At 46.5% G+C, this 486,658-nt stretch overlaps 4 protein-coding genes, 1 long non-coding RNA gene and 1 other non-coding gene across 23 annotated transcripts; 3 read left to right on the top strand and 3 right to left on the bottom strand.

The window, feature by feature from the left end:
• Nucleotides 1–15,379: 15,379 nt before the first annotated feature.
• On the top strand, nt 15,380–69,393 carry ARFGAP1 (ADP ribosylation factor GTPase activating protein 1). 13 transcript variants are annotated; one of them, XM_053246122.1, is made up of 14 exons: nt 15,380–15,647; nt 33,157–33,220; nt 37,599–37,708; nt 38,138–38,309; nt 40,150–40,250; nt 42,890–42,976; nt 45,035–45,131; nt 46,047–46,103; nt 50,836–50,868; nt 52,803–52,832; nt 59,136–59,192; nt 61,656–61,715; nt 64,139–64,215; nt 65,173–69,393. In XM_053246122.1, the coding sequence occupies exons 2-14, from the start codon at nt 33,161–33,163 to the stop codon at nt 65,531–65,533; spliced, it is 1,302 nt and encodes a 433-aa protein (XP_053102097.1). In that variant the 5' UTR covers nt 15,380–15,647; nt 33,157–33,160; the 3' UTR covers nt 65,534–69,393. The 13 variants fall into 13 exon arrangements, with proteins under 13 accessions (XP_053102097.1, XP_053102101.1, XP_053102099.1 ...); XM_053246121.1 differs by having other exon boundaries at nt 15,382–15,647; nt 42,887–42,976; XM_053246126.1 differs by lacking the exon at nt 61,656–61,715 and having other exon boundaries at nt 64,145–64,215.
• A 9,761-nt stretch (nt 69,394–79,154) lies between these two features.
• Nucleotides 79,155–127,445, top strand: LOC128324420 (DEP domain-containing mTOR-interacting protein-like). The gene is made up of 9 exons (XM_053248960.1): nt 79,155–79,362; nt 95,906–96,084; nt 108,937–109,060; nt 116,947–117,125; nt 118,764–118,949; nt 122,526–122,666; nt 123,304–123,374; nt 124,481–124,585; nt 127,208–127,445. Exons 1-9 carry the CDS (start codon nt 79,277–79,279, stop codon nt 127,331–127,333), a joined length of 1,197 nt encoding a protein of 398 aa, XP_053104935.1. The 5' UTR covers nt 79,155–79,276; the 3' UTR covers nt 127,334–127,445.
• Nucleotides 127,446–151,188: 23,743 nt separating this feature from the next.
• COL20A1 (collagen type XX alpha 1 chain) lies at nt 151,189–323,545 on the top strand. 3 transcript variants are annotated; one of them, XM_053313548.1, is made up of 40 exons: nt 151,189–151,261; nt 156,881–156,962; nt 163,914–164,024; nt 172,062–172,205; nt 174,799–174,957; nt 176,417–176,608; nt 179,355–179,510; nt 181,703–181,822; nt 185,669–185,833; nt 188,798–188,962; nt 192,033–192,205; nt 195,403–195,532; nt 197,544–197,689; nt 207,829–207,952; nt 209,247–209,386; nt 210,592–210,721; nt 212,632–212,774; nt 213,757–213,889; nt 236,224–236,366; nt 239,088–239,217; nt 242,422–242,478; nt 246,491–246,529; nt 250,385–250,523; nt 256,183–256,325; nt 257,182–257,291; nt 262,814–262,972; nt 271,135–271,212; nt 273,206–273,292; nt 278,970–279,023; nt 285,048–285,143; nt 288,360–288,413; nt 290,952–291,005; nt 293,609–293,662; nt 295,833–295,904; nt 301,333–301,368; nt 305,333–305,399; nt 306,960–307,148; nt 317,380–317,457; nt 318,746–318,901; nt 320,438–323,545. In XM_053313548.1, exons 2-40 carry the CDS (start codon nt 156,887–156,889, stop codon nt 320,449–320,451), a joined length of 4,416 nt encoding a protein of 1,471 aa, XP_053169523.1. In that variant the 5' UTR covers nt 151,189–151,261; nt 156,881–156,886; the 3' UTR covers nt 320,452–323,545. The 3 variants fall into 3 exon arrangements, 2 of the variants coding, with proteins under 2 accessions (XP_053169523.1, XP_053169524.1); XM_053313549.1 differs by lacking the exons at nt 305,333–305,399; nt 317,380–317,457; nt 318,746–318,901; nt 320,438–323,545 and having other exon boundaries at nt 306,960–307,064; XR_008320737.1 differs by lacking the exons at nt 301,333–301,368; nt 305,333–305,399; nt 306,960–307,148; ... (1 more) ...; nt 318,746–318,901; nt 320,438–323,545 and having other exon boundaries at nt 293,571–293,662; nt 295,833–295,872.
• Nucleotides 304,279–307,526, bottom strand: LOC128352959 (uncharacterized). The gene is made up of 3 exons (XR_008320738.1): nt 307,298–307,526; nt 305,692–305,781; nt 304,279–304,429 (listed from the first exon to the last, which is right to left on the bottom strand). It is a non-coding gene; the product is annotated as an uncharacterized LOC128352959 (long non-coding RNA).
• A 22,072-nt stretch (nt 323,546–345,617) lies between the features above and the next one.
• CHRNA4 (cholinergic receptor nicotinic alpha 4 subunit) lies at nt 345,618–439,586 on the bottom strand. 4 transcript variants are annotated; one of them, XM_053250496.1, is made up of 6 exons: nt 438,891–439,586; nt 432,275–432,426; nt 406,991–407,035; nt 405,126–405,235; nt 370,106–371,489; nt 345,618–347,671 (listed from the first exon to the last, which is right to left on the bottom strand). In XM_053250496.1, exons 1-6 carry the CDS (start codon nt 438,949–438,951, stop codon nt 347,546–347,548), a joined length of 1,878 nt encoding a protein of 625 aa, XP_053106471.1. In that variant the 5' UTR covers nt 438,952–439,586; the 3' UTR covers nt 345,618–347,545. The 4 variants fall into 4 exon arrangements, with proteins under 4 accessions (XP_053106471.1, XP_053106474.1, XP_053106472.1 ...); XM_053250499.1 differs by lacking the exon at nt 438,891–439,586 and adding an exon at nt 434,775–434,911; XM_053250497.1 differs by lacking the exons at nt 432,275–432,426; nt 438,891–439,586 and adding exons at nt 420,994–421,135; nt 421,461–421,547.
• On the bottom strand, nt 424,472–424,543 carry TRNAA-GGC (transfer RNA alanine (anticodon GGC)). Its single transcript has one exon. It is a non-coding gene; the product is annotated as a tRNA-Ala (tRNA).
• Nucleotides 439,587–486,658: the final 47,072 nt, after the last annotated feature.

The following is a 486,658-nucleotide window of genomic DNA, read 5'->3' as shown; positions in this document are numbered from 1 at the left end:
GAATATTACATGAAACCAAGAAAACAAGGATTGTAAATAGAACAATATCGGACCTCTGAAAAGTATAAGCATGCATATGTATTCAGTACTTGGTTTGGGCCCCTTTTGCAGCAATTACTGCCTCAATGCGGCGTGGCATGGATGCTATCAGCCTGTGGCACTGCTGAGGTGTTATGGAAGACCAGGATGCTTCAATAGCGGCCTTCAGCTCTTCTGCATTGTTTGGTCTCATGTCTCTCATCCTTCTCTTGGCAATGCCCCATAGATTCTCTATGGGGTTCAGGTCAGGCGAGTTTGCTGGCCAATCAAGCACAGTAATCCCATGGTCATTGAACCAGGTTTTGGTACTTTTGGCAGTGTGGGCAGGTGCCAAGTCCTGCTGGAAAATGAAGTCAGCATCCCCAGACAGCTCGTCTGCGGAAGGAAGCATGAAGTGCTCCAAAATCTCCTGATAGACGGCTGCGTTGACCCTGGACTTAATGAAGCACAGTGGACCAACACCAGCAGATGACATGGCTCCCCAAATCAACACAGACGGTGGAAACTTCACACTGGACTTCAAGCATCTTGCATTGTGTGCCTCTCCATTCTTCCTCCAGACTCTGGGTCCTTGGTTTCCAAATGAGATGCAAAAGTTGCTCTCATCAGAAAAGAGGACTTTGGACCACTGAGCAACAGACCAGTTCTTTTTTTCTTGAGCCCAGGTAAGACGCTTCTGACGTTGTTTGTTGTTCAGGAGCGGCTTGACAAGAGGAATACGACATTTGAAGCCCATGTCCAGGATCCGTCTGTGTGTGGTGGCTCTTGATGCACTAACTCCAGCCTCAGTCCACTCCTTGTGAAAGCCCCCAACACTTTTGAATGGCCTTTTCCTGACGATCCTCTCCAGGCTGCGGTCATCCCTGCTGCTTGTGCACCTTTTTCTTCCACACTTTTCCCTTCCACATAACGTTCTATTAATGTGCTTTGATACAGCACTTTGGGAACATCCAACTTCTTTTGCAATTACCTTTTGAGGCTTTCCCTCCTTATGGAGGGTGTCAATGATGGTTTTCTGCACAACTGTCAAGTCAGCAGTCTTTCCCATGATTGTGATTCCTAATGAACTAGACTGAGAGACCATTTAAAGGCTCAGGAACCCTTTGCAGGTGTTATGGATTGATTAGCTGATTGGAGTGGGACACCTGGAGCCTAGACTGTTGAACCTTTTCACAATATTCTAATTTTCTGGGATTGTGGATTTGGGGTTCTCATGAGCTGTATGCCATGATCATCACAATTATAACAAATTAGGGCTTGACTTATCTCGCTTTGCATGTATTGCGTCTATCTCATATATCAGTTTCACCTTTTAATTTGCATTACTGAAATTAATGGACTTTTGCACGATATTCCAATTTTTCGAGTTTCACCTGTATGTGAGACAGAACCAAGATTCAACCCAGTCTGGACAGGCTCAAAAACTGGGCCAAAACCAACATGATGTTCAACAGAGACACATGTAGTGCATTTGAGTAAGTCCTGCATTTGAGTAAGAAAATTCAAATACACAAGTATAGGATGGAGGAGACCTGGTTTCAGGGGAGGATCCTGTTGGAAGTGAAGGATTTTGTGCTGTCTCTTGTCTCAATGACAGTGGAGGACAGACTAGTGAGTCAGAGGGCTAGAGGGTCAAGACATTGGTCATCCCTTCTCTACTGCTCCGACACTATCCCTTTGGAATGTAGATTGCTACTCTTAGGGACTAACTTCCTTCCTTCCTGCTTTGTACTTCCTCTTCCCTTTCTCTTCCCTTCCTTCTCCCTTGCAACATGCAAGCTCCTCTCCCCTGCACCATGTGTGCAGAGATGCAGAATCCATCTGCATCCACCTGGCTAGATAGATTAGAGATCCTAACTCCTCACTTTCCTATCTAGAATGGAGTTCTCTAATAAATACCATTTACATTGATTTGAAACTATGAACTGGCTCCAGGTTACTTTACTCTCAGCATACACGCATGCCTACTAAATTCCGCTGTGTTGTGCCTCTGTGCACTCTGCTATAATGAAAAAGGGTTTATCCTACCAGAGAGAATTCCCAACAGATCCACCATGGTGTGAATGGATTCAAAGAACCCACCCGCACCCCTCACACCCCAGCTGCACCCTCTGCGTCACACATCAGAGGCAGGGGGCCACGTTTTGCTCGCAAACAGGGCCACGATCCCCATTTCCGAGCAAATTCTCAGCCAGCACCGTGTCTGCAGTGCGGTCAGGAGCAGCGTTCCCGGCTTTGAAAGGCAGGGAGAGCTGGGAAGCCCAGCTGGGAAGCCAGCACTGGGCTAAGCTGCTCAAAAATTGAGCTGCATGGAGCAAAACTCCACCTGCTGCATCTAACATCAGACGCAGGGGGGCGTGGCGGGGGTGGGGGCGCCACTGGCAGGTGGAACAGAGGCTGCCTCTGGCCTCCCTACATGCCTGCCTGGCTTGAAAGCAGTGCATGTGAAAGGGAACTGGGTGTCTTAGTGAGAAACAAGCTGAATATAAGTCTGCACTACATATGTGTACACACACAGAGAGAGTTGTAGGCTCCATGGCAGCTCCAGGCGCCTGAGGCGGTGAGAGAAATTCTGCCTTCTTGTATGCACCCTTCTCCTCTTCTCTCTACTTTTTTTTTTAAATGCAGGGGCGGGGGGAGAGGGGGGAAGGGCATCTTGCCACCTCACTGCTGATCCCATAATCTGCTGCCAGAGACGACCACCTCACTTCATCAAATGGAAGGGCCATCTTTGCTTGGGAGGCATTAACAGAAGCAAAGTGCCGAGATCAGGAGAAATATCCACTCCATCCTGTTCTGTGCTGGTCAGTCCTCACTTGGAATGTTATGTCCAATTCTAGGCCACACATTTTAAGTACATCAGCCCTCTTCAGACATCAGGAACATAGGAAAATAGGAAGCTGCCTTCTACCAAGTCAGACCCTTGGTCCATCTAGCTCAGTATTGTCTACACCAGGGATTCTCAACATTGGGTCCCCAGATGTTCTTGGACTTCAACTCCCATAATCCCCAACCAAAGGCCACTGGGGCTGGGGATTATGGGAGCTGAAGTCCAATAACATCTGGGGACCCAACATTGAGAACCCCTGCTCTACACAGTATTGTAGACAATATTGTCTACAGTTCTCCTCTCCAGTACTGTGGAGAGGAGAGCTGGTCTTGTGGTAGCAAGTATGGCTTGTCTCCTTAGCTAAGGAGGGTCTGCCCTGGCTGCATATAAAAGGGAGACGATGCGTGAGCACTAGAAGATATTCCCCTCAGGATGGAGCTGCTCTGGGAAGAGCAGAAGGCTCCAAGGTCCCTCCCTGGGAGCATCTCCAAGATAGGGCTGAGAGAGATTCCTGCCTGCAACCTTGGAGAAGCCACTGCCAGTCTGTGAAGACAATACTGGGCTAGATAGACCAATGGTTTGATTCAGTATATGGCAGCTCCCTATGTTCCTATGTACACAGACTGGCAGCAGCTTCTCCCAGGTTGCTGTCAGGAGTCTCTCTCAGTCCTATCTTGGAGATGCCAGCAAGGGAACTTGGAAACTTCTGCATGCAAGCATGCAGATGCCCTTCCCAGAGTGGCCCCATCCCCTCAAGGGAATCTCTTCCAGTGTTTTGTTCACACACGTAGTCTCCCATTCAAATGCAAACCAGGGTGGACCCTGTTTAGCAAAGGGGACAATTCTTGCTTGCTACCACAAGACCAGCTCTCCTCCCCTAGACCAGCTCTCCTCTCCCTTGTTAGAAGAGACACTGTACTCCTGTGCAGCATCTCAAAGGGGATCCAGAAGTCCTACCCGCCAATCAATCCTGGAAGTGCACTATGCACGATCAGTATTTCTCTGCAGAGGGGCATGCTGTGACCATAATGGTTGCCATTTCTGTGATTGACAGCCTCAGGCTCTGCAGACAAACGCCACTGTAATTGTGCGTGGCATGCTGCTAGGAAAGGTTTACAGACAGCCGGGAGACCCAGACTTGCTTTGAGATGCTGAATATGAGTTCAGCATCTCTTTGAATAACATATGAAGAGGGCTGTTGGTAAACTGGTTCAGAGGAGGCCAGTAAAGATGGTGAGGGGTCTGGAAACCATGTCCTTTGAGGAATGGCTGAAGAAACTGGGCCCAATCTTTCCTTTCTCCTTTAAGAGCTGTTTGACAGTGGAACTGTCTGCCTCATGCAGTGGTGGGCTCTCCTTATCTGGAGGTTTTCAAGCCGGGGCTGGAGGGCCATGTGTCCGGGTTGCTGTAGCATTTTCCTTCCCTGTGTAGGGGGTTCGAGACCTCCAAGGTGCCATCTACGGCTGACGTTCTATGATTCTACCTCCCTCTGGTCACCTGTAGCAGTGGTACTGGAAAGCTGCAGGGAGCAGGTCAGCAGCTCCCTCTTCTGACAGCACCATTGTGTGCTAACTGAGCAAAGAGGCACCGTTCTGAGGGGTGATTCTCTTCCATTTAGCAGGGGGAGAGCGACTGGCCCTAGCCGGCCCCAGCACAGCATCCCTCTAGTGGCGGTTGCTGCTGTCTAGCTTATCTTTCTTTTTTGACTGGGAGCCCTTTGGGGACAGGGGACCATCTTATTTATGTGTGTAAACCACTTTGTAAACTCTGGTTGAAAAGAAGTATATAAATATTACTACTACTAGTAGTAGTAGAAGTACACTCCCGCTGAGACCCCTGGCCTCAAGATACAACAGCTTTTAGCAGCCAGAGCTTTTCGCCCCTCCTGCAGTTGACTCCCTAGAAGGGTCTTGGAGTTCTCTGTTTGCAGCCTGCCTTGGGTGGTACAACAGCTCTTTCACTGAGCTCCTGCCAGGTAGAGACACTTCTGTGCCTGGAGAGCAATCACATAGGAGCATTGGAAGCTGCCTTCTACTGAGTCAGACCATTGGTCCATCTAGCTCAGTATTGCCTACACAGACTGGCAGCGGCTTCTCAAAAGTTACAGGCAGGAGTCTCTCTCAGCCCTATCTTGGAGATGCTGCCAGGGAAGGAACTTGAAACCTTCTGCTCTTCCTAGAGTGCCCCCAACCCCTAAAGGGAATATCTTACAGTGCTCGCACATATAGTCTCCCATTCAAATGCAAACCAGGGTGTGCCCTGCTTAGCAAAGGGGACAAGTCATGCTTGCTCCCACAAGACCAGCTCTCCTAGTCCATGAGGAGAGGAGAGGTGGTCTTGTGGTAGCAAGCATGACTTGTCCCCTTAGCTAAGCAGAGTCTGCCCTGGTTGCATCTGAATGGGAGACTTGATGTGTGAGCATTGCAAGATATTCCCTTTAGGGGTTGGGCGCACTCTAGGAAGAGCAGAAGGTTTCAAGTTCCCTCTCTGGCTTCTCCAAGATAGGGCTGAGAGAGATTCCTGCCTGCAACCTTGGAGAAGCTGCTGCCAGTCTGTGAAGACAATACTGAGCTAGATAGACCAATGGTCTGACTCAGTATATGGCAGTTTCCTATGAGGGCAGGCAGTGAGGCCATGGCCATTAGCCACACACTCCATGCCAACATACCCAGTGGCCATGGTTCCAGATATCCCCACATTCAATATTTGTCTAAGGCAGGGCTGCTCAACTTAGGCCCTCCTGCAGATGTTGGCCTACAACTCCCATAATCCCTGGCTATTGGCCACTGTGGCTGGGGATTATGGGGGTTGTAGTCCAAAAACAGCTGGGGGGCCTAAGTTGAGCAGGCCTGGTCTAAGGTGGGCAGCACTCACTGAATGTGAGGAAGTTTCCTTCCCATGTTGGAGAACCAGGATTGCGCCCCTCTCCAAGAGGTTAGGACCTCCACACACCTTATGAGCCCACTTATCACCTAAGCTAAGCAAAACTGAGTTTGTTGAGAATTTCTTCCACCAGGCATTTGAGAACCTCGCCCACAGAGGTCCTTCTTCTGGCCAGCTGCATGCTTTGCATAGTGCCTGAGCGCAGTAATTAACTGGTTGTGTTACTGGCTCCCTCTTCTGGCAATCTGCTAGTCGGTACAAAGAATAAGAGGCGATTCTTATTCTTTGTCTGATTGCCTGGTTTAAAAACCCCAGTGGCCTTGCATTGCCTGATCCCATGAAATGCTATGCTTGGGTTCCATGGCAGCCGCTCACAGGACTGCACTGTAAAATTTAGTTATGGTCATGATTGATGAAATAGTCTTCCCTTTTATAAAATTCATGGCATTGCAGAGAATCTGAGTTCAGAATCTCGGCTGCAAATCCTTTTGCATTTCCTGAATAAATATCTCTTTTTCTGCGATAAGCAATAAAAAATGAGAAGCGAGGTGATACCTTTTTCTTTTCTTTTTTACTATTAAAACATCAAACTAAGATGAGCACATTTGCTGGAATTGTACACCTGGTGGGCCATGAAAGATGAAGCTACAGGAAAGAGACAGATACAGTGTGAAAGGATGACCATCTATCAAATGAGAAGAATCTAGAAGAGAGTAAGAAAGCAGCAAAAATCAGATGCCTTTGCCCACTGGAATAACAAAAAATCTCTCTTGATCAAGAACAAAACCAAAAGGATATGTGTGGAAGAGAAATGAAGCATGCAAAAGGACAACGATTCCATCCTCTACCGTGGTGTTTATTGTGTGACATATTTCTCCCTACCTGTGGCCCTCAATATCGGCGCGGAGTGGAGAAACTTGAGCTGGTTCATGCCTGCATATGTGTCAGATGCTTGCTGCAACTTCAAGTGGTGTTTTGCATGTGTGAATAGTTAAACTCGGCAGACAAAAAACCAGAACTATTGTTTGCTCTGCTACTGCTATATATGTGTATATATCGTATTTCAGCAAGACTTCTCCAAGCAGAAAAACGAATAAATAAGCTAGCAACCCCTGTCCCCAAAGCGCTCATAGTCTAAAAAGAAACATAATGTAGATACCAGCAACAGCCACTGGAGGGATGCTGGGCTGGGGCTGAATAGGGACACTTGCTTCCCCGCTTCTAAATACAGAGAATCACCACTTTAAAGGGTGCCTCTTTGCTATGGAACCACCTTAAGTGGTACAGTGGGGAAATGCTTGACTAACAAGCAGAAGGTTGCCAGTTCAAATCCCCACTGGTGCTATATCGGGCAGCAGTGATATAGGAAGATGCTAAAAGGCATCATCTCATACTGTGCGGGAGGAGGCAATGGCAAACCCCTCCTTTGGTATTCTACCAAAGAACACCACAGGGCTCTGTGAGCTCCAGGAGTTGAAATTGACTTGACGGCACACTTTACTTTACTTACTTTGCTGTGGGAAAATGACTTGCCTAGCAAGCCAGAGGTTGCCAGTTCAAATCCTGGCTGGTATGTTTCCCAGACTATGGGAAACACCTATATTGGGCAGCAGCGATTTCGGAAGATGCTGAAAGGCATCGTCTCATACTGCATGGGAGGAGACAATGGTAAACCCCTCCTGTATTCTACCAAAGGCAACCACAGGGCTCTGTGTTTGCCAGGAGTTAACACCGACTCGACAACACACTTTATCTTTGCTCAGCTGGGGTACTTGCATTCACTATTTTATGGGTCCAATCAGCCATTTCCTTTCATACTTGGTGCTTTGTGTCTTTACTTTCTTCCTCTATTTTCCCAGTTCTATTCCTATTCTTCTAGAATCAGGCATTTCTTCTGTCACCCTTACAACAACCCTGCAATGTAGGCAATGCCTCCCCTCCTCAAAAAATGAGTGCTGGTTCAGCCTCACTGAAACAGAGAGAGAACAGCTTGCTTAAATGCTGTCAGAGAGCCAAGGGCCAGAGGCAGGAAACTCCAGCTCCGAACCCGAGGTTCATGTGACCTCCTTCCGCTTCAGGGAGCGTGCCCTCCCCTTTCCATCCCTGCGTGCCTGCCTACTTCCTCTGTGAGTTAGGACATGCTGAGATTTCTCGTGACATCTGAACCCACTCAGCTTGGTACATCCTAACCTGCTCGCTCCAGGGAACCCAAGATCTGAAACTAACTTCAACCCTCAGGTCCAGTTCTCAGGTTCCCTGGAGCAAATAGGTTAGAATGATGCTGAGGTTAGTGGATTTGGACATTGCAGCCAATCTTGGCATCTCTAACCTGCAAAGGAAGGAGGCACACATTGGGGACAGGAATTATTATTATTATTATTATTATTATTATTATTATTACATTTATATCCCGCTCTTCCTCCAAGGAGCCCAAGTACTACATACTTGAGTTTCTCTTTCACAACAACCCTGTGAAGTAGGTTAGGCTGAGAGAGAAGTGACTGGCCCAGAGTCACCCAGCTAGTTTCATGGCTGAATGGGGATTTGAACTCGGGTCTCCCTGGTCCTAGTCCAGCACTCTAACCACTACACCACGCTGGCTCTTGGAATGGGGAGAGCATGCCCCTGGGACAGAGGAGGGTCGCATGAACCTCTGGTTCTTCCTTAAGCGAGCTTTAGAAGCATCTCCTGCAGAGGCATTGCTATAATAGAGTTGATGGGCTCAAAGAACCTGGGTCCCCCAGCTCCTGAAGGCCCCCAGCTCCACCCCTCCCTCTTTTCTTCATTATCTCCCTCACTCCAAGGGCCCATTGGGGAGGAGGGTGAACATGGGTCCTCACTCCCCCTAGCTGCACCCCTGATCTCCTGTTCATCCCACCCACCATGGCAATAGTGTATGTTCTATGGTCTTGTGTTATGTTATTGGGGTTTTAAACATGTTTTGGGGAAGCATTTTAGACTCACAAGTCATCTCCCCCCCTACCCCACTACCCTAGGCAAGTGAAGGGTTAAAAAGCAGGCAAGAAAACCTAGCTATCTTGACCAAGCATCTGAAAACATCAGTTCATGTAGGAGGGGAAAGCCAACAGCATTAGCAGAACCACATTTCTAGCTACAAACGCGCTGCAGAGTGTGACCAACTGGTAATTCAACACAGATGACCAGTTTCATCAAGTACTAATGCAAAATTACTCTCCAATAGCTCAGTGGAACTGTGGCGCTTTCTCAAAACATTTTATAGCATCTCCAGCTAGAAGTGTTGGAGGGCAGAGTGGGAAATCACTTTTTAAAAAAACAAGTTATCAATTCCAGAAGATGGGGTTATGGCCAGTTGCTAATAAAATAGCACTTGTTCTGTCTCATATCATTCTGACATTGTGCCAATCAAGACCAAGGAGTGAAACACACACAAGGTATGAAATGTGTGACTTTGTGAGCCAGGGCAGCTGAAGAAAGCTAATAAAAAGGTACTGTTTTCTGATGTTCCCTGTAATGAAATTCTCAGACTTTTCCAACTGAATACTCTCAAAAGGTGAAGCCATCAGGCATGACAGGCCTGGTATGTCAAGGGAAATAAAGAAGACTCTAGTGGTGCACTGAAGAGCAATGTGCTTTTCCCCTCCCTTAAATACTTACTTCTGAATGCTTTTATTGCTTATGAAACATGTCACCATTGATAAGCACCAGGAATTCAGCTTGAAAGTATTTTAAAGTCATCTCGTAGACTGGTGGTCATCACCACATCCCGTGGCAGAGAATTCCATAGATTAATTATGTGCTGTGTGAAAAAGTGCTCCTTTTTCTCGTTCCTAAACTGCCTGGCTATCAGTTTCATGGGATGATCCCTGGTTCTAGTGTTGTGAGAGAGGGAGGAAAAAAATGCTCTCTCTCCACATGGAGCTGCTGACCAAATGTGGAGCTACAAGCCAAATAAACCTAATTTACCCTACTGAAGAAGTCTATATTCCTTTAAACTTGTGACTCAGTCCTATATAGGTAAAGGTAAAGTATGCCATCGAGTCAGTGTCGACTCCTGGCACCTACAGAGCCCTGTGGTTGTGTTTTGGTAGAATACAGGAGGGGTTTACCATTGCCTCCTCCCTCACAGTATGAGATGATGCCTTTCAGCATCTTCCTATATCGCTGCTGCCCGATATAGGAGTTTCCCATAGTTTGGGAAACATACCAGCGGGGATACAAACCGGCAACCTCTGTGTTGGAAGTTGAGCCATTTCCCTGCTGCATCATTAGATGGCTCAGTCCTATATAATCCTTGCCTATTTTTCATCCAGGCATATTTTACTGTAGGGAAACTTAGAAAATGAAACACCTGCCCATCAAATCTGTCTGCATCTTTGGAATCCCACTGCCTTGACCTCATCTGCTCTGATCTGGAGTTAACAGTCCCAGTATGCTGTAGGCACCATGTTCCTGAACACAGTTCCTTCATTTATTCCTGTGTCACTAAAGAATTTTGGTTGTGTGTGCAACATATACCAACCAAGCACTAGCTACGTCTTGGGCATATGTTTGCATGTCCCGTCACCTCCCCCCCCCCCGACAGTTTGTAAATCATAACTCCTGAGCATAAGCAGCGCAGATGCTTGCCAATTGGCTGAAGGCAATTTTGAGCATGTCTGCAGATTTAGTTGTCCAGGCTGTGCGTGAATATTCATGGCTGATGAATTAAGTGATACGGGGAGAGAGAAAGAGAAGCAATGCTCTCAGGAAAAGTCTGTGGAAAGGGGGTGGGGCAGAAAGGCTGTCCAACAGTGCTCTCTTGAGGCTGTGAGCGCCAGCTGTTTAATCCGAGAGACAGCCATGGCCGGCATGATCAGCAACATCGCTAACTGAGGCCTGCAAAGATACACAAGAGCCAGCTCGGCATATTGCAGTGGCAACTGAAAGTCTGGGTGTCTTTTTCTTGTATACAAAGCAATCTAGGGGGAACCCTGATTTGTATTATGATTGCCGCAGGGGAGGAGGAGGAGTCCAACCCTGCTCCTCCATGCTGCTGCCTCCCTGATCCAAATCACCACCTACCAAATTGCCCACCCAAAATCTTGCCCTGTTGTCTACATCAGGGGTTCTGCAAGTTGGGTCTCCAGATGTTGTTGGACTCTGACTCCCACCATCCCCAGCCACAAGGGGGTATTGTGGCTGGGAATGAGGGAGATTGTAGTCAACAATATTCTGGAGACCTAAGTTTGAGAACTCCTGAAATAAATGATATATTTGTTGGTGGCCATCAACCGCTTGGCCTTGCCTCCTTTCAGTTCTGATTGCTGGGGCCAGGTAATTCTGTTGCACATCTGCATCAGGTGGAACACAGGAAGCTGCCTTATACCAAGTCAGGCTATCAGGTCATCTAACTCAGTATTGTCTGCACTGACTGGCAGCAGTTTTCCAGGGTTGCATGCCAGGGATTGAACCTAGCACCTTCTGTATGCTATGCAGATGCTCTGCCACTGAGCTATGGCCCATCCCCTCAGGAGAGTATCTTACAGCAGGGTTTCTTAACCTTGGGCCCACAGATGTTGTTGGACTACAATTCCCAGAATCCCCAGACATAACCTTTGTGGCTGGGGATTCTGGGAGTTGTAGTCTAACAACATCGGTGGGGCCCAAGGTTAACAAACCCTATCTTACAACACTCATATGTAGCCACCCATCACATGCAAACCAAGGCAGACTTTGCTTAGCAAAGGGACAATCTATCTTTGCTACCACAAGACCAGCTCTGCTCCGCAGGTGCGATGTGATGATGCAATTAAGGGAGATGTAGCAAAATACATCAGAGGAGGCTCTGATGGAGAGGAGAGCTGGTCTTGTGGTAGCAAGCTTGAAAGGTCCCCTTAGCTAAGCAGGGTCCACCCTGGTTGCATGCGAAATTGAGACTAGAAATGTGAGCACTGGAAGATATTCCCCCACTTAGGGGATGGAGCCGCTCTGGGTAGAGCAGAAGGTTCCAAGTCCCCTTCCTGGCAGCATCTCCAAGATAGGGCTGAGAGAGATTCCTGCCTGCAACCTTGGAGAAGCTGCTGCCAGTCTGCGAAGACAATACTGAGCTAAGTAGACCAATGGTCTGACTCAGTATTCGGCAGCTTCCTATGTTCCTATGAGGCTACATGTCCTATCGAGACACAAGTCACCTCTAAACAGTCAGAAGGCCTTCTCCTGAGTCAGATGATGATCACCCGTCTACCTAGCTTAATATTGCCTATGTGGCTCTCCAGGTTTTTAGCTGGGGTCTTTCCTAGCCTTACCTGGAGATGCCAGGGGTTGAACCTGGGACTTTTGGCATGCAAAGCAGGATGCCTCTGAGTACTAGTTGCAGGGGAGTAACAGCAGGAGAGGGGGCATGCCCTCATCTCCTGCCTGTGGCTTCCAGCGGCATCTGGTGGGCCACTGTGCGAAACAAGATGCTGGACTAGATGGGCCTTCTTGGGCCTGATCCAGCAGGGTTGTTCTTATGTTCATTGAGCTATGACCACTCTCGGACATATGGGATGGGTGCCTCGGATGGCAGGCCAATGTTACTTTTATACACATAGGAAGGAACATCAGAAGCTGCCTTATACAGCCATCCCTCGCCAACTGAGGTTTTCCCAATTGCGTTTTTGAGTATCCGCAACTGGGAAATCGTGACTGGTCTCACCCACCATGATCCACAGTTTGGTGAGATTTTTTCATTGGGGGGGTGGTTTCTGCAATTTTGGGGGGGGGTTCAGAATTTCAATCTGCTCATTCCTCTTGCTGACCCTGCCAACTCCTCACAATTTAAAGTGACTTTGAGCTGTTTTTTGGTGTTCAAAAGTGCCTTCGAGCAATTTCGGGGGGTTTTTTTCAAAATTTCCCAGAGGTTCAGTTTGCTCACTCCTCTTGCTTATTCTTGGTGATTCTAAGGGATTCTGGGTGATTTTTGGCATTTTTTTGTTTTTTGTTTTCCTTTGATTTTTCAGTCTTTTCACAGCTGAAGTTCCCCTAACCTCGTTTCCCATTGATTTCAATTGCTTGCCAACCGTGAATTTGCCAGTGGCGAGGTTTTGCTGGAATGGAACCCCTGTGGTTGGCAAGTGATGAGTTTACTGAGTCAGACCATTGGTCCATTTAGCTTTGTATTGTCCACACAAACTAGTAGCGGCATCTTCAAAGTTGCAGGCAGGAGTTTCTCTCAGCCCTATCTTGAAGATGTTGCCAGGAAGGGAACTTGGAGCCTTCTGCATGCAAGTATGCAGGTGCTCTTCCTGGAGTGGCCCCATCCCCTAAGGGGAATATCTTACAGTACTCACACATGTAATCTCCCATTCATATGCAAACCATATGCTTAGCAAAGGGGACCATTCATGCTTGCTACCACAAAACCAGCTCCTGGTCCATGAGGGCAGGCAGTGAAGCCCCATCGCCTAAGGGGAATATCTTACAGTGCTCACATATAGAAGGTGTTTACACAACCAAAAACTGGGTAGGACAAGTGTCCTACCCAGGTTTGGGAGCTGTGCACGCTCCTAATTTTCAGTTGTGTGGGAACAAACAACTAGGTAGGAGGAGGGAGAAGTGATTGTGTGGGAGACAGGAGCTGGGTAGGACAGCTTTTCCTTCCACATTGGTTAAATACAGGGTATGAAAGCTGGGTAGGACGACGCTGTCCTACCCATCTCCTGCCTCCCACACAATCACTTCTCCTTCCTCCTACCTAAGTTGTTTGCTCCCACACAACCAAAAACTGGGGGCACACACAGCTCCCAAACCTGGGTAAGACACTTGTACTACCCAGTTTTCGATAGTGTGAACCACTTTATGGTCTCCCATTCAAAATGCAAACCAGGGCAGATCTTGCTTAGCAAAAGGGACAATTCATGCTTGCTACCACAAGACCAGCCACCTAATGGTGAAGCAGGGAAATGACTTGACTAGCCAGCCAGAGGTTACCAGTTCAAATCACCGCTAGTATGTTTCCCAGACTATGGGAAACACCTACCTCAGGCAGCAGCGATATAGGAAGATGCTGAAAGGCATCATCTCATACTGCGTGGGAGATGTCACTGGTAAACCCCTCCTGTATTCTACCAAAGACAACCACAGGGCTCAACACTGACTTGATGGCACACTTTACCTTTACAAGACCAGCTCTCCATTAGGCAGAAACGTTCTCAGCTTTAAAAGAAACACATGATTCCAATTTTAATTCAGAAAAAAAAGCATGTGTTTCATCTGTTGGTAGAAACACAGCTCTAATTAAACTATGTAACACAAAGTAAGACTCATTGTACATTTCTTTGTGCTGAGCAGGGAATAGATACGAAGAGGCCACTTTCTCTTACCCCAATGCGGGGTGGGAATCATGTGTGTCTTTCACTGCTTATTCCAACGGACACATATTTAGGGGTCTGTTATTTTCTCATTGATGGAAGGAGGCAGGCAGATACACATGGAAGTACTGTTAGAATTAATGCAATTCTAAAATCTCCTGTGTGCCACAAGAATAACAGGCCATGGCATTCTTGATATAGCAGGAGAGGAGGTGGAGATGCACTGAAAATGAATTGGCAATTATTGTATCTGTGGGTTACTGATGGGAATTTTCTGACAGAACGTCTGTAGATTGCAAAATTGCTGATTAAAAAGAAGTTAGTAGCAAGAATGCAAATGTGCTCATGGCATTTGGCTTCCTGAGCAGCTGCAGGGGCCCCATCTGGACTGAGACCAAAGTGGGGGCAAAGGGTCTTTGCCATGTTCCTGACTATGGGGCCCTTATGCATACTATTTGCAATCAGGTCAGGGTCAGAGGCACGCTTACCCCTGGACTTCAGGGCCAAAGTCCAGGGCTTCCACACCCCCTGGGGGCCTCCAAATCCTCTCTAGTCTGTCGTGGGTGGTGTGGTTTGTTGTGCCCTCAATAACCTAGGTCTTAAAAAATGATGCTTAATTTGCAGCCGGGGGTGGGGGCTCCAAAGGCCTTTAGGTCCAGGCTTCAAAATTACCTAGGTGCATCTCTGATCAGGGCAGCACACAAGGTGGATTCAGTCTCATAACCCACTACAAGAAGCCCATACTGTGTCACTGGAGGAGGAGAGCAGGTCCTCTGGAAGCAAGCATGAATTGTTCCCTTTGCTAAGCAGGGCCTGCCCTGGTTTCCATTTGGGTGGGAGACATGCGTGAACACTGTAAGATATTCTCCTGAGGCGATGGGGCCGTCCTGCGAAGAGCACCTGCATGCTTGCCCGCCACAAAAGGTATGCACCCCGGGGCCCTCCAGCAGCTATTGCACTACTACTCCCATCAGCCCTTGCTATTGGCCATTGTAATCCGGGTTTATGGGAGTTGTCGTCTGGCAGCAGCTGCTACAGAGCAAAGTTTGCTCAGCAAACGGTCATCCTGAGGCTCTATTGCTGTAATTGGATTGCATCCCCAGCCACAATAAATTGCAATCAGTCGCCGCGGAGGGGCTGATGGGGGTTGTAGTCCAAGAGCAGCTGCGGATCCTCAGACGGGCCCTCCACTCACTGCCTGTTAGGCTGTCTTATGGAACGCCCTTCTCCGCCCCTCCCTTTGCTTCCCGGCTCCTATACGTGTATGGTGGGACGAGACACGAGAGAGCGGCCGCGCGCAGGCGCAAACTCTCCGCTCCCTCTCCCTCCTTTCCCCCGCATGCGCCGTACGGACCTGAAGGACCCAGCCTTCTTCCGCTGCGCTCCCTGCCCCAATACCCAGAATCCTTTGCAAAGTGTCAACGTAGCCGGCGCCGGCGCTGTGAAAGCCGAGGAGGGAAGGAAAAAAGAAAGGGGGGAAAAAAGCCGCTACCGAAGCCGGCTGAGAGGCTCTGACTGACTGACTGACTGTGACTCTGCTGCGGCCGCCGCCGCCGGTTCTGGAGCAGCCGCTGCGCTACCAGGTAGGCCCCGAGAGAGGGAGCGACGTGGAAGGGTCGGGCAGAAAGAAAGGGGACGCTGGGAAGGGAGGGGGGGGGTCCCTCCGCCTATCCCCCTGGGGGAGTGGGGGAGGGGAACAAGGGAGCGGGGTCTATCTGACCCCCCCCCCACCCAGGAGGAGGGATTGTTGGGCGTGGGATTTTTTTCTCTTGCTCCGGGGTGGGAGTAGGGGGTTGAGGTTGTGCGTGGGGGGGGGGGTGTTGAGTCCGCCCACCCGCCCCCTCCCCAATTTTGAAATGCGAGCTATGGGTGATGATATGGGAAAGCTGGTCCTGGGGCAGCAAGTGTGAATTGGCTAAGCAGGGTCCTCTCTGGTTTGCATTTGGAGGGGAGATGACATGTGTGAGCACTGTGTAGCATTGCCCCAGAGGGGATGAGGCTACAGCTCCGTCGAAGAGCACCTGCCTGCTTGCATGCAGAAGGCTCCAGGTTCTCCCGCTGACAACTTCTCCAGGACAGGGCTGATGAGAGAGACTCCTGCCTCGACAGCCTTGGAGAAGCTGCTGCCAGCCTGTGAAGACGATGCTGAGCTAGAAGGACCAGTGTGGTCTGGCTCAGTATATGGCAGCTGCCTCTGTTCCTATGACCGGCAGCCGCTCTCCAGGGTCTAGATAGAGAGGTCTTTGCTGCTACTGGAGATCCTTTCAACTGGACGTGGGGGATTCAACCTGGCACCTTCTGCCTGCAAACAATCTGCTCTCACCACTGCCCCAAGCAGGGTCTGACTCGGTAGAAGGCAGCTTCTTGTTTTCCTTTGAGGCTGCAGTTTTGGACCCCCGTCCCCTGCTTTGGAGTCAGCCCCTTTGAGTTCAGTGGCAGTTGTTACTGTTGATGAGGGTTGCTGCCTCTTTGCAATAAGCACTCTGGGTTGTGCAAGGCTAAATGTGTGCAGAGCAATGGTGGCTCTGGTGTGTGGGGGCGGGGTGGCATGGGTGGCGAAGGGGGTGGGGGGAGAAGTGGCACAGTGCATTTATGGGTGGGTGAGCTGTGTCCCAGATATTTAAGATTTTTTTGCAGGGGAGAGGCTTGCTTGGCTTGCCTCCCCCCCCAATAAAAAAAATAAAAAATAAAATCTTAAATATTTCGGACACAGCTCGCCCACCCGTAAATGCACTTTGCCACTTCTCCCCTCCCCCCTGATGTCGCCACTGGCTTAAGGTTGGGTTGCTTGCCTGTGAATACCATTTTTATGGAGGATGAGGCCAGCGCTCAGGGGTAGAGCATTTGCTTTGCATGCAGCTGCCCCCAGGTTCAGTTCCTTGCCTTCTGAAAGACCCAGGTAGGGCTGGGAAAGACCCCTTTCCTGTCTGAAACTTTGAGAGCGGCTGTGAGTAAGTTGTATGGACAGGCAGTCTGCCTTGGTGGAAGACAGCTTCCTAAAGTCAGTCCTCCCTGGGCATGAATGTTCCCCTGGCCAGGGTGAATGATGTTTGCGTGCGCACATGTGCATCTGTGTGCAAACTTCTTAAATCCCCATTCAGCCATGAAACTCACTGGTTGACTCTGGGCCAGTCACGTCTCTTTCAGCCTAACCTCCCTCACAGGGTTGTTGGGAGGAGAAACATGTGCACCACTCTGGGCTCCTTGGAGGAAGAGCGGGATATAAATGTAATAAATAAATACATACATACATACAGCTAGATGGATGAAGTTTCTGACTCAGTAGGAAATTATCCATTGTGCTTTTGCTTCATACTTTTGGCTACCCCTCTTCTTTGGAACCCCCTTCCCCCTCCCCTGATTCGTTCGGCCCCCTCCCTGACTGCTTTTAAGGCCCTTCTTAAGATCAACCTGTTTTGCCAGGCATTTGCCCTTTTAAAATTATTATTATTATTATTATTATTATTAATTAATTGTTATTGGTATCGTTGCTATTCACCACCTAAAGTCTTTGGAGGAGGCAGTATAGCTCAGTGATAAAGCACTTTCTTTGCATACAGTAGATCCCTGGTTCATCCTTGGCATCTGCAGCTAGGGCTGGAGAAGACCCATGTTTGAAACCCTGGAGAGCTTGCTGTCAGTCAGAGACAGTTCAGAGCTAGATGGGCCAATCTGTACGAGGCAGCTACATGTGCTGTGTTCTATTTAATTTACTTGTTGGTGCAGATGATAACATGGACTCTGGTCCACAGAAACCTGTGCTATCTTAGATTTGTTAGCCTTTAAGGTACTTCAAGACTCTCCTTAATATATTAATGGCATGCACTTATTATTAGATCGCTTTCTCTCTCTCTCTCTCTCTCTCTCTCTTTAAAATTAGGACAACATATGTTGGGTTTCCCATACAAACTCTTTTGATCAAGTCAGTAACCTGTTTGGGGGATTTAATTGCAGACTATTCAATAGATTCTTTTTCTTTATCACATTTCTATATAATGTGTGTTTGGTAAATCTTTCCAATAAAAAGGCTATAAAAGACCCAAATGTGAATTGTAGGGAAACTCTCTTCTCTTCTTTTACAGTGGTAAGGATTTACACAAAGGATATTTTAGATTCCTTGATTTGCAACTGCCCCGCCCCCATATATATTCAATTCCAAGAAATGCATAGAATCGGAAATAATTACATTCTGCCTACTGACATCAAAATTGTGGAAATCCAAGTGACAGGCATCAAGGATTCTAGAAGTTCTGCTTTCATTTATTTAACTATCTATTTCCTCCCTCTGAGCAGTACACATGCTCTTTAAAGTGTGTGTGTCAGTTTTTAAATAATTTCACAGACTTTCTAGTCCACAAACACATTTGTAAGTCCACACTTTTGTTACTTATTTGTGTTACACTTGACAATCTGAAAGAAGAATAAAAACAACACTTCCAGTTTACAAACCCTCTTTCTCTGGTTGTCTGGAGGTGAACCTTTGTACTTTGTCTTTTCAATGGCTTTCAGACATTTACGAGAGAGCTTTTTCCCATGTTCGCTTTCTCATAATGTGAGAATCTCACCAAGGGCCATTTTGGGCACTCAAAAGAAGCACAAGTGATGCTTCTGGGTCATCAGAAGAAGTGGGATGCACATTTCCTATACAGGGAACTACTCCAGTGTTTCGCACTATATTGTTTAGCTGCTGCTACTCTTACAGCATCTTATTACACCTTTCTGGGTGAGAGCTGGATGCTTGGAAAGAGGAAATGGGAATCGCTCACACTCTCTCACCACTCCTCTTGAATGTCTGAAGTGAGGAACCTGCAAACTGGCTTTTCATATTTGATGGGATAAGAACATAAGAACAGCCCTGCTGGATCAGGCCCAAGGCCCATCTAATCCAGCATCCTGTTTCGCACAGCGGCCCACTAGTCATAATCCCAGTGGATTGCAGTCATAAGTCAACCTAGCCATGGGTGGTTATTCTCCATCAATCTACCATTGCTTTTCTGCATAAGACTTCTTTTTTGTGTGGGAGAGGGATGGATGGGTAAGATCCCCCAGGATAATATCTCTGCAAGCAGAGGTACTGTGTAAACTATCCCTGTGACTAAAGTCATTGGCTCAATGCAGACAACTCTGTGAAAATTGAAAAATCTCCACAACTATGATTTTCCACAGAGTTTCACAACTATGCCCCTCCTGCAGATGGTGCACTATAGCTCCTATCACGCCTGGCCACTGGCTAGTGATGATGGGAGACATAGTCCAAAAAAACTATAAGTGCTTTCAATTCTAGCAAATTTATTGCATAGTGTCTTATTTCTTTTCTTTAGCTGGGGTTGTTTGTAGAAAACACTACTGTGTATTGACTTTAAATGTTTAAAAGTATTTCAATAAACATTTCCATGTAAATATTTGAATTGGTTTCAGTGGAAACAAGCACATTAAATGCGCTTTATTGATTCAGTCATGATCTGATTATATTTTAGTTCCCATGTGAAACCTGCACTAAACTGCACAGTCCCATCACTGAGCCCTCACTGGGTAAACGGGATGGCAAAGTGCCAGGAGACAATGTGTTATAAAGCAAACAAGTTAAATGTTAAATGGACTGCCCCATATTTGCAAGGAGAAGGCCTCAGTTATTCTGAGAGCAGATATAGGTGCACCACCTAGAGATGTTTGTATTGGGTGGTATAGATAGGAAGAAGAGATACATAACATCTCCTATCTTTCTAAATGTAAGAATCAAGTGTGTCTGCCATTTTAATCAGCAACTGTGCCCCTGGTATCAAAAGTTTGTGTAACACTGATAGAATATTGCTCATGAGAATACTTTCAACACTGTATTCTTTTCCTGGTTGCTAATTGAACCATCTTATCTTGTAGATGCTTATTCGGAAAAGGCATTGTTTGCTTTATAACACAATTGTTCTCCAGCATCTTTGCTCTTTGTAGATTCTCACTCTGCTTCCCTGCCAAGAGTTAGGGTTTTTTTGGGTGTTTTTTTAGGATTCTCCTTTTAACTCCACCACCAAACTCTGGCATTCTGTTCTTCTTATCCTTTTGTATTTCACTGTCCTTGACACCCACTGAGAGCAACCTAGCAACCCACCCACAAAGCTCTTTGAGAACCATCGTATGGAAATGGCCACACAAATAAGATAAAATAAGCTATCCACACTCTAATTGTAACCCACTATATGCAGATATATTTTTATAACTATGCTGTCAATCACCAACATGATAGAACATAAAGGTGTATCTAAAATATAATAATGATGATCTCTTCAAACAGTTTGTAACAAGTCTTCTATGTGTGCTGCATCTTTGGAATACTGAAGCTGTAAATATCCTTTTTTCATAAATTCAACTAACAACTTGAACAATTTATTAGGACATTTCTGCTGATGTTAGACTACAAGAAGATGCATTTAAGTGCCAGCTAAGGAAGGTCGTAAACCTAATCAAATTTGGGCATGATAAAATTATATTGTATCAGTTGTGTGAGCATGAATTATTTCCTTATTTTTATAATTGATTGCTCATGAGGGAAATATTTGGAGAACGTATTGCATATGGAAGCAGCTGACAGGACTACTTAGCAGAAAACCAAACACTTAATAATCATTAAAATTAGATTCAAATACAACTATTCTGTTTAGCACAACAAATGGATGGGCTTATTCAGTTGTAACTCTTCTTGAGCTAGAAGATCTTTAGAAAGGAACATTGTTGTCTGTAAGGTATTAACAAGTCCTGGATCAACCTCATCACCTAGCTGCCCCTTGTGTATAGTCCCTGTCTTGAGCGTACTGATCTATCTCAGTGCATTGCATGGTTAAAGTTCAGTCCCTAGCATCTCCAGTTAGGAACATGGGAAGCTGCCGTATACACAATCATACCAGTGTTCCATCTTGCTCAGCATTGTCTACACAGACTGGCAGCAGCTTTTCCAAGGTTGCAGGCTGGATTCTCTCTCAGCCTTATCTTGGAGATATCAGGAAAGGAACTTGGAACATTCTGCATGCAAGCATGCAGGTACTATTCCCAGGGTGGACCCACCCCCTGAGGGGATATCTCTCAGTGCTCACATGCAGTCTCCCATGCAAAGGGTTTTACTTAGCAAAGGGGACAGTTCATTCTTGCTACCCCAGGACCAGATCTCCTCCTAATTAAAAGAGGTTAAAAGGATCTTGGTTAGTTGATGCTTGGAAGGACCTATACCTGAGGCCCTGGGAAGCCTGTCAATTGGGATGCATATATTTATATGAATATACCTTCATGTTTCTTTTCAGATGCTTTGCTTGCATTTTTTGAGGTATTTGTTACTGTGGAAGGAAGGTGTCACTTGAATTTCGGCACCTCCTGACTTCATTCTGGATAAGAAGATGTAGGAGAGAGATTCATTTACTTGCTTTCCTTTCTGTAGGCTTCATTCCTGTTCTCACTGAAAATGATGGCAGCCTTGGTTTCCAGGCAATTTGCTATAATTTATAATCATTTTGTCTAATTGATTTCTAGTGCTGTGCTGTGCAACAGTACAATTATAATTTATAAACTTGGTGGTCTGAAGTTCAGAGATGTGAAGTCACTCTTAATTACTATTATGCCTTTTATTTTGAGAATTATTGTTTTGACATAAGCTTTCATATATCACCTTGTGGTAGGAAAAGTAAATTATCAAATATTCTTTCTTCACCCATGGTGGAGTGTCTAATTTCTGGATGTTGTTGTTTTAATTTTAATTCTCCTCATAAGCAAAATTAACAACTCCTATCCATAAGGTTTCTGCAAACCTGTCTGCTCTATAGCAGCACCCCAACTCTATCCAGTCTTTGGCCTGCAGTAGCAAAAATCAAATTTTAAAAGCAGTGGAGTTTTTTCACTCCGCTTGCTGGAGTTTTCAGCACTTCATCTCCTGTCTTCTGCTTGGAGCAGAGATCAAGTAGAAGAAGCAGAACTGCTGCTGGCATTGTTGTCGTCATCTTACTCCTTGAAGACGTGGAAAGTGGAGGTGTCGCTTTCCGATGATTACTCTGTAGCTGTGGTGGTGGGTGTAGCTACCTTTTCAAAGTAGCTGGTGATGGTCCTTTGTTTCCCCTTGCTTTTCAGAGCCTGGTAGGTATCCTTATAGGGTTGCAAAGCAGCCTGCAGCTGCCTTTTGAACTTGATGCTGTACTCCATCAGGGGATCAGCTTGGAATACTTGTTCAGCCAAGGCAATCCTCAGCTGCAGAATCTCAGACAGCCCCTTTGTGGTGAAGGGCTTGGGGAGCATCTCTTCCTTTCTCCTCTTCTTCCTCACTCTCAGGAGCTGCCTGGATGATATTTTCCAATTCTTCCTCTGTCAACTCCTCTTGATGGAATTGGAAAAATTCCTCAACCTCATGTGGCTCAAAATCTTGCAGGCCTTCTCCACCAATGGTATGTGTAAGGTCCTACTCCACTCTACTTCATCAGCTGCTGAGGGAATGGTTGCATCAGATGAAGAGGTCACTGCCCCAGGCTACAACTACTTCCACACTGCGTTCCATGTGTGAGATTTGATCTCTGCAAGGGATGCTGTAATCCGCAGTGCAATCCGCAATGCTGTAGCTCCTCCAGCAGTTGCTGACTGTCAAAGGGATCAGCTTCCCTGAGATCCAGCATCCTTCTGAAGGCATAGTGGATGTAGTACAACTTGAAAGCCGCAATCAGACCTCTGTCCAAACAATTTCCAGGTTCAGGTGTGCAAACTGCAGGGTCTCAGGATGGCCAGGGGCATTGTCGAGCACCAGGAGGACTGAAGGCCAGGTTCTTGAAGGTCGGATATCTCTGCACCTCATGCAGAAAGCAGTTGTTCATCCAGTCAGAGAGAAGCACTGGGGTCACCCATGTTCTCGTGCTGGCTCTCCAGAAGACGGGAAGCTGGTTTGTTTTTCTCTCTTCCCTTTCTGGGCACAAGGGTTCTCTGCTCAGTACAGGAGCATGGGCTTGATCATGTAGTCCCCTGCGGCATTGCTGCATACCAGCAGAGTGAGGCTGTCCTTGGCTGCCTTGAAACCCAGAGCAGTTATCGCTTCTTTGCTGATAATGGAGTGGGATGGCATCTGCTTCTAGAACAGGCCTGTCTCATCAGCATTGAAGACCTGCTTGGGCCTGTATCCTCTGGACTCAGTTAGCTGTTGGATGTCTGCTGGAAATCTTTGTTCTGTCTCATGGTCCACTGATGCGACTTCCCTGCCAGCTTGACATTGCAGAGGCTATAGTGGCGCTTGCATCTTTCAAACCAGTCCATGAGGGAGGGAGGATTTTGAAAATACTCATCTCCTCTTGGATGATACTTCCAAGTGGCTAAAACAGTTCATTGAGAGGGAATTTTGCACTCTCCTACCCTCTATTTCCCCAGCACCCCTCCCACCCCCTCTCAGGAAGAAAATCACCCTAACAGACCCAGGGCCCCTTCCAAACATTTTATCTCCTCTTCCCCTGACTCCAGCCCAGTGCATAGGGCAATTCCCTTGGTGGAGCGGGGCAGATTTGTACCCAGACCTGTTCATGTGTGTAAAAGGCATCTAGAACCCCCCCTCCTCTTCCGAAGAGTGCCTGCCAAAGAGACCTATGTTACGAAGCAAACCTTCTCTTCCCCTCCATCCCTTCCCAGCCTGCCCCTTCCCAACATTCCAATCCTGCCCTCACACTGTTCAGCCTAACGTGCTGGTTAGCTCAGAATCAGAATCTGAAGAGGGATCTCTGACAAAGATACCTCCCCACTGGCTACACAATCCAACCGCCTCTTTCATTTGGTGGACTTTGAAATCCTCATGGCTAAGGCCAGGAGAACAGTTAAGGCTGTTCCTAATATAGACACTCCAGCTACCAACCAGGAGTTGGATGAAAAGGTTTTTCCCTCTACTTCATCTTCTTCTCCTTCTGAACCCTTCCCATCTCTCTTTCACTCTACCATGTTGTCCCAATGGGCAGTTCTGTTTGACACAAGCCCGTTATCCCTTTCCCAGGCAATTTGTACTCATCACCACAAGAGGTCTCAGCGATCTTAGCCTCCCCTGCAGTAGATGCCCCTGTCTCCCAACTGGTGTCAGGGGCAATCATGCAGAAAGAGGGAGAAGAACAACCAGGGTGGATTTGATTTAAATCAAACTGATTTAAATCACGATTTAAATCAAACTGATTTAAATCACTATCAGGGTGGATAAAAATCAAAAAAATCCGATTTAAATTAAAAAAAATGGATTTTTTTGATTTAAATTGGATTTTTTAATTTTTTATCCACCCTGCTAGTGATTTAAATCAGTTTGATTTAAATCAAATCCACCCTGAGAACAACTAAACATTTCTGAAGACAAAAAATGTGAGTTCCACACACACACACAAAAAGTCTCATGATGCCTCAGCCACGGTTATCAAGGCCTTAGCTGCTAATTCAATTTTTGCCAGAGCATCGGTTTTTGGGCCAAGGAGCTATCACAATACATTCCTCTAGAGAACACAAAACTCTGCCAAGAGATCAACAAAATGGCTAAGATGGCAGTCTTCATAGTTGATTCTAGTCTGGATTGCATCCTAGCTTCCAGACACCCCTCAACCACGAGGATATACTGGGCCACATGGATGGCTTTCTCCTATTGGGCAAAAAGAAATGTTCTGTTCCAACCTCAGCAGGAGTACTGGCATTTCTTCAATCTGGCCTGGACCTAGGCCTCCACCCGAACACACTTCAGAAACAGACTTTGGCCTTGTCTTCCATCTTACACATTTATATACCTGGCTCTTCTTCCCTCCTCCATCCCCACATCACACACTTCCTCAAGGAACTGTGTGATGTGGAGGAGCTAAGTTGTGTGTAACAACCTAGCTCCTCCTCCTGTACATATATTTTGATATATTTAAAGAAGTTTTTGTTACTCCCCTTGACACTTCTAGCTAGAGGTTCATGAAACTATCTTCTTGCCTTCCTTATTGTCTTCTTGCATTTATTTTGCTAGAGTTTATTCCTTTCTGTTCTCTTCATTTGGACAGTACTGTTTTCTGAAGGAAGTCGTCTTCCCTTCATAAGAACAGCCCTTCTGGATCATGCCCAAGGACTACCTAGTTCAGCAGCCTGTTTCACACAATGATCCACCAGATGAATAATATACTACTTTTCAACAAAAGTTTCCAAATCAGATTACACACAGAGATAGAGAGATATAAAATGGCTCCCTGTCCCCAAAGGGGTCACAATTTTAAAAAGGAACAGAAGATAGACACAACAGCCACTGGAGTGATGCTGTGCTGGGGATAGATAGGGCCAGTTGTTCTCCCTCTGCTAAATAAAAATGTCTCTGGGAAGCCCACAGGCAATAGGTAAGGGCATGCCCTTTCTCCTGCTATTGCCCCCTTGCAACTGGTATTTAGAGGCATCTTGCCTCTGAGGCTGGAGGTGGCCTGTAGCCCTCAGACTAGTAGCCATTGATAGAGCTGTCTGCCTTGAACCTATCTAAGCTCTTCTTAAAGCTATCCAAGCTGTTGGCTGTCACCATGTCTTGTGGCAGAGAATTGCATAGGTTAATTATGTGTTATGTAAAAATGTAATTTGTCTTGTTGGCCCTTAATTTCCTGGCCTTCAGTTTCATGGGATGGCCCCTGGTTCTAGTGGTATGAGAGAAGGAGAAAAACTTCTGTCAGCTTTCTCCACACTAATGCATGATTTTATAGACTTCTATCATGTCACCCCTCAGTCTTTTTTCTAAACTAAAAAGCCCCAGGTGTTGTATCCTTGTGTAGCGGATTTAAGTCAGACCTTAAGTGGCTCAGAAGGGAAATGATTGACTAACAAGCAGAAGGTTGCCGGTTCTAATGCCCACTGCTACTATATCGGGAAGCAGTGATATTGGAAGATGCTAAAAGGCATCATCTCATACTGTGTGGGAGGAGGCAATGGTAAGCCCCTCCTGTATTCTACCAAAGACAACCACAGGGCTCTGTGGGTGCCAGGAGTCGAAATCAACTTGACGGCACACTTTACACTTTATGTCTCAGAGAAGCCCACATGGGGGGAAGAAAAATGCTGAATCATTCCCTCCATGTTTGCTCAACAAAGGCTGTTCCTTGGTAGTTAAATTGCTGCCACCACACCCACTTTTAAACAGAGTTTAATCCTTCGCTAGTGTGGGCGACATTCAAGGGAAAACTCTCCTTCTCTTTGCCAATGGAAAAATACAAATACCCTCCACGTGCAGCCTACTCGTGAAGAGAACACTTGGTAATGATTTGCTGAGCAATTAACATTGAGGCATGTTTTCACCAGAGTAAAATCTCCTTTCCTGCGTTAAAAATCCATTCAGAGAAAGGTAAAACGCAAAGAAGAAGAAAATGAGAAAAACTTTATTCAAAATATTACAGACTACTTCAGTCTGAGGCTCTCTCAGCTTTAAGCTACAGGTAAAAGGAGCACTCAGTAACTACAAGAATACTTCAAAAAGCACTCTCAGATGATATTGGGGTGGCACACTTTAAAAATTGTGGTTACCCAATTGCATAGAACATAAATGCAAGAAAATACAAAAAGCCCCCTTGAGAGTTTACAGAGACCTTTACAGTGCTGTAGCTGGAAAAGGGCATTGGCTCAGTTTGCCTTGATTTGTTGTTAAAAATAAAAACACAATATACCAGTTGTAGGGATTTGCATAACATGAAAAGAAAGAAATCTAACATGAGTTAGCTAACAAAATGTCCCCTCACTAAACATTTCCCCAAAGCCAAAGCCCTGGCTTCTTTCCTGAACTCACCAAATCCATGGTAGAGACTTCATGCCCCTGCATTCATTCTAGCTGCTGCCATTGCCTGGCCAGCCAACCTGTTGTTCGCCCTGTCTGACTCCAACTGAGAACAAATACCCCCTTCACTTCCTGCCGTCAGGCCCTCCAGGACCTGGTGCATGATGTCAATGTCATTGACCCTTTAGGGAACAGTGACCATAGTGCGATCAAATTCAGCATGCATGTGGGGAGAGAATCACCAAGGAAGTCTAACACAGAAACTTTGAATTTCAGAAGAGGAAACTTCTCCAAAATGAGGAGTATGGTGAAAAGAAAGCTTAAAGGGAAATTCAGGAGAGTCACTTCACTCCAGAATGCATGGAGTTTACTCAAAACCACAATACTAGAAGCCCAGTTAGATTGTATACCCAAAAGGAGGAAAGATACCACTAAGTCTAGGAGGATGCCAGCATGGCTAACAGGTAACGTCAAGAAAGCCATAAAAGGGAAAAAGACTTCCTTCCAAAATTGGAAGGCCTGTCCAAATGAAGAGAACAGAAAGGAACACAAACTCTGGCAAACGAAATGCAAGGTGACAATAAGGGAGATGAAAAAAGAGTTTGAGGAAGATTTAGCTAAAAGCATCAAAGGGAATAACAAGAACTTCTTTAAATACATCAGAAGCAGGAAACCTGCCAGGGAGGCAGTTAGACCATTAGACAATGAGGGAGTGAAAGGGATTATTGAGGATATGGAGGTTGCAGAGAAGCTAAATGAGTTCTTTGCATCCGTATTCACTGCAGAGGATACTGAGCATATACCTGTTCCTGAACCAGGATTTTCATGGATGGAGGCTAAAGAACGGAGTCAGATAGAAGGGACAAGAGGAGAAGATCTGAACTGTCTGGAAAAACTGAACACAAATAATTAGGGCCGGATGGCATCCATCCAAGAGTCCTCAAAGAACTCAAATGTGAAATTGCCAACCTCCTAGTGAAAATATAAAACTTATCCCTGCACTCCTACTCTGTACGGGAGGACTGCAAAGTAGCCAATGTAACACCAATTTTCAAGAAGGGATCCAGGGGCGATCAGAGAAATTACAGGCCGGTTAGCTTAATGTCCATTCCAGGCAAATTGATGGAAAGCATCCTCAAGAATAAAATTGTAAAGCACATAGAAGAGCAGGACCTGCTGGGAGAGAACCAGCATGGCTTCTGCAAAGGTAAATCTTGCCTCTCAAACCTTTTGGACTTCTTTGAGAGTGTCAACGAGTGTGTGGATCAAGGTGATCCAGTTGACATAGTCTACCTGGACTTCCAAAAAGCTTTCGACAGATTTCCTAATCAAAGACTCCTGAGGAAACTTAGCGGTCATGGGATAAGGGGACAAGTACATGTGTGGATTGCTAACTGGTTGAAGGACAGGAAACAGAGGGTTAGTTTAATTGGAGAGTTTTCACAATGGAGGGAAGTAAGAAGTGGTGTCCACCAGGAATCTGTACTCAGACCGTTGCTTTTAAATTTATTCATAAATGATCTAGAAGTAGGGGTAAGCCAAGGTGACCAAATTTGCAGATGATACCAAGCTCTTTTGGGTAGTGAGAATCAAAACGGATTGTGAGAAGCTCCAAAAGGATCTCTCCAAACTGGCTGAGTGGGTGACAAAATGGCAAATGTGGTCCAGTGTTGGCAAGTGTAAAGTGATGCACGTTGGGATGAAAAACCCCAACTTCAAGTATATGCTGATGGGATCTGAGTTGTTGGTGACTGACCAGAAGAGGGATCTTGGGGTTGTGGTGGACAGCTTATTCAAAGTGTTGACTCAGTGTGCGTCAGCTGTGAAAAAGGCCAATTCCATGCTAGGAATTATTAGGAAGGGGATTGAAAATAAAACTGCTAATATTATAATGCCCTTCTACAAAATGATGGTGAGGCCACACCTGGAGTACTGTGTACAATTCTGGTCACCACATCTAAAAAAGGACATTGTGGAACTGGAAAAATTGCAGAAGAGGGCAACCACGATGATCAGGGGCTAGAGCATCTTTCTTATGAGGCAAGGCTACAACACTTGAGGCTGTTTAGTTTAAAAAAAAGATGACTGCAGGGAGACATGATAGAGGTCTATAAAATCATGCATGGAGTGGAGAAAGTGGATAGAGAGAAATTCTTCTCCCTCTCACATCAAACTAGTACCAGGGGTCATCCCATGAAATTGATTGCCAGGAAAATTAGGACCAACAAGTGGAAGTATTTTTTCATACAACGCATAATCAACTTGTGGAATTCTCTTCCACAAGATGTGGTGACAGCCAATAGTGTGGATGGCTTTAAGAGGGGTTTGGATAACTTCATGGAGGAGAGGTCTGTCAACGGCTACTAGTCGGAGGGCTATAGGCCAGCCTCAAAGGCAGGATGCCTCTGAGTACCAGTTGCAAGGGAGTAACAGCAGGAGAGAGGGCATGCCCTCAACTGCTGCCTGTAGGCTCCCAGCAGCATCTGGTGGGCCACTGTGTGAAACAGGATGCTGGACTAGATGGGCCTTGGGCCTGATCCAGCAGGGCTGTTCTTATGAGTCACCCACTGTGTGCTGAGTGGCTGATCCCTAGAGGTCACTGCCTGTCAGTGAGGACAAGGTTCACTTCCGCCAATGTCGATACCTTTCCTCTTAAGGAAAGTGCTCTAAGCCCTCATCATTTTCGTTGCGCTTTTCTGCACTGTCTCAATTTCTATAATGTCCTTTTTGAGGTATGGTGACCAGAATGCATGTATGCAGTACTCCTAATGTTGCCTCACCATAGATTTGTATAAGGGCATCATCATATCAGCAGATTATTTATAATCCCCTTCCTAATGATTCCAAACATGGAATTACCCTTTTCCCATAGCTGCCGCACATTGACTCAACACTTTCTACAAGCTGCCAACCATGATTCCAAGATCCCTCTCCTGGTCAGTCACCAACAGCTCAGATCCCATCAGCGTATATGTGAACTTGGGTTTGTTTGGTTTTTTTGCCCCAATATGCATCACATTACACTTGCCAACACTGAACCGCATTTGCCATTTTGTTGCCCACTCAGCCAATTTGGAGAGATCCTTTTGGAGCTCCTCACAATATGTTTTGGATTTCACTACCCTGAATAGTTGCTGCTTACTCCAACTTCTAGATCATTTATGAATAAATTAAAAAGTACTGGTCCCAGTACAGATCCCTGGGGGACCCCACTTGTTGCTTTCCTCCATTTTGAGAACTCTCCATTTATTCCTACACTCTGTTTCCTGTCTTTCAATCCACACAGGAACCTGTCTGCTTATCCTGTAATTGCTAAGTTTTCTCAAGAGTATTTGATAAGGAACTTTCTAAAAGCTTTTTACAAAGTCCAAGTATGTCAGTTAGTTCACCTTTATCCACATGCTTGTTAACACTAAAAAAAACCACCTCCAAAAGTGAGGTAAAATTTATCTTTGCAGAAGCCATGCTGGTTATCCTTCAGCAGAGCCTGTTCTTCTATATGCGCAATAGTTTTATCCTTGAGAATGCTTTCCATCAGTTTGCCCAGAAGTTAAGCTAGGTGGTCTATAATTTCCCAGAACGTCCCCCCCCCCCCCGCCCACCCGATCCCTTTCTGAAAATCAGTGTTACATTGGCTGTTTTCCATTCCTCTGGTACGGAGCCTGATTGTAGGCATGTTATATATATTTTTTTCTCTCAAGGAAGTCAGCAATTTCACATATGAGTTCAAGGATTCTCAGGTGGATGCCATTTGGCATTGACAATTTGTTAATTTTTAATTTTTCCAGACCGTTTAGAATGTTTCCAGACCGTTTAGAATGTAATCTCTCATCACCTCTATCTGACTCAGTTCTTTAGCCTCTGTCCCTAAGAAGCTCAGTTCAGGCACAGGTATACACTCAGTATCCTCTGCCATGAATGAAGACAGACTCATTTAGCTTCTCTGCAATCTCCATATCCTCCTGAATAATCTCTTTTCACCTCCCCATCATCTGTCCAACTATCCCCCTGGCAGGTTTCCTGCTTCTGTTGTATTTAAACAAGTTTGTTTTTCCTCTTTATGCTTTTAGCTCAATGTTCCTCAAACTCCGTGTTTGCATCACTTATTGTCTCCATGCATTTCTTCTGCCAGAGTTTGTGCTCCTTTCTGTTCATTTGGGCAGCCATTCCAGTTTCTGAAGGAAGACTTTCCCCGCTTTCATAGCTTCCTTGACTATACTTGTTAGTCATGCTGGCATCCTCCCAGACCTGGTGGTACCTTTTCAGTATACAGTCTTACTGGGCTTCTGTTATTGCAGTCTTAAATCAACTCCATGCATTTTGGAGTGAAGTGACTCTCCTGATTTTCCCTTTCAGTTTTCTTTACACCAAACGCCTCATTTTGGAGAAGTTTCCTCTTCTGAAGTCAAACACAGATGCATTGGACTTGCTTGGCAATGCTCCTCAGACATACAAGTTCAATTGGACCACACTATGGTCGCTGTTCCCCAATGGTTCTACAACTCTGATATCTCGAACCAGGTCTCAGGCACTGCTCAGGATTAAATCCAAGGTCACCTTCTCTCTAGTTGTTTCCACGAACACCTGTTCTATGATACAGTCATTTAGCATGTCTAGAAAGTTGATACCTCTGTCCATACCTGTATGTTAATTTGCCCAGTCTATGTGAGGATAATTGAAGTGACCCATTATTCAGCTCTGTCTCTCTTTGATGCCTCTCTGATTTGCTCCTCCAACTCCAGGTCACTCTCAGTGTTCTGATCTGGAGGGCAATAGCATGTCCCGTGTGTGTGAGTGAATGAATGAATGAATGAATAAATAAATAAATAAATCCTTTCAGTCTTTGTATTGTCACCTATGACTCTGTGGAGGACTCCGGTCCTCCTAGGTGTTCTAGCTTGTTGGGTTATATCCCTTTCTAAAAAAATTAATTAGAGACTGTGTGGATACTCACAATACAAAATTGGGGGGTTCTGCCATGGTGGCAGGGGCTCCATCTGCAGAAAAATAGCAGGAGATCGAACACCACCTGGTTCTTCCCCCACTCCCAACTGTTGCAGGCAGAAGATTGCATGTGGGTTGCTCTCATGCTGCCAGATAATATTCCCATTAGCAGAAGAGAATATGCCTGCACAAATCCTTGGCAGATGGCAAGTTTTTGGTGGCTGAATATAAGCAAGTAGTCTGCCGCTTGCTTCCCTTTGGCCTAGCACTAGCCCCCATGATAGGTCCAGGGCCAAAACAGGGCTGAGCAGGGTTAACCTTCCTTGGGCCAGAAGCTATTGCATTCAAAAGAATCAGAACCACCCAGCAACCTTCCCTCAAGATGAAGATCAGCAAATAAACTGGGAGTGAGGGGGCAGTGAGAAGATGGAGAGCAAAAGGAATAAAATCTCCTTTTGTGCTGCCTCCTCCTTTGTTTTTGATTGTTTGCAAGACCCAGTTGCTGCTGTTTTAGAACTTTCGTCTCTTTTGAAGCAGCAGTTTTTGTGGCCGTCAGTCTACTTCAGACTTTGCATTAAAAGCACCCAAATCTGCACCTTTCCTTGCTCAACAATAATGTGTATCTGCAACTTTTGTACAGCTTCCCCCACAAAGGATGCTGGCAGGGCATTAGCTTGGTCTTGCCTAGTGGTTTTGCTGCAGCACCATATGCCACTGCTGCATTTCAAACAAAATGTGAGAAGAGGCCAAAACAGTACATAACATGTTAAAATGGGGGTAGGGTGGTTTATAAAAAGGTGCATTTTTGACTTTTTCTGGCAGAAGGACAGGGCTTTGCTTCAGAATGGGGTATGCTAAGTAAAAGGTATCTTCTGAAAATACAAATCGCATTATAAAAATTGTCCATTCTACCCGTGGCTTGGAAACTTTAACTAGAATGTTGGCTAACACTGCAGCATTCTTGATTCAAGGACAAAAACTGCTGGATGTGTTGGCACCCTACAGGCCTGTTCCACAACCCTTTCAGTCATGGTGTGCAAACTGGGATCCAGTCTCTGGGATATGCATTCTTTCACCTCCCCTCTCTGATGTGATTCTCTCCCACCGCCTTGACACTAACCATGGTTGGCGCTACATGTGCACTGAAGTTAACGCTAACCATGAAGCTCTCGAAGTCAGTGTTGGCAAATCCATTCCAAATTGCAGTTTTGAGTGGAAGTTGACAAACTATAGTCAACACGGAGAAGTAAGGAGGGAAGTAGTTTCAGGGAAGAGAGGGCAAAGGAGAACATGCTCCTCAGCTGCCTCCTGTTCTGCGCGAAGCAACCGCTAACATCGGCACTGGGCCCACAGTGTAACTGTATGCTTAGTGTCTTCATTTGTGCTTCTTTCTATTTCAGGACCATGGCAAGTCCAAGAACAAGGAAGGTCCTCAAAGAAGTGAGAGTGCAAGAAGAGAACAATGTAAGCAGTTTGGTGTATCCTTTTAGGAGCATATGACTAAGCAGCAGTGAGTCACTTCAGCACACATTAAGACAATTGCCTTTTGCCTGCTTGCCGTGTGTGCTTATTGACTTGCCACGTAAACTTTCTCTAGACCAGTCATCACAAAATATACCTTAATAACCAAACCTTATGGCTTTACCCTGCCCCCAAATACCGATTGCAAGGATCTCTGCATGTCTAGAAAGAAAATGGTTGCTGCAATGCTTGATACTTGTACAGTGACTGAACCTGAGCATCTCTGGTATTCATAGGATGTCCTGGAATGAGATATTCAAGTAAAATAAATAATAACTTTATTTAATTCATTCATTTATTCATACATACATTCATTCATTTACATCTTGGCTTTTTATCCCATTCAAGGGACTGGCTAACAACCTTGCTAAGAAAAGTTATTTCAATAAAATTAGAAGTTACAATCCAATCTTGCTTACAGGGTTGTTGCTGAAAACCTCATAGAATATGCTGCTACTACAAATATTTATTTATCTCTTTGGTGCAAAAGTTCTCAAAGTGATTTAAATAGATGGTTTCCTGTCCCGTAAGGGCTCATAATTGCGGAGGGGTGGGGGGAATGGATGATAAGGTTGACACGAGCAACCATCACTGGAGGGATATATACATACAATTAAATAAATATAACAAAATCACCACTTTAAAGGGTGCCTCTTTGCCCAGTTAGCAAAACATATAAGAACAGCCCTGCTGGATCAGGCCCAAGGCCTATCTAGTCCAGCATCCTTTTTCCCTCAGTGGCCCACCAGATGTCTCTGAGAAGCCTACAGGCAAGAGGTGAGGGCATGTCCTTTCTCCTGCTGTTGGTCCCTTGCAACTGGTAATTAATTAATCAATTAATTAATACATTTCTATACCGTCCAAAATGCAAGTTTGCTGGACGGTTTAAAGGCATCTCGCCTATGAGGCTGGAGGTGGCATACAGCCACCGGACTAGTACCCATTAATTGACCTGTCCTCCATAAATTTGTCTAAGCCCCTTTAGAAGCTATCCAAGCTAGTGGCTATCACCATATTCTATGGCAGAGAATTCTATAGATTAATTATTTTATTTATTTAAAATATTTCTATACCGCCCAAAACATGAGTGTCTGGGTGGTTTACAATGAAAATAATTTAAAACGTCAAATCAATTAACAGTGAAAATCATTTAAAACATTTAAAACCCAGTATTAAAATTTTAAAACTATAAATCTCATTAAAAAGCCTGGGTGAATAAATGTGTCTTCAGCACCTTTTAAAAAGTTGCCAGAGATGGGGAAGCTCTTATTTCAACAGGGAGCGCATTCCAAAGTCCAGGTGCAGCAATGGAGAAGGCCTGTTCCCAAGTAGCTGCCAAAAGAGTTGCCAGCTGCTGCAGGCGAACCTCTCCAGATGCTCTTAACAGGCAGTGGGGCTCATGGCAAAGAAGATGTTCTCTTTCATACCCAGGGCCTAAGCTGTTTAGGGCTTTATGGGTAACAACCAGCACCTTGTATTTTGCCCGGAAATGTATCAGCAGCCAGTGTAGTTCTATCAACACAGGAGTAATATGGTCTCTTCTAGATGACCCAGAGACCAACCTGGCCACTGCATTCTGAACCAACTGCAGTTTCTGGACTATGTATAAAGGCAGCCCCACATAGAGTGCATTGCAGTAATCCAACCTAGGGATTACCAGCATATGTACCACTGTTTTGAGGTCGTTCAGCTGAAACGGACGCAGCTGGCGTATTGGCCAAAGCTGATAAAAAACACCTCTGGCCACTCACTCAACCTGGGACATGAGGGAAAGGTTTGGATCCAGAAGCACCCCCAATTATGCACTGTGTGAAAAAGTTGTCAATCCTAAATTTCCCAGACTTCAGTTTCATAGGATGACCCCTGGTTCTAGTGTTGTGAGAGAGGGAGGAAAAATTCTCTGTCCATTCTTTCTACTCCATGCAAAATTTTATACACCTCTATCATGCCTCCCTATAGTCACCTCTTTTCTAAACTGAAAAGCCCCAGGTTCTGTAGCCTTGCCTCATAAGGAAGGTGCTCCAGGCATCCCCTAATAATCTTGGCTGCCCTTTTCTGCAGCTCTTCCAGTTCTACAATGTCCTCCTTAAGATACAGTAACCAGAACTGTGCACAGTACTCCAAATGTAGCTGCACCATAGATTTGTATAAAGGCATTATAATATTAGCCTTTTTATTTTCAACCCCCTTCCTAACGAGCCCTAGCATGGAATTTGCCTTTTAAAACAAAAAACAAAAAAAACCTGCTGCCACATACTAAGTTGACACTTTGAAAGAGCTGCCTACCACAACTCCAAGATCTCTCTCCTGGTCAGTCACTAACAGCTCAGACCCCATCAGTGTGTAAGTGAAGTTGGGGTGTTTTGCTCCAAATATGCATCACTTTACACTTGCTTACACTGAACTGCATTTGCCGTTTTGTTGCCCACTCACCCAGTTTGAAGGGATCCTTTTGGAACTCCTCATGATCTGTTTTGGATTTCGCTACCCTAATAGTTTGTAGTCTCACATTTGGCCACCTCGCTGCTTACCTCAACTTCTAGATAATTTATGAATAAGTTAAAGATCGCTGGTCCCAGTACAGATCCCTGGTGGACCCCACTTCTTAATTCCCTCCATTGTGAAAATTGTCCATTTATTCCTACCCTTGGTTTCCTGTCCTTCAACCAGTTACCAATCCACAATTGAACCTATCCCTTTATATATGTGCTGATGAAATTTTGTCACAGAAATGTGCTCATAGGATGGTTTCCAAAAGTCATGTTAGAATTGACTTGAGTTTTGCCAGTCTTTAATAATTTGATCCAGTACATTGCATTGAATAGCAGTCTGCCCCATCAGATTCAAATAAAGCCACCAGTTAGCAGAAATAGCATTATTTTCATTGGTGAGAATACCTGCTTTCCCTTCTGTAATTAGTCTAGAGACCAAAGAAATCTTGGGATGACTGGTGTGTAATGAAAGCTATTTTCATGTAAGCAACCTGTTAGTAAAGAAGAATAACTGTTGATTCCTTTAACAGATAGCATAACAGTTAAGAGTGCATTACATATAAAACCCATGCATGTCATTTTGCATCCTATCTCCGATTTTTCTTGATCAGAGTTCCATTCCTCACACTGTTAATGTATTAATACTTCATTAAATGGTAATTTTCCAGCAATTTACTTCTTGTTTCTCATACAGCCAGTTTCATGTTCCCCCTTCTATTGTTGGTATCTCTTCCTGTATAAAGAAATTAGGCTGATGCCATGCATCTCCATCAAAGCAATGGCAAGAGGGACACCTAGTGAACCAGGGAGATAATTTGAAAGAACATCTGCTTCCCTGAACCTCTCTTTGCTGCTGCCGCTGCTGTTCATGGGAGCAGAGAGCCAGGAGCCACATCGTACCACTGTGTGCTACTCTCAGCAGCATGTGGTATGCCAGACCTTTTGTTGTGAGAGCATCTTTATCTGCTTATAAATCTGATTTTTTTCACTTTACTATGACCTGCTTTGAGAACCATGGTAATAGGAGAGTACAGTCATCCCTTGCCAACCACGGTTTTACTAACTGCAGTTTTGAGTAGATATGCATGGGAAATTGTGACAGGTCTTGCCAACTGCGACCTGAGTATCCACATTTGGTGAGGGTTTTTTGTAGTGATTTTGCAGGGGTTTCAGTTATTTGGGGGGGTTCAGAGGTTCGTTCTGCTCATCCCTCTTGGTGAGCCTTGCTTACCCTTTCTGAACTTGCTGTCCCTTGCCAATTTAAAATGCATTTGAGTGATTTTGTGGAGTTCAAAAAATGTCCAGAGGTTCAATCTGCTCATTCTTCTTGGTGACTCCTGGCAATATTACAGGATTTTTAGCAACAACAACAAAAAAGTATCCCCACCCCCTTTATTTTTAGGTCTTTTGTGGTCGTGGTTCCCCTGTCTTCCTGTTTCCCATAGACTTTAATGCCTCACCAACTGCACATTTGCCAGCGGCAAGGTTTTTGAATGGAACCCTAGCGGTTTGGCAAGCGATGATTGTATACAAATAAATAAAAGGTACCCCTGTATAAATAAGAGGTTTCAATTTGTATCTCTATAATGTTAAAACAGCAAGCTAATAGAACAAAACTTAGCTACACTTTCTTTACCCCTTCCCCACACTTGTGATGAAGTAACTTTTCAAGGTACACTAATGTGCAGTTCTGAGCTTGCTTTCTCCAAAATAACATTTTGATTCCATTTTCTGAGTTGTCTCTGGGCTTTCTCACCTGAAACCACTGTTCTCTGAAAACTGAAAGAACCACCTCTTCCTCCTCCCCCCCCCCGCCCCTCTCGTTTCAGGTTTGTTTTGAATGTGGCGCATTTAACCCTCAATGGGTGAGTGTGACATATGGAATCTGGATTTGTCTGGAATGTTCAGGAAAACATAGAGGATTGGGTGTTCATCTCAGGTTAGTCATTGATTATGATAATCAATATATTTTCATTGATAATGAAATTAAGTAGATCGAATCACCTACTAGGACACAGTTTGAGAGCTTCAGATGTGTATTTTTTGTTAACAATAAATATGTTAATAATAACGTAGCATTAAGTTAGTCTCATGTTTATTATCCCAAGTGGAAGTCAGTAATCAATATTGGTGTGGGGAGAAGGCACAGGTATAAATTTGCTGAAGTTCTGGAAAAGGTCTACACATTTATTTATTTTTTGAAGCCTCTTTGAGCAATATTGGGTTATTCAGAATGTGGTTTTAGCAATCCAGCTTTAGTTTCAAAGGGCTTTTAGTTTCAAACTCTTGTGGCTGTTGCATTGTCAGTGTAATTATAAGAGGATGTTAATATCATGTGAAGGAGTTGACACTGTGTTTTGGTTCACAGTTTTGTGCGTTCTGTCACGATGGACAAATGGAAGGACATTGAGCTCGAGAAAATGAAGGCTGGTGGTAATGGCAAATTCCGGGAATTCTTGGAGTCTCAAGAAGACTATGATCCTTGCTGGTCACTGCAGGAGAAATACAACAGCAAAGCTGCAGCACTCTTCAGAGATAAGGTAAACTTTAACTTGAATTAAACTATCATTTAACATCCTTGGCACCTGATCATTTCAAGACTGAATAGTATTAAGAGACACTGTTTCCATGTACATGTCTGTGAATATTAACCTGTTCATTAGGAGACAGACAAGGAGAGTCTTAGTGCAACATTAACATTTCCGACTAGATGGAAGGAGAGTTGGTCCTTTGGTAGCAAGCATGATTTGTCCCCTTAGCTAAGCAGGGTTTGCCCTGGTTGCATATGAGTGGGAGACTACATGTGTGAGCACTGTAAGATATTCCCCTTAGGGGATGGAGCCGCTCTGGGAAGAGCATCTAGGTTCCAAGTTCCCTCCCTGGCAGCATCTCCAAGACAGGGCTGAGAGAGATTCCTGCCTGCAACCTTGGAGAAGCCGCTTCCAGTCTGTGAAGACAATACTGAGCTAGATGGACCTATGGTCTGATTCAGTAAATGGCGGCTTCCTATGTTCCTAAATTCCTTCTGCCATGTGTGACTACTAAGAAATAAGAGTTACTAAGGTATGGAATAGGGTGATATTTAACTGTCCAGTTCCTCTTGTGTGGCTTTTTAAAGAGAAACTAAAGAAGGAAAATAATTATGCTTTGTTCGGGCTTGTTTCATTGTTAGAGTTGTAACACAGCATCCTACTGCCTGTCCAAATAAAGTGATATGCCATTTGCAAATATTAAAGCAATTTGTTCACTGATCAAGTCTGTATGGCAGGGATATGCAGAGAAGTGTTCATGGTGGCTGATCTAAAATTGCAAGATTTTTCTCTCTCCTTGGAATTCACATAAGCAATGGTATCTTTCAGCAGTGCTGTTAAAGTCTTCTATTGCATCTTTCATCAGCCAGAGATAAGCTAGTAAAGCCCTACTGGATTGGACTAAAGGTCTGTCTAGTACTACATTTTGTTTCTAGCAGCCAACCACATTCCTTCTGGCAAGTGCAGGGCATTAGGCAATAGCTTTGTTACAACTTTTCTCACCTGTTGGTTATATCCCCAGCACCTGGTATTCAGTGGTATACTGCCTCTGAACATGGAGGTTCTTTGCAATGTTCTGTCCCTAAAGCCGCCCCGAGCAGTAGTGCACTGGAGGGGTGGGGCATGAATATTTTAAATAATAATAATTTCTCTCTAATGGCTAAGGGCTGTTTATAGACCTGTCTTCTATTAATTTTCCTACCTGCAAGTTCCCTTCATTAATTAAGTTTTGTTAGTACAAGATTGCTTCCATAAGTCTTAGGACAAAGCAGTAGAGACTCTGGTGGGACTGGCTGCCTCTAAGGCTGCTGTCCTGGATTCCAAAGCAAGAGGATGAAGAAACCTTTTTGCCCAGCCTTAGAAGCCCACTTCATGAACCTGTCTTGCTCGGCAGAGGCAGAGTTGAGTTCCAAATGAAATAGTGGCTGACCCACTGTCCACACTACTGAACATAAAGTTCTTGCAGTTGTGCAAAAGTGCCTTTGTGCATGTGCAAAAAATGCACAAATGGGATTGCACGATCATGATGCCACTATATTTGATGCGCGTGCAGCAGCACTCTTGCATAACTCTGAATGTTACATTCCACTGCATGTGTAGAATTGTGCAGTGTGTTAGCTAGTATTTTTAAAAAAAATTCACTCGCGAACACTCAGAGCAAAAGTTGCATGAGGTGAACAGGAGAGGTGATTTTTAGCAGTTCCCCCGTATTGGAAACCTATCGTCAGGGGCAGCAGAGGGAAGGGTGAATTGCTGGAAACTACTCCTTCACACTTTGCACGAGTGGAAGCATTCTGTTTGTGCAGCTTTTCTGCTGGCTGTTTCTTTAAATTCCTGCATTTCTTTTTAGGTGGCTACATTGGCTGAGGGCAAAGCATGGGCAATTGAAACTTCTTCTGCCAGGAACTGGACTCCACCTCAGCCAAAAGTTGCTCTGTCCTCAGCTCACCGGTAGGAATTTCATTGACTTGTACAATAATGGTTCCAGAAAGTATCTATTTGAAGGCTAAAACTAGACATTAGGGAGTCCATGTGGCTGTTGCTTAAGCTGAAATGCTATTTCTCTCAACTCTGAGTAATGTGTCATTATACAAAATATCTGATGCAACATCATTGCATCCAGAGCTGCCCTGACCTTGCAAGTTTCAGCCAATGAAGTGAAGCAGAGGCAGGGAAACTCAGAGGCAAATAAGAACACATGTTTTATTTTACTGCGAGTTATTAGGAGGAGGGGAGAAGGCACAGGATTGTTGCCTTTTTGTAGCAACCATGCCTTCACTCATTCTGCACTTCGGCCTAAGGCAGTAGGGCTGGAGTCAGGGGTTCTCAAAGCCAAAGGCCATTGTGACTGGGACGGATGGGCATTGTAGTCCAACAACATCTGGGGACCGAAGTTTGAGAACTCCTGACTTATTAGATGCCACCTTATAAAATAGAAAAAGTACCAAAGAACCTAACTCCTCCACCTCCCACCCCTGCTCAGTTTTTAGCAACAACTTTTGTAGCCAGTCCTTCCTTAGTCCCCAGAGATCTGACCAAAGGTCAGCATTTAAATTTTTTATTAATTTGCACTGTGTCTTTCCTGAAGTTCAGTTCTGCTCTCAACATGTGCAAAATGTTCAAAAGTGTGTGCTTTATGAACATGGTACTATATTTGCAGAGTAATTCGTCCCTCCCCCCCCCCCAGAAAACCTTTGTTTTAATTTGCTTTTATAGATAGCTGTTTATAGAGCAGCTGTTTTCGAGTTTGGGGGTGGAGGGAGTGAATTGCAAGCATTCAAGCCCATGCTGTGGCCAGCCATTGGCTTCTTGAGTATAAAGGGCCTAGGAAACCCTGAATGTCATTGCAGCAAGCCAAACGTCCCTTATATAGCAGTTAGTTCTAAAACCTATAAGATTGACCAGATATTCTCAGAAAGCAATAAAAGAATGCAGTCTTTCCCCAAAAGTCTTTTAGTTCTGGTTTCCCTCAGTTTACTAGAACTTTTTATATTTTCAATTATAGCCAGATCCCAGAGTTTACAACTTAACCAAAGACCAAAACTTAGCATCCAGTATTCAAACGTTTGAGCATAGATCGAATGCATATTCCCCTGCAAACTTGGCAACGAGGCACCTTTTACCGTGGTGATTCTCTTTATTTAGCAGGGGGAGAGTAACTGGCCCTCTCCACCCCCAGCACAGGACCTCCAGTGACTCTTGCTGGTGTCTATCTTATGTTTCTTTTTAGATAGTGAGCCCTTCGGGGACAGGGATCCGTCTTATTTATTTATTATTTCTCTGTGTAAACCTCCCTGAGCCATTTCTGGAAGGGCGATATAGCAATCGAATAAATAATAATAATAAGTTACAAAAGTTCAGATTTAATTCAGTTCATGTTGGCTCCTGAAATCTCACAGTACTCATTAATCAGTTCCAACAGTTGTTAACGTTTGACTACTCCTTAACACCAGCAGCATATTGGAGGCGGGCTGTAGCTTAGTGTCGGAGCACACGCTTTGCATGCAGAAGTTTCCAGGATCAGTTATTTGCATTGCCAAGTAGGATTCTGAACCCCTGAAGGGCTGTTGCTAGTCAGTGTAGATAGATGCAATGTCCCTGGGTTGCTTGGGCCATCCTGCCTTCTTTCTTCGTTTGGCCTTTCTTCGTTTGGAGTTTAAGGGAGAGGGGAGGTCCCATCACCTAAGCCCCCTTCTCCCATGTCAACTTGGTAGTCGCAGTGGTCCACGGGCTGCCGAGGCACCCTCAGCCCTCACTTCTTGCCGGCCCTCATCATCGACTAGCCTGTCTTTAAATAAACCTCTTCAGGCACTACAGTTGTTCCAGGGGGTGGGGCCGCATCTGGGCGGTCTGCTCCATCCCTGGAAGCACCATGGGGCCTGTGGATCGGCATCATCCCTTCTATCAGGGGCCTGCCGGCCTGCCTCTCTGACCGTTCTTGGGGCCGATGCAGGCATGCCTGCACCATCCTTGGGGACAATGGAAACGGAACATTCGTCCACGGGCCTCCTTGGCCCACTGTCAGGGTGGGCTCTGTTGCTTTGGTCACCTCCCTTCCATCATGTCCCAACAATAGTCCAGTGGTCTGATTCAGGGTAAGGCAGCTTCATAAGCTCATAAAATATTTCAGATTCCTTCCCATCTATTTTAACTCCATATACACACACACACACACACACACACACACATATATATATATATATATATATATATATATATATATATATATATATATAAATAAAATTTTATAACCTAATGTCTACTTCAGTTACTCTGGCATTACATTTGTTGTATGTAATTTTAGTTTTAGTCTGGACGTTCCCCAGAACAGCCAAACTCAGGGACTGCTTGGGCTAGCTTTGTGACAACTTGAACAGCTGTGTCTATGAACAAGGGGCAGGTCAGCATATAGGGTTTGTTTGCTCTCCCATGGATTTTCACTGTTTAGGATTGCAGCTGCTCTGAGTGTGTAGAAAGGCAGAGATTCGAGTGTCACAAAATGGGGCCAGAGAGTCTAGAGTGATTACAGAATATTTTGTTTCTTCCATGTGTAGTTTGCTTTTACATTTTTAAATTCTTCTTTGCAGCAGTTCTGCTGGACAGCCCCAGAATGCCAGTGCCCCTCCGGACAAAGCCTTTGAAGACTGGTTAAATGATGATGTTGGCTCTTATCAAGGGTAAAAATGGTGGCTCAGCTAGCTACAAGGGTCCACAGACTTGGTTGCCAGTGGTGACCACTCCTCAGACACAGAGCACAATAAAAATACATAGTTATTCTTAATTGGCCTCTAGACACAGGTAGTGAGTGCATGTTAGTGGTTTCTATTTAAACTCAGGCCTAGTTTCAAATCTATAAGGGCTGTTTCATGGTGAGTGTGAGGGGGAGTGGGAGGAAGATTGAGAATTCACACAAGAAATGTTGAGAGATCTGCATCTTCAAATACTTGAGAACATGTGGTGGTTGAAACTCCCAGATCCTTGCCTCCTTGCTCTCACTGTGTGGAGTTCACTGCAGCAAATGTCAGTGTATGTGTGGCAAACACTCTGCTTTATAAAATGTGAGTTGCTCTAACCATGGCTTAGTGGTCTTGCATGAGTAACTTATCAGTCTGGTCTTCACACGTGTTAAATGGGCATAATAGCTGCTTGCTGCACAAAAGGTCGATGGGTGAGTGGGTGGAGGATGAGTCAGCCGAGGACCAAAGTACATACTGCGCACAGTTGAAAATTTTCTTACCCAGAAAGAGGTTTTTGGTTGTTGAAGCTGCTGAGAAGCAGCTTCTGAGACAGCAGCTGGGAGCAGAACAAGGACCAGACTGAGCGACTACAGTCTCTTTCCCTTCCTGCTGTTTGTCTACTCAAAAAGTCTGGCTGAAGCTGCTTTCTGCCTCTGATGTGAGAAAAGGGGCATGGGGACCCAGTTGGCTTCCCTGTAGGTGGAAAAGCAGCTTTAAGGGAAATTGGCATTTTGAGTGCACAAATGACAAGGAGGGAAAGGGTTAAACAGCACCCCTGCCCCAGTTCTTACAATTGCAGCCTCTGAGGGTGCTGTTCAGTTTAAAGACAGTCTGGAAAAAGGATCGTATTACTGTGTATAACATGTATGGGCTATGTGAATAATTAGGAATGCTGTACAGGTGCCCCTCATTGTTTGCAGGGTGGTGGGGGTGGCTCCATTCCAGCCTACAGCAGTGAATAACAAAACTGTGAATAGTGTGACTTTGAGTCCATAGGAATTGGGGGGTTAGGTTCCTTGAACCTAAAAATGGCCCCAAAAGCAGAAATAAAGGGAATAAAGCACAGTACCTTGTTCTCCAAGCCTCCAGCTCTCCAGAAAGGCCTCCCAAAAGCTACAAATCCTCAAAAATTTTGAGGATTTCTTCAGAAATTCTTGGGGAATTTTTTTTAACAGCCACAAAATGTCTCCGTGCTGAAACATTGTGGCCAAAAATGACACCAGAAGTCATTTCCGGCCACCCAGGCACCGCAGACAGGAAAACCTGGCCTATTTTTTAAAAACCATGGATAGCAAGGTCAGGTTTGTTTTGCCCAGCTGCTGATGAAATGGTGAAACTGCACATGAAACAGTGGGTGCTGGGACCATGGATAACGAGGGCCATCTGTGTAACTGAAAATCAATTGGTGCCCACTATCAACATGTTTTATCTGATAAGGACTGTAGAACAAAACAGCAGAGTGCAAGGTGAATGTAATGAATTACTTACTGACCCAATAATTACTTATTGGGGAGCAACAATAAGAGTGAGAGCATGCCCTCACCTCTTGCCTGTGGCGTTCTTGGAGGCATCTGGTGGGCCACTGCGTGAAACTGTGGATGCTGGACTAGATGAGCCTTGGGCCCGATCCAGCAGGGCTGTTCAAATGACCCTCTATTCTGTGAAAGACACTTATTATTGGAAAATATTTAATAACTTCATTAAGAACTCATTTTTGTTTGGAGGGCCAGGTCGTTTTAGAGGAAGCACCTGTCTGCTGTGGACATGTGTAAGCATTACAGTACTGTTTAGAGTGGCGGTAGGAGTAAAATACGCTACCCACCGCCAGTAAGGAGCTGCTTGCGTCACTTACTTGCCCTGGTTCTAGGTGCATACAATATAATCTTTCTTTCTGTCCTCCAACAAATTAATCTGAAAAGTAAGTTATTGATTTAATGTGATATTGATATATATGATCATAAACACTATTTGCTTGTTGTCTTGTGTGGTTTGGTTTAGTGGTCAAGAGAATCGCTATGTCGGGTTCGGGAACACAGTTACTCCTCCGAAAAAGGAAGATGACTTCCTCAATAATGCCATGTCTTCACTATACTCCGTAAGTAGATAATTTCCCTATGCATACTAGGTTAAGTTGTGTGTCCCTTTTACCAGACAGAAATATGCTTACAAGGATCCCTAGCTCGGTCATTTTATCACTTCATGTCTGCAGTGCAAGCTAAAAAGATTCAGTGGGTGTGTAGGCGGACTAAGCTTCTGATGCTGAAGGATCCCAAATGGAAAAGGATTATTCCTCCTCCCTTGCTTCCTTAACAGCACGATCTCCTATCACCACAATACAGCTTATGCTGATTGAGGCAGGGTTTATGTGATGCTTCCTTGTATTAATCTTTTTCTTGCCCCAATTCTGATATTTCTAGAAATACCAGCCTACCTCTAGTTGAAAACGTAGAGGCCTGCATGTGAGATTTTTAGTTGCTCATCCGGTTTGTGATGGTTTATATCGGGGGAGTTCAAGGATTGCTTTCTCTGTTCTGTAGCAGTTTACTGCACTCCAAAATCTTGTGCGTTGTGCAGCCTTAGACTCTGGTAGAAACTCTTAGAAGTGATCAGATATTCTATGCCAAAACCTTGGGAGGAAATGGATCAAATCAAGGTGTCTTGTGCTGGCAGCAACACAGCAGTTAATCTGCTCTAGCCCATTTCCCTGGACCCTGCTGTCGTTATACCCATGGGTCCCACATGATGGGGCTGCAATATTTATTTACCGAATGTGTGTACCAGTTTTAGTTCTTGTGTAACTGTGTGAATTAATGAATGTAAACAAATAAGCAACTAGCTGGGTAAGTGCATTGATACAGTATGTGTACTGGGTGCGGGTGAGCTTATCTAAACATCTATAACAGCAGAATGTTAGGTTTTCCATTATTTCCGTTCCTGGGGAAAAGGCACATTTATTTTGTCTAAATAAGAATAGGGTAGGCCCTAATCGCTGTCCCATCTTTTCTTTCAGGGATGGAGCAGTTTTACAACCGGAGCCAGCAAGATTGCTTCAGCAGCTAAAGAGGGTGTAAGTAAACTCCCCCAACCCAGAGAATGGCATTATTTGACATGCTCTCTGTAACCATTTTCTCTTGTTGTGGGCAGAATCCCTGACACACACAGACTAACCCTGTGCAATGCTCCAAGGTTCTCCATTACACAAGGGAGAGCAATTTTCAGCTGTCCTTCCCCTTCTCTCTGCAGCTACCTTTGCCTTTTGAAATTATATCCCTGAGGGTTGCGGGTGGTTCTGGAAAGCACAGGAGGCTACAGAGAAGCTGGGTTGGTGGGGTTGATGAACATCGCCCCTCTCTCTTTGCATAACAGAAAGCCCCTGGCATATTGGCGCAGGGTTACTTTGAATGTTGGCTAGTGATGTGTTAGCCGGGCTCTTCTGCCATTTGATTTGATTCAGCTATGGATGAATTCACTCTGTTTAACTACCCATTCACAGGAAGGTGATCTTGTCACAGAGGATATTTTCATGGATATTGTGTAATAAAAGGTTCCAATGACAAGGCTATCCGATCAATACCTGGGTCATTTGAATCAGTTGTTAGAGAGCTAAAATGAGATATTACCTTCTCATATGTCTGTGTTTCAGGTTGTGAATCGAGAGTCTCTTAAGGATATCAAGAGAGCCCTGCTGGTTCATAGCAAAGGTCCATCTAGTCTAGCATTCTTTTTCCAATAGTGGCTAGCCAGTTATATCAGGGAAGCTCACAAGCAGTATATGAAGGCTACAGACCTCTTGTTTTTTGTTCCCAACATCTGATATCCATAGGCAGATTGCCTTCAGATGTGGAGCTTCCATTTACTTGTGTTTTAGTATTTGTTGATAACGCTTTCTTCCATGGATTGGACTAGTCTTTTTCTCTTTTTATAATTGTAATTTGACTCAACTTGGCTTTGGCCCCACTGTTCTCTCTAAGGTGTGCATGCGCACACAAACCCCCAGGCCCCTGTGCAGCAGTTTCTGGCGGGCACACAGTCTCTGTGCCCGCCACCCCCACCCAACTGCCTGGCACCCTGTTTCCCCCCTCCCTGGCCAGGAAGCATTACCGCACTTTTGCCCTTGACTGGCAGAATGTCAAGGTGGGGGTGCCTGCGGGCGGGGAGAATTTTTTTTAAACAAAAAGTTAGAGAGAACATTGTTTGGCCCCCCTTCAAATTTGCACCTATTCAAAGAATGTGACAGGTCACAGAGTTTTACTGTATAATGGAAGTAATTATAAATGGATAGCGATGGTCGTACTTGCATATCAACAGTGTTCTGTCAAAAGAAAAATGCAGTCAAAATGTTCCTTCTCACTCTTTTGTGTTTTCTCAGTTGACTGATCATTTTGAGTTAAATATTCAAAAGCCATGTCTCAAAATGATACCAAAGCTTGCAAGTGAAACAGCTTTAACATTAAACAAAGTTGGATCACCAGCCTGCATGCTACCAGTACAATGCTATGCCTCTGATCAATGTTTTTACTATCCTGTTAGATTGGTGTTTGATTTCTAAAAATTGGCAATAGCTTAGATGTTTCATTTTAATGTTTAAGAGCTATGCGACTTAACAAACGTGCTTAGAATGTGAAAGTGTACAGGCCAACAACACAGAACCAGATATACTTTGTTTGCTCTTGAACCAATAAGAAAGAAAGAAAGAAAGAGAAAGAAAGAAAGAAAGATATGCCAGTAATATATTGGTATTGTATTGTAGCTTGCATTTACTTGGTTTTGGATATTTTGGATTTTATAGAATGTTAAGTGTCAGAACATAAGAACAGACCTGCTGGACCAGGCCCAAGGCCCATTTAGTCCAGCATCCTGTTTCACACAGTGGCCCACCATCAGATGACTCTGAGAAGCCCCCAGGCAAGAGCTGAGGGCATGCCTTCCCTCCTGCTGTTACTCCCCTGCAACTGGTACTCGGAGGCATCCTGCCTTTGAGGCTAGAGGTGTCCTATAGTCCTCCAGCTAGTAGCCGTTGATGGACCTCTCCTCCATGAAGTGATCCAAACCGCTCTTAAAGCCATCCAGGCTGTTGGCTGTCACCACATATTGTGGCAGAGAATTCCACAAGTTGATTATGTGTTGTGTGAAAAAGTACCTCCATTTGCTGGTCCTAAATTTCCTGGCAATCAATTTCATGGGATGACCCCTGGTTCTAGTGTTATGTGAGAGGGAGAAGAATTTCTCTCTCTCCACTTTCTCCACACCATGCATGATTTTATAGACCTCTATCATGTTTTTCTGCAGTCATCTTTTTTCCCTAAACTAAATAGCTCCAGGTGTTGTAGCCTTGCCTCATAAGGAAGTTGCTGCTCCAGACCCCTGATCATCTTAGTTGTCCTCTTCTGCATCTTTTCCAGTTCTACAAAGTCCTCCTTAAAATATGGTGACAAGAACTATACGCAGTACACCAAATGTGGCCTCTTTTTTAATTTTCAATCCCCTTACTAATGTTCCCTGTCATGGAATTGGCCTTTTTCACAGCTGCCACACACTTTCAATGAGCTGTCCAGCATGATCCCAAGATCTCTCCCCTGGTCAATCACTGGCGACTCAGACCCCAGGATCTTGGTGAAACCCCAACTTCACATTTTTGCCCCATTATCCAGCACTCCCTCCGTGGCTCTGTGTAGCAAGAGAAGATCAGAAGTGGTGCTAGAAGACTGAATTGAATGAAGAAGCAGTCTTTTTAGAGGAGCTTCTTCAGGATTTCTGATCTTCTTGAGGAGCCTCCAGTAAGCTTCTGGAGCACCCCAGGATCCCTCATTTTGAAAACCCCTGCCCTGTAGCGATCTTATTGAGAGTTTTATTAAAGATTATTAAAGATTATTGGCTTCCATAAAGTTTTGCCCGCCCTCCATGGAAGGGCGATGCACGCGCACTGGCTCTGTAAGCATTCTAACCACCTCCTCACTTCTACTGAGCTCAGAGAACCTCAATGGCTTCTTAGAATTGCCTCAGAGCTGCAGCAGCCCTGCTCTCCTTACTCTGAATGGGTGCAGCATCACTGAATCTCTAATGCAATTCTTCAGAGCCTCCGAGACATTGTTCTTAGAAGATATTTGTATATTTTTTTAATTTTTTTATTTAGTATCTTTGTATACCGCCTACTACTAAAGTCTCAAGGTGGTTAGCAAACAAAATCAGCCAAAAATGTAAACAAAAATCAAGACATCCACATTTCATTTGAAACCATTTTAAGGAATAATCCTTCAGCTCAAAGCCTGGCTGAACTGGTGCATCCTCGGTGGTTTTCTAAGAGCCCTCAGGGATGGAGCAGTTCTAATTTGAACAGGAAGTGTTCCACAGCCCCAAGGTAACTCACCTCTGAGTTAATTCTCCAGATGGATTGGCGACACTCTCAGGCGAATGTCCTTTGACTATCTTAATAGGCAGCAGGGTTCATAACAAAGAAAGTGTTCTCTTAAATACTCTGGGCCCAAGCCGTTATAAGCTTTGTAGGTAATAACCAGCACTTTGTATTTTACCCAGAAACCTACTGGTAGCTAGTATAGTTCAGTGCAGAAAAGGGATATACTGAAAAGTATATCCCTTCTCAGGCTAAGCCTCCCAAAGTGGTTTATTTAAACTTTAAAACTGTCTATAAGAAGTGTAATAAATAAATAATAAAGTGCAATACAATAAAAGCAAGACAGCAGAGTTGCAAGAAAACCAACTAAAAATGAAAGAAAAATGGCAAAGAGGAATAGAGCAGGACAAATCCTTTCAATCTGGTGTCATTGGGGAATGGGTAAGAGTTTGCTGAGGGTTAAGGCATGGCAAGAATAACTAATTTTCTTGAGGTTGATATGTGAGTAAAGACATGCCCTTAAGGCAGGGAGGGCAAACTTGGCCCTCTAGCTGTTGTTGAACGACAACTCCCTTCATCCCCAGCCACACTAAATTGTGGCTGGTCACTGTGTAAGACATGGATCCCTAGAAGAACCTCACATTCTTACGGATTCGCTCCAAGAAAAATGAAATCATGGTTGTGCCAGATAAGGACTATTTCCTGATTGTCATTCAAAATCCAACAGAATGAGTTTCCCAGACTGACCTAGAATTCCTTATACCCAAATGTATATTTTATTTAATATCTGAAACAGCTACTAGTGATTAATTGCTTGTGGCACTTTAATTGTGTCTAAGAAAAAAAAATCCTTAAGTCTATTTTAAACATATATTTGAGGAGTCTCTTGACTGTAATTGCCATTCTGTGCAGAAGTCTGAAAAATAAATCAGGGTGACACATCATCCCCAGCCACAATAAATTGTGGCTGGGCATGATGGGAATTGTAGTTCAGCAACAGCTGGAGCTCCAGGTTTCCCCTCTCCTGCCTTAAGGGGTTTGTCTTCTTCCAACTCCCTTGAGTCTTCCTTGCAGATTAACTGATCTGCTCTTTTTGTGCCGCTCTATTCAATCAAGCTCTCAATGTGTTCTGTCTCTTCCTCTCAGGGTATAGTGGCTCTTTGGTAGCCCTGGGGTAGAAGAGAGAGACCATCATAGCTGGATAGTGGGCAGTTCATACCAGACTGTTCTGTTCTCCTCTCCTCTCCTCTCCTCCTCTCAGGACAAATTACCTAATAGGTTATCTTATTTAACTAATTGCCTTAGCAAGGCAGGAGTAATTACCTTAGCAAGGCAGGCATAACTTAGAGAAACCAAAGAGTGTTATAAATTGCCAAGTATCTGTGCTACTTGATTGATGAGGAGGAAATGTGAGATTGAAACAAACCATTTCTGCTTCTGTTGACAGGCTACCAAATTTGGATCTCAAGCAAGTCAAAAGGTGATCAGCACAAGTTATTCTGTTTCATGTTTAACCCAATGCTAAAAAATCTTCACTTATTTTCTTTTCCTCAGCAGTTTGAATTATCTTGGAATATTTGCCTACTCCTGGATCCTCCCTAAGAAAGTGCATAATAGATTCCAGGCTAAGGGGTACTAGACTATCTGTGTACTCATGTCAGTTAAGAAGCAGGGGAGGGCTGTTTTGAAGCATCCTGGAGAACAAAGAGGTGATCCCACGGGCTGTTCCATTAGTAGCTTTTTGCAGTGCTGTAGAATATCTGCAATGTTATACTGAGAATCTACTCTAAAACCCATAAAGCAATCTTCTTTGCACCTAGTGCTGTTAGAGGGCCTAAATAATAGTAGCAGCAGATAATGCAGTCAAGTATATGTCTTTCCAGAACTCTTATTTGCTTAAATGGAGAATGCTGTATGAAACAATTAAACAGTGGTCCGTCAATGCTGCTTTCTATTTTGAGCCAATGGTGTATGCATGTTTTACTCCATGGCGGCTGAATTTACTCCTGAGTCGTATATAAGCCTTTCTCCCAAGGGAGTGGTTCAAAATAATTCAGAAGAGGCAAACAAATTGACCAAAAGATAACTTTAGCCTAACTGTATTATTAGGTAGGAACGGATTGACTTCTTCCCCTCTTAAAACTAGCCTACACTGCAGAAAATGTTTCAAAAAGCAAGGTAATGTGCTTACAACCCTCTGATATTTCTTTTCCATGCTGGTGTTAAACAAGAGCCTCTGAACCTGAGTTGCCTCTTGATTGTGCACTATTTGCAGGGATTATTTGGTGGGTCTGGTTGATGCTAAGCTGGCGCTCCCTACAGGAGTGTGTGCCGCTGTCATCAAGCTCGCAGCTGGGAGGTACTTGGTAGTGCCATTTGTATGAACTGACATGTTCAGATAGGAACTGTACGCGCACTGCAAGAATTCACAAGAATGTGGTCCTTGGAGGGAGGCCTTCCCAACCGCACAGTTTTGGGGGTCGCATGTATAATACCCTCATGGGGAAAAGTGGTTCATAGAAGTGGCATCTATGTGAGCACCTGTTGGCTGGGAGCTGGATTGCAACCCTACACACTCTTGGGGTGTTCAGATGAGGGCTTCGAGCTGATGTGAACCAGCCCTTAGGACCACAGCTTGCTCTGAAAAATCTAGCATCCTGCTCAATCTAGAAGCTTATAGGAAAGAATTGTGACTGTACATATAACACATTTTAGCAAGCTGGGTAACACAAAGGTTTGGAGTTCTTTGAGCTCTAAATCTAGCATCAGGTGTATACCTTTGCTGGTGTCCAGTGAGAATAATTCATGAACAGTTTAAACCCGTCGCAGATTAAAATGCAGTACATCTTTAGGAGAACAATGGAGTGAATCCTTTTAGCAGGTCTTAAGCCTCAGTCTGATTCTAAAGCCTGCAGGTGATTCCCCTTTAGGTAGAATAGGATGAGTTTGAGATCACCCCAGTTTTTTCTTTGCTGCCTCTTTGCAGAAGCTGTAGTTTCTTTCTTAAAACTTGTTTGACTGTCACATTAGTATTGACATGCATATTCAGCTGGAACAATAAACTGATGTTTACCAGTCTGTTCTCCTGACAAGCCCCTTCACTAGCACTATTGTTTCTCCAGGTCGTCATGTGTGAAAGCAAATTCTCCCAAGCAGCTGATGGAGCTGTTGCCTCCTTGCTCGTGCTTGTGGTCTGGCTTAACTCTCAGCCACAAAACTGTAATTTTTTATTTGGCAAATTGAGTTTGGCATGTTAAACCAGACTCGGGATTTTGCTTGTCAGTAAGGCACTGGTGTAAGGAAAAAATACCATGCTTTCCTGCCTGGGGGGGAAAGTGTGCTTTAGATCTTTTGCTAAAAGCTGCTTCTTCTACCCCCCCTTGCTCTCTTCTCTTGTGCTGCCTGGGTGTAAAGTTTTGGGGCCACAAACAGCAGGCAGAGCCGGTAAAGCCCTCCCCTCTCTTCTCATGCATGGGCGCTTTGTGACTGTGCTGGATTTGTACGTTTTGCTGCTAGCCGTCTTTTTCCATTTACTTATTTTCTCCCTCCTTTTTGAAATCAAGTCATTTTTGTTGAACAGTGTCGTCTGCATCTTTCTGTAATGTCTCCTTTGGCTTATTGAAAATAGGGTGCATCTAGCAAGAATCCTAAATAATATATTCCAGTTCATGCTGTTTTGTAAAAGTTGATGTCAAGGGCTCAGTTTACTAGGGTGTGGGAATGGAGGATGAAGGCAGATGCATTCAGGAGTGAAGCATTTCCAGTATGGCATTAAGGAAGCATTTGGAACTGGGGGTTAAGGCTTCATTAATGGGAGGAAGGGTTTACAACATGCAGTCATAGAGCTGTCAAACTCTCAGTACCCTGTCATTTCAAGAGTAGCCAGTTTTTGCAAGAGACACAAAATTCCATGGTCAATAAGCTGTCAGGTTTGCCACAAGCAGAATAGGTTACGCATATTCCATAGATCTTGCAGATGGCCCAGTGGGGAAATGGCTTGACTAGCAAGCCATAGGTTGCCAGTTCGAATCCCCGCTGGTATGTTTCCTGGGCTATGGGAAACACCTCTCTCAGGCAGCAGCGATATAGGAAGATGCTGAAAGGCATCCTCTCATACTGTGAGGGAGATGGCAGTGGTAAACCCCTCCTGTATTCTACCAAAAGAAAACTACATGGCTCTGTGGTCGCCAGGAGTTGACACTGACTTGACGTTACACTTTACCTTTACCTTTGTCTTAATGAAGCAAGGAAATTGATACAATGAATTCATTAGATTGCAGACTTACTTTGTCCGTAATCTGCATCAACATATGTGGTAAGAAAGAATGCTAACAATGGCGGGGTTCACATGTAGTGCAGAACTGGCAGTAAAAGATGCATGATAAAAAATCACGATAAAGATACACATCAGGTGGTGTATAAATATGACAGATAGATAAATAAATAAAAATGCAGACAGGAATATCTGCGATAGCTCTTCCTTTCTAAACCACTTCCTAGTAAGTGCAGTCTTTCATCCCAACCTTAACCTGTACTGCACATTACTCTCTGAGTAAGAAAGAAGAGAGAGGAAAAAGTAACGGCATCTTTTTTTCTCCCCCTCCACCCACCAAATTCTTGATTTCCATTAAGAAAGCACAGTTTGTCCAGAAGCAAATGAAAGACGAAATGTTCAGAGGTATTCTTGGTCTTGAACAGTGGCTGGAGGAGCCACAGGTCACCTGCCCTCACCTTTACTCTCAAAGGCAGGTCCAGCTGCCTCACAGAGTGCCATGCAGCTACCTGGGCAGATCTCAGAATGTTATAAGGAGAGAGCCTTACAGAGAGGTGCCTGCAGAGCAAAGCAATGGCTTAAGCAAGAGAAGTGAGCCACAAGTGCAGTCCTTCCTCTTATCTCTCTAGAAAGTATTAGGGCTGTGCATGCAACCATTCAGTGCTCTATTCTAAGAGCGCTGAACTGGTTCCGTGGACTGGCATTTGAGCCAGTTCGAAGGCGGAAGGGGGATACCTTTTTAAGGGCCAGGGAGGGTGCTCTTATCCCTCCTGCCATGGTTCCCCTGCCAGCACTGCAGGTTAAAAAAGTCCGGCGGGGTGGCAGCGTACCTCCCTGCCGCCCCCTTGCCTCGGAATGGAAGTGCCAGGTGCATGTGTGCACAAGTTGGGTCACTGCTGGTCCAACGAGGTACCGGGGGAGCAGGGAGGTAGGCTGCTGCCCCGCTGGACCCTTTTAAACTGCAGCGCTGGCAGGGGAAACGTGGCAGGAGGGGTAAGAGCATTCTCCCCTGCCCTTAAAGGTATCCCCCCGCCAGTTCCGTGCACATCCCTAGTCAATATTCCCCACCCCAGATATGCAGAGTGCCATTTAATGCAGCCCATCACCTCAAGACGGCTTTATCTAGTGGTCTCAAGTTACCTTGAGTCCCCAGGTGTTGTTGGACTACAGCTCCCATCACCCCCAGCCATGATCGATCTTTGGCGATCGTGGCTGGGCGTGATGGGGACCCACAGTTGGAAACCTGTGTTCTTGAGGAGCAATGGAATGTCATAGCGAGATGGGGGAGACAGGGGGCACCTTCATTGAATGTGGGGCAGCTATTCTTGTGGTGGTGGGGAATAGAAGAAGTAACGTTGGCAGGTCAGCAGGCCATTTCAGGGGAAGAGTAGTCAGAAATGTAATAGCTGTCTCCCCTTTTGGCTGTCCTGCCAGCTCTTTGACCTTGGGGAGCATTGCCAACAACCCACATATTCTCACCCTGTTCCTCTGCAATGCCAGGTCGGTCCAAAATAAGCCAGAGCTCATCTGAGATTTGATTATGGAAGAAGGGGCCGACCTGGTATGTATTACTGAGACTTGGTTCGGGGAAGCTAGTGGTCCAGTTTGGTCCCAGCTTCTTCCTCCAGGATATTCTGTAGAGGAGCAGGTGAGGGGACATGGGCGGGGAGGTAGAGTGGTTGTGGTCTATAAGGATGACATTTCCCTCACCAGGATCCCTTTTAGGATATCAGACCATATTGAATGTGTGTACTTAAGTTTGGGGACCAGGGATAGATTGGGACTTCTGTTGGTGTACCGATCACCCTGCTGCCCAACTGAGTCCCTTACTGAGCTCACGGACTTGGTCGCGGCGGGACTTGCGTTGGAGTCTCCCAGACTTTTGGTGCTGAGGGACTTCAATGTTCGTTTTGGGACCAATCTGCCCGGGGCAGCTCAGGAGTTCATAGCAGCCATGACAACTATGGGCCTATCCCAAGTGGTCTCTGGACCAACACAGACTGCAGGTCACATGCTTGATTTGGTCTTTTACTCTGATCAGGGTGTGTTCCGTGGGTGGGGACTCCTGTGATTTCCCCACTGTCATGGACGGGCCACCATCTGGCTAAGGTTGGGATCACAACCACTTTCCACCTCTGCAGAGGCGAGGGGCCTATTAGAATGGTCCGCCCAAAGAGGTTATTGGATCCAGTAGGATTCCAAGAAGCCTTGGAGGGATTTAATGTTGGTTTTGCCGGTGATCCTGTCGATGCCCTTGTTGAGAATTGGAACAACTTGCTCACCAGGGCAGTAGACACGATTGCTCCTAAGCGTCCCCTCCGACCTGCTTCAAAATTGGCCCCTTGGTATACAGAAGATCTGTGGGGGCTGAAGTGGCAAAGTAGGTGATTGGAGCGCAAGTGGAGAAAGACTCGACTTGAATCCGACAGATTACAACATAGAGCACACTTAAAGATCTATGCTCAGGCAATACGTGCGGCAAAGAAGCAATTCTTTTCTGCCCATATTGCTTCTGCAAGTTCACGTCCGGCGGAGTTGTTCAGAGTTGTGCGGGGCCTAGTATCTGCCCCCACTCCCTTGAACCAGAATTTGGAAGCATCATTCACCCGCTGTGATGTGTTTAATGAATCTTTCGTGGACAAAATCTCTCAGATTCGGGCCAACCTAGATGGAGACTTCACAGTTAATTTGATGTCTGAACTGGAGGTGTCCAATAATTCCTCTTATACGATTTGACTAGATCAATTTCAGTTTGTGACTCCTGAGGATGTGGACAAGCTGCTTGGATTGGTGAGGCCTACCACTTGTTCTCTTGTCCCTTGTCCAACATGGCTTATTCTATGTAGCAGGGAGGCTGTTGTAGGTGGCCTGGTAGAAATCATAAATGCTTCTCTGAGGGAGGGCAGGATGCCTCCTTGTCTTAAGGAGGCAATTATTAGACCTCTTCTAAAGAAGCCTGTGTTAGATCCCTCCAAGTTGAGCAATTATAGGCCAGTTTCTAATCTCCCATGGCTGGGCAAGGTAATTGAGAGGGTGGTGGTCTCTCAGCTCCAGACAGTCTTGGAGGAAACTGATTATCTTGACCCATTTCAAACTGGTTTTCGGGTGGGCTATGGGGTAGAGACTGCCTTGGTCGGTCTGATGGATAATCTCCAATTGGGAATTGACAGAGGAAGTGTAACTCTGTTGGTCCTTTTAGATCTTTCGGCGGCTTTCGATACTATCGACCATAGTATCCTTCTGGAGCATCTGAGGGGGTTGGGGGTGGGAGGCACTGTTTTACAGTGGTTCTGCTCCTACCACTCGGACAGGTTCCAGATGGTGTCAATTGGAGACTGTTGCTCTTCAGAATCTGAGTTTAAGTATGGTGTCCCTCAAGGCTCCATACTCTCTCCAATGCTTTTTAGCATCTACATGAAACTGCTGGGGGAGATCAACAGGGGATTTGGAGCTGGGTGTTATCAGTATGCTGATGACACTCAGATCTACTTCTCCATGTCAACTTCTTCAGGTGATGGCATATCCTCCCTAAATGCCTGCCTGGAGGCAGTAATGGGCTGGATGAGGGAGAATAAACTGAAGCTGAATCCAGATAAGATGGAGGTACTTATTGTGCAGGGTCAGAACTCCAGAGACTATTTTGATCTACCTGTTCTGGATGGGGTCACACTTCCCCAAGAGGAAAAGGTTCACAGTCTGGGAGTACTCCTGGATCCACACCTCTCCTTGGTTTCTCAGGTTGAGGCAGTGGCCAGAGGTGCTTTCTATCAGCTTCAGCTGATACACCAGCTGCATCTGTTTCTCGAGATCAATAACCTCAAAACAGTAGTACATTTGTTGGTAACCTCCAGACTTTTGTAATGTGCTCTACGTGGGGCTGCCTTTGTACGTTGTCCGGAAACTTCAGTTGGTTCAGAATGCAGCAGCCAGGTTGGTCTCTGGGTCATCTCAGAGAGACCACGTTACTCCTTTGCTGAAGGAGTTACACTGGCTGCCGATAGGTTTCCAGGGAAAATACAAAGTGCTGGTTATAACTTATAAAGCCCTAAACGACTTAGGCCCTGTGTATTTAAGAGAGCGTCTTCTTCGCTACAAACCCCACCGCCCATTGAGGTCATCTGAGGAGGTACGTCTCCAGTTACCGCCAACTCGTTTAGTGGTCACACAGAGACGGGCCTTCTCAGCTGCTGCCCCGAGATTGTGGAATGCGCTTCCTGTTGAGTTACGATCCTCCACATCTCTGGCTATTTTTTAAAAAACATTTGAAAACACTTTTTTTTTCCACCCAAGCCTTCTCAGGTTTTTAATTTAAAAATACTGTTAATTTTATGGTTTTTAAATTATTGTATTGTTTTAACTTTTGTCCATGTTATATGTTTAACTGTTTTAACTTTTTGTGTGTGTTAATTGTTGTTAGCCGCTCAGAGACGCAAGTTTGGGCAGGGTATAAATTTAATAAATAAATAAATAGCGGTGGACAAGAGAAGGGAATTGGAAGCTTCTGCTCTGTCAATCTCCTCGCACATCGAGGAGGAGCAGGTCACTTACGCACCTAAGCCTTTCTGCAGCTTGTAGCACTGAACCATGGTTTAGTATTTCATCTAAACTGGGCCATTATATGACACTTCACTACTGCAGCACAGCAAACCTTGACTCAAGTGCAGAAGTCTTCTGCACCTCTTCCAGACAGGAGCACCACTGTCTTTCACTATGCTTTCACACCTAGGCAGATAGCGTGAGCCTTATACTCTAAAGTCGTTGTTCGATGCATGAGTGACTTGACCAGGTTTACCTAGAAACAGGAATTGTTCTCAAACTGCTAGCTGTGCATTACAGCATATTCTGTGAAGTCATTCCATATCTCTTTCCAAAGCAGCTTGTTGGCTACATCTTACCATAGTGGTTCTGTTGTCATCGCCAAAGAGCCCCGGTGTAGTTGGCTCCCCTGCTGCTCCAACAATGGAAGCTTCTACCCTGCCATGGTTTGGGCCATATGTTGTGAAACCAGATTTCCCAGGAATGTCTTCTCCTTCGGGAATGATCATATAACATAACTAAACCACTTGGGTAGAGGTTCTTGTATGTTCCTAGGGCAGCAAGAGGAACTAACTTCACTGCGGCAGCAGCAGTAGTGATGCCACTAAGGTAACCTGTGGTTTAGCAAGGTTCCTTTCTTCTGTCTGTTGCTAGCTGCGGGGGCTTGCTGAAAGGGCCAGTCCAAGAATACTGGACAGCCCAGTTGTCTTGTATATCTTGGTGTCTTCCCTGCCCCCACTTTGTGACCTTGCATCTTGTGCGCTTCAAGCTCACTCTCTTGCTTGTATTGGGCAAAGCTTAGGGCTCTTCTGTCCTGCTTTGTCCTCTCCCCTGCCCCTAAAAGTCTACTTGCTACTTTCTGTGGCAATACATGTTAGATGTGTCCTGTGAAGAAAAGTATAATTGACTTACTTTGTTCTTGTTTTGCTTTTAACTAGGCTTCAGAGTTAGGGCAGAGTATAAATGAAAATGTTGTCAAACCTGCACAGGAAAAGGTAACTTTGGAAACGACTTAACGGATTTTGAATACTTTACCCACAAGAGCTTCTCCAGTGTGAATTGTGTGCACATGTGGTGTCAGTATCATTCCTCCCACCACACAATCTAAAAACACGTTCCCTATTGGTATGTTTAAAATCTATGTAATGGCATCGCACCTCAAGAGATCTACAGCCAAAGATCTGACTGGCTGGTTCAAATCCATGGGAAATGCGTCTATTCCTCCCCACGCTTCCTTGCAGTACAATCTGTCTGCCTTGAATTGTCAACAGCCCATCGTATCTCTAGGTCCTGTGTAAAGCTTTTGTCCAGTTTCCAGCTAGTTCTTTGTGGTAAGAGCCAACATCAGATAAACCTAAGAACAACAAAAAACCCAATACATTCTCATAGAGCAGCAGGGGATCTCAAACCTAGGCCCCCAGATGGTGTTGGGCTATCATCCCTAGCCATGACCTTGAGCCATTGTGGCTGTGGATGATGGAGGTTGTAGTCCAATAATCTCTGGAGGCTCAAGTTTGTTGAGAACCTCTGCCATAGGGGCCTCACAAACCTTGACAGCTGCAGCATTAGGGTCCCTAGTGATGGTTGCCCATGCCCATTCCACAAGACTGGGGCAACTGGTGAGCCTATTCACTGCCTGGATATTTCCCTGTTCTGACCTTTCTCAGTGATGAGACCTCCAGCAAAGGTACCTAACGGGCTGCAGAAGAATGTGGAGAACACTGGGACCCGATTTATAGGCCTGTAGAGGTCAAAGCCAATAACTTGAGAGGAACTTAAACTTAATATTTAAAAGGAGATGTTAAGATGTGGATATTTCATAGTGTGTGCAAAGGGAGCATCATCATCAGCTCTTCATGCCACTACCCCTTTGACCTGCATAGTTGGCACTCTTATAAGATATGGGTAGTACATCTATGTATGTTATTACCTAAATCCATATTCAGACATTACAGTTCCTTAAACAAAAATATCACAATAAAGCTGTAGTCCTGAAGCTGTAGTCCTTTGTACACAAACTTGGAGATGAGTCCAGTGGGGCTTACTCCAGATTAGGGGCAGATTAGGAGAAGAAACATACAGAAGATCATTCTATGGATACAGAATTAGACTCTAGTTTGAGCCCAGGTAGAAGTCCAGCATGTGGCTAAAATGATCCAATTGTGAGGAAACAGATGTGTGTGGAAGGGAATGAAATCCACACCCCTGACATTCCAAATTTTAGTACAACTGTGCCCCTTTCCTTGCAGCCTTTTGAAAAACAGTAGCCCTCACAAAAGATGCAGAGACTAGGCCTCCTGTGCCCCTCCCCAGTCCTGGTAATACAAACACTTGTCCACTGGACCAGTCTGATCTCTCCCTATGCCTGCTTACTCTAGATTTATTCAGAATAATTACTGCCTTATTGCTTGAATGCACCACTGAGAGACCTTAAAGGCCAAGTTTAAGACAGATCATCCTGGGGAGAATCTATCTATGTAGTCACTAAGAGTCAACGCCGACTGAATCAATCAATCGATTGCTTGGAAAAAGTACAATAAATCTACCCTTGACTATTAGTTATAGTAAAATCATGGAGTGTACAAAAGGGTGGTGATGTATATTAAGAAACTACTTAAGACCAGTTTGAAATGTGGTGTTTCTCATGTGCTACAGTCCTCTTGCACTGTTAAAGTTATACCACCTCAAGATCCATGTGGGAAATTGGTGGTTTGAAAGCATCGCTGTGCTTATCTTGCTTCATATTGAAAGCTTAAATGTCTCCGAGAATGCTTCTTGTACAGTGCTTTCAAGCCAGCCAGCCCATTCTCACAAGTAGGGAAGAGCTTTTTCAATCCCTGAACCGGGGGTTCTCAAACTTGGGTCCCCAGATGTTGTTGGACTTCAGCTCCCATAATCCCCAACCAAAGGCCAGTGGGGCTGGGATTATGGGAACTGAAGCCCAGTAACATCTGGAGACCCAAGGTTGAGAATCCCTGCCCTGGTCTATTAGTAGCAAATGTCCTCTGGAGACACCATGCTGGTAAACTAGATGCACAGTAATTAATTTAGTTTTGTTAGTAAGAGGGTTAAGGTCTGTACGGTACAAGTTGATCATGATTTGAGATAATTTTTAGATGTTCCCAAACTTATTAGAAAGGCTATGGACACTGTGAGATTCTAAATAAGTTGCATTCATGGTACAGACAAATGACTAGTTTGTACTTTTTAGAATTGTCTCATTTAATTGTCTCTCTACATGGAGCACAGTATGACTTGCTTTTTAGATGGTTAGTAAGTTGGGTCATTTTTTTATTTCCCCAGGGAAGCTTCCTGCCAAAGCGTACAGTCATCCGAACTTCATTGTCTTTGGAATTGATGAGATGTGTGTTTCGTTTTTGATGTAACAAGCTTTTCTCACAGGCTGCCTTGGCATAATTTTTTTCTACACCTAATTATGGATGTCTTGGTTCATGTAGGTGAAAGAGGGGAAAGTTTTGGATGACGTTTCCCAGGGAGTCTTGCATTTGGCTTCCAAGGTATGAAATGGCCTGCCTTGTGGCTAGGCAGCCATGGATTAAGCCAGTCTCCATATTCCTTTGACACACGACACCTCCAGCACAAGAAGCAGTTTATTTTGCAGCAACATGATGTTGGCTGGCTGGGTCTCCTGCTAAGCCCAGTTCACACAATTGCTTTGGGCATTGTTGGGTCACTCTGAAGTGACTTGATTGCATTAGTTTTGCATGTCAAATGTGTTTCGACATGCCCTTGCATGGGAAGAGCTGGTATATTTTCCGTGTCTCTGTAAACTATTGAAAGCTAAGGTACTGTGTGAATTGGGCCCTGGTCTAAAACCTTTATTTTAGTCCGATTAAGGGCTATTTCTGATCAAGCCCTGTATACCATTGGTGCTACAGTTAAAAGCCCTGTGTGCTCTCTACCTAAATAAGTGAGAGAAGTGGAAACCATCCTAATAAAGACTACTCTGAAGTGTTATGGGAAATAGCAATGTGAACCGAATTATCAGCCCTCATGTGTGCAAAGGAATATGGAGACAGCTTAAGTTGAATACAAACATTTCTAAATCTTGCTAATATATGTACCTTCTCCCTCTCCTCCTGTTCTTGCTGCCATTGCTTGGTAAAATTGGTAAGTGCTACTGCCCTCTCCTTGTTCAGTTATTTCTTTCTGTTCTATAGAGTGCTTCAAACTGCTCTGATTTTGCACTTTTAGGAAAAACTATACATTTTCAGTAAGGGCTCTTGGAGAATTTAGTCCACTGGTCATTTTCATAGAATTGTTGCCCTCTTTAGAAGGCGTAGCATTCAGTCCTTCCACATCATCGCAATTGCTATCTTCTTGATTTTCCTTCTTGTGGTGATGTGGAGGTTCAATTATTCAGTAGAGCAGGGGTTCTCAAACTTGGGTCTGTAGGTGTTGTTGGACTTCCACTCCCATGGCCAAACCAGGAGGCACTCTGCTAGGAACTGCCACAGCAAAAATTCCCATGACCTGCACAAAGCTTTAGAACCCCCTCTGCTGCAGAGGTCCTCAAACCTGGGTCCCCAGATGTTGTTGGACTTCAGTGCCCATCTTCCACAGCCACAATGGCCAAAGGTTTTGTGCAGGGTCCGGCAACCTTTGCCTTGGCAGTTCCTAGCAGAGTCCCTCCTGGTTTGCAAAGTTCTACTCCGGATGACTTTTCACGGTAGTGTAACAAGAAGGAAAATATGTTTTTGGCTTTCTCCAGATATAGGCTGGGATTCAAAGAATCTTGTGTGCATGCGTGCCCCCCCCCCCACACACACACATATGCAGGCAGAAGGGTTACCAATCTAGTCTTTTGGCTGCAGCCACTAATGCTTTATCAAATGCTATCCTGGAAGTGCTCTGGCTTTTTGGGGACAGGGTGAGTGCATGGGTGGGTTGTAGGAATGGCAGAGGGCTGGGGAAACCCCTGTGTGTGCATGGCCTTCTGGATCTTGATCATAGCATTTGATATTGGTATTTTGGCATAAATTCTAATGTAAAAACAGAGCAGCACCACACTGCTGGTCATGGTGAGTATCCCACAGCCCTGTGTCATGGTTGCCATGGGGAGCCCCATCTTTCTCCCCGGCTTGGCAATGGGGAGAGCAGGGATGTCCTCATGCTTCACAGCAATGGGGAATATCCCTGCCCCATTCTCCAGCCCCAACTGAGAGAGGAAGGTTGGTAGAGCTTCTCTTGACAGCACGGAAGCCAGCCCTGGCTTTTTCTACTGCTTCCAAGTTTGGAGCAGGTGAGGCGGGGCTCAGCGGTCATCTCTGCAGTTGTACTGGGCTGGGGGGGGGGGTTGGTAGCCCAGGGTGATGCAGGGATGACCTCTGCCTGTCGTCCTGAGGAAAAGAGGGTATTTTTCCTGGCCTGGGACTAAGGCTGCAATCCGAGGTACGCTCACCAGGGAGCCAGCCCCATTTAACACCGTGGAATAAAAACACACTGGATTGCACTGAAGGTGTGGGACAGGGTCCTGGAAGCCACGCATCAAGAAGAGAAGCCAATGGACATGTCTACCAAATGGCTGTGTCTGCACACCCACATGTCGACTGGTCTTGTGCTGCATTGCCTGTCTTAAAGCCTGAACCAAATGGTGCTGCTCCATCCTGAGTCTAAGGACTGGGCGGTATATTAAATAAATAAATCAGCCCTGTCCGATTCTCATAAATATTAAAGTTAAAATATTGAACTTCTTTGTGAACACACAGAAGCCAATCAGTTTTGCATGCCCACAAATGTTTTCTGGCAAAGACCCACGGTGTCCAGCACCTTCGGCTGTGGATGCTTGGGAATATACACTTCTGTGTGCCTCCACTCTGTTGATCTGTTATCCCGTGACCTCTTGTCGCAATGTACAGTAGATCTTTGTAACCTTCCCTTGGGTTTCCCCTTCCCCTCTGCCCCAATTTCTCTTTCACAGGTCCAGGGAGCAAGTACCAAGGGATGGCGAGATGTCACCACTTTTTTCTCTGGAAAATCAGATGAGCCTTCTGAAAGGTACCCTGTTTGTGTAGACACAAACAAATTTGGGTTTCCAGATATTGCTGGACTACAGTGGCCATTGTGGCTGGGGATGATGGGACGTGTAGTCCAGCAACATCTGGAGACCCAAGTTTAAAAACCCTCGCCTATATATTTTTTAAGCACCTGGGCCTTGCAAATCATTTTTAATTGTCTGGTGTTGAGACCAAGGGACAGTGACATTCCTTTACAGGGGAAAAGTCAACTGCACTATAGATAAAATGAAAGTAAGTCCTGCTTTGCAGAAATATATCCTTTCTAATTAAACGTGTTTTCCTGCCCTTTCTCATGCACTCGAAACAGATGTTTGGTTTAAACCAAACATAAAAACACCAACATAAGACCAATGTGAAGTAAATAATGCTAAACATAAGCTAGCAACTCATCTCAAATATTTCAGTTGGAATCCCACCCTCTTCAACCTCATTCCATCCTCGCCCAGGTGGCTAAGATTCGGGGGAGATGCATCTCCAAGCTCTCCTCAGTTCCTGCCCCACTTACCTATTTTCCACTTTTATGCAGAAAGATTTCCCTCCTCATTTAAAGTTCTGTTTTCTCCCGTTCTTCATCATGGGTCCATTACTGTCCCCAAACTCAGCACTCCCCAGAACATCCCTCTATCTCATCTCATCTCAACTCCTGCAGTAAAAGGAGAGGCTCCTTTCCAGCACCATCCCATTTGGCTCTTGTGCTAGCAATTGCTGCCAGCTGTTTGGAGTCTCTGACTTCTCTCTCCTCCACCCCCACCCTTCCACCTCCAGACATCTAAGCAGGAATTTCTGTTTATATCCTCAGCACTGGCTCCAGCTGGATATGATGGAGCTCTCCCCCATCCCCTCCGTAATTTGCAAGGTGATGATCCAACAGCACAGGACACAATAACAACTGTGCTGTGGCAGCCTGAACTAACCATTGTTCTTCGGTTTTCTTAAGGCCACCTGACGGGGAGAGCTACCAGAACAGCAGAAGCGAAGGCTACCAGAACAACACTGTGGATCAAAGCTTTTGGGAGACCTTTGGCAACTCAGACCCGCCAAAAACCCACAAGTCCCCAAGCAGCGATAGCTGGACGTATGTGGACAATTCGACTGAGAAGAAGAGTTCTGATAGCTGGGATGTCTGGGGGTCGGGAACAGTCTCCAATAACAAGAACAGTAACAGTGACAGCTGGGAAAACTGGGAGTCCAACTGGGAGAACGCAGCAGGGGAGGGCAAAGCCAAGAAGACCCCCAAGAATACGGCAAAAGAAACTTCTTCAGCAGCTGAGGAAGGGTGGGATAACCAAAACTGGTAGGACTTTGCTCCTATCCAGCATGGCTGGGGGGAAGGGGGAAGTCATACCTCTGAGGGGGAAGTTTCCCACCTAACTGGATTAACTTCCTTGTCATTTGGGGCCTGTTAAACTTCGTGCTTGTTGTTCCATTCTCTTTCCACTCCTGTTTACAACTACAACGGCAAAAATATTGGTTTGCAGATTCTTGTAATTACCATATGAAGACACGTCTTTCCCATGGAAACCTTATGCATTAGATTTACTCTCACCGTGCTGATGTGTGTGCAGAGCATGCTGACCTCCTTGAACACGAGAGTTTGGAGGAAGCAAGCCCATGCCAGCAGACCTTCATAGCACAATACTGCATGTCTAGTTTCACAGGATGGCCCAGATTCTCTTTAGAACTTCAGTTGAAGTTCTGGAGAACTTCTGGAGAGAAGGAAATGGGTTGCAAGTTAGAGATCTGTGACTCAAAGCTGCTGGGATAGCTTTGACACAAACCAAAATGATAATTAAGACACTGTTGAAGCAGTTTTTAGATATATCAGGGTTTGAAATGTTAACGGAACAAAACCCTGCATTATTCCTTTTAAATCTCTGACTTAAAGAAGCCAAGTTGAACTTCTTCCAAGCATTTGTAGACTTTAGAATTAACCACTTCCTGCTCTTGAAAGCTTTCAGCAGGTGTGTAACAAAAAGATTCCCTCCCTTTTTAAATTAAAGGAAATATATTTCACCTTTTCCTTCTATCTAAGGTTTTATTTGAGGGTTTTAGCTGGACTGCCTGATATCAAAGATGAAGCATTTAGAAGGCATAATTGGCAGGATAGGTGAACAGGGTCAGAGACAGAAGTAAATAATTTTGAGGCTTTATTCTAATTAAATTAATTTATTTTGCCTTTTTATGAGACCACTTTTTATAAAATATTCTATAAAAGCTTTCCCCACACTCTCTCCTTTTTTCTCTCCTTCCCGGTCCCAAAAGCTATCAATAGTGGTCAGATTGCAACTTTATCATGTTGAGAAGCTGCTTTGCATGCTGTTTGAGAAGAATGCAGGTATTTCTTCCTACAGGGTCTTAGGTAAAGTCTGTCCCCAATGTCTGTGGTCTGTAGATACCTCTTGTCTCTATCACTACCACATTTTCTAATATACAGTGCAACCGTTAATATTGTGAGAACCTCCTGGAAAACTTTGAATCACGGTGCAGCTGGTTGAAACTCTGTGTGGATTAACCAGTTGGAAATCATTCAGATATCAATGTGAAAATTTTGCTTGTGTGAATGTTGACTTCTGATGTCTGAGTCACTGTCCAAGAAGATCTTTGCGTTGCCAAAAGGAACCACTGACTCCAGGCTCCAGACTGGTGAACTACACTTTAACTGCCGGTCATTCAGAGTTCAGCTAAGGATGTCTGCTGGGAAGAACTGGCCTCAGCAGCCACAACACACACAATATATTGTGTACTACCCACTAAGTAGTCTTGAGTTTCTAGGATTTTTGTCTGCTGTTCACTATGTCAGTATTTGCCTTGTGGAGAAATATGATCTTGTTGGCTTGTTCTATTGTATTTAATCACTCTAGTCTTTCAAACTGCCAACTTAAAGCTTTCCTTAAATCTTTCCTATTCTTGTTTCTGTTCCTCCCTCTCTATTCTCAGTGGGTTGTCATCTTGTGGCCTGTCAGTGACACTGGTGGTGGCGGCACGGACATCCCTGCTTGTTCTTCTGGGACCCTTAGAGCTGTTTTTCTTGTGCCAGTCTGACTCCTGCATCTTATTCCAAGATCTCTGATCTTGCACAACTCTGTTTTTTAAAAAAAGGTCTGGACACTTAGAGGCGTGATGCTTTCCCTAGCATTGGTGGTGCCATTTTTGCAAACACAACTCTTTCAATGTAGTGACTTCTTAAATCCTTAACTTGTTCCTTTTTGTTCCAAAAAGAGCATCATGAGAATGTGATTACATGTTAAACATGTAGCAGCTATCATAAACTTGCCCCGGAATCCTTTTATCTGCTCTTTGTAGTACGTATCCACTGCCTAGTTCTTGAAACCAGTGTATGTGCTCTGCAAATCTTATTTGGACTTAGGCCTGAAGTGTTGTCACCCAACCACTGACTAGGCAGTAAATCTTTCATCAGGTCTTGTAGTAATAGGGACAGGAAAACGCACTTGAGCTGGATTGCCTGACTGGAAGCAGCCTGTCTGAACTAATAAGAAGCTCTCTGCATTATCTTAAATTGCGTTTTTGTTCTGTTTTCCTTTACTGTCTGAAGTATTCACGCCGTCCCAATCTCTCTCTGGTTCCCCCCCCCCAAAAAAAGGTCACTTAAAATCTAAGCGTTTGATGCTGTAATCCTAAACACACTTACTAAGAAATAAGTCCCACTGAACATAATGAGACTTACTTCCAAGTAAATATCCATAGGCCTACATTGTGAGGCATTATACAAAATTCCTTTTCAGATACAGCTTTCTTGGGAGATCAGTTGTCGGGGTGTCTGTGTGTCTGTGTGTGTTGTCCGTCCATTCCAGGCATATGGTGATGGCTATTTAGGTACCTCATTAGCAAGATAGGTGGATCTCTAAATGTTTTGCTGCTGCAATAGAAGACACTTCTGGGATATACCCACAAAACTTTACATTGTTCTCTGAATATTCATATCCCTAGTAAACTGAACTGGAAACACAAGCACTTGAAATAATGCCAAATGCATGGTCTCTAATATGGTGCTTGGCATGAGAGAGACACCTCAGTAGCATGGGCTGGGTGCAGTTGTGATACCAGGTCTGTGGACCAGGCTGGAGGGGTGTGAAGACCATGTTCCCACCAAACTTGAAGTTTAGGTCACCAGAGCAAACAACCTCCCTTTGCCCCTAACTTAGGCAGCCTTGTCCTCATTATACCCATGATCCCTACCTTTCATTGACTTGGTTCAGCTACCTCCGTCTTGAACTCTCAATGCCAGTTGCTCTTTCCATTATGGAAATGCTTTGGAAAATATTGCTTGGAATGGAAAACATCAATCTACTTTGCCAGAAACACATGTGAAGATGAATATCTGACTTTTGACAGCTTCTGACCATGGAGAGAGCTGCATAATCAGTTTGGATTTTGCACTCCAACACAACCTTTCCCATGTGGTTCTTCTAGCATGAAAAAAGAAAAAGAAACTGGACATCTGCTGTCTGCCCCAAACTAGGTGAGGTGAAAGGAGTAAGTCAGGTGAGCTGCAAAATGCTTCCAGACACCAGTTGGGTTATACCTAGTATCCTAGCAGAAACCCGGGTCGTCTTCTGGGTGTTCAAGTTCTCTTGGCAAAGCCGGGCATTTCTAAGAACATGGCCTTAGTGTGTATTTATTACTAGGATTCATGACTTGAGCCTCCTTGCTATACACTCGTGCTGAAAACTCGTTGGACTCCCCTGGAATCCAGCAACCTCACCCTGCTCTAATGTAACATTCCATGGGTAGAAATGTTTATGTACTGGTGTAGTAACTTGTGCAGTAACTTAAACAGTGAGGTGAAGCTCCTCTTAATTTAATCCAGAAAATGACATTTTAAAGGATCAGTCTCCCTGTCCTAAGGCTTAAATGAAGAGGTTTGACAGTATTGGTGGGGACTTTGCCCCCCAGTCCTTGAAGGCAAGAGGCAGTGGTCCTCCTTTTGCATTCTAGGTTGGCATAACTGGCCTTTTTATGTGAGGGGGGGGTTCTGGGAGCTGATATTCTTTCAATTTTCCTTCTGTATGTTTGTGAAGTTCACAGGAGCAGTGAGCGCTATTCCTTGTTCTGTAAAGTGGTACTGGACTTGAACCTACAGTGTCATCTTTTTAAAAGAAGAAAAAAAAATACAATAAAGCAAGAGAAATGGAACAAAGCAGTTTGCATTGCCTGAAGACTGATTATACTTCACGTTAGGAATAGAGAGGGGTAGGTAGGCGTTCCAGACAAGAATGACAACTGATTGCTGTCAACTTGACTTTCCCCTTTTTGTGTTTAAATATAAAGGTGCATTCCCACTTGCATCACTACTGGAACTTGAGTGTAAACTGTATTAGTTAACACGGACAAGAACTCGGGGAATTCAGTATTAAACTATTGTTCTGGACAGAAATGATAAGCTTGAGTGTCCTCTATTAAATGTAGCATCCTCTATATAGAGAGGCAGAATTGGGCGAGGGGCTTAGATGTTGGCACATTGAAAAGGCTTGGAGGAGTCCCACTATATGCCGAGGAGTCCCGGCTTAAAGCTATTCACTGGACTAATGGAACTGAGTCTATTACTTGTAGGGGAAAACAGCAAGGCCAGTTGTGCTGTGTTTAGAGGGTTGCTTAAAGAGTTGGAAGATTGTGGAGGGGTTGATCAGATTATTCTGTGTGTTTGGGACAAGAGGTTATGGTATTAGTTGAGGGAGAGGCATTTTGACAATACTTGGGAGAAACATGAAGACTATCAGTAGGAGGACTTGGTGAGACCTTTCTGGATATTTTCAAGTAGATAGATGTGCAACTGTAGGGATTTGTTGGAGAGCTTCCAAATTCATGGGTTTTTAAGCAACATAGAGGCACTTCAGTGCTAATACTGAGTAACTAAATAGGCTATAATTTAAATATGCATGAAATAAAGCAGGTGTACTGGTGTAGTAACTTACAGGGGGAAAATATGAAGGGGAGCAAACTGATAGAAGAGGCCAGTGGTGAAAGGGAGTCTCAAGAGATGGGGAGGTAAATGTGGAGATATCCAAAAAGGCCACTTTAGGTATAGAGTTACCCGGGTGGAAACTTGTAGAAGGGCACAATGTTGACCCCGAGGACTCTGTTGCAAGCCACCCCCTCTTCTGAGTAGTGGTGGCAATAGATTTTTGTATGGCAAGAAGTGAGACTACCACTTACCTACACCACTAGAACAGCTAAAGTAACTTCCCCCTCCCACACGGTACCTATTGTCTGAATCCACCCACAACCCCTTATTCTCACTGGGACTGGTTCTGTTGCTGCAGCTTCTGCATTTATCATGCAACATTCCCCCATGAACATCCATGTTGGTTGATAGAATCAGTTGCCTTCTATGGCTCTCTGTCCATGCCAGAGATCCCTAATGTTGGACTACAACTCCCATCATCCTTCTGGCTTCCTTCCCTGGTGCAGCTAGTTGTCAGTCTGCTCCTCCCGTGGCTCCGGTGCTTCCTTGCGGAATCTGTTGTCCGGCTGAGGCTAGCAATGATCACTTCCAAGGCCATGATGAATCTTCCTCCACAAAAGGGCCCTGCAAGGTTAATTAAAAATTTTCTGCTGAAGAACACTCTAAAGTGGTACTACACAGAAAGGCATCTTTACTACTTGTGTAATTAGAACCAAACCTACTTTTGAAAAATTAAGAGATTACCAATAATGACTGTGGTTTGTGTGTAATTTTCACAATAGTTCTTCTCTTTGGCCACCAGAGGGGGTGCTTTTACCACCGGAAGCCACCGTACAGATAAGCTTAACAATACAGCAGGCTGAAGTAGACGTTAGGAAGACACGAGCAGGATGCTGCTACATAACAGTTGCAGGAGAGGGGGGCAAACCCTCACCTCCTGCCTGTGGGCTTCTCGGAGGCATCTGGTGGGCCACTGTGTGAAACAGGATGCTGGATTAGATGGATCCAGAGGGCTGTTCTTATTAGTGCTTCTGACTTATCTTACCTTCATGATTCTGGCTTTTCCCATCTGGATGAAATGAATTTGTACTGTGAAGACCTATCAGCCCATATTCATGATTATGCAGACCCACTCTTCATCTTCAAAAAGGCTGTTTTGTATAGACCAGTTGGAGCTCAGGAAAAGCAGGGCAAAAATGAAATTTATATAGTGCTATCAGCATGTCTGCTGTTTTTTGGTCAAAAGGGCAGCTCTCCGACCCCAAAGAGCTTACAATCTAAAATGTGACTCAGGTGATGGAAAAGAGGGAGTGGGGGGGGGAGAGAAGAGCAAATGGGAAGAATGTGTGTTCATTTCCACATACTTCGGCCGAGCTCGCACATAACGGAAAACCTGAGGCTGATGAGCCTGCGGTTTCTGTTTCAAACCGTAAATCGTCTCGCACACGTTCATCCAAGCATGGTCTGACAATCTCCAGTTTTAAGAGAGCAGAGCTGCTCACTCTTCCTGGTCCCCCAAGGCCAGTCCCACCAAGCTCCACAGCCAGACTGTGGGCAAAGCATCAGCGCACCTCCAACAGAGCAGCTGCGATTGGCCACAATCTTGAAGGGAGTGTGCCGAGCATGATGGTACATTTTTGGAATGGTCTGCTTGCCCTTGGCATGGAAGGTGCATTTAAATCCCTTTAAAATGCCATGCCAGCACTACTTCTGACAACAGTGACACTGCCCGCCTCCTAAGAGCCCTACAACAAAATGGTTCCACACAAGTGCAATTTTTGGTGGGTGGGGGGGATCGGGGGGCACTAAACCCCTGTTACTCAGAAAAGGGAAAGGAACATGACTTCCTAGGAGGGGATATGTAGATGAGGGAGGGCAATGAATCCTGGGGCAGGGTCCTGTTGTGACCTAGGATGCTCTTGTGAGGTATCACTCCAGCAAAGCAGTCCGTGCAGACCAAACCACACTCCTGCTTCCCTGGCAGCTTGCTGCTGGTGGATGACTACTCATGAGAGGGCCAGTCTACTGGGGAGGACCATTGGGATGAGAACCCTAGGTCTTCTGTTGGCCTGCACACTCATGAGTTGAGCTAACCCAACAAGGAAGGCCCCGCATGCATGGGGCCCCCATTCGCTCCAAAGAGAGAACTTTTCAACCCCCTCCTCCCCTGGGAAGCCTTGCATGGACTCAAAGGAGATGGTGATGCTCCATGTGTCGGAGCTGCCTAGCTGTGTGCACGGACAAGGGGAAACACCATTCAACCTGCGTTCAGATCACCATTGTGTCGTACGCGTATCTGCTGGCGGGAAATCTGGAAGAGCCCCCCACCCCATTTCCAGTGAACCCAGGAAAGCAGGGTCGTCATTTCAGGGAACAATCAAATGTGCTCATGTCCATATGGGCAGACAGGTTGGCAGAGGGCACGTTTGGATAGCTACTTGGCGGCAGTCACCAAGACGGGAAGAGCAGCTGCCAGGGTACCCATCCCTGCAGCTTTCCTGCACAGAGCAATGGCCCGACGCTCTTGTGAGAGAGCAGTCTGTGGGAGAAGGGGCTGTTTTAGCATTGTGCATTATGGTTCTTCTCATGGGTTGTGAGGGGGTGTCCCCCTAGCCTTACATTCTCATTTGTGAGCTGTCTGCCCGCGATCAGCATCCATCATCATCACACATGAAGAATCTTCCTTCTCAATGTGGGCAGTGCTGTTCCTGCTGCCCAGTGCTTCTCATACAGTAAGTAAGCCTAGGAACCACAGAGGTACCCCCAAGGGGAAAGGGCTGGGCCCCTTTTACCCATTTTTTGTTGTTGAGAAAAATAGAACTAGGCTGCTCAAGAATCCCTGGTTGGGGCTGCCTCTCAATCAATCAATCAATCAGTCTTAAACCCGACCCTGGGTAACCCCACCCCCCCACTGCCATGTGTTCCCATCCCAGTACTGTGATGGGTTCTCCTGCTCATGTTGCCACCTGGACTGTTTGTGCTTGTGAACATACATCATTTGTCGCTTTATCCTCGGGGGAGCAAAGCACTTTTGTGAGCGCCCTGTCATTCCGTCCCTTCTGCTTGCCAGGAGGAGGAGCAAAGGACAGAGTGGGAAGGGGGGATGCTCCTGTGTGACTATGCTGCTTGACAGGCCAACAAGCTTGGGATAATACATTGTGGCGACCCTGTTACCGGGCAACTGTCTTATTGGATTGGTGACAGGGGGGCAGTGCTGGTGCTTGGAGAGGCGGCCAGTGAGAAGTGCTGCAGGCATGGAGCGGGCGTGAACTCGGGCAGGTCTGTGCTGCCATCTCTATGACTGCAGTCTCAAAATCAGCACAAAACGGGGGTTATGGTGCCGTCCGTGTTCAGACATAACGCTTCAGCAGCCAAACATCAGGTTTCGGCAGCAAACCTTACTGCAAACCCAAGGTTCAAACTGGAGTTTGGCGAAGCAAACCGCAGGTCGCTTGGATGCAATGGAGTTCCAACCTCTGCCCTGTTTAACTCCGGTTTTGCATTACGTCCAAATGTGGCCTTACGCTCAATTATGCTTGGGCAGGGTGGCCAAACTGAGACTCTCCTACTGTTGTGGCTCTACAGCTCTACAGTTGTGGTTGCACAACAGCTGGAGACCGAGTATGGCTACTTAAATAATGCTTAAATCCAAGGAATCTAGCTTGGCATGCTAGCTGGTCCCTTGGAAAATGATTAAAACGTTCAAATCAACACAGCGGCACAACATAATGCCCCGGGGCACAGAACTAGTCCTTGGAGACTTCTTTGCTGGTCCACATGTAAGAGTATCCTGCAGCAACAGCAGGAGCCATGAAGCCAGGATAGGCTCTTGGCCTGTCCCTCTGATGAACAGCAGTCACTCAATGCAGTTGGCCGCTTGAGACTAGATGTCCCCTGTGCCTGGACTGGAGACCACCAACACCACCCCTTTCCCCCTTCACCTTCTCTCCCCCCGGACTCCAACCCTCTGCCCCCTCACTTTCATTAATATTTTTAATTTAAATGTAACAATTAATGTGACCTCAGCCCCCGGACACCACATCATGGTTGTGCACCTCTGTTGTATATGCTCTTTCCTGTGCATTGCTGTTCTCCTTCCATTATCTGGTTAAAACTTTGTTGCTCTCCGAGTTCTTGGGTGAGTGGCTGGCCGGTTGTTGCTTTTCCTTTTCGGTTCTGAGCATTGTGCTCTGTTCATGGGTTTGTTTGGGGTTTTTTTTGGTTTTTTTTTTTTTTTTTTTTTTGCTGCTTGTGGGGTGGATTTTACTGCTGCTCTTTTGATATTGTTCTTAACTAATAGTAAAAATATCTCATGACAACGGGTACAGCAACCAGCCTCAGAACTGATAACGAAGACATTGAAGTGGTGGAAAGCTTCTGCCTTTTAGGATCGACAGTCAACAGTCAAGGATCCGGCAGTCAAGAAATACGCCGCAGACTAGCACTTGGTAGGGTTGCAATGAAGGCCTTGAAAGGATATTTAGATGCCATGATGTGTCTACACCTACAAAGATTAGAATAGTTTGGACCATGGTTCTTCCCGTGACACTCTATGGATGTGAAAGCTGGACTTTGAAGAAGCAAGATAGAAAAAGCATTGACGCTTTTGAACTTTGGTGCTGGAGAAGACTTTTGAGGCTACCATGGACAGCCAGGAGAACAAACAAATGGATCATAGAACAAATCAATCCAGAATTTTCACTCGAGGCACAAATAACCAGGCTCAAACTATCATACTTTGGATGCATTATGCGAAGACTCCACTCCCTTTAGAAGTCCATAATGCTGGGAAAGGTTGAAGGAAAGAGAAGAAGAGGACGACCCGCAGCAACCAGCAAGGTGGATGGACTCTATTAGAACAACAATGAATACACTACTGAGAGACCTTAAAGGCCAAGCTGAAAACAGATCGTCCTCAAGAGAATCTATCTATGTGGTCACTAAGAGTCAACACCGATTTGACGGCACGTAAATCAATCAATCGGTCGATCAATCAATCAAAGATGGTCGCCTGACCCCAGCATGCTCACACTCTAAAAATAACATAAGGCAGATACCAGCAACAGCCACTGGAGGGATACTGTGCTGGGGTTGGATAGGGCCAGTTGCTCTCCCTCTACTAAATACAAGAGAATCACCACTTTGAGAGGTGTCTCTTTGCTCAGTTAGCAGGGTTTTGGTAGTTCTATTTGTTGACTGCCCCATAACAAATTGTTCTCTGGGTGGCTCACAACAATAAAAAACATCCAATTAAAACACATAACACAAAACAAATTACAATAGAAAATACAGTACAAAACATTTTGCAACTTGATATAGATGTATTACATGCACGCGCACACACACACACCCCTCTTCTGGGGTGCTTTAAGTTCCATTTGAAAGTAAAGCAGGATAATTTGCAGTTTGTTTAAAACAACTAGCAGGGTGCTTTCCTTTTGAGATCCTGTGCTTGCTCTGCCCTCAGGCAGATGCAGTATAGGCTAACCAGACCTGGTCCAAATCCTCCATCTTCTTCTCATTTGTCAGTGCCTCTCCTCTGGCCAGGATAATCATCCTCCAGGCCTAAATGTCTGACAGCTGCCAGAGTTTATGTAATTAAATCGGGCATCTGGTGTTTGGCAGCCGTGTTATCAGGCTGCTCACTGACAATTCCGCCCTGCAAGTATGACTGCCCACATGCATGTCCCACCCTCTCGTGTGTTTCATTTTGTTTGTGCAAATGTTTTCCTTTCTGCGTTTCCTGAGTTTGCTAGCCTTCAGCAGTCCCTCCTGCAAAGTCTCAGGTCAATTGAATTAAGGGTACAGCTCAGGGGGGTTACTATGTGTTCAGCTGAGTATCGGATGCTGATGTGACCACCTGAAGTTTTTGCTCTGTTAGTTTCCCCCTTGTCTGCAGCAGGCGGTGATTGTTGAATCGGAAGGGGGCATGATCTTCCTCCAGTTTCCAAAATCAGCACTGGCTTTCCTCATACTGATATTGATATGCACACCAGCTACAACCCATGGCAAAGAGCCTTGTGGATTTCTTTGGTAGAATACAAGAGGGGTTTACCATTGCCTCCTCCCGTGCAGTTTGAGATGATGCTTTCCAGCATCTTCCTGTATTGCTGCTACCCAGTAAAGGGAACATAGGAAGCTGCCATATACTGACTCAGACATTAGATCTATCTAGCTCAGTATTGTCTACACCAGGGAGTCTCAACATTGGATGCCCAGATGTTATTGGACTTCAACTCCCATAATCCCCAGCCCCAGTGGTCTTTGGTTAGGGATTATGGTTGTTGAAGTCCAATCGCACCTGGGGACCCAACGCTGAGAATCCCTAGTCTACACAGACTGTCAGCACCTTCCCCAAGGTTGCAGGCAGGAATCTCTCTCAGCCCTATCTTGGTGATGCTGCCAGGGAGGGAACTTGGAACCTTCTGCTCTTCCCAGAGTGGCTCCATCCCCTGAGGGGAATCTCTTACACTGTCCACACATCATTCATAAGCAACCAGGGTGGACCCTGCTTAGCTAAGGCGACAAGTCATGCTTGCTACCACAAGACCAGCTCTCCTCTTCCATAGTCTGGGAAACATACCAGTGGAGATTACTTCCCCCTTTGCCATTAGGTGGCTTCCAAGTTTAGTGGTATGCTATTCATCTAGGAGTTCATGTAGCTCTTGTGTGCCTCTGGATCACTGAAATGCAAGTTGTGCCCTACAGCCATACAGGACGGATCCTCAGACTTGAGTCCCCCGGATGTTGTTGGACTACAACTCCCATCTTTGGCCAGAGTGGCTGGGTCCAGTGTTCCCTCTAACAGCGATTCCCAGATGTTGTTCACTACAACACCCAGAATCCCCAGCTACAATGTCTTTTGCTTGGCTTATGGGAGTTGTAGTCAACAACATCTGGACATCCCTGTTACTGGCTGGGCTACATGTTTGAGAACCCCTGTCATGCTTCTCTATGGCTACATTCGGACCGAATCTAGAATTGTGGGGGCCCCCCTCCCCGCCACCCGGTCTCCCATCCACATTAGGATGAAATGGGGAGCTGCGTCTTGCTGACTGCAGAAAGGAGGAGGGGAACTGGCTGCCAGAGCTTCCTTCTTTAATCGACAGCCCCGGCAGCCAATCGCAGCCAGAGTGAGGGAGGAGCTTCCTCCCTCAGCTTTGGTTGCTTAAAGAGGTGACTGTGGTGCCAGCGGTTTGACATAACGTTGGCACCACAGAACTGGTATTTGCACCCCTGAAGTACTGCACTGTGGTGTGAGAAAGGGCCTGCATGTCCGGCATCCCAAAGGTCAGAGGCTGTTCTCACGTGCACCCTGACCCAGGCTAAGGAAGCCGAGGCTGGGTTAGGCTGTGTGTGAGAGCCGCCAGGATCAGGCCTGATCCTGGTGGGGCAGCGCCACTTAGCCCAAGCCCAGCGTTTTAACCCAGCTTTTAAAGTAAAAGTAAAGTGTGCCGTCAAGTCAGTTGTGACTCCTGGCACCCACAGAGCCCTGTGGTTTTCTTAGGTAGAATACAGGAGGGGTTTCCCATTGCCTCCTCCCACTCAGTATGAGATGATGCCTTTCAGCATCTCCCTATATCACTGCTGCTCGATATAGTACCAGTGGGGATTCGAACCAGCAACCTCTGGCTTGCTAGTCAAGTCATTTCTCCACTGTGCCACCTGTCAGTAACTAATTCCTTTTTAGCGGATATCTCAACTGGGCCACAGTACTGGGGAAAGGGGTTTAGACACCCCCTCCACCTATGCTGTGGTGTGGCCCCAATCCAAATTGCTCACTCCCCTGAAAGTAAGTGTGTGTGTGTGTGTGTGTGTGTGTGTGTGTGTGTGTGGTTTTTTTGTTTTAAAGAGAAAGAGGGCTGTAAGGCCATCTATTTTGGCCTCAATGTGTAGAACCAGCGTGGTTTAGAAATGTAATCACACCAGAATTGTATATTTAGTTGTTGCCTTTACATTACCTTTCATCCACGGTGCTTGAGTCACTTTACAATGTAAAATACTAACACAGAAAGATACAAGATGAATAAATAAAGCAGCTGCATTCCCTTAAAGTGTGTCGTCAAGTCGATTTCAACTCCTGGCACCCACAGAGCCACGTGGTTGTAAAGGTAAGGAGGGGTTTCCCATTGCCTCCTCCCGCACAGCTTGAGCTGTTGCCTTTCAGCATCTTCCTATACCGCTGCTGCACAATATAGGTGTTTCTCCATAGTCTGGGAAACATACCAGTGGGGATTCGAACCGGCAACCTTCTGCTTGTTAGGCATTCCCCTCTGTGAGGCCATTGAAAACAACTGAATTTACTGGTCAAACCTGTTAGATAAAACACGTTTTATCTAATTTTTATCTGATGGGTATTAAATCTTATGTTTTAATTCTGTACACCGCCTAGAGATTTTTATACTAGGCAGTATATAAATTCAATAAATAGATAAATAAATGTATAAATAAATAAATGTATAAATTAAAGAAATATGTTCAAGTGTATTTACTCGTCTCATGATTTGTATTCATTTTCCCAAATGCAATAAGGCTCCCAAAGATAGGCCCCTTCCCCCAAGGGGTTTACAGTCTAAATGTCGATGGCTGGGATAGAAATGGATGAATCGGAACAGTGAAATTACTGTTGGGGTGAGGATTCAAGTGGTTCGAGAACCCCAGTCCTGGACAAGACTCTGCCCTCTTGTCTCGTGATGGGTAGATGCTTCTACTTACTCCCCCTTCCTCAGACAGCCCTTCTCCTCACCCCAAATTCAACCAGCCCAGGTTTCATTGCCAGAGGTTGCTTTCCTCCTCCTCTAGCTGGAAATGCATGACCTTCCCACCTGTTCCCAGGAAAGGTGGAGCACAGCTGGAGGGAAGTTGGGGGCAGGTCCTGTTCAGCCTCTTTCTCTTGGGCTGGCCTCTGCCTGCCTCTCTCCCCCGCCAGGGAAACTGCAAGCAGCCTGCACTGGCGCGCCTAATGAAGTGCTAACAAGATGAATCTGGCAGGAAACGGCACTATAAACAGAGAGGCAAAGATGTGCGCGGGGAGCCAGCCGGAGCTGCCCAGAAGCCCGTGAAGCCGAACTATCAGCAGCCCCGTCAGAAGGCTGCTTCTGCTGATGGGCCGGGAAGGATGGAGAGCCTCAACACCCTCCTGAAGCAAAAAGCAACCGAGAGGCACCACAGGGCTGAGGTCATGATTGCCGGAGAGCAGCTGAGGTAGGTTTCAGACATCGGATTGTAGAATCTTAGAGCCAGAAGGGGCCCTCGAGGTCTTTGAGTCCACCCTCCTCTTCAGGGCAGAAAACGGCTCCAGCATCCTGGACAGATGGCTGTCCATTGCATGAGGCAGACAGTTCCACTGTCAAACAGCTCTTACTATTAGGAAATTCTTCCTAATGTCTATTCTGAATCTTTTTTTTTTGGTAATATCAACCCATGGATCCTAATCCTGCCCTTCTCAGGAGCAACAGAGAACAAGTCCCTCCTCCTCCTGTGTTGCAGTCCTCCAGATATTTGAGGACAGCTCCCCTGTCTCCCCTTAGTGTTGTCTTCTCCCGGCTAACGTACCCAGCTCCTTCTACCATTCCTCATAGGACTTGGTTTCCAGACCCCTCACCATCTTTTCCACAGAAAAGCATGAGCCTCTTTCTGTGTGGGGCTCTGTGTTCCTTTTGGGGAGTGCCTGGCTAGAAGTCCCTTGATAACAATGGATATTGAATCAAGACTCCAGAGAATCCCAAGCTTAAAGTCGTGACATTTCTGTCCTTGTGATGGTATAAATAACACTTGACAAAGTTGCTTTGCTCTTGCACATCTTTTGCGATGCTTGGCTTGACGGGGTGGGTGGGTGGTCAGATGTGGTACATAATAGCTTTTGCCTGGTGGGTGGGAGTCAGGACCCTCAGTTGGGTCATGCATGCCACAAACCCAAGAGGGTCTTGCCAGTAGCATTACCACCATTGCTATTTTTGCTTTGTTTCAGGGTTTGTTGTTTTTAGGAGTGTTTCTGCACTGAGGCATTGTTGACCTGGGCCAAGGGTCAGCAACTGGTGGTCCATGAGCAGAATCAGGCTGTGAATGGCACCATGATGGCTTGGCCCACTATTTTGCCTATGCTGTTTCCATAACTTTTAGCTCTAGCCAACCTCCAAAATAGGAGGGAACTGATTTAAGGACATGGGGTGAGCATGATGTGCAAAGTGCCAAGAGCATTACAGTGTGACGTGCATGCAGTTCTTTGTGTTCCTTGCACAAATACAAAAATTGCATAAATGGAATGGCATGAGGGATGGCTGGGATTTCCAATGTTGTTGCAAATGAAGAGACAAAAATCCCACAGTGCTGTAAACTATTTATTTGAGCCCTTTACCCCGTTTCGGCTGAAGCCTTCTTCAAGGGCAACTAGGACACATAACATGAAAAATGTTAAAATATACCATCATACAACTCTTAAAACACAATAATATTAAAACCACCTGTTGTGAAAACTGTAATCCTTGTACACTTACATCTTGTTCAATGTACTCATGTTTTTAAAAAAACTTTCTTCAAAAACAGGAAACAATCTAGAAAATTAAAATAGAAGCTCAGTTTTACAAACACAGTAAAGTGTGCCGTCAAGTTGATTTCAACTCCTGGCATTCACAAAGCCCCGTGGTTGTCTTTGGTAGAATACAGGAAGGGTTTACCATTGCTTCCTCCTCCCACAAAGAATGAGATGATGCTTTTCAGCATCTTCCTATATGACTGCTGCCCAATATAGTAGCAGTGGGGATTCAAATTGGCAACCTTCTGCTTGTTAGTCAAGCATTTCCCCGCTGTGCCACTTAAGGTGATTTGACCAAAAACAACACTGAAAAACAACAAATAAATAGTTTACAGCAGGGATTCTCAATGCTGGGTCCCCAGGTGTTATTGGACTTCTTCTCCCATAATCCCCAGCCCCAGTGGCCTTTGGTTGGGGATTATGGGAGTTGAAGTCCAATAACACCTGGAGACCCAACGTTGAGAATCCCTGGTTTACAGCACTGTGGGACTTTTGTCTCTTCATTTGCTACTATATTTGGTGCTTCTCATTTTTCTTCATATGTGATTTCCAATGGATATCTATCGCACAACTCCATCTGCACAACTTTTGTGTTTGTGCAAAGAGCGCTCTCGCACAAATGCACACATTGTAATATGCACAGAACTTTGCACAGTATGTCAGACTTAGAACTTCAGAAGAGACTTGCTCGATTATCCCAAGGCCTATCTAGTCCAGCGTCCTATCCCCCACAGTGGCCCATCAGATGCCCCTGAGAAGCCTACAAGCAGGAGATGAAGGCATGCCCTCTCTCTTGCTGTTGCTCCCCTGCAGCTGGTATTCATAGGCATCTTGTTTCTGAGCCTGGAGGTAGCCTATAGCCATCAGGGCCAGTAGCCACTGATAGACCTGTCCTCCATGAATCTGTCTAAGCCTCTTTTAAAGCCATCCAAGCTAGTGGCCGCCACCACATCCCATGGCAGAGAATTCCATAGAACTTGTCAGAAACACAAGGGCTGCATGGCGAACATATTTCCCATAGTTTCCCTCTTTTGCTTGGAAATGCATTTATTTATTTTAGATGGTTTTATTGACCGCTCTTCCGGCCAAAGCTTCTTGAAGCAGTTTACATAAATGTGCAACCATGCTTAAAATAGTAAAATGCAATCCAAACAATGGAAAGCAGCAGTGACGAAAATACAAGCCAGATTAAAACCAGCCAGCAAGAGCCGGACGTGCGGAAAAGCTCGTGGGAATGAAAAGGTCTTCACTTTGTCTTGGAAAGACATCCAACTCATGGATACCTTGGATGTCTGATAGGGCTGCACTTTGAAGTGTCCAAGCATGAGCACCAATCCTTTAAAGCTACGCAGAGGATCTTGATGCACCCACATCCGCACAGTACTGCATGCCTCTGGTGCAGGGAGGAGCTTCTTTACAAGAAGTTGATCCCTGGACTGCCCCAGTGATGGCTGGGATGTGGTGCAGCGGGAGACCTGTGTGGAAATGCTGGGAGAGGCATTTCACATGCCACCACTGTTGGAGATACCTCTCCAAAAGCATCAACTCTTTGCACTTTCTGTCCTATTGACCCCCTGGAGCACTGGGGATAGAGAAAGGAAGCAAGGGTCTTCCTCTCTGTTTCTCCACTCATGTTGTTTCTCTCTTTCTCTGCTCTGGCTTCTGATTGGTAGACAAATACTCCCAGGTCTCCCCTTCCTCTTCATACCTGCTTGTTGCATTCACTTTTCTCATTCCTTGTTTTGCTCTTGCACTATGAAGGCATAAAGCTCAGGGGCACAGGCTTTTCTATTCAAGCATGTAACTTCCTTAATAAACCATTACAGTATTTGGACCGTAAATGTCTGTCTCAAGATACTCTTAATGTGTTTGGTTCTTCTTGCTCTGTTATCATTGGGATCACTGAAACCCCTCCCTATGACAGTCCCAGCAGTCACTGGGGCAGTACCAGGCTCTGCTTCCCAACAAGGACCCCTTCCAGCACCAGAAACGCACAATACTGCACAGAGATGGATGCCCTGCAGCAGCTGCCTTCATACAGCTCTGAAGGGGGCAGGGGCGTAACTACAATAGGGCAAGGGGAGACAGTTGTCTGGGGGCCCACTTCCTTGGCCCCCCTCAGAGGCAAGTCACATGACTGACTCCCCCAGCTGCGCACCCAGCCGGGCTTCCTTCAGTTGTATTCATCCTCTGAAATCGATGTGAGTGTTAAGACCTGGAGCTACCAGAAGAGCATGTCTTTGTCTAGTACCATTCAATAACTTGCATCGTCCACCATTTACAAAACCTTAAAAAAAAAAAATGTAGGATGATGTTCTATTGTGGCACATAGGTTTTATATATATATATATAAATAAATTTTACTATGCTTTTTGTTACCATTATTCAGCCTCATTTAAGATTCCTTTACTTCATGAGCTGAACTTCAGTGGGGGGGGGGGGCATTTCAAAATCTTGTCTCTGGGCCCACTCCAGCCTTGCTACTTCCCTGGAAGGGGGGATACATATTATGTGACTTCGGAGCAGACACTCCGAAGCACAGCCCTAGCAGCTGACCCGTGGCAGAAGCACTGGAAAGGCTACCATTTCTAGCCCTCCTTGTGTCCAGCACGCCTATGACGCCAAGCTAGGCATTGTAGAGATGGGAGGGGGGAGCTTCTGCTGCTCTGGCGAGAGGGATGAAAAAGGGGAGTGGGGGGAAAGGGACGTGGAAGCAGGGAGCGACGGGGAGGGAGCCCTGATCTAGCAAATCAGGCCTTAAGTTCTTCCCAACTTGGATTAAAATCAGAGTGGAGGGAGAATTTTTGTTTCAAATATCACCATGCTTTTCTTGCATTGCAGAAGTGCATAACGCAATCACTGTTTGCTGTCCAAACTGCCCCCGGAAAAATCTGGAAGTGTTACTATTTTTGAGGAGGGCTTTGAAGGAAGTCAGGGAGGCGGCATCATTCAGGTGTCCTGGGAAGTGATTCCAGGCATAAGGGGCAGCAGGGGAGAAAGAGCAGAGCTGGTGGTAGGAGCAGGAGGCCTTTGTGTGGAGGAGGCTGGTTGGGCTGGAGGAGGAGAGGGGTGACTTCTGCTTCCATTACTACCCAAAAACCATGTCTTTTGTGTAGGAAGCTGTCTTCTACTGAGTCAGACCAGTAGTCCATCTAGATCAGTATTGTCTCTGTTAACTGGCTCTCCGGCGGTTTCAGGCAGGGATCTTTCCCAGACGACCTGGGCGCTTTCCAGACTAGCTGCTCAACAGCAGCAAAATGCCTCCGATCGGGCAAGTCACATTCAAAACGTAAACAGCAGGGGGAGCAGTCTCGCAGAAACTAACAACCCGAAAAACCCAGCAGCTTCTTTACACTGGATACACGATGTCCTAGCTCTATATCGAAGCAATTGAATTTGAGACAAGGCATTGGAAATACGAATGGCACCTTGCTGTCTGCATAGGGATTGCAGTGTCACAGCACAGGAAGTGTGGAAGCACACTTCCGAGATCCGACGTGACCCCGTTGCAGAGTCTAATCTGGAAAGCACCCTGGAGATGCCAGGGGTTGGACCTGGGATGTTCTGCATGCAAAGTGAATTTTGAAACCCCTTTCCCCAGATCAGATCAGATAGGAAGCTGCCATCTGCTGAGTCAGACGTTTGGTCCATCTAGCTCAGCATTATCTGCACTGACCGGCAGCAGCACTTCAGGGTTTCAGCTGGGCCTTTCCCAGGTCAATGCCAGGTATTAAACCTGAGACCTTCTGCACACAAAGCAGATACTCTACCACCCAGCCACAGGCCCATCCCCAAACAAAATACATGCCAAGCATTCCAGAGGCTTGAAATAACTGGAACACCAGTGGATTTTCTGAACTGTGTGGTCAACATGAGTCGACACCAACTCGACAGCACAACTTTACCTAGGTGTGTTTCAGGAGGAGTCTTCCGCAGCCGGAAATTGCCCTGAGCAGGACAGTGGTGAACATCCAGACGAAGTGACTCAGTCGTGCTACTCCACAGTGACTGTACCTGACTACTGGATTTCGACAGGACTACTCAGGAGTCATTCGTCTGGCTGTCTGCCAGTGTTCCCAGGAGCACTCCAGGTGGAGCGTGCCCTGATGACCACCAACAGCTCAGGTATGAAGCAGGTTAGGCTGGCCTATAATTTTGTGGCATACGCAGGGAGGGACGGAGTGTGCGGCTGGGCGGGGTGAAAGGGAGCCGGTTAAAGCCATTTTTATGAGGTTTGGCTTGAATGAGCTGCTGGCAGCAAACAGACTGGAGAAGGCAGTTCCCCCTTGGCTTTATTAGGGAGCAAACATTGAAATAATCCCGTCTTTTGGAGAAGATTGCAAAGACTAATATTTACTGTTTACAGAAGATCGGTGAGTGCTAATATTGACTGTTTACCGAGCACCTAAAAAGCGAAGTGCCGTACAGAATATAAAATGAGACAGCCTGAGCTCACCAGCGAATGTCCTTTGAAAAAGCCGGCCGAGAATGGAAGGACCCATTACAGCACCGAGGGAAGGAAATGGATGCACAGTAGTAGAAAACGGAAGCTTAATTCGGAAAAGAATTTGAATGAGCCGGTGCTGCACTTTGACATGAATGTTCCCTCCCCTGAAGCAAAAGATGCTTAGCAAGGACAGTTTAAGAACATTAGAATCGCCTCGTGAGATCAGATGGAGGGTCCATCGAGCCCAGCATCCCATTCCTAACAGAGGCCAATGCTACAGAGATGCAAGTCAGAAATACAATACCTCTCCCCTCCTGCTTGCCACCCAGCAACTGGAATTCAGAGGTAGACTGCATCTGGACATGGAGGTTCCATGTCAGGAGACAGCCAGTTGAGGCACAAGCTCAGGGCCCACATGCAGAAAAAGGCCCAGCCAACCCCAAAGCCCCAGAAGGTCAGCTGCTGCTCACCACAGCCACCCAGTGAGCCAGGACCCAACGGGGAGGTTACCAGGTAATAGTGAGGAGCAATAGTGACAGCAATAGACAGTCTTTCACTTCCTGTCAGTACCATTCTGAAAGTCCCAGATGTCAATACAGTACTTAATAAACATGACATGCTGCTGATGCCCTGCTACAGCTCATACACCCCTCCTAACAAAACCAAATAGGCTCCTAAATGAACCAGTGGGGAATGGGCCATTTGGTTCATTGGGGTATTTTGTTGTTTTGTTTCATTTGGGCCCATTTTGGGCCCAAATGAAACCCCTGCTAACTTGGCCTTGCTAACTTACCCCTGCTAACTTGGCAAAGAGGCACCTTTTAACGTGGTGATTCTCTTTATTTAGCAGAGGGAGAGCAACTGGCCCTATCCACCCCCAGCACAGTACCTATGGTGACTGTTGCTGGTGTCTGTCTTATGTTTCTTTTTAGATTGTGAGCCCTTTGGGGACAGGGATTCATCTTATCTTATTTATTTATTTCTGTGTAAACCGCTTTGAGCCATTTTTGGAAGGGTGGTATAGAAATTGAATTAACAACAACAACAACAACATTGACAATAAAATTCAGCCATCCCAGTTCCTTGGGAAGGACTTGATGTCTGGATAAAACAAACCAGTCAATAACATCTGTCTGACTGTGTAAACAAGAAATAATAATACTTATTATTATTATCCCTTACCAAATTAATGCAAATGTCCTAACATTATGCTCCCCAAAATCCTTTTTTCTTTTTTCTCTCTTGTAAACTTATGGTTGTTTGCTACACTTTGCATTCCTTTTAGTTTCCCTGTTGAAGCAAGTCTTCTACTCTCTACACAGAATCCTTTCTTGCATTTTAATGGCTTCCTTTACTCTGCTCATTAACCATGCTGGCATCCTTTGTAGACACGCAAAGGTGAGAAACGTCCACTTGCCAATGTGTCAGGCCTATTCACATGAACAACACACATTTTATTAGTTTTGAATATGGGTTTTAAATGATTTTAAAGTTTTAATTGTTTTTTGTTTTGTTTAATTTGTATTGTTTTTATTGTAGAGATGCAGATCTCTACCCAGAGATGCAGGTTTGGGATGGTATAAAACCAAGTTAAATAAATAAATAAAATAAAATACAGCATATACATACAGTGGATAATCTGTGTACAGTGTAGATACATACAGATCTGTACACATGCACTATAATTCACATTATGCAGAATGCAGGTACAGCAGTCTACTTCCTGTCTGTACCTGCATTTCAGAGAGGGTCTGTATTCAGGTTCATTTTTTAAAAAAATGAATGCAGGTACAGTCATGTGCACAAAAACATGTACATGTGTACAGACATCTGAACTTGCCACTTTTGGCAAATGTAATTGGCCATAAATAGGTTTGCTATCCCACTGCCTTTTTACATATGGGGGCAAATAAGGGGGCATACAGATGTAGATTTTTAAAAGGCTCACAATGTGTGCAAATGCATGTTGAGCTCTGTTTCAGATAAAGCTGTAGCATTTCAGCAAATTGAATGCTGGTATATACTACGGCCCCTGGTTAGCTTCCTACGTAGGAATGTAGGAAGTGGCTATATACCGAGTCAGACCATTGGTCCACCTAGGTCAGTATTGTCTACCCAGACTGGCAGCAGCTTCTCCATGGTTGCAGGCAGGAGTCTCTCCCAGCCCTGTCTTGGAAGATGCCAGGGAGGGAACTTGGAACCTCATGCAGATGCTCTTTCCAGAGCAGCTCCATCCCCTAAGGAGAAGATCTTACACTGCTCATACATGCAATCTCCCATTCAATTGCAAACCAGAGTGGACCCTGCTTATTAAAGGAGACAATTCATGCTTGCTACCACAAGACCAGCTCATATTATTTATTTATTTGATTGATTGATTGATTTCTATACCGCCCTTTCAAAAATGGCTCAGGGCGGTTTACACAGAAAAATAATAAACAAATATGATGGCTCCCTGTCCCCAAAGGGCTCACAATCTAAAAAGAAACACAAGACAGACACCAGCAACAGTCACTGGAGGTACAGTGCTGGGGGTAGATAGGGCCAGTTACTCTCCCCCTGCTAAATAAAGAGAATTACTACGTTTACAAGGTGCCTCTTTGCCAAGTTAGCAGGAGATAAACATAAGAACAGCCCTGTTGGATCAGGCCCAAGGAAGCCCATCTAGTCCAGCATCCTGTTTCACATTGTGGCCCACTAGATGCCTCTGGGGAGCCTACAGGCAAGAGGTAGGTGCATGCCCTCTCTCCTGCTGTTGGTCCCCAGCTGCAATTGGGATTGAGAGGCATCGTGCCGCTGAGGCTGCAGGTGGCCTATAGCCCTCCGACTAGTAGCCATTGATAGACCTGTCTTCCATGAATCTGTCTAAACCCCTCTTAAAGCTGTACTTGTGGCAGAGAATTCCACAGGCTGATGATGCGTTGTGTGAAAAAGTGCGTCTTTTTGCCGATCTTAAATTTCTGGGCAATTGGTTTCATGGGAGATGAGAGCTGGTCTTGTGGTAGCAAGCATGACTTGTCCCCTTAGCTAAGCAGGGTCCACCCTGGTTGCCTATAAATGGGAGACTAGAAGTGTGAGCACGGTAAGATATTCCCCTCAGGTGATGGAGCCGCTCTGAGAAGAGCAGAAGGTTCCAAGTTCCCTCCCTGGCTTCTCCAAGATAGGGCTGAGAGAGATTCTTGCCTGCAACCTTGGAGAAGCCGCTGCCAGTCTGTGAAGACAATACTGAGCTAGATAGACCAATGGTCTGACTCAGTATATGGCAGCTTCCTATGTTCCTATGTTTATATGATCCCTAGGTCTAGTGTTATGCGAGGGAGAGAAATATTTCTCTTTATCAACTTTCTCCACATGATTTTATAGACCTCTATCATGTCTCCCTTCATTCGTCTTTCTTTGAACCACATGTGGTGCTCACATGTGGTGATCTACACCTCGTTGATGTGTTTTTCCGTGCACCAGAGAGAGTGTCTCACAAAGAAGCACGATGCAGATGGCAGCCATGAGACACCTTTTCAGCAGGATCACCGCTGAGGTTTTTTGCAATGTGTGGGCAAGCTCTGAGGATAAATAGGCTGCTGATTGGCCTTTCTGTCTTGAGGAGTGTTTCCTCAGTAAATAAGGCACTTTGCTTCTCTGCTTTCTATATACATAGTTTCCCTGCCCTGCCCTTCCATTGGTTTTGGCTGCAGACATCCAGTTTCAGACTAATTGGGACTGCATGCAAGCTCCCAGCCGCCTCCAGTTTCACCTAGCTCTCAAGGACAAACCAGTTCTGTTATCAAACCAGGGATCTTGTCCAGCAGGAGCTTTCTTGGATGTGTAAGAGAATATTCCCAGTCCTCCTGCTTTATTTTCTTAAGGGCCTAGACTCTAATTTTCATTAAGCCAGGAATTCCCAAACTTGCTTTGCTAGATGTTGGACTACAACTCCCATCATCCACAGCAACCTCTGGCCATGGTGGCTAAGGATGATGGAAATTGTAGTTGAGCAACATCTGGGGACTCCAGGCGGAGAACTCCTGCCTTAATGCAATGTAAGGGCTTAACACCCACCACCCAATCAGGGGCATTAAAGGGTGAATTTTCTCATGGCTTTTCAGTGCCTCTTACTGTACTGCAGCACATCTGAGGCTGCCTGCCTTGAACGAGAAAGATGCTTCAACAAGCATGTTTCGAAAAAGTCAGCTCAAGTGCATAATAGAGATTTATAAGATCCATCAGCAGTGTGGAAAGTGGAGGGAAATCGGTCTTTCAGAATCACAAGAATTTAGTTTCATGCACTGAAGTTGAAGTAGCATGCTTATGATAAACCCAAGCAAATAGAATCAGCCTATGGAACTGATTACCACAGGGGATTGCTGGCAACATACATGTCTTTATACATATTAAGAGGCAGTGTGGTGCAATGGTTATAATGTTGGTCTTGGACCAGGAAGACCCGAGTCCAAATCCCTGCTCAGCTGTGAAGGTCACAGAATAATCTTGGACTAGAAATTCTCTTTGAGCTGAACCTACTTCAGAGATTGTTGTGAGAATAAAATGAGAAGCCAGATTGCTTTCCTGAGTTGCTTGGAAGAAGGGTGAGCTATAAATGTGAGATGTAAACAAACGTCTCTTAAAATCTGGATTATGAGCATAGGAAACTGCTATAGCATCGTCTAGTATCATATTTATGTATTTTTCTTTGTAAACCGTTTTGAGAACTTTGGTTGAAGAGTGGTATATAAATATCTGTAGTTGTTGTTGTAGTAATAGGGCCTACTACTGTATGTCTGTACCAGCAATCTTCACTATTTTTCAAGTGGGGGCCACTTGGGCAAAAATCTTCAATTTGTGGGCCGGGGATGCTGGGAGTTGTAGTCCTATAAAAGCTGGAGGGCCAAAGTTGTGCACCCCTGATCTGAATGGCACATTGAATATGAGAGCTGTTGGGTTGGGTGAACTTGCCCCCGCCAGCTATTATTGGAATACAACTCCCAGCATCCCCTATCACAATAAACAATCATAAACAATCATAATAAACAATCTTCACAATAGTGAAGATTGCTGGTCCACTCTGAACCTTGGGTCTGACCTTGGGTCAGAGTGGAGTTTCGCCGCCCTTAACTCCAGTTTTGTGGTGCCAGCATCACATCCGAAGACTGGCCCCACAGTTTCAGAGTGAGGAAGCTCCTCCCTCCCTCTGGCCCGATTGACTGTGCAGTCTGTCCGTTTGTCAAGAAGGAAGCCCACATAGCCAGCTCCCTTGCCTCTCTGCGGTCTCGCTGATTGTAGAGAGGAAGCTCTCCTGAACATCCGAATGGGGTTGGGAGAGTGGGGGGTGGTGGTGCAGAACCGCAGTTCCACCTTACATCTGAATGGGGCCATGCAGTGTTAGCCAGCCTGAGAGAAGAGCAGCCTAGACATCTAACAACTAATTTATTATATGCAGGGAGAGTTCTTCTTACGTCTGTCATCTTCACTAATGCTGTGCTGGGGCATAGATAAGGGATATCATTGAACTGGACATTAAAAAGGACATTGTAGAACTGGAAAAGGTGCAGAAGAGGGCACCCAGGATGATTAGGGGCCTAGAGCACCTTTCTTATGAGGCAAGGCTACAACACCTGGGGCTATTTAGTTTAGAAAAGAGACAACTGCGGGAAGACATGATAGAGGTTTCTGTAATCATGCCTGGTGTGGAGAAAGTGGAGAGAGAGAATTTCTTCTCCCTCTCCCATAACACTAGAACCAGGGGTTATCCCATGAAATTGATTGCCGGGAAATCTAGGACCAACAAAACGAAGTACTTTTTCACACAATGCATAATCCACTTGTGGAATTCTCTGCCACAAGAAGTGGTGACAGCCAACAACCTGGATGGCTTTAAGAGGGGTTTGGATAACTTCATGGAGGAGAGGTCTATCATCGGCCACTAGTCGGAGGGCAACAGGCCACTTCCAGCCTCAAAGGCAGGATGTCGCTGAGCACCAGTTGCAGGGGAGTAACAGCAGGAGAGAGGGCATGCCCTCAACTTCTGCCTGTGGCTTCCAACAGCATCTGGTGGGCCACTGTGCAAAACAGGATGCTGGACTAGATGGGCCTTGGGCCCAATCCAGCAGGGCTGTTCTTATGTCCTTATGATAGCCCTTCCATGAGGCATGGTTGCAAATTATTGGGGTGTCAGGAGGGTGGCAAGACTGCCCCCAAAGCTCTTCCAAGAAATGAGGGTCCCAAGCTTGTGAGAAGGCTGCAAAGCTGGTGCAGAAGCCCAAGCAGAGGCCGCTGATGAGCTTCCCCGCTTCTCTCCACCCCTGCCACTTTCCAGCTTGCAAGGTGCTTGAATTGATTTCATCAAGCATGGTGGTTTATGAATGTGCAGGCACCTAGCTGGCAATGTGAACATGCAGTAAACTTTGGACATGAGGGCTGGGAAATGAACAAGAATTGAACTATTGTCCGTAATATCTTGTCCTCGAACTTGAGTCTGATTGTAGTGAGGTAGGTTGCTGTGTGCACAGTCTTTCTTTGTTTAAAGAAAAAACAATGTTTGAAAGGGCACCGTAGGCTATTTTGTTGGCATCTGATAAGTGGAGATTTATTTTTGTTTAATGTGCCGAGAGTTTGCCTTTGAACAAGAGCACAGAGGACAGTTCTGTCCTCCTAGTGACCTTGACAATCTAACACGAATCCCGTGTTGTCACAGGCCTAGTGCCAGGTGTTGAGAGGAACGGCTCAAAGGACATTGATGCAAGGGTTCTCCAACTTGGGCCCCCTGATGATGTTGGACTACAACTCCCACCACCCCATCACAATGGCTATTGTAGCAGGGGATGATGGGAGCTGTAATCCAACGTCTGGGGACCCAATTTGAGAAGCCCTGAATAGATTCCACTTGCCGAGGCCCCCACAGATGTCCATGTACTTGTACATGCAGGGGGCCTTGGTCTTGTTTGATCCTGTTCTGTCTTTCCAGCAAGGCCGAGAGCCTTCACTGAGCCTGGGAAGCGAGGTGAAGAAAACCTTCGCATTTTTGGAGAGCTTCCTCCTTCAGGGATCATTTTGCTTCTGCTCCAGATATTTGCCCGATTCCCCCAGATGCAGCTATTAGTCTTGCCCAGTCTCCTTCCCTGGGGAAGGGAGCTGGTCTTGTGAGAGCAAGCATGAACGGCCCCCTTTGCTAAGCAGGATCCACCCCGGTTTGCATTTGGATGGGTGTTTACATGTGAGCATGCTCGGCTGTAAGATATTTCCCATTGGAGATAGGGCCATAGCTCAGTGGTGGAAGGTCTGTTTTGCAGGCAGGAGGTCCCAGATTCAATCCCTGGCAGCATCTCCAGAGAGGGCTGGCTGGGAGACACTCTTCCTTGAAACTCTGGAGAAGCTGCTGCCGGTCCTGAGCTAGATGGGCGACTACTGAGCTAGATGGGCGAATGGTCTGACTCGGTATAAGGCAGCTTCCTAAGTGTCCATGTTCTGACCACTTACCAAATTCAAAGACAAAGAGGCTGTGAACATAAGCAGGCCAGGCCGGGCCAGGGCAGCCCAGACTGGGTTGGGCTTCTCATGTGGAGTGCTGGGATCAAGGCCAGTCCCAGTGCTGCCTCCCCTGGAAGCCTGGGCTTTTTACCTGGCACGAGCTTGCCTTCTAACCCAAGTCCAGGGTCATGCCTATGCTCGGGCTCCATGCAGCTGGAACATACCCAGGGTAGGGCACCTAGAGTGCTCAACTCACAGGGGGATCCCCCAGTGCGATGTGCTTTTCACACAGTGCATTATGGGATTCATGGAGGCCAGGACTCATTTCCGAGAGCAGCATGGATCATCTGGGTGCACTTCGGCACGCTGAAGGTTGATCGTCTGGGGTGAAGGTAAGTTCATCCCAGCCTTCCCACCCACTTGCCCTCCCTTCGCCTACAAACATAGGAAGCTGCCATATACTGAGTCAGACCATTGATCTATCTAGCTCAGTATAGTCTTCACAGACTGGCAGCAGCTTCTCCAAGGTTACAGGCAGGAATCTCTCTCAGCCCTATCTTGGAGAAGCCAGGGAGGGAACTTGGAATCTGCTCTTCCCAGAGCGACTCCATCCCCTGAGGGGAATATCTTGCAGTGCTCACACATCAAGTCTCCCATTCATAGGCAACCAGGGCAGACTCTGCTTAGCTAAGGGGACAAGTCATGCTTGCTGCCACAAGACCAGCTCTCCTCTCCTGTACTGATCGTGTGTACAACCTCATTGATTGATGCTCCTATGTAGACACACAATCGGACACATCCAGAATGACACTAGCGCAAGACTTTCGGATCCTCTCTGGATCCTCTTATGAGCCCTTGGTCTTGGCTGGAACCCTGACAGGCCAAATACCCTCACTCACATTACTAGTCCCATGATGCCTGACTCAAGGGGAATTGTCCACACATCTTCTAGGTTAGGTAGGCCCTGAAATAAGAATGAGGATAGACCTTGGGCTGTCCCAGGATATTTTAGTGCCTTCAGTGGAAAATCCAAGTGGTGCCACATACTATATGAATATTATGAACAGTTTGGTGCCCTTTAATGCAGGGGTGTCGAAAGCACTGGGATACCTAGGCACGTGGCCTGGATCCATTTTTAAGGGCCCCGGTCCTTCATTCTGTTGGAAGTTGGTCAATACATTGGTGATGAATGGCTTCAAAATCTGGAAACATGCATGAAAAGATTGATTTATCAAAATGTGGGAAGGAGTGTGGGTCTGAGCTGTGGACATTCAAAAGCTTCAACTGGAGGCAAGCACCTTAATCAACTTTATTAGATCTTGCATTGAGTTCCGTCTTATATGCAGGCCAGACTGGACTCTGTGAGAAGCAGGAGCTTTTGTGTTTTGGCCCCCAGAGCTCTGGAATGTTGTTCCAAAAGATATTTGTATGGTGATGGTCACTGGCTTGGATGGCTATTTAAAAGGGGCTTAGACAAATTCATGGAGCAGAGGGCTATCCAGGGTTACTAGTCTGAGGGCGATAGACCACCTCCAGCCTCAGAGGTATGACGCCTCTCAATATCAGTTGCAGGGGAGCAACAGCAAGAGAAAGGGCATGCCCTCACCTCTTGCTTGTGGGCTTCTCAGAGGCATCTGTTGGGCCACTGTGTGAAACAGGATGCTGGACTAGATGGGCCTCCTTGGGCCTGATCCAGCAGGGCTGTTCTTATGTCCTTAAGTTTCCTTCTTGTTACTCTTTGGAAGGCAAGTGAAGAGCTTTTTGTTCTGTTCTTTCGGGGTTAATTTGATCCTCCGCTCTGCTGATTTACTGTTATTTCCTGGGTTTTTAAAATAAGTGGCTTTATGATGACGATGTTACGGTGTTTTGTTGTTTTATGACTTTCTCTACTGGTTTAAGAATTTCTGTTGATAAAGTGCTCCATGCATTTTCAAAATACGTCAGGAAATAAATGTCAGGGCTAGCGCTGGATAGGGCTTGAGCAGAGAGCGAGAAGAAGAGGGAACATTGAGTAGTGATGAATATCTAAGAAAAGTGGTGGGGTTGGGGGAAAGGAGCATTTAGAAACAGCTCATCGTGGGGTTTTTGGGGGGTTTTTTTGCTCTGTTTGGAACAACTGATCTTGATAGGAAGCATCACTCTGCACTAGTGATTATTGAAGTAATTGAGTCCCAGGAAAAAAAATAATAACCAAGGCCAACTAGGCACATGTCCAATGGGTGTAGCGCATATGGCTGACCAAAGACCTTGCCACTCCAATCTCAAGTGCAAAGCTTTGGGACCTCCACTGGTTGATTGATTGGTCTAGTCAGTATTGTCAACCCTGACTGGCAGCGACTCTCCATGGTTTCAGGCAGGGTCTTGCTAGGTTCAGACGGGACCTTCTGCTGACTGAGCAAAGAGGGACCTTTTAAATGTGGTGATTCTCTCTATTGAGCAGAGGGAGAGCAACTGGCCCTATCCACCCCCAGCACAGCATGTCTGCAGTGGCTGTTGCTGGGGTCTATCTTATGTTTCTTTTTTAGATTGTGAGCCCTTTGCAGACAGGGAGCCACTTTATTTATGAATTTACATCTGTAAGTGGCGCAGCGGGGAAATGCTTGACTAACAAGCAGTAGGTTGCCGGTTCAAATCCCCACTGGTGCTATATCAGGCAGCAGTGATATAGGAAGATGCTGAAAGGCGTCATCTCATACTGCGTGGGAAGAGGCAATGGTAAACCCCTCCTGTATCCTACCAAAGAAAACCACAAGGCTCTGTGGGTGCCAGCAGTGTTCCCTCTAACAGGGGTTCCCAGATGATGTTGACTACAACTCCCAGAATCTTGAGTCAAAGGCCACTGCAGTTGGGGATGCTGGGAGTTGTAGTGAACAACAGCTGGGAATCCTTTTTAGAGGGAACAGTAGGCGCCAAGAGTTGAAATTGACTTAACGGCACACTTTACCTAACCTTTAAATCTCTTTGGGAACTTTGGTTGAAAAGAAGTATATAAATATTTGTCGTAGTAGTATTCATATTCTTTCCCAGCCCTGCCTGGGGATGCCAGGGACTTGGAATCCTATGAATGCAGAGCAGCTCTCTATCTCTGAGTATATACAAGAGCCCTGCTGAATAGAGGAAGCTGCATTCTGTGGACCAGGCCATTGGTTCATCCAGCTCAGTGGTTTCCATACTAGCTCTCTAGGGTTTCAGGTAGGGGTCCTTCCAGGGATTGAACCATCTGCTTGCAAAGCCTCTGAGTGATGGCTCCACCCCGTGCCATGGCCGCCAACACCAGCTCTTACCTGTCTTTCGTCCCATTCTAGGCTTCGGCTCCATGACAGCAAACTCATTAAGGACCGTCGTTACCACCTTCGCACCTACCCCAACTGTTTTGTGGCCAAGGAGCTCACTGATTGGTTGATCGACCACAAAGAAGCGCCAGATCGAGAAACGGGCATCCGGCTGATGCAGAAGCTAATGGACCATCATATCATCCATCACGGTGCGTGAGCTCCTCAGTTCTGATACTTCTGGAGGATTGTTTTTTACCATGTTACAATTTTAACCATTTTACAATATTTTACATAAATAAAATAAAATAAAGTAAAATAAAATAAAGTTTTAAAAAAAATATTGCAGGTGGGTCTGCCAGGTTGCTGGTTCAGGCAATTTCCCCCAGGCAATGGCACCAGGTTCCCAGGCCCTAGAGGTCTCAAAGCTCATAGGCCTGGCTAACTGTTTAAACTAGTGAGCTTCACTTTTTTTCAAAGCTTCACTTTGCCAAAAAAAACACAACACAGTGATTCCTGCCGGTAGCAGAGATGGCATCTTACATTCCCTCTGGCCACCTGTAGCTCTGCTCGGCTTCCCCCACCTTTTCAGAAATGGAAACCCCACTTCATGATCCCTGTTGCTGACGTGGCAGCCAGGAGTTCCTATGATCAAGAAGCTGGGGGAAGCCGAGTACAGATGTGGGCAGCTGGGGAGAATACAGGCTGCCGTTACCGAGAGAGGAAATGGAGGAAACAAGTTAGTACTCTGAGGGCTTTCTGAGAGCCTTTGTGGGCCTCCATTGGCCCACACACTGCACAATGAAGAACACTGCATCAATGGCCAAAGGCCATTGTGGCTGGGGATGATGGGAGTTGTAATCCAGCCACACCTCGGGACCCAAGGCTGAGAACTTTTGTATTATATGAAGTGTGTCATTGGCTGTCTGTGCTTATTTCTTTCATAGATTATATAGGAGTTGTGGTGACCACATAAGGACCACAGCACACGAGGAAGGACTTATTTCATTCTTAGAAGCATGCATGCCAGCTTATAAATGCTGATGTCATACTGCGACTTGGCTTCCCAGTATTTTCCTTTCTTCCCAGTTCTCAGGATAACATAGTGAAAAGTGTTAGGGTTGCCAACTGACCAAAAAAATGGTCTCACCTGCTCCTGTGCCTTTAAGAGCAGCTTCATCGTCCGGAAGCTGCAGGTGGAGCTTCTCCTGGCATGGAGATTAACATTGTCACCAAGATCAAGCTGCTGCTAAAAAGCACTGGAGCAAAGGCTGATTTTTTTTTTTTTTTTTAAGAAAGCCTAGAGACGTGATCGTCACTGTTTTTCAAGTGGTATCCACTTTGGCAAAAACCCCAGACCAGCCCTTCAGTGTGAAAGCCATTTCACACCACGCTGACCTCCGTGCAGTGCTGTACTTTGCCCAGTGCGGGTGGGCCTTCTTTTAGAGGAGGGCTGCCCAACAACAGCCCTTCAGCTGCTTCTGGATACAGTTCTCATCATCCCTAACTATTTGCCGCTGCAGTTGGGCATGATGGGAGTTGTAGTCCAACAACAGCTGGTGGGCCAAGGCTGTGCAGCTGTGTTGTAGAGAAATGGAGCCCTGTTAAGCCCCAGCACCATCTTAGAAGGCACACACAAGGTGCTGGGAGGTGTAGTCTTTCCCAGAGTTTCCCCATATAGCTCTATGAGGAGAGTGCTGAGAAAAGACTATGCCTCCCAGTGTTCTGTGTGCACCTTCCAAGATGGTTCAGAGGCTTGACAGGAAAGACGTGCGGACACGCACCGGTCACTTCCGGTCCAAGGAGGTACCGGGATGGCAAGGAGGTATGCTGCCGCCCTGCCAGACCATTTTCAAAGACACCGCCAGCAGGGGAAACACGGTGGGAGGGGTAAGAGCACCCTCCCCCATCCTTAAAGATATCCGCCCTCCACCTTCGAACCGGGCAGCACCGGTTCTGTGCACACCACTATTTAGATTTAGCTGAAGTTTCACGTAGGCCTAATAAATGATTAGTCAGTGAGATGCAATTAGGGTTGATGGGAGCCATCACTGACTCCCAGGCCTTGCCATGAACAACCCGGCTCTAAATTGGGCATTGGAGAGATCTGGGTTCAAATTTCTGCCCAAGCCTGAAGTTCAGGGATGTCCTTGGGTTTCACCCTCCAGCCTCAAAGGCAGGATGCCTCTGAGTACCAGTTGCAGGGGAGTAAGAGCAGGAGAGAGGGCATGCCCTCAACTTCTTCCTGTAGGCTTCCAGCAGCATCTGATGGGCAAGTGTGTGAAACAGGATGCTGGATTCGATGAGCCTTGGGCCTGATCCAGCAGGGCTGTTTTTGTTTTCTTATGTTCTTATGTTCACCTTGCACACAGAGTCATTGTGTAGTTGAGATGGGTGAAACCAATGTAGATGTCTTTATTTATTAGTGGTATCAGTCGTAGTAGTAGCATGCCACCTAATGGCATAGCAGGGAAGTAACTTGACTAGCAAGCCAGAGGCTGGTGGTTCGAATTCCTGCTGGTCTGTTTCCCAGACTATGGGAAACACCTATATCGGGCAGCAGCGATATAGGAAAATGCTGAAAGGCATCATCTCATACTGTGCGAGAGGAGGAAATAGTAAATGGTAAGTTCCCAAATGGTAAGTTCCCAAAGTGGTTTAGATAGTTATAAATAAATAAGATGGAACCCTGTCCCCAAAGGGCTCACAATCTAAAAGAAACATAAGCTAGACACCAGCAACATTCACTAGAGATACTGTGCTGGGAATCCCCCTCTCAATAAAGAGAACCACCACTCTAAAAAGGTGCCTCATTGCTCAGTTAGCAGTTACGTCTAGGGATGTGCACAAAACCGGTTCACCTGGTTCGGTTGAGATCCAAACTGGGTCCGAACCAGGAGGGGGTGGTTCGGTTTTGGTTTTGTCTGAACCACCCCCTGGTTCGGTTGGGATCCGAACCGGTCTGGACCAGTTTGGACTGGTTCGGATTGGTTTGGACACCTGAAAATTGGTAGGATGGTAGCTGGCACCCAGGGGTACCTGTCAGCCAAACCCCAAAGCAATTGGACACTCATACGATTTTTTATGAATTTTTGAAAATTATTTTTATTTTTTTCTCATAGGATATAATGGGACTCGAACCAGGCCATTATTCCTTATTGTGGAGCACCCATGGGTGCCAACAACCTTGCAAACCTTGAAGCAATCAGACACCCCTATGATTTTTTATGAATATTTGAAATATTTTTAATTATTTTTCTCATCGAGTATAATGGGACACGAACCAGCCCATATCCCCTATTGTGGAGCACCTAGGGGCACAAAAGCAGGCTGGGTGGTAAACAGACGAGGTGCCTACCACCCAAAAAATCCCAAGGCAATTGGACACTCCACTGATTATTGGTGAATTGTTAAAGTATTTTTGAATTCCTCATAGAGAATAATGAGGATTGCAGCAAATGTATAGCTTCACGTCGTGGCGAAAGGGGTGTCGTAGAGTGGAGTGTGGTGGGTGGTAGTTCCTAGGGTGGGCAAGGAAGCTACCTGAATTTTTTCAAAGGATTTGGGCAGAGGTCTGATTTTTAAGTGATTTTTGAAGTTTGCGCGTCTTTAAGGTTTTTCTCCATAAAGAAGCATGGAGGTGTCAGCAAATGTATAGCTTCACATCAGGGGGAAAGGGGTGTCGTAGAGTGGAGTGTGGTGGGTGGTAGTTCCTAGGATGGGCAAGGAAGCTACCTGAATTTTTTCAAAGGATTTGGGCAGAGGTCTGATTTTTGGTTAATTGTTGAAGTTTACGTGTCTTTAAGGTTTTTCCTCATAAGGTATAATGGAGCTTTCAGCAGCCCCATAAGTGCACTTGGGGGGTGCTGGGGTGGCCCAGAGCGAGTGGTGGTGTAGTGCACATAGGGTGCCAACCACCCCCATGGGTTTCTAACCCATGGCATACAGGGTTCTGTTGTTTCTGAGGTATTCTGAGTGTGGATTCTATGATAGCATATTAGAGTGGATTCATGGTGTCTCATTGAAAATTTCAATTAACCAAAAATCAGCCCTCTGCCCAAATCCTTTGAAAAAATTCTGATAGCTTCCTTGCCCACCCTAGGAACTACCACCCACCACACTCCACTCTACGACACCCCTTTCCCCCTGACGTGAAGCTATACATTTGCTGACACCTCCATGCTTCTTTATGGAGAAAAACCTTAAAGACGCGTAAACTTCAAAAATCACTTAAAAATCACCCCTTTGCCCAATTCCTTTCAAATAATTCTGATAGCTTCCTTGCCCACCCTAGGAACTACCACCCACCACACTCCACTCTACGACACCCCTTTCCCCACGACGTGAAGCTATACATTTGCTGCAATCCTCATTATTCTCTATGAGGAATTCAAAAATACTTTAACAATTCACCAATAATCAGAGGAATGTCCAATTGCCTTGGGATTTTTTGGGTGGTAGGCAACCCTGTCTGTCTACCACCCACCCTGCTTTTGTGCCCCTAGGTGCTCCACAATAGGGGATATGGGCTGGTTCGTGTCCCATTATACTTTATGAGAAAAATAATTAAAAATATTTCAAATATTCATAAAAAAGCATAGGGGTGTCTGATTGCTTCAGGATGTGCATGGTTGTTGGCACCCATGGGTGCTCCACAATAAGGAATAATGGCCTGGTTCGAGTCCCATTATATCCTATGAGAAAAAAATAAAAATAATTTTCAAAAATTCATAAAAAATCGTATGAGTGTCCAATTGCTTTGGGGTTTGGCTGACAGGTACCCCTGGGTGTCAGCTACCATCCTACCAATTTTCAGGTGTCCAAACCAATCCAAACCGGTCCTAACCAAACCACCCCAGTTCGGTTCAGATTCGAACCGAAGCGGGGTGGTTCAGTTCGGATCTGAACCTCCGAACCACCACCGGTTCAGATCCGAACCAGTTCGGATTCAAGCCGGTTCGCACATCCCTAGTTACGTCTGCTTCCAAACCCTACATCTGTAACCTAGATTTGAGATAGGGTACAGCTGTTAGGTTTGGACCTGGAACACAGGAACATAGGAAACTGGCTTTTACCAAGTCAGACCCTTGGTCTGTCTAGTTCAGTATTGTTTACACAGACTGGCAGCAGCGTCTCCAAGGTTGCAGGTAGGTGTCTCGCCCGGCCCTATCTGGAAATGCCAGGGAGAGAACTTGGAACCTTCTGCATGCTGCAGGTTCTCTTCCCAGAGCAGCTCCGCCCCCTAAGAGGAATATCTCACAGTGCTCACATGTGGTCTCCCATCCCAATGCAAACCAGGGTAGGCCCTGCTTAGCAAAGAATACAATCCATGCTTTCTCCCACAAGACCAGTTCTCCTCCTGAGAACAGCCGCCCTTTTCGAAAAAACAAAGCTTCCAAAGACAGAACTCCTATCTGCCCCCCCCCCCCCGCACCCGCCATGGTGTGCCAAAGGCCTTATGGGAATGGGCTGAACAGAGAGATTTGACAGAAGTGACCCTGAGCTCCTTGTCGGAAAGGTGGGATACAAAGGTGCTCAGTAAACATCTTGACGCCAACTGAGGCAAGTCCTGTATTCAAGCACAGCTCTGCATTATTGACGAAAAGGAATGTGGGTTTGTAAGAGCGATGCTTGAGTTCTGCGAGGGAATTCACCCTGATGAAACTGGCCATTGAGAAGAGAAGGTCATGTGAGGAGTGTTGGGGAATCTCGTGCTGGAGGAGGCTGAATGCTCTGCTTTCAGGCTTCGCTGGCAGAGACCCCTTCAAGCCACGGCTCCTCCCAAAGAGATCTGCACAAGGCTGCGTCTGTGGTGTGTTCGCAGCCTGAGTTTGTCAGGAATCAAAACACACAGAGGCGTGGGGGGTGTTTTCCATCCACAGTCTCAGACGAGGCCAGGAGCCGTCAAGGGAAGGCTGAAGATCATGCTCTGTGAACACGTGGCCAGAGAAAGGAGACCCTCACATCTGCATTATGGGGAAGAGGAGTGTGGGATTCCCATCATGCCTAGGGGTGCATCCATGTCCACTTCTGAAACCCCCCCAAAAAGAGACTGAAGGCTGCTTTGCAGTTTTAATTTCTTGGATATTAATTAAGTTAAGTGTAAGGGAAAATGTTTGCAGACATAACTGTGTGGAGCACAAGTGGCACGTAATGTGTGCTGTACACATTCTTCAGACTCTGTGTAAGAACAGAAGTGTTGCTAGGAGAGGGTTCACCCCTGCCGTCCCCAGCGGCCTCCTCCTGTTTGCAGCAGCACGCACTCAGAGTGTGTACAGTCGGGTCCGTTACCACTGGCAACCCTGCTGGCAGGACTGGAGATAAAAAGGGGGATAGATACCCATAACCAGACACAATACCGGGAGAGAGAGAAAAGAACAATAAGTACTTCACTGGTAATGTAGTAAGTTATTTTACCAATGAAATAAGACACAAATAGTCAAAGATAGAAGCATGACAGTATAGGTGATCATTTGGGCCATGATACAAATGACAAAAGGCTGAGATTATACAATGAATTCAACAATGTGAGCTCTGCATGGGAGAGTTAAAAAACTTATCTTTATTATTTCTGTTGGATCTATCATCTCCCGTGTCTTCACGGGAACTCAGATCTGATGATATACTTTCATTGTCCCTAAATCGAATAGTTTTCTTAGAGAATTTATTATCATGAGACATAGACCATGTTTATTCCCGATTTTTCACACATCATCCCACTTGCATTTCTTTAACTAGAAACTTTTAAGGTCATTATAATAGGGCTGCAATTCTTTCTCCATATTCTCTAATAGGGCTTGAGTTAAAAAACTCTACCATACAGAACTCACATTGTTCAATTCACTGTATAATCTCAGCCTTTTGCCATTTGCATCACAACCCAAAGGATTACCACCTATACTGTAATACTTCCGTCTTGAACTATGTGTGTCTTATTCCATTGATAATATAACTTATTTCATACTTATTGTTTGTTTTTTCAGTATTGTGGCTGCTGTCAGTACCTTAGCCACTGCCCATACCTCGGCATGTGCATCCTTCATTTACAGCCAGTTCTGGGCTGGGAGGAAGGAGGAATGGCCCCATTCAGGGCATTCTGCCTTTCCCACAGCCCGGGGAGCTGGCTTCTTGTGGAGTGGCAGTGTGGTGGGTGCAGTGTGGGCAGCAGGAAGCCGTGAGTGATCAGCTGGTGATGGGAGTGGCCAACTGGCTAGTGGAGGGAGGCAAGAGGCAGTTCCCAGATGCTGGGTTCTTTGCACCACCCAATTATAGCTCCGCCCCCTGTAAGAAAATCACTATAAAACAATCACCTGTACCCTTAAACTCACCATTCCTTTACCCATGTTGGAAAATTAAGCAAACCACGGTTACTTGAATACAGGCAGTCCTCAACTCAAGATGCTCCAAGTTAAGATTACGACACTTCTGACACTTGTGAATTGCTACCTTGTTTCGGATTTACAATGCTCCCAATGGGAGGGAAATAGGATGCTGGACTGGATGGGCCTTGGGCCTGATCCAGCAGGACTGTAATTTAAAAAAAAATTATTATTATTATTATTATTATTTATTTATTATCATCATTCACATTTTTGATCCCGCTCTTCCTCCAAGGAGCCCAGAGCGGTGTACTACATACTTAAGTTTCTCCTCACAACCACCCTGTGAAGTAGGTTAGGCTGAGAGAGAAGTGACTGGCCCAGAGTCACCCAGCAAGTATCATGGCTGAATGGGGATTTGAACTTGGGTCTCCCCAGTCCTAGTCCAGCATTCTAATCACTACACCATGTTGGTGATGACAACTGTGGCTTAGACTCACATGGTCATTGAGGCTGGCAGTGCTGGTGGCAGCTGCAGCATCTGAGGCTGTGCAGGGATTGGCTGACTCGCCTGTCCAAGACACTCCCCTCACCACTGCCGTTGTTCTTGCTTTGGTTCTTCCTGTTCCAGGCTCAGCTGCTGCACTGTTGCCACAAGAGGGGAAGTTCCTGACCTGTTCCCAGCCCTCACATCACTTCCTGCCGGTGGTATAGTGCTGCAGGGTTGGGCAGGGATGCAGTCCCGGGATGTTTTTTCTCCAGGGACTCAGCCAGGATGCAGAGCCAGGGGCAGAACCGCCATTGAGCGAATGGGTTCAAAGAACCCAGGCCGCCGCCCCTCAGGGGCCACACCTCACGCCCCAGCCACACTCCCTGTGTCTGACATCAAACGCAGGGGGTGTAGCTTTGCTTGCAAATGGGGCCACACATCCCCATTCACATCCCCAAATCCCAGGCCCCCGCCGCGTTTGCAGTGCAACCACAGCAGCTCTCTCTGCCTAAAAGGGGGTAGGGCTAAGGGGCCGTGGCAATGGGCTGGACCCAGGCCGTTGCTGGTCTCTCTCCGCCCCCTGTGCGGAGCCCTTTGCTTTCTTCAGGGAAATCACATGCTGCTCATGCTATTTCACCAGTTTCTTACATAATAGCAATAGCAATAGCACTTACGTTTATATACCGCTCTATAGCTGGAGCTCTCTAAGCGGTTTACAATGATTTTAGCATATTGCCCCCAACATTCTGGGTACTCATTTTACCGACCTCGGAAGGATGGAAGGCTGAGTCAACCTTGAGCCCCTGGTCAGGATTGAACTTGTAACCTTCTGGTTACAGGGCGGCAGTTTTACCACTGCGCCACCAGGGGCTCTTCATAACAGGGGCTCTTCATAACTGAATACTGGACCAAAATGGACTTGATTCCTATTCTGTTATAAGATGTATCCTCCACCTTTGCAGTTGGCAATCCAGCCGGCTCTTCTGGGTGAATAACCATGTGAGTTCAAAGCTCTGTAGGACTAGGAGACTATCCTTGACTTCTTGGAACGGAATTCCCCAAATTATTGCACCGGTCTGTCAGGTGTGTGACTGTTGAGTTGGGTGGGGCTATGGGGGCTGTCAAGGAGAGCACTGGCCCTTCTGAATTTGCAACTAGCAATAGCAATAGCAATAGCGCTTACATTTATATACCGCTCTATAGCTGGAAGCTCTCTAAGCGGTTTACAATGATTTAGCATATCGCCCCCCAACATTCTGGGTACTCATTTTACCGACCTCGGAAGGATGGAAGGCTGACTCAACCTTGAGTCCTTGGTCAGGATCGAACTTGCAACCTCTGGTTACAGGGCAGCAGTTTTACCACTGCGCCACCAGAGGCTCCTATGCCACTGCTTCCTGCCCACCCCCATCACCCCCATCTATGCCGAACTACAACTCCCACCATGCCCATCTCCACATCACCCCCAGCCCATTTATTGTGGTTGGGGATGATGGGAGTTGTTGTTTGGCAACATCTGGAGTACTACAGGTTGGGAACCCCAGGCCTGGATTATTGTGTTTCATTGTGTGGTACATGTACCCCTGGGGGTGCGCAAGGCCCAGAAAGAAGGCATGGGACAAGGGGTAAGAAGCCGAGGGAGGAGGATGGAGAGAAGAGGGCCTGCTTGGTCTTTGCTGCTGGCCTCTGTTGGAGGGGGAAAGTTTCATTCACTCCAGTAATAGCAGCACAAGCATGTGTGAGAAGAGAAAGCCCATTAAAGAGTAACTTGAGACAGATGTCTAAGATTCAAAAGCAAGCAAGGTTTATTGGGGAAGTTGCATACTTGGAAAGAAAGGCCCGTGTCCTTGAGCTTTCTGTCTTCATAGTGAGAAGCTGAGACTGAGAGAAAGAAGCCAACACAAGGACTTGCCTTGGATCAGCACTGGAGAGTTATACAGGGCTCCGGGCTCCTGCGTAGCCCTCCATTCAAAGCCTGACTCTAGGGGTGTGCACAAAACCGGTTTGCCCAGTTTGGTTCAAGTCCAGACCATTTTTGTGCATCTCCGAACATCCCTGAACAACCCCCAGTTCGGTTCAGGTTTGGGTATTGGTTTTTAAAAATATATATAATTTTTTTTTTAAGTCTGAAAACTCACTGCCTCGGAGGCCTCTGCAGCAGTGGGCCTCTCCAGTAACAAACTGGATGCCGGTGGGGGGAGGGATAACCTCTAGAGACCCTCCCGTGGCTGCAGAGAAGCCCCCAGAGCGGGAGGCAGTGAGTATATGGACTTTTTTTTAAAAAAGGGTAACATTTTTAAAAAAAAATTTAACCCCCAAACCAGAGGTTGTTCAGCTCGAGATCGGGACAAATGGGCAGGTTCAGTTCGAGGCCGGCTCAGTGACGAGCCCTTGAACTGGGCAAGTTCGATGGTTGGGTACAGAACCTGTATGCACACCCCTACCTGACTCTGCTGGCTCAGCTCCTTCATTGAGCTCTGATTTGGCAGGACCTTCTTATACTACAGCCCGGATGCAAGTTCCCTTCACCAAAGCTTCTGTGAGCTGTTGAATGGAAAACCATAAGTGCCCAGAAGATGCCCACCCCCACAACTAATAGCAGCTGGGTGAAATTTAAGTTGGGGAATCTTTCCTTGCTAAATGAGCAAAAAGGCACCTTTCTAAGGTAGCAATTCTCTTAAATTTAGCAGGGGGAGAGCAATTGGCCCTATCCAGCCCCAGCACAGCATCCCTCCAGTGGCTGTGGCTGGTGTCCATTTTTGTTTTTTTAGGATTTGAGGTTTTTGGGGACAGGGAACCATCTTATTTATTAATTATTTATTTTTTCTATGTAAACCGTTGTTTTATCGCTGCTTCCCTCACAAACACAAAGTGATGTCATATAGATTTAACTAAGAGTTTATTCAGAAACAACTCCATTTTCTCCTTCTTTCCCTCCCTTTTCCTTTCTGAGGAGAGCTGGTCTTGTGGTAGCAAGCATGACTTGTCCCCTTAGCTAAGCAAGGTCCACCCTGGTTGCATATGAATGGGAGACCAGAAGCGTGAGCACTGGAAGATCTTCCCTTCAGGAGATGGAGCCACTCTGGGAAGAGCAGAAGGTTCCAAGTTCCCTCCCTGGCAGCATCTCCAAGATAGGACAAGATTATTTTTTTTAATAGGACAAGATTTTTTAATTGAACCAACAAACTACCAAAGCATACAGTACGTTGGCTGAGAGAGATTCCTGCCTGCAACATTGGAGAAGCCACTGCCAGTCTGTGAAGGCAATACTGAGCTACATAGACCAATGGTCTGACTCTGTATATGGCAGCTTCCTATGTTCTATGTTATTCCTATGACTCCCCTGCCCAACACACACACTCTCTACAGGATCCCCACTGGGACAAACAACAAAACATAAAAGATACTGGATAGGATACATTGATCGTTTTCTTTGTAAACCACTTCAAGAACTTCTGTTGAAAAGTGGTATATAAATATTTGTAAGTTGAATTTTTAGTTGTAATTAGTGTGGGGGGCAAAGACCTAGGACCTCCCTACCCCCATGAAGGACCCCATTCCGAATTGGGGCCCTTCTGTGGGTGCTTTTTGTAAAACAAAAACATGCCAGGAGTCCTGATCACATGCATACTATATTTTGGAACAGGTTTCCTCCCACACTGCGTCTAGTTCGGTCCTGCCAATAATAATCTCAAACTGAAAACTTGTTTAGGACAGTTCTGCAAGAGTGGATATGCAAGTGTTGCATTAAGAATGGAAAAAACCAGCTGTTCATTCAGGGCATCTCTAACGGCTGCTACTTGGGGATGCTCTGTGTGCACATATTGGAGTCAGTGGTAAGGGGCTGGCAAGCAAGGTTTCCCAAGCAGGCGAGAGGGCAGTCAGGGCTATACTGTGGCTGATCTGTTCTCCAAAGAAGTCCTGTTTGCAGATCTTTTGACTCTGCTTGAATTATGGAGCCAGGTAAACATTCTGCTGACTGCCATCTGCTGCCTGGGGGAAAACTGCTCTACCCTGAATTGAATTAAGCCTAGCAGCTCTGGTCCTATCATGCAACTGCAATTAGTTCTAGGTAAATCATTAACCCTTAAATCTGATCCCCCCTAGTTGTTATTAATTTTTCACAGCTGGGAAAGTAGTTTCAAAATAATCCCAAGATTTTTAATTAAATAATTGGATGTTGGCAAGCAACACGACCTTTGGTGGCTTATCAAGGACGTCATCAGACCATGATAATCCTGTGTAAAATGTGCAGTGCTGGGCAGGCCTTTTTGCTGTGTGTGAGTTTCCTTTGTTCGGCCCATGAGGGCCCTTTGGAAGTGGAAGGACAGTTGTGTCATTTGGGCTGGCCAGCTAAAGTAATGTTCCTTTAGTGCCCGCACAGAGTCTGAGACGGACACAGTTGTAATTCCAAGGAATGTGTTTGATCTTAATCGTGCTTTTTCTCCATAGTGATGTGGACATGGTAATAATATAGACCTTGAAAAAGTATTCACCCAAATAACCAAGGTAATGATTCATGTGAAATACAGAATAAAACCCTTAATCGGAGGTCTCAGACTTGAGCTTCCAGCGGTTGCTGGACTACAAACCCCCATCATCCCTAGCTGAGGGCCTCCGCCTGTTGCTGGCCTACAACGCCCATCATGCCTGGCTACTGGCCACTGTGACTGGGGGTGATGGGTGTTGAAGGCCAACAATACTTGGAGGCCCACAGTTGGACACCCTTGACTACATCATTCTTAGAAGAGGCTCCCCTGCTGTCATTGGACTACAACTCCGATCATCCCCTGCTGCAATACATTACATCTGGGCATGATGGGAGTGGCAGTCCAACTACAGTTGGAGAGCTTCAGGTTGGCCACAACCAAAAACCAGTTTGGGATCTGTGCACACTACCAATTTTTGGTTGTGTGGGAGCATAGAATTAGGTAGGAGGAGGGAGAAGTGATTGTGTGGGAGACAGAAGCTAGGGAGGACAGCTTTCCTCCTACCTTGGTCAAATGCTGGGTATGAAAGCTGGGTAGGATGGCACTGTCTCCCACACAATCTTTTCTCTCTTCTCCTATCTAGTTCTTTGCTCTCACACAACCAAAAAACTGGGAGCGTGTGGAGTTCCCAAACCTGGGTAGGACACTTTTCCTACCCAGTTTCCGGTTGTGTGAACAGTCTCGATATTTATTACTAATATACAGAGTAAATGTTGGTAGGCTCCTGTATAGAGGCTCCTGACATCTGCCTTGAACTCCCTGCAGTTTGTGATGAACATTTCGACTACAAGGATGCCAAGTTGCTGTATCGCTTCTGCAAGGATGACGGGACCTTCCCCCTCAACAAGGACGTGAAGGTGTTCATGAGGGGCCAGAGCCTCTATGAGACGTACGTGAGCCTTCTGCCCATGGGCAGCAACAATTCTTGGCAGGACAGTCTGTTGGCTGTTCTCATCATTACTGCTCTGTGGAGTGTTCCAGTGTTTCCCCACCTAGCTGCTATTTGTCTGGAACTGCAATAGTATAATATCTGGGGAATTCAGGAGTGGAAGGGAAAAGAAAACCCTCCAGGCTTTTATACTATTTGAGATGAAAATCTGTTCAAAACTGGCAGGGAGTTTTGAATCCCGCCCCCATGTTTCAAATACTTACATATGTGGATCTAAAGCCTCAGTGCTTCCTTTAATAAAAGAAGCTTCAGCATAAATCTGGTATGAAAGCTGGGTAAGAAGGTACTGTCCTCACACAATCACTTCTCTCTCCTCCTATCTAGTTCTTTGCTCTCACACAACCAAAAAACTGGGAGCATGCAGAGTTCTGGTTGGCCAGTGTGTGAAACAGGATGCGGGACTAGATGGGCCTTGGGCCTGATCTAGCAGGGCTGTTCTTATGTTCTTAAATCACAGGCTAGTGGCTCACCTTGAGGTTTAAATATTGTAGCTGAAAAGAAGAACAGGGAAATTTGCAAGAAAAGAAGAAGAAAAATCAACCAAAATCTTCACAATTGAAATGCTGTAAAATTGTTATTTTTGGAAGCATAGTTTTAACTCTCAAAATACGATTCAGGCATTAAATTCAAGTTTTTTAAAATTATTGTTATTATTAGTAAGCATATTTATATATTGGGTTGACTAGAGAAACTTGCTCTCCCCCTGCTAAATATGAGATCCACCACTTTAAAAGGTGCCTCATTGCTCAGTTAGCAGAGGTTGTCCAATTATATGTCAAATTAACAGTGGCAGATGCAGAAAAGTGCATCCAACATGATCAAGGGACCAAACCCCCTCCTTGCAAGGAAAGGCAAAAGTGTTTAGTGTGTTTTAGTTTGTTTTTTAAAAAGACTAAGGGGACACATGATAGTGGCCACATTCACACTTAACAGGGTGCTGAATTTGGAGGGACCCGCGGTTTCCTTACCATTATGTCCAAACCCAGCCAACTCTAGTCCCATCTGTAGTGTGACCCGAGGTCATGCTGATGAGAATCCAATTGGAACCCTCATTTTGGAGTGAGGTTTAGCTGCTCCAAACCGAGGGTCAAGGGAGTCTCCTTTTCATCCAAATGCAGCACAGGAGGCTGCATTCGGCTGGAATGGAGTTGAGAGAGGAAGCTCTTTCCTCCCTCCCTGATTGGCTGTGCGGGCTGTCCTTCTGTAAAGAAGAAAGCCCACACAGTCAGCTCCCTCGCCTCTCTGCAGTCTCACTGACTGCAGAGAGAATGCTCACCTGAACATCTGAATGTGGACGGGAGAAACTGAGGTGGGACCATGGGACCATTGGATCCATGGTTCTGTGTTACATGTGAATGCAGCCAGAGAGTTATAAAACTTTGCATGGTGTGAAAAGTTGAGAAACAAGCCCCCCCCCCACACACAGACACACTAATTTCATAATACTAGAAGTCGGATCACTTGATACAACTGATTGGCAGTAAATTCCGGACAAAGTTTTTCTGGATACAACATATAATTACCGTATGGTAATTACATAGGAAGCTGCCATATACTGAGTCAGACCATTGGTCTGTCTAGCTCTGTATTGTCTACACAGACTGGCAGCGGCTTCTCCAAGGTTGCAAGCAAGAATCTCTCTCAGCCCTCTCTTGGAGATACTGCCAGGGAGGGAAATTGAAACCTTTTGCTCTTCCCAGAGTGGCTCCATCCCCAAAGGGGAATCTCTTGAAGTGCTCACACTTCTAGTCTCCCATTCAAATGCAACCAAGGTGGACCCTGCTTAGCCAAGGGGACAAGTTATGCTTGCTACCACAAGACCAGCTCTCCTCTCTCAAAATTTTCTTGCAGGATAAGAAATGGGGAGTTTGCTTCTACTGCAGACATTCCCAAACTTAGGTCCCTAGATGTTGTTTTAATACAGTTCCCATCATCCCCAGCCACAATGATTGAAGGGTGGGAGCTGTAGTCCAACAGCATCTTGGGACCAACCATGAAAACCCCTTTACAATTGATGTTTTCCACACTGATCCTTGGAAATGGACACTTGCCACCGGGATTGTTAGTATCCATTCTGGCCCAATCAACCCAATTTCTGGGATGGCGCCAGAGAGTCACCCAAACCACCACTGGGAAAAGCCCCCACTTTCATAGGTATCATTCCTTCTTATGCCTTGAGAACCACCCATCTAATATATCCCTGGTACAGCAAACTCTCTGCTAGCGGAAAGGCTGCATTTTGCAACTTGGGGAAATGATCGGCCCCTGGTTGTGTTCAGTAGGCTTGGCACGCCCTCTTGTGGTTCTAGCCAAATTAAAGTTCATGCGCAAGAGTGAGAGCCATGCAGGGTTAACTTCGTGTAGCAGGGGAAGTCTGGTTTTCCAAGGACTTGTCAAGAGATCATGAGCCAACGTTTCTGCCACATAGTTTTCAGCATTTGTCAGCAACTGGATTGCAGAAATCACACAAGTCCTAGATCTGAGTTTCACCTTTAATTTATTTGTTGTGATGATGTTTGTCATTCTCATTCTCAAGATGGGAGGAGGCAGCCAAGAACTTACCACAGTTCAGTCTGTGGGTTTTGAATGAGCCCTGGAACCAGTGAAGTAATAATGAGTAAGTGCCTCTGAGCATGTGTAGTGGGGCTTCTCCTCTTCACCGAGAAAGAAGCACTCGTACTCAGTAAGAGGAATTGCAGTGAGTCCCAACACCGCTGAGATTTGGCTTCTGTTCTGAGGCAGGTTTGAGCCCCAGAATTTCTTGTTTTAGAAATTAATAGATAATCACCACACTCTGCAGAACCTCAGCTGTCAATTTATAAATGAGATTAACAAGCTTAAGGCTCAGTCAGCAATTTTGTTATTTAAATATTTGATAGTAATGATCAGCAGCTATTCCTACTGGACTGGCAGGAGAATGTGATGTCAAATGGATTTAGTCAGACTGGCATATTCTCTGTGCTTTTGGACAATCCATTCTGCTTTGCTCAACATGGGGAAAAGTAAAGGCCCTGCCACCTGACCACTACAAATCCTTGCTTCACCTCTCCTCACCTTTCCCTTTTGGCGATATCAGCTGATAATGTTCATGCTGATCATCTCTTTGTAAGGACTAGAAACTTGAAAAGGTGAAACAGGCAGTGGATTTTTATTTTATTTTATTTTTACACTTATATTATTTTTACACTTATATCCTGCTCTTCTTCCACGGAGCTCAGAGGGGTGTACATGGTTATTTTTATCCTCACAGAAACCCTGTAGGTTAGGCTGAGAGATACATGACTAGTCCAGAGTCACCTAGTGAGTTTCATGGTTGAATGGGGATTACGAACTCAGGTCTTCCTGGTCCTAATCCAACACTCTAACCACTACGCTATGCTGGCTCATGGATAGGAAGTGATGTGCCCCATCATCCTTGATTGATGCCACCACAGAATACACCCACCCTACGTTTAGCCTTTGTTGAGCTACCAACTGCTCAGCTGAGATAAAAGAGGAATTCAGGCTTCTTACTGTAGAGCTTTGAAGTAATTCCAAAACTTTCTTGGGACTCTAATATTTCAGCATGCAAGGGGAAAGGGAAAATTTACTTCTACATCTCTACTTCTAATTCTCCCTTTCATCTTCAGGGAATGGCACTCATTCTCTAAATGCCTGCCTACAAGCAGTAATGGGCTGGATAAGGGATAACAAATTGAAGCTGAATCCAAGCAAGATGGAGGTGCTCATTGTGGGGGCTCAGAATCTGAGGAGTGAGTTAGATCTTCCTGTGCTGGATGGGGTTACACTCCCCCAGAGGGAGCAGGTGCGCAGCTTGGGAGTACTCCTGGACCCAGGCCTCACCCTGGTATCTCAGGTGGAGGCCATGGCCAGGAGTGCTTTCTATCAGCTTCGGCTGATTCGACGGCTGCACCCAGTGCTGGTTATTACCTTTAAAGCCCTGAACGGCTTAGGCCCAGGTTACCTTCGAGAGCGCCTTCTTCTGCGTGATCCCCACCGCACATTGAGGTCATCTGAGGAGGTTCGTCTCCAGTTACCACCAGCTCGTCTGGTGGCGACTCGGAGGTGGGCCTTCTCTATAGCTGCTCCGGGGCTGTGGAATGCGCTCCCTGGGGAAATCCGCAAATTGAATTCTCTATGAGCCTTCAGGAGAGCCCTTAAAACGTATTTGTTTGGCTTGGCTTTCCAGGGTTTTAAAATCTGTTTTAATATTCTAACCTGATTTTGGGGCTTTTAATCACTGTAGTTGTTTAATTGTTGTTTTAAAATGTTTTTAAATTGTTAATTGTTGTCATATTGTTTTTGATTTGTTTTAGCTCTTTATTGTTTTAGTGGTTTGTTTTAATTGTAAACCGCCCTGAGCCATTTTGGAAGGGCGGTATACAAATCAAATAAATAGATAAATAAATAAATAATAAAATAAATAAAATTATATGACTAAATGCTCATCCAGGGCCAAAAGCCCTCTACAGAGAACCTTAGGGAGAAAGAGAAACTTGATCCTTGAACCCCACTGTAGTATTTTTCCAAGTCGAAGGAGTTTAAAGGAGATCTCCAATGTCCAATCTCCCTTGGTTGGGCAAGGTGACTGAGAGGGTGGTGGCCGACCAGCTCCAGGCAGTCTTGGAGGAAACTGATTATCTTGGCCCATTTCAAACTGGCTTTAGAGCTGGCTATGGGGTTGAGACAGCCTTGGTCGGCCTGATAGATGACCTTTACCGGGGAATCGACAGAGGGAGTGTGACTCTGCTGGTTCTTCTGGATCTCTCGGCGTCGTTCGATACCATCAACCATGGCATCCTTCTGGATTGCCTGGGGGAGTTGGGGATAGGGGGCACTGCCTTGCAGTGGTTCCGCTCCTATCTCTCGGGTAGATTCCAGATGGTGGAGCTTGGTGACAGTTGCTCCTCAAAACAGGAGCTGTTATATGGAGTCCCTCAGGGCTCCATTCTGTCACCAATGCTTTTTAATATCTACATGTAACCGCTGGGTGAGGTCATCAGGAGATTTGATGCTGGGTGTTATCAGTATGCAGATGACACCCAAATCTACTTCTCCTTTTCATCTTCAGGAAATGGCATTCATTCTCTAAATGCCTGTCTACAGGCAGTAATGGGCTGGATGAGGGATAACAAATTGAAGCTGAATCCAAGCAAGATGGAGGTGCTCATTGTGGGGGCTCAGAATCTGAGGAGTGAGTTAGATCTTCCTGTGCTGGATGGGGTTACACTCCCCCAGAAGGAGCAGGTGCGCAGCTTGGGAGTACTCCTGGACCCAGGCCTCACCCTGATGTCTCAGGTGGAGGCCATGGCCATGAGTGGTTTCTATCAGCTTTGGCTGATTTGACAGCTGCGCCCATTCCTTGAAGAGGATGACCTCAAAACAGTGGTGCATCAGCTGGTAACCTCCCAACTTGACTATTGCAATGTGCTCTATGTGGGGCTGCCTTTGTAGGTAGTCCAGAAACTTCAGTTAATTCAGAATGCGGCAGCCAGATTGGTCAACCCAGAGAGACCATATTATGAATGTGTTGAAACAATTACACTGGCTGCCGATATGATTCTGGGCAAAATACAAAGTGCTGGTTATTACCTTTAAAGACCTGAACAACTTAGGCTCGAGTTACCTTAGAAAGCGCCTTCTCTTACATGATCCCCACTGGACGTTAAGGTCATCTGAGGAGGTCCATCTCCACTTACCACCGGTTCGTTTGGTGGCGACTCGGAGGCGGGCCTTCTCTGTGGCTGCTCCTGGGCTGTGGAATGCACTCCCAGCAGAAATTCGCTATCTTAATTCCTTACTGACCTTCAAGAGAGCCGTTAAAACCCATCTGTTTGGCTTGGCCTTTCAGGGTTTTTAATTAGTTTTATTGTTTTAATGCTAACTTGGTTTTCAGGGTTTTAATTGTTCTTATTGTTTATTTGTTTTTTAAGATGTTTTTAACTGGTGTTAATATTTATATCTCTGTTTTAATTGTTATTGGTTTTAATGGTTTCTGTTTTAATTGTAAACCACCCTGAGCCATTTCGGAAGGGCGGTATAAAAATCGAATAAATAAATAAAATAAAATAATAAATTAAAAAAAAAAATACAGGGGACCATTCATTCTCCCACCTATAGTCTGAATGGCCACATTGACGATTGCCATTTTGTCATGGTAAAGTCAATTTATATTACCCATACTGCCTCAGGACAATGCTGCATCCTCGGGCAGATTGGGTATTCAAGATGGCACCTGCCAAGAGGTCACTGTGCATTGTAGCTCCCACTGTCCCCAACATAGGCAACCAAAGATGTATTACAAATAGTTTATTTTTTAAAAATGAAAACGAATGAGAGCTTCTGAAATTAATTGGTAGCCACCACCACAACAAATATCTATATACCGCTTTCAACAAAATTTTCCAAAGCTGTTTACAGAGAAATAATAAATAAATAATAAGATGGTTCCACGTTGTTGTTGTTATTAAAGGGCTCACAATCTAAAAACAAACATATCAAAGATACCAGCAACAGGCACTGGAGGTACTGTGCTGGGGGTGGATAGGTCCAGTTACTCTAGCCCTGCTAAACAGAGAATTGCCACATTTAAAAGGTACCTCTTTGCCCAGTGAGCAGGCCACCCTGTGAGTCCCAGCCCAGGACCTGGATGGTCAGTGGTGGATTAACAGAGAGGCAGAGTAGGCTTTTGCCTATGGTGGCAAAATTTGAGGCAAATTTTGCCCCTGCTCAAATTTTGCCACCCCTCTTTGTGGGCAGTGGTGTCTTCAGCAAGGGTGGAGTGGGCAAGGAGAAAGTCCCCCCCCCCTTTACCTTATTAAAAAAAGTGCAAACCTTTTTTGTTTAAGGTAAAAGGGCGGCAAAAGCCTTTTTGCCTATGTGCGGCAAAAAGCTTTATCCGCCCCTGTGGGTGGTCCTGAAACAAATTTAAATGGAGGCTGTTACAATGAGGGTTCTGAAACAAGACTTTTAGATGTGTGCTTCCTATGCCAAGAGTTCCCAATCTTGGGTTCCCAGGTGTTGTTGGACTACAACCAGAGGTGTACTAACCCCTGGACCTTGGGGAACCAGTCCGGTCCTCCAAGGTCCGGGGGTGCCTTCAAATGGCTGGTGGGCCTCGGCAGCCACCCTGCGCCTGCCCCGCCAAACCTCCATTGTTGTTTTTGAACTTCCCCCCCTTACCATGGCTGAGGGCTGGCTCGCAATGATCTCTAAACTGTGCCAGCGCGCCTGGCACTTTGTTAAAGACACTGGCCCGAACGGACGTGGCCAGCGTCTCTCTGGTCTCCCTGCCGCCAAGGGAGGGGGGTGAAGAAGGGAGAAGGACTGCTCTGCTCCCCCCTGCAGGCACCCCTTGGCCACAGTAAGGGGGAAAACGTTTTTTAAAAATTGAAGTTTGGTGGGGTGGGCCCCCCAAAGGAGGTTTTGGGGGCCTTCATGCATGGGGGGGGCCCTCACGGCTAGGGCATCTGGGCGGTCCAGGCACCCAAATAATTTTGGTGTGCCTCTGACTACAATTCCCAATATCCCCACCAACAATGGCCTTTGATGGGATGATAGTGTCGTTCAGGGCTGTACAACTTCAGTCCTCCATCTGTTTTTGGACGACAACTCCCACCCTCCCATCTCTGGTGGCCAATAGTCAGAGATTATGGGAACTGAAGTCCAACAACTGCAGGAGGGCCAAAGCTGTGCAGCCTTGGTGTCGTTCAACAACATTTGGGGGCACAAGGTTGGGAACCCCTGCCCTGTGCAATTGTCTTGCAGACATAGATCAGCTCTTCCCCCTCCACTTCTTCCTTTGCCTTGCCCTTTCTTGGCCTTAGGCTGATCAGCATAGAGGACTCCATCTTGAAAGTGAGAGAAGAGAACTCAGTGAAGTACCAAAGGACCTTTCTGGGCTGCGAAATGGTTGACTGGTTGATCCAAGAAGGGGAAGCCACAAACCGGAAAGAGGCTGTGGAGCTCTGCCGAACCCTGCTCGAACATGGGATTATCCAGCATGGTAGGAGGAAGGAAGCCATGTCAAGGGGTGGAAATAAAGGGTGCCCTTGGGAGAGTGGCTACCATGGAAGAGCAGTGCCTTAGAGTGAGTAGAGTATAGGAGCTTCTGGCACTCTGCAGCAATCCACACACATATTGTAGGGTGGGCTAAGGAAGGTCTTCTGATCTTGGGCAGGGGAAAGAGGCAGGAAGTAGTGGCCAAATTAAGCTCCCAGCCAGGCAAATTGAGGGTCCCAGTGACTGCTGAAGGGATATATTTGCGGGAGTGAAGGAACCAGTCGGGTGGGGAAAAGAAGTCAGACAGGAAAACTGGGTAACTAATAGCAGTGAGTTAACAGGATCAGGAACCAAAAGTTAGGAGAACCGAGAGAACCTGGTTGCTTGGGCAAGAGCTGGGATATAAGCTGAGCCAGGGTCAGCAGGAGGTTGTTCACACCCGGCTTTTTGTTTGCAACTGCTCCAGAATGGAAGTGTATGTTCACATATCAGCCAAAATTTACCCCAAAGTCCTTACGAGCTATCGGGGAGCACTCCAGGCACAATCTGGGATTTTCATCGGAAGTTAGAGTGTAGCCCGATTTATACCTGGGGTTAAGAAAATCAACTTTTTGCATCATTTGCGGGGGGCGGGGGGCAACTTCGAACTCACAGTAAAGCCTCACAGAAAACCTGCAGTAAGGCCTGCTGTCTGGGAAAGTTCCAGGAGCCAATGTGCAGAGAGGAAGCAGAGCTCAGAAGAAGGCAGTTAAGATAAGAAAGCATTCAGCAGGTCTTCTTCCAACCAGAGAGTTCACACATATAGCCCAATAAACTGTGCAGAGTGGTGAAGTGGTATACTACAAGTGGGTGATCTTGTTTGTGAATGTTCCCTTAATGTTTAAAATGTTTAAATGTTTAAAATGTTTTAAAACTCCAATAGAATACCAGTACGGTAGGCAAAGGGCTTGGACTGGAGCATACTCTGTTGTGCTAGTTTTCTGCCTGCAAGGAGATTTCTTTTTTGTTTACACTTTGGAGCATTCAATCCTCCCACCTGCATTCTAACTATTATGGTTCAATGCATTATTATTATTATTATTATTATTATTATTATTATTATTAAATATTCATATTTCACTTTTCAACAAAAGCACTCTCAAAGTGGTTCACATAGAAAATTTTATATTTATATTTATATTTATATTTATATTTATATTTATATTTATATTTATATTTATATTTATATTTATATTCTTCCCTTTGTCCTAAGACCCCAGGGCAGTTAACCACAAGATAAAAACAATTCAATATAAACATAAAAACAGAACAAATACAGCTAAGAGTTTAAAAAGCACAAAGGACAGCTCATTGGCCAAAAGACTGCAGCCACTGGAGGACAGGGCCAGTTGCTTTCCCCCTGCCAAAAATAAGAGAACCCCCACTTTGAAAGATGCCTCTTTGCCCAGTTACCAGGGAATCTACCACTCCATTACCATCTCATTTCCCAATATATGTAGACTAGGTGAGCAGTGATAGCAATTGTCGCCAACCCCTGGGTCACTGACTCATCAGTTCTATCACCTGCCCATGTTTCCTGGGAGGGTGGGATGGGAGGAGAACCACCACCCAATCCATTTTTCTCCGTCTGTTCTCTCCTTAGTCTCCATCCGGCAGCATTTCTACGACAGCAACATCCTCTATCAGTTCCACATCAATTTCCGCCGGAGAAGGCGCCTCACGGAGCTGCTCAATGAGAACTCTCCCAGGTCCCTTTCAGAAAGCCCTGACAGCCCTTTCTGTCTCCGCAAGCTCCACCCTGAGCAGAACAGCTCTTGCTTCCTGTCAGGTAAAGGGTAGAAGAGGATGCCACTGTGGGGCCATCTCCTCTCTTTAAATTATGGCTTCTGTTTCTCCAAAGCAAATTAGGGCCAAGTTGTAGCAGGAAACTTGGAACCATCAGTTACCCAGGGCAATGTTTTTAATGAGTTATTTGTGGATAAGATATCTTGTATTTGGGCCAACGTAGACTCAGATCCCACAATTATTGCAGAGTCTAATGTGGAGGTGTCCAGAAAATCCTCTTATGTGGTCATGCTTGATCAGTTTCAGTTGGGGACTTCTGATTATGTGGACAAGTTTCTTGGAATGGTGCGGTCTCCCACCTGTTCTCTTGACCCTTATCTGACATGACTTATACTATCTGGCAGGGGTGTTGTTGTAGAAGGCCTGGTAGATATTATAAATGCTTCTCTGAGGGAGGGCAGGATGCCTCCCTGTCTTAACGAGGCAATCATTAGACCTTTTCTGAAGAAGCCTGCATTGGATCCCTCACCATTAAGCAACTACAGGCCCTCTCCAATCTTCCATGGATTGGCAAGGTAATTGAGTGGGTGGTGGATTCCCAGCTCCAGACAGTCTTGGAAGAAACTATCTAGACCCATTGCAAAATGGTTTTCGGGCAGCTTATGGGTGGAAACTGCCTTGGCAGAGCTGATGGATAATCTCCAATGGGGAATTGACAGAGGGAGTGTGACACTGATGGTCTTTTTGGATCTCTTAGCAGCTTTTGATACTATCGACCATAGTATGCTTCTTGACTGTCTGAGGAGGTTGTGGGGTGGGAGGCACTGCTTTGAAGTGGTTCCACTCCCACCTCTTGGGCAGATTACAGATGGTGTCACTGGAGGGAAGTAAGAAGTGGGGTCCCCCAGGGATCCGTAATGGGACCAGTGCTTTTGAATTTATTCCGACTGGGGGAGACATGATAGAGGTCTATGCATGGTGTGGAGAAAGTGGATAGAGATAAATTTTTCTCCCTCTCAGATAACACCAGAACCAGGGGTAATACCATGAAACCGATTGCCAAGAAATTTAGGACCAACAAAAGGAAGGACCTTTTAACACAGCACATAATTAACCTATGGAATTCTCTGCCACAAGATTTGGTGACACCCAACAGCCTGGATGGCTTTAAGAAGGGTTTAGATAAATTCATGGAGGAAAGATCTATCAGTGGCTACTGGTCTGAGGCTTATAGGGCACCTCCAGCCTAAGAGGCAAGATTCTTCTAAATACCAGTTGCAGGGGAGTAACAGCAGGAGAGAGGGCAAGCCCTCGGCTCTTGCCTGTGGGCTTCCCAGAGGCATCTGGTGGACCACTGTGTATAACAGGATGCTGGACTAGATAGGCCTTGGGCCTGATCCAGCAGGGCTGTTCTTATGTTCTTCACACCATGAACTTTTATATGGTGTCCTCCAGGACTCCATACTGTCTCTACTGCTTTTTAACATCTACATGAAATCACTGGGAGAGATCATCAGGAGATTTGCTGTAGGGTGTTATCAGTATTTTGATGACGCCCAAATCTATTCCTCCATGTCAACGGCATCAGGAGAAGGCATAACCTCCGTAAATGCCTGTCTGGAGGCAGTGATGGGCTGGATGAGGGATAATAAAATGAGACTGAATCCAGATAAGCTGGAGGTACTTATTGTGCGTGGTTGGAACTCGAGAGACAATTCTGAACTGCCAGTTTGAGATAGGGTCATACTTCCCCAGAAGGTAGAGGTATGCAATTTGGGAGTGCTGCTAGATCCAAATCATTCCTGGGTGTCCCAAGTTGAGGAAGTGGCCAGAGGTGCTTTCTATCAGCTTTGGTTGATATACCAGCTGCATCCTTTTCTTGAAATGAACAACCTCAGAACAATAGTACGTATGCTAGTAACCTCCAGACTTAACTACTGCAATCCACTCTATATTGGGCTGCCTTTACATAGTCTGGAAACTGCAGTTTATATAGAATGTGGCAGCCAGGTTGGTCTCTGGGTCATCTATAAGAGACCATATTACTCTTATATTAAAAGAACAACACTGGCTACCAATAAGTTTCCGGGGAAAATACAAGGTGCTGGTTATAAACTATAAAGCCCTAAATCTAACTAAGCCCTAGGTATTTAGGAAAACCTCTTCTTCACTAGGAGCCCCATCACCCCTTGAGATCATCTGGAGAGGTTTGTCTGCAGTTGCCACCAGCTCATCTGATGGCTACACATGGACGGACCTTCTCTGTTACTGCCCCAAGACTCTGCAATGTACCCCCTGCTGAAATAAGAGCCTCCCCATCTCTAACAACTTCTTAAAAGTCTCTAAAGACACATTTATTCACCCAGGTTTTTTAAACTAGACTTGTGGTTTTAAATTATTTTATGGTTTTCATTTCTGTTTTGTTGTATATCGTTGTTAAACACGCAAGTTTGGCGGGTGGGGTGGGGTGTACAAATATAACGAGCCCTTTCTCACAATTGCAGAGGGCTTGAGCGTGAGCAGGGAGGAAGCTTCAAATGTTTACCTCCCCACAGATGATCTTCAGCACCTTGCTGGGCAGGTGGATCGCCCGGCCGGATGATTGCCTGTTTCTGCTGGTGTCAGGGAGGTTTGGGCAAGGTGGGCGGGGGCTGGGGGGGCTGGGAGGTCCCCGGAACTCTCATAATGCACAGCACAAGTGCAAGGTCCCCTGCTAACTGGGCAAAGAGGCACCTTTTACCATGGTAATTCTCTTTATTTAGCAGGGGGAGAGTAACTGGCCCTATCCACCCCCAGCACAGTACTTCCAGTGACTGTTGCTGGTGTCTATCTTATGTTTCTTTTTAGAATGTGAGCCCTTTGGGGACAGGGAGCCATCTTATTTGTTTGTTATTTCTCTGTGTAAACCGCCCTGAGCCATTTTTGGAAGGGCGGTATAGAAATCGAATAATAATTATTATTATTATTATGGGGATCACCCCAATGCTGGCAAGGAGCTCCACAGTCTCCTAGATGATCCGAAAAACAAGGTTAAGGAAGCATTTGTTCCCTTCATTTTGAAGGTGAGCTCCAGAGGAGGGTTTGCTACCGTGCCACTGGTGAGAGTTGAACGGCTCCCGGCATTTCTCATGCACAGGCAAAACTGAGCTGGGCTTCCTTAGCCTGGTTTTGCCTGCACATGAGAACAGCCTCCATAAATGATTGAATGAAATATTTGGGTTGGAGGAGATAGCTTAAGCTGCCCCTCCCCTCAGTGAACACAGAAATGGACCTATGAAGCTGCCTTATAACAAGTTGGACCATTGGTCCATCTAGCCTAATGTTATCTACTCCGGGGGTTCTCAGAATTGGGTCATCAGCTTTCATTGGACTACGACTCCCATCATCCGCAGCCACAATGGCCTTAGAGTAAAGCAGGCTTGAGAGTCCTTTGCTTTACTCTAAAACAAACATCTGGCATTATTATGTGTATACCTTCAAAATGGTTCAACCTGGATATTGGTGAATTATCTCTAATAAAAATGAAACTCAGGTTTCATGGATGAGATACAGACTTTGTGGTTTCAAACCTTGGAGGCGGACGTAGTCATTTTTTGCATCTTGCATTTGTCTCTTTCAGTCCAACCCAGCAAGGAAATCAAAACGGTCTCCGCAGTCCGAAGGAGTAGTGTCACGTCACTTGCGGGAGTATCCAACCCCTGCTTCAATTTCTCCCCAAGCTTGGGTTTCTTGCCAGTTGCAGAATGCAACCCTAAATCTGGTGAGGACTCTTCCAGGCTCACTCTCTTTTCTTTTGCTTTGCTTTGGTCTTTCTTTTCCCTTTCCCTTTGCCTTTAGGTTAAAGCACACGTGCTACCCTTTGATAAAACATTTCCAGGACCATCCTCCCATCTCCATGGGGATGTGTACTATGTCAGCCAGCCCACTGAAGGATGGTTAGACACTCACTTCCATGTCGCTATGCTTTGTCTTGTTTCCCTACCTACTCCCTTGCTCTGCAAGTCCTCTCTGCAGTCTCAGTCCATTGCATGGTTTGGCAAAGGAGCCTGGGACCTTTCCTGGGACCTTCTGCATGCCAAGCAGGTGTTTGAGAACTCTTGGTGCTAAATGTTTTACATTCCGTTGAATTTTCTTTCAAACACTGTCGTGGCCCCAATTGGCCCAGCTGAGAGATAGTAATGCCTCAATTAAAGTTGTCTTTGACTTTGGCTCAGGTGCGGTGGTCCTTCCCCTCCCCCCACCCCCACCAAGAGCCACCTGCACAGGAAAATATCTCTGCTTCTGTCCTATCTGGTTAACACTCCTGGTTCACTTCCTCTGTCTGTCTGCTGTGTTACTCTTTTGCATACCTGATGCTTGGATTAGACTTGTCAGTTTCTCCCCCTCCTCTTGACTAGTGTTAAAGAGGCCTGTCACCAATGAAGAGCTTCTGAGCCCTGGGGCACCATATATCAAGAAAACGCTCACGGTAAGTGACCCGGTCAGCAGAATGTTACATTAGCAGTATTGCTAAATCCTTCTGCCTGTTTGCTGTAGAACACCTCTTCACTTAAGGCTTCTGGAAGGGTCAAGTGGTAAAATGTTCCCTGGATGATAGGGAAGAGCTCTATATTGAATCAGTCTCAGGAGTCCGTCTAGACCAGGGATTCTCAACATTGGGTCCCCAGCTGTTATTGGACTTCAACTCCCATAATCCTCAGCCCCAGTGGCCTTTGGTTGGGGATTATGGGAGTTGAAGTCCAATAACAGCTGGGGACCCAACGTTGAGAATCCCTGGTCTAGACAAATATTAGGTTTCCAACAGTGGTGAGTTAGATGCCACTGGGAAGTCCACAAGCCAGACGTGAAGGCCACATCCTTCCCCATTTGATCCCAGCAGCTATACTGCTTCTGGACATGGAGGGTCCATGGTTTTCACGGCTAAGAGCCATTACTAGACCTGTCCTCCATGAATCCATCTGATCCAGGGGTTCTCAAACTTGGATCCCCAGATGTTGTTGGCCTACAACACCCATCATCCGCAGTCACAATGGCTAGTAGTCCGGGATGATGGGAGTTGTAAGCCAATATCTGTGGGAGGGCCGCAGTTTGTGGCTCTGGACAAGTCCCACCCTATGGGATCAACCACTGGATCCCCCAGTAGCAGGAGAAGTATAAGAGACTTCTTGTCTTAGGCAGATCTTGCCTTGGTATTAAAATCTCCTTGCTTCTGTTGCATTTGCTTTTGCTTTCTTTGTTGATCTGTCTGCTTGGCTTGAACTTTGGCATGTTCTTGACCTCTGGTGATTGGGTCAACTCCTGGTTCCTAACTCTCTGCTTGGCTCAACCTTGGAAAAGTTCCCCACCTCTGGCTACTGGTTTGGCCCCTAATTCCTGACTGTCTATTTAGCTTGGCTTCTGGTGTGTTCCTGACCTCTAGCTACGCATCCCAGAGCCCCAGCTGGCTACCTGACCCTCCTGAGCCTATGCCACCTAGCCTCCGCTGCCCGTGGCTCAGCCCTGACACGAAATGGCACATTTGCAAGATCAGTGTGAGAAATGAGCCATTGCAGTTCTCCCCCTTTGCCCTTGCAGATTGTGGGAGATGCGGTTGGCTGGGGATTTGTGGTCCGCGGAGGTCAGCCTTGCCACATCCAGGCTGTAGATCCAGGAGGACCAGCTGCTGCTGCTGGCATGAAGGTACCAGGCTTCACTTGCGCTGCACGAACTAGGCGAGGTTGCAAGTTCCCTTGCGCAGAGAGTCAATACAATTGGCCAAATGTATACTTTTGACGGGGCCTTAGAATCTTTCAGGCCTGATCCCCTCCTCTCTAAAGAATGGCCATCCATGTACCACCCACCCACAGGTTGTCAGAACTGAGCCAGAAGCAGCCGGTGAGGGTACTATTGGGTGGGGTGGGTGGGGGTTGAAAGGCACCTTTTAAAATTGTAAACTGCCCAGAGATGCAAGTTTTGGATGGTATAGAAAAATGTTAAATAAATAATAAAATAAAATAAAATAAAATAAAATAAGCATAAATTAGTAGGTGCTTACCTCTGCCCGGCCGCTCCTCCAAGCTGCTCTGAGCAGCAGCACACTGCCTGGCATTCCCTGTGGTGGGGATCGGCTCTGCCACTCACCTGGCTTCCGCAAAACCAATCCCCCACCGGTGGCCAGGTGAGTGGCGGAACCATTCCCCCGCCGCAAGGAGTGCTGGGTGGTGTGCTGCTGCTCAGAGCAGCTTGGAGGGGCGGCCGGAGCGGAGGTAAGTATCTCCTAATTTATGCTTAAAGGTGCCTCTCACTGCCCCCTTGGTGGCGCCCGCACTGGCTGCTACTGAATTGAGCAGCCCACAAGAAGGAATGGGGACCAGGACACACATGTATGTATGTCAACGAGTAGGGAAGCCCAGTGGTGGCTGGTGCTCTCTGGGGCAGGAGAGGCAATGAGCAAGGCAGGTTATGCTCACAGTCATTGACCTTGCTGCTGCCGCTGCCCCCTGCCACTGCCCCACTGCCACTGCTGCTCAGCTGGCCAAGGTGCAGGTGCCAGGTGCACCAGACACTTGAGGCTTGAGCCTGGCATTTTTGCCGGTCTCCACCCTCAAATGGCAGGTGTGCCTAGACCTCAGTCAGCTGAGCAGTGGTGGAGCAACGGAACCTGCTCGGCTCACCACCCCTCCAGGCTCAGTGAGCTGAAGCCACAGAGCAAGCCAAGAGCCAGGAAAAGCCAATCTCTATCCCTGGCAACGTCCCAGCCTCAACAGAAAGCCTTTATAGACCTTCCTGTTGAGGTAAGCCAATGGGCAGCCTTGTGGGTGGAGTCACTCCTGTATCTGGGAGCTCTCCCCAGCAGTGGCATTTCTCCTGGGCACAGCAGCAGTGCTATTCCTCTTGCCAGCTGGTGGCTGCCTTTTTTTAAAAAAAAGCTTTCTCCTTGGAGAATGTATCCCTACATCTTCATGTAGTATTTTTACTGGTCATAACAGGGTGTGTGACTCTGAGCCTGCTTCTGAAGTTGTGGGCCTGTCAGACCTGAGGCTTAAAAACTGACCAAACTGGGATGCTTTATCAGAGATTTCAAACAGGGGTGTCCAGAGGAGGGGGCAAGAGGGAGAAGTTCCCCCACCACCAATTGAGCCAGTTCCTATTGAATTCAATGGAGCATATGCCGAGGGAGGGGGTATTGGATTGCTGGCTTTGCCCCCCCCCCCGCAAAAGGCCTGTGGATGCCCATGGTCTCATACTACAGTCCTCCCAAAGATATTGGCTTACAACTCCCATCACCTCTAGCTAGTGACCATTGTGACCTGGCACAACGGGAGTTCAACAACAACAAGAAGTGGAGGACTATAGTTTGTGACCCCTGCTTTCCATTTTGTACAAAGTTGCATGAACAGTTTCACTGGAGCACCTGGAAGCAGATGGATAAGTTAATGCAGATGGTACCAGCATTATATGATTTAATTCAGCAAGCAAATCCTCTTGGTGCCTACTCTAGCATGAAAAGTGATGAACGCCACCTGAGACCACTGAACCAAAACTAAATGGGGTTTGCAGTCCTTGTTAAGGATCAGTTCCTTAGGAATGAAGTGAGTTGATGGCTTTCCTGCTTGAAGGCTTTTTGGAGAGAGAAGCGGGGGAGGGAGGGGGTGTTTCATGTACGTTCAGCTTTTATATCTTTCCTACCTGTTTGAGGAATTTAAGAAAGATTGAGATTCTCAAAAATCCTCTTCTTTTAAGATAGACATGTGTAAACCAGTCTCACTAGCTTATAAAATATGTTTCTTTTAAATGGGATTATAATTAGAGAATTATGCCTCACTTGTGAAAACTCAGATGAGATTCTAGTTTGGAGGTAAAGCAATACTCCTTAAAAGGGATAGCTGATTTTCCAAAATCTTTCATTAGAACTCTAGAAGTCCATTGAAATATGCATTCATTTCATTATGAATGAAAGTGGGGGAAGAACTGCATAGGACCCATTTGGTTCATTTTTTCTTTCATTGGGTTAAAAAAGGTTTGGAACTCTAAATAAACCAAATGACACATGCCATCTGATTTGTTTGGAGCTCTCCATTTGTGTTTGTAACCTTGAATTCCACTTTAGATGGATTTTGGAATTTGGTGGCATCGCCAGAGAACTGTGAAATTCCCCTGAGAAATGTCACTGATCTTGGTGAAATGCTCTTCAACACTGGACATTTCCACAGCTATTTCACCTGAGCAAGATTACGGTAGTGATTCCCCTCCAGGGTCACTTTAGGCAGACTTTTATGTGGCTCCAGCTTTAACTTCTCCTCCATTTCCCCTCATTTCTAGGTATGCCAGTTTGTTTATTCTGTGAATGGAATGTACGCCTTACATTTGGACTATCAGACTATCAGCAGCCTTATCATGACGGGGCCTCGGACTCTTGTGCTGAAAATAATGGAAGCCATTGAATGAGTGAAAAAGCCGGTGCTTTCCTCCCACGCCTTCTTCCGAAATCCACAAGTATTTTCAGAGACCAAGTGCACATTTCATCAGCTGCAGATGACACATTCCGTGAATGCAGAATTCTTCTAGACCCAGAAGGAGTTGAATGCCTTTGCTTTCATCTTCTAACTAAATTGGAGAGGAGATCCCAATCTTGCGTCCCCAAAGTGCCTTTCCTTTTGTGTTTTGCCAAATCAGGACCAAGGGTCTCAGCCTTGGGTCCCTAGATGTTCATGAAAATCACATCTGGGGACATCTGGTTGGGAACTGCTGGGCTAGATTACAATTTCATACTCCACGCCCCAAAGTTCTATTCCTTAGCGCTTTGCTGGGACCCAAATCTTCCGCGCTGCCTCTTTCCAGTTAAATCCGTCCCGCTACACAGATATGAATACAAAATGCCAGCCGGCCTCAGAAACTTGATGTCTGTGACCCTTCGCTGCCTCTTAGAGCTTGGCTCTTGTTGAATTTGCATGAAGGGGCTTTTCAGAGATGTGAAAGGGCCGCTTGTTAAAACTCATGCCAGAAGATCTTCCGCTGGCTAATGATCTGGCGCCATTTCCCACTTTGAGCAGATGTTAGCTGCCTTAAGTGAGGGGAGGGGAGGGAGGCCTTTGGGGCTGCTTCTGGGACAGGATGGGTGCCTGGTTTAAGAAGAACTCCCAGCAGGCCTCTCGGACATGGAGGGAGTCTGGCTTCCTCCCAGCCGTGCCTTGTGAATGACAGACAGAGATATCTGAAGACTGGATGCTGGCTGAGCGGGCTTGGCCTTTCCCTCATGCTCAAAAGGGGTGCTCACCTTTTCTTGTACATTTGCATGCACATGGTATTTGTACATGTATTAATGTACTGTATCCATTTATTTGTTCTCCATCAGAGAAATAGTTTTCTCAAAGTGCAAAACTGCTCCAGGGAGGAGGCAGGGAGCTTGGTGGCATCAATGGTGTCAGCCAAACAGCAGCATGCACGGCCAGCTTCAGCTGAAAAGTAAAATCTGAAGCAGACCCCGCTACCATCACCATCACCACCACCACCACCACCGTCTCTTATTCTGACCCTTCTTTGCCTGCTTTGCAAGCCCCCCTCCCTTTTCCTAGAAGGGCTTGCAGAGGTGGTGAAATTGCCAAAACCAGCTTGGGGGATGATATAGGGTTGCCATAAAGCTTAGTTGCCAGAGTGGCTTTTTTAAAGCCAAATTTTGGGTTACGGCCCATTTGACTCATGAGTATACCCCTTAGGTTCAGGCAGTTTGTTGGTTTTTAAAATGACATATGAATATGGGTTTGAAAGAGAACCCCATTCAGTGGGGTGCCAAATGTCCCCCTTGCACACACTCTCTTCCCACACCCCTTTTCCTTTTTTGAAAAGGGGGGCCAGGAGGACATCTTGCCACCTTGCTTACACCCCAGTTATCTGCTCCCTGAGGAGATGGCCTCACCTAGCCTCATGGAAGAGCCTCCCCTGACCCCATTCATACCCATTTGTTAGTGTCTGTCTTAGTTTTGGAAATGAATTTAATGGGCCCCATTTGGATGGTTTCCCACTGCTTCTGAAAACAAGTGCACAACTCCACAATCCTGCTCACGACAGGCTACAAGTGATGGAGGCAAGTGTGTGCAACTTGACATGCCAAGGCAAGGTGTGTGTGTAAACAGAACACACAACATCTTGTTTTTCCACCTGGCTGGACTCACTTCAGTTATGAAGGCATGGGTAGGGGATGGGAAAGCAGCAAGCAGGGAGGATGGTTCAGCTGCCCCCTCCCCACCCCTCCCCACATGACCATTTGTGGTCACTCAAATGGCGCATGCACATTAATGGAGATTAACAAAAATGGCCACCACACACGCACAGAGGCCTGAGACGGGCCGAGATGGGCCTGAATCAGGCCAAAGCCAGCCCAGGAGAACAGATGGGAGGCCAGTGGGGGAGGGGGAGATGCCACAGCCCTCCCCCAGCCACCACAACTACCTGCGCCACCTGTGAGTACTTCAATTCACTTAATGGTTACACTTAGAGAAGCCCCGCCGCCACCCTCAAACTGGGCCCGAATCAACTCGAATTTGAGCTGAGCCAGGCCAGGGTCTGGAGGGGGCAAAACCAAACTAGGGAAAATCAGTTTTGAGCACACCCATACTCTCAAAGATACAGGAGCTCTGTCAGTAGGATAGTTCTTGACACTAAGAGTTTGTTCTCACCCTAACCCAGGCTAGGGAAGGCTGTGCATGAGAACTGCCAGGGTTGGGCCCAAACACGGTGAAGCAGTGCTGCCTAGCCCAGCTTATTAGCCTGGCTGTTAGCAAGCATGCCCTCAACCTGGGCTACCTGCTCATGTTCGAGCTTGGGCTGCTTCCAGCCTGGCTGCATACAGAGACAGGCGCCTAGAGTGCCTGTAGTGCCCATCTCCTGGAGGAATACCCCAATGCATCACACATATCTCACGGTGCATTGTGGGATCTTCAGGGACTGGGATGCATCCCAGCCTCTGGAGTTGTGTGCTGCACCACACAGCACTGCTCATCTGGGAGTGCAATCTGCGCTCCCAGAAACATGGTGTGGGGGGAGGGAGGTGAGTTTAACCAGCCTTTCTCCTGCCTGCCTCACCTGGTCATGTGAACAACCTCTAAATATTCCTCTCTCTCTCTAGTCAAAAATTCTAGACCAGCACCAGAGAGCTGTCCCATGATAGACATGTGACCTTTGATCCAAGAGGCTTTGCACTGATTCCATTAATTGCCACACAACTTCTGTTGGACTTTGTTTAGCAAGTGGGGATAAATCAATTTGTGTGTGCATTGATGTCTATTACATTTGGGATATTGCCTCTAATGAAAAAACTTATTCCTCAGATCAGAGCATCACCTGGCCAGCAAAAATGAGACAAGTTCCTGGAGAAATAATATCCATGACTCAGATATGCGGAGAAATTGCCAGAAGACACCAGCAATATAAAAATATCTTTGTACATTGAATGGTGTTCTTATAAGCTTAGGGAAAGAGTTCCCTATTGGGTAGCATCCACAGTTGTCTTTAGTCTGGAACAGGAATCATAGAATCACAGAGCTGGAAGGGACCTTGGCGATCTTCTTGTCCAACCCTTTGCTCAGTACCAGAATCTGCTGAAGCTTCCCTGGATCCTGACAGATGGTTGAACAGTCTTTACCTGAAAACCTCCAGTTTAGGAAAACCTACTCTTGCAGGAGGCAGACAGTTTCACTGCTGAACTGCTCTGACAGCTAGGAAATTCTTTCTAATATGCCTAAATCTGCTTCCTTGTTGGTAGACGTATGCACAAAACTGGAAAACCTGGTTTGGCTCCAATTGAACCAGACTCGAGCCGAACCAGGTCCGATTTGGTTTTGTGCACATTTGAACTGGGCCCAATTCAGTATGAATTGAGTCCGATTCGAGTGGGCTCTAAGCTCTATTGGTAAAGGGGAATCTGGCAAGGATTTCCTTTTACCAGTAAAGAGGAAGAGGGGAGTAGGGGACTTGGCTAAAACTAGTTGGGGTGGGAGGGGAGTAAATTTTCACCTTAAAAGTGCTGCTGGTAGCGGCTGTGGCAGAGCCCTTACAAATGGCTTCTGCGCATGTGTGGAGGCCATTTTTTTTAACCTCCACACACATGCAGAGGCCTGAACCAGGCTTGAACTGGCCCTGCCTACTCTGTTGGGGGTTGGGGGGAGGCAATGCCCTCACCCCACCAGCCCCTGCAGCAGCCGCCACCAGCAGCACATTTAAGGTTAACATTCACTCCCTCCCCTCCCGTCCCAACTAGTGTTAGTGGAGCCTCCTGCTCCTCTCTTTACTGGTAAAGGGGAATCCTTACCAGATTCCCCCTTTCCAGTAAGTTCCAAGCTAGTCAAACCGAGCCCAGTTTGGTTAGACCCAAACCCTTCAAGTTGAGCTGGCTCAGCCTTCAACCTGGCTCAGTTTTGAGTTGGCTTGCACACCCCTACTTCTTGGTTCCAGTCCTGCCCTCAGGAGCAACAGAGAACAAATCCTCTCTTTCTATGTGAAGACAACAATCATATCTGCCTTTGTTTTATCTTCTCTAGGCTCCATACATCCCCAGCTCCTCCAACCATTCCTCTATGGACTTGTTTCCAGACCCCTCACCATCTTGGTTGCCCTCCTCAGAATCCATTCCAGTTGATCAGGTTCCTGGAAGCAGAGGCAGCACTCCAAGCGAATCCTTAGTCTGGAAAGCAGCACTTGTTCCAGAGTAAGGAATCCTGTTCTAGATGAAGGACTCCTGTTCCAGACTAAACAATGCTACCTGTTGTTCATTCCATACTGCAACCAGCTCTTACGTGGAATATTGTCATATTGTATTAATGATGTGGATGTTAATGCTGAGCAGGATCCAGACTAAATTAGTCATGACTGAGCAGCATTGGCATCAGTTTGTCAATTTTCATGACTATTTCCATTAACTTCAGTGGCACACATGCATTGGCATTAGAAACCCTTCAGGACTGTTGCGCAATGCAGCCCTGGCAGTGTCAGGGAAGAACGCTTTTGCCCAAATATTTAAACCAGCTTGCATGCATGCTACTGCACAATGGTGTGCTTGCTCTTGTGCCACACCATTGGGTATGCCTTCCACATGTGCAGCAACCCCAGCGGGTCTCTAACACTGACATTACACTGTGTTGAGTGACCAGTTTAATCTGGATCCTGCCCATAGTTTGTGATTGCTTATGTTCATATTGTAAATACAAATTATGTGTTTTAAACATCTTCATGTTGACCAGCTGAAAGAATTTCAGAAGATTGTATAACCTACTCAGGAGCTTTTTTATTCTTTTCAACATTCTGCCATAGAATAATCTGAAATCTGCACTGGAACAACAACACAACCTATGTTAAATAGTGCCTGTGCTTATTTTAAAATGTATAGAACAACTACTGGATAAATATGGAGGGAGATGGTTATCAAATATATGTTTAGTTTTAAAATAGTGGGAACATTTTTTCAAAATGCAATAAATAGATCTTGTTCAATGATGGTCACTTGGTGGTCCAGCCCTTACCCTGCAGCCTAGAGCTGCCCCCATAAGCAGTGGCAGCAGTGAGATGGTGGGTCCGGGCAGCCTGCAAGAGAGCAGCTTCCAGATGGGGAGGGAGCCGGCAGGTGCAAGGAGCTCCAAACTGTGTGCCACGTCCCAGCCACAGCGGCAAGCCCCATGGATCTTCTGGCACCACCGGATGGTGTCATCTGCTCGGCACTGGCCTAGAAGGGAGGATGTCGGCAGGGTGACCTGGGGGATGTGGGGCATGGCGTGGGGAAAGGGGTTGGTGTATGGGGGGGGGCAGTGGATGGCAACCATGGGGTAAGAGGGCAGAAGGAAGCCACAAGGTGGGGTTAATAAAGCTAGGCAGGGCCAGAACCTAAGGGGTATACTCATGAGTCAAATGGGCCGTAACCAAAAATTGGGCTTTAAAAAAGCCAAATCTGCTTGGTGCTTGGTGCTGATGTCTCCCTTATTGAGCATATGAGCCTTTTGAGGACATGGAACCAACCTCATTCCTTTTGCTATGTAAACTGCTTTGATAATCTTTCTGTTGAAAAGTTCTCTCTGTGTGTGTTGAATATTTGTTTGTTTGTTTAGCACATTTATATACCACCCTATATAAAATCTTAGGGTGGTTAACAATCTAACCAAACAGCGGCTAAATCTCCCAAATCATATAAAACAGATTAAGGTTACTGTACATAAAACCTAAAAACTTTAAAACATCATAGATTCAAAGCCTGATGAAATAGGTGTGTTTTCAAAAGTTCTTTAAAAACAACCAGAGACAGGGAGATTCTGATTTCGTGTGTGTGGTGGTGGTGGTGGTGTGTTCCAGAGGCTCAGGGAAACTCTAGAGAAGGTCCAGATTTGGGTCACCATCAAGCAAGCTGTTGGCAACTGCAACTGGACCCCCCCCCCAATTATCTTAATAGGTGGAGGGGTTCATGAAGAAGAAGGTCTCTCTTAAATACCCTGGGCCCGGGCCATTCAGGGCTCCATAGGTAATAACCAGCACTTTGTATTTTGCCCAGAAACTAATTGGCAGCCAGTGTAGTTATTTTAAAATAGGAGTAATGTGGTCTCTACAGGTGGCCCTGGAGACCAACCTGGCTGCCGCATTCTGCACCAGTTGCCGTTTTCAGACAAAGGCAGCCCAATGTAGAGTGCATTGCAGTAGTCAAGCCTGGTTGTTACCAGCATATGCACCACAGTTTTAAGGTCGTTGGTCACGATAAATGGACGTAGCTAGTGTATCAGCCGAAGCTGATAAAAAGCACTCCTGGCCATTGCCTCATCTTGAGATATCAGGGAGAGGTCCAGAAGTACTCCCAAGCAACGTACCTGATCTTTCAGGGGGAGTGTAACCCCATCCAGAGACCAGAACAGGCAGACTTAAACCACTTCCTAAGTTCCAGCATCCCAAAGCAAGTACCTCCATCTTGTTTGGATTCAACTTCAGTTTGTTCTCCCTCATCCAGCCCATTACCGATTCCAAGCAGGTTATGCCATCTCCTGATGGAGTTTAGATGGAGAAATAGATCTGGGTGTCATCAGCATATTGAAAGCACCTACACCAAATCTCCCAATGATGTCTCCTAGCAGTTTCATGTAGATGTTTAAAAGCATTAGAGATAGAATGGAGCCCTGTGGGACTCCCTATCATTGCTCTCGCTTTGAGGAGCAACAATCTCCAAGCGACATCATCTGGAATCTATCAGAGAGGTAGGAGCGGAACCACTGCAAGGCAGTGCCTCCCACCCCCAACTCCTTCAGGCAGTCCAGAAGGATACCATGGCCGATGGTATCGAAACCTGCTGAGAGATCCAAGAGGACCAACAGGGTCTACAGGGATATACCTTTTAAACAATTGGGTTGTTTGTTTGTTTTTTAGCATGCATACACATTCACTAAATCAGGTATGGGCCCAAGTTTGAAAGCCCAGAAATAAATCCAGATTGGTAGCTTTGTCTATCACAACTATTTTGCTTTGGGTTTAACCACCATCAGCAGCAGATTTCTTCCAAGCTTCATGTCAGCACACACTCCTGAGACATTATACAAAACATGGATTTAACTGTGGTTCTGCGTAATGCCTGAACCAGCTCACTGGAATACCTTGGCCAGCCAGGCATTTTTTTTGTTCTCATGTTCTCATCTCATGTTCAGTTTTCTCATGAGATCATAACCCCTGCTAACTTGGCAAAGAGGCACCTTTTAACGTGCTAATTCTCTTTATTTACCGGGGGAGAGTAACTGGCCCTATCCTGATACCTCCAGCGACTGCTGCTGGTGTCTATTTTATGTTTCTTTTTAGATTGTGAGCCCTTTGGGGACAGGGATCCATCTTATTTATTTGTTATTTCTCTGTGTAAATCGCCCTGAGCCATTTTTGGAAGGGTGGTATAGAAATCAAATACTGTAAATACAAATACATCTTGCTGTCTTTGTGTGTCTCTTACAACTTTGCAATTCCTGCACTGATTTGCACCACATTTGGTACAAATGTTGTGCCACATAGGGACACCTGAATGGCATGGCTTGTGATGGCATCATTCACCCCAATCCACAAGATGGAAGCCGCATGAAAGTAGGCAGATTAATTCTTTCCAGAATTGCTTGTTTAACTTACAGCTTACTGTCCCTTAAAATTGCATCAGAAAAAGCATAGCGTTCCAGTATACAGCTGAAAAACACTGAGCTTCAGAGGCATACAGCTTAGCCATGGATCAGGCAGGTAGGCGTGCAGAGGACTGTAGCATATTTGTTGCTGCTGCTAATAAAGAATGGGGCTGTTCACATGGCCGCGCATGTGCGTGGTCAAGCCGGTGGGGAGGAAGGCAAGCCACACACCCACATGACCAGTACTGCCAATTGCAGTACGGATGAATCTCCACGCTGCTCCCAGCAATGCTGGTAAACAGAGGCTGGAACTTGTTGTCCCAGCCTCCGCTAATCCCACAATGCACTGCATGACATGCACAATGCATTGGGGGATTCTCCCATGAGATGAGCGCTTTAGGTGTCCATCTTTGTGTGTGGCCCACACAGCCAGGGTAAAGTGAGCGCTTCTCCCTTAGTCTCAGCTAACAGCTGGGCTAAGAAGTGGGGCTAGGCAGCGCTGCCCCACCAGGATCAGACCCAATCCCAGTGGTTCTCACATGCAGCCTAACCCAGGCTGGGTGTACCTAGCCTGGGTTAGGTTGCATGTGAGAACAGCCTCACAGGCAGTCAGAAAATAACCACTATAAGGTCTACTAGTAGATCTTGATCTGCCTGGCCTTGCTCTATAGGACTCTAAAGACAAAAATTAGCACTTTAACTGGGTCCAGAACGTAACTGGTACTCAGTGCTGTTCTTGTAGAAGAGATTTAGATGATGGTCCCATGAAGCCCTGCACTGTGGCATCCTGTATCAAAGACTGAAATTCTTGTGATGTATCCGCTGGTATTTGTTATCAGGTTCCCTTTATTGCAGCTACTGAACCTCTTCCAGAATAGACAGAGGCTCTTTTGAAAGAAATGAGGCATTAGTTCCATATATGTTATAAAGATACCTTTATCGACACTTCTCATTCTCCCCAGCCTGGAGGACTGATAAACTCTCTGCCAAGAGCACAGATCATTACCCATAGTAATTTTTTGTTATAAAGTTTCCAAAGCAATCCATTTGGGACTTGTTGGTGCTTGAGTTAGAGACATAGATATGTCTACACCAGACTGAATCAAAATGATCATATTCTGGGCAAGCCTTTTATGCATAGAAGCACCCCTTCTTCCTTTAAGCCCTAAGCTGTTTTACTGGCTAATTAGAGCAATTGAAATTAATTAGGTGAATATTTGAGTTAAAAAGAAGAAGAAGAAGAAGAGACTCTTCTAAACCAGTTTGGCTTGCAGCTCGTATCATGGAATGTGTCGTGATTTGGGGGTGGGGGGGAAGAGTTATCCAGAAAGAAGGGGCTAGTCTGGGGAAGCAGATTGACACTGGATGTCAGAGGAAGATACTGGATAGAAGTGGTTTCAGGGGTCTGTTGCACATATTGGGCCAGTTCAGATGTCACATAGAACCTTGGTTGAAGTCAGGTGCCTTGTGACATCACTGAGCCTCAGGTATACACACTTCCTACCCCCACACATGAGCATCCACTTCCTATCTAGGTTCAGACAAACCAAGATTGGACATGAGGCTTTACACATGGGGCTTCTGCCCCGAATCTCTTTCGGTAGAGAGTGTGTGTGTACACACACCAGCCAAACTTACTCTGAACTCCCGATGAGATCCTTGGACCCACTCCACACACATGTCAGGCTTTGTAATGCGAATTGTAGCTTATCTCAAGGTATTTCCGGATTTTTAAAATACTGGTTTAAAGCTACTTTTTCTGAAAACACCAGAGCAAACTGATGTAGAATCATTAGCATGATAAGAGAAATGCAGATCTGTCTCTGTAGGGAACTCTCTCTTCTCTGCCCATTGGCTAGGAAGGAAAACATTGACGCCTGCCATGTGTACTTGCAAAAATGGAACCCAAGAGCAGAGGGGAGGGGCTGCTTCCCACAATGCCGCAGGTGTACTTTGAAGTGGCTTCGCTCAACATTTACCCCAAAGCCTGAAGCCAAGTGCGAAAACCTTCCATGGCATGCAAACTGACCAATCTGGGTTTATTCTAGCCTGCATACTTCAAATATACTGAGATCTGTACCTAGCATTTGAGTAAGGAGGCTAATAAACTGAGATTGGCAGGTTCAGATGTCGCAACCAGTCTTGATATATTTTAATCTAGATAAGAAGTGGATGTTTATGTGGAGATGGGAGTGGGGGTATGCATGCCCAAGGCTCAGAGACATTGCACAAATCCTAGAGGGCTGGCCACCCTTTTCATAAATCAGAGATGGGTGTTGCTCTACGGTAGAGCAACAAGAGGCTGTTATACAATGGGGATGAGCAGATGGGAAAGGAAAGCAGACAAGCCGCTCTTAATCCTAGTTTGCCTGTTTGATGTTTGAAGCTCTAAGCACGGTGTGAGTTCTTAACTAGCACGAACCATAGTCCTATTCAGACATTATGCTGAAGACTCATACAATGAGTGCACACAATAGACATGTACAGATCTGCACACAGGTCCAGTAACTCACACATGATGCTGAACACAGTGACAGCAGTGCACTTCCTATCTGTATCTGGCATTTGAGGCTTCTGTACCCAGGCTTATTTTAAAAATAAACACAGATGCAGTCATTCACACAAACACATGTACATGTGCACAGAAATTTGTGCATTCGTACAACATAATGTCTGAACAGGGCTCATGTTTGGGGAGAGAGTGGACAGAGAGACATTTTTCTCCCTCTTTCATAACACTAGAATCAGGGGTCATCCCATGGAACTGATTGCCAAGAAATTTAGGACTGACAAAAGGAAGGACTTTTTCACACAATGCATAAATTAACCTATGGAATCCTCTGCCACAAGATGTGGTGACAGCCACCAGCCTGGCTGACTAAGAAGGACTTAGATAAATTCATGGAGGACAGGTCTATCAGTGGCTACTAATTTGAGGACTATAGGCCACCTCCAGCCCAAGAGGCAAGATGCCTCTCAATACCAGTTGCAGAGGAGCAACAGCTGGAGAGAGGACATGCCCTCAGCACTTGCCTGTGGGCTTCTCAGGATGCTGGGCTAGATAGGCCTTGGGCCTAATCCAGCAAGGCTGTTCCTATGTTCCTGTGTAGTGTTGGTTTGATCAATTGAAGTAATTGTGTGTGGAGGGGAGAAAATGGATTTGGGGGGGCGTCACTGTAACCTAAGGTTTTGGGTGCTTGTTTCAACAAAGTATTGAAAATCTGATCCTAACACTGCTTGGTGAAGGGATACAGGCATACTTAAAGGGACATTTTCCAGTGTTGCTTTTTAAAAAGGGCTTTTACTGCTGGTTTTGTATTGCTTCTAAATGAAGTCTATTGACTCATAAAGGGTTTTTCAGCTTAATTTCCGAAGTTGTTTTGAAGTTTTGTATATTTATTTGCCACCCTGAATACTTTTTGTAGAAAGGTGTTATAGAAATGCTGAAAATAAACAAAACAAACCATCGTCCTGATTGGTTGGACCCTGAAACGACTATTGGAAACATTATTCAAGGAAAGGATGGGAGAAGCCAACTATATTCTCACTCTCTCTCTCACTCACTCACTGACGCCTGGGCATGAAAACTTTTTTTTTTAAAGGAAAGAAAGAAAAAAAAAACCCTCAAAGGCAGCAGACGAGTCGCTTGCTTCCTTCCTCAGATACCAAGAATGTACTCAGATTTTTCACATCATCCCAGCCAACTTGCAGGAGAATGGTTCAACGGCATAAGGTCTGTAACAGATCTTTGTTTTAAATTGATTGTAGTCCTTTTGAAATTTGCTTTGTGATAGGCTCTCTGCTAGGTTTGAGGAGTTTTGCAGTATAGAGTCTGGGGTGGAGTGGGGAGGGGGTGGCTGCATCTGTGATTTCTCTCTGCTACTGCTGGTATAGCATGGAGGGAAACTGTCGCTCAGTCGAAGAGCATCTGCTATGCGCACAGAAGGTTACAGGTTCAGTCTCTGGCATCTCCAGCGAGGGCTGAGAGAAATACCCATCTGCCAGTTGGTGCAGGCAGATGGATGGACAAATGATCTAGTTCAGTATATGGGAGCTTCCTATATGGTGGCTACAAATATTGAGCGGAGGGTCCCAAAGCCCTGATTCCAACCTCATCGCAGCCATGAACTCGCTAGCTGGCCTTATGGAAGCCACTTTATTCCCAGTCCCTAAATCAGCATGCAAAATGCCAATACTAGCCAACCCTACAGAACTACTGTAAGAAGGACTGCAATCTCACGCGGGAAACATTTCAGTTACTTAAAATGTTAAGTCCGATGGTTGAATGTTTCATCAGCTGTAGAAACTGCATCACTTCTCTAGCCCTAAACACACTTCAATTGCCTTAAATACATCTGAAACCTAAATGGGGAACATGTTAGAAATTAAAACAATGTCCAGAGTTCCTTTTTAGCAACATGATCTGCTATGGCCGTGAACTTCTTTCTCCCCATTGTGTCCGCAGGTCCCTTTCTTAAAAGTACTTGTGGGTATTCTCGGAGTGAATATTCATCTAGAAATCTGTGCATGTTTGGCTGGAAACATAATTATCTAGGAGAGTTCTAGGATATCAATATCTAGGATATAAATCTCTGACTCTTAAGATGCACAAAGCCTAAAGCAAGATTTCTGAATGATAAGGATCTATTCATAAACTGTCACATTTTTGAACTTCTTAACCTTGTTGACTGTCACGCTTTGCCCCAATTTAAAGCAATCCATCACCCAGTCTGAGTTCTTCCTTTGCTGCCATTTCAACTATTGCCACTGAAAGTGTGAAATGCTTTGTTGATAATCCTTAAGGATCAAAGATGTTACCCAAAAAACAGACGAATGTTTGGGTGGCCGGTTTGATACTCTCTGGGCTGGTTCTCATGATCACTCCCATGTCCGTGAAATAAAAATAGATGACCCCCATTAAACAAAAATAGATTATCCCCAACATATGTGCACCCCTGCGGAGCATGTGTTGTGTGAAATCAGTATTTTCCAGTGATCCCCAATGCTGTAGCCAGGGCAAAGCTATAAAAGGGTGCCTGGGTGCCAAGAGCTCTTGCTGCCCTGCCTCTGGGGGCCACCTGGCTCATCTCTGGGGCAACTTTGCTCAGCCATTCTCCTCCCTATGGGGTGGGGTGTCATGCTGCCTAGTCCCAGCAGAACGCCCCAGCTCCCCAGGGGTGTGCTTCTGTAGCCCACCGCTGCTCCCTGCCCATCCCCAGTGTGGAAGGTCGCGTGGCTGGTAGGGCATGCCATTGCTGGGGGGGGGGAGAATACCACAGAACACTCGTTGTTAGAGGGAGGCAACAGCAGGGGAGGGCTACTGGCTTTGTGTCTTGCTTGTAGGCTTCCTAGCAGTATCTGTTTGGCTATGGTGGGAAAGAGGATGCTGGACCCTTGGTCTGATCTAGCAGGGTTCTAGCAGGGAGGTGCTTTCAGTGGCATAGGCAGCCCCTGTTCTCATGGGCAGCCCTCCCATGGCGGAAGACCATCTTGTGCAAGGACAAACATATTTCCACTGGTGCAACACTACACTGGAACGCTAGCTGCTGACTTAGCAGATCTGACTGGTGCAACTTTCTTGCTCTAGCACAATATATTTGCACAGGATTAGTTGGAATGTTGGCCATCGTTTTTAGTATGATGTTAACTGGGAATAGGTCTGGTTGTGATATATTTCCTGGATTTAAATGTATACTTCATGATTGATTGATTGATTGATTGATTAAGTGCCGTCAAGTCAGTGTCGACTCTTAGCGACCACAGAGATAGAGTCTCTCCAGGATGATCTGTCTTCAGCTTAGCCTTCAAGATCTCTCAGGGGTGCATTCATTGCTGTCCAGGGGCGTATCTAGGGTGGGGCAGGCAGGGCACATGCCCCAGGCGCCACTTGAAGGGGGACACCATTCTTAAAAAATAAAAAATAAATAAAAATGGCTACTGAAAATAAAATGGCCACCATGCATGCTCAAATGGCCTCTGGGAGGCCCTAGGCTATGCCAGGCCTTGCAGAGGCCATTTGAGCATGCACGGTGGCCATTTTGTTTTCAGCGGCCATTTAAAAAAATATTTTTAAAAACGGCCACTGCACATACTCAAATGGTCCCTGAGAGGCCCGAGAGGCCAGCAGGGGGAGGGGAAACAGTTGCAGACCCCCTACACATGGCCTTTAGGAAGCCCCCCTGAAGGGGCTGCAGGTAATTTTTTTTAATATAATATGTCACTGTACGCATATTTAGTTTGGCACTAAGTACAGAGAATCAGGGCTTGTGAATACTGTGCTGAAGCTTATGAGCTAGGATTATATTTATTTGCTCTTACTTTGCTTCTTGTGATAAGTGAGTTAAATGTGATGTCTTAATAATATGGCTATTAATGGTGAGTTTGTCTTTGAATCAGTGTGAAATCCTTAGTATTAAGGCCCACTGGGAGTTTCTTGCTCTCTTTCTCTCATTTTAACTGTCTTTCTGAAATACTAGAATATATTCCAAGTAGTGACACAGTTACTCTACATATCCTTTAATTATTTTCAGAGTATCTGGGAAAAGTCAAATTCTCCATTTATTTTTAAAACTTATGTAATAGCTATGCTACAATGCATAGTAGAGAATTAGACAGGCACTTCTGTTTAGTTTTCCAAGTACACCTGCACATAGTATTTGGGTATTTCATGAGCCCCAGCATACTGAAATTTGTAGTTTCCCAGCATTTTTTGGTTTGGCTACGTCCACTGCTAAATAGTTTTTGAAAGATTAAAAGATGAACGAGCTTGACTTGTATTTTTGAGTTGATATTATGGTAAAGCTATCTGAAAGATGGGTGTCAGATGTTTGGACAGGGGGCGCAATTTCAGTGCTTGGCCTAGGCGCTATTTTCCCTAGATATGCCTCTGTTGCTGTCCTAATCGAGTCCATCCACCTTGCTGCTGGTCGTCCTCTTCTAATCTTCCCTTCAACTTTCCCCAGCATTATGGACTTCTCAAGCGAGCTGGGTTTTCGCATAATGTGTCCAAAGTATGCGAGTTTGAGCCTGGTCATTTGTGCCTCAAGTGAAAATTCTGGATTAATTTGTTCTATGAGCCACTTGTTTGTTTTCCTGGCTGTCCATGGTATCCTCAAAAGTCTTCTCCAGCACCAAAGTTCAAAAGTGTCAATGCTTTCACATCCATTGAGTATCACAGGGAAAACCATTGTCCGAATGATTCTAATCTTTGTAGGTATAGACACATCATGACATTTAAATATCCTTTCCAAGGCTTTCATTGCAACCTTACCAAGTACTAGACTGCGGTGTGTTTCTTTACTTGTTTTATTATTGATTTGTAATAATGTTTGTTGTAAATTTTTAAGACCAGCAATGGCAAACAAGCTTCCCGCAAAAACAAGTTTCCGACCACAAATGATATTCTCCTAACATGTGCAAGACCCAGGGGGGCACCAATGCTGGGTGTCTCCTAGGATGACCTTCCAAGGCATTCAGAGTGATGGCAAACCTGTCAGTCCAGCATGAACTGAGAGTTCAGACTAAAACATGTCCCTGAATCCTCTGCCTCGTGCTTGGGTTCTGGGACAAATGCTCAGGGCTTTGGGGGAGAAAAGCTGACACAGGCCTTGTTGTTCTCTCGGTGCGACAAGCAACTGCTATTCCAAGGCCTCAGAGACTGGCATCATGACAGGCAAAATGCTGGGGGACTTAATTTGTCATGCATTTGTGACAAAGTGAGCTTCAAATACTGCAGATGCACCATCATTAGACAGGGCCCTAAACTGAGCTGTCAACAAGGATACCATACATTTTGAAGACTTCTAAAGACAAGCATCCAAAGATCTGGCGGGTTCTTTCAAATCAATGTGGGATCTTCTGTCTTCCTCACTGCTACAGTTCCTGGCTATCAGATGTGAACCTCTCCTCTCTGACAGTTCCTTCTTCCACTGTATCGCTCTTCTCTCATGCACCCATGTGGAGGGAGGAGGGGGAGTGTGCCATCTGGCATCTTAATCCCCTTGGACCATCTGCTCCCGCCCCTAAGCTTTGCAGGTTGAAGCAAAGGTGAGAATCAGGTTTCAACACACACACACAAAACCTCCCATGGGATCAAGAACGTTGTTCAGAGAAGAGCCCCAGTCCCATGGCCAGCATCCTGATGAATGTGGTGCACGTGAAAACAAAGCTGCAGTCCCACTTGGCAACCACAAGCAGTTGCTTGTGGCGGGAGATATTTTCACTGATCTCCTCTTCCCCCAGAAGCATTCTGTGCAACATGCAAATATGTCTCCGAGGGTCTCACAGCCCTCGGATTATTAGCAGGTTCCACAGAGCACTTCCATGTTGCCCTTCAAATTGCCCCTACCCCACCATTCTTTATGGTGAAGTAACAAGGCTCAGGCTGGGCAGTGCTGCCCTCACACAGTGACACCCCCAGAATTACCTTGTACTGGAGTAACCAATCGCTGATGCTCCCAGCACCAAGCCCGCATAATTGCCTCGGAGTAACAGCAGGAGAGAGGGCAAGCCCTCAACTCCTGCTGTAAGCTTCCAGTGGCATCTAGTGCGCCACTGTGTGAAACAGGATGCTGGACTAGATGAGCCTTGGGCCTGATCCAGCAGGGCTGTTCTTATGTTCCTATGCCCCTCCTTAAATGAGGTTACTGGAGCATGCCTCCACTAACCCTATTTACCTGATTGTGTGTGGCCTGACACCGTGCTGCAGTGACTCATGAGGAGACCCGTAATGGCAAGGCAACAACCAGCCTCCTGGCATTGGGCAGCTCTTCAGAATGCTCCGCACACTTGCGTGGGGCATTCTGGAACTTCCGGGGACCAGGAGGCCCTTGATCCTCACTGCCTCAACTGGCTCCATGACAGAGCTGGTAATGGTGTGGGCGGCCAATCGAGCCGCCCAGAGCTAGCCACCTGATCATCTGCAGAGAGAGTGGGTCAAGCCCGCCCTCCCCGCAAACCCCCTGCTTGCTCTCCACACTGCTTGTGTGGAAAGTCTCTCTCTCTTCCTTTCAGTGTCATTGGGCCAATTGGAATGAAACAATCCCTGGACCCCACCCATCATATGATTAAGAATGAGGGTGCCCACATCCCACCCACCACTTGGCATGTGGTTTAATGTGACATAATCAAGAGTCGGGGAGGGGAAGAATGCCCTCACTACACCTACTCACATAGTTTATATAGTCGTGGTATTTAAACCACCTGAGTAGTGGCCATTCCAATGTCCCACTCCCACTTGCTTATTTAGGACACTAGTGGGAAGGAGAGGTGTCCTCTCATTCTTTTTCACGTGATGGACAAGAATGGTGCACGATACCATCCAAAACCAGCCCAATAATATGGGTAGTGTTTGGTATTCTTGCAAAACGATCAAAGATCTGCTAACTGAGCAGAGGCACCTTTTAAAAGTGGTGATTCTCTTTACTGAGCAGGGGGAGAGCAACTGGCTATATCCATCCCCTGCACAGCATCCTCCAGTGGCTGTTGCTGGTGTCTATCTTATGTGCCTTTTTAAAATTGTGTGAGCCTTTTGAGGATAGGGAGCCATTTTATTTACTTATATTTATGTAAACCACTTTAGGAACTTTTGTTGAAAAGTTGTATATAAATATTCCTTGTATTCGTATTCATAATAACCTATAATAAAAGAACAGGAGAGGAAAGACAGGAAACAGAGGGTAGGTATAAATGGAGAGTTTTCAGGGATCTGTACTGGGGCCGGTGCTTTTTAATTTATTCATAAATGATCTAGAAGCAGGGGTAAGCAGCGATGTGGCCAGATTTGCAGATGATACCAAACTCTTTCGGGTAGTGAAATCCCAAACGGATTGTGAGCAGCTCCAAAAGGAACTCTCCAAACTGGGGGAGTGGGCGACAAAATGGCAAATGCGGTTCAATGTTAGCAAGTGTAAAGTGATGCACATTGGGACAAAAAACCCCAACTTCAAGTATATGCTGATGGGATCCGAGCTGTTGGTGACGGACCAGGAGAGGGATCTTGGGGTTGTGGTGGACAGCTCGTTGAAAGTGTCGACTCAATGTGCAGCAGCTGTGAAAAGGGCCAATTCCATGCTAGGGATCATTAGAAAGGGGATTGAAAATAAAACCGCTAACATTATACAGTGGTCCCTCGACTTACGAAGTACTCGACATCCGAAGATTTCAACTTATGAACGACAAAAAATACCGGAAGTCGTTGCCGGTTTAGATGCGGCTTCCTTGACCTACGAATTTTTAGATGCAGTTTCCTCGACTTACGAATGTTTCCGGACCTCCGTGGATGCACTTTTCGACTTACGAAAATTTCGACCTATGAACGTGCGTTCGGAATGGATTATCTTCGTAAGTCGAGGGACCACTGTAATGCCCTTATACAAAACTATGGTGCGACCACACTTGGAGTACTGCGTACAATTCTGGTCACCACATCTTAAAAAGGACATTGTTGAACTGGAGAAGGTACAGAAGAGGGCAATCAAGATGATCAGGGGCCTAGAGCACCTTTCTTATGAGGCAAGACTACAACACCTGGGGCTTTTTAGTTTAGAAAAAAGATGACTGCAGGGAGACATGATAGAGGTCTATAAAATCATGCATGGTGTGGAGAAAGTGGAGAGAGAGAGATTCTTTCCCCTCTCACACAACACTAGAACCAGGGGTCACTCCATGAAATTGATTGCCAGGAGGTCGAGGACCAACAAAAGGAAGTACTTTTTCACACAACGCATGATCCACTTGTGGAACTCTCTGCCACAGGATGTGTTGACAGCCAACAACCTGGATGACTTTAAGAGGTGTTTGGATAACTTCATTTAGGAGAGGTCTATCAATGGCTACTAGTCAGAGGGCTGTGGGCCACCTCCAGCATCAAGGGCAGGGTGCTTCTGAGTACCAGTTGCAGGGGAGTAATGGCAGGAGAGAGGGCACTCCCTCAACTCCTGTCTGTGGCTTCCAGCGGCATCTGGTGGGCCTCTTATGTTCTTATGATACTTCAACACTAAAGGAGAATTTATCCTCATCCTCATCAGGCTCAACGAGGCTATTCACACGTGCATGCAAAACTAGGCTAAGAGAGCCCAGCCCGGTTTTGCACGTGCATGTGAACTGCCGGGATCAGGCCTGATCTCAGTGGCAAACTCACTTGTGCAGCCTCCCTCCAGAACGAAGTTAAGAGAGCGAGCACTCTCCTTAACCCATTTTTGGACCATCTGTCAGCCACAGCTGCAAGCGACTGTGACTAGCAGACTCGGGGAGAGGAAGGGGGCCTCATAATGCACCACACACTCGTCTGGTGCATTATTTTGGCTCCAGGGGGGCGGGGCAACTAGAGGCAACGCATCCTGACACCCTGACCCTCGGGAGCAACTAGCAGCCACTGGTGATTGTCTGGGCAGGCGATCCACCCGCCCAGAGGCAAGGACCTGATCGTCTGTGGGGAAGGCAAGCTGCTTGAGGCTTCCTCCCCATGCCCCGTCAGAGCCCTTTCACAGCTCATGAGAAAGGGCTCAGTGTATTTTGGGTGGATCCTTTTCTTCTGGGGCACTGATAAGGCATAATTTTCTTCTGCATTGTTTTCTGTAGTCCAGAAGCCTGCTTTGCCATCATTGCCCCTACAGAAGAGTATCTGGTTTGGGCCAGTGACTTAATCACAGCAGTGGTCCTGGCATGCTATCTTTTTCTTCTGTCAATAGTATGGGTGGGTGGGTGGGAGAGGCAATCCCAGCTAGGATGGTGGTGAGGGGTAGGGGACCTTGGAGGACACACTCTGCGATCCCAATCCAATCCTCCCCTGCATGTATTATTTTTGGTGTTAAAAAAGCACTCCTTGAGCCGGGTCTCACGATCAGTGAGACTCGGTTTGGAAGGGTGAGCGGGGAGAGTGGGCTAAGGCTGTTCTCCCCGCACACACGCAGAGCAGGAGCCCTGGGCGGCTGGATCAGCTGCCCACACAATTGCCAGCTCCGTGATGGAGCAGGCAGGGGCTGGGGAGCTCGGGGGCCGCGCGGCCCCTGGAAGCCCCAGTATGCCCTGCGTGAGCACACAGGGCATACTGGGGAGACTGATGGAGCTGGGAGGTGGCTTTTCACCTCCCCTCTGGGGGTCTACTCATGAGTAGTTGAAGCTACTCACAATCTTTAAAACCAGGTTTGCGGAGCACTCGCTCCACAAACCTGGTTTTAGGGCAGGGGTAGTTAGGAGGGTTACCCGCCTAGGAACCACCGGGCTTGCAGCCGAGCCCAGTGGTTCACACAATGGGGCAAAATCGGGCCAGCCTCTGCTAGCCTGATTTTGCCCCATTGTGTGAATAGCCTCCTTGTCTCCAGGAATGTTTTTCCAGGGCAAACTGTGACTCGTATACAGCAGAGTGAAACCCGGATGGTTCGGCACCATCCGTGCTGTTGCATGTTGTTGTGGATATTGAAGTTAAGTCATCCAAAATTTCCTTATTTAATTTGATGTAGCTAGGCCTAGAGATGATGACCAACCTGTAACATTTTTTCCTAGGAAGGAGGGGCAGGAGGGGGGAGGGGCAGACAACCCTTGGGGGATATAACGGCCTGTGTCCATGGGACACCTTTGAACACTGCTAGCTATGCACTTGGAAACACCTCTATGAGATGTGAGGAGACCAGTGTGCTTTATTTGCTCATATATGGCATGAATAAATACAGATTAATACAGATGTTAATACAGATGTACAGATCAATGCAGATGCACTCATCATCATATAGGACAGGGATAAATCATACATACAGATCATGCATCAACGTCAGGAAAGGGGCTCCAAAGGCAATATAAAAAATAAGGTATTTACAGTGGAATGATGGCACCAAAGATTCAGATGCAACATGATGCTAATGTTGGTATTGCTCTCGGATTCTTAGATCATTTTATTTGTGGAACCTTTTTGGCCGGGGGGTGGGGAAGAGATTGGTCTTTTAATCAGACTAATTTTGCATTTGTTAATTAATTGTTTTATTATTTATATTGTACATCAGCCTGAATGTCAGAACTGATAGAAAGTTGGGATATAAAATCTTTTGATAATCAAAATAAATAATTTTTCAGCTAGTTTCATGATGGCGGGGCACATGGTTGGCTCTTGATGAGAGGGGGAGAAGAAAATAGAATCACAAGTATGGTTGCTTAGAAATTTGATTCTGACATGATTTTCTGGGGGGGGGGGCGGGGGGGCGGGGAATGGATGCTCCTACCACTGAAGGTAAACCATTTCTTCACCTAGCCAGTTCCACTTATATCACCAGTGCCACTACCCATTAACTTAAAGTGGCCGCAGCACCAGGCATCCCCTGTTTGCGGCTAGTTGGCTGATATCAGCACACACGCCACACCAACTGATCGTCCCTTATGAGAAGTATTGACATCATAACACACTGCAGACAAGATAGGTTTTGTTACAGCCTCAGTTCACTGAAGCCTCAGGCAGGGCTCCAACTTGGAGGACTTCCCTGCACTGGTGTGCTCGCTTGGTCATACTTGATTTTAAACTCTGCTGCCTGCTGTCAGGTGGGAACAAGCATGAAACTGCTCAAAAGAACTGGGGTATTTGGTGGCTAGTTCACCCATGCAACATCATCACTTCATGTTGAATCTGTTATCAAGCAATAAAAATACACGAGTGAATTAGCCTTAATAAATAAATTCTCCTTAACACTGATTAACTGGAGAGGGTTTAGAGAAGGGATTTGATGAAGCCCTCTCCATTCTTTGCCATGGGCTGTGGTGATGGCCACCAGCTTGGATGGCTTTAAAAGGGGCTTAGACAGATTCATGGTGGACAAGTCTATCAATGGCTACTAGTCTGGTGGCTGTAGGCCATCTCCAGCCTCAGAGGCACAATGCCTCTCAAGACCCAGGGGTGGAGCCATCATTGGGCAAACGGGTTCAAAGAAAAGCAAATACGGCCCCAGACACACACGCCACATCTGACATCAGGCATTATTTTGCTCCCAAATGGGGAGTGAAGAGCAGCCGGAATGGCTCTCCCTGCCTTTAAAGGCAGAGGGAGTCGCTCCGGCCCATGCTGCCCAACGCAGCATGGGCTGATCTCCCTTCCAAGTGGGGGCCGCACGGCCCTGTTTGAGAGGGAGACCATGTCCCCGCATCTGGCATCAGACACAGGGGCGTGGCTAGCCAGCCCCCTGTGTCTGATGTCAGAGGCGGGGGGTGGGGCCAGGGGGCCACAGTGGCGGCTGAACACGGGCCGCCACCTGCCTCTCTACATGCCTGTCAATACCAGTGGCAGGGGAGCAACAGCAGGAGAGAGGGCATGCACATACCTCTTGGCTGTGGGCTCCCCAGAGGCATCTGGTGGGCCACTGTGTGAAACACGATGCTGGACTAGATGCATGCACCTGACCAAGCAGGGCTGTTCTGATGCTCTTATCTTATGTTATTTATTTATTTCTATGTCAACCACTTTGAGAACTTTTGTTGAAAAGCAGTATATAACTATTTATTGGATTCATATTCAGATGCATATTCGAAAGATGGTGAGGGGTCTTGAGACCAAGTTCTGTGAGGAATGGTTAGGAACATAGGAAGCTGCCATATACTGAGTCAGACCATTGGTCCCTCTAGCTCAGTATTGCCTACACAGACTGGCAATGGCACCTCCAGGTTTGCAGGCTGGAATCTCTCTCAGCCTGATCTAGGAGATGCCAGGGAGGGAACCTGGAACCTTCTGCATGCAGATGCCTTCCCCAAAGCAGCCCCATCCCCTAAGGGGTACATTTTACGGAGCTCACACATGTAGTCTCCCATTCAAATGCAAACCAGGGCATACCCTGCTTAGCAAATGGGACCATTCATGCTTGTTACCACAAGACCAAGTTGAAGGAGTTGAGTACAATTACCCGGGAGAAGAGACGACTAAGGGGAGATATGAGAGCCGCCTCCAAATATCTAGAAGGCTGTCACATAGAAGAAGAAGAAGTGGACTTGTTCTCCATTGCTCCTGAGGGCAAGACTAGACATCCAGTGTGGGTTGGAATGACAAGGAAGTAGATTTAGGCTAGGCACAAAGAAGAATTTCCGAATGGTAAGAGCTGTTTGGCAGTGGAACAGTCTGCCTCTTGGAACTGTGAGCTCTCCTTCCTTGGAGGCTTTCAAACACAGGCTGCACAGAAATCTGCCGACAGGGATGCTCTAGCTGCTTCTTGCACTGAGCAAGGAGCTGGACAAGAAGACCTCCCAAGTCCATTCCCACACTGACATTCTAGGATTCCCTTCTCTTCTACACATCCAAAGCAGGCTTTGATTCCAGACATTCTCGTTCCAAACATTGGGCCCTTCCTCACGATCAGGAACTTGGGCAGGAGGGCGCACAGGGAGGACGGCTGCAGAAGCTCACCTCCCTCACAGGTGACCAGGTCCCAGTTCCTGGGTGTGCAGAATGCGTGCCCAGAAGATCCGCTGCTGCCCCGGGCAGTGTGGATTTGCAGGGGCTGGGACACGTCATCCTGGCCCCTGGAAATCACACAGTCCCACTCACACGGTGCATTGTGGACACCACCACCCCCGGCAGGCACCCCTCAGTGTCCCTTTGTGGGTATCTCCCTGGCAACCCTCAGCTGACAAACGTTCAGTTAAACAGGGTTAAGGGAGTGTTCACTCCCTTAACCTCATTTAACAGCTGGGCTTCATAGCTGGGGACCATGCGGCTCCTAGCGGTTCTCTCGAGCACCCAAACCGGGCTTGGCAGCTTGTGAGAACAGCCTCATCATTAAGCACTGAGCAGGTGAGAGCTAAAGCTGGTGTGATGTAGTGAGCAGTTACAATGTCAGGCCAGAGCCCTATTCAGACATCATTATTTATTCAGTTTTGATGTTCGATTCAATTCCGATTCGAAAATGCTGTATGAGCGTTACATATGATTATGCTGTACACCAGTGTTTCTCAACAGCCGGTCCGGGGACCGCTGCCGGTCTGCGGAGGCTTGAGTGCCGGTCCACGACTAGGAAGGCAGGGCTCCCCGAAGAATAGGCTTGTTTTTCAATCCCCAGTAAAAGCTTGCACTAAACATGCTGCCATCCCGGTCGGGTCCGGGTTGCCATCGCCCCCCTTACTCAACATTGTTGAGTAACACAGTTTCCGAGGCTCCTGGAACGTCAGTGGCCAATAGGGGTGGAGCAGGGGCGGGGCTTGTGCTGAGGCGGGAAGATGGCCCAGTGAGTGAGTGGAGGAATCGGGTGGTTGCTGGTCGCTTGAAGGTGCTCTGTGTGAGATCTTTGATGAGGTGAGCTGCTTAAACTTACTGGCTTAAAACTAAGTGAGGTGCCGAGGCGGGAAGATGGCGGTTGTTGGTGCAGTCCGTGTTTGCTTCGACCAACTGCGGTCCGGCACTGGGTGGGGGGGTATATTTAAGAGGGCGGGAGGGTTTACTTACCCCTCCCGCCACTTTCCTGCTCTGGTGCCCGTAATTCGTAGTGTAATTGGGGCGGCAGGATATCTCCCTGCCGCCCCTTCCCCACTGCTCCTCGTGGGCTTTAATTTAAGAGGCTACATGTTTACTTAACCTTTTCCAATTCTTTTCATCGTGTGTGCATCATCACTTATCGGGGGGAAATCCCAGGTGCCCGATATTGTCGTGCGTGCGCGGAATCTTAAGACTTTCCCCTTCTTTCTCTGCAAAGGTGTTTGCTTGTTTTGCTGGGAAGGGAAGGTTGCACTGAAGAGGCGATTGCACATGCAAGGGCTGGCTCGCTGTGGCGGCCCCAAGCCAGAGGAAGCGCGAAGGGGGCGGGACTCAGCAGAAATGTCCACTCCCGTCCCTGCTGCTGTAGTAGCTGCGGCTGAGGCGGGGCTGGAGAGCGGGGGAAGGCGGGATGGATGGCTATTGCTAAGAGACGAGGAGGGGAGCCGGACTTGTTTGCCTTTAATACGGAGACTTTGAGGCTTAAGAAAAGGCAGGGAAAGGTGCTCCCCTCTCCTCCTGGCAGAAGAGCTCAGGGAGGTGGTGTGTGGCAGGAACCTGCATTTTGTCCAGCTTGCAAAGGGAGAGAAAGGGTGCCTTTTAAGAAGCGGCGCCTGATGCGAGCAAAGGGGTGGCACTGCCGGGTGCGCGCAGCTGCCGGCTCGCTTTTATACAGCGCCACACACGCCCGCCGCCTCCCCTCTCTCCTCCTCCAGGGACCTTCTTAAAAGGCACCCTTTCTCTCCCTTTGCAAGCTGGACAAAATTCTCTCCCTTTGCAAGCTGGACGGGAGTGGACATTTCTGCTGAGTCCCGCCCCCTTCGCGCTTCCTCTGGCTTGGGGCCGCCACAGCGAGCCAGCCCTTGCATGTGCAATCGCCTCTTCAGTGTAACCTTCCTGTCCAGGGGCGTAGCAAGGTTGGAGTGGGCCCAGAGACAAGATTTTAAAATGGGGCCCCCCCACTCAAAGTCCAGGGCCTCCGCACACCCCAGGCCCCCAAGGATTTAAGTCTGATATTCCAAAATAAGTATGCTGCCTGCAAATACATTTCACTGAATACACACACACACGTCACAATATATAGTGCGATACATTGAGTACTATACATTTGTATTACTTTTAATGCCTAGAACACACTAGAAAGATGAATTATTAAAATGGGCCCCTCGCTGCAGATTAGCCAAGGAGACTTTCAACCATGCAGGGTGAGCCTATGTTTGTTTTCTCAGAATTCTGAACAAATTCAGTCAAGTTTGATTCCGGGAGGTTTTTCACAGGAGGCTTTTAAAGCCCTTTAACACACATCTCCTCTGGAATGGAGGTGCTGCATTCACATGTTGGCCAGATTTATCCTGAAGTCCCTGCAGGTTATTGGGGAGCAGTTCACACACAAGAAAAATAAAATAAAATAAAAGCAGAAGACATGCTTCACAGTTCTCACTCAGACCTTCTGGGTTGCAAAACAACTTGAACATAAGTGCATTTATAAATGAATGAATAAAATAAATATAATACTGTTTCTTCCAGAAGTTTTTGTAATTTTCTGCCATGAAACAAGCCACTTATAGGACTTTTTAGATAGTTTTTTTTAAGTCAGCAAATTTTCCAAGCTGTTTCAAAATAAATATTCAGAGACTTCTCGGTCCCTCCTCCCCCACCCCCATATCAAAGCCCTATGGCAAGCAGATCCCTATATATCCGGGTGGGGGTGGGGGGTGGGGAAGGTAACCACAAAAAGGAGTTCACACTCTACCTGGCAGCAGGGGGTCTTCTGCTGCAGAGAACAGTGGAGGCCTCTCTGGCTGCCTCCTCCTTCCTGGCTGGCTTGGGCCCTACTGGAGTTCAGGCTTCACAGAGGCCTACACCAGACCTCCGTGGAAGCCCCGCCCACCCGCCGATCAGCTGAGAGGCGGGAGAAAAGCAGCTCTTTGCAGCTTGTCTGCCGCCTGGATTGCCGGCCAGGAGAACAAGCTGGAGAGACGGCGAACAGGGCAAGGGGCTGAGGGGCCTTGGGGCTGGGCAGGGGGCAATGGGAAGTCACGTGAGGTGCCTCTGGGGGGCCCCTCCAGGCAGTGGGGCCCCCAGACAACTGTCTCCCCTTGCCTGATCGTTGTTACGCACCTGTTCCTGTCCCAGCAAAACAAGCAAACACCTTTACAGAGAAAGAAGGGGAAAGTCTTAAGATTCCGCGCACGCACGACAATATCGGGCGCCTGGGATTTCCCCCCGATAAGTGATGATGCACACACGATGAAAAGAATCGGAAAAGGTTAAGTAAACATGTAGCATGTAAACATGTAGTTTTAAAATTTTAATGTTCACATTAACTTAATTTCTTGTGTGCATTTTGATGAGTATGTAAATAGTATGTAAATAAAATACAGTTTATTGTTTAACAAATTTTATTTTATGATATTATTTTAATTGCAATGTTAGATGTCGTATCTGTTAGATATATAACATAAAATTAAACTTGAAACCCCTTTACTAACTGCTGGTCCGGGAAACTGCACACAAAGAATGTAGCGGTCCTTGACACTCTGCAAAAATGATTTAGCGGTCCTTGAGTCCAAAAAGGTTGAGAAACACTGCTGTACACCATTATGCTGTATGAGTGTTCAGATGGCGGTACACTCGTACATGTCTTTGTGTGAACGATTGTATATTTATATACCACTTTTTGACAAAGTTTACAAAGCGGTTTACAATAGAAAAGTAAATTAATTAATAAATGAGCCCCTGTCTCAAAAGTAGGGATGTGCGAAACGTTTCGGGTACAGAATGATCTGTACCCGAAACAGCCAATTTCGGGTGATTCGGATCCGAGCCGAATCACCCTTCTGGCCATCCGAAATTTTTCATAGCCAAACCGAATCACCTCCATTTCAGCTCCGAATATTCGTATTTTCGGATTTTGACGTCTATTTGAATTTCCCGCCTTTTTGCCTCCCATTGACTTCAATGCAAAAAGGTCTGAAATTCTTCTACTCGAATTTCGGGTCCCAGGGGCAAAATAGTGGGGTGGGGTGGTAGTGCCTAATGGGTGGAGGATGTCACCCCAATTGCAGAGGGATTGGGCAAAGGGCTGATTTTTGGTGAATTTTTGAAGTTTTAGTGTCTTTGGGGCAGATTGGGGGCATAACGTGGGATCTGGGCCAAAAGAGTGGGGTGGGGTGGTAGTGCCTAATGGGTGGAGGCTACCACCCCAATTGCAGAGTGATTGGGCAAAGGGCTGATTTTTGGTGAATTTTTGAACTTTACGCGTCTTTAAGGTTTTCCCCCATTAGGTATATTGGAGGGTGTATCGCTTCACGTTGGGGGGAAAGGGGTGTCCTAGAGCGGTGTGGGGTTGGTGGTAGTGCCGGGGCAAGGAAGCTATCTGAATTTTTTCAAAGGATTTGTGCAGAGGGCTGATTTTTGGTTAATTGTTGAAGTTTACGCATCTTTAAGGTTTTTCCTCATAAGGTATAATAATGGAGCTTTCAGCAGCCTCATAAGTGCACTTGCGGGGTGCTGGGGTAGCCCAGAGCGAGTGGTGGTGTAGTGCACATAGGGTGCCAACCACCCTCATGGGTTTCTAACCCATGTGGTACTTGGTTCTGTTGTTTCTGAGGTGTTCTGAGTGTGGATTCTATGATAGCAAATAAGAGTGGATTCATGGTGTCTCATTGAAAATCTCATTTGCTATCATAGAATCCACACTCAGAATACCTCAGAAACAACAGAACCCTGTACGCCATGGTTAGAAACCCATGGGGGGTGGTTGGCACCCTATGTGCACTACACCACCACTCGCTCTGGGCCACCCCAGCACCCCCCAAGTGCACTTATGGGGCTGCTGAAAGCTCCATTCTATTATAACTTATGAGGAAAAACCTTAAAGACGCGTAAACTTCAACAATTCACCAAAAATCAGCCCTCTGCCCAAATCCTTTGAAAAAATTCAGGTAGCTTCCTTGCCCCCACCCAGCACTACCACCAACCCCACACCACTCTAGGCCACCCCTTCCCCCCGACGTGAAGCGATACACCCTCCATTATACCTAATGGGGGAAAACCTTAAAGACGCGTAAAGTTCAAAAATTCACCAAAAATCAGCCCTTTGCCCAATCCCTCTGAAATTTGGGTGGTAGCCTCCACCCATTAGGCACTACCATCCCACCCCACTATTTTGCCCCTGGGACCCATTTTTTTAATCTGAATCGATTCAGATTCTGATTTGGATTAATTTGGATCTGAATCGAATCAGGGGTGATTCGGATGGGCCATATTCGGATACAGAACAGAACAGGAGTGTTTCGGTTCGGATCCAAATCAAAACGTTGAAAATCCGAATTGCACACCCCTACTCAAAAGGCTCACAGTCTAAAAAAAGAAACACAAGGTAGACACCAGCAAAAGCCACTGGAGGGATGCTGTGCTGGGGTTGGATAGGGCCTGTTGCTCTCCCCCTGCTAAATATAAGAGAATCGTCACTTTGAAAGGAGCCTCTTTGCTCGGTTAGCAGGGGTCCTGTGTTCATTTTAAAAGTGAACCTGGATACAGGCCCCTCCAATGAATGGTACTTCTGTGCCTGTGTCCAACACCTATGAATGACTGTGCCTGAGTACAGATCTGTATCTGTGTACACTGTACACTCATTGTACAAGTGTTCAACATAATGTGTGAATAGGGCTTAGGAGTGGGGAGGCCCTGGTTCAAATCCCCACTTGGGTATTCAGATCATTGGGTGAATGTGGGTCAGAGTTGGATCCCAAATTTCTCCAAAAGTAAAATCTGAATGAGAATGTCAGGGTTCCTCCAAAAGTAAATTGATACCCGAAGAGGAATTTCATGGTTCCTTCTAAGGAGAAACTGAAATTTGAAGGTAATATTCACAGTGAGGATAATATGTGGAAGAACCACCATGAGTTCCTTGGAGGAAAGGCAGGATACAAACGAAATACATAAAACTAGCTGGGCCAGGCGCAGAGCATCTGCACCTCTAATTTCCCCTGCCTGCCCACCTTCCTGCTGCCACCAATTTCTTTCCCAGCTTGCCCGCCACCGCTTTCTTCCTCCGCCCTCCCAGCCACTGTTGTCGTTTTCTCCCCTGCCCAGCCACCACCGTTTTCCCCTGCCCACCCTCCCCCACCGCCTTTTTGTGCCCCCCCCTGCTGTTTTGTTTCCTGCCTCACCTCCGGCGCCACTACTTTCCTCTCTCCCTGCCGGCAGCTCGCTTGCAAACGCTCATAAGAGCTGCCACACATGGGATTAGCAATGGGTACACCTAAGAGAAATATGGATATGGATATGGATATGGATATGGATATGGATATGGATATGGATATGGATATAGATATAGATATAGATATAGATATAGATATAGATATAGATATAGATATAGATATAGATAAATGTGTTTAGGCAAAAGTCTTCATTATGTTCTTTGCACTTCTCCAGGTCAACATGCTAGCTCATGGTTATTTCTGGATTTCCTGCACAATTCTTGGAAGTTACATCATGGTACAGGTGTGTGGTCAAGGTAAGGAGAAATTTCATCCTTTTTCAAATCATATGCCAGGTGCTATCGTTTGGAATTGGACTGTTATTCCAATGGCAGGTCAATGTGATCAGAGGCGGATTTAGCCACAGAACTTGGGGATCAGGTCTGTGGCCTCCTTTGTCTGGGGGCGGGCCTCCAAATGACCGGAGGGCCTCCCCAGGTGCCACCAAGGTGCTGCCCCATGCCTGCCCTGCCGCTGCTCTGCACCTGCTGCTGTCCTGCTGATAGTTGCAACAGCGGCAGCAACCACAGCCTTGCCTGGGAGGGGAGGCTGAAGAGCAGGAGGAGGAGGAGGAGAAGGATGGGGAGAGAGACGGAGGAGGAGGAGGAGGAGGAGGAGGAGGAGGAGGATGGGGTGGCTGGTGGGGCTCTCAGGTGATGGCACAGTGTCAGCGGCTTCCTGCTCCGCAACCCGTCACTCCTGCATCGGGGAGAGCAGTGGCTATCAGGGCTGTCGGAGTGGCTCAGATTTGCAGGCTGAGCCCCTTGCCAAAGTGCATGCACTGCTGCAACCAGGGCGTGGTGTCCTGTTTGAAGGGTCACAAGCGCTGCTGCTGCTGCTGGCGGGACTGCCAGTGCGCCAACTGCCTGCTGGTGGTGGAGAGGCAGCCTGCCACTGCCACCACCACCAGGGGGAGGCCTTCTCTGCTCGCCAGCTCACCCCCCACCCCCTGCCAGTGAGGATGCCAAATATTGGCAGGGCAGTGGCATGTGCAGGGCAGCGGTGGGGCAGGCATGGAGAAGCAGCGCCGTGGCAGGGCTCTGGGGAAGCCTGCCTGATCATTTGGAGGGCCCCTCCCCGACAACAGGAATAGCAGTGGTGGCAGCAGTTAAAAAAAGGTCAATGTAATTAAAATTAAGCTGCCTTGTGGCTGTTGGGGGCCTCCAAAGCCATCAGGTCCAGGCTCCTTTTCCCCTAGGTGCGCCGCTGAATGTGATTGCGATGAAATCGATTTTGCGCCACCTCTCTCGCTCCCCGTGTGTCTCTCTCCCTCTCCCTCTCTCTCTCCCTCTCATTGCATGTTCCAGAGTTGCCTTGAAAATTAGTACATGGACGAGAGGGCTAAGCTGAAATGTGACTGACAATTAGAGCAAGAAAGACTTGTGTGAGAGCAGCCTAATAGAACTTCCTAACTAACTGCATCTTTACAGAGAGGAAGCAGCCATTTCTGATGCCCTCCCCTTCCTGAGGAAGTCCTCTGTGGCACCCAAAAATATGTCCCCAAGGGCTGCACAACCCTCAGGGACATATTTTCAGGTGGCACAGAGGGCTTCCTGGGGAAGGAGAAGGCAACAATAATTGCCTCTTCCCCACTGCTGTGATACAGTTAGTTGTGATGTTCTGTTAGGTTGCTCTCTCGCTGCACTGGTGCATCCTTTCTCTGTATGTCAACCATGGTTTTCTATATGGAGGGGTATTTAAATATATATATATATATATATATATATATATATATATATATATATATATATATATATATATATGGAAGAACATTTCAGGTGAGCCCCAACTTGCAGTCTAGGGTGGCACAGGCCAGATAAAGATTTCTTACTTCAGTGAGTTAATCTATTTAGATTCAGTGAGTTAATCTATTTAGATTCAGTGATGTAAATCTTTGGAAGGAAAATAGATTTCATGAGAGTAGAATATATGAAGTAAGGGTGAAACAGGACATTAAATATATTTAGTTAGGGGCTCATTTTCACTTAAAAATCAGAATTGTGGCCCTGGATTGTGAGTAGTTTGGTCCTAAAACTTACCAGCCAACATCCAGACTAACACTGCACTGATGCTACAGGGATTACTGGTCTCCCCTTCCCTCTGGTGACTCCTCCAAATATGTCACTAATGGTTGTACAGCCCTCAGGGACATATTTTCAGGAGGCACAGTGGGCTTCAGAGGGAAGGGGAGATCTACAAAAATCACGCATCCCTTGCAGCAACAATGCAGCATTACTGCACACTTTGTTAGGCTGGGTATTGGCCACTGCTGACATAAGTTCACACACTCATTTGGTCCATGATATTTCATGTGATGTCTTGATTCAGTATGGTTTTATCCGAGCTTCCTCCAAGGAGCCCAGAGCAAGGAATATCATCCCCTTCCATTGTATCCTCACAAGCCAGACAAAATAAGTTGCTAGTCTTATGGTAAGAAGCATGAATTGTGCCCTTTGCTAAGCAGGCTCTGTCTTGATTTGCATTGGGATGGGAGACTACACATGTGAGCACTGTAAGATATTCCCCTTTGGGGTTGGGGCAACTCTGGAAAGAACACCTGTATGCCTGCATGGAGAAGGTTCCAGGTTCCTTCCCTGGCATCTCCGAGATAGGGCTGACAGAGACTCCTGCTTGTAATCTTGGAGAAGCCAGGCTGTGTAGACAATACTGAGCTAGATAGACCAATGGTCTGGCTTGGTATAAGGCAGCTTCCTAGGCTCCTAAGGGCATCCCAACAATTGCCCTTTCAAGGGTCTTGGTCCTCATTTGCATCCCAGATGTTATGTAATGTCGGACAATTTCCTAAGTTTCACATTCCGCAGCTGACATTTTTGTCTCTTCATGTTGGGGATCCCCGAGTGACAGCTGAGAGCTGGGGAAGGCGAGCCGAACACAGCCTCTTGTTTCATCAGGATATCAATTCTCTGTTTGTTCGGCTTGTCGTCCCCCAAAGTGCTCCGGCTTGCTGAGGCAGCGGGTCCTTCTGAAGTCTCCTCCAAGACTTTCCAAGAGAACGAGAGGCCCTGCAGTTCTGCTTCAGACTGGGCAGAATGTGAATCCTGACTTTGTTCTCCCCAGAAAATAATTTCCTACCGGAGGAGATCTCTGAAAGGTTACGGCACACAGATGCCAGCAGTTATGTCCTGTGATGCCCTGCTCTGTCCAGATTACCTCTTCCCAGGAACTTGGAGGTTTCATGGCAGAGCTATGAACACATGGCAACTTCTTGAGCTGGGACATTGTCAAAGACAATGTGGTGCTTTGGGTTAATCCATTCCTTGATCCAGGCCAGCTTTTGAATGGGGTTTTAGTTACTTATATTCAGGTCCCAGAGTAGAGGCGGGACTCACAAATGGCCAGCAGCAAGAGCACAGAAAAGTAATCTGCACTTGCCTCTCTGTACATAATAACTATTTCATTAAACTAATAATATTCCTGATTCCACTCCACTGCCTTGTCCTTGCAGACCACAAAGCTTTCCGTTGGATTCTGCAGACAGGAGTGGCCAGAGCTCCATGGTAGAGCACATAAGGTTCCAAAAGGTCCCAGTTTGAGTCTCTGCCATATTGAGTTCAAAAATCTCAGCACTGGGAAATACCTCTGCCAGGGACCTTGGAGAGCCAGTGACAGCCAGAGTAGGTAGTATTGAGCGAAACGATCTTCATTCATCCATTCAATTTTTACTAATGGACCCAGGCGCAGACCAACTGCGCCTCTAGTTGGGCCCAGCCATCCACTCCCATGCTGCCGCCTCACCCTGGGGGCCAGGGCCAGGGCCAAGGCCAGGCCGTCCTGCCGCCTCCCTCCCTCCACCTCGCCGTCCTCCTCTTCAGGGTGGTGGGGCTTTGCCCACCGCCTGTCCTCCTCCCACTGCCCATCCTCCTCTTGCCCTCCTCCTCAGGGCGGTGGGGCTTCGTCTGCCACCCCAACTGGCTCCTGGCGCGCGCTTCTCCCTCCCGCCCTTGCACATGTTGTCCCCTCTGGGCCCGCCGTTGGTCATGGCTGCAGTGGGGGCAGAGCTTGCCACATCCCCACGCATCCCCTCTAAAGGAATTAATTATATAGAAGATACTGTCAAGCTGACCAGTGTCCTCAGTGTGGTTTATAATAAAGAGAAGAAAAGAACACAGCATTAAAATCAACACTACAGCAGTGATGTCCCCAACAGCAACAGCCACTGGAGGGATGCTGTGCTGGGGCTGGATAGGGCCAGTTGCTCTCCCCCTGCCCAATAAAGAGAATCACTAAGAAAGAATGCCTCTTTGCTCAGTTAGCAGGGCTCTGAGCAAAAAGCAAAGATGACACATTAATTGCCTGAAGAATTAATGGGTCAAGAAGGCTTTAGGCTGATGCCTAAAAGCTACGCTGCGGAACTCGAACTGTTAGCTTGACCCTCAGATTTAGCTCAGGGTTACAACTATAACCAGGGAAGTTGTGACTCTCACCCAGTGATTCTGGCACATCCAGTCATAACTTGTACAGTCAAGGCTTAACAAGCGGGAACTCTTTCAGACCCATTTGCAACGTGGTTGCCGTGACTCTGTCATTCTGGTTATCATGGACAACTTTGATTGTGTTATTGTTGCTGTCAGTAATTTCCCTTGATCTTATCTATAGTGGCCGACATTCAGACTAGGACTGTGTGGGGGCAGCAGTGCTGAGTTTCAGATTACCTCTGTGTTGTCAGATGAGTGGGAGAAAGAGCCATTTCTGGTGGTCTCCCCTTCCCTCTCAAGCCAGTTGGACAAGCCAGGCATCGATCTCTCTTTCCTCCCTCACTTCCTTTGTTGATTCAGTAGTCTGCCTCCCTGCAATAAGTGTAAGATTGCTGGTGCAAGCAGGTGCCTGAGTTACAGGCTGCCAAGTGTGGTTACTTACACTTCCTTGGGTTTTGCATTTTCCCAACAGGTGGCCATGAGCTGCCAGCAAAAGTTGCATCCTCAGCAGAAGCCAGGATCTCTGGAATTGCTACATCTCCCCCACCCCCAACTTTTAATTTAAAGGAATATTCTGGAACGCATGACACTAGTTCTCTAGTTTCTTCACTATCTGATGCTTGTGACCTAAGTTCTCACTGAGGTGGTAAGCCTATATCTGGACTGCTGATGAGGATTCATGTAACAGAATGTTCCTCCGCACACAAAAAGCTCTCCGTATGGGAAACTAGATGTCCAGGAGAAATGGAGGTGCTTCATTTTCTTGTCTGAATTTCTTGCTGGATTTTGGAGTTCTGAATTATCCAGTCCTGTTTTCAATTTTAAAAAATAAATAAATAAAATTCAGTTCAGGGCTGCCTTTTCAGTGGCAAGTCCATGTTTCTGATAATGTGGTGTGGAGGGAAGAAAGAGGAATTTAAAGGTCTACTTTGGCACTTAAGAGTTTGCCTATGTGGAAGTACTAGTGCCATTGAAACTCATATCCTTCTATACTGTAACTTTTACAAAGATAAAGGGAACCCATTTTATTTCTCCTGGGCTCTGTCTATATCCTGGGAATTCTGATCTCTCTCTCCCTCTCTCCCCCTCTCCCCCCCCCCCTCTCTCTCTCACACACACACACACTGCTGATTCTACTACAAAAGTAACTGATAATATAGCTAAGTTTATTCTGGCAGTTATTGGAACAAGGTCAGAGATATTGGATGAGGCCAAGTAGTATTAAGCTTTAAATTTAATTCAATTTATTTTCTGGGACTTGTTGAACAATTTGATTGGATTCATGATCCTTAGTATGGGTTTGTTTTTCTTTTCTGTTGATGTTTAAGTATTGTCATGGTCAGTAGCCCAAAATAAATTTGATTTGATAATGTGTCGTTCCGGCACCCTGCGCCCCATTTACTTGGGACATTAGGCTGAAGGAGAAAAGGGCTGGACTAGAGTCTATAATGGTAGCAATCCTCTGGAGTTCTGGGTGAGTTCAGGAAGCTGGTTTCCACCCTATGCATTGGAGAGAGCATGCATGTGGGGCTTCAGTCCCAGGTGATCTCCTGGTCGGGCTGGGAAAGACTTTCTTGCCTGAACCCTGAAGAGCTGCTGCCAGTCAGAAGAGACAATACTGAGCTAGGTGGACCAATGATCTGACTCAGAATATCCATTTTCTGTTTTGTCATATTTTCTCTGATATATTGAATTACCTGAACCCGTACAGATGATCTGTGCGCTAGAACTTTGTTGCTCTCCTTACCCCCTGCCACAGCCCCTGCTTTATTGCTCAGTGTCAGCCAGCCACTCTCAACTGCCCCCTCCCTGCCACTTGCTCGCTCGCTCACTCACCCACCCACCCCTTCCTGCTGCTCACTTGCTCAATCCCTGCTCACCTGCCCACTCTCCACCGCTCACTCGCCCCCAACGTGCTCCTATTCCCTGTCTGCATATGGAATCCCCACTGCCCAATCACCAGAGTGCTTCTGTTCTGTTACCTCCAACTGATAAAGGACTGTGTGGGTGGGGCTTGCAATGTACGACTTAGTGAGCCGGGTCTCACGATCAGAGACCTAGTTTCTAAGGGTACATGCACATGAGTACATGTACAGACAGCCCGCACATGAGCAGACAGTCTGCTCTGGGCTGCTGGCTTCGTAATGGAGCTGGAAGGTGCTGGGGGGAGCGGGGGCGGACCGGCCCCCAGAAGCACCAACATGCCCTGGAGAGACACCTGGAGTCGGGAGGAGGCTTTTTGCCTCTCTTCCGGGGGTCTACTCATGAGTAGCTGTGGTGCAGAGCTGCACTGCGGCTACTCACGATTTTAAAAAATGGGTTTGCGGAGTGCTCGCTCTGCAAACCTGGTTTAAGAGGAGGGGTACTTAGGTGGGTTAACCGCTGGGAGGCAACTGGGCTCACCTGCGAGCCTGGTGGCTCCCATGATCAGCCAAAATCGGGCTAGGCTCCCCTACCCTGATTTCGGCTGATCGTGGGAATAGCCTCAGTGTTATATATAGATATAGTTATAGATTTCTATGTTACTGTATATCACCGAGGCCACTTAAAAAACTAACCAACCAGAAATGCAATCAACACATTGTAAAATAAACATCATAGAAGTAATTGTCATTTTAAAAACAACCAAGCGTGGATATATTATTAAGGCTGCGACATATGCAACTTTTTGAGAAAACTGCATAGGAAAAAACAACATGCCCCAATAGTCCATTCTGCAGGCGACTAGAGCCTGAATTTAAGAGAGATCTGTGCTGATCTATTTTCCTCCAGGGTCAAACCGGTTAAAACTGACAGTCCTATCTGAAGACAGGCTGCAAATGAAATGGAAAGAAACAGAAGGAAACACCAATGGATATAAAGTTCGTGTGAAGCCCATGGCAGGTACGTGCTGAGGAAGTGGTTCTCTTTGAAGGATAAGGACATAAGAACAGCCCTGCTGGATCAGGCTCAAGGCCTATCTAGTCTATCATCCTGTTTCCCACAGTGGCCCACCAGATGCCTCTGAGAAGCCCACAGGCAAGAGCTAAGGGCATGCCCTCTCTCCTGTTGCTGCTCTCCTACAACTGGTATTCAGAGGCATCATGCCTCTGAGGCTGGAGGTGGCCTGTAGCCATCTGTCTAGTAGCCACTGATAGACCTATCCTCCATGAAGTGGTCTAAACCCTTCTTAAAGCCACCCAGGAATAATAAACCACTATGCTCTCACCCAGGAGACCTTGAAGTGCTTCACATGATTGGTGTGAAGTGCCATTCAGGTTACTACAGGGAGAGTGGGCTTAGCTTGCTTTCCCCGCACATGGGCAGGGAGCTGACCCTGGGTGGCCAGATCGGCTGCCCACATGATTGCTGGCTCCATCATGGAACTGGCAGGGGTGGCATTCTGAGAGACCCCTGGGGCCAGCAGGCTTATTTTAGCCTCCCAGCGGGGGTCTCCTCGTGTGCTGGCAGCAAACCATCAATCAAATGTGGTTAGTGGAGTGCTCGCTCCACTTAAACCTTGTTTAAGGGGAGGGGTACTTTTGGTGGTTTGCTGCCAGGAGCTGCACAGCTCCTGTGGCAGCAGGTGATCAGGAGAAATCGGCCTAGGCTCCCTTCGCCTGATTTCTCCTGGTCGTGACAATAGCTTCCTTAAATTTCTGAACTGAAGATGCTGCCAGCCATTCAATGAAAAATTCCACTCGGCCTTTGCCGACTAATAACCCTTTTAGTGGCCTCTACAGATTATTGTACAAGCTATGTATTAGCCATCAGGCTCTCCTGGGTCTCCTTGGCAGTGGCTAAGTAGCTGGCAGTGGCTGCTTAAGGCAGAAGTTAGCTGGTGACACAATTTTGGAAGGAGTGAACTTTTGGGACTGCCCAGGGTCAGGCTGTTTTGTGATTATTTGCTGTTGGTTCTGAACTCTGTAAAATTATGTATTTGGATACCTCTGTTGTTTGGTTTTTAAATCTGGCTTATTGACTGTAATACATGAATACACACATACTGGGCTTATGTAAGTAGGTTGGAAGCCTACTCTGTGAAGAGCATACACAGCTGAGAAGGTGAGCAAGCTTTTCTAAACATCTAGCCTTTCCCCCTTCAATCAAACTAACAGGAAGAGGGGAGATTTTCAGGGGCTGTTTCTCTTTGAGGGGTAGGTCTTAGTCTCTCTCTGTGTGTACGTTATTTGCTAGGGTTAGAATTTCCCAGGGCTAACAGATTTGCTAGGGCTACCAAATGCCAGTGTTTACTTTGTCCTTGCCTGGAGGGGGCGGAGTCAGCTAGGGCTGGGAGAGGCCCCACATTCATTTGACTCACATCCTGTGTCTCAGTTGGAAGGCTACTCTACATAAGAATTGAAGGCCCAAGAGCATAGTGAACAGGGATAGCAAACAGGACGCAGGAGTTTTGCAGGTGTTCAGCGGGAAGTGTGCGGGGGAGCCTAGAACAAGCTCCTGTGGTCACAAGGAGCCTGGTGGAGAAGAGAACATAAGTACAAATCCCTCCCTCATATCCCTCATATTCTTGGGAAAGGCTGTTTGGACAGATAAACAGATGACCATTACAGCTGAGACCTATCCTTCTAATAAACTATCTAATAAACAGATAATAAACTACTTCTAATAAACTATCTCTAAATATTGTAAACAGCCAACAAAAATAGTATGAAGACAGAAAGTCAGCAGGGGAAGGGGCACTGTATTGCACAGAGTGCCACATATATGACTATTTGCCCCATGGGCAGAAGTCATGGGTATGTGCTCGGTGCAAGGAGCTCCTGGCCCTCAGGGAACAAATCCGTTCCCTTGAGACCAAGGTGGCGGATCTGGAGAAGCTCAGAGAGACAGAGAGGCATGTGGACAGGACCTTCAGGGATGTGATAGAGGCATCCCACTCCAGGGCTGGTAGCTCCTCTGTTGTCAGGGAGAATGAAGGTCTCAGGCAAGGAGGACATTGGTCTGAGGAAGAGGGAAATGCTCCTTTAGAAGGGACTCTTTCCGTGGATGATGAGCCCATATCCTCTCGCACAGGGGATAATTCCCAGGGGGGTGGGGGCCTCCTTGTAGTGGGTGATTCGATCATTAGAGGTATAGAGATATGGGTTTGTGACCCGCGTGTTGACTGCACGGTGACTTGCCTGCCTGGTCCGAAGGTTGCGGACATTATGCAGCGTCTAGACAGGCTCCTAGGCAGTGCTGGGGAAGAGACAGCTGTCATGGTGCACGTCGGCACCAACGATGTGGGGAAATGCAGTCGGGAGGTCCTGGAAGCCAAATTTAGGCTGATAGGTAGCATTTTGAAGTCCAGGACCCCCAAGGTAGCATTCTCAGAAATGCTACCTGTTCCACGTGCCGGTACAGTGAGACAGGCAGAGCTGAGGGGTTTCAATGCGTGGATGAGATGTTGATGCTGGGAGGAGGGGTTTAGCTTTGTTAGGCACTGGGACACATTTTGGGGCAAGCAAGGCCTGTACAAAAGGGACGGGCTGCACTTGAACCAAGATGGAACCAGACTGCTGGCGCTTAAAACCAAAAAGGTTGCAGAGCAGCTTTTAAAATGACACCTGGGGAATAGCCGATGGGAGCTGGGCAGTATCCCGTTTGGCAAAAGCCATCCTTTAAAGTGTGAGGCTGCAAAGAATTTAGATAAAACAGATGGGGGCAGAGCAGAACCACTTAAAGAGCAGACGGGAGCCTGTGCCAGCAGGTCAAAGAGTCAAAAGAATAGCATACATCAGGGGAGAGATTCAGTATATAGGTGCTTGTATGTCAATGCCAGAAGCCTCCGAGCCAAGATGGGTGAGCTGGAGTGCTTGGTTGCTAATGCAGAAATAGATATAGTGGGCATAACAGAAACATGGCAATTGTTTCTGGTGGGACACCGGTGGGACACTGTTATCCCTTGGTATAAACTCTATAGAAAGGACAGGGAGGGGTGCCTTGGAGGAGGGGTAGCACTGTATGTTAAAGAAGGGATAGAATCTAACAGGCTAGAAAACCTAGGTGGACTGGAGTCCTCCACAGAAACCCTGTGGGTGACAATACAAGGCCTGAAAGGGAACGTGCTACTGGGGACGTGCTATCGCCCTCCGCATCAAAATGCCGATAGTGACTGGGAGTTTCGGGAGGCGTCAAGGAGAGGTAGGGCAGTAAAAATGGGTGACTTCAATTACCCACACATAGACTGGGTAAATTCACAGTCAGGTCATGACAAAGAAGTCAGATTTCTAGATACGCTAAATGACTGTGCCCTAGAACAGTTGGTACTGGAACCAACCAGAGAGAAAGCAACCTTGGACCTAATTCTGAGTGGCACCCAGGACCTGGTGGGTGATGTCAGTGTCATCGACCCTTTAGGGAACAGTGACAATAGTTCCATCAAATTCAGCATACATGCGGGGAGAGAATCACTAAGGATGTCTAAATTGGACATTTTGAATTTCAGAAGAGGAAACTTCCCCAAAATGAGGAGTATGGTGAAAAGAAAACTGAAAGGGAAAATCAGGAGAGTCACTTCACTCAAGAGTGCATGGAGTTTACTCAAATCCACAATACTAGAAGCCCAGTTAGATTGTAGACCCAAAAGGAGGAAAAGTACCACTAAGTCCAGGAGGATGCCAGCATGGCTAATGGGTAACGTCAAGGAAGCCTTAAAAGGGAAAAAGACTTCCTTCCGAAACTGGAATGCCTGTCCAAATTAAGAGAACAGAAAGGAACACAAACTCTTGCAAACGAAATGCAAGGAGACAATAAGGGAGGCAAAAAGAGAGTTTGAGGAACATTTAGCCAAAAGTATCAAGGGGAATAACAAAAACTTCTTTAAGTACATCAGAAGCCGGAAACTTGCCAGGGGGGTGGTTGGACCATTAGACAATGAGAGAGTGAACAGGATTATTAAGGAGGATATGGAGGTTGCAGAGAAGCTAAATGAGTTCCTTGCGTCAGTCTTCACGGCAGAGGACACTGAGCATATTCCTCTTCCTGAACCAGGCTTTTTAGGGATGGAGGCTAGAGAGCTGAGTCAGATAGAAGAGACAAGAGATGATGTTCTAAACTGTCTGGAAAAACTGAAATCACCAGGGCCGGATGGCATCCATTCAAGAGTCCTCAAAGAACTCAAATGTGAAATTGCCGACCTCCTTGCTATAATTCTCAACTTATCCCTGAAATCAGGCTCTGTACCAGAGGACTGGAGAGTAGCAAATGTAACACTGATTTTCAAAAAGGGATCCAGGGATGATCCAGGAAATTACAGGCCGGTTAGCTTAATGTTCATTCCAGGCAAATTGATGGAAAGCATCCTCAAGGATAAAATTGTAAAGCACCTAGAAGAACAGGCCCTACTGGGAGTGAGCCAGCATGGCTTCCGCAAAGGTCAATCTTGCCTCGCCAACCTTTTGGAGTTCTTTGAGAGTGTCAACAAGTGTGTGGATAAAGGTGATCCAGTATACCTGGACTTCAAAAAAGCTTTCGACAAAGTTCCTCATCAAAGACTCCTGAGGAAACTTAGCAGTTATGGGATAAGGGGACAAGTACATGTGTGGCTTGCTAACTGGTTGAAAGACAGGAAACAGAGGGTAGGTATAAATGGAGAGTTATCACAATGGAGGGAAGTAAGAAGTGGGGTCCCCCCGGGATCCAAACAATTCCGGGCAGTGAAATCCAAAATGGATTGTGAGCAGCTCCAAAAGGATCTCTCCAAACTGGGGGAGTGGGCGACAAAGTGGCAAATGCGGTTCAATGTTAGCAAGTGTAAGGTAATGCACATTGGGACGAAAAACCCCAACTTCAAGTATATGCTGATCGGATCCAAGCTGTCATTGACTGACCAGGAGAAGGATCTTGGGGTTGTGGTGGACAGCTCGTTGAAAGTGTCGACTCAATGTGCAGCAGCTGTGAAAAAGGCCAATTCCATGCTAGGGATCATTAGGAAGGGGATTGAAAATAAAACGGCTAATATTATAATGCCCTTATACAAAGGTATGGTGCAACCACACTTGTAGTACTGTGTACAATTTTGGTCACCACATCTTAAATAGGACATTGTTGAACTGGAAAAGTTGCAGAAGAGGGCAACCAAGATGATCAGGGGCCTAGAGCACCTTTCTTATGAGACAAGACTACAACACCTGGGGCTTTTTAGTTTAGAAAAAAGACGACTGTGGGGAGACATGATTGAGGTCTATAAAATCATGCATGGTGTGGAAAAAGTGGAGAGATAGAAATTCTTTTGCCTCTCACACAACACTAGAACCAGGGGTCACGCCATGAAATTGATTACCAGTAGGTCTAGGACCAACAAAAGGAAGTACTTTTTCACACAACGCATGATCCACTTGTGGAACTCTCTGCCACTAGATGTGGTGACAGCCAACAACCTGGATGGCTTTAAGAGGAGTTTGGATAACTTCATGTAGGAGAGGTCTATCAATGGCTACCAGTCGGAGGGCTGTGGGCCACCTCCAGCCTCAAAGGCAGGATGCCTCTGAGTACCAGTTGCAAGGGAGTAATGGCAGGAGAGAGGGCATGCCCTCAACTCCTGCCTGCGGCTTCCAGCAGCATCTGGTGGGCCACTGTTCGAAACAGGATGTTGGACTAGGTGGGCCTTGGGCCTGGTCTAGCAGGGCTGTTCTTATGTTCTTACGTACACATCTAAAGTATTGTTATAGTCATGTTTATCCTGACCTTCCTTCAAGGGGCCCAAGATGGTGGACATGGTTCTCCTCTTTATCCTCACAACAATCCTGTGAGGTAAACAAGGTTGAGAGAGCGTTGCTGGTCCAAGGTCACCCACTAAACTGGGTCTTCCTAGTACAAGCCTAATTCTTTAGCCACTACAGTATATTGAAGTGTGTAGTGTGCACATGTTTTAATGAATTACTATTGCATTAATCTAGTACCATATTGATGATTTCTAAAGGGGCATGTGGATAGGCACAGAGCTTCTGCAAGCTCCCAAAAGTTTATTTGCCCCATATGCTTGAACTCTTACCTGTCCTTTTTGAGTAAAATGTGGAAAATATGCAAGCTTGGCATTCCAGAACATTAAGCTTAAAATAGGTTTCTAAAAATTGAAGATAAACCTGTCCTGGACATGTTGCAGGATTGGGGGTGATATGGCATTCCTGGTGGGTGAAGCAGATTTCTTGTGATGTGATTAACCTGCTTTTTTATCATTTTTAGATCATTTGGCTTTAAAAAATAAACTCCACAGATGCTTACAAGACAGCAAAAGGTGTTCCTAGTTTCAATTTGCTCATTCCTGTTGATGACCCTTGCTGTCCCTTGCCAATTTAAAGGTCATTTGAGTGATCTTGGGGGGCTCAAAACATTTTCAGAGATTTGACTGCTCATTTTTCTTGGTGGCTCTTGAAACATTACAGGATTTTTTGTTAAAAAAAAATAAAAATAGCTTTTGGGGGGGGGTATTTTTTCTTTTATTTTTAGGTCTTTTTGTGGTTGTGGCTCCCCTATCCTTCTGTTTCCCATAGACTTTAATGCCTCGCCAACTGCAAATTTGACAACGGCGAGGTTTTGCCAGAACGGAACCCTAGTGGTTGGCAAGGGATGGCAGTATCACAATCTATGTGTATTGAACATAACCTATGAAAAACTATGTGCAAACAGAACTGTACATGTATGCATTGTATGTGCTGTGACCCCTGGAAATATGTCCATGAAGTCTGTGTGAACCTCAGGGACATATTTTGGAGGTCACTGTTGGCTTAGAGGGAAGATAATTGCCCCTCCCCTGGAGTGCTCATGCTTTAGCTGTGCAAAAGCTTTCTTAGTCTGGATGTCGACCAACATTTGTTTTCATTTGCACCCATGCAGGGAAGATGTGACACAAATTCCAGTGGCTTGGAGCTACTAATGGTCATCGAAGACCATTTTTTCAGGAAGGATCCTATTGTCCACTATCAAGTGCTGGGTTAAGCAGAAACTTAGAGAAAGGGAGCCTTTTCGCATAATCGAGGTGCATCATAAATAATGCATGGAATAGAAAGAGTGGACAGAGATAAATTTTTCTCCCTCTCTCACAACACTAGAACCAGGGGTCATCCCTTATAACTGAAGGCCGGGAAATTTACAACTGACAAAAGGAAGTACTTTTTCACACAGTGCATAATTAATCTATGGAATTCTCTGCCACAGGATGTGGTGATGGCCACTAGCTTCGGTACCTTTAAAGGGGGTGTAAACAAATTCATGGAGGGCAGGTCTATCAATGGCTACTAGTTTGAGGGTTCTAGGCCACCTCCAGTTTCAGAGGCAAGATGCCTCTAAATACCAGTTGCAGGAGAGTAATGGTAGCAATAGCAATAGCAATAGCACTTACATTTATATACCGCTCTATAGCCGAAGATCTCTAAGCGGTTTACAATGATTTAGCATATTGCCCCCAACATTCTGGGTACTCATTTTACCGACCTCGGAAGGATGGAAGGCTGAGTCAACCTTGAGCCCCTGGTCAGGATCGAACTTGTAACCTTCTGGTTACAGGGCGGCAGTTTTACCACTGCGCCACCAGGGGCTCACTATTGCTATTGCTATTGCTAATGGTAGGAGAGAGGGCATATCCTCAGCTCTTCCTATGGGATTCTCAGACATCTGGTGGGTCACTGTGTGAAACAGGATGCTGGACTACATAGGCCTTGGGCCTGATCCAGCAGAGCTGTTTTTATGTTTTTATGTTCTTTTCACTTGCACCCAGGCAGGGAGGATGTGATACACATTCCAGTGGTTTGGAGCTACTAATGGTCATAAAAGGACCATTTCCCCACGGGAAGGATCCTATTGTCCACTATCAAGTGTCTGGTTAAGCTAGAGAGAGCCTTTTTGCATAATCAAGGAGCATCACAACAGCAGCATCCAGACCTTGGGTTTCATGTGAACTTTCCTGTTGCCTCGATTGTTTCTCTCTTCTCCCTTTGACAGGCGATTCTGAACAGGAGGTCATGCTGAAAACCAAGACAGCAAAAGCGACAGTGGGGGGCCTGAGTCCCACGAAGGAGTATACCCTGCAGATCTACATCCTCAATGGTTCTCAAGAGGCCCTCTTTGTCAAGAGGAAATTTGTGAGTAAGTGTGGCTTTTGTTTTCTTGATCTCGGCATAGTGGGTGGGGGAGAGGGTGTTGCCAAGGCTACGTCCATAGAACGCAGACTTCATTGGATCATGGACAGGTCGAGGGCTCTAGCAAGGATGACTCTGCAGTGGAGTACAGAAGAATTTGGGGATGGGATATGGTGGCAAAGGAATAGGGCTGCTGCTGGAGAATTGGCCAACGAGGACAAGGCACTGTTGGGATCAATGGCCAACATCCTGACTAATGGCCAACATCCAGAGACTTGCATTTTGGGCTGTACACAAATGTGTTAAATAAATAAATAAAAATAAATAAATAATGGCTAAATTGTGCTAAGTCTGGAACATTAGCTCCAGTGTTGCACGAGCATTCTATACCAGCATTCTATATTAAAATTGCACTAGCATTCTGTATTGACCCAAACCTGTTGTGCAAAAGGCGCACCACCTGTGGCACACCTCATTGGTTTTAAGGGCACGTTTCTGCACAAAAGAGCACTTCTAAACATCCCCATGGTTGAGCACAGCGACATGATCTTTTTGCATAGCAGAACTTTGTTGTGCAGGTGCACCATTAGTCAAGATACCAGCCAGAGCCAATGGAATCCAGACACAAGTGATGGTCAGGAACCAGGACATCAGATAGCATCTCCCTGAGCCAAATGTGGCTAAAGTTGGCTGCAACTGCTGGAGGCTTAGTGGAAGCTGGGGGTGGTTTGATTTAATTTGGAAGCATCTTTCCCAGACCTCTTCTTGTTCCTATCTCCAAATCCAGGACCACCATTCATTGCCATTTATTCCATCTGTTCAGTGGTACATTCGCTTTAGCCCATTAGTATCCATTTCCAGGTGCTGCCCAAATGGATGTGCATCCCCATATGCTGGTGCTTTCCTGGATTCTCTCTTTGACTGCAGTGTATTTTGTGTTGGGGTGCAACTCCCCAGCCCCCATCAGCCCCAACCACCATGCCAGCCTCAGACACACAGGGGTGTGGCTTGTTGGCAGCTATGGCCACGTTGGCTGCAGCTGCACCAGCAATGTTGGGCCAGTCCTGAATCAGCCACGTGGGCCTAGGGCAGCAGGGGTAGGTGGGCTGGATGCTGATCCTGCCTGGCCAGGTGAGCCAGGATGGCCTGACCAGGGCCTCGTGTGGGCTGACTGGAGGTGGTGATAGTGGAGACAAGCCCCCGTGCAACAGGTCATCTGTGGGGAGGAGGAGAGCATCAGGGATTGGCCCTTGGCCCTGAAAGGGGCGGGGCTGGAGTGCCAGGAAAAGCAGGGTGTCAAACATTGCCAGACATGGATGGGGGCAATTAAGGGTGGATGAGGGGTGATTGGCAGCTGAGGCAGGCGTTCAGGACCTCCAGGAGAGAGGCTGAACACAAGCTCCAACCTCAGCTTGGAGGAGGGCCAGGGTGGAAATAACCCCCTCCCCAGCGCTTTGAGACACAGGGGCAGAACGGAGGGATGAAGGGAGGCGTGCCCAGTCAGCGGAGGACAGCGTGGTACTTCTTTGGAACAAGAAGTGGGGAGCGCAGTGGGCTTTAGGAGGAAAGATGCCTCAGAAGATTCCCTGTGCATTTGTCATGGATATTAAAAACAAAGTCGCGCCTTTCTTTTAGCCACTTGATTCAGCCTAAGCCTAGAAACGGATGACCTTTTCCCCATCTTATTTCACCAATCTCACCTAAAACTGCATGTTTCTGTTTTTCTAGATGGTTTTAAGATATTGTTAGATAATCCAGTTTTTCCCCTGTTGCTCAAATATAGGATCTGTGAAGGAATTAAAATCTCAGAAAAGGGGTTAACTGTGTTTGAGCTGGAATAAAAACAGAACAATAGATGATGTCCATGTGCTGTATGTTTTGTAATGCTTTACTAAAAATCACAGCGGATGTGATGTGCAGCGATCTAGTATCCCCATAATGGTCTACCCCAGGACTGTTGCAGACATAAGAGCAAGCTTTGATGCTGATCAAAAGCGGCGGATGAGGAAACAGCATTCCTGCAGGTTTCCCTATGGTTGCAAGTGAGAAAACCTCCAGAAATGCCGCTTCTGCGGTCTCTGCTTCGGAACAGTGTTGAGGCTTGCTTTGAAGTCCACAGCACAGGAGTGTAACTATAATTGGACAAGGTTGGGGGCGGGACAAAAGTCCCTGGGCCTATGTGAGAGGGAGCCCACACAGGCTGGGAAACAGTCAGTTTTCCACCTCCCTAACTCATTGGCAAGTTGCTGGCTCCACAGCAACCCCGGGGGAGACCATTATGGTGTCGGTAAGCTGCACGTCATGTCAGCCCATGTATGTAAATTAGTCTTCATAGAAATTTTGTCTCTCTAGTTCTTATTTTTAATTATTATTACAATGACTCAGGAACATGGACCTGGCATTGTGATCTCTGGACTAGGACTCTACACACTACCATTTTCTGATGTAGCTTGAGGCTAATATAAATATTGGGGTGTGGGAGGCAATTCATCCCACCTATGGAAGAATGTGAAATGTATAGGCTGTATGCTAGAATGTAGGAATCTTTTCTTTGTTGATTTCATGGCTGCCTGAGATCCACCAACATTTTGCTCATATAGTTGAAGAACTGAAGAACCTCTCCCAAGCCAGAAGTAACAGAAAGCAGCCAACAAGCATCCCAGAGAAGGCAGAGACCTCCTTAGGGACCACTGCTGCTGAATACATCCTACAGACTGAAGCCATTTCACCAACTACCAGCCAAACATCAACGCTAATAAGTATGTGTGGGAGAATGAAACCCTACTTCTGCTGTATTGTGTACTAGTGTATGCACACGTGTACGTGTTTCTGTGTGACTGTTCATGAGCTCATTGTAAAAGTGAACTTGGGTGAACTTGGGTAAAAGTGAACTTCAACTGCAGGGCAAAGATAAGGAGGGTACTGCTGTGCATGCACTGGACATAATGTGTGAATAACTGTGCATGTGTACAAATTTGTATGTGCATATATTGTACACAGATTGTATAACATAACGTGAATAAGACTAAACTGAGGCCCACTTCGGACGACACAGCAACCCTCAGTTGCACTCACACTCAGGTTGGTATTCTTCATTTTCCAAATGTGGAGAAAATGAAACCCCGCAACTGTGGCTTCGTTGCCACCTTCAAACCAGAGATTGAATCCTTGGTTTTATGTTTGGGTAGCTTACTAGAACCAGAGCTCTGCTGACCCCATTGTGTTGTTCAAATGCAGTGGCCTGGGGTTTGTGCTCAAGCTCCTCTGGCAAGCACTTCCCCTGTCATATCAGGGCCAGTGATTGCCGGGCAAGTGATACGCTTGGCAGAAGAAGAAGAGGGAGGAGGGTTGCAGGTGGAGGCAATGGAACCACAGTTGCTGGACAGTCTGCAGTATGCTTCTTGGCTTCTGAAGTTAACCTTGGGTAAGCTTGCACTCTGCTTCATTTGTTGTCTGAATGGGCCCTGAATCATGTTTTCCAAGCAGAGCCTGGAGTTAAGGCAAAATAGCATAGTTACATGATGGCATAGATTGAAGTCATACTCTGAAAAGTTTCCTTTGCATCACTGAAATTAATTGACGTCAACCCATGCTAATTATGTTGACTTACCAGCAGAGGAGTTTGATGTAAGTGTTGGAATTTGGTTTGTTCTCTCATCTGAGATTCCCAAGCTGCCAATTTCCAGCCCCTTAGGGTTTCACTCTTTACAAAGGACATGTGTAGACCCACAGATAGAGTTAATTGCAGTATTACACTGGCTGGTATCCAGGCTCATGAAGTGGATGAGCAGCAAAGGAAGAATGTGGGCAGCATGATACATTCCAGACTAAAGCACCACATGGGGATGGGTGGAAGATTTTCACTGATCTCTCCTTCCCTCTGAAACAATCTGTGCCACCTAAAGATATGTCCCTGATGGCTGCACAACCCTCAGGGATATATTTTTGCGGCGGCACCAAGTGCTTCAGAGGAAAGGTGAGATCAATTAATATGACACCCCCAGCCACCGTGTGTCTACAGTGCTTTAGTCTGGAATGCAGCACTTGGCAAGCATCTTTCCTTTGCTACACACACACACACACACACACACACACACACACACTCACTCTTAGTCAATGTCAGGCACTGTAATGAACTGCAGAGGTAGCTTATCATGCAAAGAGGCAAAGTTCACAGACACGGATGAACTAATGTTTTTGTGCTGCTTTGGAACGCAGGAAATGATGAGCCAGAAAAGAAAAGGCAAAAAGCAGGCTTTTCCAAAGGGGTGAGTGAATATACACCAAATGTCAAGCCAACTGTGATGCCAGCAATACTGACAACCATGAAGCCGACTCTGCAAAGTCAGGTGGAATTCGAAATAGACTACTTGGCCCATGAAAAAATGACCAGAGACAATTTAAGGAGAGGTGAGGTTTGCAATGCCACCTGACATGGCCGTTTTGTCAACGAGAACATTTATGTACCCAGAGAATATCCAGTTTCTGTGTTCCCTGCATGTGCCTTTGGCATTACTCTGCACTGGTTCCTATACCCCTCCCTCCCACTCTCATCAGAATGTATCACAGGCAGCTGCCATTGCAGGCAAGCTGTCTGTAATTGCACACAAATTTCATGGCGAGAATTGCACTGCAAACCAACAGAGCAAGATCTGAAGGCTAATGGTGCATTTACAGCTAAGTGGGTCTGGCCCTGAGCACTGCATGGATGTGAGATGGCCTCATCGTGGGAAACCATCAGGAAAATGGGAATGCTGCTCTGCTATGTTCAGTGAAGACATTACCACCTATAGGCTTTTTTTTTTTTTGCAGCTAATAGCTAAAGATATGGAGAGGAGAACTGGTCTTGTGGTAGCAAGCATGACTTGTCCCCATAGCTAAGCAGGGTCTGCCCTGGTTGCATCTGAATGGGAGACTTGATGTATGAGCACTGTAAGATCTTCCCCTCAGGGGATGAAGCCACTCTGGGAAGAGCAGAAGGTTTCAAGTTCCCTCCCTGGCAGCATCCCCAAGGTAGGCCTGAGAGAAAGATATCTGCCTGCAACCTTGGAGAAGCCTCTGCCAGTCTGTGAAGACAATACTGAGCTAGATAGACCAATGGTCTGACTCAGTATATGGCAGCTTCCTATTTTTCCTATGTCTCCTGTGACTTCTGGTGGCTACTAGCAATGGGACACAGCTACTAGCCAGTAGCACTGTGCAGTCATGTCAATCTGAAGTAATGTTGGACTAACATGCCCTTTGTGTCGGGCATTGTCAGAGGGAGTTCCATCACAACAGCAGGGAACCTCCAGGCCTGAAGCCGCCTTGCTATTGTACTAGAACTCCACGGATTCCAATATTTCTGTTAGATACCTGTATGCCCTGCCCTCTTCTGCTGCCACCACCTTCTCCTTCTTTACTTGGGACCTGGTGGGGTGCAGGAGACAGGCTATGCGATATTCTCTTCACTTCAGCAAAGGAGTCACCACTTATCACTTTGCTACCAGAATTCACCACTGAATACAGAGGCTTGGATGAAAAACCAGCAGTCATATAGTGCCTACCTCCAGCCTGTTCCAATGAGTTGGAAAGACAAGCCTGGCAGATGTCTACCCTTAGGCAGATGTCGCCTACAGTGGGGAGGGAGCTCGAAACCCTGACATCTGCCATTTGGTCCCCACTAACAGAGTCCAGTTTTATGACGTATGCTGTTTTTTGCATACGAGGCCTCATCCACAGCCTGGTCATTTCCTGGTTGTCGTTAAACACGTTAAAAGCACATGTTGGCCAACATCCTGACTAAGGCAACATGCGTACTATGTAAGATGTGCCCAGTGGAAGGCTTCTACTAACTCAGCTATGGGTATTTGTGGGGGTGGGGGGTGGGATTTGCCAATCCCCACTTTCTCCCAGAGGACATATCATGCAGCCCTCAGGGACATATTTTCAGGTGGCACAGGACGCTTCCAGGGCAAGGAGAGACTGGAGAAATTCACCTCCCACTGCGCCAGTGGTCCAGTTGGGAAGCCTTCTGCAGCATGGGCACGCCTCATGTATCATGTATGCAGCCTTAGTTAGGATGTTGGCCATTGAATTCTACAGAGACACATCTTCAGACCTGAGAAGAGGTATGTGCATTTTGAAGAAGAGTACCCAAATACTAAATACATGTAAACCTGAGTTCTGTCTTTGCAGTAGTATTCTGAGGCAGGGGGACAGTAACTGGCCCTATCCACACAGTACCTCCAGTGACTGTTGCTGGTGTCTATCTTATGGGGTGTTTTTTTTTAGATTGTGAGCCCTTTGGGGACAGGGATCCACTTTATTTATTTGTTATTTCTCTGTGTAACCTTGAGCCATTTTTGGAAGGGCGGTATAGAAATCAAATGAATGAATGAATGAGGCCACTTTCACATGTAACGCAGAGATGTGAGTCCAATGGACCTGCAGTTCTGCTCCGCACACTACTCCATTCTCCTGTCTGAATTTGGACATAACTGAGAGCAGGCTCTCTGCAGTCAGGAAGATTGCAGAGAGGAGGGGGAGCTGGCTGTGTATGCTTCCTTCTTGCATGAAGGACAGCCTGCACAGCCAATCGTAGCCAGAGAAAGGGAGGAGCTTCCTTCCCCAACTCCAGTTACAGGGAACACAGCCTGCAGTTCTGCATTCACACGTAACACAGTCTGCATTGAACCTCTGGTTGGGGTGGCAAAACTCACTACAACCCAAGAGTAGAAATTGGAGTTTGGAGAGTGAAACCTCATTCTTTGTGCAGAACCAGAGTTTGGACAGGGCATCCTGCATTTGGATGTACAGGGTTGGCAACCTCTGGCTCCTTCAACTCCAGTTTCATCTTACTTGTGAATGTGGTGTGAGAGTGACACCTCTGCTAATTATTGAACTCTATGACTCTCAGCTACTTCAGGTCTGCACAACGTGGGCCCTCCTGCAAATGTTGGACCACAACCCCCATCATCTTCAGGACAGTATCTTCTCCCCTGCGGTACAAGGTAGTAAATAGTTCGGGATGATGGGAGTCGTAGTCCAGCATTTGCAGGAGGGCCCAAGTTGTGCAGCCCTGAAGTACCTGGCTTTTCAAATTCAGTTTTCTTTCTAAACCAGAGCGTCATCTCTGCAATCCCTTTCTTTTCCTTGACTCACCCTCTTTCCATAGTTTCCCATTTCCAGTGTGACACATCTGTGATGACCGATCTCGTCCTGCTCGTGGATGGCTCCTGGAGTATTGGGCGCAACAATTTCAGGCTCATCAGAGAATTCCTGGTTGCTCTGGTTGCACCTTTCAAAATTGCTCAGGACAAGATAAGAGTAGGTAAGGGGGTCATTTTCTGCTGTTCTTCACATTCAGGGACAAGAAGAGTCCCATAAAACTTCTTTGAGATTGTGAGCTGTCTTTTCATTCTGTGGGAAGCACCATTCCCACAGGTGGTGCCATATAAGTAATAAATAATTACTAGCTGGCCTGGGAGTAGAGCATCTGTGCCCCTAGTTCTCAATCGTTCTCGGCCCCTGGCTGCTTTCTCTCCCCGCCCACCCATTGGCCTTATCTTCTCCGCCACTTTCCTCTCCCCTTCCCCCAGGGGCTGCTTTTTCTCTCTCCCCCCCTCGGCCACATTCTCTCTCCACCTGCCCATTGGCCTTATCATCTTTGTTGCTTTCCTCTCCCCCTCCCAGTAGCTCACTTGCGAACTCTTGCGAGAGGTGCCACACATGGGATTAGTGACTGGTACATCTAAGAGTATTATATGTGCAGGAAGGCATGCAGGGAGCACTGGGAAATGAGTCTTCCCCAGCACTTTCATTATGGAGAATATATATATAATGAAAGTGCTGGGGAAGACTCATTTCCCAGTGCTCCCTGCATGCCTTCCTGCACACCTTCCAAGACATTACTGGGGCTTCCCACAGTTCCAAATCCCTGTAAGGGTCCTCCTGGTGCTGTGCATAGAACTTCTCTGCAGAGAGATACAGTGAGAATGTCTCCCTCCATGTGGAAACAGGGGCAACATGCACAAAAATTGGCGTCAACCCATTGAAGCTGAAACATTGCATGGGCCTAATAAATACCACACATTATCTGTGGGGATTGGGATTCCAAAATTTATACCTCATGAAGCTTCATTAGAACAGCCCTGCTGGATCAGGCCCAAGACCTATCTAGTCCAGCATCCTGTTTCCCACAGTGGCCCACCAGATGTCTTTGAGATGCCCACAGGCAAGAGGTGAGGGCATGCTCCCTCTCCTACCATTACTCCCCTGCAGCTGGTATTTGGAGGCATCTTGCCCCTGAGGCTGGAGAAGGTCTATAGCCACCAGCCACTGACAGACCTGCCCTCCATGAATTTGTCTAAGCCTCTTATAAAAACATAAGCCTTCTTAAGTCAAGGTGAAATAACTACAAGAGCCTTTCATGGCTAAAATCACCCTCACCTAAGGGACCAGTTTAAAATTTGCAAATCATCCCTCATACTTTTATGATATTTATACAGCTTTTCTTTGTCTGTCTTTCTCCTATTCTTTCATCTTTCTCTATTAAAATCTGGAACAAGAAATATATGAAACTGCCTTTTACTGAGTCATTTATCTAGACTAACACTGTCTACTCTGAGGGCCACTGTCAGCTCTTCAGGGCCTCCCCTGATATGGTTTTCCCGTATCTGCTCTTTAAGATCCTTTAATGGGAGATGGCAGGAATTTAGCTTGGTACATTTTGCATGCAATGTATGAGCGAAGGAAGGAAGGAAGAAATATCCACTCTATGGCTGTTCAACTGGTGGTATAACCATAGAGTTTTCCCCCTCAATCCCCCTAACGATTAAGTGTAACGCTGGCCATCAAATTTAGGTGGAAATGGGCAAGATTGGTGGATGAAAGTCTAGGGAGACTCCAAGCTGCTCCAAAGATCCTGTTGGACTCGGACCAGAGAAACCCAAGTTCAGTCCCTCACTCAGCCATGATACTCACTGGGTGACTCTGGGCCAGTCACTGATCTCTCAGCCTAACCATGTACACCACTTTGGACTCTTTGAAGGAAGAGTGAGATATAAATGTAAATATAAATAAATAATATATAATGCCATTGGAGGAGATCAAGGCCAGGAATGGTGGTGAGACATCTGAAACCACAGTTTGATCCTGTTTGGTTTTAACAGCAAAGCACACATGAAATAAACCACATTTGCCTGGCTTGTACGGAATGCCTATTTTATTTTAAAACAAAAGCCTTCACTCACTTTCCTTGATGCAGGAGAGGGGAGGGTGGATATCTGTGGGAGGCAGGCTTATTCTTGAACATGCATTGCATACCCATTTATGCATGGGTATACTGGCCTTGGGAAAGGTGAACTTCCCAAGGTCACCAGGAAAACTCACAGCCAGAATGGGATTTGAACCCTCATCTTTCAGACCACAGCTGAAAAGCTGTCCACTGGACCCCACATTCTCCTGCTTGTCATGGTCCTGCTCTCTGACCTCTTTCTGCATGTTGCTATTGTTTTCTTCTAGCCTTGACCCAATACAGCAGTGACCCACGCACAGAATGGGACCTGAATACATATTCCACACGGGATGAGGTGTTGGAGGCCCTTAGGAGCCTGCGGTACAAGGGAGGCAACACATTCACAGGTAAGGTGGTCTGTCTCTGGGTTAGGTATGAAGGCCTCTTGCTGGGGTTCTGAATGAAAGTTCAGAGTTCTGGCCAATAGTAATGCAAATCATCCCAAGTCAAAGGGTTTTCCTGGCTGTTATCCCAGCTGATGTATCTATTTACATGAGAACAGCCCTGCTGGATCAGGCCAAGGCCTATCTAGTCCAGCATCCTGTTTCACACAGTGGCCCACCAGATGCCTCTGAGAAGCCTACAGGCAGTTGAGGGCATGCCCTCCCTCCTGCTGTTACTCCCTTTGCACCTGATTGAAATAGACTTTGTCCTAAACAGGCTTTGAAATGTATTATCATGGGGAGGAGGAGAAGTGGTGTTACATAGGAACATAGGAAGCTGCCATATACTGAGTCATACCATTGGTCTGCCTAGCTCAGTATTGTCTACACAGGCAGGAATCTCTCTCAGCCCTATCTTGGAGAAGCCAGGGAGGGAACTTCGAACCTTCTGCTCTTCCCAGAGTGGCTCCATCTCCTGAGGGGAATATCTTGCAGTGCTCACACATCAAGTCTCCCATTCATATGCAACCTTCTTAGCTAAGGGGGCAAGTCATGCTTGCTCCCACAAGACCAGCTCTCCTCTCGTGTTGTGGTGGCAAGCATGAATTGTCCCCTTTGCTAAGCAGCATCCACCCTGGTTTGCTTTTGAATGGGAGACTATGACGCCATTCTTACGATTCAAGAAGGGGCTCTAAATGGGCGAGGAGAGGAAGCCACAAAATGCTTACCTCCCACCACCCCCACAAGCTGTCCTCTTTCCTTGGGTAGGTGGATTGCCTGCCTAGACAAGCACCAGCTGCTGCCAGTAGCTCCGCGGATTGGGGTGCTAGAAACCACCACTGTGCGTTGCCCCCACCCAGAGCGCCAATAATGCACTGTGTGAGTGCGCAGTGCATTATGGGAATCACCCTCCCCTCCACCCTTCGAGTCTGGCAGCTGTGGCTGCTTGCAAGCGCAACTGACACACGATCAAGGAAAAGGGGTTAGGAGAGTGCTCACTCTCCTAGCCCCATTTTCAAGGGAAGCTTCATAGGTGGGTTTACTGCCATGGTTCTGCCAGAATTGGGCACAATCCGGGTGAGTCACACCTGCGTGCAAAATCAGGTTTGGCTCCCTTAGCCCGGTTTTGCACACATATGTGAATAACTACTCTATATGTGAGTGCTGTAAGAAATTCCCCCTCAGGGGATGGGGCCACCCCTGCATGTTTGCATGCAGAAGGTTCCATGTTCCCTCCCTGGCAGCATCTCCAAGATAGGGCTGAGAGAGACTCCTGCCTGCAGCCTTGGAGAAGCCGCTGCCAGTCTGTGTAGACAATACTGAGCTGGATGGACCGAGGGTCTGACTCAGTGTATGGCAGCTTTGCTGTCGTCTTATCAAAATCTCCTTGGCTGGTGAATGCATAATATGTAAGCCAAGTCAGCAAGGGATGCCATAAGGAACATAGGAAGCTGCCTTATACAGAGCCAGACCACTGGTCCATTGAGCTCAGTATTGTGTATCCTGGGGGGGGGGGGCGTCCCCAGCCTTTAAAAAATAAGTTTACCCCTTCTGCCATAAACCTTCAGCTTAGGTACCCAATAGAGATTGTTAATGTTACTGTTATAAGATGGGCTATTGCAGTCGTTGGCTTACATTCAGACTACATTGCACATAAGCAGACTTATTGAAATTAAGGGGGCAAGTTTACATGTCCTAGTAATTTCAGTGAGAGTGTTCTAAAGCCGGTCAGTCAAGCTGGTGGGGGCAAGTATGCTGAGCTTCAGCGTGTAGCCAGCCAATTGGGAGCAGATCCTGATGCTCCCTCCTCCTCTGCAGTGGACACATCATCGAGGATGTGTTGGCTTTAGGCTGGTCGTCCTCAGATGGGAACAAGTAGGGTGACTGCAGTGGAGGGAGACAGGAAGGCTCAGAGTAGCCTCCAGTTTCATTGTGAACTGCCCAGAGATGTGAATTTTGGGTGATATTTGTGCTCATCCACTGAACTACAGCCCCATCTGCTGAGGAGGATGCAAATATTCAGACATGTGACTATGTGGAGGGCAGAGTTCAACCATGCATGCCATCCCACCCCTGATGTCGCTGCACCACCAGCTCAACTTTTAAGGAGGCACGAATATACATTTGGGTGGGTCAGAGCTTTTCTAAAATTGCCCACCACATGTTTGCATTTTCTGGTGTGGAAATGCTGCCGCTGAGGACATCCTATTTTAACTGTGTACATGAAGGTATAGTCAGGTTGCCAGCCAGGGGCGTAACTACCATTAGGCAAGGGGAGGTGGCTGCCTGGGGGCCCCCACGCCTCGAGGGGGCCCCCAAAGGCAAGTCAAATGTGAAGTGAGTGTGTGTGTATCAGCGAGAGGCCCATTTTAAAATTTTGTCTCTGGGCCCACTCCAGCCTCGTTACGCCCCTGTTGCCAGCCATTAATTAATTTTAATTGATTTTATGTCATAAATGTTTTAATCATTTTATGCATTTATGTATTTCTCAAATGTGTACATCGCCCCAAACTTTAGTCTCTGAGCGGTTAACAATAACATAAAACAAGTCAAAACATACACAAAAGTCTTAAAATGATTTAGGCAATCTAAGAGTCAAAAACAGATTAAAACTTAAAAATTTTAAATAGCTGAAAAAGCTTGGGTGAAGAGGTGGGTTTTTAAGTGCTTTTTAAAAATTGTCATAGATTGGGAGGATCGTATTTTATCCTTTTTAAATATTGTATTTTAATGTATGTACATTAAAATAGGTATGCGTATGTCAGGTGGTATAGAAATATGATAGATAGATAAATAAATAATGATTAGGCTTTCTGAAAGCTACACTCAATCACAAGATTTTGCCTAAGCATTAGGATAAAGGTAGAGTTGTGCTGTCGAGTCGGTGTCAAATCCTGGCGACCACAGAGTGGTTGTCTTTGGTAGAATACAGGAGGGGTTGACCATTGCCTCCTCCTGCGCAGTACGAGATGATGCCTTTCAGCATCTTCCTATATTGCTGCTGCCCAATATAGGTGTTTCCCATAGTCTGGGAAACATCAGTGGGGATTCGAACCAGCAACCTTTTGCTCCCTAGGCAAGTTACTTCCCTGCTGCGCCATTAGGTGGCTTCAAGCATTAAGATACTGTACATATATTATTGCAGTCCCTTTGGCAACCTTTATTTATTTATTTATTTATTTATTTATTTATATCCCGCTCTTCGTCCGAAGAGCTCAGAGTGGTGTACATGCTTATTTTTACCCTCACAACAACCCTGTGAGGTAGGTTAGGCTGAGAGATACATGACTGGCCCAGAGTCACCCAGTGAGTTTCATGGCTGAATGGGGATTTGAACTCGGGTCCTAGGAACATAGGAAACTGCCATATACTGAGTCAGACCATTGGTCTATCTAGCTCAGTATTGTCTTCACAGACTGGCAGTGGCTTCTCCAAGGTTGCAGGCAGGAATCTCTCTCAGCCCTGTCTTGGAGATGCTGCCAGGGAGGGAACTTGGAACCTTCTGCTCTTCCCAGAGCGGCTTCATCCCCTGAGGGGAATATCTTGCAGTACTCACACATCAAGTCTCCCATTCAGATGCAACCAGGGCAGAGCCTGCCTAGCTATGGGGACAAATCATGCTTGCTACCACAAGACCAGCTCTCCTCTCCCAGTCAAGAGTAGAGTCATTTGCACATCTGCTTCTGCAGCTCCTGGTGTAAAAGGTGAGGGGAGCACTCATGCTTTGGCTCACTGGACATATGCACTAGACTTTTGTGTTAAGCGTGTGCCCAGGGGCTGCCTTCTGCCTCTCCTTCTTCCCCTTGTAAGGGCTTGCACTGACCCATGTTCTGGAAGAGAATCTGAAAACTGAAGCCGGTGCAAGAGCAGAGACTCCCAAGATGATCATTCTCTTGACTGATGGCAAATCTCAGGATGATGCCAACCCATCTGCACAGACCCTGAAGAATATGGGAATAGAGATATTTGCTGTTGGTAAGTTCACATCCCCACCTTTTTTTTTCAGGGCAGGAAACATCAAGAATCTGTGACAAGTGTCTTTAAAAAAAAATCATTTTCTTGTTTGTCCACTTAGTTTTGTTTTTTATAAAGAAGGACAGGGTTTGAATAGGAAAGGAGATGTTCTATTGTGCTATAAGAGGAAATAAACTGATCATTCATTGTTTGTCATAATATATGTTTTATAATGGTTTACATGCTTTCTTTAAAAATTGTATAGTCTGTCTATCTATCTATCTATCTATCTATCTATCTATCTATCTATCTATCTATCTACACACACACACACACACACACACACAGGATTCTTCCTGAATGCTTTACCAATTCTTGCACCAAAAAGAGCATTCAGAAGCCCCCCCCCCCCCCCCCCGCCGTCATATCTCATACAGACAACCAGTTGGTCACAATCCTAGGTCCAAATAAGGATGTGGCATGCCTATATCTGATTAGTGTTTGGGTGTCCTTGGTATCCATTTGCACATTCTTCTGAAACACTATAATAATACATCAATCACCCTATAGTTATTCGAAATGCTATGAATGCATACTTTAATCAAAGTGCATTAATGTTAAATGAACAACACCAGAGTGTATGGAAGTACCCAGCGGCGTATCTAGGGTGGGGCAGGCCGGGCACGTTCCCCGGGCGCGACCAGAAACAAAATGGCCACTGGGCATGCTCAAATGGCCTCTGTGAGGCCCTAGGGCATGCCACGCCTTGCAGAGGCCATTTGAGCATGCACAGCAGCCATTTTGTTTTCAGTGGCCATTTTTTTAAAAAAAAAATTTAAAAATGACCACTGCACATGCTCAAATGGTGCCCGTGAGGCTCTAGAGGGGAGGAGGGGAAAACTTTGCAGACCCCCCACAGCCTTTAGGAACTCCCCTGAAGGGGCTACAGGTAATATTTTTTTTTTTTATATATATATATATATATAATATGTCACTGTACACATATTCAGATTGGCACTATGTACAGAGAATCAGGGCTTGTGAATACTGAGCTGCAGTTTATGAGCTAAGATTGTATCCATTTGCTCTTACTTTACTTCTTGTGATAAGTGAGTTAAATGTGATGTCTTAATAATATGGCTATTAATGGTGAGTTTGTCTTTGAATCAATGTGAAATCCTTAGTATTAAGGCCCACTGGGAGTTTCTTGCTCATTCTCTCATTTTAACTGTCTTTCCAAAATACTAGAATATATTCCAAGCAGTGACACAGTTTACTCTGCATATCCTTTAATTATTTTCAGAGTATCTGGGAAAAGTCAAATTCTCCATTTATTTTTAAAACTTATGTAATCGTGATGCTGCAATGCATAGCAGAGAATTAGACAGGCACTTCTATTTAGTTTTTCCAAGTACACCTCCACATAATATTTGGGTATTTCATGAGCCCCAGCATATTGAAATTTGTAGTTTTCCAGCATTTTCTTGGTCTGGCTACGTCCACTGCTAAATAGTTTTTGAAATATTAAAAGATTAACTAGCTTGACTTGTATTTTTCAGCTGACATTAAGGTAAAGTTATCTGAAAGCTGGGTGTCATATGTTTGGACAGGGGGCTCAATTTCAGTGCTTGCCCTAGGCGCTATTTTCCCTAGATACGCCTCTGGAAGTACCTCTGGCAGATCGCACTATTATTTTACTTAACACTACTATTACTACCTGGGCAGTTCACCAGATTGTGTTGGACAGGAAATCAGACCTTTCTCAGCTGTGCTTACCTCTAACTGCATGTGTAGTCATTAAGAAGATTGTATAAAGTACACAGACTGGCTCTAACCACTACCATTCTAGTTGGTATGAAAAATGATAATATTTAGCATTTATATCACATTTGACTGTTCCAAGTACTTTGCATACACTGGGCCACATACCACACAACACAATGTGCACATTGCAGCATTGCAAGCATGCTCTTGTGCAACTGCAACAACTGCACACAACAATTTACTCAAGAGTAACCTCATTCGAAATGATGGGATTACTATTTTGTATTTTGTACAATTCTTGTGGTTGCACAACTGTGTGCTCTTAATGTCACACTATGCATGTTGCATTGCACAGTTTGTGAGCCACTATATTGTTGTCGAAAAACAAACGGGGTGCACAAACAAGAGACCACCCCCCCCCAAAAAAATAACGTGCACACTGCTGGTTATGAAAAAAAAAAGAAAACTGATATAGAACTAAAATGTCATGGATTGAACTGTAACCTGGAAACCTATGTAGTCAATATATAAAAAACAATGAGATTGTTCCCATTAACAAAATGCACATACCATTTATCTACTGGATATAATTGCTGTATTGAATCAACTTTATACAAGACCTAAACTTTATACAAGACCTAAACAATCAACTTTATACAATCAACTTTATACAAGACCTAAACAAGACCTTATTTAGGTCTTGTATAAAGATTCACTCAGGCTGTTATATGTTATTTTGGTTGTTCTGTTTTATGTGGGTTTCAATACAGCAATTCTATCCAGTAGATAAATGGTATGTGCATTTTGTTAATGGGAACAATCTCATTGTTTTTTATATATTGACTACATAGGTTTCCAGGTTACAGTTCAATCCGTGATGTTTTAGTTTTATATCAGTTTTCTTTTTTTCATAACCAGCAGTGTGCACGTTATTTTTGATTTTTTTTTTTTTTACTATATTGTTGTCAGCTTACAACATCCCTGTGAAGTAAGTCAGTATTGTTCTCTTCATATTGCTAATGGGGGCCTCAGGTGAGAGATTCCAGCATGCCTAACGCCAACAAGTGAGTCCCTGGCAGAGGCAAGATCCATACTGGGGATTTCTGAATTCATGGCTGACCACTAGCTAGTCTGCTACAGCACATTTCCCATGACTTGTCCATCTTCTACATCCTGTGTTTTACGCACACGTCTCAGATCTCTCCATTCATTCTTTTCCAGGGGTGAAAAATGCAGACGAGTCAGAGTTGCGCCAGGTTGCCTCAGAACCGTTGGAGCTAACTGTGTACAATGTGCTGGATTTCCCCTTGCTCAGTTCTCTGGTGGGCCGGCTTACCCGGGTCTTGTGTGCCTGGATCAAGGAGAAGAACAAGGATGAGGACACAGGTGATGTGAGCGCCACCCCTTGTTTAGCCAAGAGGCACCATATGAGCCATTTGAAAATGAAATGGTCAGCTCAGCACCTCTCAGCTAAGAAATGCTGTGCTGCTCGTCATTTAACTTTCAAATGGCCTGTGTGTGGCACCTTTCAGCTGAGAGCCGCCTGGGTGGCCACTTGAAAGTTAAATCTCCAGTGCACTGCATCTCAGCTGAGAGGTGGTGTGCTGCTGGTCATTTAGCTTGAGTCAGACAGGCATGAATTCAACAGAGTTCTGCCACGACAGGTGAGATTATAGGTGGAGTTCCAACTGTTTGTTTATTTGTTTATTTTACGACCCATGGTCAGCTTACAAATCAATTACAGATAATAAAATACAGAAAATCCTGCAAAAGGTTAACAATTGCTAGAAAGTCATAAAACATCAACCACATACAGTGCCAATCAGAAACTTAACTAGCAATTGCTAACAATAAAAGTATGAATATAAGACTAAAAGTTCAGAGAGAACATACACATGAAATAAAATGCTGACGTAACCACATAACATTAGAGCAAAACTTCGTCACCTTATATGTAACAGGTAGAAACTGATTTGCCAAAAGATAAGAAACACAAAAATCTTCTGAGCATCCTAGAAAAGGTGCCAGACAGGGAGATATCAAGGAGCATCTTAGCTCTCTGTAAAACAGGCAGTGGAGCAATACATGTTGGATGGATTCAATCTCCCCATAGCCACAAAGGCAGATTCTATCTCCCCTAGGTATTCTCTTTATTCTCCCTGCAAGCACAGCCGATGGGGGCTTATCATACCTTGCTCTAAAAAAAGCCCTCAGATAGCGTGGGTTCTCTAAGGTATACAAATAAGCAGTGGGACCCCTAACATAAACCCAACCTCCTCCTTGAGCATTCAGGGATCGCAGAGAGCTGGTGTTGATTTTCAATATCCAGGATTCTCTGCTTCAAGGCCAGTAGAGCTTGATTATAGTGCAGCGAAACCAGATAATCCATGGGAAATCCCAGTGAAAGAATTTTAGCATGAATTGCCTGGGCCCCTGAGGACTGAAAACCACCAGCCAAAATCACCGAGATCCATCCTTGAGGAAAGATGTTTCTCCTAAGCCAAAACGCTAGGATCAGCATCTAAGCTCTGGCCTCAATTCTCAGAATACCCAGATCAACTCTCAACATCACAGAAGAAGCACATCTGGGTACTCTCAGGATTGCCGTAAGAAATTTATTTTGTACAGCTTCCAGGGGTTTATAGGAAGGATAGGATCTCAATTGCGCACCATACAATAGCTGACCCCTAGCTTTGGCTACGAACAACTTGAAAGCTGCCGGTATAATCTCTCCTCCCCAGTATAAAAACACCTCCATATAGCCAGGGAACTTCTCTGAGCCATCAATGCTACATATTCCAACTGTCAAGGGTCCCTTCTGTCATGGCAGAATTCCTTTGGATAATGCTCAACAGAGGGCATATCAGGTCTGACGTGCCTGTCAGAGTGACACAACTGCAAAGTCCTAAAATTCATTGTTTTATTTCATTCATTCATTCATTTATTCAATTTAATTGATTGCTACACCGCCCTTCCAAAATGGCTCCGTGCAGTTTACATCAAAACAAAACTAAAATCAATTAACTATTAAAATTGAAAACTGTAAAAACAACATAAAACCATTATTAAAACAATTAAAACAGTTTTTAAAACCCTGGGAAAACAGGCCAAACCTTTATAGTTTAAAAACCCTGAAAAGCCAGGCCAAAAAGATAGGTTTTAAGGGCTCAGATTACGGCCAATAATGAACTCAGATTACGGATTTCTGTCGGGAATGCATTCTACAGCCCAGGAGCAGCTACAGAGAAGGCCCGCCTCTGAGTCACCACCAGACGTGGTGTTGGTAACTGAAGACGGACCTCCTCAGATGACCTCAATGTGTGGTGGGGATTGTGCAGAAGAAGGCGCTCGCTAAGATATTTTGTTTAGAATTCAAAATATGAATTTATTTATTTATTATAAGTTTGAAGTTTTGTGCATTTTTTAAGGTTGATGTCTGACTTTGATGGCACGTTTTGGTTCTGCAGAAGTCAGTTTCCAGAGATGAAACTCAATTTTGCAAAACCAAAACCAAAGGAGTCTAATTTAGAGCCAGAACAGCAAAACCCCATCTGTAAAAAAAATTCTACAGTTCTTTTTTGGTTTTTTAATCCAATTTTAAATTGGCATGTTTTCAATTTGGAAAACTTGTTGGGTTTCTTCATATTTTTAGAACAGTTTTGCTATAGCGGCACCTGGAAGCTGGGGTTAATTAGGTAGGCAGATGTTTACATGTATCTTATTTGTTTATGACATTTCTATTCCACTCTTCCTCCAAGTGTCCAAGAATGTTCTACATAAGCTGTCTCCAACTGTTTGTCCTCACATAAAACCAGGTGCTGGTATTGACCTTTAAAGACCTACACAGCTTGGGGCCGGGGTACCTGTTGGACCACATTTGCCCATATCAATCTGCCAGGGCCCTCCGCTCATAATCTCAGGCTCTGCTCATGACCCCGCCACTAACAGAGATCTGTTTGGTGGTGACTAGAGACAGGGCCTTTTTGGTTGTGGCCCCTTGGCTTTGGAACGCCCTCTCTGAAGAGCTCCGCCATGCTCCCTCCCTCAGTGTTTTTAAAAAACATCTTGAAACACATCTTTTCAAGGAGGCTTTTTAATGCTCCATTATTATTTGGTTATGTCTGGTAGGTTCTTTAGCTTCTTTAGCTTTTTATAATTTTCAGTTTTAATTTTAACCTAATAATTGTGGTTTTTAATCTGACATTAAAAAAATTTCAGGTAATTTTATTACTTCTATTGTATCTGTGCCTATCTTATTGTTGTGAGCCGCCCCGAACAGTAGTGTACTAGAGGGCCGGGGTATAAATATTTTAAATAAATAAATAATAAATAATAAAATCTGCAAGGTAGGTTAGGCTAAGAAACCATGACACTTAACTAGAAAGCTTCATGCCCCTGCAAGGACTTGAACGTGGGTCTCCCCAAATGTAACCATTGTCCACATTACTTTTCACAGGTGACACAGTAAATACTACTCCAGTGAATATTGGCGACCATCTGAGCCCCACCAATCTTGTGGTTAAAGAGGTGACTTCCAGAAGTTTGCGCCTCATCTGGAACCCTCCTCTGATACTGCCCAAAAAATACAGGGTTGTTTACTACCCATCTAGGGGTGGGATTCCCAAAGAGGTAAGTGGTCTCATGTTTGATGGCGTACCTGGTTGGCTTAAGGCTGTAATAATAAAATTGATTGATTGATGTTTGATGGCATAAACTTGGTTGAATTAGCCCAGTGGTGACCAGAAACTACAAGAACTTTGACTCTATAGCTGTGGTTTTCGAAGGTTTGACGATCCGTTGACTTGCTGTGGTGATTAAGTGAGCTTTGGGATCATTTCACACCAGTGTTGAAATAGCCTCCCAGATTATATCTGAGCACAATTCAAACAGCTGGTGCAGAGGCAGAGGGAGCTTTGTGGGGGCTGAGGGAAAAAGTCTGGTGTTCTTTCACCCACTCAAAGCACATGTCCCAAGCCATGCCCCCTGCTTCTGATGTCAGATGCAAGGGGGCGGGGCCAGTGCAGAGAACGGGGCTGTTACAGCCCCCACATAGTTTCATTTCCCCTGTCAGCAGTTGTTGGAATTGTTGAAAGCAGCTCCTTTTCCTGGAAGGGCATTCCCTTTCAGCAGTTCCACCAACCGCTGACAGTGGAAATGAAACTCTGCAGGGGCTATGACAGTCCCATTCTCTGCACGGGCCCCGCCCCCTTGCATCTGATTTCAAATGCAGGGGAGGGGGCAATGCCCAGGGAGAGAGGAGAGGGGTGTAGCTTGCACTCTGGCCAAGGGAAAGGGGGAGCCTCGAGGACTCCCAGACACTTGGGGCCTGGGGACAATTGTCCCCCTTGCTCAACAGTTGCTACACCCCTGAACTCATGCTTCCTTTTAAAGCCTTGCATGGCTGAGGACCTTGGCACCTGATGGACTTGCCTCCTCATCTCTCCTCGCCCTGCCCCGACACTGCAGTTGTCATCAGAGGCTCTCCTCTAAGTTTCCACACCTTCTGAGGTCAGGCAGGTGGCAAGTGGGGAAAGGGCCTTTTCACCTCCCACATCCCAAGTATGAATGCTCCCCCAGGGAGATTCACCTGGCGGCTACATGAATGTGTTCCTTTCATCAGGGAAAAGTATTTATGACTTCCAAGGCCTTTGGAATCATTTATTTATTTAGCATATTTATTTACTTCCCCAAACTCATTTCTAAAATAAAACCCACAGATTAAAACAAACATTAAAACAATTTGAAAAACCACAAAACACTATACAGATTTTCTTCTTCTTCTTCTTCCTCCTCCCCCTCCTCCTCTGCTGTTCTTTTCTGCTGTGCTTTGTTGTTTTACTGTCATTCAGGTTTTGTGCTGTTTTTATTCCTTTGCATTCTTCTTTTTAAGTATGTGAGTCACTCTGGAAGCATTTACGTCTTTTAGAGCAGGCTATCATCTCTTACAGGAATAAATAACGTAAAATAACTTTCTGCATTGCAGAAGATTCTGGGGGATGCTTCTGGAGCACTGAGGTAATCTTTTGGGCCCTATAATTGCCCGACATGAGCTGAGACTAAACCGTTAAACATGTCCAGCAACATTGGGCTGGTCCAGATGATACTTCATCCACTGATCCAGCCACACGTTGTGTAATCTCTTGCACTCTTGGTTGGCTTGCACAAGTGTTGCACTGATGTAACCATGATATCTTTGTGCTTGCACAAGTGTTGCACTGATGTAACCGTGATATCTTTGTGTCATTCAAACCCTTAATGGTTTGGGACCAGGATATCTGAAGAACTGCCAAGGTTTTCTGCCCACCCAACAAGGTGATCAGAGAGGGCTTTGCTCTGTGTGCTCACACAGAGAGAGGCTCAGTTATCATGCATGTGGGACAGGGCCTTCTCTGCTGCTGTCCCCAGGCACTGGAATGCTCTCCCGGTGAGTGTCCACTCCTTGACACCTACGACTGTTTTTAAAAAACAGCTAAAGATCTTTTTATTTGTTCAGGCTTTTACACCTTAGGGGCTGCTGGGTCTCTCATCTCCTCTTCTATTCTCCTCTTTTTATGCCCCCCCCACCAGTGTTTCTATTGTTTTAACTGATTTTAAGGTTTTGATTTTTGCAAACCACCTTGGGATGTCTTATGACAGATGGTATGGAAGTTGGACAATAAAAATACAATAAATAAAATGAAATCCCCTGCAGCATATGTGGAGGCTGTTCTCACGAGCAGCCAGCCGAGGCTTGGTGACCTGTGAGAACCACCTGGAGGCACTGAGCTCCTGGCAGCGCCTCGGTGGCAGACCCGGCTATGAAGTCCGGCTGTTAAACGAGGTTAAGGGAGTGGGCGTGCCCTTAACCCTGTTTAACTGACCATGTGTTAGCGCTGGCTGCTTTCAGCGGGCGCCAAAACACTGAGGGGCACCTGCCCGTCTTTGGGGAGGGTACCCACAATGCACCACACACCACTTGTGTGGTGCATTGTGGGATTTCTGGGGGCCAGGATGCAACGTCGCATTGCTTGAGGGAACAGCGGATAGTCTGGGTGCACGATCCGAGTGCAGAGAGACCGGGAAATGGCTGTCTATGGGGGAGGTAAGCTTCTGTAGCCTCCTGCCTGGGTCCCGGATCGTGAGAAAGGACTCATGGACGGAGGAAGAAGTTTCACAGCAGGAGCACGAGGTACAGAGGCGTAACTACCATTAGGCAAGGGGAGGCAGTCATCTTGGGGCCCCACTGCTCGAGGGGCCCCCCAGAGGCACATCACATGACTCCCCACCTGCCCATGTTGCACCCCTATGAATTATGTTGAGTCTCTTGGAGATCAGCAGGAGCAGAGAGTAAAAAAACTAGATTCAATGTGTACTAGATTTTCACCGTATTCATAATGGGGATGTGAGTGTGAGTGTACTATATATTGTGAAGTGTGTTTGTGTGTGTGTATCAGCGAGGGGCCCATTTTAAAATCTTGTCTCTGGGCCCCCTCCAACCTTGCTACGCCCCCGACGAGGTAGACCACAGGTTGTGTAAGCACACCCCGTTGCACCAGCATAACTCTCATCTGGAACATATCTTCCCAAATAAGTAGAGCTAGCTGGTGCACATGTTTGACAGAGCACAGTATTAATCTGGATGCCAGCCTATTTTTGCATTCCATTTTTCTTCCCTGGAACCCAAGGTTCCATATGCAGGGTCCTCTAGTGGTCTCCCATCCAGGCATCAATGAGACCAAGATCTGCTTACTTGGTGCAAGATCTGTTACAAGGCGACGGCAATATGCAGCTCTCAGCAGACCTTGAGACACAGTGGGGCTCATTGCAACTCGCTTGTATCTTTGTAGGTGGTCTTAGAAGGGACAGCCTTCTCTGCGCAGCTCCTCAACTTAACTCCGCACACAGAATACTTGGTTTCAGTGTTTCCGATTTATGAGAACGCTGTTGGAGATGGACTCAGAGGGATCACATCGACATGTAAGTTGGGCGTGAACAGTTGGTGTTCAGTGTGCTTGTGTCCAAGCACCAGGAGCGGCCGATGTGGGTGCTGTCAGCAGGGGGCAGGGGGAGAAGCACCTTTAAGCACAAATCAATAAGTGATTACCTCGGTTCCTGCTGCAGCTGCAAACTACTCCGAGTGGCAGTATGCACTTCCTGCGGCAGTGGATCGACTCTACCACTCACCTGGCCACTAGTGGGGGATGGGATTTACGGACGTCAGGTGAGCGGTGGAGCTGATCCGCCACTGCAGGGAGTGTGGAGGTGCCTCTCACCGCCCCTCCAGCGGCACCTGCACTGGCCATTCCTGCCAAACACTAGGATTATACGGCAGTGCACCTTATATCAGCCAGAAGTACGTGCAGGCAATACTTCCGGCCCAGAATGGGGAAAGGGGCAGCACGGAGGTACGCTGCTGCCCCATGGATTTCCCTAAAAATGGTGCACCGCAGGGGGCGGGGGGTAGCAGCAGGAGGGGTAAGTGCACCCTCCCCTGCCCTTAAAGAGGCACCCCCTTGCGTCGAACCTTCAAGCCGGTGCCACCTTCAAACCGGTTCAGAGGCCTTTAGAATGGCCGCCGGACCAGTTCGTGCACATCCCTACCTGTCCCCCTCCCCCACACCTTCTTCCACAGGTTTGTGCACTTTGCTCCATTTCATCACACAAAAGCCTGTTGGGAGAAGGTTCTGGGGTGTGGGGTAGGAGAGAGAAAGCCAGCCAGCTAGGAAATGGCAACAAAAGTTGTCTCTCTTGAAAACTCACTCTCTGCCACTGCCACCACCTCCCACCGACCTGTACTTTAAAATCCCTGCTGCCTTACTTTCTGGGCAGCAGGGAGATGGGGAAGGCCAACATAGGTGAGGGAGGCAGGGCATTTGCATCAGGGGTTTGGGCCAGGCCAGAAGGTGGAGGGAAGCAAAAAGAAGGGCAGAGAGGAGCTGGAGAGCAGCAGCAGGCCAGGTGAGGCAAAACTCATGGGAATGGAAAGTGGGTTGGGATCCCTGCACACCGGAGCCCATCCCCTCACCTTCTCTCATTGACCCTGTTCCATTGACCACATGCAATTATTCAGCTCTGAATATTCAAAGCCGAATAATGTGGACATCATCTTGACCTCTGTAGAACAACTGTTCCTATGGCTCACCTCCACACAGAACAGAGCTGAGCACAGCACCAGGGAGGGCCTTTGAAGGGAAGTGGAGTTGCAGGTAGCCCCAATAACACCTGGGAAGCTGCACAGGGAGGTGTGCATGGAGTGCCAGGAAATATACAGTAGTGCTTCTGCGGGGAAAGCGACCAGAAGCAACGGCAACTGGGCGTGTGTGTTCTGCTGGGTGAACAGGGACAGTTGATCTTCCTTTGCTAAATATAAGAGAAAGGTGCTTTCTCTTATATTTATGTTTATTTCTATTTCTATTTATTATTCTCTTATTTGAAAAGGTGCTTCTTTGCTCAATTAGCAGGAGCTAATTGGCACAATCTGCTTAATGAGTCTCACCACCCGTTGAGATAATCCATTAAGGTCCATCTGCAGTTGCCACCAGTTCATCTGGTGGCTACTCAGGGACGAACTTTGTGTTGCCACCCTGAGACTTGGAATGGGCTCCCTGCCTAAAGAAGAGCCTCCCCATCTCTGACAGCTTTCAAAAAGTCTAAGATGCATTAATTCACCCAAGCTTTTTAATTAGAATTCCAAACTGTTTTTAATATCTGTTTTAATTTGTTTTATGTTTATTGTAAACTGCCCAGAGGTGTGAGTTTGAGTCTGTATGCAAATATACTAATCAAACAAACAAAAAAATTAATATGCATATTCTCACAGAAGCTACATTTTACTGGAGCAGATATTATTTTAAAATTTTTTGGACCAGAGTACACACAGTTTTGCCGAAGACACAGTGCTTTAAAATAACCTTGAACTTTAAAGTGCTGTTGAGTTTGGGAAACGGTTTCCTTTTGAACATTTCTCTTTCATGTTTTGTCCCTGAAGTGCCTCTTGCTGCACCTGGTTCCCTCCGAGTTTCGGAAATCAGCCACAACAGCCTGAGACTGACTTGGCAGCCAGCAGATGGTGCTACTCAGTACCTCGTTCTCTGTTCCTCAGCACCCAGTGGAGCAGATGATGAGACTAGAGAGGTAAAAACATATTTATTTGTCAGTAACCACAACTCTTCTTTTGGGGGAGGCAGGTTTCTAATATATTCAAAGGCGAAGCAAGAGCACTGTCCAAGTAACATGGGATTTTGATGTGATTTTAAAGAAGCGAGCCCACCCATGCATTCAGAGTTATGACAATTCCACGAGAGGACTGTACCACACAAATGCCTGCATGTTTTTTCTGGCTCCTGATCTGGGCTGCTGGTGTGGGGAGAGGGAGAAAACCAAGCAGAGATGGAACAAGCAGGATGAGAAGTGGGGTTGGATGGGGACATGTGGTGTTCCTTTCTGGAGTCTCATATGCATGGAATGGCAGGGAACTTGCTTTCTCAGAAGACCAGTCCAAATATGCATCACTCAAGCAACTGTGGTGAAACTAGAGAAGCTGTTCCTTCAGCTAAGCATGATTGTGATGGAATGAGGAGAGCTGGTGTTGTGGTAGCAAGCATGACTTGTCCCCTTAGCTAAGCAGGGGCTGCTCTGGTTACATTTGAATGGGAGAATACATTTGAGAACTGTAAGATGTTCCCCTAAGGAGATGGAACCGCTCTAGGAAGAGAAGGTTCAACGTTCCCTCCCTGACATCTCCAAGACAGGGCTGAGAGAGACTCCTGCCTGCAACCTTGGAGAAGCCACTGCCAGGCTATGTAGACTGCTAACTTGGCAAAGAGGCACCTTTTGACGTGGTGATTCTCTTTATTTAGCAGGGGGAGAGTAACTGGCCCTATCCACCCCCAGCACAGGACCTCCAGTGACTGTTGCTGGTGTCCATCTTATGTTTCTTTTCAGATTGTGAGCCCTTTGGGGACAGGGATCCATCTTATTTATTTATTATTTCTCTGTGTGAACTGCCCTGAGTGATTTTTGGAAGGGCGGTATAGAAATTGAATTATTATTATTATTATTATTATTATTACTACTACTACTACTACTACTAGTAGTAGTAGTAGTAGTAGTAGTAGTAAATAATAATAATAATAATACTGAGCTAGATGGACCAGTGGTCTGACTCAGTAAAAGGCACCTTCCTATGTCCCTATGTAACAATGCCATATGCAAACAATTCATTGCAATCATTATATGGAGAACATTACCTGAGGTGTGGGTAAAATATGAACATCAGGATACTTAATAATCATTTACACAAGTAAAAGAAAAGAACAGAGCTTGAGATCTCTCAGGGCCGGTTTACACATACAATACCATGCTAGATTTATTGTCACTTCATTATTCAGTACTAGGTGACAGGCAGCTGAATGTGTGAACAGACTCCTTTACAAAGAGCTGCCTTTGAGATGATACGGAGTTTTCATTTCTTGTTTGATCTGTGTTGGTCCCTTTCCACATGCAAGTCACCCAAAGGCAGCCCAAGGTAAAGCAGTGCCTGAGGTGAGGTGCAAAACGATGTCTTACCCCAGATGCCTGGAGGGGGCCAAGCCCCTTTCAAAACTAACCCTTGCAAGCTTTGCAAGTAGCACAGGGGCATAGGAACATAGGAAGCTGCCATATACTGAGTCAGACCATTGGTCTGTCTAGCTCAGTATTATCTTCACAGACTGGCAGTGGCTTCTCCAAGGTTGCAGGCAGGAATCTCTCTCAGCCCTATCTTGGAGAAGCCGCCAGGGAGGGAACTTGAAATCTTCCTTCTGCTCTTCCCAGAGTGGCTCCATCCCCTGAGGAGAATATCTTACAGTGCTCACACTTCTAGTCTCCCATTCATATGCAACCAGGGCGGACCCTGTTTAGCTATAAGGGGACAAGTCATGCTTGCTACCACCAGACCAGCTCTCCTCTGGTTCTCTGGCAAGGAGGAGGGAAGGTTGCCCGTAGGGATGTGCACAAAATGGAATTTGTGTTTTGTTTCGGACTTGAGACAAAATGCAAAATGCTCAAAATGTATTATCAAAACACCCGGAATGTTTCGTCGAAACACTCAAAACATTTTTAGTCTGTTTTGTGTGTTTTGGCCATAGAGAATAATGGGGAAATTAAAACACCCCATTGTTCCCCATGGGTAGTTCCTAGGGACACCCAAGTGTGTTGGGTGATAGAGCATGATGGGTGAGAGTAACTTGTGCCAATTAAGTCACTGGCACCTTCAACTTCAGTTTTGCATTACATGTGAATTTGGTCATGGTCTCTCTCCACTGTGCCAGGCAGGGCCACACCACAACTCTGCTTTCCTCTGCTGCTGTGCTACTTCAGTTTCTGTCCTTCCTCTCCTGATGTATCTTTCCTTTTCAAGAGGCTCTCTGCTTCCCAGGCCCTTAAATGCATTTAAAACTTGCACCTTTGGCCTCCCCCTCCCTTCCCCCAGCCAATGGGGGCACAGTTGTCCATGACAACACTTAATGTGGATCATAACAAGCCAACCAAGAAGCAAAGAGATTGCAAGCCCATCTGAAGCCAGTGCCAGAAAACCAATTAGCAAGGGGAAAACAGCCCTCCAAAATGGAGTTCAAAACACTCAAAATTTTGCGCTCAAAACAGGGTCATTTTGTTTCAAGCTTGAAACAGGCCCTTTAATTTTAAAACATTCAAAATGTTTTGCACATCCCTAGTTGCTCGCAACCTCATAATCTCTTCTTGCAGGCTTTTCATGAACCGTGAGAGGTGCTCTTTGCAAAGTTTGCAAGGGCCAGATCAGTCCCAAAGAGCAGTTCCATTGCAGATAGTGGGGGGCCTCCTGCCACCCTGCTGGCACTCCAATAAATCTGCCGCCTGAGGTGACTGCCTCACCTTGCCTCATGAAAGGGCCGCCCCTCAAGTTACCACCCAATGCTTCAGTCGTCACATGCTGAACAGGCATGTTTGAACTGAGCCTCCCACTAATGGGTATTTTGGATAACGTGTCGCAATTAACACTAACAGAATAGCATCCTAGAATCTTGTTGCTCTCCAGAGCAGCCAAGCTGGAGACTTTAGATTGCCCTGTATACCCCAAAATGGAGATGCACAACTCCATAAATGGGTTGAGCTATGGGTCACAAGCTTATATTACATTCCATTCAATTCCATTACATTATAGCATTTATATACTGCCCCATCCCAAGGCTCTGGGTGGTGTACAACAATATTGCACATTGCCATGCTATTGTATATGATAGGAACATAGGAACATAGGGAACTGCCATATACTGAGTCAGACCATTGGTCCATCTAGCTCAGTATTGTCTACACAGACTAGCAGCGGCTTCTCCAAGGTTGCAGGCACGAATCTCTCTCAGCCGTATCTTGGAGAAGCCAGGGAGGGAACTTGGAATCTTCTGCTCTTCCCAGAGCAGCTTCATCCCCTGAGGGGAATCTCTTACAGTGCAAACACTTCTAGTCTCCCATTTGTATGCAACCAGGGCAGACCCTGCTTAGCTATGGGGACAAGTCATGCTTGCTACCACAAGAACAGCTCTCCTCTCCTAACATTTAGATTCATTACTAAGTAAAATGTGAAAAAGTACATTAGGGGACATATTTAAATGGGAAAGGTCACACACTTTGGTTGAGACAGTAGACAGAAACCAGCCAAGCAACTCTTAAATCTTTCTTGTGCTCAAGTCACTATTACAGAATATCACTGAAATAAATGGAATGACCTATATTATCATATAAAACATGTCATGCTAGTCTCCCTTTTTGCTCAGATCAATATGTGAAATGTAAAACTGCAGGGCAGGTCAAAAGCTCCTTCTCTGCAGCCAGTTTAGGAATGGGAATCAAGCTATCCCACTCAACCCCACTGATGACTGGCTAAGCCTGCCCTATATTGGGTGTGGATGGGAAGGTGGGTGGGGTATGTCCATGGCTGGAACTGCATTTGTGGAGAGGCATGGCCACCTTAAACAACCACCACTATTCCTGCCCTGAGTTGCTCATGCAAGGCAGCTAGCCTGCCTCATCCTTGCGATCCATCCTGTCTAAGGAGTAGAGGCAAAATCTTTGTGGTTTCTGGACATCAATAGTCCCCTACATCCATGTAGTTCTCCAGGATGGGCAGAAGGTGGCAGCAGACCAACTGTCATATAAAAAAGAATATTTGGTTTAAATACATATACATGGGAAATAAAGCTTTCCTGCAAACTGTGATCTCCAGATGAATGTCCTCTGGTAGATACAGGCCCTGGAACCCTTGTTTGAGGCAGATATTTATTAACACTGTAAAAACCCTCTCCCTTCCTTCCCTGCTTGTTCCTTGCCTGGTTGAATGTTCTGCATCACAAAGGCCAAGAAAGGGAAGAATATCTCTGGCAGTTGTTGCTTCTCTGCTGGCTCTTTGTTCTTCTGTGGGTGCCCTTTTGGGGCCTTGTCAACCCAAGGCAGAGAACTCTGGCTGCTCGAAGCAATTCCCCCCGGGAGAGGGCGTCCATATGCTGAACCAGTCCCAAGTGTGTTAGAAAGTTTTCCTTTGCCTTCGTTATTATTAACATTATAATTATCGTAAAGCCAAATGTCAGTGGATATACTGCCAGTGGAAAACTTGCTGCAAGACTGCAATATATTGTGAAATGTTTGAGGGAGGTATTGTGAAGCTCTTTGTAAAGTGCAAGGAGTGTTATACAAATGATTAGTTAAGCACTAAGATGCAGGAAACATCATGGCCAATGAACACATTCAGCAAAAGCATTTGGTACAGCCCTCTTGAGACTCTTATTACTTCAGAACACAAATGTGCATGATTGATTTTTTTTTAAAAAAAAGAATGCCACCTCTGCTCATAGAAAACTAACATGTCAGGAAGAAAGTGAGGCTAGAATACTTTGCCCTGACTCTCTGGCTTTCCACAGTCAGGGAGCTTTTGATACAAGGGGTTTATCATTCAAACCTATTTCCCCCCTACCCCCATACCAGCAGTCTTGATATGTCCTGAGAAGACTATACCATGTGATCTTCCTAAATGCACAATTTGACTTTTAGACATGCCTGATTGAGTGCTCTGGTCAGGGCTACAATGGCTGCTAACAGTAAACAATGTTGCTCTGCCATGCAGTTATTACAACTACCGCAATGCACTTTGCATGGGGCTACCTCAATCAAAAACTTTCCTTGGGGCAAAATGCAGCAGCAAAGCTGACATGAGTTGGAATCTGGCTGATAGCCAGGGCTATCAGCTGCATTTGCTTCCGCCTTGCTTGTAGGCCCAATTCAAGGTGCTAGTTATCTTTATATATAATTCTCTAAAGCATACCCTTGGCTCATCCCATGTGTGGCAGCTCTCGCGAGAGTTCGGAGAGCTGCCAGATAGCCACAGGTGGGAGGAAAGAAAATGGTGCTTCTGGCCAGCTGGCTGGGGGGGAAACCAGTGGCAGAGGCAGGCCGACAGGAACGGGCAGAAGGAGGCAGAGGTCACAGAGGAGAAGTGGTGGCTGGGCAGGCTGGCCACCAAGGGAGAACGAGTTGGGGGGGGAGAACGAAGTGGGGCAGTGGGGGGGGGGGAATGACATTGGGCTGAAGGGGGGGGAGACAGGGAGAACTAGGGGTGCAGATGCTCTGTACCAGGTCAACTAGTATTCTTTAAAGCCCTAATTGTACTCGTCAAAGACCACAATAAAATTTATCTATCTAAAGGCCTACATGGCTTGAGGCCAGGATATCTGAAGGGCCATCTCCTCTTGCATGAACCAAGGAATCGCTTCTTTGCCACACATATTGCCAGAGTTTAGGTCTTCAATTGTGCTCTGTGCTGTAATCTGTCGGATTCAAGTTGAGTCCTTCTCCATTCGCGCTCTAGTTGTCTACCTAGCCACCAGAGGCGTAACTATAGGGGGGCAGGGGGGGCACGTGCCCCGGGCGCCATCTTTTCTGGCCACGTGGGGGGCACCGCCATGACCAAATCTTAAAAAAAAAAATTAAATTTTTTGTTAATACAAATGTTTCCTGCTCAGTGCAGCAGTGCTGCAGCAGTCAAGGAAGCACATCGGTGCCCCCTTCCCCACGAGCGGTCCCTTCCGCGCCACCTGCACCCCCCCCATTGCTTTGCTGGCGCCTGGTGGCCAGTCAGTGGCCTGGCTTGGCGGCGGCGGCGGGCGCTTGTGAGGAAAAACCTAAGTATAATGTAGTATGTTGGGGCCGCGGGGGGGGGGGGGGCGGGGGGCACCATTTCAGTGCTTGCCCCGGGTGCCCTTTTCCCTAGTTACGCCTCTGCTAGCCACTTCCGCTCCCGTAGTTCTTCTGTATACTGCTGCAGAGCACTGCTCCAGTTGGGTGTTCTGTTCATTGAGGAAGACTCTGTGGAGAGTAGCAGAGACTGCAGGAAGCATCTTTGGCAGGGGAGAAATGGATACACTTGAGCAGGGTCTGGGTTCTAGAGTTGCCTGGACTACTCATATGACTTATCATCATCATAAGTCACTTTTTACATCATCTAACGTAATACTACTTTTGCACAACTTGAATTTTTGTCCAGTCGGTATGCATTGAGGATAGATGCTCTGACCCATGGCCACTCCTTTATCTAGTTCCCCAGGGTTCAGTTCTTGCCCCTGTCCTTTTTAACATCTATTTGCAGCCACTGGGTCAGGTCATTTCCCAGTTTGGGACGAGATTTCATCAATACGCTGATGATACTCAGCTATATATTGCCATCCCAGACCATTTTGGGGACACTGTTTCTGTGCTTACTCGCTGCCTGGAAGCTATTAAGGCCTGGATGAATCAAAACAAGCTCAGACTGAATCCCACTAAGACGGAATTACTTTAATTCAGCCCTCATACCGGCCAACAGCTGGATGTGAACCTTGTTTTAGATGGGGTGGCGCTGCCCTCAAAAGAGCTTGTTCATGATTTGGGGGTCCTTTGGACTCACACCTCTTGCTTGAACAGCTAGTGGAGGCTGTGGCCAGAAGTGCTTTTGCCCAGCTTCATCTGGTTCGCCAATTACGCCCTTACCTCGACTGGCAGGCATTAATGACAGTGACCCATGCCTTTGTTATCTCCTGCTTAGACTATTGTAACGCTCTCTATCTAGGGTTACCTTTGAGGACGATCGGAAAGCTACAACGGGTCCAGAATGCAGCGGCTTGCCTTCTCATGGGTGCCAGAAAATATGACAGGGTAACACCTCTCCTGCAGTCATTGCACTGGTTGCCTATTCGCTTCCGAATTCAATTTACGGTCCTGGTTTTGACCTTCAAAGCCTTGTGGGGTTTGGCACCTGTCTACCTACAGACCTGCTTCTCCCAGCCAGTTACATCCCGTCCAGTCAGATCTTCTCAGATGGCCCTTTTGTCGGTCCCTGATTTCTGAGAGGTTCGGGACACTAGGACCCATGAATGGGCCTTTTCGGTTGCTGCCCCACATCTCTGGAACTCCCTTCCCCTTCAGATTCATTTAGCTCCTTCCTTATTGATTTTTAAATCTCTGTTGAAGACTTTTCTTTTTCGCCAGGCTTTTGCCCTGTAGTTTACCTATTTGGTTTGTTTTTTTCTTTTTTGTTAATTACTTTAGTTTTTAATTTAGAATGTAATTTTAATGCTGTCTTGCTTTGCATGTTTTTGTACACTGCCTAGAGTCTTCGGAGCGGGTGGTATATTAAATGTTTCTAATAAATACATAAATTTTTTTGAACTACACAAACATTCTTTTAGAACTGCACATTTTGTCTAGTTGTGCATGGGGGGGAAAGCCCTGCTAAAGTGGCACCATAATGTTTTTGCTGAGGTTTGGATTTTTCTTGTATGATGTTGCTATGTATTGTTGCTTTATTTGTCTTTTCTTTTTAGTTATGGGTTGATTGTTTTATAGACGGTTTGTTTTTGCGATACTTCTTGTAAGCTGCTCTAGACGTCCAATTGCCGTGGAAGAGCAGAATAGAAATGTTTCTTTAAATACACAGATAAATCAATAAATATTGCAAGAAGGATAGGCATCAGAGCCCAGCAGGACAAAGTGGCCTTGAGTAAACATTTGATGGGGATTTGTGGAGACCAATTTCATTTCATATTCCAACTCTCTCTCTTTCTCTCTCTCTCTCTCTCTCCCTCTCTCTCTCTCTCTCTTTCACACACACACACACACACACACACACACACACACACACACACACACACCCCTAATAGTGGGAATATGCATGGGGTAAGCTGTGCTGGTGGTTGTTCACTGCATGCCCACTTTGCTTCCAGGTTTGTTTAGCATGGCGGGAGGGCTGTGCTTCAGTGGTGCCAAATCTGAATAAGTTGCATCTAAGCGCTGGAGTTGCATGCACACGGACAGTGTGGTTTGTTTGCATAGTGCTGTAATGGCTGGGACTGTTGGTGAGGTGTGGCAGGAGGTGTGCGTGATAATTCCTTATCTATCTATCGTTCTATCTATCTATCATATTTAGCTCCAGGTACCTTAAAGACCATCTGCTCCCAGCTGAATCTACCCACCTGACTATGTCAGCTGGGAGGGTTCTGCTCTGCGTGCCAATACCTGCGAGGCCTGTTTGTCGAGCGCATGGGGCAGGGCCTTCTCAGTTGTTGCCCCCAGGCTGTGGAACTCACTCTCAGCTGAGACCCACATGGCTCCCTCTTTTCCAGCCTTCAGGAAGAGAGTCAAGACTTCCCTTTTTATATAGAATTTTGGCCAATGAGCTGTCCCTGCTCTTTTTAATTTTTTTTTTTTTAGCTACATATTGTTCTGTTTTTATGTTTTTATTGAGTTTTATTAACTTGTTTTTATGTTTATTACATTTTATTGTTTTATCTCGCTGTTAACTGCCGTGGGGACTTAGGACAAAGGGTGGCATGCATATATATATATATATATATATATATATATATATATATATATATATATATATACCACCTGAGATGTGTATCCCTAGCTGGTGTACATAATTTAAAATATAACAAATGTAAAAACTTAATAAAAACAATGAAAATAATTTTACCAAAAGAAAACCATGAAAACAATTTTACTGAATAAAAACAATGAAAATGTTAAAACCCAATTTTAACAAAAAGCCTGAGAAAATGGGTGTATCGGGTTCTTTTTATTTTATTTATTTATTTTTATTTTATTCAACATATTTCTATACCACCCAAAACCTACGTCTCTTTTATCAGCATCAGCTGATACGCCAGCTGCATCCGTTTCTTGAGGTGAATGACCTCAAAAAAGTGGTACATCTGCCGGTAACCTCCAGACTGGATTACTGTAATGTGCTCTATGTGGGTCTGCCCTTGTACATATTCCGGAAACTACAGTTGGTCCAGAATGCGGCAGACAGGTTGGTCTCTGGGTCATCTCGGAGAGACCATATAATTCTTGTATTGAATGAGGTACACTGGCTGCCGATATGTTTCCAGCAAAATACAAGGTGCTGGTTATAACCTATAAAGCCCTAAACAGCTTGGGCCCTGGGTATTTAAGAGAATGCCGCCTTGGTCATGAATGCCACCGCCCATTGAGATCCACTGGAGAGGTCCGTCTGCAGTTGTCACCGGCTTGTCTGGTGGCCACTCAGGGACGGGCCTTCTCCGCTGCTGCCCCGAGGCTTTGGAATGCACTCCCTAGTAAAAGAAGAGCCTCCCCATCTCTTACAGCTTTTAAAAAGTCTTTAAAGACTCATCTGTTCATCAAGGTATTGTTTTAAAAATTTTAAATTGTTGTAATGTTTTAAACTTTTCATTTTTGTTTTAACGAATGTTTTATTTTGCTTTTGTTTTGTTGTAAACCACCCAGAGATTTAAGTTTTGGGCAGTATAAAATATGTAAATAAAAATAAAAGTCTCCAAAATATTATCTTAAATTATAATTAATGCACTGGCGAATATTGTTTTGCAAATCTAGCACAGATCTCTGTTTCCATTTTGTTCAAATTTCAGCCATCTTCCTCTGATATCAGTTCCACTTTCTTCCATTAATAGTATTTTTCCATCATAGACAATAATGCATATTTTAACACATATTTTTAAAAGTATTGTCACATATTTCCTATCCAAACAGCTAGTGCAATCCGACATTGCAAAGTAAATATTGAAATATGTAATTTTCTGCAAATTTACTGAATGCACAGCATCTGTAGAAATTGCCGTATTTTAGCAAAACCGATCTACTAGAGAGTGGGAGAACTATGAGTTCCACTGCAGATTATGGCAGAAGAGGAATTTGGTCAACATCCCTTGCTTCCTTTCTCTTATTAGGTGAAAGTAGAACAGCCTGAAGTTCTGCTTGAGGGACTGTCTCCCAGCACTGAATACTCACTTGCGGTGTATGCCATGTATGGAGAAGATGCTAGCGATCCAGCAAGTGTTCAGGAAACCACTTGTAAGTCATCTGCCTTCTTTTCAAGCACGTGGCTTAGCATGTGGGGCTGGGAGAATCTAGATAACATTGTTAGAGTTCTTTTGAGCAGCAGAGTGGTTCTGGAATGATCTAGAACAGGGATTCTCAACGTTGGGTCCGCAGACGTTATTGGACTTCAACTCCCATAATCCCTAGCCCCAGTGGCCTTTAGTTGGGGATTATGAGAGTTGAAGTCCAATAACATCTGGGGACCCAACATTGAGAATCCCTGATCTAGAGCAAGAGAGTAACCAAGAGGGCCAAAGATTCAAGACGTGATGCATTTCCAAAATGCAGCAATGGGGGACCCAACTCAGACAGGGGCTGTGCAACGGGGGAGCAGGTTCCCTCCATGCCATGGCCCCAATCAATCAATCTTTATTACGGTCATAGACCAGCATAAGACCCCAATTCAGAATTACCCCCCAAAGCTTCTGTTAGCTGCAGATGGGGACATTTGCACCTATTTTTCCCCCTCTGAGGTGAACAGCTATTTGGGGAGGGTGCAGTTCAAACTGGGGGATTTGAGTGGGAACAAAGGATAAGCCCTTCTCACCCCATGATACGAGTCCAGAGTCCAGTCCAAAATAAAACTTCTCAAGAGAAAAAAAACATTGGGAGTTCCAGCTACATAACTCTCCTGCTTTTTCTAGTCTGGCTCACAGGTCACATCAGTTTTTATTCAGGCATTTGACAGGGAGGGAGAGGCGGCGGTCATAGCATTACTCCAGAAATCAGGTCTGAAATTCAGTTAACTGTTGTGTCTTTCATAGGAACATAGGAAGCTGCCATATACTGAGTCAGACCTTTGGTCCATCTAGCTCAGTATTGTCTACACAGACTGGCAGCGGCTTCTCCAAGGTTGCAGGCAGGAGTCTCTCTCAGCCCTATCTTGGAGATGCTGCCAGGGAGGGAACTTGGAACCTTCTGCTCTTCCCAGAGCGGCTCCATCCCCTGAGGGGGAATATCTTCCAGTGCTCACACATCAAGTCTCCCATTCATATGCAACCAGGGTGGACCCTGCTTAGCAAAGGGGACAATTCATGCTTGCTACCACAAGCCCAGCTCTCTTCACTTTCCCTGGAGGTATTCTGAGAATTTTAGGGGTCTTTTTTTCCAGGCTCCTGGGAATAATTCAGGAAAGGTTCTTAGCTTCTTTGCTGAGCAGCAAACTTTCATTTCCCAACAAACCTATTGGGAAAGAAGCCACAAATGTTGACCTGGCTTTGGTCTATAGTGCAGACATCCCATCAGTCACACCAATTCTGTCTTTCAGTGGGCCTGAGCCCTCCACAACATCTGAGATTCTCGGACATCAGCCATGGCTCCGTCAGGGTCAACTGGGATGTGTCCTGGCATGCTGTGAAAGCTCACCGTGTCACATACATCTCCAGCAGGGGGAGTAACACTGGGGAGGTGAGTGACCATTCTCTCTCGCTTTCTTTACCTCCTCAGCTCCCATGCAGAGCTATGATGTTTCCATCTGGTTTGTTCAAACCAAAGCTCTATGGCTCTTCTGAAGCCAGAAACTGTGGATTAACTATGGTTTCTAAACCAGAATTTGATACTTAGTCCATGAGCCAGGACCGCAAATGTTGGCCATTGGTACCATGCTCATAGTGATTTTTGGCACCACCTACTAGAGATGTGCATGGAACTGGTTTAGAGACCCTTTATGGGCCTCTGAACCAGTTCGAAAGGCGGCCGGTTCCTCTGGTTCGATGGCAGGGGGTACACTCATCTCTCCCTCTGCTCTTGCCCCGCTGGTGCTCCTTTCTTCTAAAGTTCATCAGGGCAGCAGTGTACCTTCCTGCCACCCCATTGCCCCCATTTACCGGATACAACTGGAAGTATCCGACACACCTGTGCGCACCGGGCATGAGTGCATGCACGACACGCATGCACACACACATGGTGGGCGCATGTGTGCAATAGCACTACCCTCCCCTGCTCTTAAAGCAACACACAGCCCCGCCATCGAACCACCCCTGCCTGGTTCTGTGCACATCCCTACTACCTACCCCACTAAAAATGGGGAAACGGTGATAGCACTGGTGCACTTACAGCTTTCTGTGTGTAATCGCCTTTTTTCTATCCCTACCCCCAAATAATTAGGGTAAAATTGCCATCATTTTTGCATGGAGGAAAGTTAGGGTAACAATGAACAATTTGTTCTACTCTCTCCATGGAATAATCTCTGGAGGACATCCTTGTCAATTTTCATTTCCATTCCTCTGACAACCTCAACAAAATTTTATAGCAGCTTTTGTGTTTTTAGAACTTTTAACAGCTTTTAAAACACCATTGCACATTGGGCCACTGCAGATCCAATGCCAGGACAATCAGAGCACGCCAACACACTGACAGCTGAAAGTATTGCAATGTTATCATCTGTTTTCCATCTCTAGGGTGCAGACCTTGTTGAAAATCACTGAACGTTCGTCCCCCCAGATGGTACTGACCACCTCATGTACTAACTGGGATTAGGTTCCAATCCTCCTGACTGTGTTATTCCTTTTCACGTTGTTGCTGCCTTCTACAGCCAAAGCTCAGATGTTGGGGTCAATTCCCAAATATCCCCATTAAGTGCTCTAATCATACTGGTCATCATTTCATTCCAGGTGGAAGTTCCCGGCAATGCTTCATCCGCCATGCTGAAGCCACTGTCATCATTGACCCAGTATTTTGTGAGCTTGATCACTGTTTATGATGAAGGTGACTCCTTTCCAGTAACGGGAAACGTCACTACATGTAAGTAGCAGGCAGTTGGATTTATAAAGTGTGGTGACACAGCTATGAGAGAATCAGAGGGGGCAAGAAAGCTACAGTTTGAGACACAAGGTTCACACTGGATGCTGAAGCACTACTTGTAGAGGGTGGAGGAAATAGGAGGATTTCTCTGCTCTGGTGAACTTGCTTGCTTATTTATTTTATTTTATTTGTTTGAATTTATACTCTATCTTGTGTTGAGATAATCCTCAACATTTACAATAGATTACAACTGTACAAAGCAATTCCCTAGCAGCCCTCAACGCTCTGGCTGGTGGCAGAGGTCAGAAAGCCCTTCTTTTGCTTTCTTAGACTTGGAAAAGAATATTTGCTGCTTCATTAATTATAACTGAAGACAATATTTCAGAGAATTATTCTATCCACTCTATTAAATGCTTTGGCAAAAATTCTTTTCCATGTCCACTTGAGGGCAACAGTGACAGATACAGCAACAGAGTTTCTAGTCCTATTCAAACATTTTTTTTTCAGTTCACATACATTCTGTGAAGAGTGTACACATGTACAGTTATTCACATGTTATGTTGAACATACATACATCTGTACACTATCTATACCTGGCATTTGAGGAGACCTATACCCAGGTTCACTTTTAAAATCAACACAGGTACATTCATTCACACAGAAATATGTACAGACACCTGAAGACATGTACAACATGGGGCTCTTACTGGCAGGGTGGAAAAGTAAGCCCTTCAGCTGGTCTTTCAATGACAGAAGCTTGAGGCCAGGTTGGTCTTCCTCTTCTCATAAGGAGAGAGTGTGTGCGGAGTCCCAGTCATGCTTTTTTCTTTGGCTAGCGGCAGAGGATGGATGGTCCTTCCCCTCTTCTGTCTTGCTATGTTCTTCGAGGTTCCTGTCAGAATGAAAATGATTTATCTGCTTAGCTGAGGGCATTCTCTTCCACACTTCCAGTCTTAGCCCTTGTTTAATCCAGACTGATTAAACCAAAATGATTCTCTGATGGAAAATGTTTGTCCTACCACAAGCTTCTCTCAGCCTTTAAAGTGTCTGGAACCATGTTGACAGACGATTATTTCTGCTGTGGAGATAAGAGGCCGGCTATTGAAAGCCAGGAGTGGCTGCCCAGTCATTGAAACATTAAATCCATTGGGTGGGTTCTAAGAGTCCTGCAGGTGGGAGCTGAGGGCAAACCTTGTCAGCAAATCAGTAGTCAGGCTGGAAGCCAATTCTGTCAGAGGCACATCGCATTGTAAGGCAGACTGGACACCTAGATTACAAATGGAACACACTGATGAGTTTCGAGTGAAACAAAGATGCTACCCAGGGACAAAATATAAATTTTATAATTCCCTTTGGAAATTCAAAAAGGTGGTTGTAAGGACTATCTAGATCAGGGCTGCTTAACTTCAGCCCTCCAGCTGTTTTTGGACTACAATTCCCATAATTTCCAGCTACAGTGGCCAATAGCCAGGGATGATGATGATGTAGGTCAACATCTGCAGGAGGGCTGAAGTTGAGCAGCCCTGGTCTCGATCCTCAGCACAATTTGGTTTGTGAAATACATAAGAAAGCCAATTCTTCTCCCTCCCCTGCCCTGCTCTCTCCTTGAATGCCCTTCTTGAGTCTCCCTGCAGTTGGAAATGCCAAACTGAATATGTTTCCTCCATCAAATGAAATAATTACACTTTAATTAATGGCTGCAAAATATTACATACCGGTCCTTCAGGATGGGCTTTTGTTGTCTGAGGTCTGGAAAAGGGCTGGTTAAGGACAGCTGCCCAGTTGCCGCTTGACTCCCTCACCATCTGCTCTGTAGCGTGACCACAAGATGGCTTCAGCTCCTGGTAGCAGGGACAGAAGGAATGAGGGGAGGAAAGAACTTTGGATGTTTCCTTTTCTTTTCATCTCAGTAAAGGTGCCACCTCCGAGTCACTTGAAGGTCACTGAGCTCTCCGGAAGCGAGGCCCGACTGGAGTGGGAAGCCTCTGCAGCATCTGATGTGGTTGTCTATCAGATCAAATGGAATGTGCTGGATGAAGGGAGATCACAGGAGGTACAGCATTATTCTGGGGAAGCTAGCACTAGTACTGTGTAATGCTAATGCCGACATGCAGACTGCAGAAGCCAATGCTGCACTGGTGCTGGGGTGTGTGTGTGATTGTTGTTGGCCTCCCCTTCCCTCTGAAGCCCACTGCGATTTCCAAAAATATGGCTCCGAGAGCAGTGCAACCCTCAGGGATATATTTTCAGGAGCCCCATTTGGCTTCAGAGGGAAAGGAGGGATGGATGAAAATTGCCTCTCCCCTAGCACCAGTAAAGAGTGCTTCCTTAGTCTGGCTGTTGGCCTAATTGTATTAAGAGTCGGAATTTGTCTGAAACAGGCAATAGTGTGAAGTAAGGTAAGGTGGGGCAGCCATTTCAACTACATCTGCCACCCCAATTCTGAGTTTAAAGATGTCATTTGAGTCCAACATTTTATCTGCTATACTACTGTGTGTGAACGTTTGCAGTATTTTTATTTATTTATTTATTTAGTATGCAAGAATGCCTGTTGTCTTCTGCAGGGCTGGCCAAGCCTCTACAGCTTTTGTTAGCAGGGGCATGGCTATAATTGAATGGGGGGTGGAAAATGCCCCCTGGCCCCTGAGGGAGAGGGTGCCCACCAGCTGAGTGACAGCATGTTTTTCAATCTCCCTCTCCTGTCTCTCCGAAAAAGGTGGGGAGTTGTGGGAAGGCAGGGGCCCATTTTCACGTTTTTGTCCTAGGACCCACTCCACCCTTACTACAGCTTTGCTGGTTGTTGGACTACAACTCCCATCATCTCCAGCCACAATGGCCGTTGTGGCCATTGAACAGCCTTCCCTCAACAGTTGATTTAAAAAAGGATAAATTGGGAGATCTGTAATCAGATCTCTGGAGTCATGTATTCTTTGGCCTTTAGACATCAGTATGGGAACATCTGCTTTCAGTCTTTGCTCCAGAAATGCCACCCAATTATGCAAATGTATAGAAATGTGCTTGTGTCTGTTCCATAGCTGTCTGTTGCTGGAAACTTGGCCTCTGCGATTTTAACTGGTTTGAGAAAGAACACCGAGTACCAGATATCCATTTGGGCATATTACAAGGATGGGGCTCGGAGTGATACCGTCTCCATTCGGCACCGGATTAGTAAGTGAAAAGACCCGCATTATCTGTTAATTCGGGAGATGGGATGCAATGCTGCTCAACAGCATACAATGAAATCATGAAAATGGTGTTGATGTGGAAGGCCTTTTATCAGTTGCTGTCAGGAGTTTCAGGAGAAAGCCTGGAGTAGAAACCGGGATTGGCTTTTGCACAGCCTATTGCTGTATGAAGTGGCCTTGTCAGGTCATTGGTTCCTCTCTAGCCCAATATTATCTCCTCTGACTGGCAGGCAGCAGCTCTCCAAAGCAGAGGTGTTGAACTGTGGCCCTTCCGCTGTTGTTGGCCTACAATTCCCATCATCCTTGACAACTTGCCACTGTGACTGGGGATGATGGGAGTGGTTGGCCAACAATAGCTGGAGGCAGAGGTGCACCTAGGCCATTTTGGAGCCTGGACTTAAAGGCCTTTGGAGGCCCCCTCCCCTGCAAATTAAGCATCATCATGCTCCACCAGGTGACCACACCACCTGGGACATACTATAGAGGATTTGGGGGGCCCCAAGGGCTGTGGAGGCCCTGGACTTTGGCCCCAAAGAGCGCCTCTGGCTGGAGGCTCCTAGTATGACACCCCTGCTCCAAACTGTCAGGCAGGCATCTTCCCCAGTCTTGTTATCTTTTCTCTGGCGATGGTAAGGATTAGCCATTCTGATCCAATCGTATTCTCCTGGAAACTGAGCAAACAGATGCCTTTTTTAAATGGTGGCTCTCTTATATTTATCAGGGAGAGAGCAACTGTCCCTGTCCAGCTCAGCACACTGTCCCTCCAGTGGCTGCTGGTGGTTCCTCCCATGTGTTTCTTTTTTAGACTTTGTGTCCTTTGGGTCAAGCAACTCTTCCATACCCTTTCCCCTGTAAACTATGTTCTATTTGTTGAAAATGGCATAAAAATACTCTGAATAATAACAAATTCTCCTCACACCCAAATATTGGATAGTAGGCCAGTACAAATCAACATCAATTGGATTCGGGGGTCTCTGCACACAGAGTGGTGGCTTGGATGTACCTCCCGGATGTGAGGATGTGCTGGGAAGATGTACAAATGAGCACACTCTCGGATCATCTCCCTTTTAATTGCATGGATTAGTTCAGGATAATGGATAGGTTCAGGATAGTGGATATTATTCAAATCAGCCTATAGCTATTGCTAATTGAGAGCATATCTGAAGCAGAAACTGTCGATTCTTTCGAAAATTCAGTCAAAATATGGGGGTGAGGTGGAAAATGGTTCGGTGAGACTCTTAATCTGGTTTCACATGTGATCTGTCACCAGTGACGAGGCTCCTCTATGGTTGCAGTATGGCAACCCCGAGGCATTTTTCAACCATAGCAATGGCTGCTGTGAAGCTGTGGCTGTATCCTTGGAGGTCAAGGCTGCACATGCAAATGAAGACAGTTGGGATGGATTCTATAGAGAAATAAGTGCCTGTGTAAAATGGTTGGAGAGGCCACTGGATTTCTCCAGAAACGAGTTTTCAGGTGAATTTGTAGTTTCATGCCAAAGCAAAACAACTGAGGAATTTCAGGAGAAGCTTAAAGAATTCAATAAGTGTGGTAGGATTTCTGGGTGGGGGGTTGGGGTCTCATCAATCCCTAGACCCTTAGCTCAGGGATTCCCCAACTTGGGGCCCCAGATGTTGTTGGACTACATCTCCCATCATCCCCAGGCCCAATGGCTGAGGATAATGGGTCTAACAACATCTGGGGACCCAGGCTGGAGATCCCCTGCCTTAGATAATTGGCCTGAAAGAGAGAGAAATTCTGACTCGGCCTTCTCTCTGGCGAACTGTGAGCAGGACATTTCTAAAATTTGACCTCCCACCTACATTGTGAAGAGGTACAAGCTATGTCATGTCATCATTCTGACTATGTAGCTTGGCTGTGAGCATCTCAAAGCATTCAACAGGAAAACCAACCAGCCCCACTCTAACTTTCAAAACTAGTTATTTAAAATATTGTTCTGCCAGACTGTATTTTGGTCCTGTTATCACCTAAAACAAAAACACTGAATGGATTTGCACAGTGTGTTCTGTGCATTGAACTGTAATAACCTAATGCATACAAATTGTGCATAAATGTTTTATCATTTAGTGTCCTGTAGCCAAGCTGTTGTCAATGACTAGAGTATGAAGCTGTTTTCATGAGCAGCCCATCCCAGGCTAGGACAGCCTAGCCTGGGCTAGTCTGCTCTTGTGGGGTGCTCAGATCCACTCCTGCTCAGCCTAACCCCACTCCCAAGCCCAGCTCTTAGCTGAGGTTAAGGGAGCAAGCACCCTCTTAACCAGGCTCCTGGGCTCATGTGTCTCCTTGGCTCCACGGAGCCGAGGAGACACAGAGACGGAAGCGTAGAGTCCCTGTATGATGGAGGACTCTCCGAAGGCACTGTGCTCATTGCGTGGAATTGCGTGGAATATGCAGAGGCTGCGAAAATGAGTCCCGGCCTCTGTTGCTCCACGCTGCTCCCGGCAGCACAGGTTGTGTGGGTGCGTGGCTTGCATGCTGAGAGGCTCAGGAGCAATCATCTGGGGAGAGGGAGGTTGAACCCTGCCTTCCCCTCTGCTCACCTGCTTATACCATTCGTGTGAATGGCCCCGACATGTTGGGGTCGTGGACATGACTTGCTGGGGGGGATGGGAGGGCTGCAGGGAAGGCAGGAGCTTGCCTGCCTCCCCCGGCAGATGAACAGCCGCCGTCCTCCCCTCCGCCGCACCACATACCCACACGAGCAGTGGTGCCTAGGAGGGAGATGCTGGGAGAAGGACGACTCCCCCGCCTTCTGCATCCCAGGGTGCTCTGGGGCACGAGCGCAGCCACTCCCTCCCCCCAGCTCGATGCCAGAAATGGCAGTGGGGCAAAGCTGTTTAACCTGGCAGTGATCACCAGTGGCACTCTTACCCCTGGACTTTGGGGCTGATGTCCACTGCCTCCACACCCCCTGGGGGCCCCCAAATCCTCTTTAGTCTGTCCTGGGTGGTGTGGTTGCTCCTGGCCCTCTCTGTCCCAGGCAGCCAAGTGTGATTGTGACCTGTGCCAGGGGCTTTAGAGACAGAGGGGGGAGTGGGGAAAGAAAAATGTGGGATGGGAATATGTTAAATTGTGTCTTGAAATGTTGTGGCTAATGCATATTTGTGTAAATATGCCTGTTTTACATCCTTACATTCTTGTGAGTTCAGAAGTTTCTAATCTGCATTAGCAGTGTATGGAACTGGTTTGTTACTTCTTCCAGATGAATGAATGTGGAGCACTGGTGTGTGAACCTGTGTTTGTGGTTAAAGAACTTCATTCATTCATTCATTCATTCATTCATTCAGTTTCTATACCGCCCTTCCAAAAATGGCTCAGGGCAGTTTACACTGAAAAATAACAAACAAATAAGATAAATAAAATGGATCCCTGTCTCCCAAAGGGCTCACAATCTAAAAAGAAACATAAGACAGCCACCAGCAACAGCCACTGGAGGTAATGTGCTGGGGTTGGACAGGGCCAGTTACTCTCCCCCTGCTAAATAAAGAGAATTACCACATTAAAAGGTGCCTCTTTGCCAAGTTAGCAGAGGTACAATGGAAGCGTTTTTTCTGACTTCCTTGGACCTGCTGAATTCACAGAGCAGATATTTGGCTATTGAAACTCCTTGTTTACGACGACACAGAGGTCTTTCAGAACAGGTAAGCAAGCATATGGATACGTAAAGTGCGGAGTCACTCTTCACAAGCTGCCAGGCATGCCCTGCGTCAAGGTAGAGGCTTATTCTTGCTTGGTGCAAAAAAGGATGTGAGATCAGAAAGGGCCTCCCTGAAGGTTCTCTCTTAATTAACTGTTCCTGACTAATGGCTTTGCTGGCAGCAAGTGGAACACAACTCATTTCATAGCCACCCTCAATTCCTCTCGTTTAGCCAGGATTTTACATTTTCGCCAGAGTGGACTCTAGAACTGCCAGCCCTTGTTTCCCAAACAATGGATCCTTTTGTTTGTTTCTTTAAGAATGTATCGCTTGCTTTCAACTTTAGTTCTCAGAGCAGGTTGCAGCAGACAGAAAGAAGCAATTCTTAAGAACAATCTGCAAGTGTAAGAAGTGATGCTGTACAGGGGGCCCTTTCTTGCGATCCATTAGGAAGGCTTGGAGGGGCAAGGAGAGGACGTCTCAAAAAATTTACCTCCCCCACAGATCATCCTTCCCCTGTTGCTGGGTGAGTGGATCACCCGCCGAGACAATTGCTGGTTTCTGCCAGCAGCAGGGAGGTTTGGGGGCTGGGAGTCCCCTTCAAATTCCCATCATGCACCGCATGAGTGTGAAGTACTTATGGGGAGTATTTCGACACCAGCTGGGAGGCTGCTGGTGTATGGATGCTGCCCGGTAGGCATGTGCAAAACTGGTCCGGTGGTCTGAGGTCCTACGGTTCGGTCCACAGGTTCGGGGGTTTGTGATCGAACCGAAGCCCCCCCTGGTTCTGTCCGGCCTACAACCTCGCAGAGGGCATTTGTGCATGCGTGGCGGCAGCCAAAATGGCCACCGCTCGCCTTTACCGAGGCCCGAAAGGGGCAAAAATACTACATTTACCCGGCCGCGGTGGTGATGAGGGAGGCCAGTGGGGGAAGGGGGAACCCTTGTGGGGGAAGGGGGAACCCCACCATGGCCTTCAGCAAGTCCCCCAAAGGGGCTACAGGTATTTATTATTCATTTTTTAAAAAAATTAAAAAAATTCACTGACCCCCCTCCACCGGACCAGACGGTCGGGGGGGGGGGTTGTTGATGGGGGCCAGATGGTTCTGTGCACACCCCTTAACCTGGGCTAACAGCCATGACTGCCTTGTGGGTTTGCCACCGGGAGCCACACAGCTCCCGGCGGTTTTCTGATTGTCTGTCAGTTTTCTGGCAAACAAAAATAGGTTGGGCTTCCAGTTTTCATCATAGCTCGTTTTGCTTGCACATGAGAACAGCCTCAGGGACTGCATTCAGAGCATGTAGGATCAGGAATGAAGTGAGAGAGAGAGAGAGAGAGAGATGGTCTTGTGATAGCAAGCATGACTTGTCCCCTTAGCTAAGCAGGGCCCACCCTGGTTGCATATGAATGGGAGACTTGATGTGTGAGCACTGTAAAATATTCCCTTCAGCGGATGAAGCCGCTCTGGGAAGAGCAGAAGGTTTCAACTTCCCTCCCTGGCTTCTCCAAGATAGGGCTGAGAAAGACTCCTGCCTGCAACCTTGGAGAAGCCGCTGCCAGTCTGTGTAGACAACACTGAGTGAGATGGACCAATGGTCTGACTCAGTATATGGCAGCTTCCTATGCTCCTAAGTCCCCCCCCTCTCTCTGTGCATGTGCACATGCTCACATTCCTACGTTCCCCTTTCTACCTCCTCTCACATATTCAGCTTGTTTGAAAACTTTCTGATTTGTCAAACTGCCATTTACTGTGATGTACAAACCAGAATCAAACCAACTCATGATCCTGTTGTTGTTGTTGTCGCCATCATAGTAGTAGTAAGCATTCCTGGCCACAGCTATCTCCTAGAACCCATAAAGCCAATTTTTCAGGCAAGCCCAACAAAGTGGTGAGGAGAGCTGGTCTTGTGCTAGTGAGCATGAATTGTCCCCTTTGCTAAGCAGGGTCCACCTTTGCTATGCAGGGTTCACCATTTGAATGGGAGACTACATGTGAGCACAGTAAGGTATTCCCCTTAAGGGCTGAGGCCACTCTGGGAAGAGCACCTGCATGCTTGGTTCCAAGTTCCCTCCCTGGCATTTCCAGAGAGTGCTGGGAGAGACTCCCGCCTATAACCTTGGAGAAGCCGCTGCCAGACTGGGTAGACAATTCAGAGCTAGAAGGACAAATGGTCTGACTTTGTAGAAGGCAGTTTCCTGTTTTCCTTCCTCCCTTACCAGAATAGATCTCCTTTAGAAATACAGGTTAAATACAGGTTATGCAGGTAAGAACTGGTTATACCTGTATTAATCCATAAGGAAGAAGATACTGAATGCAAGACAATTCTCTCCCCTACCCCATTTCTAACACCAAAAAACTTGCAAAAAAACCTAGTCTTGGATTCAGGCAAATATGATGATTGCATATACCAGGATGACATCATTCAAACAACATAATATTGTAAAAGATTCTTTACGTCTTTGAACTATGTTTTTCCCTGAAGGGGAAATTTCAAATTCTCAAAACATATTGGAATATTCCGTAGAGTTTTGTTTGTGCCAGTTATTTTTCTATGAGCTGCTTTAAACCTTGAATCATAGGCACCTAATTTCTGTTTCCCATTAAGGGTCTGCGTCCCCTTCAAAATTATATATAGGTTTTCAAGAAATAAAAGATGGTACAGGTGACCCTCATTTTCCACAGTCTCATGGATCGTGGCTTGATGTATCTGTGGTTAGGTCTAAGAGACCCAGTTTCTTTATTCATGGGTTTTTAAAAAAAGGTAAACTCCGCCTATTCATGTTTCCTGGGTGGCAGGAAACTAGGGATGTGCACAAAAATGGCTCCGCTGGTTTGGCTCAAATCCGGTCCGGATTCAAATCGAGCTGCCCAGTCCAATTTTGTGCGCCATCATACCATTTGAACTGAGTCAGTTTGAAAGGGATTGGAGCTCTACTGGTAAAGGTGAATCCAATGAGGATTCCCCTTTACCAGTGCGGGGGGGGGGGGGGCAGGGGGGCTTCCCTAAAGATCGAGCTGGTGGGGAGTAAAACAGTACTTATGAGTGCTACCGGTGGCGGCTGTGGCAGCCATGGGGTGGTAGTGGTAGGGGCAGTGGTTCCCTTCCACCCCCGCCAGCCTCCCCCAGGGTAGGCAGGGCTGGTTTGGGCCTTGTTCGGGCCTCTGTGCAGGCATGGAGGCCATTTTAGAGATCTCCACAGCTGGGCAGAGGCCTGAACTAGGTCTGAACCAGCCTGTCTACCCTGAAGGATGCCGGGGGGGGGAGCTGCTACCACACACACCCAATGCTGCAACCACAGCCACTGCCAGTGACTCTCATAAGTACTTTCTTACTCCTCGCCCACCTGCTCTATCTTTAGGGAACCCCCCTGCCCTCTTTTACTGGTGGAGGGGAATCCTCACCAGATTACCCGTAGAGTTTTGAACTGGCTCCATTCAAACCTGTTGAGCCAAGCCGTGCTGGCTCAACATCAAGCCCGGCTCAAACCAAGATGGCCTGCACACTCCTACCAGAAATGACTTCTGATGTCATTTCTGGTTGCCATTTTGCAACACAGAGTCTCCCCCCCCCGCTTTTTTTGGCAGCACAGATCCCTTTTTAGCTTGAGGTACCTAACCCCTGAATTCCCATAAGGGTAAGGTTCCACCTGTATCAACTTCTGTTCAGGAAGCTCTTGAAAGGTGGCAAAGAGATTCTCTTAAGAAGTGGTGAACTTCAAAGGTCATCACTGAAGTATTCCAGACATCTCAAGCTCAGCAGGAGGCAATGCAATGCAATGTAGATTCCTTGCCTCAGCTTTCCCCCAAGAGAAAACAGCCTTATTGAAGTTTCAGAATAAAAGTGAGGTTTGTCCAAGGCCCGTTTTTGTGATGCAGAACGGAATAGCTAGCCTTCCAGACTGGAACTGAATTCATTGTGAGAAGCTGTTCAGGAGAAACTATGAACCCCTGGGGTGGAGGTAGAGGAGGAAGGGAATACAGATTTTCCCACCTGCCACTTTCACAGTACAACTAGCTAGGGTATTTAAGACAGTGCCTTCTTCTTCATAAAACCTGCTGCCTATTAAGATCATTGGGGAGGTCTAGTTATGGTTGCCACTGGCTCACCTGGTGGCAACCCAAAATCGGGTCTTCTCTAGGGTTGCCCTGAGGCTTTGGAACACACTCTCAAATGAAATCTGGATCGCCTCATCTCTGATTGGTTTTTAAATGACTTTTGAAAACACACCTGTTTCCTCAAACCTTTTGTTTATGATGTTTTAAAAATCTATTGAATATGATTTTTAGGATAAAGTTGCCATTTGTTGTAAAATTGTAAACCGCCCTGAGATTTTACATAGGGCGACGGTATATAAATGTGATAGACAGACAGACAGACAGACAGATAAATAAATAGAGCAACATCTTTGCACTTGTGCAACATATTTATATAAATGCAGCATTATTCTGGATGTCAGCCAGTGGGTCCAGAGTACCTTGGAGAGCACCTTCTTCCATATAAGCCTTAAGAGTGGGTGGATGACCTACGCCGGGAACTAGACAAGCGGAGTGCGTCTCTGTTGGTTCTGCTGGACCTCTTGGCAGTGTTCGATACCATCGACCATGGTATCCTTCTGGGCCGCCTCTCGAGTATGGGAATCAGAAGTACTTCCTTTGGCATCCCTTAACATACCAATTTGAGGCTGGAACCTCCCTCTGAGTTCAGAGATCTTTTGGAAAACTTGCCTTGTTTTTTCATGTCTATTTCCATCCTCAAGGTCTTTACAGAAGTCATTATAGTAATGCTCTTTGTCTCTTCTAACAGTGTTCTGAAATTCCCTATTAAGTTCCTTCCTGAGGTCTTTGTCTTTCTTGACTTTGGCTTCTCTCCTCTTCTTGGCAATTTCCACTGTCTGTTCTGACATCCATTTTGCTTTCTTCTGTTTCTTGGTCTTTGGCAGTCTCTTTTCACATATGTCCTTAACAACTTCTTTTATTTCATTCCACAGTTCCTCTGGTTCCCTATCAATGAGGTTCAGTATTTCAAAGCGGTTCCTGATGTTCTCCTTGAAAATGGTGGATACATTCTCAAGATCATATTGCGGGAGCTGCATAGCTTTGTTTTTCCGCTTTAGCTTGACTTGGAACTTGCACATGAGCAGTTCGTGATCTGTTCCACAATCGGCCCCCGGCCATGTCTTTGCTGTTATAACTGAGCTCTTCCACCTCCTTGCACCAATAATGTAATCAATTTGATTACTATGTAATCCATCTGGTGATGTCCATGTGTATAGGCACCGCTTTGGTTGTTTGAAGAATATGTTAGCAATGAAGACATCATTGGCTTGGTAGAAACTAATAAGTCATTCTCCTGCTTCATTTCTGTTTCCTAGGCCATATAGTCCAACTATGTTTTCCTCCTTACCTTTTCCAACTTGGGCATCCCAGTCTCCAACCACCAGCATCATATCTTGCTTAGGCTTGTGCATTGTGATTCGGGTAAAAACATTTTGTGCCCCAAAATGGCAATTTTGGAGGTTTTGTAACCAAAACAAAATCAAGAATTAAAAACAGAGATTTTTGTTTCCAAATCGAAATGATGGTTTTTCTGACAGAATGCTTTGTTCTTCGGGAAAGCATTGCAATTGAAATTGACTTCTCTGACTCTCTCCACTCCAGCTGAGGCACTGTGATTAGCAAAAGATAAGATAGACAAAAAGCTGTTGAGCATGAATGGTTTAGTTAAGTATGTGTTGTATTCAGTGTGATTGAAAAGCAAACTGACCTTGCAAAGGGATTTGGAAGACAGCATTTTGAGACAGAAATAACCAAATATCTTTGGGAGCTCAATACAATTCCAAAGCTCTTGCTAAAAGCCATGGTATAAATTGTGTGGAGAAGCTTCTCAAGAAGCTGGTTAGGAAAGTTCTGAAATTACACAGGTTTTTCTTTCCAAAGGTTTAGAAAGAATCTCTTGACTTGTTCAGGGCTCTTTTAAAGAGCTATTTTCTTTTTCTTCTGATTTTTATGAGTTATATTGGTGTCTGAGTTTTGTTGCCCAAGTTGAGCAGTCTAATGTAATTTAGGCCACAATGTAATTTGGTGGGACATGATGTCTAAGCCAGTGGTTCACAACTTTTGCCATTGCAGCGACAGCTCATCCACATGGGACTACAGGAGACAAAAGGAAGGGTGGGGTCATACCCCTGTCAATCTATTGACATCCCCAGGAATCCTAGTTGCTTCTGTCTTTCTTGTAACCATGATCCATGGTTTTGCACTTTCTTAAATGCAGTGACAATAAATCTCAACAATTCTGAACAGTAGGCTGATTTTTTTGGGCTACTGCTCACTCCACTTCAGTTAAATGAACATTTGAAGCTGTTCCAGAGTACCAAGGCAGTTCATTGGTCTATCTTGCTATCTCAGATGACCTGTGATCACTGTCCCATGGGGAGGGAGTGTTTTTATTGAAAGCTTGCTTGAATCCACAAATGGGTTGTGCTGCTGTGCTAGTGCCACAGGGACAGGCTCATGCCCTCTGCAAAATTCTCAAATAACTGTGCAAAAAAATTAAGTGCCATAGTTGTTCATCATTCTCTTCACTCTTTCAACTTGTTTATGTGGGGCTTCAGAGGCAAAACAGTGGGTTGGGTGGCATTGCCCCAAGGGTGGTGCATCCAGATTCCAAATAGGGCAAAGGGCTGATTTCTTAGGAATTTTTGAGGTTTACGCATCTTTAAGATTTTTCCCCATAAGGAATAATGGAGGTTTCAACAGCCCCATAACTCCACCTGGAGGGCACTGGGCTGGCCCGAAGCAAGTGGTGGTGTAGTGCACAGAGGGTGCCAACCACCCCCATGGATTGCTAACCCATTGGGGTACTGGGCTTTGTTGTTTCTGAGGTGTTGAGTTTAGATTTTCTGGTAGCAAATTAGATTTTTAATGAAAAACCATTAATCCACTCTCATATGCTACTAGAGAATTTACTCTCAGAACACCTCTAGAACAACAAAACCCTGTACTTCATGGGTTGGCAACCCATCTGGGTGGTTGGCACCCTATGTACAGTACACTGCCACTTGCTCTGGGCCACCCCAGTGCCCCTCAAGTGGAGTTATGGGACTGCAGAAACCTCCATTATACCCTACGAGGAAAATCTGAAAGACGCGTAACTTCATTAATTCTTTAAAAATCAGCCCTTTGCCAAATTCCTCTGAAATAATTGTGGTAGCTTCCTTGTCCCAACTGGGCACTACCACCAACCACACTCCACTATAGCCCCCCCCCCCATGAAGCTATACCCTATGGGGAAAATCTGAAAGATGCACAAATTTCAAAAATTCATCAAAAATCAGCAATTTGCCTAATTCTTTTGAAATTTTTGTGGTAGCTTCCACTCATTGGGCACTATAACTCCCACCCACTCTTTTGACCATGTGACCCATTTTAAAATCTGAATTAGTTTGGATTTGGATTTGGATTAATTCGGATACAAAACAAAATTGGGGTGATTCGGAAGGCTTAATTTCAGACAAAATACAAAATGGGGTTGATTTGGATTTAGTACAAATCGAAACAGAAAAAATACAAAATGTGCAACCCTAATCTTGCTTGTGTGTTCTGTTAATTTCAGACTGGACTTGAGCATAAAACTCATCAACTTCCTCTTCTTCTGCATCAGTTGTTGGGACATAGACTTGAAGAACTGTCATGTTAAAGGGTTGTCCATGAAATCTAATTGATATTAGTTGGTCACTGACCGCATGGTACCCAAGTACTGTCATTGCTTTATCCTTCCTGACTATGAAAGCAACACCATTCCTTCTTTGGTTTTTGTGTCCGGCATTGTAAACAGTATGATTTTCTGACTGGAAGTCTCCCATTCCAGTCCATTTTAATTCACTGATGCCCAAGATGTCAATCTGTAGTCGATTCATTTCATCTTTCACTGTGTCAAGCTTTCCCATATTCATGCTTCTTACATTCCATGTTCCCACTGTAATTCTCTCTTTGCAGCTTCGGATTTTCTTTTCCTGCATGGCAACATCAGCTGCTAGACATCCAAAAGGCTTTATTCTGACCGTGTCATAAATACCATCGGTACTCTGAGATCCTCAGCTCTTCCTCAGTAGCATGTTGAGTACCATCCGACCTGAGGGACCCATCATCCAGCACTAATCATTCTATTTTGTCTAGCCATGTGGTTTTCTTGGTAAAATACAGGAGTGGTTTAAGAACATAAGAACAGCCCTGCTGGATCAGGCCCAAGGCCCATCTAGTCCAGCATCCTGTTTCGCACAGTCGCCCACCAGATGCTGCTGGAAGCCACAGGCAGGAGTTGAATGCATGTCCTCTCTCCTGCCATTACTCCCCTGCAACTGGTACTCAGAGGCATCCTGCCTTTGAGGCTGAAGGTGGCCCACAGCCCTCCCACTGGTAGCTGTTGATAGACTTCTTCTCTATGAAGTCATCCAAACCCCTCTTAAAGCCATTTGGGTTGTTTAACATTGCCTTCTCCTGCGCAGTATGAAATGATGCCTTTGTCATTGTCACCAAAGTGATCGTGCGCCTCCAGCACCTTCCTATATTGCTGCTACCCAATATAGGTGCCTGCTTGTTTTAGCTGGGCAGCTGGGATGACCTTTGCTCTTTGGGTGACCCTACTGGGAGTATACCTCCTGGTGTACTTCACTCATCCCTCCCAGGAACATCCCCTGCCACGATGAGGCAGCATAGCAGGACTTGCAGTGGGGAGAGCGAGGATAGAAGCATATTAAACCAACAAGCAGAGAAACAAACAGAGGAAGGTGGGTGGGGAGACCATGCTAACTGTATTTTCTGGAATGGTCAATTATCCATTAAGTAGAAAAGTGCCAAACATGATGATGACATGCGTATGTGTTCTAAACAACAGCAAATATTTATATAGTGTTTTTCAACAAAAGTTTCCAAAGCGGTTTACATAGAGAAAAGATAGATAGATAGATAGATAGATAGATAGATAGAGAGAGAGAGAGAGAGAGAGAGAGAGAGAGAGAGAGATGGATTCCTGTCCCCAAAGGGCTCACAATCTAGACACTAGCAACAGTCACTGGAGGTGCTGTGCTGGGGGTGGATAAAGTATCATTAGCCCTCTTCTCATGACAGGTTGAGTGGGTCATGAGATTAGGTCAACATATTGGGATAGGGAGCAGGATTATATCAGCACATTCAGTTGAATTCTGTGTGGTGTGTACACTTGTACAGCTGGACATGCTTAAGGTTCTCTTCTCGTCTAGAACCTTGGGGAAGTAGGGTTCCCAATTGCAAGGAGAGAGCACTGCCTGCTTTCCTATGCAGACCATGCAGACCTTCAAGTGACTGCAGGTAGGTCACCTTTTTTCTGTACGTTCACTCACCTTGAATATATTGTGAAAACAGGGCTTCTGGGTTAGCTACAGATTGAGATTTACAGCCCTCCATCATCCTTGGCAATACAGGCTACACTCCTAACTATCAGAGGTGGGTGAGCATGTTTCCCCTCACCGCCATATTGTCCCCAAGTGCTGTGATCATTCCCCCAAAGGAGTAAATGACAGCCTTCATCAACGACAGGGCTACACAACTATTGTTGGACTACAACTCCCAGCCTCCCCAGGTACACTGGCCAGGGTTGTAGCGAGACCCCTGGGGGCCCAGGGACAAAATCTTTGAAGGGGCTCCCCCCAGCACCCCAAGCCATGCCTCCTGCATCTGACGTCAGATGCAAGGAGCGGGGCAACAAGCATCTCCCACCACCACCACCCCTGCCCTGTGCTGCCCCCCTTTCAACACTGCTGCTTCTTATCTTTGCCCCTGTGCAGTGGCAGGCGCTGTGGCTGGGCCAGGCCTCTCCAGCCAGCCGGTGTATTTCTCTCTCGCCGGCTGGCTGAACTGCGCAGCTGCGCAGTCCGACTATGGACGTCGCATGCCTATGACGTCACGGACATGTGACATAGTCCAACTGTGAAGGTGTGCAGTCTGGTTGGCAAGAGAGAGAGAGGCCCGCACACAGGCCAGCCGGCCCAGCCACAATGCCCACCACCGCACAGGGGCAAAGATAAGAAGCAGTGGCAGGGCAAAGGCAGGGGCAGCGGGGTTGGGCAGTCTGCTTAGGGGCCCCTTGGGGCCCCCCTGACCCTCTGGGCCCAGGCACATTTGTTCCTGCTTGTCCAATGGATGCTACGCCCATGACACTGGCCATTAATCATAAAAGATGGAAGTTGTAGTCCTAGAGCAGCTGAAGAGCTGACAGCCTTGATCTGTGCAGCCTTGATCTGTGGACTTCATCAACAAGTCAACTCCTTCTTCCATGTGATAGCCCTTCAGATCCTTAAAGTCAGCGATCATATTTCCCCTTAGTCTTCTTTTCTCCAGGTTAAGCATGCCCAACCCCTTCAACATCAGCCTGGGTGTTACTTGCTTTTCAGATCCAGATACCAGGTCCCTGGCAGAGCAGAGATGTATTTCCTGGACCAGTGAATACTGGCAGGTTGCACGAGACGCTGGCTTGATCTCGGGTAGCTTTCTTATTTTGGAAGTAAGCATAGTGGGTGAGCTTTAAGAGAGACCTTGAATGTGACGTCCATTGCTGTGCAATAGAGATAATTTGTGGGTTTTCTGCCCAGCTCATGAATCTGGATGATGTGCTTTTGCCAATTAGTCCAAGTGAGTCAGAAGGTTGCAAAGCCCTCCTGAAAGGGAGAGACATTGAGGAAGATTCAAGGTGGCTGGCACAGATGGCACCCCTTGTGTCAGGGAACATTTGTTCCCTCCTGGGCAACTTCAACCCCCCTGACATTTTTTCCACCTGTCAAGATTATGTTGTCAAGCTCCTGTAGGGCTCATGGGAGCTTCCCAAGCAAATCCCTTCTTTCCGATCTCTGCTTCCCTTCCATCGGCTTGTTAGTTTTTCCTGGGATATGTCTCTGAGGCTGCTGCAAATCTACAGCTCATCAGATGCCAGCTGCTGTCTCATTCCCAGTTTGTTCATGTAATTTGCACATTTGCAAGAGGAGCTCAGCCTGCATTCGTGCTTCTGGAATCTGTGTCAAGATGCCATCTAGAGATGTGCACAAAACTGATTTTGCTGATTCAGCTCAAATCTGAACCGGATTCGAGCAGACCCAACCAGGTTCAGTTTTGGGCCCAGTCGAACTGGACCTGGTTTGAGTTCAAACTGAGCCTGTTCGAACCAGCTTGGAGCTCTTCTGGTAATGGGGTATCCAGTGAGGATTCCCCTTTACTAGTAAAGGAGTAGGGGTAGCCTTAGAATGACAAGTTACTGGCTCCCAGTCGGAGTGTGTGATATTATTGGCATAGAAGCAAGAAAGAGGACATGCTGAGAATGTTTTGTTCTTCACCATCTCCATATAGTTATTCTGCAGCAAGGACATGAGGAGGGGTGAAGAAGAAGGTGCCAGGGTGTCCATTTTCCCTTCTTGACCCAGGGCCTATTTGTACCTTGCAATGTTCCAAGACATGAACTACTATGAAGTTTTTTTTGCATAAGCCCTGACAAAATGAATGTGGAACTCTAGTTCATGGCAATGGGGCTTGTGCAGTAGATCTTCCCAAATAGTAGTAGTAGTAAGTTTATTATGGTCCTTAGACCAGCTTAATATTTAAATAATGCCTATATAATTTACAAAATATTCAAATTGCTAATACAAGCTCTACAAAGTTTGGATGCAACAAAACAAAACTTGATCACATTAATAGAGGTAACAGATTTAAAATTTGACAGCAAAAAATCCAAATAACATTGATCCAAATGGCCAGGATGATACCTTAAGAGAGGAGCAATGAACTTAATACGAGCATCCCTATAAAACTGACAATACAGAATAACATGAACAATTGACTCTATATTCCCTGAGCCACAAGGGCAACGATGCAATGCATACGGAACTCATTTATATTTCCCTTCTAAGAGTGCAGAATGAAGGGCATTCAAACGTCCAAGGGTCAATGCTCTCTGTCTCCTAAACTTAGGTAAAAATATATCATCTAAATATTTAGCCGGTTTGTGATTGAAATTTGGGAGCCTATATACATTCCCCTTGGTAGTCATGCACACTCCTCCTGCAGATCTATACCCAATAGTCGTTGCCTGACAAAACATATCACCTGATCTAAACCCCTCCCTATAAGGTTTTCTTGGAACGTGCCCAGATGATGCAATTTCATTTTCAGAGCTATTTCCTGTTTAGATGTAAAGCTGTCAATTAACACTAAAGGCACTAGACCAACTGGGAAGAAAACCAAATGAAGCCAGCATCTGATTATACAAAACCAGATTTTCATTTTCAAGGTGGTAACCCCAACCAATCTTCCCAAATGTTTTTGCCTGATAAATACATAAATCTTGGTTCTATATGTTTTTGAAATCAATTTCTTTAGAAATACTGAGCATTCGAGAGCTTGAACTGCACCCCAGGGCTGGCCTTTCCCCTTTCCCCTACTTCCCATCTAATATATAGGTCAATTTCTCTGAGTCTCGGAGCTCTTTGTCTCTCCTTGGCTGCTTGGAGAGCAGCCATTGCCCCAAGCAAAACAGAGTCGATAATCCTTTGGTTTAGCTTCAGTGAAACGGAGACCTCACAAACAAAAGGAGGGGAATCAATGAAGTTCCACATGAGCCGTGCAAAGCTTCAATACAACAGTCTAAGGTTACCGTAGGCCCCCGCTGGAAGTAGAAACGGAACACAAATATTTCTATTATGGGAAGAAGTTTAGCAGGCAGGCAATGCCCTTGTCTGTCCTCCAAGTTTTTTTTTCAAATGTGGGCCTGCAATGCTTCTGACCTACCAAGCTTAACTCAATTCCCCAGTCATGTATGGCTTGATACACCTCTTGTTTTACTGCCTGGGACTTCAAAAACTGGGGCGGGGGAAGGGGAAGGAGTTGTCAAAGTTGTGGGTTGCCTTTGACTTGGTAGATATGCAGGTCTCTTCTGATGGCTGCATTGAGCAGGGCTGTCAAACATAAGGCCTGTGGGCCGGATCCTGCCCATTGAGCTCAATTGTCCGGCCTCCAAGCAGGGACTAGTAAGCTGAGCCACCATTGTGTAGCTTCCCTCCACTGCGGAAGCGATGGCATTTCTCACCATTGGCTGCAGCTTGCTTGCTTCCTCTCCACTCATCCTCATGGCAGGCTCTTCAGGCCACAAAGTTATGAGAAAGAGGGAGGAGAAGGAAGATAAAGGTGGTGCGAGGTGCCCTCTCCCACCATGAGTGAGTGGAGGGCAAGGAAGGGGAGCAAGGAAGAAAATGAGAGAAAAATGGAGTAGGAGGAGAAAGGCAGAAGATGGTTCAAGGCACCTTCTCCCAGTGCTAGTGACTGGAGGGCGAGGGAGGGAGAGAAAGAGGGAATAAGAGGAAAGAGGATGAGGAAGGCAGCACAAGGTGAGCATGAGACAACAGAAGGCGACACAGGGGAGCAGCCATGGAGGAAGAAGAGACTTGTATAACTTGATATTTCTTTTTGTGCAGCCTCCTGGAGGTGCATTTGAATAAATCCAGCCGTCCATCCAGTTGAGTTTGACAGCCCTGGAGTAGAGTCTTGCAGATGTTCCGCTCATTGAATGCATGGAAAAGCCCCCCCCCCCCCCCGCCCAGGGTGGAAACCACTGGGGCTAACATCCTGCCTAATGCTACACTTGCCCAAGGAGCAAAGCCATGCTAGTGTAATGATTGTGTGACTGCAGTAAACTGTGGGGTTTTAAGAGTGGTGCAATTTCGCAAAGGTTCCTTGCAAAACTTATGAGGTATACCACAGGTTGCTCACTTGCACAAATGCAAAGATGTTTGTGCTACTGCAGCACTAGTCTGGAAGGCAACAAGTTAGTGCAGCAGCCTTGCACTCCTACAACATCCTTGCACAGTGTTAGCATGTTGGCCACTCTCCCCACCTCTAATATTTGTATGCCTGCTAGCCTATGTAAGGCTATAACACCTGGGGCTTTTTAGTTTAGAAAAAAGATAACTGAGGGGTGACATAATAGTAGGGATGTGCACAAAATCCACATGAATCAATTTGGATTTGCATCGAATTTAAATTGATTCAGTTTGGAACCACTGAACAGAGTAGAAATTCATTCAAATTCAAATTTGCCCAAATTTGAATAGAATTCAAAGGAACTCACCTGAATTTGATTCAAATTGGGGAAAATTTGAATTGATTCAAATTTGAATTGATTCAAATCTTCACACTATGCAATGGCTCCAAATCAAATTGATTCAAAATTGATTCATGCAAATTTCATGCACTTCCCTACATGATAAAGGTCACAGTATGCATGGTGTAGAGAAAGTGGAGAGAGATTTTTTTTTCCCCCTCTCACATAACAATAGAATGAGGGGTCATCCCATGAAATTGATTGCCAAGAAATTTAGGACAGGCAAAAGGAAGTACTTTTTCACACAATGCATAATTAACCTATGGAATTCTCTGCCACAAATGTGGTGACAGCCACTAGCCTGCATGGCTTTAAGAGGGGCTTAGACAAATTCATGGAGGACAAGTCAATCAATGGCTACTAGTCTGAGGGCTGTAGGCCACCTCCAGACTAAGAGGCAAGATGCCTCCAAATCTCAGTTGCAGAGAAACAACAGCAGGAGAGAGGGCATGCCCTCAACTCTTGCCTATGGGCTTCCCAAAGGCAAATACAATCAATCAATCAATCTGGTGGGCCACTGTGTGAAACAGGATGCTGGACTAGATAGGCCTTGGTCCTGATCCAGCAGGGCGGTTCTTATGTAGCCTCACCCTTTTATTATCTAATTTTTTAAAATTTATTGTTAGATTTATATACCACCTTTCATTAATCTCAAGGCAGTTTAGAATATTTTTTTAAAAAAATACAAAATTATTAAACAGTTAAAACAATATAACTATTAAGGGAAAATACTAATCTATTTTAAAAAATTTAAAAAATAACACAGCACAGAAGCAGCAGCAGCAAGAGAAAACAATCCTCATATAAAAGCCTGGGTAAAAAGCCATGATTTTACTTGCTTTCTAAAAGCTGTAATGGAGACTGAAGAGCAGATGCCCACTGAGAGAGCATTCTAATGCCTGGGGGCAATAACTGAGAAGGCCCTGTCCCCACCTAGAACACATTACAGTAATACAGCCATGCCATGACTAAGCCATGGGTAACTAGCTATTTATTTTGTTGGTTGGTTATTTTATCATATTTATATACTGCCAATATATACATCTCTAGGCAGTGGACACAATCCAAATTACAATTAAAAAACAAAGCGCTTTCCTTGAATAAAAACAATTAAAAATAATTCACATTGAAACAATTAGAATAATTCCACAGGACAAAAACAATTAAACAGCTTAAAATTAATTTTAATTAAAAGCCTCAGAAAACAGGTGTGCCTTAAGAGGCTTTTAAAAAGCAATTAGAGATGGAGAAGGTCTTATTTTGACAGAGAGTGTATTCCAAAGCCCTGGGGCAGCTACAAAGAAGGTCTGGCCTGGATCGCCCCCCAGACAAGCCAGTGGTAACCATAACTGGATCTTCCCAGATTATCTTAACAGGTGGCAGGGTTCGCGGGGGAAAACGGTGGACCAAAGCAGTTCAGGATTTTATAGGCAATGACCAGCACTTTGTATTTCACTCAGAAACATATTGTTAGCCAGAGCAATTCTTTCAGAATCGGTGTTATATGGCCCCTTTGTATTGTCCCAGAAACCAACCTGGCTGCCTCATTCTTTTCCAGTTGTAGTTTCCAAACTATGTACAAAGGCAGCCCCAAGTAGAATGCTGCCTCACTTATGTAAGCTTATGTTTCTAAAGGACCCTTAAGGGCTGTGCAGAAGCTGTGACTGTCTTTGGGCCGGGTTTGTTTGCTTTTTGTTTCCTAAATAATGGCTGTTGGAGGGGGGAGATCAGGACTGGGATTGAGGCATGGTGGTAGCATGGTGCCACCCCCACTGTGGTCATGATCTGAATCACCCTCCCTCCATGGCTGTTATGTGATCCAGGAGAAAAGCTCTGATTGGTGCCAACAGCAGTTTCCCTCCCAGGGCATATAGCAGCAATAGCAAGAGGAGGAAGGGGGTCAATCCACTTTCTCCCCATGCTACAGTCCCAGTCTATATTGGAAGTCCCACGACTGCTGTTTGCACACCCGGAATATGTGTGATAGATGTCTAGTTTAATGCTGAATGACACAAAGTTTTGGTATTATAACCAATGGAGCAAATTTTCATTCTCTCCACTTGCTCCACCACACCACACTCAAGCTGCCCCTGTTGGCCAAGCAGAATCCCTATTTCCTGCATGATGTCTGAACCTGCCCAGTGATTTACCAGGGATGATCACCACATAGGAACACCAGAAGCTGCATTCTACCGAGTCAAACCCTTTGTCCACCTAACTCAATAAACTGTCTGTCAGTGGTTTCTCCAAGATTACAGGCAGGAGTCTCTCCCACCCCTATGTGGAGCTGCCGGGGAGGGAACTTGGAACCTTCTGCATGCAAGCATGCAGGTGCTGTCCTCAGAGCAGCCCCATCCCCTTAAGGGAATATCTTACATTACATGTGTGAGCACTGTAAGATATCCACCATAGGGGATGGGGCTGCTCTGGGTAGAGCACCTGCATACTTCCATGTAGAAGGTTCCAAGCTCCCTCCCTGGCAGCATCTCCAAGATAGGACTGAGAGAGACTCCTGCCTACAACCTTGGGGAAGCCACTGTATTGGACCCCAATACATCCTCCAATGATGCCATCAGGACTATACGGAGCTAGATGGGTCAAGGGTCTGGCTTGGTAGAAGGCAGCTTCCTATGTTCCCATTCCTCAAGTAAGCTTTTTTTTGCCTTGGGGAGGGGGGAATGAGGGAAAGGGAGGATGTGGTCCTTTTCTAGTACTCACCTGAACACTTGAAAAGCCTTGTGCATTTGGCAAGCAGCAGCCTAGTCAAAGTGCCTTGAGCAGGTACAAAGGCTACATCCCCCTTCTTGACTAGGAGTCGCCACACACCAGGGATTGGAAAATGGTCTTCCAGGTCAGAGGGCTGAATTTCCAAAGAGCCATCAGCTGCGACATTTCTTCTAGAAATTAAGAGGAAGAGCCTCAAGTTGAGAGGGGGATGCCTCTTCTCTTCTACTACCGAAAAGCACCGCTGCACAAAACAGTATTGTTTACCAAACTCCGCTCCTTGGCCTTTGATCAAATATACATGCCGCCTTAGGATACACTCTGTACAGTTTTGTGTTAGTCTTTTGGGACTCCCTTCTTATCTTAGCAGTTTCTTTTCAGGTTCAGAGATGCAGCAAAGGCTTCGTTTCATGCACCTAAGCAATCCGGCTCCTCAAAGAGCTTGTTCTCGCCTGTACTTCGAGCCTGGGCACCCCTCTGCCTTTCCCATGTTCTCTCTGTCTCCCTGTAGCTGAAAAGCTAACAGCCCTCTAATGAGCCAGACAGTGGGCATCTTTTAGCATAGTAAAGAAGTACTGAAATGTTCACAGATAGGTTCACCCAGGCAAGTCAAAAGGGTGCATCTGCCCAACAGTAAAAGAAGCAAAACACAGGCCCTGAGTTTAGCTGATGGCACTAAATCTTGGGCTGAATAAAAAAAGCATGCCACTTTAAAAAAAGTCAGTAAGCATGAATGAGAGACCTGTATAGTGTCTTAAATAGGGCTGTGCATGATGCTGTTGATGGAATCTGGTCATGTTGAGCTGATTGCTTTGATCACAAATGTCCTTAATAAATTATAAGGCAAAAATATCTGAGCAGAAGAGATCAGAGTGTGCAAAGCCAAACTGAGCGGCCAACATCCTAACGTAATGAAACACGCATTCAATATAAATAAATGAATTCAGCAAGGAAGTGTGTGCGCAGTGTGCTGTGTTCCAGACAAAAGCAGCATGGGTGCTCATGTGGGGTGCGGGATATCTTCTGTTCGCCCCTTCTTTCTGGAGCACTCTGTGCTACTCAAAAATATGTCCAAGACAGCCACACAGCCTTCAGGGACATATTTTTGGGTAGCTCAGTGGGAAGGGGTCATCAGCAAAATCATCACACACACTTACAGACTGCCCATGCTGCATTAGTCTGTAATGCAGTAGGCTGCATGGATTCTTCCTTTGCTGCTTACTTCCTTAGTAAGTATGCTACTGACTTCAATAGTCAGTCTATAGTCTCTCCTCCCTGTAGTAACCCAAAGATGCTATCTTGTAAGAACTTGTACTGTAATGTTTCCATAATGTGTCCAGGATTTTAATTCAGGAGAGGAGAACTGGTCTTGTGATAGCAAGTTGAATTATCCCTTTTGCTAAGGAGGGTCCACCCTGGTTGCATTTGAATGGGAAATTACATGTGTGAGCATAGTATGATATTCCCCTTAGGGGATGGGGCCACTTTGGGAAGAGCACCTGCGTGGATGCATGCAGAAAGTTCCATGTTCCCTCTCTGGCATCTCCAAAAGGGCTGAGAGAGACTCCTGCCTGCAGCCGTGGAGAAGCCACTGACAGTCTGTGTAAACAATACTGAGTTAGATGGACCAATGGTCTGACTTGGTATAAAGCAGCTTCCTATGTTCCTGTGATGCTATGACACCTGAGAGAGGCCAGCCTCCCACTTTTGTGATGCAGCAATCCTCTCCCTCCCCATCTTTTATTTTCTTCCAGCTGCCAAGAATCCACCCACCAACCTCTTTCTGGGCTCAGAAACACCTAGCAGCCTGCAAGTCCATTGGAATCCACCGGAAGGTGTGGTACAGCACTACCGACTCACCTACACTCCAGAAGGTGGTGACAAGCAACAGGAAATGGTAGGTTCCCACTGAAGTAAAGCCTTGAAAAGTGAGAAGTTTGTTTGGGCCTTGGAAAAGATGTACTTCCTCTCAATAACAGTAGCCCTTCTGCAGAATAAGAAGTACCTCTCCCAGAAATTTTTATTGCTTATATATTTATGTATGGCTTACATTTATGCTCCACCCAATCCCAAAAGACTCAGGGCAATGTATGGGAAAACTTACAGCAACTGAAAATGTTAAGACTAATTCAAGCATCCTAAAAAACACATTAGTTTCAGAGAAAGAAAGAAAGAAAGAAAGAAAGAAAGAAAGAAAGAAAGAAAGAAAGAAAGAAAGAAAGAAAGAAAGAAAGAAAGAAAAGATTGGCCACATTTGCACAAAACATGGAACTGTAGGTTCAACTGACCCATGGTTCTACTCCCCCCCCCACCACACTCTCCTATCCGAATTCGGCCATCACAGAGAATGCTCTGCAGTCAGCAAGATTGCAGAGAAGAGGGGGAACTGGCTGTGCGGGCCTCCTTTTGGCATGAAGGACAGCTTGCACAGCCAATCACAGCTGGAGTTGAAGGGAGGAGCTTCCTCCCTCTACTCCGGTTGAAGGAGACTCAGCCTGTGGTTCTGAATCTGTACACAATGCAGGCTGTGTCTAACCTTGGGTTGCAGCAACGAAATGCACTACAATACGAGGGTTCAAATTGGAGTACAAAAAACAGAACCTTGGGTCGGTCACCGCATAGAACCGGAACTGCACACAGTCGCACATAACGGTAAGAAAACCTCTCCCCCCCAAAAAAACTCTGGTTCTGCGTTACGTGTGAATGAGGCAATTGATTAAATGCCTTTGAAGGTCTGAGTAAAAGAGCTATTTTCCAATGTTTTCTATAATCTACAAGCGCTGAAGGTCTTCTATTGGTAGGGCCTTCTGCAGACAGCCAGTGTGATGTACGGGGCAAAGTGTTGGGCTTGCGTCAGTGGGAACTGGGTTCAAATTCCTGCCAATCAAGGCCTGAATCAGGGGTCAGTATTGTTAGGTGGCTGTAAAGGTCCCAAGACCTTAAGGGGATGGTGCTATAGCTCAATGATAGTGCATCTGCTTTGCATGCAGCAGTTACCAGTTTCAGTCTGTGACATTTCCAAGAAGGGATAGGAAAGATTCCTGCCTTAAATATTGGAGGGATTCAACCAGTTAGTGCAGACAGTACTTATTGAAGTAGATGGGAAAATAGCCTGACAGTATAAGGGAGAAAGGCCCATGACTGACCTGTGAGGGCACCTCTGTGCCCATAGCCCTCGTGATTTATTTTTTTAGCAAATTTATTGACCGCCTGACTTCCTTAGACTCAAAGTGGTTTACATAAATTAAAACAACAATGAAGACAAGAGAAGAAGGGATGAAGGGGGCAAAAGAAAGAAAAAGACCTCCCCCCGCCGACATACACACTAAAAACTAAAAGCCTGGCAAAATAGATAGGTTTTCAGGAGCTCCTTAAAGGACAGAAGAGAGGGGGCTCAGGAGGCAGAGTGTTCCATAAGGAGGGGGCTGCCACAGAGAAGGCCCTCCTCCCATGAGCCAGGGCCCCACATACCTCCCCTGGGCTCGGAACTCTGAGAAGACCCACCTGAGACCACCTCACAGGGCAGGTCGCAGTTGGATGGGAGAAGCAGTCCTGAAGGTACACAGGCGCCAAACCCTGAAGAGTTTTGTAGGTGATAACCAGCACCCTGAATTGGACCCGGAAGTGAATTGGCAGCCAATGCATCAACTTCACCAAAGGTGAAACATGAGCATATTTTCTGCTGCCCCAAGCAGCTGAGCTGTGGCATTTTGGGCCAGCTGAAGCTTCTGAGTTGTCTTCAAAGGCAACCCCAGATAGAACACATTGCAGTAGTCTAACCGAAAGGTGACGAAGGCATGAGTTATGGTTGCCAGGGGGGCCTGCCGACTTAGGTAAAGCCACAGTTGGTACACCAGACAAAGCTGGGCAAAGGTTCCCCTGGCCACGGCTTCCACCTGCTGTTCCAGAAGGCATCGTGAGTCCAGGATAACACCCAAATTACAAGCCTCCTCTTTCAAGGGGAGCACAACCCCAACAAGGGAAACACTTGAAAATGGAACCTGACCAGATTGAGAACTGAACAAGAGCAACTAGTGTCTTGGAGGGATTAAGCCTGAGCTAGTTTTGGTCCATGGAAACCCTTACAGCCTCCAGACACTGGTCTCCCCAGATCAGCCCAGGGTGGTGACATACAATTGGGTATGTGATGGTGATGTGACTCTCTCTCTCTCTCTCTCATGGCCCACCCAGGTAGAAGGTGGCCCATGGAGGTGCAGTTTGCTAAGGCCTCCCTGCAATCTAAAGCCAGCCACATTGCTATACAATAAAGCTCATTGTTGACTCTGGATCAGTCACTACCCTCCCTGAGCCTCACAGGGGTATGTTATTGAACTAAACAATGTATATCTTCCAGAACTACATAGACCACAGATAGTGGTATAAATGTGTGACATAAAAGGCAGAGACATGAGAAGTAGTGAAGTTCCTTGAATTCAAGCTCTGTTGAACTGGTACATATTTTCTCTTGACCTCAGATCCAGCATGCAAGAGCTGGGGAACAAATATTTGCTGGATAAAATATCCAGAGGCACTAACTTTTGTATCATCGAGAGGAACTTTAATTGTCAGAAAGGAGGATTTTGCTAGGTTGTAAAAGCTAATCTTCTCCTTTCCTTAGATAACTGTTTCTGGCAAAAGCAGGACTGTCACTCTTCACTCTCTCCTTCCTGATACGGTGTACTCAGTTACTGTTTCTGCAGCCTATGCTACAGGAGAAAGTGACCCCATAACTGTTATTGGCCAGACAGGTAGGCAAGTCGAAGAACTCCTGATCAACTTTGGCTTTTTCATACCCATTGATGTCGATGCCATTTTGAAGAGTCAAGCTTTTCTTTCCCCTACTCAGAGTGTGAGTTAAAAGAAATGTATTTACTGGATTCATTGTTCTCTATCAGTCCAGTATGGTCATCACCAACAATAACATGCCACTTCGATACAGCATTAAATTCCCCTCTGATAATTCAAATCATGTAACTAGATGCCCATGGATTGTACAATAAACCTCCCTTTGATGTCTTATTTGTTGCAGGGAATGGCTGGACAGGCCATCATTTTCCAGGTTAAAAGGTAGACACTTTACATGAGGACTATTCAGCGGTATAATTCCAGTAGTTATATGTAGTATATGAATAAACTAATTGTACAGATCTTTGCAAAATGCAAATACTGGGCATGTCCACTCCTTTTGTGGGTCTTGGCTGGGAGTGCTTATTTTTGAACTCAAATAACCTTATTAGGTTATTCACATGACTGATCCGTATGGAGCTTGGGAGGATGGAGGGGAAGGCAGGATCAGTCCTACCTTCTCCCACATGACCTCCAGTTCCCTGTAAGCCGCTCTGCTTATGCACTCCTACGATCACAGCTGTGATCAGTTATAGATGCATAACTGGAGCACCTGTGGGTAAGATACTGGAAGATTTGGGGTAACTTGCAGATACATCCGCTGCACAAAAGTCTGAAGCAAAACCCTGAGGGGACTAAAGCCCACAGACTGCCACAATAGAACTCAATGGAGCACAATGTTTGTGGACTCAGAAGTCCCTTAACAGAACACCAGATGGGGTAATGGAACTCAGAGATGAGGAAGCAAGGAAGGAGGGCTTGAACAAAAGGAGTGGGAAATTACGCAACTTGAAGAATAGGCAACTTGAAGAATTACGCAACTTGAAGAATACTCCCTCAAGGCAGTCACATCCCCTTCTGCTTTTGAGGGGGGAAAGTGTAAAAACCCTTTAGTTTTCTCACCAGCCATTTCACAGCCTTCTGAGTGGGGAGGGGTTGACACATTTCCACTCTTGGTGTGTGGGGGAGGTTAACCCCACCCTCCCAGATAACCTAAAAACAACTGCATGTGTGTGAACTCTCCTAAGGAATGGAAGCAGAAGTTGCACACTGAATCTTTTAATCTGCTGATCATTGTATGTGCACATCCACCCACACACAAGCCCATTTCAGACATTATGCTGTACAAGTGCACAGATGTCTGTACCCTCATACCTGTGTTTGTGTGAACGACTGTACCTGTGTTCATTTTAAAAGTGAACCCAGATTCAGGCCCTTCAAATGCATGGTACAGATAGGAAGTGTACTTCTGTACCTGCATTCAACATAACATGCGAATGACTGTACCTGTGTACAGATCTGTATTTGTGTACGCTGTATACTCAATCTATGAGCATTGTGTGAATGGGCCTACAGTCACACAATAAACTAACAACATGCACCATTAGATATAGAAGCTCTTCTCACAATCTGTGCGAAGAGCTTCGGGACTATCTGCGGGGAAGGAGGCTTGACCTTCCCTTCCCCGCAGGCGCTCACTGTGAGGTCCCTGGGTGGGTGGATCACCCGCCCAGACAAGCGGCGGCTCTCCTGCAGGCTGCCCACGCCTCGCTTGGCCACTCCAGGGGTCGGGCTCAGGAAAGCACCACTGCGTGTTGCCCCACCCATGGAGCCCCAATAATGCATCGCACGAATGTGTGGTGCGTTACTGGGAGTCCCCCTCCCCGCTGAGTGCACCCTCCATGGCTGCGAGCAGCTGCGGCAGACACACAATCAAGAAAACAGGCTTAGGAGAGCACTCGCTCTCCTAACCTTGTTTAATGGGGAGGCTACATAGGCAGGTTTGCCACCTTGTAGCCACCGGGTGCAGGTGTGGACCAAGTGGTTCACACGTGCAGCAGAAACCAGGCTGGGCTCCCTTAGCTCGGTTTCTGCTGCACATGTGAATAGCCTCATAAGCTATTCGACAATCCCTTCCCCTCCCTATAAGCTGAGTAAATATTGATGCAAACATTAAACTGATACCTCACTAGCCATTAGCTCTTGAAACTTTAGGGCTGGAAGGAAAGGAGTTGAACTGAGCACAAGTGCATCCCCCATTAAGGGCCAGTTCAGACGTACAAGTCAACTGGAGTTAAGCATGGGTGAAGTTTCAATTCTTCACTCCAAATTGCACTGCAGACGTTCACCAAACCATGGCCAGCCAAACTTGCCAAACTCCATGGCCAGCCAAACTCCCCTCTCTTTCCATTTGAAGGAGAGGGGAGCCCCTCCCTGCTGCCCAGCCACCGAGGCACATCCCCACCCGCCTCTATGATTGGAGTTTCAAATAAGCATGAAACCACGGTTATAGCTGAGTCAGCATTCAGGTGTAACACTTGGGTGGCAAAACCTCAGTTGGCGGTGGCAAAACTTAGAGATAACTGAAGGTTCCAATTGGAGTTTCATGAAACAAACCGGACTTAGCTTTCAGCCCATAACTGCTGTTTTATGCATTTGGGCGTACTGCAGTTACAACCTTGGCTAGCTATAACTGTGGTTATCCTGTATGTCTGAACACAGCCTAAAACTACTTAGAAAACAGGGAAAATAACACTTGCATATGAAGTAAGGCCCAAGTTCATTATGAGCCCTACTGCCCATTGAGGTTGTCTGGAGAGGTTCATCTGCAGTTGCCGCCAGCTCAGTTGGTGGCCACACGGGGACGGGCCTTCTCGGTTGCTGCCCTGAGACTGTGGAATGCGCTCCCTACTGAGATACGATCCTCCCCATCTCTGACAATTTTTAAAAAGCATTTGAAAACCCACCTCTTCACCCAAGCTTTTTCAGCTTCACCCAATTTTTTAAAAACATTTTAAAATTTTAAAGTTTTAATCTGCTTTTGACTTTTTGATTGTTTCAATTGTTTTACATTTTTCGTCTATGTTTTAACTTGTTTTATTTTATTGTTATGTTATTTCATCACCAGAGATGAAAGTTTGGGTTTTTTATTCATTCATTCATTCATTCATTCATTAAATTAGATTAGGGACTCTTGTCTTTGCCACTAACTTTTGGCTTTTCACCATGCTCAATCACAGGCTGATGTAACACATGCACACCGGGGATATTCTGCATCATTTTGTTGCAGGTTTATATTTGCAATAACTAAAGTATGTTTCTCGTAGCTTCTGCCTTGGCCAGACTGCCTACAACACGAGGATCAATCCCCTTCAAAATTCAGGGTAAGGACCCTGTTTTTACTTTCCCTAGCTTTCTAGATCTACGGTTGTATCATTCTTTCTTACAGATGTCAAGAAACATTGTCAAGAAATGGAATTATTTCTTCAAAATCCAGTGCCAATGTTCTGAGTGCTGGATTTTGAAGTTTCTTGCAGTCCCCACCACCACCCACCCAGGATTAGCACAATTTTGCTGCAGCTCTTAAGTCACAATTGGGTTTTTTTCACCCTCTCTCCAAGGTGAAACCAATGCAAATCAGCAAGGTATGGAGTTATTTGCGACAAATGCCTGGCTTTATTTTGTGAGTGGATATTTATTTCTCTGTCCTTGGCGAAATGGAAAGCTATGAATACATTTTAGAAACCCTTTCAATTAAATCCCCCACCCACCCAGGAAATTGTGTTATTAATGTAAATGAGTTTGTTATGGATGCCTTCTCAACTGGCTATAAAACACATTATGAAGAGGATTCATAGCAAATGTTGAACAAACGGGGCTATAAAAAATCTGCTGGGGCGACAATTGTAAAATAAAGGTGTTGTAGAAATGGGTTTAGAGATTCTCTCGGAGACTGCAAAGGTTTTTGTTGGATGTTTATCAAAGAAGTTGAGCAAATAAAAGAAATTGTGTTTAACAGCAAATAAGAAACAAATTGGGCTAAGTGATATCATCAAAGCTTTTCTCACTCCCCAGGTGGGGATTCCTTAGGGGACCTGGCAGTGAGCAGCAGCTTTGTGAACCTGTTGTGTGTGACCAGGTTTTGCATACCAGTTCCCCACCCCACAATAATGGCCAACATTCATCTTATCATCACATACAATAGCTCATATCTACTCATCTGGGATGAAGTTGGAAAAATGGGGGCTGATGTAGTATGAAGGTTAAGAGCCTGAGCTATAGATTAGGACAGGGGTTCTCATACTTGGATCCCCAGATGTGGCTGACCTACATCTCCTATCATCCCCAGCCACAATGGCAGGAGGTGATGGGAGTTGTAGTTTACCATCTGTGTACTCAAAGTTGGAAACCCCTGGATTAGGAAGTCCTCAGTTTGAATCATACATACACACACACACACACACACACACACACACACACACGATTATTCAACAAAACGAATATCTTTTCAACAATAAATATCTTTTTAACCTTCTCCGCTTCTGTCCTGAGACTTTGGAATGCGCTCCCTAGTGAAATAAGAGCCTCCCCATCTCTGACAGCTTTTAAAACATCTTTAAAGATGCATCTGTTCACCCAGGCTTTTTAATTAATATTGTTTTAATGGTTTAAATGCTGTTTTAAAATATTCTTTTAAAATGTTTAAATTGTTGCAATGTTTTAAACTTTTCATTTTTGTTTTAACGAAAACAAAACTGCCCCGCCATGCCAAACCTCCAATTTTCTTTTCTTAATTTCAGCCACCATGTGCGTGGCTGAGAGGTGGTGGCCGAGGGGTGAGCTGAGCAGGCTGTTCTATCTGCTACTGCCATGGCGGCGGCAGCGGGGGGGGGGGAGGCCTTCTCGGCTCACCCCCTGGTTGCCACCCCTTGACCACGCACATAGCAGCTAAAATTAAGGGGGGGGAATGGAGGCTCGCCGTGGTGGAGCAGGCATGGGGTGGCAGCAGGAGGCCCCCAAAAGCAGGTTTGGGGGGAGCCTCACAGTGTGTGGGTGGTGGGGTCCCGGCACTAAAATTACCTCGGTGCCACTGAAGTGACATGCTGGGGTGGGAATTCTGGGCCTGCATTCTTTGCTGTAATTGTGCACAGTTTATATCTATATCTGTATAGGGCTCTTGTTACGTTCTATGCACTTGGATGTTGCTGCATTAATATTTTATGTTACTCAAAACAACAATGCATTTTGGATAAAATTTAAGAGGAAGATTTTTTTTTTTTTTTTTTGGTAAGGTACATTATCTGTGCTGAAAAAGATCATCACACTCCTTTCTTTTTAGTAACTTATTTTTAAACTGCTATATCTGAGCCTCTTTTTAGCAGATATGCTCCAGCTTTGGAGGGCTGGTGCTGCTTGCCACCTAGTTGACGTGTACAAAATTTCTGGTGGATTGGATGGAAATAGATTTTATGAACAATAAGAACTTAAAATTGTTGAATGTTGTATTTACTCTTCTCCTTAACTATACAGGCCCTACTCTTCCTTTATCATCATCATGCCTTAAACAGATGCTCATAAAGACCTTTACAAAATAGGACATCTTCCTGAGTGTCCTTCCTTTTCAGGGACATCTCTGAGTTTACCATTAAAGGCTCCTGTTTCTCAGATTTGAGTTTGCCCTCATTGCCTGGGATGGTTACAGAAGCAAATAACTGCAGTGCTTTGGTTTCTCAAGGAGTTTTTTCTTTTTGTAATGCAACCCATTTAAACAGAGAGGACTTAATAACTCTTCATGAAACAGCCTTGATTCTTCCTCTCTTATCTCTGATTTGTATGAACCGTGGTCCTCTATTTTTGATTCCTGGGCTCAAAGGATGAGAGAGGATTTAGCTGGGGATTTCCTCTGAAAGGTGAACAGCAGACGACGTATGCCAAAGTGTTTATATTTTGTACAAAACAACTCATTTTACCTTCCACAATGCAGTTGGCAGAATGTGCACTAGAGTGAGAAAACCATTCTTTCACCATTTATAATTAATAAAATACAAGAGCTCATGGAGTCCCTCTTACACAGGGACGGCGTTTCTTTGTAAGCAATGGCTTTACTCTGATGTAAAAGCTATGTTCACAAAAGAGTCTGGAAAACAGAGAGGGGAGTATCTATATATTTAATTCTCTTACGGCCGACTGAGTAGAGAACTGCGAGGGGATGCGTGTGGATGTTTGGCAAGCCCCACCCCCCGCCCCCCACCGCTTGGCTGGGCTCCGGTTGGCCGGCAGAGGCACCTGATTGGCTGGGCGCCAGTTGGCCCAGCCACTGTGAGGAGGTGGCAGCAGGCCTAGCCTGGCCGTGGCCTGGGCTGGGAGGAAGCGGGAGGTGGGAAGTCTGGCCTGGGTGGTGCCAGCAGGGGTGAATGGGGAATGGGCAGTGGGGGTTGTGGGGGCAAAGCCCCTGTGCCTGTTGCAGCCTGGGACGAGAGGAAAACGGGTGGTGGGGCACAGCCCTGGCGCCTGTTGGAGGCCGGGGCGGGAGGGAAACGACCATTGGAGGCTGGGGTGGAAGGGAAACGGGTGGTGGGGCTTCCCTGTTCGCTGCCTGGGAGGAGGAACAGTGGCAGTAGGGCCCTTTTTGGCCACCCACTGTCCCATGAGGAGCAGCTGCAGCACCAGTTGGAGGTGCTCCATGCAGGTGGTGGTGGGGAGGGAGAGGAGGAATGGAAGGGGGGAGGGCAAGAGAGTGTGGTGCTGGAGGGGGGAGGGCAGGCAAGAGAGACTGGGCAGGAGGGAGGAGGAGGGGAAAACAGCCGGCCCCAAAGAGTGCGCAGATGCTCTGTGCGGGGTCGGTTAGTAAGTATGCATTGATTCATTCATTTACTAAGTTGGGTTATACTGAGTCAGGCCATTGGTCCATCTAGCTCAGTACTTTCTACAATGGCAGTGACTCTCCTTTTCAGGATTTCAGACAAGAGATCTGAGGTCGTTCTCATGAGCAAAATGAGGAGGTTTGCGGTGGGGGGGGGAGGCAGGGCTGTGTCCACTGAAGCAAAAGGAGATGGGCCTGGCCCCCCCACAAGCTTGCCTAAACATGCTTTGCATGCAGAACATGCTCAGTTCAGTCCCTGGCACCTCCCATTAAAGGAAGTTTGAAGATAGCAGGATTGGGAAGAGGAGATCCCTGCCATGAGACCTCTGAAGCTGCTGCCAGTCAGGTAGACAGCCCTGGGCTACATGAACCAATCACCCAAATCGTTCTAGGGCAGTTTGAAAAGCTGAGGTTTCAAGAGCCAGATTTGCCCATGACTATTTCATGTAATAGCCCTTTGTGTGCACAACAGATATATATGTCTGATGGTTCCCCTGTCTCTTCCCTCTTCCCTGTTCCATTCCATTCTGCAGACTGCCCTGCTCTTGACTCCATGGAAGGCTTGATACAAGGTATGGCTGCCAGTTTTCTCTTTCTTTATGTAGCATGTCCCCTTCTCTTTAGATCAGGGTCTCTTAACCTTGGGCCCCCAGATGTTGTTGGACTACAACTCCCAACATCCTCAGCCACAAAGGCCATGTCTGTGATGATGGGAGTTGTAGTTCAACAACATCGGGGGGCCCAAGGTTAAGAAACCCTGCATTAGACTTTTTTGAAATCTTCATCATCATCGTCATCATCATCTCAAATGTGAAGATGCCATACATGAGATAAAAAAAGACAAATCCTGCTCATAGCACTATAATCTAACAGAGATGATCTATAATAGATAATTTTTAGAGATTATCTGTAAATTCAGAGTAATGGGCCTTGATTTCCAGCGGCTACTCCTTTCTTTGGAATGCAGGGCATACCTACCTGTTTGGCTGCCAACCTGCTTGGCCTAACCCTAGCTGCTCATAATCCACCTCTGACTAGGGTTAAGCTGAAAGGGGATGGGTGGGGTGCGTTTTATGAATATTTTCTCCCTCTGCAAAATGTGTGCCCCTTTGGGAGACTTTTTGAGGAATCCTTTTTTGCTGATTCCCCTGCCCCCATGGGAGAGGCACTACAGAAAGAAGGCTTGCACCTCCTCGCCACACAGGTGGGTGACCCATGTTCCTCTGCACTTGCCATTCAGGTGGTGGCAGCAGAGTTCCACTGTGGTTTCTTTGCAGCCTTATGAGGCTGTAGCTTTGGTGCCAATTTTATTTTTAAACAGCTCTTTCCCTCCCTAGTACCAATGACATCATGAAAGCAAACAAAACTAGTTCAGAACGAGGGCAACACCGTTACTCTGAATTAGCTTTGTTCTCCCTCAGAAATGCACAGCCAAATCAGGTTGGTTGCATGATGATGTCAGTGTCACAAGAAAGAAGGTGGGCTCCTTTTCAAATAAAATGGGCTCCAAAACTGTAGGTGTTCAGAGCTGCAAACAGAAACAATCTAGCATGAAAAAGGAAAGTTTTAGGGGATTTTTCAGGAAACTTTTAGCCCCCCTGAAAGCCCCTTGGTTGCACCCCAAATGCTTGCTTGAGAGCATTTGGCTCTGCCCTTAAACATACTGAGCATGTAATCCTGCCAGAAAATCCAAGGAAGCATTTTTGTGTGTGTGTAAATATTCCTCGGCAAGTTTTTTCTCCTTCTAGACTGAAATAATAGAAAGCCTTTCAGAAGCAGAATTGCCTAGGGCCTCAGTTTCACCCCTCTGACCTGTTCCATCGGATACCAGCCTTAAATATATAGTTTACAGCTTTGGCTCCTATTTTGGCATGAGAACATGATTAACACTGGGTGCAACACTTTAATTGAGATGATAAGATTTCAGTGCCAGGGTCTTTTGCAAGACATCGTGTGCTACTTAAGCAGGCCGTTTTTTAATCCAACAACTGTTCTCATTTTTCAAAATAGAAGTGCCCCTCTCCCTCCCCCCCCACCACTGTCTTCCAGATCATAATCAGACCTAAGCTACCGAAAACAGGAGTAATGGGGAGATGAGATGAGCAGAGGCAGGATATTGATTGAAAAGATATATTTTAATGTGTCCCCTTTCCTATTTATACAGTTATCTCTCCTCCCGTTATTCCCATCCCAGCCCCTGCTTTCCATAAATTCAGATAAGCTAAAGGGGGGGAAATTGCTGATTGCAAAGGCTGCTTGTATTAAAGACTTTTAGAAAGTGACTCATGGCGCTTTAATGAGAAGCTGGAAGAGCTCCAAGGACCGAAGATGGATTTTTCTTTTTCTTTTCGGGGGGGGGGGGGTGGAGAATATGTATTTGCTACATAACCCAGGTCAGCTTTTGGTTTCAAGATGGGAGGGGAAGATCCAAAAATGGAAAAGAGCATTTCATTTTCTCCCTGCACTTTACCAGCTTGCTCTTGCAGTTTGCAAGCTGACACCCTTTGGGAACAACTGGACAGACCTTCATGGTAGAGTCACATAATATTCTCAGTACAAAACTGCTGGTGCAGTCCCGTAGATTGAGAATGGAGCTTAGATCTTGGAGACTCGGGTTCAAATCCCACCCTGGCCATGGATTTCTCACATTGAAAGAGAAACCCTCTCATACCCCACGACAGGCTGGGAACTGAAGGTCATTGGACAAATCCATAGTAAGTGATTGGTGCTGTCAATGCGTACCATTCTTTGAGGCTGTTCTCATGCGCAGGCAAAATGGGGCTAGGGAAGCCCAGCCCAGTTTTGCCTACACATGAGAACTGCTGGGTCATGCAGCTCCTGGTGGCAAACCTGCAAGGGAGCCCTGGCTCTTAGCCTGGGTTAAGGGTACAAACGTGCCATTAGCCCAGACTAACTGGTTGTGTGTCAGTGCCGTGTGCACTTGCAAGGTGCATTATGGGAGTTCTGGGGGCCTCTTGGCCCCCACCTCCCTGCTGCTGGCACTCCTGACTTGGCTTTAAGAAATGATATGCCTGTCAGCAGATGGGAAATGGTTAACTAAAAGTGGTTAACAATCTAGAATATTCGTTTAGAACCTAGTATAGACACTGTAAAAGTTGTAAAGGGGATGGTGATGGAAGAGGAACATAAGAAAATGCAGGCATCAACTCTTATATAATGTTATGTAAAGTTTACATGACGGCCAAACTGAATGGTCAGTGCAGGAGATAATTCTGGAAGAGGAAGAGCCAATCCACAACTGGTGCTGGGGAGGTCAATCCAGGCGGCCTGGCTGTCTCAATTCTTCACCGGAAGCAGGCAGAAGAAATGGCTGCTGATGGCAAAGTCTTGAGAGAGGAGGGTAGCAATAACTAGGGGTACAGCAGCAAGCACGTGAGTAGTGATAATTGAGAGGTCCAAGTCTTTGAAGTAGCCACTTCTGACCAAGCAACAACAAACTCTTGTTTGTTAGTATGTGGTAGCAAGCATTAATTGTCCCTGTTGCTAAGCAGGGTCTGTCCTGGTTTACATTTGAATGGGAGCTTACATGTGTGAGCAGGGGAAGATTAGGAACATAAGAAGCTGCCATACACTGAATCAGACCACTGGTCCATCTAGCTCAATATTGTCTACACAGATTGGCAGTGGCTTCTCCAAGACTGCAGGAAGGAATCTCTCTCAGCCCTATCTTGGAGATGCCAGGGAGGGAACTTGGAACCTAAATGCTCTTCTCAGAGCGGCTCCATCCCATAAGGGGAATATCACAGGGCTTACACATCTAGTCTCCCATTCACAGACCCTGCTTAGCTAAGGGGACAAGTCATGCTTGCTACCACAAGACCTGCTCTCCTCCCTTGCTCCCCAAGACCAGATTCTTCCCTCAGGGGATGCGGCTGCTCTGGGAAGAGCATCTGCATGCTTGCATGTAGAAGGTTCCAAGTTCCCTCCCTGGCAGCATCTCCAAGATAGGGCTGAGAGAGATTCCTGCCTGCAACCTTGGAGAAGCCGCTGCCAGTCTGTGTAGACAATACTGAGCTGGATGGACCAATGATCTGACTCCATATATGGCAGCTTCCTATGTTCCTAAACGACACTGCAAGCTTTTCTTTCATCAGCAGAGAGAAGCTCTGGACACTGTTTCCATCAATTATGCTACAAGGACTGCTCCAACAAACACACAACCCAAAATCACAGCCCATTTTCATGAAATTGAGGGGGGTGCTGTGTTGGCATGTTTGGGGTTAGGGAACAGTGTTTAGAGGGATAAGATACACTGAAGCTCCTTTCAAACAGGCAGTAAGGGCCTCCTGCTTCAGTTAATGGCTGTTTAATTGGTTATCCATTTTAATCACTAGATCCCATTTTGCTCCCAGGAAGACTGGATCCCCTTAGGCTGCTAACATATCATCTCCATTCCCCCTCCCCAGGGTTTGACATGATGGAGGCATTTGGACTGATGGAAAAGGAGTATGCCTCCATCAAAGGAGTTGCTATGGAGCCCTATATTTTCCTTGGGACTCATACCTACACCCTCTTCAGGGATATCCAGCTAACCCGGAAAACAAGGTAATGTAGCATCATTCTGCAGGGACTTCTAGGTAAAAAGAAATTGTGACCATTTGCATCCGGGAGGCATACCACCACTATAAAAAAAGGCAGTGGTAAACACGTACACACACACACACACACACGTTGAGCCAGAGAGGTTGGCTTTGGGACTCCAGTTTTGAACCCCAAGTTGTACCAACAGTGGTACATTTGTTGGTAACCTCCAGACTTGACTTCTGTAATGTGCTCTACGTGGGGCTACCTTTATATGTAGTCCGGAAACTTCAGTTGGTTTAGAATGCAGCAGCCAGGTTGGTCTCTGGGTCATCGAGGAGAGACCACATTACTCCTCTGCTGATGGAGCTACACTGGCTGCCAATAGGTTTCTGGGCACAATACAAAGTGCTAGTTATAATTTACAAAGCCCTAAACAGCTTAGGCCCTGGGTATTTAAGAGACCGTCTTCTTCGCTATATGCCCCACTGCCCATTGAGGACACTTGCGGAGGTCCGTCTCTAGTTTCTGCCAACTTGTTTGGTGGCTACACAGAGACGGGCCTTCTCGGCTGCTGCCCCGAGATTGTGGAATGCACTCCCTGATGAGATACGATCCTCCCCATCTCTGGCAATTTTTTAAAAACTCCTGAAAACACACCTCTGCAACCAAGCTTTCTCAGCTTTTAAAAACTTGTCTTTAAATTGTTTTGGCTATTTAATTGGTATTTTATGATGTTTTAATTGTTAATTATTATTTTATGCAATTTTATAATTTCTGTTTTAATTGTTAATTGATTTTAATGTTGTTTTAATGTAAACCGCCCTGAGCTTTCTGGAAGGGCAGTATAAATTTTTCAATAATAAATAAAATAAATAATACATATAAATGAGTTCTTAAAAGAGAGCAAGTACTACAGATGGCCCTTGTTATCTGTAGGGGTTCTGTTCTCACCTACAACTGTGGATAATGAAACATTGGATAACAAGATGCTGAGGCAATGGGAATTGTGGGGATAGGTTCCTGGAGATGAAAAAGGGTTTTAAAAGGCAGAAATTAGAGAAATAAAGTGTTGTACTGTGTCCCCCAAACCCCTAATTCTGCTGATTTTCGGGAGGGGGGGCGATTGTGCAAATCTTCCTTTTTTTTTAAGCAAGAGCCAAAAAATGGTTCAGTTCAGCAAAATGATGGCTGGAAATGACCTCAGGGGTTCTTTCTGGCCTCTCAGGTACTGCTGATAGGCTAATTCTTACTGTTTTTCAAAACACATATAATGAGGTCAAGTCTACATTGCCTGACACGAAACCACAGGTGCTGGGACCACGGATAACAAGGGCTACCTGAACTATGAATATTTATCTACCACTTTTCAACAAAAGATCCCAAAGCAGTTTACACAGATTACTGTGTAAACTCAAAGCAATTTACACAGCCGGTTACATAAATACAATGGCTCCCTGTACCCAAAGGGCTTGCAAACTTTTTTTTTAAGGTAGACAACAGCAATGGCCACAAGAAGGATGTTGGACTGGGGATAGGGGCAGTTTATCTCCCCTTCCACACAGAGAAAGTATCACCACATTAAAAGTGTTAGAAGGGGTTCTGACACAGCCTTGTGCATCATCATTTTTTTTGATCTGGCAGAAAGCATCTCCCCTGTTGACAGAAGGGCTGGATACAAGGCTTTGGTGCTGATGGATGGGGACAAAAGTTCAAGATTTGCTAGGCATCTCTTTTGAGGAGGAAGGCTGTGGGTGCTACTTTTTGTGGATTCATCTCTGTGCAAAGACCCATCAATTGGGTTCTGAAATGCCTCTGGATAAACTGAACATGCCACTTAGTGATGCAGCAGAGCTAGCAGGCATGCTGAGATCTTTCATGGACAAGCACTGCTCCCCCCCCCACTTCATTTCAGTATGCATATTTCCCAGCTCAGCACTTCTGCTTTCATTATCATTGCTCATGGTATCATTAAAACATCCATCTAGTGGTCCATCTGATAAGGCAGATGGAGCTCTACCATGTGTAATTTGCTGGCGACACGCTTAAAATTTAATAAGAGCCTTCATTCTCCTTTTCTCTCCTCTTTTACAATCACTTTGGGAAGAGCGATCAAACTTTCATGCAGACAGGAAGCATCGCTGGGAGGTACCGTGACTTCTGCCATGCCATGGTTGTTGTATATCTCCTGCTTTGGTGACCAATACTCTAGGCTTGTTCTCACTATTATGAATGAGATCCCACCTATCTTAGTTCAGGAGCTGTGCACACTCCCATTTTATGCTTGTTGGGGGGGGGGGTTAAGAACAGAGCGGAAAACAGAATTCATGATCATGTACCAAGTAGGAACTGGATCGGAGTGCTTTTTCCACCCCAGCTGCTGCTTAGCACATGTCCACAGATGGCTCCTTTGATCTACTCACCCAGGAGCAGAAAATTGGGGTATGCACAGCTTCCAAACTCAGATAGGTCAGGTTTCCTACCCTTTTCATAATTATATGGACCACTCTTCACCCATCATGTGATCCACCATGATAAGCACAGCCTAGCAGCCTGTTGTAGTCTATCTAGTAATCTTTTATCTTGTGTTGTTGAGAAGTTTGTCCCAGTGGGGATCCTATAGAGAGTGAGGAGGAGTGGAGTCGGAGGGAAAGGAGAAGGGGAAAATGGAGTTGTTTCTGAGTAAACCTTTAGTTAAATCTACACAGTATTTATTTGTGTTTGTAAGGGAAGCAGCTATAAAATACAGTCATGTATGGTGGTCTTTGAAGCAACACACCACAGTTAATTGGAAAGTTCATTCATTACAGCCCAAGCTAATAACTAAAATTGCCACCCACAAACCACTGATGTGAAATAGTCCCATTGACCTAAATGGATACACTCTATATTAAATATGGAAGCTAGCTGCGGTCTAAACAGCATGCCGATGTTCTGTAGTCTAAACATTGTGCTGTATTTGACTACTGCCAATGAGTCTGTGGGACAGGAGCGATATTAGATTATTCAAAGCCAAGGGTGACATACTAAAATGGCAGCTGGTGGGTTCTCAATTTCTTCCCTTCCTTCATGGACTGTTTTGCCTTGGGAGAATAACTTTCAGTCTTTCTTGCTAGACCCTCCAATGATCTACAAAACTGCTTCATAGGAAGCCATGGATCAGTGGCAGAGCTCCTGTTTTGCATTCCCTCTGCAAAAGAGTCTGTGCTTCCAACCACCAATCCCCCTCCCCTGCCAATGGAAAGCAAATTGGGTAGAAGTGGACAGCATAATTGTACACAACAGTAGAACAAAATAGCCACGATAAAAATCCATAGTGGCAGTTTACTGATCTTATAGTATGAAAGAGAGAGAGAGAGAGAGAGAGAGAGAGAGAGAGAGAGAGAGAGAGAGAGAGAGAATGGCTGTTCAAGAATCCCTGGTTGGTGCTGCCTTTTAAACCCAACCCCCAGTATCCTCACCCTAACATATGTGGCCATCATGGTGCCGTAATGGGCGCCCTGCTTGGCACCTGGATTGTTTATGCTTGTGAACATACATCATTGTAGCTTCATTCTTGGGGAGCAAAGCCTGTCCTGTCATTCTCTCCCCTTTCTCCTGCTTGCAAAGAGCTGGGAGCAAGAGACATAGTGGAGAGAGGGAATGCCCTGTGTGCTTTTGCCACTTGACAGGCTGACAAGCTTGGGATGGGATGTAGTAGCATCCCTGTTGCCAGGCAACAGCTTTGTAGGATCGGAGACGGTGGGGCAGGGTGGATTCTTAGAGAGTCAGCCAGCAAGAGGTGCCATAGGCACAGAGTGGGTGCAATCCCAGGTGGATCTGCACCACCGTCTCTATGATTACAGCTCCAAAAACTGCACAGAACTGCGGTTATGGCACTGTCCACATTTGGACATAAGTCTTCGGTGGCCAAACCTCTAGTTTTGGTGGCATACCTTTGTGAAAACTGAAGGTACAAATTGGAGTTTGGTGAGGCAAACCACAGGTTGCTTTCAGCTCAAAACTGCAGTTGCATGCATTCAGACGTAACAGAGTTCCAACCTCTGCCCCATTTAATTCCAGTTTCACATTACGTCCTAATTCAGTCAGAGAGAGAGAGTCTTGCCTTCCTTATCACTCTGGATGGTAAATTTTTATAGCTTCTCCATAGCATCAGGAACTCACTGCTTCCTTCATGTAATCCTAAGCAGCAGAGGCACATAAAACAAGGGAAATTTGCTTCCGTCTGTTTCTAGCCTGCTCCAGAGAACTGTTGTAGAAAACTGCCAGGCAAAATCTGTGGATAGTCTACAGCTGGATACACGGAGGGCTGAAGACATGATCATATGGAGACACACATTGGAACATGTTGTGTTTGCCACAGTTTTATGGCCTTCTGCAAGTTATGCGGGTCTTGGGTAATCAGTGACTTTGGAACATGACTTTGCTCTTTGTGTTGCCACTTAGTAATCTGGGGTTTATAATGGCCTGGCATGTTCTCCGTTAGATTCTATTATTGACTACAGCTTTGCAAATCAAGACAGACTGGATTATTAAGAGGCAGCTGTAGCTTCCTTTTTAAGTTTAATTGCTGAAACATAGGGATAATTTTAATCTTATTTAAAGACGCAAAGCTTCTTAACACCAAATTGTGAGATTCCACAGAGTCCCCTTAGTCAAAATGCTCAGAACCTCAAGTTAGCTAGAATACGTGAAGGCAAAAAACCCACCATCCTTTCAAGGGCATGGTGACATTTTAAAGAGGGAGGCAGAAAGTGAAGAAAAGAAGACTTTGCCTTTGGGTCTATTGTCAGGAAATGAAGAGCTGGCAACTAACCCATTAGTGAGGCCCAGAAGAGCATTGATTGATTGATCGATCAATTAAGTGCCATCAAGTCAGTGTTGACTCTTAGCGACCACATAGATAGATTCTCTCCAGGATGATCTGTCTTCAACTTGGCCTTTAAGGTCTCTCAGCGGTGCATTCATTGCTGTCCATCCACCTTGCTGCCACGTGGGGTCGATATGCGGACAACGACAGTGTTTGCTGCTGCCCCGCACACTACCTGTGTGCAATTGTGCCTTACAGCAGGGTCAGGTACAGTGGAACTTGAGTTTGGGTGATTTCTGGGACTGGCAAAAGGTCCGCCAGTCTAACAGTATACTCATTCTCACTTTGCGGAGAAAGCCCAATAAGGCAGAGCCATATAAGAACCTAAGAACAGCCCAGCTGGATCTGGTCCAAGGCCTATCTAGTCCAGCATCCTGTTTCACACAATGGCCCACCAGATGCCACAGGCAAGAGGTGAGGGTTCATAGACCTGGTTTATAAACCTGCAGCCCAGCTCACTTCATATAGCTCAGGTAATGAAGCCCATCCACATACTACAGAGCAGGAATTCCCAACCTGTGGTCCTCCAGATGCTGCTGAACTACACTCCCATCATAACCAGCTATAATTTATTGTGGCTGGGGATGATAGGAGTTGTAGTTCAGCAGCATCTGGAGGACCACAGGTTGGGAACCCCTGTGCTATAGAGGAAGTTATAGCTCAGATCTCCTCCCTCACTCTGCAAAAAAGAAAAGAAAGAAATATCTGTTCCTGGCTAATCTGATCTTGTTTGCTGTTGAGAATAAGTTTGTTCTTTAAACTCATTCTAACATAATCTACTTAGTTTTCTTTCTGCATCATTTATTTCCTCAGTGAAGTTTTTCCCGCTGGAGTTCCAGATGAATACACCATCACCTTCCTTCTCCGACTACTGCCAGAAAGCCCCAGGGAAGCCTTTGCCGTGTGGCAAGTAACAGATGAGGACTTCCAGCCACTTCTTGGCATCATACTTGACCGTAAGTGGGGCCATATCATCTTCAGCAGGAAATGTGGTTGCTACCAGAGGTGGGACCCTTTCTCTTGCAGTGCCTTAACTGTGGAATGCCCTCCTCAAACCCATTCACCTGGCACCTACTTTGATTTACTTTAGACATCTGTGTACGCTGACTGATACAGCCCTGCCTAGTGCTAAAAATCCTCAGTCCCAGGGTCTGCTCTTCTGAGCAACTTGTCTTCTACCGAGAAGATCCTTCTACTCTGAGTTCCAGCTTGCCATCCATGCTCCTATCTATCTATCTATCTATCTATCTATCTATCTATCTATCTATCTATCTATCTATCTATCTATCTATCTCAATTCATTCATTCATTTAATAAATTTGTATACCGCCCACTACCGAAGTCTCTAGGCGGTTTACAACATAAAACAAACCAAGAATATGTGCTGCTGGTTCTGGAATTCTGATCTTTGCCTGTGTAGTAACTATGCTACTTGCCTTTGGTCCCAATCTGGTTAATTTGTTGGCTACTTCCTGACCTTGGGATTTGTTGTCATCCTTTTATCACTTGGTATCCCCCAATGAACACTAAGTTCCATCTTAGAACTGTTGGTATGTAAGTAAGCACATGTACATTTATGCCATGTTGTGTCCATTGCTTTTTGACCTGTTGTCATTCATCTGGAAACCTTCAGGACAGGACATGTTATACATTAGCTTTACACAAATAAACACTCACGGAGGTCATCAGAGAGCTGCATGTCATGTTGGCCAGTGTGAATAAAGTTTATAGTTTACTATTGGTGACTATGAAATAAATCCTGTTTAATTTTCTTGTAAATCTCAGATGTATTTGTCATCTTTTTCTCTACAGCGAATAAGAAATCCTTGATCTTTTTCCATCGTGACCATGAGGCTGATGTAGAGGAAGTCACCTTTGACCAACAGGAAGTGAAAAAGACATTCTATGGAAGCTTTCATAAGGTCCTTAGCAAAAGAAGGAGACATTCATACTAGATAATAGAAGTTTTGCTAAACTAGGTTTCTAGAAATATCCTTATGACGCTTGTTAACTTCTGTGTGTTTGTGCAAGCTGAAATACTAATGAATTTTGGGATGTGTGCCAGAATTATAATGAATTACTAAATCACTTCCTGTTGCATGTACTAATCTATTTAAAAGTATGCACAAACATATCCAAGAAATTGGGTGGCAAGGAAACAGAACATCTGAAAACAGAAAAGGTTTAATCCTGTGACTCAAGTATTCAAAATGTTCTACAAATTAAACTGTCTTAATTAAGTCAACCTATAAAACTGCCTTACTGGGTCAGACCTTTGGTCCAACATACCAGTGCTGTCAGTTCTGACTGACAGCAGTACTACAAACATCTCAGGCCAAAGTCTTTCAGAGCGTGCTATTTGTGTGGAGCTTCTGTAAAACAAGAGCTGCCAGCAATAGCCTGTGACCTTCGACAGGCAAAGTATGTGCTCTGGCCTTGAGCAGTAGCCTTCCTCATGCCATGGGTCCACCTGGCTCACTATTGTCTACCCTGAAGGAGGGCGGCTCTCCAGGATTTTAGACAGGTGTCTCTCCCAGCCCTACCTGGAGATGCCAGGGACTGAACCTGGGACCTTCTGCATTCAAAGCAGATGGTCTACCATGGCCCCGTCAAAGCTGAGAAAAATATTCACAAATCTTTGAATGTTATAAACATGTTAAATCTGGGCATTTGGATTGAATGTTTTTAAAAGCCTTTAAAATGTATCTCTTTAGTTTTGTATTAATTGTAGTTGGCATTAGATATGGGATTTCATAGAACAGGGTTTTACATAATACTTTGTTCTTGGAACCCTGGGGTTCCTTGCAAGGTTATCAAGTGCAGCTCAAGGTCGGTATTGGCAGACAAACACCCCATTCACCACACCATGTATACCTGGGCACAGCCTCTGACCTGGGTATGCATGGTTGTACACACACGGCCATGTATACCTAAGTCAGAGGCTGCACCCAGGTATATGGCAGCTTCCTATGTTCCTATGAACCTATGGTTCGTCACTGAACCACAGGTCGGTTTTAGCCCCCAAACCTCAGCTGGAACCTTCGGTTACCACTTGGTTTTGATGCTGTAACTAGGGATGTGCACTAACCGAGGTCCATGCACTGGTTCAGTGCAGTGGGAAGGGGAGCAGCAAGTGGGATCTTGTTAAAAAGGTCCTTCCCTGCTCTATGCCACTGCATGCAGCTTCCTGCTGTGGCAGCACTTGTCCCAAGTATCTGCACTTGCATTGGCACCATGTGCATGGTCATCAGCACCATGCTGACCATGCAAATGGCACCCGCGCATGCACAGATGCATGCTGGCACCATGCACAGGTACTTGGAACAAGTGATGCTGCAGCAGGAAACTGCATGTAGCCGTGGAGAGCAGGTAAAGACCTACTCTCCTTTAAAAAAAAAGATCCCACTTGCTGCTCCCATTCCCACAGGTCCCCATGGCTCCAAACCAGTTCTGACATAGTCTGAACCAGTTCCACCCCAAACTGGTGCACAAACCTTGGTCCATGCACATCTCTAGCCATAGCCTCAGGTCCAGAAACGGCACTGTGTCATCCAAGTTGTGCTGCTCTGTGACACCAGAGTTGAGGGTAGGCAGCTACTCTCTCCCTCCTTTGCAATTGGCTGCCGCAGTTTACCTTCAAGTGGGGGATGAAGCCTGCATAGCCAATTCCTCCCCCTTCAGCCTCTCAGACTCCAAATCGAGATCAACTGGGAGCACAGCAGGGGGAGTGGGGGCAAACTACGGGTCCGTTGGACCCATGGTTTGCCGTTATGTGCAAATGGGGCCTATGTCTCTGAGGGCTGCACAACCCTCAGGGAACATTTTCAGGACTCAGTTGCTTCAGAAGGGAGGGGGAGATTGACAAAAATTGCCCCCTTCTGTAGCAGTGGTTTGGTGTTGCTACACCAGTGTTTTGCTCACTGGATGTCGCCACCAATGTTCCCTGTAAGAGGGGTTCCCAGATGTTGTGGACTACAGCTCCCATAATCCCCCACCAAAGGCTACTGCAGCTGGGGATGCTGGGAGTTGCAGTCACAACATCTGGGAATCCCTGTTACTGGGAATACTGGTCACCACTATCTCTGAATATCAGGAGATAGCCAGTTCATATTTGAAATAACATCGGGAAAGGAAAATTTGAGGGAACCTATTATTTTTGCTTCAGATTCCTTTCGAGGACTATACAGAAAGTAACATCAGGCTGTGCTCCACTCTTTCCTCTCAGCATCACACACTTCCCCCCCTCCACTACTACAAGTCCCTTTTCTCTACATTTTCTTTCTCTAGATACCTCACTGAGCCTGAAAATCTTTGCCACTGAAGGGCCTAATAACCGAACACGCAATCCTCCACCTTATCCCTACCGTGTCTGTGTTTGACTCCCAGGGGCTCCTTTTCTCTTTGAGTCCCGGCTCTTACCTTGCTGCTTTTGCAGCTTAATGATCTTAGCTGGGAGTGTGTTGTCCATGAGTCCACTCTGGTGAGCAGCTTTAATTTAAAGAGACGGGACATAGTAGTTCCGTGCAGTTCTCTCAGACTTTGCTGGGTTTGGGTTATTAAATAATTCACATTAAATGACTCACTGAAACCAATTTGTTCTCATCTTACTGTTTAAATAGCCTTTGAGTTGACTGGCCTCTGACGGTCCCTGCTTGACAGAATTGGCAGGCTTTTATTGAGAGGAGATGACGGTGGCTTTGTACTTTCTCTGTTCCCTTATCCCATTTCAGATTTGTTCCTCTCACTCCCTGGAACAGGCTCTCCCTCTCTGTCCATCCAGCCTCCTCCCTCTTCTCAGCCTTCCCTTTCCAGAATGTTTGGTGGACCACCAGAGCCTCACTTTAATGAAGATGCACTAAACCTTTTGACTGCTCTCTCCATTCTGGTCCTGCACATCTTGTATCTCAGCGCTATTCATGTTTACAACATAATGCATACGTTACCCTCCGCACAGTCAGTGGATGTGAGGGCCAATTAAATCATTTGGAGCCCTCCCCACATTCAGCGCTGCCCTCCGCAGACAAGGGCTGATCATGTGGACGACCAGAGGATGTGGCCAGCAGGCATCTCCATACAGAGGCTGTTGTTTCAATGAACCTGGGTGCGTAATAGAGCTATAGTCTCGTGTGTTTAATGGGAGTGCCTTCCCAGGCAAGTGTGCACAGGACGGCAGGCTTCATTAGAGTTAATTTTGCACAATCCGCCATGAGGCAGCTGTGAAATGTGCTTCCTCTTACGATGATTCCAATGTAATGTATGAAGTGGTGGTTCTTCATGCAGCAAGCTCCTTTCTCCCTCCTTTCTCAGATGCTGCCAGGGAGGGAACTTGGAACTTTCTGCTCTTCCCAGAGCGGTTCCATCCATATCTTACAGTGCTCACATGTGGTCTCCCATTCAAATGCAACCAGGGTGGACCCTGCTTAGCTAGGGGGACAAATCATGCTTGCTACCACAAGACCTCAGATGTCGTTCTGAGAACTTTTGTGCAATAGAGCAGTTCTGAAAATTCTCATAATTTAGGAAGCTGCTTTATACTAAGTCAGACCATCTAGCTCAGTATTGTCTACACACTGACTGGCAACAGTCCTTCAAGGTTTCTGGCAAGAGTCTCTCCCAGCCCTACCTGGAGATGCTACCAAGGATTGAACCAGCTACTTTCTGCATGACAAGCAGATGCTCTTCCACTAAGCTACAGCCCCATCTCCTAAGTTAGGGATAGGCAACCTTGACTCTCCGGATGTCATTGAACTGCAACTCCCATCATCCCCAGACACAATTTCTTGTGGCTGGGGATTATGGGAGTTCACCAACTTCTGGAGAGAAAAGGTTGTCCCCTCTTCCGCTTGGTAGGTCATGTGAATGGCCCCTGTGGCTCCTAACAATAGGAACATAAGAAGCTGCCATAAACTGAGTCAGACCCTTGGTCTATCCAGCTTAGTATTGTCTTCACAGACTGGCAGCGGCTTCTCCAAGGTTACAGGCAGGAATCTCTCTCAGACCTATCTTGGAGAAACCGCCAGGGAGGGAACTTGGAACCTAGATGCTCTTCCCAGAGTGGCCCCATCCTCTAAGGGGAATATCTTACAGTGCTCACGCTTCTAGTCTCCCATTCATATGCAACCAGGGTGGACCCTGCTTAGCAAAGGGGACAAGTCATGCTTGCTACCACAAAGCCAGCTCTCCTCTCCTGAGGAGACATATTTTGGGGAGTCACCGTGGGTTTCAGAGGAAAGGGGAAACAGAAACATAGAAACACAGGAAGCTGCCATATACTGAGTCAGACCATTGGTCTATCTTGCTCAGTATTGTCTACACAATCTGGCAGCGGCTTCTCCAAGGTTCCAGGCAGAAGTCTCTCTTGGCCCTATCTCAGAAAAGCCAGGAAGGGAACTTGGAACCTTCTGCTCTTCCCAGAGTGGCTCCATCCCCTGAGGGGAAGATCTTCCAGTGCTTACACATCAAGTCTCCCAATCATATGCAACCAGGGTGGACCCTGCTTAGCAAAGGGGACAAGTCATGCTTGCTGCCACAAGACCAGCTCTCCTCTCCACAGTTCTCCCCACAGGAGAAAGTAGGTCCCCCCCCCCCCACCGCAAAGGGACACATTTGGTCATAAGCTCTTCTACCTACAATTTTAAGAGATACAGTCTGGCACTGTTTGTGTGAACTAAGAGTCAAACTAGATGTTACTTTAAGGGCTTTTTTTGCAAGCATGTTTTTTAAACAAACAAACAAACAAACAAACAACAGCGGTATTACACAAGCATCCCCACACACAAGAATCCTTCCTCCCCCGCTGCAGATTGGAACAGCAGGTTGCAACCATCACCCTCGGCTGCTATTTGCCAAACAGCATGGCAGCTGCATCCATGGAGGAAATTCATGGAGCACAAATCTATCAATGGCTACTAGTGGCTATAGGCTGTTGCAGGGGAGCAACATCAGGAGAGAGGGCATGCCCTCAGCTCTTGCCTGTGGGCTTCCCAGATGTTTCTGGTGGGCCACTGTGGAAACCAGGATGCTGGACTAGATAGGGCTTGGGCCAGATCCAGCAGGGTGGTTCTTATCCAGATCTGGACTGGGAAGGATAAGGTTAAAGCTGAATTCCTTCCCACCACTTTCCCATTGCGCAATCTTGTTGCTATTTTGTAGTAGTTGTTTTTTTAAGCAAGTGCATGCTTGCAAAGCAAATGCTTCAAATAATATGTAGTTTGACCCTAACCTGAGAGCCAGTGGTTTCCTTGCCCCCCCCCCCCCCACAGAGAAGAGAATTCTTCCTCCTGGGCGTTCGGCACGTAATATGTATTCAACACCATACTGGTACTGCTATAAACGGTCCTGTACATATTCTGCCAGGTTCAGAAGTCTCAGGCTGCCTTCTGTCAAGTCAGAGCCTCCAACTTCAAGATGAGGCACACTGGAACTATTTTTGTCTGTTGAGCAGGTGCACGTATCCATGAACCATTCCAGGGTTAAGCTCTATATTGACTGCAAGAAAGTAGCCGAGAAAGCACTTGGGACATCAGAGAGCGTCTCAACAGCTGGCTTTGTCATGCTGGGAAAGCTGACAAGAACACGAGGACCACGGAGTGGGTCAGCAGCGGTGAGTCGACAGTGTGTCCATTTTCCATAGCCGAAGCCCTTGGTCCAAACCATCAGCCCCTCTTGAGTGAAAGGTGCTGTAGAAGAAGAGCACGTCTTTCTCTCTCTATGTTACCAATGTGCACACATGCATGGTACAACCTTTGGAAATTTAAAGAAGGGGCAATGGAGAACACGGGCAACCTGAGTGTGAATGCCTGAGTCAGGGCACCAAATGCTGTTGCCCTGCCTTCCTTCATCACCTTCTTCAGTGCATTGAGAAGCAGCCGAAGTGGAAACGTGGTGGAGAGGAGAGCAGTGGGCTAGAGCACCTCCTCACTGAGGAGACGCTCCAGTCCACCACTCTCCTCTCCTCTATTCCACACTTCCTCTTTTATTCCATCCCCTTCCTCCTTTTTCAAATACAGAATACAGAGGAGAAGAGAGTGATTCTTCACACATTCTCTCTCTCTCTCTCTCTCTCTCTCTCTCTCTCTCTCTCTCTCTATCTATCTATCTATCTGAATATCTATTAGGGGTGTGCACAGAACCAGCTGGCCCGGTTTGGTTCAAGTCCAGACCGGATTGAACTTGACCAGGCCATTTCAGTCCGGCACCCTTCAAACCAACCCCCCAGTCTGGTCCTTGGGGGGGGGGGTTCATGAATTTGTTTTAAATTTAGAATACATCTAATTACACACACACCCCGCGTGTCCTATAGGAAGCCCCCCGAAGGGGCAGAAGGTAATTAAATTTATTTTAATTTTTTTTTTAAATTCACGAGCCAGCTTGGTGGGGGGTGGTACCAATCCGGACAGAACCGGGGGGGTGGGGTTCGACTCTGAACCCCCGGACCGATTTGCACATCCCTACTATCTATCTATCTATCTATCTATCTATCTATCTACTCTCATGTTTATGTACCACCTGATATGGTATATGTAATTTAAAATACAGCAGACATAAAAACAGAATAAAAACAATTAAAAACAGTTTTACAGAATAAAAACAATTGAAGGGTTTAACGTTAATTTTAACTACAAGCCTGAGGAAACAGGTGCCTCTAGAGGGTCCTTTTTTAAGCAGCCAGAGATGGAGATGCTCCAATATTGAAAGGGATGCAAATTCCAGAGCCCTGGGGCAGCTACAGAGAAAGTCTCGAGCCACCCAACAAGCTGGTGGCAACCATCACCGGACCTCCTCAGGTGATCTTAATAGGTGGCAGAGTTCATGACAAAGAAGACAGTCTCTTCAGTACCCTGGACCCAAGCTGTTAAGGGCTGTGCTGCCAACCTGCACTGGGGACAGGTGAGGCTGAGGCAGGAGAATGGTGGCAAATAGGTGTTTCCTTCCCTGTGGGAGCAGGTGCTGCCTTCCCCCACACCCCCTGACAATCTGCCAACTAATGAAACCACCTTGGTTTGCCTCATTATGCACCTGGCCCTAATGCATCTTTTCCATTTCAAAAACAAGACTGGATAACTGGGAATTCAAAAATAAAAGGAGAAATCAGGATGCTTTGGGAAACACTCATAGATGCTCCAGGTTGTGTTGGTTGCATGCTGTTGATTAGGATCTAGAACCAGGGTTGCCAAGTTTCAGGATTGGTCCAGAAATGTCAGGGTTTTTTACCCTCTTTCAGAGTCTCCAGGGAAGGAATTAAATCTGAGGGCCAGAACATAAGAACAGCCCTGCTGGATCAGGCCCAAGGCCCATCTAGTCCAGCATCCTGTTTCACACAGTCGCCCCCTAGATGCCGCTGGAAGCCTACAGGCAGGAGTTGAGGGCATGCCCTCTCTCTCTCCTGCTGTTACTCCCCTGCAACTGGTACTCAGAGGCATTCTGCCTTTGAGGCTGGAGGTGGCCTATAGTACTCTGACTAATAGCAGTTGATAGACTTCTCCTCCATGAAGTTATCCAAACCCCTCTTAAAGCCATTCAGGTTGTTGGCTGTCACCACATCTCGTGGCAGAGAATTCCACAAGTTGATTATGTGTTGTGTGAAAAAGTACTTCCGTTTGTTGGTCCTAAATTTCCTGGCAATCCATTTCATGGGATGACCCCTGGTTCTAGTGTGATGTGAGAGGGAGAAGAATTTCTCTCTATCCGCTTTCTCCACACCATGCATGATTTTATAGACCTCTATCATGTCTCCCCGTAGTCATCTTTTTTTCTAAACTAAATAGCCCCAGGTGTTGTAGCCTTGCCTTATAAGAAAGGTGCTCTAGGCCCCTGATCATTTTGGTTGCCCTCCTCTGCACCTTTTCCAGTTCTACAACGTCCTTTTTTTAGATGTGGTGACCAGAATTGTATGCAGTAGTTCAGGTGTGGCCACGTCATCGTTTTGTATAAGGGCATTATAATATTAGCAGTTTTATTTTCAGTCCCCTTCCTAATGATCCTTAGCATGGAATTTGCCTTTTTCACAGCTGCCGCACATTGAGTCGACACTTTCAATGAGCTGTCCACCACAACCCCAAGATCCCTCTCCTGGTCAGTCACCAACAGCTTAGATCCTATCAGCGTATACTTGAAGTTGGGGTTCTTCGTCCCAATGTGCATCACTTTACACTTGCCAACACTGAACCACATTTGCCATTTTGTTGCCCACTCACTCAATTTGGAGAAATCCTTTTGTAGATGCTCACAATCCGTTTGGGATTTCACTACCCAAAAGAATTTGGTATCGTCTGAAAATCTGTCCACCTCGCTGCTTACTCCTACTTCTTGAACGTTTATTAATAAATTAAAAAGCACCAGTCCCAGGACCCTGGGGGACCCCACTTCTTACTTTCCCCCATTGTGAAAGTTCCCCATTTATACCTACCCACTGCATGGGCAACCCAAGTGTGAATGCCTGAGCAGGGCTCCATTTGCATTGCCTATCAGAAGTGGGATGGGACAGGTTTGATAAAAATGGAGACGCAGAGGCTATGATTTAAGCAGCATTCTTTTTTGTGACACAAAATATTCCAAAAATTGCCATGCAGTACAGATTGACAGGTGCCTTGCTGGATTGGGGCAGGGGTGGGAGATCATTATTTTCCCTTATTGCACCTGTATATATCCTGCTTAACATCTTTAACTAGAACTGAATAGCTGAAAAATCGCTAATGAACAGTCCAGGCCTCCATTACCAACCATCGTTTTTCTCCAAACTGCTGTCCTCAGATAGACAGAATGCCTCATTACTGGCTCTCATCTTGCCTTATTTAACTGGAAGTGCCTTTTAAATGCCATTTTGATATGTGGAGATTGTTTTAAGCCCATTTGATCACAGTGCACACCCTCCCTCCCTTCACACTCAGTCTACTAACTCATAGCAAAATGCACATTGAAAAACAGACATACTTGATTGGACAGAGAGCTTTTATCTTAGACAGAAGAGTATTTTTAATTATGATAGGTGAGCTGGCTTGCCTTCAGTTATCTGCTGGCAGGCCTTACATACCCTGCCACAGAGTGCCAATGAAAACAGGGACATGCCGGTGAATGGGGAAGGGATGTGACCAAACTACCGGTGAGGTGTGGTGTGGTGTACGATGTGTAAGGAATGTGGCCAAGCCACCTGGGAGGTGTGGCAAACAATTCTATTAGGCATTTTACAAATGGAATGCCGCTAATTAAAAAGTGGATAAGTTGGTGATGTTATGCGCATATTGACTCTGAGCAGTTCTTCCACCAAGACCTCTTTATGACGCAAAGTTAAAATGACAGATGTTACAAGTTAAAACATGAGGGAGCCCCAGAGTGAAACTGCAGGTATTTCTGAGGAATTAGCACTTGTGGTCTGAACTGAGAGCAGGGCACAATTCCTTCCCCTGCCCTCCCTAAATTACACCCCATCTCAAGATAACATCTTCAGAATAATAGCTCTGAGATTATCTCTCAATCCTGATTGTATAAACCAGATGGTAAAACAACACACTGTGAGGCTGAGACAGACCGTTGCTTCTAAAGAGAGAACTGAAAGCTGTCTGAGAGTGATTTTATTTCTTGTGGAATACACACACCTTTCCTTTTTTTCCAACTGTTGCCTCTAGTCCATCAAGTGTTGCAGGTTTTTGAAACAATACAAAAACTTGCATAATATGATTACCAGAAGCAAACATGGGAGGAGCAGGAATCCCTCTTTCAAATCCCTTTCAACTCTTACCAAACAATTGTCCCGCATTTTGCGGGTGATCAAAATCAGGGAATAAAGAATAAAACTGCTTCTTCCCTGCTCTATGCCCATTCATTACTGTATTTACCTGAATCCAAAACTAGGATTTTCCCCAAGTCGTTTGATGTTAGAAATCAGGGGGCCATCTTAAATTCAGAGTCCTCTTCCTTTGGGGTAAATAAGGGTATAACCTGTACTTAACCTTAAATTCATGGTAGAATGAGAGATGCCAGCCAACCTCATCCAGCTTGGGCCCAGAAACAAAGTTCAGGGGTTCTCAATGACTGCCTCAAAGAAGTGAGCCCAACAAGCCCCCAAATTCTTCTCCTTTTCCATCATCCCAGAAGCTATTCCTGTTTTTTATCATTCATTCATTCATTCATTCATTCATTCATTCATTCATTCATTCATTTATTTATTTATTTAATATACTGCCCTTCCAAATTGGCTCAGGTATACAAAAACTTAAAACTAACAATTTAAAAATCAGCAATGAATTAAAACCTTAAATTTTTGTTCTTGTATCAATAAGAGCTTAGCTCATTTCTAAGCCAAACCTGCATGGGGGTTGGGATGGGATTCACTGATCTCTAGTTGCTCTGTATGTAGAGGACCCTTGAGCATTCAGCTGTATCTTCAGAAGGCACCTTGCGTGCCACCCAGAAACCAAAAATGAGATCTGGAACCACCAGCAGCTTGTTGATACTCACCACTCAAGGCCATGCAAACAAGCCAGCCATCCTGCCTCCCATTGGCTTCAGCCTGAGGTGCGAACCAGTCCTGACACAGCTCTGCCCATCTCATTGGCTGGCCCAGGTACTGGCAGCCGGTTTTCTCCCTTGATCTGATTAGACAGCAGGAGGAAGAGAGAGGGAGAGTAGCTTCTTGAAGGGGAGGAGGGCAGTGTCGTGGCATGGGAAGCAGGACCAGCGCAAGCCCATGCCCAAGACTAGATCAGGAATGGGGCCCAAGGTACACAGGGCAAACAGCAGGCAGGTGGTTGGGAGTTGGCAGGGGTTCATTCTGCCACCCACAAAATGTCCTCCCAAAGGCATCCCTCTGTTTGCCTCATGGCAGAGCCATTCCCATTCGGAAGCCTACAAAGGCAGGATTCCTTTGCATGGAGCCCTCACTCTGTGTGCAGCTGTGCATGCAAACCCCCTCTACAGATATCGTGATGATCATACAAAGACGAAGGAGGCATCTGCCATGCCATGTGCCCCCTATGCACGTTGATGGGGTTGGAAGTCCTGAAAAGGGCGGTTATCTCCCTTCAAAGAAAATTTGTTGCATGCTGAGGGAAATAACAGGTGGTGTCTGGGGAGGCCATTCTTCTCTGAAGAATCTCAACTTTGTTAATTTGCACCAATCACATTCTTGAATGGCAGCCAAGCAAAATGTTCACTTTCAGGTTGAAGCCAATTACTGAGTCCCAAGGAGAAGCATTTGCTGGGCATAGAGGAAATGGGGACTCAGACTTGGTTGTTGAAGGCTTACTTGCTAGGCTGTCCTGGGTTTCACCTTCATGACCCCAAAGCCCACCAACCCATTCTTGCCATGGGACCTGCAAAGAATGCAGATCTTGATCACTGGCCGTTGTGTGTTTGTTTTTAACATGCCTTTCAAAACTTAGCTGCAAACAAGCCAACCCCAGAGTTCTGGATTGAGGGAAACAAAGACACTAATGATGTTTCCTGTTGCAACATGAACATGCTAGAGTTTCACAGCAGACAGAAAATTCTTGGCAGATACATCTGTGGGTTGGAGGAATATGAGATGTTATTCTGAGAGGTGCCTTATTGAGACTCAGTAGGAGGTTATAAGAGTTTTTGCTTCTGGTTCCATAATTGGAAAGAGTTGCAAAGTTATTTGAGGAGGCTGAAAGTTGAGCATCTTTCAGTTCTGTCCCCTCCCCCACCCCGTATCATCATCATCATCATCATCATCATCATCATCATCATCATCTCACATACCATACAGCAAAATGTGGTGGAGCACTCACCAATGATGCTGGGTGCGTGTAAACACTGTTAGGGTTGTTGTGGAACAGACTTAAAGTTATGCAAACACAGTTGTGTGATGCAACACCCATTATTTCAAATGGCTGTCATGCTGTGCAATGGTGTTTGTGCAACTTTACATTGGAATGGAACTGTTCGGTTTCACAACAGTCCCAACAGGGGTGACATGTGCACAGCGGTGCAGGCTGGTGCTCCCGTTACCTTATGGTTTGATCCATAGGATTCACCTCGCAATTTATAGCATCATGAAACTGTTCTATCCAGAGCTACTGGAGGGATGCTCTGCTGGAGGTGGATAGGGCCACTTGCTCTCCCCCTGCTCAATAAAGAGAACCACCACTTTAAAAAGGTGTCTCTTTTGTTCAGTTAGCATGTATGTATTTATTCGTGTTTGTTTATTTATTTGACTGATTGATTTGTAAACTGCCTGATAGGAAGCATCTCCAGGCAGGTTACATAAAATTAAAAAAAAAATTAAAACAAGAAGCAGTTAAAATAACGAAAAACAATTGAAATGGTTCAGAACCATTAAATCTATCTATCTGACTATCTATCTATCTATCTATCTATCTATCTATCACCAGAAGAAACAGGAGTTTCCTAAGAGCTTTTTTAAAAGCAGAGATGGGAAAGCTCTTATTCTGACATGGAGTGTGTTCCAAAGCCCCAGGGCAGCCACAGAGAAGGCCTCATTCCAAATCACCACCAAATGGCAACCACAACTAGGGATGTGCATGGAACTGGCTGGCTCGGTTCAGTTCGAGTCCAGACTGGACTCAAACCTGACCGGGCCAGTTTGGCTCGGCACCCCCTCAAACCCCACCCCTGTTCAGTCGGGGGGGGGGTTCACGAGGGATTTGTGAGTGTGTGTTTTTTAAATGGTCACTTACCCCCTTTGGGGGAGTTCCTTGAGGCAGTGGGGGAGGGCGGTCCGTGGAGGTTCCCCCTCCCCCCGCCAGCCTCCCTTATTGCTGCCAGTGGCCCATTAGGCCACTTTTTTTGCCCATTCGGGCCTTTGAACTGAGGCACGGTGGCCATTTTGGACAATGCCACACCTGGGCAATTGGTCCCTGTGAGGCCTGGGTCATGCCAGGCCTCACAGAGGCCAATAGTGCAGGCACGGTGGCATCAAAAATGGCCACTGTGCCTCAGTTTGAAGGCCTGAATGGGTGGCTGAGCGAGCCGCTGGAAGCAATAAGGGAGGGTGGTGGGGGGAAGGGGATTGGATTGGATTGCCCTGGATTGGAGTGATAAATGTCCTGGACTTGTTTTACAGAGCAGCAGTAATGCATTACAGATTCTGCATTTTTCCTGTGTTGATTTTTTAATCTGTGGACTTGGTAGGGACAATTGAGCATGCGTTGTCCACGAATTTAATTTTCTTCCTTTTTTCTGGTCTTTTTAGAAACCTCTATGTTAGTCATCATTATGTGCATGTAATCAATGTGCATATGTAATTTAGCACATAGATAAAACAGTGGGGAAAGGACCTGTGATGCACACTTCTGCAGATACAATCTTTTGATCATGTGCCCATGCATCTTTTAAAATATTATTTATTAATGTACCTATTTGTTTCTGCACATGAACAATGTGGGGAGGGGGAGAGATGAGAATGAACAGAAGGAAATTAAAGATGCCTCAGTCTGAGCATCTACCAGTTCTGGAATTAATTTTAGAAATTCCCTGCATTAAATGAAATTGAAGGTAGAGTGGGTTGCACAGCTGAACAAACCTACAACATGAAAATATGGGGATTCCTCCTTTGTTTGGATCATGGCCTTTCCTCGTTACCTCCAACTATGGGGGGCTTTAACATGAAAAGACACCCATGGCCTCCCTTTAGCCATTCCACTGCCTCCATGGGTGCTGTGCACTATTTCTGCAAGTCTAGGCAGGAAACGCAAGTGCAGCTGCACCTCACTCCTCCCAATCCTAAGAAGACAGCATTTTCAGAAGCCTTTTGGATGACTAGAGTCTCTTCTGTTTCTTCTATAGTTTCAGCTGCAGTCACTGCGGATGGTGTGCAGCAGTTTGTGGGCTGAAGAGGACAGGTGCTGTGATCTCCCAGCACTGGTAAGATCAGAGAGCTTGTTGCTACTTCTGGATTTCAGGTTGCTACTTCTCACCAGGAGGATTTCAGGGCACCTCTGCACTCAAAATGTAGAGCAGTTGCCTACTCCCTTTGGGCTTCCCCTAAAGAATCCCAAGAATTGTAGGCTGTTAAAGGCAAACCTTTGTGCAAACCCAAGGTTCAAATTGGAGTATGGTGAAGCAAATTGCAAGTTGCTTTTGGCTTGAAACCATGGTTTCATGAATTCGAGCATACTGAAGTTCCAACCTCTGCCCCGTTTAGCTCCGGTTTCATGTTAGGTCTGAATCTGGCCTGAGAATTTCCTGTTAGAGACTTATAGCTCTCCATTCTCCTGAGTCAGTCCCTTGGAGAGAGAGTTATTATCAAACTTCATGTAATTGCTTCCCTTATAAATCTGAAGAAATCTTATTCTGGTTTAACTAAGAGGCGGTTCCCATGATCATTGGGAACCGCCTGGGGATGGTGAGTGGGGAGAGCGGGCTTAGTCTGCTCTCTCTGCACACAAGCAGACAGTCTGCTCTGGGCAGCCAAACTGGCTGCCCACATGACTGCCGGCTCCGTTACGGAGCCGGAGGGGGCTGGGAGGATTGGAGGTCACACGGCCCCTGGAAACTCCAGCATGCCCCGCGTGAGCGTGCAGGGCATGCTGCAGAGACCCCCGAGCGGGGAGGCTGCTTTTCAGCCTCCCGGTCGGGGGTCTACTCGTGATCTGCCATGGTGCAGAGCAACTCATGATTGCAAAAACCGGGTTTGCGGAGTGCTCACTCTGCAAACCCAGTTTAAGCATCGGGCTACTTAAGCTGGTGACCAGCTTAAGAACCACCGGGCTCTCCGCCGAGCCTGGTGCTTCTCATAATGATAGAAAATCGGGCTAGCGGAGGCTAGCCCAATTCTCTACCATCTTGTGAATAGCCTCGAAGACTGTATTCAGAAGCAACTCCCATTTCTCCCTTCTCCTTTCCCCTGCTTTCCTTTCTGACAACTACAGGATGGATCCCCACTGAGACAACCGTCCAAACAAAACACAAAATATAATACACCACAAACCAGTGTGGGCCTGAATAGATATGCCATTTGAGGCTATCCATGTTTCAGTCAGGCCCAGAGCTAAGCATGTAAAACAATCACAACAAAAGCAGATTCAGTAATAATGTCTACCATTTGCGTTGTATTATTTGAGTGCAACAGAGCACCTTGCATGCGTTATCCCAATGTCATTCTTAAAACAACCTGGTAAGTTAAGTGAGTATTATTTTCCCTGTATTGCAAAGGAGGCTTAGAAGGAGCAGCTTGCTTCAGGACTTCCCATAATCCATGACTATTGACCACTGTGGCTGGGGATGATGGGAGCTGTAGTCAAACAACGGGGGGCGGGGGCAAATTTGTGCAGCTCTGCCATTAGCCATAGTTTTAATGCAATGTGTATTTATTAGTGTATTTATATCCTGCCTCATCATAAAAAATCTCAAGCCAACATGCATGTGTGTATACATGTGCATGCATGTATGAACTCGCCAGTGTCTCTTCTCTTTGTAGGGGACGTGCATGAACCAGCAGACAGCTGATTTGGCATGGGGGGATAACCGTTAAGGATCGGAGAGGATGCTTTTACCCCGTACCCACTGCATTTCCCGCACTGGCACTGTCTTTAAAATCGTTGGTGTGGGGCAGCAGCGTACCTCCTTACCACCCTGGTCAGCACCCATGTCAGGCGCTTCTGGTTTTACACTGACCGGGGCAGTAAGGAGGTACTCTGCTGCCCCACGCCAGTGATTTTAAAGACAGCGCTGGCGAGGAAAACATGGTGGCAGTGGGGTGGGGTGGGGGGTAAAAGCACCCTCCCTGATCCTTAAAGGTAACCCCCCATGCCGAACTGACTGAACCGCTGGTTTGTGCACATCCCGACCCCTCTGTATGTATGTGTGCATGCTTACTTACTTATTTAGTGTGCTGCCTTTTCTTTTCCCATTTCAGAGAGATGAAGAAGTCTGCCCCAGCCTGCTTCCTTCCTGCAGCTGTACTTCAGAGATCCCAGGCCTCCCAGGACCACCAGGACCTCCAGTGAGGAGTTGCTGTTGCTGTTGTTGTTGTTGCATACCCGCCAACATGTCCCTATTTTCCCATTCAGGTGAATGGGGAAATTGGGACCTGTTGGCAGGTATGTGATTGTTGGTGGTAGGGTTACATAGGAACATAGGAAGCTGCCATCTTCTGAGTCAGACCCTTGGTCCATCTAGCTCTGTATTGTCTACACAGACTGGCAGTGGCTCCTCCAATGTTGCAGGTAGGAATCTCTCTCAGCCCAGTCTTGGAGATGCTGCCAGGGAGAGAACTTGGAACCTTCTGCTCTTCCCAGAGTGGCTCCATCCCTTGAGGGGAAGATCTGACAGTGCCCACACTTCTAGTCTGCCATTCATATGCAACCAGGGCAGACCCTGCTTAGCTAAGGGGACAAGTCATGCTTGCTACAAGAAGACCCCTTTCTCTTGATCAAGTGAGAGGGCTTGAGGGCTGGCGGCAGGGGAGGCACCAGCAGCTCCCCTTCCCTGCAGACGATCCCTGTAGGGTTGCTGGGCATGTGAATCACACATCCAGGTGGTCCGCCACTGCCACGGGCAAGGCGGAGTTGTGGGGGTTGTGACAAGTCATCCCAGCCCCTGGAAATCCCAAATGTAGGGTTGCGAGTGCACAATGCGAGTGCACGGTGCATTGTGGGGATACCCCCCAGCATCATCTGAGAGCCCCGCAGTGGTTCAGTGCTGTCGGCAAGCTGCTGGTGTCTGACACATGAGTAGTTAGATGGGGTTAAGGGTGCAAGCGTTCCCTTAACCTCGACTAATTGGCGGGCTTCTTTGGTGGGTTTGATGCCAAGGTGTGGCTGGGAACGACACACTTCGAGCGTTTCCTGGCTGCTTGTGAGAACAGCCTTATAGTGCTATTACATATTTATATGCCACTTTTCAACGAAGGCATTCTCAAAGCAGTTTACATAGCAAAAGATGTGAGCCAATCGTTCCTGGTCCCAAAAGCTGTATATAGATAGATAGTTTATTTCAGCCTTTGTCCAGATGAAGACACAAAAATGCAGTATGTAAATATTTATTATTATTAATTGATAAATAATTAATAATCATCATAACAGATGGTTTCCCAGTCTCTGCTTGAACTCCTCCAGCAAGGCTGAGCTCCCACTTCCCTGGGTAATTGGGTTTGGGCTCGCAGACATATACATTCTGAATGAATAAAGGCAGCAAGCTTGTCCGTACTTTTAAGCAATACGTGTCCCAATTCCATCCTGGTTAGAATGTGTGGCCATGCAGGGAATAATGCATAACAAAACCCCTGCTGCTCAGCATTGTCTAATCCAAACCAGTAGTTTAATGGATTAAACAGAAAAAGAAAAAACAATAACAAAGCAGCCCTGTGATTAAAATGTCAATAGTTCATGCATCACCTGAACATGCTTCCATCTAGATTAATTTGCTCCGAGATTCAATGGTGATGTGGATGATGAAATAAGGGAGTTCCGTACAGATGCCTGCCCTTCCCCCACAAATGTGTCTGTGCTCTGAGGTAGCCGGAATGCCCATGTGGAAAGCCTGCAAGCAGGAGCCTTGATTCCAAGCACTCTCGTCGCAGGTGGCTGGAATACAGATTAGGTTGCTTGGCAAATGTGGAAGCACTCTGAGAAATGAGAAATGTGGCCCCATTACTGTAATAAGATGTTTTCCCTTGTGTAACCGTGTTCACCTTTCACATTGATTCCTGCTTTTAACTTACACAGAAGATGACATATAAGGTACATTTAGTACGGAATCTGATTTTGACAGTGGGAAATGTGGATCGAGGGCTAGCAGAAGACACTTTCGGGCATCCTGTTTTGCTCCCATAGTCAAGGTCAGACTACAGGGCCAGGTGGTGGGTGCTTTTATCCCATTTTTCTCCCCTTTAAGAAGAGGCCTGCTGCATGAGATCCATGACCTAATCCAGTATCTCATGCCGGATGGTCTTGGAAACCCATAAAGAGCACATAAAGGCCATAGCCTTCCATTACTTTTCTTCCTGCAGCAACTGGCATTCATTCAAAGCAACACTGCCTCTGAACCTGGAGGTTCCATTTAGCCTACAGCTGTTGACAGAACCAGCCTCCTACAATTATTGGTTGAATACCATTGAAAAGCCTTCTCCAAGCAATGGAAAGTTCTGGGCTGGCTTTGTGATCTGCAGGTGTCATCCTGGCTAAGCCTGCACCCACACATCAGGTAGAGGTTTCCTCAATGAAGAGAGCTTCGTGAGTTCTGCAACATCTATCATGCCTGGGGAGGAGAGAGTGATTTCTCCCAGTCCTTCTTTCCCCTGGAAGTGCCATGAGCCTGGAAGTGCCATGAGCTACCTGAAAACATGTCCCTGAGAGTCATGTAGCCTTCAAGGACACATTTTCAGGTGGCACAGGGCACTTCCAGGGGAAAGAGAGATCAGTGGAAATTACCTCCTTCTCACAAGATGGGATTGTGAAGCTCAGAGAGCTTTCTGAATGCTTCTACCCACTGCATGGGCACATGATGGGGTCGGTTTGGCTCAAACCCGAATCAGAATAGAGCTATCCCAGACCAGCACCAGACCATCCCAGACTGGTCCGGTTCCACCATTGAGCCAGCCAAGCCGGCTTGCGAGTCGGCTTGGGGGTATACTCGTAAAGGGGAATCCAGTTGATTTTCCTTTACAAGTACAGGGGATTCCCTAGCCTAAAAAGGGGGAGTGGCAAAAGGGGAATATTTTACTTGGAAAAAGGAGGCACTGGAATCCACAGCAGACACACTGGAGGAAGTGGGGCAAGGCTCCTCCAAAGCCGCCCACCAGTCTCCCAAATGAGAGTCTGGGATGGCTGTGCTTTGGCTTGCACATCCCTAGCACATGATTAGTTAGGATGTCAGCCACATTTTTATTTTTATTTTATTTTTAAATCTAGAGTCCCAGGGGAGTAGCTATCTTTATAAAGGTCTGTTTACTTGCAAAATGTGCAGGTTTAAAAAAAGCCCAGAACAGAATCTGCCTGATGGTGTCATCAGAGCTAATCCCAGGATTTAGGGTGGGGTAAGGTGAGGGCCAGGGCAAAGCACTCTTCACCTGGATAAGGTGAAACATGCAAACCTTTGACCTTTCTGGTGTCTCGTGCAAAGTGAGAATGGCTGTGCTCTTGGGCCCTTGACCTCTCTTGGGGCCCTCAAGTCCTGGTTCCCAGCCTCCTTTTTTAGGACAACTGTGAGTTTATTCCAACATTCAGGAGAAGACTTTACCACCTGGAAAGGCACACTGAGGGATGCTCACTTGAACATGTCCTCACACTGAAATCTATAGGAAATTAACTGCTCAATTTGTATCTGAAAGTTTGATTTGGATGCAGGGATGCTTTCAAGAAAGCATACTTCCCTGGAAAGCAGTAAGACCTCTAACATACTTAGAGAAGTAAGGGCTGTAACATAAGCCTGGAGGAGGATCCCATTAATATTAAATTATTAAAATAATTTTATACTCCTTTGCAGCCACACACACACACAAAGTTTTAAAGTGGTTTACATAGCAAAAAGAATGGGGAAATGATTCCCTGTCCCAAAGAGGGTTAGAATCCAGAAACAAATGCAAGGAAATCACCACCAACAGTCATTGAAAGAGACTCTATGCTGGGCGGAACAGAGACAGTTGCTCTCCCCCTGCTAAATATAAGGGAGCCACCACTTGAAAAGGTGCCTCTTTGCCTAGATCAGGCCTGCACAACATAAGGCCCGAGGGCCGGATTCAGCCCTCAGGGACTACTTTACTGGCCCCCAGGTATGCTGCAGCAACACAGGAGCTGGAGACTGCCTTATAGCGCCATCTTGTGCATGCTTTCTCAGAAATATGCTCCATCATGTGCCCAGTGAGGTTTACTCCCATGTAAGCATGCCTAGCATTCCAGCCTGAAAGCAACAATTTAGGGAGAGGAGAGGACTTGGCATTTGTATGGGGCTGGCATGCACTCCAGGGGCCCCATTGATTGTGCGGAGACAGGACCTATTCTCTGGCCACTATCCTTGGTTAAAACTATGGGTCCATAGACAAGGGGAACAGAGGCACAAGTAACTAATAATATTTAATTTTAATGTAATAATGTTATAAAAATTTGACCTTGGCTCCTGCACGCCAAGTTGTGGATGGTTCCAGCCCACCAGGGCATTTTTGTTGTGCAGCCCTGGCCTAGATAGTAGGAGTTGTGTCCTCCTCAACACCAGCCTTCTCCAAACACAAGAGGGCTGTAGGGATGTGCACAAACCTGTTTGGAGGCCCATAAAAGGGCCTCTGAACATGTTCGAACACTGGCCGGTTCAGAGGCTCGAAGGTGGAGGGGGTGGGGCAAATTTAAGGGTGAGGGAGGGTGCACTTACTCCTCCCTCTGCTTTCCGCCTGCCGGCACTCTGTTTGTAAAGACCCCGTCGGGGCAGCAGTATACCTCCCTGCTGTCACGTCTCCTCTTTGGCCGGAAGTGCCAAGTGCACATGCATACACTGGGCATGTGTGCATGTACATTGCACTCATGTGCACATTAGGCATGAGCGCAATGTGGGCATGCGCGTCTGGCACTTCTGGCCACTTCCGGCCAAGGAGGGAATGGGACGGCAGGGAGGTGTGCTACCACTCCAACAGGGTCTTTACAAATGGAGCGTCGGCGGGGGGGGGGAGTGGAGGAAGTGTACCCTCCCCCACCCTTAATTTTGTCCCACCCCCGCCTTTGAACTGGCCCGTTCTGGTTCCATGCACATCCATAGAGGGCTGTTCACATGACCATTAATGAGGTAGGAAAAGCATCCTACCCAGCTTTGGGATCTCTGCACACTCCTGATTTTTGGTCATGTGCTAGTAAAAATGTAGGTAGGAGGAGTGGAGAGTGATTGTCTGTGAGACGGGAATTGGGTTGGATGGCTGTCCTTCCTACCATGTTAAACTGCTGAGTTCAAGACCTGGGTAGGAGAGTGCCATTCTACCCAGATCCCATCTCAGTCCTCCCTCCTCCTATATAGGTTTTAGCTAGCACAAAACCAAAAATCGGGCATGCACACAGCTCTCAAAGCTGGGTAAGATGTTTGTCTACCCCATTAACTGCATTGCCCTAAGACATGGTGGTGGCCTCTGGCTTAGATAGCTTTAATAAAAAGGTGAGGCAGAATCATGGAGAAGGGTTGGTGTATCCCTAGTTCAGTGGAAGAGCATCTGAAGGTCCCAGATTCAATCGCTGGCATTTCCAGGTCAGGCTGTCTGAAACCCTGGAGTTTCTCCAGTCTGTGTAGACCAGGGGCTCCCAACTTTGGGTCCCTAGATATTGTTGGACTACAATTCCCATCATCTCCAAAGGCCATTGTGACTGGGGGTGATGGCAGTCACTCCCATTGTAGTTGCTCCCTTCAATGGGCAGTCACTCCTGTTGTAGCCCAATATCTGGAGACCCAAGGTTGGGAACCCCTGGTGTAGACAATACTGAGTTAGACAGGCTATATGGCAGCATCCTACATAGTGGCTGTTAATCTTGATGATACAAGTGGAGCCTCCAAATTCAGGGGTAATCTGCCACTGAATAGCAGTTGTTCTATTGCAACAGCAGGGTGGAGAAATTGCTGTTCAGGATACAGAATGACAAACCCTATGACTGATGACCCAGCAGGACTCTTCTTATGTTTACGAATTAATGTTGTGGATTCTTCTATAGGGCAGTCCTGGGAGGAGAGGACCACAAGGGGAACAGGGGGAACCGGGCCCCAAGGTAAGTTGTGTGACATCTAAGCAACTGGTGGCTTTTATGGACAGAGGGTGGAGAGCAGCAACCTGAAAAATCTTTAGGCCAAATAATGACTTTGAGGTCTGAAATGCCACCTGATCAGTTCCCCTGGAACTGTCTTTGTGGACATCCTCAGACATCACCACTTCACCTCAAGGTCTGCCTTTTAGGCTTGTGCATCAGAACATCTGATTCCGCTGAATCTGTAGCAACCTCTTGCACAGAGGACCCTTGCTGGCCCGGGCTGATAGGGGCAGGAACGCCAGCAGGGCCTAGGGAAGACAACGACTTGCCACCACTGCAGGAGAGCCACACCACCACAGCGGTGTGTAAGGTAACCTCCCACCTGCCTGCCCTTTTCCAACACCCCCCCCACCATGCATGTAAAGCGGGATTCCCCTTTACAAGCATCTGAACCGGGTTGAACTGGATTGACCCAGTTCAACCACTCAGACTAGACCGCGGCTGGTTCGAACTTGAACTGGTTTGGTTCGGACTCGAACTGAACTGGCCTTAGTGGTTCTGTGCACATCCCTAACTCCTGGTGCCTCCATTCAGTCCCTCATAAATGCAGCACTAGGGAGAGGGGCTTCTCACCAGAATCAGAGGTCACAGGCCTGGCCGGGAAAATGCATGGGAAGATTGGAAAGAAGAGAAGGGGATGCCAGAGAGACATGCAAGCATTTCTGGGAAGCCGCACGAGAGAAGCTGGGAAAGCTCTAGGATGAACTACGTTTCTCAGCATCCTTTCTGTGTTTCCCCATCATCCCTGTCTCTTCTTCCCATTCTCCCCGTGTGCCTTCTCAGTCAGCCCTGAAGGATCCCATTCCAGTGAAAAGCCACACACAGACATCCAGAGCCATCTATTGCATGGGAAGGCCACAGTGACAGCACTTGCCCCCTGAAGCCCCAAGTGGTTGCTATAGATTCATCGGAATCAGATGTCCTGATGCAGAGGCCTATTGCCTTTCACATGACGTTTTCTTGCATGAATAATCTAAAAATAACCCATGTCAGAAAACGTGTATATATCTTAAAGTAAAGTAAAGTGTGCCGCCGAGTCAATGTCCACTCCTTGTGACGACAGAGCCCTGTGGTTGCCATTGGTATCTTAGGATCAATTTATAAATTGGGTAGAATAAAGTGGGAAAGCTTTGTGCTACTTCAGCTTCTGGATGGGGGATCTTCCCTTTTAGGGCAAGGCAATAGAGCATGTGGTGGCATCCTGGCTGCAGAGGGTCTTGGTTAATAGGTTAATGTTAATGTTATTGGACTTCAGCTCCCATCATCCCCATGGGAGTTGAAGTCCAATAACATCTGGGGACCCAACATTGAGAATCCCTGATCTAGACCAGGGTTTCTCAATGTTTTTGGAGCCATGGACCGAAATATTCTTTGTCGCAGTTTCCCGGACCAGCATTAGGTAAAGAGGTCACCCCAGTCACCCCCCTCATCCCCACACCCAGGCACACACACCAAAAAAATTTTGAGCTGAAGGGTGCCACTGCCAGGAGCTCTCCTGAGCTCATTTCTGGGCAGGCAGCCCTTGCTGCTGGGATAATGCTCATTTTGCTTCCTCAAAATGAGCATAATCCCAGCAGCGAAGGCTACCTGCCTAAAAATGAGATCCAGGGAGCTCACCTGGGCTCCGTGGATCCTTAACCCCACCCCCTTTGCATGTGATGTCATCCAGGGACTTGGACTGAGTTGCCAACAATATGCAGTACAGAAAGAAAATGTATCATTTCCGTTCAGGGGCCACCTTGGGACTTCAGGGGCTCTCATTTCTATTCATGGCTTTGATCCAATTTGAAACTTTTGCTTAGTTAAGGGCTGAAGTTCCACCACTCTCCTGATCCCTGAAGGCACTTACCAAAGCAGGCAAAGGAGCAGGAGACAGGCAGATGGTATTTCATCTTGCTGCCAGCAGCAAGGAAGCAGCAGTAGCAGTAGCAATGGGTGTTCCTGGGATCTGTAGTCTTTCCTGGATCTGTGGTCATTGCTGCAACCCTGGGGAAAACTACAGTTCCCAGGAGAAACACATCACTCCTGCTACTTAAGGATATCCCTACTTGAAGTCATTATAAATTGCAAGCTCTGCTGCTTCTGCTCTCTTGTTACTGGAAGCAACCTTCAGCCTGTCTCCTGTCCCCTACCTGATCCCATAAATACCTCCAGGAGTTGGAGGAGTAGTGGGCTACCTGAATTGGTCTGATCTGGTTCAATCCAGGCCCAAATTTGATGGCACTTTTGCTTCGGCCAAATTTGAATTAGCTATTAAAGCTTTGCTCAGGCTGATGGAATATTTTTGTGCATTTGGAGTTCTTTGAATTAGATTTTGCATTGCTGCTTATTATGTCCATGACAGATTTTTTTATCCCCCAAATCAATTTGACAGCCACAGAAATGGGCTGTAGATGAGCAGATGAAAAGGAGCAACAGCCTTGATCTGCAATGTCGAAAGCTTTGGAAAACATCGAAAGCCATCATCCTCATTGTTTTGGCAGTCCTGTTCCATCCTTCACGTGCTTAAGGGTGATTGACACTGTCAAAGGGAGATACAGCAAATGTAGATCTCAACTTGTGGCCCAAAATAGAATAAACAAATATCACTGCCTTTCAACAGAACTCCTCAAAGGGGAGGAACGTCAGGAGAGAGCCATCAATCAAAATATTTATTGAAGAATACTTTGAATAGGCTCCTGACACCCAAGCTTTTTTGGTGTTAGAATGATCATGGGGACAGAAAGAGGGACTTTGTGAAAATAATGTATTACTAACACATGGCCATTGGAGACAAGTCTTTTTGTTTTGGGTTCATGTCTATTTTGCTCTGAGGAAGAGGTTGTTTTTGCCTCGAAACGCATCGGGACTTCTCTTAGTAATAAATTATTTCCACCCTGCCCCACTTTCTGTCCTCCTGCCTACACCGCTGTGGTGCCATCCCTACCATCTGTTGCCTTAGAGTGATCATGGCCACCAGGATGAGAATGATCAGCATGGCTGATTCCAAACCATTACAGAGCTAATGTTGCATATTGGCTCAGGGTCAAACTATGTGTTTCTTTGCATTTATGCTGCAAATGCGTGCTTGTTTTATCCGTGTTGAATGGCAGTTGGATTGTCCCTCCTCCCACACAGTTGCCATTTGCTGATACCGCCTGCTCCCAAGGGTTGCTGCCTGCTCAACGAGGTCATCTGAGGGGGCTCTGCTCCGGGTGCCGACAATGAGGAAGGCTTGGTTGTCGTGCATGCGGGACAGGGCCTTCTCTGTTGCTGCCCCTAGACTCTGGAATGCTTTCCTGGTGGCTATTTGCTCCTCGGTCTCCATCGCAGCTTTTAGAAAAAGTGTAAAATCTTGGCTTTTTGCCCAGGCATTGATTTGATTCTCTGCTGCTGCTCTTTATAGTCTGTATTGCCTTTATGCTGTTTAATTTTTCCCCCACTTAATATTTTAATTGTGTCTTTTTAACCATCTTGTGTTTAAATTTTTGCTGTAAACCACCTTGGGATTGCTTTAATGAAAGGCGGTATATAAATTTATCAATCAATCAATCAATCAATCAATACAGGAAAAGAAGTTCCATTGCTGCCAATGGGAACTCTTTTTTCACTTTGCAAATAGTCAGCAGTCAGAAGGGCTCAGACTATATTGAGATTCTGGCTGTGGGGTGAGGTTAAAGTCCCCCACCTGTGGTCCCAACCCATGTTGCGGGCAGTGGGGCCCCCGATCCAACTGCCATTTAATATTTTAAAAACAAAATAACACTTAGTTGGACCCTAGGAGACTGAGCTATGAATCGTTAAGTCTCTGGGTCAAAGCCTCATCTCTGCTACAAATTTGCTGACCTTGGACAAATCTCTCTCCTTCCCTCCCTCCTTCCCTCCCTCCCCTCCCCTCCCCCTCACAATCGTGATCTCTCTCCTCCCATTTATAATTTTGGGATAAGGACACCCCCTATTTAAAATATGGGACTAATCATACTAGTCTCCATACAGGATTGCTGTAAGGATTACAGCGATAATGTATGTGAAACAGGAATGCTGCTTCAGATTTTAGGGGAGAAGAAAGATTCTCCTCAGTATCCTATCTATCTATCTATCACATTTATATACCACCTTGTACCAATGTCTCATGGCACTTTACAAAATAAATGATACATTAAGACAGTTAAAATTTTAAAGCTAACAACAGCAGGACAACAATAAAAACCAATTTACAGCTGATCAAAGGCTTGATGAAATACACACAACTTAAGCACTCCTTTAAAACCTGCTTGAGATGGGGAAATGCTTACAACAATAGGGTCTCGGGGTGGCTATAGAAAAGGCTCAGCCCTGAGTTGCCACCAGACAAGCCTGGCCTGTTCTCAAATGTATGCACAATTAACGTTTTCAGAATCAGTGGCTGACACCCATACTATGGAAGAACTTGTGCAGCTAACATGCAACATGTGCTCTAGAGGAGGGGCAGTTTTTGGTTTTTGTTTTGTTTTGGTTGTTTAATATTTTTATACTGCCCAAAACCTACATCTCTGGGCAGTTTACAACAACCGAAACAACCTGCCCTCCAGGTCCGTTCCAGTCTGGGGGGGGTTGACGAGCCTTTTAAAAAAGGTTTTTAACTTACCCCCTCCATGGGGGGCTTCTCTAAGGTGGCAGGGGGTACACAGAGCTTCTCCTCCCCCTCACCAGCATTCTGGACTTTAAAACCTGCCCGGTTCGGGCATCTTTGGCCCTTTCTGGGCCTATTCCCTGGTGTGGTGGCCATTTTGGAGGCCGCTACACCTGAGCAGTGGGACCCTGTATGGCCAGGTGACCCAGCATGCAGGGTTCCACTGCACAGGCATGGCAGCCTCCAAAATGGCCACCGCGCCAGGGAATAGGCCCAGAAAGGGCCAAAGATGCCTGAACCGGGTGAGTTTTAAAGTCCAGAAGGCCAATGGGGAAGGGGGAACCTCCATGGACACAATTTTTTTAAAAAAAAGTTAAGGCTCAGCAAACCCCCAAAGTGGGGTGGGTGGGTTTTGGTTCAGGGTCGAGCCAAACCAGGGGGGTGGGGTTGGCTCAACCCCGAACCTTTGAACGAAACTGGTTCAATGTCTAACCGATTCAGTTCCAAGCCTCTTTGCACACCCCTATCCACTATTGCAATGTGTTCTACGTGAGGCTACTCTTAAAAGACAATTTGGAATCTTCCACTGATGTAGAATGCCACAGTCTTCTTCAAACTGGTGTAGGAAGGGGGCCAATATCCGGCCAGTATTTCAGCTATTGCTCTGGGTGCCACTTAGCAGCAAGGCCAACTTTCAAGTTGTTGGTTTTTTACCTTGGAAGTCCTTCAGAGTATGGAGTTGGTGTGTCTTGGAGACCAGGATATGGAATGACTGGGTTGGCAAATGTTCTTAAATTTGCTAGAAATAATGACAGGAATACAATGAAGCTATTCTGACGATCAGTGGAAAGCGGGCTAAGGGTGCTTAGCCCGCTTTCCACTGATCGTGAGACTCACCGGGCTCACAGCTGAGCCCGGTTGAGTCAAAGCGTGTCACTCGCTTCTGTAGCCCTCCCCTAAGCCCGGCTTAGCGGAGCGAGCGCTCTACTAACCCAGGCTTCCCGATCGTGAGTTGCCGTGGTGCGGCTCCATGCTGCAGCTACTCACGAGTAGACTCTGAGGGAGGCGAAAAGCTGCCTCCCGGCTCCGGGGGTCCCTCCAGCATGCCCTGCATGCTCACGCAGGGCATGCTGGAGCTTCTGGGGGCCGATCAGCCCTGCTCCCCCCAGCACCCGCTGGCTCCACAAAGTGGATCTCACTGATCGTGAGACCTGCCTCAATATATTTTGCAACTAAGACAACCTGTGGCCAACAGTACACTGAGGAGTGGGAGGTTCCCCATCTTGTCCAGTTTACCATGCTTGTCATTTTAAAATTGTGTTGAAAATGTAGGTGCCTAGAAGATACTAATGTCTAAATGTGTTTCCGTTTTTCTCACTCAATGATGACTTCAGGGTGAGCCTGGTCCCCCTGGGCAAGTTGGACCAGAAGGTCCAGGAGGACATCAAGGGATCCCAGGTTCTCAAGGGCTGACTGTGCAAGGCCCCATAGTAAGTGATTTTTTCATATATTTTATTTTCTCCTGTGGGATAATGCAGGATGTCCTTGGAATAATAGGCCTTATTCCAAAGAAGTTATATAGTCATTAGTGCCTAGAGCCCATGCTGCACACAATTGTGGACTGACAGTAAAGCTCCAGCTGTGTATATAGCCTTCTTCCACATTTAATATAAATAAAGTAAATAAAGTAAATATTTAAATAAATGTCCCACAAAGTACTTTCCTTTCGGTGTTGGAACCTTTCAGGAGAAAAGTGCTTGGGAGAGGGGCTTGAAGGGCTTGGTGACTTGAGGTGGTTCTGTGCACATTAGTAATGGGCAAGCTCTCCTCCTGCTCCACATTAGCATCAGATTGGCTTAGCTCTATTACTCTATTGGCAGATAGAACTATCTGGCCTTATTTTTCTGTGCCCATCTGAATTTATCTTCAGCTCTGCCACCCAATAAACATAACCCCCTCCCTGGCCCAGTAAGTGTTCAAGAGAAAGGGGTGGAAATGGGTGGAGGCTGAGGGGGTGGGAGGGGCTGGGGTCTTGGGGGGTGGTGGTAAACTGGGAATGCTCCTCCAGCTCAGATTTTAATCTGAGTCGGAGAAGAATTTGGGGAGCTCATGATGCTCCCTTTTTCTTTGAGGCTAAAATTGCGAGCCCTCAGAGCTCTCTTCTGGGCATGAGACTGGGGGGCTTTGGAAGATTTCTTCTCCTCATTCACATGCCCTTTTGCTCCTTATATTGACTCCCCTCATCCCACTTTCTACATGTTTGTGGAAAATCTGGGTTTATACATAGAACTGCCATTGCCATGCCTAGTTTGGTCCCATGGCAGTAGCACTCAGCCTGTTATTTCACATACAGCCGGCAACTCATTTTGATGAGTTAGGTATGATAACATAATAGAGGAAAAAGATGTGGTTTTGTCCAGCACACCTTTAACCAAAGAAATACAAAACGGCTGGCATGCAGACTAACAAAGCACTGGTTTTTAGTTAATGCTGTGCTTCAAGAGAGGAGCAATGTTCATCAATCTCCCCTTCCCTCTGAAGCTGACTGTGGCCTGAAAATATGTCCCTGAGGACTGTGCAACCTTCATGGACATATTGTAGAGTGGCACAATGGGCGACACAGGGAAGGAGAGATAGATGAAAATTGTCCCTTCCCTGTAGCACCAATGCTTCATTAATCTGAATGTCAGTCATTGAGGTGATTCCCACGATCGCCAAAAAGTGACTGTGAGAACCACTGAGCTTGCAGGTGAGCCCGGTTGTTCTCAAGCAGGTAACCCGGTTATGGAGCCCTCCCCTAAGCCCAGGTTAGCGGAGCAAGCGCTCCGCTAGCCTGGGCTCTATGATCATGTGTTGCCATGTTTTGGCTCCGTGCCTCGGCAACTCACGAGGAGATCCCTGACTGGGAGGCTAAAAAGCAGCCTCCCCGCTTGGGGGTCTCTCCAGCATGCTCTGTGCACTCACGCAGAGCATGCTGGAACTTCCGGGGTCCACGCGGCCCCCAATCCCCGCAGCCTCCGCCAGCTCCATGACAGACCTGGCAGTCGTGTGGGCGGCCGATCCGGACACCCAGGGCTCTGCAGGCACTCATGTGGGGGAGAGCGGGCTAAGCTCGCTCTCCACGCTAACCCTCTTGAGGAGGGTCTCACTGATCATGAGACCTGCCTCTTTCTCTTTTAGTTTTCAAATCCTGTGGCCAGATCTGGACTGTGGCTAGACGTATTCTTTCTTGGTTGCCCAAACACAGCATGCCAATGCACTTCTTCTCCTGCCCCAGGACTGCTTCTCCAAATGGATGATGTGGCGGACTGTGTTTGAGATGCCGCTGTCCACAACATGTACCACCATATCCATTCTGAGAATAAACATTTTGCTAAACATCAGCCCAATAACTAGGCAAAGAGGCATCTTTCAAATTGGGGGCTCTGTTATATTTAGCAAGGAGAGAAGAACTGTCCTGATTCAGCCCAGCAAAGCACCCCTTCCAGCAGCTGTGGCTGGTGACACCCTTGTGTCTCTTTCTTAGATTGTGAGCCGGGTCTCACAATCCGTGAGACCCGGTTTCAGTTGGTGAGCAGGAAGAGCGGGCTAAGCCCGCTCTCCCCACTCACGAGCGGGGAGGGAGCCCTGGACGGCTGGATCGGCTGCCCACACAATGGCTGGCTCCGAGATGGAGTCGGCGGGGGCTGGGGAGCTTGGGGGCCATGTGGCCCCCGGAAGCCCCAGTATGCCCTGCGTGAGTGCGCAGGACATACTGGGGAGACCCCCGAGCTGGGAGGCTGCTTTGAAGCCTCCTGGCCGGGGGTCTACTTGTGAGTAGCCACACCACAGAGCCACACCGCGGCTACTCACGAGCAGTTAGCCCAGGTTTGCGGAGTGTTCGCTCCACAAACCCGGGCTAACAGGTGGGCTACAGGAGTGCGTTAGCTGCTCCGGAACCACCGGGCTCGGCTGTGAGCCCGGTGGTTCTTACGATCACAAAAATCAGGCTAGGATTTTCCTAGCCCGATTTTTGTGATTGTAAGAATAGCCCCTGTGAGTCCCTTTAGGTCTGTCTTCTCATTCCCTTTGCTGTGTAAACAGCTTTGAAAATATCTTTGTTAAACATTCTAAATTTAAAAAATACATTCCACTAAATATTCTTAAATGTTAAGAAAAGAGAAAAATTGATGGTCATTATACTATTTCAGAGCCACCTAATGGCACAGAGGGGGAATGACTTGAGTAGCATGCCAGAGGTTGCCAGTTCGAATCCCTGCTGGTATGTTTCCCAGACTATGGGAAACAGCTATATCGGGCAGCAGTGATATACGAAGATGCATCGTCGCATACTGCACAGGAGATGGCAATGGTAAACCCCTTCTGTATTCTACCAAAGACAACCACAAGGTTCTGTGGTTGCCAGGAGTCGACACTGACTTGAAGGCACACTTTATACTATTTCAGAAGCCAGTTGTGGAAGAATAAACAAATACAATAAATGATAGGCAGAGAATGATTTTCATAAGTGCGTAATAATATGTGGGGTGGGAGAAAGGTATGCTTAGGCGGTGATCCTTTGTGTGAGGATCAAGGTGTTACTGGCATATAATCATCGTCCTGTTTTTATATGTGAAATACTGAAGGATATTAACATATATGCTGACCCAGGGATTATTTCAGAATGCATCTCCAGTAATTCATTTGTAATTTACATTCTAATTCAGGGACCACCAGGGATTAAAGGGGACAAAGGAGACAAAGGCAGCCCAGGGCTACAGGTAACCGTTAGACGCACATTTGCTTGCTTCACATCTCCAGTGAGCGACATTATTGCCTGACAGTTTTCCTAAGTAAAGATTGGAAGTCTCCTCAAATAGCTCTGTGGCTCTTGTGTGAAACTCCTTTTCTTCTTACACGGGGATCCTGTGATAGTATTTTTCACAAGCCTTGTCTTCCCTCTCTTAGGCCCTGAAGTTTAGCAAACATTAATTATCTGAAGTCTCAGAGCCGCTTTAGGAGGTCAGCAAAAGTATTATGGAGATTTTGCAGATGGATAAGCTAGTTTAAAGAGAGAGCTTAAATGACCTTGGTCAAGGACAAGCAGCCTCTAAGTGAGAGTGAGAACAAGAGAACCCGACAGACAGCTCAATTTCCAACCACTCTTTAGCAAGTGCTTCTCAAACGTTCTCTGTAATGGAAATGATCAGAAGTGCCATAGAAGATGCATTTGTGCTTAGAGAAAGAAAAAGGATTTACTTTCATATGTTGTTTCAAAATATGGCAGCAGTAAAGCTGTGCTAGTGCTACAATCAGTTTTAGTCAATCTCCCTGTCCCTCTGAAACCGACGGTGACTCCCAAAAATATGTCCCTGTGGGCTGTGTGACCCTCAGGGATATATTTTTGGGAGTCGCAGTCAGCCTTCAAAGGGAAGAAGAGAGCATCAAAAATCACCTCTCCTGTCACAGCACCAGTGCAGTGTGCTAACAGCCACTTTAAGTAGAGACATCACCAAATTTTTGAAATAACCAGAATTTGGTGGTGGATCAGGGACTCCATCTATGGTGAAACTATACCAAACTATACTGGGGAGTTCACTAAGATTTGGAAAATTCCATTATGGCCTTAGACGGCTTTAGGGATGTTGAAGGGTACATCATGCAGGTACGTGGGTCTTCTGATCAACCTGGCACACTACTATCTTTGCACCACATTAGTAGCAGTTACCCAGGTGTATATTTGGTGCAGCCTGCAGTGCCCCTGAGATCTTCCCAGGCTGCTGAAACTGCCAGAATGCATGTGAGTCCATTAAACCTGATTGGTAGAAACAGGGCTCTGAACCAGGAAATTGTTTTGGAGTTTTGATGAACGGGAGGAGGTTTGGTGCAAGTCCATTCTTAACATCCTCGTGCTGTTTGCTTGCTTTGCATTTTGCACACCTGCATGTGGACATCACATCACCACATCCCACATGCTCAAATCTTAATGAGTTTGCTGTGCGAGAAATGCTGTGCCTGCCATTTTCTACTGGAGGAAAGGACACACAGCCAGAAAGTGAGCCCTAGATCTTCTGTGGATAAAACAGTGATCCATGACCAGTAATGTATGCACCAAATCATTCAAGCTAAAAAGTCTCATGTCTAGGGACAGTTTGAAATCAAATGGACTGGCCAACATCCTGGCAGTTAATTTCTATTAATTGTATTAATTTCATACTGTTTTTATAGTGTATTTGTTTCATTGGTTTTATGAGCCACTCCAAGCAGCAGGGTGGATTTGATTTAAATCAAACTGATTTAAATCACGATTTAAATCACTAGCAGGGTGGATAAAAATAAAAAAAATCCGATTTAAATCAAAAAAATCCGATTTAAATCGGATTTTTTTATTTTTATCCACCCTGCTAGTGATTTAAATCGTGATTTAAATCGTGATTTAAATCAATTTGATTTAAATCAAATCCACCCTGCCAAGCAGTACTGTGCTGGAGGGATGGAGGATAATATTTTATATAAATAAATAATAAAGGTGTGTGTGTGTGTGTGTGTGTGTGTGTGTGTGTGTGTGTGTGTGTGTAGCCAAAAGATGCATGCCCACATTAGTAGTACCCTCCCTTCTGAAATGTGGGTGCTCACAAGCGAGGGCACAATTTTCACTGATCTCCTTTCCCCCTTGAAGTGCTCTGAGCAACATGCATGTTGTCCCTGAAGGAAATACTGTGCAGAGTACTTCTGGGTGAAGGGGAGATCAGCTAAAATTCCACCCTACTGTGTGTGAGCACCTACACCTCAGAAACAGGTATGCTCCCATTTGCAGGCGTGCATCTTTTGGCACCCTTAGTCAGGATGTCAGCCACCATGTCCAGTGTTAACACACTACATTAACTGTGCAGATTTTTTTTCAAAAGGCATGATCTATCTCCTCAACTCTCAGAATCCAAGTTAACTGTGCATCAGAAGCCTGAGGAGTATCATGGCTGGATCCACATCTGGGGGAGGAATGCACAGTCCTCCCTTGGTGGAATAGGGCCAGGTACCTTACAGTGCACCTGCCTAGGATCAGCTCCTGCCTAGGATCAGTCCACATGGTCCTAGGCAGGAGGTGGTCAGGGAGAGAGAATGAAGGGAACGGGAGTTCTGTGTGCAAGACAGAATAGATCATGCCCCAAGTAAATAAAAATGCTTGAAAGATTGTTCTTAGCTTCATTGAAAGCAAACACTTAAAATGTTGGCTTAAAAACATCCAGGTGTTGGGGGTTTGGTTTTTTTTGCTGGAACATGAGCAATGCTTCCTGAGTCACAGTTCTGTTTGTCTGCAGGGCATTATGGGTCCCCAGGGAGCTCCAGGCAAAGATGGAATTCAAGGCTCAAAGGTAAAAACACTTGACAAGCTAGAATTCCCCAAAGGCTGGTATCTGTGACCTGAGTCAGAAATGTAAGAGAAACGGCAGTTTTGTATAAGTCCAAGAATAATCGTGGGTGCAACAGAGATTGTTTGTGCTACCATGATGCTGATACTAGAGCCTCTGGTGGCGCAGTGGTAAAACTGCTGCCCTGTAACCAGAAGGTTACAAGTTCGATTCTGACCAGGGGCTCAAGGTTGACTCAGCCTTCCATCCTTCCGAGGTCGGTAAAATGAGTACCCAGAATGTTGGGGGCAATATGCTAAAATCATTGTAAACCGCTTAGAGAGCTCCAGCTATAGAGCAGTATATAAATGTAAGTGCTATTGCTATTGCTACTAGGTGGCAGTGATGGAGAAACTAAAAATCATTTTTTCACATTGATATATGGGTTGGCATGCCAAATTGCAAGCCCTAAGTGTGAGAACAATATAAAATCCCAAACACTGCCTTGGAACATGGAGGTTTCACTTAGCAATCAAGGATAATCATCCTGGATAGACCAAGCAGTCATTTGGAGCACCAGTAAGTTTAAGTGCATTAATCAAATAAAGCACAATCCCAGAGGTGGGATCCTGAATCCCTTGCATGCAGAGAGAATGCAGGCCTGCAGCTTTCAGACAGATCTCATGGAATGCAATGTCCTACCAGAGTTTCTAAGTGGCAGAAAGACTGCATAACAATTGTGCAAAAAGAGTCGCACGACAGTACAGCCACTGGAAACAATGGCCCTACCCTCATGCAACTGATGTTTGCACAATTTTTGTGCTTTTGCAAGCGTGCACTTGCACAGCTGCGTGGATGTTGTGTTGCATTGTGCACACAACATCATGCAGTATATCAGAGTTCATATTTTGATATATATTTGGCAGGTCCTTGCTCTGAAGTCTGACTTGTCCCCCCAGATGTCTTGCTTAAACACTAAGGAAGAGGCACAGCAGGTGTAGCTTTTCCAATTTGAGGCATTGCAGGCCTGCTCAACTTTGGCCCTCCTGCAGATGTTGGCCTACAACTCCCACAATCCATGGCTATTGGCCATTGTGGCTGGGGCTTATTGGAGTTGTAGTCCAAAAACAGCTGGGGGTGATTAAGTTGAACAGGCCTGCATTAAAGGGACAAACAAGGTCCCTAGGTGAGGAGCTGGCAACCCCATTTTGAAAAGGTATATTCTCATAATGGAGTAGACACATTTTTAAAAGGAAGACATGATGAAATTCCATCCTACTGTCTGTAAAACAAGGCCTCTCTATAAGCCTATACTGTTTTGGTTTGGGGTCTAGCTGAGCCTCAGAATGGGAGTGAAGGAGTTCTAGTATCCCCAGCCCCCAACTCCAAATGCTGCTTGCCTTCCTCCCACCTCTGTTCACCTCTCAGGCTTTCCCTAGCTAAAGCAGCCTCATCATTGGCTCTGCTATCCTTATATACCACACCCTGTCTTCCTGGCCCCGCCTCCCTCCTTTCCCCTATAGGAGCTTCCTCTCTTTCCTTTGCCCTCTCCTCATTCCCTTCTTTTGTATGTAGAAGCCCTTGTTCACAGCACAAACCCTTAGAAGTTACTGCCTGGCTCTGTGTTGCCTTGAGGGTGTGACACAGCCCTGGGGTGCTGTACGTTGCTTATACCAGCCAGGCCCTGAGAATGTGTGCAGGACTGGGGTTGGTGGTGAGAGCTCAGAGGAGCAAGCTCAGTAGGAAAGCTAATGTTAGGAAGCAGAAGGTCAAGCCAAGCTAGGCTTACGGTCCAAAGGATTCAGTTGGCATCCACTTCTCCTTCTGCACTGAGTCTGTCAGGGTTAGGGGCAGTACCCTACCTTGTCAAAGCCCAACAGAAACTATCTGTCTGCAGCTGCTTCTGAATTGTACTGAGCAAATCAGCACATCTGTAATGACCTGCCTTGGTCGACTGCCCAGCAGCAGCAAAAACCACTCTTTTCAGAGGGGAAGGGAGAGTCAACAGACAGGAATGGAGAGTAGTCACAAACCTTGCCAGAAGTCAACAATGGGAATTCCACAGGATCGGGGTAAACACGAATCGGGGTCAGACAACAACAAACAGGTCCAGATTTCTAGTTCAAGCTTGCTCACGGTAGGGCTGGTCACCACGGACATTGTTTCCAGCACAGACCCAGCTTTCAGGCTGCTCTAAATAGGCAGTGTGCTGAGAGCCCCGCCCATCACTGCAGCTGGGCCTTGTCAGGGAGATGCAGCGGGGTCAGAGATGGAACACCTGTTCCTTCTGGCCAGCCTCTCCAGCCTATGGCATTCCTCCATCTGAGCCTGTACTCTGGCCAAATATCGCTGTCGGGGATCTGGGGCAAGCACCTTGACTTCAGTGGCCTTGGAGGCTTCATCAGGAGGAGGGAGAGAAGATGGTAGAGGAGCCTGCAGGCTTGTCAGCTATGGCTCAGCTGAGTCGACTGGGGTTTCAGCCTGCTCCCCCTGCTCTGGGTCTTCATCTGAGTAATCCTCCTCCACGACCCCCATGGGAGTCATCACACGTCACAGCAAAACATCTCTCTTAATTCTCCTCTGTTTTAGATCTGACCTTTGACTTGCTATTCTGACCTGCTTTACAGGGCGTTCGAGGACTAGAAGGCACAGCTGGGCCTCCTGGACCACCAGGACCACGGGTGAGAATTCAGTGATGTGAAACAGAATGTTTCCACTCCAGTGATTCCTTACCAGAAATTGGTTCAGTTGAGTTCCCTCAGGGTACAAGAAACAGGCTGAAGGAATAACACACTCCATGCCTTCATTACCCATCAGACAGCTGTAGCATGTTCCTAGGGCAACTGTTTGGCAAGAGCTCTGAAGCCACCTGGTCCCAAACCCTTGTGATGCCTTCTGCAAACTATGTTTCACAACTAAGACTTACTGAACGATCACTCTTCCATCGGTTCATTCTCTTCCCCTTGCATCAGAAAAAGCAAGGTGGCCATTAAGATGTGAACGGGAGATAAGAACAAAAATATTTCAGTAATAGGGAGGCAAGGTCAGTCAATTGCTGGTTTGCAGCAATTGTAATATATTAGGAAAGAGAGGAAGAAAAGGTGGAAACAGAAGAAGAGAGGAGAAAATGCTACCCAGAGAGTTGATATCTTCTTATCCTGTTCCAGGCTGAGCCAGGCTCTCCAACAAGGCACAGACCTTGGACAACTCTAAGAGGAAAAGGTTCAGGGCCTTGGACAGCTCAGAACAAGACCACAGGAGAGCTAGACATAGCTGCAAAAGAGGGATGTTGCTCCAGCAGCTGCTTGGACCAGACTGCCAATTTTAAATAGCTGCTGCCCTGGGGAAGGCATTGTAGTTTAAAGGAGTTTTGCCTGGTTTTCTGACTCTGGCAGTGTTGGGGGACCTCTGCCTGGGCTGGCAAGTCCTCAAGGGACTCCTCTGCATCAGAGGATGAAGGCAGGGCCATGTCCTTAGGTTGTGGTAGGAATGCTCGCTCTGTTTCCCCTGGTTCTTCTGGTGTTGGGGGTCCTGAAAGCCTGGGGTCTGAGCTGTACTAGGGTCTTCCCACCCCTGAACTGTCTGTCTCATTGCCCAATCGTGTGTGTCATGACACTCCTGTGTGGTGCCAGTAGCCACAGCAGAAATGAGCAGATGACGTAGTGAGCAAATAGGTGGGTGGGATGACATCCCCAATTCTCCACCCTCTAAATTCTCCATCTGATGCAACTAGCTTTCAGGGCCTCCATAGAAAGGCGGTCTGAAAGAGGCCTCGGAAGCTGCTCCTTATAGCAGAGATCCTCAACGTTGGGCCCCCAGATGTCCTTGGACTTCAACTCCCATAATCCCCAGGCCCAGTGGCCTTTGGCTGGGGATTATGGGAGTTGAAGTCCAAGAACATCTGGGGGCCCAACGTTGAGGATCCCTGCCTTATAGGATTAAAAGAGACGTTATCACATGCTCATTCTCCCACATGGAAGCTTTATTGTGACTGTGTCCTACTATAATGAGAGTTCTGTTTCACCAGTTTCTGAAGGATGAACAAAAGCAGAGCATTTTCAGATATGGGTGAATGAGGTCTGGATCACAAGGAGCCTCGTTCACCACAAAACTGTACCGTAAGAGAATAACCATAAACAATCATTAGATTGTGAATTATTCCCATCATAAAAGATCATATACAGGCACTGTGGTGCCTGTATAATAAAGCTGCCTGCAGTTAAGGCTTGAATGTCATTAGATTCGTCATTGAGACAAATCTCAAATCAGGCATGGAAAGGAGGAAAAAAGAAAGTGAAGAGGATGAAGGAGAGAAAGAAAAAGTGGAGAAAGGGATCAAGAAGAAAAGAAGAGGAAAGGTGGGAGAGAAAAAGTTGGGCGATGGAGGAAAGGAGAACAGCAAGAAGGAAACTGGGTGAATGTGTTTGGTGTGTATGTGTGATTATATATCTATACCTATGTCTATATCTCTCTAGTGTAGGTATATATATACACACACACACATGCTCTGAGCTAAGACTAGATACCTGACTGCATAATGAAGTCATTAAAAACTGGAGAGAGAAAACATCCCTTAGCACCTTATGCGGATATATGATTCTGACCTGCTCTCCCGCCTATAAATTGTGATATTAATAGGAAATGAAATGAGTGTGAGTCATGTATAATATACTCTTAACTTTATATTTCCAATGGGTTGGGACACTGACACAAATATGGAGGGCATAATTCCCTCCTCATTGCTTGTGCAAGCCCAGTTCTCTGCTTCCCCTGAAGTTTCAAGTAGTCATAACTTTAGTCCGTCATACAGCAGCTTCAACAGTGTTGTTTCCAATCCATTCCTATTTACAGGGTTTGCAAGGCATAGTGGGTGCCGAAGGCAATAGTGGGGAGAGAGGCCCCCCAGGAGAAATTGGACCTACGGTATGTATCTTCCTTCTTTCTGCCGTTTGGGCACAGCACTTAGGCATGTGTATTTTCACAGAGCTTTATGCTATGCTGGCACTGGATATTGAGGGTAATTAATATGTTACCCTTCCCTTACGCCTGTAATGGGGCAAGTCCAATTTAAGTATAATTAAACAAAAGAAAATGAATACAGATTACTTGAAAAAGCAAATAAGTGATTTTTCACAATGGTAAAATTTTCCAGATTGCTATTTGGACATCTTTATTTACCTTTGAATGTGTAATTGGCTTAACTTTGCATCATCTCCCATTTACAAGCACAGACACCTGGCCTCATTGTGCTTCATTCCTAATTGATATGCACAAAGATCTTACTTAATTGTGCATTGTTGTCCACTTTGGAACTTAAAGAGTTCCTTATTCACTTATTATTTGCCTTACTCACTTATTTTTTTGTAGAAATGCATCTCAGATATTTTAGAAATAAGTGCTCTATGCAATGTTCGAAACAACAATAAAATCAATAAAGCACAAAGCACACATACATAAACATTAAAGTAAGTGTCACAACATTCTATCTATTTAAACAGAAAGTGAATCGATAACTAGAGATATTGCTGAAGCTCCCCAGTTTGGAGCTGGTTGCAATCTTTGGAGAAGATTGGAAAAAGGCGGGGGGGAGTAAAGTAGTAGAAGCCCAAATCTTCTCCAGCTCAGATGAAAATGTGAGCTAGAGAAAAAATTCCCAACTCACCCCTACAGCCAGCCCTCAATTCCCAAAACCCCATAGCTGCTGCTGCTGCTGCTGCTGCTGCTGCTGCTACTACTACTACTACTACTACTAAAATTACAACGACAACATCTACAACTTTATTTGTTAGCCACCCCATAACAAATTGTTCTCTGGGCAGCTCACAACACAGGATTAAAACATACAATAAAAACACATAACACATTCAATCATAGCAGACAAAAAGGGGGGAAAGAAAATGCAAAATACAATACAAAGAAGTTTAAAAACTCATTTTAAAATTAGTTAAAAATCAAATCAGATCAGATCTGAAAACCAGATTTTAAAAGGCCTGGATGACCAAAAGTCTTTACCTGGCATCTGAAAGAACACAGCTGGTCTTGTGGTAGCAAGCATGATTTGCCCCCTTAGCTAAGCAGGGTCTGCCCTGGTTGCGTATGAATGGGAGACTTGATGTGCGAGCACTGTAAGATATTCCCCTTAGGGGATAATGGGGCCACTCTGGGAAGAGCAGAAGGTTGGTTCCAAGTTCCCTCCTTGGCATCTCCAAGATAGGGCTGAGAGAGATTCCTGCCTGCAACCTTGGAGAAGCTGCTGCCAGTCTATGTAGACAATACTGAGCTAGATGGACCTATGGTCTGACTCATTATATCGCAGCTTCCTATGTTCCTATGTAAGCCAGGTGAACCTCACTGGGGAGGCTACTCCATAAATGGGATGCAACCACCATTTTCAAAGGCAGACCCATGTACAACGCATTGCAGTAATCTAAGTGAGATATTACCAGAGCTATGAGTAACTGTGATCCTTCCTCTCTTCAGATTAAATCTAACCTAACAGCCACCTAATGGCACAGTGGGAAATGACTTGCCTAGCAAGCATGAAGTTATCTATATCAGGCAGCAGCGATATAGGAAGATGCTGAAAGGCATCATCTTATACTGCACGTGAGGAGGCAATGATAAACCCCACCAAAGAAAACCACAGGGCTCTGTGGTCACCAGGAGTCGACACCGACTCAACGGCACACTTTACCTTACCAGACTTAGCAGATGGCAACAGGCAACTATGAGAAGAGGCAAGAAAAGGAGATTTAAAAGAATGCACCTCTGAAAATCCCTATCAGGGGAAAACCCCCAGCCCAAGCTGGCTGCATCTAGTCTACTAGATTAAACAGCAGGAGGTAAGAAGCTGCTTAGATTACTGCATTGCATTGTACATGGGGCTGCTTTGGAAATGGTCCAGAAACTGCAGCTGGTACAAAGTAAGCCTGCAAGATTATTAACTGGGACTGGAAGTTTTGATCATATTACGCCAGTGCTTTGTCAGCTGCACTGGCTCCGAGTCCATTTCCAGGCCCAATTCAAAGTGCTGGTTTTAACCTTTAAAGCCCTAAATGTCTTGGGGCTGGGAGAGCGCCCTGCCCTATATGTCCTGACTCAGACCTTAAGATCTTCTTCAGAGGCCCTGCTCTAAGTGCCCCTGCCAAATGAGGTGAAGCGAGGGGCTCCAAGGGAGAGGGCCTTTTCAGTGGTTGCACCCCATTTATGGAATAGCCTCCCCAGTGAGGTTCACTTGGCTTCATCACTTTGTTTATTTAGATGCCAAATAGGAGTGTGCACAGAACCAACAGCAGCGGTTTGGTTCAAATTTGAATTGAACCGCTGGTCCATGAACCGGTTCAGCACATGCACACAAACCAGGTTGAACTGGTTTAAACGAGTTTGAGATGCTTGTAAAGATGAATCCAGGAAGGATTCCCATTTTTTATTAATTTATTAATTTATCTATTTATTTATTTATTAGATTTATATACCACCCTTCCAAAATGGCTCAGGGTGGTTCACAGCATGATAAAAACAATTAAAAACAAATTAACAATTAAAAACTATTAAAACACAATAAAACCAATAAAACAGCTAAAAGCCCTGAAAATCAGGGCAACAATTTAAGACAATTTAAAACAGTTAATCATTTAAAACCCTGGAAGGCCAGGCCAAATAAGTAGGTTTTAAGGGCTCTCCTGAAGGACGGCAATGATCTCAAATTATGGATTTCTGCTGGGAGTGCATTCCACAGCCCAGGAGCAGCTACAGAGAAGGCCCGCCTCTGCGTCACCACCAGACAAACCGGTGGCAACTGGAGACGGACCTCCTCAGATGATCTTAAGGTGCGGTGGGGATCATGTAAAAGAAGGCACTCTCTTAGATAACTTGGACCTAAGCCGTTCAGGGCTTTAAAGGTAATAACCAGCACTTTGTATTTTGCCCGGTAACATATCCGGGCATATGCTTTACAAGCATTGGGGATCACTAGCAACTAAAGCTGGGTTGAAAAAGGTGGGCGGGGGGCTGGAGGTCACCTTCTCTGCAGCAGCCGCACAGCAGTGGCGGCTGGCCCGCAGCAGGCTGGAGGCTAGGCCCCACCCACGCTCCCCCCATCAGCGGGGGCCAGTGGGGGCCTATCAGGAACTGGAACCCTGTTGGCCCGTACTGATGGGGGGCAGCGCCCGTGGGGCCTAGAGCAGCCTCTGCCGGCCTGCCACCACTGCTGTTGAGCCGGCACCGGTAAGGTGACCTCCCGCCCTCTGCCCTGCCTGCTCTTTTCAACCCAACTTTAGTCGCTAGGGACCCCCATACTCGTAACGCTTGCTGGATTCCTGAACTGGCCGAACCATTTAAATTTGGGCCTGGTTTGGTTCAAACCCTTTTTGGGTGGCTGCTCTGGTTTGAACCAGATCAGTTCACATTGAACCAACTTTGATTCGAACTGTTTCTGCACACCCCTAAAGCCAAGTAAAGACCTTTTTGTCCACTCAGACCTTTTACATTTTGATTTTTAATCTTGATTTTTAAAACTGATTTTTAAAAAGTTTTTAATTTTTTAAAATTGTATTTTGTCCCCTTTCCTCCCTTTTGGTCTGTTTTGATTGCATGTGTTATGTTTTATTTGATATTTTAATGCTGTGTTGAGTTGTGAGCTGCCCAGAGAACACTTTGTTATGGGGTAGCTAACATATAAAGTTGATTATGATGATGATCTGAAAGAAAGAAAGAAAGAAAGAAACCTGATGGGAGAAGCCAGGCATGCCCCACTGAGGGCCCTCTTATCCCAAGCAACCACGGAGGAGTGTGGGTGTTCCTCCTAAAATTACTTCTTTAATTTTAAATATTGTAAATTGATTTTGTTTAAAGCAGCTTTTGGAGTTTTAATTGATTTTAATGTTTGATTTATTTGTATTATTGTTTAATAGTTGTGAACTGCCCCGATACATTGATTTGGGGCAGCATATAAATGTATTAAATAAATAAAGAATAGGGATTTTGACGAATACAGCCTTTTTACTCCAGCTTCATACAATCCAGTGAAAATATTACTCCATTGGATTGTATGGGAAGAGAAAGAGGCTGCAGCCTGTTGATGACCCACTGTTGCTGACCTTTGTGCCCCAAGGGTCTTCATTGGCCTGTGGTAGTCTTGATTTTCAAGGATTCTGCAGAAGCCAGTAAATATTTACAGTATTTATTGAGACAACATGAATAACAAGTTGCTAGAAGGTTCTCAGACTTGGGTCCCCAGATGTTGTTAGGCTACAACTACCATCATCCCCAGCCAAAATGGCCAAAAGACCTTCGGCCATTCTGGCTGGGGACGATGGAGGTTATAGTCCAATGACATCCAGGGACACAAGTTTGAGGATTGTCTCAGCTCAGCTCATAATTGGCTTAGCTCATTTCTAAGCCAATGCGACGCAAGCAGTGTGGTGGGGAGACAGGTGATCTCACTATTACTCAGTGCATCGCCACCTAATGGTACAGAAGGGAAATAACTTGCCTAGGGAGCAAGAGGTTGCTGGTTTGAATCCCTGCTGGTATGTTTCCCAGACTATGGGATACACCTATATTGGGCAGCAGTGATATAGGAAGATGCTGAAAGGCATCGTCTCATACTGTGTGGGAGATGGCAATGGTAAAACCCCTCCTGTATTCTACCATATGAAACCACAAGGCTTTGTGGTTGCCAGGAGTCGACACCGACTCGACAGCACAACTTTACCTTTACCAGTGCATCATTCCTTAGAAAATGCTGGTTGGATTCATTGTTGTCCATTGTATGTGCAGTTTTTCAACTGTGCAACAACTTGTGGATGGAGTCGCTACTATAATCAACTATTTATATCATTTCCTGCCTGTTGTCTATTAGGGAATCTAAGGCAGCATTCAGAAGATTTGCATGTGGTCTTCACTGATCAGGCCGAACTTCCTTTCCAAATCCTTGGTATTCTTCTTTTACTCTGTAAAGTGCCTGCACAGTGATTGTGCCATATAAGAAAATGCATTATAGTTCTGCTGAGCATTCCTGCCCTGAAGGCCTTTGCCCATGGTCTGCAGGAAAATGTTTCCACTCAGGAGAGGAAACGAACCTGTAAAGGAGGCCTATTGAAAGGTCTGCTCTCACGTTGGCATCTGCCTGTAGGGGCTTGCGTGAAATGTGTTATGACTGTACTGCTTTCCCCTAGGAATTGAACGGGCAAGCAACTGTAGCTGTGTTGGGCTTTTGTTTTTGTTTTAAATTAAAGTGACCTTTTCATTTTTGTTCACTGCCTCCAAGGTGTTGTGTGTGTGTGTGTGTGTGTGTGTGTGTGTGTGTGTGTGTGTGTAAATTTGCCTTTCATTTTGTTTTATCTTCCAGGGGCTGCCTGGCCCAAAAGGAGAAAGGGGAGAGAAAGTAAGTCTTCTTTCTTTCTTTCTTTCTTTCTTTCTTTCTTTCTTTCTTTCTTTCTTTCTTTCTTTCTTTCTTTCTGCTTTTTGCTCCCTAGGAGGATATACTAAACTGGCACAGAAGCCAGCACTACAGACTGAAGAGTCGTGATGGCACCAAACTTCATAATCACTGGCTTGGTATACACATTTCTTTTGCCCATGATGCAGTACAGGCACTTACAAAAGGCAACTTTACTAGGAACAGCCTATATTCTGCGACAATATCTATAACAGCAACAACATTGACAATAAAATCCAGCCATCCCAGGTCCTTGGGAAGGACTCGATGTCTGGATAAAACAAACCAGTCAATAACACCTGTCTGACTGTGTAAATTATTAAATAATAATAAAAGACCTTGAAGAGCACCTCAACACCAGAGGGGCCACAGAAATCACCATCAGCCAATTACAAAAAGCAACTTTACTGGGAACAGCCTATATTCTGCAACGATATCTATAACAACAGCAACAACACTGACAATAGAATTCAGCCATTCCAGGTCCTTGGGAAGGACTCAATGTCTGGATTAAACAAACCAGTCAATAACACCTGTCTGACTGTGTAAAATAATAATAATAAAATGGAAGGCGAACATAGGAAGCTGTTCTTAACAGGTTAGACAAAAGGAAGTACTTCTTTACACAATGTGTAGTTAAACTATGGAATTCGCTGCTGCTGGATATGGTGATGGCCACCAGTCTCTTCCCTCCCTTTGCTAATGAAATTGCTGCTGGGATAAGCAGCACCTCAGTGCGTGTGCTGCCTGGTGGTGCCTGCTCTGCTCCGCTCCGCTCATCAGAAGGGGAAGGCTCCTTGTGAGCACCCGATTCTCCGTGCCCCTCTCTCACTCTCTGTGACTGCCTTGCCTTGCCCACTCAAGGTGGGTTGTTGTTTTTTTAATGGTGGGTTTACAAATAGGCATAGAGAGAGGGAGAGCAGCAGGGCAATGTTGGGCTCGTCAGCAGGGTGCAGCGGCAGAATTGCGCCCCGGCCCACGGCCCAAGGATAGGGAAAGGGAAAGGCTCTCCAGTCTCTCTGCCGCCCACTTGCTTTTTTGTTCTTTGATTACCGCAAGAAGCTTAGCCCAGCCCGCACTACCTTTAAGGAATCCACATTAAGGGACTTTTGAGTCTGCATCGAGTAAGCCCTGTTGAACACAGAGACCTTACTTCCAAGTAAACATGCATCAGACTGAGCTATAAGAGAGGACCTCCCCCCACTGACTTCAAAAGAAAACCCGCTTCAGAGTAGATGCTGCCTCTTTCCTTTCCCCCTCATTCACTTAAGGTTTTCTAATCCGTTCTAATTCATTAATCTTCAACAGCGGTTTACTTCCTTTTTGTTGGGACTGGGAGGAAGTAAGAATCAAGAGAATGCTGGGCAGGCAATGGTGGCTCGAGGGCAAAAACAGAAACAGTAAGGAACAAACAATGAAAACGACAGCACTGCACACGAAGAGCATGCACGCCCAGCAGCTGCTGCTAGTCACTCACTCTCTCCCCTGCCTCAACCCATGTGGTCAGGTTGTGGGCATGCGTGCTGGCCCTCCGCCCCACCCGGACTTGGAGTTCTCGGGTGTGTGCTGCTGCTGCGCCTGTGTGAGTGGGGGGGGCGCGCGCCGGTGCCCGGAGCAGGAGAGGAGATGCCAGACGCGGGCAGCAGTGGTGAGCAGCGGGCCACTCGGCGGCGCCCAAGCGGGATTTTTTTTTTAATGGGGTGGGGGGGTGGGGCCGTGAGTGGCATGGAATTGCGCCCCCTTTGAGTGGCGCCTAGGGCACGTGCCCTGGCTGCCTCCTCTTGGCTACTCCTTTGGTCTATATACTTTTTAAAAGTGTTAGACAGATTTGCATATTCATGTCATTTTTGTATCGTATTGTGGATGATAGAGCTATCAACGGCTCTATCAGGATAAGAGGTGACATGTCCTGGAACACCAGGTGCTAGGGAGCACCAAGGGAGGGGGGTGGCTGCCCTCTTTTCCCTGCTTGTGGGCTTCCCGGGTCCACCTGGTTGGTTGCTGCCTGAGACAGGATGCTGGACTGGATGGGTCTTGGCCTGATCCAGCAGGGCTTTCCTTATATTCTTATCAAGCTGACATCTGCCATGTCAGATCATTGGTTCATCTAGCTTAATACTGTCTATGCTGACCGGCAGTGGCCCTCTAGGGTCCCAGGTAGGAATCTTTCTCAGCCCTATCTGGAGATGTCAGGGATTGAGCCTGGGACCTTCTGCATGTAAAGCAGATGCCCTTCCACTGAGCTCTGGCTCCGTCCCCTGGGATTAGTATGAGGGTGTATTAGTATTAGTAATGAGGGTGAGCCTCATGAGGACTCTTCCTCTTCTTCGCTTCTGGCAAATGTTCCACGGTGCAATGCATTTCCAGTGAGTTTGTTGGCTGGCTGGTTTTAAGCTCCCACTAGATACCCTCTAAGCCACCTTAAGTGGAGCAGTGGGGAAATGCTTGACTAACAAGTAGAAGGTTGCTGGTTTGAATCCCCGCTGGTATGTTTCCCAGACTATGGGAAACCCCAGCAGCAATACAGGAAGATGCTGAAAGGCATCATCTCATACTGTGTGGGAGGAGGCAATGGTAAACCCCTCCTATAGTCTACCAAAGACAACCACATGGCTCCGTGGTCATCAGGAATCGACACCGACTCGACGGCACACTTTACCTTTAGATACCCTCTGCAGCTCTCATCAGAACCAGGTGCAAGAGAGACTGTCTACCATTTCCATTGGCATCTTGATGGTTTTAAAATTTTTTTTTTTTAAGCTGCTCCCCATCTAGGTTCTCCTTTCTGGTGTTTTTGTAATACGATTGCATTTTTCATTTTTCACTTCCTGGGCATCCTGCCCAGTTTTTGTTTAATTTTGTATAAAGACTGCACATCGATCCAGACAGAGTCATCAGAAATCTTGCAGTTTGATTCAGGGCTCAATTTTCATTTCGTTACGAGCTTTTATGGATAATAGCAGTGTCTATTTTCAAGTTGTTTGTTGCATTTTGATTACTTTATTACCTGCCATGAAAAAAAAAATATACATTATCCAACAAAATAAACAGCTTCAAATAAGGGCTGATAATACAGAGTTGAACGGCAACTAGAATCAGACTTCATTAAATATACAGGAAATGAATACATTTAATAACAATATTTGTTCATAGTCTTTTTAAGCACCAGAACGCTCTGCATGGAAGTCTCTTCAGGACCATGTATGGACGAAATGGTGTTTAGATTTACTGTTGCTTTGAGCAGTAGTTTATTAATACAACATTCTTACAGCAGTTTGGGGAATCAAAGTACTACTGAAGTTTTACATTAGCATTTTCTGCATGCCCAGTCATAGATATGAAGAGAGGCAACTTAGTAGCAAGGTTTTTTAAAAACACACAAAAACATTCTGGAATATGTGTCACTAATGGGCAGCCCGGTTCTCTTTGGGCTCTTCCAATAAGCAGCATTTTGAAAAGAATTTGCAAGAAGGCAAGAGATTACTCAGCATCCAAACACTCTCGCAAATTCCCATGGACTTTTCTAGCAGGATCTCTTCTGCTGGTCATACAGCGAGCAAAGACCTTGCACAATTTCTACCTCTCCACCTGCTGGCCAGCTCTTGCTTTCTGTGATTAACCCACCCCTTTCCCCTTTTCTCAGAAAATTAGATAGACAGACAGGCAGACACATTTAACTCAAGATTCTTATGATGCTGGCTAAAAATCAATAATAAATAAAGCCTAGAAAACCTTCTGCACAGGACAGTCTAGCATAGCAAGGGAGAGGATTCTAGCTTGGTCTTCTTCCTGATGAGCTAGCTCAAACTGAGTCAACTAAGTCATGTCTGCCTCAGGGGTTATACCTGTGCTACATCGACCTTGTTTTTAGAGTACATTGATTTTTATTTTTGTCCTCTCTTCCCCTTAGGGTGAAGCCCAGTCCTTAGCTACAATCTATCATCTGGTTAACCAGGCTTGCGAACGCCTGATCCAGAGTAAGTGCAATCCCCTCCATCAGCCTGGACAGCCGACTTGCCTCCCAGTCTTGCTCTCCCTGGAACAGACTTGCTTCTGCCACTTCATTGTGAGCCTTACCAAATCCACCGCTATGGCCTTGCTAATTGGATTGCCTGGCTTTCTCCCCGTGAGGGGCTAATATGTAGACCATTCTGCTATGGAGCAGTTTTGTTATAACACTCTGATCCCTTCTCAGGCTCAGTTTCTAATAATCTGATCAAAATCGGGATTAGTACATTATATTATTACATCGTAGTAGCCTTTACTCACCTCCAGTCCAGTTAGTTTCATCCTGGGAAGTTGCCATGTCATGCTGCTGCAGCGTTTCCCAAGTGTCTGGTAGTTGATGCAGGGGCGTAGCTATAATTGAGCGAAAGGGTTCAAAGAACACGGGCCCCCAGCTCCCAAGGGCCCTCCAGCTCCATCCCTCCCTATTTCCTTCATTATCTCCCTCACTCTGGGGGACCGCCAGAGAGAGGGATGAACACGGGCCCCCTCTCCCCCAGCTACGCCCCTGGTTGATGCATATGGTTCTCCCCTGGACTTATAATTGGAGGGACACTATGCTCTTACACCTGAAAAGTTTTCATTTTGGAACATGAGGAGGAGGTGGGCATCCTCAGGAGGGCATCCACCTGCTGCATTTCTCCATGTCTCACTGTTAATGATTTTTTAAAAAAAAACAACACACAAATATTTATATACCACTCTTCAACCAAAGTTCTCAAAGCAGTTTGCATAGAAAAATAAATACATAAAAGATGGCTGCCTGTACCCAAAGGGCTCACAATCTAAAAAGAAACACGAGGTAGACACCAACAACAGCCACTGGAGGGATGCTGTGCTGGGGATGGATCGGGCCAGTTGCTCTCCTGCTGCTAAATAAAGAGGACCGCCACTTTTAAAAGGTGCCTCTTTGCTCAGTTAGCAGGGGACACTGATGTCACTGATGTGCATCATTACCTGCTTGAGAACATGAAGTTGCCCAGTTTGTAATACAATTGAATGTTCTCCCCACCACCACCCAACAGATCTCTTGCAGTTCAGAATGGAAAGCCGGGTTCTGCACAGAAGAATGTTTAGCTCTGTTTGAGCTGAGTTCACTGGCTTACATACAATGCAGCAAGTCACACACACAAGAAGGAGGTGGGTTTGCTGGCTTCATGGGACTCCCCACTCCACCAGTGCTTCTAGTGAAGGTGGAAGAGGCTCCATGTGAATGATGCTGTGCATCATTGCAGCCCTGCCTGACTCCCAGCATTCCCAATGAGAGCTGGGTGCGGCAGTGATTATACACAACTTCATTTGCATGGAGCTTCCACTGCGTTCACTAGAAGCCTCAAAGGAGAGGTGAGTCCCATGCAGCCACCAAGCTTTAATCTCTCTTGGGTGTGTGGCTCTTGAGTGCGCTGGATATAAGCCACCGTCCAGGGGTGGGGGAAAATATGAAATGTTGGAAGAGAAAGATCCTGGTAAGCTAGAGAACAGTGCAAGTTATAATGCAAAGAACCTTCCCTCCCTCCTTTGCTCTCTTTCAGCTCATGTGTTGAAGTTTGACTCATTCATCCATGAACATTCCCGAAAACCAGTTCCCATCTGGGAGGATAAATTGCAGGCTGGAGAACCCGGGCCCCCTGGTCTTCCTGGTCCCCCTGGCATGAAAGGAGAAAGGGGAGAAGTTGGGATGCCTGGACAGCCAGGCCGAGATGGATATCCAGGAGAAAGAGGTATCAAAAGAAGTGTTCCCCATAGTCTTGAAGATGACTGTGGGTTCTTCATTCAGCAAAATATTCCTGTAGATATGGGATACAGGTCTCAAGCATGCCACTCACAATCGGGACCTCAGTGCCCCATATATGGGTATATTAACACTGACCTGCATTATAGGATTGTTCTAAGGTAGCGGTTCTCAACACTGGGTCACCAAATGTTGTCTGAATACAGCTCCAATCATCCCATATGGTCAATGTGGCTGCAGATCATGGGAGTTGTAGTCCAACTACATCTGGGGATCCAGCTTTGAGAAACCCCATTCTAATGATCTCAGCAAGATTTTATTTGTTACATTTCTATACCACCTCATCATGTTAGGGATGTGCATGGAATGGGATCTGTGTTCCATTCTGAGCTTGGAACAGAATGCAAATGGCTGGAACATTCTGGTGGAACAATCAGTCGAGCCAGTTGTTCTGATGGAACGGGTTCAGAGCCTTTCAAGTGTTCTGAGCACCATTTTGGAGGGTTTCCCCCACACTTCCTGACTGGTTTTGACATTGGCTTCAGTTTGGCTTGCGATCTCCTTGCTTCTTGGTTGACTTGTTACCATGGAAATCAAGTTGATTTGTATGATGACAAGCCAACCAAGAAACAAGGAAATCGCAAGCCAATCAGAAGCCAATGTCAAAACCAGTCAGGAAGTAAAAAACAGCCCTCCATAATGGTGCTCAGAACACTCGAAACGTCATTCCGTTCCAAGCTTGAAACAGGCCCTTTATTTGGAGGGTGTTCTGTTTCAAGCTCAAAACACTTGAAACAGTCCATTTTGAGTCAGAACATTTCGAGCTCAAAATGTTTTGCACATCCCTTCCTCATACCAGTGTCTTGTGGCAATTGACAAAATAAACGATAACACCAGATTTAAATCCAACCATTAAAAGTTAAAAAGTTAAAACTACAATTTACAATATGATGCGTGTGACGTGCTCTTAATACACTAAAAGCCCCCATGCAACTGCAAAATAAGTAAAGTTAGCACAGAAAGGAGAAAATGAACCAGCTTGAGCGAAGGGGTTGAGACTGGGTCTACACATGCAGCAGAGTGAGATGGGAATGAGGAGTGTACACAGAGGAGATACTGTTTCAGATTGCAAGTGGAGATCATGTTTCTGAATATTGTCCTTAAAAAACAAAACAAAACTTTAAGCAGAAAACTAGTAACGAGTTCTCCTTAAACTGCTAGTTTTCTGCTTGCATGGAGTGTTCATATTGGAAGGCAATTAGAAATGGCATTTCCTCCCTGAAGTCTGAAATGGTACACAGTTCATAGCACCACCTTCTCTTTCTAACATCTGCTGCATATGTAGGCCAGGCCTCCTTTATGAATTAATACCTTTCTTAGGGGTCTTCAGGGTAGAAGGTTGGCCAGATTCCCACTTGGGCTCCGGTAGGCAGAGAGTTTCCTTCACTAGGGAGAGCAGGAAACTGAACTTCATGGGCCTTTTGGACTCCTTCTGATCATATGATTCTGTCAGGCCTGGGTGAAGATGGCGGTGTTCTTGGCCAATTATCTTTCCAAAGTAGAAAAGAGTGACGTGAGGAGAAGCTTATCACACAACTCAGCAGGCAAATGCACGCTGTTTGGTTTTATTTTTGAACTGGCTCTTTCCTGAGCTTTAGAGAGCATGCTGGCTTATCTCCCTGCCCTCTTGGCCTGGAGCTAAAAGCTGTCCTGTTTGGAGAGGAAGCAGCATTACTGCAACCCTTTGTTTTATTGCAAATGCCGAGTCATTTTGGCAGCGCCTCTGGTTTTAATGCAAGGATTAAGTCTCCATCTGTTCCAGGACCCTCCTTTAGTCAGTGCTCCAGAGCAGTGCAAGCTGCATTATAATTAGAGCCAAAGAGTTCAGCATGAGAGAAAGGGAGAAGGAGAGAGAAGCTGTTAGAGCAAGGATGGCTAGTTAAGCTTCCTCCTTTGCTGATAGTTTCCCTTCTTGTTATTGCCAAGAGTCAAAGTTGGTGGTTTAATTGGCAGGCATCAGAGACCAGATTGCACACCAACCTGAATCTGTCAGACTGCCTTTTCTTGTCCATCCCTATATTTTAGAAGCTCCTAAGGTTGCTTCCAGATGAAACGGATTATATCAATGCCCTTGTAGGAGGCATTTCCAGCAGAGCTTCTTGGAAGGGAGAAATTAGGTTCTCTTGTCCTTCCATGGTTCTTACAAGCCAGTTGTTGAGAATAGGGTGGTCAACAGGGCTGACAGCTTGTTGGATGAGAACTTGACAAACCACTGATCTTGGAGATTGTTTCAGCCCTTGCAGAAGAGCTGTCCAGCTCTGGGACCACTTGATACATGCTTGGCAGGATGGAAATGTAGATCTGGCATTTCTCAGTTAAACTGTGGGGATGGGCCAGCAATTTTTGCCAGAGGAAACTGTATAGTGCTGCACATAGGGAAGGAAAATGTGCAGACACATGTGCTAGAAAGCAAATTTGGCTAAATAGGTGCATTGGTGTGAAAGCTATAAGGGCTCCACCATGGATAATAATTATTGGGGGTAATTACTTATAAAGCAGAGTATTTCAGGAGCTACCTCACTCCCAGCAGAAGTTAGCAAGGTCTCTGGGGCAACAGCTTGTAAATGATAAGCATGGAGATTGACTCAAGGTTAAACTAATCTACTTCATTTAGAAGTACATGATGATAGGAAAGACTTATACCTAACTGCTGGCTACATGGTGGTCATAGAGAGAACTATAGAAGCATGGTGCTCAGCGAGAGAGGTAGAAGCATTCTGGAGAGAAGGAGGAGGAGTCGCAGTCACTCCCCGGAAGTTCCTGAGTACACTCTATCATTTGAGGGGTCATACAGGCAGAGATAAATAGGAAAGAGAAGGAGATCCTGACTATCTCTACTCCCAGTGCCCCTAGTGGTCATTAGGTGCAAAGGTCGATGCCATCTGGAGCTGTGTCTCCAACAATAATAAAATGGGGCTGGGGCCATTGCCCAGTGGTAGAGCTTCTACATTGCATGGAGAAGGTCCCAGGTTCAATCCCTGGCACCATCTCCAGGTGGAGCTGGGAAAGACTCCTGCCTGAAGACTTGGAGAGCTGCTGCCAGTCTGTGTAGACCAGGGGTGGGTAAACCCGGCCCTCCAGGTGTTGTTGAACTACAACTCCTATCACCTCCAGCCACAATTTATTGGTGGTACTACTGGTGTAGACAGTACTGAGCTAGATGGACCAATGGCCTGACCAAGTGCAGGTCAGCTTCCTGTGTTCCTAAGCCAACAGTGAGTCCATGATATAAAAGCCCTGTGGCATTTTATATTAAATGCCTGTTTGTGCAACAGAGACTCGTACATGTAAGCAGCTTTTGACACAGATTGTCAATGCAGATGTGCAACTGGACGCACATGGCTATGCACATTGAAATGTTAATTTGAGCCATATGAAGCTGGTAGAAAGTGTATTTCATTCAGAATGGGAATGAGCATTTCTGTCCAGGCCATCAGTCCAGGGCTAAATGTCTATGGCTTTAACTGGACTGGGGCCAGAGCTCAACCATAAGTAGCATTTGAGCAATAGTTAGGAGCCAGGAGCCCAAAGTGACAGGCTTGGGGGTCAGTAATGAGGAGTTAAACAAGGGGTCAGAACCAGGGATCAGGACAGGAACCAGGAGCCAAGAACCTGACTAATGAAGCATCAGAGCTACACGAGATGCTCTGGTGCTGCTGATGAGTTCCAGATTAACACAGCACCGACCTTGACATGCACATGGGACAGTGTTTTTTTTAAGACCTTGCCTTCCCCTGGAAGCCTTTTGTGCCACCCGAAGTATGTCCCTGAGGGCTGCATGACCCTCAGGGATATATTTCCAAGTGGTAAAGAGGGCTTCTGGAGCAAAGAGTAGTCATTGAAATTTGTTGTCCCCTCATGAGTGCCTAAGTTGTGTTAGTTGAACTCATCACTGGCACTTCTCACAGGGCACCAGTGCTCTGTTAGGATATCAGTCACAGTAAGTCAGAAGACACAACCTGTAAGGACTATTGATGCTCAGGCAACATCTCAGTCTTCACAAGGAGCTTTTATATTTCTTCCAAATGAGGGGAGACAGTGGCCAGCCTGGTTGGGTGGAGTCACTCTGCACCCCAAGAACCCTGGGCCATAACTCCATGGTGGTAAAGCACCTGCGTTGTGTGCAGAAGGTCTCAGGTTCAATCATTGGAATCTCCAGGTGGGCCGGGAAATACCTTTGTCCGAAATCCTGGAAAGCTGCTACTAGTCAGTGTAGACAATACTCAGCTAGATGGACTAATGGTTTGATTCAGGACTAGACAGTTTCATACGTGTGTACGGAGGATGCATGCTGTACCCACTTCTAGATCCATGGGTTCCTGGTTGTCGCTCTTAACAGGCTTCTGTGTCCAGGGCTTTGGTACTATAAGTACTCCGGTTGTGGCAAATGGGAGAAACAGCAAGAACAGCTGCTTGTGCAACCACCGGTAAGGAACAGCAGTGACTCTGCTTCCATGTCCAAAGCAACAGTGGTGTGATATCTTCCATACGTGCCAGAAATGTCAGCCACTATTCTGACTGACAATGATATGAACTCATAGCTTTATAGGAACTATGAGGAGAGGAGAGCTGGTCTTGTGGTAGCAAGCATGACTTGTCCCCCTAGCTAAGCAGGGTCTGCCCTGTTTGCATAAGAATGGGAGATCACATGTGAGCACTGTAAGATATCCCCCTCAGGGGATGGAGCCACTCTGGGAAGAGCAGAAGGTTTCGTGTTCCCTCTCTGGCTACTCCAAGGTAGGGCTGAGAGAGATTCCGGCCTGCAACCTTGGAAAAACCGCTGCCAGTCTGTGTAGACCAGGGATTCTCAACGTTGGGCCCCCAGATGTTATTGGACTTCAACTCTCATAATCCCCAACCAAAGGCTACTGGGGCAGGGGATTATGGGAGTTGAAGTCCAATAACATCTGGAGACCCAATGCTGATAACCCCTGGTGTAGACAATACTGAGCTAGATAGACCAATGGTCTGACTCAGTATACGGCAGCTTCCTATGTTCCTAACATGGGGAGCTGCCTTATACCAAGTCAGACCATTGGTCCATCTAGCTCAGGATTGCCTATTCTGACTGGCAGCGGCTCTAGGGGTATAATAATAACTGAACTGGGGGGAACGGACAAATGCCCCTGGGTGGCCCACCAGCTGAGCCACAGCTTACTCTTTGCGCTCCCCTTCCCTCCTCTTCAAAGAAGGCGGCAGGGCGGCAGTTTCACTTTTTGCCCTGGGGCCCACTCCAACCTTGCTGCAACCCACAGTGGCTCTCCTAGGTCCCAGGTGTTAGAGAGTTCAAGAGGGGAGATTTCTTTATCTGCCCCAGCTGAAGTGGAAGTGCACAGGTAAGGGAGCATGGCTAATTAATATCGTCTGGAGACATGGAGTTAAAGTTCCAAATAAAGGAGTTGGTTTAGGAAATCTTTCAGGGAGATCGATAAAACCTACATGCTTGGTTGCTAGCTTAATACAGGAAGTGGGCGAAGGGGAGAAGATGGAAGTATTTCTCCCCAGGTGAGAGAACAAGATTTATCAGTCTAACAAAGGCGAATCAGAGTAGCGAAAGCATGGTCAGGGGGGAATGCCCTTACTGGCTCTCTCTTTCCCTAATGCCCCTAGTGGTTGCTGGTGTTAAGAGTCGATGCCATCATCTCCAACACCTGGCAGGAGTCAGGAGAACAGCCCTGCTGGATCAGGACCAAGGCCTATCTAGTCCAGCATCCTTTTTGCACAGTGGCCCACCAGATGCTGGTGGAAGCCACAGGCAGGAGTTGAGTGTCCCTCCCTGGAGATGCCCAGGATTGAACCTAGGCCCTTCTGCATGCAAAGCAAATGCTCTGCTACCCAGCTACAGACCCCTCTCACTCAAAATACATCTATCAAAAAAAGAAGGGAAACTATAACCTGGCCACCAGAAATGTGGAAAGGAAGCAGTAATGAATACTGGAAGCTGTAAATAATCAGCATGATGATGGACACATCTGGTTATTGGCAGCTGTTCCATGTCCTAGTTTGCTGGTGCTTCACCTGGAGTGCTGTTTTGAGTTTTGTCACATTCTGAGAATGGCAAACGACAAAAGGGAATTGAGGGAAGCTGCAAGGGTTAGAGCTGCCACCAAATTTCACCTAGAGCAAAATTTGAGGCACTGTTGGAGGATTCTGCTCAAATGAAAGATCTGCAGGGATTTTGAATGGAGCCAAAAGAATGTCATTAAGATTAGTGGACATTCTCAGGGGGGTCCAGATTTCACCTAAAGCAAAATTTGGAAGATTCTTGTCTAAAGAATCTGTTGAGGCATTTAAATCATGTTCATAAGTTTGAGAAATTTCTGGGGAGGTGGCCTGTGGTGTCAGTGGTTTCAGTATTGCTAAAAATGTTAGCAAAGAACAACAAAAGAAGAAAAACTCCATATGGTTTGCCTAGTGAGTACCTTTGGGTGGTTATAAAATCCCAAAAGTCCTACTGTGTGTGTGTGTGTGTGTGTGTGTGTGTGTGTGTGTGTGTGTGTGTGTGTGTAAAGGCTAGAATTAGAGATTTGGGAAAATAAGATGACATAAGATGCTGAAGAATTTTAAACTAAGACATAAATAAAAAGAAGCCCACATTTTAAGCCTCCTCCCCCTCTGTTATGAATCTTACTGAGAGTCAAACCAGATATGACATTAATTGCATCTTTGTCTAATTAAAGGCTTGCTTTTACTCTAAAGCAGCAGCTGAGCAGGCCTCAATATGGACTGGTGTCATGGCATGGCAGTAAAAGATAATTTAACCACTTACTTCCACTCTGTTTTCATGCTAAAAGTTAACACACACATCCCAGCAACTATATAACCCTGAAATTGTCATAGTAAAGGATGGAATTTTTCCCATTCAGGCCCTTCTAGTGGCTATTTGCCCTGCTGGGGAAAGATCAACAAGGTACCTTTTTGTTTTCCCCAGTGGTGTCAATAAAAGCTTCTGGGGCAGAGGGCTATTGATATCAGGAAAATAACACAAGAGGAGGGGTTAAACAGCCGCTCCCCCAGCACTACACTTCAGGAAAAGGAACATTGGGAGTTCTGATCCTAGATTTTCTGTGTGTTATTTAGTTTGCCTCTAGGTCCTACATGTTTTGTGAGAAATTTGAGGGTAACCCTTTTGAAAGAGGGTGGCAAGGTGGAATATGGGGACAATGATCACCTCATATTGGTGTGGATTGGTGTAGGGAGCGTTGATATTCTGATTGCAATAGAAAGCAAGTGTTCTCCTCCAAAGACAGCAAATAACCCATTCCCAGAGAAGGCAGACTTGTCCACTGTTACACATGCATGGTAATATCAGACTACTGCAAGGCACTGCACATGGGGCTGGCTTTGAAGAGTGTTTGGAAACCGCAGGTGAAGTAGAATGCCACTGGTGGGGGACCATCATTCAAAGCATATTACTCCATTATCTACAGTTTGTTTCTGAGCCCCTTTCCGAGTGCTAGTTATCACCTTTGAAGCCTGAAATTGTTTAGATCCAACATGTTGTCTGAAGGACTGCTTGCTCCTCGATGATTCTGCCTGCCTACTGATCCTCTGCACTCCTTGATGTCTGCTTGCCGCTGCAGATAATGTACTAGGCAGAGAGTGCCATGCTCCAGCCCAGAGGCCTTGCCTCTCCTTAGGAAGGAGGTGGGGCCCGGGAGAAGGAGTCAAATCCAGGGGAGTGCATAAGGGCTTAGATGAGTGCCAGTCATTGTCAGAGCAAGGTGTCTGCTTGGCACTGGCCAAGGTCCTGAAGCACCAGCCTGACCTTGCCTGCTTGACTACGCTACCCTCAGGTGCCTCCTTATGGCCCATGGACTCCTGCTCGCAGTCGATATCAGCTCTGATTTCTGTACCTTCTCAAATGAGCATGCAAGATAACTGCTTGTTTTTTTCTGCATTCCACACTCTGAGCCAAGCATGTAGGAAAGATTTCCCCTAGCATCCATGAGCTGAAACTGCAGTTGAGGATCACATATTGGCTGTGGGTTGGGGGTGGGGAGCAGTTCTTCTGCCTTCTCCCCTCTCCCTCCTGCCCGGCAGCGAGAAACCAGAGGGACGCTGGCCATGTCCATACAGGCCAGCGTCTTTAACCAACTCCACAGGTGTGTCTCACACTTTGTTAAGGACGCTGGTCCAAATAGACGTGGTCAGCGTCCCTCCAGTCTTTGAGGCCTCCGGCCCCAGTAAGAAGGTTTTTTAAAAAAACAAAACAGCCAAAGTTTGGTGGGGCAGACACAGGGTGGCTGCCGAGGCCCCCCAGCCATTTGGAGCCCACCCCCCTGGACCTTGGACCTCGGAATGTCCAGTAGCTTCGATGGCTTTAAAAGGGGCTTAGACAAATTCATGGAGGACAAGTCTATCAATGGATACTAGTCTGGTGGCTGTGGATCACCTCCAGCCTCAGAGGCATGATACATCTCAATACCAGTTGCAACTGGGGAGCAACAGCAGGAGAGAGGGCATGCACATACCTCTTGCCTGTGGGCTCCCCAGAGGCATCTGGTGGGCCACTGTGTGAAACAGGATGCTGGACTGGATGGGCCTTGGGGCTGATCCAGTAGGCCAATCCTGTAGCCTTGCCTTATATGGAAGGTGATCTAGTCCCTTGATCATCTTGGTTGCCCTCTCCTGCACCTAATGTCTTTTTTGAGATATGGTGACCAGAACTGTGCACATTATGCCAAACATGGCTGCACCATAGATCTTTATAAAGACATAATTTTAGGGCAGGCGGGGGATGCAGTCTTCATCCTAATGATCCTTAGCATGGAATTTGCCTTCTTCAAAGCTGCTGCACACTGATTTGACACTTTCAGTGAGCTGTCTACCACAACACCAAGATACCTCTCCTGTTCAGTCACCAACAGCTCAGGCCCCATCAGTGTATATGTGAAGTTGGGGTTTTTTGCCCCAGTGTGCATCACTTTACACTTACTTACATTGATCCACATTTGCCATTTTGTTGCCCACTCACCCAGTTTTGAGAGATCCTCTTGGAGCTCCTCACAATCTGTTTTGGATTTTTCTACCCAGAATAGTTTTGTGTCGTCAGCAAATTTGGACACTTTACTGCTTACTCCAACTTCTAGATCATTTATGAACAAATTAAAGAGCACTGGTCCCAGTACAGATCCCTTGGGGACCTCACTTACCCTTTATTCTTCCATTTAGTGAACTGTCCATTTATTCCTACCCTCTGTTTCCTGTCCTTCAACCAGTTGCCAATCCACACATGAACCTTTCCGCTTATCCCATGAATGCTAAGTTTATGCAAGAGTCTTTGGTGGGAAACTTTGTCAAAAGCTCTTTGGAAGTCCAAGTATACTATGTCAACCCGATCACCTTTGTCCACATGCCTGTTGACACTCTCAAAGAACTACAAAAATGTTAGTGAAGCAAGACTTGCACTTGCAGAAGCCCTGCTGGTTCTCCTTCAGCAAGGCCCATTCTTCTATGTGTTTAACAACTTTGTCCTTAAGTACACTTTCCATCAATTTACCCCCAACAGAAGTTAAGCTAACCGGCCTGTAATTTCCCAGATCCCCCCTGGGCTCTTTTTTGAAAAGCAGAGTTACATTGGTACTAGTTCTCTGGTACAGAGCCTGACAGTAGGGACAAGTTACATATTTTTGCTAGGAGATCAGCAATTTCACATTTGAATTATTTAAGAACTCAATGATCCTCCATTAAAAAAAACCCCAATCCCTGCATATAAAAAAGCAGTATGTCAGAAAGTATGTTCAGATAATGCATCCCACAGCCATCTCAAACATGGGGTGGAAGATCATGGACGCACACATCAATCTCCACCCAGGGTATCATGTCCTCATCACCTGATGGGGCAATTCATCCATTTAAATTAGTATTCTTATCTGTGCCGTGAGGGGAGGTTCAAATGAAGCTGTTCAAATGAACCATACAGGGTTGGGGGGAGATGTGCACACGCCTGCTTGTTCCCCACATCAGAGAGTTAGGGGACATATCCACAAATGGGGCAAATGGAAGCTCCCTTAGAGTCCCCTTTCATGACAGTTTTGGAAAATTTCTCCAGTTGTGTGTTTGTGTCGTAGTGTGGACTGTGTTTAGCAAATCTGGAGATAACCGTTACATTAGCAGTAGGACATAAACCAAGGGATCTTTTCTTTCTCATTGAACAGGTGCCCCTGGGACCAAGGGGGAGAAGGGTTCTCCTGGACCAAACAAGGAAGGTTCTCAAGGACCAAGAGGTCGAGCAGGTATGGTCAATGAATCACTGGCATGCAGAGTTAATAAAGAGAAAATATCCCCACTCTCTCACAATGCAAAAAGCTCAGGGTCTTTTCTGAGACAGCAACAGATTTAACAAATGGAGGCACTTTATTATATTCATTTTTTAAAAGCACATAATCGATCTGTGGAATTCATCACCACAGGATGCCAAGAGGGCCACCAGCATTAGTGGCATAACAAAAGCAAACTAAATGTATGGAGGTTAGGCCTAGTGGTAGATACCTACCTAGCCATGGCCGCACATGCATCCTTCCAAGTTCAGAGAGAGACTCAATTTCTAACTTCCAGAAGTTGAGGACTAAAGATTAGGGATGCTTATACCATCATGTTCTGGTTCTGGACCTTTCTAAAGCATCTGACTGTCCACTGTCAGAAGGCAGAATATTGGGCAAGATGAGCATTGGTCTCACCCAGCGTATGATGTAGGGTGGCCATCGGAAATCTGTCGGCAAGGTAGAAAAAGACACTTACACAGAGCCCCTGCTTCTGAAGTGGAGGTCAGCAAAAAGCAAAACAGAGAAAACCCTAGAGCTAGAAAATTCACAAAGGATTTTTTTACCTTACACTTAGCTTTGGCCACAGCTGAGCAGATTTATTCCACCACTCTGGACGTATGCAGAGCTGCTTCATATTGACAGTCTAATGCTGTCAGGCAGCTCTGTAGGATTTCAAGCAGAGGCCGATCCCAGCTGTGCAGCCTTCGATATCAGGGGACTCAGCCTTGACCCTGACACATGCTCGCCCTCAAAACAACATCAGCTCTGAGATTGTGCAGTTCCTCAGATGAGCATGTAAGGTCACTTCCTGTGGTGCATGTTTTGCATTCCAGATGCCCAGAGCCCAGTGCATGGACTCCTCTGGGCGTGACACTGGAGTAGCATGAACACTTGGAGATCCAGCTTCTGTTGTTTTCCCCCCATCAAAAAGTAGGAGGGGGGAGCTCATGTAAACATGGTTCACATTAGAGGCGATCTGTGTGGCGGATGGGAAGGGGGCATGCTGTCATTCTGTCATTCCTCCACTGTGACTGCAGCCCCACCCTAGCTGAAGGTATGAGCTGAATCTCAGCGATTGACTTGCCTCCAGCAGCAGCTCATGCTAGCGAGCCGAGGAGGCCTCATTTGGTGCCCCCCTCCCTGCCGCCAGCTTGTTAGGATGAGCCACTCCGGGCTCCCTCCTAAGCATGTGGACGTCAGCCTGTCTCTAGTGTAGCATGGTGATGTGGCGTTTTGAGAAGATGCTCTTCTTTTCCAGGCCCTGCAGGGGAAGAGATGCTTGGCAAGCAAGGCTCAAAGGGATCCATTGGCAGCACCGGCCCCCCTGGGTTTCCTGGGGCAAGAGGCCAGCCCGGAGAGCCTGGCCATGCAGGTGGTTGTGTCCCTTCGGGTTGCTATGAAGAAAGCACAAGAGGTGAATCCTTATTATGTTCAGGCAGAGGCAGGGGGAAGGATGGAGACAACTTCAAGAAGCTTGTGAAAGAAAGCTTTCCTCCCCCTTCTTCCCATGGCTGGTCCTTGTACCTCCCCACAACCAGGTGTGGTAGATGCATCACTGGCATGGAGAAGGAGAATAAGGAGGAAATATCCCCACTCTCTCAAAATGCAAAGGGCTCATGGTCTTCCACGGAGATAGCAGTGGATATAACAAAAAGAGAGACTTTATGATAAAAAGAGCACCTTGTTTACCTGTGGAACTCATTGACACAAGGCAAGGCAGCCCCCAGAGCACTGTGAAATGTGGCTCATGGGGCTGAAGTCTTAAAAGGAAATCAGTGAAAACTGGATTTCTACTCTTGCATGAAACTGGATTTCTGCTCTTGCATGTGCGTACACAAAAGGCACTCTGTTGGTTTTAGTATCTGCCAACAGAAGCTGAGCATGATCATCTGTATAGAAGGTGCACAGAAGCCTGGCTGAGACATGAAGTCTCCAGCCTTGAAAACAGGGTATGCCACCGTGGCACCAGTAGCCAGGAAGGACCTCCCAGCAGCACCAGCACCAGCAGCAAGTCTGCATGGCTGGAATCAGTCACACCCGCAGAGGTGCTGGCACAGTGTAGGGCTGGGCAAGCCGAAAAGAAGCTAGAGAGATGGGAATCATCAATAGAATTTGCTTCTCCAGATTGCAAACAGGGAGCTACCTGTCTCCCTCTAATCACCTTGAAATGTTGGTAGTAGGTGCAGAACTAAATTCTGGATTTGCTTCAAAAGCTGGGCCCTCCTGCACTACTCCACAGCAAGCCTGTTCTCACAACCACAAATTCATGGATAGGAGGGGGTTGGCCCAGGAATCTGGTCCTCGTTCCTGGGTGCCAGTGGCCATGTTTACCAAAGAGTGCTGTGGCTTGCAGGGCCAGGCAGAGTGGAACTGCTGCAGTACTGAGGGCTGCCTCTCCACTGCTTGTGCGATGCATTGTGGGATGCTGGAAGACCCAACGGGTTTTTCCCCCTCATGGAGTATGCAACAGCCCGGTTGTGTTGGGGTTTGGTAAGTAAACCCCTTGGGTTGTCTAGGAGGCATGGGGTTTGAGCATGCCTGCCCTCCAGCCCACCCTCATTTGGTCATGAGAATGGGCTCAGTGTGCTTCTGACAATGATTATGGGGATCACTGCCATCAACAAGCATGGCATCACCAACCTTGATGGTGCTCGACTTAGGGATGCTCAACTTAGGCCCTCCAGCTGTTTTTGGACTTCAACTCCCAAAACCCCCAGCCACAGTGGCCAAAGACAGGGTTTATGGGAGCTGTAGGCCAACACCTGCAGGAGCGCTGAAGTTGTGCAGCCCTGCAATAGCTTCTTGAAGCATCCATCACTTCTAGATGCTGTAATCCTTGAGGAGGGAGATGCACATACACCCAACCCTCACAGCAGTGTTTCAGCACTCTGCCCTTTTCTGTTTGTCCTGTCGTTTAAGCACCACACCCCGATTTTGTCTTCAATTGCAGGGATGATCCCTTGAGATATGGATGGCTGAAGAGAGACCTTTGGCTTCCCAGCACTCCTGCTGTAAACCTCTACGTGCATAAAGGACCGCTGCCATTTGAAGATGCATCTTTTCCCTCTCAGTGGCATTATTTTTGTTTGTCTGTTTGTTCTGCTGAGTGAAATTGCCAGACTGCCTACAGATCATACCCAGAACTTGGATGAGCATCTTTTAGTCTTCTTATTTGCCACAAGTCCTTCATCTCAGGCAACCAGTCAGTCACACACTCCGCAGGGTGGTTAGAGCGGTTCCTTTAGGAGATCAGATTTGTAGCATCTGGGGTGCCTTCTGCATGCAGACCACTTAGCTACGGCCCCATCCCAAGAACACCTGGGGAGCAAGGTTGGAGAACTCCTGCCCTACACCCCAGAGCCATAGGAAAGGAGCCTTCAGCAAAAGATGAGGGACTTTCTTTCTTTCTTTCTTTCTTTTGCATCTAAGCCTCTTTTCCAAACTTTCCTGCATTTTTTTTTAAACCACAACTGACACTGCATGCATGGGATCCGATCTTGTATAAGCTGATAATGCAAAAGCAATTACGGGTAAGTGGTAAGAGTATAAATGCAAGCCTGGACTGTACACGTTGGCTGAGCAGAAAATAACTGCCCATGATTACAGTAAAAGGTGCTGAGCTATCTGTGCTAATAGCTCAGCAATCTGGTGCTGATACAGACAGTGGATTCTGGCCAATACAATTAAATTGTCATGTGATAACAGTGGCTGGCTTATCAGAGAGTTAGAATTGAGGCCTTGTGCTGTTCGGTTTCCTTGAAGGCAGGATGGGGAACTGTTGTTCTGCTCACAAAAGGTAAAGATGGGGAACAGGAAGACTGCCTGGTCCATCATCTTTCACTGCAGAAGCAAATTATAATGTTTAGCATTTGAACTCATTTAGATCCATTTAGTTCAAGCAGTGGGAACATTCTGTTCCAAAACGGTTCCATGAGACACCTTACATTAGGGGTGTGTGAGCCAGCTCACTTTGAGCCAGGCTTGATGCCAATCTGGCTCAGCTCGACAGGTGCGGTGTCGTACCGGACCGGCCTCAGTTCACTTTTGGTCTGGATTCGAACCAAACCGGCAAAGCTAGTTTTGTGCACATCCCTACCTTACATTGCAGGAGGATTCCAAACCATACTTTACATTGAATTAATTTATATATTGTAGGAACATAGGAAGCTGTCTTATACCAGTCATACCGTTGGTCCACCTAGCTCAGTATTGTCTACATACACTAACTGGCAGCAGCAATTCAAGGTTTCAGGCAGGAGCCTTTCCCAGCATTACCTGGAGATGTCAGGGATTGAATCCGCATGCAAAGCAGATGCTCTACCACTGAGCTACGACCCCATCCCCATTAAGAATTAGCTGAGATATTTTAGAAGAACCCGGGACTTTGTGACTGACAATCCTACACCCCAATCCTATGCATGTCCCACTAAGTTCAATAGCAAAGGGGTTCCCAACTTTGTGTCCCCAGATGTAGTTGTAGCCAAACTAAATCTTGGGATCTCCAGCAAGAGGGCATACTCCCAAATAAGTGTGCAGAGAATTTCTGCCTCACTCATCATTCTGCACTGCCTCTTAATGTAAGAACTTGCCAATTAAAAAAAAAAACCACCCACAGAGGCATAAGAAAAAAATATTGTTTTAAACAGAATAAGGCATGAGATGCCTCAAGATTAACCTTGATGGATCAGGCCCAAGGCTGATCTAGCTCAGCACCCTGTTTCCCAAAGTGGCCCACCAGATGTCTCTGAGAAGCCCACAGGCAAGAGGTGAGGGCATGCCCTCTCTCCTGCTGTTGTTCTCCTGCAACTGGTATTTAGAGACATCCTACCAGGTATTCAACTGGTATTCAGAGGCATCCGGCCTCTACATGGAGGTAGCCTATAGCCCTAAGACTAGTAGCTATTGATAGATCTGTCCTTTGTGAATTTGTCTAAGCCCTTTTTAAAGCCATTCAAGCCAGTGACCAAGACCACGAGGGATGTGCGAACTGGCGCAAGGTCGAGCTGGTTCATCATCGAACTGGGCCTGTTTGATGGCTCATCCTCGAGCCAATAGGGCTTGGTTTGGTTCAGTTCAGTTCAACTTCAAGCTGAACCCCCAGGCCAGTTCAGGGGTTCTAAATATGAAAAAAAAATTAAACTCACTGCTGTTCTGGGTCATCTGGCAGCCTCCATCGGGTGCTGCTGCAGCCATGGGGGAGTCTCAGAAGGTTCCCTCTCTCCCCGCTGGCCTCCTGCTGGTCTTTTGGGGGCCTTTCAAGCCCTCTCCCAGTTGCCATTTTGAAGGCCACCGCACATTGCGCACTGGCCATTTGCATGCCTAGGTCCAGGCACTCAAATGACCAGTATGTGTGTGCCTGGGGTGTGTGCGTGTTTGGACATGTGCAAAACTGGTCACACCCAGTCCGGTTTGAGTCCAGTCCAGACTCAAACTGAACCAGGCCAACCAATTTTGTGTACCCCACTAGAATCACCACATCCAGCGCCAGATAATTCCATAGATTGATTATGTGCTGTGTAAAAAATACTTCCTTTTATTGGTCCTAAATTTTATGGCAATGTGTTTCCGCTAGATGTTTCTCCCACCTTCCCCGTTGTGTCTTACAGTACTGAGGGGTCATTTATAAAGGACTGCATCATTTGTCAAGGAAGGTGGGAGAGCGGGATATGAAGCTGAATCTATTTGTGACAAGACCAGGGGTGCAGATCCCTCCTAAGCATTTGAGGAGTCCCTCCCCCGCCAAGATAACCCATATCTTCATTTTTCCCCTCCCTCCTGAAAATGTCTTTCTTCTCTGCAAAAGAAATTTAATGGAGGGGTTGCTCCTTAAGCTTTCCCTCTCTCTGCAACCCTGGACAAAACAGAGATGGAAAGATTGCTGGTGGTTTCTTGTTTTGTGCAATTGTTAAGTATGTTGTGGTTGGGGGCAGTTATGCGCGTATCCTTGCTTTGCGTTGGCCACCCTTGGGTGTGGTCTGCCATGTGACTATCTGACTTCCCATTGGAGTATGTCATCAGTGGAGTTCTAAATTAAAGGCATGCAAATAAAAATATGTATTGGGGTGGCATGATGTGTGTTCTCTATGCTGGTGGGGGGGGGGTGGCCTCTGTCCTAGAGTGGTTTGTTCTGATGGAGGGGGTGCATTAGTCCTTTTAGAAGAACTCTCCAGTAGCAATGGTGGTGGAGTGCTAGTGGAGGTATGGCCAGTGAGGCGGGGGTGGGGGCAAAGCCAGCAATCCAATACCTGCTTCCCTGGGAGTGTGCTCCATTGGATTCAGTGGGAACTGGCTCAACCAATGGGGTCACTTCCTGCTCTTGTCCCCCCTCCAGATACCCATGCAGTGAGGGACAGAAAGAAGGAAGAGAGCACAGCCACACAAACTGAGAAAGCCATTCAGAGTCCCCTGTGCTGACAAAGGACTCCAAGGCATGCTCTCACTTGCTGTGGGTTTCAGCTAGGTCAAAGACAGTGTGTTGTACTTTGAACCTGGCTAGACATCCCCCCCGCCCTGCAAGACAGTCCATAGCTAAGTGATGACTGGCACTACAGACTGGGAGGGTTGAGCATCTGCTAGGGCCCATCAAGTGAGAGCCATCTTGGCTGGCTGGGAGTAGCACATTGGGTTGGTTCCAATCTCATACAGAATTGCCATTGAGATAATTGGCTGGGTCAGAGTCAGACAATACGTGGAACCTCGGCTAAGCTGGTTCTCCATGACGTCCCCAGGCCTTGGGAGCATGTGCTGTCTCTCCCCTGCCCATGCAAGCATCTGTTTCCGATTTAGGTTAGAGCAAAACCATTCAGATGTCACAACCAATCTTGGTTTCAATCTAACTTAATTTGGAAGTAGATGCTCTTGCAGGCAGGGGAGGAGAAGCATATGTTTTGGGAATGGTGCCCAGAACCAGGTATAACTGTGGTTCCAAGTGACATCCTAGCCATTATCTTGTTCGTTCATTCATTCATTCAATAGCATGTGTGTTGTCTTTCTATGAATGATTATGCCAAAAGCAACCAACAGTAGTGGTGAGAACAGCAACCCACAGCGCAATCTGAACAATCGCAATAGCAATTTCAGGGAAACATTAAAGCAACACATTCCATTAGCAAATACAATCATGTTCTACTGGAAGGGTTCCAAAACATCAAATCAAAGCAAGTAATACAGTGTTCTTCATAGGAAGGCCCAATGCAGCTCCCTGACTGGGCCTGTGTGAAGCGTTGGCCAAAGCTGTATACTCTGCACAGCACCCCCTGGCACCATGAGGAGATGTCCATTCTCTCTGTGCAGTACTGTGTTTTGCCCAGCATAGGAGGCTTCTTTAAGGGAAACGGAGCCCTCTTGACTGCACAGAGTACTAGGAAGTGTAGCCCTTCCCAGCACTTCCCCCTTTGAGCTCCTGAGAGGGCTCAGTCTCTTTTAAAGGGCCTCCCAAGCACTGAGAAAGACGCAGCACTGTGTGGACATCAGCACAGTGGGAACTGACTCTTGCATTGAAAGGGGCTTCTTCTAAAGTAACCTCCGCTTGAAAAATAGTGAAGATCACTGAAGTAATAGAACAATCATAATCAGAATATATAACAATACAAACACAATGAATATGTATATACCGCTTTTCAACAAACGCTTCCAAAGCAGTTTACACAAAAATAAATAAAATGGTTCCCTGTCCCCAAAGGGCTCACAATCTAAAAAGAAACGGAAGATAGACACCAGCAACAGCCACTGGAGGGATGCTGTGCTGGGGATGGATAGGGCCAGTTACTTTCCCCCTGCTCAGTAAAGAGAATCAACATTTTTTAAAGGTGCCTCTTTGTTCAGTTAGCTATGTTGAAAAAAAATTAACATGGACATTTCAAAAGAGAACTCCAATGTGCCCAGTAGGGATGTGCGAACCAGTTCGACATCAAACCAATTCGATGTTGAACCATTTTGGGTCAGAGACTTGACGTTGAGGTGTACACCCTCAAGTTCAGGGGGTGTTGGCTCAACGGTTTGTGAGGGGTGGTGGTGTCAGCTCAACGTTGAACCGACCCCCTGACCTGTTCGGGGGGGGGGGTTGATTTTTTTAAAAAAAAAATTACTCCCCCTCCCCCTGCCAGCCTCCATCATGCCTTAAATTGCCAGGTTCTGGCAGTCTTTGGCCCTTTCCAGGCCTTTCCCCCATTTTGGTGGCCATTTTGGAGGCTGCCGTGCATGCTCAATAGGCCCCTGCATGGCCACCAGAACGGGCGCGAGGCCTGGAAAGGAGCAAAGGTCCACCCAAAATGGGCAATTTAAGGCATAACGGAGGCCAGCGGGTGAGGGAGAACCTCCCCTGCGGCCTCAGAGAACGCCCCCCCTCCCGATGGGGTAAGTAAAAAAAATTAAAAAGATTTTGTAACCCACCCACCCCCTAAGCCAAACTGAACTGGGGGGGGAGTTTGAGGGGGGCAAAACCAAACTGGCTTGGTCTGGTACCGACTCAAACCAAACCGGGCCAGCCGGTTTCATGCACACCCCTAGTGCCCAGTCCCCGTATCAAATGAAAATGTGTGCCGGAGTCCTGTAACAGTTTAGGGGGCTCTGGCATGTTCCCTTCACTCACTTGCCATGCTCTGTACCTTCTGCCACTCACTGGCCATGCCTCTGTTCACCCTCCGGCCCCCTTTTGCTATCCTTAAAAAAAAAAAAAGAATTGTACAAATAAAACTGCACAGCCCACCAAGGCCTTGGGAGATGACCGCTTCTGAATTTATTAGCTACTTAAGGACATTGTGGTCAATGGGCACATTTATTAGGCAATGCATGTGCTTGATTTATTGGGAGTGCTACTGCATCTTTATCTCTTCGCCATTTGTATAAAGGGTGGGACTAAATCATCAGGATCGATGGGAGAGCTGCATTTCTGAAGGAAATGAGAAGAGGCGCCGAGGCTCCCCAGTCTCTGGGCTGGTGGACCCATATGCCTGCCCCTGCTAGCTACGGGGAGAGGATGGTATATAGAGTCAGAGACATGATTTCTCTGCTTTCTGTGCTTGTACTGCTTTAATATGTGAAATTGTAATAGAGAAGCCCTCTGAGCACGTCTGTTTTTCTCACTAGTGCCTAACTGAGCAAAGACGCACCTTTGAAAGTGGTGACTCTCTTATATTTAGCAGGGGGAGAGCAACTGGCCTTCTCCAGCCCCAGCACAGCATTCCTCCAGTGGCTGTTGCTGGTATCTGCCTTATGTTTCTTTTAGATTGTGAGCCCTTTGGGGACAGAGGGCTGTTTTATTTATGTATTTTCCTTTGTAAACCACTTTGTGAACTTTGGTTGAAGAGGGGTGTATAAATATTCATCCTCGTTGTCATTGTAGTAACTACAGCTCCTCCCCCCCCCCCCAAATTCAAGACTAAAGAACCGGGCTTCCAGGGCAGATGGCAGCCCCAGCATTTGTAGTTCCCACCATCACATTCATTACAGCTTTCGTCCATGTCACTGGCAGATAAGCAGCTAAACTCTTTGGTATTCCCACCAGCATCTAGATATGCTTTCACAAGCTCCTGGAACAGAAGAAGACACCATTGTCTTTCTACGAATACTTTTCATCAGTTTCTTGTTTCCTCGGCTTCATTGCCATGATGATCTCAAAGAGCACCATATGTTCAAGGACATGAAATAAATCCCATAATCCATCTAGTGACACATACTCTGAAGGGCTGATGAGAATGCTTGTGGGCAGGTGGTAGGCTATCTTGCCCCCTACACAGAGAGGGGGGGAGAGGGAGAGGGAGCGAACACATTCCTGTGTTTCTAGTCACTCCAAGTTCATTGGACCATATCACACTAATTTGGGGCAATTAGCTTCCAGTTGGGGCAGTTAAGGAGTCCTAAGGCAGACCCGACACTGTCAAGAATGGATGGTTGTGCTAGCAGAGCTTCCACAGTTTCCCCTACCGATGCAAATCTGTAACGCTGCACATCATGTCAGCCACTGTTTGACCTTGAGCCCCTCCACCTCAACTGTGATGGCCCAACTGGGCTTTTGAGTGCTGATGTCACCATAATGCTACAACTCAGGCACCATTCAAGACAGCCTTTGCTATCATCTGTTCTTATGTACTCTGGAAGAAGGCGCGGGAACCCCAAAGGAGTTCTGCTAAAATCATACATTTCTATTACTTTGACGGCACCAGCCAGCTTGAATAACAAGTGATTCACTTCCCAGTTTGGAGAGCTGATGTCCATGACCCGATTTGGATGAGCCCTCTGCACCGTGATGTGGAATTTCTCTTCTTCTTTCATGCATATTTTATCAGGGAGCTGGAGATATTTGAAGCCACCGAAGGAGCAAGGGTGGCAGAGAGGAGGGGCTGTTCTCTTTTGATGTAAGACTTGCCTGATGGGAATGCAAAAGAATAACCTCTCATCCAACACTATTGAGCTTTCTTGTTCAGTTCAGCATGCCAAAAGAAGCTTTTTTTAAAAAGACGACAGCAATCCACATACATATATTCATGCGAAAGGAGTAAGGCAGCTGCCTTCACAGAAGCATTGTGAAGTAAGCTGTGGTGAAAGGTCAGGTGCTGGCATCTGTTAATGTAATGATGGTGCATTGTTTAAACAGGGACAGCATGAGTTACAAGAGTTCAGATCTGAGCCTTTTGTAACTGTGCTGGATCTCATGTTTTGACCCAAAGTTTCAGAATTTTAGTGTATTTCAAACAAAAGAACAGCTTTGCTGGATCAGACCCAAGGCCCATCAAGTCCAGCATCCTGTTTCCCACTGTGGCCCACCAGATGCCTCTGGGGAGCCCACAATCAGGAGATGAAGGCATGCCCCTTCTCCTGCATTTGCTCTCTTGCAACTTGCTTCTGAGCCTGAAGGCAGCCTGTAGCCATCAAGACTAGTAGCCATGGATAGATCTGTCCTCCATGAGTTTATCTAACCCCCTTTTAAAGCCATCCAAGCTGGTGGCTATCACCACACCCCGTGGCAGAGAATTCCATAGATTAATTATGCACTGTATAAGAACATTTCTTTCTCAGGGCTGGATCAGATATGGCTGAGCCATAATTCTCTAAAGAGACATTTTGGTGTAAAATTGAGGGGTTGGAAGTGAAACGGCAGGACTGTCCTTAGGGCAGGGCGATGGGGGCAATTGCCCGAACCCCATGCTGGCACAGGCCCCACTCTGGGCACACTGCAGTGTAGCCTGCCCTCCTCTTTCCCCCAGTCCCAGCTACTCATCTTTACCTGCAGCCCAGCCGGTGCCGATCTCTTGTGTTTGTGTGCAGCTTGAAAGACTCCCAGGGAAACTGCTAGAGCTCCACCCCTCCCCACCTCTCGGCTGTTCAGTGGTGGGCGGGGCTTCTAGAGAGGCCTCCCTGAAGCCTGAAGCTCGGGAAAGAAGCAAGCAGGCAGGCAGGCAGAGTGTGTCCACCAGCACCAGAGCTCTCTGCAGTCCCTCTGCCCAGCTCTGCCCAGCCCAGCCTTAGTAATGGAGGTATGATGTGATTTCCTTTTGGTGGTTATCTCCCCCCTGTTGAATATTTAGGGATTTGCTTGCCATAGGGCTTTGGTATTGAGCAGAGATGTAGGGCAGGGTGGGAGGAAGATGTAATTTTAAATTGGATTGGACAAATCATTGGTTTTTAATTTTTCCCCCCTTTAATTTAAAAAACCCTATCCAAAAGGTCCTATAAGTGGCTTGCTTCATGGCAGAAAATTACAAAAATGTCTGGAACTGAAGCCCTCCCCCTTAGACCATCATTCCACCCCCATATGGAAAAATCTGCCCTTTGCCTTCATTAAAAAAAAGGGTAAAACGCCCCCCTTTCTGCCCTAGCCTTTAGATCTCCTGTCCTGGAATGACTTGGCATAGGGCTTTCGTACTGAGCAGAGTTGTAGGGCAGGGTGGCAGGAATATGTATATTAAAATTGAAGTGGATTGGACAAATTGTTGGTTAAAAAAAAAAATCCAAAAAGTCGCAAAAGTGGTTTAAAAAAAACCCCAAAATCCAAAGAGTCACATGAGTGGTTTGTTTCATGTCAAAGAATTACAAGAACCTCTGGAACAAACAATATATAATATTTCCTTGTTTGTTTGTTTGTTTGTTTGTTTATGCACTATGCTCAACTGTTTGGCCTACAGCTGCAATAAAAGAACAACTACTACACTATGCTTGATTTGCAACCCAGAAGGTCTGAGAACTGTGAAGCATGTGTTGTGCTTTCTATTTTTCTTCCTTTAGAAATGCATTATATGTCCAAGCTGGTTGGATATGTCCAAAAACCTCGCTCACATTATTTACACTGTATGTCATCAATCAGTATGAATCTGTCATGATATGAAATGTGGCCCCGCACATGCTGATTCGCTCCCAGCCCCACACCCCACTAGGGACGGCACTGTGAAACGGGAGGGTCTAGCTTATCCGTTTCACTGTCATTTCCTGTTGCATGAAAACGGTGATTTTCCTGGTGGCTGCTATGTTTCCCCCCGGAATGCCCATAGAACACTGCTGCATGATGTCATAGCATTAGTCTAACAGGGGCTTCTAGGGAGGAAAATGGCAGCCCAGGGGAGGAGGAGGAGGAGATCTGCCAACAGCATCATTTAGAGAAGGCGGCAGGGGTGGGGGGCTGCCACTACCCTCCTCCCAATGTCTCAGATTACATGAGATTATTCCTCCAAAGCACTTAAGTTACTGGACAGTTTGCTGAGTCTGACATCCATGGTGACTGACATCCAGACTAATAATTTACTGAACAGTACTATCCAGGAGCTATTCTAAAGAACTGCTTAATTTCATTGGCTGACATAATGAGGAAAATTACTCGAAGTCATCCATTGAAATTAAAAGGACACGTTAGACATTGCTGAACTTGTTCTTTTAGTTTTGATGGGACATCCTTGAGGAATTTTCTTCATCATGTCAGCCAGAAAGCCTGCTCCGGAGAAATTTAGTCTGGATATCAGGCACTGAAATAAGCCTTATGTGCCAAGCATGTTGGTGACACAGTAATGTAATCACAGCAAATGCTCTTAAAATACACTGGTTTTGTTCTGTGTTTTGCAATTTAATCTTGAATATATCCAAGCCTAGGCCTTTAGTTAGAACTTGCTAAGAATCTCACCACCGCCACCTTCTTTGCTTCACGTCTTAGTGAAATTTGAAATTGCTCCCTTACATTCTGAAAGCTCGTTGATTCACTTCTGGAAAACATTTGTTTAGAGGGTTTTACCCCTAACTTCAGCTGAATTCTGAGTCTAGTTTTCTCACAGTTTTTTTATTATTGCTGTGTCAGTTTGTATTGTGGTTTTCACTTTTCATGAACTATCACTCTGATCCTTTTTTAAAAACAGAAAAGCAACTCTTCAATCCATCTGTGTAAACAAACACAGAAATCTAATGAAGAGAAGTTTGAACCAATGAGGGGACAGAGATGAAGAGTTTGAAAGCAAACTACAAGGAATAAAGAGACCTGGTCCTGAATACACTCAAGCAAAATCTCAAAACTAGGAATCTGCATGTTGGCGAAAATCACATATAGCTGAAAAGGGAGACAGCCTCTGTTCTGTCGGCAGTTTCTCGTGCAGTCATGCAGTTGGAGAAGGAAAGCCACTGGTCTGGCCATTGATTTCAACCATTCCAATTTATAGTATTTTACAGAGCTTTGCAAGTGTTTAATGGTTTAGCTCTGTGAGCTTCTTTTATTGGCAGCCCTAGCAGCTGTTCTAGTAGCAATGAGTTGTGTGTGTGTGTGTGCATGTGCGTGTGCGCGCACACACATACACAAGCATGCAAGTGAGAGCATCCAACAGTGCAATGTTTGGGCAGCAATGTAACATCAACCTCTCGTCTTGGTTCTGCCCTTTGTATTTTACTCCTGTAGCCTCTCCAGGTCCCCAGAGATGCCTATATTTTTAGATTGCTCTCCTTTGCTCGCACGCTACAGCAGCTGTTTATATTCTCTGTACGCAGAAGATTTCTTCCCTTAATGGAGAGCTCAGATCTCAGCCAGAAATATCTGGGAAAGATTCAACAAGAATCCCAGTTTACTCTCAGAGTCTTTTCTTCACGTCTTTTGTAGCAGATGGCAGAAACACAGGAAGTACCTTAAATGTGTCATTGTAGTTCTGCCCCCCCTTAAAAATATAATATGCACCTTTCATGGACTCATTTGGGAGAATCTAATCATTTCCCCTTGTGATCACAAGCCAGGGATTTGGTCCCCAAGTCAAAATGATCCCACAAGCCAGGGATTCCCAACCTTGTGTCCCCAGATGTTTTACTATAATCCCATCTGACCCAGCCACAATAACTGAAGACCATTGTGGCTGGGGATTGATGGGAGTTGTAATCCAGAAACATCTGGGGACCCAAGGCTGAGAACCCCTGCCTCAAGCTGCTATTTGTCCTGGGAGGGAAGTTCTCTGGGCACTAATAGAACTTCCCTCCCAGGGCAAAGAGCATTTGGGGAGGTGCATTCACTGGGAAAATGGAATGGGGGAAAGAGCTAAAGTTTCCTCCCGGTGTGCTTTGGTTCCAGTTCTAGTGGGATAAGAACATAAGAACAGCCCTGTTGGATCAGGCCCATCTAGTCCAGCATCCTGTTTCACACAGTGGCCCACCAGATGCCGCTGAAAGCTCACAAACTGGAGTTGAGGGCATGCCCTCTCTCCTGCTGTTACTCCCCTGCAACTGGTACTCAGAGGCATCCTGCCTCTGAGGCTGGAGGTGGCCAATAGCCCTCCGACTAGTAGCTGTTGATAGACCTCTTCTCCATGAAGTTATCCAAACCCCTCTTAAAGCCATGGGGGCAGGGGCTGAGGCCTCCAAGGAGTCTTCCAACTCTAAAATACTATGATTCTATAGAGATCCTATAGCAGACGTTCCCTGCACTACCTGAACTAGAAGACTTTCAAGATCCTTTCCAGTTCAAAAATTCCATGGCTTACTGCCCACTCACTCAGCCAGCCATGCACCCAAGAAAGATGCAGCCTCACTGGCTCCGTGGCACTCACCAGCATGTGGATGCTCCTAAGCATGGTGGTGGTCTCCAAGCATCCTAAGCACAGTGTCAAAGCAGCTGCAACCTACTATCATCATTCCTGCCCCTGATGCAGTGCTTAGGATGCACCAAGTCCCCTGCCATTGTTCTGCTCAGTGCTGCAGAGTCAGCGCCCTCACATCCCTCTTGGATGCAGGGCTGGCTGAGTGGATAGTGAGCTTATGGATCTATGGGACTGACAGGAAAAAAGGGAAACACCAAAAAGCCAGAGCTACAATGACACATTTGACACGTGCAGTTTGACCCAAGGACTGCAATTTGACCCAGAGGTCTGTATGTGCATACATGGGCTGAGATACTGCACAATTTTCCATCTGCCTTGTAACAGAAAGTGCATATAGTTGAGCAAAAGTGCTCTTGTGAAAAATGCATTTGCGCAATTCTTGCATATTATGAAAGAGTGATATTTCACAACTGCATGCATGTTTAACAATGGTGATGATGATGATGATGATGATGATGATGATGATGATATTTTGCAATGATATCTATAATAATAACAACAACAATATTGATAATAAAATTCAGCCATCCCAGGGCCTTGGGAAGGACTCAATGTCTGGATAAAACAAACCAGTCAATAACACCTGTCTGACTGTGTAAACAAGAAATAATAATAAATAAATGATAAACTTTGTTAGCCGCCCATAACAAATTGTCCTCTTGGCGGCTTACAAGGTGGATGGAAAGTTATGCATTATAGCCATTATAGACAGAGTGTTGAACATGCTTTTGTGGCATGCAGGGAACTCTTCTGTGCATTCATGGAAGGGAAAGGCAATTTTCAATGTCATTCTTCAGGTTCAGCTCCAAATCCTAGGATTTTTAGAAGTTACATTTCTGAGAAGCTAGTACGAGAGAGTTGGAGGGGGTCTTGTTCACCAACTTGTTCCACCCTCTGCTTAGTGCAGGCAGTCCAGAGTCAGAGCATCCTCCACAGTCTTCAGGTGCACATGAGTATCATTTCCAAATGCATGTGCATGGGACATCCAAGGCAGTCTGTGGGACAGTCCACAGCCTGCTATTTTACACACAGCAGGTGCCAAGGTCTTGCTTAGAACTGTGCAAGCACTGTGTCAGGCAGTTTTATTTTCCCAATAACTTTACATCAGCGGAGGAAAGGCTATTGCAGAGTACAGCATGCAGCCTTCAGGGAGGCCACTCACACAATCAAAAACTGTGTTCTACCCGGGTTTGGGAGCTGTGAGTGCTCCCAGTTTTCGGTTGTGTGGAAGCAAGGTAGGAAGAAAAGCTACCCAGGTTCTCCTCCTCCCTTGCTTCTATACAATCACTTCTAACCAGGTTTTTCTCCTACCTTGCTTCCACACAACAGAAAATTGGGAGCCCACACAGCTCCCAAACCCGGGTAGTCCTTTCTCATGGCCAGTGGAGAAAGGGCAATGGGGTTAGCAGGGAGGAAGCCCTGAAGAGCTTACTTCCCCGCAGGTAGCAGTTTCCTTTCCTTGGGCAGGCGGACCACCCACCCAAACGAGCAGCAGCTGCTGCTAATATCTCCCAGGGTTGGGTTGCCAGGCTGCATTACTCCGTGCCACCCCAGCCCCCAGAGCTCCAATAATGCACCATGTGAGTGTGTGGTGCATTATGGAGATCCCCCTTCCCTAAGAGCACTGCAGTCTGCTAGCTGCAGCTGCTTGCAGCTGCGGCTGACAGACGATTTAAAAAAACAAGGTTGAGGGAGGTGGGTTAAGGGAGGTGGTTCTGTGGGTGCGTTTGCCACCACAGTACCACTGGGATCTGGTCTGATCCCAGCACTACACACACGCATGGAAAACTGGGCTGGACTTCCTTAGCTTGGTTTTGCACGTGTGTGTGAACAGCCTCCATTTTTGATTGTGTGAATGACCTCCTTGTAGAACTTCGTTCCAGCAATGTGTCAATGCTGGGGAGTCACAGGCAATGCAGGTGGTAGGTGCCCCACCCACACTGCCGCATCAGTGTAAACTGAATAAATGGAAAGGATGCACAGGTATTTTTTTTTTAAGTGTGGTTCTAAAGCAGTTGTACAGTTCAAAAATCCAAGTGATGCAAAAGTCATATTTATTATTATATATTTATTATTTATATGATTTCTATACTGCCCTTCCAAAAATGGCTCAGGGTGGTTTACACAGAGAAATAACAAATAAAAATAAGATGGATCCCTGTCCCCAAAGGGCTCACAATCGAAAAAGAAACATGAAATTGACACCAGCAACAGTCACTGGAGGTACTGTGCTGAGGGTGGATAGGGCCAGTTACTCTCCCCCTGCTAGATCAGGAGAATCACCACATCAAAAGGTGCCTCTTTGCCAAGCTAGCAGGGGTTAGCATATGATGTTAGATGACATTAAAAAGTGACAGATAGCAATGGGAAGAGTCAAGTGAGGAGTCCAGGCTGCTCTAGCAGCCGGACTGTGCTCAAGCATCCCCCATTTCTCCTCCACCTGCCAAAGATGCTTCCAAGTCCGGCCAACCCGACACGCACACCTAGGCAGTTGCCTAGGACGCCAAATCTTGAGGGGCACAAAGCAGCGCCAGAATATAGCACTGCCAATTATTCTTTCTCTCCCTTTTCTATGGCACAGTGTGGTGTAAGAATGTAATATGTAATCCTGCAACCTGCTCCCTAAAGTGCCTGCACATTCTGCACCCCAAAACCAGAGTCTTCTTTGCTCATTGGACCTCAGCCTCCAAAAAACAGCTAGCCTCATAAAGCTGCACTCCATCTCCTGGATATGAATTGCCTGCTTCAGCATTCATTTCCAAATGAGTGGTCTTTGATTGGATTTCCAAATTAACAGCAGCATCTTTTCATGTCTGAAATGTTAGAGTTTTGTTCCCATAATATACGCTGAACTCTCTCCCACTGTATCCTCAAACCAGTGCAGGCTAGTCATTCGCTGGTGATCCATGCAGGCTAGTTGTTCAACTAGAGATGTCCCATTCGTATTGTGCCAAATCAGAGGCAATACATGAATTCAACCTCAAATCAAACCACCCCTAAAATGGAGGGTCTGATTCGAGGTTGAATCAAATCAGCCTTGATTCAATGCAAATCTATTTGAGCGATTCACGTTGCAGGAACCATCTTGTCTCTATGTGATTCCCATTTCTGATTGGCTTTCTGGCACTGGTTTCCAATTGGCTTGAGATCCCCTTGCTTTTTGGTTGGCTTGCTCTTATTCAAATCGAGTGTTGGCATAGGCAACTGTGTCCCCATTGGCTGTGGGGAGGGAGCAGGAAGAGAGGCCAAAGGATGGATTTTCAAAATGTATATAAGGGGCTGCTTGGAGGCCATTGCTCTCAGATCAGAGAGGGACTGTAGCAGCACTGAGAGCATGGGCAGGATGCCTATGAGTACTAGTTGCAGGGGAGTAACAGCAGGAGAGAGGACATGCCCTCAACTCCTGCCTGTGGTTTCCAGCAGCATCTGGTGGGCCACTGTGTGAAACAGGATGCTGGACTAGATGGGCCTTGGGCCTGATCCAGTAGGGCTGTTCTTATGTTCTTAGAGTGGTGGTGGTGGTGGTGGTCTGAGCCTGCCTGCCTGCCTAGCCCACAGTGAGGAGAGAGAGAGAGTGTGCCTGCTGGGCTTATAGAAAGTGTGCCTCTCTAATTTTTTGTCCTTTTAATTTGCAGTGCCAACAACTGCTTATATGTCCCCCTTTTTAAAAAAAAAATCAGATTCTAACGGCACCACCAGTGGATTTAACTGGGTGCTGCTTGGAATTTTATTTTATTATTCTTGCTCCTAGACAACCCCACAATTAGTGGCTTTAATAACTGGGGTGCTGTGCCGATCCCCCCCCCCATTATTTTTAAATTGACCAACAGCCCCAATGGCTTAACTGGATGCTGCTTGGAATTAATTTTTCTTGTGTGTTTCCCACCCACCCGCACCCACAAGCGTATTGCTTTTTTATTTCCCCCCCTACAAGCTTTGCTTGTAGCTAGCTAGCCCTCAGTGGCTTTAATAACTGGGGTGCTGTGCTTCTTTCCCCCTCTCTTGTAGCCCCAAGCCACACCTCTTCTTTGCTGCTGCTGTCTGGACTGCATTTTTATTTTTATTTTGTTGCAGGCTGGTGTCCTGTGGCTTCTTTCTGGTGCCCAATCTGCTGATTCTGTTTCCCCCTTCTTTCCCCTTGGATTCTTTTTTGTTTTGATTGTTTGGGTGGCTGGTGCCTGACTAGTGCCCAACTTCCCTCTCCCCAGGTGTTGAGTCCCGATCTTCTCTTGGCTCATGAGTGTCTCTGAGAGCAACACCTGGCAGACACCAGCAGAAGACGCAGCTGGAAACCCCCTGCTGAAGCCACCAGAAGGTGTCTCACAGAGAGAGAGAGAGAGAGAGAGAGAGAGAGAGAGAGAGAGAGAGAGAGAGAGAGAGAGATTGCTCTCTCCTCCCCAATCCCCATTTGCAGTGTGACCCCCGCCCCAACACACACACACACCATCTGAGACTCAGGAGGAGCAGGTGGAAGTCATTCTGCTTGTTCCTCGACCTTCTCAGTGGCAGTGGCAGCGGCCCCCAGAACAGTTGAAGAGGTTGGGCAAGCAGAGGAGAGGAGGCTGGGGAGTGATCAGGGGAAGGTGCTGGAACACCTACTGCTAGTGCGCATTCCACCCTTAGCAGCACCATCACCACTGCTTCCCGATCCAGCAACATGGTGTCTCTGGCAGGGCCAAGTGAGCCAGCAGTTCTGCTTCAGTGTTCCACCCGGTGGTTCATGGAGGGGTTCCTTGGCACCTTACCAAGGGTGTAGGAGGAGCCCACCAAGCCTTGTAGCAGTGTTGAGCCAGTGGCAGGCCAGGAGACAGTGCCGATCCAGATTGGGGCAATGCGTCACCAAGTCTTGCCAGACTTGGCAGTGATTGCCGGATGGTTCCTCTCATGCCTGCCAACCAGCATCCCGTGCAAGAGAGTATTCTCCATGGCTGGGGATGTGGTGACACCTCTTTGCTCACATTTGGATGCTGACATTGTTGGGAATTCTCTCTGGTAAGAGAAACCCTTTTTCATTATAGTAGAGTGCACAGATGCACAACACAGCGGAATTTAGTTAGGCATGCGTGTATGCTGAGAGTAAAGTAACTTGGAGCCAGTTCATAGTTTCAAATCAATATAAGTGGTATTTATTAGAAAACTCCATTCTCGATAGGAAAGTGAGGAGATGGGATCTCTAATCTAGCTAGCTAGCTGGATGCAGATGAATTCTGCATCTCTGCACACATGGTGCAAGGGAGAGGAGCTTGCATGTTGCAAGGTAGAAAGAAGGGAAGAGGAGAGGAGAGAAGAAGTGACAAGGCAGGCAGGAAGGAAATGTCCCTGAGAGTAGCAATCTACATTCCAAAGGGATAGTGTCGGAGCAGTAGAGAAGGGATGAGCAGTGTCTTGATCCTCTAACCCTCTGACTCACTAGTCTGTCCTCCACTGTCATTGAGACAAGAGACAGCGCATAGTCCTTCATTTCCAACAGACATGATGGCACGGCTGGTCTCCATGAAGGCCAACCTTCCCCTGCTGGGTTATCCTGAGCTGGCCATGGAGGGTGAGTGCTCATGGTCACCTCCACCCACTGCAACGTCACTGGCAGCTCACCCCACGCTGTCCAACCCCTAACCCTGATGTGTCACAGTCTGCCCGATGTGTCACAGTGTGCTACTGACACATGCAGACACACATGCACACCACTGCCAAGGCCAATGATGAGATATGAACTAGTGTCCTGATCTAACATAAGAACAGCCCTGCTGGATCAGGCCCAAGGCATATCTAGTCCAGCATCCTGTTTCACACAGTGGCCCACCAGATGCTGCTGGAAGCCACAGGCAGGAGTTGAGGGCATGACCTCTCCTGCTGTTACTCCCCCACAACTGGTACTCAGAGGCATCCTGCCTTTGAGGTTGGAGGTGGTCTGTAGCTCTCCGACTAGTAGCCGATGATATACCTCTCATTCATGAAGTTACCCAAATCCCACTTAAAGCCATCCAGGTCACCACATCTTGTGGCAGATAATTCCACAAGTTAAACCCATGTGCCAGGCTTTTAGCCGGTACTAATCTGAGGTTGTGGTGTTATCTACACAGAGGGAGAAGATTATGCTGCTTACACTGTATGCTTACACAGGAGAAGAAGAGGAGAAAGAAGACTTCTTCTCATGGTAGAATCTAGAGACTTTTTTTCTTGTCATACAGACCTGCCACTGATTCTCTTTGGCAGGCAAGATGAAAGGGAGAGAGGTTTGATTTTCTGATTTTCTCAGCACTGAGTAACTAAGTATAATATGCTTGCTGTGATTAATGTGCAATTACTTGCTGTTAACTATCTGATTTTGGTTGATCTCAGTTTGACATGGGCAGAACATGGCAGAACTTGGGTGCCTGCCTGCCTGCTTTCCTTGAGTTGCACTGTGCGATGGTGTTGTGGTGATAAATGGACAGTGGTGGCTCTCTGTGAAATATTTCTTGGTGATTGCTGTGATGAGCTCCATGTCTGGTTTGGAGACTAACCTGTGCTTCACTCTGCAATCTGCATTTTGCATCGCAATGTTTATTCAGTCAAAATGTGGCTGAAAACATTGTTCTAGTTGAACTTTTGGCTATGCTTGCTGGTTGCTAAGGTGCTGCTGTGGCAGCTATTGCAATGCTGAAGTAAGGAGTCATAGTTGTGTGTGAGAGAGCAACTTGTGCCAATGATGCTACTTCAGTGCAGGCACTGTGGCTGGCAGTGGATTCTTTTTTTTTTTTTTTTTTTGGTTGGTGTTGCCATCTTTGGACTCTGTGTTTGACAAATGTGTTGTTCTGTGCTGGGAGGGACTGTGCGTGCTTCTGTTCTGCAGTGTTATTTTTCAAGGCAGGGTTGCAAGATGTATTCACTCTGCTTGTTTCACTCATAGGGAACAATGGGGAACTTGAATCACCCCATTGTTCCCAATGCGTAGGTCCTAGGGACACCAAAGTGGGTTGGGTGGTAGGGCATGATGGGTTAGGGTTCGATTTGATTCTTCAAACTGGCCAGCAGTGGCTGGATGTTCTGACAAATTGATTCAAGATTTTGCAATTCGATTAGAGGTCGAATCGAATTGCAAAAAACTATCTGTGCTCATCTCTACATTAGACCTCATGAATGAGCAGCCTGTGCTGCTCAAATTAAAGCTCGATCTCTTCACTTCTTGGCTTGGGTGGGGTGCAGTGGGGTGGGGGTGGGTGCTAAGTCAAACTTCACCTAGGGTGCCCCAAACTCTAGGGCCAGCCCTGGATGCTTCCTGCAGACTCTGCTGCTGCTTCCCACAGAGTCTTTACCAATGAATGCAATACTCTTCTGCAACAGTGCTGTCAGATTTCCAGTTCTGAGGATTTTCTCCCATTCTGTGTAGGCTTCTAAATATCATGTGACTCTTGGCAACAGAGGATATGTGCACAGACAAGGAAAATACACAGGTGTGTGTTGCACTAGTACACGCTATGTGTGTGAATTACACTTGCGTGCCATTGTGCAGTTCTGAATTTTCCTTTAAAGACGTCCTGCAGTCTTCCCACAGTGGATTCCAACCTGTGATTACAGCCATTTGGAAACTAAGAAAGGGGATCTATTAATTAACTATCTCAGGCCACCTGCTGCAGCAGGGCTCTCCTAGGAATCTGCTGGGATTTGCTTTTCCTTCCCCCGCTTTCTATCGAGCTGGTTTGAAGCCACCAGTGGAAACAGCAAATATTAGCTCAGTGGCGCGCTGGAGGCAAACTCAACAAATTGTGCCATTGCTGAGCAAGCAGTTCCTGACAGCAAAAAAAAAAAAAATCGAAAAGCAGCAAAGGAGGCTTATGAATATGGATAAGCACGTAGCCTCAGTCCAAAGGAAATGTTACCGTAGGAAAGAAAAATGTCGCTTCTTGAGGCACCACCTGTGACAGCCTTCAGGACAGAACGGGTTCAACTGCTTCCTCATGGCCTGCTAAAAACACTGCAGAAGGAGCGTGGTCTGCTTCTGAGGTGGCAAACCTGTGCCAGGACTGTACCACTTCAGCCTGTCCGCACTCTAGTGGGGACTCACACAATGGAATGCCAAATAACTTCTCACCAAAAACAAGAAACACAACCCCGCCACACATACAGTCATTCAGGAAAAACCAGCATGTGAGGTAGAATACAAGGCTAAATTTGCAGGATATTTTTTTTATATGGAGGAGCGTTCAGACATGCGAGTTCCAAGCTGAGGTCTGAAGTGGTAGAGTCCAGACACAACAAGAACAAGGTCTAGATGGCAACCAATATTGTTAGCTAGGGGAGAAAGACATCTAGCAGGACACTGCTTGCCTTGGCCCTCTGCATCCTTAAGCCCCACACATTTAGGACCACATCCTCTCATCTGTGTGTGCCCCATACTCCTCTTTCTAGCCTACTTTCCAGCAGGCTTACGAGATCACCCGGCATTCCGTGTGCGTGTCTGTGTGTGTCTCCAACCATGTGTGTATCTCCCCCATCAACTTCGCAACGCCTGAACCAATATGAACCAAATCAGGTACAGTTGTAGAGACACATAGGGACACCTAAGTGGTGTAGTATGTGATGATGTCATCCACCCCAGTTCAAGATGGTGGACACACAAACCTCTGAGGCACAAGTGGGCTAACTTGTGAACTGCCTAACCAGTTTGAACCAATTTGCTACAGCTGTAGGGACACATAGGGATGCCCCAATGATGTAGTTTGTGATGAGGTCATGCAGCCCAATCCAAGATGATGGGTGCATGAATGTTTGAGGTGCAAGTGGGCTAACTTGTAGACAGTTTGAACCAAATTTGGTACAATAGTAGTGAGTGATACACAGGGACACCTCAATGGTGTAGTTTGTAATGATGCCATCCACTCCAATCCAAGATGGCGGATACGTGAACGTTTGAGGTGCAAAAGGTCTAACTTGTGGACCACCTAACCAATTTGAACTGAATTTAGTCTAGTTGTAGGGATAGTGAAAGGAAAGTATGCAAATTAATTCTTACTAGAACAACTTGTTATTTTAAAGAAATGGGCATTAAGGAATATGATACAATAATGAAGAAAGTGCCCTTCCACACATACTAAGCAACAGTTGCCTGTTACAAGACCTGAGGTTCTGGCACGATCACCTTTCAGCAACTCACACTGACCTCACCTCCACGGACTGCATTCTGAACTGAAACATCTCTATACTGTTTCCAAAAGAACTGGAAAGATTGTGATCCTTATGGACGGATAAATTGAGTGCTTGCATGCAAGTGGGATGTATTGGAAGACTCAGGGTGACTCACAGATATGTCAATGTTCCAAAAATCTGAAGAACAAATCCCAAGGGGGCCAAATCCCCCCACAACTGCCCCCATGCAAGTCAATAAAACAGAATGTTCGTGAGCTCAGAGTACAGTTAACAGACAAGCAGATGAGTGAAACTAGCGCTACTCAGTGGCAAGAGGCGGAGAAGAGCTTGAACAAAAAATGTGGAGAATTTCTCAGCTTGAAAAACAATCCGTAAGGACAGTCACAACTCCTTCTTCTAGGTATCAAACCTGTTTTAGTTTTCTCACCAGTCTTTCATGGGTTTGTGCTTCTTTGGGGGAAAGGGGTCTGACTCATGCGTGACCTCTCCTAAGGAACAGTGGGGGATGTTGTGCAGTGAACAGTAGCGAAGCCAGAGAATGGAGGCCTGGGTTCTGACCCATCCCTGGTGGCCCTGCCGTGTGCGCACTACATGCACCAGAGACTCCCCTTGTGTTTGACGTTACACACATGTGGGCATGGCCCAATCGTTGGAGGTCCCGCACAAACCCTCCAGAGTGCATCTCTCCCTTACTGGAGGGAGAGAAAGGGAAAGAAATGCACCCAGGCAGCCAACAGTCTCTGGGAATTGACTCCAGAGATCTCGCATGACCCCTCCATGGCTCATGGCTGGGTTCTTTAAAGCTGTCCACTTAATGGTGGCTCCACCCCTGACAGTGAATCTGCTAATCTGCTGATTGTTGTCGTATGTGTGCACGCACTCACACAACCACACAATAAACTAACAACATTCAGCATTAGATATATCCTATTCCATGACCCCTGTACTGCATCATTTAGTTGCGGGTCCATACTTGTGCTTTCATATTGTGAAATGGATACAAATGTGCCTTGGGGCTATATGCCTTTTCTGTCGTTCTGAAGCAAACATACCACAGAATGAGTGGACAAAGAGCAGCAAATACAGGTTCCATTTGGGGAGGGTGATCTGCCCTTCCCCACTTTTAATGAGGACTCACCCCATTTTTGCTGCCCCTGTTGTTTCTATCATGGGAGGGGGGGCATGAGGCAAAAGGAGGCAAAAGGATAGGCTTACTGGTGTTGGCCAAAGTGGGCTTCATAGTTCACCGTGATCAAATTCCCCCTCAAAAGTTCTTCCTGTAAGAATTCTTCCTGCATCATTGTTGTCAATGCCTGGGACCTCTTTCCCAAGTGCCCCCACCCCAACCCTGGAAATGATGCTCTATAATGATATAGCATTTTCAGAGGGGCATCCTGAGGAAAATGGCATCTACCAACCAGCAATCACTTTGAGGAGCATGGACACTGAAATTAGCAGATAGCAGGAAACAGGGGAGGCCGGTGAAGAAGGTTGGCCAGTTTTACCCTCACTAAAAAAACCAGAGCAAAACTCTGAGCTGACAGCATCCCCTTCAGAACCTTTGGCTCTGTAGAGAGGAAAAGCAGGATATGATGCTGGGAAATAAATAAATAAATGAATGAATGAATGAATGAATGAATGAATAAATAAATAAATAAATCTTAAAGCACTGTAATCATAGCTGTGTGGGTTCATTATGGAAAAGGCAAAACAAAACCACAACAGGGCAATACCTTGTATGGGACCAACTAAAATGTCTGCAAGTCATGAACAAGCTTTTGAGTTCTGCAGGATTCTTCTTCAAGCTGGATGCTAAGCTACATACCGGAAAGGAGTAGGGGGTAAGGGGGAAAATGCTATTCTGGATATTGAAGAGGCACTATGCAGACAAAAGAGGTCCTACTCAGGGTATGCACCAAAGCAGTTTGCCCGGTTCGGTTTGAGTCTGGACTGGACTCGAACTGGAGTGGGCACATTCAGTTTTGGCACACCGAAAGAACACACTTGAGTTTGAGCAGGTTCGAGGTTTGAATAGATAGATAGATAGATAGATAGATAGATAGATAGATAGATAGATAGATAGATAGATCGGAATAACTCACCGCCGGGTCCAGGTTGTAATGGTGGCCTCTGGGAGAGGTTCTGCTATGGCTGTCAGGGGTGTGTGTGTCATCTCAGAAGTTTCCCCTCCCCCCCACCCCCTCCTCTAGTCCTTTTTGGGCCAGTTTGGCCCATTTACGGGTCTTCCCTGCCCTCTACAGGCCTGGGTTGCCTGGCACACAAATGACGAGTTTGAATCTGTGATGGCCTTCAAAATGGCTGTCATGAGCAGGCAGAGGGATGAGAAGGGCCATAAACAGGCTGAACCAACCTGAAGAGGACTGGGGGGAGGCTGGTGGGGGAGAGGGGGAACCTTCGGGACACCCCCACATGGCAGCAACCCCACCCCACCCCCAAGACTAGCATTACGACCCAAACCCAGTGGTGAGTTATTAAAAAACCGCCAAGTTGGCCTGGTGTGTTCAGCTCTGTTTTTCTCAAGGGAGAGCCTTCAAACAGGCCCAGCTCGATGGCGAACCAGTTCAAACTCGAACCGGTTCGCACATCCCTAGGCCCTACTAGGTTAAAAAAATGACTAATTTGCATGTTGTGTCAAAGGCTGCTGGGGTACAAAACTCTCGTGTGCATTCTCTCATTTTTGTTTTTTAAAATATAAAACCTAGCTGTCTCTCTAGAAGGAACTCTTTTCTTCCAGTGTTCATAAAGAAGCAGAGATGCTCCTTAGCTATCTGCCTTGGGAACTATTAGTCTAAGCCAATTCCGTCTTTTTTCCAGCATCAGTTATTATTCACGCTCTGTTTCATGACCCACAAGCAAGAGACGTGATTCCAAAACCCAGTGCATGCCATTAAGAGCTTGCAATAACACTTTCCCCAGTATATTTTAAAACTTTGTTCTTAATTATCTTTCCCTCAAATGAATGCAGCGGTCGCTCCTGAATGCATGTTTTTAATCCAAAGAAATGCCCAGGTTAAAGGGTCTGTTTTAATTAGTACTAATGACTCAAATCTTATCAACTAATGGAAGAACAATTGGGTTTAGGTCTGTGCGTGGAAGCCATGCAAAGATGAAGTTTAAAATATAGCTTAATGTGGAAGGTTGCAGGTGATTGCAGAGGGTGCGGAAGGTATATAAAGAGTGCAAAGAGACATGATTATCATCTTGTCCAGGGGCAAATCTTGACACAGAAGTAAACCTTTTAAATCCCTGGACAGGTCTGAACAATACGGAAAAATTTGCCTGACATGCTGTGCAAGGACATATCAGCAAAGTAATGTTTGTTGTATGCAACTTGCACAAGGGTGCCACACAAGAGTAAGTCCATTATTTGCAATGGACTTACTTTTATGCAACATCATTTGTGCAATTTGCATAACTTGTATACACACAACATTACTGGGCTGATGTAGCCTTGTGCTGTATGTCATTTTTATTTTATTTTATGTTGATTTTCATTTTAACTTTTCATCATGATGGCAGAGATTGTTATAGGTGTATAGTGTATGAATAGAATATTGATTTTGGAAAAAGAACAAAAAGAATGAACACTTTTCCAGGACAAATATAAGATCTTCTCTGAAAATTGGTAAACTCTTGAAACCCTTATGGATTTTTGAAAAGTACTAAAGTTCAAGTGCAAAAGGTGTCATTATCATGTTTGCCAGTAAATTATCCCCCAAATGATTGTAAGGAGTTTTACAATGCCGACAATTTTGTCCAAAGAGGAGAGACCAATGTACTACTCAGTACGGAGAATGGCTTCTGTTTTGCACTGATCCTATCCATGCATTCTCCCATGTTCTCCTATCTTCGCCTAGAACACTGGTACTTTGATAGAAACCTTTTTGGTGTTTCACATTCAAGTGAGACGAGAGAACGAATGACACAAGCTGATGATTACTCAGAAATCCTTTATTTCAAGTCTGTTCATGAAGCTTCATCAATTGTTTCTCTTAATCGAGAAGAATTTTGGCCCACAGAGAGTAAACGACTGGAGAGTCACCCTCAGATTTCTGTCTCCCTCCCTGCAAAAGTCTCCTCCTCATCTTGCTTATGGAATTCAAACAGTTCAAGAGTTAGCCTGAGTTCACATCCTCAAGGAAAAGACTCACCTACCAAGACCAAGCTTGGTTTGGACTAGAGGTGTGGGACTCATATGCTGCTGTACCAAGTAGGAACAAGCCAAATTATATATAGCATTTATGCTTTAACCCCATTCCATCCATGAAACCATTGCCATGTACCAGGAGTGCTGATGGACTATGCAGATATATATTCCCCCTTCCCCCAGAGTCATTAATCAAATATGGCTTGACCCAAGAGTTGAAGCTGCATCTTCACAGCTATATGGACACCATTAGATCTATAATCTCCTTTCAGTATCAGACTGTATTTGCAGTACACTGAAAAATCCACCTTGTGCATTTAGGAAATGTGAACTCTTTCTCTGCAATATATTATAGAAATTTTACCTGATTCTTTGAAAACAAATGCAAGGGACAGGGTACAACAGATTAGATACGAAATGTGGTGCCTTTTATTGGACCCACTGTGTTGGCAGAGTAGCAAGGTTTCTTGCCAAATGGGGTCCTTTGTTGATCCAGTAAAAGGCATGGCCAGAACCATTTTGGATTCTCCAAATCTTTCCTTGGAACCCACACAGCACACACTTTGGTAAACAAAGTTATGGGATGCTGCTCTGAACTACTTCAGCTGCAATCCAACAGTGCAGCCAGTCCAGTGGAAGTAAGTAGGGCTCTCCCATCATTAGCCTGAAAAAGGAAGGTGATCTGTAAAATATAAAACTGTGTCTGACACACAGTCAGAAATGGGAACCTGATACTTTGTGGGATTCTGGATGTCTCAGACTTACTCTTGCTGGAAACCTCCTTTTATCTCAGAGCTGTAAAGCGAAAATACTGTCTGAAGAGTTACACTGGAAGTTTTGCTGGGCTGTCCCATTGCAGAGTGCCGGTGAAAAGATCCAATGTCTGAATATGAAAATCTCCCCATATATACAGAAGTAGCTGCAAGTCAGGAAGGAGAGTTTTGCCCCCGCTTGTTTCTGCCATACTTGTCTTGTGGGTATAATAAGTACTGAAATAGGTCAACCACCTGCAGCCTGAACTGGTACAGTCCCACCTGTAGCCTGAAATAGTACAGTCCAGCACAAGTCCAGTACCACGTGATTCTTTTTATCATGGATAAACACCATGGACAAACACATAGTCTTTTGGCCTTCTTTTTCTATTCTTTCTTTATGAAGCATAATTCTAAGGATCAGCAAAACTTATGTTGGGTTTTTAATTTCCATTCAAACATTCTGGGGGAAAGCCCTTCCACCATCCCAGACTTCACTATGCCTTACCTGTTGTGCAAAAACACATCAACAAGACCCTTAACTCAGAGCCAACGGCTCGAAAGAGCTTCTGCTCAATCCCACGCCGTTAACTTTGCTTCTTAGCTGACTTGTTAGGGGCTGAGTCTGTTTATTGATGCCTCTGTTGGCACTTTCCTTAAAGGAACACAGCTGTGTTCTTCGGAGTATATATGACAACAAATGCCGTCATGCTATGGATAAACTTTAATTAACCAGTCCCGCCCCTCCCACCCACCCCAAAGAGATATAGAAGATGAGGATGGCTTAGGCAGGTGATGCGACCTTGGAAGGGATTCCCGGAGTTTCCAGGAACAATTCATGCGCAGACATTATGGTAAATTATTCATAGCGACCACCTCCAGCATTCTGCTTTGCCCCTTCCAAGTGGACTGAAATCTATTGAATGGGATGCAATTGATTCCTTTTCAGAGTCGTTTCATCCTTAGATCATCCCCGCCAGCCAAGGTGGGAGGAACAGCCCTACAGTGCCCAACAAGCAAACGATGATGAACATCCAGAGGAAGATTCTGTCGATGACCATTGCAACGTACTTCCAGTCCTCCTTCACCTGAGAGAAGAAAAAAGAGAAGAAAGGGCTTTGACCAACAATCACATCTTATTTGGAGTGCATCGGTGGTGGTTTAGTCAGCACAGGCCCAGTTCAAACAATCTGGCCTAGAGGAAAAGTCCTTTGCATAGTGGGGATTGGGTCCAAACCTCTGGAATATGTCACCTGCCACCATACCAATGATATCAAGCATGAATCAGTGTATTGGGCATACAGTGTACATGGCATTTGCCCAATATCTATTGGCTGCCATTCAGAGTAATGCTGCACTAGTGCAGGGGTGAGCACTTGGGGCTGGGGATGATGGGAGTTGTAGTCGAGCAACAGCTGGAGAGCCAAGGCAGCCTACCCCTGCATTAGTGCAAGGGTGTTGCACTAGCTAATTCCACTAAGCTGGGAGCTTGCATTCCAAACTAGTGTTGCGCCCATCCAACAGGGTAGATTTCAACAACCTATGGTGCACCTCCTGCAGTGAAGCCACTTCCTCGGTCCATATATGCTGTAGGGAATGGCACAAAACTATCTGCAGCCCTGATTGTGCAAGTGCAATGCTTTCACAAGTGGACCAAGACCCGTGTAAATGTCTGAGCAACTTTGAGCATCTGCTCAGCTACGTGACCTTCTTGCATGGGCTCACCTTTCTTTGTTGGGCTGGTGCAGCCATGTTAATCTGGAGGCCAGCCAGTACTGTTGCACTTCTTATGGGAGAGTTAAGTACTGTGGATACATGGTGAGATGTCTGCACACATTATAAGTTAATTGTTCAATTTATTGGAGGCACATGCTACTGCTCCTGGATTAAGCTCCGTGGATTAAAAAGCACCTTGTCATCAGATGCAATGGCCTCAGGAATACGGGATAATTTTACTATGCCTTATAGAGTATGATGAAAGACAGGGAAGCCATTTTCTAGAGCAACTTCCATTTTCTCATTCTGGGGAGCCCCACTCTTTGGGAAAAGCCAGCGTGGAGAGCCAGCGTGGTGTAGTGGTTAGAATGCTGGACTAGGACCAGGGAAACCTGAGTTCAAATCCCCATTCAGCCATGAGACTTGCTGGGTGACTCTGGGCCAGTCACTTCTCTCTCAGCCTACCTACTTTACAGGGTTGTTGTGAGGAGAAACTCTAGTATGTAGTACACCGCTCTGGGCTCCTTGGAGGAAGAGTGGAACAGAAAATGTAAATAATAATAAATAATAATAAAAGCTTCAGGAGCTGATCTTCAGGAGCCACGGGAAGCTGAAAAGGGAAGGAGGATCAGCCCTTCTTCCTTGGAGAAATGAAATTTGTTATGCAAATAGAAAATGTGCTTAGGAAATAAACCATCACAATACTGGGCCTAATGTTGGAGAACTTCTGGCTGAAAACAGTGGGAAAAGGTCAAGTTAATGCTGAATATTTTTTAAAAATTCTCTTCTGGCTATCAAAAGGTCCATATATTTTTTTAAAAAAACAATTGCTTTGAGCAGTAGTTCTACCAAGGGACACCCTGTCAATCAAATGTCTTCCCAGCCATCCTTCTGTACGTTTGGGAACGTCAGGTTTTGCTGTGCTGCCATGAAGCATTCATACCATTCCATGGAACTACTGACACTCCAACCTACAGTTCTTTGGTTTAACTAAGGTTTAACTTCTGGAAAAACTTCACCAGACATATTGAATCTTTTTTGCTTTTCTCAAAAGCATCCAGATGTTTTGCCTGAAGAGGTACCTGTGTTTAAAAATACGTATTTATGTATTATATTGTAAAATAAAAATTAAAAAAGCATACAGTGTGCAAGTTCAAACATCACAGGGAGTCATGGTTAATTTGATCTAATATTAGCTAGTTTGTATGGGTGGGTTCAGATGTAATGTGGAACCGTGGTTTATTTTGTCTAACTGTACTTAGTGTTATTATCCAAAACCATGGCCCTTCACTAACCACAGTTGTTGCTGTTGTTGATGATGATGATGTTGTTATTAATAGGGATGTGCATGGTCCTGACCGGCACCGAGGGGGGGGTCTCCCTTTAAGGGCGGGGGGGGTAGAACTTACCCCTCCCGCCGCTTCCCCCCCCTCCGGCGCTGTAGTAAAATGCGAAGTTTTGGGGGCGGCAGCATTCTTCGCTGCCGCCCCTGCCCCTGTCGTCGCCTGCAAGTCTTTCTAAGAGCAGTACGCATGCCTGTCACTGCCATGCGCGTGCGCGCCACCTACGTCACATGCGCGCTGCGTGTGACGTAGGTGGCGCGTGCGCACGGTGGTGACAGGCGCGCGAACGCCGCCGCGCGCACATGCGTACTGCTCTTAGAAAGACTTGCAGGCAACGACGGGGGCAGGGGCAGCAGTGAAGAACGCTGCCGCCCCAAAAACTTCACATTTTACTACAGCGCCGGAGGGGGGAAAGCGGCGGGAGGGGTAAGTTCTACCCCCCCGCCCTTAAAGGGAGACCCCCCCTCGGTGCCGGACTGCTGGACCGGTCAGGCTCCGAACCAGTCCGGAGGCCTCCAACATGTCCTCCGGACCGGTTCGGCCCCCCAAAACTTCGCATTTTACTTCAGCGCCGGAGGGGGGAAAGCGGCGGGAGGGGTAAGTTCTACCCCCCCGCCCTTAAAGGGAGACCCCCCCCTCGGTGCCGGTCCAGACTGGTCCGGACCATGCACATCCCTAGTTATTAATTTGATTTGTATACCGCCCTTCCAAAATGGCTCAGGGTGGTTTACAATTAAAACAAACCACTAAAACAGTAAAGAGCTAAAACAAATTAAAAAACAATATAACAATTAACTATTTAAAAACATTTTAAAACAACAATTAAACAATTACAGTGATTAAAATCCCGAAATCGGGTTTTTAATTTTAAAATAAACCAGATATTAAAACCCCCAAAATTTAGGAAGCTGAGAAAGCTTGAGTGAAAAGATGAGTTTTCAGGTGTTTTTTGAACATTGCCAGAGATGGGGAGGATTGTATCTCAGCAGGGAGCGCATTCCACAATCAACACAATTCCATAGTTAACGTTGGGTACTCTAGCCAAGGTTTGAAGTTGGCTTGTCAACCTAGGTTATGTGTAATTGTAGTTCGGTGTTATGTCTGATTTGACCTATAGGCTAAATCTTGGTTTGTTTCTTTAATTCCTCCCACCAAGGGCTGCCACTCACAGAGATACTCGTCTAGAGCAGCTATGAAGCAGGGCCACGCTAGGCTGCAACTGCCCCTCACTGGTGCCTGCTTGAAATTGCCTCTAGTCAGTCTAGCAACTCTTTAGACTTTTGCCCATTGTGAGGGATCATGGGAGTTGAAGTCCAACAACATCTGGGGGAGCCACATTTGAGAACCCTGCTTTAGGTCATTCCATTCTTTGCTTAGTTACAACTTTGCTGAAACAGTTCACCATTCCTTCTAAATGCAGAGGCTTTTAGCCAAAGCAATTAAAGACCTCTGCCAACTAATGGCAGACAGATCTAATGTATCCTGTGGTGATTTTCACCCTGAAGCAAAACATCACAGAAGGTGAAAAAGGGGGATCAGTTAACAAAATGTGAATGTAAGGTTATTTGTCAAGTCCAAAACGCTTCCTTTCCTTTAACCACTTACATCACCGTCTAAATACTTCGCAACCTCACAGATGCTTTCAACACTGCAAAATACATACAGCACGTAGAGGCGGTTCTCATACGCAGACTAACCCAGGCTAGGGAAGCCCAGCCCGGGTTACGATGCGTGTGAGAACCACCGGGATTGGGCCTGATCCCGGAAGGACAGTGCCGCCTAGTCCAGCTTTGTAGCCCAGCTTTTAGCCTGGGTTAAGGGCACGAGCCCTCCCTTGAGCCAGGCTCCACGGCTGTGTGACTTTGTGGCCTTCTTGCAGCCCACGCAGCCACAACGACGGGCACCTGGTGCACCCACCTCCTGGGGGCATCCCCCAATGCACTCAGTGCCCAGTACATTGTGGGGTACATGGAGGCCGGGATGAGTCATCCCGTCTCTCCAGTGATTTCATGGTCCGTGTTCCCAGCAATCTTCCTGTAATTTTGATCTGCCTGTTCTGGATGGGGTCACACTTCCCCAGAAGGAACAGGTATGCAGTCTAGGAGTGCTTCTGGAGCCAAGTCTCTCCTTGGTGTCCCAGGTTGAGACAGCGGCCAGAAGTGCCTTCTATGAGCTTCAGCTGAAACGCCAGCTACGTCCGTTTCTTGAGTTAGACGACCTCAGAACAGTGGTACATCTGCTAGTATCCTCCAGACTGGATTACTGCAATGCGCTCTATGTGGGGCTGCCCTTGTACGTAGCCTGGAAACTACAGTTGGTCCAGAATGCGGCAGCCAGGCTGGTCTCTGGGTCATCCAGGAGAGACTATATTACTCCCGTATTGAAGGAGTTACACTGGCTCCCAGTATGTTTCCAGGCAAAATACAAGGTGTTGGTCATAACCTATAAAGCTCTAAACAGCTTGGGCCCTGGATTTTTAAGAGAATGTCTTCTTCGTTATGAACCCCAACGCCCATTGAGATCACCAGGAGAGGTCCGTCTGCAGCTGCCACCGGCTTGTCTGGTGGCCACTCAGGGACGGGCCTTCTCCACTGCTGCCCTGAGGCTTTGGAATGCACTCCCTAGTGAAATAAGAGCCTCCCCATCTCTGACATCTTTTTAAAAGTCTCTAAAGATGCATTTCTTCACCCAGACTTTTAACTGATATTGTTTTGATTGTTTTAATGTTGTTTTTAGAATATTGTTTTAAAATTTTAAAGTGTGTTTTAAATTACATGCTTTTAAATTTTTTGTTTTTGTTTTTAATTAATGTTTTACTTTTAATAAATAAATAAATACATAAATGTCAGGGAGGAAGGTGAGTGAAGCACAGCCTTCCGCTCACCTGCCCCCCCTTCCCACCCCCCACCCAGTCATGTGAACGACCTCATATTCCTATCAACTAAGTCACATCCTGGATAATAGGTGTTAAAGTCCCCCTGCTAACTGGGCAAAGAGGCACCTTTCCGATTCTCTTTATATTTATTGGGAGAGCAACTGTCTCCTATCCAACCCCAGCACAGCAACCCTCCAGTGGTTGCTGCTGGTGTCTACCTTGAGTTTCTTAGGAAGATAGGAAGCTGCCATATACTGAGTCAGACCCTTGGTCTATCTAGCTCAGTTTTGTCTTCACAGACTGGCAGTGGCTTCTCCAAGGATGCAGGCAGGAATCTCTCTCAGCCCTATCTTGGAGATGCTGCCAGCGAGGGAACTTGGAATCTAGTTGCTCTTCCCAGAGCAGATCCATCCCCTCAGGGGAATATCTTGCAGTGCTCACACTTCTAGTCTCCCTTTCATATGCAACCAAAGCACACCCTGCTTAGCTGAGGTGACAAGTCATGCTTTCTACCACAAGACCAGCTCTCCTCTCCTTGTTTTTAGACTATGAGCCCTCTGGGGACAGGGGACCATTTTGTCATTATGTTTCTCTCACTCTAGCCTGCTTTGAGAACATTTTTGTTAGATGCAGTCTATGAATAACAGTAATAGTAAAGTTATTCCCAGAGGGGGAGGGGACAATGACATTTGGAGCAGCTAAAAAGTACACTTTGGGTGAAAAGGGTTACACAGTGGAGTGGGCAGGAAATGGTTAACTGTGCTCAGTGAGTGACTGTAGATGGAGAAGGGGATTGCTAGCCTAAAATGGACATCACACATGCACAGAGGCCCAAACAGGGATTGAGAAGGCCCGAACCAGGCTGCTGGCAGCCCTGGCTACTCTGGGGGAGGTCGGCAGGGGTGGGGTGGGGAGCGGCCCCCACCCCCACGATTGCCAATGGGGCTTGTAAGTACTAGATGCCCTCCTGCCTGCTCTACCCCTAGGGAAGCCCCACTGGCCCTTAATGGTAAAGTGGAATCTGCACCAGATTCCCATTTATCAGTAGAGCTCCAAATCGATTTGAACCGGTTCGAGCGGGACCAAAACTAAACTGGCAAAGCCAGTTTTGTGCACATCATTAACATGCCCACAGTGTTCTGAATAACAATTTCAGAATTCCATGCAGTATCTGAAATTCATTTCTCCAGATCCTGGAGAAACCTTGGGTTTCAGGTTCAGGTGAAATTCAGTGACACCTTAAGTATGTGTGCCACCATCACTTTGATAAATGTTGCTAGTTCTTTGAAACATTGTTTTGGCTTCCTTAGGAATTCCTCAGATGTTCTGCCCAGGAGAGAAGCACCAATTTCAGTGGCCACTCTAGCTTGATCCACAGTTGATAAAATAGTTTTGACTGAAACAGTGGGGCAGTGTTCACTGATCTCTCCTTCCATCCACCACCATCAGGAGGGGTGGCACCAGTAGGTGCAGCTGGGAACATAGGAAGATAGGAAGCTGCCATATACTGAGTCAGACCCTTAGTCTATCTAGCTCAGTATTGTCTTCACCGACTGGCCGCAGCTTCTCCGAGGTTGCAGGAAGGAATCTCTCTCAGCCCTCTCTTGGAGATGCTGCCAGGGAGGGAACTTGGAACCTTCTACTCTTCCCAGAGCGGCTCCATCCTCTGAGGGGAATATCTTACAGTGCTCACACTTCAAGTCTCCCATTCATATGCAACCAGGGCAGACCCAGCTTAACTAAAGGGACAGGTCATGCTTGCTACCACAAGACCACTGTCCTCCAAGAGACAGTTTATGTGGTTTATGACCTTCCAGGGGAAGACTGCCTGGCTCCATCTCTGCTCACTTTCTGGCAGCCCATAAAAACTCAGTGGGCTTTTGTGGGTACTGTATTTGAATAATGTGACTCCAATGCTGTGAGGTGGGAGCTCTGTGTTTCAAACCCCTGATGTCTTTTTTGCCCCAAAGCAACCACCAGGGTCTATTTGAATCAGGGCCACGATGTGATAGAGGGTCTCCCATTTCCCTAGCACTGCAGCCCTGATCCACACCACTTGCCTCGCCCCACCCTGCCAAAGTTAAGAACATAAGAACAGCACTGCTGGATCAGGCCCAAGAAGGCCTATCTAGTCCAGCATCTTGTTTCTCACAGTGGCCAACCAGATGCCACTGGAAGCCTACAGCAGGAGTTAAGGCAGGGCATGCCCTCTCTCCTGCTGTTGCTCCCCTGCAACTGGCATGCTGCCTCTGAAGCTGGAGGTGGCCTATAGCCCTCTGATTAAGAACTTAAGAACAGCCCTGCTGGATCAGGCCCAAGGAGGCCCATCTAGTCCAGCATCCTGTTTCGCACAGTCACCCATCAGATGTCACTGGAAGCCTACAGGCAGGAGTTGAGGACATGCTCTCTCTCCTGCTGTTACTCCCCTGCAACTGGTACTCAGAGGCATCCTGCCTCTGTGGCTGGAGTTGGCCTATAGCCCTCCAACTATTAGCCACTGATAGACCTCTCCTCCATGAGGTTATCCAAACCCCTCTTAAAGCCATCTGGTATGGGTGATCCCTCAGCTACCTTAGAGCAAAAAACAAATGAAATTATACACACACACACACACACACACACACACACACATATTAAAAAAGACAGCAGGCGCTCTAAACATGGAGCTCCCCAATCACACCTAGCTTGGCCCAAACTGAAACATACATGTTTAAATTGCTGGAGCAGTTCTTTGGGTTTTTTTAAAGTCTAGATACATTACAAGTGTTGCAGAATGTCCCTAGAGTGCACGTGATGTATTCCTTAAGCCTGTGCCTGAGCATGGCATTTTTTAGGTCTCTTTCCCCCTGAGAAGCAGAAGAGGTTGTGACTCTCTTGAGGGAGTATTCTTCAAGCTAAGAAATTCCCTGCTCTTTTTGGTCAAGCCCTCCTTCGACCCCACTTCTTGCCACTGAGTTCTATGAACTCCATGCACTGGTTGTATGTTAAATGCCTTCTGAGTATGTGGACATTCCACTCCATTGAGCTACACTGAGGCATTTCTGAGCTTTTTGAGAATAAAAACATTGCTAGCTATTTGAGAAATAGATATAAGATTGCTGGTGATACTTTGCTAGCTCCTTTAAGTATCTCTTTGACATGAAAAAGAGGGATAGAAAGAAACACATGAATTAAAATCAATGCTACGACCTTCGGTCAGCATAGAAACTCATCCTGACAATTCATCCTGTTCTCATAATTTACAAAGCTCCACAAGCATCAGCCCTCGCTAGCCACATATCCGCTCTTCTGATCTGTCGTGCCGTCCAATTTGACACATCGCAGGAAGGCTGCTGTGTGAAGTCATCAGTCATACTAGCATTCTACATTAATTTTATCTCATATGCCAGGAAATCATGTCACGTCAAGGCTGCGCTAGATTCCGAGTGAAGCATGTTGTGAGACTGTTAACAGCTCTTAGAATTATTTATGGTGCATAAATCCCCCTCTCTGCTCTGCTTGCAAATCATTTCCAAAACACGCCCCGGTGTCTGATAATGGGCTGCTGAGTCACAAGGGCCGACCAAAGAGTTCAAGGCCGTGCATTTCAGAAAGACCACCTAGACCAATCCCTCATTGCAAGTCAAGATCACCAGTCATTAAGACACCTCCACAGGCTCGCCGTTAATTGCTGGGTACAATTCAAAGTGCTGGTTTGACCTTGAAAGCTCTGTGTGTAGCTCAGTGGAAGAGTATTTGCTTTGCATGAAGAAGTTACTAGGTGCAAACCCTGGCAGCACCTCCAGGTAAAGGTAAAGTAGTGCCGTCGAGTCGGTGTCGACTCCTGGCGCCTACAGAGCCCTGTGATTGTCTTTGGTAGAATACAGGAGGGGTTGACCATATTCCATATTCATGGTTCTGATGAAGCCTGCCTACACTTCCCCCAACATTTGGTTTCTGTTCCTACATTCATGCTTATTTAACGTCATCAATGTCTATATATTTCCCCAAGAGTCAGATTAAATGAGTATCAAGTCTACTGGAAATGACCTCTGGAGGGCAATTAAAATCCCAAAGTACTTTTGGGATGGAGAAATCAGATCAGAGGGGAAGGGGAAAGAGCTGCTTACATTTCAAAAGAGAAGCTTACAGTTTCAATTACTTTAGGAGACTGGAGCTCGGCCCTTCCTCTTTCATGGTAATGAGGTCTGGAAGAAAAATTGATCTGGATCTGGAACGGTGAGCAACTGCAAGAAGGCATGTGCAGTCTGTTTACTCAGAAGTAGGTTGCACTGCAGGGGCATAGCATCCATTGGGCAAGGGGGTGTGAATATCCCTGGGCCCAGACTGGTCAGAGGGCCACAAGGGCTCCCTGCCACAGTACCACAAGGGTACTGCCTGCCACTGCCCTCCGTGCCACTGCTGCCTTCTGTGCCTGCCACTGTCCCACCTCAGCCACACCACTCATACTGCCCATAATCTTCACCACCTGGGGGAGCAGGCCACCCCCCCGGGCTTTCCCCCCCTACTTCCGGCCAGCCTGCAGCTTTTCTCGGGCCTGTGGACCTGCACACTCCAATTATGGATAGTGCTGCATGTAATGACGTCACGACATGCGACGCTATCCATAATTGGAGTGCACAGACACACAGGCCCAAGAGAATGGGGGGAGAAGCCCACCTGCCCCCACCACAGTGAAGATTATGGGCATTATGAGTGATGGGGCCGCAGCAGGGTGAGCAAACCCCACCCCCAGAAAAATCAAGGAGGGGGCCTCGCAGATGGGGCAAGCATGGATTGGGTGGTGGGGTGCGTGTGCAAAGCACTTGCGCGATGGGCCGGGAGCTTTGTCCCTGGGCCGCCGGGCAGCTTGCTATGTGCCTGATGCACTGTGTTCAATAGAAGTTTCTCCAAGAGGTAGCAAGGGTGGGCAAGAAGGGCTGACCAGCCTTTGCCTCCTTTGAGTGTTCCTGCTCAGCACTTGGAAAACCCCCTCAAAGGTTTTTGAGAATTCAAAAATCATGCTAGAGGGGTGCAACTGATGTTCAAGACAAGCACTTTGGTACTTGCTCGTCCTCTGAAGAAACATGCATAGGATCATCCCAGTCTAGTATACTGCTAGTATACTGCAAGACTAGGGATATTTACTGTATATACTGCTTTTCAACAGAATTTCTCAATGCAGTTTACATAGGAAAATAAGTACTAAGATGCTGCCCTGTTCCCAAAGGCCTCACAGTGTAAAAAGAACAAAAGGTGGACATCAGCAACAACCACTTGAAGGATGCTCTGCTGGAGTTGGATGAGGGAAGTTGCTCCCCCACTGCTAAACATAAGTAATAAGATGTTGCCCTGTTAAGTAATAAGTAATAAGATGGTAATAAGTAATAAGACAGTAATAAGACGGTAATAAGACAGTAATAAGTAATAAGATGGTGCCCTGTTCCCAAAGGGTTCACGGTAATAAGGTGGTAATCAGACAGTAATATCCGTAATATCTGGATGGTAATATATCAGTAATCACAGTAATAAGACGGTAATAAGATGGTGCCCTGTTCCCAAAAGGCTCACAATGTAAAAAGGACAAAAGGTGGACACCAGCAATGACCACTTGAGGGATGATCTGCTGGAGTTGGATAAGGGAAGTTGCTCCCCCACTGCTAAACATAAGAGAACCCCATCTTTAAAAGTTGCCTCTTTGCTCAGCTAGCAAATTACCTATGCATTTGTCAAATGTGGCTAGGGGGAAAAAACCCTCAGGGAGCCTTTGACTCAAGACACTGGGTGGGTTCACACATCACATTGAACTGGAGGTTTGGCCGAGCCACCGGAGCTCTGAGTGCACGTTCGACCCCTACTTCCAGTAGCTGGCATACATGTGCAAGACCCCCGAATTGTGCCAACGCAGCACACGATAGACGGCCATTACTTCCAATGGCCCTCTATCACACAACTGCGTTTGCACAACGGTGCAGTAGAGCACTCTTGGGCAAGCATGCAAATACTCCATTCCTAGGCTGATGGAGCATTGTATAGTATATCAGTCAGAGTCAGGAAGGATATTGCTGAGCATGGGCATGGCATGTGCACCCACCAGTCTTGGTGTATTCTACCCTACTTGCAGTATGGAACCCAACATCTGTCCCCCACTTCAAATCTAAGAATATGCTGAGAATGGTGGGTTCAGACATCATGCCCAATCTTGCATATCCTTCGAAACACTGGAAGGAGGGCTTGCGTGCTCACTCGGGGCTCAAAATAATGTATGGACCTGTCTACCAGGGGCAGAGCTATAACTGAGAAGACGGGTTCAAAGAACCCGGCCGCCAAGCTCCTGGGAGCCACCTAACTGGTACCCATCTCCCATGGCTAGAACTCTGGAAGGGCTGCATGAGCCCTCCATAGCGGATTCATTTATTTCCCTTGCTGGAGGGAGAGAAAGGGAAATAAACCACCCAGCAGCAAACGCTGGCTGGAAATCAGCTCCAGAAGGCTCGTGCGGGCCCTCTGGTGCTTGGGCCCTGCCCCTTGCACATGATATCATGCACAAGAGGTGTCACTGGCATGTGCGCGGCACACAGCTGGCCTGGCCACCAGAAAGGTCCCCTGTTCCCTGGCTCTGCCACTGCTGTCTACTTTCAGGGTGGGGAAAACAAGGACAAACCAAAGCAGCTTCAGGCCATTAACACCTGGCAAATTTCATTTGCACAAGACCATTTCTAAAACATGCTCTTGCTTCCTGTCTTCTAGTTTTGCTCTCTTTTTAATCTTAAAAAAACCCAACCCTCAATCTCTTAATTAAAGGAGCTATTTACTTTTAATATACCCACATTTCCCCTGTGGCAGTGGGACTTCAGGAGAATACTGATCAGGATCTTAAGGACAGACCCATCTTGCTAAGTGACATCTTGTTAAGACTCTAAAGAGGCTTTCAGCCCAGTCTTGTGCATATTTACTGGCATGCAAGGTGGAGCAGCACTGTATGTTAAAGAAGGAATAGAATGCAACAAGCTAGACAACCTAGGAGGACCAGAATCCTCCCCACAACCATTATGGGTGACAATATGAGGACTGAAAGGAATTGTGTTACTAGGGACATGCTATCACCCTCCAGATCAAAATGCTGGGAGTGACCTGGAGAAGCAAATCAGAGAACCGTCAGAGACAGACCTGTAATAACTAGTGGCTTGAATTACCCTCACACAGACTCATGTGCGGTTATTGACAGAGAGGCCAAATTTCTAGACATGCTAAATGACTGTGCCTTAGAACAGTTAATTACGGAACCAACCAGAGAGAAGGTGACCTAGGACTAAAACGTGAGTGGTGCTCAGAGGACCTGGTATGAGACGTCAGAGTTGTAGAACCACTGGGGAACAGTGACCATAGTGTGATCCAATTCAGCTTATATGTGAGTGGAGCATTGCCAAGGAAGTCCAACACTGATACCGTGCACTTCAGAAGAGGAATCTTCAGGACTTCAGAAGAAGAATCTGAAGATGACTTCAGAAGAGGAATCTATAGTGCGGCCACATTTGGAGTACACATAAAGTTCTGGTTACCATATTTTAGAAGGACATTGTAGAACCGGAAAAGGTGCAGAAGAGGACAAAAAAGATTATCAGGGACCTGGAGCACCTTCCTTATGAGGTAAGGCCATAGCATCTCAGACTTTTTAGTTTGGAAAGGGGCGACCATGGGGAGACATGGTAGAGCCTCAGAGGCAAGATGCCTCTCAATACCAAGTACAGGGGAGCAACCGCAGGAGAGAGGGCATGCACATATCTCTTGCCTGTGGGCTCCCCAGAGGCATCTGGTGGGCAACTGTGGGAAACAGGATGCTGGACTGGATGGGCCTTGGGCCTGATCCAGTAGGGCTGTTCTTATGTTATGTTTTAATGTTTATGATTGTTTTAATGTTGTTTTTAGAATATTGTTTCAAAAAATTTGAATTCTTATGTTTTAAATTTCTTGTTTTTGTTTTGAACTAATGTTTGACTTTTGTTTTTCTCTTATTGTAAACCACCCAGAAACGTAAGTTTGGGGCAGTATAAAAATATGTTAAATGAATGAATGAATGAATGAATGAATGAATGAATGAATGAATGTTCACTGGGATTGAGGGCTAAATTAGACAAGACAGTGGGAGTTATGTGATCAAATCTCCCAAAGTTTTGTTTTGTTTTTAAGTTAAAAGGCTGACCTGCAAATTTTCTGTTTCACTGCCAAATTCCCTTCCAAAATTCAATGCACGTAGTCTACCATAAAAACACAGAAAGAGGCCTGCTGGATTTGTCCAAGGGATCCATCTAGTCCAGCATCCTGCTTTTCACAGAGACAGATGCCAACCAGATTCTTCTAGGAAGCCCATAAGCTGAGCATGAAGGCAACAGCCTTTGCTCAATGTAGCACCCCAGCAAATGGTATAGAGTGGTATACTGCCCCTGAATTTGGAGGTTCTGTGTGGTCATCATGATATTTGCGGGTGACTCTGGGCCAGTCACTTCTCTCAGCCTAACCTACTTCACAGGGTTGTTGTGAGGAGAAACTTAACTATGTACACTGCTCTGGGCTCCTTGGAGGAAGAGCAGAATATCAATGTAAAATAAAAAATAAAAAATAAGACATAGCCATTGATATGTCTATCCTCCTCCATAAATAGGTCTCATCCCCTTTAATTGCATTTCAATATGCACTTCTAACCATGTTTACTCAGTGGCTTGACCTATTGTGCAATGCAACATGCACACTGTAGCGTTGCATTGGTGGCAGTGCATAAGAGCACTCAGACACAAGCCCAAAAACTGCACCAAGATAGTTGCACCATGGTACGGCCATTGGAAGTTATGGCTGCACCATTGTGCAACTGGGTTTGCTCAATTGTTTGTGCGTGCAAAAGAACACCCAGCCCCACACAGACCTCCTCCTCCCCAGAGGTCTCATTTCCACTACCAGTTCTGAGAAGGTAAGAAACAGCAGGGATCCCTTCTGAGCAGTAGGAGAGGGAAAAGCACAATGATTCTGCTCAACCCTAGTATAGACTTGTGATGGTCTGGGGACAAGGCTCTCAGTACTTCACTTTGTTTGCACTCTTGACCAGCAGAATCAGAATGCATTCTTCAAAATCAGCAAATGTCTTCCACATAGCTTATTCTGCACAGACTATGGGGGTCTATTCTGCACAGACTATGGGGGATTATGCACAGCCCTATCCACCCCCAGCACAGGACTTTCAGTGATTGTTGCTGGTGTCTGTCTTATGTTTCTTTTAGATTGTGAGCCCTTTGGGGACAGGGATCCATCTTATTTATTTATTATTTCTCTGTGTAAACCACCCTGAGCCATTTTTGGAAGGGCTGTATAGAAACTGAATTAATAATAATAATAATAATAATATGCAAGGGGTTCTCAAACCTGGGTTCCCAGTTGTTGCTGGACTGAAACTCCAATCATCTCCAGCCACAATGGCCAGTCAGATGGTGCTGGGAAGCCCGTGTAGACAAATAGTTGTTTTCCGCTATTGCTCTCCTGCAACTGATATTCAGAGACATACTGCCTTTCCACATGGAGGTTCCATCATGATCAGCAGCTATTGATACACCTGCCTTCTAGGAGCTTGTCTCCCCTTCAGTAACAATTTAGGTGGGGCCCTCACCACATCTTGTCAAAGTGAATTCCTAAACTGAATTCCTAAACTTCTCAGATGGTGGGTCCCCAGATAATGATGGACTACAACTCCCATTGTGGCTAGGGATGATGGGAATTGTAGTCCAACAACATCTTTAAAAACCCTGCTCAATGCAATTTGCAGAACTTGGCTTCATTCACAATTCAGGCTACACAGATTTTTTCTTTTGGCTTATTTTCTAACACAAAATATACACAAGCCAGCACAGGGTTACTCGAGAGTGTTTCAGCAGAGGTATTTTTGGGGAAATTACTTTAATCCCTGCAGCGCTAGAAGCTAGAGAAGCAATTTTTCTTTTTCAGTGCTGAACAGAGCACAAAACTGGTATTCTAATATTATAGATTCTATATCTTTTCCCAATAAAGTTGAAGAAAACCCAGGGTCACCAATGGTAATTTATTTCCCTCCAATTTGATTCCTCATTCTCACACTGAGCTGTCTTTCATTATTTTTCTTTCCATCGGATTAATCATGTAATGGGACTGTCATTTATAGCAGGCAAAATTGTGTTGACATTTGCAGTAGAGGGCATATTCCCACCCAGGAGCCAGGATGCTTCAGACAAGGGGAAAGCATCGATACAACCAAGAGAGATGCAGCCAGGTATTGTATTTCCATCCCACGGTCTTATGTGGTAAATTTAAAAAAATCAAAAACAAGAAGGGGAGGGGGATACATTCTCAAGATAACGCTTTCTTCATTAACATTGTGAGGAGAGATGTTTATGAGAAATGTGAGGCAGGATTTCTCCAAGAGAAAGAAAGAAAGAAAGAAAGAAAGAAAGAAAGAAAGAAAGAAAGAAAGAAAGAAAGAAAGAAAGAAAGAAAAAGAGGAGCTGATCTTGTGGTAGCAAGCATGACTTGTCCCCTTAGCTATGCAGGGTCTGCCCTGGTTGCATATGAAAGGGAGACTAGAAGTGTGAGCACTGTAAGATATTCCTTTCAGGGGATGGGGCCGCTCTGGGAAGATCAGAAGGTTCCAAGTTCCCTCCCTGGCAGCATCTCCAAGAGAGGGCTGAGAGAGATTCTTGCCTGCAACCTTGGAGAAGATGCTGCCAGTCTGTGAAGACAATACTGAGCTAGGTAGACCAATGGTCTGACTCTGTATATGGCAGCTTCCTATGTTCCTAGGAAGGAAGGAAGGAAAAGAAAGATTGATTCCTTCTATTATAAGCCATCATGGGGGACCCAAGACGGAAGAACAAATTCTATTGTATGGCTTCAGTGCTTCAAATGAATGCAACTATTTCTGTTGTTTAGATTGCATAGTGAGGACGTGGGTTGATGGGTTTTCAGTGTGTGGAATGGGAGACTATTATTGTGCTCAGATCAAATCTGCTAAGGTGGGTAGTGGCTCAGCCTGCCTTGGATGGAAGGGATTACCGAGACGCCTGGTCAGAAATGAGAAGGGTGGGTGGAGAAGTGAGCAGAGTGCCAGGCCTTCAAGTTCTGTTGCCGCTTAAGTAACTTTCTCTGAGCTTTATTTTTTGCATCTCAGCGAGCAAACTGAGGAGTCAGTCTGTAAATTATGACAACATTCACCACCGTGGTGGAAACTAGCTGTACTGCCTAATCCTGGCACGTGGTAGGGAGCTTGGATTATCATAGTTCCTGGTTGCCAGTAGCAACTGAAAATGTATAGCTGCTGCTGGGTGGGCCAAAGGCATCCAATAAGCAGGGAGATGCCCAAGCCACTTGTGTAAAATGGCTCTGCACTGTAAAGGGGGCCAGAAATGACACTGGAAGTCACTTTTGGGTCATTTCCGACCACTCAAAACCATGTATAGATGAACGTTAGCCTATTTGTATACCACAGATGAAGAAACCGGGTCTCTTTGGGATATGCGGAACTGGGGTTGTTGAAACCGTGGGTAACAAAGGGCCACTTGTAGTCTAGTGCCTCCCAGAAATTATCTGAAGTCTGGTTTTGTGATATCTCCCCAGGGAAACCTGGCCTGGCCACCAACTTGCATGTCCCCTCAGAGTACCCCTTTGCTGTGTCATGCTTTTCAGGCTCAGCAGCCAGAGTCATTTTGTAAACAGTAGACAGAGAGGCTGTTCTCGCGTGCCCCCTAACCCAGGCTAGGGAAGCCTAGCCTGGGTTAGGCTGTGCATGAGAACCACCGGGCCCAATTGTGGTGGGGCAGTGTTGCCTAGCCCCACTTTGTAGCCCGGCTCTTAGCCAGGGCTCTGGGATCATTTCGCTGGGGCTATGTTTAGCCTCAGCAGATACAGAGTGGGGCAACTAGAGTGCCCATCTCCTGGGGGATAGTGCATTGTATGTGTCACGCAGTGCATAGTTGGATCTCCGGAAGCCAGGATGACGCATGCTGGCCTCCAGAGCTCTGCGCTGCAGGCACCTAGCGTGCATTGTCTTGGAGCGCGGTCCGTGCTCCTGGAAACAGGCAGCAGTCGTCTGGGGGAGACGTGAGTTAAACCAGCCTTTCCCCCACCCACCCATCTTCTGCCTGCCTGGTCGTGTGAATGACCTCCGAGGTGATAATTCCCTGGCTTGTTGGTGGCTTATCTCTAAAGGGAAATACATTCAAGTTCTTAACAAACGAACAGGCTGAACTGCCTTTGGAGTTCTCATCTTTTGCTTTTTATCTGCGTCTTGCAAGGTGCAGACTTTCTGTTTCCAGATAATAGCTTTAGGGACGGGTTATTATGTCCTGCAGGATTTTGCATTCAGTCCCATGAAAGCATTCAGCACCACTTATACTCATTGGGATCTGTGTGCGTTACTGTGTGCAGCCATCTTTCATGGTGCTCAGTGCCTAATGGGGTTCCAGGTGAGTCTCCGGGAACTCAGGTTTGCCCTTCCCAATATGATTTGCTTTCAGAGAGCATTCCTGTTCTGTCTTCTGTCATTAGTGTACATTTTTCTCCCAGTGCCACTTTAAAAAAAACAACTTGAAACAGTTCTGGGCATGCTATAATGCCAAACTGCAGTGTGCTAAACTTAGAAGTCTAAGGCAAGACCCAAGATTGGGTGCTCAGAACTGAAGTCCTTGCAAGGTCAGCTCCCAGCAACTAGAAGGACTCTGGGTGACCTAAATCAGAGGAGGCAGGCAGGAGTGAAGTTCATAGTCTTGACAGGAGGACAGAGCCAAAGTCAGAGGTTGGAGGATGGAGGGCAAAGAAGGAAAGAGATGGGCTGAACTGAAGAGACCAGGAAGCTGGGGCGGAAGGCTGCAGGAAATCAGGACAGAGGCAGTACAGAGAGAGGAGCAGCTAGTGGCTTGGGTCAGTGACAGGTTTCCCCAAATAGGGACTTCAGCTAGACTTGTAGCTATCTTAGTGCTCAGCCAAACTGCCCCCTACCACAACTTTACCTCCCTGTTCATAGGGTGACCCTTTGGCACTTCAGGGGCAGGGGTGCACTGCAAACAGACAGACATCCTGAATAAAGCTCTGTGTGTGCAGCAACAGATGCACAGGTACAGCAGAAGTGTCCCCACTTCTGAAGGATAGGTGCTTGGATTGTGGTGGGGGGAGGCAATTTTCACCCATCTTCCCTTCCCCTGGAAATGCTCTGAATAACATGCAGTTATGTCCCTGAGGGCCACATAGCCTTCAGGGACATGATTGTACATTGCTTATACCACTTCTGGGGGGAGGGGATACGGGTAAAAATTGCCCCTCCATGCATGAGCACCCATGCTTCAAAAACAGGGATATGTCCACTGTAGCTGTACATTCTTTGCTCTGTGTGTGTGTGTGTGTGTGTGTGTGTGTGTGTGCATGCACACAGCTTTAAGCAAGATGATGGCTGCTGGTGGGCACCATTCCCCCCCCTCTTATAAACCTATGATGCTGCCTGCTACGGAGTCTGATCCTTGCTCCATTTAGGTCAGTGTTGGCTACACTGACTGGCAGCATCTCTTCAGGGTTTCAGATAGCAGTCTTTTTCAGGTTCATCCCAGACTGACCTGGAAATGTTAGGGACTGAACCTGGGACTTTCTGCTTTAAATCAGGTGCTTTATCACTGAGCTGCAGCCCCTCAGATTTTGCAAAAGACTTCAGAGTGAGGACTGGAAGCACAGCCCTCACTCTGGCTTAGTTGCATGACAAGGCTACATGATGGCACGGCAACATCATAAGCCAGTTCAGAGTGAGGGCCTTATAGAGGAAAAGCAGCAGCAGGAGAGCAATCACTGCTGCTGCCCAGATCACAAAACAGGAGAGTGGGCAGTGAAACAAGTGAATGAGGGACATCTTCATGAAAAATCCCCTCCCACCATTGCCCTCACTTTTGAATGAAAACATTCTGGTAAGATCTATTGGAGACGCCCTAAACCACTTAGAAGGAAATAGAGGAAAATTGGCTTATCTAGGTCAGCTGGCTCCTAAATCCAGGAGGTTGCTGGACTGAGTGCCTGGCTTTCAGTGTCTCTGGATCCCTTCTCTGACCAGCAGTTCTAGTATTGCAGTGGACTCTAAAGCTCATCCACAGGCTCTAACTGGAGCTCTGCAGTACCTGATAGGGGTGTGCAATTTGGGTTTTCGGGTGATTCGGCTCGGACCCGAGCCGAATCACCCCCGTTCTGTTTTGTGCCCGAATCTGGGTCACCCGAATCACCCTTGATTCGGTTCGGATTCGGATTTAATCCGAATCTGAATCCGAATCGATTCGGGGGGGTAAAAAGGGGCCCAGGGGCAAAATTTTGGGGTGGGGTGGTAGTGCCCAATGGGTAGAGTCTACCACCCCAATTTCAGGGGGATTGGGCAAAGTCCTGATTTTTTGTGAATTTTTAAAGTTTTAGTGGCTTTGGGGCAGTTCGGGGGCATAGCATGGGATTTGGGCAAAAGGAGTGGGGTGGGGTGGTAGTGCCTAATGGGTGCAGGCTACCACCCCAATTTCAGGGGGATTAGGCAAAGGGCTGATTTTTGGTAAATTTCTGAAATTTTCATGTCTTTGGGGCAGATTGGGGCATATTGGGGCAGAAGGTGGGGCCTGGGGCAGAATAGTGGGGTGGGGTGGTAGTGCCTAATGGGTGCAGGCTACCACCCCAATTTCAGGGGGTTTGGACAAAGGGGTGATTTTTGGAGAATTTTTGAAGTTTTGGTGACTTTGGGGCAGTTTGGGGGCAGAAAGTGGATCTGCCCCAAAAGAGTGGGGTGGCGTGGTAGTGCCTAATGGGTGGAGGCTACCACACCAATTTCAGGGGGATTGGGCAGAGGGCTGATTTTTTGAGAATTTTTGAAGTTTGGGTGTCTTTGGGGCAGATTGGGGGCAGAAAGTGGATCTGCCCCAAAGGAGTGGGGTGGGCTGCTAGATAGTGCCTAATGGCTGGAGGCTACCACCCATCCCCAATTTAAGAGTGATTGGGCAGAGGAGTGAATTTTGGTGAATTTATTTTTATGAGGTTTGTCTTCATAAGGTGAAGTGTGCTAAATTGATTACTTCCTCATATTATTCATAGTAAAGGAAAGTGAAAAAGTGAAAGTGGGGTCATAAGAGTTGTTTAATTGAAAAAAAAATCTCATTTGCTATGATAGAATGAGAATTCACACCTCAGAAAAAACTTCTGAGGTGTGAATTCTCATTCTATCATAGCAAATGAGATTTTTTTTCAATTAAACAACTCTCATGACCCCACTTTCACTTTTTCACACTTTCCTTTACTATGAATAATATGAGGAAGTAATCAATTTAGCACACTTCACCTTATGAAGACAAACCTCATAAAAATAAATTCACCAAAATTCACCCCATGCCCAATCACTCTTAAATTGGGGATGGGTGGTAGCCTCCAGCCATTAGACACTATCTAGCAGCCCACCCCACTCCTTTGGGGCAGATCCACTTTCTGCCCCCAATCTGCCCCAAAGACACCCAAACTTCAAAAATTCTCAAAAAATCATCCCTCTGCCCAATCCCCCTGAAATTGGTGTGGTAGCCTCCACACATTAGGCACTACCACTTCACCCCACTCTTTTGGGGCAGATCCACTTTCTGCCCCCAAACTGCCCCAAAGTCACCAAAACTTCAAAAATTCTCAAAAAATCACCCCTTTGTCCAAACCCCCTGAAATTGGGGTGGTAGCCTGCACCCATTAGGCACTACCACCCCACCCCACTATTCTGCCCCAGGTCCCACTTTCAGCCCCAATATGCCCCAATCTGCCCCAAAGACATGAAAATTTCAGAAATTTACCAAAAATCAGCCCTTTGCCCAATCCCCCTGAAATTGGGGTGGTAGCCTGCACCCATTAGGCACTATCACCCCACCCCACTCCTTTTGCCCAAATCCCATGCTATGCCCCCGAACTGCCCCAAAGTCACTAAAACTTTAAAAAATCACCAAAAATCAACCATGAACCGAATCACCCGAATTTTTTGTGCCTGAAATTCGGGTGATTCGGCTCGTGCCCGAAAAAATTCAGGGGACATCGGGGGTGATTCGGTTCAGCCCCGAATCACCCGAAATTGTTCATTTCGGGCACAGATCGTTCTGTGCCCGAAATTTTTTGCACATCCCTAGTACCTGACACCCAATGCCCAGGGAACAGCATGCTCCATTCTAAGTTGAAAGAAGACAGTTTGTTAAAGCTGCCAAGGTGAAAATGCAGAACGGTAAGAGTTGGTATGAATAATGGAGGTCATCTATATTTATGTAAAATATTTCTGTCCCGCTTCACTAACCATATGAGGCAGCTTACAAAGGCAATTAAAAAAAAATGTTAAAAATCACACAAGAATTAAATGAATTACTCAAAGAGTGAACATAAGCAACACATAAATCAGCCGTTCAAATAGCATTCATTTCCTAATAGCCATCAAGATAACAAATATCTTCATGAATAACTGAGTTTTCCTTTTTCATTTTGAGGGCTAAAGTAAATAAGCACACCGTTGCATATCTTTGGGAAGGTCATTCATACATAGCCTTGGGACTTCTGCAGAAAAGTTGAATCAACCTTGCATTGGCTGACATCCTGATTTACCAAGTATTTGCAGAAAGACATTGCACTAGCAACCATGTTCCAGACTAATGTTGTGCTACTGCAAACATGCTTGTGTTTGTGCCACAGTTGCATTAGGGGTGTGCAGGAATGGTTCGGTGCCGAACTGGTTTACCTCGAACTGGACTGGTTCAGTGGCTCAATCATGGACCAAACCAGGGGCAGTTCAGTTCATGATCGAGCCAAATGAAGCCTGGTTCAGGTGGACCAGTGGAGTGGTGAGATAGGTAGTTAAAGGGTCTTCTTAACTGCCAAGCGCACTGCCATCTCATAGGAACATAGGAAGCTGCCATATACTGAGTCAGACCACTGGTCCATCTCGCTCAGTATTGTCTACACAGACTGGCAGCAGCTTCTCCAAGGTTGCAGGCAGGAATCTCTCTCAGCCCTATCTTGGAGATGCTGCCAGGGAAGGAACTTGGAGCCTAGATGCTCTTCCCAGAGCGGCCCCATCCCCTGAAAGGAATATCTTACAGCATTCACACTTCTAGTCTCCCTTTCGTATGCAACCAGAATGGATCCTGCTTAGCTTAAAGAGACAAGTCATGCTTGCTACCACAAGACTAGCTCTCTTCTCCTACCTTCTCATACGTTTTGGTTCTTGGCCATGTAAAAGACCTTATTGAATCAAACTATTGGCCTATCTATGCTAATGAACATCCAAAGCTGTCTCAGATTATTGGTCCATCTAGCTCACTACTGTCTACTCTGAGAGGTAGCAGCTCTCTGGCAGAGGTATTTCCCATCAACTGCTACCTGATCCTTTTAAAATTGGAGATGGTAGGGATTGAACCTGAGACCTTCTGAATGCTTTGCATATGGCCCCCTGCTATGCCATGGCCCTCCTATTGTCCTCTGCAGCCTTTTTGGGCTATGAGCTTTTCAGTAGTTGGGATCCTGAGTTTTGACTCACAGCAACTATGTGGAGATGAAAATGACTCATTTTTACTTACTGAAAAATCTGCATCTTCTGCTCTCAAGTGGTCTGCAATGTAATGGACACCCTCCACCGCTAACTTCAAGGCAGGTGACATCAGCAAAAGCTGCTGGTCCTTTGAGCCCAAAGTCTTGCTCCCTTGCCCTGAGGTGCTGGCTGACTCGTTCTTTTTACATTTGCATTTACAATGAGTGGGTTTGGATTTGGGCTGCTCCTCGTTGAGATGGCACCGCGGAGATGCCGGCGACCCGGTAGATTGCCCATTGGTCTGGGATGACTCCTCTTGCAAGTAGCAATATTGAATGCTCCTGGAGCGACACCGTATGTTTCCTTCCTCTGCTTTTCCTGGGCTGCTGTACATCTGCTGGACGCTTAGTGACCTGCCTTTGGAGATTGAGCTGGATTGGGATTCTTCCAGTGGATGACAGGGAGGTTGTAGTGATGTGCAACTAGCCCGGATTGGATCGGGATGCAACATGGAATACTGGCCAGATGGCGATTTGCACACAGGCTGCGTCTTTGCTTGGTCATCAAGATGGGCACAAAAGGAAGATGTGGGCGATTGCTCATTGCTCTGAGGGCTGTTTGAAGATGAGGTAGTGAAGTTGGGTTCCACTTCAGTCTCAGACCAAAATCGTTGAGAGTTGGCAATTTTGTGCATGGATTCAATGAGCCTTTTGCAGTTGTCCTTCACTGCCGAAGGGCGCTTCATGAAGAGGAGGCGTGGGACCACGTCGAGGAAAACCTTCCTCACCCACTCCGGCATGGTGTGGGTGCGAGGAGAGCGGTGGTGGACATTGAGCACAAAGACAGTGATGATGATGGATAAGGTGACAAAGATCATAGTGAACAGCAAGTACTCCCCAATCAAGGGGATGACCAGGGAGGTGGAGGGGATAATCTCAGTGATAAGGAGAAGGAAGACAGTTAGAGACAGCAAGACTGAGATGCAAAGAGTGATCTTCTCCCCACACTCAGAAGGCAAATAGAAAACCAAGACAGTCAGGCAAGAGATCAGCAGGCAAGGGATGATCAAGTTGATGGTGTAGAACAGAGGCAGGCGCCTGATGATGAAGGAATAGGTGATATCAGGATAGATCTCTGAGCAGCACTCATACTTCTTGATGTTATAATTGCCCACGGCATTGATGATCACCCACTCACCACTTTCCCAATAGTCCAACTGGTCCACATGGCGGTGCATGCTCTCCAGGTCAATCTTGGCCTTGTCATAAGTCCATGAACCAAACTTCATGGTGCAGTTTTGTTGATCGAAGGGGAAGAAAGTGACGTCAATGCTACAGGAGCTTTTGTAGATGGCTGGTGGCATCCATTTGATCCGGCCATCATAGAAGAGGTGGGCTTTGGTGAGGTGGGTGACGGCAAAATCCCCATCTGCACTGTGTGAAGGAAAGAGAACGAAACATGAAAAGGATAATCAAAACAAGGACTTCTTAAGTAGCTGCTAACTACTAAAGTTAACAAATTGTAAGAACCAGCACTGGAAAGTGGGCTTATGATTAGGTGATAGGACTGTGAGAAACTTTGGCTGGATATTTCTGAAAATCCAAATACATATGGGTGGGGCAAGCCAAATACTGAATGGAACAAATAGAGAATTTGAATACCAAATCAAACATTTTGCTTGGAACTTGGCTTAATGTAAATCGTGTTTTATGTTATTCTCTAGTTGTTCACAAGGCTGGAGAATTTTCCTGCCCTTCCAAAAGATATAAACTGTCATTAAGTTAATGGCAATAGCTGTTCTGCTTTTCCCTCCCTTCTGTGCTCATTCTTGGCCCTCAGCTTCCAGGCTTGTTACAGACTTGCCTCTTTCTTTAACATCTAAGTCATGTTGATTGGTTACATGCAAGTAGACCTGAGGTAAAAATGGGAATTGGGGTAAAGGCTAATGATGTCATGAAAGGCAGTGGCTCTTCCTCAAAGCAGGGGATGGATTTGTGGGGGCTGTCTCTCCGGTGAAGAATTGCACCAGAATCATGATTGAAGAGATGGAACAATTACTTTGGCTTTTATACGGCCAAAAACTTTATCTAACATAGAATACAGAATCTACAATGGACCTGATTATTACTTAATGAACTCCCAATCCACCTGTGTGGGTACCCAGGGCTAGATTATCCATTGGGAACAATCGCCACAGTGCCTAGGACCTAGGAAGCTTACAAGGGCCTATAAAAAAGTCTCAGATGACTCAAAAAAAAAAAAAGAGAGAGAGAGAGAGAGAGAGAAAGGAAAACTACTGAATCAAACGTAACCATTTGCTTTAATTGATTTTTTAAAAACAGCATAATAAAATAGTACAATACTCCTTCTTGTGAGGATATTATCCTAATGGATAATCCAGCCCTGTAGATGCCCATTCTGACACATTAGACATTATACACTGTACACAATGCAGATAGTTATCTATAGATCTGTCTTGGGGGCCTATTGTTATGAGAGTTCCCAAGGCCTACAAAGACTTTAATCCAGCCCGGGGGTAACTTGGACATGAGGTAATGGAGTGCTTCTCATAAGAACATAAGAGCATAAGAACAGCCCTGCTGGATCAGGCCCAAGGCCAAGGCCCATCTAGTGCATCTTGTTTCACACAGTGGCCCACTAGATGCCGCTGAAAGCTCACAAGCTGGAGTTGAGGGCATGTCCTCTCTCCTGCTGTTGCTCCCCTGCAACTGGTACTCAGAGGCATCCTACCTTTGAGGCTGGAGGTGGCCCTCTGACTAGTTCTCCCTTCCCCTTTCTTTGGGTGAACATCCTTGGCTCTGGCTTCATAGGCTGGAATACCCCATAAGGTATCCCAGCCGATGTGTCTTCATGACCCACACAAAACTACCTCCCCACCTACTTGGTGAGGGGAGAGGAAGGAGCTCGCCTGCAGGCTGAGGTCTACACACACACACACACACACACACACACACACACACACACACAGCCTGTTCCCTTGCCCTCCCGCTCAGCTCTCCTAATGGTGCCTCTCATGTCACCGTTCAAAATGAGAAGGTGTGACCAGCCAGCCAGATATCTTCACACTTCCTTTCATGCTTAAGGTACACTGGCTGACATCCAGACTAAGTTACTCAGTAGTACTACTCAGGAGACACTCTAAAGGACTACTTAATGTCAGCAGGATTTTTCAGGAACAATTTAGTATGGATGTCAGCCACTGGCTTCTTTAAACACTGGCATCTCCCCTAAATAAGGCTTATTTAGTCATCCTGAACTGCATTTTCTAGCTATTATTTTCACTGCAAATTAATCTTGTGAAAATGTATGTGCATTCACACAGACACACATGTCATGAAATCACTATTTAACATGCCCTAGCACAGCGGGAAATGCTTGACTAAAGCAGAAGGTTGCCAGTTCGAATCCCCGCTGGTACTCTATCGGGCAGCAGCGATATAGGAAGATGGTGAAAGGCATCATCTCATACTTGTCTACCAAAGACAAGGGCTCTGTGGGCGCCAGGAGTTGGAATCGACTTGACGGCACACTTTACCTTTAGTAAACTATATATTAAAAAATGTTATTCAGGACGTTTTGCTTGGGGATCAAACTGTCCTATCTGTAATTCAGAAAATGTAACGTTGATATTTAAACAGAGGGAAGAAGGATTATTTGTAAGCATATTTTGCACTGAATTAATCTAAAATTTGGTTTCCATTTGTACAAGCTATTACAGCTTAACCGAGAACCTGTTCTTATGGTGCTACTGATGGTTGCTGATTGGCCAGGCAAACAGGGTTGCAGATCCTTCCCTAAATATTTGAACCCACCCCCCATTTTACTGAACTCTCCCACACCAAACCGAATAACTCCTTTCTTCAACTTTTGCTATTCAAGCTTTTTCTACACCCCTCCAAATACTACCTATTGGTTTTATTACCTATTGGTACTTACTTAGTTGTGTTATCTATTCAGATTTGTATTTTGCATGAGCAGTTTTGTATTTGCACAGGGCCTTTTGTGAGTGCTAAAGGCTATGTGCCGAAGTAGTTCGTAAATGAACTTGCTAAGTGGTCTAACCACTTGGGAGAAGCATTTGCAAAACCCTTTAAAGCATGCCGATATTTAAGAGAAAGTTTACATCATCAGGAATGTATGACTCTGGCTTATTTTATTTAAGGTTTCAGTCGTGCCTACAAAGCAATTGAGTTGTATGATTCTTTGTTGGCTGGGTTGGTTTAGTTCTATCACTGTACATGGTGCTTTACAGTAAGCAAAACAAAAGAAAACAAAAACCAGCCAGCCCCTGCCCCAGGGAACTTACAGAAAGATATTATTGACTGGTTTGTTTTATCCAGACATCGAGTCCTTCCCAAGGACCTGGAATGCCAGAATTTTATTGTCAATTGTTATAGATATCGTTGCAGAATATAGGCTGTTCCCAGTAAAGCTGCTTTTTGTAATTGGCTGATGGTGATTTCTGTGGCCCCTATGGTGTTGAGGCGCTCTTCAAGGTCTTTTGGAACTGAACCCAGGGCGCCAATTACCACTGGGATTATTTGGGTCTTTTTCTGCCACAGCCTTTCAATTTCAATTTGTAGATCTTTGTATTTTGTGATTTTTTTCTATTTATTTTTCTTCTATTCTGCTACCCCCTGGTATTATTAATATTAATATTAATATTAATATTAATAATTCAATTTCTATACCGCCCTCCCAAAACTGGCTCAGGGTGGTTTACACAGAGAAATAATAAATAAAGTTTAACAGTGGGGGAAGAAATGGCAGGAAAGAATGAGAGTAAATACAGTTCAGTGTCCTTATGGTTCATTTTGGGGTGCTTCCACACTTAAGCTCTTTAGCACTCCTTGGGCATTGCTTTCCCACATTTAGGTACATGTGAAATTAGAATAGAAGTTCCACACCATATTGAATGCACTCTTCCACATAGGCAAGATAATGAGGTCATTCTCACGATACGAGCTGCCTGGATTACCTTAGGCAGCTCATGTCATCTGGAGCAGGGATTCTTAATGTTGGGTCCCCAGATGTTATTGGACTTCAACTCCCATAATCCCCAGCCCCAGTGGCCTTTGGTTGGGAATTATGGGAGTTGAAGTCCAATAACATCTGGGGACCTAACAGCGAGAATCCCTGATCTGGAGCACCGGGAGCCCTCTGCTCCCGGCTGCTCCCGGACTGGGTAGCCCACCTTTTCTACTAGGTTTTTTACCAAGGTAGAGTGAACCAATGGTTTGTTCTATCTCGGCAGGCAACAGTGTGGGCGATCACCACTGGGTAGCTGGGCCTGTTGCCATTTTGGACAGTGAGCCAAGGGGGAAGGAGTGGCTGTGCCGTATGGAGCAGCTGATCTACTGGGAGCAGCTGCTTTGCTGCTTGTGGGAGGCACACCCTGATGTGTGGAGACTTCCTCCTCTCGATCCCAGCTCGGGATTCTGCCACGGCGCCACTCATCTGGTGCATGGTGTGGCAGATCCCAAAATGGCCACCATTCATCAGGAAGCTTACCTGCCTTCCCCAAAGCCTTCTCCAGCCCCACTTCCAAGGTCATGAAAACAACCTCAGTGGCTGCATTCACACATAACGCTGAACCAGAGTTGAATGGGCCAGAGGTTCCCAGAGCTTTACATGTGAATGTGTGCAAAAGTGGTTTGGCATGGTGACGTACCCAAGGTTTCAGATTTCTGACTCCAATCTGAACCCTCCGGTTGTAGTGAATTTTGTTGCCACAACCTGAGGTTGCACGCAGTCTGTGTTGTGTCCAAATACGGAACCACAGGCTGAGTCCCCTTCAACCCGAGTTGAGGGAGCAAGTTCCTCCCTCAACCCCGGCTGTGATTGGCTGTGTGGGCTGTCCTTCAAGTAAAAAGGAAGCCCACACAGCCAGTTCCCCCTCCACTCTGCATTCTCACTGACTGCAGAGAGATCATTACAACCAAATCTGGATAGTGGGAGGAGCGGCGGAGCAGGTCCATTGGACCCACAGTTCCACATCACTTGTGAATGTGTATGCAGCTAATGTCCATCATGTCAATTGGACAAATAAGTTCTATTCAGCACAGAACCCTAACAATTACAAATGAAAAATTATTACTTGCATGTTCAGCTCACTTGATTGATTCCCTTTGGTTCTCTCTGGGAGAGTACTGAATAATTGCACCTTGAATGGCATATTTGTGAATTGCCCCAAATCAGTTTCTGTTTCTCTGTTTTTGGTTGAATCTTTAATTATTTATTTCCTCTCTTTTTTCTTTTCTTTTTTATAGCAAAGTGGCACATTTTAGTAACAAGATGATGCTATTTTACAATTTAAAAATGAGAGGAAATCAGCAATGAAAGGCTATCCTCCCTCATAAAAACTCACACAGGGCAATTCACAGATAGGCTATTCAAGTGGCAATTACAAACTATTCATTAATCTCTTGCCACAATCCCTTCCTGCAAAAAGGAAGTTGTAATGTAAAGGCTAGGAGTGCTTTTATCTGCCCAGAATAGACAGGCCGGAGTTCCAACCCCATCTTCCACGACACTGAAAAAGAGTTGGAGAGAAAAGCAGAAAACACCAAACAGAACTATTTGAAAACAGCATCATGTGGATGTTCTGTAAAAAGTGAATGAACAGGGTTCTTCTGTGTGTCAAATGATGTTTCCTTGATTGATGGATTGCTACAGAATATTTGTGACATCACAATGTCAAGTATTATGTCTGCATGCTGTGCAGGTTAATTATTCAGTCTGCTTGCAAAGAAATGAAATGGCTGTCTAGTCTGTTGTCTAGAAGAACAATAAATCTTCATAATTAAAGAGTCTAACCCCAGTCCAGTCAATGATCCTCAAACGCACTCAGAATTCCTTTCTTAGATTCTTTTCTTATTATTACTGCCTTTCTACTCAAGTGCTCATAGCCAAGTACAAACTAACACACACTAGAGATCCCTTTAAAAGTGGCTACACTCTAAAAGAGGGAAAGCACATACCTATTGACAACAGGCACTTGTTGTGGGTGGCAATATGTTTCATAATGTACATTCCTGTTGGCAGTAATATAGTACCAGCAGAGTCTGTACTTGGAAGAGCATTTCTGTGAGCATTCTTCTATGCATGTTCAATCTGTTTCCTCTCTCTTTAGTTACTTCAGGTATATACCTGAATCCAAGACTAGGGTTTTTCTAAATTCTTTGATATCAGAAAACAGAGGGTTGTCATCAATTCCTCTTCCTTCTGGGTAAATATAGGTATAACCTGTATTTAATCACTATTTTGAAGGGGCTTGTCTAAAGTTCAGAGTTGTCTTGTATTCAGGTAAATACGGTAGCTCGTTCTTGAGTGTGTGCATCCAGATACTAGATACTAGCTAAAATGTTGCACAGCCTTATGCTGGCATTTCTGATTGGCCCATGCTGCTATAGGCATCAAAGGAAGTGACAGAAGTCCTGTGCAAGAGAGCAAGCATGGAATTCCTTCAAGTTGTGCACCTGCTCTTTGGGAACAAAACATCAATTGGAAACAATAGAAGTTGCACTCCCGTAGAACTGGTGTGCAACCTTAGGTATTTGTGCACTTGCACTTTTGTGAAAGACTTGTGCTCTTGCACAAGACAGCTAGTGCTTCCTTAGACAACCACAACAGCATAGGCTGATCTGAAACGCCGGCGTAAGACTGAGCAACATGTCAGCCACCAAGTATTCCCCCCCCCGATGAAAAATAAATGGAATATAATTGGATTGTCTGGGTATTTAAGAGAACGTCTTCTTCACCATGAGCCCCACCACCTGTTAAGATCATCTGGAGAGGTTCATTTGCGGTTGTCGCCAACTCATTTGGCAGCTACTTGGGAACAGGCCTTCTCCATTGCTGACCCTGGACTTTGGAATGTGCTCCCTGTTGAAATAAGAGCCTCTCCATCTCTGACACCTTTTTAAAAGGCTCTGAAGACACATTTATTCACCCAGGCTTTTAATTAGCAATAGCAATAGCACTTACATTTATATACTGCTCTATAGCTGGAAGCTCTCTAAGCGGTTTACAATGATTTAGCATATTGCCCCCCAACATTCTGGGTACTCATTTTACCGACCTCGGAAGGATGGAAGGCTGAGTCAACCTTGAGCACCTGGTCAGGATCAAACTTGTAACCTCCTGGTTACAGGGCAGCAGTTTTACCACTGCGCCACCAGGGGCTCATTAGATTGATGGTTTCAAATTTTTAATGTTGGTTTTAAATGATTTTAATGTTAATGATTTTAATGTTTAAATCATTTTAATTGTTAATAGACTTTAATTAGTTTTTTTATTTTGATGTAAACCACCCTGAGCCAGTTTTGGAAGAGTGGTATATAAATCAAATTAATAGTAATAACAATAATTGTCTGTACCCAGAGGTGTACCTAGGTAATTATGGAGCCTGGACCTAAAGGTCTTTGGAGGCCCTCCTGCTGTAAGTTAAGCATCATTATTTAACATGTAGGTTCTTGAGGGCACAAACCACATCACCTAGGACAGACTAAAGTGGATTTGGGGGCCTCCAGGAGGTGTGGAAGCCCTGGACTTCGGCCCCAAAGTCCAGGGGTAAGAGTGCCTCTGTCTGTACCAGCGGAACAATGTCCACCTTGGACATCAAACCTAACCCTTTGGCCATTGTGGTTGAGGATTATGGGAGTTGTAGTCCAACAATATCTGGGGACCCAAGACTGGGAACTCCTGCCAGATCACATTTGTACAAATGTTATTGAATCAAAGGATGGGAATAAAACTTCAGGCAACCTACAGATTACCTAGAAATAAGACCCCTACAGATCAACCAATATTGCCAAGTTCCCTTCAAGCAGAGAACCTACTCACCTGCTTCACTCATATGACTCCAACTCCTCAGCAAGCACCCTTTTTTGTATACCTTCTGTCTGCTTATGGTACACTAGAATCTAGCTTGGATTCAAAATGTTTGTGGAAAACCTCCTTCATTCCATGGCTATGTGCATTTTTAATTCATGTTGGCTTTCATTGCCCCTTCAATCTGCTACTGCTGTAGTGTAGTTGTGAGGTGGTTGTATATTCAAGTTCCCTTGCTGGCATCTCCAAGCTAGGGCTCAGAGAGACTCCTGCCTGCAACCTTGGAGAAGCCACTGCCAGCCTGTGTAGACAATACTGAGCTAGATGGACCAGTGGTCTAACTCAGTAAATGGCAGCTTCCTAAATCCCTATTAGCCAGGACTCTAAGCCAATGCTCCCTGCCTGACAGGTTTAGCTCACATCCAGAACCAGAATTGGACTAAGCTTTCTCACTGGAGGACCCACCACAGGTCCCAGCGTGGGCTAGCAACTCCAAAGGACAGTCAGGGAGACAGGGCACCCCAAAGGAAACCCACAATCCAGGAAGACAGACTACCCAGGGCACCTGAAGAACTGAAAGACCTGGTGTGCCTTGCCTGGATTCACCTCCCACCTCTGGAAAGCTTCACGCCACAATCATCCCTGGGACCTCATGACAACAGTAAGTCTAAGTTGAAACCCAGATCAGAAAGCACAACAGTTGCTTTCTCATTTCATTCCACTTCTCATTTCATTTCTCATTTCAGGGCTCAGCTCAGGGAGAGGCATTTTTACCCTCAGTATGATCAGAATCATGACCTCACCAGGAAGGAAGCCACTGCCAGACTGACTGCAAATCCCCCATTTACGGTCTAGAAGATGCTGGGGCAACCATCTCACACATCAGCTCCAAGCTCTAGCAACTTCCTGGACAGCTCCCTTGCTGTTCTCCAAGGCCTGCAACCTTGGAGAAGCTGCTGCCCGTCTGTGAAGACAATACTGAGCTAGATAGACCAATGGTCTGGCTCAGTATATGGCAGCTTCCTATGTTCAGCATTTGGCCTTTTGATTCATGCCAGTGCTTCTGCGCTGGTGGTCAGCTCCTCTTCTGGTCAGTATTCAAGGTGCCAAGCAGGGCCAGCCCAAGACTGGAGGCACCCCAGGCGAAGCAAGCACCCAGTGCCCACCCCTTTGCCCATGCCGCCAGGTACATCCCTGGGCAGGCGGGTGCATGACGGCTGAGCAGGCCCTCCCCATCCCCGTTGCTCACCCGCTTGCTCTCCTCCTCACCACAGCACCACAGGTGTGAGTGGCAGGGATGGAGGACGCCTGCTTGCTTTCCTTGCTGCAGCAGGTGGGCAGCCCATTTCTGCTGTTCCCCTCAACTCGCCCTGGTGCATTATAATGATGTTGCCACATTCAGCAACACCATTATGATACACGGTGGTGGGCCAGTGGCAAGAATGCTGGCCCGCCACGGCTCAGAGGGTGAGCAGGCACATCCCGCCCCCTGCCCTCTTTGCTGCCCCAGGCAGCCCCTCTTATATTATAACGAAATCACCACATGCAGTGGGCCCGTTTGCCCTCCTGCTGCCTCACTTCCACTCAGTCAGCTCTCCTGCTCACCCCCACTGGCCCAGGATGTCACCATCCCTGCCCATACACAGACCATAGGTCCATCTAGCTCGTCTACACAGACTGGCAGCGGCTTCTCCAAGGTTGCAGGCAGGAATCTTTCTCAGCCCTATCTTGGAGATGCTGCCAGGGAGGGAACTTGGAGCCTTCTGCTCTTCCCAGAGTGGCTCCATCCCCTCAGGGGAATATCTTACAGTGCTCACATATCAAGTCTCCCATTCATATGCAATCAGGGCAGACCCTGCTTAGCTAAGGAGACAAGTCATGCTTGCTACCACAAGACCAGATCTCCTTTCTTCACCTGGTTTGCCTAGCAGTTCCTCAGCTGTGATCCTACACAAATCAGTATGACCTTGAAGATATAGGCTTACATCCTTCACAGAGCCCTGCCCATCTAAGAGCAGGGTTTGTGCGCTGGTTCTATCCTTCTCCAAAGCCCATCCAGACTGCTACTGAATGCAGAGGGGCTTTAGGGACCATGGGAATCCCAATGCTCCCATCATTCCCAATGACCTTCATGGATGGGGCTTCATGCACCCTGCTTTCAATCAGTGGGGGGCTGCAGAGTACATAAGTCATCATCACTGAAGACATTTCCTCCATAGACATTTGGAAAGACTCATGGCATGGGACATTTTTCACTGATATTCTTTGCAATGCTGATATGGTGAAAATATCACATGATGGGCTCACATTGAAATACAGGGTCATTCAGCAGACCTCGGTGTTGTTCAACGAGTCAGTTTTGACAGTTTCCTTGCCTGTCCCACAGGGGAACCATCTACTGGGCCAATCTCAATTTCTCAGAGCCCATCAGCTCCCGGAGCTCCTAGTCTGGTTGACAACTTCATCTGTTCCACCTCTAGGTGCAGAATGCGATATCATCTCTCCTCCCCCACCCCCATGCCACCCAGCTCCTCATCTTCCTCTCGACCGAAGGCAAGCACAGGCAATGCGGTTTCTGTGTTGTTGCTGTCACATCCCATCTGTGCTCTGAAGCAACCATGCGGAGTTTGGGGCAATCTGTACATTTCACAAACATGGCATGTTTCCCTGGATGAATTCTGTCTGGAGAGACAAGGACAGGAAAGACATGGCTTGTATGTGGAACAGCTTTAATCATTTATTTCAAGTTCAAGGCAGAACGTCTTTTCTCTGTGGCTCTTTCTTCACTGATCAACGCCATTGCTTTTGCAGTAGTCTGAAGAACGAAGTTATGTCCTTAACAGAAATTCTGGTTTCTTCCCTGTACAATTCCTGAACTGGATTTCCTCCTTGACTCCCCCAGTTCCCCCCTCAATATTACCCAAGAAAAAGTCTTGTTCTTGGGGAAAGCATGGGGTAACATGGAGCAGGAATGGAGGGCAGATGATGGTGAGCAAGAAAACCCTAAGGACACGCTCCCTGCTCCTTAAAGGTAACCCCCTTGCCTCCGAACCAGCCAAATGCAGGGCAGTGCATATCCCTAGTTTTGGGAGGGAAGGAGAGGATTACTGAGTCAACCTTGCAAGTGAAATCAGTTTAGAAGCCATCTGGATTGGCTGCAGAAGAAAATAATGAAAATCCCTGCCTATTGAACCAAGGAGGAAGGGATAAGAGCCATCCACAGGTTCATGGAAGTTTTAAAACCCAGCTGTGCAGAAAGCATCTCACTCTTTTGTTCCACTGAGAAGTAACAACCACATTTAGTATTTATCATTTATATGGTACTATCAATGAACCTGGTCCTTGACAAAATCACATAAGCAAAAAAGACAGGTTCTGCCCCCTAGGAGCTTCCAATATCAGTGTGGACAGTGGTAGAGACGTGCATGAAACATGTTTTTTGATTCACTATGAATTCTAACTGAATTCCAAAAATTCATTTTGAATTTGAATCGAATTCAAATCTGATCTGAAAACCTGAATGGTTTTTAAAAGGTGCCAAATGGCTCTCAAGTCAACTTTGAATTGATTTCAGCAAAATCAATTTGCTCAAAATCAATTTTGTTCAAATGTGAAATTGCTGATCTCCTAGCAAAAATATGTAACTTGTCTGTACAATCAGGCTCTGTACCAGAGGACTGGAAAGTAGCCAATGTGACTCCAGTTATCAAAAAGGGATCCCAAAGGGGATCTGGGAAATTACAGGCTGGTTAGCTTGAATTCGGTGCCGAGTAAATTGATAGAAACTTAAGGACAAAATTGTTAAACATAGAGAAGAAAAGGCCTTGCTGAAGGAGACCTAGCATGGCTTCTGCAAGGGCAAGTCTTGCCTCACTAATCCCTTGGGGTTCTTTGAGAGTGTCAGCAGGCATGCGGATAAAGGGGATCTGGTTGACATAGTATACCTGAACTTCCAAAAAGCTTTTGACAAAGTTCCCCATCAAAGGCTCTTGAGTAAACTTAGCAGTCATGGGATAAGGGGACAGGTTCATCTATGGATCAGTAACTGGTTGAAGGACAGGAAACAGAGGGTAGGAATAAATGGAGACTTCTCACAACAGAGGGAAGTAAGAAGTGGGGTCCCCCAGGGATCGGTACTGGGACCAGGGCTCTTTAACTTATTCATAAATGATCAAGAAGTTGGGGTAAGCAGCAGAGTGGCCAAATTTGCAGATGACACTAAACTATTTAGGGTAGTGAAATCCAAAAAAGCTTGTAAGAGTTCCAAAAATATCTCTCCAAACTGGGGGAGTGGGCAACAAAATGGGAAATGCAGTTCAATGTAAGCAAGTGTAAAGTGATGCATATTGGGGCAAAAAACCCCAAACTTCACATGTATGCTGATGGGATCTGAGCTGTCGGTGACTAACCAGGAGAGGGATCTTGGGGTTGTGATGAACAGCTTAGTGAAAGTGTCGACTCAATGTGCAGCAGCTGTGAAAAAGGCCAATTCCATGCTAGGAATCATTAGGAAGGGGACTGAAAATAAAAATGCTAATATTATAATGCTCTTATAAAAATCTATGGTGTGGCCACATCTGGAGTACTGCATACAGCTTTGGTCACCCTATCTTACGAAGGATATTGTAGAACTGGCGAAGGTTCAGAAGGGGGCAACCAAGATGATCAGGGGTCTGGAGCACCTTCCTTATGAGGCTAGGCTACAGCATCTGGGGCTCTTTACATTTTCCTCCCTCTCTCACAACACTAGAACAGGCATCCCCAAACTGCGGCCCTCCAGATGTTGCTGAACTACAACTTCCAGCATACCCAGCCACAAAAAATTGTTTCTAGGGATGCTGGGAGTTGTAGTTCAGCAACATCTGGAGGGCCACAGTTTGGGGATGCCTGCACTAGAACCAGGGGCTATCCCATGAAACTGAAGGTCGGGAAATTTAGGACCCACAAGAAGAAGTACTTTTTCACACAGTGCATAATTAATCTATGGAATTCTTTCCCATGTGATGTAGTTATGGCCACCAACTGGGATAGCTTTAAAAGTGGCTTAGACAAATTCATGGAGGACAGGTCTATCAATGGCTACTAGTCTGTTAGGCACGATGCCTCTCAATACCAGTTGCAGAGGAGCAACAGCAAGAGAGAGGGCATGCACATGCCTCTTACCTGTGGGCTCCCCAGAGGCATCTGATGGGCCACTGTGTGAAATAGGATGCTTGACTAGATAGGCCCCCGATCCAGCATGTTCTTATGAGCCAAATTTCAAAAAAATGATTCAAATTATAATCTAATTTTCCTTTGAAATTGTGATTCAATTTGAATTTGAATCACTCGAATTGAGTCAAATCAATTTGAATTTGAATCAATTTGCACATCCCTAGGCAGTGAATAAGCAGCAGGGGGAGGAAAGGAGCAAGCATGATTTTTGTTCAGATTTATTTCAGGCACTTTACCCAGGTAGACTTCAAACTGACAGTTTAGCAAAATTCACTTTAAGCAATAATCCCCCTGCAAACAATGTTTTACGTGCTTTTAAATGGTTTTAATTTTTACTTGTATTAATTGTTATTTTGATTGATTATAATTTTTTTTTAATTAGTGGTAAACTACCCTGGGCTGTTAATTTAGACTGGGTGGTATAGAAATGCAATGAATGAATGAATGAATGAATGAAATCTTTGGGGATTCCACCTCCCTACAGATTATTCCACAAATGTTATACATTTTACCAATGTTGTACAGACCCTTGGAATTCCTATGGCTGTTTCATGTGAGCAAGATCTGAATGAAATCTGACTGCTACTTTTATCAGAAATTTGGCAGTGACACTGATGGAAGCCACTAGGATTAAATCTGGGGATTCCCCTTTTCTTTTTTACATGCAGGGGAGGGATTAAGCTGCAAAGAGAACAATGGCTGGGGGGGGGAGGCAGGGAGAGGAGAGGCTGTGGGGGATGTGGGCAGCTTTCAGCTTTTATGATTCAGACGGAAAATGACTGTTCTAGAGAACTGTACATAAATTGCTTCCTGGTGTCTTGCCATGGGAAGACACAGAAATTCCCAAAGCAGGTCATGGCCTCCCATGTAGGTTCTCCAGCTGTCTTTTCAGCTATTAATAGCAGGCCGGTATACAGAAGTAAGCATTAAGGACTGTATTGTCAAAAAGATCTCCAATGTGCTTTTCAGCTCCCACTTGTCGTGAAATGCAGGCCTATTCCTCAATGGTTTGTAGCAGAGGAGGGAAAGAAGTCCAAGGAGGGAAAGAGGAAAATGGAAACACAGCAGCTGACATACTGTGCAACATTCCATCTGCCTTTTAATATAATGTGTGTGCACCATTTTGCAGGAGTCCTCTTGTGCAAAACCCAAGAATTGCACAACCACAGTTGCACGATGGTCAGCCATGATTTCCTGGGGCTGTCCATCACACAGTTGCATCTGCACAATTCATGCATTTTCCGCAAGAGCCGTCTTGAGCAACTGTGCACACGTTCCATTACAAGGCAAATAGAAGATGGCACAGTATGCCAGTCAATCACCATGAGGTGTTGTGGGCCTATGCTTATATTGTGAGAGCAGGGCTAAAGTGTCTGACCAGGACCAGGGAGACTCAGGATCAAATCCAGACCCTTGGATCACCTTGAGCCAGTTGCTGTTTCTCAGGCCAGCCTAATTCACAGGGCTGTTGGACGCATGGCAGGGAGGAAACTATGGATGCAGCTCCTTGGAGGAAAGGTGGGATAAAACATGGAAGTCCTAATGTTGTGGAACCAAGTTCTGGCTTTTTAGCTTTTGATGAGGAGGTGGTACTTGAGAACAGGTTTCTCAGCTTCTGAATGGAATAGGGCAGGGCTGCTCAAAGTCAGCCCTCCAGCTGTTTTTGGACTACATCACCCCCAGCCACCATGGCCTGGGGATGATGGGAGCTGTAGTCCAAAATCTGCAGAATAGTCAAAGTTGTGCAGCCCTGCGATAGAGGGAGACATTAGGAAAAATCACTCCCTCGTTCTTGGAGGTTGTGTATTGACAGGTTAAGAGAGCTGGTCTTGTGGGAGCAAGCATGAATTGTCCCCTTTGCTAATCACCCTGGTATGCATTTGTATGGGAGATGAACTGTGAGCACTGTAAGATATTCCCCTTCAGGCAGTGGTTCCCAAACTGGGAGCCTCCCGAGGTTGCTGAACAATAACTCCCATCAGCCCCAGTTACAATTCATTTTGGCTGGGGATGATGAGAGTTGTAGTTCAGCAACATCTGGAGGCTCCCAGTTTGGGAACCACTGCCTGTGGGGATGAGGCCACTCTGGGAAGAGCACCTGCTTGCTTCCATGTAGAAGGTTCCAGGCTCCCTCTCTGGCATCTCCAAGACAGGGCTGAGAGAGACTCCTGCCTGCATCCTCGGAGAAGCCGCTGCCAGTCTGGACAGACCAGGGCTGCTCAACTTCAGCCCTCCTGCAGATGTTGGCCTACAACTCCCATAATCCTTGGCTACTGGCCAACGTGGCTGCGGATTATGGGAGCTGTAGTCCAAAACAGCTGAGGGGCCTATGTTGAGCAGGTCTGGTGTACACTGTTCTCTCTTCCAGGGATTCCCAGTTGTTGTTGACTACTACTCCCAGCATCCCCAGCTGCAATGGCCTTTGGCTGGGGATTATGGGAAGCCACCTAATGGCACAGCGGGGAAATGACTTGAAAAGTGAGCCAGAGGTTGCCACAGGGGCGTAACTACCATTAGGCAAGGGGAGGCGGCTGCCTGGGGCCCCCCACGCCTCGAGGGGCCCCCCGAGGCAAGTCACATGTGAAGTGAGTGTGTGTGCATCAGCGAGGGGCCAATTTTAAAATTTTGTCTCTGGGCCCACTCCAGCCTCGTTATGCCCCTGGGTTGCCGGTTCGAATCCTCACTGGTATGTTTCCCAGACTATGGGAAACACCTATATCAGGCAGCAGCGACATAGGAAAGATGCTGAAAGGCATCATCTCATACTGTGCGGGAGATGGCAATGGTAAACCCCTCCTACCAAAGACAACCACAGGGCTCTGTGGGCGCCAGGAGTCGACACCAACTCGACAGCACACTAGTCAACAACATCTGGGAATCCCCTTCCCTGTTAGATGGACCAATGGTCTGTCTTGGAATAGGGAATAAGGCAGCTTCCTGTGTTCCTATGAAATATTCCGGATTTCATGGTGTGTGTGGAACTCATTATCTCAGGATGTACACCGCACCCCGCTCTGGGCCACCCTGGTGCCCCCCAAATAGAGTTATGGGGCTGCTGAAATTCCCCATTATTCCCTATGGGGAAAAAAGGTTAAAGACGCACAAACTTCAAAAAATTCTTTAAAAATCACCCCTTTCACCAATTTCTTTGAAATCTGGGTGGTAGCAGGAACCCATTAGATCACTACCACCCGACTCACTCTTCTGCCCCCAAAATCCCTTTTCTGCCCCAAATCTGCCCCAAAGACATGCCAAATTCAAAAATCTTTTAAAAACCACCCCTTTGCCCAATTCCTTTGAAATCTGGGTGGTAGCTTCCTTGCACCCATTGGGCACTACCACCCACCACAACCCACTCTGGCCCACCCTGATGCCCCACACATGGAGCTATACGGCTGCTGAAATCCCCATTATTCCCTATGGATGAAGCTTAAAGATGTGCTAACTTCAAAAATTCTTTTTAAAATGCCCCTTTTCCCAATTTCTTTGAAATTTGGGTGGTAGATTCCATCTATTGGGCACTACCACCCATCCCACTCTTTTGCCCCAGGACCCCTTTTTTGCCCCCAAATGGTTCAGATACGGATTCAGAAAATCCAGGTACAAATTGAATCTGGGGTGATTCGGGAGGGCAGAATTGGACCCAAAACAAATCGGGGGTGATTCAATTCAGGTACAATTTGAAACAAAACAAAAAATCAATTCATAGGAATGCTTGGGATGCCTGCAGCAAAAGCACCCAGCAAAAGCACCCGGCAGCAGGGAAATCTCCCAATGCACCGCACTCTTTGCATGGTGCATTGTGGGATGTGGGAGCCTGCAGTCTGCTTTCCTTCCATCCCCTTGCCACTAGTGAATCATTCACATGCCGGTCGTGTGGGCGTGTGGCAGAAGCGATCTCAGAGCAGTGAGCATAGTTGGGGGGGGGGAGGTCGGTTATGTCCTGCCTCCCTCCTCCCTACCCTACCAGGAACAGTCATGTGAATGACCTTACTGTCTGTCTGTCTGTCATCTTTGTTCCACTCCTAGAACACCCTCCCCTTCTGCCTAAATGAAGCTGAATTCTGCCACCACGGCGGAGGCCTTTTGCTTTATGAGGTCCTAGCCAACCCATTTCTTAAACGACAACTGCAGAGTCAGCACACAAAAGTTATTGTGTTTTGGTTTATTAGCACAATTCCATTTGTGAGAACGACTGGCCTGGAAAACTTGGCTGGCATTCACACCATGCTATTTACTTCAGATTAACAGCACTCTGCCAAGAAATCTCAGTGAAGCAGGACACCAAGGATCCAGTTCAAGGCAAGGGCCTCGCTCTAGAGTCCCTTCCTCCCTGCAATGCTCACCTGAGCCCCTCTGGGGCAGGTGGGCCTCCCCCATGCATTTCAACTGAGCGGGCATCTTTGGACATGCACATGCCCGCATTCCTCCTTTGCAAACGTACAGCAAAGTCAGATTGGTCAGTGACCCTGAAGACGCTTGCCTGTCACCAAAGCACATGGATCGACTTGTTCATTAGGGCCATCTGAGGAACATAGGAAGCTGCCTTATACCAATTCAGACCACTGGCCCATCCCAGTATTGTCTACACAGACTGGCAGTGGCTTCTCCGAGGTTACAGGCAGGAGTCTCTCTCAGTCCTATCTTGGAGATGCTGCCAGAGAGGGAACTTGGAACCTTCTGCATGCAAGCAAGCAGGTGCTCTTCCCAGAGCGGTCCCATCCCCTAAGGGGAATATCCTACAGTGTTCACACATGTAGTCTCCCATTCAAATGCAAACAGGGCAGCCCCTACTTAGCAAAGGGGGCAATTCATGCTTGCTAATGGTGCAGTGGGGAAGTAACTTGCCTAGGGAGCAAGAGGTTGCCAGTTCAAATCCCCACTGATATGTTTCCCAGACTATGGGACACACCAGCAGCGATATAGGAAGATGCTGAAAGGCATCATCTCATACTGCGTGGGAGGAGGAGGCAATGTTAAACCCCTCCTGTATTCTACCAAAGACAACCACAGGGCTCTGTGGTCACCAGGAGTCAACACAACTCAACAGCACAACTTTACTTTACCACAAAAAAGATATTCCCTGCAAGCCACTGCATGTAATGCACCTTCTCCCTGCTAGTGGCTTTCTGTTGTCTCAATTGCACACCCTTATTATCTGTGAAAGGCTGGCAAGTGGGTCCAACACTAGATCGCCTTTAAGTCCTTTAAAAACCTACGATCCTAGATCCTTGGAAGTTTATGGACTCATTATGGGGCCTAGGACAAGTTATTCTCTTGTAGCCTCTGTTTTGCAGTTTGTGAAGTGGGGACATTTTGCAGGGTGGTTGCAAGAAATGTGATGAACTGTGACCATCAGGCTTAAGGATGCTTGGAACATTCTCCCTATTTAAATTTCTCCTTGAATTTGGGGATCTTGAATGACCTGATCTTTTTTCCAGTGCAGTACCAGGTGTACATCAATGTGCATTGATAATCACTGTGTAAATCTTGATGTGACAGCATGACTGCATCAAGATTCTGTTTTGAGTTACGCTTTCACCCAACTTCAGCCCTCCTGCAGATGTTGGACTAGAACTCCCATAATCCCGGGCCACTGGCTCATGTAGCTAGGGATGATGGGATTTTTAGTTCAAAAACAGCTGGGCCAAAGTTGGACAGCATAGATTTAACCCATGGATTCCTAACCATGGGTACCCAGAGGTTGCTGGATTACAACTCCCATCATCCCCAACCACAATGGCATTTGTTTTAATCCAACAACATCTGGGGGCCCCTGGTTGGGAAGCCCGGATATAATCAATGAAGTTGTTCTCACACCCAGCTCTACCTGGGTAGGACAGGGCAAGCCCGGGTAGGACTGGAGGTGTGAACTCCCAGGATCACTCCCAATCATGCCGCTCATCCCCTGGGTAATCCTGATCTGTGATGTAGGAGGACAAGCATGCACCTCTTATGCTCACTCGCTGGTCGTGTCAAGCTCCGCGCTGCTAGCAACTGCTCCCAGTCTGCTGGCAGCCATCTTAGTCATAGAGCTGCAGGGAAGGAGCAGCAAGGCAGCCTGGGACTTTCTCAATGCACGGTGCATTGTGGGATACCTGGCAGCCCCAGCGGCCTCTCCCCCAATCGCTGCTGGGCTTGCTGCCAGACCGCTCATGTGGGCATATGCGAACAGTGGAGCCCTGATTGGGCTCTGATCGTGTGGGGGAAGGAGGTAATCTCCTGCCTTCCCCCAAGCCCACCCCCTTGTGGTCATGTGAATGACTTCATACACTCTCATGTATATATGTGTGGGTGTGCGCATGTGTATAATGGTTTAATCAATGCAAAAATGTATCACATAACCTGTAAAAACATGTCGGGGGGGAGGCACAAACTAAAAACTGGGGCCTAGTGCACATATACCAATTGGAAATTAATTTTATTTCAGTTAAACTGGAAGGTAAGCAGAGTCGCACAAGGCAGAATGAACCCCTCAAAGAGTAATCAACCAGAATGGGAAAATCCACTCACTCCTAAAAGAAATGTGCTACCAGGATAACCTGATGCCATAATAATCTAAATTGTATCCCTTGTATGAATTATGCAAACTCCCCAAATGTTCATGTATTTATTATATCTTACTCCCCATAACTAGCAGAAGCAGAATAGATTATGTAAAATAAGTAAGTAAAAAGCACATTTACATTTTCACATTTGATTTCCATAATCTTAGTCTCCTCCTCTTGGCAGTTGAGAGGAGCACTGAGCTATACAGGCTACTAAAGCCCTATACTCAACCTTCTCCTCCTCCTACCTACCTACTTGTGAATATTTTCATATCCAGCTGCTATTTTCCTCATACATCCAGCCCAGGGGTGTAGCTATAATCGAGCAGATGGGTTCAAAGAACCCAGTCCCCCCAGCTCCTGAGGGCCCTCCCCAGATCCACCCCTCCATATTTTCTTCATTATTGAATAAATAAATACATAAATAGAACTGAATAAATAAAATAATCTCCCTCACTCCCAAGGGCTGCCAGGGAGAGGGGTGAAGACGGGCCCCCTCTCTCCTAGCTATGCCCCTGTTCCAGTCATAATGACTAGCATTTTTTCTTTCTTTCAAAAAAATGACATCTCCGGATAAAGTATTCTCTGCCCAATTCCAAATTTCCTGCTTCTGAGAAAAACTGTCCTTGCAGGAGAGCAGTGTAGGCATATAAAGTGCTATATTAGTATCAATAATCATTCTCTCCTGGGGCCACAGGAAGAGAACTATGACTCAGATTATTCCCATCAAAGAGGTGCTGTGAGATATATATTGGTTGGTCCACTCTGTGTTGGTACGCAAGTTGGTCAGCTGAAGATTTCTGAGTAAACTGAAATTTCGCGGAACTGGGTTAATTTTTTTTTAAGCAGTTACCTTAATTACTGCATGCCTCTTTGTCTCTCGGGACACAATCAGGAATAACTTGAGCCAGTGATTACCTCCGTTGGGACAACCCCCACACAGGACACCCTGAGCTCTTTAGAAGAAGGGTGGGATCCAAAAGATGATCAACCAAATCAATTCTCTTTGAACAGAAACATCCCTGGTCTTGCCATTGTAGCTAGGGATGATGCAGTCCGACAACATGTGGAGACCCAAGTCTGTACTGAAAACCCTGGTCTACACTGACTGGCAGCAGCCCTTCAGGGAATCACGCAAAGATCTTTCTCAGCTCTGCCTGGAGATGCCAGAAACTGAACCGGCAACTTTAGGAACATACTGTATCAATGTAGGAAGCTTGGGTCCACTGTCAGATCCTTGGGTCCACTGTCAGCATTGTCTACACCAGGGATTTTCAACCTTGGGTCCCCAGATATTGTTGGACCTCAACTCCCATAATCCCCAACCAAAGGCCATTGGGGCTGGGGATTATGGGAGTTGAAGTCCAGTAACTTCTGGAGACCCGAGGTTGAGAATCCCTGGTCTACACTGACTGGCAGTGGCTTCTCCAGGCTTACAGGCAGGAGTCTCTCTCAGCTCTCTCTGGAGATGCCATAGAGGGAACTTGGAACCTTCTACATGCAAGTATGTGGATGCTCTTCCCAGAGTGGCCCCAACCCCTACGGGGAATATCTTACCATTCTCACATATTAATACCCCATTCAAATACAAACCAGGGTTGACCCTGCTTAGCAAAGGGGTCAATGCATGCTTGCTACCACAAGATGAGTTCTGCACATGCTCTATCACCAAGCTGCAGCACCATTCCCACCCTGGTATAACTAAAGCACTCACTTTTATTCCTTTCCTCACAGAAGCTCATAAAACTCCATCTTTCCCCAATTAATCCATCTCCAAAACGGCTGAATTCTGACAATATGGTTTGATGACACAATCCATGGGGAAGACCTCATGAATGGAAATGAATGGGGTCGGCGGACCCACACTGAAAGACATTGGGGCTTGCAGTCCCACACTGGGGCATGCCAGCCCTTTTGAACAACATCCTTCTTGCACACAGACAAGCCTGCACAGAACTGGATTGGACAAACGCATCTCCTCCGCCTTCCAGCCCCTGGGCAAACATTAAAGAGCCAAAACTGTTCCCATCCCAATTGCAATATTCTCCAATTAAAGCAACCCTTTGTTCAGCAAATATTGGGTACAAAGGAAATTAGAGCTGCCAATTAATGAGTTTAGTGGGGGAAGCGAATGCTAAGGAGCATATTTGAGTCTGCTCTCAGGGGGCCTTGAAAACTGCAAGGTTGAGATAACACCCCAGTAAAAAGTCTCTGCTTTGCGAATGCGAGCTCTAGCAACATTTTAAACAGCACCAGAGAACCCCCATTTTCATCCCCTCCAAGTAAGTTTCCAGCCCCCCCAGTCTGCAGAGAAAGCAACGTGCAAGCAAGGCAAGCCCACCCACTGGGGCAAACTAAGCAAACGCTCGCGATGCCCCAAAGCCAGAGAAGCTTGCTGCAGCCATCCATGCAAAGGTCCTGAGAAAGTGCAGGCATCTGCTCCCTTAATGAATGCTAAAAGGTGAAATGGGGATTTCCGTCTAGGTTACTAAAGGTGGCCAAGAACCCTGGAGTAATAGTTAGCAGGGCTGGGCAAAGCAGTTCCTATTTGGTTTGGGGACCAGCTCAGCGCTCCAGAATGGTCCCTGATTCAGTGACGATCCTCTGGGATGGATGGGAAACAGGATGCTGGACTAGATAAGACAGTATCCTTCATTGCACAGACCCCGCTGGTGCCCCCTGACTTGCCTCTCCCCCTCCCCTCGCCCCCTCCAATGCGGCATGCAACCTCCCCCATGCCCTCTGAAGCCTGCAGGAACAGCGGCGGCGGCGAAGAAAGGAAGGTGCCTTGTGAACACCTTCAGCACATGCCCTCCCCCCCTTGCTGCTGAGTCGCACAGGGTCACTGGGGGGCACTGGGGGCCCCCACCACACAACGAGTGAAGATCACTGAGATCTTCACCTGATCCAGTAGGGCTGTTCTCGTGTCTTGTTTTGTTTGGGGATGAGTCTTTCACACTCTCTAAAGCTTCACTTCAGAGTATTGGTGTTTCAGCCCCATTTCCCCCAGCACGAAAAGTACTTACTGTACTGGGCAGGGGGCAAGAGACAGACTGCTCCCCTGTATCTTTGTTTCCAGGAACAAGGAAGCAGGCAGAATGATACAAGTATCAATCAATCAATCAATCAATCAATCAATTTATTTAGGTCATAGACCAGTACAATAAAATAAAAAACAAATAAAAAATAAGATAAAAACAGCAATAAAAATTCATTACACCATGTGAGTCTGCATTTGACATATTATATAGCCAAATTTAGCCACCGTATAGACAACATCAGAGTTTGGATTGGTAAGCAAGTAACTTAAATAAAATTCATCTTGATGACCAGGGAAATTATTCAAAAGCGAGGCTATTAATTTGCATCTTACTTCTCTATAATAATCGCAATACAACAGGACATGAGCGGTTGCTTCAATATGGCCAGATCCACATGGACACACTCTAGATACAATTGACGTGCCTGCGAATCTTCCAAATAGGACCGCTATAGGTAGAGCATTTAGTCGGGCGAAGGAAAGGGCAATGATACTAGTATTAAACTTGTAGTTTGAAATGACTCTTCTTTTTTAATCCCCTTGGAGCCCTAGGAAGGGTGTATACCAGTGGCGGGCAAAGTTGGCCGTCCAGGGTTTGTTGAACTACAATTCCCATTATCCCCAGCTGCAATTTGCTCCCTGCTAACTGAGCGAAGAGACACCTCTTAAAGTGGTGATTCTCTTATATTTAGCAGGGGGAGAGCAACTGGCCCTCTCCAACCCCAGCACAGCATCCCTCCATTGGCTGTTGCTGGTGTCTACCTTTGGGTTTCTTTTTAGATTGTGAGCCCTTTGGGGACAGGCAGCCATCTTATTTATGTATTTATTTCTCTATGTAAACTACATGTAAACTATGTAAACTGCTTTGAGAACTTTGGTTGAAGAGTGGTATATAAATATTCATAGTATTGGTAGCAATAGTTCAATAACAGCTGGGGTGCCAAAGGTTGGCTTCCCCCTGGTGTAGATGCTCCTGGGAACTGTAGTCTTTTCTGAGGCCTAAGTTCAATCTGGTTTACTTGGCTACAACTACGTTGGTCCCAACTGATGGCACTTCTCTCTTCTGAGAGCCTCTCCCTGGTCAAATCAACCCAATCCGTGCCTGTGTTGTGCTGGGAATGGTAGTACACACTAGTCCCCAACCCCACCAGGAAAGGAAATGCCTGCTGCTTTCTTCAACAGCCCGAACACCAAAGCTGAACACTTCACTTTCAGGGAAGGGGACCAGGGAGCCTGTGGCGGCGGCGGCAGCAACAGGCACTTGGCAGATGAGCGCTTTCCCAGCAGTTGCTTCAATTGCACACAAAAGACATGGAGCCAGGTCTCACAATCAGTGAGACCCGGTTTGTGAGAGTGAGCGGGGAGAGGCGCCCTGGGCAGCCGGATTGGCTGCCCACACAATTGCCGGCTCCATGATGGAGCCAGCGGTGGCTGGGGGGAGTGGGGGGCTGATCGGCCCCCGGAAGCTCCAGTGTGCCCTGCGTGAGCACACAGGAAATGCTGGCGAGACCCCCAGAACCGGGAGGCGGCTTTTCAGTTTGCAGAGCGCTCGCTCCACAAACCAGGTTTTAGGGGAGGGGTACTTAGGCGGGTTAACCACCAGGAGGCAACCGGGCTCACCTGCGAGCTCAGTGGCTCCCACGATCAGCCAAAATCGGGCTAGGCTCCCCTAGCCCGATTTTGGCTGATCGTGGGAATAGCCTCATGAGCTTTTGCAGATGCCTTTGAACCTTCTGAGTGCCATCTCATGGGCCATTTGGACAGGTTCCAGCATTTGCAGGCATCCGCTGGACACACTCACAAAAGCCGAACCCCATTTTGAGTTGAATGCTGGGATGCACATGGATCCTTTCTAGTCCTGCTACCCAACATCCTTTAACCGGAGAGGCATCCACAGGCATGCATGGGGTAGGGGTGGGGTGTCATAGCAGTGTACTTGCACGCACACACACACACACCCATCATCATCCAACTGACACAGCAGAAATTATAGTAGATCAACTGACATATTGATTAAAGCTGTGTGCGTAAAGCCAAAGGGTGCAGCAGTATTCCTGCTTCTGAAGAGCGGGTGCACACATGCGCGGGGGGAGGCACGGTGTTTGCTGCTCTCCCCTTCCCCCAGAAGTGCGCTGAGCAATGTTTTAAAGATCCTCCCCCACACACATGCATGAGCAATTGTGCTTCAAACACGGGGGTGTCATGGGGGGCTTTAGTCAAGCTGTCAGCCCTTTTCTCTCAATACACAGCCCTTTAGTGTTGCATAGTTACGTACTTCCCTTACACGGTGTGAGGCTGGTCCTCCTCCATGTGTGTATTGGCCTAGCTTGTACTACAAAACTAGCCAGCAATACAGCTGCTGGGCTCGATGGCATGGAGTACTCTACTGCTTTCTATTTGGGGGCAATGGTGATTTTCAAAGTAAAGAAGGTTTTTCAATAAAATGCATGATTCATTCTCAACCACTTTTAAGAACATAAGAACAGCCCTGCTGGATCAGGCCCAAGGCCCATCTAGTCCAGCATCCTGTTTCGCACAGTGGCCCACCAGATGCCGCTGGAAGCCCCAGGCAGGAGTTGACGGCATGCCCTCTCCCCTGCTGTTAATCTTTTGCAGCATGTATTACATCTACATTTGTTGTTTTTGAGGTCATCTGTCTAATTTGCTGTCATGGCTAGTCTACACGCCACTGACAGCTTCATCTTGATGTTATCTTCTCTAACTTCATGATAGGTTATCATGACATGTATTACACTGTTTCATACAATTTCTCAGTGATACACACCCCTTATGGACACCCTATGGATGTGCCAGGGATTGAACCTGTGACTTCAGGGAAGCAAAGCATGTGTTTTAGAGTTGCATTTCACAGGATCACGTCCAGGGGCGTAACAAGGTTGGAGTGGACCCAAAGACAAGTTTTTAAAATCCCCCGCCCCCCACTGAAGCTCAGCTCATGAAGTAAAGAAATCTTTATGTGCCACAATAGAACATCATCCTAAATTTTGGTTTTGTAAATTGTGGACGATGCCAGTCATTTAATGGCACTAGAGAAAGACATGCTGTTCTGGTAGCTCCAGGTCTTAACACTCACATCAGTTTTGGAGGATGAATACAACTGAAGGAAGCCTGGGCAGGTGTGCGGCTGGGGGAGTCAGTCATGTGACCTGCCTCTGGAGGCCCCCCCCCAAGGCAGTGGGCCCCCAGACAACTGTCTCCCCTTGCCCTATGATAGTTACGCCCCTGATCACGTCCTACAGCTTTCAGGTGTGGATTACAGCGAGTAAAGAGTTGCAAAGTAATTACATAACCTCTATAAGTAATTGAACAAGAAGCCAACTTTTACCGAGAAACAAGAGTTTCATATTTATTACTAGCAAACACAGTATAAGCAAACGATAAATATAACAGACTAAGAGATGGTTCACACGACCAGGCGGGCTGGCTGGCGGGGGCTTGTTAAATTCACTTTCCCCCCCCAGATGACTGCTCCCATGTTGTTGGGAACATGGATCGCGCTCCCAGACGATCTGCACTGCATGCCTGCGGCACGAAGCTCCAGAGGCTGGAACGACATGTCCCGGCCTCCAGAGATCTCACAATGCACTGTGCAACATGCACAATGCATTGGGGGATTTGCCCAAGAGACAGGCATGCTAGGTGCCATCTAAGCATAGCCCCAGCAAACACACAATCCAGTAGCCTGGGTTAAGGGGGTGCTAAAAAGCTGGGCTAGGCAGCACTAGGCAGCACTGGCCCACCAGGATCGGGCCCAATCCTGGTGGTTCTCACACGCAGCCTAACCCAGGTTGGGTATCCCTAGCCTGGGTTAGGCTGTGCATAAGAACAGGCACAGACAGTCTATTCTGCAGAGAGAGGGAGAACCTTTCAGTTTGAATTCAAGACAACAAGGAAGGCACAGACAAACTGTGACTCTATCCCAGAGGCCAGTACACAGACACAAACAGAGAAGCATGTTCCATAGAAATAACAGAGACAACGTCTATGGCAAAACCCCAACATAAAGCCAGCAATGGATGATGATTGAAGCATCTTCAATATAGGCCCTTCTGTGGCCTAAGCTTTGCCAGACCTAGGAGAAACTATTTGCAGAGTCTTCAAACTAATCGAAAGAAGCCTGCCGAAGAAACCCTACCGCATATTAATTCCCCCTTAGGATATTAATTTGGCTTCAGATTCCTCATGAATGTTGACAAGTATATATACTCTCTGGAACAAGCTTAGCCACAGTTACTGATTTAATTTGGTCCTCCAGAGAGAGCCAGTGGAAGCTTTTGACAATAATGAGCTGAGATGAGAGGATAACTTAACAACCACAGGGACGCATCCCTTGAAGATGCAAAACTCAAATCTCCATGTTGCTTCTCTTCTTGGCCATTTCTCCCCAGCGGAGCTGACAAAGAAGGCTTTAGGTAGTGATTTCATCATGAAGCCTCTTTCCCCCTCACTTATGGCCAAACAAGACGTGACCTGGGAGACCTGTGAACACTCTGGCCATTTTTAACTCAAGTGCAACTGTACATAGAGGAAAGCATATTTGACAGAAGAGTGGCAGAGGAAGGAGTACTGCCTTCTACTGAGTCAGACCATGGGTCCATCTAGCTCAGTATTGTCTTCACAGACTGGCAGCAGTTCTCCAGCATTACAGGCAGGAGTGTCTTCTAGAGATGCCCAGGTGTGAACCTGGGACCAATTCCACTGAATTACAGCCCCATCTCTAAGGGGAATATCTTACAGAACTGACATCCAAAAGTAAACCAACGCAGGCCCTGCTTAGGAAGGGGGACAAGTCATGCTTGTCCCCCACCACAAGACCAGGAACATAGGAACATAGGAAGATGCCATATACTGAGTCAAACCATTGGTCTATTTAGCTCAGTATTGTCTTCACAGACTGGCAGCGGCTTTTCCAAGGTTGCAGGGAGGAGTCCCGCTAAGCCCTATCTTGGAGAAGCCAAGGAGGGAACTTGGAACCTTCTGCTCTTCCCAGAGCAGCTCCATCCACTGAGGGAAATATCTTACCGTGCTCACACTTCTAGTCTCCCATTCATATGCAACCAGGGTAGACCCTGCTTAGCTAAGGGGACAAGTCATGTTTGCTACCTCAAGACCAAGTGCGCATGTACATTCAGAATGAGTGGGAACTAAAATGAACTAAGCGGACATCCAAAAACTTGTGAGCGCATGCACGTGTGCACGCCTTAGAGGGAACAGTGCGTGATGCTCATCCAAGCCGTACTGAACTTGCCTGCATGAGCTTTTTGATGCAAAGGGAGAAAGTCACCAGGGTGCTTTTCACACAGGGCTTTTAGCTCACATCTCCTCCGGAATGGAGGGTGTGCATTCACATCGGCCAGATTTATCCCGGATTCCCTGCGAGCTATCAGAGAGCAGTTCACACAAAATTTGGGGTTTTCATCACACATAAATCAGATGTAGCCCGATTTATATCCAGGGTAAAAAAAAAAAAAATCTACTTTTTGCATCAGGTTTATTTTGGGGCAACTTTGAACTCACTGTATAGCCTCGCAGTAAACTCAAGATAAAGCCTGCTGTGTGAAAAACGTCCTGGGGAGGCTTGTCATTACATGTGACTAGTTGCCCACAATGACCTAACTCTTTTGGGATATGTGTGTGTGTCTGTCTGTGTGTGTTGTGTCTAGTGTCTACTAACAAATGGCACAACCTCTCCCCACCCTTTGTCCTGACATGTTGTGACCCTTTCACTTTTTATTTTATCTTTATTATTCCTTTTAATCCATTATCCCTTCATTTAAAATCCATTTTTCATTTTGTAAATCACCATGAGACACTAGTATTAGGTGAGAGAGAGAGAGAGAGAGAGAGAGAAAGAAAGAAAGAAAGAAAGAAAGAAAGCTAGCTAGCTTTTTAGCAGCTCTGCTTGCTTAGCAGCTCTGCTTGCAGGCAAGAAAACACCAGCAGGATGTGAAACTGACAAAACATCTTTGAGGCAAAGTCTAGAGATCCCATTTGTCAGGTCTCTAGGCAGTTTCAGCTTCTTCTGATCCCCATCTTAGAAGGCTGAGCACACTCCTCACTCCCTGTGGTGGAGGGCACACACTATCCAGCTTCCTCCCCGAAGGCACCATGGATATGCCCCCCTCCTCACGGCAAGGACTGTGTCTCTTCACAACGCCTACTGTCTCACTGAGCCAGAGTCTCTCTCTCCCACTCTCGCTCACACACACACACACACACACACCTGGAAGGTCTCTGTGACTTGAGACTCTTGTGAAACTCAGGAGTCACTTGGGCGTGCATTGCTTGGTCTTGCAGAATAACAGTGGCTAATATTTATCATTATTTATTTATTTTCATTATTCATATTTTTATACCTCCTGATATGTACATCTCTAGGATCTCTCTGATAGCCTGACTAAGAAAGCATAGGTACACAGGGCCGGTCCCTCCACTAGGCGGACCTAGGCTGCCAGTTCTAGGGCTGACCCCTCAAATGGCTGGGTGGCAGCGGCAGTCTTATGGATTTTAAAAGGCAGAATCTCCTTCCTCACTGCCCCCCTGGCTCAACCCATGCCAGACACCAAGCATGACTTTGGTGCTTCCCCTTCCCCACCACCACCACCACCTTCAGTTATAATTATATTCTGTATGTTATAGAATATAGTTTCAACTGAATCTAGTGCCAAGGCCAAGACTGATACATTCCAAAGAAGTGTGGGCACTTGCGTGGGGGGAGAGGCAACCATTGCTGATGTCCTCGCCCTCTGGAACCACTATGCATCACAAAAAATATGTCCCTGAGAGTTGCAAATTATCAGGGACATGATTGCACAGAGTGCTTCTGCGGGGGGGGGAGAGAAATCTCCCCCTCCACTGCACACGTTCACTTGCACCTGAGAAGTGGGGACACTTCCATTGCAGGTAGGCATTCATGGGCTGCAAGCAGGCAGAGTTACTCAGAATGTTGACCACAGCACTTTGACTCAATCAAAGAGGCTGTTCACATGAGCAGCCCTACCTGGGTAGGGCTGCTCGTGTGAAGTGCCAGGATCGAGGCTGATCCCAGCACTGTCCTGCAAGGTCGTATGGAGATTTTTACCCAACCATTTACCGGGGTAGAAGGGCGCAAGCGCACCCTTTTACCCAGGCACAGGGTCATGTGGATGAGCGCCCAACTCACGGTGGGATCCTTCAGTGCACTGCACTCATGGCATGGTGCATCGTGGGATATCTGGAAGCCCAGACGCATTTCCCCAGTCTCCAGAATGCTGCGTGGCTCATCAGTCAGTCGTGTGGCCACACAAGCTGCACAGCCCAGGACCCTGCTGGATCATCTTGCGGGGAGGCAGGTGCTCTCCTGTCATCTACCCTCCCACTCTCCCCAGCACTCTCAAAGGTCGTGTGAATGACCTCAAAGTCTGACCTTTTGATCTGGAGATGCCAGAAACAGAGCCTGCAACTTTAGCTACATAGGGAGATGCCTTCTGTCGTGCCTTCTATCGAGTCAGACCCTTGGTCCATCTAGCTCAGTACTGCCTACCCAGACTGGCAGCAGCAAGGCTGCAGGCAGGAGTCACTTCTCAGTCCTATCTGGAGGTGCTGCCAGGGAGGGAACTTGGAACCTTCTGCATGCAAGCATGCAGGTGCTGCTCACAGGAACATAGGAAGCTGCCATATACTGAGTCAGATCACTGGTCCATCTAGCTCAGTATTGTCTTCACAGACTGGCAGCGGCTTCTCCAAGGTTGCAGGCAGGAATCTCTCTCAGCCCTATCTTGGAGATGCTGCCAAGGAGGGAACTTGGAACCGAGATGCTCTTCCCAGAGCGGCTCCATCCCCTGAGGGGAATATCTTACAGTGCTCACACTTCTAGTCTCCCATTCATATGCAACCAGGGCAGAGCCTGCTTAGCTAAGGGGACAAGTCATGCTTGCTACCACAAGACCGGCTCTCCTCTCTGGAGAGGAGCGCTCTCTCTCCCCCAGAGCGGCCCATCCCCTAAGGGGAATATCTTGCAGTTCTTACACATTTAGTCTCTCTATATGATGGAAGCTGCCATCTACTGATCCTGGCCATTGTCCCTTCTACATAGCTCAGTGCTGTCTACTCTCTGACTGGTAGCAGCTCTCTAATGTTTCAGGCAGGAATCTTTCCCAACCCTACCTGGAGATGCCACAGACTGAGCCTTAGCATGCAGAGCAGATGCTTTACCTGAGCCTCATCCCGTAAGGTGTAAATGCACATGCTCAGTATCTTGCAAGATTCCAAAGTGATTGGGATTCTCAAGGTTAAACTGAAATAAATCCACCAGGCCTCTCTTTCAACCAAAGCTCCATGACTTTGAAAAGGAATTCAATGTGAAGTACCTGTGACCATTACCAAACAAGTATTCCCCATTCTCTGGCCACGATCCAGGAGGCAAATCATATAATATTAAAGTGCTGGTGTTTCCTTTAGCATAAGGTAGCCTTCACATATTATTAATTACATAGCTCTTGCCAAGCATATAAGAAGCAAATCTTTGTCACAGATGGCCAACTTTAAAAAAAAAGATTTGTTCTTATTTCAGGCTGTTTTAAATGAAATCATTTATTTTCTCCTCTTTTTGTAAGAAAGCCAATTTCTGTTTCTAAGCAGATACTCACCATCTAATATTTACATATTTTTACATTAATTTAATTAACATCACCTGTCACCTTGGGGTACTTTTAGGAGAGAGGCGATCCATAAATATGAAAACTAAAATGACAAAAATATCTTGGAGAGCTGTTTGTTTTTAATCATACACATTTTTTTAATGCTATAAAGATAAGCACCTTTTAAAATACTGGCTGATTTACTATGCAACATCCTACTTGTGTTCTAACGAAACATGTGCACAGTTGCGCCTGAGCACTCTTGAGCAAATGCATGAAATTGCGCAAGTGGAGTTACAGGATGGATGGCAATTAGAAATAATGTCTGTCTATTGCAGAACTATATTTGTACAATTTTTGCATTTGCACAAGAGTGTAGGAGGTGTGGCCTGTGTCATCCCAGGCCATGCAGAGGCCCATTGCACAGGTGTGGCGGCCTCCAAAATGGCCACAGTGCCAGAGGGGGGAAGGTTAGGGTGGCAAGGAGGCCGGTGGGGGAGGGGGAACCCCTGTGGACCACCACTACCACCTACAGGAAGTCCCCCGGAGGGGGTAAGTGATTTTTTTAAAAACCACGAACCCCCAGTGGGGTTCAGTCCAAAGTTGGACCAAACAGGGGGTGGTTCGGTTCGACCCCGAATAGTTGAACTGAACCGGTTCGACATCAAAGACGTTCAACGTCGAACAAAGGGTGTTTCTTTAAAACACAAACAGAACATTGCGCAGTATGTCAACCAATGTTTGGTGTTTTATTTTAGGGTGTGGGGGGGCTTCTTGTTGTTGTCTGTAAACTGCCTTGGGAACATTTGTTTGTTAAAAGGCAGGTTGTAAATACTGGGAAATAATCAGTAATCAAAATCATAAAATGTTTTTCTCCCAGTTGCTGCCTATTTATAAAGAGAGGGTCTCATTCTGTGTTCCAGGAGAACTTGGCAGCATCGTCTCTGAAGTCACAAGCTGGGGAGCACACTCTCAGCAGTTCGCTCTAACAACCTAAGAGCCTGCAGATTGCTTGGCCAATTCAGCAAATGCCACTTTGCCTTTGTCTCTCTTTTCCCGTTTGTCTTTAAAAGGAGCTCTATTAAGGATAAGTGACTTTGTATGGATGAAAAGAAGACCGAGAAAAGAAAATAATACCTAGTAACAAAGCAACCCAGAACGAAAGAGGGAGAAGGAGATGGCCCAACAGACAGCTGGGACGATGCACATCTTATGGGCACCAAGCAGAGGTTGCTTCCAATGGTCAGTCCTCACCATTGGGAGAGATGTTTGCATGCAAGTGGCTCACCAGACAGATAGGGCCATTTTAGCAATGCCACCAAATGTATCAACAAGAAAGCGTTATTGTAAACCACCTAGAGACTTTGGCAGTGGGCAGTATATAAACATAAATAATAAATCAATAAATAGGCTGACATCCAGATCAACTCTGAGCACGTGCAGCTAAAAAGAAGAAAAGAAAAAAGAATCACATGTGCAGCAGTTGCACGGCTGCTTCTGAAGCGTGGGGTGGGATTTTCTCTTCTCTCTCCTTCACCAGAAAGTGCTCTGTGCAACCCCTAAAATATGTCCCTGAGGGTTGCACAGAGTACTTCTGGGGGAAAGGGAGATTGGCAAAAATCCTCCTGCCGCACTGCACTCAAGCACTCACACTTCAGAAGCAGACACAGAACTGTTGCACATGTGCTTTTCTTGGCTGCATGGGGGCAGCATTAATGTGCATGTTGGCCATAGAGTGGTGTAAAGAAAAATAAGTTAGTCCACAGGGCAGCAACCACGATGTCAAACAATTTAAATTTTCCCAGCCCTACCCAGAGATTGAACCTGGAACCTCTGGTATGCAAAACAGGTGCTCCACCATAAAGCAATGGCTCCTCCTCTAAATCTTAGCTGATGTTTAGCTTTGATTTGCTACTAGATCCAAACTAAGAGCATTTGTACACATGTGTTCTTCAAGCATAAGCACGTTGTGTTAATTGCATTAGGACAGGAGCTTGCAATTAGGAATGTGCACGAACTGCGGTTCGAAGTTCAAACTGCGGTTCAAGCACAAATCGAGAGCACAGTTTGGGAGCTTTAAGAAAGAGGAGAGCAGGTCCTTACCTGCTCTCCACCACCCCATGCAGTTTCTTGCTGGGGCAGCATGCATCCCAATAACCCCCACACAGTGCAAGAACGCACATGGCATCCACACATGTGCGGGTGCCATTTGTGTGCTGGCACCGCGCAGGCTTTTGGGGATGTGTGCCAGCCCAGCAGGAAGCTGCATAAGGACCTGCTCTCCTCTTTCTTAAAGCTCCCAAACTGTGCTCAAACCACGGATTGAACCACTGTTCATGCACATCCTTATTTGCAGTTCAGACTAGTGTTGCGCTAGCCCAAACATCTTTGCACTTGTGCAACCAAGTGTGCAACCTGTTGTGCACCTCCTGCTGGGAAACATCTTCCTCTCTCCATTTGCATTACAGGGATCATTTGTGCAAGAAAGCAACTTTGGGATTTTGCTGTGAGATTTTCTTGTGGATGTGCAACTTTGTTTATTGTGCAAGTGTGGAGGTTATATAACCTCCATGCTGGAGGTTATATAGCTCTTCGCTACCAATTAGCCTAGAGGTTATATACCACATTTTTAAACAAAAGCTCACAATGCTGTTTAATAACTGGTATAAATGATTTTAATAACAACAAAGTATCCCTAAATGTTTCTAAAGAGCTGTACTAACACAGTTGAGGAATCAATGTTCTAAAGCAGGTATGCTCAGAATGCGCGCTTACTTGTTGTAGAGAACAATGTCCGGCCTCCAAATGAGCTCTGATGGAATTCGTATCGATGTCACATTTTCATATTCCTCTGGATCCCAACGTAACTTATAGTCATGCCACTCCTGAAAACAAAACAAAAAACAGCACAGCTAATTCATCCCAAATGTGAAGCTGAAACTAAGGGTCGTTCCACACCGCCAAAAAATGGTGTGAGCTTGCCTGCAAGTTGGAAGCAAAAGTTTATTCAAGCTCCACACATTCCTGCAGCCTTGTGTCTCCTTTCCCAGTGCAAGCGCACAGCCTGGTGAGACTGTCTGTGATGACTCCCATGGGGGTCGTGGAGAAGGATTCCTCAGATGAAGACCCAGAGCAGGGGGAGCAGGCTGAAACTCCTGTTGACTCAGCAGAGCCAGAGCTGACAGGCCTGCGGGTCCCTCTACCATCTTCCCCCGCTCCTCCTAATGAAGCCTTCGAGGCCACTGAAGTCAAGGTGCCTGCCCCAGATCCCCGACTGTGGCATTTGGCCAGAGTACAGGCTCAGAGGGATGAAGGTCGGAGAGGCTGGCCAGAAGGAACAGGTGTTCCAGCTTTGATCTGGCTGCATCTCCCTGACAAGGCACAGCTGCAGTATTGGGCAGGGCCCTCAGCATACTGCCTATTTAGAGAAGCCTGAAAGCTAGTTCTGTGCTGGAAACAATGTCCGTGGTGACCAACCCTACCGTGAGCAAGCGTGACCTAGAAATCTGGACCTGTTTGTTGTTGTCTGACCATGAGTCATGTTTACCCGCCCCCTCCAATCCTATGGAATTCCCAGTGCTTGACTTCTGGCAACGTTTTGACTACACTCTGTCTCTGTTCCTGTCTGTCGCCTCTCCCTTCCCCTCTGAAAAGAGTGGTTTTTCCATAGCTGCTGGGCAGTTGGCCAAGGCAGGTCACTACAGAGAAGGCCAGCAAGGAGCCTTGCATGATTGCCACATTGCCACCTGCCAGCCAGCTCTTGCTTCTGTGAATAACCCACTCTTTTTTCATTAGCACTTTTACTAATGAAAAGGGGTGGGTTATGCACAGAAAGCAAGAGCTGGCCAGCAGGTGGAGCTGTAGGAATTGCGCAAGGTTCCTGCTGGCCCTCTGACCAGCCTTTGACCTCACACTGGGAGAGAAGACACAGGCCTGTGAGAGCAGGTATATGCTGAGTAAAGCTTCCCTTCTGACTTGCAGACAAGCTCTTCAGGTTGTGCAGTTTTTTGCAGTCTAGAAGGACCATAGTCTGCACTTTAGAAGCTGCATTAAAATCCAGCAAATGACTGCATGAACTTTACAAGCAAACTAAACATTACACACTAATGCATGTAGCAGTATCCCAACTTCTGATGCTTTAGAACACTTAACTCCTCCCCGCTACATCATTTCCCTCCACTACCTTGTAGGTGTTTCCTGGAGCTGTCTCCTGGGTGATTTGCATACTTCCATATGTGCAGACAACTTCCACATGCAAATTAAATCTTTTTTCACTAAGCTCCAACAGACCAGTAGTCCAGCTCAGTTTAGGGCATCTTTACGGGTTGAAGGCATGCCTCTTTTTCCTTTCCTCTTTTTTTTTTTTTTTTTTTTTTTGTGCTGCTACCCTCCTTCCTCTTTCTTTTTTTATATCTGGGAGACATATCGATGACCACCTGGGGCACATTTTGGGGCACAATCCATGAGGAAATTCTCCCAGCTAAGACACGTTGAAATGACAGCATAACAGCATGGAATTATTTGCACAGGGAAACTTTCACTGGGTCATAGCATCTGCTTTCTAGCTACTAGGCTAGTTAGAGGCTAGTAAAATATAGGAAACATGATAAATACAAGGAAAAGCATCTCAATTGACTCACTTGTTTCACCCACACGTTCGTGGTCATCATTTGGTTCTTTTCATCCTGGAAAAAGCAAAAGGAGGGGGAGTCAAGTCTGAGTTGTAAGAAGAGTGACTCTTGTCCCCAAATGCTCTTGAAGCAGCAGCTTTTGCTGCTGCCGTCCAGTTTTTGCAAATCACCAATAATCGCCGTAATAAATGTATTTAAGTGTCAGCTAAAAAGGCAGATGTTACTGAAGCTTAGTGTAAAAGAGAACACAGCTGCTTCTCACCACTCAGAAACCCAAACATTTTGAATCCATGTGGTGGCTCCTCTGGTTTGTACGACAGAAGCTAAAGGGCTACTCAGTGTTAGCCATTGGGGGGGGGGGTATTGCTAATCTTAGGCCTGCTAAACACATGAGCCCGGCAGCTTGCAGTTTGCCAAAATTATCTTGGGAGCGTATAAGCTCCAGGCTCGAAAAGGAATACCCTCCTACAGTCCCCATTGATCAGGGACAGCTCCTGTTTTCTGCTCCCTGGATCGGTAAACACTGTTGCTAGTTTTGCCTTTCGGAGATTTCTTGCTAAAATGTTTGGCATGGGTTGCTAGAGTTCCCATTCTCCAGGGGTCCGCCAGTTCATAGAATGTTAAAGTTGGAAGACCTGGAAGTCCTCTGATCCAACCCGCTGTTCAATGCAGGAATTCAAGAGTTTCCCTAACAAGCAGCTGTCCGGCCTCTGTTTGAAACTGTCCAGCAGAGGAGAGCTACTGTGTAAAGAGGACTGTTCCACTGTCCAACAGCCCTTACAGTTTGGAAATTCTTCTTCGTGTCTAGCCTAAATCGGTTGCCTTGTCATTTCAGCTCCCTGGTTCTCTAGTCCTGTCGTCAGGAGCAACAGAGAACACGTCTGCTCCTCCTTCTATGTGGCAGCCCTTCAGATATTTGGAGACGACTAACCTCAATCTTCTTTTCTCCATGCTAAACATGCCCAGTCTTGGTGGGGTAGGGGGAGTGTGGTGTAGTAGTTAGAGTATTGTTAGACAAGGGAGACCTGAGTTCAAGTCCCCACTCAGCCAAGAAACTCACTGGCTGACTCTGGGCCAGTCACATATCTCTCAGCCTAACCTACCTCACAGGGTTGATGTGAGGATAATGATAACCATGTGCACCACTATAGGCTCCTCGGAGGAAGAGTGGGATATAAATAGATAGCTGGATAAATAAATGCTGTATAGCAAACGCATAAACAAGGCAAAAACACTAAAGCCTGCTGTTTCATACACACTTGCTTCATAGGTATATTTTTAACTGTCAACTACACATCATAAGAAAAACTAGTGTGTGTTTTTCCTCGTATTGATGCAAACAATTATTGTTCACAGCTGAAGGCTACCACAATTCCCAGACAAAAGGATCAGCACAGCCAACAGTCATGAGGACAAATGCCCATATTCACCTGAATAGAAGACCCCCTTAAAAATACAAGTCAGATAAAAGTTACACCTCTATTTATCCAAAAGGAAGATAACTCTGAATTTAAGATGACCCCCTGATTTCTAGGATGATCATTCTGAATAACCATGTGGAGGTGCAAGTGCCACGTCTTTTGTAGCCAGGGGTGTAGCTATAATTGAGCACATGGGTTCAAAAAGCCCGGGCCCCACAGCTCCTGAGGACCCCCCCAGCTCAACCCCTCTCTATTTTCTTCTTTATCTCCCTCACTCCAAGGGGCTGCCAGGGAGAGGGGCATACATGGGCCCCCTCTCACCTAGCTACATCCCTGTCTGCAGCATTTTGTAATGCAGAGTCACACTGTATGTGTGGGAGATCACGGTTTTCATCTATCTCGCATCCCCACAGAAGCTCTCCCTGCAACCCGGAAGTAGATCCCTCAGAGCCGCACAGCCCTCAGGGACATACTTCTGGGTCACGGGGGGCGGTTCCAGGGGGATCAGTGAAAACTGCTGCCACATACACAGCATGACTCTCCGTTACTAAACACTGCGGAGGCGGTTTCCACTCTGTGGCTCTGCCCCCGTTGGCCAACAGTAACCATCCCAATGCCTGCCCTTCAGATCAGAAAAGAAATTAAATTAAACAGCACCCTCCTGTCTTCACAAGGATTACAACAGAGAAATTAAAAACTCAGGTGTCCCTCTGAAATGTTAATTATCAAGTAAGATAATCAGTCAAACAAGCCGCCCACCTTCCGCATTGCCTTGCTTGCTCATGAAGAACTGTAATACTGGCCAGAATTATATAAAGGGCAATTTAATATCTCATCCAGTACCCAGAATGTTGGGGGCAATATGCTAAATCATTGTAAACCGCTTAGAGAGCTTCCAGCTATAGAGCGGTATATAAATGTAAGTGCTATTGCTATTGCTATCTATAGCAGTAATATAGGCAACCTTGACTCTCCAGCTGTTGTTGAACTACAACTCCCATCATCCCCAGCCACCATAAACTGGTAGCAGCAGCAGTGATTTTATTTATTTATTTATTCATTCGATTTTTATACCGCCCTTCCAAAATGACTCAGGGCAGTTTACAATTGAAACAAAACCATTAAAATCAGTTAACAATTAAAACAAAAATTATAAAACAGTATAAAATAACAATTAACAATTAAAACATCATAAAACAGTAATTAAACAATCAAAATTGTTGTGAACACAATTGCACAACAATTGTTGTGAACACCAGCAGCCATCGACTTGAGTCTGCCGTTTTTTACCCAGAATCCCCTTTGAGCAATGCAATGTCATACTCCTGTCCCTGGAGGGAGAAAAAATGGCAGACACTGGGCAGCAACGACTACAAAAAATTATAATGCTCCAGCACTGTGTACATAGCTGACACCACCCATTTTGTGTCTCCACCCAGAAAAGGAATACTGAAGAACCCTAGAGCGAGGGCCTTTTGGCCCACCCCATTGCTTTCTCTGCGAAACCGATGAAGAGGCGTCTGCTATTTCCCTCCTAAGCCCTAAAATGTAGGGCAAAAGTTTTCACGTGATAACTTTCTGCTCTGCCCTACTAAATATCTAAGGGACCAGCAAGTCTGTGAGTTTACACCCAGACACCGAAGGTCATGAATTTATAATGTTGCTTATTTTCTCCTTTTACTTGGTTTTAATGAATAATCTTTGCTAGAGTCAAAAGAGATTATTACTATGCATGCCCTGCCTTTCAAAATCCATGCCCCTCTGCTTCCAAAGTATGCTTTAACCACAGCATCTCCTTCTGTAGAACACAAAGTCCACCATATATGGCGTTCTCCCCTTCCTCATTATCTGCTCTTTAAAAGTAATTGCTAGAAAAGGCATCCTTTGGGTATTATTTTGCTGTTGCTGGCCCTGGGGACAAGATGCAACTGCAATATCCTAAGCAAAGTATATTTGATTTTTTTCTTGTTGTTTTAACCTTGGCACTGAAATGATGTGAGCTTTATTTTTTGTGTGCGGCAGTCAAATGATCGATTAATTCACTGTAAGATGGTGATAGCCTCTTACATGTATCCTTTACTGCACTTATCTCCTTGACTGCTCTGCTCTCCATTTCCTCATCTTCTTCAGTTTGTTTTAGAGTATTAGGGCTGGACAAAAAGTCAAAAAGTGAAGCTGGGCCCCTGTGACTGCACTTCCCTGACTTCAAGCCTTTGCTTGGCTGGCAGGCCCCCTCTTCTTCTGGGCCCCAGTGGCATGTCCCGCCCCCGCCCCGCGTGGCCTTTTTCAATTGTAGCGATGCTCCTGATAAGGAGGATACTTTGAGAAGGGCTCAAACTGGGGACATGGAACCAGCCAGGATTGGGGGCTGTTTTTTAAAAATATATATCAGCCGAGAAAGCGTGAAAATGACTGGAAAGGGCATGCAAAGTTCTTCACTTGAGTGAAATAAAAGAGCTGAAAGGTGTTTTGTTTTGTTTTGCTTTTCGTTTCAATTGGAAAGGAATTTATTTTTTAAATTGTAAAACTTTGATGATGACAACAACAACAAAACCCTGTCAAGACACTGGAAGGGTGTAGATAGCTGTAGAGAAAGCCCAGAAAGGAAATGATCATCGGGCAAACAAATGTTGGGAACATAGGAAGCTGCCTTATTCTGAGTCATACCAGTGGTCCATCTAGCTCAGTATCAAGGGCATGCACACGAGGAGTCCTACTCCAGGACTGCACAGCCCAACCTGGGAAGGGCTGCTTATGAGGAGCGCCAGAATCAGTCCCCCAAACCCTGCACTGCTATGCTGGGTAGCCCAAGGTTTTTTTACCGGGTTTTTACTGAGGTAGAAAGGCGCAAGTGCATTGTGCAGCTGCTCATTATTAAAGTCTCACTTATTAAAGTCCCCCAAGGGGCTTGCTTAGATTGTAAGCCCCTCGGAGCAACCTCCTAGCTTCTCATGCTCTGCACAGTCCCGTATGTAGCTGGTGTTCTATAGAAGTAAATCTGCCATTTAAAACATTTGCAATGGTAAACTTGGGGAGAGAAAATTCATTTTTGCTGTAGTTAGGACTATGGATTAATGATAGTGTCTGAAGCATGCCCAATGATACCCCAAAGGCAGTACTCACTGGCAAGCACACCATCATCTCTCTGGCCTGGTCCAGAATTAATAAGACAGAAAATTGGACTGACAGGCCCAAGGAAACAAGCCCCAGAAGTCAGAACTTGTACGATTTTACTATACCTGCTGCAAGCAGAAGGAGAATAAATTTAGATATAAGGTGCTGGGAGGTCTCAGATTGGAGACCATAACAGCTTTGCTCTGTGCACAACCTCGGGCTGTTTCCAGAGATGAAGCCATTGATGCTTCAAGCCTGTTATATGTTGGTTCTGGGGCACTGTCACTGCTGCTGCCCAGAAGGAGGTATGGCAGCCTTGTTGCCTGGCCCATCCGGGATTACTCAGCATTCTATCTGGTGTCACAAGGGCTCAATGAGGGATCACCATGCTGCATAGGTCTCCAGAATCTGCTGATGCATTTCAGCCGGAGCAACTGGTCTCCATGGTAAGGACTGCGCTGGTGCCAGACTTAGGAGTTTCCAGATAGCAATAAAGTGTGGGAATTGCAAAGCTTTTGCACAAGCTCCAAGTGCAATCTCACTTGTTGTGCAGATGCTCCTGCAGACTTCCATGCTCCTTCTTGGACTGATTGATTGAGTGCTGTCAAGTCAGTGTCGACTCTTAACGACCACATAGAGTCTCTCCAGGATGATCTGTCTTCAACTTGGCCTTTCAGGTGGTGCATTCATTGCTGTCCTAATCAAATCCATCCACCTTGCTGCTGGTCGTCCTCTTCTTCTCTTGGCTTCAACTTTCCCCAGCATTAGGGACTTCTCAAGGGAGTTGGGTCTTCACATAATGTGTCCGAAGTATGATAGTTTGGTCATTGGTGCCTCGAGTGAAAATTCTGGATTGATTTGTTCTATGATCCATTTGTTTGTTTTCCTGGCTGTCCAGGGTATCCTCAAAAGTTCAAAAGTGTCAATAATTTTTCTGTCCTCCTTCTTCAAAGTCCAGCTTTCACATCCATAGAGTGTCATGGGGAAAACATTGTCCGAATGATTCTTTTCTTTGTAGTTATAGACATATCATGGCATCTAAATATCCTTTCCGAAGCCTTCATTGCAACCCTACCAAGTGTTAGTCTGCGGCATATTTCTTAACTGCTGGATCCTTTACTGTTGACAGTCAATCCTAAAAGGCAGAAGCTATCCGCCACTTCAATGTCTTCATTGTCAATTCTGAGGCTGGTTGCTGTACCCGTTGTCATTAGTTTAGTCTTCTTTACATGTAGTCATTCTTCTTTACACTCTTCTTTAGCTTCTTTAATTCTTCTTTACCCTCTGTATAACCCTCTGTATGCACATTGAGCAGAGACCTCATCCTCACTCCTTCCTAGCACAATCCTATCCCATGAACACATGCTAAGCAGGGACCTTTGCATGATTTTCACAGCACCACGGCTAGCCAGCTCTTGCATTCTGAGGGGGGGAAAAACTCTTTCCCCCAGTCACAACAAAGGTAGTAATGAAAAGGGGTGAGTTCTTCTTGGAATGCAAGACCTGGCCAGCAGGTGGAGCTGTGGAAAACATGCAAAGGTCCTGCTTAGCATGTGTACATGGGATTAGATTGTGCTAAGAAGGAGCATGGAAGTCTTGCAGAAACATACGTACAGTGAGTAAAAACTACAGTGAGTAAAAATACACTTGGATCTCACACTTTATTGCCATCCAAAAACCTTACAACTATTCTCCTTACACGTGTCTGCCCACCCTGCATCTGCCTTGCCATGCCCTACAAAGCCTTCAGCTGATTGCTGAAATACTTTTTAGAGGTAATCTAATCCTGCCCTGTTAAAGCCCTTATGACATGGTTCATACATACAAACAATCCCACACTTCTTATTGCCCAACATTTGGTGATTTATGGCTGTGCGTGCTTGAATTGACCTCACTCAGAGGCAATGTGGTAGGAGAGGATGGGAAGAGATATGAAAGTGAGATCTGTGGGTGTTGTAGCCATGATGTCCCATTCTTACATGCAAATCACCACTTTGATGACTTGCACCATCCAGCGATATGTGAACTGTGGCTCACATCTGCACTACACCACACCACACCCATGTGGACCTGAGTTCACATCCTCATTCAGCCATGAAACTCACTGGGTGACTCTGAGCCAGTCACATAGCCTAACCTACCTCACAGGGTGTGAGGATAAAAATAACCATGTATATGGCTCTGGGCTCCTTGGAGGAAGAGTGAGATATAAAAGTAAAGATTCTATCTATCTATCTATCCATCCACACACACACATCACAGTGTGTGTTCCACAACAGGGCAATTCCACTCCAGCATAATGTTGTGCTTACACAATTATGGAATACCCACTGGAAATAATTACTCTAGCATCACACAACTGAATTTGTGTAAAAATTGTGGAATTTGTTTACATCAGAGCCAAACTGCCCTGTTGTGGTGTATCAACTGCGGTGTTTACACAAATGCAGCACTGTGTGGACAGTTCTCCAACTGCCCGGGTTGCCTTGCACAATTTCTGAGCCAAAACTTAGCACGTCTTCCCTTAATCTTTTGTTCTGTAGGCTAAATCAAGTGTTCTTCCAACCTTTCTTTCTATAACTTGCACCCTTGACCCTCTAGGTTTATTTTAGCTTCGTCTCTACACATTTCCCCTCTCGGGCCCTCCAGCTGAGGGCACTGCTGTTGCTTTCTGCCTTAGCCACGAAAGTGCTCTTCTAAGCCAAATCTCGAAATGGCCATGGCCCCAACAGGGCGCAAAGACATCTCTGCAGCAAAGAACAATGTCAGAAAGATAAATCGGTAGCGCTTGGCCAGACTTAATGGTCGTTGTGTATTAACTTTCGCTGGAATCACACTTTGGACTCTTCCCGGAGGGAGATTATGGTGTGAAATGTTTCCACTTCCAGAGTGTCAGATAATTATTGGATAAAAGCAGGAGTGTTGTTTGCTGAAGACTGTGGGGAGAAGCCATTATTACCTGGCCATTTGTTTTTTATTTTTTTGCTCACTCTTTACACAGATCAAAGAGTAATAGGGAGATTTACAGACTCCGTGGGTTTCTTTCTTGCCCTACTTCTCTCTCTCCAGTCAATTCAGAATGAGCCTGCAGCCCTCATCCTTCTCTTCCACCCCGATGACTATAGCCCTCTTCAAAAAGTGGGCACATTGTACCCAAGAGCAGGGGAAATGCCAACATGCCAGATGTCCATCCATGCCCCAGAAGCCAAAGTGCTCTGTGACGGCACCTCCGGCTTTTCCCGGGTTGAGCATTTGTCTGCAAAAGCAAGTGCTGAAGTCTAGCCCTATTCACATGTTGCTTGCAATGCATGCACAATCTGTGTACAGTGTTCACACATACATATCTGAATCAACGCTATTCCCATGTTATGTTCTGCGTATGCAAATAGTGGGCCAGTTTACATCAACATGGCCCAAACATGCAAAGTGGTGGGTATGCACTGAGAGCATGCATACCCTGATGTTAGGGGTGTGCACGAAACCAGTTTGCCTGATTCGAGTCCGAACTGGACTCGAACTGAACCAGACATGTTCAGTTTTGTGCCCCCTGAATAGACCCCTGGCTCAGCTCAGGGATTCTAAAGTTTTAAAAAAATTAAAACACACTCACCACCAGGTCCAGCAGTCTTGGGGAGTGCTGCCGTGGTCATGGGCGGGATCTCTGCCATTTCCTCCTCCCCCTGCCAGCCTCTCCCCACTTGTCCAAGGGCCATTTCAGCCATTTCCGGGCCGTTCTGGCCCTTTCTCCAGTGGTGGTGGCCATTTTGGAGGCCGCCACGCATCCACCCTGGCCATTTGTGTGGCCTGGGTCATGCTCCGGCCATGCAAATGCCAAAACAGCCCTTGGAAGAGTGGGGGGAGGATGGTGGGGAAAGGGGAAATGGCAGGGGGGCCCCCATAGCCACGGCAGCACCCCCTGCCAGACCTGGCAGTGAGTGTTTGTTTGTTTGTTTCTAAATTAACTTTAGAACCCCTGAATCGACTCCGAGCCAACCTGGGGGGTGGTTTCAGCCGGAGGGCGAGCCAAACCAGGCCTGGTCCTGCTTGAGGACAAGCCCGGTCCGACTCAAGGGCAAGCCCTTGAGCCGGACCAGTTCGATGGCAAACCGGCTCAACCTTGAGCCAGTTCGCACATCCCTACTTGATGCCACTGAAGTATGTCCCAACCTGCTGTCAGTGTATTTCACTCCCAAGGGGGCTGTTCGTCTTCATCTGAATGGTCCCTAAACACACACTCCAAACTGCTTCTGTAAATGAACATTGCCCATTCTCATCTCAGGAATATTTCCTTTCACATCAAACCATCTTCATTCTTGCAGGCCAAGCTTTCATGCACAACTCTTCAAGTAGTTGTAAGACTACAAATACAATGATGGAGGGTAACTGCGAATCAATCATGTGTGCTTAAAAACATCCAGGGCTTCTAACTGAACTAAGCAATGCTGACAGTTTGGCAGCAGTAACAGAACCAGCTAAAAAGAGAATAAGCAGACAGAGTTACTGGTGGAAATTTACAGCTCAGGCCCCAAGAAGCTGGAATTCTTCCTGAAAATCTTTGACATGCCTCAGCTGACACCTAGTTAGTTTTAAACCAGTCTGAGAGAGTAAGTCTTGTGGTAACAAGCACGAATTGTCCCCTTTGCTAAGCAGGGTCTGCCCTGCTTTGCATTTGAATGGGAGACTACATGTGTGAGCACTGTAAGACATTCCCCTTAGGTGATGGAGCTGCTCTGGGAAGAGGAGAAGGTTTCAAGTTCCCTCCCTGACAACATCTCCAAGATAGGGCTGAGAGACACTCCTGCCTGCAACCCTGGAGAAGCCGCTGCCAGTCTGTGTAGACAATACTGAGCTAGATGGACCCATGGTTTGACTCGGTAGAAGGCAGCTTCCTTTGTTCCCCTTGCCTAGTAATATCAAACCCATCCTCTATTCAAAGAAATCAACAAGTCTGCATATATTTACATGAACTCACATCTACATGAACAATATGCTGGAGGTTTTTCCTTCCCTTCCAAGAGGAAGCAGCCTTGTCCATGTGTGAAATCAGAGCGCAACATGTTTTGAAAACCCAGCTGCATTTTATTATTCTGTGACACATTCTGCATTCATGGCAGATACCAAGAGTTGGCAAACTGCTTTGCAAAATGCATCATCAGGTACTGGCCGTGACAATCTATGCATCCCTCGGTGCTTTTGTCCATCATCTGTTTTGGACTTATTTGCAGCTCAGAAGCGCTGGACATGAAGTTGCAAAATATAAAGCCATGCATACCAATGAAGTCAGTTTGAGAGGCAAGGAACGCAGGGGACAGGAGCAGTTTAAAACAAAGGTTCTCAAATCTTGTCTCCAGATGCTAGATGACAACTTCGATGATCCCCAGGCAGAATGGCCTTTGGGCGGGGGTAGGAAACCTACCTACTTGCCCAGTTGCTGCTGAACTGCAATTGTGGCTAGGGATGATGGGAGTTGTAGTCTTTGTCCACCCTTGTCTTTGGGGATGTGTCCTAGATGTTGTTAGACTACAAACCCCATCACCCCTTGCCATAGAGGTCTTTGTCTATTGTGGCCAGGGATGATGGAGTTGTAGTCCAACAATATATGGGGACACAAGTTTGATAACCCCTGGTTTAAAATACACAACTTAAAAGTATCATTCTTTCAGGATGTTTATGTACTGCGTGGTGTAGTGGTTAGAGTGCTGGACTAGGACCAGGGAGACCCGAGTTCAAATCCCCATTCAGCCATGATACTAGCTGGGTGACTCTGGGCCAGTCACTTCTCTCTCAGCCTAACCTACTTCACAGGGTTGTTGTGAGGAGAAACTCAAGTATGTAGTACACCGCTCTGGGCTCCTTGGAGGAAGAGCGGGATATAAAATGTAGATGATGATTATGATGATGTCTACAGTGTGGGACTTGGATTCAGATTTCTGCTCAACAAAACGCTTACTGGGTGGTCTTAGATAATTCTCCCCCACCCTTACCCTTACCCCCACTCCCATCTTGAGCAATATTACAGGATTGTTGCAAAGATAATGTATGCTACCTTGAACTCTGTGAAGGAAAGGTGAGATATAAATATGACAGCTCAGGGGCCATGTTCCCTGTAAGAAAGATTCCCAGATGTTGTTGACTACAACTCCCAGAATCCCCAGCTGCAATGACTATTGCTTTGGAATTATGGGAGTTACAGTCAACAACATTGGGAACCTCGGTTTGAGGGAACATGGCTCAGGGGGTCTCAACCTTGGGTCCCCAGATGCTGCTGGACTACAACTCCCATCTTCCCCTGCCTTCAATAGCTGGAGGGGATGATGAGAGTTGCCATCCAGCAACATCTGGGGATCAAAGTTTGGACCCCCTGAGCTAGCTGGAATTATTTTCTGTTCTTGCTATGAGCTCCAACCCATGTGATCTCCTGCCTTATCTAATCTATCTATCTATCTATCTATCTATCTAAGGTGTAACGGTCACTAATCCCATGTGTGGCAGCTCTCGCAAGATTTCGTGAACAAGGGGAGGGGGAGAGGAAAGCAAGCGGCCAGAGACAGAAAGCAGTGGCCAGGCTGGCCTTTGGAGGAGAACGAACTGAAACCAGCGGCGTGGGAGGGAGGGATGAACTGGGGCTGAAGCAAGGGGGGAGAATGAACTGGGGCTGAAAGTAACCCCTTTCAAAAAAGGAGGGGGGATAAAGGGGAGAAGAATGGCTGAACGGATGGGGGGAGACAGGGAGAACTAGGGGTGCAGAAGTTAGTTAATATTAATAAAAGAATAATAACAATAAAAATCATCGTCTTTGTCGTCGTTGTCATCATCACCATCATCATCTTTATTTGTTAGCTGCCCCATAACAAATTGTTCTCTGGGTGGCTCACAACACTATATTAAAACTTCCCAAGAAAAACCCATATCCTTGTCCCGGTTTTTCCCTATCCTGCTGTGCCATGTTATGCAGTATTGTTTGCAGTTGTTTATATTAATAAAGGGTTCATAAATGGCTGATTTATAGACTCTGCTATCAGTGGCACAAACATGTTGGTATTGGGGGGTGGGATTGGCTAGCCAGCACACTCCTGTCCCCCTCTACCTGGGGGCATTGCATCCACTCTTTGAATAACTGAAGAAGGCTAAAGTTTCTCCCTCAGGGAGCTTCTTATATAAGCTCCCTGCAGCACTTCACATCAAACCTCAAGCTTCTGGTCCTCATGAGGAACAGCTATTAGCCTAGATAGCTAAATGAAGCCTCCAAGGACAGAGACAATTGTCAGATGATTGGAGCTGAAGTCCAACATCAGGGGGCCCATGTTTGAGAACCATGGTGACAGCTAATGATGGTGGGAAAGTTCAAGTTCAAAATGGGGAAATCTGGAAACACACTCTCTCTATCCAAGACCCCTCCCCTTGCTCCATTATGAATTGGACTAAGGCAGCTGCTTAGGACTGGTTTATGATGAGTTCATCCCGTTGCAAACCCTTGCTTCCACCATCCCCTTGCTTCCATCATCCTCCATGCAAATTTACTTGGCCGTCTTATTAGGAATTTGTGAGCTGCTTGCAGCTCAGTCCAATGCATGTTTACTCAGAAGTAGACTCAATATGTGCAATAGGGGTTACTCCCAGGCAAGTGTACATAGATAGGAGTAGAGCCTTAATGTTGAATTTTCTTCCCTACCCACACAGGATACTTGGAATGACTGCTGATTTTTCCAGATTTAACTGGGGCAGAGCTAAAATTAGGCGGACGGGTTCAAGAAACCCAAGCCGCCCAGCTCCTGAGAGCCGCCTGACTTGCCCCTCGCTCCGGCTGGCCTAATTTCCCATCTGGCTTCATTGTCCACTGGTATTTCCTTTGTTCTCTCCAAGAGAACAAAGAGGAAACCCAGCCAGCAAGGAAGCTGGCTGGGAAATGAGGTCTGGAGGGCCAAACTGGCCAGTCTGTTATTGGCCACGCCCCCTGTGTGTGACATCGCATGCAGGGGGCGTGGCTGGCACACGCGAGGAGCCGCCCCCTCTCCCCTCACTATGCACCTGGATTTAACTGAATCACCCATAGATGGAAACTCTTTGGGGAGAACTAGAACGGTAAACAAGCTATAATCCAACAGAGCACGCAAGCACACACTATATTTCCTTTTAATTTTCAGCGTTGGCCTGTATCTCAACAACCAAAAAGCAACTTTGGAGTAACCCCAGTTTATCGCTTTAAAAGCCTGAAGCATCAGTAATGAAGACCTATATTCTCTTCCTCCCTCCCTCCCTTGCTCGCTCTCTCCAGCCAATCTGCAAAGCAGGGCAGCTATCAGCAACTCTTTTAGAACAGGGCTGCTACCCATTAACTCAAGCTCCAAATTAATTCAGACAGCTAAAGGCCAGCCTGTTCACAGCTAAGGACAACCCCTGTGTCCTTTGCTGGGCCCCCACTGTGTCTATAAACCACTGCTGCATTCTGAGCATTAAAACACAGTCAGAGATGTCCTAATGCACTTGGATGGGAGGTGGATTTTGAATGAGGGCTAATCCAGGTCTCTTTCAAAAGACATTTCTAAATTGGGGGCCAAACTCCATGTTAGACAAGGTGGCAGAAGAGCTGCAAATGCAATTCCCAATGAGCCCATTCCCACGACTGGGCAGGTGGGGAGGGGAGAGGCAGGTAGGCAGGTACGTTCCACCTACCTTCCCTCAGACGATATCCCTCTTTATCCTTTCAGCTAGGATACACGACCTGCACTGCCAGGAGCAGTGTGGAGCCACAGAGGCTGGGACTCATTTTCCCGGCCTCTGCATATCCCACAAAGCACCACACGATGAAAGCAGCGCCTCGTGGGATTCCCCCATCAGCCTGGCACTCGAGGCGCCCATCTCTGTGTCTCCTCGGTTCCGTGTTCTGAAGTTCTCAAAACAATTTACACAGAAAAAGAATCAGAATAAGGAGGAGCTGTCCACTTGCTATGTTGAACTCAGGCACAGCAGTCCACTTCCTATCTGTATCCTGCTTTTGAGGGAGTCTGTACCTAGGTCCCCTTTTAAAATAGATGCAACTGCAGGCATGCACACAAAAACACCTACAAGTGTACAAACCTGAACACAGATACGACATGATGTCTGAATAGGGCTATGGGAATTCTGTGATTGCAGCTACAGCGGCCTTGATTTGGAGTGGGGCTGTGGCTTGGGGGAATGTGGATATGTCTCAATTTGGATTGGGGATGTGGCATACAGGGCGTGAAACACTAAAAAAAAACAACAACCCTAGCACCCCCAAGTCACCCCTAGTTTGTCCCCAGTTCTCTGATTTTAAAGCATTGTAGAAGTGTCTTTCCTAGCAAAGGATGACTTTCTTCTCTTTCATATTACGCCACCAGAAAGAAAGAAAAACAGAGAACTCCGTGTGGGTTTGCCCTGGTTTTGCCTGGAATCATTTGTATCTAAAGCAATGGCTCAACAGCTCTGGCAAATTTATTCCTGTCTCCAATTTACCTGAGCAGACAAAGGCCTATAAGGATGCAGAAGGTCAACACAAAAGCATGGCTGACGTTCTCTGTTCAGACGCTGTTGCTGCCAGGCTCTGCAAACTTTGCTCCAAGGGAACCACATTTTTCTTTTTCCAGGAAGAAACCAGCTTAATATTACAGAAAAATATACATTTTGAGTGCAAATTAAAACTACAGGTGGCAACCATCCCACAATTCCCAGCATTCCTGCTGCTCCCTTTCACTGGTATCCCTACTATCTCTATTTACAGGACTGGATTGAACCCCACCGCCTGCCTTCCGGGTCCCTGAGACACCATTAGTGATCCACCCCACCGCATCCCTGCACCAGCCCCAATGAGCTGCACCACCCCATGCAATCTGCCCCTCTTCCGAACTGTATCGCCATGTGCAGTCTTTACCACCCCACCCCACCAACTATGTTACACCATTTCCCCTGTCCCCACCACCCACCTCTTAAAGGGATAGTAAGCAAGGCTGCTAGAAGCAGCAGGCCAGCAAAAGCCACTTATCCACCTTATCAGCCAATCTTCCACCTGAAGGAGCTTCGTCACCAGACATCATCAGCAGGTCATTTCCTCTTTAAGGTCCTTAGGACCCTGACTGGCATGGTGGATTATGGGAATATGCAGCCTGCACCCATTCAAAGAACTGATTGATTGATTGATTGATTGATTGATTGATTGATTGATTGATTGATTAAGTGCTGTCAACTCTTAGCACCCACCTAGATAGAGTCTCTCCAGGATGATCTGTCTTCAACTTGGCCTTTAAGGTCTCTCAGTGGTGCATTTGTTGCTGTCGTAATCGAGTCCATCCACCTTGCTGCTGGTCAATTCCCAGCATTACAATTCCCACAATTTGCTGAATCAGCCAGGGTCCTGACCTTAAAGGAAAAGAGTGCCTTAAAGAAAAAAGGGGAAGCAGTGGCAAGAGGAAGCAGCCCGGTGGCTAGCTCCAGCCTCCAGAAGCGGGCATTGCACTGCTGACCTGAGGTCCAATAAGGGAGGGGAATGGGGAGAGAGTAGGGGAAGGCAGGAGAAGGGAGAGCGATGGGGAGATGACCTTGGGGAGATGTAAACATAGGAACATAGGAAGCTGCCATATACTGAGTCAGACCATTGGTCTATCTAGCTCAGTGTTGTCTTCACAGACTGGCAGCGGCTTCTCCAAGGTTGCAGGCAAGAATCTCTCTCAGCCCTATCTTGGAGAAGCCAGGGAGGGAACTTGGAACCTTCTGCTCTTCCCAGAGCGGCTCCATCCCAAGGGGAATATCTTACAGCGCTCACTCATCTAGTCTCCCTTTCATATACAACCAGGGTGGACCCTGCTTAGCTAAGGGGACAAGTCATGCTTGCTACCACAAGACCAGCTCTCCTCTCCTGACATAACATCTGACATAATGTCCATAAAATGTCAGACCCATTTTGAACTGGCTTGGGAAGATTTTGGGAGATCCGTGTCGGCCCTCCCGACTGTTGGGTAGGATCAGATCAGAATGGACCTGACCTTTTCTTACTATGCACAGACCGAGCTGCCACCCCAGAGTCCCTGGGTGTTACATATCTGAGCAGGGCATAAAATCCTAGAATTGGAGGGAGCTTCAGAGGCCACCCAGACCCACCCTCTCTCAGTACAAAAAATCCAGAACTAGAAATCCCCAAGAGATGACTGGCCACCCTCCAGGCTTGATGCATCCTGTCGCGGGTGCACTTCCAAATGCCAGTGCATGCAACATTCAAGGCACCACCAGGCACGCAGTGCACCGCCCCCATACTACCGATGGCAGGTGTTGAGGTCTATTTTGAAATGTGTGAGCATATTGTCAGGTACTGCAGCTAGGTTTTTCTAATATCGTTAATTAGAAGAACAACTCTCCCCATCCCTGGCTTTTATACTGGCGGGGAACAGATAATTGTACAGGTGAAACTCAGAAAATTAGAATATCGTGCAAAAGTCCATTAATTTCAGTAATGCAAATTAAAAGGTGAAACTGATATATGAGACAGACGCATTACATGCAAAGTGATATAAGTCAAGCCTCAATTTCTTATAATTGTGATGATCATGGCGTACAGCTCATGAAAACCCCAAATCCACAATCTCAGAAAATTAGAATATTACATGGAACCAAGAAAACAAGGATTGAAGAATAGAACAATATCGGACCTCTGAAAAGTATACAGTGTACTGTGCTTGATTGGCCAGCAAACTCGCCTGACTATGGGGCATTGCCGAGAGAATCTATGGGGCATTGCCAAGAGAAGGATGAGAGACATGAGACCAAATAATGCAGAATTGCTGAAGGCCGCTAATGAAGCATCCTGGTCTTCCATAATACCTCATCGGTGCCACAGGCTGATAGCATCCATGCCACGCTGCATTGAGGCAGTAATTGCCGCAAAAGGGGCCCAAACCAAGTACTGAATACATATGCATGCTTATACTTTTCAGAGGTCAGATATTGTTCTTTTCTTAAATCCTTGTCTTCTTGGTTCCATGTAATATTCTAATTTTCTGAGATTGTGGATTTGGGGTTTTCATGAGCTGTACGCCATGATCATCACAATTATAACAAATTAAGGCTTGACTTATCTCGCTTTGCATGTAATGCGTCTGTCTCATATATCAGTTTCACCTTTTAATTTGCATTACTGAAATTAATGGACTTTTGCACAATATTCTAATTTTCCGAGTTTCACCTGTAGAATACAGCAGAGAGCGGACAGTGCAGAACTTCCAGCAGTGTGTCATAGCAGAGAAGGGTCAGGCAGTGATCTTCGCTAGGAGAATGAGTGTGTCCCTCTTTTCATCGGTAACATGTTGGAAAGCATGCTTTCATAAAAGGCAATGCCTTCCCCGAGGTGATGGCTGCTATGATCTACACGTGCATCGGAAAGCAAAGGATTCTGTTTTGCTTCAGAACAATTGTATTACTTCTATGCATATGTATATCAAATGTAATCAATTAACTGGAACGATGAACTAAAACCAATACAGATAATTGACTAAGAGAACATCCTTACTATGGGGGGGGGGGAGGTAAAGTGGTGCCAACAAGTCGGTATCAACTCCTGGCAACTACAGAGCCCTGTGGTTGTCTTTGGTAGAATACAGGAGGGGTTGACCATTGCCTCCTCCCGCAAAGTATGAGATGATGCCTGTCAGTATCTTCCTGTATTGCTGATGCCCGATATAGGTGTTTCTCATAGTCTGGGAAACATACCAGTAGGGATTCGAATGGTCGAGCCGGCAACCTCTTGCTCCCTAGGCAAGTTATTTCCCCCGCTGCACCAAGAAGAGATCCCTCCTGAATTTAATGAAACTTTCTCTCTAGGAAGAGGCGCATAGGAAGCTGTTTTATACTGAGTCAGACCTTTGGTCCATCCAGCTCAGTACTGTCTACAATGACTGGCAGTGGCTCTCCATGATTTCAGGCAGGAGTCTTTCCCAGCCCTACCTGAAGATGCTGCCAGGGATTGAACCCGGAACCTTCTGCATGCCAAACAGATGCTCTACCCCTGAGCTACAGCACTATCCCTGGAGTTATGGCCCTGTCCCCTTTAAAGTGTTTAGAACTGAGAGCCCTAATTGTTATCACTGTCCCCATTTTGAGGATGAGGTGAGCAGAGGTAGACAGGTCCTCTTTTGAACACTATGCAGACAGCTCACCAGCCTCAACCCAGCTTTATGGTGTAGGAATCACCATGTTCAGCCTACACATGTAAGGCTCAAGGCATGTAGACCCTTCTGTGACTGCCAACATGTGGGTGTTAAAAGGGCCCTAGGGCAAGACACACTGGAGGAGGAGGAGGATGGTGTGAACCAATGAGAACCACTACTGAGAGGTCGATGAACAGCCTGCACAGAGCTACTAGTCTGCATAAGGCAGACTGAGTGACCTTAGAGATAGGATTTGGACTAGGAGCTTCCTAATCCACAGCATGCCAAGGCACGGTACATCCAACCATGCTGGAGTTTCACATTCTAGCTTGCATTTTTCTTTCAGTCTTCCTCAATCACCCAGTTGGAGCTAGGAGGGCTGTTCTCTATGTTCCTTTTTGTTTGCCCGGGCCTGCTTTCGGCCCGTGTTTCTAACAATCTAAAAGTGCCATTTGCAAGCTATTGACATTCAAAAAACACTCTGGCTCACAGAAAGAAATTAATGTGGATGAACTAATTTAATTATTTTGGTGAATTGCTTGAGGCTACTGATAAGGCATGGTTTTTTTTTTTAAATGAAATCAATATCCTGGAGAAGCAATGGCAATGGGTTCAATCAAAAACAACAGGCCTAATCCAGATAACGTTAGTTGTGACGGTAGCCCTTTTCACACATTATGTTCAACAAGTGTAAAGTGTACAAAGATACAGATCTGTACACGGGTAGAGTTAATCACATGTGATGTACACAGCAGTACATTTCAGGTGGCTTTACATATCCACCAGGAAGTCCAACTGCAGGGAACGTCTGATCAGAGGCACCCTTTGGACCGGACTTCTGGGCACAAGTCCAGTCCTTCACAATGGGGGAACCCCCAAAATGTCCCGCTGGGGGTCAGGTTGGCCACGCCACTGGCCTGAGCCAGACAGCCGAGCATGCAGCATTGAGGATGGCTGTAGCTAGCTTGCAGCCCACCCGCCCGCTGATCTCCTTTCATGTGCGGCCAGGGGGGCTGAGGGCCAAGTGGGTGTGCCTGTGGCCATCCCATCTCTGCCTGCTTCCATGGCAGCTAAGGCAGTTGGACCTGGCTAGGCCTGGAGCAGCTGAGCTGCTTCTACACACCTGCGCAGTGCAACTCACAAGCGTAGTAAGCACCTGACACCACATGCTCATGACACCCGTATGTCTCACTGCGCAGACACAGGGAAGCGGCTCACCAGATTCAGGCCCAGCCAGCACTGCAGAAGTACAGTCACCCCGGCAGGACATTTGTGGGGGGCAGACCCAGCCCGGGTCCCTTGCATTGCATCTTTAAGTGTCAGGACTGTCCGTGCCAAATGGGTTACGTGCAGGTCAGTGGGAAGTAGCTTATTCATAATTCCTTCTAAAAATACCAAAATAGAAAAAGTTTCCAGCTTTCCCTGAGCATGTTCTGGAGTAAAAAAAAATAGTGCATTCCGCTACTTTAAGTGGCAGAACTGTCCATGCCAAATGGGCTATGTGCAAGTCATTGGGAAGTACCTCATTCAGAATTTCTTCTAAAAATAAAAATATTTCCAGCTTTCCCACCCTGAGCATGTTCTGGTCTAAGAAATAGTGCCTTGCAGATTATCTTGTGGTAGGGGTGGTAGGGGGTGGGGGCCAAAATACCTTTAGGCCCAGGCTCCAAAACTGCCTAGGTGCACTTCTGCCTCTGGTTCCCGATGAGTGTGCATTCATGGCAGGTGTGACATCTGAATGCACCAAAGTCCAGTTCCCGAGCCGGCCAGCCAAGAAGCTCCCAAGATTCTCTGCCCAACTTCAAGTACAGGTTAATGGGTGGAGAATCTTGGGTGGCTATCTCAACAGATTAAGGTAGGTTCAGACAACATGCCCACCAAGGGTACACACTCATCAGGAACCAGAGGTTCCCAGCAACCAGACTTCCCAGACGCTGTGTGAAACCACCTTCCTATCTGTACCATCCATTTGAGGGGCTTGTACTCAGCTTCACTTTTAAAACAAATGAAGGTACAGTCATTCACACAAACACATGGACAAGTGTACAAACATCTGTACACTTGTACAGCATAATGTCTGAATAGGGCTTTTGTCCCTTGGAAAGCAATGGAATTCAAATAGTCCTCACTTGCTCCATTTACTTCAAAAGGATGTAGGGTCAAACCACATTTCTACATTAATGACATGACTGCCCCACATGTATTTAATTTTTATTTACTCAACAGCAGCCACAGGGGTCTGATCCAGATCATTACCTTGGTCTAGGTGGGAATCTTTAACCCTTTGCCCCTACCATGGTCCCAATCCATATAAGATCACCCTATGGCTATGTGCTCTCGGAGAAAAGCTCTCATTGGTGCTGGATTCAACTTGAACCAGATCAGGTCCCTTTCCAGATGGATACACATGTCTAGTGACCCATATTGCCAATGATCCTAGCTTGAATCAAGGGCTACTTGAATACACAAGGGTGTTGCTGATCTATACTTCCTGAAATTTATGTTTCTTTTGAAAGAGAAAGAGAGGCACCTAGATTTGAATCAGGGACATCTTGATCAGGAGTCAAATCCTCTACTCCTGAGTTGTGCCTAGCAAGCTGAGCAGAGGTTCCTGGCTCTGCTGCATGATCTTGCACCGGCTCCAGTCACTGACTTGTTAAAAGCTAGGTTCATCATGTTTCCTGCTATCTATGGAAACTCTAATTATATTTCATTAATACTATTTTAAAGTATTATCTATTTAAAGTAACTTGTGTTTCTATATGTCTTGCTACCCACTCTGGGGATAGGGTGGTGCTAAAAATATAAATAGTTTGATAAAATATATTTTATATTCAAAATTCTTCTTCTTACTGAGGGGAACAGATTTCCCCCACCCCAGCATTTGAGGAATTCTCCCAGCTGCAATTCCCACACACACACATGCCATTCTAGAGGGTCCCTTGACCCAGGAGTAGCTTTCAAAGTGGGGAGGGGGCTGTAGCATGAAAGGGTGGCAGAGAAGCTTTCTAGTGTACACAGCTCTTTGGATCCAAAGCACTGGTTTAGGAATCCAGCAATGGGGTTCTCCAACAGAGGTGTACATTTGCATCCTATAAATCAGGAATGGAAAGCTTATCTCCTTGTTCAAGAAAACACACATATGCACATGTGGATTGCAAGGTCAGGTGACTACTGTCCACAATATTTTCTGCAAATGCAATGCCAGTTCTTTCTCATCATAGCAACTTCCAGTTTTCACACAAGTTCCAAGCTCAGTCTTACTCTCCATACACATGCTGCTGTAGACTTCCACACTATTTCCTAGTGCAATCTTATCCTCTGTACATACCTTGCATTTTTGCAGTGCCACCTACTGGCTAGCTCTTGCATTCCAGGAAGAACCCAGCCCCTTTTTCATTATCACTTTTGTGGCGACTGGGGGAAAGGGCGGGCTCTTCTTGGAATGCAAGAGCTGGCCAGCAGGTGGTGCTGTGAAAATTGCGCAAAGTCATTACATGCTGTGCGTACAGAGGGAAATATAACACTAGAAAGCAGCATGGAAGCTAGCAACAGTATGTGTATGGGGAGTAAAATCATGGTCGGAATGTGAACCAATGCACTGAATATGCTGTACTTTATTGCCATATAAAAGTGGCAATAAAAGTAGTCCATTTTGTTTTAATTGTACTTGCACCCCTGTTCTTTCAAGTTGCTCAGGGCAGTTTATATACAGTAACAAGGAGGTCTTCCATCCAAGCAACTCACATGGTCAGACCTGCTTAGTTTTGGTTATATAGCTGGCACAATGTACCATAAGAGCTGCATGGAGGTGACCCCAGAGCTGAGTCTGGGAAAGAAACACCAGCCACAGTGCAGGGCAACAGAGCCATGTTCCCAAGTCTCACAGGAGAAGGCAGTTGCAAGGTGGTTGAAGAGGAAACAGGAAGTGGCCAATGGCTGGGGAGGAAGTAGGTGATGACTGAGAGGCAGCATTGAAAAATCTAGAAGCAATAAGGTCCAAGAAGATCCCTTCAGCTCATCTAGTCTTGACTCAGTGCCTGGAAACTGAGCCAGGATGGAAGAGAGGCAACACTTCCCTTTCCCTCTGAAGCTTGAGAGGGAGTCCTTGCCAAGAAGTCACTCTGATAAGTCCTGCCACAACCCTCCCCACTCAAGACCATCCTCTGATCCAGCCCATTTGCAGACCCCTCTGCCATGTGCATTGTGAGTGCTAAGTTAAAAATTCTTGTCCTGAGGCTAAGTTGGGATAGCACTTCAAAACATCAATATTGATCTTCCTCCATAATTCAGAAACGTCTATCTTCGTTAATGTGCGGCTGCCGTCCAGCCTTATTCATTATTCAATGCAACTTAAACTCTGGCAACCACACGTTGGTCTGGATAGTTTGCTCTGATTTCCCAAATATGAGGAAATGGGAGACGGGCATTTCCCTCCTGCTCAGACCAGACCACAGGATACAGCATGTTCATCTGCTGGCTCCCCATCCCCTACTGTCTTCAGAACAAACACCTTTGAAGATCGCTATGACCTTGTTCCACCCTATCACTCCTGCAGTGGTAGCTCCCCCATGAGGTCACATGAGGTGCCATGGGGCGGCAAGGGCAGGCGCCCCACCCTGTCCCCCGCTATGGGCATCACTCACCTGTCTGCTGCTGCCACTACCTCATCTGTGCTGCCACTCTGGTTCTCTTCCTGAGCTTCCCCTCCCAGCCCCACCCCTCCAGGCCAGAGGCTGGCGCTGACACTACCCCTCTCCCCCCTCACCTTCCAAGGGCACACTCTGCCATGGGGTAGCTCCTCTGCTTGCTGGATCAGGCAGGCCGTGTGTGCACAGCCAATTTCACCAGCTCCATCTCTCGTTGCTGCACCAGTACCAACAACTCCCCTCCCCGCCTGTCTCCCTTCTAGGACCAAGCCTGTCTGCTTGTGGTGCTGGAGGTCAGAGAGCGACTTGGTTGGCATGGGGGCTGGCAAAATGGGGGCTGGCAAGGCTGGATGCATGCTGCCTATGCTCCCCACTGCACCAGGACCAGTGACCAACTTGCTTTCTCCCACTGGCTCTCTCCCCTCCAGCAGCAAAAAGGAGCGAGCAAGCTGGTTGCTGGTGCAGAGACAGGGGCTGCAGAAGCTGGATGCATGCACACTGTCTGATACAGCAAGCAGTGGCATCAGCCCCGTGACAGAGCACACACCTGGAGAGTAAGGGGGAAGAGGGGCAGCGACAATGCCTGGGAGGCAGGGCTGCCGAGGAGGGAGTGGGGCTGCATCAGCACTGGGCTTGCCCAGGGGGTAGTGACAGAGGTGTGTTTGTGTGAGAGAGAGAGCGAGAAAGTGTGTGCACATTACAACTTTCCTCAAACAGCGACAGGAGAGGAGCAGCCTCTGGCTCCTGCCTTGATTTCTGGCGCGCCTGACCCCTGGTCCTGCAACTCTACCAACCCCAGCTGTCCCCCAATCAGCTTATGCATGCAAAAAGATCCCCGACAATCTTTGCATCTCCATCTAGGACTGGGGAAGACCCTAAGCTAAAACGACCCTCTGAATCAATGGCATGAAAAAAGCTACTGCCTGTCAGTCAAGCAGTGAATCACTTTGCACATTATAACTTCATTATAATCCTAGGACAAATGGAGGAAAGGAACAGAGTTGCATTGATCAGGACCTCTCCCTGACTGACCTGTGTGCTAATCCTTAAGCCAGCCTACCTGAGAATACCTGGGAAAGGTTGCCTTAAATGCCAACCATTCTTAGACAGAGAATCATCACTCCCTGAGGCTGCAATTCTATGTATGCCTGTTGGGAGTAAGCTCCATTGAACAGTCAGGTTTACTTGTGAGTAAACAAGAATAGCAGTGTACTGTCTTTTTTAAAAAAAAACTATCTTTAGTTTAGAGTCTAATCCTCCAAACGAAATCAGTTTGAGGTCCACTATGAGCAATATAAAATCTACAACAACATTTGTAATCTTAGTTCTTGGTATAAAAATGCCATTAAGGAATTCTGGAAGTTTTGGAAGTTACTTTTGCTACAACATTTCTCTGCTAGAAGACCCTGCAGCCAAGACACCACAGGATAGTTCAGATTCATTCTGTAGGGCTAGTTCTGGTTGCACCAGACTAGAGGTGGGGGCTTCCAGGATGCTCTCCCATTATATATTTTTAATAATTCAATTATTGTTGAAAACTATATGTCACAGAGGATTCTAGCTGTGCTTTTTCTCTGACATGCTAACCTTCTATGTGAAAGGAAATTTGTCGTTGTATGGTCAAGCATTCCATTGCGGGAGCCCCCATCTGCAATCTGAAATGGTTCAGCTCCGACACTGGCCACATTCACACTCTACACACACACACCCGTATGGTTACCTGTCCGCATTCAGACATAATTGGCAGGATCCTCTCTGCGGGCAGGGAGACCACAGAGAGGAGGGGAAACTGGCTCCATGGGCTTCCTTCTGGAATGAAGGACAGCCCCAGCAGCCAATCACAGCCACAGCAAGGGAGGAGCTTCCTCCCGCAACTCCAGTTAATGCAGCATCCAGCATTCAGACATAACTGGCCAGCAATGGAACCTCAGGTAGTGAGCGGCAAAACTCACTACAAATCTAAGGTTCAAATTGGAGTTTGGGGAGGGAAACCTTGGGTCACTTTGGCATCTGAACCATGGTTGCATGCATCTGGATGTACAACTCATTCAACTTCAGTCCCCTCCAACTCTGGTTTCCCATTATGTGCAAATAGGGCCACTGATTTACCATCTCATGAAGAACTAGACCAGTGATTCCCAACCTTGGTTCCCCAGACGTTTCTGGACTTCAACTGCCACCATCCCCAGCCACAATGGCCTTAATGGCCGGGGATGATATGAGTTGTAGGCCAACAGTATCTGGGGTCCCAAGGCTGGGAATTCCTGAAGTCCCTGTCACATCTTTGATCACATCCATGATCCAGTGTGGTGCAGTGGTTAGAGTGTTGGACTAGGGTTGGGGAGATCCAAGTTCAAATCCCTGCCGAGCCATGACATTCACTGGGTGACTCTGGGCCAGTCACTTATCCCTCAGCCTAATCTACCTCACAGGGATCTTGTGTGGATAAACACAACCATGTATGCCACTCTGGGCTCTTTGGGGGAAGAGCAAGATAGAAATGTAAACAGACAAATGAATAGAGCCCCTCCAGCACCCAACATCTGACACTTTTTCACCAGCCTGCTTTTCTCCTTGGGTTCTGCCTCTACTAATAATTACTGCAGGTCCATAGTTTTCCGCCACCACCAACTGCTTTGGTCAATAGGCTGAGAGCAGAGCTCTCTCCAGTCCTTTAGTCTGCCTTCTTGATTTTAAAAGTTTTTCAAGCTTCTAAAAAACAAATATTCAAAGTTGTAGACAGCAAAAGAGTCACAAACACAAAACTCTTTATTTACAAAAGCCCTAATAACGCAATTTCATTGAAAGAAGAACTTTGAGTCTGTGAATATCCACATGGAAGTGTGTGGATCAGAGTGAGAATTTCCACATATAAATTCAGACTTAGACAAACTGGAAGGAAAATTTCCCCACTTTTGCACCCCATCCTGCAGAAATGTTTGAAGTGGTACTCACAACATCTATGAGCTGGGCAATGGACAATCCAAAACGCACAATGACCACATCTGAAATATTGGCAACTGGCCGGGACCACTTGTTGTATCCAGAGAAGAGTTTCTTCAGGAGTCGCTCCTCTGCATGAGCCCGCGTTTCTACATGGCTGAATGCTGTCAAGAAGGCCAAAGGTATAAACATGAATAACAGCAGACATTGGTTTGTTTGAATTACAAACAAACCTTTTGAATTACAAACAAACGCTTTTTATTTGTGGGGATTCCATTCTCGCCTATAGGCGCAAATACGGAAACCATGAATAATGAAACCTTGAGTCGATGGGAATTGGAGGGGGGGTTAAGTTCCTAACAAAAAGGGAGACAGAGAAGCAAGGGGGGCACAAATAAGAGAAGAAAAGGACAGTTACCTTATTCTCCAGCTCTCCAGCAATGCCTCCCAACATCCAAAAATGGGCAAATATTTACCCACCCACCTCAAAAATTTTTTTAAGAGACATAAAATGACATTCTGCTGGAAAATGGCAGCTGGAAATGATATAAGAAGTCATTTCTGGGTCATTTCTGGCCACTCAGAACCATGGATAGGTGAATTTTGCCTATTTTTCTACCTGCGGATAGTGAAACTGGGTCTCCAGACCCAATCGTGGAGCTATGAAACCACAGATACAGAGTCCGCGGATAACGAGGGCCACCTGTACTTTTTATATGTCGTGAAGGCAGCACAGGAACAGATACACTGTACATGAATAATTCAGCACATCTAGGTTCAGTTCTCTTTTAAGGCTAAGCTTTTAGTAGAAAACCAATTATGAATTGTAACAAACTCACTTTATGAGATTTTCTCGTTAAGCGGTGATCCAGGCATCTGCCAGGCTGGATTTTCACAATGGATGGATCAATCAAAAGGTTTATTTAGCATGTCAAAAGACACTAGGAAATGCCAACTCGGCACTTTAAAATTGGTCATGTGTGTCAGTGGGCTCAGATGGGCCACAGATACGTGCATCTGATGAAGCTACCACAGACCAGAAAGCAGAGAGAGAGAGAGAGGGAGACTTCAATAAATGTAAGATTGCAATGCTAAGTTGACTTATGAGGAAGTAAGTTGCCACTGAACTTTATTATTTATTAATAAATAAACATATGTATTATTTAAACATAATGGGGAAAATATAAAGAAAATTTAGCTGAGAGGAGTTAGCGAACAACCAAAATGTGGAGGTGAGAAGTCGGGGGAGAGGGAGAGGAAAAGGTGGGCACCGGTCCGCAGTCTTCTGATATTGTCCTTTTATGCTGTCCATACTACTAGGTAGCCAGGGAAGCTTCCCTTAGCTTGTCAGATGTAAATACGTCTATTTTGTATGAACACACCTAGAATTAAGCTGTAAGAGATCCAAGTCTCGGCTGTGCCATAGGTTCCTGAGTGGCCTTAGGAAAGTCACGGTCCCCCAGCCTCAGTTCCCCACCTGTAAAACAGCTAGCTACTTACTAGCCTACATCATAAGGTTGGAGGTTTTGATTGGAGGGGGAGAGGGGAAGGGCAAATACAGGTAAGCATTTAGCAAATGGGATTTCAAAAAATTGCAAACGAAGGCTTCAGTGCATACGGGGCAGACTTTCCATGAGGCAAGGTGAGGCAGTCACCTCAAGCAGCTGATTACTGGGGCACCAGGGAGGCAGCAAGATGCTATCCTGTGCCCTGCTTTTTTTTTTTTAAGGGGGGAATAATGGAGTTAAGGATGCACAAAAAGAGGGCCCCATTTGGCACCAGTAGCGGCTGGTGAGGGCAGTGCAGGGGCAGCGCCAAGAGGTACCTGAAAAAAAGAGCTGGTCTTGTGGTAAGAAGCATGACTTGTCCCTTAGCTAAGCAGAGTTTGCCCTAGTTGCATATGAATGGGAGACTAGAAGTGTAAGCACAGTAAGATATTCCCCTCAGGGGATGGAGCTGCTCTGCGAAGAGCAGAAGATTTCAGGTTCCCTCCCTGGCTTCTCCAAGATAGGGCTGAGAGAAATTCCTGCCTGCAGCCTTGGAGAAGCTGCTGCCAGTCTGTGAAGACAATACAGAGCTTGATAGACCAAGGATCTGACTCAGTGTATGGCAGCTTCCTAGGTTCCTAACTCCTTCCCGGCCATTCCGCCAGCACCTACAAGCCACGAGCAGCATCGGTGCACCTCCCAGCATCCCCAGAGGTGGCTGCCCCACCTACAGCTCTCACCCGGCCTCTGCGCATGCACTGCGGCCATTTGTGTGTCCAGCCACACACCATGCTGACCACGCAAATGGCTGCCATGCATGCACAGAAGCCAGGTGAGTGCCATAGGTGGGGCATGCTGGGAGGCACCCTGATGATCCCTGTGGCTTGTTGGTGCCATTGGTATGGCCGGAAAGGAGTTATTAAGGTACCTCTGGCCATCCCTCTCCGTGCATGGCCCCCACCGCTCAGCACCCTACCCCAGGCACATTGAAGTCCTGAGTCATCACTGTTCAAATGCATAGTTACCTGGGAGTAAGCGCCATTGAATTCAGTGGAACTTACTTCTCAGTAAACATGCATGGGGATGTGCTGTACAAGTGCTGAATCCATGAATAAAGAGAAAGATGAACCATTATCAGATGCTGGAGGTAGAGGATTTGCAATGAAAGCATTCCTTTCAAGGAGTTCCTCCACCTCTTTTCTGAGCATTTCTGTGAAGCCGGCAATCAGCAATTGGGTGAGAATTAAATAAAGGGCACAGCCCTCGTTCTTCTTCGCGATGACTTGCAAAGTTTGAGGCAGCTGCAGAACCATTAAGAGGAACTCTCTAGAGTGCACCTTGATTGGTGTGTGGGCTTTAAACACACACAACACACACACACACACACACACAATATTAAATAAAGCCCAGTTTGTCTTACTCGGTAACAGACAAGAATAAACTCCGCTCTCATCCAGAGGCAGAGATGCAGTGGAAAACAAGAAGTGGGGCTTACGCAGCCATCAAGTCACTGCGATTTATTCTGAAGCAATTCCAGTAAAGCCAATGAGACTACTCAAAAGAAAGCAAATTGAGGATCATGGCCACACAGTGTCCACTGGGCTCTGTCTTTTACGGCTGCACCCAACAGCAAAGCTTTTCACTGTTCAAACTGTCCTGGATTAGATCAATGGACAGATACTGTATTTACCCAAATAGAAGAGGACTCTGAATCTAAGATGACCCCCCCCCCTTAAAAAATACAGGTTACATACAGGTTATAGCTGTATTGCGCCAACAGAAAGAGGACTCTGAATTTAAGGCAATAACCCAGTTTCTAATGCCACTCGGGGGGAAACCAGTCTTGGATTCAGGTAAATACAGTTGACAGATAGACAGACAGGAGTCATTAGTGAGAGATGCTATGAGGCAGTGCTTTGGTCACATCTGGAGGATACCTTTACAAAGCAGGAGTTCCCAACCTTGGGTGCCCAGATGTTTTTGGACTGCAACCCCCGCCCATCCCCAGCCAAAGGCCATTGTGGCTGGGGATGAAGGGGAATGTAGTCCAACAACATCTGGGTACCAAAGGTTGGGGACCTCTGTAATAGTCCATAACAGAGAAAGGAAGGAAGAAACAATGTTCAGAGAAGGAAGCCAAGGAGGAAAAGAGAAGAAAAATCAGAAAAGGCAGCCACTATTAAAAACTGATCCAGGCCTCAGCCTTTCCAGGGCTTAATTGGTAAAATTATTACTTGTGACTATTATTACAAAGTAAAAGGGTGTATTTATTAGCCCCAGCTGTTGTTGGCCGTATAACAGATGCAGCATTCATACAGCACAGTTAGAACATTCAAAGTGCATCACGTTGGTTATTATTAGCCAAGTCATCTTTATAATTAACAGCCCTGTAGGATAGGCCAGGATTTTATGCCCTGTGCTGCAGACTGGGGTGGGGTGGGGTGAGGGTCAGTGTTCTCTCTAACTTTTTTCATCTGTGCATGGAATGAGTTTTGTTCTGGGTGGCAGTATCAGTGTGTGCGCATGTGCATTCAGAGTAGGACCTTCTTGATTCAACTTGAGCGGGATCTAAAACTGACTGAGCAGACATCAAAAAACATATGAGTGCATGCACATGCGCACACCTTAGAGGGAATGTGGGTGGAGGTTGAGGCTGAAAGCAGAGTGGCTTCTTTAAAGATTGCCTGGTGAGTTCATGGCTGCGGTGAGTTTATACGCTCATAGCCTAACCTGGGGCTTCTCAAACTTGGGCCCCCAGCAGTTGCTGGAGTACAACTCCCATCATCCTCAGCCACCATGACCTTCAACCATGGTGTCTGGGAGTGATAGCAATTCTATTCTAACAACATCTGGGGACCCAAGATTGACCCTAACCCAAAACTATCCCCATGTATATAAAAACTCTGAGTATAAATACATTGGGTTGGATTGTATGTTTATAAACCTGAGAGTAAGCCCCACTGAAGTCAGCAGCAAGGTGTCCCAAGTAGGATGCAGCCTGAACCACTACACTATTGCAGTCCTCCAAGGTGGAGGGAGTGACCATGCCTGCAGGGTCGGGTGCCCTCCTCCTGGTCTGGGATCGTCTTCTCTGGCTTGGAAGTTCTGATGCTTCATCTCAGAGGTGCAGGCAGCCTCTGGCTGTGGCTATTCAGTAAGAAGGCAAGAAAACTCTGCACATGCTCTATGCGCCAAGCTTCTCAGGCTACTCTGCAGGTGCACACCAAAAAGAAACCAGTCCAGAGCCTCAGTGTCATACAGAGAGGCAGAACGGTCTGTAATGCTTTCCAGATGAAGGCTGGGCAAGATAATTCAGTGATTTTCTTCACACATCAGAATGCCACTGTCGAATTGTCTGGAAAAGCAGTTTTCAGGGACTGGGAGAATCCCTGCTACCGTTAAACCATATCATAGGAACATAGGAACCCGCCATATACTGAGTCAGACCATTGGTCTATCTAGCTCAGTATTGTCTTCACAGACTGGCAGCTGCAGCTTCTCCAAGGTTGAAGGCAGGAGTCTCTCCCAGCCCTATCTTGGAGATGTCAGAGAGGGAACTTGAAACCTTCTGCTCTTCCTAGAGTGCCCCCTTCCCCTAATGAGAGTATCTTGCAGTGCTCACACATCAAGTCTCCCATTCCTATGCAACCAGGGTGGACCCTGCTTAGCTAGGGGGACAAGTCATGCTTGCTACCACAAGACCAGCTCTCCTGCTCCAGTCTCACATTGCATAATTTGAGCAATGGGATTTTTTAATGGAACCTGTTTCAGTCTATGGAATAAACTGGGAGGAAGTGCTGGAACCTGGCAGTGTGGTTTAATGACAGGACTGCTGGACTGTGGAGGCCCAGGTTCAAATCCCTTCTCAGCTGTGAAGTTCACTGGGAGACCTTGTGGTTAGGCTGAGAAACAGCACCTAGTCCAAGGTCTCCCAGTGAACCACAAGAATGAGGGGATCTGGATTCAAATCTCTGCTCAGCCATGAGGCTTCCCAGGTTACTTTGGGCCAGGCAGAATCTCTCTGTCTAGCCTACCTCACAGGGCTGTCCTGAGAAAAGCATCCACAATGGCCCAGAACTCCTTGAAAGAAGTGTGAGATATAATGCAATAAGACTTTATTGTAGCTATAATTCAGCAGATGGGTTCAAATAACCTGGGGGCCCCAGCTCCTGAGGGCCCCCCCCCAAGTCTACCCTTCCCTATTTTCTTCATTATCTCCTTCACTCTGAGGGGCTGTTGGGGGAGAGGGCTGATGGGCCCTCCCCTAGCTATGCCCCTGATTGTGGAGGAGGAGAGCAAGTCTGATGGTAGGAGAGCTGATCTTGTGATGGCAAGCATGACTTGTTCCCTTTGCTAAACAGGATCTGCCCTGGCTTACATTTGAATGGGAGACATGTGTGAGCATGGTAAGATATTCCCCTCAGGGGGTGGGACCGCTCTGGGAAGAGCATCTACATGCTTGCGTGCAGGAGGTTCCAAGTTCCCTCCCCTGCATCTCCAAGATAGGGCTGGGAGAGGCTCCTGCCTTCAACCCTGAAGAAGCCGCTGCCAGTCTGTGTAGACAATACTGAGCTAGATGGACCAATATAGTCTGACTAGGCGGCAGAAGGCAGCTTCCTATGTTGTTCTCCAGATGTGGTCTGGCTACACCTCCCATCATGGGGGGAGAGTTGTAGCCCAACAACATCTGGAGACCCAAGGCTGGGAAACCCACCCACCTACCCCGCAATCCAAGAAGCCCCGTGCTTGTGCCAAGTGCTGCCTTTCTTTTGCAGAACCAAAAGGGGGGCCAGGGCAATAACTAGGGGAGGGGGGGTGATGTTCGCCCCTCTCCCCTGTGGCGCCTCGGAGTAAGTAAGGGAGATAAGGAAGAAAATAGGGAGGGGTGGAGCTGGGGGCCCCAGGGATCTTGGAACCCAAATGCTCAGTTGTAGCTATGCCCCGGGGGGGGGGGGACCTTTGCTAGGGAGTAGACTGTAGCCACCGCTAGCCCAACTTGCCCAACTCCAGCGAGGCAGGCTGGTCTGCAGAAAGACATCCGCGGGGGCGGGAGGCGCCTTCTGCATTGGAAAGTCGGGTGCGGAAAGAGAGAGGAAGAAGGCAGGGAGAGGAGAGCGCTGGTCCCGGGCGGGAGAACTTACCAGGGAAGAAGTTGGCGCAGAGCAAGAAGAGGATCGGCTCCCTCCAGAGCAGGCAGCCCATCGCGCAGCGCCCGCGGCCACCCTCCGCTCCGATCAACGCCCCCGCAGCGCCTTCGGCAGCAGCGCCGCCTTCGCCCGCTCCCGAGGCATGCTGGCTCTGCCTCTGCCGCGCAACTCCCGCTCCTGCTCGCCCGCCCTGCCTGGGGCAATTCAGGGGCTCGCTCGTCCTCCGCCCGCCTCGCCTCGCCTCGCCTCGCCAGCCACGCCCGGGCAGAGCAGAGCAGCAGAGCAGCGCAGCAGCGGGCTCGGGAAGGGGGATCCTCTTCCTCCGGGACTCGGGCTGGCGGAGCCGCCGGAGCTCCGCACTCCGCCCTGCCAAGGAGACCCGCGCGGAGTTGCAACGGAGCGGTCCGCAGCTGGGCGCCTTGGCGCCGCTTTCCAATTCTCCGGCCCCGCTCGCGTGGGTGGGTCCTTCTCCCCCGCTCGGCTCGGCTCGGCTCCGCTTAGTTTTCGGGAGTCGCCTGAGCCTCCGGATGCGGCGTCTCCCTTTTGAATTCGCTGCGCGCAGGTTGGATGCTCGTGCAAGCCAGTCGCAAGCCCTGCTGGACCGTCGGCAGACAACGGGAGTGTGCGGCGACCAGCGGGACCTCTCCCCCCCCCTCCTCCTCCTGCTCCTCCTCTTGACAGAGGAGGAGAGAGAGATGAAGAGGAGGAGGAGATCCCATCATCACAGACGAACCACCCCGCAGCCCAGGAGGGAAGCCACTACTTAATCTTGCTCGGGAAACGGGGGGGGGGGGAGTTCTGGGATTTCAGCTTTGCACTACACTACCCGCAGAACAACACACTGTCTTTGGGACGATTCTTCGGCTTCTTTAGGAATGTCCCTCCCTGCCCCGTAGCCTGGTTCGAGTCACTTCATTGCCAGTTTAATCAAGAGATTGGCTTTAAACTGCCCAGGACTGTAACCATTGGTGCGGGGGTGGGCTTCGCTCAGTAAGAGAGCATCTGCTTTGCATGCAGAAACTTCTGACCCTTGAAGCATCAATCCAGATAAGGCTGGGAAAGACTCCTGCTTGGAACCCTGGAGAGTCACGGCCAGTCAGTGTGGACAATATTGAGCTAGATATTCCAATGGTCTGACTCGGTCCTCCAAGGCGGGTTCCTATATTTCTAAATGTCTCAGAAAAAAGAGATGCTCTTGTGTGTGACCGTCTCCCAGCAGCAGAGACCATCATAGAAGACAAATTCAGGAAGGAGAGGTTTCTAGTATTGGCGAATGTGGATGGATTTATGGAACCTCCAGGTTCAAGGGCAGTATACCACTAAAAACTAGTCATTAAGAAGCAACAGTGGGAGAGGACTATTCCCTTCAAACCCTGCTTGTGGGCTTCCTTGAGACATCTGGTTGTCCACCATGTGCAGGATGCTAGACAGCTGACATCCACACTAATGAAGCTCTTGTGCAAATGGGTTGCGTACACACACAAGGATGTTGCACTAGCTCATTCTGCTCCTTTGGGAGTTTCCTTTCCAGAACAGTGTTGCACTACTGCAAACATCCTTGCACTTGTGCAACAAGGTGCACAACTTGTGGTGTGCTCCCTGCTGGGAAATCACTTCATCCATTTATATCACTGGAATTGTTTCCACAAGAGTGCAACTTTTGAATTTTGTGCAGCTATGCAATGTCCTTGCAGATGCACAACTTTTTTGTGCAAACATCTTATTAGTCTGGATATCAGCCATCAGACTTTGGCCTGATCCAGCTGGGCTCCTAAATTTTTAATCCCTCCTGCGTGATAGAGAAGATTCCACCATCCACAATTTTGGCTAGTTTTTATTTCATTTCTGTCCCACTTTTCCCCATGATGGAGCTCATGGTGGCATCCCGTTCGGGCACCAAACTCAGGTCTGCTTAGCTTCGCCAAGGTTTCAACAGCATCACATGCTTACAGGCCTGAATATAATGCCTGGCTTAGAAATAGATAAACAAAAATTAAGCAGTCTGCAGCTCAGTCAGTGATGGGGGCATCTCTTTAATTAACCTAATGGGTTTTTTAAAATCAATTAATCTAAACAAGTAATTGGAAACGTCATCATAACAGCCAACATCAACAACAATCAGGCACTTTGTACAGTAACATAAAGAAAAATACAAGTTTCCCCACACACGCATTTCTGATCTATATTTAAACACTGGGGAGTCATCAAAGAGGAGGACTTTTTAATAGTGCTTCAACAACGTGTACGCGCTGTTTGACTACAGATGATAGGGAAATAAAATAAATGTGTATTATGTCGTTGTACCAGGTTCAGCTCTCTTAAAAGCTATTGAGTCTGTCTCCAGCCTCAGGGGCTATGGCTCTGGACACAGAAAAAGGCCTGTGTTCTGAATATGAATGCCAAAGGGATCAATCCCTTTGCTTTAAAGCCATACCATGGTTCTTGGGAAGTAGAAAAAGTGACCACAATGAATGTTCTTTAAAGAACCCTTTTCTTTTTCTTTTTGCTATTTGATCTTGTATAGATCCAAGAGTGGGTATTTAAACCATAGAGATGTCCAACCTGAGATGTCCAACCTGAGGCTTTCCAGCTGTTGCTGGGTTACAGCTCCCATAATCCATGTCCACAATTAATCACAGCTGGGAATGATGGGAGCTGTAGTCCAGAAGCAGGAGAGTCCCAGAGTGATATTGTGCTGCTGCTGCTGCTGCTCCTACTGCGGCTGCTGCTACAGCTGGTGTGGAAGCAAGCATGACTTGTCCCCTTTGGTAAGCAGGATCCACCCTGGTTTGCATTTGAATGGGAGACTACATGTGTGAACATTGTAAGATGTTCCCCTTAGGGGATGGGGCCACTCTGGGAAGAACACCAGCATGCTTGCATGCAGAAGGTCTCAGGTTCCCTCCCAGGCATTTCCAGATAGGGCTGGGAGAGATTCCTGCCTGTAACCTTGGAGAAGCTGCTTCCAGTCTATGCAGACGATACTGAGCCAGATGGACCAAGGGTCTGACTCTCTATAAGGCAGCTTCCTATGTTCCTATGCTGCTGCTTGGGGCTCACATGCAAAGGAAGCACCAGCACTTCTCACAAAGTGCTGCTGCCAGGGGCGTAGCCACTATTGGGCGACCCGGGCCACCGCCCCTCAGGGCCTGCACCTCATGGCCCCAACACGCTCCCTGTGTCTGATGTCAGGCGTGGAGGGGGGCTGGTTTAGCTCCCGAGTGGGGCTGCACAGCTCCGTTTGGGAGCTAGATGGCCAGTGCTCTGTTTGCAGTGTGGCCAGGAGAGGCTCTCCCTGCCTTTAAGGCAGAGAAGAGCAGCACCTGGCCATGCTGTGAACACAGCGCTGGCCTGAATCTAACTCCAGACTGGGGCCGCACGGCTCTGTTCGGGTGCTAGACCACGCCGCCCACGTCTGATGTCAAACATGGGGGCGTGGCTAACCCCGTGTCTGATGTCAGGTGTAGGGAGTGGGGCGAGCGGGGGGCCATGGTGGCGGCTGGACACGGGCCGCTGCTGGTCTGGCTTTGCTACTGGCTGCTGCTGCAGCACTGCAGACTAACACGGCTATGCAGGGGCAGGGGGCAATTTTTGCCAATCTTCCCCGCCTGCAGAAATGCTCCCTACAACCTGGATGTCATCCCTGAATGCTGCGCAACTCCCAAGGACCTATTTCTAGGTCACAAGGAGTACTTTCAGCAGAGGCAAGGGAGATGGGCAAAAATGCCCCCCCCCCGGCAGCTGCATTGCATTAATGCAGAACACAGCAACAGTGCCTGCACAGCACCAGTTCAGTGCTTCATTGGAAGCTCTGGTGCCTTGTTAGTCTCTGCTATGTTTAAGTGACGATAAGTACAGAAGAAGCATCATGAAAAATAAAGAGAAAATACACCAGGGAGACAGCTCATACGTTATTTTAGCAACTACCAGGAGAACATGACTGTGCAGTTCTAGTCCAAGAATTATACTGAAAGAGTGTGTACAAGGATAACAGAAAGAGCGTGAACAAGCATGTTGAAGTCATCTGGAGAGGTCTGTCTCCAGCTTCCACCAGCACGTCTGGTGGAGATTCGGGACCAGGCTTTCTCTGTAGCCGCTCCTAGGTTGTGGAATGCACTTCCCACAGAAATTTGTGATTTAAATACTTTATCAGCCTTTAAGAGAGCCCTTATCTGTTTGGTCTGGCCTTCCAGGGTTTTTAAACTGTTTTAAATGGTTTTAATTGTTCAGATGGTATGGTTTTACATTTAATTTTTGAATGATTATATTTTGTTTTTAGTTTGTAAACTGCCCAGAGCCATTGGATTGGGTGGTGTAGAAATGTAATAAACAAACAAACAAATAATAAGGATTAATGAAACATGTCTTGCTACAAAGTTGGACAGTTGCCTTTAGACCTTGTTGAGAATCTCCTACACATGTACCAGCAGAGAAATGAAGATCTCCCTGTCCAGAATTTCCATCCTTTTAGGCCTCAGAGCAGCAATGGAACTTCACACTAGTTGGCACCCTTCACACCATAACACACCACAGCAATCTAGCAATCTCCCCAACTGCAGCCACCAACATTCTGCAGCAGCCTATCCAGAATCATATGCAGCAAATCTTCTCAGTTCATCAGAAGTAAGCTGCTCAGCAAGCATTGCTCAATGCTGAAATGCCAATATTCATATAATAAATAACAGTGCTGAAACCCACACTGCTTAAATCCTGAATATTCCAAATCCCAAATCCCTGCAATCCAAACCAGAGGTCATCTCTGAAGAGAGAGAAGATCCTTCTTACCTGATGATGAACTCCCGAATCCTAAATGCACTACTTGGGACGCAAACCCTACTGAAATCATTGCAGAGCAATTGTGGCTTATAAAGGGCGGGGGGGGTATATGGTGGGGGACATGGCAACTGACATGTTGACTAATGCTGTGCTTGTGTAAGAACATTATACTTGTGCAAGGATGTTACACTAGCACCAGGTAGTTGGGCTCACTAGTTGTAGCTGCACTTAGTCTGGGGCTTGTGTTCCAGTCTAGTGTTGTGCTTGGGCAAACTTGTTTGTGTTTGCACAACAAGGTGCACAACCTGTGGCACACCTCATAGGTTTTACACGAAACTGATGTACAACAGTGCAATTGTGCAGTTCTGAAACTTCTTGTGGTTTCGTTCAGCTATGCAGTCATTTTGCACTTCGTTCATTGAGTAAATGAAGATGTTGGCCAAAGTGATTAAGGAAAGAGAAACCCCCACCTGATGTGCCAGGGATGTAGGGAAATGCGGAACCAGTTCTATTTGTCCCCAGTTTGATTCAAACCAGGTCAGTTTGGCTGGTTTGAACTCAAAACGGACCAGCCCCCAAGAAAGGTGTGCTGGTCCAAATTCGGATCGAACCAATCCCGGTTCAAATTGAACAGGTTCAGAACCAGTTTGTCGATTTGTGGGATATGCTTGTAAAGGGGAATCTGGTGAGGATTCCCCTTTACAAGCAAAGGGGGAACCCTGCCGTTAAAATCCTTGTGGCATCTGGGGGACAGCGGCACCTTTTCTGCCACCAGCTCCTCTACCTCTGGACTGGGTCCAGCGCTCTCAGCAGCACAGCATACTTCCAGTCTCCACGCTCACAGACTGGTGGTCTGGTACAAATTGGCTCAAATTTGAACCGAACTGCTGAAATCAGTTCCTTGCACACAGCTACAGTGACATGCACAAGTGCAACAGAATTCTGTTTTATTCAGTGGGAATCAGTGAAGATTCCTAGATGATCCTAGATGCGTATGTCTGCACATGCTCCAAAGGCACCATATCTTTGTGTATGTACTGGTTGTTGATCCATGCATGGAGTAAACTGCATCCTCCTCTGTTTGGTCAATGTGCAGCCGTAGTGCACAACACCATATCAGGCAAACTCTTGGTGTTCTGTTTCAAAGTAGGAACATAGGAAGCTGCTTTCTACTGAGCTGGACCATTGGTCCATCTATCTCAGTATTGTCTACACAGATTGGAAACTGTTTCTCCAAGATTGCAGATGCAAGAGTCTCTCTCAGCCTTATCCTGGAGATGCCAAGGAGGAAACTTGGAACCTTCTGCATGCAAGCATGCAGGTGCTCTTCCTAGAGTGGCCCCACCCCCGAAGGGGAATATTTTACAGTGCTCACATATATAGTCTCCCATTCAAATACAAGCCAGGGTGGACCCTGCTTAACAAAGGGGACAAGTCATGCTTGCTACCACAAGACCAGCTCTCCTCCCACAGACCAGCTGTTTAGGATGAAGCATGCATACAGTTTGTAAGCATACAGGTTGTGTGTATAAGCCGAGAGAAGGAGGGAATAAGGTGCACCAAGGCCCAAGATGCCTTGAGGGCCTGGAATATATTTAGTGGCTTTTCCTATCCAGATGCCGCAAGCCAGTGACCTTGCATGGGATTTGCTACATGAAGGGTTTAAAAAAAACCTCATGGGCAATCCAGTTGGCAGGAGATGGATTTCAGTGCAAGAAATGTTGGTGTCAGGGCAGAACCTCTTGGGAGCAGGAAAAGGGCAAATAAGTGGGAAGGAGGGACCTCAGGTTTTTGGTGCCCTGGGTGAAGCAACCTTGTCCTAAACTGACATTCTGTTAAAATGATACTCTGCACCATACAGAATATAGCGCTTGTTGGGACATGCAACAGCCGCAGCCGAACAGACTGTGTATAGTGTGCCTGCAATCTGCTATGAAGCCAGAGGGGGCACTGTAGCTTCCTCAGTACTGGTTGGGCTACCTAGGAGTTTCTATTCTCCTTCCGGTTGTTCCTGTGTGTGAGTCAGCAAGCTCGGTACTGATCTCTAAGTGCCTCTTTTGTTTGTTTCACAAGTAAAGTTGCCTTAAAGCTTGCACTGGGCATTTGTTCCAAAAAAACCACACAGACAGCTCACATTCTGCAAAACCGCAAAAGCCATACTTGGAGCCTGGCGCTGGTGGGGGCGGAGGGATGGCGAGGAAGCGGGTGATACCTTTAAAAATCCAGAAGGTGTCCTACTCCTGGCACCTCATGCCTCCGCCCTGCTCTGTGCAGCGTCCACCTGCTCTGTGTGCCCTGCACCTGCCGCTCAGCTAGCCAGTTTGTGCGGTCAGCCTGGCAACGTTTTTTTACTGGGCTGGCCCCTCAAAGGTTGCTGCACATGATGAGCATCAGATCAGCCAGCTGAATGATGGATATGGGGCACATGGTGAGGGTAGACGCCACATTGAGCTCGGTAGCGGTAGGGGAGCAGGCAGCAGCAGGATGATTTGTGAATTTTAGAAGGTATAAACTGCTTCCTCATCGTACCCCCTTCCCCTGCTGGCACTGGGAGCCATGGTGGCTATTCACTGCAAGTAGCAGTGGTACCCACTAGGGATGTGCACGGACAGGTTCGGAGGCCCTTTTATGGACCCGTGAACCGGTTCGAATGTTGCCCGTCTCGAGGGTTCGACGGCAGGGGGTGGCTTTAAGGGTGGGGGAGGATGCACTTAAACACCCCCCGCCCCACTGCCATATTTCCGCCGCCAACGCACGTCTCGCTAAAAGCCTGTCGGGGAGGCAGGGTACCTCCCTGCTGCCCTGCTCCAACGTTATCCAGAAGTAACCAGATGTAGTAGCTGCAAATGCGCGAGTTGCTCACGTGCACACGATGTATGAGACGTGTGCAGACGTGCAAGCGATGCACAAAATCGCAGCTACCACTTCCAGTTGCTTCCAGATAACATCGGAGCTGGGCGGTAGGGAGGTACGTTGCTGCCCCAATGGGCTTTTAGAGAGACGTGTGCCGGTGGGGGAACATGATGTGTGGGAGTAAGTGCATCCTCCCCCGCCCTTAAAGCCACCCACCCCACCGTCGAACCAGCCCCCGCCGGTTCTGTGCACAATCCTAGTACCCACACCCTCGCCTCTCGAAATTTGGTGCCCTAGGCCTTGACTATTTCATGGGTCACTGTACAGTGCCTCTATTGAAAAATGGCCAGGGTTACTACAACTCTGAGCTACAGAACGCCCTTCTGATCCCTTTATAGCCATTAATTTTTACTGCAAGGTGACATTTTAGGCAGTCAGTCCCTGTATATCTCAATACAAAGAGACAGCATAGGATTCCTTTGGCCATCCAGGAAGGAAGTGAAAATATGTCTGGGTCCTTCCTGCCCCCTGAAGTAGCTGTTAGAAGCCCTTCTTGTCACCAAGCCTCCTGGCTGAGATCTTAGCAAACAGCAATCTGCTTGAATTCTCTCCATATGTCCTCAAAACACAGCCACATAAATCTCAAAATTGCCTTTCTATTGCTAAAAATTACAAGAGAAGAATCCATTTAAGTTTTCATTTTTGCCTTCTGGCTGATCATGAATCAGCAGACGAGCATAAACTACAGTTTCTTATAAAGACTAAGGTGACACTTTCTGCCTAGAAGAGAAAATGCTTTCTGGCCCAGACTAAGAACAGACAGGGAACCAGTGATTAATTTCTAAAATATGGACTGTGAAGGTTCAGACCTTCCCCTTAGAGCCCACCCCATCTCATCTGAAAGCCTGATATCCATATCATGTTTAAGTGGAAGGGGAGAGAATAACTGTGGTTATGCTCTAGTAAGGGGAAGGCACTTTGTATTGTCAGAGGTGGGGTGACCCATGGTATTGTGATGTCTGAGACAAGGTGCCAGATGTTGCCTTGCCCCACAACCTTTCAACAACAAAAAAGTTCTCAAAGCGGTTTACACAGAAAAAGAAATAAGAAGGTTCCCTGTCCCAAAAGGGCTTGCAGTCTGCAAAGAAATAAAAGGTAAAGCTGAGCAACAACCACTGGAGGGATGTTGTGCTGGAGTTGGAGAAGGTCAGTTGCTCCCCCACTGCTAAATACAAGAGAACCACCACTTTAATGGATGCCTCTTTGCTCACTCAGCAGGGCTCATTGCTCAGCTAGCAAGTTTTGAAAGTGGTACAGGAACATGAAGGAGAAAGGGCTGCCAGCAAAGCTTTGCAAGGAGGATAAGGAGTGGCAGTCCTTAAAAAGCTTGCAGGGGTCAGATTGGTCTGGAAGCGCTGCTCTGATGGCAGCAGCGGGGGGCATCTTGCTGAATTCCCCCCCCCCACTTTCCTCATTTCAGCAACCTAATTTTTGTTGTTGCTGCTATTGTGGAACAACGGAGAGTTAGGAACCCTTGCTGATCTGTAGAAAAGTACAAACAAATCTCACTTGTAAAGAACAGAATAGAATAAAGTATGCCAGGTCGCTCTGTTGACAAAAATAATGAAGTTGATTCCAGTAAGTGACGGTAGAGAAATCATATTTCATAAACAATGGCAGCACTTATTCATTTTTGGGAAATGAATGATAAAATAGATGGTTTACTTATGATGGTCCACATGATGTGCAGCATTCCTGAGTTGTAATCAGGACTGGCCCATCCAAGAGAAAGACCTAGGTGGTCGCCCAGGGCACCAGTCATGCGGGGTGCATACACAATGCCAGACTATAGCACTGCCAGCTATTCCCTCTCTCTCTCTCTCTCTCTCTCTCTCTCTCTCTCTCTCCCTCTTATTGCATCCCGGAAGTACTGCAGAGAATGTAAGATGTAATATCCAAGAGCGGCTGGTCTTTAAGGGCAGAAAGGGCGCTGCCAAACCCCCTCCGCCAAAGAGACACAAACAAACAATCTGCTCTTCTACTTCCCTCCCTCCCTCTCGCTGTCGGAAATCTTTCTAGATTTGATTTGACTGCAGTCCCACTGCTGTCCAAGAGAGGACTTCTTCTGCCTCTTTGTGTTGTGTGTAAAGACAAGTTATAAAGAAATGTGCACAGCAAGGATGGACGGCAGATCTGGTGCTCACAATTGCAGTAAAGGATGGCCCAAATCCCATCCTACACAATTAGCGTATTCAAATTGACTCGGCTACAAAACAATTGGTACACAAATCTACCTGTTTCGGGCAATTTGTGGACAAAACACATTGCCCCTGTGCTAGCTGGCCAGATTCAGATCCAAAACAAATTGCCCGGATTTCAGACCCGAAAAATTCATAGATTCGGACCTCCGTTTTGTGGCGCTCTCTCTTGCTGTCTCCATTTTGTGTCAGGATTTTTTAAAAAAAATCCTGCCCTCCCAAGCTTCAGATTGGTGACTTACAGTGTGCAACGATTGGCTGGCGATTCCCCCCTGGTTCCAGATTGGCTTGTTTCCATTCAAATCTTGTGTTGCCAGGCGTGACTGACCAAGCATTGGTTGGGGAAGGGTCAAAGAAGGGACAAGGGTGGGGGAATTCAAAGGAGGGATTTTCAAATGAGCTTAAGGAGGCAGCTGGCCACCATTCTGCCTTCCTGTCTCGTGGGAGAAGCGAGAGAGAGCTGGAGGAGCTTTGCTTTGCCTTGCTTGCTTGCTGCCTGGAGTGGATTCTCTGCTTTTTGTTCCTGCTTTCCTGATTGAAGAATAGAGAAGAGGGTGTTTTGTTTTGGTTGGTTTTTTTTTGCACTACCTTCCTGCTGCTGAGAGAATCACTGCCCGTGCCTGCTGTCTGTGTGGATTGATTCGGGTACAAAGCGATTTGTACCGGAATCTACCTGTTTCAGGCGATTTGTGGACAAAACATATCGACTCTGTGCTAGCTGGTCAGATTCGGACTCAAAACAAATCAGGGGTGATTCGATTTGGGTATTGAAAAAAATCAATTCGTGCACATCCCTAGTATTCACTCTCCAGAAGAACCCAGAATGTGTTGGTTTTACGCAGGTTTTTTAAACGCCTGTGGGCGGCAGCATTGCCGCTCTCACCTTGCAAAGGCTGAGTTTGTGCATGCACTCCATTTGGGTGGGAAAAGAAGAAGGGAGCCGAGCTGTTGCTGCTAGTGGCAGCGGCAGCTGAAGGGGCTGTAGAGGTACAGCTTCTTACTACACTGCATCCAAGCTGCCTGGGCAGTGTGCAGAGCCCACTGGGACACTGACTAAGCTGCCAGGGAGGGAGGGGTCAATCATGCAGCCCCCTTCTCTGCTCTGTCTCCTTTCTCCCCACTTCTGCCTCCTTTCCTTCCTTCTGGCCTCCACTTCTGCTTTCCCCTTCTCCCATCCTGTGCCCGCTCTGTGCAGCCAACAACAAGGGCAATCTCCAGGCAGGCTCTACACACTGCCTGGCAGCTCTAGGAGTGCAATTAGGCATCAGGGTGCACCCCAGAGTCACTTCAGTGGCTGCCCCCCCTATGAGAGAAGGGGTTGCTTTTTAAGAGTGAAGCCGGGCAGCTCCATCCAGATGTTCTTGCTCAGTGGCCAGGAGTGGGGTGGGAGTGGGATGCTTTGGGACAGAGGAGCCAGGGAGAAAGATGGTGGCAGAAAGAAGGGGGGGCAGGCTGGCTGAGTTCAAGGAGCTTCAGGATGGTTAGCTGCAGGAGCTTCACCATCTTGCAGAATGGTGGAATTGGGGTGGGGTGGCTGGGGAGGAGAAGCCCTAGCAGAAGACTTTCTTGGTTCTCCCCTCCCACTTCCCCCCTTCTGTCAACTGAGTGGTGGATGCTTTTTTCTTTAACTCTCTCCCTCACCGCCCCCCCACCCCAAAACAGACCAGTGGCCACTGGGTTCAGCATTGCTGTCATTTCCCAAAGAGGTGAGCTTGTCCTTCATAGCCCCATCTTCCCTCCGTGGGGCGATTCCTCTCACTGAGGTGGACTTTGCAGAGTCTGGCTGAGACTGTGTTGGTACGGAATACTTATCTAAGAGCATGTTTTGTACACAATACCTGTTTGTATATCCAAGGCTTTTTTTTTTTTTTGTACAGTTTGGACACTTCTCTGCCTGTCTCTTAGAAGCAAATACTACACAAAGCTTGATGCAGTAAGTTTTATTTCCAATAAGATTTATCGGAAGTTAAAATGTAATTGACGTATTTATGAGGGTCTTGATAGATAACGATTCAGCTTTTTAACGATGAAAGCTCTCGTGCAACAAAGTGCTTTTTTTTGTTTTGTCGGTTTAAGAAATGGCCTTCCCATCTCCAGTGGCTGCCCTGACCCTTTTTCCCATATGTGTTGGGTAAAAACTATGGTGTGGCTGTCTGTCACAGAAATGAAGCACAAATTTTTATTTTTATTATTAACTGATTTTAATGGTGTTTTAATGTAAACCGCCCTGAGCCTTTTGGAAGGGCGGTATAAAAGTTTTAATAATAATAATAATAATAATAATAATAATAATAATAATAATACATAGTTTTTCTTTGAGGCTCTTCCAGCCCCTGGAAAGAAGCTCTCTGAGCACAGGCAGTGGCAGATTGTATGTCATGGTGAGCCTGGCATCAGATTGGGATGGCAATGTGAGTGAGGTGGGCAGAAGAGTTAAGCAGAAGGTTGACATATCCTGGAGAATATGTGAGTGATGGAGTGGAATGAGTGCCTCTGAGCACGGGCAGAGTGTATACCATTCTGTCCTACTCTCTGTCCCACCCCCACAAGCCCCAGTGACCATGAGCCACCATTGGTAATATCCCTCCCTGCTCCCCATAGGGCCTGTAAATTCTGTGCCCCGAAATACAGAGTCCTTTTTGCTCATTGCACCTTGCCCCCCAATAAACAGCTCTCCCTCTCTTGATGATAAATTGCATTCCTATCCTCAACATTCCTATCCAAAAAGAAATAGACTGGACTTGCAAATTAACAGCATCTTTTCATCTCCAAAGTGTTATTTTGCCCCCATAACAGATGGGAACTCTCTCCACTGTATCCTCAAATCAATGTGGGCTCCTGCACCTGGGCCAGTCCATCTCTGGTCATCCACGCAGGCTAGTCATTCGACCTTTGAATGAGCAGCCTGCATAGCTCAAGTTAAAGCTTTGGCTTCTTCACTTCTCAGTTTGGGGGCAGGAGTCCTAATGAAACGTTGCCTCAGGCACCAAAAGCCCTAGGGCCAGCCCTGGCCATAATGCTGCACCCCAGGGCTTCTGCAGACACCTAAGGCAGTTGTGATGCTGGAAGAATGATCTATTTATGGCACATTTGTGGTAGATTTATAAATATTTGTATTGCATACATATGATTTTGAATTGATTTTTGGCATGTGGTCCTTCTGCTGTATGAGGCATTCTGTAATGTTTATTAACAAATGATATTCATTCTCTTAACAAAAGAGGGACATTGCTTGAAAAAGAAACCCTCCCCAATCTATGGCAAAAAATCTACCGCTAAGTCGCACAGAGATCCACCAGTAGATCCCAATCTACCTTTTGCCCACTCCTGATCTAAGACATGGTGCTAGATTCTTGCTCACAGTGCTAGACTAGGTGGGATTTCACTTGATCCGGTTCCTATCATTTTAAGAAAGAGTGTGTGCTCGTAATCACAGAACACACTGAGGTTGCCTTCATTATTAAGAGATCTTAAGTATACACTCTTGCTTTGTACATTTAAAATGTATAAGTGCACCTCAGATATTTGGTGATGGGGTCCTGGAATTTGGATTAAGGATGTGCATGAACGGAGGTTTCTGCAGTAGTTCAGCACCGAAGGGGTTCAGTGCCGCAGGGAGGGGATCTTTACAAAAGAAGAGAGCAAGTCCTTAGCTGCTCCCCGCCGCCGCATGCATCTTCCTGCTGGGATGGCACTACCCCCACGGAGATGTCTTAAATCTCCAGGGAAGATTTTCACGCACCCGAAGGAGAGATTCTCCATGTGTCCAGGCATAGCCGGGTGGGCAGCCTGGGGAAACAACAGAACCAGGAAAGGTTGTTTACTCTCATTCAAAATTCCTGGGTTTGGACTGGCATTGTGCCTTATGGAAATCTGCCCCTGTGGGGAATCGTGGGAGTTGGGAGCCACGATTTCCTGCAACCCCAGGAGAGTGGGGCCATTGGTCTGGGGAAAAACAATGATGGACATGTTCAAATGGGTAGACTGGTTGGCAGAGGGCATGCTTTGACAGCTTCTTTGTGGCATTCGCCAAGACAGGGAGAGCTGTTGCCAGGTACCCAGCAACAGGTTGTATTGATCAGGGTGGCTGGGTAGCGTGTGCCACCCATCCCCTATGGCCTGACAGTCTCGTGAGAGAGTGATCTGTGAGAGAAGGGGGATTGTTGTCACATATTGTTAGTGATTCTGCCTGACACCCATCTCCCCACAGATGGTTCTTCTCATGTGTTGTGAAGGGGTATCCCCATGGTCTTACATTCTCATGAGTGAACGGTCCACTCAGGAACAGCATCCATCCTCATCACATATGAGGAATCACTCCTTCCACTGGGGCAATGCTGATCCTTTTGCCTGGCCCTTCTCATGAGTAAGCCTAGGGATAGATACCCTCAAGGGTAAGGGGCTGGGCCTCTCATCACCAACATCACTGTAACAAAAATAGACCTTAGCTATTCAATCATTCCTGGTTGGGGCTGCCTTTTAAACCTGACCCCAGGTATCACTGCCCTGCCATACGTTTCTGTCTGAGTGTTCTAATGGGGTTGCCCTGCCTGTGTGGGCATCCCAAAGGGATGTGCTTGTGAACACACATCTTTGTCGCTTCATTTCTGGAGAGCAAAGCACTTCGTGGCCATCTTGCCACCCCGTCCCCTTTCTCTCCTGATTGCCAGGAGGGGGAGCAAGGGACAGAGTGGGAAGAGGGCATGCACCTGACGGCACGCACCTTTGCCGTTTGACAGGCTGCCAAGCTTGGGATGGGACATGGCAGCATCCCAGTTGCTGGGCAACTGTTCTGTTGGATCGGAGACGGGGGTGGGTGGGGCAAGTGCTTGGAGTGGCAGCCAGTGAGAATTGCTGCAGGCATGGAGCGGGCACAATCCCAGGTAGGTCTGCGCCCCCGTCTCTCTGATTACAGTTCCAAAAGCAGCATGAAACTGTGGTTATGCTGCTGTCAGAGTTCGGACATAAGGCTGCCACTGAAAAACCTCAGGTTATGGTGGCGAAACTCACTAAAAACCGAAGGTTCAAACTGTAGTTTGCCAAGGCAAATCACGGGTCGCTTTTGCCGTGAAACTATGGCCACCTCCCTTCTGTTCTGCAATGGATGAGAAAAGCAATGAATGAGTCTTGCGTGTGAGGAAAGGCTCATTTTCTATCCCTAAATACAAATCAGAGCAAAATCACAGCATGTCTCAATAAGCTGGGGATGAGACATAGATCAGTGGTAGAGCATCTGCTTTGCACACAGAAGGCTCATATTCAATCCCTGACAGCATCTCCAGGTGGGGCTGGGAAAGTCTCCTATCCAAAAACTGCAGAACTGCTACCCGGTAGGGGTGTGCATAAAACCAGCTGGCCTGGTTTGGTTTGAGTCCAGACTGCACTCGAACCTGACCAGACCAGTTCAGTCTGGCACCCCTCCGAACCCTCGCCGGTCCGGTCCAGTCTGGGGTGTGTGTGTTCAATTAAATTTACCTTCAGCCCCTTCGGGGGGCTTCCTGTAGGCCGCAGGGGGGGTGTTTGTGTTCCATAAAGGTTCCCTCTATCACATCACCACTATGGACTGAATTTAATCAGTTTACTGGCCCGTTTGGGCCTCTGTAAATCGGCGTGGCGGCCATTTTGCAGGCTGCCGCACATGCACAAATGGCCTCTGAGAGGCCTGGCATGGCCCAGGGCCTCGCAGAGACCATTTGCGCATGTGTGGCAGCCATTTATTTATTTTTTTAAATAAAAAAATTTAAATGGCCGCCAGAAAAAATAATGGCTGCCGTGCATGCACAAATGGTCTCTGTGAAGTCCTGGGCCATGCCAGGCCTTGCAGAGGCCATATGCGCATGCACAGCAGCCTCCAAAATGGCCACCATGCTGATTTACAGAGGCCCGAATGGGCCAGTAAACTGATTAAATTTGGGCCACAGTGGTGATGTGAGAGGCAAACAGGGGGAGGGGAAACCTTGGCGGACTCCCCTGCGGCCTACAGGAAGGCCCTTGAAGGGGCTGAAGGTAAATTATTATTATTATTATTATTATTTTAAAAAACAACTTTAAAATTCGCGGACCTGTCCGGGGTTTCGGTTCCAGTCCGGACGGAACCGGGAGGAGGGGGGTTCGGTTTGACAACAAACACCCAAACCCAACCCCCGGACTGGTCCGCACATCCCTACTGCCCGGCAATACTGAGCTTGATGGACCAATGATCTGGCTCCGTATACAGCAGTTTCCCATGTACCTAAGTCCGTCTTGAGAAAAGATATGCTTGAGGGAGAAAAAAGTTTTACCTGGCAAATCATTGAGGTTTTCTTTCTGATCATTAGGAAAAGATGAGAAACAATATCTCAAGGTCTTCCCATCATGCACAATGTGTTGTTTCCAGTAATACCTATTGTATTGCACATGAGTACTCACTGCATGTATTCAGACTCTCTTAATGGGGTCGGGGTGGGCGAAATGAGTGGATGCACTGCAGGTTTTCTTTTAACTTCATCCACCTCAAAGAAGTTGGGTTCAGTGCCTCTGAGCTGGTTACCTAGGGAACAGGTAGCGGATGGAACTGGAGGCATTGTCAGGGTTATCCAGAGGGCTGTGAGCCGCAGATGCCGGCATGTGGCATCCTCCAGAGAAAACAGGCCATTACTCAGGCCATGGGGAGATTAAGGAGGCAATTTTGCTTCTTTGAAGGAAGGAATTATGAACATGAGAGGTAGAGTCACAGTTCTTATAATTTGTAAACATGGACATCCCACCTTTCTCCTAATGGACTCAAGGCAGCTAACCATTTAAAAAACCCCACTAAAATTATCATATATCAGTCATAAAACATCATGAGCAATATTGGGTCCAGCAATACTCTCAATATAGCATACCTGATCTTTCAAGAGTTTCAGCTTGAGAAGGTTGAAAGGGATGGGAAAACACCAGCTCTACAAAGAGGTTCCTAAACAGTGTATATACAGAGGGGCTAAGTCCTGAAAAGACTCCTCAAAAGCAGGGATGAGAACAAATTTAGAAGTACGCACTTCAATTTCTGGTTGTTTTATATGATCTTCTAGCTGTTAATTAGAAGCTGAAAGGACTTGAAAGGAAAGCAAAAAGCCCATGGAAAATGACGTGCTTCTGTTTCATCTCAGGATAAACGGCCACTTCAAACAATAGCAAGATCAAGAGCTTAGACAGACAGACTGAGTTAAATGGAGATCAGAAATCACAAGTATGCAGCAGGGCAAGAGTTAAATTTGGGGTTGACATGACACCTGCACAAGGGTGCTGCCTAAAATGGCATCCTGTGGGTGAACTTTCTTCATCCCTGCACAGACTTTACCGACATGGATTCTGTGCAGCTCTAGCCAGTTGCGTTTTTAGCACTGGTAAATCAAGAGTCAGCAGCCAGAATACTTGTTGATCAGGACAATGCCCTTGGTGCTGCCCCCGCCCCCTTTTTGAATGAACATTTATATTAGGGTTGTGCGTTTTGTTGTGTTTTCTGTTTTGTTTTTGGCCCAAATCCGAAACACCCCCGTTTTGTTCTTTGTTCAAAATCAGCCAATCCGAAACACCCCAATTTTGTTCTTTGTTCAAAATTGCAACATCCGAATCTGAAATGTTTTGGATTTTGAAAAATGGCCCCGGGGAAAAACTAGTGGGTGGGGGTGGTAGTGCCCAATGGGTGGAAACTATCACCCAAATTTCAGAGGAATTGGGCAAAGGACTGATTTTTGGTGAATTTTTGAAGTATGGGATTTTCCCCAAAGGGAAGAATGGAGGTTTCAGCAAAAGTATAGCTTCATGTTGGGGGAAAAGGGGTGGCCCAGAGCAGAGTAGGGTGGGTGGTAGTGCCTAGTGGGGGCAAGGGAGCTGCCAGAATTATTTCAAAGGAATTAGGCAGAAGTTTGATTTTTAAAGACGTAATGGAGTCTGCGCATCTGTAAAGTTCTTCCCTATAGGGAATGATGAACCTCCATAATTCCTGTCCCATAACTGCACTTGGGGGGCACCAAGGTGGCCCAGAGCGAGTGGTGGTGTAGAGCACATAGGGTGCCAACCACGCCCATGGGTTGCTAACCCATGGGGTACTGGGTTCTGCTGTTTCTGAGATGGTTTGAATGTAGATTCTCTGGTAGCATATGAGAGTGGATTCATGGTTTGTCATTGAAAATCTCATATGCTACCAGAGAATCTATACTCAGAACACCTCAGAAACAACAGAACCCAGCACCCCATGGGATAGCAACCCATGGGGGTGGTTGGCACCCTGTGTGCACTACACCACCACTTGTTCCAAGGTACCCCAGTGCCCCCAGGTGGAGTTTTGGTTCTTCTGAAACCTCCTTTATTCCCTGGGAGGGGAGGACCTTAAAGAAGTGTAGACTTCCAACCATTCCTAAGAAATCAGCCCTTTGCCCTATTCCTTTGGAATAGGGCAAGTGGCAGGCACCCCTTGGGGCACTGCCACCCAACCCACTGTTTTGCCCCTCAGGCCCCCTTTCTGCCCCAAATCTGCCCCAAAGACATGTCAACTTCAGAAATTCTTTAAAAATCAGCCCTTTTCCAATTCCTTTGGAATCTGGTGGCAGCAGGCACCCATTGGGGCACTACTGCCTGAACCACTGTTCTGCCCCCAAAGCCCCCTTTCTGCCCCCAATCCACCCCAAATGACATCAACATCACACACCAACAGCAGCAGAGCTTTGGAAAAAATCAGGCAGATTTCCAAAGATCATGCACATCCACATCCCCCCCCGCCCGAAATGCAATTGATCTACACACAACAGTGTGAAACAACAACAATGAAATGCACACTGCCCAACTAGCCAATGAGGGTAAAATTTACCCTTAAATTTGCTTAAAAGGAATAAGGAGGCAATTGCCAGCAGATCAGCTTTCACTGGCCAGTCTGTGGGCTGGAAGTGCTGGAAATTCAAAGAGATGTCAAAACTCAAAATGGAGACTGAAGGAGAAAGACTTTTTGTGATTGCAAAATGGAGTTCCAAAACAGCCGAAACAACAAAACATTTTGTATCCGTAACAGGGACGTTTTGTTTTGGCTACAAAATTTTCTGTTTTGAGCATTGGTTGTTTTGTTTTGGCTACAAAACAGCCGAAACGGCCTGTTTTGTGCACAAAACGTTTTGTATCCAAAATGAAACGCACATCCCTAATTTATATAACAATTGGGCTAAGAGCCTAAAGCACTTCTATCTTAGAGCCAGAACACACATCACCAGTAGATTTGTCCTCATGCAGAGAGTGTGAGGAAATGTGCTAACTTCTTGCTACTACTGTGGTCTTAGCATGCCATGAGGGCCACCATGTTGTTCTGTCACCTGGTTTGGAGAGATCTGCTCCCTCAGCCATGGAACTGCTGGCACCAGGTACTGCAAGCATCAGGTCGACATCATGGCCATGGTGTTGCAGAGTAGTTGCTTTCTCTTCTATAAGTAAATGAACAGGAAGCCAACTTTAGCTGAGAAACAAGAGTTTGATATTTATTGCTATCTAAACATAAGCCATGAAAACAATAAAAAGACTAGCAGTCTCTTATGCAGAGAGAGGGAGAACCTCTCAGTTTGAATTCAATGCAACAAGTGAGGAAGAGACAAACAAACCGTGACTCCACTCCCAAGCCAGTAAATGGATACATTCAAACAGAGAAGCATGTCCTGTATAAAGAACTGAGACAATGGGGCTTTTCACACGATGGGGCAAAATCGGGCTAGGGGAGGCTAGCCTGATTTTGCTCCATCGTGTAAACCACCGGGCTCAGCGGTTCCTAGGCAGGTAACCTGCCTAAATACCTCTGCCCTAAAACCAGGTTTGCAGAGCGAGCACTCCGCAAACCTGGTTTTGAAGATTGTGAGTAGCCGCGGCGTGGCTCTGCGCCACGCCTACTCACGAGGAGGCCCCTGGAGGGGAAGTGAAAAGCCGCCTCCCGGCTCCGGGGGTTTTGCCAGCATGCCCTGCGTGCTCGCGCAGGGCATACTGGAGCTTCCGGGGACCGATTGGCCCCCGCAGGCTCCGTCACGGAGCTGGCAATCGTGTGGGCAGCCGATCTGGCCACCCGTGATCGTCTGTGGGGACAGCAGGCTTAGCCCACTCTCCCCGCTTAGCTGCAAAACCCGGGTCTCACTGATTGTGAGACCCAGCTCATTGTCTGCAGCAAATCCCAACATTCCCCTTCTCATTGAGGCTACTCTCACAACCAGCAGGGCAGATGGGCGGTATAAAAATCAAAGGAATGGATGAATAAAGAAGCCCAGCCTGCGGGGTCGTGTGCTGCCACAGGAGCCACCTGACTCCCAGCAGCAAGCCCGCTTAATTCCCCCCCCCCCAAATGAGGTGAGAGGAGCAAGCACTCCGCTAACTCCATTTTAGAGGTCATGTGTCGGTGCGGTGCAGCTCTGTGCCACAGTGACTTATGAGGAGACCCTGCCCAAGAGACTATAACAAGCCTCCCGGCGTCGGGGGGCTCGCCACAATGCCCCACGCACTCACATGGGGCATTCTGGAACTTCCCGGGGCCAGGAGGCCCCCAATCCCCACCTTCCCAACTGGCTCCATGGCGGAGCTGGTAATCGTGTGGGTGGGCGATCCAGCCGCCCAGAGCGAGCTGCGTGCTTGTGAGCAGGGAGAGCAGGTCAAACCTGCTCTCCCCACCAACTCCCTTCAGGCTCTCCACACTACTCGTGTGGAGAGCCTCATTGTCTTGTTCTTTAAATCATGAGTCCCAGTACCTCTCACAAATTCTGAAATTGTTCTCTGGCTAGAGGCTTTGTAAGAATGTCTGCCAGCATCTCCTCGGAGGCACCATGCTTTAGCTGGATCAAATTTTTGTCTTGTTGGATCAGACTTGGTCTCTCACAAAGCGGTTCTTAGTGTCAATAAATGCTTACGTAGTTTTGCCACTTTGGGTGGTGGGGGGAGAGAATGCAGCCCTGCTTATCCTCAAACATGGTCATTGATGCTGGTTTAGTTACCTCAAAGTCCAGTAGGAGTCTATGCAACCATACAAACTCTTGACACGCTTGTGCTGCTGATACATATTCTGCCCCAGTTGAAGAGAGAGTGACAATGGACTGTTTCTTACTCATCCATGAAATCATTCCTCCTCCACAAAAGAAAACATGCCCACTGGTTGGTTTTCTATCCTCCTTGTCCTCAGTCCAATTGGCATCCATATTATCTATCAGTCTATGTTCTTTACTTAAAGTAGCAGTAACTCTAAATCCACCATTAGGGGTGTCCACGGAACCGATTCCGGCGGTTCAGTTTGAATTTGAACTGAATTCAAACTGGGCCACCAGTCTGCGAGGTGGTTCGAATCGTCCTGGCCTTTGGAGCTCCATGCTGCCTGATGCAGCAGTGGATTTTCCAGGGACATGGTCTGCGCTCGCAGCAACATTTACTGGATCGTCTGGGGGGAAGGCAATGTTTCGCAGCCTTCCCCCTGCCCACCCTCCTGAACAGTCCTGTGAATACCCTTATTCTTTAAGTTCTGGAAACCCCTTATTTTTCTCTTTAAGCCGTTTGGGAGCACACGAATCAAAAATCTTGATTTGATTCGAGTTTGAATCAAAACATGCGACTTTGATTTGAACACAAATCAAATCCGCCCTAAACAGGCTGATTTGATTTGGCCTTGATTCGATCCGAATTGAATCTGAATTGATGTGACCTATATGGGGGCAGGGGGGATGGAGAAGGAGGAGAGCCTCCTTTCACCCTTTTTATTTTTAAGGAAGAGGTGCCGGGGAGTGCTGGGAAATTACCTTCACAGCACAGAGCCTGCAGTGGCGGGGGGAGGTGGTGACTTGACCTGCCATCCCCCTATGGCCTACCGGCCACTGCTTTTCAAAACAAGAAGGGAACAGGCACCTTTGAACTGCTCCTGGGAGTGGTAACTGCAGAGCGCACAGTGGCGGGTTGGTGACGACCCACCCTGACGTCCCTCCCCATGGCCGGCTGGCTGCTCACATGGGGCTAGCCCTTTAAGTGGCCTCTGTGCACACCTGGGGAGGCCACTGAAAGGGTTATCCCAGTGTGAGCGACTGGCAGGCCATGGGGAGGGATGGCAGGTTGGGTCACTGCCTCCCTGCCACTGTGTGCTCTGCAGTTACCACTGCCAGGAGCAGTTCAAAGGCGCCTTCACACCTCTTGTTTTTAAAAGCAGCAGCCAGTGGGCCAGAGGCAGATGGCGGGTCAGGTCACAGCTTCCCCTCCCTCCTGCTGCCGGCTCTGAACCATAAAGGTAGTTTTCCAGCACCCTGGCAAGTTTACTCAGTAGGCTTGTTCACATGACCATTTGGGGTGGGTAGAAGGGCAAGAGCACTCCGACCTCATGACTCCCAGATGACCAGAACCTCTATTTGGATTTGCAACCCAGCACCCAGACAACCAGGGCTCTGGCCATGGACTTCATTGAAATCAAGAGCTGCAAGCCCTGCCATACTGTGGATGGTCCTCCAAACATGCCCCTGCCTTCCCAGCATGCACGGCACTGACAGAAGCCTGGAAAAACATGATGGCAGTGCCTTCTCCCCGCTGGCCATTTTGGCCACGGAACTCTATGGCAGCCATGTGTGTGCCCACAGAATCAGGGGAGAAAGGTAGGAGAGGACGCTTTCCCTCCTATATCAGTGAAGAGCAGGGTACAGAATCTATCAGGTTTGAAAAAGCTGTGTTGGAGGGAGTCCCACAGCTTCACACGAGCCTGAATTGCTGAGTTTAATAATTAAGGGAAATAATCCCGCTTTGGAATTGTTTTAACGAAAGGCGGTATGTAAATTTAACAACAAATAAATAAATAAATAAAGAGAAAAGTATTGACCATGCAGAAATTCATCAGGGGCATCTCTAGGACGTGAGTGGGGCAAGCTGCACCAAAACCACCCAGAGACACAAGTTTTGGTGCGGTATAGAAATATGTTAAATAAATAATAAATAAACAAAATTGAATTTCTGCCTGGCTGCATCCCTCCTCAGCCCAATGTCCAGTTGAAAGACCAATACAAAGTGTGGTTGCATGCAGACTAATTTGTAAAGCCAGCGTAATATAGGAGAAGGTATAAAGTCTGCATGGCTTATAGAGCAGGAATTTCCTGCTTGGAATTTCCATGCTTTTTAGAGCACGAGTGAAAATGTGCAGCCATCTGAACTCTCCTCTTTAATCAAAGGTTTTTGGATGACTGGATCATATTAATGTTGGCAATATTGTAATAATATTGCAGCTGCTAACTAGGCAAAGGAGCACCATAGTGTGTCTCTTATATTTAGCAGAGGGGGACAACTGTCCCTATTCAACCCTTGCTGGTGCCTCACTTGTGTTATGTTGTTTGTTTGTTTGTTTGTTTGTTATATTTCCATAACACCCAAAACTCACGTCTCTGGGCGGTTTACAACACAATAAAAACAGAAAGTAAAACATTAGTTAAAGACACAAAAAGAAATTTAAAACACAATTAAAAATTTTTAAAACAATATCCTAAAACAACTTTAAAATCACCAAAACAATATTAATTAAAAGCCTGGGTGAACAGATGTGTCTTTAAATACTTTTTAAAAGAGATGGGAAGGCTCTTATTTCACTAGGGGGCGCATTCCAAAGCCACGGGGCAGCTACGGAGAAGGCCCATCCCTGAGTGGCCACCAGACGAGCCGGTGGCAAATGCAGACGGACCTCTCCAGATGATCTCAGTGAGCGGTGGGGTTCATGACAAACATTGCACGTCCCTTTGGAATAGGTTTCTTAATTCTTTCTCGCCTGTTTCCCCTACCCATGTCAATTGCTTTGTGAACCTTTTGTTGACGTGATATGCAAATAATACTAATAACAATAACAACAGCAGCAGCAGCAATACAATGGAAGCTGTCACATTTCATCTACTTCTAATACACATCCAAATCCTGAACTGGTTCTCAATAAATCGGGTGTGCAAAGGTTAGCTTTGGGTTAATCCTATAAATAATTTTGATTAAAAAAAATGGAATCCCCTTTGGGAGACATTCATCACGGGTTGTCATTCTGTGGAAGAGAAGGGTTTAATCTCTTTCTCTCCCCCCCCCCATCCATTAGAAGATAGCACTGGGGGTGGCGAAGGAACATATTTTATAAAGGCTCCTCTACCTTAGAGTGACCTTGCTGAATCTCTCTCTTTTCTGCATCACTGCTTCCTAGCAGAATTTCCCACCAGCATGCATTTTGAACACCAGCTTTGATGCAAGGCTCTGTCAGTGGTCAAGAGATATGGCAAGCCTCCTTCACACTGACCACCTTGGTTTTGCCTCTCTGCTTCAAAGAAAAGTGTTTACAGACAAGAGTCAACATTCTGACTAATCAAGTCAAGTGCATGTGCAGCAGAGGAAGATGCATGCATTTGCCGAGATCCAGAGTAAAGCAGTGTGGGCTTTTGTCGGGGTGGGGGGTAATTTTTGCTGATCTCTCCTTCCCTCTGAAGCACTCTGCAACCTCCAAAAATATGTCCCTAAAGGCTACAGAGGTGAAAGACTACCTCCTGATGCAGTATTAATATTTCTCATATTTATGTACCACCCCACCATATGTGTATCCCTAGACGGTGTACATAATTTAAAATTAAAGTATAAAACAAGATAAAGGAATTCAAGCAATCTTGCAAAATAAAACAAGCAATTAAAAATCAATTAACTAACTAAAAGTCTCAGAAAACAGGTGTGTCTTAAGGGTCCTTTAAAAAACAGCCAGAGATGGAGAAGCGCTTATTTTGATAGGGAGTGCATTCCAGAGCCCCGGGGCAGTCACAGAGAAAGCCCGGCCCTGAGTAGCCACCAAATGAGCCAGTGACAACCGTTCATTTTGGACCTCCCCAAATGAACTTAATAGGCGGGAGGGTTCGTGACAAAGGAGGTGCTCTCTTAAATACCCTGGACCCAAGCCATTTAGAGCTTTATAGGTCATAACCAGCACTTTGTATTTAACTTGGAAACATATTGGTAGCCAGTGCAGTTCAGTGTTATAGGGTCTTTTCAGGTTATACCAGAGGCTAGTGTGGCTGCCACATTCTATACAATTGTAGTTTCCAGACTATGTACAAAGGCAGCCCCACGCAGAGCACATTACAGTAGTCAAGCCTGAAGATTACCAGCACATGTACCAGTGTTTTAAGTGGTGTACTCACCTTTCCTCCTCCACCACCATAAGCCCTGCCCTCTATCCCCCCCCATTCCAGCATGCCCTGGGCCAGTTATCGGCTCTAGCCAGGGGTACCATCTCTGCCAGGCTACGGTTCTACCAACAGCTTTGGGCCTCTGCAGCCTCAATTCTGGGCTCTGTCTGGTGCACAGCCTCAGCAATATGGCTTCTGGGTGCCAATGGAGACAGCCGGGCTCCCTAGCTCCAGCAACGGTCATACCATCTGGGAGGAGCAAGCAACATGATGAGTATATCAGGGTTAAGGTGTCCTAAGCTTATAATTCTGTCCTGGCTAAAAGCTGTTGTGATTGCTCTAACTACTTGGCAGCAGCCTTAGTTAATGCTGTCTGGCTGCTGTGCCACATCCAGAGCAATGAAGCGCTCGTGCAACAAGCAAAAGTTGCACACCTGAAAGAAAATTGCAAAGCTGCGCAAAATCCCAAAGTTTCACTCTTGTGCAAATGAGCCCTGCAATGTACACATATGGAGAAGGAGGTGTCCCAGGAGATTCACTATCAATTGTGCACCTTGTTGCACAAGCACACAAACCCAAACTCTTGACTTAACACAACTAAGCACAACCTCCTTGCACTTCCATAACATGCTTGCATGCACAAGTGCTTTGTTGGTGTGCTCTGAATTTGCTATGTGGGGCATTTCAACCACTTGAACTGACACTAGAGGAAGCCATCAGTTCCTGTGGTTTGTGGATTGCATCTCAACCCTCTAAAGAACCAGAGGCTCTATTAAATATCACATTTCCCCCATAGCTTTTAAATAAAGATTCATTTCACTGGCTCACTCGGATCCCCAAAGAAATCAATGGGAGTTTAGAGCTCATACACTTGGATGGCGAGAATAAGTTTTGGGTTAATAACGTTTTGATTTACCTGAAAAGGCCTCTGGACATCTAACAATGGCTCTACCTTGGCAAATCCATGGATGGCCGGAAAAGAGCATTGTATCAATACGAAACCAGAGCCTGCATGAAATATTGTATTTTCCTTTCGGTTTTGAATAAGGGTTGGTGAAGTTCTTTGGCTGAGCCAACCCTTGACCTTCATGCTGCTGAGCATGAAAGATGAAAGATCCGTGCAGTCTTTACATGGGAGCTAACATTGCTGATTTACTAGACCTCTGATCGATTTTCAAGGGCATGTTGTGATCATTAGGAAACAGTCATTTCTCACACAGAACGTCTCCATGACATTCCTTGTGTGGGCAGCTTTGTTTACAGGGAAACGAGATTTGTCATGTGTATTGGAGCATCGATCAGATATAATTAGTCTAGGGCTTTTTCCCTTCTCTTGCTTAGCAGATGCATGCATGGGGCATATTAACGATTCATAGAGAAATAAAGAAAAACCATAATAAAACAGAGCACTGTTTTCTCTGAAACATGAGAGCTAGTCTACCATTTCTCTCTTTGAACCCTTTTTCTAAGGTGATATTTTCCATGATGCCTTTGGCTTAACCCAGGAGTTGTTGGATTACAAGTTCCATCATCCCCAGCCACAACGACTGAAGGTCATTGTAGCTGGAGATGATGGGATTTGCAGTCCAACATCTGGGGAACAAAGTTGAGGACCTCTGGCTTAACCTCTTAAGCCTCATTCTCATCTGAAATGAAGCCTAAAACCCAAAGTACACATTAAGGTCTTTCACACAAGTTAAAACTGTGTCCTACCCAAGTTTGGAAGCTATGCTTGCTCCCAATTTTTGGTTGTGTGGGTGCAAACAACTAGGTAGGAGGAGGGAGAAGTGATTGTGTAGAAGCAAGGAAAAGCCAGCTCCTCCTGCCTAGAAAACCTGGGTGACCTTTCCTCCTACCTTGCTTCCACACAATCACTTCCCCCTCCTCCTACCTAGAAAACCTGGGTGACTTTTCCTCCTACCTGGCTTCCTCACAATCACTTCTCCCTCCTCCTATTTCTTTGCACCCACACAACCGGAAATTGGGAGCACACACAGCTCCCAGATCTGGGTAGGACACAGTTTTCACTTGTGTGAATGACCTTAATATATCAAACACATAGCTAGACCCTGCATTTATTTCTACTTAAGTAGCAATGATGGGTAGGACATTAAGTAGCAATGATGGGGAGGTCTGGGACCATGGAATGGTGGGAGTATTTAACTTTTCCCCACAATATCATAGTCCCAACAAAACCAACCCACCACCACCACCACCACTGCAGCAGCTGCTATTTGCCATAGGAGAGAAATGGCTGTTGGAAACAGTGGCAGTCCCTTTATGGGGCAAGGTGAGGCAGCTGCCTCAAGTGGCAGGTTATTGGGGCACCAACAGGGCCACTGCCCACAAAACAGCTCTTTGTAGCCCACCTGACCCTTGCAAAAGAGCTTTGCAAAGAGACCTCTACTCATACTCCTTGCAAAAGTTGCTAGAAGCACAAGGAGAGAAAAGGAGGCTGCTGGCCTGTGCTCCTCCTCACCCTGCTCACCACTCGCAAAGGGGGGGGGGCAACTTCCAAAAGGTGTGTGGAGCAAGGCAGCATTTGATGCCTCACCTCAGGAACTACAGTACTTCTGGCTGCTCTGCTCCTGATTGGCAGCATACAAAGGCTTCCAAGCTGCAAAGTGCTGCACAGTTTTTCCATACCACACGGGCCCACTTTCCACTTAGAAATGGGGAACTGATGCTGACAGAATGACTTGCCCATAGTCACCAACGATTGGTCTCCTGGAGAAGCACTGATCAGACCCAGACCCGCTTAGCTTCATCAAGGTAGCTCTATTAAAGTGCCTTCAGACCGTGCCTCTGGGCGTAGGGGCAAACTACACAGGGGGGCGATTCTCACAACCAACAAAAATCGGGCTAGGAGAGCCTAGCCCGATTATTGTTGGTCGTAAGAACCACCGGGCTCGCAGCTGAGCCCGGTGGTTCTTGAGCAGGTAACCCGCTCGAGAACCCCTCCTAAAAAGCAGGTTTGCAGAGCGAGCGCTCCAGCAAACCTGCTTTTTAGGCTCGTGAGTAGCTGTGGTGGGGCTTTGCGCTGCACCTACTCACAAGTAGATCCCCCCCACCTCCCGGCTCAGAAAAGCCACCTCCCAGCTCGGGGGTCTCCCCAGTATGCCCTGCGCGCTCATGCAGGGCATACTGGGGCTTGCGGGGGCCGCGCAGCCCCCGCTCCCCCCACCCCCCGCTGGCTCCGTCATGGAGCCGGCCATCGTGTGGGCGGCCGATCCAGCCGCCAAGGGCTCCCTGCCCGCTCCTCTGTGGGGAGAGCGGGCTTAGTCCGCCTCATTGTCTTGTTTGGACAGTGCCTGCAAGGCAAGGTCAGTCTGCAGGACCTTGGGAAGTCCTGAGGGAGCTTCGGCTAAGCTCTTTTTATGCCTCTAGACCAGGGATAGACAACCTTAGCTCTCCACTAGGGGTGTGCGAGCCGGCTGGCCATTGAACTTCAGTTCAGTTTGAAGGCTTGTCCTCGAACCGAACTGCACTCGGTTTGGTTCGGAACCAGCTTGAAGCCCTACTAGCGAAGGGGAATCTTGCTCTGGCAGCAGCTGTGGGGGCTGCTGTGGGGCAGGGGTGGAGGCTCCCTGACCACTACGGGCCTACCCCAGTTTAGACCCAAACCAGGCCTCTGCACTGGTGTGGAAGTCATTTTTTAACCTCTGAACATGCACACGGGCCATTTTTATCACCACACATTTGCATGGTGATGCATATGGCCCATGTGCATGCGTGGAGGTAAAAATTGCCTCCACGCCTGTGCAGAGGTCCAGCTCAGGATTGAAATGGGCCAGGAGACTCTAGGGCAGACCAGTGATGGGTGCAGTGGCTGCTGGGCCCATGGAGGGGCATAAAATGGCCCGTGCGCATGCACAATCCAGATTTCAGAAATCTGGTCCAGATTTTGAACCAAGCTGGGAAACTTGGTTTGGGGTACATCCCTACTCTCCAGTGGTTGTTGACAGCATTCTCTGTCCCACTGGCTCTCCTCTCCAAGCAGCCTAACCCTGGGCTTCTTCCCGCTGGGTGCACCATACATTATTATCCATGGCAAATTCTGCAGAGTAGGGGCTGCTTCTGTGTTGATCTTGCAAAAAGGCATTCACACCAGTGGCAAATTATACTGAATCAATAATTGCATTCCCGTAATATCATTTCTAGGGACTTTGCTGCAAATTCTATTTATCTCTCCTCTGACGGTTAGCAGCAAACTCTTGGGAGAAAGTTGGTAAATATTCCGCAGAAGGTCAAAGCCAATTCCCATACTTCCCAGCCACCCTTTCTCGTTTCTTTCCTTCCCCATGGTTCTTGCCAATCTTAATGATCTGTTTGCTACAACCTGTCATTGCTTGGTTCCCCCAACTGAGACTACCGAGTACAGGTGTTGGCGAATAAGTGCTAAATTAAATACTTTCCAGTTATTTAATGTATTTCTTTATATCATGCCCTTCATCAAAGACACTAGGGTGGTATACAACAAAAATGATAAAATAGCAATAATCTATCTATATAACTAAAATTGGATATCTGTTTGTCTGTTCTCTATACATTCCCACACCCTTTTTTGCTATCGGGGCCAAACTTTGCAAAGTGACTTCCAATGACCCTACGAGAAACACAGGGTACCCGGGAACCCCAACAACAACCCCTCTAAGTTTCTATAAACCATTAGTATAACCCCGAGCAATGCCGGTACTGAAAGCTAGTATAAAATACACACGAAACGAGGCTGATCCAGAATCAGATTGTCTGTCTTTTTAAATAGCTCTGTGTGTGTGTGTGTGTGTGTGTGTGTGTGTGTGTGTGTGTGCGCATGCGTGGGTGTGTAATAAGCTGGCAAATGACAATCTGGAGTCCTTTGGACCCTTCTGAATGTCAGGGCCAGAATTGGTATTGGAGTAAGGGTTGGGGTTGGAATTGGACAAACCTGAATTTATTTATTTTTAAAAGTAACTGTGGGTACTCACTAAGAACCTGGAAGAAAAGTAACTCAAGTAACCAGAGTAGGGGTGTGCACAAAATGCTATTCTAGTAGCCAACTGCAGCATGTAACTCCCCATACCTTTGACAGGGAGGAGAGCAGGTCCATATCTGCTCCTCCGCTGCTCGCCACCACAGGAAGTTTAGTGCTCCCTCCAGCTATTATCGTGCATCAGCAGAGTGTTTCCCAGCTCTCCTTGCACAATGCTGGTATGCACATGGCCTCCATGTGCATGCACAGCAGCCATTTGCATAGTCAGCAACCATACTGATCACACGAATGGACACCGCGCATGCGTGGAGGCCATGTGCATGCTGGCGTTGCATGAGGGAAGCTGGGAGACACTCATACGGTGCATGCCTGGAGGTTTCTTTCTTGGAGAACATTCCTTGCCCCCAACCAGATGGTGTATCTTGCAATGGACAAAGCTTTACCCTTTGACACTCCTGATCGTATAAACTGTCTCTTAGACATAACTGATGATACAAGGTTGTGAATGCACAGCAGTCCAGCAGTGAAGCAGGAGTGACCTTGAGTCACAATCAGTTGGCTCAGGATGTTTTCTAACATGCCTTTGTTAGTTTACACCTGACCTGGCCCCTTTCTTTATTTTCTTGGAGTCTCCATGGATCTGGAAGCTTCATCTCAACATAGCTCCACAGCCTGTAGAATCAGACCGCTGGGACTGAAACTATCCTACCCATTGACCGAATATAGCTTGTGTTCATAACAGCCCCTTTCAGATCAACTCACAGCTTCATGAAGGAGAGGTCTTCATGGAGGAGAGGTCTATCAATGGCTACTAGTCGGAGGGCTATAAGCCACCTCTAGCCTCAAAGGCAGGATTGCCTCTGAGTGCCAGTTGCAGGGGAGTAACAGCAGGAGGGAGGGCATGCCCTCAACCCCTGCTGTAGGCTTCCAGCAGCATCTGGTGAGCCACTGTGTGAAACAGGACGCTGGGCCTCGGGCCTGATCCAGCAGGGCTGTTCTTATGTTGTGGTCAAGAGGAAAGGATCGGGCCATAGCTCAGTGGTAGAGCATCTGCTTTGCATGTGCAAGGCCCCAGGTTCAATCCCTGGCAGCATCTCCAGGTAGGGATTGAACCAGCAACAGGTGCCATCTGAGGCCCCTGCCTCACCTCGCCTCATTAACAAGCTGCTCCTGCTGAACTAAATGGATTAATGGTCTGACGTACCCCCAGGAAGGTGCCATCAAGCCAAAAGATGGATCCAGATTCCAGATGACTCAAGCAAGTGAGCCAAGTCCCAGATTACAGGGGAGAGTGAGAAGATTCCCAGATGATTAGCTAACCAAGATTAGGGATGTGTAGGTAATACTATTACCTTGAACCCAGAAACTAACAGGTAGCTAGTGTAGCCGCTTTAGAATTAGCTGAACATACTCTCATCTTCCTGAGAAAAGGAAAGGCAGTCTTCTGAATTTGGCACATGCTGATGACTCATAGCTAGTAAAAGAATAACTGGACCAGAGTCTCTGATACATATGAATACAAATACAAATGCGAATTGATGCATTCAAGCATCCTGGCTGATTCTCAACATAATTCAGCCAGGAAGCTTGGATTTCAGGGTTTTTTTCAGTTGTACTCTAGCTAATGGGACTCAGCCATTGCAAATTCAAGCATCTCAACTGAATGGACTTGTGAATTCAGCCCAGGTTGTTCTTTGCCTCTGATTTTTTTATTATTTCCCCCCTCCTCTGAATAAGCAGTTTTTGAGAGACCGGAACAAAAATCCATTTCATTTTATTTTATGCCTCATTATTTATTGAAACATTTTCATTATGACAATCAGGCCGTGAGGACAAAAAGAGAGAGCCTTGCTCGGGGGTGCAAGACATTAGATTACAGCATCTGCACTGAAAAATTAATTTCTCACCCTTTGAATAATGACTAGATAGCCTGCAATCGGACACTTGCACTTCTTCTCCCAGGCATAATTTATAGCAAACTAATAGATGAGCAGTAAACCTGCTCCTCACAGTGTTCCATCATGTCCTCATCCAATCCATATATCACCATCTTATTGTTCCCCTTTAAAAACTGCAATTTCTTTCTTTCTTTCTTTCTTTCTTTCTTTCTTTCTTTCTTTCTTTCTTTCTTTCTTTCTTTCTTTCTTTCTTTCTTTCTTTTTCTTTCTTTCTTTCTTTCTTTCCTACCTACACTTTGGGAGTAAATAGTAGCTTTGGGAAGACAATTTTCAGTGAGAAAACAACACAGAGGTGAAAGGGTTAACTCCCCCTCCCGAACCCCATGATCCCCAATTGGATTGCTCTTCCTTCCAGTGGCTCCTTTTCGTTAAAGAATCTTGACCCTAATGTTCTGAGTGGTCCAAAGGACCCCAAACCCACATTTGTAGGATCAGGTCAGATTGGATAGGTCCCAATCCTGACATTCACAAACGTGCACAGTCCTACTAGATAGGCATGTCCAAAGGGAGCATGTCATTGCTTCTACAAGAGTGACCGCTTAATCTGCATTGGCAACATTTGCTAAAATTATGATATAGTAAAAAAGACAAATTACACCAATTGCTCATAATGGCCATTTTTAAAACCAGGTGTCTTGGAGTCAATCCATGAAGCAGGCTTTTGGACTTCGCAAAAAGGCATCCCTCCCTCAGCCTGCTGAAATCTGAAATGGTGCTCTGAGGAGAAGGTGAGTGTACCAATTTGCAAAAAGAATTTTATTCAGGGGGGAAAAAAGATTGAGGTCATGATGCTGTACTCTGGAGATACTGGATGGGGGATTTTGGATATGCTGGGAGCTCCCTACACCAATATATCCCAAGAGACCTGGTGGATAGATGCATTTAAGAACATAAAAACAGCCCTGCTGGATCAGGCCCAAAGGCCATCTAGTCCAGCATCCTGTTTCACACAGTGGCCCACCAGATGCTGCTGGAAGCCACAGGCAGGAGTTGAGGGCATGCCCTCTCTCCTGCTGTTACTCCCCTGCAACTGGTACTCAGAGGCATCCTGCCTTTGAAACTGGAGGTGGCCCACAGCCCTCCGACTGATAGCCATTGACAGATCTCTCCTCCATGAAGTTATCCAAAGCTCTCTTAAGGCCATCCAGGTTGTTGGCTGTCACCACATCTGGTGGCAGAGAATTCCACAAGTTCATTATGCATTGTGTGAAAAAGTACCTCCATTTGCTGGTCCTAAATTTCCTGGCAATCAATTTCATGGGATGATCCCTGGTTCTGGTGTTATGTGAGAGGGAAGAATTTCTCTCTCTCCACTTTCTCCACACCATGCATGGTTTTATAGACCTCTATCATGTCTCCCCGCAGTTGTCTTTTTTCTAAACTAAATAGTCCCAGGTGTTGCAGCCTTGCCTCATAAGGATGGTGCTCTAGGCCACCGATCATATTGGTTGCCCTCTTCTGCACCTTTTCTAGTTCTACAATGTCCTTCTTTAGATGTGGTTACCAGAATTGTATGCAGTACTCCAGGTGTGGCTGCACCATCATTTTGCAGAAGGGCATTATAATATTAGCTGTTTTATTTTCAATCCCCTTCCTAATGATCTCAAGCATGGAATTGGTCTTTTTCACAGCTGCTGCACACTGAGTAGACATTTTCAATGAGCTGTCCACCACAACTCCAAGATCCCTCTCCTGGTCAGTCACCAACAGCTCAAATCCCATCAACGTATACTTGAAGTTGGGGTTTTTCCTCCCGATGCACATCACTTTACACTTGCCAACATTGAACCGCATTTGCCATTTTGTCAGCCACTCACCCAGTTTGGAGAGATCCTTTTGGAGCTCCAATCTGTTTTGAATTTTGGCCACCTCACTGCTTACCCCTACTTCTAGATTATTTATGAATAAATTAAAAATCACCAGTCCCAGTACAGATCCCTAGGAAACCCCACTTCTTACTTCCCTCCATTGTGAAAACTCTCCATATATCTCTATCCTCTGTTTCCTGTCCTTCAACTAGTTAGCAATCCACATATGTGCTTGTCCCCTTATCCCATGACTGCTAAGTTTTCCCAAGAGTCTTTGATGATGAACTTTGTTGAAAGCCTTTTGGAAGTCCAGGTATACTATGTCAACTGGATCACCTTGATCCACACACTTGTTGACACTCTCAAAGAACTCCAAAAGGTTTGTGAGGTAAGATTTACCTTTGCGGAGATTGGCAACTTCACATTTGAGTTCTTTAGGACTCTTGGATGGATGCCATCCGGCCATGGCGATTTGCTAGTTTCCAGTTTTTCCAGACAGTCTAGAACATCGTCTCTTGTCACTTCTGACTCAGTTCTTTAGCCTCCATCCCCGAAAAGCCTGGTTCAGGAACAGGTATATGCTCAGTATCCTCTGCCGTGAAGACAGACACAAAGAACTTATTTAGCTTCTCTGCAACCTCCATATCCTCTTTAATAATCCCTTTCACTCCCTCATTGTCTAACGGTCCAATCACCTCCCTGGCAGGTTTCCTGCTTCTGATGTATTTAAAGAAGTTTTTGTTATTCCCCTTGATGCTTTGAGCTAAATGTTCCTCAAACTCTCTTTTTGCCTCCCTTATTGTCACCTTGCATTTCTTTTGCCAGAGTTTGTGGACTTTTCTGTTCTCTTCATTTGGACAGGCCTTCCAATTTCAGAAGGAAGTCTTCTTCCCTTTTATGGCTTCCTTGACTGTAGTGAACATCTTGGAATCCCTATTAGAGGGAACACTGATTGTATCCCAAGAGACACCTCCACCAATAACCCTGTGCTCATAGAACACTGTGGATGCTGTTACAGCTCATATTTGCTAGAATAACACAACTATGCTGGCAAAGGCACAGAACAGAGTGGCATTGGGGACATGTTGAGGGCATGATCCTATTGGTGGGGGGAGTATAGGACCATGATTCCAACCACTGCACTAGTATAATGATACGCCAGCTTCAGAGGTGGTGTTAGTTAATCTCCCATGGAAGGCAATGGCCCACATGGCATACGAGGCAACACCAGGGTTCTCAATCTGCCAGTGCTGCTGCCCAAGTGGAAGCTAGCCCTGGTGGTGGTGTGCAAAACTGCAGCTGCACAACTATTTAAAACAGTGTGCCTGCACTCACACAGTGGAACATAAATTGTTTCCAATGTCAGTAGCACTATAGAAGTGTGGGTGCACTGTTTTAAGTAGTTTCACATTTGCACTATTGGACAACACCATTGGGACTGGGTTCCGTATGTGCAGCAGCACCAGCCAATTGGGAATAGTGCTGTTGCCTTGTGTATCATGTGGTCCAATGGATGACAGACAAAAGATGTAAACCTTAAGTGGCAGCATTTCTGCCTCTTGAGTCATGAATAAACACATGCAGTAGAGGCAATTTTTACTAATCTCCCTTTCCCCCACAAAATGCTCTGTGCAACCTGCAAATATAAGGACTATACAACCTTCAGGGACATAACTGTGAGTTGCACAGAGCACTTCTGGGAGAAGGGGAGATCAGTGAAAATTGCCTCTCCCTTGCAGGCAAGCATCCACACTTCAGAAGCAGGAGCAGAGCCACAGTGGGCAAGTGTCCTTTGGCTGCAAGTGTGCAGCATTAGGATGATGGCCAGTGATTCTTCAGTGATTCAGAATTCAGTGATTCGGGCAGTGAGCAGGGAAAAATTACTGGGCTGATGTGATCTGCCAGATTCATTCACAGCACCGCAGCCCTCCCTAGGATGATCAGCTTCAGAGAAGGATATTGAGCTGTAACTGTAGACAGGAGCTGGTAGAGTGTCATGACTAAGAGACTCAGCCACAAACTAGGTAGGAAGCCCCTGATTCAAATCCTGCCTCTGCTATAGACTTATGAGGTGGCCTTAGGCAATTCACTTCCTCTAAGCCTCAACGCCTCTGATGCATTCTTGTTTCAATAATACAGGATTGTTGGAAGGACTGCTACAAGATAATATATGTAGAGTGCTTTTAACATGGGCCACATTTGAACATAACATGGAATTGTGGATCAAATGGACCTGCAGTTCCACTCCCACCCCACCCCGTGCGTTCTCTCCTGTCCGCATTTGGACATAACGGACAGGAGACTCTACAGTCAGGGAGACTGCAGAGAGGAGGTGGAACTGGCTGCTCCTGCGTGGGCTTCTTTCTGGACTGGACTGAAGGACAGCCATGACAGCCAATCGCAGCTGGAGTGAGGGAGGAGCTTCCTCCCTCAATTCTGGTTGCAGCACAGTGGGACTGGGGTCTAGTGTTTGGATCTAACGCTGGCACCATCAAACTGCAGGTAGGACCACTGAAACCCACTACAAACTGAAGGTTCAAATTGGAGTCTCGGGAGGGAAACCTCAGGTCACTTTAGGTCCAAACCGTGGTTGCACATGTTCAGATGTACAAAAATTTTAACCTCAGGCCACTTCAATTCTTGTTTCGCATTATGTGTGAATGAGGCCACTCTCTACAAATGCTATTACATTTAATAGCATGCCCTCCAATATTTCAAAGATAAAAACATGAATAAGCTTCGAATGTCCCTGTAATCACACCAAGGAATACCATGTCCCCCTCATTACATGCTGAAGTAGGTTTTATTCCACCCATTCAATTCACTTATCCTAACCTGTCCTGCACTGTTTTGAAAACCAAGAAGGTGTTTGCTCTTTTGGTTAAAGATATGCTGGGATAACGTATATGCCCTACAGTCTGTTAAAAATGAACCTCACTGGCATGTGAAATGTCCAGCTGAACACTACATGCCATCTTAGTGTTTATCTGCATATGCCTTAACATGTATGCACATTGGAGGCAAAATGCATCCAGCCACAGTTCAGAGACTGGACTTGAATTATACACTCAGAAAATGGACACAGAGAAGTTTTTCTCCTTCTGCCATAACAGAAGAAGCTGGGGGTCAAACCATGCCATTGCTTGGCTGGAGATTCATGATAGACCAGGAATTTAAACTGCATCCTTCCAGCTGTTGTTGACCTCCAGTTCCCATCAACTCCAGTTACAATGGCCAGTAGCCAAGGATTACAGGAACTGGAGGTCATCATGTGCTGGACAGTCACAGTTTGAGGCCCCTGGAATAGACAAAGGAAGCATGTCCACACATAGCACATACTTCATGGATAGAAATCACTTTCACAAGTTGTGGTAAGAGCCACTAGCCTAGATAGCTTTAAAGGGGAAACAGGCAATTCAAGGAGAACAGGTTTATCAATGTCTCCTGGTCATGATGGAATCTCCTGATACAAAGGCACAATGACTCATATGAGTTGTGATGGAACAATAGTGGGAAAGGACTCTTTGTCTATATGGGCTTCCCAGAGATATTTTGTTAACTATTGTAGGAAACAAGATGCTGGGCTAAATGGACCTTTAGCTTGATCCAGCAAAACCCTTCTTAGGTTCTTATGTAGTCTTGATGGCTATAGGCTATCTCCATGTTCAGAGATAGATGCCTCTGAATACCACGGTTGCAGAGGAGCAACAGCAGGAGAGGGGGCACACCTTTATCTTCTGCTCGTGGGCTTCCCAGAGGCCACTGTGAGAAACAGGATGCTGGACTAGATAGGCCTTGGGCCTGATCTAGCAAGGCTCTTCATATGTTCTCATGAGTGCTTGTAGATCTGGGTGGCTGTACTGGAACTTGCAGAATGACAATGTTAGCAGTTCTTATTAGCAATATTTTAACACAGGATTTCCTCTGAGCAGTGAACATAGGGACCAAACAGGGACTCAGCATCAACAGGAATGAGAAAATGGGGGGCAGTCCCTCATAAATGAAAGCTGAAGCACACATAACAATTATGCAGAACAGATATCAGTAGGTGAAGATCACAGTGACACAAGCGACACTTGAAAAAATTCAGACTTCTACTCCAGGTGGTCCTAACCTTGGATTCCCAGAAGTCGTTGGATTACAACGTGAGCCAGTGTGGTGTAGTGGTTAGAGTGCTGGACTAGGTCCGGGGAGACCTGAGTTCAAATCCCCATTCAGCCATGATACTAGCTGGGTGACTCTGGGCCAGTCACTTCTCTCTCAGCCTAACCTACTTCACAGGGTTGTTGTGAAAGAGAAACTCAAGTATGTAGTACACCGCTCTGGGCTCCTTGGAGGAAGAGCGGGATATAAATGTAACAACAACAACAACAACAACAACAACAACTCCTATCATCCCAACCATAATCATTGTGCTTGGGGGTGATGGGTGTTGTAGTCTGTAGAATCCAGAGGAAAGAGTTATAGAACGCAAGGTCAAGGCAGTAGAGTAGAATCAGAAATATTAATGATTTAATGAAATATATATTATTTACAGAGAAACAAGTGCAGACTGATTTCAGTGCTCTTGCTGCTGGTTGGCTTGCACATCCCATGTAGGCTTGCACATGGAGGGTTTTGTGTACTTTTCCAACAGTAGAGAGAAGGAGAGTTCCCTGGAATTTCACCCACACCGGTTGGGGGGGGTTAAACTCTGTTAAAAAGTGGGCATGGTGGCAGTGATTGAGGTACTAAAGGACAATTTAAGTTTAAAGGGCCTTTGTGGTTGAAAGCAAGAAAGAGGATGATTCAGCATTTTTCCTCCCCTCACATGAGCTTGCTTCGAGACAAAGGCTAGGTTAAATCCACTACAGCATCAATTCCAGGAAACCATAATTTCTCTCTTAACAATATGTTGATTTTCACCACACCTTGGTGACTTTCATGAGCCAAATCAATTGCACAGTTCCATACAGCCTTGGAATAACCAGTTGAGTGCCCCAAGACAGTGATGTAGTTGCAAATTCAGAAGTGCAGGTGCTCTCCATGACAGCCCCCATGGCCATGCCCACCCCAAACGCCAGAGAAGCTGAGAAGTACCAGCATCCCATCTCTGCGCATCCCCCCTCTACTACATCCCTGCCCCCAAAGAGGAGATCACTGTCTGTGACAGTAAGCTCATTGCACACATTGGGAAAGGACCAAATGGTGGCTTGTGCCTCAGCAGTAAAATGTGCCAAATCATTCAAAAGTGCTTTCCATTGACCACTGTGGATGGTCTTAATGACAATCTGGAGGTAAGAGTCATCATGCCTAGCAGTCTCTATTTTCTGCAAAGAGAGAGATTTGGCAACTGTGTGGGAGAGAAGAAAGTTGATCCGTGCCTCTGCCTTGGTTGTAGTGATGCGATCAGAACCTGTGCTGGAGATAGGATGTCTAGAAAATAATCAGCTGGATTATCTTTACCTAAGCAATAGATGTCCCTGTAATCCCTGCAATTTAAGCATCCAGCATTCAGGAGGTTGGAAGGACTGATTGTTGAACATTGGTTCCAGAGGCTTGTGATCAGTTCTGTCTGTGAAGGGACAGCCATAAATGCATAAGTGAAAATGAGAACATGCCCAGGCAGTTGCAAGTGCCTCCACTCTGAGAATACCATCATTCAGTGGATAAAAGAGCTTTGCTAGCATATGCTATGGTAGAAATATGGCCATGTTGATCTACTTGTGTGAGGACAGCACCCAGGCCAACGGGGCTAGCATCCACTAAAGGTTCAGTCTGTTTGTTGAGGTCAAAGTATGACATGACAACATCACTTGTAAGGGCATTCTTGAGCTCTGTGGAAGCAGTTTGATGTTCAGCTAACCATTCCCAAACCCATGGATGTGGGTTTTGGGGGGCTTTTTGTAAGATCTCTGAGAGGCTGGTAAGTTTTGGCAAGCTGTGGAATGAATCTGCACTATAATTTGCAAGGCCGAAAAGGCTACAAACGTCAGTGGAGGTAGTGGGTTCAGCAATATTGTGTACTGTCATTACTTTTGGGGGGGTCAGCAGAGATACTGTCTTTGGAAAAGAAATAGCCAAAAAACTCCAAGGTGGGTTTTCTTGAATTCTCATTTGCACTGGTTAAAAGTCAGATTCTCCTCCTGCAGATGCCGTAAGACGAGAGTCATGCTCCTTTTCTGTGGTGCCAAACACCAAAATATCATCACTGACAGTGAGCATACCTGGGAGTCCAGCTAGCACTTCACGAGTTGTATTCTGAAATATTTCCACAGCAGAAGACATGCCATAACTAAGGCATTTGTAATGGTGAAGGCTCACATGACTTGAAAATGTTGTGATATATCTGGAATCAGAGTGGATTTCAAGTTGATGGTAACCAACAGTAAGATCAAGCTTGGAGAAAAAATTGGTTCTATTAAGATAAGCAATGATGTCATCCACAGTGGGAGTAATGTGTCTCTCCCACTTGATGGCTTGATTGGGGAAGCACATGTCCACACATATCCTGATTTTGCCTGGCTGTTTAGGTTTTTGGGCAACAACTATGGGGGAGACCCATGTGGTAGGGCCATCTACATGCTTGATGCCATCAAGTTCCTCCAAATGTCTCAGCTCTTCTTCAACCAATTTCCTAATATGGAAAGGAATATTTCCGTGTAGCAGGGCAACTGGTTGAGCTGTTTCATCAATTTGAAGTTTTACTTGTTTCCTTTTCAAATTTCTAATGCTTTGGAACATATGTTCATACTGCTAGTTTAAATGAAGTGGAGCAGGGAGTATAGTCCAGAGCACTTTGATGAGTTCCTAGGCATTGGCCGTGTCATAGGTGATCAAGGTATCATCACTAGGTGCAATATACATGGGACTTATAACAGATGTGTCCTGGAAGGTAAAATGTGCCTGGAACATGCCACACAAAGGCAGTGGAGTTGGAGTCGCATAGGGGTATACTTTCATGATTGAGTGCACCAGCAGCAGTTTCTGAGGAATTGCATCATGGTCACATTGGGCCATTACATTTATAGTTGCACCTGTATCAATTAAAATATAAACTTGGTGTCCTTCTATGAAAACATAGCAATGAGGCAGACCCTTGTGGTCAGAAGTCGTTGGGGCTGCAGAACAGACAGTATAGATGTATGATTTACAATATCTTCTCCAGGAAGCTCAGCCTGAAGAGCATTTGCCTGCCCCTGTTGGTGAGGACACAAGGTAATCTGTGAGGACCTACAGACTCTTGCATTGTGGTTCTTTTTCCCACAGGCATGGCAAGCTGTTCCTCTGGCAGGGGAAACACCTTTGTGAGGATAAGATCTACCACAGTTGTAGCAATCTCGTTGGGCCGTCCACTAAGGCACATGCTGCATTGTTGAAGATGATGAATAGCTCGAGAAAGTGTTGGGTGCTTGCAACTAAGGTATCTCTGAAGTGAGGCAGACTCAGTTTTATGGTCAAGAAATGGTTAAAGAAAGTCTGCATAGACCAAGCAGCTCTAATTGCAACTTGCTAACAGCATAATAACTCTTGTCCACTTGTTGGTATGTAGACAGGAGGCGCCCTTGCTATCTGTAGATAACAAACTGCTGGCCAGCACTCGCTCAAGGCCACAGCTAATAGGGAGTGAAATAGTCGTAGAAATATGCAGAGAGAAGGAGGGGGGAAATGCATAGTTATAGCTAGTAGGGAAAATTGTCTGATTGGTAATAATTGTGAGATGACAATGCTTACTAATGAGAATTGTATCCACTGTATGTAAATTGTTATGTGTATAAAAGGCGAGCCCGCAGTGTAATCAGGGTCTCAGCCTTTGGAAATTATTCTGCTGGGATCATTTGCCAGCAAATAAAGAAATCTGTTTTCTCTCACCGTTGGTGTCAATCTCTGTCACAGAACCCAGCGAATTTCTGCTACAGAAGCTTTTGTACAGTTTATATTTGTGGGGCATGGCTGCCTTGCTCAATCAGTTGGGCATGTTGTTCAGACACCTCATTTGCTCGAGCAGTGTCCAATATTTCAGTGAAGGTCATCTGGGGTTCATGTAGAATTTGTCACCGAAGCTTGACCGAGGAACATCCTTGTATTATCTGTGGCCTTATCTCATTGTCCCCTGGTGGCGCAGTGGTAAAACTGCCGCCCTGTAACCACAAGGTTACAAGTTCGATCCTGACCAGGGGCTCAAGGTTGACTCAGCCTTCCATCCTTCCGAGGTCTGTAAAATGAGTACCCAGAATGTTGGGGGCAATATGCTAAATCATTGTAAACCGCTTAGAGAGCTCCGGCTATAAAGCGGTATATAAATGTAAGTGCTGCTATTGCTATTGTCGTGTTTGTCAATGCACAGGACTGTGCAAAGTGACGATGACAGGTGTGATATGCATCAGTACTTTCCCCTTTCTTTTGGCATGCTTGCTCAAAGTCTATGTTTTTGCAGGGCTTAAAATACTTGGTGAGTGCTAGCTTTGCCTTTTCATGATCATCACCTTTTCCAGTATCAAGTAATGTTTCGAAAATCTTGAATTTCACTGCCTGCAAAATGTAACAGCATTGCCCACTTGGTGTTGGGCTCATTTTCCCTTATCATAGGAAACAGATTTTCTAGTTTTTCAAGCCAGTGGTCCCATCAAGGTCCCAATGTAGAGTGGGAGTCTTGGATAGCAAACTCAGGAAAAGCAGGAAGCATATTGAGAACAACGAAGGCAGAAGCTCATAAAACTGGAAGAGGAACCAGTCACTGTGGGAAAAGTACACTGTGCCACTGAATAAAAAAGAAGCACTCAAAATGGCAACTTCTCCACCCCTTCAGGCAGAGCTAAGAGACTATACAGTAGATAAGATGGGGGCTGCACGCAAAAGCAGGCTACTACCAAAGTCTTGTTTTACACAGTATTTAGTTAGTTAGTTATTGAATTTATATACTGCCTAATACAGAAATTTTTAGGCGGAGATTTTACTATAGAAATCTCTAGTATGTTATCTCTGTAAAGAAAAATTCAGAATTCCAAGTGAAGGAGATACAGAAATACCTGGTTAGAACAATTGTGTCTTTGTTTCGGTCTCTTGCCTTCCTTTTGTTCTCTCAGTATCTTGCAGGCCTTTCCCTCGCTCTATGGCTTTGTTTGTTATTGAGACGGGATTTTTGTTGGTTGGTTGGTTGGTTGGTTTATGGAGGGGTTCTTGGCCACTCTCATTGACAGTGTAGAATCCAGAGGCAAGATCTGTGGCACAGAGGGCAAAGCAGTGGAGTAAAATCAGGAATATCAATAATGGCTTAATGAAACACATCTTATTTACAGAGTACAGACAGCTTTCAATGCTCCTGCTGCTCCTTGTTTGTTAGCCCCACCTCTGTTCCGGGACTGGGTTAAAAGTAACTAAAGCACCTTTCAAAACCTGGCTGGATTAACCAAAAATACCCATAGTCCAACATCTTCAAGGAACCCAAAGCTGGGAACCCCTGCTCTACACAATTCCTAAAGGTATGGCTACCCTTTCCTCTTTTACACTGGGTCACCTGACCTCCTATTTGCAACAACCTGCTTGGGAAAGGCCTGAGCTTTGGTTAACTCCTGTGTGTCTGCTTACCTCATGCAGCCTAACTAAGAAAATCTGCGGTTACATGTGGGGTCAGGAACAAGCAGAAAGCATAAACGGAATGCTCAATGCAAACCCAGCCTGTTTCTGATTAGCTGAGACATCCTGCACAGTGCATATGCAGTTTGAATTTCTTCCCTGGTTGCATTTCAACATCCTGATGAGTAAACAGATGCTGGAAAACACGCCCAGCCAATGAAGCTGCAGGAGAGGATAGCTGCAACTCTTACAATCCTTTTCCTTTCTTCCTGCTAAGGGGCTGATGGTTATCTCCGCTGCCCTTTCAGGACTGCTGAGTTACAATGGAGGCGACAGCACATCCTGTCTCCCCGCAGAAAATAAAGAGAGGAATGTTTGTGGACTTAAGGGAAATGGAAAGAACACAACACTGTCCGACAGAAGCTATGCACATGGCACAGATGTAAGGGATAGCAGGCCAGGAGGAAAAGGAAAGACCAGTTCTTGAAAGGGGTAATTTAAGGCAGGAAGGCTGGAGATGAAACCCATATCCATAGCTACAGGCAAACAGCCTCCTGATTGTGAGTTATCCCTGTCCTGGCTGTAACACTTTAAGTTGGCTTTCCATGGGGATTGTCGTCTTTTGACGGAGAGCCTCCAAGGCTCTGATGGATGCTCCTGGCTCTCGGGCACAGAAAAGCCAGGTTGTTACCAAGTGCAAAGAGCAGGAAAAAGTTCTGAAGCTGAAGGATCAGGCCATAAAATAAAAGGGTGGCATAGGATATGACAAGACAGAAAAGAGCAGATCACGGTAAGACTTACAGTATGTGCAGAAGGCAAGCAGAGTCACAGTCTTGCCAAATCTAGGGAGTGCCATAATTTCCCCCATTGATGCATTGAATCTGAAGCGTGCTGTAGGACAGAGGGTCCCAGTCCCAACCTTGGGTGTTGTTGGACTCCAGCTTCTACCATCCCCAGCCCCAATGGCCTTTGGGGACCCCTGAAGTAGGAATTAAGGAACAGGAAGTGAAGTGAAGCCTGGTTGATTCCCCATTGTCATGCTTCCCCATAGTCACCCGACTTGCTGTTCTCACATATCCTGTACAGGGGTTCTCCAACTTGGCTCCCCAGATATTGCCCTGGTTCTCAAACTTGGGTCTCCCAGTGGTCTTGGCCATTGTAGCTGGGGTTGATGGGAGTTTTACCTCCATAACTTCTGGGGACCCAAGGGTGGGAATCCGTGTTTTGGAATTATAGAACAGGAAGTGAATTGTGGTTGTTTCCCCCTTTGTCATGCTTCCCCGTAGTCAACAGATTTGCAGGCTTTGGAGGTTTCTATTAGCTAAGCTGGCCTGCTGTTCAACAACAACACAAGAAGAGCTTTGCTGGATCAGCAAAGTATTCTCTCAGTGGGCAACCAGATGCTTCCAGGAAGCTTAAAACATGACATAAAGGCAATAGCCTTATTTTGCTATTGCTCCCCAGCAATTATTATTCAGAGGTATACTACCCCTGAACATGGAGGTTTTATCTAGCCACCATGGCAAACATTGAAAGGGCTCTATGAACTTGTCAGTTTTCTTCTTAAAGCCGTCTAAAGTAAGGGCCATCACCACATCCCTTGGTGGCAAAAACCATACATGAATTATGCATTGTGTGAAGAAGTCCTTTATGTGTCCTTAATCTGCTACCAGTCAATTTTGTTGGATAGCCCTGCCTTCTGTCTCATGAGAGAAGAACTGCTCTCTACCCACTTCACCAGACCATGCATAATTTAATGCATTCACGAACTTCTCTCTCGTCTTCCCTTAATCATCTTTTTTTCTAAGCTAACAGGAGCCATTTTTCTTTTTTCTCTGTCTTTCCTAGGGAAAGTCTCCATCCCTCTGTTTCCCCCTGCTCACTTGGTGGCTGCAGTGGAGAGGGAAACCATGCCAAGTCTCTGAGGCTCCTCATTGGATTCATGTGGCACCTGGTGGTGAAGGAAACAGACTCTCAACCGTATGTTGATGATCCTGGCACAGTAAACACTTCTAAACGATACAAGGTAGTATTTCTGGGGCTGCATTTGGCCGGTGTAGAAAAAGGGAGTAAGTTGTGAACTACCTCATAAGTCAGTGGTGATGGCAATAAAGATAGGGAAGCACTCTGCAAGCCAAAAGTGCGATTGCAAATAAGTAATAACAGAAGGTTACTACTTATTTAATAAGTAGTAACAGAAGGCAGATAATCATCCTCATGAGATCTGTTCTCTTTTGCTGAAGCTGATCAACATGACCACAGATACAGAAGACCAGAGTGAAGAAAGCATAGGCTGCATTCGCACGTAACGCAGAACCACAATTCCACTCCCCCCCCACGCCACACACACACTCTTATGTCCAAATTCAGACATAAAGGAAAGCAGGAACCCTGCAGTCAGCTGGCCTGCATTGAGGAGGGGTAACTGGCTGTTCAGGCTTCCTTCTTTAATGGAGGACAGCCCTCACAGGCAATGACAGCCAGAGAGAGGGAAGAGATTCCTTCCTCAACAACGCAGCCTGCACTTCTGAATTTAGACGTCATGCAGGCTGCGTTAAACCTTGGGTTGGGGTGACAAAACTTACTATAACCCAAGGCTTCAGAAAGGAGTTGCAGAAACAAAACCTCAAGTCGATCACCTTGTGGAACTGGAGTTTCCTGCATTCAGATGTGCAGGTTTGGCAACCTCTGGCCCCTTAAATTCTGGTTCTGCATTATGTGTGAATGCGGCCAGGCTGTGATTACAGAAGAGGACTGAAGACTGACCATGGAGAATTCCACTCGTACAGTCAGATGGGTCCACTAAGGACATTGCATGGCTGTACCCAGAGAATATATATTTGCATTTCCCAGGGTGGAATTTCATATTTTGCCCTCAACATCATACAGATGCTCCTTTTCTTCTAAGCAAATTGGATCTAGGAAGATGCAATTTGCCATGCAGAGGTTTTGAGGGAAGGAGGATCATAATCCTGCCCTGACCCACTGGTCCTCTCCCTGCAACTTGCAGTCTAGATTCTAGACCAGAGGCATTAAATTGTGGCTCTCCAGCTGTTGTTCTCCAGCTGACTTCAGCTCACATCACAGAGGCAATGGCCAATAACCAAGGAAGATGGGAGTTGTAGGCCAACATCTGCAGGAGGGCCATAGTTTAAGACCCTGGTTCTAGACCTTTGTTTTGATTGGTGGATGGACAACAGCTGTTAGGGCTGAGTTGCAATGGGAAGCAGCGAGCAGATGAAAGATTAAGCACCCTTCCTTGCAATTTGCACCCCCCGTCTCCCAAGAGGCTAGTCCCCCCTGAAAAGGAGTCAGCTGTGACAGAGAAAAGCCAAATGGCAGCTGGTCCCCAACCAGGCTGATAGGGAGGACCTAAGTGTTTCATTTCTGCCTCTGAAGACTGCAAGCAATGTACTTCTCCATCTTATATGTACTTTACATATAAAGCAGCTAAAATGATAGCACCTTTGAGAATGGGCAGAGTGCGTCCTCTGTGAAGAGACACTTGCCTATTGAGTAACTGCCACCTTAACACGAAAAGAGCTCAACAGCAGGGGTTACCAGCCGTGAGTTCCCAGATGTTGTTAGACTGTAACTCCCATCTTTCCCAGCCACAATGGCCAAAGGGGATGATGGGGGTTGTAGACCAGCAACATCTGGGGAGGTTGAGAAACCCTGCTTTACATGATGTTCTCCTCAATCTAGATTTTAATGGCTGGAGCTAAGTAGCAGGGACAACTCACGCCACAGATCCATCGATTCCAGCATCCCACACTGGGCAACCCCATGCTTCTGGGAAGCCAATGGCATGAAAACAATCGCCCGTCTCCCCTCCCCTTTCTCCCTAGCAAATGGTATTCAGTGGTAGATCTGGAATCCAGGGGTGCTTTCCAGGCCAGTTTGAAGCCTTGGCGCCTCTCCTGTATTTTTAGTATACTGCTCTTCACTCCACAATTCCCCTTGAGAGGCAGGTGTTAGCTTAATGGATGTGGGTGTCGGCAAAGCTGTGAACTTCCCAGCAGAAGAGCCAGCTATGGCTGACTACAATCCTGGCACCAGACATGCTTCCTCCTGGGCAGCTCTGCCAATGCACCAAACAGGACCTGCTTGATGCAGCGGGTCCATTCAAGGGAAGAGAGTTAATAATGAAATATTAGACAGATCTGCTGGCTGGATAAATATTTGTTCCAGTGCAAGGCACAATTGCTCACTGGCCTGTCTACAGGGGCTGGGTGGGGGCTCAATGGAGAGCAAAGCTGCTAGTAATGGATTTTCTTGCATTACCCACTGCAGTGCAGTGAGCTCTGTTGCCTTCTGAGCCTAGGAAGCTAATTCAGCAACTAATAGCAATGTTTTAAAACAGCAAATTTATAAGAACTTAGAAGAAAACAAAGTGATTCCTAGCAGCCAGCGCAGCTTTTCATCATCATCATCATCATCATCAT

Source organism: Hemicordylus capensis, chromosome 4, assembly GCF_027244095.1.
Source record: "Hemicordylus capensis ecotype Gifberg chromosome 4, rHemCap1.1.pri, whole genome shotgun sequence".
NCBI lineage: Eukaryota > Metazoa > Chordata > Lepidosauria > Squamata > Cordylidae > Hemicordylus > Hemicordylus capensis.
Note: the sequence above shows the minus strand (reverse complement) of the source record. Positions and strands in the feature narration are given on the sequence as shown.

Excerpts from the sequence above, each read along its gene's own strand:
- ARFGAP1 (XM_053246121.1), top strand. The coding sequence starts at position 33,161 with ATGGCAAGTCCAAGAACAAGGAAGGTCCTCAAAGAAGTGAGAGTGCAA. Across the intron at positions 45,132-46,046 it reads CCATGTCTTCACTATACTCC|GGATGGAGCAGTTTTACAAC; the intron begins GTAAGTAGATAA and ends CTTTTCTTTCAG. Across the intron at positions 52,833-59,135 it reads ACAAACAGCAGGCAGAGCCG|GCTTCAGAGTTAGGGCAGAG; the intron begins GTAAAGCCCTCC and ends GCTTTTAACTAG.
- LOC128324420 (XM_053248960.1), top strand. The coding sequence starts at position 79,277 with ATGGAGAGCCTCAACACCCTCCTGAAGCAAAAAGCAACCGAGAGGCAC. Across the intron at positions 109,061-116,946 it reads GGCCAGAGCCTCTATGAGAC|GCTGATCAGCATAGAGGACT; the intron begins GTACGTGAGCCT and ends TCTTGGCCTTAG. Across the intron at positions 124,586-127,207 it reads CTGCTGCTGCTGGCATGAAG|GTATGCCAGTTTGTTTATTC; the intron begins GTACCAGGCTTC and ends CCTCATTTCTAG.
- COL20A1 (XM_053313548.1), top strand. The coding sequence starts at position 156,887 with ATGCTAGCTCATGGTTATTTCTGGATTTCCTGCACAATTCTTGGAAGT. Across the intron at positions 192,206-195,402 it reads GGGGTGGGATTCCCAAAGAG|GTGGTCTTAGAAGGGACAGC; the intron begins GTAAGTGGTCTC and ends GTATCTTTGTAG. Across the intron at positions 301,369-305,332 it reads AAGGAGAAAGGGGAGAGAAA|GGTGAAGCCCAGTCCTTAGC; the intron begins GTAAGTCTTCTT and ends TCTTCCCCTTAG.
- CHRNA4 (XM_053250496.1), bottom strand. The coding sequence starts at position 438,951 with ATGGGCTGCCTGCTCTGGAGGGAGCCGATCCTCTTCTTGCTCTGCGCC. Across the intron at positions 371,490-405,125 it reads GACATTGTTCTCTACAACAA|TGCAGATGGGGATTTTGCCG; the intron begins GTAAGCGCGCAT and ends TCCTTCACACAG. Across the intron at positions 347,672-370,105 it reads CAGAAGATGCAGATTTTTCA|GTGAAGGAGGACTGGAAGTA; the intron begins GTAAGTAAAAAT and ends TTCTTCTCTCAG.